The sequence below is a fragment of the Lissotriton vulgaris genome, chromosome 12 (assembly GCF_964263255.1).
Source record: "Lissotriton vulgaris chromosome 12, aLisVul1.2, whole genome shotgun sequence".
NCBI classification, from domain to species: Eukaryota; Metazoa; Chordata; class Amphibia; order Caudata; family Salamandridae; genus Lissotriton; species Lissotriton vulgaris.
In genome coordinates, this window is record NC_141700.1 from 296,913,023 (window position 1) to 297,462,137 (window position 549,115).

A 549,115-nucleotide genomic window follows, 5' to 3' on the forward strand; every position below is an offset into this window, starting at 1 on the left:
ACATTGGTTCTTGTTGCTAGACGCAGAAAAGGCATTCGATGCCGTTCATTGGCCCTTCTTGGAGGGAGTGCCGGAACAATTGGGCTTTGGACCTAAATATAGACGCAAAATTAGTATACTCTACACAGACCCTAGTGCTCGCGTGAGGGTTAACGGGACAATGTCAAGGGCCTTTCCCATCCAGCGGGGAACTCGCCAAGGGTGCCCCCTATCGCCCCTGCTCTTTGCCTTGACTATCGAGGTGATGGCCTGCGCAGTAAGACAAAACGAGAAGATCACGGTGTTCCGGATGGGACTGGCGGACGTACAGGACGAGAAACTATCGCTATACGCAGATGACGTCCTGCTATACATCACGAGTCCGAAAAGCATGGTGCCGGCGCTGTTCGACGAACTGGCAAGATATGGCGCTAGGTCAGGATACCAGATCAACTGGCATAAATCGACGCTTTATGACCCCCGAGGACGTAACGACTGGCCCCAATTGCCACAGAGGCTACAGATGACGGATTTCAGTACCTAGGGATATTTGTCACAACCGACAGCACGGTCTCGTACAACCAAAATGTTAACCGTGTTATACGCGACTTCAAACTTGATGCCAGCAGATGGAAAACGCTTCCCTTGACAATTCATGGAAGGGCAGCCATGTTTAAAATGATTTACCTCCCAAAATTCCTCTACGCCTTTCAAAATGAATATTTCCCGGTGCCACCTAAGACTTTTTGTGACGTACAGGTGGAGCTCCGGTCCTACCTATGGTTGGGAAAACACCCTAGAGTGGCTCTAACAACATTGCAGCGCCACCAATATGACGGAGGGATCTCCCTTTCAGATCTTGAAGCTTACTACTGGGCAGAGCACTTAACACCCATTAATGACTGGATACACAAAAAAGTTAAAGAGAATAGAACAGCATGGACATTTTATGCTCCAATATCTTAAAGCAGGAGTTATCCCACAAGGACTGAGAATTCGGAACATCCCTGGTCTATTTACACACATCAGGGAGTTCCTAGAGCGTTGGTCCATGATTTCGAACCGATGTTCTAGGGACTACATGATGTTGATAGTTGAAACATCAAAGGGAATGTTACAAGAGCTAGCTAAAGAAATAGCAGAACTTGAAGAAAAGATAAAACAATCTGGAATAGTAGAAGATGTAAAAAAAACATTAGAAGATATAGAAAAAGACCTAAACTCCTATGCTGATTATCTAATAAAAAGAAAAACTGACAAGTTACAAAAAGATATCAAACTTTTCAGCAAAGAACTGGTATATCCATACTTATCAGACAACTACTATACTAACAACGGTGAGGGAGCAGATAACTGGGGCTACAGACAGAACAGGTATGGGAAAAAAGCATACAATTTCTCAGAATCATCAGGCTCAGATAGTGACGGAGCCTCATATGAGGGAGGCCACCAACGAGACAGACCAAATCCAAAATATCAAGGTAGACGTCCTTTTTTAGGGCAACCCCCGCCGAGACGCACGAATTGGAGGCCACAGTACCATCAAAGGTTTCAGAATGCCCCACAACAGGAGTATCAATACCCAGTACATCAGGAGATGGGCTACGATCAATACCTAGAGACCAGGAACAACCGATACTGGAGAAATTAGAAGAGCTACCCATATTTAATTTAACCTCCCACATGCTAACAACAGATACCATCACAGTCCTGTCCAAAGGTCTCTCATTTGCTCCCCACTCCGGGTTGAACAAATTTGATCTTTTTAGAGACTTACAAACTTTTCTCAGAAAGATAAGATTGAAATTCTTTTTTCAAAATAGGGAGCACAACATAGAATCAGAAAACTTAACAGGTCTACAGCCCAAGTCAGTGTTCACTCCTACTCTAGAACAACTGCCTCCGCAAGTAGCGATCTTTGAAAAGATCATGATGGAAAAATTCACAAATATCTCCAATTATGTCCCAAAACCTAAGTTCAATCTGACAGCAAGTCAATATACAGCCATGAACGATATCAAACAGAATGATAACATCACTATAAAGGCATGTGATAAAGGAGGAGGCATTGTGGTCTACGAAACGACACAATATATAACAAAAATGGAAGAAATGTTAAGTGACCCACGCTTCTATACCCCCATAACAAAAGACCCAACTAGTCATACTGCAAATAAAATTAAAAAACTCACAACCAAAGCACTCAGAAAAGGTGAGATATGCAGTAAGGAACACGAATATCTTAATGTAGAGAACCCAAGACTAGCAAGTATTTATGGTATCCCCAAGATACATAAAGACATAAGTAATCCACCTATGAGACCAATCGTGACAACCATAGGCTCCATAACAGAACCTTTGGCGAAATACATAGACACCATACTTTGCCCACATGTAGCCAAAATCCCAGGACATGTTCAGGATACCAGGCAGATCATTAACCTTGTAGAAAACATAAAATACTGTAACACAGCACACATCTTAGTCACAATGGATATTGTAGCATTGTACAGTAACATACCCATTTTGGGAGCAATGCATGCCACACATTGGTTTATACAAAAATACGACATACACTGTCCAAGTGTATTTGTCCTAGAATGCCTAGACATAGTCCTAAATGATAATGTGTTTGAATTTAACGGCAAAATATACAAACAAAAACAAGGAGTCAGCATGGGGGCTTCTTGTGCCCCAACAATTGCCAATATCTATATGGCCTACTTTGAGTCCCAATTTGTCTTTAATGAAGTGGCACCCTTCTCTGAATCGGTGACAAATTGGGCAAGATACATAGATGACGTGTTTTTTATCTGGGTAGATAATGAAGACATGCTACAAAACTTTCTAGAATGGATAGATTCATGTGATAGCAACATCAGATTCACCCACCACATAGACAGAGAACAAGTAAACTATCTAGATGTGGTGATAAAACATCAAGAAGGGACTTTAATTGTAGATTTATTTGTTAAACCAACTGCCAAAAACACACTCCTCCATTACGACAGCTTCCATCCAACTACTCAAAAAAACAGTGTACCATTTGGAGAATTTCTCAGGTTGAGACGAAATTGTACTAACATACAAGACTATGACTCCAAGGCCGCCATAATGAAAGAAAAATTCCTGAACAGAGGATACCCCAAAAAAATTGTAAGAGACTCATTTAAACGGGCCCGTTTTTATGATAGACAAAGCTTGTTACAACCTAAAACTGACAAAAACATTCCCCAGTTGGTATTTGTCACGAAACACTCGAACATAAATGATAGAATTAGACAAACAGTAAATGCCAACTGGCACATACTAAATGTAGACGTCCCAAAACCAGAACAGTTACCCAAACCGATTTTTGCATATAAACGAAATAAGACACTAAAAGACCACATTGTAAGATCCAGAATGACTCCCAAAAGCAGTTCCAATCAAAGATCTATCACAAATATGAAACCAGTGGTAGGAAATTACAAATGTTCGAACTGCAAATCATGTGCGTCAGCAATAGAAGGTGAGAGCCTAACCTTTAACAAACATCTTATTACACCATTAGATCTAAATAATTGCAGAACCGCAAATGTGATCTATTTAATAATTTGCCCTTGCGAAAAAGGTTATGTAGGACAAACAGGCAGAAGCCTTAATGTAAGGCTGACAGAACACAGATCGGCAATAAGAACTAAAAAGTTAACAGCACCAATGGTAAGTCATTACATTGAACAGGATCATACACCAGAGAATATGACATGGTATATTCTAGAAAGAATCCATCCAAGAATAGGCTTGGAACCAGATAAAATTCGAAAAATGAGAGAAGTCTATTGGATATTTATTCTGGGCACAGCAACAGATGGTTTAAATGCAGAAATACCATGGGAACAAGCAATCATTTAATTGTCAAGGAAAGTAACAACTCCAGTTAAAAAAAACACAAAGTTAGCTTGGAATAGGAACCAGGGGAAAAGGAACAATGAAGTGAAAAATAAATGCGAAGCAGATACAATATTGTTTGTAAATAATCGTAATATTATATATAACTTCTGAATATTGCCTGCAGATGGTAGCATATCCCCAATTTCCCACACCTCGTATAAAATACATATGCACTTACCTTTTAATACCCTCGAATATGTCAAATTTAATTGACCCGGGTACGTCTCTACATTTGGCTCAAATTACCCTGTACTAGGATTATATAGCATAAGAGCACCATGGATTTCAAATGTGTCATATATACTTTATGCCTTACAAGAGAGAGCATACACCTATTCATATAACGTTCCTAATAAGCCTATATTCACTCAGCAATATGCCACTGGTTAACTCAGAGGACAACAGCCCTGTGTCATAAGCACAGCATTGACTCTACATTTTTAATACTTTAATTTTTCTTAAAGACAAACAAAAAACAAGTAGAGAACGCGGACGCTACATGCAAAACACTAGATTAAACAGATTCAAGGACAGAATAGGCACCGCTACATTAACTACAAATAAGATGTACACAAATGTAATTTTTGTAGCCCACTATGCCCCTAATCCAGAACGAATCAGGAAGAATTTAAATAATTACACCACTCCAACATGGTGGCATGATCTATAGGCAGGTTCAGGGTTAGCTACGACCCGTCTGAAATCTCGCGAGACCTCGCGATGTTTACCGCTTAGAAACAGATTTGGTGCCCAATAACAGGCTTCTCGTACAGAATAACTCGTATTATACACTGCTTGTAAACAATATCTAAAACAAGCGCATGTACACGGTCCCTTTCATTTTTGAAATCATAACTAACCTGGCAGATTTCATACAAATACACCATTTCAAGATGGCGGATTCGCTAACAAGCAGGCTCAGGGCTAACATACACCCACCCGAAATCTCGCGAGACCTCGCGAATTTCACCGCCGATGATCCAATTTGGCGCCAAATAATAGGCTCTTTAACCAGAATACCAACAAGAACACGGCAACTATCGAGCACATCAGGATGAGAAGCACGAGGGAATGCTAGAACCAACACGCTCAAGGTATGTACATAGGAATGGGGAGCTAGAATATAATTTAAAAAAAACGATAAAAACGAAGCAGTTTTTTTAGTTTAAAAATGCTAGCAACTTATGTCTTTCTATGTTGCCACTCTAGCCAGAATATTCCACAGAGGTCAAATACAAGTTCAGATCCCTAAGCCAAGGCACTACAATACAAATAGAGCAGAAGTCTGACTACTGCATCTTACAGAAGAACACCAATTATAGAATATCTGTCACACAAACTAAAGGTATGTATCAGGACCTTAATTATCTTTCTGAGTCAGTAAAATTAAATAACATAACTTATATACCTCCACCTTCATTATTGTAGTGAAAGGATAAAGCAGAGGCTATACACAAGGTGAAAAGAAGCAACAATAACAAAGAAGTATCACCATTAAGGGATTTTATGAAGAACCTTCTTGGAGCTGCAGAGCACATACAGGTAGATTTTTTACAGACCCAATTTTAGGTATATGAAAACAGGTAATAATACCAATTAAACTAATACAAGCATACATATTCCCTCTAGTATCGTCATCTTGAACCTATCCAAACCCATATAGAACGTCACGCCTCAAGCAACAGAACAAGAATATCATCCAAATATAGCCAGTGCAGCTACTAACACATTCAGGTAAAACCTCGCGCCTAATCCCTTTTTGCATCAGTATATAGGTTGTCCAGAGGGTTATTCAAAACGATACAATCATTTTGTATCCCTTACTTACAGAAAACAGACTAGGAGCAAACCATATAGGTAGCAGTCTTCATAAATCCAGTGCATATGCTATAGAGTCTGATAAACTCAGGTAAGAGACCAGATACATCCTAACCTGATCCAATACTTGTATCCCCTTTTGAATTATTTGACATAAAGCTATGAGTTAGAAGGGACGACTTATAAATGATTTGATCTACACAGTATGCCTACCCCTCTTCCATTTCACTTGTTCCTGACCCTTGTCCCCACTCAAGCAACTATTTGAAAATGAGCTACAATCTGCATGTAAATCAGAATTCCTTTTACATCTAAATGTAAAAATGTACAGAGAAACTTTAAGTACAACATGAAAAATGTATTATAACCATGTACATAGAGTTGTAAATTTTGTAAATAAATATTAAATACAGTACAGATATAAGTATACCGAACCGTGTAGAGCCAATCAATGGAAGAAGAGAGATCTAGAAAATAAATAAGATGGACACGATCCGAGTTAAAAAATAAGGAAGTAAGATGTCTAGACGTTGTAAATAATTAATCTGTTGTCATCAGAGTGCAAAACTAAAATACTGTCTTTTTACTATCATAGCAGCTATTTGATTAAGAAAAGAAATATGCAGAATTCCTGAGGAAGGCGAACGGCCGAAACGCGTTGAAAGGAATAATCTCTGCGTATTGTTGAATGTTTTTAAATCTTTTCTATTGTACAGTATTTAGAATGTATTATATGTAAAAAAATGTGTTTAAAATAACTCAAAAACATCAATATTTGTATAAATGAAAGAATAGAAAAAAGAGTCACAAAAGAAATACAAAAATCAAAAAATGAAATATGAATAAATAATCTGAACAATGAATATCTAGTAGGGTTATTGATTTCTATAACGTCTAGTTTACTCAACAAACATTAACGTTTATAACCTGACACTTTCCTTCCAAAAAAAATGGATACACGCACCCGCCACACACCCCACATATGCTCTACGAAGGTACACCATGGGTACACGTTCATGCCTCCACTACATATACAGTGGGAAGGGTCAGGCCAGATTGCTCCCAGCTACCAAAATAACGCTCAGGGCATGGAACAGAGTCTCGAATATCACGGGGTGGGCCCATAGACCTACGAGGCAGACCCTGCTATGGGAATGCTCATGGCTTAAAGAAATAGGCAAGCTGAAGGGGTTCCAGGGATGGGACGCCATCGGCGTTTCCACTCTGGGGGATGTAGCCAAAAATGGAGAATTGAAACCCTTTACCTCCCTACAGGCTGAGTTTGGACTACACCGCTCCCAGTTTTTTAAATACATACAACTGAGGCATGCATGGAGGGCAGAAGTTGCGCTACAGGAACCGCTCCCTGAATATGCCCCGCTAGAGGGCCGATTACTGCAGGAAAGGATCCCTGAAAAGGCTGTATCCCTGACATACAAGACGATCATGAATAATAAACCAGATAAGCTGGAGGATCTTCGAGCTAAGTGGGAACAAGAACTAGGGGAGAGGCAGGATGTAGACTGGGGGATGGTCCTGATGCACCCTAGGGAGGTGGCAATCAAGTCGCGCTTACGTCTGATCCAGTTCAAGGTCCTACACAGGGTATATTATGATAGAATACGGCTCCATAAAATGGGGAGAATCTCTGATCCTAGCTGCCTGCGCTGCGGACACGATAGCGGGAGTTTCCTCCACATAATATGGACCTGTCCACATATCCAGGCATATTGGGTTGCGATCACCACTGAATCGAGTGAAATTTTGGAGGTGGACATACCACTGGACCCGAAGCTCATCCTCCTGGGGATGACCAATGACGTAGACTTGGCCCGTCCGCTGCTGGAGTTCTGGACTTTCTGGTACTGTCCAGAGGTGTCAGGGACAACACCCGAAGACACCTGAGTTCTACCTGTCTCGGTGCACAAATAAACAGAAACACGGGCTTCTCGATGGTGGCATCAAAGACCAAAGGTTTATTACTGCAGGGACACAGAAGTCACAGAAACTACACACGGGCAGATTCTAGGAGCCTGTTCGATTTGTACTGAGGGGGTTGCTCCTTAAATACAGAATATTTAGCTGGGGGCAACATTCTCCACATACTAGTATGTTTCTAAACTTTCATGTCCTAAACAATAAATAGTTGGCATTACACGGGAATCGTCCACAATATCTGATGTCAAAACATTACGAATGAGAGGTTCCCACTGTTCCATCATAATCCCATGTCATCTTTACATTCAAGAGCCGGACCGCCTCATCGTAAGTTTCGTTACCTCCCCCTAATAAAGGCCCAGAAGGAAAGGAGCAGAGCCAGGTGCAGAAGATAGAAAAACAGGATAAGAGATGTTTGTGGGTCGTAAATGGGCAATGCTACCAGCTTTGGCCGCCTAATCATGATCAGGCCAACGAACACGAGAACCAGTATAGCAGGACTGGCCTCGGGCAGAGGAGGTAGCTTTTGCAGAGTCATGCGGCCACAGCGTTTCTGTCCGAAAGTACACGTGTCATTTAGCAAGGTGAATCGCCGGTTAGAGCCCACGTGTCTTTATGTGAAATGAAGTAATCAGAGGTCACTGCGTGTCCATTGACTATGTGAGGGCAAGGAAACAAGATGGATGCCATGATCTAAAATGGATGCCATCGGTGTATCAGAAATGTGATTATAACAGGAGTGCTCTTGCTCGTAGCATAGCGAAAACACCAGGATATACTATATGGATCATTTGCGGTTCATCGGTACCAAAATTATGAGTTTACGACAATGTTGAAAACACGGGTTCAAATCGTCACGGAACCTCACTGCTAATCTTCCTAGTGTTAGCTTTAGTAGTGGCCAAAAGAGACCTAGCTAGGAAATGGGGGGCACCTGACACACCCCACCTGGAGGAGTGGAGGAGGGGTCTAGACATGTACATGGTGGCTGAGAGGGTCACCTATACAGCGAGGGGATGCCCGAAGAAATTCCGCAGAGTATGGAGTAAATGGAGACACTACCATGGTTTAGACAGAGGTCTATGAGGGGATCCACAAATGTGTATATTAACTTGTTGTGGGAGGATGGGAGGGGCGGGACCGTGACAATGGGGGGGAATGCGGGCGATACTAACGTGAAAGAACATTTGAAATATGATGATGGGACATTGCAATCTGACGGACATGGAGGGGATGTGGTGTGGGGGGTGCGGGGACACTTCTTGATGGTGACATGCGTGTTATGTATTTTCTATGTAAAAAAACAATAAAATGTTTCCAAAAAAAAAAAAAGGATGCTTGCAATACAAATCCACAGAAATTCCCCTAAAAACTTCAGTTGCAATGCAGCTCTAAAAATACACTGAATGGTGTCGAGCAAAGCAGTCATAACACCCCAGAATGCACTGTTCCTGGCCTCATTAAGGTGTCCCCGTTTATGACGCAAGGTCTTGGGCATCGCGCGTAACCCTCTTGCTTGTTAAAAGGGGGCGAGGGGGCACAGCAGTACTGGGAGACGACGGAGGCCAGCTATGGGGGTTTAGTAAGATTTCATAACATCTGGCAGGCAGGAAGAGCTGAAGCAGAGTCAGTCACATGTCAGGCTCCGACTGTCATCCAACTGTCCCTACCCCAGCCCTACTTGCCTCTGGGAGCAAGCGGCCTGCCGTGAAATCTCCAGATTTCCATGCAGGCTAGTAGCACTCTGGCACCAGCGCAATCTCTGGAGAGCGTCTCTGCGAGGAGCAGGGTACCGGAGAGTGCAGCCCTCGTCCCTGAGCCAGGAGGGGAGGTTCCACTCGGATTTAGCAAGCGGAGGGTAGGGGGAGGAGAGAACTTCAAGCGCAGACATCAAAGGCTTTCTGCACATCTGATGAGCAGATCTTTCCTGGAGTTCATATTTTATACAGATGACAAAAAATGTGTATTAACTTCTGTCTCTCGGACGAAGACGGCTAAGAGGCTGTGCATGTCCGAGGGCTCTACCTCTAGAAGACTCGACTCTATGAGGAATGCACTCATAATACCGAATATGAAGAGCTTCTAAGCGCTTTGTGTATAATGAATATTCAAAAAAGAAGCTCCAAATTGGCCTCTAGGGCGTACCCCCACACAGCAATTGAGCATCATTATGACAACAGGGGAAGGTCATAGAGTGCATTCTACTCTGGGCTTCTAAGCACTCTAGAGCTACAACCAATAGGACACGGGATCATGCCCTTGAGCCACAGACCATCTATAAATGAGCTCTGTTTAATTTCACCGACATTCCCCCAGGTGGTCTGAGACGCAGATATAAAACAAACGGTTTAAGATGAAAATCCCAGTGACTTTTCCACTACAACTTCATACCATGATGTCATGCTGTAGGCGCAGTGTAAGTAACAAACTTATCTGGAAGTCTGCAGCAGATGCCCTCCATTCTAGGTAACACCGGGGAATCGGTAATGCACTACCGAATTAAGCACTTAGCTTCTAGGAGTGCAGGAGCGAGCAACTTTAAGATGGAAAGGAGGAAAGACCACTCCCTCTGAAAACCATGACGAGCTGAGCTTGCGCTCAAGTCCAACAACTCACCCTCTGCATATGTATCAACGCTGGAAATGCTCGGCGCTCTTAAATGACTCAATAACAACTTTAAATATTCGTAGATAATCTAATTGGTACGTCATCGCTGCAGATGCTGTATTCTGTGTCTGTAGTATAGCGCACGTAGTCAGTAAGCGTAGCCTCATAGCAAATGTGGGCAGTGGGTGAAATACACATACGTGCGCCTACCAATATTATGAAAACACTATGTTTATCTATCAAGGTACAGCTCACTAGGATATATTGCCATGGAGCCGGCCGGCCATACGTTTTCTCGCAGCTCCACCGCCTGGATGTTAATTTAAACAATCTGCAGGAAGTGCTTGTGGACGAGAATAAACATCTGAAGTACACATCACTTGATCACACTGCAAGGACTGGCACAACGTGTGTGTGTGCAGCAGTCTTTATGCGTCAGTTTGCTGGCACAGGAGTGCAAAAAAACCCCCCACAAAGCGTTTCCCTTGTGGGAGCGAGCGGGGGCACCCTCTGTTTGCAAGTTAATTACAAACAGATGTCACCAAAGCTCGCTCCCGCAAGGGAATCGCCAAACGTGCACCTGTTGCCTTTGAAAGCATTGCAAAGCGTGCACGTTATGAGCCGAAAAAGCGTATCCATTCCAAGAGGTCCCCTCCTAAGCAGCGCATGTGCGCTGCATAGACGAGACCTAAAAATTAAACCCATTTGAGCAACGAGAAACCCTAAGATCTTAAAACTGCTGCTACACATTAGAGATGTAAGGGCACTAACTGGAGACAGATTGTTTGTGACTACAGTTTTATTTAATGCAGTGTTATATAGCTCACTCTTTACCCAAAGGTGTCAGAGCGCTTCACAATAGAACCAAGTACGTTACATAAGGAGAATTACACACTAACAAGTAACAAATACAATCAGGCTAATTAAAAAGGTAAAGATAAAATAAGAGATGCAGGAAATAGGTTAATACAGGTATAGGAGACATATTTACAGTATTGCGTTCAAATAAATGCCAAGCAGTCTTGAGGGACATGAGAGAGAGTTGAATTAAGTCTGGAAATGTCTTATGAAGAGAAGAGATTTAAGATCTGTTTTGAAGTTCCGGATAGAGGCTGTGGTTCGGAGGGTTGGTTAAAGTGAGCTCTAGATTCTAGCCGCATTGCCTGAAAAGGATTGAGCCATACACCTTTCCCTTTTGAAAGTAGGGGGCTCAAGCATTAGTTTTTCAGCATTGTGTGATGGTCTAGAGCCACCTGATATTTTGAGTTTATTCACCAGATAGTGAGGGATGGGAGTGTGCAAGGCTTTGTGGGTGATACAGGCAGTCCTGTAAATTGACCTTGCTTCGATGGGAAGCCAGCGAAGAGTAGACAGTATTGGAGTGATATGATCATTTCTTTTGGCTCCATAAACGAAGAGTGTCGCTGAATGGAGGACAGATTTAAAGGGGAAAGGTGGTCTTTGGGGAGGCCAGCTAGGAGAGAGTTGCAGTAGTCCAATCTGGAGAGAACCAGTGATTGGACCAATGTTTTTAGGTCTTGCACAGGAAAGAAACGCCTAATTCTCTAGAGCAGGAGCAGTTGGTAACATGCATTCTTGGCGATAGTATTGTTATGGGAGTGAAGATTTAGCCTTTTGTCCAGTATGACACCTAGGGATTTAGCGCTGTCGACAATGATAGGTTTGTTGTTAAGTAAGTTCAGATTGTCCATCCAAAGTTGAAAAGGAGGTGGAGAAAGAGAGGTAGATAGAAGAAGGAACTCCGTTTTGGAAGGATTCTGAATAAGTTGATGAGTTGACATCCAATTTAGGATGGAGTTGAGAGTGCTGTTGAGGATTAAGATGTTGTGCGGCCAAGACACCTTAAGGTAGAATTGGGTGTCACCTGCATAGAGGTGATAGTGGATCCCAGTAACAGTAGCAGTTATCAGTAACAGGCTTATGCATGCCCTTGATGTGGTTGAAATTTCTTTTAATTTGTAGGGGTGCATTATAATCACACATGTAGAGCGCCCTCACATATAATCATTTGTCGTGTTAACAAAGTGTTAGAATCTTGAAATGGAATAACGCAAAATGTGATGTATTTAGCTCATTGGATAGAAAACATGAAGAGTTATTGTAGACAGTAAATGTAACTAGCAGAAAACACTAATGTGAAGAACTCATGTTGTGTAACTCAATCAATCAATCAATCAATCAGGGGAACTAAGTGCTCTACTCACCCGTGAGGGTCTCAAGGCGCTGGGGGTGGGGGAGGGGGGCTAAGCAGCTCTGTTCCGTCAAAGAGCCAGGTCTTGAGTGTTCATGGAGGGGGCGTGTCTGATGTTGATAGGGAGCTCGTTCCAGGTCTTGGTGCGATGTAGGAGAAGGCTCTTCCACCTGTTCTTGCTCTGCGGATGCATTGGGTGTCAGTGAGGGCGAGGTCGGCAGATTGTAGGTTCCTCTTGGGTAGATGGGAGGACATTCTCTCCTTGAGATATTGGGGTCCGGTATTGTGGAGGCATTTGTAGGCGTGGGTTAATATCTTGAAAGTAACTCTCTTCTCAACGGGGAGCCAGTGGAGGTTCCCCAGGTGTTGGGTGATGTGTTTGTGTCGAGGGATGCTGAGTACGAGTCTGGCTGCAGTGTTCTGTATGGCCTGGAGCTTGCATAGCAGAGACTTGTTGATCCCGGCGTAGTGGGCGTTTCCGTAGTCACGGTCTTTCTTCAAAGTCAAAAGTCAAAAGAAACTCTTTAAAAACATGAACAGGTAATGGCAAGCAAATTCAGTAGGAAGAGATTTGAATAGCGTAATTAAGTATTGAGTTAAGATGACATTGTATTTAAAATGTATAGGGTTTATAAAACATTGTTATGCCTCTACCAAAGTCTGATTTGGATAAGCAAAAAGTACGTGGAAAAGATCTTGTACTCACCGTTACACAAGTCACAAACACCTGAAGACTGTTCAAGGGACTTCCATCTAGAGGAATAAAGATTTAAAGGAAGAATTTGCAGTCGTAAAAGAATAATATAACACCTTACTCTATGTTCTAGTTGAAATTGTATATAATGCTTGAGTTATGTATACTGTAGTTTCTGCAAACTTTTAAAAGTGCTATAATTGGATATAGTGCTCCCTGTCTAGCGCAAAGCTTATTCTTTGCGTTGTGTATTTCAAAAACATCTTCAAATGGGTTGGAGACCAATCCTTCAAAAGTGCAACAGTGCATTGAGATACCTCAAGGGCTATTTTGAGATTCCTATTAAAGGTGTGCAATGCAGAGTCTTCTCCAAAAGTCTCTTATTTTAATATATGTCTTAAAGAGCTGGGAGTTGCGTGTAATAGATTGAAGGCCCACCGTTGAATATCAGAAATAGCTCGAGCGTATTAACTTGTTAAAGAGAGCTCAAGGCAAAAGGCTTCTAGGGAACTGATTTAGTGACTTTCAGCAGTTTTCAAAGATTAGTCCCTTCTTTTACTTTTATTGGTCACCAGGTTTTAATCTGTATATATTCCAAGGCACAAGGCAAAATGGGTGGAATTTTCATACTATAAACATCCAGCATAGATTAAATGTGTTTATTCCCAGTTGAGAAATAACATCTCTGTAATGTCCCAACATGGGAGACTGCCTTTTGCCTGAGATGCTGAAAATGGGAGGTATTTTTGAGGTTATATGAAAAAATTTGGCCCAAATAAACATATTCTTTTACTATCTCTTTCGGTTTACCTCCTAGGGACTAGGTGAAAGGCAGTAATTTCCCTTTCCTCTGAAAGGTAACATTTTAGTTTTGAAGGTATTAGGAACCAGAAAATTCTCTTTTGAGTATCTATTTAATTCTTCCACATTTCTTTGTAGACCAATAGGGGTACGGTCGAGTATAACAATGTCGTCCGCATACTGGGCTATGCATTTTGCTTTGTGCTATCTTAGAGGAAGAGAGTTATTAGTTTGGAAAAAGTACCCTGGGAGGTCGGTTATGTAGATGGAAAATAACAAAAGGGCTAGGAGTCACCCTTGTTGCAGACAATTCATTGTGGGGATTTGATAGTTAGGCCCCTTTCTTCACCCATTTTGACTCTACACCATGTTGCTATGTGCAAAGATATGATTGTTGTTAGGAGGTCACGGGGTATCCTTAGACTCTCTAGCTTTTTTCATTTTTTCACAGTCTTGGTTTATCTACGCTGTCAAAAGTGGTTGAAAAATCAATAAATGCACAATAGACTATTTGTGATTTTAGGGCTACGTACTTATCAAGCACAGTCTGAAGGACAGAGATATTGTCCATGACCGAATTGGGCGGAAACCGGGCTCTGTCACAGGTATCACATTGTTTGAGAATGGCCAGTCTTTTAGATGGTCCAATACAAATGCTGCAAAGATCTTACTCGTGGCATCAAGGAGAGCAATTTGTTTGCAGTTAGTTGGATTTAGTCTAGAACCTTTTTTTAGAAGGGGAGCCACTATACTCCCTTGCCAAGATTTTGGTATGTTCCCAGTGGCAGAGCAGTATTGAAAAAGAGGTGTTAAATATTTGCTCCAGTCTTCAGGATTTGATTGAAGGACTTTGACCGGATGTTGTGTGGACCCATTGCTGTAGATGATCTTGCAGGTTTTATAAAGATAGCGATCTGCCTTGTCGAAATAGCTAATGTGTTCTATTCTGGTTGGCTCTTTTGTCCTTGGTGATGACTAGGCGAGGATTGTATTTTGGTTATTGGGTTTATATAACGTTAGAATATGTTTTTCCCATTCAGGTGAAGTGACAGGCGATGCTTGGATTGACTTTCTTGTTCCCATTTGTATGGCTACTATATTCCAGAATGCCTTGCTATTTCCGCTTTTTACTGCGTTGTGGATATCGACCCAGATTTTATCATTTTGGGCTTGCTTTTCTTTTTCTTTGTTTAATATATAGAGTTTTTTCAGCTTTCTTATTTCTTTTTATCTTGTGGCACAGAAAGTTAAGAATAGTTTTATGGTCAGGTTATTTAAGTGTACTGACAAAGTGTCTGATCGCTTTCTGTTGTGGTGGGTTTTCCCTTTTATCCTTACTGATTGTATTTGCATGGAGAGTCAAGACAACCAATTGTACTATATCTTCATATCTGGTTTTGGGGTCCCCTTCCTCACTTACACGATTTGGTTGAAAAAGAAGAAATTACTATGTTCATTTTATTTATTGCTTTTGTATTCCAATAGTTACTACCTTTTTTTTTGGTTTATGTCTGCCTGTCCCTTAAAAGCGCTAAGGGACCATGAGGAGGACAGTTGCATTAAAGTTCCAATTTCCAAGGTCATGTATGCATGATGACTTTCGTGCATGTATTGGAAGTTGAATGTCCTAACTTTCATGTAAAGATCTAAGCTACAGATAAGATAGTCTAGGATAGAAGAGCTGTGGTTGCCTATTCTGGTAAATGCTGCTGGGATGTCTACTACTACTCTTCCATTGAGTATAAAGCTGTTTATTGCCACAATTTGGGCTTGAAGCAATTTCCCTCATTTATCTGCCCTTTTCTTGGTTGGAAATATGGAGATTTGAATTAGACATGCTTCCTCACGTGCTAACGTTAGTAATGCATTTCAGATATTTCTATTAAAATCCCCTGCTATATGTTTCTATCAGGGAGTTTAATGAGGGGCCAGGTGGAATGTATATATTGAAGAGTAGTAATTCTAGGGCAGACTCTGTGCTTTTGTTTCGGGACCTAATGCTGACACATTATACCTTCAACAAGGAGAGGTCTATTTTACCTGGGTCCCAGCCAAATTCTTATTTTTGCAGGATCGCTAGGCCTCCTCTTGCATGACCCCTTCTTGCAGCCTGTGCTATGTTGACGTACACAAAGTAGTCTTTTTGATCGAAAGGAACTAGAGTCCATGTTTCTTGCAGGAGCACTATGGGTAGGGAACCTTCCAGGATAAAAGATATCTTCTCTGAGGTTTTCCTGGCCGTGTTCCATGATACTATTTTAACGTTGCTGCTAAAAGGGAAGTTTTGGGTCTTTGCCCAGTTTATTGCTATTTAAGGTTCCTGCAACCCACGGCAAGTTTTTTTTTCAGGTTGTGACGTCTTTTTTTGTCTGAAAAGATCAACATTCTGCGCACTCCATCTTAAAGTGAGATCATTAGAGGGCCATCCATTATATCATTGCCTTTAGGTTGCTGATTCTGGTTATATAGGCAAGCCTCATCTCTTACTGTCCCTTTTGAGTATTTATTAAAGTCATGAGTTTCTTTGACTTCAATAATGTAAAGCAATTTTTTTGAAGAATGTCGCTTTCTTTTATTATTATGGAAGGTACTACGTTAGACCAGAACTCTACAATTGCCACAGATGATTTTCAATTTAAATTTATTTATTTATTTTGTTATGGAACTCCGACGGAGGTCCACAAAAACGCACCAACAGATTAAAAAGACAATCTTTACATATAATACAAAATTCTTCCTTTATACATCGCCGCCCCTAAGGGAAATTCTTAAATCAAGCGTACTGTATAATGTGCAAATAGTGCTATAAATACATGAAACAATCGGATATCCAACCAACAAATGTTATGACATAAAAATAAAATTACTATAAAAAATTTCCTAATAAATATAAATCAATGTTTTAAAAAATTGATGTATCTTTTGACAAACAATTTAATTCGGAGGAGACAGAACCAAAGATCGGGCCTCCTGGGCAGAGTGAATATTTCATCTGATAGAAAATGGCTTTAAGAACACACGCCTAACACTTTGCAACTTTGCGAATACAAATAAAACATGATTTAGATCCTGGATTTGTGACTGGCACATTTCGCAAATTTTCTATTCTCTTGGTATTTTATCCCAGATACCAGTGACTTCTCTTGGAGGCAGCAAAATAAGTCTCAGTAGTCTGATCGTGTAAGGGATATTCCAAGATAAATAAGGCTGTGATTTATTCCCCAAGCCACTCCTACTGACCACCTCATTGCTGGACTTGGATTGACTTAAGGCAGCATCTCTCAACAAACTGATGAAGGGTATGGACTTCTTTAAAAGCTGTTTCAGTACAGATTTAGGTATAGGAGAAGCGGGGTTCATACCAAGACCAAAAGTTTCATTTGCATATACAAAGGACCTAAAAAACGTTGATTGATCTTTTAGTGTGTCAAAAATTTCTATTCTCAGGCAGCACTAAGTTTACCCTCCTACCCCAAGAGAGGAAGTTACCCCATTGCATAGCTGCTGCCAAGGATAAAATAAAAGATGAGACTAAACCAAATTCAAGATGTAGTTCATGTGTGGCGGCCAACGATTTTAAATTGCAAATTTGACGCAGGATTCGTCCTTCCACCTTATCAAAGAAAAGCCACTAGTTCATATCCCATACCTCAGCAGCATATATTACTGAAGGAGGGATTTTAACCTTAAAAACTGATAAATCATGGCGAAAATGGCATCTCCCACAAGTTTTGTAGCATCTATTTAGTGTGCTCGCCTGGGAGACAGCCTTACTAATACAATGTTTAATGTGCTCCAAATCGTGGCCTGTTTTAGAAAAAACCTTCCCCAAATATAGGTACGAGTCAAACAATTCCAGATTTTCGGAACGAGGCATCCATTTTAGATATCTGTTTATTATTAGCCCCTTCTTGCGGAAGACTAACATCTTGCTTTTTGCAATCTTAATTTTCAAGAAATGGGCTTCTGCATCCTTACTTAGGGCATCAAGACGACGTTGCAGGCCAATGGGCCTTAGATCGAATATTGCAACATCATCTGCATATAATAGAGAGCCAACAGACATTGTACCGATTCTGCGGGGCATCGCCCCTCACAGAATTCAGGGCGCCGGAGAGATCAGCAATATACAGAGAAAATAAAAGAGGTGCTAATATGCAACCCTGCTTAAGCCCATTGTATGTTCTAATTTTACATGATATCCCCCAAGAACCTCCAATTAGAACTTGCCAGCAGTTATCTTTATGCAATTCCACAATAAGGCCCAGAAGATGATGTGGTATACCAAGGAGAAGGAGCTTTCCCCACAGCGTTTGGCGTTCCACTTTGTCAAACACAGTGGAGAAATCAATAAAAGCTAAATACACTGACATACATCATGAGAAAAGATATTTCTTCACAATAGTCTGAACGACTGCTATATTGTCCAGGGTTTCATGGTTCTTTCGAAAACCAGCTTATTCTGGTGGTAGAATATTCTGGTCATACGGTCATTGTTGTAAATTATATCATAAACTTTTTGAGAATAGTCTATCTGAGGCATCCAGCAGGGCAATCTGTCTAATGCTAGCCAGCAGAGTTTTCGGTCCCTTTTTGTACAGAGGGACTACGATACTGCACTTCCAAGAGGGGGGGATTTTATTAATAAAAAATTTAGTAGTTAAACAGTGGCTCTTAAAAATAACCCCATGCATCTGGCTCCTGTTTGATTAGTACAATCGGGATTCCATCCGGCCCTTGTGTGCCAGAGGTTCTTGCATTCTTTATATAGCTTACCACTTACTCTCCGGACGGGGGGCCAAATTCAGTAAATGCGGTAAAAGTGGATTTAACCCCATTAGTCATCACGAGAGAAACTGGGCTATTATTTTTGTATAATAGGGAGATGTAGTCCACCCAGTCCTTTTCTGGAATCGGAATGGGTAGAGCCTTCTGCCTATAGTCACAATATTCCGCGATCAGGTGCCAGTACTTCTTGAGTCCTTGGCCCTTGTGGCTTCCCTCAGCCCAATCCGCTTAGCATCAAGCTCACTTCTTTTTCCACTAAGTATACAGCGTCTTCTTACTCGCTTGAGACGGTTAATTTCCTGCTGCCGACTAGTAAGGAAATGTATATACTGTTTTCGGACGAGACGGTTAATGGCTTGATTTAAAGGTATCAAAGGGGACGTACCCTGTTTAGATAGACGAGGTCCAGAAGATATAGAACTTAAATTACATATCTTCTCCATTTGGGCCTCAAAGAAGTTTATAATATTGGCCTGAGCAAGACCCTGCTTTTCTACATAAACTTTCTTTACAATTGAGCCTACTTCATAAATGCTTTTTTACGTCCAATAGGATTGACCATTTTCTTTGTTAAAAGTAGCCGTTCCCTGACCAATATTCCCCAGATACAATATGGGTAAATCAAAATCCACAGTCATACCCACTATGCTATGGCCGCTCCATATCGACGGGAGGACAAAGAAATTATCACAAGCCCCAAACATTTGATAGGAAACAATCACATAGTCTAAGAGGCTCTGAGTGTGATGAGAGTGAAAAGTGAAATGTGCTATGTTGTCCGCGGGCACTCTCCCATTTAGAATAATAAGATCTAGACTTCTGATGCTACCAAGCAGGAGGAACCCTATTTGTCTGTTTTTATTTTATTTGGTAGTAAAATCTCGGGAATGTGCCATATTTCCTCTTTGTCAGTATTGGCATAAATCCCCGGTGCAGAGATTTTAGCAATTAGGCCCCCCACTATTGTCACTAGGGGGCATTCTTCTCTAATAACAATATCCTGAATAAAAGAAAAAAGTGCACTAAAAAAATGATAAAATGTTCCCCCAGGACGGATATACAAGTTTGCCACAAGGAAGGAGGTGAACCTGCCAGAATCTTCCAAACATGCCAGATGCACACATATACAAAGGTTCGAGGGGTGGCAGAAAAACTTTTTTTCTTTTTTTTTTTTTACCTTTATTTATGTTGCATGTAGTTACAGGTATGGGCCTACAACCATCCCGGCCGGCCGCTAAACAGAAGTAAAGCAAGCATTATGCGTGGTTAAAGCAGTGTGGCCCCCAGGGGAAAGGATAACAGTGCACAGCTTGTATTCATACACAACAGCTGAAAATCAGGATTCGAGAGGTTCATTTATCAAATAAGAAACTAAGAAGGTGTCGCACAATCGTACACAGTCCCGCAACAATGAGCAAATCAGGATATCGGCAAACAGCAATGCTACGAAGGAGTCATCGGGGGGGCAGGATACACAAAGCAGGAGAAAGGTGGGCACAGCCCCATCGGGTAACAAACCTAACCCCCGCCCCTCAATACCAAACATATCGCAAAGAGCATGCGCGACGACGACACTAAAAAGGGAAAGAAAGACTAAATGGCCATAGCAACAAAGAACAAACACCCATCCCACTACCCCCACCCTGCACACCCGCAGAAGGTCATGGCCTACCCCCCCAGCCGCGTGCCTGTCGCCCTAATGGAGACCCGAAATATAGAAAGAAAAGGAGAAAAGCAAAGAAAATAAGCGGAGGAGGGCCCTCATCGTGTCGCCCAGTCCCGCCCTTCACCCCTACACCACGGAAATCCCAGAATGGAAGCAGTACTATACTGGAGAATAACCAACCACAAGTATAAACACGATACAATATCAATTGAACATACCCACTGCACCGTCTAACAATAATAGCACCAATAGACATGACCCACATCATCCCTGACCCTGTCTAGCAGTAACACAGCCAGAAGTCCTCTCGTTGATCAATTTAGAGCACAATCCTAAAAGTCCGTACAGTACAAGTGGGTCCGGCTGGGGCGCAACCATGGAAGAGTTCGACAATCCAAGCCCATCAAAGTGTAAACAGCCAAGAACAAATGATATCAACACCGGTCCCGGAAGATTCCCAAAGCTCACAGGCGACAACGCCATCCAGGAGAGGAAAGTCACACAATCCAGCCATCGCTGCGACACGACCATTCCATTCCAAAAAGAGAAACAGCACTCCATCTCCAGCCGCCTGTCAGGCAAATGTCCCAAGGTGACATCCAAATAAGCAATCGAGTCGGCCCGCACAGGAGCACGGACCTCAGGCGGTCCCCAGTGCCTACGTGAAGCCGAAGTTTCCTCTAGTGGGTCAGCAGCAAGTCCACCGGCAGTCCCGTGGAATCGGGGCGTGGCCGCCAAGGACGGCGAAACCGCGATGGCGTCCATTCTTCCGCCCAAGTCTCGGGCATGGCAAAGCATAGTTTCGTGCAAAACAGCTAAAGCAGCTATTACATCCCGGGAAATGAACTCCTTTGTATGATGCGAGCATCTCAGCCCCTCCTGCAGATCAGCCATCCGATCTGGACTCGGGTCATAGAGAAGTGCATCCGCCGCCATCTTGATCCAGCCGGCCCCGTCCCTCTTCACCACACTCAGGGACTAGGCCTCACCACGAGGGCTCCACGGAACGCGTCTCCAGGGCAAACAAACTGTGGGCCAGGCCCCAGAAAGGAGAGCCACCAAAAGGCTAAAGTCCCGGCCGGGAGCCGCCTGCCTATATCGGGGGCAGACCTTGGTTATGCCCGGGCAACAAAATTTGGGGAGGGGGGGGGGGGGCAAGAGTCAAGCGCCCCCTCCGGTCCAATGTCTCCCCACTGCTCCTCAAGAGTCGCCAACAAGCGGACCAGGTCTTCACCGCCAGAAGCGGCCTTTCACGTCAACGGCACCCAACTCGTCGCCATCAACGGCCGTCGACGCTACAGGCGTGGCCGGAGACCCCGCCGAGTCAACTGCCCGGTCTCGTAGCTGCTTAGGCCACGGAGCAGACGGGGACGATTCAAAGGATCCGCTGCACACCGGAGCTCCGGGAACACGCGGTAGGTGTTCGTAGTTCTTCTCCTATCAAAGTATGTTCTCTCAGATCAGGATAAACGCCAGGATAGTCGTGGGGCAAAAGGGCTCACGGAGCCGAGCGACTATGCGGCCATTTCGAATGCCTGCTTGGCTCCTCCCCTCCGCAGAAAACCTTCTTGTTCCAATTAATGGAGTTTTTAAGCAAAATGGAAACCCCCCCCCACTAGCGTGTCCCCTTTCTGAATGCTTGGCAAAGCAGGAAGAAACAAAATAGCCATCACATTCAAACTCTTTGGAGGATCACGTTTCTTGTAAGCATCTGATTAAAGGGTTCTTAGTTTTAAAGGAGTTCAGTTTTGTTTCATTGGGTCCCAGGCCGGCCATATTCCAGGACAAGAGTAGCCCACCCAGGCTACCTCAACGGAGCGTTCTGTGGTACTTTCGGATGAGTGTTATTCAGAGCTCTTGCAACCCAGCTCCACTGGGCGGATTCATCTTCTATGTCCGGGTTCTGAGGGGCAACTGGCACACTGGACATAAAATGTATTGTGCGTCCCCTCCTGTCCCCAGAAACAGGACCCAATGCATCTAGCGCCACTGAATTAATAGCCCTTGGAGCTTTTAGATGATGAGTTTTAGATCCCACAGTTTGATATTCATCATGTTCTATAACAGATGTTATGTCGAGCCCTCTTTTAAAAAAATGCTCACAATTCTTCAAGACCAGATCGGCCACTATCAAGGAGCCAAAAGTGACCCTAGAATAAGGAAGAGTATATTGTACATTAATCATCACTTTTAGAATATCTTTATTTGCTCACTTTTAGAATATCTTTATTTGCTATCAGATTTAATGCCTCTAATTCTGAGAATAAGCGAAGTATGAATCCTCTGTTTACCGGAGTGGATTCATTATCAAATAGCCAGGTAAAATCAAAAATAGGAGATACGCTGGTCTGTACACTAATAGATTTATTTCGGGCGTCCTTCCAGGATATCCAAAGAGGGATCCTATTGGTGAGGCAGTTCACTTGTGTACCACCATGTGGTTGAATGTTCAAGTATGGGAAAATATTGGAAGTTGGTGCCTTAATATTTCTATTGAAAGAATATGTGGTTCCTGTGGGTGTTCTATTCAGCCTGCATAATATTTGGAAGTTGGGGCCCTCAATCTAAGTTACCATCCACCCTGGAATCCAGACCTTGGCTATAGCGAGGGAACCCCATAACCAATCTGCGTTTCCCTCCCACTTGATCAACTATCTATCTCATTAGGCAAGGGAGAATGGATTGCCTGGAGGGACTGTGACAACCTGGTTGATGGGGGTACTACTGATCCAGAGTCTCCTAATCTCCCAGCTGGTACCATGGGTTCTCTGGTGGGATCACTTGGGTTGCCATCTGCTAACGGAGACTTGGGGCATTCCTTCTCCATTTTTAAATGAGTAACTCTCTGGCTTTTCAAGATCTGGGAAAAATGCAAGTTTGACTCATTTGGTTTGGAGAATCGTCGTATTTTTTTATGTTTCTTTTTCATGTTTTCCCCCTTGTGATTTATTACTGGGCTGTCCCTCTTACCTACTTTCAGTGTTCCCTTCCCTGGCAGTATAGGGGAATGTACCTGGGTGCCTATAGGGGAGTGTACTTGAGTGGTGGGAGGGATTAGGGCCTCCCCCTCACCTCCCGCCCTACATATCTGCTTGATTTGCACGGTTTGGCACCTGGTTTTCTCGTCTTTTCCGGCCACCCCATTCTACCCTTCTTAAACAGAGGGAAGATTTTCAAGGTGGACTTCTCTAGTGGGGGGCTTATTTCTGCCTCCTCGAATAGTGTACTTAAACAGAACTCTTCCTTTTCGAGATTGCAAAAAGGAACCTTGGGGGGCGGGGGGGGGCACCACGAAATGAGGAGTTCCTGCCGGTACGGAGGAGTCTCTTGAGTCTCCAGAGTGAACGTATGGTACTGGTCTATCGTTTGGCTGCTCTCCCATCTGGGGGTGAATCATCATAGAAGTAGGTTTAGTAGTGTCAGACCTATTTACCTTTTGAACTTCAAATAGTATTACAGAAATCATTTACAGTATTTGTTCAGAGCGCAATACAGATTTCTCTAATAAAGACAATATAGAATTTAAGATTTTTTCAATGCAAACAAGATATTATGAGGGCACACCATCCCTCTCATTTCCCCATTACGGTTGGGAGCCAGGCAGAAATACTTCCTGGTCAGACTCCATAGAAGTACCAATCAAATGCTATGCACCATGCCTACATGAACACGCAGTAGATGGAACAGATCTATGGCTCCCGGGATGACTAGTGAGGTGGCTGGGCCGGGATTGATGCCGGTGAAGCCTTGAGGGCCTGGTGGTACGCGAGCCCCACACGAGGCTAAGGTTCAGGAAGAGGACCCCCCCGGTGGGGGCCAGACTTTGGGACACCCATAGTACAGTGGAAGCTGTTGATGGACAGATACTGTTTGTTGGGGCAGTGACTAAGGACTTGCGAGCCCCAGTGGATTGGGTGCACATGTGATACTAGGGCAACAACAAGAGCTGCGTGAAATCTGCCAGGAGAGACAGTGGGTTACAGATGCGCCCTGGCCTGGACCAGCACCGCCCGGACCGGACCCTCTTTCCATACCCAGACCTAGCACCATCCACCATGGGCAAGGACAGGAAACCAAGGCCGCCACAACAGGGCAAGATGGATCAATTTGCAAAAGTAATTGCTCCACCTCCTGAAGACCGCCTGACCCCTTGCTCGGATACACCCTCCCTCCAGGCAATTAATACTTCTAGGGAGGTATTGGGGTGAGAGATAGGTGCAGTGGGCGCGGAGGTGTCGCTCCTGCGACAGGGTCTGAGAAACTTGGCAGATAGAGTCACGGAGACCCGGATGGGTGAATCAAAGGACTCACTACAAGACCTGTGCAAAGGAATGATGGACCTGCAATCTTCCCACAAAGATCTCTTATGGCGGGTGGACGATGCCGAAAATAGAGCACGCAGCAATAACCTGCGTTTTTTGGGCTTCAGAGAAGGAATTGAAGGAGTGAATATGCCCGAGTTCCTTAATACATTGCTTTTACGCACCTTTCTGAAAGAGACATTTTCAACATACTTTGTCATAGAGGGGGCACATGGGGCGCTGATGGCCCGACCCCCTGCTGGGGCACAGCCATGACCAGTGATAGCACATTTTTTTTAACTTTCTAGATAGAGACATGATTTTCAGGGAAGCCAGAAAGATCGGAGAGATCCGACACGTGAACACACGCATAATGATCTTCCCAGTAGGGAGGTGCAGAAGCAGCGTCGCACATTCGACTCAGTCAAAGCCAAACTACAGGAACTTAAGATTCAATACAAGTTACTCTTTCCGGAGAAGCTAAAAGTCCTGTTCTTGGGCAAATCCCACTTCTTTCAGACACCGGAAGCGGCCTGGCACTGGCTGGAGGAACACCCTACACTCGGGCACATGGAATCGCAGAGCTAGGATGAAGGGCCCTCGGGAGGGGGAGCCAGACGATCCCCGGGCCTACAGCGATCACTCCGTCCTCAACAATCTTGCAGGGGAAGACTCTTGGAGACAACTTCGTACATGCACAAAGACACAAGTAGAACCAGACAACGCAGTGGATGCTCCTTGGACTCGCGGCTCTCAGCAGGCACACACCCCACCTTCCTGAACACCACCAACCGGACACCGAGAACGAAACTAGAGACTCTTCCTCTGGTGAGGAGGAGGCTGCGGATCCTTCCATGCACCCTTTGGCGGCTGAGATCCTTTTGATGGAACGGGACGTGGTGGAGGAGACAGCAGTGTCACAGGGAAATCCGCCAGATTCTCACTCATGAAGAGTGGTCTGCAGAGTTGGCCGTTGTCTAGACTGAAATGCTGGAGCCGACAGGCTGAGTTTTCACCCCCCACCCTCTTTCTCTCTTTATTTTTCCTTTTCCTTTCTTTGTTGTTTCTGTTGGCGCTTACAGGAACATATAGGACACCCGCAGAGCTGTATGGGACAGCCCAGGAGTGGCTGTGGACTTGGACTCATAGCGGCTTGCCTGTTTTGGCGGGAGTGTTCTTCCTGGGTTCTATCTCTGTCCCGGTTTCCTCTTCATTTATCTATTCATTTGGCAGGATTTTGGGTTTGTTGAGGGACTCTGAACTGGTGCCGTGAGTGGGGACTTGGGGGGGCGACAGAATTTCACCAACCTAGTGTTCACTCCCTGGCGACTGGCAGGGGATGCGACCTTATGAGGGGGATCAGAGTTCTAGAGTTGGGGGTTGTTATAGGTTTGTTGTGTACAGTCACATGGTTACTCGGAGACGCACGCTTACCTGCTCTTCCCACCCGGATTATATGTTGACCACCCACTACTAAGGTCCCATGACTCAAGGCACACCCACGGCTGATGGAATGGAGGCAGATAGTTGCAGGTTACTTACATGGAATGTGAATGGCCTAGGGGATAAAATCAAGAGGGGGCTGGTGTCCACATATATAAAACTGGCTCACCTGGATGTGGTCTAACTACAGGAGATCCACCAAAAGGGCACAAAGTGTGGATTCCTGGCAAGGGGAGCTTACACCGTATTGGCACATGCAGGTTTCACTGCGGGTTCCCGGGGGGTGGCAATCATACTCAGGAAATCTCCCCCTTTTAAGGTAGTTTGAACATGGGTAGACCCCCAGGGCACATACTTGAGTGACAGGGTCATGGGGTAGATGGAAAAGTACCATAGTCTCGGTTTATGCTCCTCCGAAGTTACAGGTTAGGACCCTGCGGGGGCTTACTGACATCCTGCTGGATATCCCGGACACACTCAATATACTAGGGGGTGCCTTTAACGACGTCATGTCCCTCCATATGGACCGCTCAGGGAACCGTACCGACCACCCCCGACAATGCACTTGGCGGAGGTAGTGGATATGCTGGGATTGACAGACGTATGGCTGTACCTGCACCCAAACACTCGAAGCTACTCACTCTACTCTGGCTCACACAAAACGCATTCCCGGCTAGACTATGTCTTTCTCCACCGGCGGGCACTGGGCCTATATTGGCGCCACCAAGATGTGTTGCTGTCAGTTACTTTTTACAACTTTCAACACCAGAAACATGGAGCCACGGAGTACACTGACCACTAGTGTAGAAACTCGGGCCCTTCAGAGGAAAGCCCTGTGTTAGAACTGGGATTTCTGGTTATCAGAGTATGAACCCTGTACAATAAGGAAACACCATTCTAGTCAGGGTAAGCTAGATACACACTAAAAGATAACCTGTGATCACCCTCTGGTAACTTGGCACAGAGAAGTCAGGCTTATCTAGAGGCAATGTGTAAAGCATTTGTGCAATACATACACACAGCAATATAATGAAATCATGAATACCCCACAAAAAACTCAATACAGGTTTAGAAATATAGATTATATATTTTTGAGTAAAATAAGACCAAACTGACAAAAATCCAATATGTAGAACTGGAGTTATGAATTTCTAAAGAATAAATCAACATGTAGTGCTTAGAAGCAAATGGTGCTTAGGTATTGCTTGAGGTTGCGCTGGGCCAGGATAAATCCAAAGTTCAGGCCGACCACGGTGGAGGGCATGCTGGCTACAGTACTCAAACAGGACCCTTGAAAAAGTAAGTCGTATGGAGTAAGTGTCGACGTCAAAGACTCGCTACATCTGTTCCAATCCTGCGCAGGCGATGAAGACTTAGTTTATGAACTGGATGCAGGCACTGCATCATCGTCGAGTCGCGGTGTAAGTCATCGTTGAGCCAGGCAGTCCATCGAAGTGATGTCGATCAACTCCTGTTTCAGTGTTTAAGGGCAAGTGTCTGTTCTGATCGGCACAATTCGTCACTGCATTGATGCTGATGGTTCTGTACAGCAGAAGTCACCTTTCAAGGGCCCAGGACTGGATTTGCACCACTTGGAAGGGCAAATGACAGAGTTCAGGTGCTGTTGCAGAGTGAAAGGAAGTTTTCGATGGCCCTGAGACTTCAGAAAAGGGGGCAAGCCAGCAAGCCCTTGAGTCACTCTGGGTTCAAGTGAGCTGGGTCCAGACGTTGTCCTCGGCAAGGCAGAGATCAGTAGGCAGCAGATCAAAGCAGAAAAGCAGTCTTTACTCCTGGCAGAGTTCTTTACAGGTCCAGTAGTTATCTGTCTTGGTAGGGTCAGAAGCCCAGTACTTATACCAAGTTGTGCCTTTGAAGTGGGTGGTGACTTCAAAGCAGGCCCTCAAAGTACAAAGGTCCTCCTTTGTTCTTAGTCCTGGCTCCAAACTATCATTAGTGGGTAATCAGTCCTCTGTGTGGTAAACAGGACATTGACTATTCAGGTGTTTCAACTCCCCCCTCTCTTCCTATCCAGGAAGAGCTATCGGAATACAGACAAATTCTGTCACACCCACCCATCCTGAATTTGTGGCTGTCTAGAGGGAATGCACAAAGTGTAGCTGTCACCCAACCGAGATGTGTACTAAAGACAGGCTAAGATGTGTACTAAAGACAGGCTGAGATGTGTACTAAAGACAGGCCGAGATGTGTACTAAAGACAGGCCGAGATGTGTACTAAAGACAGGCTGCCAAGGTATGCTTTCAGAATACTGGAGCAGCCCCGTGTTTGGATAAGCGGTCGATTCACTCTTACCCACCCGAAAAAAAATACACTGCAGCACTACATAAACGCGAGTGATCTCCACGCCGGCTGGCGGTAGGAGGAGCTGCCGTCCCGAGTGTGATATTTTATTAAATATCAAATACAGAATATGGTCTTAGGGGGATTCTACTATATCTTCTTTGACACATAAGCCCTAGCGCTATCTGCATTATTGATTGGTGTGGTCCTGAGGAGAATCCCAAGACTGTTGGGACTCAAAACGCGTAGACCATCGGTTTTGCCAAATTGTCTTTCTATCAATGTGTTGTGACAGTGTCACATTGAATTAATATGATGTACTGAGTTTAAATTATTGAAGTTGAATTGATTAACACTAGTTGTTCATAAGAAGAAACATTGTCTATAACTGGTTGGTTTGGCAGACCAGGTGCTCCCCATTGAGTCTATTAATTTTCCCTGTTGTGTGTGCACTTTTTGTATTGTATGAAAGAGGTATGTTGTGTAAAAGCATATGGGTTTGAGTGACTGAAATTTTGTGTGAATTGTTATGAGCCCTCTTGTCCGTAATTTATTTCCCCTTTTCTTTCTTATTGTGTAAAATGTGAAAAAAAAATTGTGAGATATAAATAAGTGCATTTTTTTTAAATAAGCAAGGTACAAATGAGCTTCTAAATGTGTATGGTTTATGCATTTAGGTTACATATTTTTGAGTGACAATCAGTACTGGCATTTTTTTCTTGTTATTTGTGTATTGGGCTCAGACTTACTGCTCAGCGCCATACCCGTTTTTGGTACTAGTACACTTTCATAGAGTGGCATTTCTAAAATAGTAATGTTAAATACAGCATTACCAGTAAAGAGGATTTATCCTTTCTATTTCAGGGATTATGCAGCTACTCCTTTTTAACCAAGAAATACAGCTTGCATTGGCAGGCATGAGACAGGCTTGAACGTCTACTTGTGTGGGTGGCATAAACAGTGCTGCAGGCCCACTATTAACATTTAGATTACAGGCCCTGGGTATATGGTATACTAGTTTACAAGTGACTTATAAGTGAACTTAACATGTCAAGTGGGTATAAACCAATGTCACCATGTTTAGGGGAGAAGTGCATGCTTTTATCTTTTATCGAATATCTTTATTCGGCAACTTGATCACCATAAAAGAATACATATAAAATACATTTCCAATACACAATAAAATATTAAAATACAGTAAAAGAATAAGGTGCAACACAATCACCAATTTGCTACTAGCAGATATGGCATCAGACCGTTGGGCCCCCCCACTGCAGTTTCAGTAAGCGGGATCGCGTCATCCATGCACTTCCCAAGAACTTTGCTACCCCACAAATCATAAAGGAAGATGATGAGTCTGTGGAGAGTACACGAAGAGCCTGTCTATGGCACCTCAACCCCAGTTCCCTGCAGACAGGTTTCAGCCAGAATTTCCGTGCCCCTTTATAAGCTGGGCAGGCAAAAAATAGATGGGCCACAGACTCTGTTGGTGCTACACAGCCAGGGCATGAACGCAGGGGGGCACCAGAGTTTGACCACCTCACCATAAAGTCATGCACCGGAAGCGTCCCATATCGCAGTTTTAGGTATAGTGCGCGATCAAAGGGTTTAGTTATCAGGTCGAGGAAGGGCTCCAATTTCCTCACACATTTAAATAACAAAAATTGGTCCGTGAGTGAGCCCCCATCCGTGGCCCTCAACACATTACTCTGAACCCAGTCCCAGTATAACTTTTTGATCACATCCTTTGGTGGCGGCGATTGTGACTCCCAAGCATCTCTTAGCCCTAACTTAAGAACCAAGTCTTTCAATTTATTCAACCATCCAATTTTTTTTCCCGTGTCCAGTAAAAGAAGATCGTCCAGCCCCTCAGCATATTTTGCAAGCTCTTCCGTTCTTCTTAAACGGGTCCAAAAGAGCAACGGGCGTAGCCTTACCAAGTCCTTAAATGCTCTTCTGCCCAGATCTAATCTCAGGGGAATTAGTGGGGTGGAAGCAGGAAGAGCCACCACCTTCCTTAGAAAATTATTTTCCGCTGTCGATAGATCTGATACATTTTCGAACCCCCAAAGTTCAGAGCCATATAATGCAGCTGGGAGAATCTGACCCTCGTATATGGCCATGGCCGGGGAGACCGGTTTACTACATGATTCACGGACTTCCCTCAGAATCACCCCCGATACTCTTTGATGACTGAGTAACATTTTGGCCAAGTGATCCTTCCAGGTCATTCGGCTGTTTATCCGGACACCAAGGTAGTCAAAAGACTCAACCAGCTCCAAAGGGACACCATTAAGCAGGAAATTATTTTTGAATCTTTTAGAGGGGGAGTGTGCCATCAATTTAGTTTTTGAGGTATTGATGGTTAAGCCTCGGGCGGTACAGAAGGAGCTAAACCGGTTCAAGAGTTTTTGTAGACCCACTGGGGATTTGGAGATTAATATGGTGTCATCGGCGAAGAGTAAAGTGGGGATTCTTTCCCCCGCCAGGGATGGGGCATCCGTCTCCTCCCCCTTCAGATGGTCCACCACTCCATTCACGAATAGGGAGAAGAGGGTCGGAGCCATAACACATCCCTGACGTACTCCTCTCCGCACAGGGATCCTCTCTGTCAATTGTCCCTGGGGTCCCCATCTAACCTTCGCGTAATTCCCCTCGTGGAGCTTTACGATAAGGTTCAGGAGACCACTTGGGAAACCCATCTCTCCTAGAATCTCCCATAATTTTGCCCGGGGGACCAGGTCAAAAGCCGTCTTGAGATCTACGAAGGCCATATATAAACTGCCTTTCTTGATGGTAACTGCCTTCCAATAGATAACAAAAAAACGAAAGACCTGGTCCATCGTGCCTACCTTTCTTCTGAACCCCGCCTGTAGGTGAGAGAGAATACTGGCCTCCTCCATCCAATCTCCTACTCTTGAGATGATGACCCTGCCGACCACTTTCTGAATTATGTCTATCAGACTAATAGGTCTGTAGTTCGCAGGGTCGTCTCTTACCCCCTTCTTGAACACGGTTACTACCTCTGCCCCTTTCCAGGAGTCTGGCACCTGGTGACCCCTGGTGATCAAATTCATTATAGTAGCGATTAATTTAGCCCAAGCCTGCGGCTCCGCTATCAACAGGTCTCCAGGAATCCCGTCCTGTCCAGCTGCTTTCTTTGGGGTTAGGTGCCTGATCGCCATCACTACTTCCATGGTCGTAAATGGAGGATCGTCCACCCCAGAGAAAACTCCATCTCTCAAACTATCTGCCCCAGGGCTAGTTGTTTCCTCATTACCTCCATAAAGGGATGAGAAATGATCAAACCATTGCTGGCTGGTTATATGTGCAGCCAATGGTTGCGATTTCCTCTGCCTAGTTCTATTGATCAGGTCCCAGAAAAGGTTCGGGTTCCTACTACTTACAGCATTGGATAAGTCCTGCCAATGCTGTTCCTCCCACTCCCGCTTGGCCAATAATAATACATTTAGGTATTCCTTCCTGGCCGCTCTAACCAGCAAAGGATCCCCAGAAATCAGGGCTTTTGTCAGATTTTTCCTTTTGCCCTTACACAGGACTGTATACCAAGGTTTATTAGAAGAGGGGGGATTGACAGTATCCCTATTGCTTTTCCCTTTCGAGATGAAAAATTTGCCAACATGATCAATTGTAGCTTTATAAGCTGAGTCAAGGGAGGGGTATGGGACCCTGCTGGTCTGATTTTCTCCCACCCAATCTTCCAGATCAGAAGACAAGCCCTCAACCAATAATTTTATCGCCCCTAAATCTTCCTCCTTGAGTTTAGCCTTATCCCATTTTAATCTACGGTTGTTATTATAGGGGATAATCTCTTTAGATGTTTTTAAGGTGACATTCATCCTCCTATCTTTAAGGGTGCCCCAATAAAACTTGCAGCACAAGGGATTGTGATCGCTATCCTGGCTTGGGAGGACTTCCATGTCAATAAGCTCTGCCCAAAAATTAATATCCATTAGGATATAGTCAATTCGGGATGGCCCAGTAAGCCTATTAAAGGTCAATGCCCCTGCCTGGTCGGATATAGTCCTGCCATTGAGGGCTCTTAACTTGTGAACCCTGGTCAATGTATTGATTTGAATAGCCCTAGCCGACCACCTCCTAATGGGGGGCAAGGATAAACTTGGGATGGACCATTTTGAATCCTCCTCTTCAATGCCCAAGGGGTCATCTCCAAGGAGGGGTTCAAACGTGCAATTAAAATCACCCCCCACAATAATTTTTGCTGTTGAAGGGCAATTAGCTAAGGCGGAGTCCAGGGCTGTTAAAGTCAGAGAGGTAGAGTCCCCAGGTGTCCCTCTAGCATAGACATTGAAAATGTCAAGCCTACTACCCTCTAACTTTCCTCTGGAGGAGAGATGGAGTATATCATTACACTCCAAATTGTGGCGTGTGACCACCCAATCCAGTTCTACTTTAATCCAGACCATGAGACCACCCGCTGGTCTACCCTTTCCCTTACTTACTGCTGACAGAAAATGGGTTGTATACCCTGATTTGTGTAATGGTGATAGGTTCCAAGTTTCCTGAAATAGGCAAACATCGAACCCCTCAATGAACGTATGCCACTCTGGAATGTCTAACTTCCTTTTTAGCCCCGCAATGTTCCAAGAAAGGAAATTTATTACCCGCCGTCCATTAGGCACTATGGTGGACCCCCCCCCATTCGCACCCTCCTTATCCACCCTGGTCTTACATCTCCCCCCCTCCTGTGCCGGGTGAATAGGTGTTACGAGGCAACCAACCATGCTAGTCATAGGCCCGTCAAAGGAAGGAACCTCTGTAATGTTATTAATACTAACAGTTTGAGCTGGAAAAGAACTACCTTCCCCTATACCTATGCTACCACATGGTCTTGTTGGGGCCCCCCCACCCAGAAGTTCACTTGCCTCCCCCCCAGGCGCTGAACTTCAATCGCAATCTTCCAGCCCAGAAAGCTGGGAAAACCGATTGTAAGTGTCCAGTGGGGTAAAAGGCCTCAAATGATTCATCCTGGTGCCATGGTTCATCGTATGTCTATAAGGGACAGTAGACCAGGCAGAGATCTGTTCAGGTACCAAGGAAAAGTGTTGCCCAAAATGGGTATAATTGTTATTGTAGGGCAAAGTAAGGGGTGGTCTATAAGAATGAGGTTTATTTGGATATCTAAATGGGGTGTCCTCTGGCCTAGGATAGAAGTATGTTAGGGCCCGAGGAATGATGCAAGTTCCCCCATTTCCTGGTGGCCAATTTAGGATATAATCAACGGCCCGAGGGTCTCTAAAATTGACCACCACTAGATCCCCCTCCATATTTTTAGTTCTACTCCCCAGCCAGTTAATCCGTCTAACATGGACTATATCTCCATCTATGTTGGGCGCTATCGGCCTATACGTCCTTAACCAATGAATAATTTTATTCTTAAGGTCAACATATCCCTCCTTCTTATTTTCTGCTAGCTGAGGGACCCCTGTTAGGACCACCACAAAGGGCACTGCTTCAGGGGGAATCTCCACTTGTGGCACCTTTTTGCGTGGTATTCCATTATTACTAGTTTCCCCTTGTACATCCTGGTTGTTGCTTGCCGGGACCTTCGGAATAGATTTATTTGAGGCGCCAACCGATTCAACTACTGGTGTCTTTACATGTTTAGGAGGCAGTGGGTTTTCGGAGGGAAGGTCAGCTCTACCCTGGGGCTGAATAGTTTGCTTGGCCGACTGAGCTGGGGCAGGTGGGTTCTTTTGGACAGAGGTAGGGGGGGGCCTTATCGGGGGTGTAGGATGCACCACCCCACTCCCCTGGGTTTTTGACAGAGTGGCCATACTAGTTATAGCTGCTTCCAATATGGTAAGTCTGATTTCCACCTTTTTGATAGACTCATTGATTGGTACAAGGAGAGATCTCAACAAAAACTCCAAGTTTCCTATCAATGTGGGGGGAGGTAAAGTATCAGCTGCTGTATCTCTAATATTACTGTCAGAAGCCACCACCTGCATGGCTACTTCAGGTAAAGTACAAATCAATGATGGTACTACTGCTGGTGTAGAATCCCGAACCTCTGCTGGGGTAATCTCAATTGAAATGGGGGTTTTTGCCCTTTTACCAAACTCAGTATGCGGGGTTTTTGCTTTACCTGGGGCCTCCCTAAGTTTTCTCCTTTTTTTACTAGGTGGTGGGCGATGAATCTGAGCCGCGGGTAGAGGCTTAAGTTTCTGTTTCCTAGGTTTAGGTGTGGCCCTAATGCGACTGGGACTAGGGGTAGGAGAAACTATTGTGATATTATCCACAGGCAGACAAGGTGTGGATACAAAATCACGGAACAATAGTGGAACGCCTTCTAGACTAGCATTGTCCTCACTCAAGTCTACTGAACCTCCTTTCCGGGTCATAACAAGCAAGGAGCTATCCGTGAAGGGTCTATGCTTCATGCTCTCAACAGAGCGACGGCGCTCTGCCCTACGCTCTGCTAGAATAGAGTCCTTTTCGCCCTCACTCTTCTTCTGAAAATAGTTCTCCAATGACCCATTGCGTAAGCTACCTTTTTTTCCAGGGGTATCCTCCTCTGTCGTCATATCCGACGAAGCAGGTCAGGGGCCACTGGGCAGCAGATGTTAGGGAGGTGGCCCAGCCCGGCCTCCTCTGGCCTACGAGGGCCTTAGAGGGCCCGCCCTTGTCCCGGGCTTCTCCCGGCGAGCTCCCGAGCAGCGGTATTCACACGTTATTTTATGGCTGTTATGGTGATGGACGGGTTGTCGGGGGCGGGGCGGGGAGGGAGAGCAGCCCAGGTGGAACGGGCGGGGTTACTGGGACTCCTGGGAAATGTAGTCCCAGCCCTCTTGCTCGCAGCCCTCAGCCCCTGTTTTACCCCAGCAGCAGCTAACAGCCCACAAAGGAGAGCGCCCCTCTGCGAAGCGGGACCCGCGCAGAGGGTTCCGCGAGGCGTTGGTGGAGATGCAAGGAGTCCACGGGCAATCCAAACAGCAAGGCAGGTTTGTCAAGGTGTCCCACGAAGTGCAGGGCAGGCCGGTATTTGATCACCCGGTCGTTGGGGGCGGGGCGGGGAGGGAGAGCAGCCCAGGTGGAACGGGCGGGGTTACTGGGACTCCTGGGAAATGTAGTCCCAACCCTCTTGCTCGCAGCCCTCAGCTCCTGTTTTACCCCAGCAGCAGCTAACAGCCCACAAAGGAGAGCGCCCCTCTGCGAAGCGGGACCCGCGCAGCAGGTTCCGCGAGGCGTTGGTGGAGATGCAAGGAGTCCACGGGCAATCCAAACAGCAAGGCAGGTTTAGCAATGGTCAGCAGTGGTAAAGTGCTCAGAGTCCTAAGGGCAACCAAAATATACAGCAAAAAGAGGAGGTAAGTAGGTAGAATGTTTGGGGGGAGAACACCCCAAGGATGACGGGTCTAAAACCCTGTCTCAAGGAATCTGTTAGTAGAGCGGGGAAGATGGGTGGGTGAGGAAGGAATCTGCGGCCAGATAGTCTTTACCAGATAAGGTGTTACCGAAGGTAAGTAACTTGCTTATCTGTAAAAGTATTCTAGCCACAGACTTCTTACCATAGAACAGATACCAAAGCAAAACCTCTGCAAAGGGGGGTCTGCGGACCAAAGTCACAGGGTGAAGTCCTGCAGGACCGAACTGGCAAAATGCCCATACCTACGGACCTTACTGTCCAGGCAGTAGTTTGGTAAACGTGTGCAAGAAAGCCCATGTTGCCACTTGGCAGATGTCAAGGACCGGAACTCTCTAACGCAGTAGTGGCAGCTTTAGCTCTGGTTTACTGAGCAGGTAAACCCTATGGGGTTTGCTTCTTAACCAATGCGTAGCAAATCTTAATGTACGAGTTACTTACCTCCAGGTAACAATGTATCTGTACGGGATGTCAGCGAGGTAAAATAAGTCCCACCCCGGCGTGCCTACGTCTGTTTTCATCAGAGAATTTTTCCGCCCCACAACGCAGAGCCAGCAGATAAACTGTGCAAGCATGGGAACAGTGTGCGAAAAAATAAAAGAAAAAGGAAAGGAATGGTGATGAAGAACACCCTAAGGAGTAGTGCCAACACAGCAGTATCCAAACGCAGGGAAGGGAGAAAGAACAGAGCACAGCCCTGAGCAGCCACCCTGCCAGTTATAAAAACAGTAGCCCCCTTAAGACAAGGAACTCATGCAAAATTTCATGACAACATGTAGCAGGACTACAACTCCAACCAAGACCCATGAAAGGAAACCAGTTCCAAGACAAACAGGGAACGACAGACCTCCAAGGCAACCCCAGCACAGAACCCCCCCTCCCCCTACCCCCACCCCCTCAAGGGAGCCAGGGCAGGGAACGGCCAAATGGCCCAAGCCCAGAGGGTAGCAGAGGAGCCAGAACCTTTAGAAACAAGAGGAAGGGAAAAGAGGGACAAAGGAAGGCCAGCCTCAATCCTGGAGCAACCAGAGCAGAGGAGACCAGAAGTACCTATAGATCCAGCCCCAACAGGGTCAAAGAAGAGGAAAGAACAAAAGGCAAGACGACGGCTTGTCGAAGAGCAAAAGAATACCTGCACTCATCAAGCCATACCCTAGGAGGTGAGAGCAGAAGGGGAAGCCAAAGGGTCCTTGCAGAACGAGGAGGAAGGGCGGGCCGTGAAGGAATCTGCGGCTAGAACCGTCTCTACCAGATACATCGTTACCGGCGGTGTGTAACTTGTACATCTGATAGCGAATACTAGTAGCAGAATCCTTAACGTAGATTAGATACCCATGCCATACCCACGGGGAAGGAGGGCCTGTGGAAGGACCCCACCAGCCTGGCCATAACAGAGAGGCCCACAGGGGACTAGTCCAATGGACAGGGCAAAGAGCCCCATCCCCCTGGCAAAGGGGGGACTCCCACAAGCAGAACACCACCAACCCCAAGAGGGATGTGGGAAGAAACAAGGATTTGAAGAAGCCCGTTCACTCAAAACAGAGGAGGCAAGGACAGGGAGGCCGAAGCACCCCACACCCCTACAAGGCAACCAAACTTCCATCTAATGCCAGGAAAAGGAAGAGGAAAAGCCAAGAGGGCCCAAGGAAACGAGGGAAAGGAAGGCTAGCCCACCATAGACGGAAGGCAACAAACCAGACAGAGGGGCGCCGGCAGTAATAAACCGCCAGAAGCAGGAAGAACAGCCCGGAGCCCAAGAAGACCGGGCAGGCGACTCCTGACGAAGGAAGAAACACAGAATCATACCAGCCTCCAGGACAGGAGCAGGAAGGCGAGGAAGTAACCGGACACACTACTATGAGGTGTCCGCGCACACGACCTAAAGAAGCGTCAGCAACATGCATAAAAGCCATGGAGAGCAGGGGGCCGTAGGCGACCAGAACTCACTATGAGAGCGCAAGCTACACAGCAGCTACCACTACCCCACATAGGGTAAGTTAAGCCTCAAGGCATGGGAACCCTCTTTGGAAGAAACTTCCGCAGCAGAGGAAAAAACGAAAGAACCACGGGGAAAAACCCCCCACGGAAGGCTTATCAAGCAGCCCAAGAGAAAAACAGAAGGCCTAATCTCAGGGCCAAGTCTGTGCAAACAACTCAAGCAATAACACACAGTCAACAAGAGGCCGTCCAGCAGCCAACAACGCCACAGTCCCAGCAAGGAGGACTCAAGTGGCCATAAAACAAACCCCACAGCAAGGGCAACCGGCCCAGAAGAAGGTCCACAACCATATCAACTCAGCAGTCACTGAGGAGGGGAAGGAGTAGAGGAGGGGAAGGAGTAGGGGAGGGGATAAGGAGGGGGAGGAGGAGGAGGACAGAGCCCAGCCAAGAACCTTTGGATGGCGGAGTCTGCCGGGGCATGGAATAATAGGATGCCATCGAATGAAAGATTAATCAGCTGCTCCCGAACATTTTCACAGAACACGCCGTCCCGAAGCCCAGCATGGCGGCAGAGGGCGACTGAGGAAGTCACGGCCTGACCCAGCACCTCCGAGATGTCTAGAGCAGAGGGGAGAATAAACGCAGCTAGCTCCCGGCCATCCAGCGCATGATGCTTCAAGTCCAACTGAACAGTCTCCTGTGAATCAGCGGATCCCAAGGATTCGCGAGTCCCACAAGCAAGAGGTGGCCCTAGCCAACACATATAAGATGTTAAGGACCCGCAGGGCAGCGCTGGTCGAGGCGAATATGTAGCGCCCTCAAGAGTCCAGCCAGGGGGCCTCTCGGGACGGTGAAGACAACAGAGGTGGCAGGGAGGGAAAAGCAGTCCTTAAAAGTGGACTGGAGGCAGAGGGGTGGAGGGAAAGACACGCCAGGTCATGTGGTGCCAGTGCAAAAGGTGTTGAGGCACCGGATCCCCTGAGGCGGGGCGTCTCCAAGCTCCCATCCGGGAAGAAAGGAGCAAACCCTCAAAGGGAAGCAATAGCTTCCTCCCACCAGAGCCCTGGTGGAGAACCTCCAAAAGATGGTCCGCCGGGAAATGAGCAACCGAGTCACTCATGCGCAGAATACCCACAGCCGTGGACACTGAGTGAGTGAAGGCCGCAACCGCCTCCATAGGGCCCCGCGGTGGAGAAAGCAGTTCCTCCGTGGGCGACGGCTGTAATCTAAGGCGGCTGTCCCGAAGCCGAGTGGGGCAGGCAAAAGCCAGACCTGGAAGTTGGAAGGAACCGAAGAGTGGGTGACCTGTTGCTCCTCCGGCGAACACCTTGGCCTCTGGAATGGCAGGGAGCTGCCCTTCGATGAGGCCAGTGAAAAGCCACCGTGCGGCGGCCTGTCTCCGGGGTGGATGACACCAGTAGGCACACAACCTCCGGAGAAGAGGGAGCGCCCGAAGACGTGACTCGGCGCATGTCTGGTGCCGTAGAGTCTGCCACCCTAGACAGGACGCCATCAGCATCTGGCACAGAAAAGGGCTCCTCCAAGTCACACCGCGCCGGGTAGCGGAGCCGTAGTGGTCAAGGGGCACTGTCGGAACGACGCAGAATCGACCTCCGACGAGGTAGCCAAGAGGGATCAGGGGAGAGACACAAAGCCCTCCTCCAGCCTCGGCCCAGAATGTACAGGAGGTGGCCCGCCGACCTATGCGGTGCCGCCTGGGCCGATTCAACCTCCGAATCGCCCTCCGACTCGGCAGACGTCTGCGCAGAGGGACGAGAGGGGCACGGAGGAGGACGAGGGGTCCCCGTCCAGCCTCGACCCAGAGAGGGACAAGGAGGGTCCATCGACCACTGTAGTGCAGCCCGGTCCAGCAGGTGCCGGCGCCGTCACGGCGTCATCTCAGCCGTGAACAAGGCCGCCGCCTGTTGCCCGACACCACAGGGACTCCGGAAGAAGTTTGCGGTGAGGCAGATGATCCGTGGTCTGGAGGAGGGATCCCCGAAGCACCACATCCCCACCAGCACCACATCCTCCAAGCCTGGAGCTGAGCCAGTCGGCGCCAGGGCCACCGCGGAGGGCCCCGTGCAATGCAAGGGATCAGCTGATGCCCCAGGAGGAGGAGACGCCAGCGAGGCCGGCAAAGCCGCCGCATATGTCTCCATCTGGACTCCCGACGCACTTTCACCGGGAAACGGTGGATAGGAGGTCGACACGCAGGGCTGCATCACCCACGGAGAGCCCATGCCCCCAGCAGGCCGAACACCAGCCCCCGGGGACAAGCTGCGACACTTACCCACCGGGGAGCGACGTTCTCGCGACATCGGAGAGGGATGAGGACGCTGATGACACCAGCTTCTGAAACAGTCTGCTGACCGAGGGGATGAAGCCGACCTTGAAAGACACGCAGAGAGCAGTTTAATCCGGCGTTCCCGCCTGACTTCGGCTTCAGCTGTTGGCACGCCTCACAATCAGTGGTGCTGTGATCTTCCCCTAAACACCACATGCAAATGAGGTGAGGGCTCGTCGCCGACATAAGACACCCACACGACGTGCAAGTGTTGAAGCCCGAAGGCATTCGCACACTGTTCCACCAAAATATATCACAATGAGGAAAGAAAAAAAGCGGGCCTAAACAGGCCAGAACAGAGACCAGATCCGCTTTGCACTCTAAAAAGGAAAAAACTGACGTAGACGCGTCAGGGTGGGACTTATATGACCTCGGTGACGTCACGTACGCAAACGACGCTTGGGTGGACTCGCGTGATGCCGTCCCCCCCGGCGCGCAGGGATGCTGTGGCAAAGTTTTCCGGATCCAGTCTCACACCTGGGGATAATTCTACGTTAAGGAATCTGCAGCTAGTAGTCTCTATCAGATACAGCGCACAATCAATCAGGAGTTGGTTCGCACCTGCATGGCCCATTCCTTCTTTGCTCCGAAGAACGAGTTACTTACCTTCGGTAACGATGTGTCTGGTAGGCACAAAGTCTAGCTGCAGATTCCTTAACTTAGAATATCCCCAGGCATCAAACTGGATCCGGAAAACGTTTTGCAGCAGCACCTCTGCGTGCCGGGGAATGGTGCTGTATTGCTCCTTCCTGATATCGTCCACGTTCGCGATGTCAGCGAAACCATATAAGTCACTCCCGGAGCGCTGACATCAGTTTTCTTCAGAGGAACTTTTCCACATAACGCAAAGCCACCAACAAAAACTGTGGAAGTATGGGAACAGTGTGCAAGAAAAAGAAAAAAGAAATCGAATGGTGAGAAACATCACTGTTAGACCTGGTACCATTGGCGTGAGTCTCCCTTCCATTTTTTTTCTGTTGCCTTATGTGTTTTTCTGGTAATAGATGCTTTGGGCACTGTGCCACTGTTGTCCAGTGCCACAATGCAAGTGCTCCCTACTGTAAATTGATGTATTGATTAGTGGTTCCCTGATTGGATGTTTGGTTTTCTGTCAGACCCTAGTACAGTGCACCGAGTGTGCCCAGGGCGTGTAAAGCCAAATGCTGCTAGTGGGCTTGCAGCACTGGTTGTGCCACCCACAGAAGCGGCCTTGTAAAACGGGTCTAAGGTCTGGCACGGTCATGCTGACTGGGCAAGTGCACCCACTTGCCAGTCCCTAAACCTTCGATTTTCTTCATATTAGTCACCCCTATGGTAGGCCCAAGGGCAGGGTGCATTGTAAGTATAAGGTAGGACAAGCCCTGATGTGTGTGGCATGTGCTAATAGTGAATTACAACCATTTTCGTTTTTCACTATTGCAAGGCTACCTGTTCTCGATAGACTAGAATTGGCTGCTGGATTGTTACATGTTTATAATTCTAGCAGACTCATAGAACATGGTAGAAATTCGAGTTTAGTATGCCTGGACTCAGAATAATAAAATACATCTTTTAGTGAAGTTTATTTTAATATTCGGTTTGTAAATACCACTTTTAGAAAGTAGGTATTTGCTTGCCTAGCCATTTGAGCCTGCCTCTGCGAGGTTGTGTATTCCTTGTCTGGGTTTGTGTGAGACAGGACTGGGGAATTCCAGGAGACAGGCTGCGGCTGCCTGGTGGTAAATAGGGAGATCTGCATCTAGATAGGAGGGAGGAATTGCACCTGGGACCTGAATAGGGATGGGCCTTCCCTCTACAATGCTGGCTCCACCCCCGTGGTGTGTCTGATGTCTCTGCCCTGCACACTGAAAGAAGAGAAGGAAGACTGTCAACAAAGTGCTCCTGGACTGTACTTGCCTTCCACAATGCTGGCTCCACCTCCTGTGGGGCGTCTGATGTGCCTGCCCTGTGCTGTGAAAAGGAAAAAGAGAAGTCTGGTAAACAGAGCGCTTCAGAACTGGCGTGAACTGGGCACAGGCCCCTCTCCCCTCAGAGAACATTATTTTGGGGTATAAGTATTGGGACCCAGATGCCATGAAATTAGATCACTCCTGCACTTACAAGACAAAACCTCTGCTGAGGAGAAGAAACCTGAAGAAACTGAGGAGAGACTATTCCCAAGCTGAAGTGCTGCTTGGGGGGTATTGGCCTGCAGTGGTTGCCTGACTGCCAAAGAGAGGAGAAATAACTTTGTGGACTTTTCTTTCAACTTGTGCAAAGATCTCCAATGGCTTGGAAGAGAGCTTGCCCCCTGACCGAAGTCCCAGGACCAGTAGACTTCACCAGCCTTTGTGAATTGCTGCCGGAAACAAGTGGCTACAGAGGCAGGGAGCTGTGACCGACTCACGACTGGCAAGGTGTCCTGCGCTCACCGACTCTGTCCTGGCGCCGTCACCGAGCAGTAGCCTGCACCGCAACTGGAAGGACACCGCGACGTTCAACGCCTCGCTACACCGAATCGAACTGGTTTGACCGACGCGGTCACTGCTGCTGACTTCAAGTCCTGTGACCGCACCGGAGTTGGGCACCCCCTCGCATGCTTTGCGACGCACCGCCCGACTCGCACCGCTGTCTGGACTGATCGACGCCAGCTCCCGAACTCCAGCTCGTTTGCTGCACCGCAAGCTGCAAGCACCGCATCGAAGCACCGTCTCGCCCATTAACGCAAGCCTTAGATCCACCGACTGTCAACGGGCTGCTGCCTGCACCGCATCGAGGGACAACGCGACCTGCAACGCTTCCTTTCTGCACAGCTACGATCACCGGAACCGGCTCGCACATCCGTGCCGGCCGCCCCAAGGAAAAGGTACTGTGTTTGAATCTGTCGACATTTGAGTGGGCCCGGACCGCTAGATTTATTAGACTCTGTGTTCTTTCAGCACGCTGTAGCCGGACAAGGCTACTGACTCGCCCAGAACTTTGATTTACACCTTTTTAACCAGAACTCTTGAAATTTATTAGTACTATGGATTCTTTTTGTCGTTTATTGGTCTTGTGATAACTCTATATAAAGTATACTTATTTTTTATATAAAACCTTGTGTGGTGTTCATTTTGTAGTGTTGTCACTGGGTTCCTGTATGTGGTCACAAATGCTTAATTTTCAACGCCTCTGAAATAAGCCTTGACTGCTCGCGCCACACCGCCTAGAGGGTGAGCAGGGGTTATTTTAAGAGGGTAATTCCCTTGCCCTGACTAGAGGAGAGGGTCCTGTTTGGCACAAGTACCTACCTGCGCCAACCAGAGACCCCCAATTCTAACAATCACGATAAAGGACAGTGCCAGGCACTGTATACTGAAAATCAGTGAAGGGAAAGAGCACAGCACCTCTTTGAGAAACAACCCTGCAAAAGCGAAAGCTAAACCCTCCCCGGAGGCAGAAGAAGATGTGAAATAACATCATAGCAGACGACAGAAAGCATGCAACCACAATATAAAACTGTGAAGGGCAACAGGTCCGGAACACATGAGTAAGGACAATCCACCACAAGTCGGCACCACCAAGGGACGTCGTATCCCCTGTAAGAGACCTATAGCCTGAGGCTTAGCCAAATAGACCTCAAACGAATGGACTGCAGGTGAGGTAAGAGACCCCAAGGCAATTGAGACAGCGGGAGGGAGGAACAACGAGTAGACCCCACACTGGACGACCCCGGGCGTAGGGAAGTAAAAGGACACATGAGCAAACCGCCCATTAACGAGAATGGCTAGAGTATCACCAGGTAGGCAACCAGCAAAAGGAGCTCGCACCAGGAACAGACCGGGGTGAAGACCACGGACAGCGCAGCAAGGAACCTTGCATGCGTGACCCGCTGTGGGAATAGCACAGAGCAGATATATATTAATAAAGGTACACATCGAAAAAGGGTGTGTTGGCTAAAACAAGACAAGGGTACGCCATGAGTCCCACAGTCATGTTGATGCAGAGTTGGACAGAACAATGTCCAGATCCGTAAGCGACATCAGCCACTCGTCAGGGAGGTGCCATGGTCCCCCGCGAGTCAGATGAGGAGATGGAGCAGGACACGAAAGTGGAAACAGTCAGGACTAATGTAATGGTCTAGAGATGTACAGACAAGACCACCCAAGACACCGAGTATCCTGAAGAGAACACTGCCACTGAGAGTGTTACAGCAGGTTCCCTAAGTAGAAGCGTGGAAAACACCTGAGCGGAAAGCAGCTGGGAAATAGGAAAAATCCTGCTTGGGAAGTACTCCGAAAATGAGGGCACAAGGCAGTGTACAGCGTAGACGTACGTGGCGAAGACGCCACCGCCTACAGACAAGTCCAGACAGACACACCCCATAGCCCACTAAAGTACCCCAAACCACCCGCAGTCAAACTCCTCACCTCTCCCTGCTTCCGTCTGTTCATTCCACAGCTAGACCACGGATATGCCTTAACCACACACATGCATGGTTAAGGCATATGCGTGGAAAAAGCAAGCGTGGGAGGGCTTGCCGAGTGGGAACACTCGTGGTTTAGACCGCAGTGTTCTGACTGTTACCCCAGGTGTGCGGTTAAGGTAGAACAACAAAGCTTTTTGGTTCAGGCGGGGAAGTGTCTCCTCTTCCATGGAGGTTGAGTGTAGAAAGAAGGTAGAGAGATGCTTTGGCCTACTTGAAAAGGAGTGACCACTTTCGAATGAAAGGAAGCCCTCCTATGAAGCACCAGTTTGTCTGGGTAGGAGTTCAGGTAGGAGGCTTGGATGACGATGCCTGAAGCTCACTGACCCTGGTGAGGAAGTTGATGCTCCCTCAGGGTGTGCTGCTGCTTGTGGAGTGCTGGGACTTGCTATCTAAGTAATGGGTTACACACGGATTCGACCACAGTTTGAAGTCAGCCTGCAAATGCTCTTGTTGTGACCAGTGGATTTTATGCTATGTCATTGGCACCCATGAGGGCGGGTACTTTCTCATCTGCCTCTCCAGAAATGGGTTGTGTATTTTCATGTGGATAAACTGTCCAGTTTAGAAGCAAATTCTGATTTTTTAGCATTGTATACAAGCCATCATTTCAAAACTGGAAAGCAGGAGACAGAAACATTTGGGAGAATGTATTCTATTCATTGACATATATTGCAGCAGAGGTAAATCCAGGCGGGCGACATGTGCCCCATGTATTGAATGGACCTGCTCTCTCGGCAACTCCGCCGTTGTGCCGCTGACCCCGCCTCACCACGGCTCATTGGTTCGAGTCCCCTCACAGGTTTGAGTCTACCTCTGCGATTGTGCCTGTTCTGTTCTCTTGTCTGTCTTTTTGGTATTTCTACATAATTTTTACCTGTTGTATTCATTCTGTGCCTGCTTCTTCCTATTGTTGTGTCCTCCGTGCCGGCTCGCCGTCCTTTCGAGCTAATGCTGTCCCGCGGTGCACCACAGGCAAGCCTGTATGCAGCCAGGGACCTTGGATCTCCAACCTCCCACCGCTACGGCTCACCTGCCCTCCTCGCACTCAACCCCGGAAGAAACAACGGCCAACTATCCACGCTGAACACCACCCATGGCCAGTTCGCCTGCCGCCACTCTGCTGAACTTTCACCACTCTCCGCAACGCCACACCGGACGTCAACACCACTGTAACCCTGAAGTGCATCCTCCTCAACCTGCACAGACATGTTGTAGAGATCTGTGACCTCTTTGACACTCTCTCGCCAGACGTCGCATTCTTCACAGAAACCTGGACCACCTACACACCCAGACGTTGCCACTGCCACTCCCAACGGATACTTGATCCAGAGGAAGGACCACCCCAACCGCACAGGAGGACTTGCCATTGCGCACAAGAGCTCCCTCCGACTCATGACCTCCCGCTCAGTAGCCGTCCACCACCAAACGCCTCCATTTCCAGATCAGCCACAGAACGACCCCAAGAGGCTACTTTCCCTACAGACCCCAGGGACCTCGAACAGGGTTTGCGGCGACCATCGCCAACTTCATTGCGCCCCACGTCATCGCCTCCATGGACTACATACTCATCGGAGACCTCAACTTCCACCTCGACAACCTCAGCGACCCCAACTCTGCAACCCTCCTGGACAACCTGGCCAATCTTGGACTGAAACAACTCGTCACCACCTCCACCCACAAGGCAGAACACACCTTCAACCCCATCTTTGCAGGAGGTAATAACATCCACTTCAGCCACACCATGCAACCCATCTGGATGGACCATCACTGCATACACCTCAGAGTCAACTAACCCACAGCGTCCACACCTGCACCCCGCCCTCCACGAAGAAACTGGAGCAAAATCACAGAAGACCAACTCAATTCCACCCTCAAGCACAATGCCCCGTCACCTCGACCGACGCCAACCTCGCAGCCAAAGAACTCCACAAACTGATCTCCAATTGTGCAGATGAGCTCGCACCCCTACGTAACCCCGACAGACAGCGCCCCAGGAAGGCCACCTGGTTCACTGCCGACCTCCAAGAATCCAGACGCATCTGCAGACGTCTCGATAAGAACTGGAGAAACAGCAAATCTTCAAAAGACAGCACCACCTACAAGAACGCCATGACAGAACACCACCAGCGCATCAGATCCACTAAAACAGAGGTCTTCAAACTTTTGGATGCTGAGACCCCCCAGTCAAAATTTGTAGGTGTAAGATTCTAAACCTATAGTCAGAGCTACTGGAATTGTGAGGCAGGTGAGGACCAAATAATGCGGCAGGCTCAACTAAATTGTATGAAAAGAAAATATAAATAATGCTATCTGATGCTGCATATTTTGGGATAGTATTGCTTCATTATTTTGAAATTGTTTACACACAGTAACACTGAGAAAATATTTCACCTCAACAGTACCAGTTTATAACGAAAATGCAGCAATAAACAACAAAAAGATGTCTAGTCAACCTTTTTGAAGGGCCTTCCAGTCGGCAGGAATACACGTTGCCACATTAAAAGCTCACCTGGCCCTGGCTGGAAGCAGCAGGGGTCCCCCAAAAAACCTGGTGATCTTATGCAGAGTTAAGCAGTTTACCCACGCCTCTCCTCTCACCCCCTTCCTTCCATTCCTCTCTCCTCTTCCAAGCCTAGATCCCTCTCACTTTGCAAGCCTTTTTCTTTCACCCCTTTTTACAACTTCTGAACTCTCCCTTTTTCAACCTCTCACTTCACCTTTTGCCATTCTGTCTTTTCACTGCCCATATCTCTTGCATTTATCTCATGGCCTCTCTGGACAAGTCACCTCTCTCGCCCCTCAACACTTCTCATTCACCTCAAGTCTCTCCCTTAAAATGTTTGCCTATTTGTACCTCTCCAGTCCCCCATTCACCTTTCAGATCTCCCCTTTGTTCTACAACTTCTTGAACCAGCGTCCCCCTCCCCTCTTACCTCACTCCCTCTCTTTCCCTATTGCTACTGTCCCTCACGCACGTCGCATCAAATTCTCCTTTTACGTCAGATCATCTCTCAGCTATCTTCTCTCAGTTTAATAGTATCCCCCTCCTCTGTGCCCTCACCTCACCTCTTGCTCACTCACTTCTTCTCTTGCGTTTCTGCACTTCCTTCAGCGCTACACATTTCTCCTAATCCATGACCTCTTAAATCGAATTCTCTGGCTCCCTTGCTGTTCTCTCTTATGCCATCTACTTTCACCCTCTCATCTCTCCTCACCTCCTGTGCCAATCTGCTTATTGTTCCCTAATTCAGGAAGGAATGAATAGTCACCCTCACTGTTTTGGTGCAGGCCGCACAGTTATGAAACCTGCACCCTCCTTTGCTTCGCTCCACCAAGAGTCTATTATCCTTTAGAAACCTATAAAAACCTGGCTCTACGCCCAGTAGGTTACCCCATTTGGCTGGTTCTCCTTCCCCTGCTGTGTATTTCTCATTAGCAATTTCATGCAACAGATGGATGGTTAATAGCCCAGGACACCTTTTTTGTAACAGTAGCGCACTACTAATGGAAATATTATTAATAGGCAGAAGTGTGACCAGGAATGTGTGACCCCCTTTCTATTAATTCACACCCCCTCTGGGGGTCGGGCCCCACAGTTTGAAGACCCCTGCTTTAGAAGGATGTGAATGTTTGCCCATTAGCACTGGGATGCTAACATCTGTTATGTTTTTTTAAACTTTATATCACGCCCGAATCACCCCAAAGGGGTATCTCGGAGCTGCAGGTAAACACCAGCAGCAGGACCAAAGGGTAAATTTAGAATAAGTAAGTATTTACTAATTTTGTGAATTTGGCGTAGTCTTTGCAGGTGCGAATATAGAAGGGCAAATGGTTCCAATAGGTAGGGGCCACATAATAAAAGCGCTTGAAATGCAATCCCCGCCCTTTCTCTTTCACTGAATAACCTTTCACTGTCGCCAACAAAAAAAGGGAGAAAATCACAAACTGAAACGTATTTATTTTACTTTTTACATAGTTGCCAAGAGACCCGTTAGAAATGTGACATATTATCAACTGGTGACTCTTCAGGCAACAGCATGTTGCATTCTGGGACTCGTCATTTTTTGACACTGTAAGCAAGAGTTTAACATCCCAACATGCAAAGTATTACTGGCTAAAAAGTTATGATTGACTTAAAGAATAACACATGACTAATGGACATAATATGAATAGGCAAAAGTGTGACCAGGAATGTGCGACCCCCTTTCTATCACTTCATGACCACCCTGGGGGTCGGGTTCCACAGTTTGAAGACCCCTGCACTAAAAGGACCTTCATCCAGAACAAGATTCTCGTCAACTCCAGTAACGCCAAGGAACTCTTCAGCACCAAAATGAAATTAAATGAAATAACAGCATTTGTAAAGCGCACAGCTACCTCTGGAGAGGTGTCCCGGCGCTGGGGGCCCTCTGGAAGTTTAATCGAGCTATTGCCTAGAGTCACATGGAGCTGGGCTAACCTGCCGCCAGCAATCAAACCATGAACCCCGTGGTACAGAGTCAGGCACCCTGGCCGCTGTGCCTCACCTCTTCCACCATCAAGGAATCCACCAAACCCGCCAGCGAAACCACAGACATCACGCCCTTCCCGGACCTCTGCAACAAGCTCAGCTCCTATTTCCATCTGAAAATCAAGGGCCTATACGACAAATTCAACAACCAGACGCCTGACTCGGAAACCACTCCCTCCTCCAGCAACGCCAGCCAGCTCACCATCTCCTCCTGAACCCCAGCCAACAGGGAAGACACTGCATTGACCATGAAAGGCATCCACTCAGGAACCCCCACGGAACCCTGCACCCGCACATCTTTCAAAGAGCCACCGCCCTCGCTCCGGAACTACAACACACCATCAATGTCTCCTTCAAAACTGTCATATTTCCAGACAACTGGAAACGTGCAGAAGTCCGACTCTACCCTACTCAAGAAGCCTTCAGCAGATCCAATGGACCTCAAGAACTACCAACCCATCTCCCTCTTCCCTTCGTGGAAAAATTCACAGGTAAGATTGGCAACATCCAACTGACCAAATTCAATGATGACAATTCCATCCTCGACCCCTCCCAATCCGGATTAAGGAGCAACCACAGCAATGACACTGCTCTACTCGCCGCCACAGACGACATCCGCCACCTCCTCGACAAAGAACACACCACAGCCCTGATCCTAATTAATCACCTAGCAGCCTTCGGCACTGTCTCCCACCATACCCTCACCACTAGACTCCCCGAGGCTGGCATACAGGGAACCTACCTCGACTGGCTTCACTTCATCCTCGCCGCAGAACCCAAATAATCAGACTTCCACCCTTCCTCTCCGAACCCACGGAAATCAACTGCGGAGTACTCCCAATGATTGTCACTCAGCCCCACGCTCTTCAACATCCATATGGCCCCATTCTACACCAGCGTCAGACAGCACGTACTCAGCATAGTATCCTACGCCGACACCCAGCTTATCCTCTACCTCACCAAGGACCCTATCACCACCAGACTCAACTTCCAGGAAGGATTGAAGGAAGTCGCATCCTGGATGAGCAGCAGCTGTCTGATGCTCAACTCAGTAACAAAAAAGGCTCCTGTGGACACTTAATGAAGTAATCTCAATGTATATGGGCACAATGGCAATATATTGGGTTACAGTGATATTACCATAACCCAATATATTGCCATTGTGCCAATATACATCGAGATTACTTCATTAAGTGCCCACAGGAGCCTTTGTTTTTTGTTAATAAATGTATTACCTTGGTTCCGTGTGAGTAGGGTTTCCTTGTTCCTGTCCTACTGATGCTCAATTCAGAGCAGAAGGTCCTTGTCCTCAGACCCCCCGCATGGGACAACACCTAGTGTCCCACTGCCCTCGGCAGTCCCCCACCTCAACGGACCACGCCCAAACCTCTGTATGATACTAGACTCCTCCCTCTCCATGACCAGACAGGTCAACGCAGTCACCTCCACCTGCTTCAACATCCTCCGAAAGACCTTTAAATGGATCCCTCCCGTATCAAGAAAGACAATCAACTGCACACTCATAACCAGCAGACTGGACTACGGAAACACCCTCTACGTCAGATTCAACAAGCCTCTGCTCCATGAAAACTCCAGTACAGTACACCGCAGCCAGACTCGTCCTTAGCATCCCTCGACACAAACACATCACCCAGCACCTGCGTAACCTCCACTGGCTTCCCGACGAGAAGAGTAACTTTCAAGATACTCACCCACGCCTACAAATGCCTCCACAACACCGGACCCCAATACCTCAACAGAATCTCCTTCCAAGTACCGTAGAGAAACCTCTGATCCGCTGACCTCGCCAAACCCCAGTGCATCTGCAGAGCCAGAACAGGTGGACGAACCTTCTCCTCATCGTGGCCAAGACCTGGAACGAGCTGCTGATCAACATCAGAAGCACCCTCACTCTGCACATCTTCAGGAAGACCCTCAAGACCTAGCTCTTTGACTGACTGGAGATGCTCCCCCTCCCCAGCACACGGAGACCCTCACAGGTGAGCTTAAAACCTCCCCGATTGATTGACCCTCCAGGAATGTTCTAGCCACGAGGAAGGCCGTCTTGATGGTAAGGAGCCTGAGAGGACAGTTGCGCAAGAGCTTAAACGGAGTGCACATCAGGACCAGGTTAAGGTCCCACCGAGGCATAACAAAGGGAGAAGGAGGAAACATATGTTGCAAGCCTTTCAAAAACACATGTACAGTAGAGGATTAAAAAAGGGAAGGTTTGTCAGGCATCCCAAGAAATGCAGATATTGCAGAAAAAGACTTAACAGTGCCTAGAACATAGCCCTGCAGGGGAAGCGAAAGAATAAACAGAAGCACCTGAAATAGGGGAGCAGAAAGAAGATCAACTTGTTTCTTTGCACACCATGTCACTAATTTGCCCCAGAGGCAGGTGTACACAGGGTTGGTGGAGGGATGTCTGGCTGTCAAAATAACATTCCAGACTTTGGGCGGAAGGTCAAAAGCGGTCAACTGCTTCTGCTCAATCTCCATGCAAAAAGGTGAAGCGTTGACAGGTTCAGGTGGAGAACGCTCCCCTGCTGCTGCGACAGAAGATCCTCCAGAAGGGGAAGCCTGGTTGAAGGATTGGTGGCCATGCTCATTAGTTCAGGATACCAGACTCTGTGCCCAGTTGGGAGCCACAAGAATGACTTGGGTTCGATCATTCCTTATTTTCTTGAGAACTCTGGGCAGGAGTGGTAGGACGAAAGACGTACAAGAGGCCTCAGTTCCACCCGAGACTAAAAGTCTCCAAACGAGAGTCGCCTTGGAAACCACCGCGTGCAGAACTTCTGACATTGTGCGTTCTCGTCAGTGGTGAACCGATCTATCCAAGGCTCTTCCCACTGCTGCTAGAGACCTTGTACCACATCCGGAAGGAAATGCCATTCGTAATCCCTGAGGCATCTTCGGCTGAGATTGTCCGCTCTGATGTTCAAAGAACGTGCCAGATGTTTAACCACCAGAGAAATGTCCAGATATTCCAGCCAGCCTTGTCTAGAGACGCAGGGTATAAAAGCTTTCAATGCCAAACAGATTGCTCGAAGCTCCAATGGGTTGATATGGGGTATGGATTTCACTGGAGACTAGAGTCCTCTGATCTACAGCTCTCCCAGATGCCGCCCTATCACAGAAGTGACTCATCTGTCAGTACTGTGGGATCTGGTTGGGTGATGGGAGAGGGGTCTGCCGCCGAACCAACCATGATTCTTTAACCAACACTGCAGGTCTTTCGCAGTTCCCTCCAAGATCAGGACCATGTCAGAGAGATTTCCCTGATGCAGCACTCACTGGACCTTTAGGCACCACTGCAGAGTCCACATATGCCAACAGACATGGGTTACCAGTAGGATGAAGAGGCCAAGCAACCTCAGTGTCAGTCTCCCGAAATCCAGGATAGAGGCAGAAACATAAGTATCATAACCTGAACATCCTGGACTTGCCATTCTAGTAGTCCATATGTAGGCAAAAAGTGTGCGGGGGAATCTGCACAAAGGCCTGTTTTCTTCTACAGAATAAGGGCAAGGACCTCAGCCGCCCTCTGCATCATGATGGGAAAGGATGTGCCTTCCTCTGTAGCCACATAAGAGAAAAAGCATGCCAGCATCTGCAGAAGTGTCCAGGCCACTTGATTCACCCAGATCCTCACACCAGTCCACATTGCCTTCATCATAAGTTGGGCATTCCCTCAGGGGCCAGCGAACCCTCCGTTTCCTCTCAGAGTCCAAACCCACAGGAATAGGGTTCCGGCCTGGGCAGCATGGCACCAGTCTGCGCTGGAGCTGGCTTTGGATGACACCCCTCTGGCTCTGTGTCGGAGTTGGAGATGAGGTTGAGTCTGGCGGGGGTCCCAGGAGCATCAGCCTTGGGACCGGTGCCGGGAGAACGTACAAGCTGCACCAGCTCCAATTCATCTGTGGATCCTCAGGGCTCAGCTCGCACAGAGGCTATCTGTGTCAATCCAGTAGGGCCCCCTCCTGAACACGCAGGGCCCGAGGAAGCGGCAGCGGGAACGGGCCACCCAAATAGGAGGAGCATTCGATCATAAAACTCTTGTGGAGGGGGCGGGGGGGGGGGGGGGGGGGGGGGGGGAGTTCGGCACTGTGGTTCTTGGAAACATGGGGAAGTGCGGAGTTGGCCTAGGTGCTGGCTCAACTGTGGAGCCAGGCTTTGAATGCTGGCTCAACTGCGAGCCAGGCTTTGAGTGGCAGCACTGCCTGGTCTCAGCAGCCAACGTACAAGGCGATGCCAAAGACCACTTTGAGTTCTTGCTCTCCTTTTTGTGGGACTTACCCAAATGGCTCGACTACCTCTGGCTCCGCAACCGTTCCCTTCCTCTCGACCCGGACTTCGAAAGTCGAGCCACCAGGAGCTTGAGGGATCGCTCCCTCAAAAACTTCAGGTGCATGGCACAGCAGTCGTAACCTGCCTTCAGGTCATGGTCCAGCTTGAGACACCACTGGCAAACAAGGTGTGGGACCTTTATCTGTCGATGACCGGTGCCGTAAGGATGGAAACCGGCCTCCTTCGGAAGACATCCCGAGACACCAGGAGGTAAGACCTCAAAAGACTGAAAAAAATGACTAAGGGGGAGCACTTTGTGGAACTGCGCTGAAAGAAAAGACCAGATGCCAGCGTGTCTGGCTGTCAAAATAACATTCCAGACTTTGGGCGGAAGGTCAAAAGCGGTCAACTGCTTCTGCTCAATCTCCATGCAAAAAGGTGAAGCGTTGACAGGTTCAGGTGGAGAACGCTCCCCTGCTGCTGCGACAGAAGATCCTCCAGAAGGGGAAGCCTGGTTGAAGGATTGGTGGCCATGCTCATTAGTTCAGGATACCAGACTCTGTGCCCAGTTGGGAGCCACAAGAATGACTTGGGTTCGATCATTCCTTATTTTCTTGAGAACTCTGGGCAGGAGTGGTAGGACGAAAGACGTACAAGAGGCCTCAGTTCCACCCGAGACTAAAAGTCTCCAAACGAGAGTCGCCTTGGAAACCACCGCGTGCAGAACTTCTGACATTGTGCGTTCTCGTCAGTGGTGAACCGATCTATCCAAGGCTCTTCCCACTGCTGCTAGAGACCTTGTACCACATCCGGAAGGAAATGCCATTCGTAATCCCTGAGGCATCTTCGGCTGAGATTGTCCGCTCTGATGTTCAAAGAACGTGCCAGATGTTTAACCACCAGAGAAATGTCCAGATATTCCAGCCAGCCTTGTCTAGAGACGCAGGGTATAAAAGCTTTCAATGCCAAACAGATTGCTCGAAGCTCCAATGGGTTGATATGGGGTATGGATTTTACTGGAGACTAGAGTCCTCTGATCTACAGCTCTCCCAGATGCCGCCCTATCACAGAAGTGACTCATCTGTCAGTACTGTGGGATCTGGTTGGGTGATGGGAGAGGGGTCTGCCGCCGAACCAACCATGATTCTTTAACCAACACTGCAGGTCTTTCGCAGTTCCCTCCAAGATCAGGACCATGTCAGAGAGATTTCCCTGATGCAGCACTCACTGGACCTTTAGGCACCACTGCAGAGTCCACATATGCCAACAGACATGGGTTACCAGTAGGATGAAGAGGCCAAGCAACCTCAGTGTCAGTCTCCCGAAATCCAGGATAGAGGCAGAAACATAAGTATCATAACCTGAACATCCTGGACTTGCCATTCTAGTAGTCCATATGTAGGCAAAAAGTGTGCGGGGGAATCTGCACAAAGGCCTGTTTTCTTCTACAGAATAAGGGCAAGGACCTCAGCCGCCCTCTGCATCATGATGGGAAAGGATGTGCCTTCCTCTGTAGCCACATAAGAGAAAAAGCATGCCAGCATCTGCAGAAGTGTCCAGGCCACTTGATTCACCCAGATCCTCACACCAGTCCACATTGCCTTCATCATAAGTTGGGCATTCCCTCAGGGGCCAGCGAACCCTCCGTTTCCTCTCAGAGTCCAAACCCACAGGAATAGGGTTCCGGCCTGGGCAGCATGGCACCAGTCTGCGCTGGAGCTGGCTTTGGATGACACCCCTCTGGCTCTGTGTCGGAGTTGGAGATGAGGTTGAGTCTGGCGGGGGTCCCAGGAGCATCAGCCTTGGGACCGGTGCCGGGAGAACGTACAAGCTGCACCAGCTCCAATTCATCTGTGGATCCTCAGGGCTCAGCTCGCACAGAGGCTATCTGTGTCAATCCAGTAGGGCCCCCTCCTGAACACGCAGGGCCCGAGGAAGCGGCAGCGGGAACGGGCCACCCAAATAGGAGGAGCATTCGATCATAAAACTCTTGTGGGGGGGGGGGGGGGGGGAGTTCGGCACTGTGGTTCTTGGAAACATGGGGAAGTGCGGAGTTGGCCTAGGTGCTGGCTCAACTGTGGAGCCAGGCTTTGAATGCTGGCTCAACTGCGAGCCAGGCTTTGAGTGGCAGCACTGCCTGGTCTCAGCAGCCAACGTACAAGGCGATGCCAAAGACCACTTTGAGTTCTTGCTCTCCTTTTTGTGGGACTTACCCAAATGGCTCGACTACCTCTGGCTCCGCAACCGTTCCCTTCCTCTCGACCCGGACTTCGAAAGTCGAGCCACCAGGAGCTTGAGGGATCGCTCCCTCAAAAACTTCAGGTGCATGGCACAGCAGTCGTAACCTGCCTTCAGGTCATGGTCCAGCTTGAGACACCACTGGTAAACAAGGTGTGGGACCTTTATCTGTCGATGACCGGTGCCGTAAGGATGGAAACCGGCCTCCTTCGGAAGACATCCCGAGACACCAGGAGGTAAGACCTCAAAAGACTGAAAAAAATGACTAAGGGGGAGCACTTTGTGGAACTGCGCTGAAAGAAAAGACCAGATGCCAGCGTGTCTGGCTGTCAAAATAACATTCCAGACTTTGGGCGGAAGGTCAAAAGCGGTCAACTGCTTCTGCTCAATCTCCATGCAAAAAGGTGAAGCGTTGACAGGTTCAGGTGGAGAACGCTCCCCTGCTGCTGCGACAGAAGATCCTCCAGAAGGGGAAGCCTGGTTGAAGGATTGGTGGCCATGCTCATTAGTTCAGGATACCAGACTCTGTGCCCAGTTGGGAGCCACAAGAATGACTTGGGTTCGATCATTCCTTATTTTCTTGAGAACTCTGGGCAGGAGTGGTAGGACGAAAGACGTACAAGAGGCCTCAGTTCCACCCGAGACTAAAAGTCTCCAAACGAGAGTCGCCTTGGAAACCACCGCGTGCAGAACTTCTGACATTGTGCGTTCTCGTCAGTGGTGAACCGATCTATCCAAGGCTCTTCCCACTGCTGCTAGAGACCTTGTACCACATCCGGAAGGAAATGCCATTCGTAATCCCTGAGGCATCTTCGGCTGAGATTGTCCGCTCTGATGTTCTAAGAACGTGCCAGATGTTTAACCACCAGAGAAATGTCCAGATATTCCAGCCAGCCTTGTCTAGAGACGCAGGGTATAAAAGCTTTCAATGCCAAACAGATTGCTCGAAGCTCCAATGGGTTGATATGGGGTATGGATTTCACTGGAGACTAGAGTCCTCTGATCTACAGCTCTCCCAGATGCCGCCCTATCACAGAAGTGACTCATCTGTCAGTACTGTGGGATCTGGTTGGGTGATGGGAGAGGGGTCTGCCGCCGAACCAACCATGATTCTTTAACCAACACTGCAGGTCTTTCGCAGTTCCCTCCAAGATCAGGACCATGTCAGAGAGATTTCCCTGATGCAGCACTCACTGGACCTTTAGGCACCACTGCAGAGTCCACATATGCCAACAGACATGGGTTACCAGTAGGATGAAGAGGCCAAGCAACCTCAGTGTCAGTCTCCCGAAATCCAGGATAGAGGCAGAAACATAAGTATCATAACCTGAACATCCTGGACTTGCCATTCTAGTAGTCCATATGTAGGCAAAAAGTGTGCGGGGGAATCTGCACAAAGGCCTGTTTTCTTCTACAGAATAAGGGCAAGGACCTCAGCCGCCCTCTGCATCATGATGGGAAAGGATGTGCCTTCCTCTGTAGCCACATAAGAGAAAAAGCATGCCAGCATCTGCAGAAGTGTCCAGGCCACTTGATTCACCCAGATCCTCACACCAGTCCACATTGCCTTCATCATAAGTTGGGCATTCCCTCAGGGGCCAGCGAACCCTCCGTTTCCTCTCAGAGTCCAAACCCACAGGAATAGGGTTCCGGCCTGGGCAGCATGGCACCAGTCTGCGCTGGAGCTGGCTTTGGATGACACCCCTCTGGCTCTGTGTCGGAGTTGGAGATGAGGTTGAGTCTGGCGGGGGTCCCAGGAGCATCAGCCTTGGGACCGGTGCCGGGAGAACGTACAAGCTGCACCAGCTCCAATTCATCTGTGGATCCTCAGGGCTCAGCTCGCACAGAGGCTATCTGTGTCAATCCAGTAGGGCCCCCTCCTGAACACGCAGGGCCCGAGGAAGCGGCAGCGGGAACGGGCCACCCAAATAGGAGGAGCATTCGATCATAAAACTCTTGTGGAGGGGGCGGGGGGGGGGGGGGGGGGGGGGGGGGGGAGTTCGGCACTGTGGTTCTTGGAAACATGGGGAAGTGCGGAGTTGGCCTAGGTGCTGGCTCAACTGTGGAGCCAGGCTTTGAATGCTGGCTCAACTGCGAGCCAGGCTTTGAGTGGCAGCACTGCCTGGTCTCAGCAGCCAACGTACAAGGCGATGCCAAAGACCACTTTGAGTTCTTGCTCTCCTTTTTGTGGGACTTACCCAAATGGCTCGACTACCTCTGGCTCCGCAACCGTTCCCTTCCTCTCGACCCGGACTTCGAAAGTCGAGCCACCAGGAGCTTGAGGGATCGCTCCCTCAAAAACTTCAGGTGCATGGCACAGCAGTCGTAACCTGCCTTCAGGTCATGGTCCAGCTTGAGACACCACTGGCAAACAAGGTGTGGGACCTTTATCTGTCGATGACCGGTGCCGTAAGGATGGAAACCGGCCTCCTTCGGAAGACATCCCGAGACACCAGGAGGTAAGACCTCAAAAGACTGAAAAAAATGACTAAGGGGGAGCACTTTGTGGAACTGCGCTGAAAGAAAAGACCAGATGCCAGCGTGACTGGGTGGCACCTTTATAGGTACCTTTATAAGTAGCATAAATGTCAATTTAAGCACACATGACGCCAACGATGCCACACAGAGCCGAACTACGCCACCTTTCGGCACGCAGGTGTACTACTCACAAAAAAATTCCAGATCCAGTCTGATGACGGGATAATTATAATGTAAGGAATCTGTGGCTAGAAGTTTCTATTGCATATGTCTGATCACAAGTATGCCTGTTTTGGGCCACACCAGAGCTGAATATTTCATCAATGTTGAAATAAACAAGCTCCTTGTTAATTTTCCCCAGGCGGGATATCCACGCTAGAATGATAAAGAGCTGTTTGATACTACTTTGTAAGTAACTGACTGGTAATACCTATAAATATTATGGTATATTCACCTTCTTGTTATAGATACAGAAGATTATCTCAGACATCTGACCTGTAGAAATCGAGCATAAATCACTAGACTGGCAAAAGCAAATATGCAAATGTGTATCTAAGAGTGTACATCTTTGAAGAATTGGCCACAGAATAAGCTCAGAGCAACCCCAGGCACACAAGTAGCAGCATCCCCCCAGTGTTTAGAGGCCGGCTGGCCCAAAACAAAAACGACAGGTTGGGCCAGGGAGCTAATCAAAAGCTCATCGAATAAGCATCAGGCCATTCAATAATGTTCAGAGCTGGCGAGGCCAAGCCAGGCAGTGCACAAAGGACAATCACATGTCCAACCTTCAAACCCCTGAACAAATGGGAAGAGGGAGAAAAAGGCCACACAATCCGAGCAGACAGAAATTGGGGGCAAGATGCATTTTGCCGCCAAGCATGGATCACAGTGGAAAAACATGGCCAGCCGCCACCCTAGAAAGAGAAAGTGGGGGTACTCACCTGCCGTCACCCCAGCCATTGAGTGCAATCTTAATCCCAATGCCAAAAACACAAGAAAGAGCACATATCTCACAAGCCTCAAGCCAAACGCAGTACAGGATGAAGCCCACTGCTATTTCGCACTATAGGATTTTAGGAGCGGGCAGGATAACAGTCCAATTGTTCTTTGAGGAGACCCGGTACCACACACACAGAAAGTACAACCTAGCTCCAATTTCAGCATGGAACAAACAGGGGTACCAACTCACCTTGAAGAAGGCGAATTTATACATGACTATCTAAAGAAGTCCATAATGCTGGCAAAAGGAGCGAGCTCAGTACCACCACTGATCACACAAGGAAGGGCCGCACCTAGCGCCTTCCCCTAATGAAGGGCAAATCACATCCATGACCAAAAGGAAGGAAAGCAGCCACAATCCCTACATGAATCCAGGTAATGACATGCCTGAGACTCAAACCAGCATGACAGCTTGAAATAAGCCTAGCAGCGAGGAAAGGGTGTACACAAGGGAGTTCACATGGTCAGCAGAACCCAGGCCACAATCCTAGCAGTGCCCACGGAAGCCAGCAAAACAAAAACACAGTACCATACAGAAACAAGAAGTATAAGGATGAATGTCTCCTATAGGACACAAAGAAGGGATGAGCATTCTCGGAAGGGGTGATCATTTACTGCAACATACAAGAGGCTTAGACTTTTTCTTTTAAATGGGCAGACAGCTGCCTACCTCCAAGATGTAGATTCACCTCATGATGCAAGGACTGGGGTGAGGAAGTCACAAGGATTGGAAGACAACCATGATGCAGGAGGGAAAACATTCAGACAGTTGGAAGGCAAGGCTCTATCATTTTACATATACCTTCACCCAATACAAATACTCGAAGCATACTACGAGTGGCCAGAAATTAACAGTTGGAGACAGTTGCAAGGTCTCTTGTGTACACCTCATTTCAAATGGTTGGGAAGAACCTACATTACTAGGAAGTTGTATTTTGAGCATGTCCTAATGACCCTATTTTTAGCCATATCCGATTTAAAGAATTTGGAAACAGCCTGTGTGTTAACAAGGAGCTGACATGCATGTGCCTGCTTTACATATACCAGACCATTTGGAACTCACTTTATTGTAAAATCATGGTTTACAAATTAGCATTATTTAACTTGCAATTCTCAATGTAACCAGCCTTAACACAAGGCAATAAATAAAATATTTAACTAAAAACTGTTTTATGTTGTAAGGGAGTATGATTATCTGACGTTAGAAAAAACTAAAAGGATTGAAGGTTTATCTACTTTGGTTATAGCACATACAATTTGAAGAGTATTACTCAATTCTTGAGCAAGAAAGCTATTTAGCAGGGCACCTTCTCAACTGAACAGGTAAAGGATTGTTATGTATATGCACATAATGAATCTGCTGGAGTACAAATCTTTAATCTTGACAAGAAATACAACAATTTCACCAACTAATAGTAGTGTGTAATGAAAATCGATTACTCTCTGAACTGTACTAAATCTGGTATACAGCAAAAGAGCACAGTCCCAAGGAAAATGACTTATAAAATTATGAGGCTGATATACTGTTTATCATGAACGTTTATTAAAAATCTGTTAGGATCACCATCTGTGAATAGATGATGCACTTTCATCTTTAGCTAGATAAATGGGAATGTTCATATTGGTAGAGGAGGGACTTTTACAGTTCTTTTCAGCGCTTACAAACGTGCACAGCCACTGATGTACCTTTTACCGGAGATGTGCGTGTGACAACCTGAACATCTACCTAATGTTGTCCAATGAACTTGGGTTTGCCATTCATACTCACAAGTTTTAAGTAAACTATTGTATTATTCAACACTTGCAGATCATTGGATGACAGTGCTGTTTCAGATGTGTATTAAAACTCGAAGACTTCTCTGCCCTTATGTAAGGAATTGGAACCTCTCACTTTAGTAACTAATTCTTGCCTGTAGCTAACCCAGATTATCAGATGTATTGTGGATTACTTTGCAGTGGTAATTTTATTAACATGCATTGGCTTCATGTATGACAACATGTACCCTACCTTTGCGTCACCTATCACTAATATGTGCTTCCTTATGTCTTTGGCTATACATTCCGTACCTCTAGAACCTGCAGAAGTGCAGTCAGTTCTTCGCAAAGCCCTTCAGTATATTCTTCGCGTTCCAGTTCCTTTAAACATCAGTCCATATGCTTTATCCTTCCATCTGCAGCATGCAATTCCTGCCATCACTTTTCTCATTTCTGTGTTTCAAAATGCCTTACAGCACTTCAAGTCTCTTCACCTCCAAAGGAACTCAATCCTCATGCCATTCTTTCTAGTGGCTATTTTTTGACCCTCTGCACCTTTTCTTTTTTATGGTGTTTTCTAATCCACAGTAACCTAAACAAACAATTCCCTAACCTGGAAAGAAAACAGTTTGCCACCGCTCCACACCTGCAAGGTTTGCCCTCCAAACCCACGATTATCTTGTGCCTAATCATCTTGAATATGCAATGCAATTATAATTTCTTCCATTATTTAATATTCAAATCAACCGTTCAACTAATCAAAATAAGTCTCTAACTTCACAGCATCCTTAATTTTTTTCTCATTTACTATTGCCTCAGTCAGTCAGACTAACCATACACCAAGCTATAACGATTCTCATCACTGTTGTTTTAAGAATTCAGGCAACGAGTCCTTTTTCCGAACATTTCTAACCGCTCTCAACACAGATTTCCAATCATTAACTAATCAAAACCCCTTCTTATGCAATGTGAACCTACCGTTGCATTTTGACAACTTTTTTTGTCCCGCCCAAATTCCAGTGAAAAATTCCGTAACTGCAAATTGTGTAGTTTCAGCCCTTTATAAGAGTGACTCCCATTCAGTCGATTTCTTGGTTAAGCCTGCTATCCGTTCACTGATATATGAGCACTTGAAACAACGAAGGGCTATTCCAGCTCTTGTCCAAATAAATCATTTATTTTTGATTGATAACTGTACTTCAAAGACGGAAAATCAAAAAGGGCTAAACCCTATTTATTGCCTAGCTTGATCATGTCCTGAAACTCCATAAAAATATAAAAACAGAAGAAACAAAGGAAACACAGAACAACGTTGCATTTAAAAAAGCAATACACATATAGCTTTTATTTCTCTGGTGCAAAAACGGAGCGTAGCATGTAGGATAAGAAGCAGCTGTGAAGCGATCACACTCAATGTCTGTTTAACCACCAGTGTTGGTTTATAATTTTAGCTGTACAAAGTCCTCAGTCGAAAATGACCATAAAACGTCAAGAGCCAGGTATTGCCATGGAAGGTGCAATTCTTTTTTCTCCAATTTTAAAATGGTTTCTGGCTTTGCTGGGTATGCAAGTTAATAACTGTGAAAGCGGGGCTTCTGCAATACCTAGACAGGGTGACAAAAACACAGTTGATTTCAAATATAATATTCCACAACAAGTGAACGTTAGTAGACAAGTTCGAATCGCAAGCAGCAAAAAAATAGACTTTCAAATTAACACAAGCAAAAGTAGATGTGCTTTTGAGATGGAAAAAAAGCACAACCAAAAGGTGGTAGACCATTTCTTACATACTACTATACAAACAAAAAGTGTTGAGGTACAGGCTACACCGTCCCATAGCATATATCTACAGACACTGGAATAATTAGATTTCTAATCTAATTGAAATAGTTTTACTAATATAGAAAAAAAGCATCATACAATGCATCGGAATCATAAATAATATTTCAGATGAACCGTACTTGATGCATTCACTTCTTGTCGGCAAAATTGGAGTACAATATTCCATTATAAAATGCTTTGTTGTTGAGATCAAATACTGGTGCAAACAGTTGTTTCAGCCAACATGCTTCACAACATCTTTCTCAAGGCTAAATAAACTTCTCAATACTTAATCCATACCACATACATTATTTTAAAGTCAACTGACATTAATTATTTACTGTATAAGGTTAATAAAAACCATTACAATTACATCAAACTATCACTTTAAAACCAGGTAAAAATTAAAACATTCGTAGATCAGTTAATTCAGTCTTTGACCATAAAGGGCAGCATAAAAACTATTTTTAACAAGCATTTGCAATGCAATAGGTCTCGCATTAGGAAAGTTTGAGCTATCGGTATTGTAAATGACAAATTTTTTATTTATGCGTTTGGTTTGATAATAGCTAAATGAATAGCTTTGTCATTTACAATGCTAATAGTTGTAGAGGGGAGAGTGGTGAGAGGGGGAAGTGTGGTGAGAGTAGTGAGAGGGGAGAGTGGAGAGAGTGGTGAGAGGGGAGAGTCGAGAGAGTGGTGAGAGGGGAGAGTCGAGAGAGTGGGGAGAGAGGAGAGAGAGGAGAGGGGAAGAAGAGAGTGGTGAGAGGTGAGAGGGGAGAGAGTGGTGTGAGAGGGGAGAGAGTGGTGTGAGAGGGGAGAGAGTGGTGTGAGAGGGGAGAGTGGTGTGAGAGGGGAGAGAGTGGTGTGAGAGGGGAGAGAGTGGTGTGAGAGGGGAGAGAGTGGTGTGAGAGGGGAGAGAGTGGTGTGAGAGGGGAGAGAGAGGTGTGAGAGGGGAGAGAGTGGTGTGAGAGGGGAGAGAGGTGTGAGAGGGGAGAGAGAGGTGTGAGAGGGGAGAGAGAGGTGTGAGAGGGGAGAGAGAGGTGTGAGAGGGGAGAGAGAGGTGTGAGGGGAGAGAGAGGTGTGAGGGGAGAGAGAGGTGTGAGCGGGGAGAGAGGTGTGAGGTGTGAGCGGGGAGAGAGGTGTGAGGTGAGAGGGGAGAGAGAGGTGTGAGAGGGGAGAGAGAGGTGTGAGGGGAGAGAGAGGTGTGAGGGGAGAGAGAGGTGTGACAGGGGAGAGAGGTGTGACAGGGGAGAGAGGTGTGAGAGGGGAGAGAGAGGTGTGAGAGGGGAGAGAGAGGTGTGAGAGGGGAGAGAGAGGTGTGAGAGGGGAGAGAGAGGTGTGAGAGGGGAGAGAGTGGTGTGAGAGGGGAGAGAGTGGTGTGAGAGGGGAGAGAGTGGTGTGAGGGGAGAGAGTGGTGTGAGAGGGGAGAGTGGTGTGAGAGGGGAGAGAGTGGTGTGAGAGGGGAGAGAGTGGTGTGAGAGGGGAGAGAGTGGGTGAGAGGGGAGAGAGTGGGTGAGAGGGGAGAGAGTGAGGGGAGAGAGTGGTGTGAGAGGGGAGAGAGTGGTGTGAGAGGGGAGAGAGAGGTGTGAGAGGGGAGAGAGAGGTGTGAGAGGGGAGAGAGGTGTGAGAGGGGAGAGAGGTGTGAGAGGGGGGAGAGAGTGGTGTGAGAGGGGGGAGAGAGTGGTGTGAGAGGGGGGAGAGAGTGGTGTGAGAGGGGAGAGAGTGGTGTGAGAGGGGAGAGAGTGGTGTGAGAGGGGAGAGAGTGGTGTGAGAGGGGAGAGAGTGGTGTGAGAGGGGAGAGAGTGGTGTGAGAGGGGAGAGAGTGGTGTGAGAGGGGAGAGAGTGAGGGGAGAGAGTGGTGTGAGAGGGGAGAGAGTGGTGTGAGAGGGGGAGAGAGTGGTGTGAGAGGGGGGAGAGAGTGGTGTGAGAGGGGAGAGAGAGTGGTGTGAGAGGGGAGAGAGTGGTGTGAGAGGGGAGAGAGTGGTGTGAGAGGGGAGAGAGTGGTGTGAGAGGGGAGAGAGTGGTGTGAGAGGGGAGAGAGTGGTGTGAGAGGGGAGAGAGTGGTGTGAGAGGGGAGAGAGAGGTGTGAGAGGGGAGAGAGGTGTGAGAGGGGAGAGAGAGGTGTGAGAGGGGAGAGAGGTGTGAGAGGGGAGAGAGGTGTGAGAGGGGAGAGAGAGGTGTGAGAGGGGAGAGAGAGGTGTGAGAGGGGAGAGAGAGGTGTGAGAGGGGAGAGAGGTGTGAGAGGGGAGAGAGGTGTGAGAGGGGAGAGAGGTGTGAGAGGGGAGAGAGGTGTGAGAGGGGAGAGAGGTGTGAGAGGGGAGAGTGGTGTGAGAGGGGAGAGTGGTGTGAGAGGGGAGAGTGGTGTGAGAGGGGAGAGTGGTGTGAGAGGGGAGAGTGGTGTGAGAGGGGAGAGTGGTGTGAGAGGGGAGAGTGGTGTGAGAGGGGAGAGTGGTGTGAGGGGAGAGTGGTGTGAGAGGGGAGAGTGGTGTGAGAGGGGAGAGTGGTGTGAGAGGGGGGAGAGTGGTGTGAGAGGGGAGAGAGTGGTGTGAGAGGGGAGAGAGTGGTGGGAGAGAGTGGTGTGAGAGGGGAGAGAGTGGTGTGAGAGGGGAGAGAGTGGTGTGAGAGGGGAGAGAGTGGTGTGAGAGGGGAGAGAGTGGTGTGAGAGGGGAGAGAGTGGTGTGAGAGGGGAGAGAGTGGTGTGTGAGGGGAGAGAGTGGCGTGAGAGGGGAGAGAGTGGTGTGAGAGGGGAGAGAGTGGTGTGAGAGGGGAGAGAGTGGTGTGAGGGGAGAGAGTGGTGTGAGAGGGGAGAGAGTGGTGTGAGAGGGGAGAGAGTGGTGTGAGAGGGGAGAGAGTGGTGTGAGAGGGGAGAGAGTGGTGTGAGAGGGGAGAGAGTGGTGTGAGAGGAGAGAGAGTGATGTGAGAGGGGAGAGTGGTGTGAGAGGGGAGAGTGGTGTGAGAGGGGAGAGTGGTGTGAGAGGGGCGCCGTCTCCTGAGCCCGCTCTTTAATCCGTGGCCTTAGTGGCTCAGTAAAGTGCCTCGAGGCCACAACGGGGTCATTCCAAGTGTTTACTCAAAGAACACGTTTTTAAAGTGCTTGGGTTTGTGTAGCTCAACTGTTAATCGTGACTGGAGGCGAGGAAGTGTGTACCCCGAGGCCAGCAACATTCTTAAAAGGCCTGGTTTTGTGAACAGTGGAATGTGCGGCCTAGTGAGACACATGAAATGCAGACCCCGGGCCCTCGAGAGACACACGTGAAATGCGGAGCCTTGGGACCTCGAGAGAGACACGTGGTAAGCGCAGCTTCGGAGTCTCCTCTGCCATCACAAGGCTGCGCTCATCTCAGCTCAAGGGGTTTAGTGCCTGCTGCTGAGGTCTGTTTCCTGCCTGTTGAATGCTATGTCCGCTCAGACTTTCATCATTCTGCGGTCGATAACATGCGCGCTGCTGGGGTCTGTCTCTTTGCTGATGAAGGTCATGCCTGCTAAGCCTTTCATCATTCTGCGGTCGATAAGATGCGCGCTGTTGGGGTCGGTGACGGTAGCTTGTGGCACGCACACACTGTAACTAATGACATAGGCGGCCCGTACTGCCCCTGAGCACAGCTGGCACAACGGGTCCCGTGCTTGCTGAAGGCGTGCACTCAAGTGTTTTGCTTTTGGAGTTTTGGTATTTTTGACACAACCAATGGATGTTTATTTATTGGCTTCTCTGTGGCGCTGCTGCCTCCCTGTGCCAAAAGAGCCCACGTCAGACAAGATGAAAGGCGTGCCACGGGTAGCGCCTCAGGTGTCTGGAGAGGGGAGGCGCCCTCGCAGAGGTTCCAAAGTATTCACACTGTTCCCCTACAGTGCCCCACCCCGCCAAATTGCCCTCCCGGTGCCAAAAGCCTGAGCAGAGAGCCCACGTCAGACAAGATGAAAGGCGTGCCACGGGTAGCGCCTCGGGTGTCTGGAGGGGGGAGTCGCCCTCGCGAGGTTCCAAGGTATTAACACTGCCCCCCCCCCCCCCCACACACTGCCCCCCTCCCTGCTGGGGGAGGGGGGCGCCTCTGCCAGGTGGTCTTGCACGTGGTACCTGGACACCCCCACCCCCTGCCCAGATAATCCCCACTCAGCCCCACCGGGGGCTCACGGTGCCGTCTGCTGGGTGGGGGAGGGGGCAGGAAGGGGGGAGCAGGGGTGTCAGTAACCCAGCAATGAACGCCTCCTCTGAACCGAGGATGGGGTGTTTGAGGAAGGCAGGAGGGCTATTAAAAGGCCTTTATGGGCTGTTAATGTCTGGGCGGGCAGGATACAGCTGAGCACACCTTTTATCCAATCCCAACCCCCCAGCCACTCTGAAATGTGCCGAGCAGCGCAGCACGTGCAACACTGCAGAGTCCTGATGGCAGCCGGACAAGTGGACAAGAGCTGCGAGGTGCTGTGCCACAAAGGAGAGTACTGCGAGGCGCTGTGCCGAGGAGGGCTGCGAGGCGCTGTGCCGAGCGAGGAGGGCTGCGAGGCGCTGTGCCGAAGAGAGGAAGGCTGCGAGGTGCAGTGCCAGTGCCGAGATGGTGGACTGAGGACACACAGAGCCCCCTCTGTCCTTGTCATACTTCCTGCATCCGGGTTAGAAAAATCATTACAGCCAAATCGGCTTAAACAACTACAAAAGGGGGAGGGTAGAGGGGAGCAAAATTCCATCACACATAGTGAGTCCCTCATATTTAAAGACATTCAATCAAGGGGAATTTGAGTTAACCGTAGCGCCATGGACATGTTGACAAGTAAATCGGCGAACCACACACTAGGGGAAATCTCGCCTTCGCCAATTGTAAAGCAATACACTATATCGGCCGTTGTGACAATGGTCTAAGTCCGTTTCATTCTTACACAGTTATGAGGCATAACCTGAAGCAATAATCCCTTTTAGGCCACATCATCACACAATTAGCAGGCATAACCTCAAATTAATAGTTAGCCTTGTCAAATCCAGGCAATAATACACCATGGCTTGTAGCGGTAATTATCGCATTTGCCTCGTAACTTTAAGTGGTAAACCAAGCAATCTCGAATTCAGCCAAATATAGCATACCGTGCAAATTCGTTATCCTCTGTTCACTGTCCCGAAAAGGATTCTGAATTCATGGTCAACCCACCGCAATCTTTAAACTAGAGGAAATCGATGGTTATGGGCCACTTTGGGTGGGAGGAGGTGGCAGGCTGTTTGACGCGGACATGAAAGGCCGTCCGGCGAGGGCTTCTGGAAGCAGCGAGAGGCGACGAAAGCGACAACAGTTTTCACACACTGAGCAGAAGCATGACCGCACTCCCAGAAATCTGCTTTCTTATTGAAACGTCATTACATCACTCAGTGCTTTTTAAAGGTGAATACACTTTAAAAAAAGCATTGGCATAGCCAATAGGTCTCGCCTTTGGGACCTTATAAGTGTTTAGTTAGCCAGCACAATATCCTTGGTGCAACAACATGGCTAAACTGTTGCATGGCTAAACACTTATAAGATCCCAAAGGCAAGATCTATTGGCTATGCCAATGCTTGTTAGGTCGAGCCTGCTGCTCTAGAAAATGACCTCTTGGAATCACTCAAGTCTTTTTACCAAACTCGTGCGTCTGGCTTTTTATTTCCCACACCTTGTATTGGCCATTGCGTGTAATTAAAGCACGCAATTGGCCAAAGGCGGGTACTTGTCCTGCCTTTTGTCTAAATGTTGACTCCCATGGCGTATCGGTCTCGGAAGCAAGCCGAGGTGCACAGGCTGGCAGATGCATTCCTCCCTCATCATGGATAATTAAACACAGCGGTGTGCTTTAACTTTAGCGGCTGCACTTGTTTTAATTTCTCCTTGCCCACCTCAAAGAAAACGAAACCTCAGTTGGTATGCAGGAGTTACTTGTTTATTTATACCAGCAAAATAAACATTTGTCGCAGCAAAAGGACTAAATGAAAGGCGCCACTTTCACACCATGCGTACAGAATCCACCTCAAGTCTTTGTTTTCTTTCGTTTCGAAAATAAAGCACGTACTACAGGAAATACGGCGAGATCTTCTGGTAAAAGAGTGGCAGAATTACCAGCGATGAGAGAATGGACTCGGAAATGCATGTTTATGGCAAGGGGTTTTCGCTTGAGCTTGTCTGTTAATTAGTGCCACATGGTGTTTGGAGTACGAGCCCTGGGAAGCGTTTCCCGCAAGACAGTCATCGTGAAACAAGTGCTGAGATTAGAGCAGATGAAAAGCGGACAAAACGTAGACTGAAGGCTATTCTAAAAGTGAGCAGAGACCGGGTAAGGGTGAGAGAGAATGGCTGCTAGAAATGGATTAATGCCCACATTTGAGTACAATCATCAAAACGATTAAGCTAGGCCAATTCTATAAGAAGCTCCAGTGGTATACAACTTATTTACTCCAAAATAAAGTCTTGTGCAAATCTCAAGACTACAATATTGTTCAGTCAGGTAGGCCTACCTCAGCACAGGCTGCCCTCTTTTCAAATAGTATACTGTGGACATTAATATTAATCAGATTCACATTTGCTATGCTTAAAAAGTACACAGGATTTTCAGCATAATATTGTTAAATGCTCAGTTCACCTGTGTCATGTTCTGAAAGTTACTCAAACAAGTGGTAAGCTCATAATAGTAGCCAAACAGTCACAATGACACAGGGGATAGTTAGCGCATTGTGAGCACTTGTGTAACAAGTTGTGAATGAAAGAAGGGACAGAGAGGAGGAAAGGTGGGAGGGAACACGGCCTGGGGGAAGCTGGCTGGGGAGGGGGAGGAGAAATCCAAGTAAGGCTGTGTGCGGGGAGAGAGAGGGGAGGTGCTGGAGCTGGGGAACAGATGGCCGTGAAAGTTTATGGCCCAAAAGCGCGTGCCTGTGGCCACGTGAACTCGAAGAAAACCGCACCAAAAAACCCTTGGTTTGACGAGTATTTTGAGCACTTGAATTCTCTCCATTTTCCATTCCTTCGGAATGGAAAAGGCGAGACCTAAAAACCACACAAAACAGCAATGTGCCTACGCATTTGAAAAGGGGATAACAAGCATTTACAATGCAATGGTCTCGGCATTGTTAAAGTTAGAGCCATTGGCATTGCTCATGACATTATTTTTATTTATGTTTTTGTTTTGAAAACATAAATAAATGACATTGTCATTTACAATGCCAATAGCTTATTCGCTCGCAAATGCGAGACCTATTGCATTTGCACCCACAGAGCCACCCACACAAAGCCACCCACACACACACACACATACAGAGCCGCCCACACAGTCATTCACATAGAGCCACACACACACTCACAGACAGACAGAGCCACCCACACACTCAGAGTCAGACAGACAGAGCCACCCACGCACACACAGACAGACAGACAGAGCCACCCACCCACACACAGACAGAGCCACCCACGCGCACACAGACAGACAGAGCCACCCACGGGCACAGACAGACAGAGCCACCCACGCGCACACAGACAGACAGAGACACCCATGCGCACACAGACAGCCACGCGCACCCTATTTGCTTTTCACTGGACTATCTATTGTGGTTATATATTGATAAATGTAAAGAGATCGCCTTAGGCAGAGAGCCAACAGGTAGCTTTGTATAGACAGCATTGCACAGACAGTCCTTCAAGCTGCCTCACGCCATCAGCCCTAGTGACATTTGTGTGCAATTTTGGCCATATGCACCAATGCTCGTGCAGCTCTAAGCCCTCTCTGCTATCCTTGCACACTTGTGGCAATAAAGACAACATTGCACTGTGCCAGTCAAGCAGACGACCAGCACCCGTTAATACCAGCCATGGCCCCTTTGCAATGCCGGCAGGTACAGAGCCTTCCAGTCACGCATAATACCAGCCATGAAAAGTGGACTGTGACAACGCCCTTGGCACTATACCAACTGTATTGCTCTCTATTCCTGCGCTTCCCATTAGGCCTTTAGGCAGCCTCATTCATGCCTGTTAGCCTAACGCATTTCCAGTTCTGTGTTGTCTGTTCACTGTAAACCATGGCCGTGACAGTTTTGAAAGCCTGCCTGCCCTGCAGACTTTATGAAAGCCCTGCACCTTGGGCATGTAAATGACTACGTAAACAAACTGTGTGATGAGTTTTGAATCAGGAAGAAATAACTTGCAAAGGGCACAAATTCGGCTTCCACTTTGCACAATGTAGGCTGTTGGACAACATGAACAAATATACATAAATCTAAACGATCGGTTAAAAGTATGAAGAATATCAGGTATGGCCAAAAAGATACATAAAATATATTTAAATCGAATGTTAAACTCGAGCGTGAAATCCCCAGAGGCTACACTATGTACTGTCAAAGGGGAATTTTTATAAAACAAGAAATCAACACAAATTAGAATAACGTGACATTTTATAATGGTAATCGGTGACAATAAAGAATAACCAATACGGCCAAAAATGTATATGAGAATATAAATGGAAGGTTCTACTCGAGCACAAAGTCCCCAAGAAATTACATAAAATAGATGAATATGATCTGAACGCTTAGACGCAGAATCTACACCATGCCCAAGCAGTATCAAGACACAAGAACAAATAGAATCTTGGTCCCGATCTTAGTACCGGTATAAACTGCAATAGCAGACCCTGAAAAAACAATGCCAGACCCCAATGAGAACCCCGTAGGGAGGCTGGAAGTCAACCTACATGACACGAAAATAAACGTGGAGCAGTCCATGCTGTTTCTTACCTCAATACTCGGCGGCGACTCCCAGCATAATAACGAGAAGAAGGCGATTGTAGAGTCCCGTAGTCGCCCATTATTTAAAGCCGGAAATTTCCCGCGAGATAGACGTACTAAATGGAAACTTCATGAACCGGGGACGTATTCCAATTGCACCGAAAGAAACCAAGTAATAGAACCAGGGCGGGCTCCGTCGGGGAAACGGGCAGCATTGCGGGCATCGGCGGCCACAGCTGGGGGGGGAGGCTTTCCTTTTCCTGGCGTCGGGTCTGCAGTCGGCAGTCTCGCTTCCTCCCGAAACTACTCCCGGCTCCGGGAAGTGCAGTTTCGGGGCGCACTGAGCGGTGGAGAGGCACCCCAGGCGCTACAGCAAGCACACCCCGCCGGCTCGCACTGTATACTCGTAGAGGATCAGCGCCCTGGTGCCACCAGTTCAGCGCCTGCCACTCATAGCCACCCCCAGTGCTGACAGACCCCACTCTGCCCCGGATCTCACCAACTTTCAAAGAGGATAGGGATTTCATACCTCGCTCAGGCGGCGAGGAGGAAGGGAGTCCTGCAGCTCATCTTCGGGGAAGAAAAAAAATGGCGGCCACAAACTTTTGAAATTTTTCGGAATTGGGGGCGTGGTTTTGATGTTCTGAGTGACGGACAACGTCACTGTCTAAAGAACATCAAAAATCACGCCCCCAAATCCGAAAAGGACGGGGCTACATCGGAGTGACTGATCTCTCCTCCAATGGCTGGCCTCCGTTTAGGAAGCCAGCCAATGAAGGAGAGATAGGGCAGGGAGGCGGGACCTTCTGCGCTACTGAAAGTCATTAAATCTACAGCCTAAGACTGCGCAAGCGCAGCCTTTTAGGCCTCCGACCTAAAAATGGTCTGGATTGAATCTAAAAATATGCTGCCTCACCCACGCATTATTTCTGTGCCATAATGAGTGAGGACATAAGTTTGGCCTCGATTGTCTAGAGTATGTGAGTCCGTGTTTGACCTCTCGGACTGGATTCCAATCATTGGAATGCAGTTAAACAATGAAATTGATTTTTGTTTAACTGTTTGCAAACGCCGGGCATACTGAAGTCTGCGATCAAAGAAGACTCCCAAGTAGGTATTTGTCTTGGTTATCCCTATTTTCATCAAGAGACCCCAACAGCAACTTGACTAAACTGGACTCATAATCGTTTTGTTCTGGACTGGATTAATTATCAAATTGAGACTGGTAAACTCGAGGCTCTCCTACTCCTTCATTATCTTGGTGAGGTGTATTTAACTTTGCTGTGACTTCAACAATTTGAGTCTATTTAAACATTGTTTGGGGATGAACTGCCTCGATGTACTGTTTCATACAATTGTCCTAATGGGTGTGAGAACTGTCTCAACTTAAATCGCATTTCATTTATGTGTTAAGCACCCTTTCATTCACAAAGAAGTTACCTGATTGGTCAAACGAGGAACAATTTAATTAATTGAAGTATTTGGTTTCAAATGTAAACATTCAACTGCCTTACTACTTCTTCGTGACTGCCTCGCTCTTTGGTTGCGTGTCTTGATTTTCCTCGTAAAAGGCTACGTAACTTTCATTGTCTTCTGAGATTCTTTTCACCGGTACGTCCTTGAAGTCCACCGTAAGTACTTGGGTCACGTGCCACGTCACTGCGTTGGCTACGCAGCTGTCGGCCATTTTGGATCAGGAAACGCACACTGAGTAATTCCATTTCGCTGATGTGCTCAGCTTAACTGAAGGCGCAGAGCTCTCATTGATCTTGATGCGCACTGGCGGATCGTTTTCGCTGATGCGCTCAGCCGGTCTATTTAAAAGCGCATACCTGAATCTTCTCCACTGCAATTGTGCACAGCTTGAGACCTGCTTTCACACGCTGATGCACACAGCTTGAGGCATCTTGTAACACATACTTGAATCTTCTCCACTGCAATTGTGCACAGCTTGAGACCTGCTTTCACACGCTGATGCACATAGCTTGAGGCATGTGGTAACGCGCTGGCGCAATCACTCGTCTTTGAAGTGTGAGTACACTCATTGAGGCTTGTCAATGTGCACACCTTGAAGCCTTGTTTCAAACGCTGATGCACTCAGCTTAAGAAATTTTATAACACGCTGATGTGCACATCTTTAATTAAATACAAAACGCCTAAAAGTGGTGAATAACATCTTTAATTAAATCTAAAACGATCTATTTGTGGTGAATATATGAATGTGCATAAGACTTTGTGACTATTTATTATGCATATCCTAATACAAACAGCTTGAGTCATGTTATAATGTGTTTGAGCGCACAGCTGGACCAATTTGGACCAATTTGCTTCTTATATTGCATATTACTATAAGTTATTGTTAAATTGTGTTAAAGTTAAGTTAAATTGTTAACCTAGTGTTAAATATGCAAAACGTTCCAGCTCCTTCCTTCCTTTCTTTCTTCCCCTGGTGATCCCATTCTTCCTTGGATTAAATGGAAGAAGGTGTTTACCCACTACGCCAGGGTGTGTGGCACGTCTCTTAGTGCAGAGAGGAAGAACTCCTTACCAATGCACTGTTTGGGATCTGAAGGCCAGAAAATGTTTGAACATCTTCCTGACCTTTCAGTTACTGATTCTGCTGGTTTAAATGAATTTGATATAGGTATAAAAAAAATTAGATTTACACTTTTTGCCTAAAATTAGTACTGTCCTTGAAAGATTTTATTTTGGAAGAAGAATGCAAAGGGAGGATGAGTCGGTGGAACAATATGTCACTGTTTTACGTAAACTGGCAGCAACCTGTAACTTTGCTGCCTCTTTGGAAGAAAGACTTCGTGACCAATTCATGTTGGGTTGTACAATAGATAAAGCTCGTGACAGCCTTTGGCAAAAAGACAACCCTTCTCTACACGAAGTTATTACTATTGCAAAAACACATGAACATTCCAAAGCCTGCATTGACACCATACGCAGTAATGACTCTACTAAAAAGAAAGATGACACTAGCGTTCTTGTGATAGAAAAAGAAAAGTCTTCTAAATCCAATATATTCTCCAGATCAGACTCTAAACCTGGGTCTTCAGAGTCTAAGCCTGGTTTCTCAAAACCTTTCTTGGGTGTTTCAGATGTGGCAATCCTGGGCATTTGGCCAACTCAAAAAAATGTCCTGCTCTGAAATCCACTTGCACTGTGTGTGGCAGAAAGGGTCACTTCACTAAATGTTGCAAATCAGGAAAGAGTCTAAAGAAAGTAAGAGAAATAGATCTTTATGAAAGTGATTCTGATTCGGTTGCATATAACATCTGTCAAGTGAAATCTGCTGATAGTGATGGTCCCTTTGAAACTGTCCTGGTAAATGATGCCCCAGTCAAAATGTTGTTTGATTCTGGGGCCAGAGTAACTCTAATCCCTAAGTCATTCTTCGATCAGAATCTAAAAGGCAAAGTGAAACTGAGTAAACTCGATATTAAACCAAGAGGGTATAGTGGAGAAATCATTGATCTGGTGGGTGGATTTGTAGGCACTATTGACTTCAAGGGTAGAGTCATACCTGGTAAAGTGTACGTGTCAACAAAGGGGGATTCACTCAATTCAATTCAATTCAAAAAGCTTTTATTCGATTTGTACATACAAATCATACAAGCAAACGATACATAGATAAAATGTTTAAAATCACCATATGAACACTTATAAGAAAAGATGGTAAGACGATGTGCAAAAGGCTGGAGTGCAACAATTAATAAGTAATCTTGCCATTTTGAGTCAACGTACTATTATAAAATGCAAGACATTCATAAATGAACAGACAGGAGATCGGTAGGGATTACTCGATAGGCCTTTCCTGGCAGCTGTACATCAAAATTTTTAAATAATCATAAAATACTGTGGACATCAACAAATAAGAATAATACCTTAATTACAGAAATTGGTATAAAACTTGAAGGCGTATATATACAGACAGGAATGTAAACAGTAATAGCAGCATAATACAATTCCTGGCAGCTGTATAACATAGGTACAGACAGGTAAGTATAAAAATATATTATAGTGCAATACTTTTCCTGGCAGCTGTACACTTCAGAATAAAAGTAGCCAGAAAAAAGCAGATCTCCTCGTTCTCTAATGAGGATAAAAGTATCAGTGCTGTTTCTGTAGTACGGATATTATATTTAATAAAAATTGGCTTAAGGTATTTTAACCTGAGAAAATGAAAAAATTTACAGAAAAGTAAAAAGTGGCAACTACTCTGCCGAGAAATACTGTCACACGGACAGGGTATATCTGAACTGGTTCTTGTGTTTGGAAATGCAACCAGATGGTGAACAATACCCAATCTGACACGTGTTAAAACATACTGATGAGAGGGACGGGTCACATACACAAGATAGGATTGGAACCCCGAAGTTAAATTTAAATCTTTATAAAATTTCACGGTAATAAGATTGCCAGAAATTTTATCTCGCTCTGCCTTTCGGAAGTTTAGAAACGTTGTCTTAATTTCTTTTTTTGAGATAGAAACAACCTCTTCAGGCTCACGGAACACATCAATATTAAAAAGAAGGAGATACCAACGGTGGATGTATCTCAACCACTGTATGCGTGAAGAGTGGTCCAAGCCTATACAATCAAGAATAATATCCTGAGTAAATCGAGTCTCTGGCTTAGCCCAAATAGAACGCCACAATAAAAGTGGCCGGACTGCTGCTAAGTCAGAAATGAACTCGATCCCGACTTCTTCATGGATCAGCTGAATGGAGGCAGAAGGGGGAACACATAACAACCTCCTTAAAAACTTATTTTCCTCCTTCTGCAGGGATATACCCTCACTATGGCCCCATACACCTGCCCCATACAGTGCAGAGGAGACACAACAAACATTGTATATGTTCATCATGTCTAAAATGCTTCGTGAGCCAAGTTTAGAGGCAAAACGAAAAATACTGCTAGTAGACCGCAGCATTTTTAGTCTGATAGAATCAAATTCCGAGGTCCAAGACCCGCTATTGTTGTATGTAATTCCTAGATAACAAAAGGACTTGACAGGAGTCAACTTTTCCTTATCCAGGAAAAAGGTATGCTTTACCTGCTTAGCTGCCCGACCGCATGACATAACATACGTCTTGGTTTTGTTCACGCGGAGCCGCCTAACTTGAATAAACTGCATAAAATTATCGATTAGACGCTGAAGGCCCATCTGTGTTCGGCATAAAAGAACAGCGTCGTCCGCGTAAAGTAACAGCGGAACAGGTTTACCACCAATCAGGGGGGCATCTGCTGGGATGTCAACCAAGGAACGGTCAACGTCATTGATAAAGAGGGATAAAGAGGGAAAATAAAAGCGGGGCCAAAACACATCCCTGGCGTATGCCCCGAGACACTTTGAAAAACGGGGTACATTCGCCAAGGGTGCCATAGCGGACCTTACAGGAGAGTTTTTCGTAAAGTCTAGCTAAAAAATGAACTATTTCCCTCGGGGGGCCCTGCATCAAGCAAAACCTCCCAAAGAATGGTGTGGTTAACCAAATCAAAAGCGCTGCTCAAATCAGCAAAACATAAAAAGAGGTTGCCATTTTTAGCCACAGTATATTTATTAATTAAAAGGTCCAAATTTACACATTGGTCCAATGTGCCCAGGCCTTTCCGAAAGCCATATTGGACTCTAGTTAAGATGTTAAAATCAGTTGCCCAGTCTTCCAGCCTCTTGAGCAAAATCCTACTCATCACCTTTACAGAGGCGTCCAATAATGAAATTGGACGGTAGTTAGAGGCCTCTGATTTATCACCTTTCTTATGTAGAGGAATAATGACCGATTGACCCCAAGTAGACGGGAAATTAGTTTCTGCCGCGCAATTAAATATCCTCGCCAGGATGGGAGCCCATAGAGCTGGTTCATCTTTGTATAAATCCAGCGGGACCCCATCGGGGCCAGGGGCCTTACCTCCTTTGCTTAAAGAAATTGCTTCATGGCTTTCTTCTACTGTTATTCCCAACGGGAGGGGTAGCCATGGGGTAGACTCAGGTGACAGTGACTCAGGAGATAACCCTTCTGGATTGAAAATTTTGGAAAAATGACTGACCCAGTCGCTACATGCCACATAAGATGTTAATTCTGGAACATCTTCTTTATTGAGAAACGGGCTGTTAATTGTTTCCCAATACAGTTTGCAGTTTTTGGTCTCGGCTGCTTCCTTCAACTTATCCCACACCTCAATCTGTAATACCCTTTTCCTAGTATTAATTGCTATTTTATATCTAGCCCTAAAATATTGTATATCCGTCTTATCGCGTGGTTTGGTGCCTAAAGCATTCTTTAAATCACGGAGGGCGACTATACAGGTCTTATCGAACCACCCCTGCTTCGGACCACTATTGGATAACGGGGCCTTAGTAAAAATACCATCAATAATACTGTTCATGGAGACAAAGTGAGCTAATAGGCAGCCTGAGTCACAGTCATCATCCAAACAGAAACTAATTTGGTTCTTACAGCTAGTAAGAACCTCCTTCTGCTTAACCTTAGAATTTAATCCAGTCCATTTAATCCTTAGACCCTTCTAATAGGTACTAAGTCAGTTGAACATTTTCCGCCTGAAGCTGTCGAGGTACCATGCCCCAGGAGGGTAACACGAAGGCTGTTATGGTCGCTGAGACTTTCTTCATTTACATACAGATCAGTAAAGTCTCCACTACTAGACAACAGAATATGATCTATAAATGATCCTGCATCTCTGCCTGTAAATGTAGGGCATATTATTGCCTGGTTGTTTATGTTACAGTTTAACAGGGTCATGTCTAGTGTGACTAGCATATTGTTTAATGTGGAACCATAACTGCAATGTTGGAAGTGAGGAGAATCCTCCCTCACACCCAAACCCCCCCAATGGCTACTCATTGCTGCACCAAAGCCGCAGATGTTCCCGTTAGACAAATGGCTGGGCTGCAGGTTAAAATCCCCTGCCCAGACAACCTCGGCCTTTCTTTTCGAAATACCAAGGGCCTTGGCAATTTCCCTTTCTAGAGGCAGTAGAATATCCCCTCTGGTAGCATCAAAGATATTGTTGTAGAAATTTACTACAACTAAATCAATATTCTTCCTGCACTCCACCCTTATAACTTGGCTATGGGTCCCAACTGTCGTGCTGTATTTGACCATACAATCACACAGCTTGGTAGATAAAAGCAACAAAAGGCCCCCCTTAGCCCTACCCGAGCTAGATTTGGTGGCTCTAAGACAGTAAGATGCGTACCCTTCGATGTTAATGGGGTCCAGACACCAAGTTTCCTGCAACAAAATTAGGTCCAATCCCTCCCCCAAAAAACTGGTCCAGAAGGGTGTACCTAGTTTGCTGGCAAGGCCAGCAATGTTCCAGGAAACAAGAGAGAGTCCTGCTGGTTTACCAGAATCGCCAACTACAGACGACTCTGGCTGAATTGCTCGTAATAGAGTAGGACCATCTTCCCGAGAGATGATATCTGGGCTTAATCTGGGGGTAACAGTAGCTGTACATGCATCAAGGCTATCCCTAATTTCTATACGCGGGAGGGGTATTAGCGATGACACCATTGGGGGTTCGGGAAGTGCGGCTAAAGGTGTAACTGGAGAAGCACTCGCCATATCTAAATAGGACGTAGAGATGTTTAAATCCAAAGCTTCAGTAGAGCTGAGTCAATCTACCTCGTCCAACACAGCATATCTGTTAGGATGGGCAAGTTGTGAGTACAAGGGATCTTGGGAAGGGGGCAAGTCCTGCCATGTTTGTTGCCACTGGGGTTTAACTGGTTGTAGTGGCTGAAAGGGTTGCTGCCACTGATGGGCAGGCTGAAATAGGGGTGGTGGAAAATGGGGAGGATGTTGCCATTGAGGATTAGCATGGTGCAGGGGAAAAGATGGAGCATGTAATGGCTGCTGCTGAAAATTAACATAATGTGGAAAAAAAGAAGAAGGGTGTAGTGGTTGCTGCCAGGGTTTAGTAGCATGTTGCGGGGGATACACAGATCCTCTATTACTTTGGAAAGTGGCACAAGGAGGGTTTGGTCTTGAAGGCATCGGTAAAAAATAAGACAAAGGGAGTGGGTTAATTTGAGTCGCAGGACCACTGTTGGGTGCATTACATATATAACTAGCTGCCCCTATATCCCTAAAATTAACTGTAATTACATCCCCTACTATTGTTTTCTTGCTTCTGCCCACCCAGTCCCCTCTACGCACAGTAAGAATTTCACCGTTCATATTGTTAGGTAGAGGTTTATGTAAGTGGAGCCATTGAGCACATTTATTTCTTAGCTCAACGAAAGTTTCTTTTACTCCCTCCTTCAACGGGGGGACTTCTGTCAACACAACCACAAAAGGGGAAACCTCTGGTGGTAGATTAATTGACCTAAAACGTGCCTGCTTTGGCTTAGGACCTTCAGGTTTGTTCGTAGGAAGAGGTACTAAAGGGGTATTAGATTTCCCTACAACATCTTTTACTTGAGTAGTGGTGGTATTATTACCAACAACAGAGTGTTGGTGAGTCAAAATAGGACCCACCACCTTCGGAGTGGGTATAGTTGTGGATTGAACAGAATTATTCCCTGTTTGCGACAGATGAGATATAACTGGGTTCCCGGGGGCTACGGTTACTTGAACGTTGTTTAATACATCTTTAGGGGGCTGGATACATGATGAACATTTAGGGGCTGCTTCTGTAATCCCTTGTGGCTGATCAGGCCCTTGCCCATTCGTTTTGTGTGGCCATTTCGAATGTATTAAAGACGTAAGCCTGTCCAGTTTGGAGATTAAAGGCTTGATTTGTGCTGCTATTGTGGCCTCAAGGTCCAGTTTTAAATCTGTTACCATGTTTTGCACCCAGCAAGGAATACCTGATGTCATTTGTGGAGTAGGGGAAATCAGATTATGATTCCTAACTGTTACTTTTACTTTATTTTTACTCTTAGATATAACCTTTGGGAGATTGGTAACCCTTCCCCAAGAAACTATAGGTACAGGAGCTGTTTCCACATCATTAAACCCGCTCAGACTCGGCACCGCTTTGCCAGGTGACTGACAGGCTTCTAGATCTGGTGTAACCTCCAGATCAACAAAAGACGGGTCTGAGTCTGATGGGGCAACCGATAAATCAACAGTATTTGGTACAGTCGGAGCACTATTAGTGGGCATGGTTAGGGGTAGGGAACAATTATTCGAGGACTGCAAAGCGGGTGATTTAGCATTTGCAAGAGAACCCAAGGATGAGCGCTTAGCATTTGCAAGATCCATGGAGACTCTTTTTTCCAGTAAAACAATGCTTTGGTCAATAGTCTCATTTACACTGGAAATAAAAAGATCTATAGGTCCTGTCACCTGTGCTACCACCGTAGCTTTTTTTCGCACAACTTCTGGTTCTATTGCGCATGGCCGACATCTGTGACACAGGGTCAATAGAGAATGGTGTAATAGCTGGAGGGCGGCCGCTGATGTTGTTATACGAAAATACAGGACACAGTTCCGCCTACCTTAGACGTTAAATGATGATTAAGGGCGAAAAGGCAGGGGTTCAAGGCCAGGGCCGTCCTCAGCCGTCCTTGAACGGCCTTAAACGGCCCGCTCTTTGCCCGGTCTTCGCCCCGGTCTTAGCCCCGTGCGCGTCCCGCGTGCGCGTTGCTACCACAGATTAAATAAGAGGTCAGGTGGAGGGGCGGGAAGAGGACCAGCTGCGGCCGATCAGCGCCGCGCTGCACGCTGGTCCTCGCAGTCCCGCCTCAGCCTTGTGATGCAGTCGCTTGCTCCACGAGGTCGCGTTGGTGCTCCAATGCACTCAGGGGGGTCCAGGAACAGAAGTTTTGGCAAAACCCTTAGCCTGCGAGCGGCACCCGCGGAGCGGGGGCCGCGAGGCGTAGGCTCAGCAAGCAGGAAGGTAAGAGGGAGAACAAAGCGGCACTCACTGCAGGTGAGCTCAGTGAGGATTCCAATGCTGCACACACACCGTGATGACTATATTGGTGGGGGGGTGGGAAGAGGACCAGCTGCGGCCGATCAGCGCCACGCTGCACGCTGGTCCTCGCAGTCCCGCCTCAGCCTTGTGATGCAGTCGCTTGCTCCACGAGGTCGCGTTGGTGCTCCAATGCACTCAGGGGGGTCCAGGAACAGAAGTTTTGGCAAAACCCTTAGCCTGCGAGCGGCACCCGCGGAGCGGGGGCCGCGAGGCGTAGGCTCAGCAAGCAGGAAGGTAAGAGGGAGAACAAAGCGGCACTCACTGCAGGTGAGCTCAGTGAGGATTCCAATGCTGCACACACACCGTGATGACTATATTGGTGGGGGGGCGGGAAGAGGACCAGCTGCGGCCGATCAGCGCCGCGCTGCACGCTGGTCCTCGCAGTCCCGCCTCAGCCTTGTGATGCAGTCGCTTGCTCCACGAGGTCGCGTTGGTGCTCCAATGCACTCAGGGGGGTCCAGGAACAGAAGTTTTGGCAAAACCCTTAGCCTGCGAGCGGCACCCGCGGAGCGGGGGCCGCGAGGCGTAGGCTCAGCAAGCAGGAAGGTAAGAGGGAGAACAAAGCGGCACTCACTGCAGGTGAGCTCAGTGAGGATTCACTCATTAGTTGGTTTCATCAAAGAGATTTGCATATAATCTTGGATCCCAACAAAATTCCCTCTGTCTGCTTAAAAGAATTACCTGCTGTAAGTCAAGTGGGGATGTCGCTTACTCATGGGTAAGGGAGTTTCCTGAAGTGTTTGATTCCAAGTTTGGTTGTCTTAAAAAATATTTCCATCACATTAAGTTGAAGAAGGATGCGATTCCTAAAGTAGCGAAAGTTCGCAATGTGCCTCTTCAGGCAAAGGAGAGTATGAAGGTCGAACTTGACAAATTGATCGCTAATGGAGTCATACAAGAGGTAGAAGCTACGGAATGGCTTTCTCCCATTGTTATGGCTCGTAAGGCCAATGGAGAGGCCACACTTTGTGTGGATTTAAGGGAGCTGAATAAGGCGGTTGTCGTTGATCACTATCATCTCCCAAACATTAGTGAGTTGATGTGTTCTTTAGATGGTGCTAAACACTTTTCGTCGCTCGATTTTACTTCGGCCTACCATCAGGTTAGATTACATCCATTATCTCAGGATCTCACTGCATTCATAACGCCGTTTGGCAAATTCAAGTTCGTGAGGATGCCCTTTGGCCTCATCTCCGCAGCCTCTGTTTTTCAGAGGGTGATGGAACATATTTTAAAAGGCATAGATGGTGTGAGAAGTTGGCCTGATATATGATGTCTCCAATTCTGGGGGCACCTTGTATCAGTCCAAACAATCCCTTATGGTGATGGTGGTAAGTCAACCTTATAGACAAGCTATTCTAAGGGTAGCATGGACTAAGCAGCCTTAAAGGCTTAGCTCAAGAGGTCGTGTTAAGCGAGCTGTTTTACCAATCACAATCCTGTAATATCAAATGAAAGGACACCACACAAGTTATATATTATAAAAATATATGTATTTATTAATAGAATACTCCTCTGTACTCTTTATGAGTGCAGAGGCACAAGCGTTTAAACAAAAGCACAGATAAACATATAAAAGTTGCACAATTATGGATGAGGCCCAGGGGCCACGCAAACCATATATTAAGAAAGTGGTATAAGAGATACCAATCGAACAGTGGTTAGGCCTAGGGCCTAGGGAATCACTGGGACCAGTCAGGACTAGCAATGCTGAAGTCGGGAAAAGCCCGCGGGATTCGGGTGCAGCGCTTAAAGCACACGCATGCACCAATGCAATGTCAATGGTGCGTAAAAGTTATAAAGTTACTGTTAAAGGAGACTTCCGCTTAACCTACAGGGATGAAACTTTAGACACATACACTAGAGGTGTGTACCAGTGTAGGAACACCGGCGTTGCTGAGTTACCTCACCCACAGGAAGCGGGTGCACTGGTGCGAAGTAGTGTTGGGTTTCGTCACGCAGGTTGATGGTGCTTGGAGCTGAAGATGCTGCAGGCGTCAAGAAGAGAAGTGTCCGGTGTGATCCAAGGGTGGATCGAAGATATAGATCAGAAAGCAGAGGGGACAGAGTCTGGGTCACTCAGCAGTGACCAGGGTGGAACCAGGAAGGAACCAGGCAATGTCCGGCGCAATCAGGTCGATGTCGAGAAGCTTCTCTCTGCTGCCACGTGGACTCTGGGGCACCGAGGATGTCCATGAGGGGATCACGAGCTGTCCCACGGAGGCTCTCGACGTCGGCGGTGCCGGCTTCCGGATTGGAGCAAACAACCCTTGGCAAGCGCAACCCACGCATGATTCGAAGATGGCTTAACACTCGGACCAGGAGGGTCAGAGCGGGTGCTCCTTTTCAGGGGAGCGAGGGCAAGTCTGGAGCAACCAGACTCATGAGTTAGATTTCAAAGTTCGTCGGCACAGGGGCCACAAGCCAACGGGCAAGTGACCGGGCCAACGCGTTGAGCCAAAAGATGCAGAAGGGCCCCACGCAGCACTCGGTGCGTGTAGAGGGGTGAGCTTTGGTGCAAGAGAGGCTCAGGGCTGGGGCTTCTCAAACCCCAATGCACAGCTTCGAGAGTCACTCGTGGGCTGCACGGTCAGCGTCTCGTGGTCTTTCCAAGATGGAGGGCCCCACGCTTCCGGACGCCTCCACGGGTCTCAGCTCTGCAGGGACTGTGGATCGGGCTGTTAGAAGGCAGGCACGCTTGGTCTTGTCGAACTCTGTCGCTCGAGTTCCAGCAGGAACTGCAACAAAGCAAACGTTGAGGTGCTGGATGGTGCCTGTTTGCACAGGGTGGTCACTCCTTGACCACAAAGGAGATTCTTCAGTCTTCTACGTCGAGTAGGATGTCGAAGGGTCCAGAGTTTCGTTTCCTAAGTTTCAGTCAGGATAATCTGAGTGCTTTGGCACTGCTCCCATTTTTATACCAATCTAGGGGGCTGGATTACCTGCTAGGTCCCTCCTATGGGTGGGACCCAGGAAGGGGGTGGTTACACCCCTTTCCCTTTGTCCAGGGTCGCGCTGGGACTGGGGCTGGTGAGCCCCAGAACCGGTTTGACCGGATTATGCAAGGGGAAGCCTTGTGCGCCCCAGGCACTGTCTGATTTCATTCAGCCCTCCCTGCCCCAATACACTATCTTCTGTCTGGGGTGGTGTAGCACCTCCCCGCGACAGGAAACCCTTTGTCCAGGCCTCCTCTGCCAAGTTTCGGTCAGCAGCAGGAGGTCAGACTTGTGTCGGTGGCAGCAGCATCCATTTTGTGATGCTGAGGCTCTGGTTAGGATTAACCGCGTTTCAGTAAAGTAACATGTCTTCTCCCTCTAGAAGGGTGGAATGCTATCCCCGTCGACAGGACTGTCGAGGGGATAGTATTCCAAATCGTGTGACACCTTACACGGCATGTTTTGATAAAGCCAAACCAAAGCTAGCACATGGATTATAATGCACTTAAGAGTATATGGTATGGAATTATCCCGGAACAGTTTAGGGAGTTGTTCCAGACAGCTGCAGACAGGCTCAGCTCATGCTCGAGCACCATCTCACGTTAAACCACGCACTCTGCCTCCAGGATTGATAAGGCCTGCCATAGGGGTGACTTATAGGTTTATATGTGTCCAGATGTAGGTTTAGATATAGGTATACTATATCTAAGCAAGAGGTGATTACACCAACTTGCCCCAGCTGAGTTATCAGCCAGTTGTGTCAATTTAAGAACCAGCCAGGGGTGGCAAAAGCTATGCTGCAGCCCCTGGTAGGCCTTGGATGCACCTATGCCCATGGCACCTATGGTACACTGTATAGGGGCTGACAAGGTGTCCAGTACCAATTGGGTTATGTACCTATAGTACATGTCTGTGAATTTAGAGAGAGAACAGCAGGCTGCGGGTCTGATTAGCAGGCCCACAGCCACATTAAGTCGAAAACCAGTGAAGCAAAAAGCAAAAATGGGGGTGACCATAGGATAGCAGACCCTACTCTCCTACAGATGGGGTATGCGTTTATCAGGATGACGTTCTGGTTGTTGGCACGAATTTGGGTGAACATGATGGTAGATTGAGGTCTGTATTGAAAGGGTTGTGTGATGCAGGCCTGACTTTAAGAGCTGATAAGTGTCGTTTCAACATTGCACAAATAGAGTACCTGGGTCATCTAGTCTCTTCTAAGGGGATTGAGCCAAAACCAGCCTTAGTCAACACTATTTCAAATTTGAGGTCTCCCCAAGATAAAGATGAACTGGTTAAGTTTTTGGGGATGGTAGAGTTTTATCATAAATACATTCCTAACCTTGCTAGTGTTACAGAACACTTAAGGTGTCTATTAAAAAAGGGTTGTGAGTTCATCTGGAGTGAGGTGTGCGAAAAGGAGTTTCAATACAAGAAGGTTCAATTGAAAAAAGCTCCTGTTTTAGGGAGCTTTGACCCCAAGAAACATTCTTTTGAGAGGACTGACGCAAGCTCAAAGGGCATAGGAGCTGTCTTAATGCAGAAAGGCAAAGCAGAGGATAAGACAATATTATTTCTGTCTAGACCATTGAGAGAGGCTGAATTTAATTATTCAGTTATAGAGAGGGAGGCTCTCGCTATTTATTGGGCTATACGAAAACTTCGCAAGTTTCTATGGGGGGGGGGGGGTCCCTTTTCGGTTTTGACGGATCATAAACCTTTGGAGGTTTTATCAAAAAAGGGCATTGATTTGGTCTCTCATCGCATAAGAAAGTGGGTTGTGGCTCTGCAGGAGTTTGAGGTGAATTATCTTCCTGGAGTGAGCCACAAATTAGCAGATTGTTTGTCCAGGTTGGGAGATACAAATGATGATGTGGTAACCTCTGTTGACGCTGAAGGTGATTGGTTAGCAGGGGAAGAGCTCTGTGAAGAGGTTAATGTCTGTGTCATCAGTGAAGGCATAATCTCTGAAAAGGTTTGGAAGGACTCTCTTTCAAAAGATAAAGTGTTACAGGAGGTAATTTCTTTGGTTTGCGGAGGGTGGTGCGACAGGAAGGACTGTAGTGATGTTGTTAGAGGATTTTGGCAAGTCAAGGATGAGTTGTCGGTCGTAGATGGAATGCTTTTAAGAGGTAGCACATTGGTCCCACCTCAGGATCTAAGGGATCCTTTGCTAGAACGCACACACTTGAGTCACATGGGCATAGTGAAAACAAAAGAGAGGATTAGAGAGTCATATTGGTGGGCCGGTGTGGATTCACATGTTGAGAGAGTGGTTAGAGATTGTCCCGAGTGTTCTAGCAGTGATAAGATATTAAAGTGCAGGACGCAGCCTATGGTCAAAAGAGAGCCTTCCGCTGGTCCCTGGAGTTATATTTCTATCGATATTTTAGGTCCTGTGAGGAGGAACTCTTCTGATAGGTATGTGATTGTGTGTATGGACATGTTTTCACGTTGGCCGGAAATCAAATTTATGAACTCCATAGAAACTAAAGTTGTTATTAATTTTTTGGATGAGTTATTTGAAAGGGAAGGCTTTCCATCTTCTTTATTGTCAGATAATGGCGTTCAATTTACTTCGAAAGCTTTTGAGAATTTTCTGTCCTTGAGAGGGGTAAGGCATAAGAAAGCGGCTCTCTATCACCCTGACTGCAATGGACTTGTGGAAAGGTTTGTTATGGTATTAAAAGAGTGTTTACAGTTGGCCTCTGCTTCGGGTAAAAACTGGGAACTAGCAAGGAGAAAGAAAGTAAGAAAGTATAGATTCACTCCACACTCCTCCACAGGGGTCTCGCCTTTCAGACTTTTTAGGGACAGAATGCCTAATGTTGAAGTGTATCCTTCTTGGGTCTTGACAAAAAGAATGTTGGTGGATCAAAATATTGATAAGATTGAGAGATGGAAGGAAAAACAGTCAAAGGTGGTGAATAAGCGCAAAGAGTGGTTTGAAAATCGTAAGGCAACAAAGAGAACATTAGTTTCTGTGGGAGATTGGGTCAAAATCAGGTCTCCCCGCTTTGACTCTGGTGTTTCCAAATTTAGTAAACCTTTCAAAGTCATAAAGATTTTTAAGAATGCTATCAAGAAAAATGATCATAGAGTTTGGAACTTGAATAGGGTGTCCAAATGTCTTTCGCAAGAGGTACCGTGCTCTGTATCTCCTCAATCTTCGACTTAGTCTTCCCATACTTTGGGGTTATCATGGTGTGGAAGACCCAAAAGAATGGTTAGACGTCCTTCCAAACTAAATGATTTTGTTTGAAGGAGTCTTACTTTTATCATTTCGGTTTGTTCATTGTTTTATTTAGTGTCGCTATTTTATTGCCGTCTTATTGCAGTATTATTAGGGGGAAGGTAATAAAGTGTCTTAAGTATACTGTAGTTTGTATTAAGGTACTGTTGCCCGTTAACTCTGCATGGAATCTGGAACATTGGCTACACTGTACTGTGCTCTGCTGAGTTTCAGATGACAGTTGCCAGGTCTGTGCTTTGGATGGGGTCTCTGTTACTAGAAACCTAATAAAGTGGATTCTACAACGTTTCAAGTTTCCTGAGAGTATTTGATGTGGATCTTACATCTTGCTAAGTAGGACTAAACATCCTCATATTGAAGGCTGGGTAGAGGTGACAATGCTAGCTGGGGAGCATCAGAAGTTAGTTCATTCAAATTGGCATTGAAATTTGCTGTGGTGCGAGAAAGCAACCTTGTTTGAGAGCATCACGTGTGACGATCCTTTTTATATTTGTTGGCCCAACTCCTAGCTATATTCTCACCCAGGTGTGTGATAAGAACTAGATGGCACAGAGTACTGTTGTGGGTATTCCTCACAGGCTTGAATTTGTCAACGAAGCCTTCTGTGAGACCTTATCAAATGCAGATTTTAGGCCCACAAAACAGGCCTTGATTGAAAACGTATTTTGGATCAAGGCTTCGATGACTACTACAAGAGCCATTAGGTTTGATGTAGTACCAGTACCTTTTTTGAAAACCAGTTTGGTGGTCTCAAAGAACTTGCAGAAACCCAATCCTCTAGGTCCTTCAGTTAAGAATGTAGAGATAAAAATGTGCCCTTTACAACATTTAGGACAATTAGCCTATAATTAGTCAGCTCGCCCCCTTTCCAAGTTTTGTAAAAAGGTGGAAGTATGGTACCTCATGGGACAGAAGTATTCTCCCTATTGCACAAGTTATTACTTGTGTACGATATATCTGTAAGAGACATTAGTTAGTGATAGATTCCTTACCTTAGAATATCCCCAGGCGTAAGACTGGATCCAGAAAGTTTTTCGTCAGCAATCAGTCAGGAGTTTATTAATCAATCAGGAGTTTGTTAAAGCGCGACTACTCACCCGTAAGGGTTCTTAAGGCGCTAGGGGTGGGGGGAGTTGGGGGGGGGGGGTGGATGGTGGTTCCATTCCATCAGGGAGGGGGTCTGTCGAAGAGCCAGGTTTTGAGGTTTCTTGCGAAGATGGGGAGCGATGTCTGTCCGAGGTGGAGCGGAAGGGCGTTCCATGCTCTGGCCGCGAGGAAGGAGAAGGAGCGGCCTCCCGATCTGGTCTTTCTGGTGCGGGGGACCACGGCGTAGGAAAGCTGGGCTGATCGTAGGGTCCTTTGGGGTGCGTGGAATTTGAGTCGGCTGTTCAGGTATGCTGGTCCGGTGCCGTGGAGGGCCTGGTGTGCGTGGGTGAGCATCTTAAAGGTGATTCTCGCCTTGACGGGGAGCCAGTGGAGTGTGCGCAGGTGCTGGGAGATGTGGCAGTGTTTTGGCAGGTTGAGGACCAGTCTTGCGGCGGCGTTCTGGATGTTCTGTAGCTTGCGGATGAGGTTTTTGTTTATTCCGGCATAGAGTGCGTTGCCGTAGTCGAGTCTGCTGGTGACCAGGGCGTGAGTGACTGTCTTTCGGTGTTCGAGGGGGATTCATTTGAAGGTCTTACGAAGGAGGCGGAGGGTGTGGAAGCAGGAAGATGAGACAGAGTTGATCTGGCGGTCCATTTTGAGCTCGGAGTCCAGGATGATTCCCAGGTTGCGTGCGTGGTCTGTGGGGGTTGGTGGGTTTCCGAGGGCGGTGGGCCACCAGGTGTCGCTCCAGGCGTCGGGGTTTGGGCCCATGATGAGTACTTCTGTTTTGTTGGTGTTTAGTTGTAGGCAGCTGTTTTTCATCCATTTGGCGACGGCTTCCATGCCTTCTCAAAAGTTGCGTCTGGCGGTGTTGGGCTCGTTGGATAGGGAGAGGATGAGCTGGGTGTCGTCTGCATATGACACGATGTTGAGTCCGTAGGTTCTGACGATGGGGGCAAGTGGAGCCATGTAGACGTTGAAGAGCGTCGGGCTGAGGGAGGAGCCCTGGGGGACTCCGCAGGTGGTAGGTGTGGGGTCCGAGAGGAAAGGGGGGAGTCTGACCCGCTGCGTCCTGCCGGAGAGGAAGGAGCAGATCCAGTCGAGGGCCTTGTCCTGGATTCCTGCATCGCAGAGTCTGCGTATTAGGGTGCGGTGGGAGACTGTGTTGAACGCCGCTGATAGGTCGAGGAGGATGAGGGCTACTGTTTCTCCTTTGTCCAGTAAGGTGCGGATGTCGTCTGTTGCGGCGAAGAGGGCGGTTTCCGTACTGTGGTTTTTTCTGAAGCCGGATTGGGAGGAGTTGAGGATGTTGTGTTCTTCAATGAATGTGGCGAGTTGGCTGTTGATGGCTTTCTCGATGACTTTCGCTGGGAACGGGAGCAGGGCGATGTGTCTGTAGTTTTTGAGGTCGGTGGGGTCCGCTGAGGGTTTCTTTAGGAGGGGGGTTGACCTCGGCGTGTTTCCAGACGTCGGGGAACAAGGCGGTCGCCAGGGAGCGGTTGATGGTTTGGCGGAGAATGGGTGCGATGGTGTTGGCGGCTCTGTTGAAGATGTGGTGGGGGCAGGGGTCCGTGGGGGCCCCTGAGTGGATTGACTTTATTGTCTTCAGTGTGTCTTCGGTGGTGAGGGCTGTCCAGTCATCAATCGCTGGTTTCCGGGTGTCGGGGGTGGTTGGTGAGGGTTCAGTGCGTTGGTTGCCTTCGTCGAAGTTGTCGTAGATGCTCTTGATTTTGTGGTGGAAAAAGATGCTGAGTTTGTAGCAGAGGTCTTGTGAGGGAGGGATGTCGGTAGACTCGCTGGTGGGTTGGGCGAACTCCTTGAGGATGCTGGAGAGTTCCTTGCTGTTGTGTGCATGGGTGGAGATTCTGTCTTCAATCGCTTTTTTCCTCGTTTCTCTGATGAGTTGATGGTGGGCGTTGGTGGCGGCTCTGAAGTTGTTGTGGGCTTCTGTGGATTTGGTGTTTCTCCAGGCCTTTTCGAGGAGGCGGCATGTGCGCCTGGACTCTCGAAGTTCGGTGGTAAACCATCTGGCTTTCTTGGCACGGGTATTGGTGTTTTTCTTGAGGGGGGCTATGGTGTTGGTGCTGTCCGAGATCCATCTATGCAGGGTTCGGGCTGCGGTGTTGGGGTCGTCGTTTTCCGTGATTGTTGGGGTGGAGTTGTTGAGTGTGGAGGTGAGCTGGCCATCTGTGATTTTGGTCCAGTTTCTTTGTGGAAGCAGGTGCTGGTGTCTGTGGATGGTGGATGTTCTGAAGGTGAAGTGGACGCAACGATGGTCGGTCCATGGGAGTTCGGTGGTGTGGCTGAAGGTGAAGGAGTTTCCTGTAGTGAAGAGGGGGTCGAGGGTGTGTCCTGCTGAGTGCGTGGGCTCGGTCACGATCTGTCGGAGTCCATGTTGTGGAGGTTGTCCAGGATGCATGTGGTGTTGGGGTCCAGTTGATTGTCGAGGTGGAAGTTGAGGTCTCACAGCAGGGTGTAGTTGGTGGATGCGATGGCCTGCGGGGAGATAATGTCTGTGATTGAGTTGGCGAAGGGTCCGCGGGGTCCAGGGGTTCGGTAGATGAGGGTTCCTCACGGGGGGCAGCAGCGGCGGGGAAAAGTAAAGGGAGGAAAGAAGGGATAAAGAAAAAAGGGAAAATAAGCAGAAATAAGGCACAAAAGAGCAGAGATGCAGAAAAGAGCAGAAAGGTGAAAGATAGAAAGGGTAGAAAAACGAGTGAAAACGAGTGAAGGAGCAGAGGGAGAGAAAGGGAAAATGGGCAGAAATAAGGCACAAAAGAGCAGAGGTGCAGAAAGGTGAAAGATAGAAAGGGGAAAAAACGGGGGAAAACGAGTGAAGGAGCAGAGGGAGAGAAAGGGAAAATGGGCAGAAATAAGGCGCAGAGGTGCAGAAAGGTTAAAGATAGAAAGGGGAGAAAAACGAGTGAAGGAGCAGAAAGAAAGGAAACAGAGGTCCACTGGACCACCAGGGATGAGGCGCAGGGAAACCTGCGGGTGGAGGAGGGCCTCGATCACCAACACTAAAGAGTGCAGGGGAAGGGGCCCCTCACTTAATGGTGGAGCTGCGAGGGTGGGAGAGCAATTTCACTGACAATGAGTCAGTGGTCTTGCTCAGCAGTACCCCAGCAGTACCCCTGCGCGTCGCAAGGTGGTGTTGTGCAGCTCCGCGTCTGACGCGGGCGTCGTAGGCGACCAAATAACGTCACAGAGACTACGTAGGCGCCACCCATGCACGCTGATGTCAGTTCTGTACACAACTTTCCGTGCCAGGAAGGCAGATCCATGCAAGAAACTGACCACTGGTACCATGAAACTAGGGCCCTGAAAGGGATGACCTCAACCCTAGAAATCAGTTTGCAGAATGGGGAAGATGGGTCGGGCGGTAAGGAATCTTTCACTAACTAATTTCCCTTACAGATATATTGATACACAAGTAGTAACTTGTGCATCTGAAAGAGACACATTAGTGATAGATTCCTTACCTTAGAATAGATACCCCAGCAATACCAGCCCCGGTGGTGGGTCTGCGAACAAGTTTAACTCAGAAAGTCACGGAGAACAGAACAACCAAAGAAGCAGTCTCTCCGGACTTGACTGTCAAGGCAGAAGTGCTTGGTAAACGTGTGCAGTGAGGCCCACGTAGCTGCCTGCCAAATGTCCTGCAAGGGAACGCCGCGTCCCAAGGAAGTAGTGGCTGCCGTCTCCCTGGTAGAATGGGCACGCAGCTTCACAGGAGGCTCCTTCTTAGCCAATGAGAAACATGCTTTAATGCACAGAACGACCCACCGAGAGATGGTCCGTTTGTGCACGGCCCGACCTTTTTTGGCGCCCACGTAGCCAACAAAGAGGTGGTCATCCACCCGGAACTGTTGTGTGCGCTTCAGATAGAACGAGAGCGCACGTTTTGGGTCCAGACGGCAAAGCCTTTCTTCCTCTTTTGAAGGATGCGGAGGCGAAAAGAAGGTGGGTAAAGTGATGGTCTGCCCGATGTGGAAGGGCGTGACAACCTTTGGCAAGAAAGAAGGATGGGTCCTTAAAACCACCTTTTCCGGATGAAAGGAAAGGAGGTTTAGACGAAAGAGCCTGGAGCTTACTCACTCTTCTGGCACAGGTGATAGCTACCAGGAAAGCAGTGTTAAGAGTGAGAAGACGTAATGGACAGTTATGAAGGGGCTCAAAGGGAGTGCACATCAGATATGTCAGGACCTAAAAAGAGAATGCTGATCAGGAAGCCTTAGCAAGGCGGAGATAGCCGAAAGATAACCTTTGATGGTGCCCAGAGCAGAGCCCTGCTGGGCCAAAGATAGAAGGAACTCATAAAGAGGGGAACAAAGGGGATCCACAGCCTTTGCTGTGCACCATGCCACAAACTTGTTCCACGTGCAGGCGTATACCGTCATAGTGGAGGGACGCCTGGCTGCCAGAATGACATCACAGACTTCGGGAGGAAGGGCGAATGCTGTCAACTGTCGCTGCTCAATCTCCACACTTGGAGGTGGAGGCTGGACAGGTTCGGGTGGAGGACCGTCCTCTGCTGCTGCGACAGATCCTCCCAAAGAGGCAGTCGGATCGGGGGATCGATCGCCATGCTGAGTAGCTTGGGATACCAGTATCTTCGTGCCCAATCCGGAGCCACAAGGATGACATGGGCCCGGTCGTGCCAAATCTTTTTCAGCACTCTGGACAGAAGTGCTATAGGCGGAAAGGCATACAACAGACCACAGCTGCACTCGCGACGCAAAAGCGTCGCAGAGCGAGTGCCGCCTTGGAAATTACAACGCGCAGAACTGATGACATTGCGCCTTCTCTTCGGTGGAGAATACATCTAATCAAGGCTCTCCCCACTGCTGAAAGAGACCTTGCGCCACATCAGAGTTCAGACGCCATTCGTGACCCACCAAGCACCGGGGGCTGAGTTTGTCCGCCCTGGCGTTCAGGGAACCTGCCAAGTGTTGAACCACCAAGGTAATGCATTGATGTGCCAGCCATGTCCAGAGGAGCAGAGCCTCCTGACATAGGGTCCACGACACCACCCCACCCTGTTTGTTGCAATACCACATGGCAGTGGTGTTGCCCGTGAACACCTGCACTACACTTCCCCTGACAGAGAAAAGGAATGCCTTCATTGCCAGACAGATAGCCTGAAGCTCCAAAAGGTTGATATCGACCCAGGACACCGCCGGAGATGGGAGGTCTCTGATCTCCGCCTCTCCCAAGTGGCAGCCCCATCCCAAGAGGGACGCATCAGTCACCAATGTGTGTCCGGTTGGGGAAGGGCGAGGGATCTGCCATTGACCCAATCGCAATTCGCGAGCCACCACTGCAATTGTCGTGCAGTGCCCTCAGAGATCTGGACATGATCGGACAGGTTGTCCTGATGCTGTGCCCACTGGAACTCCACGTCCCACTGCAGAGCCCGCATATGCCATCTGGCATGTTGCAACAGCAGGATGCAGGAGGCCATCAGGCCCAGGAGCTGGAGTGTCATCCTGACTGAACCCCGGGATAGAGGCCAAAAGATCAGAATCATAGCCTGAATATCCTGGACTCGCTGCTCGGGAGGATAAACCCGAAACCGTGTCGAATCCAGAACTGCTCTGATGAAGGGGAGCTTCTGAGAGAGACTCAGGTGCGACTTCGGTACGCAGATGGAGAACCCCGGTAAATGCATGAGGTCAGCCGTAGTCTGAAGGTGGGGGGCGACTGCCTGGGGCGAGCCTGCCTTCAACAACCAGCCGTTGAGGTAAGGGGAAGACTGACACCCCTAACCTGCGCAGACGAGCTGCAACCACCGCCATCACTTTCATGAACACATGTGGGGTGCTTGTAAAGCCGAAGGGGAGTACAGCAAACTGAAAATGCTCCTGGCCTACCGTGAACCGCAGGTAGCGCCGGATGGGCCGGCAATGTGAAAATATGCGTGCGGAGTCAGATGATTTGTTAAAAAGGCAGGGTCACCTTGTGCCGATGATGCCTGGCCACATTTTTATCCACAGAAACCCCTGTGGCTGGTCTAGACCAGGTGCCCATCAAAACATCCATCAAGGCCTCATTGAACGGCAGAGGTTCCATAGAACTTGCCGCCAGCTGAAGCACTTCAGTAACTAGGTTTGTCTTAAGAGTGACAGTAGGCAGATCAAGGTCAAGGGCCTCAGCTGCTCTATCTTCTTCTGCTAGCACTAGTATCACAGCGCGGGGACACGCCGTCTGGCGTCACCATGCGCTCTACAAATCCCCCTATTATTATTGGAGCAGCACAGTATAAGTGGCGCCTTCCTCCATGACCGCGGAAGGAGACAGAAAGCCAGGCTCAGAGAAGAGGTCAGGGCCACCTGCATCCTCCGATTTCTCCGCCCACTCCTGTACTGACTCACATTGCCGTGCAAGAGGGTCCTCAGGGCCCGAGGCACAGGCTGCTGCGGTGGGGGAGTAACAGGGGAATACAAATGGTCCAACGGCGCTGATTCGACTCCATGTCCCAATTAGGGTCCCAAGCCGGAGCAAAATTGTCCGGAAACCCGGGCAATGGTGGAAGTGGGACGAAGGGGCCCCAATGCGGCGCCGGGGACGCCAGGGCTGAAGAAGCCAGCGGAGGACCTTGCCGCGCCAGGGCAGGAACCGCTGGCAGAGGACCTTGCGGCAGCGGGGCCTGAGCAGCAGGTGGCAAGCAAGGGCCCCAACTGGACCCGAGGCCCGAAGGCTCGCCGGCGGGAGCTCTAGGCCTGAAAAGGCGGTCCATGGCGGCAAGAAATTCTTGCACCTGGGCCAGAGTCACCGACGGACCCAGATAAGGTGGGTAGGTAGCGGTGCTCCCAGGCTCCAAAGGAGCCGTGGGGGAAGAACCCCTGGCCCCCTCGTCCGCACCCGGAGACTGACAGGGGGACGTTGGAGAGCGTAAACGCTTTTTTGACTTTTTCTTGTGACATCTCTTACCTGATTCAGAGAGTGAAGACTTCGACCCCGAGGACCTATGATGATGGCCCCGTGGGCGGTCCCTCGAGCGACCCCTGGACCTCGAACCGCGCAAAGATGACTGCCGGGCCTGCAGCTTTTGGGACCGTTCCCGCAAAGCCTTCGGAGCTATGGCCAGACAGTCGGAACATGATCGGGAGTCATGGTCTCGCTCCAGACAGTAGAGACAAACGCCGTGGAGGTCGGCCACCGACATCGAACGGCGACAGGCCCAGCAGGATTTAAACCCAGGCATCCCCACGCAGCACCAGGAGTCAAGACAAAAAAGAAGTAGAGACAAAAGTCTCTAAAAAGTAAGTCAAAGTGACTAGGGTACGTGCTCTAACCGGATCTGCGCCTGCTGGCGCGGAAAAAGAAAGAACTGACGTCAGCACGCATGGGTGGTGCTTAAGTAGTGTCCGTGACGTCATCTTGGCGCTTAAGATGCCAGCGACGGACGGGGAGCCGCACGACACCACCTACCGACGCGCAGGGGTACTGCTGACGAAAAACTTTGCGAATCCAGTGTGACGCCTGGGGATATTCTAAGGTAAGGATTCTATCACTAACATGTCTCTTTCAGATTAAGGTCCCACTGTTGCATAAGAAAAAGAGAAAGGGGAAATTAGGGAGTTAACCCCTTCAAAAACCTCTGCACCAGAGGGGACTTAAAACGTGAAGGCTGATCGGGCAGCCAAAGAAAAGCTGAAAGCCGAAAAGGTAGCCCTTCAGGGTGCCAGAACAGAGCCCTGCTGGGCCAAGGAAAGGATAAACAAGAGAATATCTGCCAGAGAAACAGATAAGGGGTCAACATACCATTCTGTAAAATATTTTTAAAATGTGCTCCATCGGCAAGAGTATACAGATTTTGTGGAGGGATGACAGGCTGCCAGAATAGCGACCCTCCACTGCTGCAGCGACAGAAGATCCATCCCGAAGGGGCAGCCTGAACGGAGGATCGATGCTCCTATTCAGAAGCTCGGGATACCAAAAACTCCGTACCCAATCCCGAGCCACAAGAATAACTTGTACCCGGTTGCTCCTGATCTTCTAGAGCACTCTGGGCCTGAGCTCCACTCATGACGAAAAGCGTCGTCGAGCGAGAGCCGCCTTGGAAACTCCAATGCACAAAACTGCTGACATTGCAAGTTCTCTTCAGAGGCAAACCAATCTCACCAAGGCTCTCCTCACTGCTGAAAGTGACCTTGTACCACCTCCGGATGGAGACGCCACTCGTGATCCACAAGGCACCTTCGGCTGAGTTAGTCTGGTCTGGCGTTCAGAGAACTGGTCAGATGCTGAACCACCAGAGAAATGGATTGTTGTTCCAGCAAAGTCCAGGGGTGAAGGGCCTCTTGACAGTTCATGACTCCACTCCGCCCGGTTTGTTGTAGTACCACTTGGCAGTAGTGTTATCTTTGAGCACCTGAACTAGCCTTTCTTTGATGGATGGTAAAAAAGCGTTCAGTGTCAATTGGATTGCACAAAGCTGCAATAGGATGATATGGAGCTTGGCTTCCGCCGGAGACCAGAGTCCTCTCCACCTCCTCTAAATGGAAGCCCCATCCCAGAAGAGACGCATCCATCACTACTGTGAGAGCTGGGTGGGGAAGGGACAGGGGGCTGCGTCTAACCCAATCCCGATTTGTCAGGCACCACCGCAGGTCTTTCGCAGTGCGCTCTGATATCTGAACCAGGTCGGTGAGATTTCCTCGATGCTGTGCCCATTGGAACTTCAGGTCCCACTGCAGAGCCTGCATGAGCAACCGTGCGTGATCCACCAGCACAATGTAGGAGTCTATGAGGCCCAACAGCCTCAGTTATTCTCACCGAAATCCAGGATAGATGCTGAAACATCGGTATCATAGTCTGAATATCCTGGACTCGTTCGTGAGTATAGGCCCAAAACGGCACCGTGTCCAAAACAGCTCCAATGAAAAGTAGCGTATGAGAGGAAGGCGGTGTGACTTTGGCACGCAGATAGTGAACCCTAGTAAATGCAGGAGGTTCGCCATAGTCTGGAGGTGGGAGACTCCTGCTTGGGATGAGCCCTCCTTTAACAACCAGTTTGGGAGACGGGGGAAGACTGGAACCCCTGACAACCGCCATCACCTTCGTGAACATCCAAGGGGCACTGGTGAGGCCGAAGGGGAGCACAGCAAATTGAAAGGGTTCTCCTGGCCCACCGTAAACTGCAGGGCGCGACAATAGGCAGGCGGAACCGGGATATGAAAATAGGCATACTGCACATCCAGAGCTAACATCTAGTCTCCCGGGTTTAGGGCAGACAGGACCTGAGCTAGGGTGAGCATCTTGAACTTCTCCTTTTTGAGGAAGCAGTTGAGGGCTTTGAGGTAGAGGACAGGATGAAGGCCTCCGTCCTTCTTTGGGACCAGAAAATAGCAGGAACCTCTCTATATCTCCCTTGGCCAAGAGAGTCTTGACTTCCTCACAGAGTAAGGCAAGGGAATCCTCCGTCAGCCGATTGTGCACCGGAGGCATGAATGGAGGGGTAGTCTAGAAAGGGAGGGAGTAGCCCCTTCCGACTATTTCCAACACCCACCTGTCCGAGGTGATGTTTTGCAAGTTGTGGAGATGTATTTATTTATTTAAAGAGTTTTATATAGCGCTGGCTAGACCCGGAGGTATCAGAGCGCTTTATATGAGAATCAACAATGCAATATAAAAAATTTCCACAATTACACAATAAATCCCAAAAAATAGGCAATACAATTAGGAGAGGAGAGAAGGGAGAAAAAAGAAGTGGTGGGGGCAGGGGAGGGGAGAAAGGGAGGAAAAGGGAAGAGACAATACAGAGAGACGTATAGAAGTCTTGTCTAAAGACTGACTGGGTAGGTGAAGACCAAGGAGGGAATCCACGGCCCATCTGACCTATAGCTAATCCAGGTAGCTCCATCGGGCATCAGACAAAAAAGTTCAGTCTCAGTACATTGAGAGAGGGGAGAAGGAGAGACATAAATAGAGGGAGAATGCGGGAGGAGACAACAGGAGGGACGAAAGGAAGTGAAACAATGTGGTTTAACAGTATAACATAAAAAGATCAACAATTACACAATACATCAAACAATCAGCAATACAGTAGGAGAGGAGAGAGAAAAGCAGTGGGGGGCAGGTGAGGTGAGAACGTGAGGGTAAGGGAAGAGACAACCGTAGAGACGAGAGGAAGTCTGTCTAAAGACAGACTGGGTAGGTGACGACCAGGGAGGGAATCCACGGTCCATCTCCCCTATAGCTAAACCAGGTAGCTCCATCGGGCATCAGACAAAGAAGTTCGGTCGCAGTTGTCTGGGGAAGAGGTTCGCAGAAAAACAGGATGGGAGGGATTGGACTAGGAGGGTTTTGCAGTGGAGGGGATAGTTACTTGGGTTTGAGGTGAACTGTGTCAGCGTACACAGCCCTGCATAGGTTGCAGCACTTGCCGGCCCTCTGGCCGGAATAGAGCTGGCGTGGTTGGTAGCTACTTCCGTAGCCATGAAAGGAACAAAATGCAGATACAGGCCGGGATGTGGCGGTGAGGCCAAAGGACTTGGCCGTAGCTTGAGACTCTTTGAAACACTCAAAGAGGTGGAAGCCATCAAAGGGCATGTCCATTCGAGTAGCTTGGACATCCCCTGAAAAAACAGATGTCCTCAACCTGGCGTGGCAACAAACGTCCACAGTTGTGGAAATCGCTCTGCCCAGTATGTCTGTTGTGTCCAAGACACATCAGATGGCAAACTTTGCTGCACCTCTCCTGTCTGAAATGGCCTGAGAGAGAAATATCTGTTCCTCCTCAGACTCTGGGCAGCACCTGCTCAACTGTGCCCTATATCAAATGGGAAGAACGGCCCAAAAGGCCTGCAGTGTTCACAAACCACCGTGCTAGACTGGTGGAAGAGAACATTTTCTTCCCAAAGCTTCCCAGTCTCTTGGATTCCCTATTTGGGGGTGCGGGAGGGAATGCACCATGGGAAGTGGAAGCCTGTACCATCAAGTTTGGTGGGGTGGGCAGTGAGCAAAGCTGGGTCGCCTGGTGCAGGACGAAGACAGCGGGCAATCGTTCTATTCACAGGAGCCAAGTTGCCCAGAAGAACTTCCTTCAAGGCCTTATTGAAAGGTAGCAAGGGTTCAGAGCAGGAGACACCAGCATGCAGGACCTCTGTCAAGACGTTAGTCTTGACTGCTACCGTAGGGAGCTGCAGGTCCAGGACCTCCGCAGCCCTACGCACCACCATAGTGAATGATGCGCCCTCCTCCGTAGCCAGGTTTTGGGAGGCGCCGCTGGTGGGAACAGCGACTCAGAGGTCCTTAGCTGCGGACGCGGAGCAGGGGAAGGTTGCTGTGGAGGTGCGACAGGAGCCGATCCTGGGACAGGTCTCATAGGAGGCTGTGGCCTGAGCCAAAGACGCAGAACTCACGGGAACTCCATCATCCGAGCCTGCAGGGCCCGAATGTTCTCTAGCAGGGTCATGGGGCCCATGGCATCATAGAACTTCTTCAGTTGGGCACGGGTAGCTCCCAGCCCTGGAAAGGGAAGGAAAATAGGGAGCCGAAGTTCCTCTGTCTCGTCACGCGATAGACATGGCCAAGATGAAGCACGCTTCAACTTTTTGCGACGCCTCTTTCTTACCTAATGACTTGGAAGAAGAGGACTTAGATTCTCCAGAGCAGTGCTCGGACCTTTCTCTCAACTGAGATCGAATGGGCGACCTTAGAGGCACCAGACCGCGATTCGCTTTAGGGAGCCTCTCCCTCAAAGCGTTCAGCACCATGGCCCAGCAATTGGAGCACAACTTCGTATCATGGTCGCACAAGGTAACTTCGGCTGAACTTGCCTGTCCTGGCGTTCAGAGAACCGGCCAAGTTTTGAATCACCAGGGAAATGCCGGGATGTTCCAACCAAGTTCAGAGCCTCTTGACAAAGGGTCCAATACCCCACTCCGCCATGTTTGTTGCAGTACCACATGGCTGTAGTGTTGTCCATGAACACCTGTATTAACCTCCCCTTTAATGATGGCAAAAGGACTTTCAGTGCCAGCCAGATCGCCCGAAACTCAAGGAGATTGATATGGAGGTCAGCTTCCGCCGGAGACCAGACTCCTCTGATCTCCACGGCCCCCAGATGGCCACCCCATCCCAGAAGGGACGTATCAGTCACTATTGTAAGATCTGGGTGGGAAAAGGAGGGGTCTTCCCATGAACCAATTGCTGTCTCTTAGCCACCATTGAAGGTCTTTTGCAGTGTCATCTGAAATCTAATGCTGTCCCCATTGGAATTTTAGGTCCCACTGCATAGCCCGCATGGGCCACCGTGCATGGATCACCAGCAGGATGCAGAAGGCCATGAGGCCCAACAGCCTCAGTCATTCTCACCGATACAGGCAGAAACATCGGTATCATAGCCTGAATATATTGGACTCACCGTTCGGGAGGATAGCCCCAAAACTGCACCGTGTCCAAAACCGCACCAATGAAAAGGAGCGTCTGAGAAGGAGTCAGGTGTGACTTCGGCACGTCGAAAGTGAACCTCAGTGAATATAGGAGGTTCGCCGTAGCCTGGAGGTGGTAGACAACTGCTTGGGACGGGCCCGTCTTCAACAACCAGTCAAAGAGATGAGGGAAGACTGGAAGGAGTAGTTTGTTACCTGTAACTCCAGTTCTGTAGTAGGGGTATCTCTGTTACAGTCATAATGTGTGACTAGTCCTGCCCATGTGCGTGGACCCCGGAGCAATCAAAATAGTCTCTTAAGTTGTCCTCTTCTGCAGTCCTGCATAGACATTTAAGAGAAAATCAAAGACAAATAATGCAGCCTGACATTAACAAGGCTACATTGGCCAGCACTACATCCTGAAGTAAAAAAGGATAGCCAAATAATATAGAAATGTACACATTTTACATAGTTTCACACATAGAGAAACTCCTTCACAAATATCCTTTGTCATGATAGAGCGGAATGGTTGAACAGACAAGCCCCATAGGCTGCCATTATGTGTCTGGAAAAGGGATACCGTGCCTTTAAGGAACCCTCCAGAGACCCTCGGTATCCCATGATGCACAGCTAAAGGCAAGTTACTTTCAGTTCGTTTTGAAGGTGTATAAAGCCAGGCCTGTAGCATCCAGGAAAACACTTTTATCCACCGGGGAGGACGGTGGGTCGCTTATGACTATATCGGCGATACCCCTACTACAGAACTGGAGTTACAGGTAAGAAACTACTCCTTCTGTAGTAGGGGATCTCTGTGTATAGTCATAATCTGTGAATAGAATGGCAAGCCCATCCCAAACAAACCAAACCCAGCGGTGGAAGACACCTAAAAAATCTTTACTGAGCAAATAAATTTCTCAGCGAAGCCTGCCCAACTTGCGCATCTGTCCTGGCATCAGAGTCCAGGCAGTAATGCTTAGCAAAGGTATGGACAGACTTCCAAGTAGCAGCCCGCCAGATGTCTGCAATGGGAACGTTATGCAGCAAAGCCGCTGTAGCCAAGTCGAATGAGCCTTAGGCTTACCCCCTAGAATCTTGTTAGCTTTCTAGTAACACTGTTGTATACAGGACACAATCCATCTAGATATGGACTGTTTGGAGGTGGCAAGACCAGTCCTGACTGATCTGTAAATAACAAACAGCTGATCTGACCTATGAATGTCTTTGGTCTTATCTAAGTAGAATTTCAACACCCGTCTCACATCAAGTGAATGAAGGGACCTCTCCGCTGGAGAGGAAGGATGTTGAAAAAAGTTGGTAAAGTGATCCTCTGATTGACATGGAAATCAGATATCACTTTAGGTAGAAATTTCGGGTGAGCCCTCATGACAACCTTGGATGCATGAAATACAGTATAAGGCTCTTGACAACACAGAGCCTGAATCTCACTCACCCTGCGAGCCGATGTTATAGCTACAAGGAACGCTGCCTTCCAGGATAAATGCTGTAGAGAAGCCTTATGAATAGGCTCAAAAGGCTCCTTCATCAATCTAGACAACACCACATTCAGCTCCCACGGAGGCGAAGGACGCCCTATGGGAGGAAATACCTTCTTCAAACCTTCCAGAAAATCTTTGATGACAGGGATTTGGAAAAAGGAAGTTTGTGAAGGGCATTTCCTATACGCAGTTAAGGCTGCGAGCTGAACCTTAATAGAATGAAAATTAAGGGCAGACTGAGCCAAATGCAGCAAGTATGGAAGGATGACATCTTCCTTGCAGGTTGTAGGATCAGCATTCTTGGAAGTGCACCAAATGCAGAATCTCTTCCAGTTGTAGGCGTAGGAAGTCCTTGCAGACGGTCTCTTTGCCTCTTTGAGTATCTCCATGCGGTTGTCAGGCAGGTTTAAATGTCCATACTGCACTAGCTCAGGAGCCATGGTGGCCAACTCAACGACAAGAGGTTGGGGAGCACCATCTGCCCTCCAAACTTCGCGAGAAGGTCCGGCCGACATGGAAGCCAAAGATGGGGCTGAGAGACCAGTGTAGAAGGTCTGTGAACCACCACTGCCGAGGCCACTCTGGAGCAATGAGGATTATCCGGCCCCTGGATTGGGACAGCTTGATCAGCACTGCTGGTATCAGGGGAATGGGCGGAAAAGCGTACAGAAAGCTGTTCGACCAGCTGATCCACAGTGCATTCCCCAGAGTCCCTGGATGGTAAAACCTGGAGGCGAAGCCTCTGCATTTGCTGTTGACGGCAGTGGCGAACAGATCTATTTCTGGAGTGCCCCATCTTGCGCAGATGTTTAACACCTCGTTGTTTAAGACCCACTCGTGATTTTCCTGAACGAGCCTGTTGAGTGCATCTGCCTGAGCATTCTGCACACCTGGTAGATGGGTAGCCGTTTGTCAGTCCCCTGGCCAAGAGCCAGAGCCAGATCGCTTGCGCTTCCTGAGACAGTGTGCGCGATCTAGAGCACCCCCTGCTTGTTGAGGTAATACATTGTTGTTGTGTTGTCCGTCTGTACGAGCAGTGAGCTGGTCCGGAAGGACGGATGAAAGGCTTTCAGCGCCAGATGAACAGGTCTGAGTTCCAGAAAATTGATGTGATACGTGGTTGCCATCTGAGACCACGCGCCTTGGATCTGAAGGTGATCCGAATGCGCTCTCCAGCCCTGGAGAGAGGCATCTGTCACAATGGTCTGTGTAGGAATGTCCTTGTGGAACGGAACTCCCTTGAGGAGATTCCCTGCTGAACACCACCACTTCAAGGACTATTGAGCGCGTTGAGACAGTCTGATTCTGTCCTCCCAGCTCCCTCGTTTCTGGTCCCATTGATCCTCCAAACATTCCTGCAGCGGCCTCATGTGGAGGCATGCATGTCGGGTGAGAAAGATGCAAGAAGCCATCGACCCCAGGAGAGGACACCGTCCTCACTGTCGTTGGTGGAACGGACATGAGAGTCTGAGCCTTCCGAAGGACACAGGCTTGCCTTGAGAGTATCGATGGAGGCTCCCAAGTACTGCAGACACTGAACAGGAGTCTGGACAGACTTGGACATGTTGATGTGCAGACCCAGTTGGTTCAACAGTACAGCCGTCCTGTTGAAATTTATTTGCGCTTCCTGGAAGGTGGATGCTTTGATCAACCAGTCGTCCAGGTACGGGTAAACAAACACCTTGTTTTTCCTCAGGTGCGCTGCAACCACTGCCATGCACTTTGAAACGAAAAAATCCTGGGCGCAGACTTCAGACCAAACAGAAGTACCGTGTACTGATAGTGGTTGGTGCCGACTATGAAGCGCAGGAACTTCCGATGCTTTTGTGCAATGGGAACGTGGAAGTACGCGTCCTGCAGATCTATGACGCAAAGCCAGTCTCCTCGATGCAGCGGAGGATAAATCTGGTGCAAGGACAGCATGCAAAATTTTTCCCTGCGAATCCATTTGTTTGCTTGTCGCAAATCCAGAATGGGCCTGAACTTGTTTTTGTCCTTTTTGCGCACAAGAAAGAACCTTGAGTATAGACCCTTTCCACTTTGAGATGGAGAGACAGCTTCTATCACCCTTTTTATTAACAGGGTACCGGCCTCCGCTTGGAGTTCATGCATCAGGTACAGCCTTGAGTGTCTCAACTTCCACCTTCATGTGAGCCATTTCCTCCTCCGCATGGGCACCGAAGAGCGTCCGAGTCTGTATTTATTCTGAAGTCGTGATGGCGCTGACTTCGCAGAAGCAGGCGTCAAGAAAAGTTCCATAGCCGGTTCCTCCAAAGCAGGTACTAGAGGAAGTAGGGGACGTGAGTTTCTTCCGTTGCAGTGTCTCGAAGATTACAGAAGTGGAAGGGGTAGGTGCAGCCAGCGCAATCCCCAGTTCAGCTGCTCCCCTCAGTAATACATCGTGAAAGGTGACAATGTCATCAACTGGAGATACCCTTGTAGGAGGCGAGTCTGACAAGGTCGGCGAATAACTAGAGAAATTTGTGTCCCTAGTGTATCTTGAGCGTGATCTCTCATGGTGGTGACGATGTCAAGACCTGGTGGAAGACCTGTGCCGGCTAGGAGAGCGATGTTGCGTTCTGCAACGAGATCTCGGCCGTCTGGGCACAAGCAGAATCACCGGTATTGGTGGCTAAGGTGGTCTGGGCGGAGGAGTCGTCTTCTGAGGCCGTGGAGGTGACAGATGAGTGACCACAGGCTGGTCCATCCATGGAGACCTAGTTGGTGAAGGTCCTGGAGTATTTCGAGTCCGGTGAACGAATCACTCTTCTCCTCTTACGGGCAGGCCTCGAAGATGGCGCCCTGGAGGCCATATCCCCTGATGGAGACCGCCTGCGCCGTTCCGACCTAGAGCTGTCAGATGTAGAAATGCTGACCACCGAGCGTGACCTGCTCATGGAAGGAGACTGTCTCCTATACGTAGAGTTCCTCCTCGACGTCAATCTTTGTTTCGTCAATTTTCTCCTTGACGCCGACTTCCTGCGCAACGTCGACATTCCTCTCGACGTCGAGGATCTCCTTCTCGACACCGACCTGCGCGTTGACGGTGAATGGCGTTGTCGCCTCGACGGCAAGCGCCAATGCCATCGGGACTCAGATCGACAACCATGATGTGTCTACTTCGTCTGCGAAGTCTTTGACCTCGTCCAAGGTCGTGACCTCCTTCCCCATGTCACCGAGCGTCAACGTCGTTTAGACCCAGAGCCCTGGGTTAACGGGGAGCATATTGTTGTCATACCTTTCGACGACGTAGCCATAGACGACGACCGGGACTGATGTCCTTTCTGGGCCGCCTTGTGATTGGGGAGCCCCCCAGAGGCAGAATCACGGGAAGTGGAAGCAGATAGATTCCCTCCATGCCACGAGGTCCCACCTGCATCCTGATGTCTTTTCTGCTCCAGGCCTTGAAGACTAATCTTCTCCCTGTCACGCAGGGTCCTCCTGGAGAATGACTTGCAGGTGACACAGGAGTCAGAAACATGAGTAGATGGAAGACAGAATATGCATACTCTGTGGGAGTCTGACTTTGTCTTCTTCCTGCCACACTCAGGACACTTGTCAAATAAAGCTGGCATTTTGACAAGAAAAAGGTGGCTTAGCTGCTCAAAAAAAGGGTAAACGTTGTTTACAACACGGTGTTTACACCGCACAACCTTTACCACGCTGCCATTACAACGCAAGTCGTTACTACGACTTGCGCTGGATGGCGCTGTTGGTTAAGGAATATTGTAATTTTATATTCCAACACCTTCCCTACTGTTACGTGGACTGGTGTTGGAATATAAAATTATAATATTCCTCAATCCGCGCCCTCCAACGCAAGTCATTGTAACGACTTGCGTTGTAAAATCCACTATGTAAAGTACTGCGATCAAAATGATCGCGTTGTACTGACATACATCCAAAAAAGACATCAAATGGAAGAGAAAGGCCCCAGATGACGAGTGAAACACTAACATTTTTCAAAAAGCTCCAAAAATTGAAGTTATACCAATAAAGGTAGAGCTCAATGCTCCAGGTCCTTGCTAGTAGGAGACGGAAAAAAGAACTGAAAGTAACTTGTCTTTGGCTGTGCATCATGGGATACCGAGGGTCTCTGGAGGGTTCCTTAAAGGCACGGTATCTCTTTTCCAGACACATATTGGCAGCCTATGGGGCTTGTCTGTCCAACCCTTCCTCTCTATCATGACAAAGGATTTTTGTGAAGGGGAGTTTCTCTATGTGTGAAACTCTGTAAAATGTGTAAATTTCTATATTAGTTGGCTATCCTTTTTTACTTCAGGATGAAGTGCTGGCCAATATAGCCTTGTTAATGTCAGGCTGCATTATTTGTCTTTGATTTTCTCTTAAGTTTCTATGCAGGACTGCAGAAGAGGACAACTTAAGAGACTATTTGGATTGCTCCGGGGTCCACGCACATGGGCGGGACTATTCACAGATTATGACTAAATACAGAGATCCCCTACTACAGATCCCCTGATCTCTGCAGATGGGCTGCGACCACTGCCATCACCTTTGTGAACACCCAAGGGACACTCGTGATGAAAAGGGGATCACCGCAAATTGAATGTGATCGTTACCCACCGTGAACCGCAGGAAGAGACGATGGGCAGGCAGGACGGGGATATGAAAGTAGGCATCCTGCAAGTCCAGCGCTACCATCCAGTCTTCTGGGTCCAAGGCAGACAGGACCTGAGCAGGAGTGAGCATCTTGAATTTCTCCTTTTGAGGAGCTAATTGAGGGCTCTGAGGTCTACAATAGGGCGACAAACTCCATCCTCCTCAGGGACCAGAAAGTAGCGGGAATAGCAACCACTGCCTGCTTTGGGCCCGCGAAACCTCTATAGGCGATCCTCCGTCAGCCGATCGTACACTGGAAGAATGGATGGAGCGGGTGACTATTTGCAACACTCACCTGTCCGATGTAATGTTTTGCAAGCGGTGGAGATGATGGCATATGATAGCGCCGAGAATGATCCTGGGGGACCAGACTAAGGCGGTTTTGTGAAGGTGGAGGAGATGGTGGTTTTGTGGAGGTGGAGGAGATGGTGGTTTTGTGGAGGTGGAGGAGATGGTGGCTTGGCTCTACTTCTGCTTTCCTGACCAACGAGGCCGGGATGAACCGCTTCCACGGCCCCTGCAGAGGTTGCTTAACTTGATGGCCCTCTGGCCAGGGTCGGGTTAGCGCGGCTGATAGGCTCTTCCATAGCAACGAAAGGAGCAAAAATTGGCTGAAGCCCTGGGGGCGGTAGAGAGACCCAAAGACTTGGCCATGGGCCACGAGTTTTTATAGTGCTAAAGGGCAGCATCAGCCTGGACTCCAAGGAGACGGGAGCCACCAAAGGGCATGTCTATTAGGTTGGCCTGAAAATCCTGGAAAAAAACGGATATTCTCAGGCAGGCGTGACGACGCACCACCACCATCGTGTAAATTGCTCTAGCTAGCGAGTCAGTCGTGTCAAAGCCACATCTGATTGTGAACTTTGCTGCCAGTCTGATATAGCCTTGGAGAACAGAGCCCCTTCCCCCTCCAAGACTTTGGGCAGCACCTGTGCCACCGTATCCCATATGGAATGGCAGTATCTGCCCAAGAAGCATGCAGCGTGACTGCAATGCTTGTCTGATGGAAGAAAACATTTTCTTCCCGAAATTTCCCAGCCCCTTGGATTCCCTGTGTGGGGGTGAAGAAGGGAATGTGCCATGAGACATGGAAGCATGGACCACCAAGCTTTGGGGGGGGGGGGGGGGGGGGGGGTGAAGTGGGTGGTGAGGAAAGTTGAGTCACCTGGTGCGGGGCGATAGCAGGCTATCTTCCTATTCACAGGAGCCCCTGTGCTAGGTTTGGAGCATGTCCCCAGAAGGACCTGTCAAGGCCTCATTGAAGGGCAGTAGGTGTTCCGAACTTGAGACCCCAGACTGCAGGACCTCTGTCAAGACTTTTGTCTTGACTGCCACTGTAGGAAGCTGCAGGTCAAGAGCCTCCGCAGCCCTAAGCACCACCTTGGCAAAAGATGCTCCCTCCTCCATAGCCAGGGTAGAAGGGGAAAGCATGCCGGTGTCTGGGGAGGTGTCCAGACCACTGGCATCAACCAACTCCTCATACAAGTCCAGATCTTGTTGCAGGATTTCTAAGGGGTCCTGCTCTCCCTCCCAATCCTCATCCTCCATTCCAAACCCTTCTGAATAGGGCAGAAAAAACCGCATGGAGCCGTACAGCTTAGTCGGCGCAGGAGGACACCCAACTAAAGCCTTGTCATTGGGAATGACAATAGGGGAGGAGCCAGCGACGCAGAGGACCTTGGCGTCGGGTAAGGTCGCTGAGGGGGCATGAATGCCATCGGCCACCTGCGAACGGGTCCACTTGGAGGCCCTGGCCAGAGCCGCCGGCATGGAACCCACGGGCCCCTCCGTCTTCTGAGCATGCGGTGTCCGGAGGCGTGCTGGCAGGGCCAGGCCGTCCTAATATGGCACACACAGCATTATAAAATTGTTTTGGTTGGGCAGGGTTTGCTCCCGGCCCCGAGAAGGGGGGAAATGTGGAGCCGACCCAGGCATGCGCTCTCCGAAGCGGGGCCTCGATCGCAGAGGTTCCTCCGCCATGCAGTGAGAAAGGCGGGGTGAAGTTGAAGCATGCGTCTACTTCTTGTGCTTTTTGTGGTGCATCTTACCTGACTTGGATGACGAGGATTTCGATTCAGCGGAGCGGTGCTCAGACCTTCCTCTCGACGAGATCTGGCACGAGACAGACGAGGCGACCTCCGCGGCGCAGGACATTGGCCGCAAGAAGCTTTAGGGACCGCTCCCTCAAAGCTTTCGGCGCCATGGCCGGCAGTCGGAGCATGACGTGAAGTTGTGGTCGCGCTTCAGGCACCAAAGACAAACCAAATGGGGGTCCGTGAGCGACATGGTGCGGTGACAGGCGCAGCACGGCTTGAACCCTGAAGTCGTCTTACTTGACAGGACACCTACACATCAACCAAGTCCACAAAAAGTCAAACAAATATTGCCAAAAAATGACAGGGGGTAGCTCTCTTCAACGGATCAGCGCTGATGGTGCGGGAAGAAAAGAACGGACGTCAGCACACCGGAGAGGGAGTTATATTGACGACGCAGACTACATCCAGCAGAGTCGACTGATGTCACCTACTGGGGCGTAGGGGTACTGCTGTGAAATATCTTCGGGATCCAGCCTGATGCCTGGAAATTCAAAGGTAAGGAATCTGCGGCTAGATGTCTCTATCAGATTGATTAAAGAAAAAACGTTCCTGCCCATTGCATCAATCTTTTTTTTTTTAGCTTACTCTGTGGTTTACAGGAAGGAAAATTATTATGATTGACATCTGAAATGGAGGCTTGAATTACAAGGCTGTTAAGAGCAAGATGATGAATTATGAACGGTGGGGCTCTTGGCATTGGTTTATGGTGCCTAGCAATAAGGCAATTTACAGCTGAAAATTGATTTTGGTCAAGCTCCAATGACTGGGTTGTCTAAAGTCTCCTTAGATGGAAACACAAGCTCTGCAGGAGAAGGACCTGGTTGCTGTCAGACCAGCCTTAGTTTTCACAGAGGGAAATGGCAGCTTCAACACATCAGTTGCCCTTTAGACCACCACAGCAAATAATGATCTTTCCACCGTCCCAGGTCCCAAAGGCGAATCTAGAGAAAGTCCCTAAGCCACTAACATTTAGTAAGTCATTGTCTAAACAAGCATAACTAAAGTGGGGAGAGCAAGTTGTCAATCATCACTTCCTCAGCACCATGTTCGACAGGTTTAAAGTCCATCACATCATCAGAGTTTGGTCCGAAAATAGCCTCCATCTTTTGGACGTTGTACTGCCAATGACAGATGTACTGGAGGGGAGCTACCCCTAGCTGAATATGGATAAGAATCTGGGGCCAGAGTTGAAAACAGATTTGGAACTGTTACCGCTGGAGACTTAGCTGGTGCCAATAGATAAGAAGACAGTGCAGTCTGTAGCAGAAAAGTAGAGGCACAGCCTGGCTCCAGAGTGCGCATTCTCTGTGAATGGTCTGATGGGGCCAGGGAGGCCCCACTGGCGAAATTGCGACACCAGAGGGAGATAGAATGATTTTGAAAATCTATACAGAGCTTCCTGGAAGATTGCAGCTTGCTGCAATGTTAATGGTGGCTCAGGGAGGTCTGAGTACATTGGATTCAGGTTCAGACATTGGGTCAGAAGCTTGAGACTGAGAAAGGGTTCCCGGAATAAAAACTTTGTGACCTCTCCTTAGAACGGAAGTGAAGCTACATGGATGGGCCATTCTCTTCCGATGTTTCTTCTTGGACCGGTCTCTCAACTTTGTCTTTCAACTCACCTGACAAATGCAACCTAGGTCAGGGCAGGCACCATGATCTGGATTAGGACTGACATGCTTCTTGTGATCAGCAACAGAGCTTGACTTCCTGATCTTATCGATTAGGGGTGCATCATGGAGCATTTGTCACAGGACAGTAGTACATCTTGGGGCAGAGGCACCACAGGCAGTTGTTGTGGGGGGGGGGGGGGGGGGGGGGTTGGGGAGAGAAGAGGGGGGTCTGTAACCAACGTTTGTTCAAGGCATTTACAACACTATCTGAATCAAGTCGTCAGAGAGTGGGGGAAGGAGAGGGTGGGGGGAAATCGCCACCCCACACTGTCAAAACATTTGGTGACGCAAGGCTTCATGCTGTGTAGCATGGCTAAATAGGAAAAAACTATGCCTATTATGCAGCCGGATGTGTCATTTTGTAGGCGAATACACCAAGCACATGCCCCCCCCCTTTTTTGCTGATCCCAGTTGGGTCGGCAAATAAAAAAATCAGCGCGAAAGCGTTTTTTGACGCGTGGATGGGGAGAGCAATACAGAGGGCGCAGGTGAGATTCAGCAACACATAGGGCGCAGTTGAGGTTCAGCAACACAGAAGGCAGGGGTAGAGGGCAGCAAAGCAAGGGGTGGAGCAGCAGAGAATGGGAGGAGAACGAAAGCAATAAGGAGATTGGGAGGAGAAGCACTGGGTGACAGAGCAAAAACGTGGGTGGTGCAGAAGCATATGGGTGAGAAAGCAACAGGGGCACAATAGCAAACACAAGGAGGGTGGTGGGGAGAAAGACAGGTGACAGAGAGATACATGGTGTGCAGGGATGGGGAAGTCCACGAGAAACCTGGAAAACATATGCAATAAACCAAGTAGTGCTTCCTTGAAAAGCAAGCAAAAAAGCCAGCTAATTAACAGAGTGAGGTAAACACAAGATCGACAAGCTGGGATAAAAAATAAGCAGCAGACAAACCAGAGCCAGGAAAACCAACCAACAGCAAGCAATGGGTGGGCGCCAAGCTCCTGTATGCTCTTGGTAAACCACATTATGTCTTTCACAACCAGAGAGCGGTGCAGTCTGTTAGGCTTGACTTAAAAACTTTGTGAATGGCGCAGGTACTCACCAGACGGAGCCAATAATTTTAAAGACTCAAGAAGATGTGGACTGGAAAACTTGACAACACAACGAAAAGGATCTTCTTTATGAGATAAAGTGTCATTGTCACTTGGGTCTCTGAACATTGTTTCAAGCTGATAAGAAAATAAAATAATTACTTGGATTTATTAACACGGTACAGTGTTACATTAATAGTTATAAATAGTACATTTTAATCAAATCGCAAATACCGAAGAAAGTAGCATTATAAAATTATAAACTGAGATACAGAATGAAGCTACACAAATGTAGGCAAATGAAGGATAAACTGCAATAAACCGATGAAACTATAAGTCATACTTAGTAACTTCTTTGTAGAACTGGTATAGGTGGCATTAGTTGTCTGGTGAGATTCAAACCATCTGTAGGACCCCAAACCGGATATGGTTATTGGCAAAGAAAAACCAGGATTCAGCACTTTTCTTAAAAATAAAAACAATTTTTACAAAATGCCTGCAAAAATGTCATAAAAAATTTGTCTGATCGACCTTTTAGTAGCTCTGTGTTGCTGGTGAGCCAATAAAAGGAAGGGAAGCAACAGCCAAAAGGCAGCAAAGGAGTTAAGTAGCACTGGTGCTGCCTGTTTGTCAACACCGTACAAATACACAGGGCCCTCCTCCTACGCATGTAGGCTACGCACAGCTCTCTGCTTACCCCTTTATCCACATGCCACCTCGCTCCCCAAAAACTTCTCGTGTGAACATCACCCCACTGCAGCCCCTTGACTCCTCCACATCCCCACCTTCTTTGGTGCCTTCCCTCTTCCCTTCGACTCCTCTGATTCTCTCCCCTCCCCCACCTGAGTTACCTGTGCCCCTGAACCTGCATTCATCCCCTGCTGCCCTTTGCACCTTTGGTAACACTCTGTCTGGTTGATATTCTATCTAACCAAGATTCCTCGCCCAAGACTATTTCCCAGTCGCCAGACTGGAGTCTGAGAATTTTGCAGCAGTGCTCCCACACACTGCTAGCTGGCACAGTGCAGCCCCACATAGGTTAAATATCCCCACTGGGAGGTTAGTTTCTTCCATTTTCTCTTTTCTGTGTCCACAGATGTGGCACATAAAAAAGTGTTGGAAATAGTGTGCCAAGTACCAACATGAGATCTTTTAGATGCTAAAAAGAGTCCACTCTAAAGAGGTGGGAGGTCAGTAAGGAAGCTGAATAAGACACAATATCCATCAGAAAGAGTTACCGAAGATAAGTAAAGTGTTCTTCTGAAGGATGCTCAAACTGCAGATTTGTCCCCTTAAAATAGAAACTAAAGTTCCCAAGGTGGTGTGGAGTAGAATCAGAACAAAAAGGTTAGCATGCAAAGTGTCCTTCCTGCCAGACCTGGCTATCAAGGCATTGTGCTTTGTAAGTGTAAGCAGATACCTTCGTTGCAGTCTGAAAATGTCAAGGATGGGCACTATGTGTGCCAACGAAGTAGTAGTGGTGGTGGTCTTAGCCTTGGTGAATGGGGTCCCAAAACTTTTGGCGGCAGCTTCTTGGCCAGTGATCAGCACATCTTAATGCAGAGGACCATCCACTGCAATGTCATCTTGTGCATGACCATTGCAAAAACAACAGTTGATGGACAGAATGCAGAACAATGTCATACATTCACCCCAGTACAGAGATCTGGGCCTAAATCGATCGTTTTTTTGCTCACCATGCCATTCCAGTTTTAACCCAGCCATATGCAAAGCAGACTTGACCCTGTGCCTCATGGGAACAGTCCAGCCCGAACTGCCAAGCCAGGTCCTCTCTGGACTGGAAACAAGCATCCTAGGACCGGTTTCGGGGTTTTACCCCTCTTCAGCCAGGATAGCTTGATTCCAGTGGCATGGAAAGCACAGGACTCACGTCTGAGCATACCCGTCCCAATCGGGTATGCTTTTTCGCTCTGGAGAACTGAACAAGAGGTTGATAGTTTACCCGATGATCCTTGGTATGATCTATGAAAATGGAGCCTCTTCTCTTTCGATTGGCGTGTGGGTGCAGGGAACGCTGGCAGTGATGGATTGCCTCACAACTTGTGGGAAAAGGGTTCCCGAGTCCTATGCACCAATTGGCTTAGGAAAAAGTGGCACAGGGCAGTTGGGGGCTTGGAAGGGGTACACTTGAGGAATGTCAAGACCAAGTTAAGGACCCACTGAGGTATTGCAAAAAGCTCAGGAGAGCACGTGTTCCTAACCTTTACTGATCCTCATAACATGTGAGCTGAATAAGGATGGTTGGTCTGGCAAAGAAAGAGGCGGAAAGTGCTGACAAATAATCTTTAACATTGCACACTGCAAATACCTGCTGCCTGGCAACAAAAACAAATGGATTGCTGGCAAGTCATCAGTAACCCAGGCAACACACCAGTTTACAAATATGTCCAAGTTCCCAACATAATTACATTTCATATACTGCCCTCTGGTGGCTACGATGACATCCACTGCTAAATGCGCTCAATTGCCACCGCTTAATTTCAACCATTGAGGTGTACATTGAGTAAATCCAGGGTGAGGACCCTGCCCATATTGCCGAGACAGGTAGCCACATCATAGGACAGATGCTCTCGCTCAAGAGTTTCGGGTACCACTCACACGGCCTAATTAGAGGAACTGGGATGACATGGGCCTGGTCGTTCTTGTTCTTCGGAACTCTGGGCAGCTAATGAGCACACGCCTGCGGAAACTCAGCCGTACAGGACTGTTGACACACAATCTCAAAGGGGATGCAGACACCACTCGTTATCTGCCAAACTACGCATGCTCAGCATTGAAGGACCTAGCAAGGTGATTAGAGACCAGAAAGATGCTCTGATACTCCTACCACCTCAAGAGATGCAAAGTGTAAGCATAAGACAGAGGACCCCAATCTACCCTGCTTGCTGCAGTACCACCTGGTGGTGGTGTCTGTAAGAACCTGCACCTTCCCTTGATGGATGGCAGTAAGGGCTTCAGGGTGGGTAAATGGCCCACAACTCCAGCCAAATAATATGGAGCCAGCACTCAACTGAAGACCAGAGCTCTCTGATCTACAACTGCCTCAAGTGATCCCCCAACCCAGCTGCGATGTGTCCGTCACCACCACTAAAAAGCCTCAAGGCCACCCATGCCTGGATACCAAGAATGAGCAAGAAACACTGGGATCCTAGTAGCCCAAATGTCCTCGACTCGTTGCTGCTGAGAAAAATCCATGAACTCAACCATGTCTAAGATTGCTGCAATGAATGGAAGCCTCTGTGAGGGAATTGGGAGGAACTTCTGCTGGTTTATGGTGAAACCCCAACAATGTCTAAAGATATGCCGTTGTCTGGAGGATGTCCCCAACAGACACTGGTGAGCTCAAGAGGGACTCCTGACCTCTGAGACAGGGCAATGACACCGCCAACAGTTTTGTGAATATCTGAAGGGCGCTGGTCAGGCCGAATGGGGAGCACAGAAAACTCCAAATGCTCCTGGATCACCTTGAACCATAAAAAAATACCTTTGGAACTGTAGGACTGGAATATGAAAATATGTGCCCTGCAAGAACAAAGACATCATCTGTTGGACGTAATGGATTGACAGCCTGGAAGGAAGTACTCTATCTCGCCTCCCACTGTGTATGCATTTACCACCAAGGACAAACTAAAGCAGATTGGTGGCTGTTATAACAGGGGGAGAGTAGTTCTAGGACTAATGTCCCTTGCTGGCCTGCACCCTGCTTACCTGTTCCACGCCTCCGAAAGGACTGTGTTACATCCCCGGTTGAGAAGGCTTTTTCTGCCCATAAAGTAGTCTCCAGAAGCAGGCCACACATTTCTTGAACTAGTGGGAAATTATTTGATGGGGTCAACAACTCCCAGTAAGGCACTACAGCTCTGCTGTCTTTAAAGTGTTCCAAAGTGGAGTCCACCTTCTCACCATAGAGGCGAGACCCATTCAAGAGCGTATCCACTAGTGACGCCTGCATATTGACAGAGCAAACAGTGAATCTCTTCCAAGCGCGACATGCTTGGATGAGACCTACTCATCCAAATGGATGAGGATAGTCAATTTCCTCTGACCAAGGAACCTCACAGCCACATGAGCAGATACGATGGTGAAGCATTCCACCTTGGAAGGTGAGGGCTCAATGTTCCAAAAAGGAACGTTCCAGCTAGCATGATGACAGGGTACTTGCCCAACTAGAGCAATTGCTGGAAATACCTTCAATTATTTTCCCTTTTCTCTACCCTCCTGCCCTCCCTAGAAGGGTCATGGATGCATGTAGCCATATCAAAAAGTTTTGTCAAGTATGCAGAATTGATGTCAAACAGGGTTCCTTTGTTTTCAGATATCTTATTGTTCCCTCTCCAAAGTGCTTTCACAGGATCAAACCCAGTTTCGTCTAGTTTCATATCAAACAGTGTCATGTAAACTGCAATTCAGCAACAGTATCTTTTCTAGTACCAGTGTTGTGCTTGTTAGATGCTTTTCCTATATGGTTGACAATATTACATGTGTCACAGGCCTTTCTGCATATTAACATATGCGCTTCTTTATGCACTGAATGGATACAAGTGTGTGGGTTTAAGATCAGGCAGTAATTAATAGGAGCTTCTTTTATGCCAACAGAAATTGCATGTGCTAAACGGTCACTTATTTTTACCGTTTGCCTTGTAAAAGTCAGAGAATAACTTTTCCATTCTCTACAGAATCTCACAATATCTACAACTCTGCTCGCAGGAGAACCTTAGACAAGTTCTGTGCTAGTAGAATTAAAAAAGATACAACACAATAGCTTCCATGTGCTTCGCAATAAACCAGCAAGAGCGCGCCTATCAGTGTAACAAACGTGGTCCAGAGTGTTTAAGGGTACCCCTATTCTGCCAAAGAATGATTCAGAGATTTAAACTGTGAAGGATATAAAGTTCTATTTAGAAAAAGCAATTTTTTAAAAGCCAGTTTGTGTGTTGCAGTGATCAAGCCGGGTGTTGCAGTCTATCAAGCCGGATGTTGCAGTGATCTAGCCGGGTGTTGCAGGCAACGACTATAAAAGTGCAGCAGATGATGAAGCGCCTCCATTACGTCCAGGGAGATAGATTTGACCTGTGGAGTCTACAACACCCTGTGGAGTCTACAACACCCTGTGGAGTCTACAACACCCTGTGAAGCATAAGTGACTTTTACGTTCTGGTCCTGCAGCAGCAGAGCTTGGCAACGCAGACACAGATTAAAAAACAGGTGCCAGTGACATCCCACTTACCAGACAGTGGACAAGATTCTGGGACGCTGTCAGATCCCATCCCAGGAACAGGAAGTAATGGTATGATAATAATACTAAACAACCACTAATATTGTAAATGCAATAAAAGTGCATAGTTTGGCAAGAAAAACTTGGAAGATCCTTGGGTAGCTTAAACATAAAAAAGGCCCATTGAGCAATGGCTGATGGAAAGTGAAAGAAGGGGGTCTGGACCAACAAAGTTCTTCTCTCCGTCCGCCCTCAATAAGGTATGTTGTAAAGAAGCATTTTAAATCTGGGGCAGGAAGCCCTTATACAAAAGAATGCAAATGCTACTTACCAGTATGCATCTGTTCTTGGCATGTAGGGCTGCTGACATTCATATCTGTGCATAGATCGCCACCTAGTGTTGGGTCCGGATGATTGCACATTGTTGTCCTGGAAGAGTCTTCGAAGTATCACGAGATAGGTGGCTCCTCCCCTGGACTACAGTGCGCATGGGCATCGCCTCCATCCCCAGATTGTTTTTAGCCATTGGCAGAGATGGAGTGAAGAATGTGAGTGATGACCATGCTATGAGCATATGTATGTATATGATAAAATTCTGCAGCTGCTACAGGCGCCGGGGAGGAGGGTGGGCGATATGAATGTCAGCAGCCCTACATGCCAAGAACAGATGCATACTGGTAAGTAGCATTTGCAGTTCGAGGCATGTGGGCTGCTGAATTCATATCTGTGCATAGAATACATAGCAGTCCCTCCATTAACGGCGGCCGCCCGTGCCAGCTGCAGCAGTCTGAAAAAGCGTTTTTAGAACAGCCTGACCAACAGATGCCTGCTGTTTGGAATGTACGTCTACACAGTAGTGTTTAGTGAAAGTATGTGTGGTAGACCATGTGGCTGCTCTACAGATGTCTTCTAAGGGAATGTTACCTAGGAAAGCCATAGAGGCCCCCAACTTCCTGGTGGAGTGGGCCCTCGGTGGGATAGTGAGAGTGCGTTTAGCTTTAGCGTAACAGATCTGGATGCACTTTACTATCCACCTAGCAATCCCCGCTTTGGAGATTGCGTTTCCCTTGTGGTGAGTAGCAAAAGCAACAAAAAGTTGTTTGGTTTTGCGGAAATCTTTTGTCCTGTCTACATAATACATCAAGGCCCTCTTAACATCAAGGGTGTGGAGCATGCGCTCCGCCAGCGTCTCTGGGTTTTGGAAAAACACTGGCAATTCGATCGTCTGGTTAATGTGGAATTGTGATACCACCTTGGGCAGGAATTTAGGGTTAGTGCGGAGCACCACCCTGTTAGCATGTACCTGGAAGAAAGGTTCCTGGATGGTGAGCGCCTGCAGCTCGCTAACCCTCCTTAGCGATGTAATCGCTACTAAGAACGCAACCTTCCAAGTCAGAAACTGAAGCTCACAAGAGTGCAGTGGCTCAAAGGGAGGACCCATCAGCCTTGTAAGAACCACATTGAGGTTCCATTCTGGAGCTGGTGGGGTCCTTGGTGGAATGACCCTTTTGAGTCCTTCCAGAAAGGCCTTGATAGCAGGGACCTTAAAGAGTGACAGGTGCTGCCTATTCTGGAGGTATGCTGCCATAGCAGACAGGTGAATACGGATGGAAGAGTACGCTAAATTGCATTGATACAGGTGGAAAAGGTAACAGATGATATTCTGAATGGAAGCATCTAGCGGGTCGATATTGTGGTTAGCACAGTAGATGACAAACCTCTTCCATTTAGCCGCATAACAAGCTCTAGTAGTGGGCTTTCTAGCCTCCCGAATGATGTCCATACAATCGGGGGGAAGATTGAGGTAGCCAAACTCTAGGACTTCAGGAGCCAGATCGCCAGGTTGAGCTGTTGCGGATCTGGGTGCTGAATGTCGCCCTGGCTCTGCGTCAGAAGGCTGGGAGTGAGATGAAGCCTCTGATGCGGTACCACGGAGAGTTCCAGAAACGTGGTGTACCATGGTTGGCGAGCCCACGTTGGAGCAACCAGGATGAGCGTCATCGAGTGCTGCCTGAGCTTGCGTGCCACCAGCGGTATCAGAGGTGCTGGGGGAAAAGCGTACGCAAATCTGCCTGACCAGTTCATCCACATCGCATTGCCCTGTGATTGCGGGTGTGGGAACCTGGCGGCGAAGTTTCGGCATTTTGCGTTCTCCTTTGTGGCAAATAGGTCTAACTCTGGATGACCCCACTTTTGGAAGTACGGTTGGAGTACTGATGGATGTATCTCCCACTCGTGCATCTGATGGCTGTGCCTGCTGAGCAGATCCGCCATTTGATTGTCCTTGCCCGGGAGATGCTCTGCCATGAGGAAGATGTTCCTCTGAATGGCCCACTTCCACATGCTCTGAGCCAGATGAGACAGCTGTGGAGAGTGTGTGCCTCCCTGCTTCTGGATGTAGTACATGGCCGTCATGTTGTCCGTCCGGATCAACACGACCTTGTTGCACAGATGTACTTTGAACGCCTTTAAGGCCATGAAGATTGCCATCAGTTCCAACACATTGATGTGCATCTTCCTTTGCTGTAGTGTCCATAGTCCCTGCACCGTGTAGTGGAGTACATGCGCTCCCCAACCCTGGAGAGAAGCGTCCGTTGTCAGGACAATCTGTGGGACAGGCTCTTGGAATGGTCGGCCTTTGCAAAGGTTTTGTGGATTCCACCAATGCAGAGAGTTGTATGCCCGACCGCTCACCAACACTAGGTCTGTCAGTTGCCCATGAGCCTGAGTCCACTGACGTGCTAGGCACTCCTGAAGCGGACGCATGTGTAGTCTCGCGTGCGGGACAATGGAGATGCAGGAGGCCATCATGCCTATCAACTGCATGAACACCTTCGCTGGAAGCGAGTGCTGGGGTCTGAATCGTTGGATCAGCGCCTGGATACTGGCGATTCTCACTGAATTTGGCTGCGCAGTGGCTGCCAGAGTGTTGATTGTCGCGCCCAGATACTGTCGCACGTGGGCGGGCTGGAGATGGGACTTGGGGTAGTTCAGAGAGAAACCCAGATCGTGCAGGAGATGAATGGTGCGTGACACATGGTCCACGCACTGTCGTTCCGTCCTTGCCTGAATGAGCCAGTCGTCCAGATAAGGAAAGACGTGGACGTGCTGGCGACGGAGATGCGCCGCCACAGTCGCTAGGCACTTCGTGAATACCCTTGGTGCCGTGGTGACCCCGAACGGCAGGACCTTGAACTGGTAATGCTGGTCTAAGATCGTGAATCTGAGATACTTTCTGTGGGAAGGATGCAGGGGGATATGAAAATAGGCATCTTTCAGATCCAGCGTAGCCAGAAATTCCCCTTGCTGAAGCAGGGGAAGCACTTGTTGCAACGTGAGCATATGGAAGTGCTCCGAGAGTATGTACCAGTTCAGGGGCCTGAGGTCCAGGATGGGCCTGAGGGATCCGTCCTTCTTGGGAATCAGGAAATACAGGGAGTAAACCCCTGTTCCCCGCTCTTGCAAAGGAACGAGCTCTATTGCCCCTTTTTGCAGCATGACTAGAACTTCCTGCTGCAACAAGGTCAAATGCTCGCCTGACATAGGACGGCTTCTTGGGGGTATGTCCGGCGGAATGGAAGTAAGCTCTAGACAGTACCCGTACTGGATAAGGGACCTCACCCACCTGTCCGTGGTGATGTTCTTCCACGCCGGCAGGAACTGCTGGAGTCTCCCCCCAACCGGTGTTGTATGGTCGGGGGCAGTGACAGAACGTCACTGCTTGTTGGTGGTGGTGGACCTGGAGCTATTGTTTCCACGTCCCCTGCCCTTGACATTATTGCCTCTGTAACCACCTCTACCCTTGTTGTTGTACGTGGTCTGGGTGTTACTTTTGTAATACTGCGAGGATTGGGATGCCTGCCCCCTTGTGGTGCCTCTGGAGTTTGAGCGGCGAAAGGAACCACTCCGAAACTGCTGACTTTGTAAAGCCCCCATTGATTTGGCAGTTTCCGTATCTTTTTTCATTTTTTCCAGGGTGGCATCCACCTCAGGTCCAAACAGGTGGTCAGGATTCACTGTTTGATTCAATATTGTAGTTTGGATGTCGGGTTTGAACCCTGAAATCCGAAGCCAGGCATGGCGTCTAAGCAACACACTGGTGTTGATAGCCCTGGAGGCTGTTTCTGCCACGTCTAATGCACATTTGATGGATGCATTTGTAATGAGTTTGCCTTCCTGGATCAGCATCTCCCCTGCCTCCTTGTATTGGTCAGGTAAGTGTTGCAGTATGGCCTCTAAGGTGTCATAATGGGCCCTATCATAACGTGCAAGCAGGGCTTGGGTGTTAGAAATTCTCCAGATATTAGCTGCCTGTGCAGCAATCCGTTTGCCTGATGCCTCGAAGACCTTGGACTCTTTGTCTGGGGGAGGAGCGTCACCAGTAGTCTGAGAGTTCGCCCTCTTCCGAGCGTTGGAAACAACCAAGGAGTCTAATGGCAAGTGTCCCTTAATATAGGTAGGATCCGTCGGCGCCGCCTTATATTTCCTGTCGATTCGAGGGTTGACCACACGCGCCCGTGTGGGCTCCCTGAAGACCTCCGTTGCATGTTTAAGCACACCTTTGAGCATCGGCAGCGTTTTGACTGTCTTCTCAGCCACAGAGAAGGTGTCGAATAAGAAGTCCACATCCACGGGGTCCGAGTGCAGCTCGACGTCGTGGTTCGCCGCAGCTCGCTCGATCAGAGCATTAAAGGCCGCCGAGTCCTCCGTCGGGGACGTCTTGGCCGCAAAGAGTTGCGTATCCTGACCCGATTGCGGGTCCTCCGTGTCGCCTCCGGCGGACCAAGGGGCACGCTCCTCCTCCGGATCCGAGTACGCCGGATAGGTGTACTCGGCATCGTCTTCGTCCACATCGGCTGCGGGGGAATGCGTTGGCGAGAGTCCCAGGGCCTGAGGGGACACAGGTTCCACCAAAGTCGAAGAGTCCCTTTTGTTTTTGAGAGGGATCCTGAAATGCTCCAACGCCGGCTCCGTCGTGATCTTCCTCTTGAGGAGAGACAGTTTTCCGGTGTTGGCGTCGATGATTACCTCACGACGTTCTTCCTCAGCAAGCGGCTGGAGCCGAAGCTTCGACGCCACCAAGGTAGCTTTCAGGCGTCAATACCTCCTTCGAGTGTCCGCCCTGTGTCGACGCGAAGGCCTTCGGCGCCGTCTTGGGTGGTAGGGTGAAACGAATAGGCGTTTGCCCCTTCGCAGGCTTAGGTGGGAGCTTAGGCGCCACAGCGTCCTGAGCGGGAACCACACTGTCCTTTCGGATCCGCTGCAGGGATTCCGTTAACTTCATCGTCAAGGCCGGTGAGGGCTTGACCGGTCCGACCGACCCTCCGTCGTCGAGAGCCTGATCGCCGGCAGCCACCTTCTTCGGAGCCGACGCCCCATGGCCATGAGCGTCGTCGCCCTGCCGCTTCCTCGGAGCCTTTTTCGGGTCCGCGACCCCTTTCGATGCCGACGCAGACGCGTCGGACGATTTCGCCTTCGGCACCGACCCCGAGGGCTTCGGGTCGGCCATTTTGGCGTGGCTCTTAGAGTCGGCCATTTTGACTTTCTTGGAAGTTGACGCCTCCAGAACTTTCTTGACCATCTCAACTTTCGCTTTCGGTTTCGCATCCGAGGGTGCGGGACCAGTTGGCTTCACTTTCGTTTTCTTCGAAGTAAGCGATGGTTCACAAATGTCCGTGACCGGGCCCAAAGGCGGGGACGTAGGACTCATAGTTAGATCTTGGGTAAGGCCCGAAGGCGATCCCTCGACCTGGACCGTATGAAGGGGACTAACCCCTGAGTCTGTTTGGGGATGCTCCTCCTCCGAGCTATCTCCCATCGTGGTAAAAGTCTGATCGTCGTCCCCTACCTCGTCGGTGACTTCGGCAAAGTTCTCCTCACCCGCGTCATAGGTCTCCCCTTCGGATGCGGGATTAGAGTCCGAACCTTGCTCGTCGCCTTCGTCCTCGACAGATTCTTGAAAAATGTCATCTGGTGGGGGCGCCGCAGCTGATAACTTAGCCTGGAGCCTATGGGCTCGACGAATCTTTAAAGTCTTCTTGCTCCGGAACTTCGAGCACGCCATGCAGGCGTCTTCGCGGTGATCCGGTGACAAGCAGGTATTGCACACCGGGTGCACATCGAGGTGTGAGTATTTAGAGTTACACACCGGGCACTTCTTGAACGGAGTCCGCTCCATAGCAAGAGTGTAGTGTAGGCCCGTCCGCGCCGAAAGCACGTGGAAGGGCAGCAAGAGATTGGGGCTGAGAGTCAGAAAGAAACCCGAACGCAACTATACCGACGCCCAGCCTAAAGACCTTTTGGTCTCGAGTAGAAGTTGAACAACTATCGGTTCCGACAGAGGGAACCGAAACACATCCGAACCCAATGGCGGAAAAAAACAATCTGGGGATGGAGGCGATGCCCATGCGCACTGTAGTCCAGGGGAGGAGCCACCTATCTCGTGATACTTCGAAGACTCTTCCAGGACAACAATGTGCAATCATCCGGACCCAACACTAGGTGGCGATCTATGCACAGATATGAATTCAGCAGCCCACATGCCTCGAACTAGGAGAATACTGAAGAAAGTAATGCGTGACATGATCAAACGGGCTGAGATTGTTGATCAGTCCAGAAATAAATTTGATATCTCTTAGTTACTGGTTTCACCTTCAAATGTATTTTTGAAAACAGGGAATCCAATAAGAACTGTTTTTGAATAGAGATTTTTTTTTTTAAATGACAGATATGACAAGCCAAGCAATGAAATATAGTATATTTAAACAAACTGAACCAGAATCAAAAATTCTCCTTGCATTGCTGAAACCTCTACATCAACAATGTTTGGCATACTATCACTAATGTAGACTGTTTGTCTTCAAGGTCTCCAGCACATGGTCTTCCTCTTGAAGTGCAGCGTCTGAAGTACGAGTTACTTACCTTCGGTAACAATGTATCTGGTAGAGACGTTGTCCAGCCGCAAATTCCTTAACTTAGAATATCCCCAGGCTTCAGATTGGAACCGGAAAATCTTTTGCAGCAGCACCTCTGCGTGCCGGGGTAATTTTTATGCGGTTGTGGTTCGGTGCCATTCTGGCATTTTTGGGATGTCTTGCATCCTAATATCTCTGCTCATCCGAGCTGCTCGGGGTGCTGTCTGGCTGTTCCGCCACCGCTTACTCATTGTCCGTCACCAGGTTACCGGCTTAGATGATTGACACTTTCTGTTGTCCTGTTGCAAACCCAGCTCCCTCCTGGGGTATGGCTGTGGTATCTATTCTAAGTTAAGGAATCTGCAGCTAGATGTCTATCAGATGTACGAGTTACTTACCTTCGGTAACGATGTATCTGGTAGAGACGCTGTCTAGCCGCAGATTCCTTAACGCCCACCCAGCCTCCCCGTTCTGCAAGGACATTGCTAAGTGGTGTTCTCCACTGGCCTCTTTTAGGTGCCATTGCTTTTCTGTTAGGGGAGATCACATTGTTGCGTCCCTTTCTGAATCTCATGTACAGCTAATTCCCTCTAGGGACTTCTTCATGTACATGTAATATGGTGCCTTCTTGGTTCACCTTCGCTAGGAGACTCTTTTTCCTCTTCTATTGCCTTCACCTCCTTCCGCCTTCTCTGTTGACTCAAGGTCCTGGGTTCCTTTAAGTCGTCCTCTTTGGGGATCGGTTGTGATCTGTTTCACACCTCCATTACTGAAGGGAGAAGTGCCAGTCTTTCCAGCCTTTATGCAGTACACTGTTCTTTCTGTGTTCTACTCTTGCCGGACGGCACAGTTCTGAATAATAATCACAGTCTATTTCTGTCTGTTGAGATATTCTCCCCTGTTTCACTTTGGGAGGGGTCTTAGCTTTACTTGCAGGGCTCTTTCTCACGGCTTTCATTTCTATGAAGACTGTCTACTTCTGGCTTCTATAATGGTGTATTGCACCATTCTCTTTCTTTATTCACTGATTTTTCATCCATTGCACACTATTCTCATACTTTCGCAGTTTTGGTTGGTGGCTCCACGTTGTGTAGTGGAAAAGCTTCTCCGAAGAAACCTGCGCGCCAGGAGGGACTTATATGACCTGGCTGACGTTACGTATGTGGACGACGTCAGGGCAGGGTCGTGTGGCACTGCCCCCCAGCGCGCAGAGGTGCTGCTGCAAAAATATCCGGATCCAGTCTGACGCCTGGGGATATTCTAAGTTAAGGAATCTGCGGCTAGATGTCTCTATCAGATACAGAGAACATCAAAGAAGGGCTAGGAGGGACCACCAGAAGGCAGAATCCTGCTAAGAAGTTGTAAGCAGGTACTGAGTAAAAAGAAGGGCATTTTGGGCAGTTTGGTAGCGTTCCGCGAAGCCAAGAATATCTACAAACCGCATCCATCCTACGGCAACAATTGTGTAGTGTACCTGAACATTGTTTTTAAGCCTAATTATTTATGACAGACATCACAATTCTTAAGAGAAGCCAAACTTCCCATCACAAAAACTTTTGGAAAAACTCTTTTCTACCTCTTAGGTCCCAGTGTTTAAGCTGCAATGTGGATCTAGAACATCTCCTTTTAATATCCACTGACCTTTTTTACAACACCCTCAATGTAGGAAACAGACCCTTTAAAGTAGCCTAAACCCATGCACTCAGATGTTAATGATCACATTGACGTCCACACCATGCCAACAAAAACCTTGATTACTAGATTGCAAAGATCTCAAAAGGACTTACAGTGCAGGAATAAAATGCCCTGCAGTGAAGGAACTGCTTCATACCCGGAAAATAAAAAAAACGATATCCAATCTAAAACATCAAAATGATTAGTTTCTTACCTGTCGGTGTCGTTTTGCAGCTTGAAGACTTTCTAGATTCACTATGCTGTGCATTATTCCGCGGGTGTAGTGGTTGGGTCCGGAATCGTAGTGTTTTTTCTCTTTTTTGTAGCCCAGGTGGGCGCGACGTCCCACCATTTGGTGCCCTCCCGTGACGTTGGCGTGCTTCCTCCGGAAGCTCCCACCTTTGGGCGCCATCTTCGGATTCTTTTTTCTTGTTTTTGTGCCATCTTTGTTTATCCTTTTCCATTCTTCTAAAGTCCTTTTTCATTTTAAGGAAATATAATTTTTTTTCTTGTTATTCTTTTTCTTCCTCCTATCTCTTTCTTTCGGAGGTGGGTGGGTTCGCTAGTGAATCCAGAAAGTCTTTAAGCTGCAAAACTACACCGACGGGTAAGAAAATAAACGTTTTGCAGTGTGAATCTTTCTGGATTCACTATGCTGTGCATAGACTTTGTAGCAGTTTGTTAAGTTTGTGGCGGCTAGGTGGAAGATGAGCGTTGGTTGCTGAATATATGTTGAAGCACTTTTTGTCCTTCTTTTGCTTCCTTGGTTATCTGTATATCCACTCAGTAGTGCTTAGTGAACGTGTGCACTGAAGCCCATGTTGCCGCCATGCAAATGTCTTGGATGGGTGTGTTAGCCAGGAAGGCTATTGTTGCTCCTTTTTTCCTGGTAGAGTGGGCTTGTGCCCCTTCTAGTAGTTCTTGGCCTGCCTGCTTCTGGCAGATCTGGATAGTCTGTGCGATCCATCGTGCAATGGTGCCTTTTTTGTTGCTGGTCTTCCCAGGAAATTGCTTGCGAAAGACATAAAGAACTGTTTTGTTTTCCTGTGATCTTTAGTTCTTTCAATGTAATGCATTACTGCCCTTCTAGCGTCTAGAGTGTGCAGTGCTCTCTCGGCGCTTGTGGATGGTTTCTGGATGAAACTTGGTATCTGTATTGTTTGGTTAATGTGGAACCTTGACACCACCTTTGGCAAAAAGTGTGGGTCTGTTTTTATTACCACCCTGTCATTGTGAATTTGAATGTATGGTTCTTGTAGTGTTAGCGCTTGCAGCTCGCTTACCCTGCGTAGCAAGATGATTGCTACCAAAAAGGCTGGCTTTATTGTGAGCATCTGTAGTGAGGCCTTTTGGATGGGTTCAAAAGGTGCCTTCATAGGTTCTATTAGGACTATATTAAGGTTCCATACCAGCGGTGGCATCTTTTTTGGGGGCGATTCTCTTCGCCCCTTCCAGGAATTTGTGTACCACATGGGATGTAAACAAGCTTTTCCTAGTCTCCCCTCTTGTGTAGGCTACTATTGCTACTAGGTGTACTCTTAGCAAGGTACAGCTTATGTTTGTTTTAGCAAGTATGTTAAATATTTTAGCACTAGATTCATTGGTGATTTTCTTGTGGAGCTTTTCCCTGATGCACCATTGTGTGAACCGTTTCCATTTTGCTACATAGCACTTCCGTGTGGTAGGCCTCCATGCCTCCCGCAGCACCCGCAGTGTGCTCTCTGGGAGTTTTACGTGTGCAAACTCTACGTCTTCAGGAGCCAGGCTGCTAGGCAGAGGCTCTCTGGTTCTGGGTGAAGCACCTCCCCGTTTTGCATGGAGAGCAAGTCTCTTCTTTTTGCAAAGTTGTGTGGTGGACCCTGTGTGATCTCCACTATTTGCGAGAACCAGGACTGTCTGGCCCACTGTGGTGCCACCAGTATCAATGTCATGTTGCTGGTTCTGCATTTGCTGAGCACTCTGTATCAGTGGTATCGGGGGGAAAGCGTAGGCAAATGTCTTCGACCTGTTTATCTATAGGGCATTTCCCTGGGATAGCTCCCCTGGCTGTCTGGATGCGAAGTATTGGCATTTTGCATTCTGGTGTGTTGCAAACCGGTCTATTCTTGGGGTCCCCCACTTCTTGAATAGTTTTTGTGTTTCCTGTGTATTGAGCTCCCACTCGTGGGATGTCGATGTCTGTTTGCTGAGCCTGTGTGCCTCCACGTTGTCCTTTCCTGGTAGGCATATTGCCAGGAGGTCTATTTGTAATGGGATGGCCCAATTCCATATTTCCTGCGCTAAGTTGGATAGCGCTACTGGTTGTGTTCCTCCCTATTTGTTCATGTAGAACATGGTTGTGGTGTTGTCGGTTTGTATCAACACTCTCTGCCTGTACAGTTGTTTCTGGAAGGCTTTTAGGGCAAGGAACACAGTCTTCAGTTCCAGGTAGTTGATGTGTCTGATGGCATCTGTTGGTGTCCACAGACCCCTCACCTTGAGCTGGTTCATGTGCGCTCCCCATCCCATCTGGGATGCGTTTGTGGTAAGGGTCACTGTTGGAGTTAGTGGTGTAAGTAGCTTCCTCCTTATGTTCTCTCTGTTCCACCACGCTATCTTCTCTTGCATTGTGTGCGTTACAACCACTAGATCTTCCAAAATCCCTGTTGCTTTTGACCATTGTTGTTGGAGCCATTCCTGGAATGGTCTCATGTGGAGTCGTATATCAGGGACTAGGTGTATGCAGGACGCCATCATCCCCTTGAGCTTGCTCGCTGTCCTCACTATCAGAGCTTGCCCCTTCCAGTATTGATGTGTCTCCTTCAGCAGGGCAAGTTTTCTTTTCTCGCTGGGGAACACCCTGCTCTGGATGGTGTTTGTTTGTGCGCCCAGGAAGATTGTCACCTGTTCAGGTTCCAATGAGGATTTCCCCCAGTGTATTGAAAATCCCAGTTCTGTCAGCGTCTGTGTGACCCGCTGTGCATGCAGTTGGCATTGTTTGTAGGAACTTGCCTTTATCAACAGGTCGTTGAGGTAGGGGTATACATGAATTCCCTCCCTCAATATTTGCGCCGCTACAGCTGTGCGGCATTTTGTGAAGACCCTTGGTGCAAATTTTAGTCCTAAGGCCAGGGCTGTGAACTGTTAGTGCGCTTTGTTGATGGCAAATATCAGTAGATGTTTGTGTTGTCTGTTCATGGGAATGTGTAGGTAGGCGTCCTTGAGGTCTATGGTGGACATAAAATCCCACTCCCTTATTTGAGGAATAACCTGTAGGGACGTCATTTTGAATTTTTGAGTCCTGATGTATTGGTTTAGGAACCGTAGGTTCAGGATGGGTCTTAACGTTTCGTCCGCCTTTGGAACGAGGAAGTAGTTTGAGTACACTCCCTTGTTTCTTTCTTTGAACGGCACTGTTTCTATAGCCTCTTGTGGAGGAGTTCTTGTGCTTCCTGCAGGAGGAGCACAAGTTCTTTTGCAGAGTGTGTCTTCTTGTTTGGCCTCCTGTTTGGTGGCTTCCTTTCTAGTATCCGAACTGTATCATGTTCAGTATCCATTTGTCTGTTATTTTCTTCCACTCCTGGAAGTAGTATTTTAGTCTGCCTCCTACCGGTGCTACATGTTCGCTCATTTCTCTTTTGTGCGTGTGCAATTGCTTTTTGAGCCTTTTGTTGTGCCGCCCCCATAGAGGTGTTGTGTGGGTGGGCACGTATGGTGCAGCGGAGTCACTTTGAGGTGGGTTGCTGGCCCCCTCATCTTGTCTGTCCCCGTCCATTTGATCGCCCACGAAAAGACTGGCCCCTAGGTTGGTACTGCTAGGTTTGCTGTTGCTGACCTTGCTGCACTTGGTTGTTGCCCTGGTAGGTTTGCTGGAAGGTCTGGTGGGACGTTCCCGGGTGGTTTCCTCCTCTGGCATTTGGTCTTCTTGAGTCGGTGCCCCTTCTCATGCCCCTGAATTGCAGCGCTCCCATGGACCTCGCAGTTTCATTCTCCTTTTTGAGCTGTGTCAGTTTCTCATCAACTGGTGTTCCGAACAGTGTTTCCCCATTGAAGGGTGTGTTTAGAATATCATTCTGGACCTCCGGCTTGAAACCTGAAATCCTAAGCCAGGCATGCCTCCTCTGTTATTCCAATCCACATCCAGGGTTGATTTCAAGCAGGAGCTTGCCATGTTCTTGCTTTCCTCCACCAGGTGTATTGCTCTTGGCTGGTATTGTTCTGGAAGGGGTTTGAGCAGCTGACCGACCTACTCCCAATGTTGGTACGTATGTCTTTTTAGTAGGGCATTGGAGTTTGCAATGCGCCAGTGAATAGTTGCATTCCTCTCTATTTTCCTTCCTGTGAGGTCTATCTCTTACTCTCATTGTCTGGAGGTGGCCCTGAGTTTGTGGGAATGTTGGCCCTCTTTCTGGCTGTTGCTGTAATAATTGAGTCAGCTGTACGGATCCCTGGATATATGCTGGGTCCTTAGAGGAATGTTTACATTTTTTCTTTGTTCTAGGGGTGAAAGACCTGCAGGTTGATGGCTCCTTGAAGGCTTCCCTGCCCTGGTCCAGGACACTTGGAAGTATGGGCAGGAATTGGCTCCTAGTTTGAGTGGGGAGCAAGGTCTCTAAGAGGAAGCAAGCTTTCTGTTTCTCTTCCTCTAATTTCACCCCATATGTTGCTGCAGCAATCTTTATGACCCTGTTATAGATGCCAATGTAGTCTGGTGGCAAAGGCCTTGAGGGATATGTTTCTACGGCCTCTTCCGGGCTTTCTGCGTCAAGGTACTGCCAATCCAGGTCCTGCACCACCGAGTATGCCGACCCCAAATTCGTTTGTTGGTCTTCCTCGCCTTCTCATTCGTAGTGATATAGGCCCTCAACGTCCTGCCGATCTGCAGGCTCCAGAGTTTTCTGCGGCGTCAAACTCGTCTTTGACTTCTACTTCGACAACCGTCGGGGGCTTCGAAGGGATGGTGTATCTGCTCATCCGTTCGACGAAATCCTTCTTTCTCTGGAGGATACTGTCCATTTCGGCCTCAGCCTTCTCTTTTTCCTCTCCATTTCGGCAGATTGTTCAGCGTCGAGTGTTTCGGCGATTCTCTTCGTTGTTGTCGTCAAAGTCGCCTTCAGCGTCGAGCGTGCCTTTTCGGGGGCGTGCTTTGACGAACTAGGTTTGTCTTGGGTTTTGCCGGTTGGGGGTCCTTATCTAAGTACGCTGGGCTGTTTGTCCTTGGACGCAGCTGTTGCTGTCGATTGCTTCGGCTCCAGTGCTCCTTTCGAGGACTTTGACTCTGATTTTCGAGAGTCTGTTGGGGTTTTAGGGGTCGACGTCTCTCACCTCCTTTGTTGACTTCATATCGGTCTCTACGACTGTGTAGTCCTTTGGTCCCTCGGCGATGTGGTCCTCTTCTCCACTGGAGAGGCCCAAGTCCTGGAGAGACAGAGGTTGTCCTTGGCCCTGCATGGTGTAGTTCGCTCTCCGCTGTCTTTCCCTTACTCTGAGGGTCTTCGGGGTGAATGCCGAGCAGGCTGTGCAATCCTTGCTTTCGTAGTCGATAGGCAGGCAGAGGTTGCAAACCGGGTGCTGGTCCTTCTGCGCGTACTTGTGGTGGCAATTACGGCAACATTTGAAAGGTGTTTTGTCCATTCCTGCGCTCAGGGGGCCCCCTGTATGCGCATTCTTCGTTGGACGTCGAAGTTTCTGATCTTCCTCTCCTCCTTCGTCGTCCCGACTCTGCATTCTTGATTTCGAGATGTACCCTCCAACTTTTCGGTGGTTTTCTGCTTGGCGGAAAAAAGAATCTGAAGATGGCACCCAAAGGTGGGAGCTTCGGGAGGAAGTACGCCAACGTCACGGGAGGACACTAAATGGTGGGACGTCGACGGCCACCTGGGCTACAAAAACAAAAGAGAGCGAATAAATACTACGATCCCAGACCCAACCACTAGACCGCGGAATAATGCACAGAATATTGAATCCAGAAAGATTCACGCTGCAAAACTGTGAAGTAACACTTCTTCTAAAAAAAAAAAAACTAAAAAAAAACCGCTAACGAAAACATAACATTGAAACAAAGTACAATAGTGTTTTATTTCTCTTTTACAAACATGGTAACCGAGGTGACAGATTGTCCAATCAAGTCTCGACAAAGGTATCAAGAGCTGAAAAGTTTGATTTGATAATGCCAAGCTTCTACATAATGCTAACAAAAAAACTACAGTGTTCCAAATAAAACTCACCATAGACAGAACAAGGTATAATTTTCAATTCGGAATCAATTTATGGTAGAAAAGATTCCAACTTGATCAGGCCTTTTACAAGAAATAGAAAAAGGTATGGATCACAATGAGAACTACAACAAACACCAAAAGTCATATTACAAGAACGTGGAAGGCGATAGATAAAACATTGTCGTCTTAACCTGTATTAACGGCAATGAGCTGAAATTAAGAATAACTTGGAAGAAAATTGCTGATTCCTTAATTCGATATTCAGTGATAACAGAACAAATGACTGCCCTGAAAGACATGGATAAAATATAAATCTATTGAAGGAATCTATCTTTCCCTAAAATCAATCAAGCAAAGGACCAACTGTGACAGTTGGACTCCTTTAAGCAAAAATTACAGACATCACCAAGAACAGAACTTATTAATCCAATAAAAGTACAACCTTTAAAAATAGCAGCGCAAATACTTCCATCTTAAATAAATTATACAAATAAAGGCACTAGAAAACCAACAACTGAGAACAAGGAGGAAAAACAAGAATTAAAACAAATTCCCAAATCAATTGGCAAGACCTTTAGCACCTCTAAATCTCTAGTAAATGGTACCCCTGGTACCCAAGGCATGGGCACAAAAAAGGATCTCTAAGGGCTGCATCATGTCTTGTTCCACCCTAAGGGACCCACTGTAGGACGCTGGCTCTGTATATACTATGCCAAAGAGTGAGGTATAGTGTGCACAGAGTCCAGTGGAACCCCAAAGGTAGGCAGAGGTAAAATTAGATAGAACCGTACTCTCTATTTGTTGTAGTGTGGTCGAGCAGTAAGGCAGTATCAGAGGTCAGTGTTAAGCATTTGTTGTACACACTCAGTCAGCAAATGAATTCACACACTCAAAGAATGAACTTCAGACCAATTGTTTTTTGAATAAAAATATACTTTTAGTTATCATATGTCTAGAACCAAGCAATCATGGCACAGGTAAGCAATACATAATTTACAGTAGTAAATGCTGATTGTAAAACAGTTCAATTGCCATTGCAAATCTACTATGGTTTGACTTACAGTATTGTTTCAGAGAAATGCAATCCCTTGTAAATACAGTACATAGACTTGAATGGGATTTTCAGTAAAATAGCAGATAAGTTATTTTTGGATTACTTTTCTTACTCAGTGCTGTATGCCTGGATGTAGCACTGGGACATTTCCTGTAAACAGGTGAGTAAAAGCATTTTTGTTCAATCTAACAATTTTAAAGAATTTCTTTAGGTTTCAAAACTCCACACTTGGCAACTTTTTCAGGAAAAAGTGTCTATGTTATCCTATGAAGGAAAATATGGTTATCGGTTTTTAGGTAAGTATTCAGTTGAGGTTCTGGGGGTAGACTCAGGGGTTCCCCCAGGGTCAGTGATACACTCTTGTTACACCCTCAGCGGCACTAGGGCGGCCAAGTGCAGAGTGTTGAGGCCCAATGCTATCCAATGGAGGAAGGAGGCCTCCGATTGGTGGCTGCTGGCAAGCAGGCCACTGGGTTGTGGGAGCAAAGCTCCTGGACTTTATCTCATGGCAAATTGGGAAACAAATTAGCACCAAGTGGCACTAGGATGGCCGGTTGCAGGGTGCTGTTTCGATGTTGGATGCCCTGTTTCCAATGGAGAACCTCCGGTTTGCAAAGGCACTGCAGGCAGGGAGACGAAGGAGTTTTGGGTGCGACCACCACTTTGAGAGGAAATTTGGAAAGTTGGGGGTTGGTTAGGCACCGTTGGTTAAGGCACACAAGGCTGAGCGGCGTTTGGTGCAGGGGTGCCTTTTGGGGTTGGATCTTCTTACCAGCTCTTGGTCGAGGTTAGGAGGGGCCTTCTGGATTTAGACTGCAGGCGTCTAATGGAGGCTTGAGGCAGGTCAGGGGTCGCAAGTGAAGGCAGGCAGGTCCTTCAGGGTATTTGAGGTTACTGGCTGCAGGACATACTAGAATTTCGCAGGAGCAGGTTAGAGGGGGAGACAGGCTGGTGGGGCTGGGGACAAGTCAGTGGGCGTCTTCCTCTTGTCTGCTGCTGCAAGGCTGTTTGTTCCTTTTTTCTTCTTGTTTCTTGTCTGGATCTCAGGAAGCAAGGTTCAGGGGTGTCCCTAAATACTAGATTATGGGGCGTAACTGGTAGATAAAAGGCAGGGACCAATGGGGACCTTCCCTGGGGTGGGTACAAACCCTATTATGCCACCCTCCAGTGGGATGAGGGCATGTGCCTGTCCCTGGTTGGCTGAGTCAACATCTTCAAGATGGCGTGGACTGAGAGTTGTGCTTCACCTCACCTCCCCCACCTGAGGGGTGGAGTTGGCAGAGGTGGGCAGACCTCTCTTTCTCACTTGTTTATCCTGCTCATGGAGAGAAGCGAAGCGTGTTAATCTTTAATACGCTGTATAACACGGGTGTGAAACGCTCGCGCATCACCACGTATTGAAATGAATACTGACAAACTTTAAAAGTCCCAAAAAGTGCCCTGACGAAGAGCACCGTTAGAGGCGGCAGACCCGTGAGCAGAGGACGGCCCGGGACCAGGGTTCGATTCCCGGCGCGGCAGGTTTCTGGACCAGGGTCAGCAGACTCGATAATTCTCTCGCCTCGGTGCCCACTCTGATCAGCGATCACACTCGGCAACTCTGGGCATTAGCTTGCCTCATCTTCACTAACGGCCCCACCAGACCGCCGGGGATGCCTGGTCTCACCCTGGAGATACCCATTAAGGGACCATCTCTCAGGGAAGCCAGGAAGGGTTTCGCAGCGGTCGAAGCGCCTTGGGACCCTACGGGTAAGTAGTGCGCTATATAAATGCCAATACATACATACATACATACATACATACATGTATTGGGCAGAATAAAAGAATTGTATGTATAAAAGCTGAAGGAAATAATTCATGAACAAATTGAAAGAAAAAAGAAATTAAGAAGAATAAAAACATTTGAAACTTTCAAGATTTGAAATTTATTGAATTTAACTATTTGAATGAGACTTTGAGACGCTCCCTCCATCAGGGGACAGTGCACATTATCTATTAATTCATCTTTATACTCAGGAGGATTCACCAAATCAGCACCTATGAACATATCAAAACTCTGGTTTACTTAAATACCAGATAAGATACTTCAGGAGAGCGCTGGTTCATTTTCCATTTGGAAGTAATCTAAGAAGGGACTTAGCCACTGTAGGGGTCTGGAGCTCCTGCACCTGCGCCCTCACCACTGGTATAGTGCACCCAGCTAGAGGGGTGACGGATCTATGCCAGTGCAGTGGTTTGTGGGCATGGCACGCAGGGATGTGTGCCATGTCGACTCTTCACTTTGTTCTGCACCAAGACATGCAGCCTGCAAAAGCAGTGTTTGTGTGTCAGGGTACCAGACCTCTAAAGGTGGCACACTAAGTGCTGCAGCCCTTAAAGGCCTTCTCTGGTCACAGTGCCCTGGGTACCTGTGGTACCATTTACCAGGGGCTGACCTGTGGTCAGATATGCCAATTGGGTTTAGTCTTCAATGCAGTTTTAGGGAAGGAACATAGGCCCTGGGAACCCTATTAGCAGAAACCCAGGGCACACTCAAAGAACATCAGCAATTCAGCAAAAAGTGGGGGCATACCATGCAAGAAAGAGGGCACTTTCTCACAAATAGTGGAACATAATAGAGTCTATGCAATTTTAAATAATCTTTGAGTGTACCAATTCAGGGGTTCAACTTGGGGTTCTGCTAGATCATCTGCAGTTCTACCGCAGATGTGGCCAGTAGTATCACAAACTCAATACTACAATCTGAACTGTTGCTATGTAGCAGCACAAAGACATTTCTATAGAGCTACACTGCTCTAAAATAGTCAGCAGTAAGGTGTACCTTGTACTGGGCAAATTCAAGTTTTGGCTGAGGCCCTTCACCAAATACTTCTTTTGTCCAATTTTGTATCCTTTCCTTCTCATTCTTGTTCTCATACGTTACTCTTGGGTCCACTGAAAAAAGAGAATACATTCAGTAATTACCATTTAACAACAAAGGGTTTCACTTACTGCATGCACATTTTATTTGTTGGAACTTCCAAACAGGAGAGAAAATGTACAATTTGGAAATAATCAAGAGGCTGAACAGTATGAGTAATGCAAATTAACAATGAGAAAAATGTTAACAATCAAATGAAAACAACATGTAAAACACCAGTTGTAAAACTAATGATGAAGAGCTTTTCTTTAAAACTTTGTCCATGAATAGGAGCTTTGTAGCTTACAATAGTCACATCCACTACCACTGATCAGTATGTGACTGAAATATATTTACTCTTAAAACCCACTTTTTAAACTTATACTAACAGCAGCTACAGAATAACAGCTAGACAGAATTGTGATTTGGAAATTTTGCAAACTTCAAAATATCTGCATTCAAAATAACTTTCATGTGTATACATTACTGGGATGGTAACATGGAACACTGTATTTCAGGAAGAACTATAAATGCACTATCAGAACTTTCTGCCTCACACCTCTTCATCATGCTGCAAAGCTTTCAAATGGCCTATTTCAAGATGACCTATTGCCTAACAGATATAATGCGAATATAATGGTGCCCCATTCTTACATGAGACTACCACCTTTCTGCCCAGTTTGTTTTTCTTCAATACTATTTCTGCATTGCTGTCCAGTAAATCTTATTGTTCATATATGGTTGGTACTGAGACCGTTTGCTAACTTGCAAACCCTAAAAATTATTTGCCAGAAGAGCGGGCAGGCTCACAAAGAAAGCTGATTTTGCATTTTAAATTATTCAGTTGAGAAAGAAAAAGAAAAACTTCTGGAGAGAAAAGCTCTACCGGTAATTATTCACATCATGGTTGTGTCTAGGGCTAGAACACTTCCCCCGGTGGGACAACAATAAATACTTTTGCTACTCATTTCTACAACAACTTTCCTTACTTAAATTGTGTTCTCCTTTAATGTTTCGAAATCACTAGAAAGAAATCAATTTAACACCATAAACAGTAAATCTTTGACTTTCTTTCTAACACAGTTATTGCAGCCTGCTAACATACACATCTGTATTTAGAATGTCTATGTTGAACTGTAATACATCATCTGTTATAATTACAGGCCTACTTATAAACTTTGACCCAACATTTTGCATGAGCAACATTCCATATCAGGAGTTAATAACTATACCTTAAACCCAAACATACAGCTGGCATCAACATACTAAAAACGCAAAGGGATTAACATTTCTCCCAATAGTTGTTATGTAACCCTACGACAATGTCTATCCTGTCTTAAACCCCTATAAGGTGCTTAGCCTTTCTTACAAATCTGCACTCGGGTCTCCTGGCAACAAACAAGGTATACTGTCTGCTGCCCATTATCACTGGCTGTGCCACATGACTCAGCTCCCCCTTTTTTGAGTACCTTTTTTTGATGCAACAATGTTAAATACCTTAAAGTCACTAATATGGAACTATAATATATTTCATTCAAACCTTTTGGATCAGCTAATTGTAAATATTACATCCACTATGTCTTTTCTTTGCAAAACTTTCTTTATGATATGAGCAACCCTTGTGTTTTTCTGAAAAACACATTTTGAATTTTAATTGTGATATATAAACTTTAATTTGAACAAAGCCACTTGAAACACTGGATTACAAATTATTATTCAGTTATCCAAATTAAGTTCTGTTACTAATATTTACTACATGGGATCTTAAGGGTTTTTCATACATTGGGCATTACTTGTTGCTGCTGTTTGAAAGGTATTTCTTTCCATTATTAGGTGCTGTACAGTGTACCTTTAATGATATTTTTTGTAATAATTGCACTCTACGCAAGCCTAAATTGCAGTCACTTTAATAACTAGTTGTTGGATGTTTACCGTTGATATATTCATCTTTCCCAATATTTGTTTCAGACTCCATGTTTTAGTTAATATGCGCTACCAGTGCTGCAGGATAATTTTAAGTATCCTATTGCATGCTCGTGAATAAAGGACATTATTTTTGTCCTGGCTGCTAAAGGTTCACTTCATTTCAGTAGCAAAGCTTCATTTTACTGATTGCTTATGAAAAAAAACTAAAGGTTAAAACTTGATATGTATAGGGAAAATATGTTTTTCCAACTAGAACCAAGTTTAAACAGAAACTTGAATATTTTGAAAGTTATATTAATAGCTCACACAATTTTTTCGCCACTTTCCGAATATTATAGGTAGAGGACCTAGCTACACACACTTTTCAGCTCACTAACCAAACACTAACTTAATTTCAATGTTTTTTTAATAAATAAATAAAAAAAGTGTTTCAAATCGTAGAGTGCAGTTCCGCAAGTGGAGAGTTATGTGACGAGTCATACAGTGGAGGAGAGTTTTATAAAGTCTAATGTCATAGACCAGAGTATTGTTGATTGGAATAGAGTATAGTGTAGTTAAGTATTGTACAATGTTGTAAAGAGTTATATAGTGTAGTGACATGGTGTCTCATATAATGGAGTCAAGTATCGTAGAATGGAGCAACGAGTTGTACAGTGGAATGGCACGCCAAAAAATAGAGTAGGGTGTCGTAGACTGTGAGAGAGGAGTGGAGGGGAGTAGAGTGAACTAATGTCATAGGTTAGAGTATCGTCGAGTGGAGTCTCTTAGAGTACAGTGGAGGGGAGTGTTGTGGAAGGGAGTGTTGTGTCATATAGTGGAGTGGTATATTGTACAGAGAAGTTGAGAGGTGTGTCACAGAGTGTCACACTGCAGTACAGTGGTGCAGAGTGAATAGGAATTAAGTCTTACAGTATTGGAAGGTGACAGTTGCGGCATACAGTCTAGCTGATGTTTGTGGAGTGGTGTACAGTACAGTGTTGTAGAGTGCGGTACAGTGGATTGGTACACAGTATTCTAGAGTACGATAGCATTGAGAGGCACAGAGATAAGTGGGATGCAGAGGAGTAGTGAAATACAGTGGAGTACTATGTCAAAGTAGAGTGGCGTTAAGTGGGGCGCAGTGGCATACAAAGAGTTGTGTACAGTGTTCCATAGTGGACTGGAGTAGAGTGGAGTAGTGTGTTGTACAGTGACACAGTATAGTACAGTATTGTGCAGTGGAGGGAAGGGGTAAACACACGAGTAAAGTGATGGAGAGTGGTATACAGTGTAATAAAGTCTTATGAAATTGCATAGAGTACAGTAGTGTGTGAAACAGTGGAGCTGCGTACAATGGATTGCCGAATAATAATAGTAGTGAGGTAAAGTCTCGTACAGTGGCGTACAGTTGAGCGGTTTAACGTAGAGTGGAGTAAAAGTACAAGAAAGTATTGGTGTGTAGTAGAGGCACGTGGAGTGGAGTGTACTGGTGTACCGTAGGTAATAAACAGTTATAAATTGGAGTGGGGTCTTGTACTAGAGTGGAGTGCCATATAGAAAAGTGTATAGAGTTGGACAGTGGAGTGTATGGGGGACAGAGTAGAGTGGAATGGCGTAGAGTGCCATGAAGTGTGGTAGACATAGAGTAGAAGTATATATAGTGGAGGAGTGGGTCATACAATGGAGCGGTGTAAAGTGGAGTGGTGTACACTGTATTGGCGAACACTGTAGTGGCGTAGCGTGGATTACCGTAAAGTAGAGTATCATACAGTGGAACACCGTATGGTGAAGTGTAGAGGAGCAGAGTGGCATGGTGTAAAGTGGAGTAGGGTACAATGGCATACACTAAAGAGGCGTAGAGTCAAGGAAACTTATAAATTGGAGTGGCGCATCATACAGTAGAGTGGAGTGCTGGGTCGCACAATACTGGAAAATGTCAGTGTTGTACAATAGAGTGCACAGGCATAGAGTCAAGTGCAATTTCAGACGGTGGAGAGTACAGGGATAAAGTAGAGGGGGATAGAGTAGAGTTTTATAGAGGGACGTTATATAGAGTGGAGGAGAGTACACTGGAGTAGAGTGGAGGAGAATAGAGTGGAGAAGCGTACAGTGGAATGGAATAAAGTGGAATAGCTTGGAGTGGAGAAGCATAGACTGGATTGGCATACAGTGTAATTGCTTATAGTGTAGTAGCGGTCCTTTCAGTGGTATAGACTGGAGTGGCATACACTAGGATGTGGTGGAGTGTAATAGTACAATGGAATAGCGTAGAATGGAGTGGGGAAGAGTGGAATGGCGTGGAGTGGCACAGAGTGGAGTGGCACAAAGTGGAACAGCATTTCCTGCATACCCGTATACCGGAGTGGCATACAGTGGAGGTGTGTACAATGAAGAAGCGTGGAGTGGAGTTGTATACAGTGTAATAGCGTGGAGTGGAGTTGTGTACAGTGGAATGGTGAATAATGGAGTGGCATACATACATACATTGGAGTGGGGTCCAATTGAATAGCGTAGAATGAAATGCAGTGGCGTGTAGATTATGGTGTGCAAAGTAATGCAAAACAGCCAGCTGCGCTGCCTTGCACATCTCCAGAATTAAAAATCAATGAAGGGTCACGCCTTGCCTTCCTTTGTTAATCTGATTTAAGTATTGCATTGCCCATGCAACACCATAAGTGATGCAGAGATACCGCAATCCAATAATACAGCTAGGCCTTAGTAAAGTTTTGGGCCATGGAATAGCATGATAACTTTGCAGTATACAGTGGTACATGGCTACTTCTTTTAATGTCGTTTCTAGTAGATGGTCCAACTGCAGACTTCTCAATGACCTCCCACCTCCCCTTCTGGGGAATGATCCCCTATCTATATCAGCCCCAAACTAGAGATCTGCACACTGGTACCTCTTTTTGTAGGTGTGTGTCACAGAGGGTACAAAGTCAATAAAGAAGACGCTATCATGAAGAGGTGGGACATACATGCGTTTCTGTTTGGCACTACGCCACCTAACGGCACATGGAAGCAATATTGTTTAAAGCTTCCTGATCCAGTCTGGCGCCTGGGGATATTCTAAAGGTGAGGACAATGCGAAGACATAGTATCCACCAGAGAGAGCATTACCAAAGGTAAGCAACTTGTTTGTATTGCTAATGTTTGTTTGCTGATCGTGAACCTCAGAAAGAGTCTGTCTCAGGGAGATTGGGATGTCAAATAAACATCAAGTAAGTCTATAGTGCACATTTAGCCTCCTTTGTGTATGCAAGAAAAGATGTGGTTACGCCAGTGGTTCCCAAACTGTGCGGCGTGGCTCCCTGGGGAGCTGTCAAACCTAGCCAGGGGAGTCGCACACCAAGCACTTTAATGCATTTAATGTAGACAGGTCTTTTGGCATAAGTGAAACTAATTAAACTTAAACACATGTTGTCGATGGTTTATAAGTGACACATCTAAAGCTGTAAACATAGTGCTTAATTGATGGCATGTCGAGGGAGATGACATCCATATTTCACTGGATCCCCAAGTTCCAACAGTCCCTAAGTAAGCGGAAGATGCCGGATTAATTTTGCCGGAGGCTTCTTTTTTGCCAAGGTTGCAAGGAATACCAGATCTTAATGTAAAGGACGAACGATCGAGAGATGGCCCATTTTTGCACGGCCCGAACTTTCTTGGTGCCTACATAGCCAACTAAGAGTTGATCATCGACAATGAATGATTTTGTGCGACCCAGATAAAATAACACACGTTTTTGATCCAGATGGTGGATCTTTCCTCCTCCTTGGAAGGATTCGGGGGTGGGAAGAAGGTGGGCAAAGTGATGGTCTGTCCTATATGGAAAGAGGTAACTACTTTGGGTAGAAAAAAAGGCCTAGTTTGAAGGACAGGGTTGTCCGGATCGACGGAAAGGAGGTTTAAAAGAGAGCAGAAGTTCACTCGCCCCGAGAGCAGAGGTGATGGCAACCAGAGAAGCAGTTTTTAAAATCAAGAGTCTGAGAGGACAACTATATAGTGGCTCGAAAGGGGCGTACATAAGTTAAGTTAAGACATGATTCAAGTCCCACTGGGGCATTACGAAAGAAATAGGAGGAAAAAGGTGAGTAATGCCCTTAAGAAACCTATTTACAATAGGGGACTTGAAAAGAGAAGGCTGTTGTGCTGGGTTTGGCGTGAACTGCTGAAACGGGCGGGTTTGAAAATATTATATGCGCTGTCAATGCTGTTGGCAGACAACCCTATGCTAGCGTGTATGGAGAAAGGAGTTGACAAGAAGCTAACTGCTGCATTGAAGCTTAATACATTTGCAGACCTATACCCGGAGCGAACGTTCAGGCCTCCCCCTGTAGACACTTGAGGATACTGAGGTGCCATTCGCAGCATGGTTTTTATGTCACCAGATACGCACGGCGTGCCGTGCGCTACATGCAGAATTTCCTGAGGCGCCACCGAATACGATACCCCTTGAGAATGTACTTAAAACAAAATCAGCCAAAAAGCTAATTATGAGACTGTATTCTAGTATGCAGACCTCTTACCCAGTGACGAAACCGAGATCCATGTAACTGTGAATGGTGAACTACACCCACAGCTGTCTGAGGAACAATGGGAGTACTGCTGCGGCCAATTGACCGAGCTGTCCCCCAACTACCGTTTGCGTTTGATCCACTTCAAGTTCTTGCATAGATATTACTGTACGCCAATCAGCCTCCACCGCATGCGTTTGCGGGAGGATGACAAGTACTGGCGTTGAGGGCAGGATGGAGCTACCTTCCTGCATGTGGCGTGGGATTGCCCGCGGTTACAGGTTTTCTGGAGTAAGATCTTCACTGAGGTGAACAAGATAGTTGGTAGGAACGACCCACCGACCCCGCTGTTGGGGCTGTTTGGATACGTGCGCGATACTGTGCCTCAGAGGAGGAAATTGCATGCCCTTCTGTTGTTGTATGCTAGGAGGCAGGTAGCTGTGCGCTGGTGCAGGAGCCGCACACCGACTTTTAAGGCTTGGTTGGTAGATGTAACGTATGGCCACACCCAGTTGAAGCTCTTCTGGGAGCAAATGCCCTCTGCACCACGCCCGAAGGATATATGGGAACCCTTCGCAGAATGGTCACGGGAAGTGGATGACCAGGTAGTGCGGGCTGCGGGGGATGTGGGTAGCTAGATGGCCCTGGGATGATGCTCCTTCTATCCCTGGGAGAGGCCGTTCGGATGTACGTGGTAGACCGGAAATACAGGTTCCTCATTTTGCACTATTGTGGAACCAGGTGAATAATATACTGCTATGCATTATATAGTGGAGGGAGATGATTGAAATATGCATACCTCTGGCGATGTGTAATGTGATGATGCCTGACGTATAATATTGTTATGTTAACGGTACTCTGTTCCTGACTGTGAACTGTATTACACTGTAAAATGCTATGCTACTTTTTGTGACTAATGTCATGTATTTGAAATGACTGACTATGTGTTGGCACTATGTGCCCCGGAGTTGTTTTATGTTTGAAAAGCAATAAATACAATTTTTAGAAAAGAAAAGAGAAGGCTGATCAGGAAGGCGAAGAAAGGCGAAATATAGCCTTTAGGGGTGCCCAGAGCTTAGCACTTTTGGGCCAAAGAAAGTATGAAGAAGTATGAAGAGGAAAACCTCAGAAAGAGGGGCAGAAAGGGGATCCACAGCATTTGCTGTGCACCATGCCACAAATGTGTTCCATCTACAGGTGTATACTGTTTTTGTAAAGGGATGCCTGGCTGCCAAGATGACATTACAGACTTCTGGAGGGAGGTCGAAAGCTGGCAACCGTCATCGCTCAATCTCCACGCAAGGAGGTGGAGGTTGGACAGGTTCGGGTGGAGGACCGTCCCCTGCTGCTGCAACAGAAGATCCAACCGAAGAGGTAGTCTGATCAGAGGATCGATGGCCATGTTCAAGAGCTTGGGATACCAGATTCTTCATGCCCAGTCCGGAGCAACAAGAATGAGTTGGGCCCAGTTGCGCTCCATCTTCTTCAGCACTCTAGGTAGAAGTGGTATAGGCGGAAAGGCGTATGGAAGACCTAAATTCCACTTGCGATGAAAAATATCACCGAGCGAGTGCCGCCTTAAAAATTCCAACGCACGGATCTGCTGACATTGCGCATTCTCTGCGGTGGCCAACCGATCTAACCAAGGCTCTCCTCACTGCTGAAAAAGAGCTTGCACCACCTCAGAGTGAAGACACCATTTGTGATCCATCATGCACTGGCGGCTGAGTTTGTCTGCACTGGCGTTCAGGGAATCTGCCAGGTGTTGAACAACCAGGGACATGCCCTGATGTGCCAGCAACATCATAAGGCCAAGAGCCTCTTGACATAGGGTTCACAACCCCACCTAGTTTGTTGCAGTACCACATAGCGGTGTTGTTGTCCGTGAACACCTACGCTTCTCTTCCTCTTATAGAAGGAAGGAATGCTTTCACAGCAAGATGAATCGCCCGGAGCTCCAAAAGGTTGATGTGGACCCAGGACTCCGCCGGAGACCAGAGGCCTCTGATCTCCGCCTCTGTCACCACTGTGAACTCTGGTTGGGGAAGGGAGAAGGATCTGCCGTTGACCCAAGCCTGGTCCGTTAGCCAACACTGCATTTGGTGCGCAGTGCCCACCGAGATATGGACGCAATTGTAAAGATTCCCTGATGCTGCGCCCACTAGAACTTCAGGTTCCACTGCATAGCCCGCATATGCCACCTGGTATGATCCACCAGCTGGATGCAGGAGGCCATGAGGCACAGCAGCCACAGGGTCACTCACCGAAATCAGGGGTAGAGGCTGAAACATCGGTATCATAGCCCGAATATCCTGGACTGACTGCTCGGGAGGATAGGCTTGAAACTGCGCTGTGTTTAGAACTGCTCCGATGAAAACGAGCTTCTGGGAGGGAATCCAGTGAGACTTCAACACGTTGACTGTGAACCCCAGCGAATGCAGGAGGTCCGCCGTAGTCTGGAGGTGGGAGACGAATGCCTGGGGCAAGCTCGCCTTCAACAGCCAGTCGTCGAGATAAGGGATGACTGGAACCCCTGATCTATGCAGATAAGCTGTGATTACCGCCATCACTTTTGTGAACACCCGTGGGGCGCTGGTAAGGACAAACTGAAGCACAGTAAACTGAAAATGCTCGTGATCTACTGTGAACTGCAGGTAGCGCTGGTGGGAAGGCAAGATGGGATGTGAAAATAAGTGTTCTTCAAGTCCAATGCTACCATCCAGTCTCGAAGGCAGACAGGACCTGAGCCAATGTCAACATTTTGAACTTCTCCTTCTGGAGGAAGCGGCTGAGGTTCTTGAGATCCGAGATAGGATGCAGGCCATTGTCCTTCTTGGGTACCAAGAAGTAGTGGGAATAACAAACACAACCTACTTCTGTCACAGGGACTCGCTTGATAGCTCCCTTGGCCAAGAGAGCCGTAACTTCTTGACGGAGAAGGACCAAGTGATCCTCCGACATGCAATGGAGTGTTGGTGGCATGGAGGGTGGGGTAGTCTCGAAGGGGAGGGAGTAGCCCCTTCGGACTATCTGCCAAACCCATCTGTCCGATGTGATATTGTGCCAGTGGGGGAGGTGATGGCAGATCCTGCCGCCCACTGGCAAGGTGGCCCTAAAAATGTTTGGATGCAGTTGCAGGGGGGTTGGGCATTGGTGGACTGACCCGCCCTCTGGCACCCAGACCCACGACGCTGGGTCCCACGTCCCCAGCTGTGCAGAGGCTGGGTGGCTTATGCGGCCCTGTGGCTCTGGTGGGAACGTGGTGGGGGCACCCCTTCCGTGGCCACACAAGGGGCGAAATGCAGACTGCAAGAGCGAGAAGTTGCTGCAGGGTCCAAGGACCTGGCCGTAAGCTCTAAAGTCGTGAAGCGCTTAAGCGTGTTGCCCACCTTGTCACCAAACAGGCGACTGCCATCAAAGGGAATGTCCAAAACAGTAGATTGGACATCCTCAGAGAAGCCAGAGGTTCTCATCCAGGTGTAGCGTCTCAGGGCTCATCCCATCCAACCCATACTGGATGGTGAACTTTGCTGCGCCTCGACCTTCCGCAACAGCGCAGGCAAGCACGGCCTGGGCCTCCTCTGGGCACTGTGATAGCACTTGCGCAACTGTGTCCCACACCAAATGTGTGTAACGGCTCAAGAGACATGCAGTGCTCACTGAAAGTAGTCCTAAGCTTGCGGAAGAAGACATCTTCTTCCCAAGATGGCCCAGCTTCTTGGATTCCCCATCCAATCTTGAGGAGCTGTAGGGAAAGCGCTTCCTTTCAAGGATGATGTTTGGACCACCAAGCTCTCAGCGGTAGGGTGTTGGGAGAGGAAAAGTGGGTTGCCCGGGGCCTGACGGTGAGTCGGGCAATCTTCCTATCCACAGGAGCCTCTGTGCTGGGCTTGGACCAGGAGGCCAGAAGGAAGTCATTGAGGGCCTCTTTGAAAGGGAGCAAGGGCTCCAAAGAGGCTGCCGCTGGCTGAAGCACTACAGTCAAGAGGCTAGTCCTGACTGCCACCATAGGAAGCTCAAGGCCCAAGGCCTAAGCCACCCTACGCAACAAGACAGCGTAGGAGGCTCCCTCCTCCTTAGCCACGGTAGGGGGAGAAAGCATACCAAGGTCTGCGGAGATATCCAGACCAGTGGCATCACCCAACTCCTCTCTCCAGTCAGGCTCTTCAAGCTGGTCTGCCAGAGGGTCAACAGATGCTTCCCAGTCCTCCTCACCCTCCTCTGGCTGCCATTCAGGGTGATGGGGAACACCAGGAAAGAACAGCGGTACAAACGTACCCTCTGGCGCCAGTAAAGGAGTCAGTAGATGCCGGTCCGGCTCCGTGTCCAAGTCGAGAGGGAGACTGGGGTCGACGCTGGTCGGGGGCGTAGCCAGCAGCAGAAGCGTTGTCAGAGGAATTGGCTCAGAGGAAGGTCCTGTGAGTTTGACTGGCGCCTATCCGGATCCAGGCTTGAATCCTAGGGGGCCCTGCTGCGCTGAGGCCTGAGCCGTTGGAATCGAAGGTTTAGAGCCCTCAGCAGAGTCCGCGGGTCCCGAAGGCACGCCGGCAGAGTTGGGCTGCCCAAAGTTGGAGTGGAGGGCTTCGTAAAATACACGAAGCTGGGCTTGGGACGCTCCAACCCCCGGAAAGGGAGGAAAGCGCGGAGCAGTCCCAGCAGACTCCGAGTGGCGGAGCTGGAGAACGACGACCCTTCGTGTTCCACGTCACATCGGCCGACAGACGCGGAGAAGGCAGTAAGCGACAATGCTTCTTCGCCTTCTTCTTGTGCTTCAACTTACCTTAAGACAAAGACTTCGATGACGAATGGTGGTGGTGGTGGCTCTGCAACTGGTCCTGCAACATTCCCTTCGACCAGGACCTCAGATGGCACAGAGCCGACTTTCGGGCCTCCAAAAGCTTTTGGGAATGCTCCTGCAAAGACTTCGGGTTAAGGGCCCGACAGTCGGAGCACAACTTCGGGCCGTGGATCGGTCGGTGACGGACATCACCTTGTGAGAAGAGTCACAAGGCTTGAAACCGGGTCGACGACTTGACATCCCTCGTGCACTGGGTCGTAAGACTTCAAAAAAGATGTTGACAAAAAGTCAAAAAAGTTTAGTCAAAAATGACTAAGGCTACCGCTCTCTCCGGATCTGCACTGGCTGGCATGGAAAAATAAACAACTGACGTCAGTGCACAGGGGCGGCGTCTAAGTAAATATCGCATCATCATCCCGGGGATCACGATGTGGACGACGAAAACAGAGTTGACTGACGCCACCTACCGAGAGAAAATTCTCTGTATCCAGTATGGCGCATGGGGGTAATTCTCAGGTAAGGAATGTAGAACTAAAAGCCTCTTTCAGATAGGAGCACTTCCTATGTACACCAATTCCCGATTTGAATTATTTTTCGGAAAGAAATAAAGAATAGGTTACTTACCTTTGGTAACACCTTCTCTAGTCACAGATTCCTTACATTAGAATTATCCCCATGTGCCAGACTGGATCCTGAAATGATTCTACAGCAGTACCTCTGCACGTCAGTACAGGGTGTCAAGTGACTTTGTAACGACATCGTGCACCAGATGGGACATCAAAAGAGTCCATATAATTTGAATTTTTAGTTATTTATAGAGTGCATGTTCACTGAGCAGTTTCTTGGTGCTATAGGATTTCAGAACTGAGGAAGACATCAGGGGCTATGGGCTGAAAGCTTGCTGGAATAGAAAGGTCTTTAGAGCCTTGCGAAACTCCAAGTAGGAGGGGGAGGATCTGAGAGGGAAGGGAGTTCCAAAAGGTAGGTGCGAGTACTGAAAATTTCTGACCACCGGATCGTTTTTTCTTGAACCGGGGAATGACTAACAAGGACTTGGCCAGGGAACGTAGGTCTCTAGCAGGGCAGTAGTTGATGATGGCGGAATTGATGAACGCAGGGGCAGTGCCTGCCTGGGCTTGAAAAGTAAGGCAGCCAAGTTTGAAAAGGGCTCTTTGTTTGATTGGTAGCCAATGAAGGGTAATGAGGAGGGGGGAGGAGTGATGGTATTTCGGAAGGACATACACCAGGCGAGCTGCCTGGTTCTGCACCGTCTGAAGGCGTTAAAGTGCATAGACGGGGGCACCATTGTAAATGATGTTCCCGTAGTCGATCTTGGATAAGACCATGACCATCACAATCAGTTAAGTGCTGAGGGAGAGAAAAACCGGGATACTTTCCTGATGATACGTAAGGTGAAAAAACAGGAGGAAACAACAGAGCTAATGTGGGTGTGAAGTGTCAGGTGGTGATTGAGCATGATTCCAAGGGTCTTAACAGAGTGGGAAGGAGTGGGAGGGGGATCAAAGGAAGAGGGCCAGAAAGAAGGTGACCAGGGATTGCCGCCGCCTCCAGTCAGAATCAGCTCCGTTTTATCCGGGTTGAGTTTGAGATGGTTTGCATTCATCCAAGCCTGGATAAACAGCAGGACAGACTGGAAGCGGGAGGCTCCTAGTGAGGGGTCGGAAAAATTAAAAATGAGTTGGAGGTCATCAGCATAATTGTAAACTGTGACCTCCATTTGTTGATGTGCAAAAATAAGAGGAAAAATATAAAGGTTAAATAAAAGTGGGGAGAGAGAAGAGCCCTGGGGAACTCCGCATTTCACACTGCTGGGTGGGGCCGAGAATTCGGCAAGATGGACCGCCTGCGTGCGCCCCTCCAGGAAGGATCCAATCCAGGTAAGAGCCTGGTCCCCTATGCCCGCCGCCCTGACACAGGACAGGAGAATGGAATGGTCTACTGTGTCGAAGGCGGCGGACAGATCGAGGAGGACCAGGGCCTGGGGGATGTTGGTGTCGAGTCCCTCCCTGAGATGGTCCATGACTGAGATGACCACCTTCTCAGTGGAATGTCGGGCGGAAGCCCGCCTGGCAGGGTGCGAGATAGTTGCTGCTCTCTATAAAGGAGCTGAGTACCTGGGTGACGTGGGACTCTGCTACTTTTCCCAGATAAGGGAGGAGGGAAATGGGGCGGTAGTTAGAGAGAGAAGGGTCGGCTCCTGATTTTTTTAATATGGGGAGAATTGTAGCAGTCTTGAAGGGGGCTGGAACAATGCCAGAGGTAAAACAGTTGTTCAAGAGGGCAATGGCAGGGGAGGGGCACGCAGAGAAGAGCTGACAAAGGATGCTTGCTGGGCCGAGATCGGCTGGAGAGCCCGACTTAACACGCCTAAGCAGCAAGAGCATGGATTCTCTCGTGAGTGGGGGATAGTGGTAAGGGACCGATTATTATCGGGAGGTTGAGGGGGAGAGAAAGTGAGGGGGGGAGGGGGAATATTGGCTTTGATGAGGGCAATCTTATCAATGAAGAACTCGTTGAGCGAGTCACAAAGCCTGAGAGGGGGGAATCTTGGGTGAGGTTCTGTCAGAGGATGCCAGTTCGTGGACGGTGGAAAAAATCTCACGAGATTGACATTCGGCCGCTAAGATACGCCCCGAAAAGTACTCGGTCTTGGCTGTTAGAATGGCGGCTTTATATTCTTTGAGCACAGTGGTGAAGTGTTGTCTGTGGACGGGGCAATATGCTCTTCTCCAAGCTCGTTCGGCCTGCCTTAGCTCCAGTTTTTTAGCTTTGAGAGTGGCGCTAAACCATTTGTTGGCATTATGGGTGCGATTGATGGTGGTACGCTTCAGGGGGGCCACCGGATCGCATGTATTAGTAAGCCACTGATTTAGTATGGCGGCCTGGGAGCAAGGTTCCGAGCCCAAAAGGTCTGGGCAGGTGGCAACTAGCGAGTTGCAGAGAGAAGGAATGTCGACTTTATGCCAGCTCCTAGCCCAGGTGTTTTTGGGAAGAGGGGGGGATATTGTATGGCTCAGGTCCAAGGAAAAGGCAAGCAAGGAATGATCCGACCAGGGACAGGGCGAGATGGTAGGAATGGACATTGGGATGTTAAGTGTCCAGATCTGATCTAGGGTATGGCCCCGGATGTGGGTGGGGCCTTGGACGTGTTGATTAAAATTAAGACCTCGCCCAAGGCTTAGGCAACGTCGATGACCGGTGCAGAAGACATGAGCCGCATCTTTGGAATCAGGGTGCGCGCCCTGTAGGAAAGTGGGTTTCTGTTGCAGTAACCCCCCCACTTTTTGCCAGACTACTGATGCACTTTCAAGACCAAGTACCGGGCACACAAATAGGTATACAGTTAGTATGTTTGTAGTGTTCAATTAATACAGAAATAAAAACACTACTTGTGGACGTGCAAAATATTAGTATTATGTGCACAACATCGATCAGCTCTTAGTGAAAAAATAATACGATGGTATTGGCAATCAATTAATCTCATTAGGGCTTCCATCAATAATTGGGTGTCATGTTATGTCACCCTACTGGTTTTTACTGTAAAAATGTAGGACACACTTTTGAGAATCTTGACCATAGATGTGATTATTCATTTTGTATTGTTCCCATCCCTGAAGAGTCCCAGGCTACTACCTGTTGACGAAACATGTGTTGGCTGGCGTTTTGCCTTGACGAACTCTAAAACGTGCATAAACATCGATCAATACATGAAACTACCGGTGTTGATCTCTTTTGATTTCTGTATGTGCCCGGTACTTGGTCTTGAATTTGTTTGTGTGGGTCTCTGCCCGCACTGTATACAGGGGTTACAGGTATTCTCCTGACCTGGTTGCACTGTGAAACTTTTTGTTCCTTTATTTACTCATTGTACCACAACGCTACCCTGCTCGAGCGCCACTTTCCTGCTTTTTCCAAAACCAATCACAGAAAGCATACTGAGGCACTTTCACTTTGTTACCTGGGTCCCTGCCAATCCGGTCCCCAGGTCCTGTGTTCTTTCCCCAAAACTAACCCAATTGGCATCGCTGGCTACAGGTCAGCACTGGTAATTGGTACCACAGGTACCCAGGGCACTGTGACCAGGGAAGTCCTCTAAGGGCTGCAGCACTTATTGTGCCACCCTTAGAGGCCCTGTATATATATATATATATATATATATATATATATATATATATATATATATATATATATATATATATATATATATATATATATATATATATATATATATATATCTATCTATATATATATATATATATATCTTCTTTACACGAATCACCTCAGTAAGAAATGATAGCCCGGACACCTCTTCTGTGCAATAAATGATAGATTTAATGGCAATAACAACGCGTTTCGGCGATTAAGCCTTGATCACGCTTACAATCTCGCCAACAAACATCAGTTTTAAATCTCCAAACAAGTGCAAACAACATAGAAAAGAGACTGTTTTGCAGGTATACACAACTTGATGGTAACTGTGTTGGCCATCTTGGTATGTCAAACGTTTAAGTAATAACACTATGACAGATCCAGATGCAATTGTGAGGAACAAAGTAAATTAAATGTTCAAGGTGCACCCAACATTTTTGAGTACAAAGTACTCACGACCTCATGCCCAAGTGGGCGATGCCAAATTATAATCATGTTGGTATATAAACATAACGCCCCAGTGGGCTTTTTCTGAGCATTTGTCCATCGCCCTAATGTCCATTCCAAGACAATCAAGTGCCAACAGAAGTCCTGGCCCCAGTGGGCTTTAGTGGAGGGTGCTATGTTCCTTTCAACGGGAAAGTTCCTTCACACAAGGCCTACTCTGCAAAACATGTTCTAACAGTCTGAAAGAAAAAAGGTTAAAATTACTGAAAGACAGTGCTGACCAGCTAAAATGCCACTTCTATATCTTACTGTAAATGTATTGCAAGTTCTTCATTGACATTAAGGCCACCAGGTACAGTAATTTCGAAAACAATAATGTAAGTAGATTCGAGTTTCCTCAGGGAGAGTTCTCGGTTCCCCCCTCTCATACCAAGATCGACCTTGTCTATCACTACCATCCGGAGCTTGGTTTCATCACTAAAGTGGTGTGTCTGAAAGTGACGGGCAACAGGGTAGGTTTTGGTTTTATTCCTGATGGCTCGTAAATGTTCCAACACTCTTTTTGTAGCTGTGTGTTTACTGCTACCAACATACCACTTGTTACATGGACACATTAGAATGTACGCAGTAAGTGGTATCACAAGAAAGGAACCACCAGTTTCTCACAGTTCACACTTCCCCTGCATGCTTTGCACTTTCTACAGCACTTGTATCCGGTTCTGGTAGTGATATTTCTGGTGAGTGTGACATGATTATGGCCGAGTTCATCTTTAAGGGATCTACTTTTCCTGAATGTGATTTGGGGATTACTAGCCAAATCAGATTTGAGGTGTTCATCATTCAATAAGACATGCCAATGCTTATTGAATATGTTACGTATCTCATTGGCTTGTCCACTGTGGTGATGAACCTCACATTCTTGCTATCCTCTGGTTCTTTCGAGGAGTAAAGTAGATCATTCCTAGCAATTTTATCAGCTCTTTCACAGGCAGATTGAATGGTTTTGCTGTTATAACCACGTTCACTGAATCTGTCACACATCACTTGCTTCTCAATTTCGAATGATTCTGTGGTACTACAATTCCTCTTGGCCCTCAGCAATTACCCATAGGGGATACTTTGTATCAGGTTACGGGGATGTGAGCTATCTGCCCTCAGAATGCTGTTGCCTGCCGTTTTTTTTGCGATGTAGGGTAGTTTCGATGTTGGGACCATTGATGTTTACAGAGATATCAAGAAAGTCAATAGTCTTCCTGCTGTAGTTGGCAGTAAAGACTAGATTGAGATCATTCTGATTGAGTTTCTTGACAAAGTTAGTGGCAGTCTGCTCTGAACCATTCCAAATAATAAAAATGTCAATGTAACGCAGCCACAGGGCAACCTGGGTGTTGAATTCTACCAAGCGTCCGGCTACCTGCTCCTCCCACCAGCCCATAAAGATGTTAGCGTAGCTGGGGGCAAAGCAGGTACCCATCGCGGTGCCCTGTGACTGTCTGTAAATGTCCCCATCAAAAACAAAAAAATTATTGTTCAGGCAAAATTCGATCATTCCAACAATCATGTTTGACTGCTCGACCACTGAGATAGAACGGGTCTTGAAGAAATGTTTAATGGCATTCAACCCCAATTGGTGCTTGATGCTGGTGTACAAGCTACCAACATCCAAGGTGATAAGCATGTAATTATCTTCCCAGGGTATACCATTAATGATCGTCAGAAAGTGGGTACTGTCCCTAAGGTACGATGGTAAGGCCAGGACATAGGGTCTCAGGAAGTAATCAATAAACCTTGATGTATTTTCTAGCAGAGATCCAATAGAGGACACAATAGGTCTTCCTGGGGGATCTACATTGTCCTTGTGGAGTTTGGGCAATAAATACAAGACAGGGATCCTAGGATGTGGGCAATAAAGAAAATAGAACTCTTCCCATTCCAATAGACCCTTTTCTCTCCACTCCACTAGCATCTCCCTGTACTTTACATTCGAACTCAGTACATCATTCATATTGGACTTCGAATAACAAGATATGTCCTGCAATTGTCGTATACCCTCTGCTAGATACTTCCCCTTGTCTAGTACCACCACATTGCCACCCTTGTCAGATTGGCGAATGACAATAGTGTCATCCGCCTTCAGGTTGTCAATTGCTTGAATTTGTGTTTGAGACAGGTTCCTACGGTAAGTAGGGGTTTTCTTAGGTCTAAGTTTTTTCAAGTCTGTTAAAACACCTTTTTCAAACATTTCAATGGCTTCACATTGTACATTTGGTAGAAATGTAGACTTTGGTTTGAAGTCACTTCCTGGGTTAGAGTCAGTATTAATCCCCCATTCATCCCAATTTGGGGTTTCTTCAACACATTGTGTATTACTGAGTAACAGATTGCCCATCATTATATCTTCAATATTCAAATTACTCACAGTATCGTGTGCTCTGTTCGTCTTGTCTCTTCCAGGTTTGGTGTTAAACCACTTCTTAAGTTTCAATTTCCTTGAAAAAGGAACAAATCAATCCTGGTCCGGGCAAAATTCATGTTAGTAGTGGGGCAAAAGGAAAGGCCCAGAGAGAGTACCTCCTGCTCATCCCTGGACAGAGGCCGTTGAGAGAGGTTAATCACAGTCATGGTGTTTTTTGTAATTTGCTGCCCCGTGTTTCCACTCCCATGGGGGCGCTCTCTGCGTTTTTTCCGCCTTGCTTTGGCTTTGCGGTTCCTCTCGTTTTTCCTTTGTATCCTCTGCCTTTGCCCCTGTGGGCGGCCTGTTCGTGGCCTTCTGTCCTTGTCTGATTGATTGCCTGGAATTGTAACAAAAAATTCTTCTGGGTTCTTTGAAGCTCCGGTGTTAGCTCTTGATTGAGAGCTGATAGAGAGGCATCAGAAAGATTATCATCCGATATATCGCTTTCACTAATTGATACCACAGGTATCACTGGTTGTTTAGTTTGAGCCCCACCTTTACTCTTATCAAAAAGGTGATCGTATTTCTTGTGGAATGTGAGGGTACGGCCCGCCTGATAATCCTTAAAGTCTCTTAGGAATTTTCTTTGTTTCTTGGCCGTTATCTCATTTTCCAATTTTTCCAGTTTGATAGTCAGATTTTTCATAAACTCTTCCAGTGCTTCTTTGGTTACCAAAGCACCTAGTTCTTCTGTAATTTTATCAATTTCCGCCAAGATTTTGGCTCTGTCTTTTATGGCGTACTTGATAAGAATTCTCATCATGGTTAATGAGCATGAAGCAGAGTTATCTGACCATTCTTCTAACATATCGATATCTGGGTCCTCATAAGTGGGGATTGTGAATATCCTTAATCCGCGAGGGACTCTCTTCACATCCACATAGCGCTGTAAACTTTCCGCCTCCCACCATTTATTAAGCTCCTTTTTGTATAATTTCTCCAAAGTATTGAACAGAGTCTGTGATTTGATTTCCTCCATGATACTTGCTGGATTATCAGTCAACGCATTATCAGCAGCGTTGTGTGCAAAAAATAGCTTGTCAGCAGTCTGCTTCCTGCGAGACTCGAGAGCATTTGCCAGCATGGTGTTGTCTTTTGGAAGGTTTCCAAATTGCACAGAAGCGCCGGTAAGCGAACACGCCCGTTCGCAGTAGAAACCGGCTCCCTGCCGTGCTCTGTCTTTCTGAAGCTCTTTCGGTTTTGCCGAGGGATGCGTGCCCGCAAAGCTGGACGCCGAACGCGAGGCACGCGCACACGGGTTTGTTGACACAGCGGCAGCTACACGCTCACCTCAAAGACGGGCAGAGTTCAGCACAGGGCGTTTGTAATACGCCCCCGGTGAGTTCGAATTCCGAATCAGGCACCGCATTCAGCGGTGAAAAGTGCGGCAATGCACTTTGAACGACAAGCGTTCTCCGAATCTTCACCAAGTCAGAGCAGGGGTCAGCGCTTCCACATAAACAGATCCTTTCCACGAGTGCTGGTAGTGGAGAAGCACTGTCAGCGGGCGGTCCGAGCTGGGCACCAGCGGTCCCGATAAATTCTTTACACGAATCACCTCAGTAAGAAATGATAGCCCGGACACCTCTTCTGTGCAATAAATGATAGATTTAATGGCAATAACAACGCGTTTCGGCGATTAAGCCTTGATCACGCTTACAATCTCGCCAACAAACATCAGTTTTAAATCTCCAAACAAGTGCAAAAAACATAGAAAAGAGACTGTTTTGCAGGTATACACAACTTGATGGTAACTGTGTCGGCCATCTTGGTATGTCAAACGTTTAAGTAATAACACTATGACAGATCCAGATGCAATTGTGAGGAACAAAGTAAATTAAATGTTCAAGGTGCACCCAACATTTTTGAGTACAAAGTACTCACGACCTCAGGTCCTGTGTTCTTTCCCCAAAACTAACCCAATTGGCATCGCTGGCTACAGGTCAGCACTGGTAATTGGTACCACAGGTACCCAGGGCACTGTGACCAGGGAAGTCCTCTAAGGGCTGCAGCACTTATTGTGCCACCCTTAGAGGCCCTGTACATATATATATATATATATATATATATATATATATATATATATATATATATATATATATATATATATATATATATACACACAGCTTTTACAGGCTGCGTGTTTTGGTGCAGAACAAAGTGAAGAGTCGACATGGCACACATCCCTGTGTGCCATGCCTACAACCCACTGCCCTGGCATAGATCAGTCACCCCTCTAGCTGGGTGCCCTATGCCAGTGGTGAGTGTACAGGTGCATGAGCCCTATACCCCTACAGTGTCCAAGTCAATTCTTAGACATTGTAAGTGCAGTGCTGCCATTAAGAGTATATAGTGCTGGGAGCTTGTCATTGCGAACTCCACAGCACCATAATAGCTACACTGAAAACTGGGAAGTTTGGCATCAAACTTCTCAGCACATTAAACCCACACTGATGCCAGTGTGAGATTTAATGAAAAATGCACACCGAGGACATCTTAGAGATGCCCCCGAAAAACGACCAGTCTCTGGTGGGTTTCCTGACTAGAACACACCAGCTTGCCACCACGAGACAGGTTTCTGGACTCCTAGGGTGGGAGCCTTTGCTCCTTGAGCCCAAAAACAAAGCATTTCCTGTGTGGAGGCGTTCACACCTCCTCCAGGCAAGGAGAGCCATCCGTGGCAGGGGAGCTTAAAAGGCCTGGCAGCCTTTGTAATGCAACCCCGAGCCTCTCCTGCTAACAGGAGCAGGCCCCCTTCCTTTTCCAGCCAGTCCTTTTCGGCGGGAAGACAGGTGGGAAAAACTAGCCAGCCCAGAAGGTGTGTCCACCTCTGCCAACTCCACCTCTCAGGTGGGAGAGGCGAGGTGGAGCCCCCTCTTCAGTGCCCGCCATCTTGCGGATGGCAGACACTCCCCAATCAGGATTAGGGATTGTGCTCACTCCCCTACGTGGGGTGAGCAGACCAAGGGTGTAGTCACCCTAAGGTCAGTAGCTCATTGGCTACTGGCGCAGAGACCCCTAAAACGCCCCTAAATACAGTATTTAGGGGGCAGCCTTGAACCAAGAAAGCAGATTCCCGCAACCCAAGAACAATAAGCATTGGCATAGCCAATAGGTCTTGCCTTTGGGACCTTATAAGTATTTAGTTATGCAGCACAATATCCTTACTGCAACAACATTAACTGTTGCGTGGCTAAACACTTATAAGGTCCCAAAGCCGAGACCTGTTGACTATGCCAATGCTGGTTATATCACTAACCTACTTTGAGGTGGGAAAAACTTCAGGAGTCTTCCCCCTACAGAAGGGTCTGAAATTATTTTGCGTGTGAGCTGAAGCAGTGTCTCTGAAGTGCATGTGTGACAGGTGACAGCTCTATCACCCTCATCAAGTCCTGATGGCCCCATCCTGCCAACACTCAGACCCTCTATTGTGTGGCTGTATGGGAGGAATACACAAAGGCCAACTGCCAACTACACCTAGTCATGAGACCCAGGACCAGGCTGCAGGCCCCAAATGGCTGGAGCAAGAAAATGTGGCTCTACCATTTAGGAGGACTTAAATTACAACTCCTCGGGCACCAAACATGACATTCCTACCTGCTCCCAACCAAAAGTTATCACGTATTAAATGAAATATGGTAACCCAGCGGATAACACTGGGAGAGGTAGACCTTGCAATAGTGAAAAACATATTTGAGAGTTTTTCACTACCAGGACATGTGAAACTTAAATGTACATGCCCTTGTTTTTAAATACACTGCACCCTACACTATGGGCTGTTTAGATATTACATTAGGGGTGACTTGTATGGATTAAAAAGGAAAGTTTAAGCCTGCCAAAGTATTTATTGTATAATTTAGTTTGCCATGCCGGGGTGCCTGTAGTACCACTTTACTAGGGACCAATAAGTACATTAAAATGTGCCAGCTGGGTTTAATTCAATTTGATCATATATAGAGGAGTGACCGCAGGCCCTTTAGCAATGGTTAGCAGTGGTAGTATATCACAGTCTCTTAAAAGCCAACATAAACAGGTTCATAACACAGAAGGGGTGTAGATAAAAAGTTAGGAGTCACTTTAGAGAGAGGACCAGGTCTAACAATGGTATCAAGTTTCCTTTTGTTCTTTTGGAGGTAAACAGCTATATTTTATTTTCTCTGCCTTTTGTCGTATTGGGATGAGGTGAATTCATGGTTAGTATCTCACAAGGAATGTTAGCTGCACGTGGAGTTCAAAGGAAGCCTTTTCAGAATTTTAAAACCTTTTTCAAAACTCCAACTTTCACTGATGACAAAATCACTTGGTTTCACCCTGGACACCATCCTCCCACTCAAGGAACACATTTCTTAAAAACAAAGATCGCCCGGTGCAAGCTCTTTCTTCTGAAGAAAGTCAAACCATTCCTTCCAGAAAGCAACATCAGAACTGCTGTTCAAGCCCCCATACTACCTCATCGGATGGTGGTAACGCCTTACTCTATGGCCTTTCAGACCCCACACTAACCCCCTCACGGAAATCCTATGTGCTGCAGCACATCTCATCTAGGGCCTGAAGAAACAAGATTAAATCCCCCCCAGCCTGATGGAAATCCATTGGCTCCTCTTGACATCCTGCACCATCTTAAATACCAGCGCCATCACTTACAAAGCTTGCGCGACCGGCACACCCGCTTATATTGCAGACAAGCTTATCATCTGTGGTGGATCTCAGCCATCTGCAGCCAGGACACCATCACATTACAGACTATTAAGTGTAAAAAAGAAAAAAACACAAGACAGCAAGCCTTTTTCCATATATGCACCCAGGATCTGCAACAACATCTCTGTATCTATCAGGATTGGCCGAAGGGTGCTGCAATTTAGGAAAGAGTTTAAGACTCACCTATTTAAAGAACATAACATCACAATGCATTTCCAGTGTTTGCCCTAATTGTTGGTTGCCTTTGGGGTGGGGGTGGATGCAGTCACGAAGGGGAGTGAGGGATGTACATTACAGAGGCAAGCTACATATGCCCTCAATATTCATTTAACAGACCAGTTTTTTTTTAAATACATTGGCTACAATGAAATAGGTTTTGCAGGAAATTTTCAATGAGAACTAGGGATTTTTTCAAAATTCCGTAGTCACCCTTTCACTTGGCTGTTTGTGCGGGTCCATGTCAAAACAAACAATGGCAAAGCCAATAGGCCTGGGCTCCTTTGATGTAAAGTTTGAATAATGGATGAATGCAGATTAGTGGAACCACTGAATGCTCATTGTTGAAAATGGTGAGCAACACAGAAACAGAACTGCAAAAACTCTATTAGTTATAAATAGCAGTATGAGATGGAGGGTGGATTGGGGAAAGTGAAAGATGATTAAGAGTCTCAGGGTGCTGAAATATGTAGGCAAAATATATTGACTGAATAGTGGGATCAGATAAAACTAGTTCTGAAAGTGTTCAACTTGTGGTTAGTGAAAGAGTTGAGTTCAGAGTTCATTGCATCATGGTGAAGCAATGGCCTGTGATATCTGCAGAACCTAGCGCCCCTAGTGCACCAAACGGAACACACATCCAGCAACAGAATACCTGATTACCATACAAGCATTCAATAGCATAAAGCATCGAAACGAGGCACCAGGAGTCTTAAGGCTACACTCTGGGTGGGATTGATTGAGGAAGATTGGACTGGGTCACTGTCTTCCATAAGAAAATACTGGTCACTCTGTCTCACAAAAGGCAAATACTGACATAGTTACTGTGATCCGAATTGACTGAGAGTTGAACCCACAGAACGAAAATCAACGAGTGATAAGTACAGTTTAGTGCTAATCAATTCTGTGAAAAAAGTGCGAACTTTGATTTGTCCTTTTTATAAAGCCTACCATGCACCTAAACGAATACGGAATGAATAGCAGTTCTTAATATGAAGTCAAAGGTTTAAATGCATAAACTATCTGTTTGCTATATTACTGACCAGCAAGATCCAAGTCCACCGTGAAAAGAGCGAGAATGGAAATGAAAACAGCGTATTCTTTTGCTTATTAAAATTATAAAGTTAGGCGGCATATCCCCATGAATCATATGCTTTTTGTCCCGCCTAGAGAAAGACTTTAACAAACAAAAGGAACTCCTTAAATTAGTCACAATCTTTATGGGGCCGGGCCGTTGGTTAACCAATGTCGCTCCAATATGGATCATTCCATTGCATAAACTAAATAGTTTGATATCCAGAAGTGGGAAAGTTTGGAGAGACTGCACTTTAAACATGGCTCCTGCTCAGCAAGCCTTCCGGTCTGCACCCTCTGCCAGGTTCCAAGGAAGGCCCTATGTCTTGAACAATCGCTGATGGCTTTAAGGCAAAAGATGAAGACTCGGTGCCTGATATCGCCCTCATATTTTAATGTGAAAATCCAAGGATGTTTGTTGTAATAAAACACATAGGATAGAATCAAACAGAACACAGACTACAATAACATGCAATTTAATGAATTATGTATTCATTAAATGAATAATTGTATTGAATATATCAACAATGCAGATATATATATTACCAACTACCGATTTTTTGCTGATTGGCTTTGGAATCTATGCTCGAATAAATATAAAAGAAGGAACAAATACTACTAATTTCCCCTAAACTACCTACTTTTTTCAGGCGTTCCCAAGTGTGTTTCCTCTTGTAGAAATTTTGTAAAATTATCTTGCTATTTTTGGAAAGTTAGAAAGGAGTAGTTTCTGTCCTGTAACTCCAGTTCTGTAGTAGGGGTATCTCTGTTATAGTCATAATCTAGTGAATAGTCCCGCCCATGTGCGTGGACCCCGGCAATCAAAAATAATCTCTTAAGTTGTCAAAATAATGCAGAATTGCAAAGACACTTAAGAGAGAATTTAAAGACAAATAATGCAGCCTATATCCACAGGCTACACTGTCCAGTACTTCAACTAGAAATTCCACCAAAAAAACACCACACATAATACAGCCTGCCCAGTTTCTACCATAGAGAAACTTGCCTCCCCCAGTAAAAGACTCTGGAATGATAGAGAGGAAGGTAGGGACAGACAAGCCCCATAGGCTGCCATTATGTGGCTTAAATAGGATACTGTGCCTTTAAGAGAACTTTCCAGCACTTCTCCCAGTATCCCAGAATGCATAGCAGGTCCCTTCTACTTTCAGTTCTTTTTGAAGGCGAAGCACGCCAGACCTGTCGCATTCCTTACATGATGAAATATCTCCATCGGGGAGGAGGGCGGGCGCTTATGACTATAACAGAGATACCCCTACTACAGAACTGGAGTTACAGGACAGAAACTACTCCTTCTGTAGTAGGGGATCTCTGTGTATAGTCATAATCTAGTGAATAGAATGGCAAGCCCATCCCCACACCAAAGCGGCGGTGGAGAATAAACATATAACGCCACTACTGTGCGAACAAATTCCGCAGCGAAGCCTGCCCAACCTGAGCGTCTGCCCTGGCGTCAGTGTCCAGGCAGTAATGCTTAGCAAAGGTATGAACCGACTTCCAAGTGGCTGCCTTGCAGATTTCAGCAATCGGCACGTTACGGAGCAGAGCCGTCGTGGCAGCTTTTCCCCTGGTGGAATGAGCCTTAGGCTTACCTCCTAAGGTCTTATTAGCCTTTTGGTAACATAATTGTATGCAGGACACAATCCACCTAGAGATGGACTGCTTAGAGGTCACAAGGCCCGTCCTGACCGATCCCTAATTGATGAACAACTGGTCAGACCTACGAATATCTTTGGTTTTATCCAGATAAAATTTCAACACCCTCCTAACATCCAGGGAATGGAGAGACCTCTCCGCTGGGGATGAAGGGTTCTGGAAAAACGTAGGCAAAGTTATGGTCTGGTTGACATGAAAATCAGAAATAACCTTGGGAAGAAATTTAGGGTGAGTACGCATAACAACCGTAGCAGCATGAAATACAGTATAAGGTTCAGTACAACACAACACCTGAATTTCACTCACCCTGCGGGCTGATGTAATGGCCATGAGGAACGCCTTCCAGGACAGGTGCTGCAACGAAGCCTTATGAATAGGTTCAAAGGGCTCCTTCATCAACCTGGACAGCACCACATTCAGCTCCCATGAAGGCGAAGGAAGCCTGACAGGAGGGAACACTTTCTTCAAACCTTCCAGAAAATCTTTGATCACAGGAATCTGGAAAAAGGAAGTCTGGGAAGGGCACTTCCTGTAGGCAGTCAATGCAGCGAGATGAACCTTAATGGAATGAACATTAAGTCCAGACTGCGCCAAATGCAGAAGGTAAGGAAGGATGACATCTTCCTTGCACGTCGTCGGGTTATAGTTCTTGGACGCACACCAGATACAAAACCTCTTCCACTTGTAAGCATAAGATGTCCGAGTGGAAGGACGCTTAGACTCCTTCAGTATGTCCATGCAATCCGCAAGCAGATTAAGATGGCCATATTGCACTATCTCAGGAGCCATGCCGCCAAACTCAAAGACGAGAGGTTGGGGTGCAACATCTGCCCCCCGAACTTCGTGAGAAGGTCCGGCCTGCACGGCAGCCGAATGTGAGGAAGGAGAGACCGGCGAAGCAGGTCCGTGAACCACCACTGTCTGGGCCACTCCGGGGCAATGAGTATCATCCGAGCCCTGGACCGGGCCAGCTTGATGAGCACCGCCGGAATCAGGGGAATGGGAGGAAAGGCGTACAGAAAGCTGTTCGTCCAGTCGATCCATAACGCATTCTCCAGCGTCCCCTGCTGGTAGTACCTGGAGGCGAAGTCTCTGCACTTGCTGTTTTCGGCGGTGGCGAACAAATCTACGTCTGGAGTTCCCCACCTTGCGAAGACTTCTCCTAGTACTTCGTCGTTTATGACCCATTCGTGGTTTTCCTGAACCAGTCTGCTCAGTACGTCTGCCTGAACATTCTGCACACCTGGTAGATGGGTACCCGTTATCGTCAGTCCTCTGGCTAGGAGTCAGTGCCAGATCGCCTGCGCCTCCTGTGACAGAGTGCGTGATCTCGAGCCCCCCTGCTTGTTGAGGTAATACATCGTGGTGGTATTGTCCGTCTGTACAAGAAGAGAGTTGGTCTGGAAGGACGGAAGAAAGGCCTTCAGTGCCAAGTGAACAGCTCTGAGTTCCAGGAAATTGATGTGATACGTGGCCTCCATCGGCGACCACGTTCCTTGAATCTGTAGAGTCCCGGAATGTGCTCCCCATCCCAGGAGAGAAGCATCTGTCACGACAGTCTGCGTGGGAATGTCCTTGTGAAAGGGAACCCCTCTGAGGAGATTCTCCGCCGAACACCACCACTTCAGAGACTGAAGAGCATGCAGCGACAGTCGAATCTTGTCGTCCCAAAGTCCTTTCCTCTGATCCCACTGGTCCTCCAAGCACTCCTGCAGCGGTCTCATGTGCAGCCGTGCGTGTGGCGTCAGGAAGATACAAGAGGCCATCGATCCCAGTAGAGAAGACACCGTCCTCACTGTTGTAGATGGAGTTGTCATAAGAGCCTGAGCCTTCCGAAGGAGAGATAATCGTCGCTCTTTCGAAGGAGACACGCTTGCTGACAGCGTATTGATGGAGGCTCCCAAGTACTGTATGCATTGGACCGGAGTCGGGACAGACTTGGCCATGTTGATGTGCAGCCCCAGCTTGTTCAAGAGAACGCACGTCTTCTGGAAGTGTGCTCGCGCTTCCGAGAAGGAGGATGCCTTGATCAATCAATCGTCCAGGTACGGGTAGACGAACACCTTGTTCTTCCTCAGGTGTGCTGCTACCACCGCCATGCACTTCGAGAATGTTCTCGGCGCAGACTTCAGTGCGAATGGGAGTACTGTGTATTGATAGTGATTGGTGCTGACTTGGAACCGCAGGAACTTCCTGTGTTTGTGTGCAATGGGCACATGGAAGTAAGCATCCTGTAGGTCTATAGCACATAGCCAGTCTCCCTGTTGCAACTGAGGATAAATCTGATGCAACAACAGCATGCAAAACTTTTCCCTGCGAATCCATTTATTTGCCTGCCGCAAGTCCAGAATGGGCCTGAACTCGTTCTTGTCCTTCTTGCGAACCAGAAAGAACCGGGAGTACAGACCTCTTCCTCTCTGAGACAGAGGTACGTCTTCTATCGCCCTTTTCCTCAACAGGATATCCACTTCCGCCTGAAGCTCGCGCAGCTGAAACTGCGAGCTGACCGGTGGAATTGCTGGAGGAGGGCTGGTGAACCGAAGACTGTATCCATTGCAAACAATATTCAGCACCCACTTGTCCTGAGTAATTTTTCTCCACTCTGCCAGAAAAAATTGAATGCTTCCCCCTACCGGAGTGGGTAACAGATTCGGGGGAAGTAGGTTCCTAGGGCCTAGACCCAGCCTGGCCCTTGGGCGCCGGAGCGGACTGCTGGCCTCCTCTGCCCTTCTGGCGCTTCTGGAACGGCTTACGGAACTGTTGTTGATGTTGCGATTGTCCCGAAGCCTGGCCTCGTCCTTGCCCACCAAACCGCCGTTGGAAAGGGCGATACGTCTTCTTGGTCTCTTTAGGCTTCTCCAGGCCCACAGCCGTGAGCGTCTCGGCCTCCGCCTTCATGCAGGCCATCTCATTGTCCGCATGCTTCCCGAAGAGGGTCTCGCCGGAGAATGGTAGGTTGGCCACCCTCTGCTGTGCGTCCGGTTTCAGGGACGTAAGCCGGAGCCATGCGTGGCGTCGTTGGTTGACTCCATGGCAAAACCCGTGAGCAGCCAACAGGGAAGAGTCCGCTGCAGCGCTGATAATCTGGTTCGCCACCAGCATCCCTTCATTCAGCACTTCCAGGAAGTCCTCACGCTTCTCCTGAGGTAAGTGCTCTGCAAAGCGCTCGAGGGAGTCCCAGAGGGCGTGGTCGTACCGGCCCAACAGCGCCGTGGCACTCGCAGCTTTCATGGAGGTAGCGGAAGTTCCACAGACTTTCCTCCCCGCCAAATCCATCCACCTGGACTCCTTATCCGGGGGAACCGTGGATGACGGGGTGGTGGCATGTTGCTTGCGGGCCGCCGTCACAATTACAGAGTCAGGAGGGGTTCCGTTCTCAGAAAGGCCGGATCCGAATCGGGAGCCCGGTACTTTTTCAGCAACCTCGATGGAGCCGCCTTCGTCACCGCAGGGGTGAGAAAAAGGGCCATAGCCGGTTCCTCCAGGCCCGGCACCAGAGGCAGGAGAGGACGAGACAGGTGTTTTTGATGCAATGTCTCAAAAATGACTGAAGTTTTCGGAGTAGGCACCGTCAGGGATATGCCCAACTTCGCAGAGCCCCGTAAAAGGACGACATGGAACGCCACCAGGTCATCAATCGGGGACACCCTCGTGTCCGGTGACCCCGACAAGGTAGGAGAATAGTCCCTGGTCCCAGAGGACCTCGTGTGTGAGCGAGATTCACGCCTCCTATGGCGGCGTCTCGACCTCGTGGACGATCTGCGTCGCGATCTCTCCCTTCTCCCAAAGCGAGAGCGAGACCTGCCAGCCCGTGGCCGCTCCACCGGTTTCCGTGGCGGGGTCTTCCTTGGCTCCTCACGGGGTTTCGGTTTTGGGGTCCCCTTAGGAGGTACAGGCAAAGACGGCAGCTAAGTGGACCTCGGCGGAGGAACCTTCGGCTGCGGGGCGGGCCCATGCGGAGGGACAGGAGGTGGTGGTGGGTCGCCTGAAGGAAGTGGAGGTTTGGGTGGAGGATCCTCTTTAGGAACAGGAGGAGGAGTCGGAGTCCGAGGCCGAGATGGCGTGTACACCTCTGAGTACACCGAGCCCGGTGACCCCTTAGGCGAAGGGGGCGGAGATCCAGCCCCTTCAGCAGGTGATCACTTCCTCTTGCGTCCTCCACTAGAAGCAGCGTGACTTCTGGGACTAGAATCCCTCTTGCGCCGTTTTGGAGAGGCTGAATGACTCCCAGACGCTGACCGCTTTCTGCTCGACGCAGAGCGTCGCTTTTCTGGCGTCGAACGACGCTTCCGTGACTCCGGCGTCGAACACTGCCTCCGCGACGTCGACCCTCTCTTTCTCGACGTCGAACGCCGACCCCGCGACGTCGACCTTTTCCTCCGCGACGTTGAGCGTTCCGTCTTCGACGACGAGCGACGCCGTCTCCTTCTTGAGGCTCTCGACGTCGAGGAGCCCCTCGACGTCGACCGGTGCCTCGACGGCGATCGACGGTGTCGCCTCGACGGCGAGCGTCGATGCTTGTCACTTCGCCTTCGGCGTCGATAGGAAGACCTTGACTAAGACGATGACGTCGACGGTGGCTTCGACTGCGACTTCTCCATGATCTTCGACGTCGAGCCGTCACGCCGTCTCGACCCGGAGCCCCGGGGAGAAGGGGAGCACACCGCCGTCATCCCTCTCGTCGTCGTCGATGATGCAATCGACGTCGACGGAGACCGGGACCGTTTGCTGGACTTCCTGCCCCTGGGGAGCCCGGCAGAGGGAATCTTCCCAGCCTGCCCAGACCCACCTGCAGCCTGCAGACGCCTCTCCTCAAGGCCAGAAAGCCTGATCTTCATCCTGTCCCTCAGAGTCCGAGCAGTAAACTGCTGGCAGATGACACAGTCCTCAGGGACATGATCCTCAGGGAGGCAGACGATGCAGACATCATGGGGATCACTCTTGGCCTTCTTCCTCCCACATGCTGGGCACTTATCAAAAAGGCCAGGCATTTTAGAGCCCTAAAACGCCTGAAACAGCACACAAAAGAGAAAGAGAACACCAAGAAAGAAAACTGAAACACTTTAAGAACACAAAAGTGCCAAAAAATCCAATAAACCCTTGAAACAAGGGAGAGCTCAATGCCAGGGTCCTGTAAGCAGGAGCCGGAAAAAAGAACTGAAAGTAGAAGGGACCTGCTATGCATTCTAGGATACTGGGAGAAGTTCTGGAAAGTTCTCTTACAGGCACAGTATCCTATTTAAGCCACATAATGGCAACCTATGGGGCTTGTCTGTCCCTACCTTCCTCTCTATCCTTCCAGAGTCTTTTACTGGGGGAGGCAAGTTTCTCTATGGTAGAAACTGGGCAGGCTGTATTATGTGTGGTGTTTTTTTGGTGGAATTTCTAGTTGAAGTACTGGACAGTGTAGCCTGTGGATATAGACTGCATTATTTGTCTTTAAATTCTCTCTTAAGTGTCTTTGCAGTTTCTGCATTATTTTGACAACTTAAGAGATTATTTTTGATTGCCGGGGTCCACGCACATGGGCGGGACTATTCACTACATTATGACTATACACAGAGATCCCCTACTACAGAATTGTTATTTTTCGAACAATATAGTCATAAGGGCGAAAATAATTATTTCACGCAAAAATAAGATAAACATATTTCTCCATTGCACTAGAATCGTACAGTTTGGCTTTATAAACGCCTCTTGTGGCATTCATATGCTAGTACCTAATGGATGTAATAAGGGCCGTAATGGGATAAGTGGAATTGCTGGCTTTGCGATTGGTTGAGCGGCCAGCATCATGCCACAGGAATGAAGTGTATTTTCTACAAGATATCAATCCTGCAGCATACAATACTTTCATTTGCGCATCATTAGTAAGACAACTCGTGTTCACAATACTCATTGCATGGCCAAGGTTCAGCGGCTCTTTTATCGCTTTTGCATATTTCATTGCGACAAAATGTTGTGTGAGATAAGTGGCGGCTGAATTGAAATCCAAACACTGCCTGTGAAAATAAGCGAGAGGAGCAGGATGTATCGGAGGTTGTTACTCGAGACATCTCTGTTCAGAAATTAAATGCAGGCACTGAACAACAGACAGCATTTTACAAAAGCCAACCAATAACATAATAAAGATGACTTTTTCCATCAATTCATCCCTCCATGAACATGGAAAACAAAAGGCTCATTTCGTGGCAGCTTTGACTAAACCTGGCTTTGACTGAACCTTAGCTTTCTGTGACTTGTACCTGTACTTTTAATAAGTGGTGGGTTTAAAGTCTCAGTGCGCCAGTGCTGTTGGCCAACTCTGGACTTCCAGACGCTGTTGAACAAGACGTCTTTAAGCAGCTGCGCTCGGTGATTGTTTGTGAGTTGTGCCCGTAAGTTTAATGTATTTGCTGTGTGTAAGGGTGTTAGTATGAACCAGTTTTATTTAAAAAAAGATACCAATCTCAAACATACTCCTGCCCTTGCAGGCAGATCACTTAAATAGATTAGATATATATCACGAAAGGCATTGTTTGTCTTCCACGAAGGCTCCCAATCTTTTGTCTTTGTATTCTTGTATTTGTAGTCCGGTCAGGGGCATAGCCCGGGGGTGTTTGGGGTGTGCTATTGAGTTGGGTATCGATGATCATCGGTTACCTGTCAACAGAACCAAGAGACACCTCGGCGGTTCTGGCACCTTCTACAAATACGCTGTTAGCATGCACCGATTGGTGAAGCAAGGTCAGAGTTTAAAAACAAAATTGTGCCGTCACGGAAAGTTAGCATAAGTTTTCAAACCTGAAGAAATGTGTTCGAATTTTTCTAAATTAAATACGACCCTAACGTTAAAGCTCTGTAATTCTTTAAGCATGTTTACACTAGAGTTAGAGTTCTAACAATGGTGACTGTCATCCTGTGAGGGCGGGTGACAAAACCTATGTAATAGCATGAGTTTGGAGTCTGATTGGTGTAAGTCACCTGACTGTCTAGAGCAAGTCGCTTTTTTAACAAGCAGTAGGGGCTGGGACAGAGTTAGTCACTGGTGTGTTTGCAGATAGAACAAGGAGGCAAAAATTAAACCAGGGGTGCGCGCGCACCACTCGCGAAGCCGGCAAAAGTGAAAGCAGGGGTGTGCGTGCACCACTCCCGACGACGGCAAAAGTGTAAAAATAAAAAAAGCAAGACGGCAAATGTGAAAGCAGGGGTGCACGTGCACCAGCTTGCTATTAGGCGCACAAGCTTGCTATTAGGCGCACAAGCTCGCGCGACGTGCACAGCAAGCCAGATGCCAGCTTTGCACGTCACGTGCGCGATAGTAAGCTGGTCGCCAGGAAAGCAGCACTTTCCCAAGCAGCCTACTAAATGTCTCGGCCAGGCCAGCGCATGCGCTGGATCAGGCCGAGACCTAAAAAGGGCGAAAGAAGACGCCCAGCAGAGAGCAACTGACTTGGGCCTAGCCCTACCGGCCCGCTGCAGTTTCCGGAGATCCTGTGCTAAATATCGTCTTGTCCTGCAGCCAGCGACCTCCAGAACCACTGGGAGGACTGACTGCCTTCAACAAAGACCGGATCTCCTGTGAACAGCAGCCCTTTTCAAAATAAACTCCAAAAACAGACTCCGAGCCTGCTGAGGACAAAGAAACCAGACGCCTGGAGCTACCACTGCACCCGTCGCCCACTGGCCAAGTTCGAGTGGCTCACCGGTCCCAGCAAGGCACCCCCTGCGCTCCAGAGTCCGAGTCCACCGTGGGTTGACCCTTCCAGGACTCCCCGACGTCGCCTAGGACTCTGCACGAAGACCTCAACCGCAAGTGGCCCGGTAAGGTGAAATCCGACCTCAAGACATCCCTGCATCTAACTACCCTGCGCCCTGGAGAAAAGAACCAGAGGTGGACGTATGCCCCCGAGCCCTCCAACTTACCTGCTCAGCTGTTGGTTCCTCCCAGAAGTCTTTCTGCACCGAGTCTGCAGCGAAAAACGAAAATCCCCATTGAAAACAGGGTACCCGACGCCAAAACAGCATTCTGCACCCGTCCGCCCTAGCGCCGCTGAAGTTGCACCTTTTGTGCTGGCTTGTTTCCCCATTAAGTTAAATGGTCTAAAGTCCCGGAGCTCTGCTCCCACAGCCAACTGGCCTGCTCGTCAGCAGCCACCAACTGGAGGCCCATTACCCCCCACTGGATAACATTGGGCCTTGCCACTCTGCAACCGGCCGCCCTAGTGCCGCTGAGGATGTAACAAGAGTGCATCACTGACCCTGGGGGACACCGGAGTCTACCCCCCGGGACCTCAACTCCCACTACCAAATACTTACCTCAAAACTGATAACACTATTTACCTCCATAGGATAAGATTGACTGTTTTTCAGTGAAAAGTTTAAGTGTGTGAGCTTGCCTTTACCAGCCAGTCTTCGAGATACGGGTATACGTGTATTACCTGTCTCCTCAAGTGTGCCGCCACTGCTGCCAGGCATTTTGTGAACAGCCTTGGTGCTGATTTCAGACCGAAGGCTAGCACTGTGAACTGGTAGTGTATATTCCTGACCACAAACCTTAGTGTTTGTGTTTTCTGTTCAATGGAATGTGCAGGTATGCGTCCTTTAGATCTATTGTTATTGTTGTCATGTAATCCCATAGTTGTATCTGGGGAATTACTTCCTGTAGAGATGTCATTTTGAATTTTAGCGTTCTTATGTACTTGTTTAGGTACCTTAAGTCCAGGATAGGAAGTAATGTCTCGTCCACCTTTGGTAATAGAAAGTAAGTGGAGTAAACCCCCTTCCCTCTCTGATGTGCTGGTACCTTTTCTATGGCTTGTTTGTCTAGAGGTTCATTTGTTTCCTTTAACAAATATGATAGTTGTCTTCTTGAGTGAATCTTTTTGTTTGGCTTTCTGTGTGGAGGTTGTCCTCTTAGTTCTATGCAATAGCCATGCATTATGATGTTTAGTATTCACTTGTCTGTGGTCATCTCACTCCACTCCTGGAGGAAGTCTTTTATCCTGCTTCCTACTGGTGTTGCATGCAGGAGGGCCTGACAGTTTTTTGGTTGTTTTGTTATATGACACATCCCAGCTGATGTTGTCTGGGTGTGCGTTGAAGTTTTTTTTTAAATCATTTGAAGGCGGGCTGTTGGCCTCCTTTAGGTGTGCCACCTCGCCCTCTAGTGGGCCCACGAAAGAACTGGCAACTAGGTTGGTATTGCCATGTCGGCTGTTGCTGTCCCTGCTGTTGACCCTGGTTTCCCCTTTGGAATCCTTGGTTGAAGGATTGGTGAGATGTGGCGGGTTGGTTGTTACCCCTGCCTGCTGGTCTTCTTTGAGGTACTCCCCTTCTCATTCCCCTGAATTGCAGGGCTCCCCATTGACCTTGCAGTCTCATTTTCCTTTTTCAGTTGATTCAATTTTTCGTTGACTGTGCTACCAAACAGTTGTTCACCATTAAAGGGTGTGCGGAGGATGTTATTTTGGACTTCAACCTTGAAACCAGATATACAGAGCCAAGCATGTCTTCTCTCCATCACCCCTATCATCATTTGTCTACTTGATGTTTCTGCTGAGTCTAGAGCCGATTGCAAACATGTATTGGCCATGTTTTTCCCCTCCTCTACCAGGCAGCTGGCCCTCTTCTGGTATTGGTCTGGTAGGTGCTTGAGAAGTTCTCCAACCTCCTCCCAGTGTTGGTATCCGTGCCTATTGATGAAGGCATTGGAGTTTGCTATACGCCACTGTATTGCCGCACTCCTTTCCATCTTTCTCCCTGTGAGGTCTATCCTCTTGCTTTCCTTGTCAGGCGGGGGTCCTGTATTTGTGGGGATGTTGGCTCCCTTTCTGGCTGTGGCTGCTATGATGGAGTCAGGTGGTACTGACCCCCTGATGTACACGGGGTCCTGTGAGGAGTGTTTGTATTTCTTTTCACACCTCGGGTGACAGATCTGCATATAGCTGGTTCTTTGAACACCTCCCTTCCTCGGACCAGCACACTAGGAAGCATTGGCAAGAATTGGCTCCTTGTTTGTGTTGGCAAAAGTGTTTCCATCAGGAAACATGCCTGAGGCTTTTCCTCCTCCAGCTTCACCTTGTATGTCTCTGCCTCCTTCTTTATGACTTGGTTGCACATTCCAATGTCGTCTGGCGGCGAAGGCCTCAAAGGGTAGGACTCTACACCCTCCCCCGGCGATTCGGCGTCGAGGTCCTGCCACGGAAGATCTTGAGACTCCAAAATTGTCGAGGCCTGGTACGTTTCTTCTTCCTCGCTGTAATAATGCAGGTCTTCTTCTACCTGCTCTTCTGCGGGTTCTGGAGTGTTTGGCGGCTGGAGTTCTTCAGTGTTACCCTCGGCTTCGACCTAGAGCATGGGTTTCTATGGAATCATGTACCGGCCCATTTTGTCATCAAACTCCTTGTTTCTCTGGAAAATATTTGCCATTTTGGCCTCGAGCCTTCTTTTCCTGTCCATCTCGGACGCTTGTTCGGCGTCGAGATTCTCCGGCCTTCTTTTCGCGATGGTCTACGTTGTCGCAGGCTTGGACGATGGGCCCTGTTTTTGGGCCTCTTGCTTTGACGTTGAGTGTTCCTTTTCTGGAACCGCTTTCAATGGCCTCCCCTTTTCCAGGCTTTTCACCGGCTGGGAGTCCTTAGCCAAGGATTCGCTGGGCTGTTTATCTCTGGGTGCGGCTGCTAGCGTCAAGGACTTCGACGGCAGTGCCCCTTTTTGGGAGGATTTGGACTCACTCCCTCGAGTGTCTGTCGAGGTTCTAGGGGTGGACGCCGCTCTTACCTCCTTCCTCTGTTCAACCTTGACGTCAGTCGAGTCTTCTGCGCCTTCGGAGAGGTTGTCCTCTTCATCACAGGAGAGGCCCAAGACTTGGAGCGATGGAGGTGCTCCATGGCCCTGCATGATGTGCTTCGCCATCAGCTGCCTCTCTCTCACCTTAAGTGTCGTAGGCGTGAAAACCGCGCAGGCATTGCAGTCCTCGCTTCAGTGGTCAAGCGGAAGGCAGAGGTTGCAGACTGGATGCTGGTCCTTCTGCGCATACTTGTGTCTGCAGTTCACGCAGAATTTGAACAGTGTCTTGTCCATCACGGTGCTCAGGGGGCCCCCTGTGCACGCATCGTCCGTGGAACGTCGAAGGATTGGTTCTTTCCCTTCTTCGTCGGCCCTGTTAGTTGACTGGTGTTCTGGTCACTGCAAGTCGATTTTCTGGTGTAATTTCGTTGATTTTCTGGTGATTCTGTCTCCAAAGTTCTGGAGCTCCTTCGTTGACAATCCAGACCAAACGGTGGAAAAAAGAATCTGAAGATGGTGACCACAGGAGGGAGCTTCCGCAGGAAGCTCACAAACGTCACAGAGGTCACCAAATGGAGGTAAGTTGTCGCCCACCCTATCTGGGTCAGAAAAAAAATTTAATAAATAAAAAGGGAAAATACGATAATTCCGGACCCAACCACGAGATGGCAGAATAATGCACAGCATAGTTAATCCAGAAAGACTCACGCTGCAAAACTAAATGGAATATTTTATATATGTAGCTCTCAATGTGTGTTCCTGAATCCCGAAAAAGCGGGACAAGTATTCTAATGTTTATGAACCATTAAAAATAGAAAGTTGCATGCTACAAGAGTAATGAGACATCTGTAAAACAGAACGATGTGTCGGTGTGGCAATTATATTTCCATAGAAACTTTGAAAGAATGCCGAAGTAGTGCTCAGAGCTGGGATATTAGCTATGGCCTGATGCAGAATACCAACCCATCCATTAACAGCGGTTATGCTTGATAAGCAGTTAATTCTCACAGAAGTGAAACAGAATTGCCTTTACTGTAACCTAAAACATTTTTTGCAGGTTGCACAGAAACAGCTGAAGAACAACTTACATCTTCTGATGCAGACCATACAAACTCACCTGGTTCTGGAGCAGCTTTTGTTTCCTTGAAAGGTTTTGAGGAGTGGGTCTGAAAGGACTGAAGAAGAAAAATGCATGTCATTGCTTGGTTGTAAAACTAGTTCTCTAAGCATGGGCATCTTTTTTTGAATGATTAAACATTAAAATATCTTATCTGTGAGCAGAATGATATCACTCGTTTAATTGGTCACATTCAAAAAACATACCTAGCGTGCCCAAAAAGTTTACAAAAATGCAGCTACTTTGAGTTCAAACTCAAAATTTTACAACACATTTGCCTAAAAGACTGTCTTTCAATTTTGTGGAGTGTTCAAAACTAATCAGGAAGGTCTGTATACAATTATCACTGCGTACGCAACATTCTGATATGGCAACTCTAAGGATTCCAGAAGCTCGACAGTTCCAGGACACACTGCACTCCACTCCAAAAGGAGTCCTTTCTGAAGGGACAGTCAGAGTAGTTATTCAAGATCAGGCTATACCCCTGATCTTGCAGGGTGGAGGATGATGAGATTCACGATAGAGAAGAACACATTTACTTGCTTTTGGTAATGCTAATTTGGATGGATATGACCGCTCCCCCTTTATATGAACTTTATCCCTGGTGCAATACTGGATCTAAAATTCCATCAGCAATCGCTTGTCTTCGTAACCAGTTTGCACTGTTTGACACAGAGCAAGTGTTGCAGGATTCTTGAAGCAGAGACGTAACTATTAACCTCTTCGCTGCGGATGACGAGCTCAGCTATTCATCAGCCACGGTGGTCATGTGCGGATGACTAGCTGAGCTCGTCATGTAACGCGGCTTTTTCAAATTTACCGCATACAGCGGGAAAAGCCGCCGCAGCGATGCGGTTAATACTGCAGCAGGTGCAATGGCACAGAGACCCAGAGGCCCGAGTAGCCCACTGAGCTCTGATCGTTTCAGTATCCTACAGTGGAGGGGCCCATTTTCCCGACTTGCCCCTGGCACCCTTGCTAATCCACCATGTCCAGGGTTTATTTAAAGGGTCAGAAGAACTGCTATATAAGCTGTGTCGGTTTTCACCCAGGGAGACCAGGAATGCAAAGGCCAATGCCACATTAAACAGAACACAACACAATTTCCAACTTCAAGAAGAGAGATGGTAAGGTGATCAGAAATCTGCGTCACTTTATCAGAAAAAAATTATAAAGGTAACTAACTAGGTCTTCTAGTGGGATTTGCTTTTGCAAATTGTTTGTATGAAACACTCTTGAAGCACTTCCGAGACTGAGAAGGAATGAGAACTGTCTTGCAGCCTAGACCGGAAATCTATCAACTACTCTCAAACGGAGATTGTGGTTAGTCCTTGCGAAGGAATGCACTGCATACCGAGCAGCTGCCTGAAAAACAAATTAAACTGGGAGAACCTCTAAGAAGGGCAGAGGTAGCTAGAACAGCTCTTACAATATGGGTTTGGAAAACATCAAGGAAATATTTACCAGACTAAATGAAGAAATGCACAAAATTAATTTAGAAAACAGAGGCGTGCTTGAAAGAAAGGAATGAGTCATCATTCACTTGGAATCTGGCACACCTATAGGTGCATATCCCTCAGAGACCCATGTCAATTAAGCCTCTCCATGTCGTTAAGATTAAGATGTGGGAAGGACAGCAAGTGGTATAAGAAGGAACAAATGGAATTCTAGGAAAACTTTAGGGAACAAGAGCGGGCTTAACCTCCAGAATCACATTCTCCTTAAAAAAACAAAGATTTGCAATGCAATAGGTCTCACAATTGCGAGATTTTTATTGTAGAGCACAGTGTCCCTGAAGCGGGCGCCATGCTCAGCATTCAAGTTTAACATTGAAAATGCAGTTGGTCTCGCATTTGTTGGAGTTAGAGCTATTGGCATTGTAAACAGCAATGCCGTTTAACTATGTGTTATGGAATGTATTTATGTGGTGTGTAGCTGAATTGTGTGTGTTGGAAAGGAATAGTTAGTGGTGTAATTGTAGATGCATGGAATTGTGTGGTGTGGATTAGATTTGGGTAGTGGAATTATGTGGCATGGACTGCCATGCAATTATAGGAATAGTAAATATTTGTACTGGAATTATGTGGAGTGGAATTTTGTGTTATGGAGTGCAATTATATGGAATGCTATTTTGTGTTGTGGATTGGTATGTAGTGGAGTTTAATTACATTGGGTGCTGTTGCATTGGTTGTGGTATGATGTGGAATTGTGTGGTGTGGATTAGTTGTATGTGTAATTGTGTTGAGTTGTGTTATGCGGTTTGGTGTCGAATTATGTGTTGTGGATTGCAAATGTGTAAAGTTGAATTGTGTGGTGTGGAACTGTGTGGATAGGTTTAGCTGTGTGGTGGCAAAAAAGAAGAAATAGGTAGGAGCTAAGCTTCAAATCTGTGTGTTTGGGTGTATAAAAAAAGATTTAGAGCTATTGGGGTTGTATATGTATTTTTCCTATATGTTATGGATTGGAGTGTATGTATGTGGTGTGTAGTGGAAATGTTTGGGTTGTATTGGAATTGTTAGTGGTGGCATTGTGTGGCATAGAGTAGTGGGATTATGTGGCATGGTGTGCAGTTGTATTATGTGGATAGTAAGTACTTGTTTTGAGTATTGGAATTATGTGAAGTGGGAGTGAGTGTAATGAAGTGTAATTATGATGAATGGTAATTTGTTTTGTGACAGGTTATGTAGTGGAGTTTAATTATGTGGTGTGCTGTTGAATTTTATGGTATGATGTTGAATTGTGGATTGTAAATTGGCTATATGTGGTGTGTAGTGGAATTGTGTTGTGGGGTAGAATAATGTTTTTTTTGTTGTAATTTGTGGTGTGGAATGGATTTGTGTTGTGTTGAATAGTGTGGCATAGAATGAAATTATGTTGAGTGGAATTATGTACATGGTGTGTAGTGTTTTCATGTGGATTGTTATGTGGTATAGAGTGTATTTATGTGGGGTGTATTTATGTGGTATTGAGCAGTGTGTAATTAGGTGGAGCTGAATTATGTGGTGTTGAGAGGTATGTGGATTGTAAAAATGTGGTGTGGTTGTATGGATTGGCGCTGTATTGAGTGATTGCGTGTGTAGCATGCAGTTGGTTGGAGTGGTGTTGCATAAAGGAGTGGGGTTGCATGGAGTGGTTCTGTGTGGAGTGGCTTTACATGAAGTGGCACTGTGTCGGTGGCGCTGCAATGATTGACGCTGCATGGAGATGGTGTGGTGCAGAGTGGAGTGCAGTTGAGTAGAGTGGGGCAGCATTGCGTAGAGTGAAGTCAGTTGCGCGGAGTGGCGTTATCTGTCTAGGACTTAAGCAATCATATGATAAACCCTTGTCAAAGAGTGCAAGCAAAACACCTGAAACAAAAAAGGGAATAATAGGTAACAAAGTGAAAACGGAAAGTGGCTTAACCGGGTCAGGAGTAGGACATAAGAGCCTGCAGCTCAGCTGTCATCCAGACATTAGAAGCATCGTCGGCAGCCATTGACTGACTGGAGCAAACACTGACTGGTTAGGGGGAATTGGCTTAACCGGTGGGGCATCATAGGACGCTGATGGTGGCTAAATGGAGGACAGAGGTGCACTTCCCCACCCAGAGGCATGAACAGGCACAATTTTGGTAGAATCTGGCTCTCTCCTCCAGCTGCAGATCCCCCACACCACTGCACCCCTCACTAGATTCTGAAGAGGAAAACCAGGGAGGGTCTGTGGCACAAATCGTGCGACAATCTGGCCCCAATGGCAAAATGGAATCTAGGGAAGGGGAGCACAGTAGGGAGTAGGACGGACCCGAACCACGAGAGGGCTTGGGATGAGGTGGAACTAAAGAAAGACCAGGTACAAACCTCAATGCGATGGGCAGGGCCTTGTCTGGCTTGCAGGAACACCCCAAATACTGCAGTGGTGACCTTATGGGAGCCCCCGGTTAGCACAGAGGCATGCTCCCTTGCTAGAGGAATAGATCAAGAAAAAGTGAACAGTGGAAAATTTGGGCAGATCCCTTGGCCTGAAGAGAGCAAGAACCTTAGTGGGTGGCTGTCTCTGGTGCGGTCAAGTGGGCAGAGGGAAGATTAAAAGACTGGTCGTAGTGTAATCTTAAAGCAGAAGCCGGAAAGCCATGGGGAGCCCAAAGCTAAGATAAATACAGCTGCGTAAAGGGATGCAGATAAGATTGAGGCAGCACTTCAGACCCTACACAACCGCAGCAAAGGAACTAGGGACACTTCCTAGACGTGGACACCAGGAATGTCTATTACAAGTATGTAGGAAGCAGGCTCTATATATACACTATACCAAAATAAGGTATAGTGTACACAGTCCAGTGGAACCCCAAAGGTAGGCAAAAGTAAAAGTACATAGCACCTCACTATTTGTGGTAGTGTGGGCGAGCAATAAGGCTTTATCAAAGGGTAGTGTTAAGCATTTGTTTTACACTCTCAATCAGCAAATGATGTCACACACTCAAAGACTGAACTCAGACCAATTTTGTTTGTATAAAAATATTGATTTCTTTTATTTGTAGAACCAAGCCAAGTCTGGCACATGTAAGTGAAAAATGCTTCGCAAAATATTATGCAGTGTTTACAAGTGAACGCAAGTTCAAATGCAGTTGTTTGAAACACAGGTAAGTTTAGGTATTAAAATTACTGTACAGATTACTTTTTAAGTTACTTTGGCTACTTAGTGTGATATGCCTAGATATCACATTGGGACATTCCTTAGAGAAAAGGTAAGTAAAATCTGTTTTGCAAAATTTTATTTTTTCAAGTTTCAATACAAATAAACAACACACAGAGAAAAACAGTCAATTGACTTCTATGGAGAGAAATTAAATTATCAGTCACAAATTAAGTACTCTGTCTTCGGGGTTGAGTTTCTGGGGTTAGAACAAGGGTACCCCCAGGGTAGAGGATGAACTCAAAACACCCTCAGCAGCACTAGGGCGGCCGAGTGCAGAGTGCTGAGGCCCAATGTTACCGGTGGTGGCCTCCAGTTGGTGGCTGCTTTACATCAATCTAAGTGTGTTTCCTTTTTCCCCTTTCATGTACTAAAGCTTAAGACAAAGTAAAAAAAATTATTTAACTCCCGACAGAACAAACTTAACCTCAGATTTCAGATACCCAGGTTCTGAGGGTCACTGGGTAACCCCATTATACTTAATGGGAACTGGGTTTGGGGAGCAAAGCTCCTGGTGTTAGGCTCAGTGCAAAGTGGGATCTGAGTTAGCACCCAAAGTACACCTGCAACGGCGCAGGGGCGGCTGGGTGTAGGGTGCTATTTTGGTGCCGGGTGCCTTGTTGATTTTAATGGGGATTCTCTGGTTTTCAAAAAAGACCGCAGACTCGGACGAAGATCTTCTGGAGGTGACCACCAGTTGGAGAGGTAAGTTGTGATGCCTGGGGACGCTGGGACATAGTCCGTTGGGCCACCCAAGGCCGTGGGGCTTCCAGTGCAGGAGTGTCTTAAAGCAGGGTGTTTCTCTTACCAGCTCTAGAGAAGGTCACGGGTATCCTCGAGAAAGAGGCTGCAGGCTTTGCTGGGGGATTCAAGGCAGGTCAGGGATCACCGGATCTCTGGTCAGGATCGCCGGGGAGACTTCCTTGTGGTGTTGGGCCACTCTAACTCAGGCCGTGGGCAACGGTGCGTGAGTGGTGCAGACTCTCTGATTTGACTGGAGCCAGAGTCTGTGGGTGAAAAAATCCTTTGTTCACAGGAGAGACAGTCTTCTCTTTGGAAGGCAGGGCAGGTCCTCGGGGCTCTTGAGATTGCTGGCTGCAGAACACACTGGAGTTTGAGGTGGTGGCAGGCCGTTAGGGCTGGGGTGAAGTCAGTGGGCGTCCTCTTTTTAGCGTCATCACTGCTGTTCGGTCCTTCTTTTCTTCTAGGTAGTTTCTTTTCTGAGGAGGCTAGATTAGGGGGTGCCTCTAAATACTAGATTTAGAGGCGTTACCGGTAAGTAAAGGTTTGGACCAATGGATCCCTTCCTTGGGGTAGATACTCCCCCTATAATGCCACCTTCCAGTGGGAGGGGGCATTTGCCTCCCTCTGGTTGGCTGGGTACCCCATCTCCAAGATGGCGGGGACTGAGAGTTGTGCTTCACCTTGCCTCCCGCACCAGAGGGGTGGGGTTGGCAAAGGTGGGCCCACCTCCCTTGGTTTTCCCACCAAAGTGGGGGTCAGAACCAGTGGGGACAAGTTTCTGGAAGCAGCAAAAGTCCTGGGGAAGCTCACAATGGCAGTAAGGCTTTGAAGCCTCCCCTTCGTGGACCCTGCCAATCCTGGGGGAGGAGGCTTGGCACTTCGCCCCAGGATGTGCATGGTTTCCAGGGGTCCAGAAACATGTCTGGTGGTGGCAGCTGGTGAGCCTGCACGAAAGTGTTCGGTCATTTTTCAGGGGGCATCTCTAAGATGCCCTCTATGTGCATTTTTCATTTAATCCCACACTGGCACTGTGGAGTTCATAATGACTAACTCCCAGCACCATATACTCTTAATGGCATTACTGCACTTACAATGTCTAAGAATTGGCTTCGACACTGTAGTGGTACAGGGCTCATGCACCTGTACCTTCACCGGTGGTATAGTGTACCCAGCTAGAGGGGTGGCTGATCTATGCCAGGGCAGTGGGTTGTAGGCATGGCACACAGGGATGTATCCCATGTCGACTCTTCACTTTGTTCTGCACCAAAACAAGCAGCCTGCAAAGGCAGTGTGTGTGTGTAAAGGTACAAAGCCTCAAATAGTGGCACAATAAGTGCTGCAGCCCTTAAAGGCCTTCTCTGTTCACAGTGCCTTGGTGACCTGTGGTACCATTTACCAGGGGTTGGCCTGTGGCCTGAGAGTGCCAATTGGGTGTGTTTTAATGCAGTATTAGGGAAGCAACATAGGCTCTGATAACCTGTCTGGCAGGAGCCCAGTACATCAGCAGTTCAGCAAAACGTAGGGGCAACCATGCAAACAGAGGGCACTTTCTTACAAAGTGCACCAAGAAAGGCTGAAGCTAGGACGAGGGAGACACACCAAGTGGAGAGCTAGGTTGTAATTAGAATTCACACTGGAAAAAAAAATACAATAGCACATGCCAAGGACATATTAGAAAAGACAGTGCAGAACCCCCTCAGAGAAAAACATCAAAAATCAGGGGCCCATCACTGAGTGGTGCCTACAAAGCCCTTTAATTCTATATCGTAAGCTAACAGGGGTGTTGAAGACAGAGAGGTTTGGTGCGAGGCTGCAGCCATGGTAGTTGCCAGGCACAGATATATCCCAGAGGTGGTAAATGTTTAGTATGAGGAGGGGTACAGAGCTGGTTAGGCCACATATGAACCCCTGAGAGCTTTCCACTTAAACCACGCCTGGGTCTCACTGGCCTTCTGGAATGCTCAGGCCATCGAAACACAAGAATATAGGCAATGCCAGATAGAATAAATGGGTGTGGTTTATTAAGAGCTAGAGAGTAATGTCTGGCTAATAAGGATACCTGGAGATGCAGTATTGAGAGGGGTGCAGTGGGGATTTACCTCAGACCAGTGTCTTATCTGCAGAACTGACCAAAATCAATATAAGAAAAAATACCTACATGAGACATGGCTGGAAGAATAGACAGGAAAGAAAGTCAAAGAACTGTGGGCCAAGCTGGGATTCAGCTGAAACGCAGCCTCCCTTTCCCCAGACAAAGATCCCAACTCATCACAACATAGACCTCGCGTTACCCCTGGGGGGAGGGGGATCACTTTCATTGTTGGTAAATGGGAGAACATAGGATGCTAGCAAACCTTTTCCATGAGGATAAGACAAAACTCTTTCTTACAATGCAAAAACAATGACTGATTCCAAAAATATCTGACAGGTACTGATAATGCCAGCTCAGACACTGAGCCTTAGATCCATGTAAACAAAAGTAGCCACAAGGAAACCAACCCATTTTAAAAAGAGGATTCAGTCCTTGCTGTTTCTAGATGTGTCCAACATACTTAAAGCATCGGAAGCAAGTGGTCATGCCAAGCGGTCCTACCATCTTAGGTGGGGTTGGGGATTCAAAGGGACATTTGCAGAGGAAGCACATGCTTTGCTTTAGTCCAACATCCCCATGTAGTGCAGGAATATTCCACTTAGTGAACAGGCTTTCAATATTATGTGCCAAAGTTAAACAACATTATGCTTACATTGCACCTTTCTGACTGTGTTAGAAGTGTACTGGTGACGCAGACAAGATGGAGGAAACTTCCTTAATGTTGATGGTCTTGCCCTACCATTTGGATATTTTATAAGGATGTCCTTAGATGCATCAGGAGAACATTGATATTTTACATTCCTACAGAGCCAGCAATAACCATGATGGGCTTGTGTTCTGACATTCGCTCTTATATATGCTGGAAGCAGTTTAGAGCTCTATTGCCCTGTGGCACAATAGACTCTGGCGGTAAGTACTATTATTAGAACAGATAATGTGCAATATAACACAAACAGAACATAAACTTACCATGAGGTGGAGCCCATTAAAACAATATTGCATCAGAATAAAACAGCCATGCCGCTACTCTGCTCTTACTTCAGTGAGGGAAGAACAATATGTCCCTGCTCTTTTACAGAGTACACATTTTAAAATATGCAAGAGCAATTAATACCATATCACTGTTTTTCCATGTGTATGCTCTTCATGCTACACTGAACTTGGGCCTGTTTTTCTCTTTTGATAAGGAGGGAAGACCCGCTGGTATTTTAACATACTTATGGCTTGTAAGACAACATGGGAAAACTTAATAAATCTGCAACGGATTTTAAGGCTGCTGCACCTCTTACTCCACTGCTCCATATTTTATTCGATATTTACTCGATATTTACAACACATTTTTATTTTGACAATGAATAAAAGTGGTATATTCAATCAAGTGTTTCTCAAAGGATCATTTTCAATAACAATCATTGCATACAAAAAAAACTTGTCTGGTACATGTACATTTTATTAAGGATTTTTTTTAATAAAATTAAAATTTATTAAACCGTTTTCCATACTACAGCACATAAGCAGAAATATTCTACTCTGCCTGAATATTAAAGAGCTGTTAAGGAAGATACTGTTTTTAGTCTACGGCAAACAACTTAATAAAAATAAAAAATTCGATTGTTTCAACACTAGCTCAAGGACCATAATGCACACTTTAAAAACGTACTGGTAATACTAGTACAATGCCAATCCTGGTCACGTAGCCTGCATTGTAAAGATGCAGGGGACTGTTCAGGGTTGTGGAACTAACCTCTGAAATAAGTACTTCAATTCCATGAACTATAAAAGCATAACTATCAGCCTCAAACACGGTTTAAAGTAGTGCAAGAGCAGACTATAAATATATTTTAAAGAAAAAGGAGTCAGACAGACGCATCAATGGTGGTTTAAAACATTACATGCTGCTTAGGATCACTTTACCAGTGTTTTGATTCAGCAGGATTATATCATCCTGCTATGCCTGTGTAATTGGAGGGGACAATGTTTTTTTTTAAATACAGAGGTTAATAAGGAGCTAAAGCCACATTGGCAGAGAACAGTGAAATCTACTTATGTACAGATTAAGTCTGGGCACCGTGGACAGAATACATCGTTTACTGGGGGATGTACATCGATGATGTCATTTGCTTATGGTCAGGACCAGTGGAGCGCCTGGAAGAATACTTTGCCTATCTCAATGACAATATGTTTAATATCAGGTTCACTATGCCTTATAACAAACAATGTATTAACTTCTTAGACATTACATTCTACATCGAACAGGGTACCATTCACAGTAAACTCTATTGTAAGGAGACGTCCTGCAACTCGGTGCTTCATGCATCCAGTGCACACGCGAGTTCGGTTATAAAGAATATACCCTTTGGAGAACTAACTCACATTAGGAGGAATTGTAGTGAGGGAGCGAACTTCCAGGTAAATGTTGCTGAAAGTAAGCAGAGGTTCCTTAAACGTGGGTACGACAGGAAGAACTTGGAAAAAGCTGAAGCTAGGATATATAATGTTGACAGGGATGCTATCCTATTAGATAAGTGTACCACAAGACAACAGGGTAACAACAAAAAAACTAAGGCCAGATTTGTGACAATACACTATGCATAGTGACAAGATCTTCAATGTATTTCGCAAAAATTGGCACTTACTCACAGAAATCCCAGGTTTGAGAGAGAATGTGGATAGTAGGCCCTCCATTACATATAGGAGGGGTGTGACCCTGCGAAACCACTTACGTCCCAGTTATGTAACTACTCCTTCCAACAGGGGGACTTGGATGCCACCGTTACCCAAAGGATTTTTTTACTTGCGGGACTTGTAATGTTTGTACCATGGGAAAAAATAAAATCAGAACTTTGTGTAAAAGGACGGTTGCTTTGTGTCCGTATGTATGATCCATTATTTTGAGAATAAGTACATTTCTGTGAAAAGGATAAGGGAGTGTCCCGGAGGTGACGCCTCTAACTCAGGCCATATGAGAATTTGGTTGGTAAATAAGAGATTGACAACAATACTTATGTATACTGTTTATAAACTTAGGACTTTCTATTTAATGTATATCATTCCAGTGGTGATATGTCTAACCTATATCTTGTTGAGAATCCGTTCGACTAATAAGAGATTAACAATAAGACTTATTAATACTGCACTTGTAGGACTGCTTAATCCAAAGTCTAGTATTGGACCCACAGGCAGGATAGGGGTCATTTTGATTATGATTTTTTCTGTTCGGCACAGTGTCTTGCCCTGCACATATATGCCCACTCTGGAATTGCCAACACCTGCAGGGGATCATATGACGGAGCCTTGTGTTAATATGACATTAGCGACTACCTCATTTAATCTACAGGTTTTCACATCATGGATATACATATGCCTCTGGCCCCACAAGTGTGTTTAACTTTTTAAATGCAGACATATATTTTTCATGTTCTTGTCCATTTAGGATGTTTAAGGCACTCTATATGGTTTTCCATCTTACATATGTATAGGCTTTTGACTCACTGAGGTGAATAACATGATATATATATATATATAGTTTAAGGCACTCTATATGGTTTTCCATCTTACATATGTATAGGCTTTTGACTCAATGAGTTGAATAACATATATATATATATATATATATATATATATATATATATATATATATATATCCTTTTTGGAATCTTTTGGAAGTTGCAATATGGGCTCGTTATGGGTTCAGGAACTATTTGTGACGAAGGAGGAGAAGTGCTAGTTAGCTTTTACATCCATGTGCTGCTTAATATACATTTTGACATGGTTTAAATTGTGGACATCGAAAATATTATTTTAGATGTTACACATTGATATCAGAATAATTATATGGCTTATGATTATGTATATAGACTATATTGTCTACAAACTGGTCATATCGTTCCTTACTGTTTTGGAATTAATTGCATCAGTGTAGGTTTTTTCGACACAATACTTGCAGTTAATCATGGTTTAATTGCATATTTAAAGATGGCGCTTAAAGTAGCGCCTTTGTCTCTTTCTTCGATACGAACTGGCTTTGGTGCCTGTCTGCAGCACAGTGAAGTCATCCACACGCGTCTTAGTGTGGACCTGAGTGCTTTAAAAACTGCCGGGAAGCCTGATAGTGTATCCATGGATTGTGACATTTTTTGGACCTCAATGCCGTGACTCTACGCGTAATGAGGGTAAGTGGAACGACCGGACGCTGTGAGGAGGGGGAACTTGTCATAAGAGTTATCTCCTTGTTAAGTTTACTAGTACACATAATTTTAGCCCCATTTGAACTACTAAGGCGGTTATGTTAATATACAGCCACATTCAAACATGGGTTACGAGTTAGTTGGAGTTTGTGGTTTTTTAACAACATTTTTATTCCGTCGGGCATTATGGAATTGTATATAGTTGGGCGGTGTCAATAAAGCACTGGCCTGGGGGGCTTGTACCTGTGCCAGCAGTGTTCTATGGCTTCTCGTAACACCGCCTTTGTAAGCCACCTACTATCAATATCTGATTATATATTCAGATATGGGAGTACTACTATGGTACAACATCCTTTTACGCACAGCGCGCTCTTTTGCACCACTTGCCGGATATGGACATGTCATTATAGTCTGTTAGTATACGTGCAGCGAGTTCTTTTTTATTACCTGCCTAGAATCCCCTGGGTGGGCAGTCCCAATATGTTCTCTCTTAGGTGTATAACTAAAAGCTTTTTGAAGGGGCTTATTAGGCTCTTACTACTAATTCTATAGATTTGACACGCCATTGGATTATTTTCCCTATAGATTCTGTGTCTTTGAGATGTATCATGATCTCCCGTGAATATTAGCCTAAGGACCCACATTACAGACCTTTGTGTAAGTATGTGTTTTTTTTTATGACTATTGAAACACCGTGTTATGTGAGACTCTTTGCTAACAACTTCCTGCTTTTTATTGTCAACTGTGGTATAGTTTCTATCAAAAGGGAACTCTGTTGCCTGGATGTTTTAGTCTCCCTTTTTCAAATTAACTAGTAAATGTGCCACTTTCTTGTCTTCCATATCAACAACCCATAGTTGGCTGTACATATTCTTCTTTGTGGTGTATATTTAGGGTAATTAGATTATGTATATTTGATTTTTAGAAGGTGTACACTTCTGCAGCTCCACCTACTCCTTTTGTTGTATATTTCTCTATCTCGCCGTAATTGACTTCAAGCCCCGGGTTGGAGCTGTGCTACATACTGTGGGACCGCCAAATTCTAGGTATTGTTTGTTTACATATTCTCTTATGGACATAGGATTGATTGATATATAGGGATTCATTTGTTTCTTTGGACTTAGAATCCGCACACTCATTGCTTATATATTTATTGTACTCTTTACATTTGTTCTTTTTGTATTGATTTTATGGACACAGTTCTTTCTCTACAAATATTTCCGTGGACTTGTTGCTTTCCGACGTTACAATGGTGTGACACAGGAAGTAGTATTAAGAGTTGGAGAATTCAGCTCGTACAAGATATACCTTTCTTGACCAACTACGCCTGTTACAGTTCCGATAAGGGTGAGGATATGGGCACTTTTCAATATGTTATTCATTTTTTTTTTTTGTTGACAAATGTCATCAAAGAGGAGCATCAAGTAGGGTACCAATTTGTCTTGAAAAGCCTTATAGAAGGCCAATGTAAGGCCATCCGACCCCGGGGCGCTGCCTGACCTCATCCCCTCCAGGGCCTCCGTAATCTCCTCTTTCTGGAATGGCGCCATCAGGAATTCTCGTTGCCAATCAGCTAAAAAGGGCATCTGGATGTAACTCAGATAGTCATCTATCTCCTCCTCCAGGTGGCCTGATTTCGAAGTATACAGTGCGGTATAATAAGCGTGGAATTCCGCCAGTACATCCTGTTCCCCGGCCACCACCTCACCACTAGCTGTCAACAATTCCTCAACCACCAGGGGCGGTCTGCTATTTCGCATCAGTTTAGCCAGCAGGGAGCCAGGGCGGTCTCGTTCCCCATACGTGCGTGCTGTGGCGTACTTTCCCATATGTTGTATCTCCCTATCCGCCTCGTCATGAAACTCCGATAGCAGGGACTTAAGTCTCTCGGTTATGTGCGCATCTCCCACACCCCCCGCTTGGCGCTCCAGTTCAGACAGTTGAGACTCCAGATATTTCAAACGCTGCCTGATAGCCTTAAGCACCCCTGAGTGCTTGGCCATCGTCATCCCGCGTATATACACTTTGAAAGCATCCCAGAGCACCTGGACACTATCCACAGACCCCACATTAGTCGAAAAATAAGTGTCAATATCCTCAGCTAGTTCCCCTCTGAAGGCCTCATCTAGCAGTGAATACGGGGGGAACCTCCATGTGAACGGGGGTATCCTTCTAGCCGGGGCCTCTAATAGCAAAAGCAGCGGTGAGTGGTCAGATAACGTACGAGGCAATACTGCACACCCTCTTACTGAATTAAGGAGGGAGTGGGAGACAAACCAGTAATCAATCCTCGTGTGTACATTATGATAGGCTGAGTAATGAGTGAAACCACCCTTCCCCGGATGGCTATGACGCCACACACATCCAGCAGATCAAGTTTCACCAGCTCCGCCTGCATAAGCAACGCCGAGGCCGCCGGGGGCCTGGGAGCACCAGCAGATATATCCAGCTCCGGGTTCAACACGAAATTGAAATCTCCCCCCCATAGCAACCTGGAACCTTCATACTGTCTACAGAGGTCCGCCAATGAGGTGTAAAAGGCGGGAGTGTCGTAATTGGGGCCATACACATTCACAACCAACAAGTCGTGGCCTTTCCCCACACAGCGAGTAATAGCATACCGACCCTCCGGGTCCACAACAACCTTCTGCAACGTCAATTGAGATTTGGGATTGGCCCACGTAAGCACACCCCTCGCATGTGTAGTGAAACCTGCAGCAACACAAGCACTCCCCAGACCCCTGGTCAGCAACATAGGACTAGACAGAGGCAGGTGGGTTTCTTGGAGCAGGGCAAGATCAACCTGGTGCCGTTGCAAATAAGCTAGTACCTTCCTGAGTTTGCGGAAATCATTCAGCCCCCTCACATTCCAAGATAGTAGTCTAAGAGAGTTGGGGCCGCTCTCCGGCCCTAGAGTCTCAGCATCCACCATTGCAGCACAGGGAACAAATCAGCGTCGCACAGGTGGCACAGTGAACACAATCCGGTAGTAGGCCACTCTAAACCCTTCCCCCAACAAACCCCAAAAAACAAATGGAACATGATCAACAAAAGAAGATTAGAGCAAACACCCACCCACCCACAGCCGACCAACCCCAACCCGGTCAGACAGAGCCCACCACCCCCCACCATCTCCCTACCCCAAGAAAAAACACTACAGACCCAAGGGGCCCTCAGGGGAGCCAGCAGAAGGCCGAAAGCGCAGGGGCAGAGGTTCCCAGCTAGACAACAGTACAATTGGGTCAAGGACCTCAAACCTCAGTGGCTCCAACACCCTGCCCCCCAGTACTATTCAGCACCCTCACCAGCTCAGGATACACACCGTCAAAGAACTAGTCTCCCGAACGCGGGAGAGCCCTCCCCCAAGCTACCAGCAAAGAGTAAGACGTGCAGCCGCCGGAGCAGTCCACCAGTATCATGATCGTACCACATAGTTTCGATTAATTAGATGTGCAGCACCTGCAGCAGAGTCAATCACACAGAAGGGCCTAGTCGACCCAGCGAAGCGTCTACTTATTCGGTTACCCTTGGCCGTCCATAGTAGCCGCCTCATCCGAGTCCTCACGTTGGCTCCTCGGGCTGTTGCGTTGTTCCTTGGCCCACTCCTTCAGAGATTTTTTCAAGTCCGCAGGGTCAGTGAAAAAGTGTGAGTGTCCCTGCTTGTTGATTCGGAGTCTTGCAGGGTACAACATGGCGTAGTCCAGCCCCAGATCTCTCATCTGTTTCTTATACGGGGCGAAGCGCTTCCTCTCTTCCTGCACTCTCGCCGTGAAGTCCGGATATAGGGAGATGTTCATGCCCTCAAATTGCAAGTTTCCTTTCTCCCTCGCCAGCCGGAGCGCCAGATCTCTGTCCCTATAGTTCAAAAGCTTTGCAATAATCGGCCGCGGCGGTAGTCCTGGTTGCGGTTTCGGCCCCAGAGTGCGGTGAGCCCTCTCGACAATAAACATAGGGGAGAAGCTCTCCTCCCCCAACAGTGTCTGGAGCAGCTTCTCCACAAATAACTCCATTTTACCAGTGTTGGTAGATTCCGCCACTCCGGTGATGCGGACGTTGGAGCGCCGTGAGCGTGCCTCCAAGTCCTCCGTCTTGTCTTGAATGACTTGGAAGAGGCGTCCGAACTGCTTACGGTCTTTATCCCATTCCGTTTGGGCTTCCTCCGCTTCCGTTAGCCGCCGTTGTGCCATATCCAGCCGTTCAGCATGCTTATCCACCCTCTCCGACATGCGGTCCATCCTAAATGACAGCGCGTCGATTTTAGTGCCAATTGCTGCCATGCTGTCCTGTAGGCCTTTTTCCATGGTGCCCAGCATTTCACGGATGTCTGCACACAATGTGCTGTCTGATGCCGAAGGCCGCGGCAAGGCATCCGGGGCAGGCCCTTCGGCACCTTTCGCTTTCCGCTGATCAAACGACAGTTTGGGTTGGTTCTTGTCGCCTTTCCTCATAGCGTTCCTGGTTGTCATTCAGCAAGGCGCTCAACTGCCAGTGATCTATCGCCAGCGAGCGTTGGTGGGGTAGAGAGGAGAAACTGGGGGAGCAAGCACCGTAGGACAAGATGTTGCGCAGCAAGAAATGCGTCCAAGATGGCGGCTAGTCGCCCCGCAGTACGAGTAGGCCCAAAAGCCAGGCAGGGACACCACCAAGCACTCCTACAGATCCGGAGCACACCAACGTCGAGCAGTTGGGCCACCACACTCCAAAACACTTCCAATTTCGCAGCTCCACAGCGATCCCAGAGACATGGAAGGTTCGGGCAACGGCCGATGGCACCCTCCCCAGGGAGGTGGCGGTCCGCCCGTGGTTCCTTCAACGTTCAATGGTACCTCAATGCGCCAGCACTTCTGTACCCATCGGGTGAACAAACGAGGGCCAGGCCACCACGGCTGCGCTCGGGAGCACGGCGTAATATCGCGTAGCAGGGCCAGCTGTGTAGTCGCAGAAGAGGCAGATCGGCACCACTCTAGTGTCGCGGGCCGCACGCAGCGTGACGCAGCACGGGCGGCTTCCCAGGATAGACCGTGGACTGCGGCCTGGTCCGCCACTTCGCCCTCCTCCAGACTGCAAAGCGACACCACACCGGATTTCGACCGGGGAAAAGCCCTCCACCAAGTTGAGGTGGAGACAGAGAGTCCTCCACAAATTTCAGAGCCAGCCAGACGCCGAAAGGATAGTTTTGTCGAATGTTAAAGGGGCTCAGGCGAGGAGCTCAGCGCTCACACGTCTTTCATGGACGCCGGCAAGCTCCGCCCCCCTTCAATATGTTATTCATGACTCTAATCTCGCTGTGTTCATAGAAGATAAATTTGATTTGAATATAGTGGATAGAGCGGCACATACTATGTGTGTTTCCCTCAATCCAGACATATAGCAGTTCAGACTATGGGCAATATTGTTTGTAAACTTGGACTGATATGTTGTCTTTTACATATCTTTTTGTTTAATTTACCGCAGATAGATCGTGGTATTTGTGATTGGAAAAATACGAAACAATAGGATTGGGACTACCACGTCCAAGGCCAGTATTCTGGGCCCACCTTACGAGTTTACACACACACTTTTCGGTGAGAGTGATATTTTATTATTTTTTCTCTCTTGCTCTACGTTTGAAGAGTCCTGTTTATTTCCCCCAGGGCTTTTTGGACATTTGCCCTTTGTATATGTTTCTTTTGCTTTTTTCCCTTCCAGTGATCAGTTTAAATGTGGCGTTCTAGATCATGAGACGCTGAGAGTTAATTATCATATTATACAGGTTTAACCATATATTGAGTGGGGGGTTCTATTATTTGGTTAACCCCTGTCTCTTTTACTATATAGGGATGTCTTTATGATTTTAGGCTTGATTCAAATATGTCATGTATTAGTGCCATGTTTGTTCTGTGTTAATAGGATTAATTATGTCTAGGTGTATTTTTACATGTATTTTTATATATGTTTTTTCTTTTTGTTCTTGTCCTATGTAAATGTAAAATATAGATATGTATATATATGTAGTTATTTATGTATTGTCTTGTGTTGCAGCCCTGAGGAAGTTCCTTTTTCAGGAACGAAACGCATTGGCAGGTATTTTTATGAAGAAAAATAAAGAACTTTTAGAAACGAAGAAACCAGTTTGTGACTTCATCTCTGGTGCTGCCTCTACTCTTGCATTGAATTTTGTTTCTGGATTTCCAGTCGGCCAGAGGTGCAGCAGGTCCTGCGGTTGGCTGGCATAGGACTTTACTTTTTGAAAATTTCTTTTTTATTGTTGCATCATGCGGATCATCAGTAAAAGCATTACGTCATCACGGGGGAGCGTCAACATTCCGCACCCCCCGGTTATGCACAACTTTTTGAACACATCCATACATGGCAGTTATCATGACATAATCAATTTGTGTTTTGTCTTTTCACCCCGAACCCCCCCCCCCAACCTCCATGTAAACACCCCCGGGCAACAGAGACCTCTATTTGAGGCCCCCCTTCCCGCCCTCTGCCCCCCCCCCCCCCAAGCAGCTCGTCCCCTTTACCTCCACTCTACCACCAAATCCCTGTGCCCTCCTCACTCCTCAAGGCATGTGTCGTGAACATACGTCGTCTCATCACCCCAGTCCTTCCAGGTTCAACAGGTTCAGACCAGTCACACATGAGACCACCCCAGTGGTCAATTTCGCCCCCCGCATTCCCCCCCCCTACTCGAGTCCGTGATAGTGCCGCCACTTGGCCCAGATTTTGCGGAATTTTCTCGGGCATCCCCTCGCTTTATACGTAACCCTTTCAGCCGCCATGTACATGTCTAGGCCTCGCCTCCAGTCATCCAGATTGGGCCTTCCTGGCGCCCCCCACATTCTCGCTATATCTCTTTTGGCTACTACCAACGCCAGCAACAAAAAGATGAGTGAGTGCCGCGTGACATCCACCTCAGTTGACATGCCCAGGAGTGCCAGCCTGGGGTCCCTGGGAATGTCCACCTCCAACACCGCCGACAGTTCAGTGAAGACCTCATTCCAATATTCCTGGACCACGGAACAACCCCAAATAATGTGGAAAAAATCACCCAGTGGATGTTGGCATCTTAGGCAGGAGGCATTAGTAGCCCTCCCCATCCGGAAGAGTCTTGTCCTGTCAAAGTAGGCCCGGTGTAGAACCTTGAACTGGATGAGGCGAAGCCTCGACTTTATGGCCACTTCTCGAGGGTGCATGAGGATGAGTTCCCAATCCAGGTTTTCTAGTGTGCCTACATCACCCTCCCATCTCTCCCTCAGGGCCTGTAGGTCTCCCAACATATTGTTTGTCAGTGTTTTATATGTCATGGACACCGCCCCCCTGTGTATCTGTTCCTGGAGCAGGCGTCCCTCGAGTGGCGCATATTGGGGAATGTCAGTAAGGGAGATGTTTTGTGCCCCCCACGCATGCCGTAATTGCAAGTATCTGAAGTATTGGGTGTTATGAAGGCCAAAATCCTGCTGTAGCGCCTGAAAGGTCTTTAGCTCCCCCCTCGCTATGACATCCCCGATCGTAGAGATGCCAATGTCATCCCACTTTTTAAATCCCCTTAGTTTGTGCAGCTCGGCCAGCCAGCTACACGACCACAGGGGGGTTTGACGGGTGGGTCTTTCCTGCCATCCCATTTTTACCGTGGCTCTACACCATGCTGTCAGGGTAATTCTAGTCGCCGGGAGAAGCTTACGTCCTCCCTTCCCTCCGTAGAGGAAGTGGAGCACCGTCTTAGCGCCCCATTTGGATTTTTCCAGTGCATAAGTTGGGTGATCTGCAGGGGCATGTATCCACTCATTAATGGGGGCCAGGTGTTCAGCCCAGTAGTATGCCTCCAAGTTAGGTAGCGAGATTCCCCCGCTGTACTGGTGGCGCTGCAGGGTCGTGAGTGCCACTCGGGGTTGTTTCCCCAGCCACAAGAAGGAGCGGAGGTCAGCGTGGATTTTCGGTATAGTTGGAGTTGGCAGAGGGTAATATTCGTTTTGGAGGGCATATAAAAACTTCGGCAAGAGGATCATTTTATACAGGGCGGCCCTGCCCAGGATGGTGAGTGGAAGCTGTCTCCACCTATCCATCTCCGTCTTCGCTGCCACCAGAACCCTGTCTATGTTATCTGTATATGATCGACGTGCATCTCGGGTGATAAAGACCCCCAGATACCGGAAGCCTTCCGTGGTGTGTAGGAGGTGTTCGGGCAGGCACTCCCCCCTAGGGGGTCATACATGACCGATTTGTGCCAATTAATGGTATGTCCCGCCACTGCCCCGAAGTCCCCCAACTCCTTAAATAGCGCTGGGATAGTCCTAGCCGGGTCCGTGATATACAACAGGACGTCGTCAGCGTAAAGGGAGATCTTCTCCAGTTCCGCGGCCGACTCCCCCCAGTGAAACCCCACCACATCCCGGTTATGCCGAATGCGGATCGCCAGGATCTCAATCGTGAGAGTGAAAAGGAGTGGGGAGAGCGGGCACCCCTGCCGTGTCCCCCGCTCTATCGCAAACTCCCTGGAGAGCCTTCCATTGACCCGCACCTTCGCCCTGGGGTTCGAATATAGCAGCTTCACCCAGCCTAAAAACTTGGGCCCTATCCCAAAACGTTCAAGGGTGCCCATCAGGAAGGGCCAATGCACCGCGTCGAACGCTTTCTCTGCGTCCAAGGAGAGGAACCAGTGGGGTTCATCCCTGTCACAAACTTCCTGGAGCCAATTGTGAGTACGCCGTAGGTTGAGTTTGGTGGCCCTGTCCGGGAGAAACCCAGATTGGTCTGGGTGCACTAGATCTGTAATGACCTGTCGCAAGCGTCGTGCCAAAATGGTGGCCAACAATTTGGTCTCGATATTAAGGAGAGAGATCGGACGATAGGAGGAGCACTCCTCCCTGGGTTTATCCTCCTTGTAAATCGGGACTATGGTGGCTAGGGTCAAATCTGGCGGGAGACGCCCGGCGTCAAACGCCTCGACAAACAATCCCTTCAGGTGGCGGGAGAGGAGGTCCCCCGTCCGTTTGAAAAACTCCGCCGGGAAACCGTTTGGGCCCGGCGCCTTCCCGGGCTTCAATAGCGCTAACGCCGCCGTGATTTCGTCGAGGGATAGGTCGGCTTCCAGAGCCTCGCTATCCTCGGGGGTCAACTGTGGGACCTCCATATCACCCAGGAACGCCTGCACTACCTCCGCGTCCCCGAGGTCTCTAGCCCTATAAAAGTCTTCGAAGTAGGCCGCAAAGGCCTCCGCTATGGAGTCATCCGTGGACGCCCGCGCACCCCCGGGGAGCTCGATCCCGTCCACCCACCTGGCCGCTCTCTCCCGCCTACTCAGCCAGGCCATAAGTTTCCCTGATTTGTCGCCCACATCGTAGAGACGGTGGAGGATGGCCAGTGCCTGCGTGCGTGCCTCATTCGTGGTCAATTCCTTTTAAAGTTTTTGAGCATCTAGCAGTTTCCTAAGGTCTACCTCCCTCTTTGACCTGTGGTAATCGGCCTCCAGAGTCAGTATGGTCGCCTCTTCAGTTGCTATAGCCTCATTACGTTTCCTCCTAGCCTCACCCACCCTGGATTGGAATCGATCCCTCAGGACTGTTTTCATGGCCTCCCACAGTGTAACCCTAGACTGTACCGAGCCCTCATTCTCTGCCACAAACACTCGAATATCTGCCCTGATACCACCCAGAATCTCAGGAGTCTGTATGTCCCATGCCGACATATGCCAGTGAGGCCGTCCTCTCCCCCCACCTCGTCCTATGTGTGCGAACAGTGGGGAGTGATCTGATATGCCCCTCGCCCTATACTCGGCCTGGTCCTCCAATGATAGTTCCTGCCTCGAGGTGAAGATATAATCCAATCTTGAAAAGACTTTATGGGCCCCGGAGAAAAAAGAATATTCGGCCTGCGCGGGGTGGAGCCACCTCCAGACATCAGTGAGGCCGAGTGTGTTCATCTGGCGAGCAAGCGCCGTGTCTGCTGTTACTGTGTGGGAGTTGCTAGACCTATCTCGTGCCGTACACATCACATCATTGAAGTCCCCCCCTATGATTTGCACCGTGTCAGCCGTGTCCAGTAGTATGTTGGTGACCTCCTGCATTGTGCGTGCCTTGAAGCTTGGGTGGGGCATAAACCGATAGCAGCGTATACCCGCGTCTCCTCCAGGTCCCCTGCACCCCTGCAAATGTTCCCTGTGGATCTAACCATGTGCGCGTTACAGTGAAAGGGGTCGTTTTTCTAATGAGTATGGCCGTGCCCCGTGAGTCCATGGTGTACCCCGCATGTGCTAGAACTACGTATTGGCCTCGTGCCAGGAAAGCGCATCTGTTCCCTCTCAAATGTGTTTCCTGAAGGAAGATAACGTCTGGGGCTGCGCGTTTAATGTAGGCCGTGACCAGGCCCCTCTTAATTTTGGAGCCCAGGCCGTTCACGTTCCACGTGAGCGCCTTCACCCCTGGGCCGTCTCGGTCGGTTCAATTAGTGTACCTGCCATTGTGTTGCTCGGTGATCATCCAAGGCCGGGCCCCGGGGCCCGGATGGTAGTAAGTGTGGCCCTCCCCGACTCCGCTGCTTGGTGTCGTGCTGCCCCCCCCCCCCCCCTTCAACAAACCAACACCCCAACACGAGGTAATAACAGTTCCAACAAACCCCCCCCACCCCCACCCCACCTCCCTCCCCTTCCAGCTGCGCCCCAACATGGGGCCATACTATCAATGGGAGCAGGTCAGTCGCCCTCCCGCACATCCCTCCCCAACTCAAACAACAGTCAGAGCGAACTCTGAGGAAGAAAGAGTAAAGTACTTGAGGGGTTTCGTGCCAACTTGCGTGCTCCTAATGCGCCGAGTTGCCATCTCCATCGAGTCTCACATTAGCAATGTTCATGAGTGGGAGTCCTGTGTGTCCGTTGACGGGCCTTGCCCCGACAGATCCAGTTCCATGTGTCGGATCTCCTTGACCAGCGGATGTAAAGATTCTTGCAAAAGTTCCGGGTCCTCAGCTCCGGACGAAGGGCCCTCCGAATCCTCCATGTCGTCCCCTTCCGATCTAGCTCCCCTCCGGGGTGCGCTAGCTCTCGCACCTGTCGTCGGGTCGGGGGACTCCGACCCGCCAGTCCCCCTGTTCTCCGCTCCCCTGGTTCTATACGGAGTCGCCGCGGTCTTGTTTTGGGTCCTCCGGGAGCGTAGTCTCTGGGGCCTGGGCAGTTCCCACCGTGGCTTGTTGCGGGCGGTTTTGTCCATTGCCTCTCGGCTGGCCACATCCCTACTGTTCAGGATGGGGCGCTCCTCCAGCCACTGCCATGCTTCCTCCGGATGAGTGAAAAAGAGCGCCTTGTCCTTGTAAATCACTTTCAGCTTGGCGGGGAACAGAAGCATGTATCTAATTTGGAGGGATCTCAACTTTGCCTTGACCGAGTCGTATGAGCGGCGTTGCTTCGATACCTCCTGGCTATAGTCAGGGAAGATCATGATCGTAGCATTCTCCAGGCGGATCTCCCCCAGAACTCTGGCTTCTCGCAGGATCAGGTCTCTGTCTGCAAAGTTCAAAAAACGGGCGATGACTGGCCGGGGTCGGGCCCCCTCCGGAGGTTTAGCCAAGAGCGCCCTGTGCGCCCGTTCGATAATGAAGCAGGGAGAAAATGGCGCCGTCGGGAAGGTGGTCTTGAGCCAGTTCATCAGGAAGGCCGCCATGTCTTTGCCCTCGATTCCTTCTCTGAACCCCACAAAACGGAGGTTGTTGCGCCTGGACCTGTTTTCCGCATCGTCCACCTTCCATTGAAGGTTACGGTGGGAAGCCTGGAGTTCCGCCACGTCTCTCCGGAGTGCGGTGATCGCCTCGCCATCCTCCTTCAGCCTTTCCTCCGCAGTCGTCACCCTTTCAGATAGGTTTCGGAAGTCCTGGCGGAGCAGAGTCACCTCCGTACCAACCTCGCCGATCTTTGTTTCCAGCGCCGAACGCGACGCTTGTATGTCCGTCCTGGACGCCTGGATGGCCTCCAGCAGTACAGTCATGTCGGGGCGGGAGCCCGGTGGTTCGGCCATTGCCCTCGGGGCTGCAAAGTTGTCCATGGGCCCCTGTTTCAGCGCCCTGGAGGCCATTTCCTTCTTCCCCATGGTCCCCACGCGGACAGGGAAGGGGGGGGGGGGGGGGGGGGGGGGAGCAGCGGGACCCGATCCGTGTGTCCCGAGGGGGGCAGGCGGGGAGCAGACGTTGGGTGGCTCGCCCCGCTCCCAGCCTTCTCCGTCCGTGAGTGCTTCGCACCGGTTGATGTAGATCGGGGAGGTGCTCCGGCCGGGGTGGTCTGGACGTGTCCGGATGTCGTGCAGCTCCCTCGACGTGTCTCTCCTGTCCGACCCCTAGCTCTCCACTGTGTCCCGGCGGGGCGGGATCCGGCCGCAGCACTCACCGCCCGCCGCCATCTTGGCCCCAACGGCTCTCCCGGCCAAATGTCCAACGCGGGCCCGGAATGTCTCCCCGGCTCAGCGTCCCAGGTGCGGATCAGTCAGAGGGTGGTACTGCACGGTCTATCTCCCGGTCTGGCAGCCGCTCGTCGAGCGGTGAGTCCGCGATCTCGCCGTCCTCCGCACCTCGCCGCCGCCATCATGGGTACCCGCTCCGCGGCGTAGCCTCTCCGCACTCAAAAATCCGAGAAAGCCCACACAACCACCCGGATCACTAGCACACTGTGAAACGGAGAGGTTTTTTTGCAGGGTGGTGTGGTTTTCAGGCTCGATGGCAAGGATTAAAGTCGGATTTTGGGGCAACTCGGCCGGAGCTCCGGCGAGGCACGTCTAGTCAGCCATGCCGTTGGCCACGCCCCCGGCATAGGACTTTACTTGATAAGGGACTTTGTGATTGATGTGCTCAGCGTAGAGTCAGATGCAGGTTCATTTTGTTGGACAATTGGAAGACTCATTTATGCATACAGTGGTCTTTGAGATGTTCCCTGCCGCCCAGTCCCCCCGATGTTTCCATCATAAACTTTAGCATTTGCTAGACAGCAGCAGACTCGTCATCTGACTGATAACCAATTAATCATGTCCTTGACACTCAAAACCATTTAACAGACAATTTCTATGGAGCACAAATAAATTATGCCAAAAAGAATTATTGTAATAACAATGTAGGAATGTCGTAATCCATTCAGGAATGTTTCTAAAAGGCAAGAAGGGGGAAACTGAATTTGGGTGTTACAGAATAGCATTGCTGCAAGGCTATCTCCAATAATATTTTACTATTAAATAACCCCCCCCCCCCTGAGAAGATGTATATTTTGTCATCTACTGAACAGCTGAAAAACTATTCTGGAATAGAAAAAAACAGAAACTTATCTTAAAGTACCAGTTGGATGATGTTGCCTCTGTGAAATGGCTTATAAAGTATCACATATGTCAACTCTTTAATGGTAAAAACCACACATTTATGCAAGGAAAGAGGCGACAAAGCCAAATGTGTATTTTAGGGGCTATGCCCCCTAAATAGTTTGCCTTGGTGTCTCACCTGATGGTATCGTTTAAAGACAATCTGTTTAAGGGAATCCAAACAACGACTGCTGAGTTCCATCTCTTGGATCTGGCTGTATTTTGTAGCAATCACCAAAGCCTTGTAAACAAAAGTAAAAAGTAAGTTGCTTGTAGTCCTAACTCTCAATTATGATCATCTTAATTTAAGTCAAACACAGAGACGGAATAATCCCACCCACTTTGATTGGATCCGGTTGCCTTTTTACAAGCTATTATCTCTTTGGCAAATATAATGGTATATTGAAAACCAGCAGTGGCAATCGCAAAAAGTCTGGGTTTGAAAGTGCATGCTCAATCGTTGATAGCATGTCATCATACATGCAAGGCACACTCTCTCGCTCATCATTGTCTCTAACCATCGACATAACCACAATAAAACAGACACAAACAAAAAATGTAAGATACATTAAAAGACTAAGAAAAGAAAAAAAATATGCAGCTTAAAAATGGTAAGCATTTGCTTAAAAGAACAAAATTAAACTCGCATCCGGCTGACATGTTGAGAACCAACATGTTGGCCATTTTGATAATCAAATTTTATTGAAATGTTTGGTACAAGAAATTTCATTGGTAACAAGTCACACATCATAGTTAAAAACCCCCTTCCCTCCCCGATGACAACACAATTCATAGTAGTCTTTTTTGACTAAGGAAATAGTCCCCTCACATCACACCGACATATCGGGCAAGGGCCCATCAGGATGGAAGCAGGCCAAACCATTTGCCCCACACTTTGTTGTTGAACATCTCTGGACATCCCCGGGCCTCAAAGAGGGATTCCTCCTGCACCCCACACCAGTCCACACCTCTCCTTCACTTCTGCAGTACTGGCGCCTCAGCTTGGGACCATCTAGCCGCTATATCTCGCTTCGCCACTGCCAACGCTGTTCCCAGAAAGCACTTGTCAGCCCGGGAGCCATCCAGGCCGTCGAACACTCCCAGTAGTAAGTGTCTCGGATCATGGGGAACAAGCTCACGTTCTGGCAATGGGACAGGGACAAAAACCAGGTAAGTATTGCGTCCAGTTCCCTGAACCAGCTGCTCGAGAGGTGGACCGAGGTGTTCTGGAAAATGTAGAGAAAGCGGGCGAGGATCATCATTTTAAAAAGGGCACTCCTGCCCAGCGGGTTAAGGGGAAGGGACTGCCAGTTCCTAAGATCGGTTTTCATCCGGGAGACCAGGGGGGCAACATTGAGGGCCCATTCCAGCTCCGGCAGGAGGGACACCCACACTCCCAGGTACTTGAATGATTGCCTTCGGAGGGGGATCACCGCCTGCCAGTCGAAGCATGCTCGGGTGGGGTGAAGAGGAACTAAGGTAGACTTCGTCGGGTTGAGACGAAGACCCGAGACCTGTTCAAAGTCTGACAAGGGTGCCCCTCCGGATTGGGAATGGCTCAAAAATCGCACCGTTGACGAGTACACGGGCTCCAGGGCTGTTATAAAGAGTCTTGACCAGGCGGCAGAAGGGAGGGACGAAACCCATTCGTTCCAGAACATCCCTTAAATACCCCCAGTCCACTGTGTTAAAGGCCTTTTCAAAGTCAACGAGAAGCGCCAGGTACGGGGACAACCGGTCTTGGTGGGCCAACGTCAGGTGGAGGCGACGGATGCAATGGCGGGTGCCCCTGGCCGGCACGAAGCCGCATTGGTCAGGGTGGACCAGGTCTTGTAGGAGGGGCCAGAGTCGCTGGGCTATTGCAGTAGCGAAGATTTTAATTTCGGTGTTTAGCAGCGAAATAGGGCGGTAATCAGAGCAGTTTAGGGAAGGCGTTTGTGTCTTCGGGATGACCACAATGGTCGCCACGTCAGACTCAGATGGGAAGGACCCGCCTTCAACCACCTGGCGGAAAAGCGCCATCAAGTGGGGGACCAGGTCATCACGGAACACAGAGTAGTACTCCTGGGGTAATCCATTGGGTCCGGGCGTTTTGCCGGAGTGCAGCAGAGTGATAGCCCCATGAATTTCTTCTGGGGTGAGAGGGCCGTCTAAGGTGTGTGTCGTTTCTCGGGGGAGACTGGGAAGGCAAGTTCCAGATCCCTCCAACAATTCAGTGAGGGAGGCTCTGGGGGGGGGACGTGCCGCATAATACTGAGCAAAGGTTTACACAATAGCCCGCGATGTCACCTGGTGAGTCCCACTGACCGTTCGGATCTCTGGAATGATGCCATGGTCTCAAGGGTAGGATATGAGGTTGTGGAGCAATTTGCCATTCTTGTCCACCAGCCGTAAATACGGGGCACGGAGGAACGCCATAACATTTTGGCCGACTTCAGGGAGAGCCGCCGAATCTCATCGCAGACAAGCACCAGCTTCCTAGAGGATTCAGCGTTATCATTGGCCAGTTGAGCCTGTTCCAGACGAACCGCTCGGGATTCCAGCTGCATCAGTTGGGTAACTTGCGCCGCGCGTTTGGCGTGCACTAACCCCATTGGCCACCCCCGAACCACCGCCTTGCCCGCTTCCCAGAGCGTTCCCTGCGAAGGGACCGATCCAGTGTTAGCGGAGAAGTAATGGCGGAGCACCTGGTCAAGGGCCTCCACCAAATCTGAGTCTTGCAAAAACCATGTGTTTACTCGCCAGGTTGTCTTAGGGCCTGCGGAGGAAGATCCGATGTGGAGGGAAATGGGGGAGTGGTCGGAGATTCCACTGGGGAAGGTCTCTACCCCCGACACCAGCTGGCAATCCAAGGCAGGCATCAGAATTAGGTCTATGCAGGAATGGGTATGGTGGGCGGCTGACATGTGTGTTTATATTGTGCCTTTCGGGGATTCCACACTATCCACACATCGCAAAAACCCATTGCTGAGGCCCAGCCTACGAGGCTCTTCGCGGAGGTCAACCGATGTGCCGTAGGCGAGCCAGTCACGTCCCTAGAGGGTTGTAGGACTGCATTAAAGTCCCCCCCGACGACAGTAAGGCCTTGGGGTAGAGAGGAGACCACCTACGTGAGGCACCGAAGGGTGGATGACAAGAGCGCCGGGGGGACATAGGTGCAAAGGAGGTTCACGGGGCTAATGAATCTTCAAAATGAGAGCAGGGCGTCCCCACGAGAAGACAGTCTAGGACTGTGTATCACACCTAGTTCCTGGAATCTAGGGTGAGTGTTCCATTTATCAAGACGCAACTTTATAAAGCATGCCAATAATCTGGCGGGAAAGGTAAAGTTACAGTGATTCGTGCTTAATTACTATCCGTGTATGATCAAAAAGAGCAATGTATATTTACTTTTCTAGTTACTAGTATCCCTAAAGATGCCGACTGTTATTGAAAGGGGACTGTTGTCTCACCATATAATCAACATTAGAAATGACAGTTTTCTAGTAATACCCACAATGAACAAAAGGCCTAGTTTTCAAAGAACATGTACATAAGTCAATGTCTTCAATAAATGTTAAAAAAAAAGGAAAAGTTTACCACACCATGAGTTACTCTGTTACACATTTATTATACATACAAATTTAAAATTCCATCATTACAAAGTATACAATTAATCAAGAAAACAATGTTAATACATTTGCATAAAAAACAATTAAAAACAAAGAATCACAGGTCGACGCGGCGTTTCGGTTTCTTGTATTTCTACCTTCTTCAGGACAGATTCTACATGAATTTAAAAAGAAATTTAAAAAAAACAGAGTTACTCTACGTTGCATTGGTGCAGACCATTATGTGTACATAGTTATGAGTAATCATGAACTAATTAACTGAAACTTCATTTTTAGGCATCTCTAGTCCAAACAGACCTTATTCCATCCCCCAGACTTTTCTATTCCATATTGCTGGTGGTGTTTACACACAGTTAGGTTTGAAAACCTCATGCTTGTTATTCTAAAAAACATTAGTTTAAGAACACATATCGACCATGTCTTTACTATTCATACACTTCGTACAAAACTAGTGGTGTTTACCTCTCCCATGGACTTTATAGTCCAATGCTTATGAAGCCCACAAGGAGCAACCCTATCAATACAATCTAAATAATTGTATATCTATTGCATACCTTAAAACAAGTGGAGTAAATTTCCCCACCAGACAGTACTTTCTGTTCAAAACCTTGTTGCCGTCTGATTTTTTGGATTGACAAAAACCTATAACTAAACAATTAAAATACTTCCCAGGGTCATTGAAGAAACCCATAAAGGAGAATACGGTGGCTCCTCCTGGTAGTCGAAGACCAAGCGTGCAAAGTGTTAATATAAGGTACATAATAAAATTCATACACTATACCTGGAGGTATGAATTTACCACAAACCTCTCGTTTATTCTATAAGAATGTCCATTGCGACATATAGATATAAATCATTAATGTGCTACCGTTACATTGAATTTATTCTATCCAGAGGTAATACTATACCTGGAGGTATGAATTTACCACAAACCTCTCGTTTATTCTATAAGAATGTCCATTGCGACATATAGATATACATCTTTAATATACAAAATCATTAATGTGCTACCCTTACATTGAATTTATTTTATCCAGAGGTAATACACCGAACAAAAACCGAAAATAAGCCCAGAAATCAGACGGCAACAAGGTTTTGAACAGAAAGTACTGTCTGGTGGGGAAATTTACTCCACTTGTTTTAAGGTATGCAATAGATATACAATTATTTAGATTGTATTGATAGGGTTGCTCCTTGTGGGCTTCATAAGCATTGGACTATAAAGTCCATGGGAGAGGTAAACACCACTAGTTTTGTACGAAGTGTATGAATAGTAAAGACATGGTCGATATGTGTTCTTAAACTAATGTTTTTTAGAATAACAAGCATGAGGTTTTCAAACCTAACTGTGTGTAAACACCACCAGCAATATGGAATAGAAAAGTCTGGGGGATGGAATAAGGTCTGTTTGGACTAGAGATGCCTAAAAATGAAGTTTCAGTTAATTAGTTCATGATTACTCATAACTATGTACACATAATGGTCTGCACCAATGCAACGTAGAGTAACTCTGTTTTTTTAAAATTTCTTTTTAAATTCATGTAGAATCTGTCCTGAAGAAGGTAGAAATACAAGAAACCGAAACGCCGCGTCGACCTGTGATTCTTTGTTTTTAACTGTTTTTTATGCAAATGTATTAACATTGTTTTCTTGATTAATTGTATACTTTGTAATGATGGAATTTTAAATTTGTATGTATAATAAATGTGTAACAGAGTAACTCATGGTGTGGTAAACTTTTCCTTTTTTTAACATTTATTGAAGACATTGACTTATGTACATGTTCTTTGAAAACTAGGCCTTTTGTTCATTGTGGGTATTACTAGAAAACTGTCATTTCTAATGTTGATTATATGGTGAGACAACAGTCCCCTTTCAATAACAGTCGGCATCTTTAGGGATACTAGTAACTAGAACAGTAAATATACATTGCTCTTTTTGATCATACACGGATAGTAATTAAGCACGAATCACTGTAACTTTACCTTTCCCGCCAGATTATTGGCATGCTTTATAAAGTTGCGTCTTGATAAATGGAACACTCACCCTAGATTCCAGGAACTAGGTGTGATACACAGTCCTAGACTGTCTTCTCGTGGGGACGCCCTGCTCTCATTTTGAAGATTCATTATCCCCCCAGTCCCCTATTAGTCTGTGTGGGGTCCTCCTTTTCTTTTTAAGGTTCACGGGGCTACCCTCAACCATCCCCGACACGGCCACAAATGTCCCCTGTGTGTCAGCAGCGACGTAGACTACGGTAAAGGGGAGCCCCCGTCTCAGAAGGATGGCCACCCCCCGGGAACCTCAAGCAAAGCCGGAGTGCCAGACCCGGTAAAACCCGTAGCAGGCCAGGAAGTGGCACTGGGAACCCAGGAGATGTGTTTCCTGGAGAAGCAGGGCATCGTGCATGCGTCGGCGGGCCGCTCGGAGCACTGCAGTACGTTTAATGCGGTCCAGGAGGCCATTCACATTCCAGGAAAGGATGTGGAGGGGCTTGTTATTAGTGTGGGTCATGTGTGAAGGTGAGGACTTGCATGAAGCAAGTGGGCAAGAAGGACCCCTTACAGTCAGGGGGAAGACTGCAGCCGGGTCCGGGGCACCAGGGCATAATTGATGGAGACAGGGGTGTGCGTGACAGCTGAAGAAGATAGCAGGACATGTGACTACCAATGGTAACAGAACACGGCGGCCCGTAGGCGGCCAAAACCAACAAACTCCCAGGAGACAACAGTCTCTCCCCCTTCCTTCTCCCCCCCAATCTCCCCACCCTATACTTCAGAACGGGAAGCATCTGTCGCCCGAACAAGTCACTAACACCTCACAGGGAGGCAAACAGTTAAACTAAAACGGTTAGCAACCACAAGAGTGGTATATGGCTGAGTCGGACCCCCTCCATGTGTTCGGATGAAATATTAACAGCAAGTTACATGAAAAGGAGAAGAAATGTGCATCTGTGGGCTAAAGTGTTCGAACTCAGGATTACATTAATGTGAATACCCCAACAGACCAGACTGGCGAGCTGGTTCATAAAGACAAAGGCATGCTCGTTGATGAGGAGCCCCCGGTTGGAGCCCCAGGCGCAGGTGGCAGCATCACTCATGACTCGGTGTCTACATCAGAGCTGCGGATCATAGGGCTCCCGGACAAGTCGGAGTCCGACCTGGCCCGTCTGAGTTCCACTGGGCCCGGGGACGTTGCCCAGGTTGATCAAGGAGGAGGCCGAAGGCGGAGGAGCAGGGCCACGCTCCTGGGTCTCGGCCGAAGATTGTTGGGTGCGTGCCTCTGGTGACTGGGAGCCACCACCCCGGCGACCGACCCTCCTCCGGGATCCGATCCGACGCTGCCTGGGTTTTGGCGCAGTCTGGATCGCTTGCACCGGGGCTCTCTGGAAAGGAGAAAAAGGGGCCGCTCCTCCGTGAGCCAGGTCCATGCGGCTTGGGGAGAATCAAAGAAGAAGGTCTTGTTCTGAAAGATCACTTTAAGCCGGGCCAGGGAGAGTAGCCCGTAGCGAGGGCCCAGCGCCCTCAGTGTTTGCTTAACTTCGTCGTATGAGCGGCGCTGTGACAACCTCCCTAGAGTAGTCCGGGAACACCATGATCCTGGATTCTTGGTGATGTAGCGGCCCCAGCTCTCTGGCTGCCCCTAGGATGGCGTCCCTATCGCGGAAGTTTACAACACGGAGGATGATGGGACGAGCAGGGGCGCCAGGTGTCTGGGCAAGGGAGCGATGAGCTCACTCCACCGCAAACCAGGGGGAGAGTTTCTTCTCCTTTGGCATCCAGGAGCGGATCCAGGTCTCCATAAAGGCGGCGGTGATGTCCTTCTCCACCCCTTCCGGGAAGCCCAGGTTGTTTTCAGCATCCTCGGCCCGGTGGTGGAGCTCCGAGGTCTGCGACTGGAGACGGGCCATTTGAGACTTGAGGATAATGACGTCATCTTCCACTGTGGAGATACAGGACTCAGCCTCGGTGATACGTTCTGTGGCCTTGCGAAGGTCCTGGCGGTTGAGGGCCACATCAATCCGCACATCCCCGATTTTACTTTCAACTGACGCTTGAGATGTGTTGATCGCTTGAAGCATGGCCGAGAGGTCCCCTCCGACTGAGCCCGGGCCGGACGCCACCCCGCCACAGGGTCCCCAATCCGATTTCGCAACCTGCTCCATCGTTGTTTGGGTTGTGGGGCCAGAGGCTGGGGGGGGCGCGTAGTTTGCCCATAGTTGTATACAGTCAACCAGCACGAGCGAGGGGGGATGGGGTGGAGTTCCCAGCAGAGCCCTAGCCACCCGATATGATGGCCGATCCGTCCCCCAACATCCAGTCCGTCTATAACAAAGTCCTCCTGGTGGGCGCTCGGGTGGGGGGGGCACCTCTCAATGCGTTGGTCGGTCCGCCCAGGGCCAGAGTACAACCCAATACCCCACACCAGGTATGATGGCGCCCCCCAGACAGGAAGGTCACTGGGTCCGACCACCCCCAGGCTCAGCGGTGGGTACAGGGCACGTTGCACCTCTCCACGGGCACACTGCTCTGGGCAAACCAGAACCCCGACGGCCCTCCCCGGGGAGCTCACCTATGCCTCAGTTCCACGTGCCCGGTCCAGATATCAAGATTCAGGCGCTCTCCGCCGCCACCCACGGCCTCCAGGTGATGCTCAGTTCTCTACAGGGGAGGGGCACCTGGGGCACATTCCATCCACGTCAGGGCTGGGGGATCGGAGAGCCCGCCGCGCGGGGGTTACAGAAGCAGAATCAGCGTGGGGGCCCAGGCTCCGGGGCAGATCTTGCGGGCTCAGACTCACAACCCCCCCCCACGGGCACCCCCCGTTATTGCGGCAACTCCAGCCAGTTCGGTGAGGCTGACCTGTAGCCGGCAAATTCCACCACCTCACAAAGTCTCTGGAGAACCAGCGCCACCGTCCCCAGGCCCTCTGCCCCACACAGGCGGGGGGGGGGGGGGAGGGGGAGAGGGGGCCGATGGTACCTCCGCTCATAGGGATAAGGAGCCACAGGCCTCCCAATGGGCCATAGTCCTCCACAGGGGTCTCAGGGTTCAGGCGGATGGTGGCAGGGCCAGCGGGCCGAAGGGAGCGCCTCATCCCCCAGGAGCTCCTCACCGCAGCGGCGTCCCTCACTCAGGCTCGTAGTTCCACCTCCCCTGCAGCACACGCAGTCCCCTCATTTCCTTGCCGGGCCAGCCGACACCGCCCCATCGCAGCAGACTCAATCAGCCACTTTAGGGTGGGCCCAGGCCCGGCGGACCCTCGTGTGCAGCCCGTGGCCTCGAGGAGTGCAGGTGACGTCCCTCCACACCGGCCCTCAGCTCTCTCGGCCAGTGCAAGGCTCCGTGGCAGCCAACGGCCGCTGTGCCCCAATCCCAGCCACCGGCAGGTGGGAGGGGGGGGGGGGGGGGGGGTTGGGGGTTGGGTGGGTGTCGGGTCAGGACCACAGGGAAATAAGCACCCGGGCTCCGGCCCGCGCTACCTGGGGGCTGCCATTTTGTTGAAGTCAGGCCTCTGGCAGGAATGTGCAGAACTGGGGGAAGGAAGCTCTGGAGCGGCCCCAAACGGACATCGGGGGATAGCGGACCGCACCAGGAGCCGAACTCGGCAGGTAGCTGGTAGAAAGACAGGCTGTTAGTGGTGGATGGCGGGCGGATGACAGAGGGGGTCCAGGAGCACTCTCCGAGTGCGACCGCCATCTTGACGCGCAGGCCACGCCCCCCCATGTTGACCATTTTGAATGGTAAAACTAAGGACAATACTATTCCATCGTTGTCGCCTGGTTGAAATACAGTGACTGTGTGGGATGCGCAGCAAAGCAGATTAAATGAGCGCAAGGCAAGCAGCCTGTTAGCATTGTCTGGGGAGCTGTTGTATGCTCTAAAGATAAAAATAAATTACAAAGTGACAGGAAATCAAAGGGGACATGTAAAGGAGACATTGGAGAAAATGAACGACTGCCCACCACCCCTGGGACTGAAATGCACTCAATTTCCAAACAGATCTGCACATGTGATCAAACACATGCCTTCCCTATGGCAACAGATTAAAGGCTGAAGTTGGTTGACTTATTGCAGCGGGATATATACGATTTCATGGATTTAAATATTGCTTAAGGGACCAAAGCCAGAAGAGGCATTAACACTGTGCAATAACAACACATGCTTAAATGACCTAGGGCTTCAACATTTACTTTTCATAATAAATTAGACCTACTGTCTTAGCCAGAATTTAAAATAATAAATAGATCAGATGTTTGGCATCTGAAATAACTTTTTCCAGTGAGCCAATCAGGTCTACAGCTTTTATAACTGGCTTGTTACTATAACCAACTCAGACATACTGTATTGAGCACAAGCTTGCCCACAAAGCAACCACCTGGTAAGCCATTTTAAAATTGGAGTTTTGAAAACAATATAACATCCATTCTAATAGGTCTTAATAAGAGTTATCATAACGCAGCACAAACACCAAAGCCCTTTCCTATTATGGTAACCTTGAATTCCATTTAACAGAACACCTGCCTAAGAGTTCAGTAGAGGGTAATAACAATCCACGTATAAGTCAGTCTTTTGATGCTTTCATGGTTTTTAAATTAACAGAATAAAGTATTTTTGACTGACTGACTGAAGTCTGTCTTTTATTTTAATCTTTATTGTTGCTTAACATTAAGACATACAAACAATATATATCTAGTCTGGTATACGCAATCTAAGGGGCGACAATACAGCCTTTATCACATATTGTAAAAAGAGTAACAACCAACAGCTACCTATCTACCATCATCATTTTGTCTTTATTTCGGCAAATCGCCATAAAAGCACAAAAGTCATACTGCACCAATACAATAAAAAACATTAAAAATCTCAATAAATAATTAAGAAACCCAAAGAGGGCGACGAAGTAGCGGAATATGGGAAATAACCTTCCATAGTAAGAAAAAAAAAAGCGTCAAATAGATAAAATACATACATATTGACAACAGTCCAAATACATACTAAACACAGCACACAGTTCTTAAAACACAGCCCATTTGCATACACACATGAAGTGTGCCAGTCCTCTGGGCCAAATCTAATGATAGGAGAGAAGCCCATTTCTGTCTATGTCTCCACATGTACAATAAGACCCGGGAGACAGCAAATACAATGTGCTGGGCTGTATTAGATTTAAGTATTCTTAATACAGTTCTATAGTCCCTGACACCCGAATTGCGACACAGCAGCACAAGTCATACTCTCCTGTAATCGTGGTACTCCATGCAAAAGAGCAAAATGTGATCTATGGATTCCTTTGTCTCTGGGCAAAAGGGCATCTCATCTCCGATTCAGAAAGGGAACGCTGCCATCTCACGGTAAACGACTGAAGTGGCAGCAACCCTATTCGGAACTTAATATACAGTGTTCTAGCGTCAGGCGGCTCAATTGCATCAATGTACACTTCCGAAGAGTGGGCATCCTTGAACTCCAAAAAAGAAGAGGTCAAGAAGCCCAGCCTGCCGAGCCTTCCGGGCACAATCACAGATTCTCACACCCTATCTCACTCAGCCAGCGTTTGATAAACCCCAACCAATGGATCCTGGCGGTCCCAGAAGGTTTTAAGATTTCTTCTAAACGTCTCTGATAAGACACTAGTTCTGAGGAGGACCAAATCCCCCTCCGGTACATCAGAGGTCTTAGCCTTTTTCTGTGGTTGAGAGATCAAATGCCAAGGTCAAATCAAAGGGGGACAAGTGTGCTACTAACTGGAAGGTTGCTGAGTAGTCATAAAAGTTCTCCACCATATAATGACCTTCCTCCCCCAGTGCTTGTAGATTTGCAGGGCAGAGGTTAACATATGAAAACTAGAGCCCTACACAACCCTCAAGATACCTCCTGTATAGTGCTCCAATCTAAGTTTGCACTTCTGGATCGGAGTAGACCAGCCAAAATTTAGGGTGTACCCCAAATATTCAAAAGTGCAGACTCTCTCCAATGGGACACCATTAAAAACTGGGTGCGGCCGAGTAGTTTGGAAGGGATTTAAGGTCATAGGTTTTATTAAGGTTGATCAATAGCACACTCTGCCTGCAGGAGATACCAAACGGACTGAGCAGATTTTGGATTCTCATGGGGGACTTCAATATAACCAAGGTGCTGACTACGAAGAGGAGTGCAGGGACCTTCCTTCTAGTCAGACTCTGGACATTGTGCTTACATTGCTCCAGATGGGCAACCAAATCATTAATGAATAACAAAAGCATGGTTGGGGCTAATGCTCACCCTTGTCTAACACCCAGACACTCTGGAATGGGGTCTGTCATCCCACCCGGAGGAGTCACACCTAACCTGGACATAATTACTCATGTGAAGCCAACCAATGACATTAACTAAGTATTTAGGAACACCCCTGTTGGTCAGAACTTCCCACAGGCCTGCTTAAGGACAAGATCAAATGCAATCGAAGGTATGCAATCGAAGGTCGACAAAAATTATGTATAGTCGGTCACAACTCAAAGTGACATATTTCCAATGTACGAATCCCAATTGGAGGACTTGGTTGATGGTGCTAATCCTTGCCCTGAACCCAGTTTGAAGAGGAGTAAGTACGCCTGCGTCCTCCATCCAAGCTTTTAGTCGAGCCAGTACAATTTGACTGAATAGCTTCTGAGAGTTGTCAGTGAGGCTTATGGACCTATAGTTCGATGGATGGAACCTTAAGCACTTTTTATAGATTGGAATAATATCAGCCCTGCCCATGCCTGTGTCATGCATATCCCATCCATTATGGTATTGAAAAAGAAAGATAAAGCAGAGGCCCAAGATTTCCTCCTCAGCTTTATATGGATCCCCTGTACCTTGTCCAGCCCAGGCGCTATCCCTGGTATATTCCAATCTAACTCCTTAATAACTTCACTCGCGATGACAGGACAAGTAGCACAATCAGCCAGACTAGATGGAACCACCCTGATCAGGACACTGGATGGACAACCTGCCTCTCCCAATACTAAAAGATCATACATACCACCTTCACAGCCGGACATGGCTGTGCCCAACGGCGTACCTCTAGTCTAGGCCCGCTACAGACTCATTCAGCCCAGGATCACTCAAATATAGACCTGAGAAATGGTCAACTTAGGCAGAAGCCATTATATCACAAGACAATGGGGCAGTAGTTTCTAGACCTTATTAGACAGAAGGAGTGATCTTTCCCTTTTACTGCGAGCAGTAGTGCCCCCCATTTGGCCATTTCATGCTCTAATTTAGCCTGGTCTAATGTGGCATTTCGAAAGCCCTGGCTTCCTGAATTTAGTCTCTAATCCCGCCTTTACTGGCAGCCTTCAGGGAGTTCCTAAGTAACCTACAAGCCTGGGTGTACCAATGGGCCGTATGGCCTTCATTAGAGAGGGACCGTGCGTCCACTTAAAATGGTCACTTAAGGAGCAAAAGGATTATGTTACTTACCCAGTAAGCATCTGTTCTTGGAATGTAGGGCTGTATATTCACATGCTTTGCATATTCCTGCCATCTAGTGTTGGGTCCGGATGTATGCAAGTTGCTTTTAACCAAAAAGGTATTCTAAGTCACGAGGTAAGGTGACTCCTCTTTTCGGTGATAGTGCGCATGGGCATCAACTTCATTGTTAGAGATTGTTTTGCTCGTAAGAGGGCGAGAATGGAGTAAGTGAGTGTAGTACAGAGATGTCCATACGTATGTTAGGTAGTTAATGAAAACTGAAACAACTACAGGTGCCAAGGGAGCTGGGCGGGCACATGTGAATCTACAGCTATACATGCAAAGAAAAGATGCTTAATGGATAAGTAACATAATCCATTCGAGGCATGTGTTCTGTAGGTACACATGCTTTGCATAGACTATATAGCAGTATTCTCCCAAAGGGGTGGCTAACCAGTAGATGTTGCAGTTGTTTGAAAGAAGTGTCATGGCACTGCTTGCGCTACAATGGCTTGTTGGTGGGCTAACACATCCACACAATAGTGTTTGGTAAATGTCTGTGGTGTGGACCATGTGGCTGCCTTACAGATGTCAGCTATAGGAATGTTTCCTAAAAAGGCCCCATATTTGAGAGAACAGTGCCTTTAGGATGCATAAAGTTCTTTTAGCCTTAACATAAAGTTCTTTTAGCCTTAGCATAGCAAGTCTGAATGCATTTAATAATCTATCTCGAAATGCCAGATTTAGAGATAGGATTGCCTTTGTGAGGGGGCGCAAATGCAACACAGTTGTTTTGTCTTACGAAATTCTTTTGTCCTTTCAATATAGTACAATATCGCTCTTCTGAAATCAGGTGTGTGAAGAGCTCTTTCTGGACAGAATCAGGTTGAGGGAAGAACACGAGTAACTCAAATGATTGGTTAAGATGAAAAGAAGAAACTACTTTAGGGAGGAATTTTGGATTAGTGCGAAGAACAACTCTCTCTTTATGAAGTTGAAAGTGTTCTTCTAAGGTTAATAATGCCTGTAGCTCACACCAACTTTCCCTAATGAACTGATAGCAATGAGGAAGGCAACCTTCCATGAAAGGAAATGTAAAGGACAATTGTGTAATGGTTCAAAATGTGGACCCATCAGTCTTGTAAGCATAATGTTGAGATTCCAAAACAGGTGCTGGGGGTTCTCCTGGTGGCATTCTTTTAAAGCCCTCTATAAAGGCTTTAATTACAGGAACTTTGAACAGAGATAAATGCTGTCTCTTTTGTAAATATGCGGCTACTGCTGCAAGGTGCAATCTAAGGGATGTTTAGGCTAGACCAGCTTGCTTTAGATGGAAAAGAGAACATATAATGGTTTGTACAGAAGCATCTAGAGTATTAATTTAGTTGTTACAATAGACAACAAATCTTTTCCATTTAGCTGCATAACAAGCTCTGGTAGTAGGTTTTCTTGCTTCTTTAAGAATAGTCATTCAATCTGGTGGCATATTTAAGTATCCAAACTCTGACTTCAGGAGCCAAATCGCTAAGTTGAGCTCCTTTGGGGTTGGGTGCCCGATTTCTCCATGGTTCTGAATTAGAAGGCTGGAATGGAGATGTGGCTTTTGATGGAACCACTGATTGCTCCAAGAGTGTGGTGAACCACGGTTGACGAGCCCATGTGGGAGCAACTAATATTAGAATGAGGGTGTTTGCCTAAGCTTCCAAACCAGAAAGAGCAGTGGGAGAGGCAGACCAACTCATCCATAGAGCATTGCCTTTGGATAGAGGGTGTGGGAACCTGGAGGCGAAGCTTGGGCATTATGTGATGTCTACTGTGGCAAACAGACCTATTTGTGGTAATTCATTTTTTCTGAAGTATGGAAGGCGAACTTGGGGATGAAGTTCCCACTCTTGTATTTGTTGTCTCCTTCTGCTGAGTAGGTCGGCAATTTGATTGTTCACTCCTGGGAGATGGTCTGTGAGAAGATTAATTTTGTAATGGATTGCCCAACACCAAATAGTCTGAGAGAGGCGTGACAGTTGTAGTGTGTGTGCTCCCCTGTTTTTAGTACATAGTACATAGCGGTCATGTTGTCTGTGTGAACTAAGACAACCTTGCCTGTGAGGGGAGGCTAGAAATCCTGCTAAAAGTTCTAGGTAGTTGATGTAAAGACACTTGCGTTTGTTGTCCCCAAGTCCCTGAATTGTGTAGTTGTGGAGATTGGCACCCCTACCTGTGAGAGCTGCATCTGCAGATTGCACGATCTGTGGAACAGGGTCTATGAAGTGCCGCCCTTTTGATAAATGTGGTGTGTTACACCATTGCAGAGAGCGTGGGTGTAGCTGTCTACCAACACTAAATCTGTTAATTGACCCAGTGACTGATTCGACTGGCATGCTAAGCATGTAGTCTTGCAGGAGGCACTATTGCAATGCATGATGGCATCATTCATAGCAGTTGTATGAACGTTCTGGCTGGTAGGTATTGGTTAGCCTGAAACTGTAATATCAGACTTTGAATATTTTGAATTCTGGCTGCATTGGGAGAGGCTAGATCAGTAAGAGTGTTGAGAGTTGCTCCTAGACAGGACTGTATTTGTAAAGGTTGAAGATCAGACTTTTGTGTATTGACCGTAACACCCAACTGGTGAAGTAGGTCTAACGTAATCAGAGTGTGTTGCAAACACTTCTTGTGTGTGCTGGCTTTAAGAAGCCAATCGTCTAGATAGGTAATGTAAATGTAAATTGATATTTGTATAGCGCACTACTCACCCGCAAGGGTCTCAAGGCGCTTGTACGAATACCGCTGTGGAACCCATCCTGGCTTTCCCTGTGAGGCGGCCACTCCTGGGTACCCCCAAGGTGGAGGCCAGGCATCCTTAGCGTTGTGGGGGCCGTTGTGGAGATTAAGCAAGCTATTGCCCAGAGTTGCAGAGTGGGACTCCATGATTGGAATAGGCACCGAGGCGAGAATTATCAGTTCCGTGGAATTTTGAGCCCAAGACCCGCCGAGGCGGGGAATTGAACCCTGGTCCCGGGCTAAACTTCTGCATCACGGTCTGCCGCTCTAACCATTGAGCCACACTTCTCCATAGGGGAAGACTTGAATCGGTTGCCTTCTGAGACGACCATAACTGCACTAGAACTTTGTTTAAGGTCAATGTATATATAGCATATATGTGGATGAGCAGTCTATATAGTAAGCTTTTTATTAAGTTGTTGAGTTGGGCAAGAGCCGTAACCCACAAGATACTTATATCATAAATAAAGGTTTTTACCAGAAACATGATACAAGATTATTAGTCCATGCACAAGGAAAACCCCACTGAACACATTTTTTTATTATTAACACTTGTTTTGCCGAGTCATTTGATCTTGCAGTCTGAGACAATCAGTAGGTCTGTTATGGTAAAAATAGCAATAAAAAATGTGAATTTGTTTGGTATACCTGCTCCAAATAACGTATTAGGCCATTTACATTCTCTCATTGGTATCTACCTGCAATCTCATCCAGAAGCCAACTGGCCAACAGATGCCACAGACATAACCTGTAAGTGGCCCGTGGTAGTCTTCCGATCTCCTACATAAATCCACCAACAAACTGCTTTAGAACGAGAGCCAATGCGGCGGTGAGGTATTTGGCACATTATACACCAAAGAGCTAAAAAATAAAATGTGTCTTATTTTGATGTACTGTTTTCAAAAACACTTTAGTATTTGGGTGGGACAGGTGGAAACAGTGGAGAGGAGGCCGTATTGGTATAATATTGGGGTGTCTTTATTCCACAAAGAAAAATGACTTCAGTCACACAAGTAAGAATTCCATCACTCTGGTCTTCTTCTACATGTTCCTACACTCTTGAGGGGGTACCGGAGGCTTGAGGGAGCAGAACAACAGAGAATAAGAACACAAGTATGAGGGTAACCTCACGGTGGTTTGGCGCAATAAAGTCCACCACACCCTGGTGGAAAAGTATGTGAAGAGATATATATATATATATATATATATATATATATATATATATATATATATATATATATTCAAACACTTGTTTGGCGTTTGCTCCAGCCTCCTTCAGCAGCGGGCTTCCCGGCGGGATCGCCACCTCCCAAACATCCACACACTCCTGGTAGTTAAAGCTCATAAATCAGCAACACACCAGAGCCGAGGCCCAAATGTTCGTTCAAAGTGCTATATATTTATTGGCACCCGGACAAACCCTACGCGTTTCGAAGCTTGCGCCTCTTGCTCACGGGTACATTGTATTAGTGGCCATTCTTTTTTTAAAGTGAAACAGACATGATTATTTTTGTGCACGTGATCAAAGAACATGGAAGAGTTACTTTGTTGCATTCAAGGTCTTCCGTGTAACATAAGAAGGTTGCTATGACAATACACACATTTCAGCATTGGAACATCAAGTGAAATTGGGTCCGCTTCCACAATTAGTAATTAAACAATCGTTGCAGAGCATGACATTACATAAACAAAACCTGCATTTTATAGCCATTTAAACGCCCTCCTTTAAAGAAATGTTTCGCCAATGAAAGGGTGATAGCAGGGTTCATGAGTTCATGAATAAAGTTTCGCAGGGTTGTACCTGGGCTGGTGGGAGGAGCAAGTGGTGAACAACATCTCTCACTTCACTGACTACGTAGTTCTCTGGGTACGCTATATCGATGATATTTTCTGTGTGTGGAGTGGGACTTTGAATCAAGCAAATGATTTTGAGATCATCCTTAATGACAACTCATTGAATTTACAATTTACCAGCCACATGAGTACCAAACAATTGGAATTTCTGGATGTGAGTCTAGAAATTATCAATGGGACATTAACTAGTTCTCTTTTCCGAAAACCCACTGCAGGGAACAGTTTGCTCCATGCTAAAAGTTGCCACCCTCCAAACTTAATACGGAGCATCCCATTGGGAGAACTAATCAGGGCCAAACGCAATTGCAGTGCCAATGAGAGCTTTGAGGCAGAAAAAATTGCCATGTGTCAGAGGTTCAGGGAAAGGGGGTACAGCAGCAAAGTGATTAAACAGGCTATAGCCAAGGTTGAAACAATGCAAAGAACTGATTTGTTAGTACCCAAGACACGTGAAGAATCTGAACAGATCGGGTTTATCACCAATTTTGATAGCCAAACTTGGCAATTGAGAAAAAGTCTAGACAAACACTGGAGTATCCTCAAACTTGATCAGGATCTCAGTGAAGTTCTTAGTGAGAATCCTTCACTTACCTTTAGAAAAGCTAAATCGTTAAAGGACTCTCTCAGTAAGGCCACATTACAAGAGCCTACCAAATCCTCCCAAGTTGTTGGATTTTTTCCCTGTACCAAGTGCAAAGCATGTAAAAACAGCCACAAATGCAAAAGTCTCAAGATCTGCAGTAAACAGGCAGAACACAAAATCACCAAAATGCTAGGCTGCAACACTGAATATGCAGTGTATGCCCTCAAATGCCCATGTGAAAAGTTCTACATTGGGATGACGACTAAAAAAGCGAAACTGCGGGCACTCTAACATCTGCGGGCCATCAAAAATGCAAATCCACAATATCCTGTGGCTAGGCATTTTGCAGTTGAGCATCAACAAAACCCCAATCTTGTGAAATTCTATGTCATTGATTGTGTGACTAGAAATGAAAGGGGTGGTAACAGATTATTAGAGCTGCGCAAACTGGAATCCAAATACATCATCCGGTACAATACCATACAGCCCTTTGGTCATAATATGGGAGAAGAATTATCAGTGCACTTACAATCATAATAGATATATTCTGTCTGCTTTCCTATAAATTCCATTCTGTTTGTTTTTAATATGTATATTTGTTGACGTGACATAATGGTTAGATAAAGTAAATCTCCGATTCATTGTTCTTTGAATTTGAATTTTTAGGTATGCTGAATATACACACGACAATTGGAACAAGTTTGCCCACTGGGGCTAGATACCTACAAGCATGAATTGTGGACTGTAATTCCTCTATATAACGAACAGGATTATGATTATTTTGCCCACTAGGGCGAGACATCTTTATTCATGAACTCATGAACCCTGCTATCACCCTTTCATTGGCGAAACATTTCTTTAAAGGAGGGCGTTTAAATGGCTATAAAATGCAGGTTTTGTTTATGTAATGTCATGCTCTGCAACGATTGTTTAATTACTAATTGTGGAAGCGGACCCAATTTCACTTGATGTTCCAATGCTGAAATGTGTGTATTGTCATAGCAACCTTCTTATGTTACACGGAAGACCTTGAATGCAACAAAGTAACTCTTCCATGTTCTTTGATCACATGCACGAAAATAATCATGTCTGTTTCACTTTAAAAAAAGAATGGCCACTAATACAATGTACCCGTGAGCAAGAGGCGCAAGCTTCGGAACGCGTAGGGTTTGTCCGTGTGCCAATAAATATATAGCACTTTGAACGAACATTTGGGCCCCGGCTCTGGTGTGTTGCTGATTTATGAGCTTTAACTACCAGGAGTGTGTGGAGATTATATATATATATCCGCTCCCAGGTTCTAAATTCGATAAAGAACCACTCGGACACCTCGAGTGCTTTAGCTATGATTTATTTAGCAAACGGGAACAACGACGCGTTTCGGGAATGAACCCTTGATTATATATATATATATATATATATATATATATATATATTTCCCAATTTCAGCTTTCGTCGTTAGGACTTGACTAATAAAAGAGGGAGTGGTGGAATAAAACTTTGGTTCACTTTCTCTATAAACAAAAAAAAAAAGAGGAATCCCAAACTGGGAGGCGGTGAGCAAGAGAGAAAGTAGGACGCTCATACAAATTAGTGGAAAACAAATAGTTTACCTGTCGGTGTAGTTTTGCAGCTTGAAGAATTTTCTGGTTTCACATGCTGTGCATCATTCCGCTATCTAGTGGTTGGGTCTGGAATTATAGTATATCTTTCCTTTTATTATTTTTTGTCGTTAGTGGGCATCGACATACCACCATTTGGTGTTTTTCTGTAACACCAACCCACCTTTAGACGCCATCTTCGGATTCTTTTTTTTTTTTTCTTTCCTCCTATTGTCATTTTCCTTGGCGGAGGAGGGTGGGTTTGCTAGTGAATCTAGAAAATTCTTCAAGCTGCAAAACTACACCTACAGGTAAGAAACTATTAGTTTTGCTGTGTGAATCTTTTCTGGATTCACATGCTGTGCATAGACTTTGTAGCGGTTTGCTAGTCTTGTGGTGGCTGGGTGGAAGATTTGGTTTGTGGATAGATGTTGTAAGACATTTTGTCCTACTTGTGCTTCTTTGTTCATTTGAATGTCCACACAGTAGTGCTTTGTGAATGTGTGCACTGAAGACCATGTTGCAGCCAAGCAGATGTCTTGAATTAGAGTATTAGCTATAAATGCAATAGTTGCTCCTTTCTTTCTTGTTAAATGTCCCTGCGGGGCACCTTGTAAGGTTTGTCCTGCTTGCCTGTGGCATAATTGAATGGCTTGCGCTATCCATCTTGCAATAGTGTTTTGGTTACTGGTCTTCCCATGAAAACTGTTTGCAAAGGGTACAAATACATTTTGTTTTCTTGTATTTCTTAGTTCTTTCAATAAAGTACATAAGCGCTCTTCTTGCGTCAAGTATGTACAAAGTTTTTTCCGCTTCGGATTTTGAAAGAAACTGTAGTTAGTGCCTGTATTCCGCCAACTCTACGTAGGTATGTTATTGCCACTAAGAAGACAATTTTTGGAGGTGCAATTCTTTTGCCCCTTCTAGGAAACTTTTGACTATATGTGAAGTGAAGAAACTTTTCCCGGTTTCGCCACCTGTATACGCTACAATTGCTGCCTCAAATGTACTTTTAGTGATGTAGAGCACAATTTACTTTGTAGAAAATGTGTCAAGTACTTTAGCACAGTTATTTCTTTTGTAACCTTCTTTGAAAGACGTGTATATATTTTCCCTATAGCAGTATAACATTTTATGTTGTTGGTTTCCTAACTTCTCGTAGAACAGCCATTGTGCTTTCTGGTGGTTTGAGATGTGCGAATTCTAAGTCCTCAGGAGCCATGCCGCTAAGCCTAAGCTCTCTGGTTCTGGGTAAAGTACTTTCCTGTTTTGCAGTGTTAGCAAATCCTTCTTATTTGGAAGTTTGTGCATTGTTCCTTGAGACTTCTCCATTATTTCTGAGAACAAAGTTTGCCTAGTCCACTATGGTATGATGAGAATCATTGTCACTTTGCTGATCACCTTGTTTAGTAACTGTTTTGGGGGAAAAGCATAAGGAAATATCCCTGACAAGTCTATCCATTGCGCATTCCCTAAGGACTGTCTTCAAGGTTCCCTGGATGCAAAGTTTTGGTATTTTGCATTGTGGGGTGTTGCAAATAGGTCCATTTGTGGTATCTCCCACTTCCTGAGAATCTTTAGCAGTTCTGTCTGATTTAGTTCCCACCCGTGGGATGACGTTTGTCTACTCTGTCAGTCTGCTTCTATATTATCTTTTCCTGGTAGTTGTGTTGATATTAGGTCTATCCTCATTGGGATTGTCCATCTTCAAATCTCTTGAGCTAGCATTGAGTGTTACAGAGTCCCTCCTTGTTTGTTTATGTAAAACACTGTAGTTGTGTTGTATGTTTGCATCAACACCCTTTTCCCGTATAGCTCTTTCTGAAAGGCTTTTAAGGCCAAGAATACTGTTTTTAGCTCCAAAACATTGATGTGCTTCACTGCATCCTGCTGTGTCCACAATCCCCTCACTTTGCGGTTGTTTATGTGGGCTCCCCATCCTATTAGGGACACATCTGTTTTTATGGTCACTGTTGGAGTTGGCGGTGTAAAAAGTCTCCCCTGTGCTACGTTTGTTTAGTTCCACCATGCCATCTCCTGATGAACTGTCTGTGTTACAACCACTAGATCCTCCCAACTCCAGTTGACTGTGACTATAGCGTCTGGAGCCATTCCTGAAATGATCTCATGTGCAGACGAAGCTTGGGATTTAAATGAATGCATGAGGCCATCATTCTTAGTAATTTACCCACTGTCCTCACTGTCAGAAGATGCCCCTTCTGGTATAGATGAGTCTCCTTCAATAAGGCTGATCTCTTTTTCTCCCTTGGGAATGCTCTCCATAACACTGTATTTATCTTGCGCGTAACAACACCGTTATGAATTCTGGGGATGATTTCTCCCAATGTTTGGAGAACCCCAGTTGAACTAGTGTCTCTATCACCTGTTGTATATGCTGTTTGCATAGACAAAGAGTTTGCTCTTACTAACCAGTCTTCCAAGTAGAGGTAAACATGAATCCCCTTCCTTCTGAGATGTGCTGCTACTGCTGCTAGGCACTTTGTAAACACTCTAGGCCAGGGGTCTTCAAACTGTGGGGCGCGACCCCCAGGGGGGCCGTGGAGTGGTGTGAAGAGGGTCGCGCATTCACAGTCACACGTCTGCCCTGGCCTCCAGGGCTTCAGCCCCCTCTTCCCCCTTCCTTTGTCTCATCCCGGGCTGCTGCAGTGAAACTCGAGCTGCTGGGGGCTTGGATGGGCAGGCACGCCTGAGTTTTTCACAGGTCTTTAAAGACCATTAGCATATTTGCATGCCTTTTGTAAACTGGTTTCAGAGGCTTTATGTTTTTTGTGGTTCCAGTACCCCCTGGGCCCCCACCTGCCTATTCCTTACATTTGTATTTTTACATTTCTTGCTGTAGTGTGAGAATGCATTTAATGAAAAGGAATATAAAGTTGGGTTGCCAAAAGAAAAATGCCTGCTCTTGACACTAAAGAGAGTTATAAATAAAACAGCATGTATTAATGAGTTATGTGACTTTTCTGTCCTTGTTCTCTTTAATTTTCAGTCATGGATCATTGAGGCAGCCCTAGAACACAATTAAAAGTGACACAATTAAAAGTGCTTTCTATTTATATTTGCTGTTCTAAGTATTCACAGATAAGTGATAAAAATACAGCTTTTGGTGGCTGCTTATTTCTGGGCCATCAAAATAATGAGCTGGTAACCCTAATCATAAGACTGGAAGTTTGTTGCAGGATCAGCACATTATTTATTTCCTCCACCCTCAATCTCTAATGCCATTATAGCAATAGTTTAACTTATATCTGAAACCCTACACTTCAAGTTTCTGGGAATGCACCCTGCTTTCAGACAACTCACTTCTCATTCTCGCCTTCACTTTCCTGCTCACCCTGCACTCGCAGCGTTAACCCTGCACTCGCAGCGTTCACCCTGCACTCGCAGCGTTCACCCTGCACTCGCACCGTTCACCCTGCACTCGCACCATTCACCCTGCACTCGCACCATTCACCCTGCACTCGCACCATTCACCCTGCACTCGCACCATTCACCCTGCACTCGCACCATTCACCCTGCACTCGCACCATTCACCCTGCACTCGCACCATTCACCCTGCACTCGCACCATTCACCCTGCACTCGCACCATTCACAGCGATCGCCATGCACTCACAGCGATCGCCATGCACTCACAGCGATCGCCATGCACTCACAGCGATCGCCATGCACTCACAGCGATCGCCATGCACTCACAGCGATCGCCATGCACTCACAGCGATCGCCATGCACTCACAGCGATCGCCATGCACTCACAGCGATCGCCATGCACTCACAGCGATCGCCATGCACTCACACCGATCACAATGCACTCACACCGATCACCATGCACTCACACCGATCACCATGCGCTCACACCGATCACCATGCGCTCACACCGATCACCATGCGCTCACACCGATCACCATGCGCTCACACCGATCACCATGCGCTCACACCGATCACCATGCGCTCACACCGATCACCATGCGCTCACACCGATCACCATGCACTCACACTATTCACCCGCTCACCGTGCACTCACACTGATCACCGTGCACTCACACTGATCACCGTGCACTCACACTGATCACCGTGCACTCACACTGATCACCGTGCACTCCCACTGATCACCGTGCACTCACACTGATCACCGTGCACTCACACTGATCACCGTGCACTCACACTGATCACCGTGCACTCACACTGATCACCGTGCGCTCACACTGATCACCGTGCGCTCACACCAATAACCGTGCACTCACACCAATAACCATGCACTCACACCAATAACCATGCACTCACACCAATAACCATGCACTCACACCAATAACCATGCACTCACACCAATAACCATGCACTCACACCAATAACCATGCACTCACACCAATCACCCGCTCACTCTGCACTCACAGTGATCAGAATGCACTCGCACTGATCACAATGCACTCACATTTACCCGCTCACCCTGCACTCACAGTTCTAATGTGGCAGCGCGTATTACTGCGGAGTGGGAGGCCCTTCACAAAGGTTGACTAGACATCTTTCTGATGTTAATTGCTGTATTTTGGTTATAAACTGGCACTGATTGGGTGAAATCTTCCCTCAGTGTTACTGTGTTTAAAACATTTCAAAATAATAAAGCAATGCTATCCCAAAATACGCATCACAGAACATTATTTAAATTTTCTACTCACACAATTTAGTCAAGCCTGTCGCATAATTTGGTACTCGCCTGCCTCATAATTCTAGTAGTCCTGCCTAGAGGTTTAGAAATTTTTGTCAGGAGGGGGCCCTTACGCCTGAAAATGTTGACAGGGGGGTCTCGGGCATCCAAAAGTTTGAAGACCTCTGCTCTAGGTGCAGATTTTAGACCGAAAGCCAGTACTTTGAATTTGTAGTGTATTTTGTTCACCGCAAATCTCAACAGCCTCTTGTGTCTTTTTTTCATATGGATGTGTAAGTATGCACCCTTCAAGTCTATTGTGACCATGTAATCTCCTTCTTGCAATTGAGGTAGCACCTCTTGCAGTGTAGTCATTTTGAATCTTTGTGTTTTTATAAATTTGTTAGAAACCTTTGATCTAATATTGGCCGTAAAGTTCTGTCTACTTTTGGAAATAGGATGTATGTTGAATATACTGTGTTGTTCTTTTCTTTGTGTGGTATGTGCTCTATTGCATGTTTCCCCTGAAGTTCCTGCACCTCTTTGACTAAGTGAGATAATTCTGCTTTTGAATGCATCTCTTGCTTTGGTCTTCTGTTTGCAGGTTGTTTCCTTAGCTCTATGCAGTAGCCGCACTGTATCATGTTTAAGATCCATATGGCTGTGGTTATTTCCTTCCAATTTTACAGGAAAGACTTTAGTCTGCCTCCCAATGAAGTGGTATGTTGGAAGAACTGTAAACTGACAGGTGTTTGTTTTTGTATATGTTGTTTTTCTGTGTGTACCCTCACTGCTGTTCTTCGTGAGTGTACCTTTTTTGAGTGCAGTCACTTAGTAGAGGTTTGTTGTCCATCTCTTTGTGGCTGTTCTCTGCCACTGGGACACCCTCGATAGGATTGCCTTCCTTGTTGGTATTGCCAGCTCTGCTACTGTCCCTGCTGCTGAACCTGGCTTGCCCTGTGGTAACTTTATTGTGAGGTAGCAGGTTGGTATGTGCCTCTCCCTGCTGGTCTACTTGATGGTGTGCCTCTAAGCATGCCTCTGAATTGTAGAGCGCCCATGGATCTTGCTGTCCTTTTTTAATTGATTGAGTTTTTCTTCAACCACACTTCCAAACAGTTGTTCCCCATTGAATGTTGAGTTAATGATGTTACTTTGCACTTCTGGCTTGAAGCCTGATATTCTCAGCCATGCATGCCTCTGTCTGTGATACCAATCATCATTTGTCTGCATCTAGGGCTGATTTGAAATATGTATTCGCAATGTTTTTACCCTCTTCTAGCAAGTGGCTAGCTCTTATTTGGAATTGTTCAGGTAGATTCTTTAACAATTCTCCTACCTCCTCTCAATGTTAATAAGCATGTCTGTTTAGCAATGCATTGGAATTAGCTATGCACCATTGATTTGCTCCACTTTTTTTTTTACCTTCCTCCCTACAAGGCCAATTCTATTACAGGACCGGAGGCTTCGTATTATGCTTCTCTTTCATTTTAATGCCACACACAGCAGCCAATGAAATCTTTGTGTATATATAAACAAAACTACATTTCCCATGATGCAAACACCACATCACTTCCTGCAATAGCCCATAAGAGCCAGGTGATACCGGATATCGTCCTCTTTCTTTGCTGCTCACGCAGCCAGTTAAGTGTCTTTTACTTGCCTTGATATTTGTGCTTGATTGCATTGTAATACTAATGTTTATGTTAATGCGCCGCTTTAGCGCTTGCTAATACGCGTGTTCGCGTTGTGTTGGTTATGCTGTTGCCTTGTTTGCATTGGGTCTTGTCGCCGCACTTCCCCGCTGCCTTCGGGGGTGCGCGTGAACTCCGGTTGTCTTTACAGAGATAGTGGCGCACGCGCGAGCGTTCATCGCTACCTGAGAGGTGCGCGCTGACTCCCGAATGCCGGTAATACATGCCGGTCTACCTGCGAAGCGGGTATTTACATTGTAATGTGTACGCTAGTTGAAATAAGTACTCACCGGCACCGCCCCGCCTCCGGCAGGCTTGTTGCATTGATATTAAGTGTGGAGGCCTCCCTAATCGGCCGAGAGGGCTGGGGCTGCTAGTTTCACTTTCCCTTCTCCAAGTTGGACGTGCGTAGCCCAATTGGGCTGGTTTTTGGTAGGATTGTGCTACGCACGTCCCTACTGCCCGTTTTAGATCGTTTTAGGTCGTTTTTCCCCCATTCCAGCTAGGATAGTTGTAGAGCAGGACTACTACACCTCTCTGGCTGAAATAACTTTCAGGGCCTGGAGGGAGCACTCCTCCTGTGTACTTTTTGACTGCTTTTGCCCCATCTACGCCCTAAGGGCTGCAAGAACTCTTCTACAGCACTGCTAAGAAGCTAGGTACCCATGATTAGACTGTGCTGTGGGTTGGCTCCCCCATTACTCCTCTCCAAATACTTTTGCTAACTTCATGAACAGGTCCATTTATACATTTGGCATCAGTATGGAGGATTGGGTTACTTATGAGGAGGAGGAGGATTCTGTATATCAGGAAGAAGTGCCTGGTGCTTCCATTGAGGATAATATTGTTGAGGCCCTGGACGCCTCTGTTTAGGATTCAGTCAACAAGGCCCAGGAGAAGACAGTTTCAGGAACTGTACAACTAGCGCTGGCAACTGCGTTAAAACCTATCACTAAGCAATTGGAAAGGTTTGCCAAGCGCCATGGTCTTTCTAAGCCTGCAGCCCCTGGTAGGGACGAGGCTCCCTCTTCTGATTCCCAACCTCAGGCTTGGCCTCATTCCTATTCCTTGTCCTCACTGCCTGCTCATGAACCCCAGAGGTCCAAGGACACGGATACTGACACCGATACGGACACTACGTCCACTGACACCCCTGATAACTCTCCCCCGAGAAAGAAGACTAAGAAATCCAAGAATGTGGAGTCTGCTGCTCCTGTGTCCACTCCCTTTACCTTCAACCCGGCTGACATTGTGCATCCGAGGTCGTCCGATTGGCTCCCAGCGCCTGAGGTTGCCGCCTATCAACATCACAACCTCCGTAAAAGTTTCGACAAGGAGATGAGAAATAGGCTTCGGTCTGAGTCCCCTAGACCGGACATCTCCGATAAGGTTGCAGAAACTCCTGATGTAGAATCTAGTATGCTGACCTTCCTGAAAAAGTTTGCGAAAGATCCGAAAAAGGGCATTGACCGTGCTTTAAGGGGGTGTCAGGATAAACTCCTCGACGTTGTGGGACCCCTAGCAAAGATCTTAGAGATGGCCATGGAGGCGCAGGAGACTGGTGCCGCAATGGATCGGCATGTTCTGGCAGGTTGGACCCAGAGGGCGATATGCCTCTTGGGCAATGCTAATTGTGCAATTTCCACGGAGCGACGCAAGTCTCTTCTTATGAGGATGAACTCCAACCTCACTGAGTTAGCTGCGGCTGAGCCTGGTCCACTAGCGGACGGCAACCTGATTGGTGAGCGTTTTGTGAAGGACGTAGCCAAGTATGTGGGTACCTTCACAACCCTCGATAAAGCCTAGTCAGTAATAAAGAGTTTTTCAAGCGGGTGTTTTTAACAGGGCCGGACGAGGCAGGGGACGCTTGTTTGGCCGCCAGCCATTCCAAGGCCCCCAGAGAGGTGATTTTGGCAGAGGCAGAGGTGATTGGGATTCCGCCCGAGGGGGAACGTTTTATCCGACCAGGCAGCGTTTCAACAAACAACGCTTCAACAGAGGAAACTACCGTGGTGGTTTCCAAGCAGCAGAATCTTCAGGTGAGCGCTCCGGATACTTTCCCTCTTCCTCTGAGCCGGTCGTATTCAGCACTTCTTTCGCAATTGGGCTCAATTGTCTCAGGACGCTTGGGTATTAGAAACGGTTCAGGGTTTTTCATCTCAATTTCTTTCATTCAGATTCCCCATCAGAATCGTCCACCCAGACAGCTGTCTTTTTCCCGAATAGAATGCGATTTTATAGATTCAGAAATCAGAGAATTGCTGCAGAAACATGCGACATCACGCTACGACGAGGGTCTTCACGGTTTCTGCAGCAATATTTTTCTGGTTCAGAAGAAAGGCGGTGGTTACAGGTTGGTACTCAATTTGAAGGATTTCAATCACTATATTGTTTACAAGCATTTCAAGATGGAGGGAATGCAGCTCTTAACAGATCTTCTAAAACAAGGAGACTGGATGGTCCGTTTGGATTTGAAGGACGCCTACCTATCTGTTCCGATCTTTCCTCCTCATCCAAGGTTTCTGCAATCCGTGGGGAGACCGGTGGTACGAATATTTGGTCCTTCCTTTCGGTCTTTCTTCAGCTCCATGGTGTTTCACCAAGGTGTTGAAACCAGTGATGGCCTATCTCTGGGAGCAGGGGATACGCATGATTGTGTATCTAGACGATCTCCTCATAATGGCACAAATGCCAGAAATGGCACAAACGCCAGAAATGGCGGCACAGCATCTGCGCACGACCTCGAGTTCGTGATCAACTAAGTCAAATCCGTTTTATGCCCGGTACAAAAGGCTGTTTGTCATCAACTCCCAGTCGGCTCAGTTGAGTCTCCCCAGTTCCAAACTACGCAACGTGCAGAAAGAGCTTTGCTCTCTGTTGTCCAAACAGGTAGTCTCGTTGGGAACGATAGCCAGGATAGTGGGTCTCCTTGCGTCGTCTATTCAGGCAATTTTCCCGGGACCCCTCCATTATCGAGCTCTTCAGAGGTTGAAGATTCAACATCTGCAGGAGGGACTTTCATACATGGATCTGGTTCCTCAGTTTTCGGAGTTTCGTCAGGAGCTTCAATGGTGGCTCAGCCACGTAGATGTGCTGAACGGTCGGGCCATTTTCGTCTCCAATCCGGAAGTAGTCAGAGTCCGACGCCAGCCGTTGGGGCTGGGGAGCACATTGGGGAAATATCTATACAGGAGGACGATGGTCTCTTCAGGAGCTAGAGCTACATATCAATTGTCTAGAGCTGCTGATGGACAACATTTCGGCAGTAGCTACATAAACAAACTGGGAGGTACAAGATCCTCCATGTTAGTAGAGATAGCGAACGATTTCTGGCACTATTGCCTAAGTCACCAGATATCTGTCGTAGCCGAATATATTCCGGGTCAGTCGAACGTGGTGGTAGACTGGCATTCACGCCATCTCCGAGACTACAGCGATTGGCAACTCCAACCACAGGTGGTTCAGTGGTTACAGGCGATCTAGGGTCCTTGTCAGATCGACCTCTATGCGTCCAGACTGAATCAGCAGATGTCTCAGTTATTCAGCTGGAGACCAGATTTGCTAGCCTTGGCGGCGAATGCTTTCACTCAGAACTGGGCTCAGTCTCTGAATTATGCCTTTCCCCCTTCATATTGATTCCACAGGTGTATGCGCAGATATTGCGCCAGGGGGCGGAGGTGATTCTAGTGACCCCCTTATGGAAGTCGCAACTTTGGTTTCCGAGCCTTCTGGAGGGGAGTTGCGACTTCCCCAGGAAGAATCAAGAGTCCCAGACGATGCTCAAGGGCCCTCATGGAGAGACGCACCCACTAGTAATGATGTGGCGTCTGTCACTGATGGCCTGGAGACTCTCCGGCAACGTTGGCAAATGCCAGGATTTTCGGAGCAGGCTTCCGCCTTTATCAATCAAGCCTGGGATCCTTCCACCAGGAAGAGATATTTCTCAGCTTGGAAATGCTGGGTGCATGGAACAGAACGTGGATCCCGTGGGGGCGAGATTACCCTGCGTTGTAAACTTCCTTTCCCTTTAGCTTACCAGTCGGTTAATAATTTTCACTCCGCAATTTCGGCGGGTCACTCTCAAATTGAAGGAAAACCTGTGGGTATGCCTCCGCTTGTTTGTAAACTTCTGAAGGGTATTAGGGTAGCGAATCCACCTAAACCAAAATATACCACTTTATGGGACGTCTCTCGTGTTCTTTCCCTGTTTAATCTTTGGCCCCCAAATGATCCTTTAACAAGGAAGCAACTCTCAGCCAAATTGGCAATGTTGTTATGTCTTGAGTCATGTAGGCGGTCTCCGGATGTCAAGGCCTTGGACATTACAGGTGGAGTATTTACTCCGGAAGGGCTTTCCGTTAATATTACTGCCAGGACTAAAACAATGTCCAGAAGTATTGACTATCATGCGTTTCCCAACAATGTTAAACTTTGTGTAGTGCAATGCCTCAAGTCTTTTGAGGAATGTACAAGGTCTTTACGGCCTACAGGTGTTACGCAATTATTGATTGCTTTACAGAAACCATTCAAACCTGTCACAGCTGCTACTATAGCCAGATGGTTAAAATATGTGATGCAGGAAGCAGGTATTGATACTCCGGTATTTGGGGCACATTCTGTACGAGGTGCCATGGCCTCTAAGAGTTTCATGTTAGGATCTACTGTTCAGGACATTATGCATTCAGCTGATTGGCCCTCAGAATCTACGTTAAAGCAGTTTTATTGCAAATCGGAGGGTGATATTTCCTCTGTGGTGTTTATAGAGCGTTAAACTAGCATAATACGAAGCCTCCGGTCCTGTAATAGAATAAAAGATTAGCTAGCTTTCGCGCCAAGAATTTTCAATTCTATTAAGGACACGGAGGCGAGGATTATACCACCCGGTTTATTACATGTATTGTAATATTGCCCACCCATGTTTATAGTCTTTTGCAGATGTTACGGGCATTTTTTTTTCTCATTCTTCCAAGTTCTGAGAAGAAGATGGACTGAGTAAGTTTCCAGTTAAAGGAATTCTTTCCAGTTGGTTGTTCTTCCACGTTGGAGGATGTTTATGTTGGACTTCAGTTATTTATGGACTTATGTTCAAAGCTAAGAAAGAGGACGATATCCGGTATCACCTGGCTCTTATGGGCTATTGCAGGAAGTGATGTGGTGTTTGCATCATGGGAAATGCAGTTTTGTTTATATATACACAAAGATTTATTTGGCTTCTGTGTGTGGCATTAAAATGAAAGAGAAGCATAATCCTTGCCTCCGTGTCCTTAATGGAATTGAAAATTCTTGGCGCGAAAGCTAGTTAATTTTTTATTCTCCTGTTTTCTTTGTCTGGATATGGTCCCACTATTGTTGGTAGTGGTCCCACCATTGTTGGTACACTTGCTCTTTTCCTTGCTGTGTAAGTAATAGACTCAGCTGGTACAGACCCTCAGATGTATATAGGATCCTTAGAGGAGTGATTATATTTCTTTTCTGCTCTTGGTGTGATAGCCTTGCATGTTGCGGGCTCCTTGAATGCCTCTTTCAGCTGGTCCAGTACACTTGGCATCATTGGAAGGAATTGACTTCTTGATTGTCTAGGCACCAAAGTCTCTAATAAAAAAACATGATTGCGCTTTTTCTTCCTCCAGCTGAGCTCCATAAGTTTCTGCTGCTTTTTTAATCATCTGGTTATACATGCCAATATCATCTGGAGGTGATGGCCTCGAAGGATGTGTTTCCACAGCCTCCTCAGGTGATTCAGCATCAAGATCTTGCCATTGGAGGTCTTCATTATCCGAGATCGCTGATTCGGCATATGTTTGTTCGTCATCTTCGACGTCTTCTCTGAAGAAGAGTGATTCTTTCTCTTCTTATTCAATCGGCCATTGTGTGGTAGTAGTTCCTAGACGACTTTTTGGCCTTCAGTAGTACTTGTTTTCGGCGGTATCTTGAAATGTTTCAAGTTTTTGTCGAAGTCTTTTTACATTGTAAAATATTAGCCATTTTGGCTACGAGCCCCATCTTTTCTTCCCCATCTCGGCAGAGTGTGTTTCGGCATCGAGACTTTTGGCTTTTCCAGCTAGTCGACGCCGATCCGGTCGTCAACGCTTGCCTGGACCTCTCTCTTTTCGACGCGGAGGCGTCCTTTTCCAGACTTTGTCTTTTCAAGGGTCTTTGCAGTTACGGAGTCCTTATCCAAGGATCCTATGGTGTGTTTTTGCTTGGATGCAGCTGTGGTCACCGAGTGCTTCGACGCCAAGGCTCCCTTTGGAAGTCTAGATCTGATTTTCTAGACGCTTCTAGTTTTTTCGAGGTTGACGACTCTTACCTGTCCTCATCGCACTCATGGTCCAGGTCTCGCAGCGATGGTGGTGGTCCTTGGCCTTGCATGTTGCAGTTGGCTCGTCACTGCCTTTCTCTCACCCTCAATGTCTTCGGGGTGAAGAGGAAGCACACGTTACAGTCCTCGCTTTGATGATCCAGTGGTAGGCTAAAGTTGAAGCCTGGATGCGGATCCTTCGGAGCGTACTTGTGGAGACAGTTCTTGCAAAACTTGAACATTGTCTTGCCCATTACCGCGCATAGGGAGCCCCCTGCATGCGGATGCTCTGATCATTGAAGATTTGGTTTTTCGCCGATCTCCGGTAGTTTTGGATTCAAACTTGAAAGTCGAAACGTTCTACCAACGGCGGAAAAAAAGAATCTGAATATGGTGACCAAAGGTGGGAGCTTCTGGAGGAAGCCCATCGACGTCATAGAAGTACACCAAATGGTGGTATGTCAACGCCCACCAATAAAAAAAAAAATTAAAACAAGCATTGACATAGCCAATAGGTCTCGCCTTTGGGACATTGTGCTTAGCCTCAATTTTTGGCTATGTTGTAGAGCATTGTGGCTGCTAAGCATTATGTTGAAAAGTTATAATAAAAAGTGTTTAGCATTTTTGTGACCTTTATACAAGCGAAGATGATAATATATATAGTTGAAAAATGTTTATAAAAAAGGTCTTAGTTTTTGTAGTTGTATGTGGCGTGTAATAATGTGGCACTCAGTAGTATTATTTCGAGTGTATGTTGCATTGAGTGCAGTATAATTACGTAGCATATTAAATGGCCCGAGTGGTATTGTGTATGTTGCATTTGCATCTAGTGTAATTATGTGGCGTGTAATTATGTGGCACTGAGTGTCATTAGTTGGAGTGTATGTTGCATTGAGTGTAGTGTATTGTATATAATTATGTGGCACAGAGTGGTATTTTGTGGAGTGTATGTTGTATTTAGTGTTTTATTATGTGGTGTGTAATTATGTGGCACTGAGTGGTATTTGGAGTGTATGTTGCATTGAGTGCAGTGTAATTATGTATATAGAAAAAACAATGTCACAACAGGTAACAATCAAAAGGCAGTTTAGGTATGTATGCACAGAGCATTACATTGGAAGGAGACAAGGAGGCTCGAGTTGTTAGTGCATGGTTTGTAATTCACCAGTTTGTTGAAATATTTACACATGGAAATACAGTTAAAGGCAGCACTGTACAAGAAAATTCATGTGACAACCCAAGGACACTTGGTGACAAGGTGATATATACAAGTGAAGGGTGACGACGCAAGTGATAAGGTGAACAGCGTGAACGGCGCAAGGTGACAAAATTATATACAAAGGTGGCTCAATAATCAGAAGGTTTTTTGTCAGTTATAACACATTCAATCACAGTTATGAGCTAAACGCTGAAGTGCGCCAAACAGTTGCGCAGTGGTGTCGACAGCGTTTCAATCCCCAATGGTTTGGGATCTTCTTCAGGACCGGGTTGTCGAGTTGGTATGGTGCTGAGGAAACTTGAGGGGGTGGACGCTGGTACAGTTGGCCCCAAGAGCGTCAAGGCGCGATATATTAACGGGTATATTGAAATTTTGTTAAAGGCACGGATATCAGTCAGTTTGATCCCGTCTCAGGGTCGGTATATCTGTGCTGATGGATAAATGGCGTCTTACTTAGTGTGGACGTCCCAGCAGCGTCTGTATTAATCTGAGCTGCTGCGAGGAACTGAATCTCCCGAAGTTGTATCAATCTGCGGCGAGGTAGACTGTGTAATTATGTAGCATTTAATTATGTGGCAGTGTGTGGTTTTATGTTGTGCATTGGTGTTGCTTTGAGTAGTGTGTAAGTATGTGGCGTGTAATTATATAGCACTTCGTGGTATTATGTGGTTTGTATTTATGTTGCATTGAGTAGAGTGTAAATATGTGGTGTGTAATTACGTGGCACTGAGTGGTATTATATGGAGTGTATTTATGTGGTATTGAGTAGAGTAATTATGTGGCTTCTAATTATGCTGTATTTAGTGGTATGTGGTATAGATTTATGTTGTGTTGAGTGTAATTATGTGGCGTGTAACTATGTCACACTGAGTGGTATTTTGTGGAGTGCATTTATGTTGCATTGACTAAAGTGTAATTATGTGCCGTTTATTTATGTGGCATAGTGTTATGTGGAGTGTTTTTATGTTGCCTTTATCCCCTTCCGTGCGGCGCACATTCAGCGGACGTCGCGTGCACTACCTCAGTAGTGCTGCGCACGTCCGCGGGACGTTCCGGACCAGCGTGGAACGTTCGGCGCAGCGGAGGGCTTAATATAGTGTAATTATGTGATATGTAATTATGTGGTAGTGAGTGGTATGTGTAGTGTATTTATGTTGCATTGAGTATAGTGTAAATATATGGTGTGTAAATATGTGGCACTGAGCGGTATTATGTGGAGTGTATTTATGTTGCATTGAGTAGGGGGTAATTATGTGGTGTGTAAATATGTGGTACTGAGTGAGTCTCCAGATATGCATACATCCTTTTTAGGTCTCGCGCCTAGCGTTGCAATGTGCAGCACTGTCGCGCAGCGCGAGACCTTATATAGGCGGTTTGAAAGCTGACCACACGTTTGTGCGTGTGGTTTTGCTTTCGCCGGCAGCCATTGGGTTTCGCGTGTTTTAAAAAAAAAAGGCATGCAATTGGGCAAAGGCGGGCGCATGTCCCACCTTTGCTCCGCCCATTCCCGTCCATGTCTAGAACGCGCAGCAGCGCGCGTTCGCCTCGCTGCGCGGTTCCCTCGCCCCCGCTCCTCTGTGGTGCAGGCGCACCACTGGTTGCCTTTCACTTTCGCGCCCCATGCATGTTTTTTAAAAACATCCAGTGCTTTATGACGAACGCAAGGGTGAGTGGGCACGCACCCACACGCTTGGCATTGTATCGTGTAAAGGCCCCTCTGACATTTCCTCCAAGAAGACCTTTCCGTGGTTACATCTGTCTGTAGACAGCCCGTGAAGTCATTCCGATTACTCCCCCCCTCGATCCATTCCTAGTGCATTTCAGAAAACTAACATTGCATGCAATATTCCTCTAAACGGCTTCCTTCTTGTCTTGCACTTTCAGTCAGTCCTTCAAAGGCTCATTCTCCTGTCTGTCTTTTCTCCATGTTAGGTAATGCTGCGGCAGGAGAGGGGTTGAAAAAAAGGCCGTCCCTTCCACGGCGTGAACTCGCCATCAAACGGCAAACACAGTTTTGACAAGTTACGTGAAGTGGAACATTTTAGCCCATAGTAGCAGTAAAAAAACAGATGCGAGGAAAGGTATGTGTGACAGAAGACATGCAGAAATGAGGGTCTCTATTTAATCACGCATCTCCGCTGACAAACATGTGGCAGTAATGGATGCAGACTTTTGAGAAGCAGGCAGGCCTGTGGCACCTTGGGATGGCTGCTCATGGTCATCAGCGCTGTTTGTGTGGAAAAATTGACCTGCTCCACATGTTTATTGAGGAGACCGCAGCATCACTGACAGTCACTCGTTTCAAAGTTAACAGGCTGAGTCTACTTACCGAATATGCTACTTACCAGTATGCATCTGTTCTTGGCATGTAGGGCTGCTGACATTCATATCTGTGCATAGATCGCCGCCTAGTGTTGGGTCCGGATGATCGCACATTGTTGTCCTGGAAGAGTCTTCGAAGTATCACGAGATAGGTGGCTCCTCCCCTGGACTACAGTGCGCATGGGCATCGACTCCATCCTCAGATTGTTTTTAGCCATTGTGGCCAAGATGGAGTGAAACTAAGTGAATGATGACCATGCTAGAAGTATATGTGAATTCTGCAGCTGCTACAGGCGCCGGGGAGGAGGGCGGGCGATATGAATGTCAGCAGCCCTACATGCCAAGAACAGATGCATACTGGTAAGTAGCATATTCGGTTAGAGGCATGTGGGCTGCTGAATTCATATCTGTGCATAGAATACATAGCAGTCCCTCCATTAACGGCGGCCGCCCGTGCCAGCTGCAGCCGTTTGTTTTTAGAACAGCCTGCCCTACAGCTGCCTGCTGTTTGGAGTGCACATCAACACAATAGTGCTTTGTAAATGTATGTGTGGTAGACCATGTGGCTGCTCTACATATGTCTTCCAAAGGAATATTTCCAAGGAAAGCCATGGAGGCCCCCAACTTTCTGGTGGAGTGGGCCCTTGGTGGAATGGTGAGAGTACGCTTGGCTTTCAGATAGCAAACCTGAATACATTTAACGATCCACCTAGCTATACTAGCTTTGGAAATGGGGTTACCTTTGTGTTGTGGCGCAAAGGCAACAAAGAGTTTTGCCAAAATCCTTGGTCCTATCAATGTAATACATCAGGGTCCTCTTGACGTCAAGGGTGTGGAGCATTCTCTCCGCCAATGACTCAGGATTTTTGAAGAAAACAGGCAATTCAATAGTTTGGTTGATATGGAATTGAGACACTACCTTAGGAAGGAATTTAGGGTTAGTGCGAAGCACCACCCTGTTAGAATGAATTTGAATAAATGGCTCTTGGATAGTTAGTGCTTGGAGCTCACTAACTCGTTGCAGCGATGTAATCGCTATAAGGAAAGCCACTTTCCATTTCAAGAATTGAATCTCGCAGGAATGCAGTGGTTCAAAAGGAGGACCCATCAGCCGGGTGAGGACCACATTGAGGTTCCACTCCGGAGCTGGTGGAGTCCGCGGAGGAATGACTCGTTTGAGTCCTTCTAGAAAGGCTTTAATGGCAGGCACCCTGAAAAGTTAGAGGTGCTGCCTGTTCTGGAGATAAGCAGCCATTGCGGATAGATGTATGCGAATGGAAGCATAGGCCAGATTACATTTGTACAGATGGAAAAGATAACAAATGATGTTCTGAATAGATGGATCTAGCGGGTTAATGTTGTGGTCTGCACAATAAATGACAAACCGCTTCCACTTTGCCGCATAGCATGCTCTTGTGGTGGGCTTCCTTGCCTCCCGGATGATGTCCATACAGTCAGGAGGCAAGTTTAGGTAGCCAAACTCTAAGACCTCAGGAGCCAGATCGCCAGGTTGATCTGTGGATGACCCCACCTTTGGAAGTACGGTTGGAGTACTGATGGATGTATCTCCCACTCGTGCATTTGGTGGCTGTACCCGCTGAGCAGGTCCGCCATCTGATTGTCCTTGCCCGGGAGGTGTTCCGCCATGAGGAAGATGTTCCTCTGAATGGCCCACTTCCACATGCTCGGAGCCAGATGAGACAGCTGTGGAAGGTGTGTTCCTCCCTGCTTCTGAATGTAGTACATGGCCGTCATGTTGTCCGTGCGGATCAAAACGACCTTGTTGCACAGATGTACTTTGAAGGCTTTTAGTGCCATGAAGATTGCCATCAGTCTCAGAACATTGATGTGCATCTTCCTTTGCTGTGGTGTCCATAGTCCCTGCACAGTGTAATGGAGTACATGAGCTCCCCATCCCTGGAGAGAAGCGTCCGTCGTCAGCATGATCAGTGCCACAGGCTCTTGGAACGGTCGTCCCTTGCAAAGGTTTCGTGGATTCCACCAATGCAGAGAGTTGTATGCCCGACCGCTCACCAACACTAGATCTTTCAACTGCCCGTGAGCCTGAGTCCACTGACGTGCTAAGCACTCCTGAAGCGGACGCATATGTAGTCTCGCGTGCGGGACTATGGAGATGCAGGAGGCCATCATGCCTATCAACTGCATGAACACTCGCGCTGGAAGCGAGTGCTGGGGTTTGAATCGTATCAGCGATTGAATGTTGCTGACCCTCACTGAATTTGGCTGTGCTGTGGCTGCCAGAGTGTTTATTGTCGCACCCAGATACTGCCGTATGTGGGCGGGCTGGAGGTGGGACTTTGGGTAATTCAGTGAGAATCCCAGATCGTGAAGGAGGTGAATGGTGTGGGACACGTGAGCGGCACACTGCTGGGCCGACTTCGCTTGGATGAGCCAGTCGTCCAGATAAGGGTAGGCGTGAATGTTTTGTCTCCTTAGGTGCGCCGCCACTGTCGCCAGGCACTTCGTAAACACCCTGGGTGCCGTGGTGACTCCGAAAGGCACAACCTTGAACTGGTAGTGCTGGTTTTGGATGGTGAACCGGAGGTATTTTTTGTGTGACGGGTGCAGCGGAATGTGAAAATACGCATCCTTTAGGTCTAAAGTTGCGAGAAAATCCCCCTGACTGAGCAACGGGAGCACCTGCTGCAGGGTCAGCATATGGAAGTGCTCCGATAGGATGTACTGGTTGAGGGGTCTGAGGTCCAGTATGGGTCTGAGGGACCCGTCCTTTTTTGGTATCAAGAAGTACAGGGAGTAAACTCCTGTGCCTCTTTCCTGCACAGGCACGAGCTCTATTGCCCCTTTTTGCAGCATGACGAGGACCTCCTGCTGCAATAAGTGCAAATGCTCATCGGACATAGGACAGTGTCTTGGGGTATGTTGGGTGGAGTGGATGTTAACTCCAGACAATAACCGTACTGTACAAGTTGTCTGACCCAACTGTCTGTGGTGATGGTTCTACAGACCGGCAGGAACTGCTGAAGTCTCCCCCCGACCGGTGTTGTGTGGTTGGGGGGCAGAGACAAGGCGTCACTGTTTGCTGGTGGCAGAGGATCTGGAGTTGTTTTTCCACGACCCCTGCCCTTGGCGCTGTTTCCACAATATCCACCTCGACTTTTGTTGGTGTATGTGGACTGTGTGTTGCCTTTGTAGTACTGCGGTGTTTGGGAGAGCTGGCCTCTGGAAACGCCTCTAGTGCTTGAGCGACGAAAAGACCCACCCCTGAACTGCTGGGACTGTAAGGCACCCATGGACTTAGCAGTTTCCGTGTCCTTCTTAATCTTTTCTAAGGTGGTGTCAACCTCTGGGCCAAACAGGTGATCTGGATTTACTGTTTGATTAAGGATGGTGGTCTGTATCTCCGGCTTAAATCCGGAGATTCTCAGCCAGGCATGTCGTCTCAGCATAACACTAGTGTTGACCGCTCTGGCTGCGGTGTCAGCCGCGTCCAGTGCACACTTAATCGAAGCATTAGAGATCAGCTTCCCCTCCTGAATAAGCATCTCAGCTGCCTCCTTGTACTCATCAGGCAGGTGGTCTCCAGTGTGTCATAGTGTGCCCTGTCATACCTCGCTGTGTATGTGCTGCCACCCTTTTCCCTGATGCCTCAAAGACCTTAGATTCCTTGTCTGGGGGAGGAGCATCACCCGTTGTCTGAGAATTAGCCCTCTTCCGGGCATTCGAGACGACAAGAGAGTTCAGAGGCAACTGTCCTTTAATATAGGTAGGATCCGTAGGCGCTGGCTTATACTTTTTCTCAATCCTAGGGTTTATCACCCTTGCTCTGGTAGGCTCTTTAAAGATCTCTCCAGCATGTTTTAAGACACCTTTTAACATAGGTAGAGTTTTGACAGTCCTTTCGGAGACTGAAAGGTATCAAAAAGGAAATCGACGTCAATAGGGTCAGCATGGAGCTGGACGTTGTGTTTTTTAGCCGCCCGTTCAATGAGGGCATTGAATGCTGCAGAGTCCTCTGTAAGAGACGTCTTCACAGAATAGAGTGGAGTGTCTTGTCCAGAATGAGGGTCACCTGGGTCAGAACCAGCAGCCCAGGGTTCATTGGTATCATCAGGGTCTGTATAGACAGGATAGCTGTACTCATCTTCATCATCGCCCTCCCCAGCGTCCACATCAGAGTAAGTGGGCGAGACATCTCGAGTCTGTGGAGAAATTGGTTCCACCAGGACAGGGGTGGAAGTAGAGTCCTTTCTCTTTAGGGGAATCTTGTAGGACTCCATTGGTTGTTCCGGGGCAATTTTCCGCTTGTGGAGGGAAAGTCCGCCCGTTTCGGCATCAATAAAATGTTCATGCTGTTGTTCGTCCACCGAAGATTGTTGATGCTTCAGGGTGGACACCCCCGTCGACTATTTCGGCACCGAGGACACCTTCTCGGGGACGCTGGCAACCGCTTTAAGGGCGAAAGCCTTCAGCGGCAATGTAAAGTGAATGGGCGTTGACGCTTTGTGAGGTTTCTCGACTGGCTTCGGAGGTGGAGGATCTGTTGGTCCGACCGTCGAAGCCTTCTCCCTGATGCGCTGTAGGGAGTCCGTCACCTTCTTGGTGAATGTGGCGGACGGGTGCGCCGAGTCTACGGGATCCTTTGAGGCCCCACTAGTAGTGGACTCTCGGGGTGCGCCGCTCTTGGCCTTGTCCTGTTGACGCGGAGTCTCGAGAACTTTTGGGTCGCCGAGTCCTTTCTTCGGGTCACCGAGTCCTTTTTGTTGGTGTCGACCGCCTTCGGCGCCGACTTAATCGGCTCGACCACCTTGACTTTAGTCTTCGGCGCGGCAGACTTCGTCTCGACGCCCTTGACTTGAGCCTTCGGCTTGACAACACCCTTTTGCTTCTTTGGCGCCGAGGGCTCCAAAGCCTTGGATCCGACCAAAGTGATGCGCACTTTCGGTTTCGAGGCGGGCACCTGCGCTGTATCTTGTGTCGAGACCGTAGGTTTCGCTTTCGATTTACCAGGGTGCGCTCAATAGCAGTGTCCGTGGCCGAGCCCGAAGGCGGGCCGTAGAACCCATCGTAAGATCTTGGGTAAGGCCTAGTGGCGATCCCTCGACCTGAGCCTTATGAATCGGTACGATCCCAGTGTCCGAGCGAGGTCGCTCTTCGTCCGAGCTATCCTCCATGGCCCCAAAGGCCCCGTCGTCGTCCCCTACCTCGTCGACGACTTCTTCAGCTTCGAACATTTCTGCGTCCGCATCGTAGTCGTAGTCGACGTTGGATTCGACTGGTTGTCACCGATGTCCCTGGTAACTTCCTCCTCGACATCCCCGGCATCGAAAATGTCTGCAGGCGCCGGTGCAGTGAGCTGGGCCTCCTGGCGCGCAGCGCGTCGATGCTTAAGCGTCTTCTTGGACCTGAAGCGGGAACAAGCCATGCAACTGGCTTCATCGTGGTCCGGCGACAGACACTTATTGCACACCGGGTGGACGTCGATGTGGGGATACTTTGAGTTGCAGACGGGACATCTTTTGAACGGACTTCGGTCCATGATGAACAGTCAATAGGGTCTGAGGCGTCGACTGGGCCCTCCGCGTCGAAAGCACGCGGGTGACTGAATCCGGCTCCGAACCGAGCTGGAAGAGTTAGGCACCGAACGCAAGACAATACCGACGTGTACTAAAGACCTTTTGGTCTTAAGAAAAGTTTTACTATTGATTCCGACTAGAGGGAACCAATATACATCCGAACCCAATGGCGGAAACAAACAATCTGAGGATGGAGTCGATGCCCATGCGCACTGTAGTCCAGGGGAGGAGCCACCTATCTCGTGATACTTCGAAGACTCTTCCAGGACAACAATGTGCAATCATCCGGACCAAACACTAGGCGGCGATCTATGCACAGATATGAATTCAGCAGCCCACATGCCTCGAACACGCTAACATGTTCCCACTGTTAGTGGGGAGCTGAATTACTGTTCGTTTTGTCGTGGTTTTTTTAAAGCTGTGAATGTAAAGAAAACTGCATGAATTGATTTAAATTCTCAGTGAACATAAGTTAAACTGAAGTGAACACAGCACCAATGAGTGATTTGTGAAAGGAGTAATTTGTGAAAGGATGTTCTATTTATGTGGAAGGTATTTTCCTAAACGTTAAGATTTTAGAGATTTTCAATTAACACGGTCTACAAGAGAGTGGGAATAAAATACTATCTATAGACTTCCACAGAAGAAGGTTGGGCATTTACAGAGGGAGTTCATAAAGTAAACAGTGCAAAGTTTGTTAGGGTCCCTCGCCCCCGCTCCTCTGTGGTGCGCGTGCACCACTGGTTTCTTTTGAAAGATCTAGGTGAGGGTTGCTATATATTTTTTTATGACCGCGAAATCTGAAATGAGTGTGTTGCTATATAATTTGTGTAAGAGTCTTGTTAAAGTAAAAAACATCTGGGCATAGAATAAAGTTCAACAAAATTACAGACAAGTACCTCAAAAAATGTAAATACAGTAAGATTATGGTAACGTCCTGAACTTACAACCTCTGGAACCTTTAAGCTTTGACCAGCTTTGCTACCATACACCATTGTATGCTAAATAGCCTAACCTCAAACACTGCTGAATATTAATGTCCGGTTTAAATGGTAACTGAAATGAAAGCTCTTGACTTTGGGACCACAGGCTGCTGTCTTGAACGAGCTCTGACACTGCCACCTGTCAGACTTAGTGCTGTACACATATTTCGGGAAGTGAGATTAATGTATGCGTCACATGTGACTCCGAAATTCCACCTAGGCCTGCATGTGACAGCGAGTTCCACCTACCATCACTTTTGGGCTCAGAACCCTTGGGCTGCGGCTCGGCCTGTCCGGTTCACCTTCACGGAACCCTCGCAAGACAAGAGGGTAGGAAACAAAAGTTCCTCTTAGGGTGCGCGCAAGCCATATCCCCTGCCTGGACTGGGCAACCAAAAAGCAGGCGTGGCCCTGACTCGTCCCAGCCCTCAGCACCGCCTGACAAAAAATTTAAATACGGTAAGATTACGGTAACGTCCTGGAGTCACAACCTCGGGAATCTTTAATCTTGTTTTATCAGGAGACAGTCGGGACTGGTTATGCCACTAATATTATTTAGGCTAACAAAGGGGAATAGAAACCAGGACACCGTCAATATCCAGTGATGAAGTACTGGAGACCGGGGCTCTGAGTTATACCTGTGGACCGAGCAGGGACCTTGGCACTGGTTGTATGTAGAGGCGGAAGTCACTGGTGCAGCTCTTATGTGCCACCGAATCCTGATTTCGACATTTCTATTAGACCAGTTTTTTTTTTTTTTTGCAGTTCTGGAGTCCAGAGATATGAGGTCCCTAAGCTATTCTACACAACGGTTTTGCTGTTTCCTCCCTGTAGGGTGTTGAGCTCTGCAAGAAATGTCAAGGCTGATTATTAGGGGCTGGTGACTATAGTGTGTGGTTTACAGGCCTTTGTCCTGCACACTTCAATACTAATAAGGGCCTACTTTCTCTAACTGGCATACCCAGTCCAGATGGATGAAAGTGGGACCCCTTGCTTGACCCAGAGAGTGCATTTTATGTGGACAGCATGGCTGGGTACATGAGAGGATGGGGTATCCCTGTTTGTGGGAGGTGGGTGCACAACAAGCATTTGCAATGCAATATGTCTCGCATTTGTGAGAGTTTAAGCTATTTGCATTGTAAATAACAATGCTTTTTATTTAGGTTTTAAAAATAAAATCAACAAGTAAATAAAAGGCACTCATTTACAATGCCAATAGCTCTAACTCTAGTAAATGCGAGACCTATTGCATTGAAAATGCTTGTTAAAGTTTGACTTGGCTGAAATGACTGGCTAGGATGCTCTGTGTTGTTTTAGGAATGCATGGTTTGTATATTGTGCGTTACTTTTTTTGTTTTTTGGAATGTAGCAATAAGCCCGCTGAAGGGGTGACGCTGGTCTGCTTTCTGTTAACACATCTATGTGCATATTGAAAGACAGCTGTTTAAATTAACCCCCTGCATGGGCCTACATTACGCGCCTGGTTTTGAGGGTGAAAAGAAGTGGTTGAGTACAATATGAAGGGAAATAAAGTTTCCTGCACAGCAGTCACAACAACTTTTTAATATGAGTGTGTGGTAGTGCCCGAGGACGAGAAAGGGCCTGGCTGAGAGGAAAGAGGAACTAAGGGAGTTTTATGGCATGGAATTGTGGCGGATACCGGGTTAAATTAAGAGCACTGGCAAACTGAGTAAAAATAAGGCCAGTAGTAGAGGATATGGTGTGTAGGAAGTGGGTGTATAAGAACTAACAGACAGCAAGCCTGCGCTGCGGCCTGAAAGAAAGGACAGGATGACAAAATATTTGTTTAGTAGGTATGTTAGTATATAAGGCACAGAGGCAGCGCAGCGCCATAGTATAAATGTGCCAAGATAGGCCCACATTTGTTTAATGTTAACATCCTTACATGGAAATTCAACTCTCTCCGTATTAAAATGTGAAGCTGGTGCTTATGTAAAGCGCTCGAATACCTGATATCTTCAGGTCTCGTTCACGCTACATAAAACTCTAAAGAAATTAATCAAATTAAAAAAAATGCCTTTTTTAAGACAATACCAGAAGCTGAGATTATAACAATAATGAGATGCACTTAATAATCACTCCAGTCATTTCTAAGCACAGTAAATAATAAGGTGTTACTATTGCCAATTAATTGGCTCATTTGCCAGCTTGTTTCATGAACAGAACAGCGTCTTAAGCTGTCAGGAGCAAAGCTGATTGATGTCTTGGGTTCATGTGTGGTTGACACGAGCAACGTGTGTGTGTGGAGGGTGGTAGTGGCGGGTCAGCTATGTGCCTGTCAGACCCCAAGGGGTGGCTCAATCATCGCTTCTCGAGCGCCGCTCGGATTTCTTCCACAGGGCACAGAAGCCTAGCTCGTTTACTGGGTCACCGCCATTTTAAGCTCTCTGGGAGGAAACATATGCGTCACTGCCCCTTCCTCCAGGTCTCTCCTGCGCCTCCTTCCTACCATCCTGCTGCATTAAACATACAAAAGATGACGCCACTCAAACAGTTGCAAAAGCGAACGAGGCAGAAAGAAACAGCAAGAATCCTGGCTTTTTGTGTTCTTATGAACAAAGCGGAAGTGGGGAGAAGGGCCGCATCATTCATCCATCCAGGTCTTCTTTTTTTTGCTCACTAAGCTGGATTGCCATTTGGGGCTAGATGTAGGTGACACAATACCGGTCGGTAACAGTGAAATTCGTTAAATTTCACCGTTACCGACCGGTATTTAGGTATTTGAGATGTAGGGAGGATTCAGTATTAACCCCTTCGCTGCGGAAGCTATTCCGCCGCAGCGCTAAGGGGGTGGGGCGGCCGCGCGGCGGTTCCGTGCTTGTGACGGAACCGCTCCGTCACGGCTCGCGGGTGAGCTGTGCTTGTGACGGAACGGTTCCATCACAAACCCGCCCGCCCATTAAATAGTCAGCGCAGGCGCGGAATTTGTGCCACGCAGTCGCGGCGAGCGGGCCGTGACGGAACTGTTCCGTCACAAGCCCAGCTCACCCGAGGCTTGTGACTGAACGGTTCCGTCACAAGCATGCAAGGGGTTAAGGAATCGGTAAATACCAATTCCTTAATACCGATTCCTTATGGCCTTGCATTTAAGGAATAGGTAATACTGATTCCTTAAATGCAATGTAGGTGGCACTTAAAACAGTACACATCCGCCTTCAGGAATCGCTATTTACCACCAACTCCAAGTTGGTGGTAAATAGCGATTTCCTTTCAAAAAGCACTTTTTTGCTTTTTGAAGTGTGCCATGTGGCACACATCCGTGCCCTTTCGGCATGCATATGTGTCACATGTGCACATTTCAGGGGTGCAACAGGGTGTCCTTTGGACACCCTGGCACTCTTGAAATACCTCCCTGTATTACCGATTCGGTAATACCGAATCGGTAATACAGAAGGTCTTCATGTGAGGAGGAACTCACCGAGGTATCTCCCTGGGCAGATCATTCACGTTGTCCACCAAAGGATCGGGTATGACTGGCCGACATCAGGAGTCCCGATCTCAGTTCTGAAACTCCATGCCGTCTTTCCGTGTCCCTGCAGAGAGTCGGCAGTCAAGACCCGGAAGGGGTTAGACATAACACAGGAAGTGCACGCAATGAGCCAATGAAAAGCGGAGGTCGTGAGGAAGAAAGCGGGCCGGACTGGAGAGTGGAATCGAAGGAGAGGACGCCAGAGGAAGAGACGGAGAACACTCAGCGGGATCAGACCAGCGTGACAGAGCTCCAGAAAGAGGACGGCGCCGAAGAGGAATCGGACGAACCATGGTGTGAGGACTGGTGGAGTCCCCCGTGGATGCTGGAGAGCGGCCGTGACTCTGTCGAGTTACGGCAGGGCCGGTGAGTGGGGTGTTACAAGGGACGGAGGGCGGAACACGGGGAGGTGGTGGATACGGGGAGGTGGTAGGAACTAGAGGATACAGAAAGCATGCTTTATAGTTGTTGACCGCAGTTATCCTGACATATCGTTCTTGGCCATAGCATTGTGACGTACCTGCTTGTAACACCTGCCCTCATTTAACGATTCTTGTGTCATAAGACCCTTGCCTGGGATAAGGTTTCTGGTTGGTTTAAATACTCGATTACGCATCCAAATAGGGTGTGATGATCAATGCTCTTGTGTTTTGTCCCTGCACAGTCTATACCACCATACGTTCCTTGGTAGATTTACTGGACCCATACATTCTAAAATCCCCTTTATTTTGCTAAATCACTGGACCCAAGAACAACCCAGAAACGAACACTGTTTAGTGTGGTGACGGTTTAAACCTTTGAAGGCTCGTAGGATTAGTGTTCTGACGGCCCCTTTCTTTTTACCTCTTTTATGAGCTTCCGGGGAAATCCTGTGGACTCCGATGAAGAGGAGCTTGGAACGACAGCCTTAACAGCCCTCCTACAAGAAGAAGAAAAGCCGGAAGAAACCTATAGTGATTCACAAACCTTTGTTCCCCAACCAATTATTAATAAACAACCTATTCGCACTTATCTTCAGCCTCCACACCTGTTTATCCGACCTGCGCTCCCACACTTCACATTCATTCCTATGGGCTTCCAAGCCCATAGGAATGAATGGGTAGGTATTCGTTATTATCGAATCTCAATTACTGATTCAGTAATAACGAATATTAAGAATTCAGTATTTTGTACCAACTTCTTAACAACATCTGAAATACCAATTCCTAAATACCAAATCGGTAAAATTCGGTATTTAGGAATCGGTATTTCCCAGTTACCTACATCTAGCCCTTGGTAAGCATTGATGTGAACAAGAAGCATTTAAACCCTGGCAACCCGTATGCCAGCTCCCAAGGTTGTTTGTGTGTTGCTGCAGCGTAAGGCAGGGTGAGAGGGCCCCACTCAGAATGCGCCGAGGGGCCCCTGACACTGCAGTAACTCTCCTGTATTCACAGGTTTCGGGATAAATGGAGCCACCTGCAATGCGGGGACTGCAGGGGTCGGCGTTACGGCCCGTCCATTTTCTGTACTTAAAGCGTCTGCCTGTGCCTTGATCCCGGTATAAAATAAAAGGCCCAGATTAAGGTCGCCAAGTGTACACGGGGGCTTACGAAATTATGAAAATAAGACTGGGAGAAAAAATAAGAGCATGTTTTTTTGATGTTTGACCCAAGTTTTTCTCTATTTTTAGTTCCGGAAATGACTCGATAGTGGCTGTTGGTACTGTAAAAATAATCTAGATTATGTGAGTAAACAAAACCTTTTGCTTTTACTAGTGGCGTAGCAAGGGTGTTATTGGTCGTAACGCAAGCAAGGTGAATGGGCCTGACCCAAAGTAGTCGGCTAGTAACTGACAGACATATTTGGAGTACGGAAGGACTCTCATAACCCTGGGCCCTGGTGCCACTGCACCTGCTGAACGCACCATCGATAGCTGTGCCCGTTGCTGTTCCAGAGATGATCTAAGTTCAGGGAGATGTGATTAACATGAATATGGGTAGTAGGGTGTAAGAGGACCCAAACCTTTAACGTCCCTATCAGCATAAGACTTTGCCAGCATATCAGAATGCCACGGGTTAATAAAAGCATGGGCCTCTGATACAGAGGAAGCCTCAGCTCCACCCCAATCAACCTCAGCTCCACCCCATTTTAAAGGGTTTTGGGTGGCATAATTATGAGTAGTTATCCGGTGGGTCCTGGAAAATCTCGGGGATCGACGATGACTGCACCATTTAATCCTTGATACATGGGCTGGAAGAGTGCACGCTGGATGGTCCGTTGGTCCTTATCTGGTAATGAGACAAGAAGAGGGGAAGGGTGGGCTGAACACATCAAAGGCCACAGACATCTACTGCCTATGGCCGCAACTCTTCAGAGTTTTGGCAGCTCCTGGGCACTCCCTGGGGATCACCACTCCTCGCTCCACATGTCTGGAGGTCCCTTGGTGTTGGCTGCACGCTCTGGGGGCAGGTTCTTATTTCCAGTGTTTTTCGCGGACCATCACTCTTCGCTCCCCATTTTCTGGAGTTTTCTCTATTTCGGCAGCACTCTCTGAGGGGCAGGTCCTTCTGGTCGGCGTCTCCCACGTTGGTGTCTTCCGCGTTGCACACCCGTCTCTCTCCTCCTCTCGTTTTCTCCACCTCCTACTGTTGCTGATTGGGCCACCTGCTGCACACCCCCCATAACCTGATTGGCCCATCCGTCCTTCCTGTGTAAAGGAATAGTAGTCCCGTCTCACTTTTTGAGTTGTTCTCTAGCCTCGGATGTCGTCATTCAAAGAGCCAGAGCTGGTATGTTATAGAAAGCTTGTATCGCGCACTAATACTCTAGAGTGTCCTGGAACGGAAGTGAACTGGGGCGAAGCAGATGGACACCAATTAAGGGAGCTGACTGAAAAGGTGTGTCTTTAAGCATTTTTTAAAAAGTTGAAAATCTTGAGTAAGCTGAAGATCCACAGAAAGCGAATTCCAAGCCACTGCTGTTGTAACAGAAAGAGACTGGCCTCCCAAGCGAGCTCTGCGGAAACGTGGCATTACCATCCGGCGTAAAGAGGCAGACCGCAGAGATCGATTGGGAACATACAGGGCGAAGCGCCTCCTGAGGTACACAGGACCAAAACCATGAAGGCCCTGTGCGCGAGGGTGAGAGCTTTGAATTGTACTCGTTGGGCCACAGGTAGGCAGGGCAAATCCCGCAGATGCTGTCGGACACTAGATCTCCTAGAGATGTTAACAAGCATTTGCAATGCAACGGTCTCGCATTTGTGAGAGTTAGAGCTATTGGCCTTGTAAATGACAATGTCTTTTAGCTATATGCTTTTGTTTGGAGTGGATGAATCCATGTGGTGTGAATGGGAATTATGTGGGTTGAATTGGTATGGTTAGTTGTGGAATTGTGTGGTGTGGAGTGGATTTGTGTAGTGGAATTCAGTGGCATAGTGTGCAGTGGGATTGTGTGGATATTACTTATGTGGTATTGAGCATACTGGAATTATATGGAATGGGATTGTGAGTCATGAAGTGTAATTATGTGTAATGGTATTTTGTGTTGTGGTGTGGTATGTCGTGGAGTTTAATTTTGTGGCATAGTCTGGAGTATCTATGTGGATTGCTGCTATGTGACAGTGGTATGTGGGTTGTATTTATGTGGTATTGAGTAGAGTGTAATTATGTGCAGTTGAATGATGTTGCGTGTAGTGGTATGATGCTGTGTTATGTATTTCATGCTATAACCTCACTTTAGGTTAGGTGATGTCGCACTATGTTATTGAAGCCACCCTGTGATATATTATTACCTGGTCACAGTCTCTAAGTTGAGGCCACAGCGGGAATGAACACCTGGGAACAAAACACTGGCAGCTCTGCAGATTAATGCGCTTTTCATGTAACCTACCATTGAGCTTGTCAACGCTGTACACATAACTCTGCTACATAGAGACACAAACCAGAGCAGAGAAAACGTACCTCTTGCGCCTAATAAATACACTCTACCCCTACTTCGGTCTTCGAAGAGTACCATTTAAACGTAAAGTGCTTGTGTAACAAGGGGGACCTGGTTGTGGAAGAAAGGGGGGGACCACGCCACTGAATCACGTAAAAACTCCTTCTTACCCTCTTCTCTCACTCAGGATGAGTGGACTGACCCAGCCCAAACGCTCTTTTCCGAGGATACTGATAAAGACCACGGTTTCTTTAACTGGGGAGAACTGTCTACAAGCCCCACCCTATCCGATGACGTCGAAGCAGCCGGGTCCTCAAATCCAGGAAGTGAGCAGAGTACGGGGTGTGAGTCCACCGGAGGAGACGGAGGTGCGGAGGAATCAGGAAGGAGGCGAGCTGTTCCAGGAGAAGACGGAGAGAGGTCGGAGGACGCGACGAAGCCAGGAGGCCACCGTTTCCTCGCATCGCCCAGCCACGCTTAGGGAGGAAGAGCGTGGCTTACCCAAGTACGGTATCAGCCCGCGCTGCTGGAGAGGGGACATACCGCGGGATACCCACGACACCGTGCAGTGTTCATTTTAGCGCCGACTGGCGCCGGTGGGCGCTATTCCCTGCTGCCAGCGGGTATCATCCTCACCGCCAGCCTCCCAGGGTGAAGCTTCCGAACCTGTGGGTAGCAGATCTCAGCCAGTGCATGAACCCACTGCGCTGTAGTATAAATAAATAATAAATAAAGTATGCCCAACCAATGGGGTTCACCCTTATCCTGCCACCCGGATGTTTAAGAAGCGGTGGGTGTATGATGATGTGTGTTTGCACGTATTTCCAAATCGGACAGTCCCTCTCCGGTGCATGCCATATAAATCGAAATTACATGATAGAGACACAACTTTACCTACCCTAGAAGAGACAGTTGTAAGTTTACTCTGGAGCCGTCAGCTGCACAGAGCACCCCCACCCTGCCCTCTGGTTGCTCCTGGACGGGGCACGCAGGGCTTTATTCTGTACCTGGCCTACATCGATTTGTGCAGGATTGGGGTTAATTAAGCGGCTTCGCAAACCACAATGCAGAGTTGGAGTTCTGCGCCCGTCTCTCATTCAATCAGATTGAGCGATCCCCGCATCTCTCCAGCTTGCAAGGTTAAAGGCTCCTTCTGTAGCCGGTGGAGTCAAAGGCTCTGGTATCAGCGTCTAGAAAATGTAATCTTGGGGCAGATCTGGTCTGCAGGGGATTGCGTTGGTTAACTAACATCTTTTGTTGCAGCGCTTTGAAGTCGTAAGTGTGGTTTGCAGTGCTAAAAACGAATTCTTTCTCTCTCTCACACACACATGCACACAGACGCAAGTACACCCACACTGCAAGTACAAATTCTTTAGAGGTGTGCAAGCACTATTCTCATGTCAATGTTTCAGATTGTCTTTTAATGACCGAATACAAAAATCGTGTGAAAGTAGTGAGAATATAAATCGCTTTCAATACATATATTTCAATAAGTTTTCAAAGAAACATGACATGTAGAAATGTGGACAATGTATGGGAAGGTTTATTTAAGTCAGAATCTTTTATCGCCGATGGAAGGTAAAGGATACAGTTCTCCAGCCGGCCCCTGGCTGTGCGGTTTCCTTCTGGAGGCCCAGACAGTCTGACGGAGCGGTGTTGTTTTAAAAATGTCAGTGCATGTAGCAGCCAGGTTTCCTGCAAACTGCTGGAATCGCTCAAGGAAATACAGATAGCGGCAGCTCGGGAGGCAGGGGACCGTGAGAAAGAGAGACGTTGAACATGGCTCTCCAGAGTGAGCAGGAGGGGGCGCTAGCGAACTCACTTCGAATGTCGCAGATAGGGCTGGGGATTGGGGGAAAGCGGTGGCTTGGGGAGAGGAATTGTGATCATTACAAAGGGCAGCAGTTTAAAAAACAGATACCAGCATCGCCTCCATCCATTCAGACAGCACTGAAAGTGATTGCGAGCGATCGCTATTGTAAAAAAAAAATGACGGAAGAGACGCGGGAGGGCAGGAGCGAGATGCCGTGAGCAGCGGGGCTGCCCTGCTGCTGCGGTTGTCCTCGTGGTAGGCGCCCACGTGGGACGTGCTCGTGGTGCCTTGGTGGGGCTAGCTGGGCTTGCTCGTGTGCTTCCCAGAGAGACAGGAGATTGGGAACGCGCGCGGCCGGCTCCGATCGCTTTCCTGAGCGTGTGCGTGACAGTCTCCTGGGAAGCAGACCCGGCAACTATAGTATCGCGCCTGCGCGATGGCATATGGCTTCGCCATATGCATCGCAGGCGCGAGACCTAAAAAGGAGTCTAGCAACGGTATTCTGTATGGACTGCAGTTTTTTCAGCAAATACCCGGGAATGCCAATGAACAGAGCATTGGCATAATCAAGACATGAGAGAATCAGAGCACGGGCTACCGTCTCTTTGGCCACTCTAGGGAGCAGAGGAAAAACGTAAGTGCTTTGAGGGTCCCAAAGCAGACACCAGTCAGTTTTTTAACATGGTCAGCGAACCGAAGATACTCACTAAACCATACCTGTAAGTTCTTTGCCGGGGCTCCCATAGAGTTAGGGCACGGGAAGTCAGGGGGCCACAAAGATTGTCTTAAGGTCAGAGGAAACTGGCCGTATAAGAGAACCGCCAATTTGTCCACATTGCACTTCAGAGAGGCATGGGCAAGCCAGCGAAATACGGACGCTAGGCATGTCTGGGCGATGTTGGTGTCCAGATCCAAGCCCCTCCAGGTGAACAACAACTGAGTGTTGCCCGCATAAGCTATAATTTTTGCCCCAAGCTCCTCTGCCAGATAAATCTAAGGGGTCAAATAAACATTGAAAAGCAGAGGGCTCAGAGTAGAACCCTGGGGCACCCCCGTAGCGAGTTTCCTGACAGAGGAAAGACAGGGAGCCATGCAGACCTGCTGCGTGCGAGCATCCCAAAAAAATTTAATCCACTCCCAAGCCAGGCCAGTAATGCCAATGGAGGAGAGCAGGGCAAGAAGCATCTGGTGAGGCACCGTATCGAAGGTGGCAGAGAGGTCGAGTAAAATCAGGGCCGCCCTGCCTCCCTCGTCCAGGCACTCCCTGATCACCTCCGACATCTCCACCGAAGCAGTCTCCGTGCTGTAGGCAGTTCTAAACCCGGACTGGGCTGGATGCAAAGCTCCAGAGGATTCGACAAAAGTCTCAAGCTGCCGAAAAACAACCTTCTCACAGACTTTGGCTAAGGCAGGTAGGAGAGAGATGGGCCGATAATTAGCTGGCACCAAAGGGTCTAGCGAAGGTTTCTTGAGCAGGGGTAACAGTTTGGCCTGTTTCCATCTCACAAGAACCGTGGTGGTCTGAAAGAAAAGATTGACAATCGCCATTACTTCGGGACAAACCTCCTCAGCCACCCCAGCAAGTACACGAGCCGGACATGGATCAGTGGGTGAGCCAGACTTCAGAGATCTAAGAATGGCCAAAATGTCGGACCCGGCGAGAATGAAGTGAACCGAGGGATAGAAGCACTAGGTATAGGGGGAGACACCACCGAGGGGGAATCCAATACCCTGCAATGAGAACCCACACTATCCTGAATCCCTGATATCTTGTCGACAAAAAAGGTGGACAACTCCTCACACCATTGTTGGGAGACCAGGAGAGTCTTTTGCTTCGCACTCGGTGATAAAAAGCTCCTGACGATGGCAAAGATCTCCTGGCTGTTATTGCAAGCCATCGCAATCCTCCCCGCAAAGTAGTCACTTTTGGATTTCCTAATGGTCATATAATACTCCCTCTGAGCAATTCGAAGGGTTGCTTTGGCGGAAGAGCAATACTTCTGGCACCAACAGCGCTCCAGCTTTTTGCACCGCAATTTCAGTTCATTAAGAGCATTAGAAAACCAAGGTTGTGAAGGAGGAGAGCGCGGTTTGCTACAACAAACTGGTTTGGTGCAGACTGTAACGACTGATCCAACGATCAAAACTATTGATCGCCCCTTTGAGATCAGAGGCAGGGACTGGACGTAGCTGATGTAAAGCTTCCGACAAAGCAGGAAGATTAATCTTCCCAGGGAGCAGGGCGGAGACTAGATATGACTTTGAGAGGACCTACCCAAGGCCCAGGAAAACCTGATCAAATAGTGGTGAGTCCAAGTAACTGGTTCTGGATCTCCTACAATCATGGCAAAATTAGTGCACACTAAGTCAATCAGATGGCCACCAGAATGTGATAGTGCTTTGACCCATTGAGTCAGCTGGGCAAATTTGAGAGAATCTAAAAGAGCCCTCGAATCATGTGCATCTGGGGCGTCTAAATGGATGTTGAAATCCCCCAAAAGTAAAAACTTATTATAGCGAAGGGAGTGCGGGACGATGATGTCATCAAGCGCTTTCAAAAAGGCTCCCCGGGAACCGGGCGGCCGATAAACCAAGGTTCCACCCTTCCTCTGAATACATAAACCTCGACATCAGCAGTAATGGCAAACCAGTCTGCTCGTTACACATCATCTATCACCCACCTGGTGACAACCTCCTCTTCACAGACCTACTCATAGACCTGATCACAACTCACACTGGCCGACAAAACACTCAAATCTTCCTGAGGGACTTCAACCTTCACTGAAATGACCCCCACGACTCAGTGGTCACCAGTCTTAAGAACTTCCTGAACGCCGTAGACCTCAACCAAATTTGCAACAGCCCTTCACACAATAAAGGTGCTACTCTGGACTTAGTAATTTCTAAGAGCGAGTCCACTCACTTGGAGTCTATCCTCCCCTGTGACTGGTCAGACCATAACATCATCACCTTCTTCATCAATGAAACAGTTAAACTTAACGTGGCCCAACCTACAAAGCCTAAAGTATGGAAACGAGACTGGAAAAAACTCAACCCAAACACATTACCTACTTCAAGCCAGAACCTACTTCTACCCCCCACTGGGTCCTCCAATGTACATGACCTCACCAATCGCTACCTCCACCCTATGTCCTCGATTATCAACGAATTTGCTCCTCTGCAACTAAAAAGGGTTGCCACTAAAGTCTCTAAACCCTGGTTCAATGATCTTCTTAACGAGGACAGACGCTCTCTTAGAACTGCTGAACACAACTGGAGATCGGTACTATCCGCCAAGCTCCTAATGAAAGAGTAATTCCTACTATCGAAAGGTCAAGCGGACCAAAGCAGTCTTCTTCAGCCAACAACTCGACCAGGCAAGAAAACGTCCCCAAAAACTTTGAATTAATTAAAACTCAATCCAAGGACCCAACTAAACGCCCACAAGATCTAACTCAACCTCAACCCACATGTGAAGACTTTTCTAAGCACTTTAATACTAAGACTGAAAACATCAAGAAAGATCTCATCAATGATCTAAACGCGCAGGCCTGCCTGCTCGCTAAAACTTCTCCACCCACTATCTCAACACAACAAACCCCGTCTAAATTTGCCCTAAAAAATGACACAATATGGTCATATTTTTACACCTATTCTGAAGATGCCATTGGCAAATTTCGCAATGTCCTGAAGCTTTCCAATCACCTCAGTGACCCTCTTCCCCCGAACGCGGTTATAGATCTTACCCCTTTGCTACTACCTCTCTGGACCAAAATCATAAACAGTTTTTTTCTACAAGGTTGCATTCCTGACACCCAAAAGGTGGGACAGGTTTCTTCCATCCTTAAGAAACCCAATGCTGGCCCCACGGACCTAAACAACTATTGCCTTATCTCCAATATTCCCACCCTGGCCAAACGTCTGGAAAAATTTGTTTACCATCAACTGACAAATCATATTGATCACTTCAACCTTCTCAACAATCATCAATCGGGCTTCCGGGCAAACCACAGCAAAGAATCGGCCATGATACACATCATTAATGATGCCCTCCAAATACTGGATCAAAATGAAGTGTGCCTTCTGATCCTACTGGACCTCTCCTCGGCGTTCGACACGGTCAAACACGAGAACTGGATTGATCTGCTGAAGCACAGAATGGGTCTATCAGGATCAGCGCTCAACTGGATTTCCTCCTTTCTGCAAAACCGGACTCAAAAATTCAAAGTCAACTACACCTTGTCCAAATCTGTCTCCGTTACACTAGGAGTCCCACAAGGTTCCTCGCTATCCCCTACACTCTTCAACCTATTCATGGAACCACTCATTGATCTGCTACAAGCGTCCAACGTGCAATTTCACATGTACGCTGATGACACCCAACTGTACCTCAAGATCAACTCCCTTGACAACATTAATCTGCTTAACACCACTCTTAAGTCCACCCAATCATGGCTGGCAGAAAATCACCTCAAATTGAATGCTTTGAAAACTGAATTACTCCTAATTGCCCCACCCGCCAAAGTCCCGAAAATGCACAATTGGATCAAACACCTTATAGCACTCAACGTTCAGCCAACCATTGTGGATTCAGCGAAATCATTGGGTATAATTCTGGACTGCAATCTCAATATGCAGAAACACATTAATACCGCAACAAAGGGAGCACACTTTCAGATTAATACACTAAGTAAGTTGAAACCGTTTCTACCTCCCAATGAGTTCAAGATGGCGGTTCAAGCCCTAGTTTTACCGCGGCTGGACTATGGAAGTGTCTCTCTATGCGGTCTCCCCAAAGCCACTACAGCTCCCCTAAGAGCCGCCACCAACTCAGCTGCAAGACTCATCACTGGCTTGAAAATAAGGTCCCACATCTCCCCTGACCTAAAATCTCTAAACTGGCTGCCTTTTGAAGCCAGAATTCACCTGAAAATAGCCTGCATGACTCACAAGGCCCTACATCACCGAGCTCACAGCTATCTCACACAAAAACCCACAATATCCCGGGGGAACAGATCCACGAGAAGTGCGGAAAAACCTCCTTTTGAAGCCACAAGAATTTTTTTTTTTTTTTTTTACAAACGATCCTTCTCAGGAATGGCACCCAGGATATGGAATGCCCTTCCACCGGAAACAAGACTGAACCCCTCCACTTCATCCTTTAAGTTGGAAGTAAAAGGAATCCTTATGGCAAAATTCACCTAAACACAACCCCAGGCTCTCGCGACATTGCTTCGTCAGCCCGCCTTTGCTGTGCACCTTACCGCTTTACTGTTTGTTTACTCATTATTATTCTTTGATTCACTAGGTCGCTCCTGTTCTGCGTCATGTTGTTCTACTTTTGTCTTCATGAATAATGCTGTGCTCTATGATATGTTATTGTATGATATAACCAAACTCATTTACTGTAAAGCGCTCTGATACCCGCAAGGGTTTTGTCCGGGCTCTATAAAACGTTCAAATAAATAAATAAAGTAAAGTCCAGAGCTACCCAATCGCCTGGGACTTCACTGGAAAAGGAACACGAGTCCCTTAACACCACTGCTATTCCCCCTCCTCTCCCGGTTCTACGGTCGCCACGGGAAATTTTATAGCCCCTGGGAATGGCTAGCTCCACTACCGGGGCACAGGACTCACCAAGCCAAGTCTCCGTAATAAAGAGAATATCTAATTTGGCATCCAACAAAAGCTCATAAATGTCAAAAGCATGTTTGGTCATAGAGCGCGCATTGTACCCTGGACGCACTAGGGACTACGATAGGAGGGTTTATCAAGCTGGTGCGGAAACAGAATTTACAAAGAGGACATGATCTAGAAAGGCAATGGAGGACAGCCCACTGCTCACCTCCACCACAACTGGAGCCTTTGAACTAAAACAGTTCCTCGCAGGTGTAAGACCGCCTGCTACTAACGGAACCGGGCGCAGTAGCAGTGGCTGGCGCTGGTCGCATCTGGGGCGCGGACAGGCTTGCCTTTGGCGCGCGTCCGTGCAGGCACGAGAAATTTGTAGACAAACCCCTCCCCGAGCTAGACCGCTCCCTACAGTCCCACCGGGATCCGGGACTCGCTCCAAGATGGAGCCCTGCCCTCCACTCAAGCTGCACAGAAAGCCGTGGTGGATCGGGGCAGGGGAAACCACCTCTAACACAGGAAGGTAAGAATGCAACTAATGAGGCTTTTATTAAAAAAAAAAACAGGCAATAGTGTGAAGTGCCTAAGAAAATATTAAAAACGAGTAATGAGCGAAAATTCATCAGTGCAGTAGAAGAATGGTAGGCACTCTTTCAAGGTCCAGGAGGCCCACCTCTGGAATTTCCTCCCGATCTCTATCAGAGGACTCCAGAATCATATGATCTTTCGTAAGGCTTTAAAGACCTGGCTCTTCCCGGCGTAACTGGTCTGGGTTGGTTGGAGCAGTCCTTTGCACCTGTCCTTTGGGAAGCGCTGGGGCAGCTATGTGCTGTAGCACAAGTTACTTACCTTCGGTAACGATATATCCGTTATAAAGGAATATGCTACTTACCAGTATGCATCTGTTCTTGGCAGATCGCCGCCTAGTGTTGGGTCCGGATGATTGCACCTTGTTGTCCTGGTAGTGTCTTTGAAGTATCACGAGATAGGTGGCTCCTCCCCTGGACTACAGTGCGCATGGGCATCCTCTCCATCCTCAGATTGTTTTTTGCCATTGTGGCAGAGATGGAGTCCAATACAATACAATGTGACCATGCTTACAAATAATTCTGACTACTACAGCTGTGACAGGCACCGGATGGGCGGGCGATATGGAGGATGGGCGGGCGATCTGAATGTTAGCGGCCCTACATGCCAAGAACAGATGCATACTGGTAAGTAGCATATTCTGTTCGAGGCATGTGGGTTGATAAATTCATATCTTGTGCATAGAATAAATAGCAGTTTCTCCCTTAGCGGTGGTTGCCCGAGCCAGCTGCAGCAGCCTGAAAAAGGGACTTAAGAACAGCCTGTCCAACAGCAGCTTGCTGCTTGGAATGTACATCAACACAGTAGTGTTTGTATGTATGCTATTCCATGTGGCTGCTCTACATATGTCCTCTAATGGAATGTTACCCAGGAAAGCCATGGATGCCCCTAGCTTGCGTGTGGAATGCGCTCTTGGGGGGGACTGTTAGTGTGCGTTTAGCCTTCTGATAACAAATCTGAATACACTTAACAAGCCATCTGGCTATACCTGATTTGGCAAGGGGTTTGCCCTTGTGCTGTGGTGAAAAAGCGACAAAGTTGTTTAGTCTTCCTGAAATCCCTCGTCCTGTCTATATAGTACAGGAGAGCTCGTTTGACGTCTAATGTGTGCAGTGATCTTTCTGCTACTGAGTCTGGATTAGGGAAGAAAGCCGGCAGTTCAATAGTTTGATTAATGTGGAACTGAGAAACTACCTTGGGCATGAATTTAGGGTTAGTGCGTAGCACCACCCTATTTGCGTGAACCTGTATAAAAGGTTCTTGAATGGTTAGGGCTTGCAGCTCGCTAACCTGTCTCAGCGATGTGATCGCTACCAGGAAAGCAACCTTCCAAGTTAAGAACTGTATCTCACAAGAGTGGAGAGGTTCAAAAGGAGGTCCCATCAGTCTGGTCAAAACTATATTAAGATTCCAGACCGGTGAAGGTGGTCTTCTGGGTGGAATGACTCGTTGAGACCCTCCATAAAAGCCTTTATGGCTGGCACTCAAAACAGTGAAAGGTGTTGCCTGTTCTGTAAGTAAGCCGCTATTGCTGCCAAATGAATACGTATAGAACTGCATGCCAGATTGCATCTGTATAAATGTAACAGGTAGCAAATAATGTTCTGTGTTGATGCATCCAGCGGGTTTATGTCGTGGTTGGAACAGTAAATGACAAAACGTTTCCATTTGGCAGCATAGCAGGCCCTAGTGGTAGGCTGTCTTGCCTCCTTGATGATGTCCATACAATCAGGAGGCAGATTCAGATACCCAAATTCTATGACTTCAGGAGCCATATCGCAAGGTTCAAGTGTTGCGGAACAGGGTGCTGAACTTCGCCATGGCTCTGAGTGAGAAGACTGGGTGTAAGACGCAGTCTTTGATGAGGCACCACGGAAAGTTCTAGGAACGTGGTGTACCATGCTTGCCTCGCCCACGTTGGAGCAACCAGGATGAGAGTCATCGAGTGCTGTCCGAGTTTCCGTGCCACCAGAGGTATGAGCGGGGCTGGCGGAAAAGCGTACGCAAATCTGCCTGACCAGTTCATCCATATCGCATTGCCCTGAGACTGCGGGTGTGGGAACCTGGCGGTGAAGTTTGGGCATTTTGCGTTCTCGCTTGTGGCGAACAGGTCAATGTCTGGATGCCCCCACTGCTGGAAGTACGGTTGCAGCACCGAGGAATGAATCTCCCACTCGTGCACCTGATGGCTGTGTCTGCTGAGCAGATCCGCCATCTGGTTGTCCTGGCCCGGGAGGTGCTCCGCCATGAGGAAAATGTTCCTCTGAATGGCCCACTTCCACATGCTATGAGCCAAGTGTGACAACTGTGGAGAGTGAGTACCTCCCTGCTTCTGAATGTAATACATAGCCGTCATGTTGTCCGTCCGGATCAACACGACCTTGCCGCACAGATGTATCTTGAAAGCCTTCAGTGCCATGAAGATTGCCATCAATTCCAGCAGATTGATGTGCATCTTCTTCTGTTGATCCGACCATAGTCCCTGCACTGTATAATGAAGGAGATGCGCCCCCCACCCCAGGAGGGATGCGTCCGTCGTGAGCACTACTTGTGGTACAGGCTCTTGGAACGGTCGTCCCTTGCAAAGGTTGCGTGGATTCCACCAATGCAGAGAGTTGCACGCACGACCGGTCACCAACACTAGGTCCTTCAATTGTCCTTGAGCCTGATTCCACTGTCGAGCTAGACACTCTTGGAGCGGACGCATGTGCAGTCTCGCGTGCAGGACTATGAAGATGCAGGATGCCATCATACCCATCAACTGCAGAAACACTTGCGCCTGTAGTGAGTGTTGTGGCCTGAATTTGCGAATCAGTAGTTGCATGCTGTTGATTCGTACTGAGTTTGGCTGGGCTGTAGCCGTCATAGTGTCAAACGTCGCTCCCAAGTATTTCTGTACTTGAGCGGGTTGAAGATGAGACTTGGGATAGTTCAAAGAAAATCCCAAACTGTGCAGAAGATTAATTGTGCAGGACACGTGGCTGGCGCACTGCTGCGACGACTCCGCTTGCACAAGCCAGTCGTCCAGGTAAGGGTAGACATGAATGTGTTGTCTCCGAAGGTGTGCCGCCACTGTCGCCAAGCACTTGGTGAACACTCTGGGAGCAGTGGTCACTCCAAATGGTAGCCACTTGAACTGGTAATGCTTGTTTTGTATAGTGAACCTGAGGTATTTCCTCTGCGCCTGATGTATGGATATATGGAAATATGCATCCTTCAGATCCAGAGTTGCCAGGAAATCCCCCGGACTGAGCAATGGCAGGACCTGCTGCAGAGTCAGCATGTGGAAATGTTCTGAAAGGATGTACTGGTTCAAGGGTCTCAGATCCAGAATGGGTCTGAGAGACCCGTCCTCCTTTGGGACTAAGAAATAGAGAGAGTACACCCCTGTTCCGTGCTCCTCTAGAGGCACCAGTTCTATGGCCCCTTTTTGCAGCATGCTGGCCTCGTCCTGCTGTAATAAGGTTAAGTGCTCTGCGGACATAGGATGGTGTCTTGGTGGTATGTCGGGTGGAGTGGATGTCAGTTCTAAACAATACCCGTACTGGATAAGTTGCTTCACCCACCTGTCTGTGGTAATGCCTTCCCAGACTGGCAGGAACTTCTGGAGTCGTCCCCCGACCGGTGTTATATGGTCTGGGGGCAGGGACAAGACGTCACTGTTTGGTATTTGCTGAGGACCTGGTGTTATTATTTCCGCGTCCTTTGCCTTTGGTGCGGTTACCACGGTATCTACCTTTATTTGTCTTGTTAAAGGTGGTCTGTGCACCACCTTTACTGTATTGTGTCTGCTGAGATGTTTGCGCCCTTGACGGCCCTCTACTACCTGAGCGACAAAAAGAACCCCCTCTGAACGGTTGAGACTGCAAGGCCCCCATAGACTTAGCTGTCTCTGTGTCCTTCTTGATCTTTTCAAGAATCGTGTCAACGTCGGGCCCAAACAAGAAATCTGGGTTTACGGGGTGATTGAGCAAACTCGTTTGTATTTCTGGCTTAAACCCTGAAATTCGCAACCATGCCTGCATCCGTAGCATCACACTAGTGTTAATGGCCCTGGCTGCAGTGTCTGCTGAATCTAGGGCACACTTGATAGAAGCGTTTGATATCCGTTTCCCTTCCTGAATCAACATTTCCGTCCCCTCTCTATAAGCATCAAGCAAGTGTTGCAATAATTGCTCTAGGGTATCACAGTGAGCCCTATCGTATCTAGCCAGTAAAGCTTGTGTATTGGCTATTCTCCAAATATTAGCTGCCTGCGCAGCAACCCGCTTCCCAGAGGCTTCTAACACTTTAGATTCTTTGTCTGGGGGAGGAGCATCACCACTTGTTTGCGAGTTCGCCCTCTTCCGGGCATTGGAGACCACCAAAGAGTCCAATGGCAATTGACCCCTTATATACGTAGGGTCCACAGGTGCAGGCCTGTATTTCTTTTCAATATGTGGGTTCACCACCCTTGCTCTGGTTGTGTCCTTGAAAATGTCATTGGCGTGCTTAAGGACACCCTTCAGCATCAGCAGAGTCTTAACTGACCTGTCCGACATAGAGAAGGTATCAAACAGAAAGTCCTCCTCCACTGGGTCTGCATGCATGACCACATCATGGTTCAACGCCGCCCTTTCAATTAGAGCGTTGAACGCCGCAGTATCCTCTGCGGGGGCTGTCTTTACTTGGTGAGACTGGGTGCCCGCCGTGCCTTGATCGTCGGGCACATCCTGCAAGTCATCCTGATTAGACTCATCAGGATAGTTGAATTGCTGGTCATTCTGGTCATTCCCCCCCCCCACCATCCTCAGTGCGTGTGGGGGAATGAGTAAATGTTTGTCTATAAGGCCTTACGGACTAGAAAAGGACCGGCGAGGAAGCAGAGTCTCTTTTCCTTTTGAGCGGAATTTGATAGGATTCCATTGGCTTCTCCGGCAAGATCTTCCGTTTGAAGAGGGTGAGTCTTCCGGTTGCAGAGTCAATGTACAACTTCTTTGAGCTTTCAGAAGAAGGTGGAGTGGAGCCGACGCCTTCAGGGGTGGTGGTCGTTCCTTTAAGCTTTGACATCATTTTGCCAGGGTCGGTGCCCCGGCTTAGAAGTTTTAGGTCTTGCAGTCGGAGGCAGTCCAAAAACTATAGGTGGGGGCCCCGATGGCTGTTTGACTTTTTTCACGGCCATCGCCAACTTCGAGCCAGGTGTTGCGCCGGGATCCCCAAAATGGCCGCGGCTTGATGCGGCACGTTCCAACGCGGCCATTTTGTGCTGGTCTTCGAGAACCTTCACCAGCATCAACTTGTATGCATTCGGACTGAGGGGCGGCTGCGACTCAAGTCAGTCTTCAGTGTCCACGCCCCCGAGGGCAGACTTAGATGACGTTGCACTGTCTCTTCGGGCCTTTGGCACCTTCTTGGATGTACCGATCTTCGGGTTGGCACCCTTCTGCAACCCCGAAGGGGCAATGACACTCTGAGCCTTCATGGGATCCGATGGAACGAGGCTTCGCAAAACGAATACTGGTTTGGCCAGTTTCAGTTTAGATTTGTCTTTAGTCAGTTTCGTTTTCGTTTTCGAAGGCGTACCCACTGAAGGCTCTGAATTATTCTTAGGTTGCGGGGCTGTAGAATGAGTAGAAAGATCTTGGCTAAGGCCTTCCGGCGATTCTTCGACCTAAGCCGCTGACAAGACAGTGTCACTTTCGACCCCCGAATGTTTAGGCGGGTCTTGATTATCGCCGGAGCGGCCCTCCGCGGCTCCAATAGCCATACCGTCGTGTCTTACCTCGACGGCTTTATCGTCTTCGATGTGTTTATCTTCTACCTCTTCTCCCTAGTAAGAATCTTGACAGGAGACCGGGTCGGAGAAGTGCTCCGGTTCTTCCTCTTGGACCCCCTTGTCGTCCCCAGCCTCGAATTTATCCCCCACATCCGACGCTCTCCGCGCCGGTAGTCTCGCCTCACGTCGAAGAGCGAGCGCCTCTTCCGACCTGAATTTCGAACAGGCCAAGCAACTCTCCTCGTCGTGGTCTGGAGACAGACATCTGTTGCACACAGGGTGCACGTCTGAGAGAGGGTACTTCGCGTTACAGACTGGGCAACGTTTAAACAGGGCCTGGAATTCCATCTATGTCAATCTCCGTTCGGGCTTAAAAAGCTGAGAGCACACGTGCTCAAGTATCCGGGAACCGGATACGGAACTCAGAACCGAACGAAGTACAAAACCGACGCTTAAAGAGGCCTTTTGGCCTGAAGAAAACAAGTTTTTCCTATAGGTTCCGAACAAGAGTCACCAAACACATCCGAACCCAATGGCGGAAAAAAACAGTCTGAGGATGGAGAGGATGTCTGCACTGCACTGCACTGCACTGTAGTCCAGGGGAGGATCCACCTATCTCGTGATACTTCAAAGACTCTTCCAGGACAACAAGGTGCAATCATCCGGACCCAACACTAGGCTATGCCCTATGTACAAGATTTGAATTTAGCGGCCCACATGCCTCGAACCTGTAGTTCGTGCTAGATTCCTTACCGTAGAATATCCCCAGGCGTCATACTGGATCTGGAAAGTTTTGTGTAGCAGTACCCCTCCGCGTCAGTCGTCGGCATCGGGATGACGGAGTACTTAGACGCCGCCCTCGCGCGCTGACGTCAGTTCTAATACACAGCTTTTCCGAGCCAGAAAAAGCAGAACCATGATAAAAACTGACACTGGTGCCATGAATCTAGGGCCCTCAAAGGGAGGAACCGTAACCCTAGATATCGGTTCGCAGAACGGGGAGTATGGGTGGGGCGGAAAGGAATCCAACACTAAATACGGTTTCTTACAGATATATCGTTACCGAAGGTAAGTAACTTGTGTATCTGAAAGAAACAGGTTAGTGTTAGATTCCTTACCTTAGAATAGATACCCCAGCAATACAACCATGGTGGTGGGTCTGCGAACCAATGATCACACCAGAAAGTCCTGGAGAACAGAACGGCCGAAAAAGCCATCTCTCCAGACTTGGCTGTCAAGGCAGTAGTGTCTAGCGAACGTGTGCAGCGAGGCCCACGTAGCTGCCTGACAGATGTCCTGCAAGGGGACTCCCCGACCCAGGGCAGTAGTAGCTGCCGTGACCCGAGTGGAATGGGCCCTCAACCCAACAGGAGGCTCCTTCTTAGCCAAAGAGTAGCATACCTTGATGCACAACACAACCCACCGAGAAATGGTCCGTTTGTGCACCGCCCGTCCCTTCTTAACACCCGCGTAACCAACAAAGAGCTGGTCGTCCACCCGGAACTGGCGTGTGCGGTCCAGATAGAATGAGAGCGCACGTTTTGGGTCCAGACGGTGGAGCCTCTCTTCCTCTTTCGAGGGATGAGGAGGCGGAAAAAAGGTGGGAGAGGTGATGGACTGCCCGATGTGAAAGGCTGTGACTACCTTGGGCAGGAAAGAGGGACGCGTTCTCAAGACAACTTTGTCCAGATGGACAGAAAGCAAAGGAGGTTTGGAAGAAAGAGCCTGGAGCTCACTCAGTCTCCTGGCAGAGGTGATGGCAACCAGGAAGGCAGTTTTAAGAGTGAGAAGACGAAGAGGGCAATTGTAAAGTGGCTCGAAAGGAGCGCACATCAAATAAGTAAGAACAAGGTTCAAGTCCCACTGAGGCATCACAAAAGGAAAAGGAGGAAACATGTGAGTGATGCCCTTCAAGAATCTATTTACAACAGGGGACTTGAAAAGAGAAGGCTGATCAGGTAGCCTTAAAAAGGCTGAAATGGCAGAGGAAGCCCTTGATAGTGCCCAGAGCAGAGCCCTGCTGGGCAAGAGAAAGAAGAAAGAGGAGAACTTCTGAAAGGGGGGCAAAAAGGGGACCCACAGACTTTGAGGTGCACCATGCCACAAATTTGTTCAACTTGCAGGTGTATACCGATTTTGTGGAGGGACGCCTGGCTGCCAGAATCACATCATAGACCTCAGGAGGCAAGTCAAATGGCCTCAACTGTCGCCGCTCAATTTCCACGCATGGAGGTGGAGGCTGGACAGGTCCGGGTGGAGGACCGTCCCCTACTGCTGCGACAGAAGGTCCTCCTGAAGAGGCAGACTAATCGGGGGATCGACTGACATACTGAGTTGCTCGGGATACCAGTATCTTCGTGCCCAGTCCGGAGCCACAAGGATGACTTAGGCCCGGTCACGTCTGATCTTCAGCATTCTGGGCAGAAGTGGTATAGGCAGAAAGGCATACAATAGACTGCAGCTCCACACGCGCCGAAAAGCGTCTCTGAGCGAGTGCCGCCTTGGAAACTCCAACGCCCAGAACTGATGACATTGTGCATTCTGTTCGGTGGCGAATAGATCTAACCAAGGCTCTCCCCATCGCTAAAAGAGACCAGACGCCATTCGTGATCCATCATGCACCAGCGGCTGAGTTCGTCCGCCCTGGCGTTCAGGGAACCTGCCAGGTGTTGAACCCCCAGGGTGACGCCCTGGTGTTCCAGCCATTGCCAGAGTCTGGAGGTGGCAAACGACTGTCTGGGACGAGCCCGCCTTCAACAGCCAGTCGTCGAGGTAGGGGAAGACTGACACCCCTAATCTGTGCAGATGGCCTGCGACCACCGCCATCACTTTCGTGAACACCCGAGGGGGGCTGGTAAGGCCGAAGGGGAGCAGGGTAAACTGAAAGTGCTTGCGGCCTACCGTGAACCGCAGGTAACGCCGGTGGGCCAGCAGGACGGCGATGTGAAAATATGCGTCCTGTAAGTCCAACGCTACCATCTAGTCTTCTGGTTCTAGGGCAGCTAAGACCTGAGCCAAAATCAGCATCTTGAACTTCTCCTTCTGGAGGAAGCCATTGACGTTCCGCAGGTCCAAGATAGGGCGTAGGCCCCCTTTGCCCTTCTTGGGAACCAGAAAGCAGTGGAAGTAACAACCACACCCTACTTCTGGCCCAGGAATGAGCTCGATGGCCCCCCTGGCCAAGAGGGGCATAACTTCCTCTTGCAGAAGTTGCAAGTGATCCCCCGACACGCGGTGGTACTGCGGTGGCATGGCTGGAGGGGTCGCCCCAAGGGCAGGGAGTAGCCCCTTCAGATGATTTGCAGCACCCAACTGTCCGATGTGGAGGAGGTGATGGCGAACCCTGCCCCCCACTGGCGTTGAATGGGCCTGAAAGCTCAGACTAGGAAGGCTTTGAGGCGGTTGCTATGGGGGTGGATGTGGACTGGCCGCGCCGCAGTCCCCTGGCTGCCGCGCTGGTTGTTAGTCTGCGGTCCGTGGCTGGCAGGACGTGAGGGGGCACCCCTTCCTTGGCCACGAAAGGAGCAAAAGGCAGAAGTCGGCTGGCGCTGGCCAGATGGGCCCAAGGACTTATCCATAGCCCTGGAGTCCTTGAAACGCTCAAGCGCACTTGTCTGCCTTGTCGCCAAAGAGGCAAAGGCCATCAAACAGCATGTCCATGAGGGAATTCTGGACACCAGACGAAAAGTTGGCAGCCCACAGCCAGGCGTGGAGGCAAACCGACACCGTCGTGGAAATCGCCCTGCCCAGCGAATCCATGGTATTCAGCCCACATTGGATAGAATACCGTGCTGCATCCCGCCCCTTCCGCAAGTGCTTGAGCGAGTTTGACCCGGCCCTCCTCCGGGCAAGCTGGAAGCACATCAGCGACCGTGTCCCACAGAGAGTGGGTATAACGGCCTAAAAGGCAAGCGGTGTTGACTGATCCAACCCCAAACTAAGTGAGGATAACAGCTTCTTACCGAACTGCTCATACCTTTTGGATTCCCGATCAGGTGGTGCAGTCGTGAATGCGGTCTGGGAGTTAGAGGCCTGGATAACCAGGCTCTTGGGGGTGGGGTCGGTGGACAGGAAGCTAGGGTCGCCCAGGGCCGGGCGGTGGTGCCTGGCCACATTCCGATCTACAGGGGGACCTGTAGCGGGCCTGGACCAAGTGCCCAACAGAACGTCAGTAGGGGCCTCATTAAACGGCAGTAGAGGCTCCGAAGAGTTTGCCTGCAGTTTGTGGACCTCTGTGAGTAGGTTAGTCCTCACGGCCGCGACGGGGAGCTCAAGACCGAAGGCCTTGGCTGCCCTAGTCAGCACAACGCTGTAAGCAGCCCCATCCTCCGTAGCCACGGTAGGAGGGGAGACAAAGCCAGTGTCTGGCGAAGGGTCCAAACCACTGGCCTCCCCTAGATCCACTGCCCAGTCCTGTTACGACTGGCACTCTCGTGCCAGAGGGTCCTCAGACCCCTCCCAATCCCCCTTGCCTCCCATCTCCTGATAGTCAGGTTCAAAGGATGGGGCCGGTTCATAGAAGAATTGCTATTCTCTCGGCGTCGAATGCAGCAGACGCCGGATCGAGGGAGGGACCGGGGTCAACGTCATCCGGAAGCAGCGTCAGGAGCGACACCGGCGGAGGGGTCGTAAGGTCGACCAGCAGCGACCTGGATCCGGTGGAGCCTTGCGGCTTCGGGACCGGAGTCGTCAACGGGGCCGAAGCACCCGATGGCGCCGGGGCCGAAGCACCCGATGGCACCGGGGCCTAAGCACCTGACCCGCTTGGGCTCCCAGTCAGGGCCGAAGGCGCCACAACGGGACCCGACGGAGGAGAGAGCGACCTCATGGCCATGAGGAAGGCATCGATCTCCTCCGGCGTCGCGTTCAGCCCAGGGACAGGCGGGTATGGAGCTGGCAGAAGCTGGGGGTTTGGTGTGGGAGTTTGGGCCACCTCTTTAAACAGGAATAAATAATGTGTTGCTGCAAATCTCATTCTGTGCCCATTTCTATGCAGTGTACATACATTAGGCCATCTCACCAGCCTTTAAAAACGTTTCTTGCTCAAAGTGCTTGATTGGACAAGATTGTTGCAGCACTTCATATTACCAAAATGAACCGCATGAGGACATTTGTATCCACCTTGTACCCTACAAACCTCCTTCGATAACCTTGGATGTTCACTTGATATCACTCCAAGATACATTTAGCCCTACTGCACATTAAATTAAAAATAACAATAAAAGTTTTAAAAAAAATGGAAATATACCTGACAAAGATATACTCTGCAACTGCTTCGAAGACCGGTGATAAACACGTAGGGAGTCTGCGAGTGGTAGACAACAAAGGTAGGGATGTACTGATTGGGTCTCTTGGAGTGTGTACCCCATGCAATTCGAATCCATTGTGCATTGTCAAACTCCTTAAAATGGACAGTTACCTAAATAAAAAGAATCCATTTGTTAAACAAGTAAAGTCCTGTTATATGTTACCAGAAGAAATGCTGCTTTAGGGGCAGTGGTATACACACTAATATTTCCTAGAAAATGTTATAATTTGTGTAAAGGACGATGCTCTGGACAGAAGGAGAATTTGCTCTATACATTCAATCTAAATGTATACACAATCAAAATATTGCATTCCTTTGAAATCAAGAAAAACTGGAATGCCATACATTTAGTTTGGTGGTTTCAGATTCAGTTTCGACTCACAATATTAATTCCATTTATTTTGCTCACAATTTTGTTATCTTCGTGTAGGTCTTTCGAAAATTTGACAATGCAATGCAGTACAGCCTCTCTCACCATTAAAGTAACACCCCTGTACAGCTTGTCAACAAATTCTCGGCAATTTTTAAAGCTGGAAAGACCAGCCACAAAGTTTTTTGTACTAACCACACAGCAAAGAAAATTGGCCTCAACATCACTGAATTACAGTAATAAAGTCACTGACATTAGAGCACAGTGAGTAGTTCTTCACCAAGTGTTGCTAGTTATTTTTTTTTCCAGACCAACCAGCAAGGTGCTATTGAATGTATTCCTTCATCTCATTTCAAAGCAACCCTCCAGTCTGACACAACCCCCTTTTTCCTATCATCCAACCAAGATCCTCCTCTGCCTCCGACATATGCTGCTCCGCTTTGTAACCCACTAAGCACACATTTCTGCTGCCAACATAACTCATCCTTTTCCTGCCACTCAAACACATTTTGCACAGTAGATCCAACAACTCTAAATACCCATTCAAAACGCTAAAATAGATTGCAAATCGCCGCCCATCTATTACCCTTTCTGAGCTTACATTAAAATATCAGACTTCTCTCTCTTTTTTTACTGAGTTTTATATAGCGTGAACTTGACCCGAATTGAGTATCAGAGCGCCTTAGATAGCACCAGTTGCATTACATGAGCACATATTTGTTTTTTTGTTTTTTTTTTTAGTCACGGAGAGATGAAGTGATTTGCCCAGAATCTCCGTACTGTTGAAAGAGACCTTGCACCACCTCAGAGTGAAGTCGTCATTCGAGATCCACCATGCACCGGAGTTCGTCCGCCCTGGCGTTCAGAGAACCTGCCAGGTTTTGAACCACTAGGGATATGCCCTGATGTTCCAGCTAATGTCCAGAGGCAGAGGGCCTCTCAACATAGTGGCCACAAGCCCATCCCACCCTGTTTGTTGCAGTACCACATGGCAATAGTGTTGTCCGTATTACTCTTCCCCAGACAGAGGGAAGGAATGCCTTCTGTGCAAGACTAATCGCCTGGAGCTCCTGAAGGTTGATGTGGAGCCCGGACTCTGCCGGAGACCAGAGGCCTCTGATACCCGCCCCACCCCAGAAGGGATGTGTTAGTCATCACGGTGTGGTCTGGTTGAGGAAGGGAGAGGGATCTGCCATCAACCCAATCCTGGTTCATGAGCCGCCACTGCAGTTGGCGTGCGATGCCCTCCAAAATCTGGACGCAATCGGTCATATTCCCCTGATGCTGCGCCCACTAGAAATTCAGGTCCCACTGCAGAGCCCGCATATGCCATCTGGCATGATTAACCAGCAGGAAGCTATGAGGCTTAGCAACCTCAGGGTCATTCTGACCGAAAACCGGGATAGAGGCTGAAAGATCGAAATCGTAGCTCGAATATCCCGGACTAACTGTTCGGGAGGATAGACCCGAAACCATGTCGTGTCCAGAACTGCTCTGATGGAGAGGAGCTTCTGAGAGGGAATCAGATGTGACTTCGGCACAATGATGGAGAACCCCAGCGAATGCAGGAGGTCGGCCATAGTCTGGAGGTGGGAGACGACGGCCTCGGGTAAGCCCGCCTGCAGACAGTCGTCAAGATAGGGAAAGAATGAAACCTCTGATCTGCGCAGATGAGCTGCGACCACTGCCTTCACTTTTGTGAACACCCGAGGGGCGCACGGTGAACTGAAAATGCTTGTGGCCTACTGTGAACCGTAGGTAACGCCGGTGGGACGGCAGGACGGGGAAGTGAAAATAAACGTCCTGCAAGTCCAACGATACCATCCAGTCTTCCGGGTCGAGGGCAGACAAGACCTGAGCAAGCGTCAACATCTTGAACTTCTCCTTCCTGAGGAAGCGATTGACATCCCTGAGATCCAAGACAGGATGCATGCCCTTGTCCTTCTTGGGGACAAGAAAGTAGTGGGAGTAACAACCACAACCTACTTCTGGGACAGGAACGCGCTCAATGGCTCCCTTGGCCAAAAGAGCTGTAACCTCCTGCTGGAGAAGGGCCAGATTATCCTCAGACATACAGTGGTATCTTGGTGGCATGGCTGGAAGGGTAGTCTTGAAGGGGAGGGAGTAGCCCGTTCGGACTATTTGCAAAATCTACCTGTCCGACGTGATGGTGCGTCAGTGGGGGAGGTGATGGCGAATCCTGCCACCCACTGGCGTTTGATGGGCCTGAAAGATCGGGCTAGGAAGATTTGCAGGCTGCTGCAGGGGGGGTTGGTGGACTGGCCCCCGGAACCACGACAGTTGTTCCCACAACCCACAGCCGCGGAAATGTTGGGTAACTTGTTGCGGCCTGTGGCTCTGGGCGTGCCATAGGAGGTGACCCCTTCCGTAGCCACGAAAGGGGCGAAAAGCAGACTGTGCAGGGCGAGAGGAGAGGCCCAAGGACTGAGCAGTAGCCCGCGAGTCCTTGAAAAGCTCTAGAGCGTGATCTGCTTTGTCGAAAAAGGCAACAGACATCAAAGGCCACGTCCATCAAGGCGTTCTGGACATCCCCTGAAAAACCAGTCGATCTCATCCAGGCATAGCGACAAAGCGCTACAGATGTTGAAATGGTCCTGCCCAGAGAGTCGGCTGTGTCCAGCCCACAACATATCGCAAACTTCGCTGCATTCCTCACAGCGGCAACAGCCTGGGAGGGCACTGCCCGGGCCTCCTCCGGACACCGAGGCAGCACCTGCGCCACCGTATTCCACACCGAGTGGGAATAACGGCCCAAGAGACATGCTGTGTTTACGGACCGCAGTCCTAAGTTGGCGGAAGAGATGGTCCAGCTTCTTGGATTCAGTTTTCGGTGGAGCAGTAGGGAAGTCGCTTTTGGAAGTGGAGGTGTGGACCACCAAGCTCTACGGGGTGGGGTGTGGGGAAAGGAAAGTGGGGTCGCCCAGAGCCAGGCGGTGGCGGCGGGCAATCATCCTGTCCACGGGAGCCCCTGTGTTGGGCCTTGGCAACGTGCCCAAAAGGATGTCAGTGAAGGCCTCATTAAACGGTATGAAGGGCTGCGAAGAGCTCGCAGCCGGTTGAAGCACCTCTGTCAGGAGGTTAGTCCTGATCGCCACCGTAGGAAGCTTGAGGTTGAGAGCTTCGGCTGCCCTATGCAACACCACTGCATACAATGCTTCCACCTCCGTAGCCACGGTAGGAGGAGACAACATGCCACGGTCAGGTGAGGTGTCCAAACCACTGGCAACCCCAGGTTTCTCTCTCCAGTCCTGTTCACAGCCCTGGTCAGCTAGAGGGTCACCTGACCCCCTCTCAGTCCTCCTCCTCAGCATCTGGGTGCCATTCTGGTTTAAAAAGGGGCCCAAGGAGTGAACAGGAGCATGAAAACCCCTCTCTGCGCCGGACCTGGCATCAGACGATGTCGGTCCGGCTCTGGGTCCACATCGGGATGGAGTCCGGTTTCGACGCAGGACGCTGGGGGGGTAGTGGTTCCAGAGGAAGCTGCGCTGGTAGAGGCGTAATCAGGTCAATCAGCAATGATCCGGATCCATGCCTGGATCCAAGGGGAGGCCTGCGACGCCAGGGCCGCCGGCAGAGAAGACCCCTTAACAGAGTCAGAGGGGCACGAAGGCGTGCCAACAGGTTTGGGCTGCCCAAAGATGGTGTGCATTGCCTCGTAGAACATACAAAGCTGGGCGTTAGTCGCTCAGGGTCCCGGAAAGGGAGGGAAACAAGGAGTCGACTCTTTGTGCTCCGTGCGCGGAGCCACAGGAGGGGCACCGCCCACGCTCCTCGTCAAGTCGGCCGGCCGACCGACGAGACGTTAAAAAGCGACAATGCTCTATAGACTTCTTATGCTCCGACTTACCCGCTCGAGTGTGAAGACTTCAAACCCGAATGATGGTGGCTCCGCCACCGGTCTCTCGACATCACTCACAACCGGAACCTCAAAAGGCATGGAGCAGTCTGCCGGAGCTCAAGCAGCTTTCGGGACTACTCCTGCAAAGCCTTCGGCACCATCAACCGGCAGTCGGAGCACGACTTGGAGTCATGGTCGCGCTCCAGGCAAAAAAGACACACGTGGTGCGGATCAGTCACTGACATCAACCGATGACAGGTACTCCATGGCTTGAAGCCCTTGTGCACCACAGGAGTTGAACACTCAAAAAAGAAGTCGAGAAAAAGTCAGTCAAAAAGTGTCTGGAGGGGGGCGTGGCTTGCAGCCCGCAAGATGGCTGCTTACTAGAGAAGCTCCGAGGGTAGTGTAGATCTCCACACCTATCCGGACACTAATCCGTCACATTTCCGAGCCTGAAGGACCTGCACGGACGGCCAGGACCGGGCGACGACCTCAGACACCGCTCGGGTAAAAAATTTGATGCCTGGTGGGTGCGCTACGCGAGGACGTCCTACTGCGGCCTACCACTGAGCCGAGACCAGGGCCTCAATTAGAAGGGCCTCCCAGTGTGGGAAGCGATAGCGGCCGCCTGACCCCTGCGGCAACAATAGGAGTGTGGTCTGTCCGGCCGGCGCGGGAACAGAGACACCGCACGGACCCCCTGGAGAGCACCTTTGCGACAGACTTGGCACACATCCTGAATCCTGGCCAGAGGGCGAGCTGGAAGCGAGATGAGGCCTGTAACCGGAAACACAGCCAGGGCCTAAAGTAGATAGAGGGCCCAGGACCACCTAAAACACCCCGCGCGCGGATATTGCTACGAGAGGCCCTGAGACGCCACAACGCGTGGACATACAAAATTAACGTAGAATTTCTACGGAGCAAGCGCAGGCCAGATCCTCGAGGGGACCCTTCTCCGATCTACCCCTCCTGAAGCCACCTTATCGAGAGGGCCGCCCGGGACATTATCGGGCCCGGGGGAAATACCTCGAAGACTCCTGCGGGGGCACCATGGGGGGGCAGCAGGACTTGGAAGAATGGGAGGGTCTATACCTCCCTCCCTTGGACTTCTCACCCCCCACACGCAAGTACAATGACTCTGGGAGGGACAAAGCATTCTGCTGAGTTGGGGTGGCGGGCAGTTTTGAGTTTGTCAAGCAGGGAGGCAGGGTGGGTGGGCGGGCTACGGGGAAGGGAAGTTCAGATTCAGTTTATTATTGTTCTAGTTTGTTACGGCACACATGACAGGGCACACCATCTGTTGACTAACTAATCCCCAGAGGTCACAATTGGGAAATTGACCATACTCACCAACCACCACCTATGTGGCGACACGCTCCACATACACAGCTGACCTAGCACAGGGCACGACCCCAGAAGCACAAGTGGCCCCCCTCACGTTGTTAACCTGGAATGTCCACGGGCTAGGGGACAAAATTAAGAGGGGGTTAGTGTTACAGGCCCTGAAGCGCCAGGCCCGACACTGGCTCTACTGCAAGAAACTCACCACACAGGCACGGCATGTAAAGCACTTGATAGGTAGGGATACAAGATGGCAATACACTCCGACTTCTCCTCGGGCTCCAGGGGTACGTACGGGTATCTTGGTTCGGAAAAACTCTTCCTTTATAGTGCTTCAGACCAAGAGAGAGGACCAAGGTAGATTTGCCGCACTACAGGGATAGTGAGAGGGCAGACTGATCAATGTAGTATCAGTGTATGTCCCACCGGCGCTCCATGCGGTGGCTCTCCCGGCACTTAGTGAGTTCTTACTTGCCCTACCGGAGGGAGAGCTAGTTATCGGTGGAGACTTTAACGCCACAATGGATGCTGACTTAGATAGATACCCGAATAGGACACCGTCGACTGGGGTCTCGCGCCTCAATAGCTATGCGGGGGCGTTGGGACTTAGCGACATTTGGAGACACACCCATCGCACAACGCGCCAATACACATTCCACTCAAACCCACATAACAGTCTATCAAGGATAGACTACTTTCTGATGGTGGAATCCAATTTACACAATGTTAAAGACATTATGATTAAGCCCAGAGGCATATCGGACCACTCGCCGGTGGTAATGACTATTTCCTATAACCATGAAACGTAGCGCAGACTTTACCCCATCTACCCAGGGTACATACACATCCCCAAAATTCTGGGGCAGCTCCGGACGGACACTAAACATTACTTTGCCGAAAATGCGGGATCTGTCGATTCCCCTTCGGTGGTATGGGAAGCATACAAGACAGTCATTAGGGGGCAAGCAATGGCGATCATTACGGGATATAGACAAGACAAACAAGCAGAGTTAAGGGAACTGGAACTGGAATTATATAAAGTTGAGGCGGATCACGCGAAAGACCCCACACCTTAGAATACGCACACTCTACATCTTAAGCAACATAAACTATAGGGAATACTTGAGAGAGGCAACGGTGTCTGCCCACACAGCGACCAAACACTGAATATATGATGTAGGGGACAAGGTCAAGGACAAGGTCGGGAAGCTCCTGGCATGGCTAGATAGGCGAGAGAGAGGCAGTAGAGGCATACTACAAATACAGACGGAGGAGGGGCGATTAACGACAGACCCTAGGGAGTTAGTAAATTAGTTAGCCAAATACTTCCGGGGGTGTATACGTCCTCCTCGGAGGCAGAGGCGACAGCATTTCGAACCAGTATGGAAATGCTCAAATTATCCCAAGATGCTACGCTGGAACTAGAGGCTAATCCCACAGAAGATGAGATACAGGTAGCAATCGGCTCACTGCAGTCGGGAAAAGCACTGGGTCCTAATGGGATTCCCATAGAATTGTACAAACAGCTAGCACAAACTATCAGCCCGCATCTGCTTAAAATGTACACCGAGAGTCTGGAAAAGGGCGAACTCCCACTTGATCAACGCATCACCACGATAGTAGCTATCCCTAAACCGGGAAAACCTCCGTCCGACCGTACCTCCTATCGCCCAATTTCACTCCTAAATGCAGAGGCTAAAATTCTGGCCAAACTGTTGGCAAATAGACTCATGGCTCATCTCCCACACTTAATCCACCCAGATCAGTCCGGCTTCATGCCCAATTGAAACACCGCGCTTAACCTTAGGCGCCTTCATGGAGTATTGGCTAAAGCTGAACTGGGGTGGCGGAGTGAAATAAAGAAGGGTGATGGAATAAACCCAGATCAGTTGACTGGGGGTGAGTGTTTGGATTGTTAACGCTCCGTCCATCACCACCTTTGGTTTTTCTTTGTTCGCCCTAAGTTGGCAGGGTATGCTCAGACGTGAGTCCCTTGCTCACTTTGCCACTGGAGTCAAGCACGCCCGGCTGAAGACGGCTGTAATGCCAGAAACCGGTCCTGGGAAGCTTGATTCCGGTCCAGGGAAGACATGGCTTGGCAGTTCGAGCTGGAATGTTCCCATGAGGCACAGGGTCAGACTGATTTGCATATGGCCATGTCTGAACTGGGGTGGCGGAGTGAGCTAAAGAACGGTGATGGATTAAACCCAGATCAGTTGACTGGGGGTGCGTGTTTGTATTGTCAACGCTCCGTCCATCACCACCTTTGGTTTTTCTGTATTGGCTAAAGCACCATCACTATCAGACTCAGGGTTCCTCGTGTCACTGGATGCAAGGATGGCGTTTGATATGGTGGAGTGGAACTACCTTTTCGCGGTCCTCGCACACCTGGGGGCTTGGCCCTAGGTTCTGCTCATGGATCCGCCTTCTATACACAAAACCAATGGCATGCGTAACAGCTAACGGGCACATATCAGGGGCCGTGCCGTTGACGAGGGGAATGCATCAGGGCTGCCCCTTGGCACCGCTCCTTTTTGCATTAGCACTAGAGCCCCTAGCGATCTGGATCAGAGGTATGGCGTTGCTGAGGGGCATACACTGGGAGGAGGGCTGGGAGGACCGCCTCTCTCTATAGTCAGATGATGCCCTGGTGTATCTTACCGACACCGAGAACTCCCTTTCAGTACTGCTAGAGGCATGTGATGGATTTGGGAAGATATCTGGATACCACATTAATTGGTCGAAGTCTATCTTATACGCCCTAAAGGGCCCCGCTCCAAGACTCCCGGATAGCTGCCCCTTGCTGGTCACACATGACTCATTTAAATATTTAGGCATACATGTGACGGCAGATGCAGCTGACTTCTTCGCCAAAAACGTAGGGCCCCCACTGGAACGGCTGAAGCGAGATGTGAAGCACTGGGAAACCCTTCCCCTGACACTGTTAGGAAAGGCAGCATTGTTCAAAATGATGGCACTGCCTCGATTTTTATACGTCCTTGAAAACACACCATATCCAATAGCACCAGCATATTTTAAACAAATAGCAGCACAGGAGTCCGCACTACTAAGGGGCAACAGACCAGCGAGAATTGCGCAAGCAAAGTTGCACCGGGGCTGGTACGATGGGGGAATAGCACTCCCTAACATCCAAATGTACTACTGGGCAGCACACCTCAAAATAAATCAATGGATACATGCATCACAAGCAGACCCAGCTTTTAGGGCAGACAGGGCCCAATTAGGCACAGGAAATATGCTTGCTATATTATATAACAAAGGGCAGGTCGCAACCCTACTAGGCCCCACAAAACACACGGCAACGCTTTGGCACACAGCACAGACTCAGATGGGGTGAAGGGGACGATTACAAAACTGACACCTCTTTGGGACACTAAAAGGCTGGGTCAATTGAGGAAAAAGCAAAGGATTTGACCAGTGGGACGATATTGGAATCTCAACAGTAGGAGAAGTTTGGGACAAGGGGAGTGTGCTACCATTTGATCAACTCCGGCAGCAATATGATCTAGGCCTGACGGAAATTTTCCGTTATGCTCAAATACGCCACGCGTTAATGGCGGTGCTGCCACCAGACACTGAGGTCCCTGAGCCGTCCCCTTTAGAAGATAGCTTACTTACGGACCACATGCCCAGGAAAGCCACATCTCTAACGTATCGTAAAATAATCAATAACCTACCAGATCCCATGACCCAGTTAAAACGGAGATGGGTTGACAATGTGGGCGACATGGATGAAACTGAATGGCAGGAGGCCCTTGCATCCCCTAGAGAGGTGGGAATACCAGCCAGGCTTCGCTTGGTACAGCTAAAGATCCTACACCGTACATACCACACTAGGGCAACGCTACACAAAATGGGGAGAGCACAACACCCGTTTTGCCTCAGAGGGTGCGGGGAAGAGGGATCCTTTTTCCACACGCTATGGGACTGCCCATTGATAGCAGAATACTGGCGAACAGTTCTACGAACGATATCGCAAGCAATGGCAGTATCCCTTTTGCCGGAGCCGCGCAAATGCCTTTTAAACGTGTGGGAACCAAATGACATAACACGCCATGGGAAGGTGCGGGTCACACTGGGACTCATGATAGCTAAACTAAATATAGCACAGAAATGGGGAGCGAGGGAGGTGCCTTTGCTGGGGTCCTGGTGCAAAGATATGGACTTAAATATGCAAGCAGAAAGAACGGTGTACATAACCCGAAAGTGCCCACAGAAATGGACTAAAATATGGGCTTCGTGGAATACATACCGGGTGATATATGTGATCCGATACCGGACTCTAATGGAGGCAGTTCTGACTAGGACTCTGGGGAAGAATAGAGTGACAGTCGTACACGATTGGCCCGAGGTCAGGAGTGCTGTTTTCCAATTGTATGGGGAGATGGACTCTGATAAATGTGTTGAGTTTCATAACCTAATTGTGCATTATAAATGTAAACAACCTGTGATCAATGCCGATGAGTTGTATGTTAACAATAAAAACGATTAAAAAAAAATAAGTGTCTGGAGGTACCTCTCTTCCCGGATCTGTGCTACCTGCAGCGGAAAAAGAAAACGGATGTCAGCGAGGGCGGCGCGATGTCATCCCGGTGAACACGGACGCAGAGCTGACCGATGCCACCTTCCGACGCGCCGAGGTACTGCTAACTCTTGATCCAGTCGGGCGCCTGGGGGTAATTCGAAGGGAAGTAATCTAAAACTAACGTGTTTCTTGCGGATTCATAGGATAACACAATGGTGTTACAACCCTTGCACAATTTACGTGTCATCATTAGGAACAGGAGCGCTGACTGAGCAAACAAAGGAGCCAGTCACTGCATATTTAGAAAAAAACTATATTTACATGCGTAAATTTAGGAAAGGTCAAAGCAAACAACTGGAAAGTAAATTCAATACATGATTTCAAGAGTGTACAATATGAATCGCTCATGCCTAATAACCACATGACCACCTGGTATCTTTTTATGAAATACCTGCACCCATTTCTGAAAAATTCTGTGTCCATTTTGGATAGAGGTGGGATTTCTGCACTTTCATTCTCTATTTTAATCTGGAAGCTACTGTTTGATACTGGCAGCGACTAAATGCACAAGTTACTACTTGTGTAATGATATATCTGTAAGAGACATTAGTTAGTGATAGATTCCTTACCTTCGAATATCCCCAGGCGTCAGACTGGATCCGGAAAGTTTTGCTTAGCAGTACCCCTGCGCATCAGTAGGTGGCATCCTGCGGCTCCGCGTCCATCCCTGGCATCGTATGTGCCAAGATAACCTCACTGAGACTACTTAGGCGTCACCCATGCGCGCTGGCGTCAGTTCTGTACACGACTTTCCCCACCAGGAAAGCAGAGCAATGCAAGATACTGACCCTTGGTGCGTTGAAACTAGGGCCCTGAAAGGGATGACCTTAACCCTAGTAACCTGTTTGCAGAACGGTGAGGACGGGAGGGGCGGTAAGGAATCCATCACTAACTAATGTCTCTTACAGATATATTGTTACACAAGTAGTAACTTGTGCATCTGAAAGAGACACGTTATTGATAGATTCCTTACCCTAGAATAGATACTCCAGCGATACCAACCCCGGTGGTGGGTCTGCGGACAGCATTGCACCAGAAAGTCACAGAGAACAGAACGGCTAAAGAAGCAGACTCTCTGGACTGGACTGTCAAGGCAATAATGCTTGGTAAACGTGTGCAGCGAGACCCACGTAGCTGCCCGACAAATGCCCTGCAAGGGAATGCCGCGTCCCAAGGCAGTAGTAGCTACTGTCGCCCTGGTAAGATGTTCGCACGCAGTCCCACAGGAGGCTCCTTCTTAACCAACGAATAACATGCTTTGATGCACAGAACGACCCACCGAGAGATGGTCCGTTTGTGCGCGGCTCAACCTTTTTTGGCGCCCACGTAGTTAACAAAGAGCTGGTAATCCACCCGGAACTGCTACATGCGCTTCAGTTAGAACGAGAGCGCACATTTTGGGTCCAGACGGTGAAGCCTCTCTTCCCCCTTTAAAGGAGGGGGAGAAAGGGGATCCACAGCCTTCGCTGTGCACCATGCCACAAAGTTGTTCCTAATATATGCCGATATTCCTCAATCAAAAATCCTGCATACCATCACTCCGCATTTTTTACAACGCAGGACAATTACTCCGCAAAGCCATCATTCCTCAAACTTTTACCCCGCATATGACTTTATCACGCATGCCATTACAACGCAAATGCATGTGTGGTAAAGTCATATACATTGTAAAAGTATTTTACAAAAAAAACATGTGTGTGCGCATATATACATATATATATTTTTATTTAAATAAACAATTTTTTCTTTAAAATTGCACATATATATATATATATATATATATATATATATATATATATATATATATATATATATTTTTTACATTTTTTTTAATTACCCTTTACACCCTAAAAACTAATCCTACCCTGGTCCCTTTAAAAAAACCCTACACCCCATAATCATAACTCACCCGTACTCCTTAAAATACCCCAGCACCCTTAAACACTAACCCATCCTGACCCTAAAAATACACCCTGCACCCCAAAAACCAAACCTAGCCCTGAACCCTAAAAATACCCCTGTACCCCAAAACCTATCCCTGAACCCTAAAATACCCCTGTACCCCAAAACCCAAACCTAGCCCTGAACCCTAAAAATACCCCTGTATCCCAAAACCCAAACCTATTGCTTAACCCTAAAAATACCCCAGTACCCCAAAACAAATACCTCAGTACCCCAAAACATATACCTCAGAACCCCAAAGCATATACCCCTATACCCATACTTACCTTATCCTAACATATAAAAATAAAACATGCTTTTACCATTCATGGATTTACAACGAATTTCGTTGTATATGTATGCGTGGTAAAAGCATATAAAATGTAATGCTGTGCGTTATAATGGCATTGCAGAGTCATGGTAGATTCGTAATAAAAGTATGCGGAGTGATGGTATGCGGGAAGAAAGATTCAAGATAATGGGTGTTTACCAGTTGTTCCACCTGCAGGCGTATACCATTTTAGTGAAGGGATGCCTGGCTGCCAGAATTACATCACATACTTCGGGGGGGGGGGGGGGGGGGGGGGGGAGATCGAAAGCTGTCAACTGTCGCCGCTCAATCTCCACGCATGAGGTGGAGGCTGGACAGGTTCGGGTGGAGGACCGTCCCCTGCTTCTGCAACAAAAGATCCTTCCGAAGAGGATAGTCGGATCGGGGGATCGATCGCCATGCTGAGTAGCTCGGGATACCAGTATCTTCGTGCCCAATCCAGAGCCACAAGGATGACTTGGGCCCGGTTGCGCCAAATCTTCTTCAGCACTCTAGGCAGAAGTGGTATAGGCGGAAAGGTGTTCAACAGACCGCAACTCCACTTGTGACAAAAAGTGTCGCTGAGCGAGCGCCGCCATGGAAATCCAACATGCAGAACTGATGACATTGTGCGTTCTCTTCAGTGGCAAATAGATCTTACCAAGGCTCTCCCCACTGCAGAAAGAGACCTTGCGCCACGTCCGAGTTCAGACGCCATTCGTAATCCATCATGCACCGACGGCTGAGTTCGTCCGCCCTGGTGTTCAGAGAACCTGCCAGGTGTTGAACCACCAAGGTAATGCCTTGATGTTCCAGCCATGTCCAGAGGCGCAGAGCCTCATGACATAGGGTCCACAAGCCCACCCCACCCTGTTTGTTGTAATACCACATGGAGGTGGTGTTGTCCGTGAACACCTGCACTACACTTCCCCGGACAGAGGGAAGGAATGCCTTCAGTGCAAGTCGGATCGCCCAAAGCTCCAAAAGGTTGATATGGAGTAGGGACTCTGCCGGAGACCAGAGGCCTCTGATCTCCACCTCTCCCAAGTGACCGCCCCATCCCAGGAGGGACGCATCAGTCACCACTGTGTGCTCTGGTTGGGGAAGGGAGAGGGATCTGCCATTGACCCAATCGCGATTCGTGAGCCACCACTGCAATTGTCGTGCAGTGCCCTCCGAGATCTGGACATGATTGGAAAGGTTGCCCTGATGCTGTGCCCACTGGAACTTCAGTTCCCACTGCAGAGCCCGCATGTGCCATCTGGCCTATTGCACTAGCAGAATGCTGCAGGAGGTCATCAGGCCAAGGAGCTGGAGGGTCATCCTGACTGAAACCCGGGATAGAGGCCGAAAGATCGGAATCATAGCCTGAATATCCCGGACTCGCTGCTAAGGGAGGATAAACCCGAAACTGCATTGAATCCAGAACCGCTCAGATGAAGGGGAGCTTCTGAGAGGGACTCCGGTGCGACTTCGGCACCTTGATGGAGAACCCCAGCAAATGCAGGAGGTCGGCCGTAGTCTGGAAGTGGGAGATGACAGCCTGGGGCGAGCACGCCTTCAACAACCAGTCGTCGAGGTAGGGGGAAGACTGACACCCCTGACCTGGGCAAGTGAGCTGTGACCACCGCCATCACTTTTGTGGACACCCGACGGGCGCTGGTAAGGCCAAAGTGGAGCACGGCAAACTGAAAATGCTCCTGGCCTACCGTGAACCACAGGTAACACAGATGGGCCGGCAGGACCGGGATGAGAAAATATGCGTCCTGCAAGTCCAACGCTACCATCCAGTCTCCAGGGTCGAGGGCAGTCAAGACCCGAGCCAAAGTCAACATCTTGAACTTCTCCTTCCGGAGGAAGCGATTGACGTTCCTGGGGTCGAAGATGGGGCGCAAACCCCCCTTGTCCAGCTTGGGGACCAGAAAGTAGTGGGAATAAAAACCACAACATACTTCTGGCCCGGGAACGCGCTCTATGCCCCCTTGGCCAAGTGGGCCATAACTTCCTGTTGGAGAAGCGCAAAGTGATCCCCCAACATGCGGTTGAACTGAGGTGGCATGGCTGGGGGGGGTAGACTCGAAGGGGAGGGAGTAACCGCTCCAGAGGAGCTGAAGCACCCACCTGTCGGAAGTGACAGAACACCAATAGGGAAGCGAAGACTAATCCTGTCACCCACTGCGTGGGGTGCGCCCGAAGCTCAGACTAGGAAGGCTTTGAGGTGGATGTTGTGGGGGTGGACTGGCCCTCACGCGGCCCCCGGAGCCGCCACGGCGTCCTCCACGGCCACACGGAGTCTGCGCAGGCTTGTGACTGAACGAACGGGCAGGAGGGCCCCTTCCCTGGCCATGAAAGGAATGAAAAGTAGACGTGGCCGGGCAAGGACTTGGCAGTAGCCCGAGAGTCTTTAAAACGCTCCTGCGCACGGTCGGCCTTATCACCAAACAGGCGAGTGCCATCGAAGGGCATGTCAATGAGCGAGCTCTGGACATCCAGGGAGTACCCGGTAGACCTCAATCAGGCCTGGCGACAAAGTGCCACAGTCCTGGAAGTTGCCCTACCGAGAGAGTCCGCAGTATCTAATCCACAACGAATGGCGAATTTAGCTGCATCCTTACCCTCGGCCACAGCCTGGGACAGCACAGCCTGGACCTCTTCCGAGCACTGTGGCAACACCTCAGCAATTGTGTTCCACACCACGTGGGTTCAGCGGCCTAATAGAAATGCGGTGTTCACCGAATGCAGCCCCAGGCTGGATGACAAGAAAAACCGCTTGCCGAACTTCTCCAGCTTCTTAGAGTCCTTATCCGGCCGAGTCGCGGGGAAGGCACTCTGGGATGTCAAAGCTTGAATGACCAGACTCTCAAGTGTAGGATGAGTGGTCAGAAAGGCAGGATCACCCGGCGCCGGGCAATGACGCCTGGCGACGTTCTTATCCACAAGCGCCACCGTGGCAGGCCGCGACCAAGTGCCCAACAAGACATCAGTAACGGCGTCATTGAACGGTAGCTGCAGCTACAATGAAGTGGACGCCGACTGGAGCACTTGAGTGAGAAGATTAGTTTTCAGGGCCACCGTAGGGAGATCACGGTTAAGGACCTCAGCTGCCCGACGGAGCACCACAGTATACAAGGCACCTTCCTCCATAGTGGACGGGGGGAGAGGCAACCCCGGGTCAGAGGAGACATCGAGGCCGCCGGCCTCCTCCAAGTCGTCCACCCAATCCTGCTCGGTGTCGCACTGACGAACAAGAGGGTCCTCGGACCCCTCTCAGTCATCCTTAGCCTCCACCGTGTGCGGGGCAGACCGCAGCGGCGAGGCAGGGGCCAGGGAGGAACACACGGCGTCGGAAACGGCATCGGGAACGGCGCCGGCCGGGGACGAACAAGCGCCATGTCCCAATTCGGATCCCAGGCGGGGACAAAACCGTCCGGGAACTGGGGCTGAGGTGGAACCAACGGCATCCACTGCAGCCCCACTTGGGGAGCAGAGGGCGGAGCTGGGGCTGGAGTAAGCAGCCTAGGACCTTTTGGCACCGGAGCCGACGGCACAGGAACCTGCGGCACCGGGGCCGTCGAGGGTCCAGCAGGGTCCTGACACGGGACCGCAGGGTCCAAAAGGCGCACCTGCGGGAGACAGAGGCCTAAACAGGCGGTCCATGGCAGCAAGAAACTCTTGCACCTGTGTGGGAGTCGACGACGGACCTGGGTAAGGAGAGTAGGCCGTGGGACTCCCAGGCTCTGAAGGAGCCACGGGGCGGAACCCCGGTCTCCCTCGTCCCCATCCGAGGACCGACGGGTTGACGTCTGAGAGCGGCAACGCTTCTTCGACTTCTTTTTGTGTCGTCTCTTACCCGAATCCAAGAGTGAAGACTTGGAGCCCGAGGAGCGGTGATGGTGGCCCTGCGAACGTTTACAAGAACCGCCCCTGGACCGCGAGCGGCGCTGGGACAAGTGCCGAACTTCAAGCAACTTCCGGCGCCGCTCCCTCAAGGCCTTCGGGGCCATGGCCCGACAGTCCAGACAGGACCGGGAGTCGTGGCCGCGCTCCAGGCAGTAGAGACAAATGTCGTGGGGGTGCGCCACCGACACATTGCGACGGCAGGCCCCACAGGACTTAAAACCAGGCATCCCGCCGCACCAGAGAGGACTAACAAGAGACATAAGTCCCAAAAACAGTCAAAAAGGGACTAGAGTACGTGCTCTAACCGGATCTAAGCTTACTGGCGCAGAAAAAGAAAGAACTGCTGTCAGAGCGCATGGGTGGCGCCTAAGTAGTCTCCGTGACGGCAACTCAGCGCATACGACGCCAGAGACAGACGTGGAGCCGCATGACGCCACCCGCTAACACGCAGGGGTACTGCTAGCGAAACTTTCCGGATCGAGTCTGACACCTGGGGATATTCTAAGGTAAGGAATCTATTCTAAGGTAAGGAATCGATCACTAAAGTGTCTCTTTCAGATTGATGTGTTTCATACTAAATGTGAAAAGGAGTGATTCTCTGACAATACAGAATTGTATCTGTATCTATCTTTATAAATCTACAAATTAATCTGATGGAACAAAAATGCCTGAATTAGGCTCTTCCACAATTTACTCTTATAATGTAGGAATACATGTCAGCTTCAGTAAACATTTGACTAAACAGAGTTGTCTTAACTTCTAGGGTACTACAAGCTTCATTACAATGAAGCCTCATACCTGCAGCACCCTACCAATCTACCCAAAAATGTAAGTAAAAGAAACCTAGAGAACAACTATTTTTCTGTCTGATCTAATCTGTCAAAGCAGACTCAGAATATTATTTAACAGCCACCCTTCGCACAGGCACTTCCTTCACAGAAACCACTGACACAATGGATACTCTTCGAAACTGCTTGCCTTTGATGAACTTCGAGAAAGCAGGAACTAACTTCTTCTAGATTATCTACCATTACTCGGACAAAAAAAAGCTACCAAAACTTTCAAACACATACTTCAAGAATTTCCTGCAACTGTTATACAAGTGTGGATCCTTCAACCCTGATCTTATTTTCTTCTCTAACACCTCCTTTCAGTGGTCTAAGAACTTCAAATACCTTCTTGGCATAGATCAAACTACCAAAAACCCTTATGGCCAAACAGTGAAAATGTCCCCTCCACTGTACAAATAGAAATGTTTCCTCCACTGTGTAAACAAGCTATTATGATCCAAGCTTCTGATAATCTATAGTTTCCTCCTACACTCCAGACTCCCTATCACACAAAACATATTCCACAAAATAAGCATATATGAGTTATAGAGTACAACCAATTACATGTCTTTTTTTTTTAACTTACTAGCCAGTATGGTTTTATTAGACCACAAAAAATCTGATACAATACAGGTAAAAAATTAGTCAAAAACAAATGTCAACGACGATTGAAGTATAAGTTACTTACCTTCGGTAACGGTGTATCTGGTAGAGACTATTCTAGCCGCAGATTCCCTAACATAAAATTATCCCCAGGCGTGAGAGTGGATCCGGAAATTTTAGCCACAGCATCTCTGCACGCCGGGGGGGCGCTACCACGTGCCTTCGCCTGATGTCGTCCGCGGGCATGACATCAGCGAGGTCACATAAGCCCCACCCTGGCACACTGACGTCCGTTTTCTTGTGAGAACTTTTCTGCGCCACAACTCAGAGCCATCCCCAACAAAACTGTGAGAGCCTGGGAACAGTGTGCGAAAAAACTGTGGAAACAGAAAAGAGAGGAAACGAAAGGTGAGGAACAGCACCAGCCGGAAAGCGCCAAGCACTAGGGTACTGAAAGCCACAGCAGGGAAAGAGCAGAGCAGCACCCTGAGAAGCAACCTTTCAGCTAAGGAGACATCCACCCTTGAGGCAGAAAACATGAGTAAAAAAGGCATAGCAGGCAGGCAATAGAAAGATTGCAATCACAATCCACAACAATGAAGGGCAACACGTCCAAAACAGATGAGTAACGGCAAATTACCACACAACATCACCATTAAGGAGGGCCACATACCCAGGAAGGAGCCAAAGGCTGAGATAGCCGAAAAACCCCAACTCAGAGGACCCCAGAGGAGTCAGATACCCCAAGCAATGGAAGGGAAGAAAAAGAAGAAGATCTGGAAAAAAATAGGTGCAGGGAAGCAGAAGCACACATGAACCAGCTATCCATGTTATCCAATGGGTTGGTGGCTGCTCACGAGCAGGCCACAGGGTTGTGGGAGCATAGCTCCTGGTGTTCGTCTCAGGGCAATGGGGGATCCGAGTTAGCACCGAAAGTACACCTGTAGCGGCTGCTGGGTGCAGGGTGCTGTTTTGGCATTGGGTGCCCTATTTTTAATGGGGATTCGCTGGTTGCCACAAAGACTGCAGGTTTGGGGACGAAGATATTCTGTAGGTGACCAATGGTTGCAGAGGTAAGTTGGGATGCCTGGGGATGCTGGGGCACAGCCGGTTGGGCCAGGTAAGGTAGTGGGATGTCGGGTGTAGGGGTGTCTTTAGGCTTCAGGTTTTTCTCACCAGCTCTGGTTGGGGTCAGGGGGATCCACCAGAAAGAGGCTGCAGGCTTCGCTTGGAGATTCGAGGCCAGTCAGAGATCACCACATCTCAGGATCGCGGGAAGACCTCCTTGTGGTGCAGGGCCACTCAAACTCCGGCGTAGGCGTCGGGTGGAGACTCTGGCTTTTGGCTGTGGCCAGAGTCTGTGGGTGAGGAAATCCGGTGCTCACCGGAAACAAAGTCTTGGATTTGGAAGGCAGGACAGGTCCTTCAGGTTCGCGAGGCTGTTGGCTGAAGGACACACCTGGATTTTACTGGAGCAAGGTCAAGGTAGGGACAGGCCAGTAGGGCTGGGGCCACGTCAGTGGGTGTCGTCCTCTTCTTAGTTTCAGCATGGCTTCTTCTGTCCTTTTCTTCTTGGTCGGTTCTTGTCTGCAGAGGTAAGGTTCAGGGGTGCCCCCAAATACTAGACTTAGGGTTGTTACATTTAAGTAAAGGTTGGGATCAATGGCTCCCTTCCTTGGGGTGGGTACACCCTTGATTATGCATCCTCCAGTGGGAGGGGGGCATATGCCTCTCTCTGGTTGGCTGGGTCCCCACATCTGCAAGATGGCGGGGGCTGAGAGTTGTGTTTCACCTCGCCACCACCACCAGAGGGGTGGGGTTGGAATAGGTGGGCACAATTATCTTCCTCACTTGGTTTTCCCACCCAAAGTGGGGGTCTGAACCGGTGGGAGCCAGTTCTTGGAAGCAACAAAGGGCTGTTGTAGCTCACAAAGGCGGCAAGTCTTTGAAGCTTCCCCTTCGTGGACCTTGCCCATCCTGGGGGAGGAGGCTTGCACCTCGTCCCAGGATGTGCATTGTTTCAGACCACCGAGAGCAGCAGGCTCTCGACCAAGGGGTCCAGAAACATGCCTTAAAAGTACCATGCAAATCTTTGAATGATATACACTGGCTAGGGACTGGAAATTTAATAAGAGCGCAACACGTAATGTTCACAAGGCCAACTATGTGAGGGTTATTCTGTGGAATGGCACGTGTGGGCCTCCAACATGTTGTATCTACATTAGAAAGAGGTCCCCTTTCTAGCCGGGTCCCTAAAATGTTGTATGCTTCTAGATCTGGGACGGAGTCACACGGGCAACTCCAGTTGGAATGCAGATTTTGTTTTTTTATCAAATCACATCATGGATTGGCAGCATCTAGAGGCAAGTTTCATGTAAAGGCAAAAACATCCAGAAACAAGCAAACTATTTAATGCACAGTAATTACAGTTGGAACAAATCAACAGTTATTGTGCCACCTGGGATTCAAACATTGTATCTTGCTATAACACACAAACTGGATTTACCAATTGAGATGGAGAATGTAATTCTTCTTACATTTGCAACAGACTTCAAATTTTTTTTAAATTGACGTTTAAAGTCAGCCATGTCAAAGAATTCAGTCTCCTCATCTAAAGTACAAAAAAAAAGAAAATCAAAAAAGAAGACTCAAACAAATTACATACACATTACACTACATAGCCAGAGATATGACAAAGCTCTGCTCTCTCAGTGATTATATAACTAGTCCCCTCCAACATTTATACTAATTCAACTATAAACTTTCAGCTACGGTATTATCATTCTAGAAGACAAAGTGAACAAATAAAATTGACCACACCAATGTGCGCTTATGGGAGGATCATCTCTATAAAAAAGGCATTCCAAGAAACAAGTCACTTACCTTTCATAACGCTCTTTCTGGTGGATACTACTATGTAACTGCAGATGGTTCATCTCAGAATATTCCCCAGGTAGAAGAATGGATCTGGAGAGGTTTTTCATATCAATGCTCTTGATTACTGCTAGTTGGCTCCCACCAGCCTTGAAGTGATGGACCGGAGCAACAAAAGCACTGCCTTCATTTCCACATTCACACCCTCAGACTTCGAGGATGAACAACTGCTGGATAAAGGGTGCTTATTATTACTGTGGGGCCTTTTCACATTAAAAGGAGCGCACTCCGTGGAACAGAGAGGAGCAAGGATGGTGAGGAATCTACAGCTAGAGTATCCACCTGAAAGAGTTACCAAGGTGAGTTTGGTGTTCTCTAACTGCAGATTACTCACCTTAGAACAAATACCAAAGCAGAACCTCCCCAAAGAGGAGGGTATGTGTACTGGAATCAGATCAGGTGGTCTTGTAAAACCGAGCTGGACCTGGCTATCAAGGCAGTAGTGCTTTGTGAACATATGCATCGATTTCCAAGTCGCTCATCAACTAAGCCTGATTTTATTTGCTGAAAGGAAGCATTGGCTACAGCTTAAGGTGAAACAAGGATTTAAATAGACAGCCATGGTTTTTGGATGGCCTATAATTTGATGTACTAATTTTGGGTGGTCGCTCGTATTTACATTCCGGTCAACTTCTCCGCAAATTTTGGGGGATTGTGTGGATTTGTTAGTCAAGCTAGGTAACTTGTTCTTAATGGTGCATTTTTCCCTCAATCTGATAGAGAGATGTTAAATGGTTGAACCAGGATTATGGGCTTACATTCAACTCTAAATTTGGTTGGGCCCTTGCAGCCCCATCTTACGATCTCCCAGAATTTCATGACATTTTTAAGAGTTCTTGCATCATGTAAAGCTTGCCAGGGTGTGAGTATGTTTTTTCTTTTTGTATTTTATCAGATACTGCATTCTGTATTGCTTTTTTAATGTTGTGAAAATACGGTTTGCTGCTATTAGACAGTCATCGACTATTCCAAGGCTGATTACAGCAGCCTTTTTAACTTTAAGCATTCCACATCATATCAATCAAGGCAGAATGTAGAAAAATTTCAGGGGATGACATGGGCTTTGATTTTTCTAACTGGAGCAGTCTGTTGCTGTAGCTCTTCAAATTCTTGCAATTGTAACTCCTACCATTTCCAAATCTATATTTATGACCAGAGCCAGCAGTGTCACCCTTTTAGTGTTGAAAGTCTTTTTTGGTGTCATATCATTGATGCCATCAATGTTCTTCTGGATTTTGTTTCAAGGCAACATTTATATGGATACTAGATCCAAGAGTTAAGGATCATGATCGCTTTCAAATCTTTGTTGCACTTTCATACCAACAAGGTGCCATGCTTCGATGTTGATTGCCATATAAACAATGACAATTTGCAATGTCCAGATCTAAATGTGAATTTGGGGATATTGTCTGGAGTTCGGCCATTCAAAGGACGTGTGCCTCCCTCAAGAAGCATTTCAAAGATACATTCACCTTTCCTTGCAGTGCTCTCTCAAAAGTGAAGAAATGTTCCATACGCGGTCTTCATTCTTTGAGGCATCAAGCACTTAGGGGTGCATTTTGGAATTTAAATCAACAAATACAAATAATGTTTATTTTTAACCGTACAATACTCTTTATGTATACTTTTTAATGGCAGCTTCATTGGCTCTGCCAACCTTTTTGTAAGGAGCTGTTCTTTGAATAGCAGTACATCAGGTTTAACCTGGGCCCCCTCGCCTATAAACATTCAATGTCTTATGTGGCCACACCATATTTCTTGGCTCAACGTTTTTTATGTCCTAACTGGTTTTGGTATGAATCACTTCAGCATTAACAATACATGAGGTTCTAACCCAAATGTTCAAACCTCCTATGGGTCTGCCTTATTTTGTTTATTAGCAGGTGAAGTTCAAGTTACTTACCTTCGATAACAATGTACCTGGTAGAGACGATTCTAGCCGCAGATTCCTTAACGTAGAATTATCCCAGGCTTGAGACTGGACCCGGAAAACCTTTCTGCCACACCATCGCTGCGCGCTGGGGAGTGGGCACCACGTGACTCCGCCCTGACATAGTCTGCATTTGTGACATCAGCGAGGATACAAAAGTCCCAACCCCAGCACGCCTACGTCAGTTTTCTTCGGAGAACTTTTCCGTGCCACAACGCTGAGCCATCACAAACAAAACTGTGAGAATACTGAAACAGTGTGTGAAAAGTACGAGTTACTTACCTTCGGTAAAGATGTATCTGGTAGAGACGATTCTAGCCACAGATTCCTTAACGTAAAATTATCCCCAGGCGTGAAACTGAATCCGGAAAATATTCTGCCACAGCATCCCTGCGAGACGGGGGCGGCACCACGTGACTCCGCTCTGACGTTGTCCGCGTTCGTGGCGTCAGCGAGGATACATAAGTCCCACACCGGCGCGCCTACCTCAGTTTTCGTCTGAGAACTTTTCCGCGCCACAACGCAGAGCCATCACAAACAAAACTGTGAGAATACAGTGTGCGAAAACCCCGCTGTACAGAAGGGAAAGAAATGAAAGGCGAGGAACAGTACCATCCTGAATAGTGCCAGGCACAAAGGCACCAAGTCTACAACCAACATAACAGCCTCCCTGGAGGCAGAAAGTATGGGAAAAAGGGCACAGCAGACGAAGATGTCTGCCACCACCACCCGGAGCCAAGAAGGGGTCCAAGGCTAGAATGGAAGAGCAATGACAAGTCATCTCCCAACACCACCAGCAAGGGGGATCCCCTAAAAAGAACCAAGGATCGAGACCCATCCAGGGGACCTCAACCCAGAGGACTGTAAGCGTCAGAAGTGCAAGCAACACAAGGAAGCAGGGTACAAACAAACCGTCCATTAGAGACCAAATGCATGGTCACTGAAGCACCCAGGCATTCATCACCCAATCACCAAAAAGAAGAAATGGAGCAACAACAATGGCAACAACAACAACAACCAGGCGAGCGTCCTCCTAGGGAGGGAGTAAGAAAAAGGCACTCGCAGAGGAACGTTGTCCTGAAGCAGGCGAGTGTAGAAGACTAAGAAGGGTCCTCGCAGAAACAGGGAGGAAGGGCGGGTCGTGAAGGAATCTGCGGCTAGAATAGTCTCTACCAGATACATCTTTACCAAAGGTAAGTAACTTGTACATCTGATAGAGAATACTAGCCGCAGAGTCCTTAACTTAGAATAAATACCCTAGCTAAACTCCAAGGGGAGGATGGTCTGCGAGACGTCCTCTCCATCTCAGACAAGTACAAGACCCCCAGCAGGGGACCAGTCACGGGGACAGGGCAATATAGCCCCGTCCACCGCAACAGGGGATGAGTCACAGGCCCTAGGCTGAAGAGAACCTCAGCATCATGGAGTAACACCTGCCCCACAGGGGACGTATTAGAACGACAAAAGAGGGCAACCCAGCCTTCACCAACAGGAGAAGCAAGGGTAAAACAGAGGATGCCAAAGCACCTCAAGCCCAGTCAACGTACCAGGGACCTGCACCGGAAGCCCCATGGTCCGACAACGCAGAGGAAGAAGAGCCACCTACAGACTCCAAGGAGTAGAGGCAGAAGCACGGCAAAGCCCTCCACCGGGAACATACCCAGTGACGACAGAACAGAAGAGCAGGCGGGGGCAGCCAGCCGCTGACAACGCTACGAAACCAAACGCTCGGACCATGTCGGGCTCGGAACAAGGGCAAGGTCAGTAAACCGCCCCGAACGACCCCGCGCCGAGGACAGAGGGGACTCGGGAAAGCACCCCAGGTCCCTGCCTCCACTCGTGACTCCACCGGAGCTGGGGAGGAAGACTCCTGGTGCCGAAACGGCACAGGTTCGGCCTCTGGTGAGGCAGCTGCCTGCTCAGAAGACCGAGTCGGACTTGGGGAAAGCCCGGAGTCACAGCGGTCTCCTGTGACGCCACAGGGAGCCCCACGTAGGCGCGTCGGGGTGGGACTTATGTATCCTCGCTGACATCACGAACGCGGACGGCGTCAGGGTGGAATCACGTGGTGTCGCCCTCCCGGCCCGCAGGGATGCTGGGACCAAAAGGTTTTCCAGGCCCAGTCTCACGCCTGGGGATAATTCTACATTAAGGAATCTGCGGCTAGTAGTGTCTATCAGATTGATAAGTTACATATTCATGAAAATCAAGGATTTCTACAGCCCACGGTTCGTGCAAACAGGAAATGTCCTGTTTTTATAAAAGTCAACCAATTCTTGTCGCCCATTTCTGACTTTAGACCTATGTTCCAAGCTCGGGATTTTCGTGTAAGGCTTTTATGATGCTTCGATCTACTTGTCATGGACTTACTTTGTGTTGTAAGATAGATTCTCCATTGTGAAGGTGCGGTCGTAGTTGTAGATCACCGATCAATGGACAACAGAAATTTTTGTTCTCTATTACACCATACTGAAGTGGAGTGGCTTATTTGGTTTGTATGACTCATTTGGTTTAAATTGGTTTTATAGTTTTCTCGATTTTAAACGATTTTGTGGTTTTTGCCCTTGGTACAAGATGGTCACTTTATTAACTCAATAGATATTGTTTCCCCACTTTTGATTTTCAGCTGGGGTGTGTGGATCAACCTGTACCCAGTCTATGTGGGAATGAAGAGTGCATGCTGTACTACACAACAGTGCTGGATTTTGATTTGCAAAAGAAACAGTTTGATCACATTTTATTACTTAATTGCTTTGTAGCCTTTCCTGATTCTTGAGACTTTGGCGCGTCAAAGGATTGTGTAGTATATCGAGGTATCTTTGTTGTAATTGAAGGCAGAGAAAGAAGTTTTCATCTTTTGAAAGCACCTTGAGACCCTCACAGGTGAGTAGTAGCACTTAAACACGTGATTGATCAAATGATTGATCTTTTTGCGACATCAACTTTCAATTTATTTCTATAAACTTTTAAATTCAACTTTTTCCGTTTCCTTTGTATCTTTTTCGAAGAAGTTGATGCTATCTTAATATTAGATGAGTGAGGGTTTCCTAGTTCTTTAATTGACGCTCCCTTTGTGACCCAATGGTTTAACTGCGCCCAAGCCTAATGAATGGGCGATACTGCCTTTAAGACTGTTGTTGAACATACAGATGCTGATTTTTGGCCAGTAGATGGATTGGTTGATAAATGTTGCCTGCAGTCTTCTATAATGTCATTTATTACCATCAATACTTCAGTAATTTTGATTTTGTTGTACTCCTTGATTGGAATTTGTAATTAGATTTTCCTTTTCAGCTAGCTCAACTGCAGCTATACCGCGATAGATGGTCACTATGGAAGTGCTTGGTAAATTCTAGTTGAGCATCACGTTTTGAGGACTGTTATACTCACATCTGCAATTATGTCCAGAGTTTTAACCATGACCTTCATTTACTTTTAATGTCCTACTTTTAAATACTGAAAAGTACACTGTTAACTCAATAACACTGTGCCCAGCTAGCACTCCTTGCAGAATGTGTTCATTCCAAGTAATCTGCATTCATGGTCTTCTACATGAAACATAAATAAAAAAAATAGACCTTTGTTCTTCAATAAATGTTTTTCACATTTATGTTGATTTTATCATGCAACAGTCGCCAAACAGCTTTATCTGACAACCTATACAGCTTCTATAAACAATTGCGTTACATGGAATTCACCCACAGTTTCAAGACATTTTGATACGTTTCCACCCTCTATCTTTCATCCACACCACTTCGAGTCACCAGATATTTACTTTGCTGGTTTATGGAAGGACAAACAGTCTTGATGCATATTCCATAATTTTTTTCCAACTACAGATTGAACTCACTTCCCCTGATGAAGGGCTCAGTCCCGAAATGCATAGGGATGGGATACACAATGTATAATACAATCAACAGAAACTCCTGAGGCGGAAGCTGGGAGCTGTTGTACTTTTAAATATGTATTGTCTTTACCGATCGCACTTCTCTTAATTTGCCACAGAGACTTTTACCGCACTCACCCTCTACCATTCAGCCGATTTAGGCGCTGAGTGCCGCACGACCTCGGAGGCAGCCAGGGGAAACGAGCGGCCATCTTAGGAGGCACGTAGGGTGACGGGCTAGTCTTTTTTCACGCTCAGCAGACCCATAAAGGAAGGTGGGAACGCGCAGGCGCCAGACTTAGAAACTCCTGAGGCGGAAGCCGGGAGCTGTTGTACTTTTATATTTGTATTGTCTTTACAGATCGCACTTCTCTTTTAATTTGCCACGCAAACTTTTACCCCACTCACTCTCTACCACTCAGCCGATTTAAGTGCGGAATGCCGCAGGACCTTGGAGGCAGCCGGGAGAAACACACGGCTATCTTAGGAAGCACGTAGGGTGGCGGGATAGTCTTTTTTCGCGATCAGCCGACTCAAAGGAAGGTGGAAATGCTTGCGCGCAGCAGGCGGCGCCCCAAAGGCAAGCCTGTCTGCGCCCGTCCGAGCCCAGAGGCCACGGACCCTGCTCAAAACCAGGTAGAACCCACCTATCCTACGTATATATCCTACTCTGCTGACACATAGTACAATATCAAGGCCTGTGAACAAGCCAAATGACGTTCAGACTTATGTTGCCCAAAGAAGTTCCCCAGCACTCTGGAAGGCCCGGTAGCCTGCAGACACTTTTCCAAGCGATCCGTCTGTATCTAATCCGCTGTCATCTAGGCTTCTGACAGATCACTTAACAGAGGGCCCATACAGCATCCTATGCAATGCACGTTCCTTAGCTAAACACCCTTTCGAAATATGGGACCTGATTACCCCCCACTCCCCTGAAATTTGCTTCCTCACGAAAACTTGGCTGAATCCCTTCGAATCATCCCATCATTAATCTAGCCATCCCAGAGAACTACAAATTCCTTCACCTGGATTGGGTGGGTAAAGCAGGAGGCGGAATAGCCTTCGCCTTCAAGAACCATCTCAGGGTAACTTGGCTATCCACCCTAATAAATGAGAGTTTAAAAATAGGAATCTTTAAGGTCACCTCATCACCGACGGAAAGCTGGAATGGAGCCCTAGTATATCGGCCCCCCGGCCCTAGAACCGATTTCACGGATAAACTCATAGACTATAAAGCCATACACGCCCTCGCATCAAATAATTTCCTGATGCTGGGAGACTTTAATTTTCATGGTGAAACACACACAACCCATGAGGTAAACAAACATATTACTGGCTTAGAGAATCTTGGTCTAACCCAAAGAGTTAAAGGCCCAAAACATTGGGCTGGCCATACATTGGATCAAATTTTTTCCAACGATGACAATTTAACCTGCGACACTCCTCTGCCCCTCACCTGGACGGACCACTCTATGATAAAGTTCTCTATTCCAAATCCTCGCCTAAAAATCTTGCCTCAGACTGTAAGTATAAAACATTTGGCCCATAGACCATGGCGCAACCTCTCCTTAAAGGTCTTCGACGAGGTGTTCCACATGGAACAACAAATGAATGAATTAGAAGTATCTAAAATGTTCATTTCCTTTAACAAGTCGTTTGTGCAAGCCTTAGACTTGGTAATCCCATTAAAAAATAACCCTGGCCTAATTCCAAGGTGGACATTTGCACCCTGGTACACTGCAGAGCTAAGGCAGGAAAAATATTCCTGTAAGCAACTAGAGGGACGCTGGCGAGTGAGTAAGAACCCCCAGAATCGACAAGTGTATAAACAAGCCTATCCAGCTACCATCAGAACCTAAAGTCAGCTAGACGTACATACATTTTGAACCAAATTGAGCTCTCTAGCAATTCCTCCGAAGCTCTCTTTGACATAGTTAGAGACTTTGTATCGCCACAAGTTTGTAAACAAACTCCTTTGGAAACCCAAGAACTCTGCAATTCCCTAGCAGCCTTTTTTCAGGAAAAAATTGTCAACATCTTCTCTAACTTCCCATCCTCTTCCACGTTAAATCAGAGACCTCTGGTCTACCCTGATGGACCCAGAAAAATGGTAGATTACTCCCTTGACTGCTTTATACCTGCTCACTGGAAGAGGTAACCAAAGCACTGTACTCGGCTAAATCCGGCTCATCCATAGATCTTTGCCCTCCCAAAATCATGGCCCTTCTGACTTCCAGCTGTGCCCCAGCCATCCAATTTTTTTTAATCAATCTACACAATCTGGAACCATACCCACAACCTGGAAGGAAGCATTTGTACGCCCCATACTGAAAGAACCCTCAGCAAACCCCCCGGATCTTGGCAACTACCGTCCAATTTCCCTGCTCCCCATTACTGGCCAAAATGTTAGAAAGTATTATTAACAGGAAACTGAGCAGTTATCTTGAAACCAACTTAATCCTGGACCCCTCACAATCGGGCTTTCGCCTGGGTTTCAGTACGAAGACTGCATATTAACCCTGACGGACTCTTAGGATGACAATAGATGCAGGTGGATCAGCAATACTGATCCTTCTCGACCTCTCCGCGGCCTTTGATACCATCTCCCACACAAGGCTCACGGAGAGGCTAACCTCCTGTGGCATTCAGGAAGTAGCCATAAAATGGCTTCAGAACTTTCTGGTCGACAGAACCCAAATAGTCATCTTGGGCCCATTTCAATCAGATAAAATGCCGTTGGACAAGGGTGTACCTCAGGGCTCCTGTCTAAGCCCTACCCTTTTTAACATTTATATGGCCCTTTTGGCAAAAGCAGTAGAAGACCTGTGTTTTGAAACCATTTCCTACGCTGACGATACCCAGCTGTTCACCTTTGGTCCCAATCCAGAAACCGACAAATCTCGTTTCTCCTAGGGTATATTGGCAATTTCCAATTGGATGACTGACAACTGTCTACAGTTGAACCCCGGAAAAATTGAATCATGCTACTGGGAAATGCCTCGACGATCTGGTCCAACGACTGGTGGTCCTCACAGTTGGGCATCGCCCCTGTGCCCAAGCAGAGTGTAAAAAATCTTGGAGTAAAACTGGACCGATCGTTAACAATGAAGGATCACATAGCAGCCACAATGAGTTACTGCTATTACAGCTTACGATTACTTCGTAAAATCCTCCCTTATATGCCCACTGCTCACCGCAGAACGCTGGTCCAAGCAATGGTGCTCAGCCGCTTGGACTACAGAAACGCCCTGCTGGCAGAAGAGGGTGTGATCTTTCTAAATAAATTACAGGTCATTCAAAATACTGCAGCCAGAATGATCCTAAACATGCAAGCAGGCCCCCTCTCCGAACCTCTGCTAAAACAACTGCATTGGCTGCCGGTAAAAAAAAGATCCTTCTTTAAAATCTGCTGCCTTTCATATAATGCTTTAAATGGCAGTGGTCCTCATTATCTACAAAAGAAAGTGAAAAAACACATTCCAGGCCGTAATCTGAGATCTGGTTCCCAAAAATTGTTACAGATCCCTCGCATCCGTTTGAACCGCATTGGAGGCAGAGCCTTTTCCTATGTAGCTCCCAAGTACCGGAACAGCTTGCCTAAGGCCCTGCGGGATACTCACATATGTAATTTTTAGGAAACATCTAAAGGCTTTCTTGTATTAGACTACGACAGCTCAGGCCCCCGCTATCTGTGATGTTCCTCTAGGCAGCGCCGAGATGCCCCAGGGTGATTCGCGTTCTATAAAAGAGCAACTAACATAACATACATGTGAAAAACGATTATTGAAGAACAGAAATATAATATGCTCTAATGCGGAAATTGTGATGTAACAATGATGACAACGCATTAAAAGACAAATAATTGGTTGAAGAAAGCAAACACAAAGGTCCATTGTTTTTATTTATTTTTCATGAAGAAGACAATGAATGCAGATTACTTGGAATGAACACGTTCTGCAAGGAGTGCTAGCTGGGCACAGTGTTATCGAGTTAACAGTGTACTTTTCAGGATTTGATTATTGAACTCCTTGTGATTAGAAGGAGCTACCCACCAGCACCCAAAAAATCCAAGAAATAGATCAATTGGTTTATAGGGAAAAACCTCGAAGAACAATCAGTGTTCCACACACCATCACACATATCTACTTTTAAATACCACACACCCTTCCACAAGGGAAATAAAGCCTATTAAGGGTGACTTCTAAATATTTAAAAGGAAAGCTTAAGGCATATCCAAACGGGTCTTTTTGACAAATAGAATTTGAAGTTCAAGCATGCAGTCATGTTTACATTGTCACTGTAGATCAAAGGATGCTGCAGTCCACTTGTGACAATTAATTTAAAGACCCTGGGTGCACCTTTGTAGTATATTCTAGGGATTTATAGGTAAGTCAAAGATGCCAATGAGGTATATACTTATTTCATCATGATAAAATGAGGAGCATAAGACCTTCCTTTACCACTAGGGAACTACCTCAAGGCATGTGGGCACATTTCTGGGGGTGGGGGGAGGGCGGGGGGATCTTCGGATCCAATCTGATGCCTGGGGAATATTCTAAGATGAGGAATCTGTGGTTGAAAGTATCAATCAGAATATGGCAATTATGAGCCTTGGAGAAAGGGAAAAAAGTCAACATCCCTGGTGAAAACACAGAGGGAAAATAACCAATATCAAATAGTCATCATTAAATACAAGCATTGGCAAAATGAATTGGTCTTGCTTTGCTAATGTTCCAAAATAACCGCTGTTGGCTTCGTCAATTGCTGAATGTCTTAAAAGCGGTCAACATTGCCAAAGACAATAGATTTAGCCAGCTTGAAGCGGGAAAATTATGGTGGGTGATGGAGAATATTGGACAAGAGGCAAAGGAAAGTGCTATAGGACAAAACATCTGGATCTTGCCAAATTTGCCATCCAGCACATGCTGCAGTGGGAAGAGTGCTGGGAGGGAGGGTGGAGATGTGAGTCGGGGAGCTTCCAAACAGTGGGACAACACCCAGACCAACTCCAAGCCCACAATCTGGTGCCTGGAATACCGCTAATGATTACTGTGAGCGAGGGTGTAAAAAGAAAGATGAAGTGAAGTAGGTTCAGGGATCGAGGGCAAAAAAAAGCACTAATGCACAAGTTACTTACCTTCGGCAACAATATATCTGTAAGAAACAGTATTTAGTATTAGATTCCTTACCTTAGAATATCCCCAGGCGTCAGACTGAATCCGGAAAATTTTGCCTCGCAGTACCCCTGTGCGTCGGTAGGCGCAGTCTGCGGCTCCGCGTCCTTCGTCAGCGTCGTGATGACATCGGAGTACTTGGACGCCGGCCTCGCGTGCGGACGTCAGTTCTTATACACAGCTTTTCCGCGCCAGAAAACGCAGAGCCATGATAAAAACCAACACTGGTGCCATAAAACTAGGGCCCTGAATGGGGATGACCTTAACCCTAGATATCGGTTCGCAGAACGGGGAGGATGGGTGGGGCGGTAAGGAATCTAATACCAACTACTGTTTCTTACAGATATATTGTTACCGAAGGTAAATAACTTGTGCATCTGAAAGAAACAGGTTAGAATTAGATTCCTTACCGTAGAATAGATACCCCAGCAATACCAACTCCGGTGGTGGGTCTGCGAACCAATGATGACACCAGAAAGTCCTGGAGAACGGAACAGCCGAAAAAGCCTTTTCTCCGGACTTGGCTGTCCAGGCAGTAGTGTCTTGCGAACGCGTGCAGCGAGGTCCACATAGCTGCCTGACAGATGTCCTGCAAGGGGACTCCACGACCCAGGGCAGTGGTAGCCGCTGTGGCCCGAGTAGAATGTGCCCTCAGCCCAACAGGAGGCTCCTTCCTCGCCAAAGAGTAGCAAATCTTAATGCACAAGACGACCCATCGAGAGATGGTTCGTTTGTGCACCGGCCGACCCTTCTTAGCGTCCATGTAACCAACAAAGAGTTGGTCATCCATTCGGATAGAATGAGAGCGCACGTTTTGGGTCCAGACGGTGGAGCCTCTCTTCCTCTTTGGAGGGATGTGGAGACGGAAAGAAGGTGGGCAAGGTGATGGACTGCCCGATGTGGAAGGCTGTGACTACCTTGGGCAGGATGAGGGTCGTGTCGGCAACACAACTTTGTCCGGATAGACAAAGGAAAGGAGGTCTAGAAGAAAGGGCCTGGAGCTCACTCACTCTCCTGGCAGAGGTGATGGCAACCAGGAATGCAGTCTTAAGGGTAAGAAGACGAACAGGACATTTATGAAGTGGCTCGAAGGGAGCGCACATCAGATAAGTCAGAACAAGGTTCAAGTCCCACTGAGGCATCACGAAAGGAACAGGAGGGAACATGAGTGATGCCCTTCAAGAACCTATTTACAACTGGGGACTTGAACAAAGAGGGCTGATCAGGTAGCCTTAAGAAGCTGAAATGGCAGAGAGGTAGCCCTTGATAGTGCCCAGAGCAGAGCCCTGCTGGGCAAGAGAAAGAAAAAAGAGGAGAACCTCAGAAAGAGGGGCAGAGAGTGGATCCACAGCCGGTGCTGTGCACCATGCCACAAATGTTTCACCTGCAGGCCTAAACCGATTTTGTGGAGGGACGCCTGTCTGCCAGAATAACATCACAGACTTCACTGTCGCCGCTCAATCTCCACACATGGAGGTGGAGGCTGGACAGGTTCGGGTGGAGGACCGTCCCCTGCTGCTGCGACAGAAGGTCCTCCTGAAGAGGCAGACGAATCGGGGGATCGAAGGACATGCTGAGTAGCCCGGGATACCAGTATCTGCGTGCCCAGTCCGGAGCCACAAGGATGACTTGGGCCCGGTCGCGCCTGATCTTCTTCAGCACTCTGAGCAGAAGTGGTATAGGCGGAAAGGTGTACAACAGACTGCAACTCCACTCGCGATGAAAAGCGTAGCCGAGCGAGTGCCGCCTTAGAAATTCTAGCGCGCAGAACTGATGACATTGAGAGTTCTCTTCTGTGGCAAATAGATCTAACCAAGGCTCTCCCCACTGCTGAAAGAGACCATGCGCCACGTCAGAGTTCAGACGCCATTCATGATCCATCATGCACCGACGGCTGAGTTCGTCCGCCCTGGCGTTCAGGGAACCTGCCAGGTGTCACGCCCTGATGTTCCAGCCACTGCCAGAGGCGCAGAGCCTCCAGGCATAGGATCCACGACCCCACCCCGCCCTGTTTGTTGGAGTACCACATGGCGGTGGTGTTGTCCGTGAACACCTGCACTACACTCCCCCAGACAGAGGGGAGGAATGCCTTCAGTGCAAGCCGGATCACCTGCAGCTCCAGAAGGTGGATATGGAGCTGGGACTCCGCCGGAGACCAGAGTCCTCTTATCTCCGCCTCTCCCATGTGCCCTCCGAGATCAAGACGTGGTCGACAAGTTGCCCTGATGCTGGGCCCACTGAAACTTCAGGTCCCACTGCAGAGCCCGCATCTGCCACCGGGCGTGATGCACCAGAAGGATGCAGGAGGCCATCAGCCCCAGAAGTCGCAGCGTCAACCTGACCGAAACTCGGGATAACAGCTGAAAGATCGGAATCAGAGCCTGAATATCCCAAACCCGCTGTTCGGGAGGATAAACCCAAAACTGCGCAGAGTCTAGAACCACTCCAATGAAGAGGAGCTTCTGGGAGGGATACAGGTGCGACTTCGGCACATTGATGGAGAAATCCCTAACCTGCGCAGATGAGCTGCGACCACCGCCATCACTTTCGTGAACACCCATGGGGCGCTGGTTAGGCCGAAGGGGAGCACGGTAAACTGAAAGTGCTCGTGGCCTACCGTGAACCGCAGGTAACGCCGGTTGGCCGGCAGGACGGGGATGTGGAAATACGTGCCCTGCAAGTCCAACGCTACCATCCAGTCTCCGGAGTCCAGGGCAGCCAAGACCTGAGCCAGAGCCAGCATCTTCAACTTCTCCTTCCGGAGGAAGCCGTTGACGTTCCTTAGGTCCAAGATAGGTAGTCCCATGTTGCCCTTCTTGGGTACCAGAAAGTAGTGGGAATAGCAACCACACCTTACTTCTGGCCCAGGAACGCACCCGATGGCCCCCTTGGCCAAGAGGGCCGACACTTCCTCTTGCAGAAGTTGCAAGTGATCTCCCGACACGCGGTGGTACTGAGGTGGCATGGCTGGAGGGGTCGCCTCGGAGGGGAGGGAGTAGCCCCTTCGGATGATTTGCAGCACACACCTGTCCGAAGTGATGGTACGCCAGTGAAGGAGGTGATGGCGATCTCTGCCCCCCACCGGCGTTAAATGGGCCTGAAAAGCTCGGACTAGGAGGGCTTTGAGGTGAATGATGCGGGAGTAGATGTGGACTGGCCGCGTCGTTGTCCCCTGGCACCGCCACGGCGGTTACCACGCCCACCGCTGCGCTGGATGTTGGACTGCGGCCCGTGGCTGGTAGGACGTGAAGGGTGGCCCCTTTCTTGGCCACGAAAGGAGCGAAAAGCAGACTGCTGCTGACACTGTCCCGAGAGGTCCAAGGACTTGGCCGTAGCCCTTGAGTCCTTGAAACGTTCAAGCGCATGATCTGCTTTACCACCAAAGAGGTGGCTGCCATCAAAAGGCATGTCCATGAGGGTGTTCTGGACATCGGCCGAGAAGTTGGCGGACCTCAGCCAGGCGTGGCAGCGAACCGCCACTGTCACCGTCATTGACATCGCCCTGCCCAGCGAGTCCGTGGTATCCAGTCCACACCGTATAGAGTACCGAGCTGCGTCTAGTCTCTTCACGAGGGCTTGAGCGAGTTTTCCCCGGGCCCCCTCGGAAACACTCTGGCCGCAACCGTATCCCACAGAGAGTGGGTATAACGGCCCAAGAGGCAAGCGGTATTGACTGACCGCAGTCTGCAGCTAAGTGACAAGAACAGCTTCTTACCAAACTGTTCATACCTCTTGGATTCCCAATCAGGGGGAGCAGTCGGGAATGCGAATTGGGAAGTAGAGGCCTGGATAACCAGACTCTCTGGGTAGGGTGGGTGGACAGGAAGCTAGAGTCGCCCGGAGCTGGGCGGAAGCGCCGTTCCCATCTACAGGGGGGCCTGTAGCGGGCCTGAACCAGGTGCCTAACAGGACGTCCATGAGAACCTCATTAAACGGCAGTAAAGGCTCCGGAGCGCCAGTCTGCGGTTTAAGGACCTCAGTGAGGATGTTAGACCTCACAGTAGCGACTGGGAGCGTAAGGGCCAAGGCCTTGGCTGCCGGCGTCAGCACCACACCATAAACAGCCCCCTCCTCCGTAGCCACGGTAGGAGGGGAGACAAAGCTAGTGTCAGGGGAGGTATCAAGACCACTGGCCTCCCCTAACTCCTCTGTCCAGTCCTGGAAGGACAGACACTCACGTGTCAGAGGGTCTTCAGACCCCTCCCAATCCTTTTCGTCCTCTATCTCCTGAAATTCAGGGTCAAAGGTTGGAGCCATCAAGGTTCTTCTGGATTTTGTTTCAAGGCAACATTTATATGGATACTAGATCCAAGAGTTAAGGATCATGATCGCTTTCAAATCTTTGTTGCACTTTCATACCAACAAGGTGCCATGCTTCGATGTTGATTGCCATATAAACAATGACAATTTGCAATGTCCAGATCTAAATGTGAATTTGGGGATATTGTCTGGAGTTCGGCCATTCAAAGGACGTGTGCCTCCCTCAAGAAGCATTTCAAAGATACATTCACCTTTCCTTGCAGTGCTCTCTCAAAAGTGAAGAAATGTTCCATTCGCGGTCTTCATTCTTTGAGGCATCAAGCATTTAGGGGTGCATTTTGGAATTTAAATCACCAAATACAAATAATGGTTATTTTTAACCGTACAATACTCTTTATGTATACTTTTTAATGGCAGCTTCATTGGCTCTGCCAACCTTTTTGTAAGGAGCTGTTCTTTGAATAGCAGTACACCAGGTTTAACCTGGGCCCCCTCGCCTATAAACATTCAATGTCTTATGTGGCCACACCATATTTCTTGGCTCAACGTTTTTTATGTCCTAACTGGTTTTGGTATGAATCACTTCAGCATTAACAATACATGAGGTTCTAACCCAAATGTTCAAACCTCCTATGGGTCTGCCTTATTTTGTTTATTAGCAGGTGAAGTACAAGTTACTTACCTTCGATAACAATGTACCTGGTAGAGACGATTCTAGCCGCAGATTCCTTAACGTAGAATTATCCCAGGCTTGAGACTGGACCCGGAAAACCATTCTGCCACACCATCGCTGCGCGCTGGGGAGTGGGCACCACGTGACTCCGCCCTGACATAGTCTGCATTCGTGACATCAGCGAGGATACAAAAGTCCCAACCCCAGCACGCCTACGTCAGTTTTCTTCGGAGAACTTTTCCGCGCCACAACGCGGAGCCATCACAAACAAAACTGTGAGAATACTGAAACAGTGTGTGAAAAGTACGAGTTACTTACCTTCGGTAAAGATGTATCTGGTAGAGACGATTCTAGCCACAGATTCCTTAACGTAAAATTATCCCCAGGCGTGAAACTGAATCCGGAAAATATTCTGCCACAGCATCCCTGCGAGACGGGGGCGGCACCACGTGACTCCGCTCTGACGTTGTCCGCGTTCGTGGCGTCAGCGAGGATACATAAGTCCCACACCGGCGCGCCTATCTCAGTTTTCGTCTGAGAACTTTTCCGCGCCACAACGCAGAGCCATCACAAACAAAACTGTGAGAATACAGTGTGCGAAAACCCCGCTGTACAGAAGGGAAAGAAATGAAAGGCGAGGAACAGTACCATCCTGAATAGTGCCAGGCACAAAGGCACCAAGTCTACAACCAACATAACAGCCTCCCTGGAGGCAGAAAGTATGGGAAAAAGGGCACAGCAGACGAAGATGTCTGCCACCACCACCCGGAGCCAAGAAGGGGTCCAAGGCTAGAATGGAAGAGCAATGACAAGTCATCTCCCAACACCACCAGCAAGGGGGATCCCCTAAAAAGAACCAAGGGTCGAGACCCATCCAGGGGACCTCAACCCAGAGGACTGTAAGCGGCAGAAGTGCAAGCAACACAAGGAAGCAGGGTACAAACAAACCGTCTCATTAGCATGAGATAGAATGCCTACAAAGGAAACTGGTGTGGGCCGGTCGTCCCGGGATTGCCTTGGCCAAGCTTACACTGCCATGGTACGATGGCGGAATTGCGCTACCAGATATCCGACGGTATTACTGGGCCTCCCAACTGAGCCCAGGTAACCATGCGATGTACGGTCCGGCTGCTAACCCGGGCCTTTGCGATGGATAAATGGTTGCTTCCGGGCGGCGATTATAATAGGGCACTTAATTCGAAACGGTAGGACGTGGAATTAACCGGGCCTACTAAGGTCGCGGTTCGGGTCTGGTACAATGCTACCACTGCCACGGGTTGGTCGGATACCCTTACTCGGGCAACTCCACTCTATGCTTCCGAGAGGTTGGGTAATCTATGGACGACTAAGGCGTTCAACAAATGGGACCTTATCGGAATCAGTGCGGTGGGTGACCTTTTGCGGAAGGACAAGATTAAATCCTTTGAGGAGTTGCAACTAGAATTTAAGCTCGGCCCTCGCGAATACTTTCGATACCTGCAAGTTCGACACGCCCTTTCCTCTGTTATGGTGCCTGGGACGCCCGATCCAGACTCCTCGCCCCTGGAGGACAGAGTACTTGATGGGCACGTCCCAGACAGTACGATTTCACTTGTTGGACAGGCCACGTGAAGGGCTTGCTCCCTCCCCGCATGACAGGGCCCGAGCCCGGCCCTCCAGGTGTTACCAACAGCAGCCACCCGCTCCCCGTCTCATACGGGACTCCTGCCCCCGGACATCTCTGCATCATGGGGCCGAATCACTACCGGCCCCCTCGCCCGGCCTGGCCGCCATCTTGGACACTGCACCACGAGGCCGCGTGGCCTCAGATCGACCCTAACCCTGGGCCTGGCCAGGCCCCGACATCCCGGCACCACCATCCACCCAGGAGGTGAACGGACCACTTGGCAGGTCAATGGGAGAAAGAAGTGTCGATGGCTCTCCCCCGCCAGGTGCCGATCGCCCCCAGCTCCCCTAGGTGCTGGCTCCACCCCCCTGCTGGGTGTCTGGACTCCCTCATCCTGGACCTCCCGACCTCCAAGTGCGAGGGTCCGGACATCAAAGGGCGCCAGGCCTATAACTAGGGCAGCTCCAGAGCAGGAAGGCAGTTGTATCCTGGAGTCGAGAGACGCAGTGAAGAACTCATCCTTGACGGACTACTGGCGCTGCCGTAGCCCTGCCTTGCGAACTATTGCCTTGCCTGCTGGCGCTGCCGCAACCTTCTGAAGCCTTCATCCTCGTCGGGACCTGCTGGCGTGGCCGCGGACAGTTTGTAACTACCACCTTCACCGGGACCTGCTGGCTCCGCCGCGGACCGTCGCTATCATCGATCATCTCGGGACCTGCTGGCTCCGCCGCGGCCCGATCGTCCAGAACGCCGAGCTCGAGGATTGTGAGCTATCCATCTTATCATCGCACCTACCAGATTGGTAACAAGACTGTCCCGCTACCCCTTTCCCTAACCAAGAGACTAGAATCGAGGGGACCCCAGAGTCCAGACCTCCTTGTACCATTCCACCGTACTTAAAGATTGCTTATAAAGAACGTTGAATCTTATCTTTGTGTGGTGTACATCTTTGGGGGGGAAGTTACTCGTCTGTACGATCGCTGGAGACGGCTCTCCACGGAGACCTCTCCCCTTGTCCTCGGCCGACCCTCCCGGTCCGTCTAACATCACTCATATATAAAAAAATTGATAAACCACCGAGCGGACCTTCTTTTACAGCTTCGCATGTCTTGGACCGGCGATGGACTGGAGCTTGACGATGAGGACTGGCAGGCGGCGATATCCTCTCCAAAGGAGATGGCGATCTCGGCTCGTCGGAGATTGGTGCAACTAAAAATCTTACACCGAGTATACATGACGGGTCCTCGATTGTTGCGGATGGGGTTTGCTTCGGATGCTTTTTGTAAACGTGGCTGCGGTATGGTGGGTACATTCCTTCATATTATGTGGGAATGTCCTGCGGTAGCATCCTTCTGGACTCGTGTGCATGGTGTCATGTCTGAGGTAACTAGTGTCTCGCTTCTGCCTGAGGCACGGAGATGTCTGTTAAATGCATGGGAGCCCAACAACTGTAATGTGGCCCAAACGCGGTGGGCCACCTTGGGTAACATGATTGCTAAGCGTGACATTGCGCAATTGTGGGGGTCGGCGAAGCCACCGAGTCGGTCGACCTGGTCCAGGAACATGGATTGGTGCATGTTCCATGAAAAAACAGTATACATTGCCAGGGGCAGACCCAAGAAGTGGGGAAAGATATGGAGTCAGTGGAATCAATACCGTGGTGAGATTTGTACCCCTCCTTTTGAGTCTCCACCGGAGCTGTTACAGTCCCCTTAGCATGACGTTCCCTCTTGTCCAGAATTTGTTTATGTACTGTTGCCTACTACTTGTTCCCTCTTTCTTCCCCTCCTGGACATTCTTTTTGTTGATTATGTATAATTGCAGATACGGTACCCCTCTCCAGAAGGATTCACCAAGGTCGTTCCTTTTTTTGTTTAGCCCTTGCAGCAGTTTTCTTATGTTTGTTGGTTGGGGGGTTGTTTTTAAAAATGATAAAATCAAAACCTTAGTTCTCCTGTACACTTACGTATGGCTTGGCATGATTTGTTAATCGCCGCCGGGCCCTAGGGTTGTCGGCTGAAGGGCTGTGTACTTTTTCATCCTGCTTTGATTTGGAATCGTTGCCAGCCGACTCGAAGTGGCTGTATGATTGCTATTGTATTTTCATGTCTTTTTCAATAAAGGTTAAAAAAAAAAAATGTTAAAGTCTTGAGACTCAGTATTACAATACAGAAGATCGAGATACAGTCGGGTCTGCTAAAGGCCAAGTTATTAGATTATGCTGAAGAGGCGAGCGCAAGGTGAAATTCCTGGGTAAATATGCGGATGCCAGGAGATTTGGTGAAAGGGAGAGACCGGGTCACGCGTTGGCGAATAGGATTAGGCCACCCAGATCCATGACATACATTCATGAGGCCAAAGGGAAATATTGAATGCCTTCTCAGGTTTCTATTCCCACCTATACATGGCCACCCAGGGGAACTGCCCGGAGGGAATGGAGTCATTTATGGACTCGATTGGGCTAGTCTGGTTTAACAACAATCAGAGAGTACATGGATCTCCCGATAACCATTGACGATGTCGCTCAAGACATCAAAAGTCTACCCCTTGATAAAGCCCCTGGCCCAGACGCTTTACTACTGCCTTCTAAAAGGCATATGTGGAGGAACTGGCACCCAGGCTTCCGGCGGTTTATGAAGCGGCATTAGAGGAGGGGAAACTGCCTGCAACTATGAGAGAAGGCATGATTATCACATTGTTAAAGCCCGGTAAGCCAGCAGAAGTGATGGACTCCTACAGACCCCTCTTGTTGATAAATGTTGATGTTAAAATTCTGGCCAAATTAATAGCCAACAGGGTGCAGCCCATGTTACCCCTGATAGCGCTCCTTGATCAATCGGGGCTTATCCCGGGTCGATCGACATCACACAATCTACGCACAATATTATCCACCTTATACTATTTACACCCAAACGTACACGCCACGAAAGCCTTTGACACCCTTGAGTGGCCGTATTTGTTTGCCATATTGGCTCGAATGGGCTTTAGTCCGCTCCTTATCTGCAGGATTTGTCTGTTGTATACCGCTCCCAGTGCCCGGATAAGGTTAACCGGCTGATCTCAGAACCGTTTCCTATTTTGCGCAGTATAAGACAGGGATGCCCCCTCTCCCCGCTGCTCTTTGCGATTGCAATGGAGCCTTTAGCAGCTCGAATTCGACAACACCACACAGCACGAGGTATAGCATTCAGTTCCAGGAGCCTTTTGATCTCACTATATGCAGGCGGTGTGACCCTTTAACTCATTAACCCAGAAGAAAACCTAGACCCAGTATTACGTGAATTTATCCGATTTGGGAATCTAGCCGGTTTTTCCATTAATTGGTCAAAATCGGTTGTTTTTCCTCTGACAGACAAAACCCTGCAGGTCTCTTGTGAATATCCCCTGAAATGGGAGGCAGAGGAGGTTAAATATTTAGGCATATGGATAAGAAGGGACCTTCAAGAAATTTGGAACTTGAACTACGGGAGGGCCATAATGTGGCTGGAAGAGAAGATCAAGTTGTGGACATGGTTGCCCCTGTCACTTACTGGGAGGATTGCTCTGGCTAAAACGGTTATATTGCCCAAATTCTTGAATTTATTTGCCAACATCCCGATCCTACTCACATCGCACTTTTTTGCCACTTTAAAATCACAGCTCGTCACACTGGCATGGGCGGGCAGACAAGCAAGGGCCACTTGGGACATACTGACGTTACCTCTGAAACAGGGTGGGCTGGGCGCCCCAGACATGCACCTTTATGCGCTATGAACCCAAGCACAATTTTTACATTTCCGGGTTCACCCAACCCCATTCCAGCCCCACGTAGCGGTCGAACAAGATGCTGTTGCGCCAGTCCCACTGAAGGTGGCCATCTGCGTGAAAGCATGCTGCCCTAGGGTGGATGTAGACTCTGCTGAGACACTGCATTGGGCATGGGTGGAGTTGCGCAAAAGGGCGAGAGTTCTGCTGTAGTATGCCCCTTCGTTATCACTTGGTGCAAAACCCACTACTACCATGGATTGAGGGAGGAATTGGTAAACCCCTGGAGCAGAAGTTGCACCTTCATATATTTGCTGACCTGTTTCCTGACAACAAATTCATGCACCCCCGGTGGCTGATGAGGGACAGGCTGCGCCCTTCTCGGAGCGGTTTTTATATCACAGACTGAGGACGGCTTGCCGCGCGCTAAGCAGAGATTTCCCGTCAGCACCCCCGACTTTCCCCACGCTAGAAAATCTGGTGGGCTCCCCATCCCCCAGGAGGTTGGTAACTAGATTGTATAGGCAAATGCAAAACACGGCGCCAGTGGTCCAGCCTAAATCCCTACAACATTGGAATGACGACTTTCCTACTCCGCTAACTGAAGAACAATGGGACTTTTGCTGTGGGCAACTCACGGAACTCTATCCTAACTATAGATTACGTTTAATACACTTTAAGTATTTACACAGATTCTATAGGACACCGATTAGTCTCCACAGGATGAGACTCAGGGAGGGGGAAAGATGCTGGAGATGCGGATACTCCTCTGCATCTTTCATACACATAGCATGGTCCTGCCCTGTGCTCTAGGACTATTGGTCTGCGATCTTTACCTCGGTGAATCAGATTGTAGGGCGGTTGGACATCCCATCCCCTGAACTAAGTATATTGGGTTATGTCAAGGATACTCCACCCAAATCCAGGAAACTACATGCATTACTATTCCTCTTCGCTAAAAGACAGGTGGCAATGCACTGGGGCAGACGAAAAGCACCATCAGTAAAGGGCTGGCTTGCAGATGTCACTTATGGCCACACACAGTTAGAAACATTTTGGGAACTCATGCCAACAACTTCCAGACCTCGCGATATTTGGGAACCATTCATGCACTGGGTAAGGAGGCAACAGGATGAAGATGGGGCAGACAACGTGGCCAAAGTGTGAATGCTGGAATTGTGGGAATAGGTATATGATAACTGGGACTGTCGTAATAGGCTGCTACTACTGTAACCATGTTGGAAAACTGAGGAACGGGGGTGGAAACATTCAGAGCTACATGTCGTTGCAGACACCCCTCAGTGGTAGTTGGGTTACCGAAATTGTGTATAATTATACTGCTATGGTGAGCCCCTCGAACCCGAAAGACTGATTAAATGTGTGTACCTTTACTGTTGAGATGACATGACCGCATATAAAATACGTGTATTATCATATGGCACATGCTTGCACCAGGCCTCGTTATAGATGTGAAAACTAACTGGCTTGTGATGTTGTTAATATGTTTTGTATTTGGTTCAAAATGCCAATAAACAGAATTAAAAAAAAAGGAAGATCTTATATCTGGGAGAAAGTATTCTACAAAAGAGGCAACTAAAGTTATGTTCAGCAAGAAAGAGATAGTCAGAAGAGAAGAGTGCGACTCAAATTCTGGCTGAATGGCGTATCAGAAGCAGCAAAATAAACCCAAAATAGGCATGACCCCTAGCCAAAATTCACCATCAACCCCACCAGAAGCCTTCTATTTTGTGCTGCCCTAAAGGCCCACAAAATCCAAGAACAGCAGTAGAGCTGTTTCTGATCTCAAGGAAATATGCAGCTGAAACAAGAAAATTGTGAGATTCATTGAAACACAAACCAACAAGTAGGACTCCTCTCACTCATACCCTTGCCCTGTAAGTCTGCTTATGGAATAGTCAAATCTTAAACAATTTAATGACAAAACACCTGACAACTGGCTGCTATAAATTGGTCAGATCATGATGAATTTATCAGCAGGCTAACCCCCAGTTAAAGTGCGACATCCCTCCAGAGGAGTCTCCATACTTCTACACAAATTGTTGGAACTGGAAGCAAAAGTCCAAGAAGGGGGACTGTTGCATACATCTTCCTGCAGGCAACGACTAAAAACGAAAATCAGGGTAGGAAACCTGCTCCTTTGATAATTAGAAGCATTTACATAAATCAGCCTAAGAAAAAGTCAACCATAAGGTAAATCTGAAATATAATCAAAACCCTACAGCAAAAACAAGCTGCAGATACATGTTTCTTTTGTGACCTGCAGATCCTCCCACATGGCAACAAATAGAGTCCGCCAGGCAGATGATAGAAAGATAAACTTGACACTACCCTTAATTCACTAGGTCTTAGAATTATCAATGGAAGGTGCACTTCGGATCAGCCTTCATCTTGTATATACATAATTTTATATTTGGGTATTCATACAAAACTTCCCTCAGATAAGCAATTTTTAAGTCCAGCACAGCCTGACTAGTGACCACGCTAGGGCTAGGTTGCACGCTCTCTAGGGAAACCACCAGGCGCCCACAAATTCAAGCTTTAGGCAATGAAGTGGGAACCTGTGGGATGTGAAGAGTAAAATGGTCAACAACACTGTTGGACGGAAAAAAGGAGGAAAAAGGAGGCACTGAGAATTTCTAACAAAAGGAGCAAGGGAGCAGCCGCCCCTACCCCAGGACTGAGACGAGTTCTTGGAGAATCTCCTTAACCTATTCCCTAAGAAGGAGATTGCTTCAGGAAAGATACAAACAAGCAGTTGCTCCCTGGAAATGAGGGACCTTAAACGTAAAGTAAACAAGCTACTAAGAGCAGCACATAAGAATAGAAGTAACTTAGCTGGAATCAATAACATTCACAGCACAAGAAAGGCCTAGAGTCAAAAGCATGGGAAGGTGCTAGGCAAGAGGAAGAAGCATTATGGACGACCAACATGAATACGCAAAAATGTGCCAAAATAACCTAAAGGTTTACCTCTCAGTTTCCGTCCGCAAGAGGACAGAATATATTTTGAACCTCTACTGAAGAAGGACCTAGTACAGCTCATCTATAAAAAGAATAACTGGAACCCTTGCACAAAAAATAGAGCAATGTAAGGAAACAGTGGCTGAAAAAGAAAAGATCACACAAATATTGGCTTCATTTCGATCAGCAGGAGCCACAGGACCAAATGGTCTACCAACAAAAATAATTAAAGCAGCGCCAGCAGAATGGGCCACTCGGCTAAGTCCCTTTTTCACAAATTGCAATGCAACAAACTAAGTGTCAGACTGAGCCTCCTTGGTCGCATTTGTAGGGAGGACTTGACATATTCAGGATTTAAAAGGACCCACAATAACTTAGGAATCATAGTTTTTGCGACTGGGTTATTTACCAAAAAGAGGCACTTGCAAGTGGATAGATGTCACCAAACTAGGTATCTTCCTAGGTCACAAACCAATTTTACAAAACACAATACATGGCATCCTGATGTGAAGTCAATTGCATTCTGCAGTTAAGTATCTGCCTTGTTATATATCAACAGATGCTTGACTTCAACAAACATGGATTGATAGTCGTAGAAAAAAACAAAAAGGGGAATGCAAGCTTTTCAAAGTAAAGCTGGCGAGAGAACCTGTGCACTGTATGCATGGTCTGAAGTCAAGTCTTTAAACAGCACACCCAAAAAAGGGAGGTATTTTTTAATTCAATCAGAGTGGAAAATGTACTGTGATTCATCCAACCAAGAAGGTATGACATCAAAAACTGACTCAACGGCCAAAAGAGATTCAGTAAAATGTCCACAATATGTCCAGCAGGAGTGAAAACAATAAAAGACCTGCATAGGCATGAGAAAGGGACACAGTCCATGTGAGTAGAAGACACTTAATGGAGTTAAAATTACAAACCATTTCTGAATAACCTTTTCCTTTCATGCCTGTGGTATAAGCAATCACAGAAAGTTAGGAACAACAGTGGGCTAGAGCATTAAAGTACATCAAATTATCTTTGCATAATTCATGAACCACATTCAAGTCCTGGCACACCAATGCACACTGATGAAAACAATGTATTTAAAAACAATGAACAAACATGCTCTCATTTCATGTTTAATTTACTTTGTCAACAGTTACGAATAGAGTTGAAACGTTTAATAACCAATACACTTGAAAAATACCATCCATTTAAATCGGCTTGTAGCAACCTACCTGGAGCTTTGGACAGCTGATAAACATTCCAATGTTTACTGTTACACCTGAGGTGATTAACTGTGGAATAAAAACAATGGAATGCAAAAGATGGGTATCAATAAATTTTTACTTGAAATACTAATGTTGCAACAGTTTACTGCAATTACTTTTAATAGTAAGCAACCTCCTTGGTCTTCATGGACCTATTCCACTTGAGGTTGAACAGGGCAAAACATACATTCCTAAGATGGGAAATAGAAAGATGAAATCTATTAAGAGTAATGCATCATATATGATCTAAGGACATGAAAGATGCCACTCCTGCCCAGATCTGTACATGTTTAGATGAGGGCCTAACCTACATACAAACAAGTCTTTGTAAATTTGGATCCTCCTAGTGAAAGCATTCCTAGGCAAATATAAGTTGGGTTGACGTATGGTGCCTCCATCTAGTTCTCTGCTCAGGTCCAGTCCCAGTCTCTTTTGTGACCTATTGTCTTATCTAGTACATTTGGCAATACCATAAAACATAAGTAAAAACCATTTTTTGCTGATGTACAGCATGACCAAAATAAATAGAAATGAAACAAGCATTGAAAATGCAATAGGTCTTGCCTTTGATTAAGTTAAAGCCATTTGCTTTGCTAATGGTATTGTATAGCAAAGCAAATGGCTTTAACTTAATGAAAGGCGAGACCTATTGCATTTTTAATACTTGTTCTAATGAGATACTGAGCAGGATGAAGGAAATAAAAAAAATGTTGTGGAATTTCACAAAATCATATGAACATTTGATTAAATTTAATGTTGTGCTTTTGAAGGAAAATCTTGTTTGCTGGTATCTCGTGTGACTTTTTGTATTGAAGGTAAGGTGTCCACTTGCTTAAAAACACGTTGTGCCACATAGCATAATGGTAAAATTTGAGAAGTTTCAAGAATTTTGCAGGACATAAAATCTGGACATTACAATTTAACCACCCAGGTTTTATCCGAATCACACTTGCTGTCAACTGAAGCCACCATGCAGCAAGAGTTTTGATGAAGTACAGGCAGACAATCTGCGCAGAATGCCCACCTCCCAACATCTTTACCTTTTTCCAGCTATTATCAGGGCCATCTGTGGATGGTTCTGAAGGCCTTTTGTGTACCTCTTGGTTTTACCGGGCAATGCTCAGTTCCCAAGGTTTTGTTCTGACCTCCCAGTTCAGTTTCAAGGGTTTTGGTGGATGCAATGACTTCCATGGCCATATTATTATCTGTGATTTCCGAAGTGCTGCTGCAGATTCAAGGCGATTCAGTTGGCATGTTTCTTGTGTATTAGCCCTCAAAGCTCTAGGTGTGCTCATCTTTGGTCCATGGCTGCGTGCCCAGTTTGAAACCTGCATCTGATTCCCTCTCCATTATTTCAGGTGTCTTTCGGTTTGGAGATTTGATAGGGTCAGGCTCCAGAATATGGGTCTTCTTAGACACCTTTCCGAAGCTATTCAAAAATCTCAACGTATCTCCACTCTGAAGATTTTTTTTCCCCCTTCACTGGGGGACTTTAAAAAGAATTGCTTAATTTACATTCTTTATCTTGTGTGGAATGTGATTTCTCTCTGTTTTGCAATTCCAGTGGGAAGTGTTTGAGTTAAAAGCTTCTACTCCGTGCCCATTGGGCATTAAGGCTTGCCTGCTCACCACCTTCAGGGTTTTGCTCATTCTAGTCCAGTAATGTGTCCTCATGCTCCTCCCAACAATTTACCTTTAGTCTTGAAGGATCTGCAGTCTTCTGCCTTTGAGTAAGTACCTTGACTGCGTAGACCTCAAATGTCTGACCTTTAAAGTTTCTTTCTTGGTTACTATAATATCAGCCCTTAGGATAAGCCAGTTGGGGGCTATTTTACAGACTTCTTCCCCTTTTCTAAGGCGCCTTGAGTAAATATTTGTCTTGAGCCTGAGTTTCTGCCAGAGCTAACCACGATGGCTCATAGGACAAAATTAATTACTTACCCGTCTTTTTTTCCTTCACCTTTCTCCCTGGAGAAATTTTCTAGATTTGTTTGCTACCTTTGGGATTAACTGGGCTGGCGCACAAGGCTTCTTCTAAATAAGGCACTGGATTTCGGTTCACCGTTGCTCTTGCTTATTTGCTGGCAGGGGCTATCCATAGTATTCAAGACAGAGCCACTAGGGTCTAGACGCTTCATGGGCTGAGGTACTGGGTGTTCATCTGATGGAAATGTGTAGGGTAGCTAATTAGGACTCACTTCAAAACTTTGTGCATCGAGACTCTTACTATTGCTACTAACTCCTGTCACAGTGATTATATAAATGCCCACCCTCCCTGAAGATCAGAGTTCTTGTGCCATTCAGTGCTGGTCACCAATGCTCGGAACGTCCCACTGCAGGCAGGAAAGCTTTGAAAAGAGTGGCTTCTCCTTGCTGGAGAGCAGCTTGAGTGAGAAATTTGGAAATTCGTTTTAGGACGTATTAAGTTTTTGTGAAAATTAAATGGATTGTGCAAAATATACTTGTCCGGTATCTTCAAAGAAAATTTCACACGAGGACATACTATCATTAAAAGTGTCATGTGAGAAGCCCGCAGGAGACTGGTTAATCTTCTGCCAGATCTTGTGTTCTGTGAGCGAAAATTATGCAAAATTTCATTAGAGCAAAATTGAAAAATGTTTAATTGCATTCACGTAATGCGAAAGTCCCACAATTTCCCAATGTCACCTGCATAATAAACCCTTTAACTGGGACCATTAGGCGCTGTCCACCTATGGCGCATTTAGATTAGGTCACATGAACGCTGCTCAGCAGCTGCATTGCACATGCTAGTGAAAAGCACTTTTCTTCAAACATTCTAGAACCTTCCCAAGAGAACACTTAACGCTAAATTCCACAGGTTTGGGTATCCCATAGTTTATTCGTTTATCAGCCACCATTTGTTTGATAGGATCAATCAGTGGTTTGAAGTATTTCTCGTGATCATAAATGAAAAGGAACGCGCGCCAAAAAAACACAACAAAAAATGAAATGCAATAGGGACATTGTAAGGCCTTCCTAGCTGCTTCCACCAGCTCGCCTCAGTCTCGGTTGCCTGCCCCGGCTCCTCTCCTTGCCACTCACTCAGTACAGGGAATGAACAAGACGTGCGCGTGACGAAAACTGCGGTGGGGCGGGACTTCCGTTTCCTGCTGGAAGCTCGCGCCCACGGAGTGGCTGGTCAGGAGAGGAGCAGTGGTGACGCGGGGCTCCCATGCCCGAGGGAGAGCCCCGCGTCCGGAGTTGCGCCGATGCGGTAAGTGGGGCTTAGTTGTAGTGGGGGTGGCGGCAGGGGAGGGGGGGGGGGAGTGGGAGGTTTGTGCGCGTGTAGCTGTGTGTGTGTGTGTGCAGCTGTGTGTGTGTGTGCGCGTGTGTAGCTGTGCGTGTGTATGTATATGTGTGACTGTGTGTCTGTTAGCTGTGCGTGTGTATATGTGTGTCTGTGTAAGTGCGTCCTGATGCATTGTGCCTGCGTGGGTGTATGTGTGTGTGTGTGTGTGTGTGTGTGTGTGTGTGTGTGCGCGCGCATGCGTGAGTGTGGCTGTGTCTGCGCGCGAATGTGGGACAGGAGATGTGCACCGGGCTGGGCGTGCGCGCCCACAAGGTCAAATCGCCAAGGAAAAGCGCGTGCACATCCCCTGTCCTCATTCTTGGCAAACCCACAACAATAGGTCTTTTGCTGGAGCAGCGCTATGCGCTACTAACACCAGCGAGATCTAAACAGGTTGAGGATGACGCATGCAAGTGGGTAAACCACGCATGAGCGTGCCTATAAAATGCTGTGAGTGCCATTTTCCTCAATCGATCGATCAGACATGAATCAGTAAAGAAAAAAGGATAAGTTTAAAATGGGAAGCAAAAAAAGCATGTTTTTAAAGTGGAGGGGCTGGTAGCAATTTGCTGCTAGTGTTCCAAAAGATAAAAGCTAGAATAAAATAATAAAAGAGTGAGAAGGAGCAATAGAGCAGCCAGTCAGAGGAGCGGATTGGAAAAGTGAGGAGGAGAAAAGCAAAACACTAGTAAGGGAATAACAAAGAAGGTGGGGGAGGAACTAAACTAGGGGCAAAAAAATCTGTATGGGGAGATTGAAGCACATGAGAGAGAGGGAGCGAGAGAGCTGGAAAAAACACACGCACTCTTGTGTTGCTTAACCAAAAGAAAAACCAAAATTTCCATAAAGCGAACAATGGAAATATAGAAGCCAGCCACTTGGAGATTGTAGGAGGGGCTATGCTCCAGGGGAGGGACAAACAGAAGATGGACAAGCTGCGACAAAGAAAGCCACTGAATAACAAGCAAATAAGAGTGGCAATAAAGCAAACCGATGGTGGGCAACGGACATCTGTAAGCCCCTGTAAGTTCTTGGTAAGGTCACAATGGGTCTTATGCAACCAGATTGCATGAACAGTCAAGCAGTCTCGACCTAAAAACCAGAAGCCCCACTGTGATGGAAAATCTTAGACTTTCATAATTCCTGAACAAAGCTCATCAAGTTGAAGTTAGGCCTAAAATCTAACTTGACAGCACCATAGATGTAAACAGTATTGTGGATGTTTGTACCATCTAGGACCAAACAGTATGCACCATTTGAGATTATTTGGGAAGACCTGCAAGTGAGGGATAACCACAATGGAATCATTGAATTTAGAATGCTACTAGTGAGGCCTTGAGACAAAACATATTTTAGGCATGGCATTAGTGTACCTAAAATTTAAATGTCAAGCATCATGTGCAAGCGCATGAAGAAGTGAAGAGGTGTTTTCACTCCGTTGACTTTTTTTTCCTAATGTTTTTGGGAGAAGTTAGGCATTATAATATTGTATGCTCACAAAATCAAATTGAAGAGTTGTGCCATTCCGGTTGTTTCAGAGGCGAGAAGATTTCCTACTGGGAGTGCAAGCTAAAGTGAAAGACGAGCTAGAGAGCCTACTTAGCCAGGCAGTCATTACACCATTAGAGGGGACCTAGTGGTTGGCATCCATAGTTGTAGCCAAGTAAAGCAAGTGGCGAGTTCCACTTATGTATCAACTTAAGGGCTCTAAATAGTGAACTGCTAGTAATATTTATGAAATATTTTATTCACAATGAGGGGCACTAAAGTTATTATGATGCTCTGCCTAGTGTCCACCTATCACCAGGTGCACGTGCATAAGGAATCCCAAACTCACCTCATTCATACCCCTCTGGCTGCTTTTAAGTTTTTATGCAAGTGATTTAGGCTGGTGTATGCTTCCTGCGAGTTCCATAGAGTTAAGGAGTCTCTGCTCGAGGGCCCTGATCGTGTGAAATGCTAGCAAGATGATGCGCTTGAGCTTGGGTATTCTTGTAGTGCCAACAATGAGAGGTTGAGGTTTAAGAAATGGGTCTTGCAAGGAGGGCTGATAAGCACAGGTTTGGTCAAAGGAAGATATGCAGATTGGGTCATCAGCTGCCAGCTTATGATGTTCGGTCAAAGACAACAATAACTGGCAGATGCAAGCAGCATGTTTTCCTCCCTAACCAACAAAGAGGCTCTCTTTCCTTAGTATGTTGAATTAGACGGCTGATGGGTGCAAGGACTAACTGAGAAAGACTACTCAAATGAGATGCTTGCTGAAGTAGCGCAAGGTTTACAGTTGGATGGATGAGTGTGAATGGAGTATAACAAGGTGAAAGGAAGATTTACAGAAAGCACCCAATTTCCAGGTGTTTCTCCCTGCTAAAGGCACCATAACCATCACCAATGCTAGTGCCAAAATCATTGGGCAGGAGTGCAGAAGGTAGAGGTTTGTGAAAATACAAATGCCATTGCATCGGCGTGGTTCAGCAACAAGGAGATCAATCAGCCAGTTATTAAGAAGGAGGCCCTTGTGATGCCCTGCCTTTGAAGAGGTTCAGACATTTCTTGAAGATAGAGTCTGTTTATGGTTAGAACTGATCACAAGCCATTGCAAGAGATCTCTATGTCAAAGGGTCAGGAGTTTAACTTTACGGTGGAGTAGATTTCTGCTGTTCGGATTATGGCAATTGATTGCCTATCAAGACTTATACAGCTTGGCAGGGAAGAAAATGGAGTCTGATGTGGATGAATGGGTCACCACGAGTATGTGTATTGTTAAGGAGGAGTTATCATGGAAGAGGAGTGGAGTTGGAATTGGAGATGGGTGTCTATCTGAAGGAAGTCCTCCACAAATTGAGAGAGGTTTGGAGTGTTAGGAAGGACAGGTGCGGCCTGAAACAATTTTGCAGTGTAAGGAAGGGCCTCAGTGTATGGAAAATGCTACTTACCCACTAAGCATCTGTCTTGGCATGTAGAGCTGTAGATTCACATACTTTGCATACTCATGCCGTCTAGTAGTGGGTTCGGATGTATGAAAGTAGCATTTCTTAGAAGAAGTCTTTCCAATCACGAGGTAGGTGACTCCTTGTTTCGGTGATAGTGCGCATGGGCATAGACTCCATTGTTAGATTGTTTTCCAGCAGAGGGTGTAAATGGAGTTAGTAAGAGTAGAATAGAGATGACCATCCGTTTGTATGTAAGTAAGAGAATACTACAACAGGTACAGGAACCAAGGGAGGTCGGTGGGCGCATGTGAAGCTACAGCTCTACATGCCAAGAACAGATGCTTACTGGGTAAGTAGCATTTTCCATTCGAGGCATCTGAGCTGTTGATCACATGCTTTGCATAGACTATACAGCAGTAATCTCCCAAAGCTGTGGCTAACCTGTAGCTGGTGCAGTCATTTGAAAAAGTGTACAAAGAACTGCCTGGCGTACATTAGCTTGTTGTCCGGCTAACACATCTACACAGTAGCGTTTTGTAAATATGTGTGGTGTAGACCATGTTGCAGCTTTACAGAGTCAGCTATAGTATGTTCCTAAAAAATCCACAGAAGCCCCTACTTTGCGGGTGGAATGCTCTCTAGGGGGAATTGGTAAAGTTCTTTTTGCTTTTGCACAGCATGTCTGAATCCATTTAACTATCCAATGCAACAAAGAGTGGATTAGAGTTACGAAAAGGTTTGGTCCTTTCTATGTCATAACAGTGCTCGTTTTACGTCTAAAGTTTGTACAGCTTGTTCTGCCACTGAATCTGGTTGAGGGAGTAACACAGGTAACTCAACAGATTAGTTTGTGAAAGGGAGATATCACTCTGGGTAAGAATTTGGGGTTGGTGCGAAGAACCACTTTGTTGTGGTGGACTTGGAAAAATGGATCTTCTATGGTTAATGCCTGAAGCTCACCCACTCTCCTGAGTGAATTAATAGCAATGAGGAAAGAATCTTTCCAACTGAGAAATTGCAGCTCGCCTTTGTGTAGTGGCTCAAAGGGTGGACCCATTAGTCCGGTAAGGACAATGTTAAGATTCCACATTGGAGCAGTGGGAAGTCTTGGTGGAATAACTCTTTTGAGTCCCTCCATAAAAACCTTGATAAAAAGGGACAGATGCAGTTTATTATATAAGGTATGCAGCCATTGCACCAAGATGTAAGCGTATGAATGTATACTTTAGACCGGTTTGCTGTAAATGAAGCAAATAAATAATGTTCTGAAAGGAAGCATCTTAAGGGTTGATATGGTTGTTGTTACAATACATAATAAACCAATTCCATTTTGCTGCATAGCAAGCTCTTGTAGTAATCCTTCTGGCTTCTTAAATGATATTCATACAATCTGGTGCAAGATTGAGATAACCAAACTATGATTTCAGGTGCCAGATCGCAAGGTTGAGATGTTCGGGATCTGGATGTCTTATCTCTCCATGGCTCTGCGTAAGGAGACTGGATGTGAAATGTAGTTTTTGACGAGGAACTAGTGAGTTCAAACAGGGTAGTGAACCAGGGTTGACGCGCCCATGTAGGAGCTACCAGGATTAGTCTGAGCGATGATTGTATGAGCTTCCGAACCACTCGTGGAATGAGTGGGAGAAGCAGAAAAGATTAGGCAAATATTCCTGACTAGTTCATCTTTGCAGCCATTATCTTAAAAAGCACTAATAAGTCTCGCGACATCTTTAACATAGTAAGAGAAATGTCCCACCCGAATTGCGCCAGCAGCAACATCAAACCTTCCCAGGAGCTATGCAATGGTCTGGCCACCTTCTTCCGGGATAAAAATCATAAAAATAGTAGAGAGTATGGAGGACGCTTCCACATCCATAGCACAGCACCAGAGCAGCGGGGACAGCGGGAAGAAGAGAGAAGGAATGGATGGACACCTACTGCCGAGGGCCATCCTGGACAAATTCGAAATTCCCCCAGAAAAAGAGTTTGCCCAAATTGCTCTCAGCATTTCCTCTGGATCCCCACTGGATCCTCTACCCCACAAGAGTTGTAAAGAAACTCAGGACTGAATTCCTCCCCCTACTCCGTCAGCTATGCGGTCAATCCCTCTGCACAGGCATTGTACCAATGGAATGAAAGCAGGCGGTTATTACACCCCTGTTAAAGAAGCCAAATTTTGACCCCAGGTGCCACAAGAATTACAGACCCATCTCGCTCCTGCCGTATCCTATTAAGATCACGGAACGGCTGGTCAGTAGGTCTCTGTCCCTCTTCTTGGAGACAAATAACATCCTAGAAGAGGAGCAATTTGGGTTTAGACCAGCCCATGGGACCGAGTCAGCACTGCTGATGGTCCTGGACAACCTGCGAATGAGGGCGGACAGGGGTGAATCAGCGATTCTAATACTGCTAGACCTGTCCGCCGCGTTCGACACGGTGAGCCATGACATCCTACTGACAAGGTTGGAAACCTTTGGAGTAGAAGGAACGGCGCTCAATTGGCTGCGCTCGTACCTGACAGATAGATGGCAGGCAGTGGCACTCACTCCATACCAGTCTGAATTTGCTAAAGTCCCACATGGGGTCCCACAGGGGTCTGCCATCAGTCCAATCCTTTTTAACGCCTACATGCAACCCCTGATAGGCATCATCAAGGCCTATGATATTCGCGTGATCAACTACGCGGATGACACGCAGCTGATGATCTCCCTTGATGGTGCCCATGCACAATCACTTGAGACCTTCCACACCTGCATGCAGGAAATGGCAACTCGGCTAAAAAGAAACTCGCTACAAGTTAATAGCGGAAAAACAGATATTATGTAATGTAAAGTGGGGAGAATTGCCAGAAGCCTCCCTGCTGACTTCTGGCCCTTAGTCTCAGCTGGACCACTAACACCAGTTAAAACGTTGCGGAACTTGGGGGTCAGCTTCAATGAAAACTTAAACCTGGAGACCAACGTCAACAAACAGGTGAGCACCTGCTTCACCCTAATGAGGGGCCTCCGGAAGCTGCTGCCTCTCCTTCCAGCACAGACTAGAGCAACTGTAGTCAGGAGCACCATCCTCAGCCGCCTGGATTACTGCAACGCTCTGCTACTGGAATCCCCTGCATATCTGATTTCCAGACTCCAGAGTATCCAGGCGGCAGCAGCTAAAATGGCACTCTCTGGATGCGAAGCTTGGGCATTTTGTGTTTAGGTGAGTGGCAAACATATCTTATGTCTGGAGGGTGAAGTTCCTGTTGTGTTTGCTGCTGAGCAGAACTGCGACCCGATTGTTTACCCCTGAGAGGTGTTCCACCAGGAGATAAATCTTGTGATGCATGGCCCATTTCCAAATGGCTTGTGCAAGGTGTGCCAGTTGGAGTGTGTTCCCCAGTTTCTGTATGTAATTCATGGCTTTCACGCTGTCGTGCGTATAAGGACAGCTTTGCCTACAAGTAGAGTTTGGAAGGCTCTCAGCTCTAGAAATACTGCTAGCAGCTCTACATGATTTATGTGAAGTTGTTTTTGCTTCGGACTCCACAGGCCATGAATTGTGGGAGTTTAGCTATGAGCTTCCCAACTAGTGAGCGATGCATTTGCTGTTTGTACTGCCTGTGGAACACGGTCGAAGAAGGTCCGCCCTTTGGATAGGTTTTGTGGATTCCACCATTGCAGAGAGCGAAGAGTGCGTCCACCAACACTAGATCTGACCCAGAGATCGATTCCACTGACGTGCTAAACATTCCTGAAGTGGACACATTTGAAGTCTTGCATAGGGAACTATCATGATGCAAGACACCATCATTCCTAGTAGATGCATAAATACTAGAGCTGGTAAAGAGGGGTTTGGCTGAAACTGTGAAATGAGAGCCTGAATACTGTGGATCCTGACAGGATTGGGAGAGTCTAGAGCTTTCTGTATATCTCCCAAGTAAGTTTGTGTGTTGGAGGATTGGAGATCAGATTTACTGTGAACCCCAGATCGAGCAGTAATTGTACTGTGCTCTGAGTGTGTTGTAAAACCTTTGTGAGGGAGCTGGCTTTGATGAGCCATTTGTCCAAGTATGGGAAGACATGAATATGTTGTCTTTGCAGGTGAGCAGCGACTACTATTAGGCATTTGGTGAATACGCTGGGAGCTGTGGTGACTCCGAATGGGAGCACTTTGAACTGGTAATGTTGTCCCGCTACCACAAACCAGAGATACTAGCGCTGAGCGGGGTGTATTGGAATATGGAAGTATGTGTCCTTTAAGTCTGAAGTAGAAAGAAAGTTGCCTCATTGCAGGAGCGTGAGCACATTGTTGTACTGTCCCCATGTGAAAATAATCTGATTGAATATAGAAATGTAGGTCTCTGAGGTCTAGTATAGGCCTGAGAGAGCCGTCCTTTTTTGGTTATGAGAAAGTATAGGGAGTATATTCCGGAACCTCGGTATTGTAATGGTACGGGCTCTATAGCTCCGTTTTGCACTAGCGAGTGAACCTCTTGTTTGAGAAGGTGCAGATGCTCTGGAGAAATTTTGTGTGATCGTGGAGGAATGTTTGGGGGATTGTCGGTAAGCTCCAGGCAGTAAGCAGATTGGATAATTTCTAGGACCCATCTGTCTTAAGTTATTGTATTCCAGACTGGAAGAAATTGAGAGAGACGCCCCCCGAATGGTGTGGAATGATTGAAGAACGGGGAGGCAAGGCACTGTTTGTTTGCTGCAGGGGAGGCAAGGCACGGTTTGTTTGCTGCAGGGGAAGTACAGGTTGTGTTACCTTTACCTCTTCCCTTGCTATTATTGCCTCGAAATCCTCCTGTAAAGTAACCTCTTGAAGAGGGTGATTGATTGTTGCCTCTATATGAAGTAGAGGTGTTGTCTGTGGAGATATTTTTTGAGCCCCCTATAGAAGGAGCGGTGAAAGGAACCCCAATGGGATGGGGTCGCCAAACCTCCCATGGATTTTGCAACCTTTGTGTCCTCTTTAATTTTTTCCAGAGAAGTGTCTACCACAAGACCAAATAGGTGTTCTTTATCAAAGGGTAGGTTCAAAATAGAGGCCTGGACTTCGGGTTTGACCCTGAAATTCTGAGCCAGGCATGCCTTCTTAACAGAACACTGGTGTTAACAGCACGAGCAGCAGTATCAGCGGTGTCTAAAGCACACCTAACGGAAGTGTTCAAAATTAGTTTTCCTACCTGAGTTAAGTCATGCGCCTTATATTTGTGTTCATCTGGCAAGAACTGGAGCAGTTGTTCCAATTAGTCGTAGTGAGCCCGGTCATATCTTGCTAAAAGTGCCTTAGTGTTGGCAATACGCCAATGATTGGCTGCCTGCGCAGCTACTCTTTTGCCTGAGGCATCTATGAGTTTGCATTCTTTATCAGGAGGAGGGGCATCTCTTGTTTGTGAGTTTGCCCTTTTGTGAGCATTAGATACCACTAGGGAGTCTAAGGGAAGTTGACCCTTGATGTAGACTGGGTCTGCAGGTACAGGTTAATATTTATCTACCCTTGGTATTAAAATTCTTGCACGTACCGGTTCTTTAAAAATATTGTCTGCATGTTTAAGCATACCCTTAAGCAAGGGCAGTGTAGGAGTTGCTCTTTGAGAAGAACTTAAGTCTCAAAGAGAAAATCCTCTTCAAGAGCCTCTTAGTGAAACTGAACTCTGTGATATTGAGCAGCCCCGTTTATCAACTCTATGTACCCTACATGGTCATCAGGCGGAGAGGGTTTTGAAGGGTATAGATCTGGGTCATTATCAGTGTTAGGATCTGCATTGTAATTAGGGCTCCAGTTTTTATGGCATTTATTTTTGAGCCATTTCCATCTGTATTTATCCATATTTATTTGTGGGCTATTTTATCTGTATTTATCCATATATATTTTGTCTTTACATATAAATGAAGTTGTAAAACTGTACATTTCTGTATCTATTCAGCTGTCAAATATTACATAACAATATATACACTGTTAAATATAGCATTATACCATAAATTTACATTGACATATGCTGTTATTTAAAGGAATTTCATCCGGTTTTTAAAATTTCACATACAACTTAATATGTAAAAACATTGCTCAAAATGAAAGGTGTCATAGATGAGGCGTTCAATTAGCTGGGATAAATTACAGTCTAAGGCAGAATTATATTATGCTCTGAGCGTGCTTGAAGTCAAGAATTAGGTTAGGTCTGTTATGAAACTGGTACCTCTTTTTAGGGCCTGAAGGAGAGTAGACAACATTTCTTTGGTTAACAGATTGTATGGACTTCAAAGACTGAAAAGCTTGCAAAAACTAAAGGCACTCATAAGTTCTGCAGTTGGCACTGAAAGCTCTAGTTCGGCACAGTTGGGAGACATTATGACTCGAGTCTGAAGAGAAAAACAGTTTTCTGTAGCTAATATTCTCAAGCTTGGTGTGTTTCACAAACTTGCATATTTTGGAAGAAGTCTACTTTATCGGATTAGAAATCCTCTGTGCATTAATTCAATAGCAGCAAAATTACATAGACTTTGACATCTAAAACCTTTTTTGAGCACGGATACCATATACTATATCAAACAGCCTCATTAAGAATGGGGGAGTGTTTGTAACAGGTAAGAAACACTTTCTTCGTGGGTGTTAGAACTTCCAAAGATTCACATACTTTTGAATAGAATAACAAGCAGTGTGACTTATATTTGTACAGTGAGGTGCCACTTTAAATGGAGCAAATTTCTTACAAATGTCTTTACTGCTAGTTTTGTGCTCCTGTTTCTGCACAGTAATGTTTTAGGCAGTGGCTGGTGTCCTTCTGTGCAACGGTGGCCCAAGTGAGAGCGTGGTACGCACTATGGTATTTCTTGGGGGACTTTCTTAAGTTTAATTCGAAGGTCTTGGTGTGGACAAAACTTACTACTTTCACTCATCCCATTCCCAGAAACAAATACCGCACTAAAAATATAACTAGGGATGCTTAGTGCACATCCTGACAAATGGAAATGCCAAGAACTACAAATTATAAAAAGTAAGGCAGCAAAAATAACGTTTACACATGAGGAAAGGTGCTACTTACAAACCAGATCAAGAGCTGCAGCATGGTCCCCAGATGCTGGAACTTCCTAAAAGAGCAAAGTGCAAAGGAGACCTTACCAAAACCAAACCTGTCATTTGTAATTAAGTACTGCGCTGAACACAATGAAGGTCAGCACAACACAGTTTATTAGAATATTCATTTGTGACAGTTTAAAAAAAATTGAGATATTACAGTAGAGGCTGACAGAGGAAAATGTTATCTGGGTTGAATAAGGAAACAGCCTTTTGATTCAAGTCAGAAAAAAATTTCTGTTAATTACAAGACCTAACTTGCCGGTTTAACCAGTTTGACTCTTATTCACTATAGCAGTGAGGTTATGGGACTATTATCAAGAATTTTCCATACCATGAGCCGCCCAAACTAATCTTTTCTAAATCTACTGAAATACATGAAAGAATGCACCTAAACCATCCACTGCCCTTAAACCACCCATTGCCATAAAATAAACACACCATTACCTATAGATACCTCATCTCAGCAAAACTGCCATAGGAGCAGGTTGCTCCAATCATATTTATTATAATACTGGAATTACAATACTGTTCCCATAAGTATATGTATGTATCCACCGGTTGAACTGATGAATGGAAGTATCATTAAAGAAAAGAAAGATCAACCGTATTGAGACAGGTCCAATTTTACAACAGAGTAGCTGGCATAGCAGGAACTGCAATGGATTCCAATACACTAGTGGTGTCTTACTAACTACTAACGCCCTCGGGTCTCAACACAGCTGCCCAGAGAAATTACACCTAAGAACTTAAGACCTGGTATACTGTTAAAACTAAATTACTGCCAGTTTTCTGCTCTTCAAGCCCTTGTTCTCTCTCACCATCCAGGACTACAGATGAAAAAAAGGCCCACTCTTTTGTCTCTTTTCCACCCCCCATCAAAGACCAATGCTTGTTTTCTCTTTTGAGCTCACCTTTTAGTTTTAAATCTTGTTTTCTGGCCTGCTAACATAAAAATTACAAACCTCAAGAACACTGCTCAGATACGCATATACCCACTTTTAAAGGAGTTGGCAACAAGAATGCCTTCTTGAAAAAAGTAAAGTCATTTGAGGTTCTAAACCAGCTCCTACGAAAACTGAAATCTCAAGTAGGAAAGCCATTTGGAGAGAAAGGAAAACAAGCCCAAATATGCAGAGAAACAACTGAGAATTTCTGCAAGTGAGACAGGATATCTCAGTTAATCACCCACCTCACACCCTATTTAGATAAGCTGTTTTTTTATTTAATCAGAATTTTCGTTTTTTAAAGTCATGTTTTCAATCTGAATATACTTTAATACCTCACAAAACTGAAGAATCTGCTGGATAAGCCGCTCCTTTCCACGCATCGTCAATGTTTCCAGCTGTCTGTCAGTTAGAAACCCCCATGCTTTCAGCAGGGGCATCATCTGGACAAGAGAGCACTTGAGCAAAGTCCTTCTTATGAATTCCGCAATCACTTCATCCATCCTGAAAGCAGAAAGATGCAGAAAACACCCAATGAGGCAGCATTTATTCTCTAAATGACATCACTGAGCAATAGTGTCCCACATTTTCTTTATCAGCATCACATTAATAATCTCATGCCTAAATATATTTAAATCAGGAAATGCCACCTCCAGTCAATAACCAAAATTAAATACACAATATACACGTTCACTCAATTGAAACATTCTCAGATGTTTTTTGCATTCAGTTAAGGTTTCTGTAAAATTTCACCTCTCTTGTCACACAATAACCGGCAGTCTCCTAGAACGGCCATAACATTTACCATATCAACGTATGCTTCTCATAGCCTGTGTTGCTCACTGGAGAGCACAACACCTGCTAACCAGTCATATTAATATTTTGTGTGCAGTAATTTATTTATTTATTTATTGACATTTGTAGAGCGCGGCGAATACCCGTGGGCGTCTCGGCGCTAGTTAAGGGATGGATCAGCAACTGGGGTAAAGAAGATATACAAGGCTATTGGTCAAATAACCACGTCTTTAGCTGTTTGCGGAATGTGAACAGGGAGGGACTTGCTCGGATATGTGCAGGAAGGGTGTTCCAGAGTCTAGGGGCGGCAACCAGGAAACGCATGTCGCCCCAGGTGACTGTTCTAGTGCGAGGCACAGCCAAGAAGTTCTGAATAGAGGAACGAAGAGATCGGGTTGGGACATGATGGAGAAGATTCTGTTTGAGAAAGTGGGGACCTTGATTATTGAGTGACTTGTAAACAATACACAGCGATTTGAATTTGATACGGCTGCGTATCGGGGGCCAATGGAGATCCCTAATGATGTTTGTAACTGGTGCGAACTTGGGGATCCCAGCCAGCAATCGTGCGGCTGCATTTTGGATTGACTGCATCTTATTTGTCACTCGGACTTGGGCATTTAAGAATAAAGCGTTACAATAGTCCAAGGAGGACAGGACTAGTGAGCTGACCAGTGTTTTCCCAGCCGTGTTCGGTAGGAAAGGTAGTATTTTCCTAATCATTCTCAATTTCATATGAGCTGAAGCCGCAGTTTTATTCGCATGTGCCATAAAATTGAGGCCAGCATCGAAGATGACGCCTAGATTTCTCACTTTGCTAGCTGGACTCGGCGGGGGACCGAAAGATGGTGGCCACCAGACAGGTGACCAGCCCGGGGAGAGGTGACCGAAGATGACCACTTCAGTTTTTTCTGAATTGAGTTTCAGACAATTCGTGGCCATCCAGTCACCTATTGCCGTCATTCCTCTCGTGAATCGATTGGCCACTTCCTCCCCGTCCCCTTTGATAGCCAGTACCAATTGGGTGTCATCGGCGTAGGAGGTCAGGCTCATCCCAAATGCTTGTAAGATAAAATGTAATAAAATGTAAGAAAATCAAACTTTGTTGTGGAGCTTGTGATCCAGGGAAATACGTTAACGAGATTGTATTTTAATGTGTTTTGTGTTGTTTACTAATTAATGATATTGAATTGCGACCAGCAGGGATAAAGTAGACCAATTTGTCTGCTGATAAATTATACTGGATATGGGGCGACAAAACCGTATGCATCTTTGTAAAATATTTTGTGCTCGGATATTTATGCTAAAGACACTGCAGCTTGTTTTATTCTGCTGGCTTGTTCAGTTGTTCATGTCTCAGCTTTGATTGGCTGTTGGGTACTCTGTCCATTATGAGGCTTTGATACAGTGCTATGTTGGTGTGGTACATTTAGGGTAACTTTTCCAGATGGCTGATACGCGGATTGGTACGTTATTATAGAGGTCTCGCTGAAATGGCAAATGCCTTGCTTACTAGATCACTTAGAGCCACATGGAGTGAATGATGGAGTCAGTGGTTGCATTGAATGTCTACTTTTGGTGTAGAGAAAGACAAGCATGTCTCTTAATATAGATGTGCTGTTGTGTCTGCAAATGCTTAGTCAACTGCCTGACCTGGACCACTGCTTGATGGTAACAAGGGTTGCATCTAAAGGGGACAGAAAATCTACACTTTTTAGTACCTATAGTTATTTTTATCCGTGTACATTAGGCCCATGTCCAGTACAATGCCACTTTAACATTCAGCATTTGCCACAATCCAAATCCTCAGTTTTTCACATCCCTCAAAAGCTCTTGCGAATATCCTTTTTGTTTTCATCACTGTGCCACAAATGTATGCCTTTCAAAGTTGCTTCAAAATAGCTTTCTGAAGATGTCATTCCGGTATCCCTCAAACTATACTACATCTCGCCACACACATTTCATTCTGCTTCATTACATTCAAATTAACTGAACTATCAAATGGACAGATTCCGACTAGATGGACTCTTCCCAGACCTAGTAACTTCTCTTCTCACTACCTTATAGTTTATAATTATTTCTACCAACATAACTGTTGAGGACATGGGAAAAAATGTATTAGAACTGTTCTGCAAAGTATTTTCCATACAACAATGCTCCAACCCAATCCGACCCTTTCACGAGGCCAGAATGAATGCTAAAACAGTGACTGCATGTATTTAACTGCAACAAAATAGTGTGCGGGTGGGGGGGTAATATGAATTCTCTCACTGGCACAAACAAATGATAAATGATGTATGTGGAGCAGCTGAATAGACAGTCACTTAATTATTGCGAGTCACAGCCCAAACCATATTTTGCTCATTGTTCCACAGCATTCAAAATTCTTTTTCTGTGGTGTGGGAGAAAAAACTTGTACACCAGAGCAGTTTTGCAAGAGAAAACAAGCATTTGCGATGTGATAGGTCTCACAATTACGAGATTTTGAGCTATTGGCATTGTAAATGACAATGCCTTTTATCAAGTGTTTAAAAACCTGCAATAATAAAAGACATTGCCATTTACAATACCAGTAGGTCATAGTTTCTTAAATGTGAGACCTATTGCATTGCAAATGCTTGTTGTTTATGGGCGCCCCATGCTGTTCTTTTAGGTTAATAGAGGCTACGCCCCTTTCGCGGGGTATGTATCGAGTTGACAAACAATGCAAATGCTACTTACCAGTATGCATCTGTTCTTGGCATGTAGGGCTGCTGACATTCATATCTGTGCATAGATCGCCACCTAGTGTTGGGTCCGGATGATTGCACATTGTTGTCCTGGAAGAGTCTTCGAAGTATCACGAGATAGGTGGCTCCTCCCCTGGACTACAGTGCGCATGGGCATCGCCTCCATCCCCAGATTGTTTTTAGCCATTGGCAGAGATGGAGTGAAGAATGTGAGTGATGACCATGCTATGAGCATATGTATGTATATGATAAAAATCTGCAGCTGCTACAGGCGCCGGGGAGGAGGGTGGGCGATATGAATGTCAGCAGCCCTACATGCCAAGAACAGATGCATACTGGTAAGTAGCATTTGCAGTTCGAGGCATGTGGGCTGCTGAATTCATATCTGTGCATAGAATACATAGCAGTCCCTCTATTAACGGCGGCCGCCCGTGCCAGCTGCAGCAGTCTGAAAAAGCGTTTTTAGAACAGCCTGACCAACAGCTGCCTGCTGTTTGGAATGTACGTCTACACAGTAGTGTTTAGTGAAAGTATATGTGGTAGACCATGTGGCTGCTCTACAGATATCTTCTAAGGGAATGTTACCTAGGAAAGCCATTGAGGCCCCCAACTTCCTGGTGGAGTGGGCCCTTGGTGGGATAGTGAGAGTGCGTTTAGCTTTAGCGTAACAGATCTGGATGCACTTGACTATCCACCTAGCAATCCCCGCTTTGGAGATTGCGTTTCCCTTGTGGTGAGTGGCAAAAGCAACAAAAAGTTGTTTGGTTTTGCGGAAATCTTTTGTCCTGTCTACGTAATACATCAAGGCCCTCTTAACATCAAGGGTGTGGAGCATGCGCTCCGCCAGCGTCTCTGGGTTTTGGAAAAACACTGGCAATTCGATCGTCTGGTTAATGTGGAATTGTGATACCACCTTGGGCAGGAATTTAGGGTTAGTGCGGAGCACCACCCTGTTAGCATGTACCTGGAAGAAAGGTTCTTGGATGGTGAGCGCCTGCAGCTCGCTAACCCTCCTAAGCGATGTAATCGCTACTAAGAACGCAACCTTCCAAGTCAGAAACTGAAGCTCGCAAGAGTGCAGTGGCTCAAAGGGAGGACCCATCAGCCTTGTAAGAACCACATTGAGGTTCCATTCTGGAGCTGGTGGGGTCCTTGGTGGAATGACCCTTTTGAGTCCTTCCAGAAAGGCCTTGATAGCAGGGACCTTAAAGAGTGACAGGTGCTGCCTATTCTGGAGGTATGCTGCCATAGCAGACAGGTGAATACGGATGGAAGAGTACGCTAGATTGCATTGATACAGGTGGAAAAGGTAACAGATGATATTCTGAATGGAAGCATCTAGCGGGTCAATACTGTGGTTAGCACAGTAGATGACAAACCTCTTCCATTTAGCCGCATAACAAGCTCTAGTAGTGGGCTTCCTTGCCTCCCGAATGATGTCCATACAATCGGGGGGAAGATTGAGGTAGCCAAACTCTAGGACTTCAGGAGCCAGATCGCCAGGTTGAGCTGTTGCGGATCTGGGTGCTGAATGTCGCCATGGCTCTGCGTCAGAAGGCTGGGAGTGAGATGAAGCCTCTGATGCGGTACCACGGAGAGTTCCAGAAACGTGGTGTACCATGGTTGGCGAGCCCACGTCGGAGCAACCAGGATGAGCGTCATCGAGTGCTGCCGGAGCTTGCGTGCCACCAGCGGTATCAGAGGTGCTGGGGGAAAAGCGTACGCAAATCTGCCTGACCAGTTCATCCACATCGCATTGCCCTGTGATTGCGGGTGTGGGAACCTGGCGGCGAAGTTTCGGCATTTTGCGTTCTCCTTTGTGGCAAATAGGTCTATCTCTGGATGACCCCACCTTTGGAAGTACGGTTGGAGTACTGATGGATGTATCTCCCACTCGTGCATCTGATGGCTGTGCCTGCTGAGCAGATCCGCCATTTGATTGTCCTTGCCCGGGAGATGCTCTGCCATGAGGAAGATGTTCCTCTGAATGGCCCACTTCCACATGCTCTGAGCCAGATGAGACAGCTGTGGAGAGTGTGTGCCTCCCTGCTTCTGGATGTAGTACATGGCCGTCATGTTGTCCGTCCGGATCAACACGACCTTGTTGCACAGATGTACTTTGAACGCCTTTAAGGCCATGAAGATTGCCTTTAAGGCCATGAAGATTGCCATCAGTTCCAACACATTGATGTGCATCTTCCGTTGCTGCAGTGTCCATAGTCCCTGCACCGTGTAGTGGAGTACATGCGCTCCCCAACCCTGGAGAGAAGCGTCCGTTGTCAGGACAATCTGTGGGACAGGCTCTTGGAATGGTCGGCCTTTGCAAAGGTTTTGTGGATTCCACCAATGCAGAGAGTTGTATGCCCGACTGCTCACCAACACTAGGTCTGTCAGTTGCCCACGAGCCTGAGTCCACTGACGTGCTAGGCACTCCTGAAGCGGACGCATGTGTAGTCTCGCGTGCGGGACAATGGAGATGCAGGAGGCCATCATGCCTATCAACTGCATGAACACCTTCGCTGGAAGCGAGTGCTGGGGTCTGAATCGTTGAATCAGCGCCTGGATACTGGCGATTCTCACTGAATTTGGCTGCGCAGTGGCTGCCAGAGTGTTGATTGTCGCGCCCAGATACTGTCGCACGTGGGCGGGCTGGAGATGGGACTTGGGGTAGTTCAGAGAGAAACCCAGATCGTGCAGGAGATGAATGGTGCGTGACACATGGTCTACGCACTGTCGTTCCGTCCTTGCCTGAATGAGCCAGTCGTCCAGGTAAGGAAAGACGTGGACGTGCTGGCGACGGAGATGCGCCGCCACAGTCGCTAGGCACTTCGTGAATACCCTTGGTGCCGTGGTGACCCCGAACGGCAGGACCTTGAACTGGTAATGCTGGTCTAAGATCGTGAATCTGAGATACTTTTTGTGGGAAGGATGCAGGGGGATATGAAAATAGGCATCTTTCAGATCCAGCGTAGCCAGAAAATCCCCTTGCTGAAGCAGGGGAAGCACTTGCTGCAACGTGAGCATATGGAAGTGCTCCGAGAGTATGTACCAGTTTAGGGGCCTGAGGTCCAGGATGGGCCTGAGGGATCCGTCCTTCTTGGGAATCAGGAAATACAGGGAGTAAACCCCTGTTCCCCGCTCTTGCGAAGGAACGAGCTCTATTGCCCCTTTTTGCAGCATGACTAGAACTTCCTGCTGCAACAAGGTCAAATGCTCGCCTGACATAGGACGGCTTCTTGGGGGTATGTCCGGCGGAATGGAAGTAAGCTCTAGACAGTACCCGTACTGGATAAGGGACCTCACCCACCTGTCCGTGGTGATGTTCTTCCACGCCGGCAGGAACTGCTGGAGTCTCCCCCCAACCGGTGTTGTATGGTCGGGGGGCAGTGACAAGACGTCACTGCTTGTTGGTGGTGGTGGACCTGGAGCTATTGTTTCCACGTCCTCTGCCCTTGACATTATTGCCTCTGTAACCACCTCTACCCTTGTTGTTGTACGGGGTCTGGGTGTTACTTTTGTAATACTGCGTGGATTGGGATGCCTGCCCCCTTGTGGTGCCTCTGGAGTTTGAGCGGCGAAAGGAACCACTCCGAAACTGCTGACTTTGTAAAGCCCCCATTGATTTGGCAGTTTCCGTATCTTTTTTCATTTTTTCCAGGGTGGCATCCACCTCAGGTCCAAACAGGTGGTCAGGATTCACTGTTTGATTCAGTATCGTAGTTTGGATGTCGGGTTTGAACCCTGAAATTCGAAGCCAGGCATGGCGTCTAAGCAACACACTGGTGTTGATAGCCCTGGAGGCTGTTTCTGCCACGTCTAATGCACATTTGATGGATGCATTTGTAATGAGTTTGCCTTCCTGAATCAGCATCTCCCCTGCCTCCTTGTATTGGTCAGGTAAGTGTTGCAGTATGGCCTCTAAGGTGTCATAATGGGCCCTATCATAACGTGCAAGCAGGGCTTGGGTGTTAGAAATTCTCCAGATGTTAGCTGCCTGTGCAGCAATCCATTTGCCTGAGGCCTCGAAGATCTTGGACTCTTTGTCTGGGGGAGGAGCGTCACCAGTAGTCTGAGAGTTCGCCCTCTTCCGAGCGTTGGAAACAACCAAGGAGTCCAATGGCAAGTGTCCCTTGATATAGGTAGGATCCGTCGGCGCCGCCTTATATTTCCTGACGATTCGAGGGTTGACCACACGCGCCCGTGTGGGCTCCCTGAAGACTTCCGTTGCATGTTTAAGCACACCTTTGAGCATCGGCAGCGTTTTGACTGTCTTCTCAGCCACAGAGAAGGTGTCGAATAAGAAGTCCACATCCACGGGGTCCGAGTGCAGCTCGACGTCGTGGTTAGCCGCAGCTCGCTCGATCAGAGCATTAAAGGCCGCCGAGTCCTCCGTCGGGGACGTCTTGGCCGCAAAGAGTTGCGTGTCCTGACCCGATTGCGGGTCCTCCGTGTCGCCTCCGGCGGACCAAGGGGCACGCTCCTCCTCCGGATCCGAGTACGCCGGATAGGTGTACTCGGCATCGTCTTCGTCCACATCACCTGCGGGGGAATGCGTTGGCGAGAGTCCCAGGGCCTGTGGGGACACAGGTTCCACCAGAGTCGAAGAGTCCCTTTTGTTTTTGAGAGGGATCTTGAAATGCTCCAACGCCGGCTCCGTCGTGATCTTCCTCTTGAGGAGAGACAGTTTTCCGGTGTTGGCGTCGATGATTACCTCACGACGTTCTTCCTCAGCAAGCGGCTGGAGCCGAAGCTTCGACGCCACCAAGGTAGCTTTCGGCGTCAATACCTCCTTCGAGTGTCCGCCCTGTGTCGACGCGAAGGCCTTCGGCGCCGTCTTGGGTGGTAGGGTGAAACGAATAGGCGTTTGCCCCTTCGCAGGCTTAGGTGGGAGCTTAGGCGCCACAGCGTCCTGAGCGGGAACACTGTCCTTTCGGATCCGCTGCAGGGATTCCGCTACCTTCACCGTCAAGGCCGGAGAGGGCTTGACCGGTCTGACCGACCCCCCGTCGTCGAGAGCCTGATCGCCGGCAGCCACCTTCTTCGGAGCCGACGCCCCATGGCCATGAGCGTCGTCGCCCTGCCGCTTCCTCGGAGCCTTTTTCGGGTCCGCGACCCCTTTCGAAGTCGACGCAGACGCGTCGGACGATTTCGCCTTCGGCACCGACCCCGAGGGCTTTGGGTCGGCCATTTTGGCGTTCTTGGAAGTTGACGCCTCCAGAACCTTCTTGACCATCTCAACTTTCGCTTTCGGTTTCGCATCCGAGGGTGCGGGACCAGTCGGCTTCACTTTCGTTTTCTTCGAAGTAAGCGATGGTTCACAAATGTCCGTGACCGGGCCCAAAGGCGGGGACGTAGGACATATAGTTAGATCTTGGGTAAGGCCCGAAGGCGATCCCTCGACCTGGGCCGTATGAAGGGGACTAACCCCTGAGTCTGTTTGGGGATGCTCCTCCTCCGAGCTATCTCCCATCGTGGTAAAAGTCTGATCGTCGTCCCCTACCTCGTCGGTGACTTCGGCAAAGTTCTCCTCACCCGCGTCGTAGGTCTCCCCTTCGGATGCGGGATTAGAGTCCGAACCTTGCACGTCGTCTTCGTCCTCGACAGATTCTTGAAAAATGTCATCTGGTGGGGGCGCCGCAGCTGATAACTTAGCCTGGAGCCTATGGGCTCGACGAATCTTTAAAGTCTTCTTGCTCCGGAACTTCGAGCACGCCATGCAGGCGTCTTCGCGGTGATCCGGTGACAAGCAGGTATTGCACACCGGGTGCACATCGAGGTGTGAGTATTTAGAGTTACACACCGGGCACTTCTTAAACGGAGTCCGCTCCATAGCAAGAGTGTAGTGTAGGCCCGTCCGCGCCGAAAGCACGTGGAAGGGCAGCAAGAGATCGGGGCTGAGAGTCAGAAAGAAACCCGAACGCAACTATACCGACGCCCAGCCTAAAGACCTTTTGGTCTCGAGTAGAAGTTGAACAACTATCGGTTCCGACAGAGGGAACCGATACACATCCAAACCCAATGGCGGAAAAAAACAATCTGGGGATGGAGGCGATGCCCATGCGCACTGTAGTCCAGGGGAGGAGCCACCTATCTCGTGATACTTCGAAGACTCTTCCAGGACAACAATGTGCAATCATCCGGACCCAACACTAGGTGGCGATCTATGCACAGATATGAATTCAGCAGCCCACATGCCTCGAACATGCATTTTTGGTGATGGCTAGCTGAATGTTGCAGGAAAGCATGTAGGGCCTGCAGTGGGAAAAACTCAATAAAGAAAGTAGTGCTTACAGATTAAAATAAGACTTACCGTGTAACAACCGAAGTAAAAGAGAACGTCCTCATGGGAGGTTACAAATGAAGACAAGGTGGGACTAACAAGCCTATTAACGAATCAGAAACCAGTATTTACAAAGGACAATGACACAAGCCAATGATAAATGTGGGTGGAGAGAGGGAGAGGCTTCAAATACATACTCCAATACAGCATGCCTCGCAGAGCAGCACAGGCGCTGCCCAGGCTCGACCTAAAGAACTACAATGTGCAGTTAAGACCTCTTGCTTAACCTCCCATGATACAGGATGACATTTTAGCAGTTATCAGTAAACATTTCTCATCTCCCGTACCTGTGAAAAGAAGATGGAGCAATTGTGAAGCTTTAGAGTCATGGTCCCTTGGTAACCCGTAGCACTTGCATTGGTGATGATTGGGCCACACACCCCTGTTATTATATAGCAAATTATTTATATACCATTCATCTTCTTTGTGCCATTGGTGGGCTTTACCGGTTTGTCTGTCCAATAAACACGCTTTTCACTGACTGAATAAAGAATGCATATTTGTAAAATTATTTATGAAAGCACAAGGCGCTTACAGTTAAAGTATGCCTGTGAAAACATTCACGAATACTGAGGCCATCTCTCATGTCTACCTGATAATTTGAACATAACCATTTGCAAAAGAAATACGTCAAATAGATGTAAAAACTGAAAATTGTGTTTTGGATATTCAAAATTCAATACCCATCAATCTTATCTCCCAGCTGATTTTAAGCAAGGCGGAGTTATTTCTGAAGTTTACAAACTCGTTATATGAAAAAAGATGCCTGTGATAAAATAAATTACTTCCAAATGTCCTTTTCACATTCGAAGACGTGATCATAATTACTTAACAAGCATTTACAATGCAATGGTCTTGGCAATATTATAGGTAGAGCTATTGGCATTGCTTATTTTTTTATTTGTATTTTTTATCCCTAAGTAAATGTTATTGTAATTTCTATTGTCAATAGCTTAAGTGTTTGCATATGTGTGATATATTGCATTAGACATATTGCATTAGCAGAAAGAGAGTGAGGTAGCGAGATAGAGAGGTATTGAAATAGAGTGAGTGATGTAGTAAGAGAGTGAGGTAGATAGAGAGTGAGGTAGTGATGGAGAGTAATGTTGTGAGGTAGTGAGATAGAGAAAGATTGATGTATTGAAAGAGAGAGTGAAGTAGTGAGTGCTAGTGATGTGAGGTATTAAGATAGAAACAGAGTGATGTAGTGAGATAGTGAGGTAGTGAAAGAGAGAGTGTAAGTGACTTAGTGTATTTGAGAGTGAGGTAGTGATTTAGAAAGAGAGACTGAAGTTGTGAGGTAGTGAGAGAGTGATGTAGTTATTTTTTGAGAGTGTGTGGTGATATAGTGAGGTAGTGAGAGTGAGATCGAAATAGATAGAGTGATGTAGTGATAGAGAGGTAGTGAGATAGGGAGAGAGTGAATTTTGAGTAGTGTGTTAGAGTGAGAGATAGCTACTGTTGTAGTGATATTGTGTTGCTGTGAGAAAGAGAGAGTTGAGTAGTGAGTTAGAGTTAGTGAGAGAGTGTAGTATAGTGAGAGATAGTGAGGTAGTGAGAGATAGAGAGGTAGTGAGAGATAGAGAGGTAGTGAGAGTGTTAGTGAGAGAGTTAGGGAGAGAGAGTGATGTAGTAGGAGGTGTGGGGGAAGAGAGTGGTGTGGGGGAAGAGAGTGGTGTGGGGGAAGAGAGTGGTGTGGGGGAAGAGAGTGGTGTGGGGGAAAGAGAAGGTGTGGCATGAAGGCAAGGAAAGGTATGTTGGCTCTGGGGTTGAGTGCAGCAGGGTCGAATTTGCAAGCCTAGGTGAGTCGGTCTGGCCCAGGTGGTGGCTGCACGTCAAATGGGTCCAGAGTGGTGGGCAGGCACTTGGTAAGGAACCTAACGTGAGTGTCTCCAGTGGTCCCTTACGAAAGGTGAAGGAGGTGCAGACGAGCGTGGGCAATTTCCCGTGGATTTGGGGGCGTGTGGGGGTCCCCTATCTCATCTGGAAGGAGGAGGGAGAGTAAGGGTGGCGGAACTACACGTCCCAAAATGCACCGCACTGCTTGCTAAAAAAGCTAGCATAGAGTAACGGTTCATAGACGGAAAGGATATTTTAAAATCTCTATGCAGTTTTAACATGAGGGCTCATGTTGTACGCAGAGTTGGCAAGTCGCCAAAGGAGGGCTGTCACGGGGAGCATGACTGTCATGGGTAAAGAGAGAGTGGGGCAAACGACTCCTTATTCCTCCTCGTAAGAAAGCGGGATGCGCAAAGGCAACGCAAGAGCGGGGAAAGACCCCTGCAGGACACAGAGGGTAAGACAGGCAGCGGCTGCGCTGAAGGATATCAGAGACACAGGGAGGGAGGGCAGCAGCCATTGCAGAAGCAAAAGAAAAGCAGTTCAGGCAGACCAGAGACCATTGCTTAATTTGTAAAATATGAAGTGCAGGTGCTCAATATTTTTAGGAGGCCACACCAACTTCTCTCAGCTCCACCCACTTCCACCAGTGGCTACACCCAATTATTCTAGTTGCTCCACCCCAGTGCTTAATTTGTAAATAAAAAGCCTGGGCCATTGGCAGCGACGAACGCAGTTTCTTCTCCGGCAGTGCTGGTAACGTGCTCCACTCAATTTGGTATCTGTGACTAATGCTTATTTAGTCAATTTCACACAGACGTCTTGCTACGCCTGCTCAGAATTATGTCTCTGCTCACTTTATGTGCTCCGGATATTACCGAGACCTAACAAAAAGGGGATGGTGAGGTTGAAATAAGCAATAAATGGCGAAATAGTCATAGTGCACACTGATAATAAAAAAAAAACATTCCAGTACTACAGGCTTCTTTGTGAGGCCGAATAGGTCCCAAAAAAAAAGCAAGTATTAGAATGCCTCTGAACAAGAAAAACCTTTTTCCGAGGCGTGGCTGTCATGCGAACATTCACCTATTTACCAGGCAGTGTCAATGAAAACAAGCTGCCGGATGAGTGACTCCAAAGGTGAGCTCCCTCCATGAGTTTTGACACGTGCATACTTCTCTGCTTTAAGCCAGTCAGAGCTCCAGCGCCCACAGCTGAAGACGCATCCCCAGATGAATTTGGCACATGAATGAGTCAAGTCATTCTAAAGCCCAACCCCCAGCGCGCCTAGAGCACGCCACATGTCACAGTAGTAAATGCTCCAAATACCATATTCGGAAAGCCAGTAGCGGAAGACCACTGCTGTGATTTATAACACACTTGCATTACTCTCGTTATTCCAAGCCTCATGATTAACTTGTCCATTTTCGAAAAGAAACGCAAGACCATTTTTTTTTAACAGAAGCCACTATTTTAACGAAAGCATCAAAGGAACAAAACAATGGCGGCCTCGACTTGGTTTGATGTGTTGCAATCACGAGCCACTTGTACAGCCATGGAAGTCAAGCCGGCCGCCTTCAGGTAATGGGATGTTGGGTTTCTGTGTGACGTCATACCATGAAGTCCATGCCTAGACTCGGCACTCGAGGTGTCATCACTCGCCTGTCACCTTCCTTTGCATATTCGATTCAGGAGTCGCTGAATCTGAACTGCCTGACGCAGTCAATTTCGCCCATTGATTCCGGCAATCCTGGCCGACCCCGTCAATACTGTCTGTATATGAAGAACGCCCCCCAGGTTGGGGACTTTGTCTCGGGTGGGGACGTGGGGACCTTGCGTGTGATGGTGAGCGTGAGTGGGGGGTTGAGGATGCCTGCTGATCCGCAGGATCAATGAAGACACTGTCATCTATTGATGCCTGGATGCTCGGGAAGCGGAAGTGCCCTTCACTACTGTGTGAATAACTCCCCCCGGGTGAGTGCGAGTGCCGGCGTGGGCAAGTGCATACCGGCGGAGACTCGAAGCCACTATCGTGCACCGATTCCGACCCTTCACTACCGTATGAATAACTCTCCCCTCGTGAGTGTGAATAACCCCCCTCCCCCGGTGAGTGTGAATAACTCCCCCCGTGTGAGTGCCGGTGTGGGCAAGTGCATACCACGGGGGACACGACGCCACTATTGTTCACTGACTGTTCTTGAATCGAGAAGTTTGGGGGTAGTTTATCCCGGGGCCATAGTCAGTACTGGGGGGCATATACCAATCCATAAGGAAGCCACTTAGTGGGGTTGGTGGTGGTGGGGTGTGAGGTGATTGTGGCTGGCAGATTGGTAAGCGTGAGTCGTGGTATGAGGAATCGAATGCCTGCGGCCCGTAAGAGTAACAAAGCCATCTTCGTTCATTAGTAATTGATCGTTGTCCCAGTTGAAGGTCGGGTTGGGGATCCAGTCAGCGTCGCAATAAAGCGGGTTAGGTCGGTGACATATGGGACGTGGGGACCTTGAGTGTGATGGTGAGCGTGCGCACGTGCTCTGAGGTGCATGTGACTGGCGGGTTAGTGAGCACGGGCTCTGAGGTGCATGCGACTGGCGAGTTAGTGAGCACGGGCTCGGAGGTGCATGTGACTGGCGGGTTAGTGAGCACGGGCTCAGAGGTGCATGTGGCGTGTTAGTGAGCACGGGCTCGGAGGTGCATGTGACTGGCGGGTTAGTGAGCACGGGCTCTGAGGTGAATGTGACTGGCGGGTTAGTGAGCACGGGCTCTGAGGTGAATGTGACTGGCGGGTTAGTGAGCACGGGCTCTGAGGTGCATGCGACTGGCGAGTTAGTGAGCACGGGCTCTGAGGTGCATGTGACTGGCGGGTTAGTGAGCACGGGCTCGGAGGTGCATGTGACTGGCGGGTTAGTGAGCACGGGCTCGGAGGTGCATGTGGCGTGTTAGTGAGCACGGGCTCGGAGGTGCATGTGACTGGCGGGTTAGTGAGCACGGGCTCTGAGGTGAATGTGACTGGCGGGTTAGTGAGCACGGGCTCTGAGGTGAATGTGACTGGCGGGTTAGTGAGCACGGGCTCTGAGGTGCATGTGGCGTGTTAGTGAACATGGGCTCCGAAGTGCATGTGACTGGCGGGTTCGTGAGCACGGGCTCTGAGGTGAATGTGACTGGCGGGTTAGTGAGCACGGGCTCTGAGGTGCATGTGACTGGCGGGTTAGTGAGCGTGAGTGGTGGGTTAGTGCAGGGGGGCCGCCGCACAGGGGGATGCCGAGTGATGCGATGAGAGTTGAGAATGGTGCGATCCTGAGCGTGGTGTAGAACATCTTTGGGACTGGCGGCAAGGTCCCTCGGAGTGTCTGCGAGTAGGGCCAGTGTGATACCCCCTTTCCGTAAAATGCATTGGTGACATGTTGGTGCAGGCAGTCGGGCATGGAGCTGGACTGCGTCTGTTAGAGGGCATCATGGTGGCGCACATCGGATCCGGGGGTGAAGCGTGACTCCTAGGGCTGGAGCACACAGGCGAGCCTGGGGATGGAGTGTGACTCCTAGGGCTGGAGCACGGCCGACAGGGAGCCACGAACAGCGGGAGGGGGGACAGCGGGAGAGGTTTCGTGTCGCAAGAACAGCGAGAGGGGGGACAGGGGGAGCCACAACAGGGAGGGGGCGGGAGGGGGGACAGCGGGAGAGGTTTCGTATCGCAAGAACAGCGAGAGGGGGGACAGCGGGAGCCACAACAGCGGGAGGGGGCGGGAGCTACAAACAGCGGGAGCAGGCGACCTACCACAGCGGGAGCCACGAACAGCGGGAGGGGGCGGGAGCTACGAACAGCGGGAGGGGGCGGGAGCTACGAACAGCGGGAGCAGGCGACCTACCTCATCTTACTGTGCAGAAAAATGGCGCCCATAAGCTTCCGATATTTTTCGGATTTGGGGGCGTGGTTTTGCTGTCCTGAGTGACGGGCTACGTCACGAGCTAAAGAACAGCAAAAATGACGCCCCCAAATCCGAAAAAGACAGAGCCTATTCGGAGAGACGGCTCTCTCCTCCAATGACTGGCCTCCGTTTAGGAAGCCAGCCAATGGAGGGAGAGCCAAAAAGAGGGAGGGATAAAGCATCCCTCTTACTGACATTAATTCTCGGACATCCGGTCTGCCTTCGGCAGACCGGATATTACCGAGACCTAAAAATTATGACAATTCTCCAAGATCTTTGCATTAATAGCTACACAGAGCACTCTCTTCAATGTACTGCATAAAAAACATTGTCAGAGATAGAGATTTCATTAGAGTATGTAGCCTCTCAAAGTAGTCCCCCATCCTTAATTTGGGTTTTGCTGCATTGCGGGTATGACCAATGTATTCACTATTTACAATAAGTAAGTGATTAAATGTTTAAAAATTGATAAGTTACTTTTTATTGTGTGTTTGAGAAAGCTGAAAAATTAAACGAAAATTTCCCCACACAATATAGAAATTCACTAAATATTAACATAAAAAATGCATAGGTTAAACATTAGAAAATGTGACTTTATTGAACGTGCAAACATTTTGTTTACACTCTGCAGAAAGCTTTCATTTCTATCGTTCTCCACTTAATAGGCTGGATTATTCATTTATTTTACTCTACCCATTAAAGAAAATAAATGCTTTTTACTAAAATAGTGACTTATTGTAATAATCGAACTCTAGGGCTAGACTTTTTGTGAAATGGGCCGTTTCCTGAAAAAATGTATTCTTTCTTTACTCACACCATAACTGTACTGTTTTTAGATCCTTTTCTTTGCCACATAATGAACAAGTGTATTAATGAAAAGAACTTGCACGCTGCAGCTTACTTTTTGTGATCTAACCAGGACATACCACAATTTAAATGTTTCATTTCATAGTGTAGCTTATTATTATACAATAGGAGACCAGACAGTTATAAAGAAAAGGCTTGCAGAAGGTTCTCATGAAAACCTTCATAGATGCTTCTTTTTGTAATACGTTGTAGCCATCTCGGAGTTCATGCTGACATGAACGTTTACAGTGCCAATCGAGGATGAAGGCGATGGACCATCAGAAGACCTCTCACAATTGAACACTGAAACGTTCTTCTGTTTTTGCAACATGTTTAGCTGTTTTCTATATGGTATGCATTCCTAGCTAGAGAGACTATCTCGAGGCATTCAATTAATCCCTACCCTGCCACGCCCCCTAGCACTTTGCTGTGCTAGATTGATTCGCCATAGGCTAATGCTTACGGTTATTTTTTCGTTTTCATTATGCTTTGTGAAGAAACTGTTTCATACAGATCATAGCTACAGCTGTGATTTTCTCCTTCTCATCAGCAAAGATTGTTGCTACATCAATTTTCTGGAGAACTCAGAGTCTCCAGAATTACCAGTTATGGGAGTTCGATCTTTCCTTTAGTTATCAGACTTTGCTCCAAAATCCACTTGCTATTTTCAAGAAGGCACTCTGAGTTTTTGATAGGATAGGTCCTTTAGTTTAGAATAGGGACCAGATCCTAAATGGAACAAGCTGTATTTATTTCTCTATGCTTGTTCTAACCAATTTTATTTCTTATTATTTCTGTAATCAATTTGCCACCAATGTAAATAAAAAGAGCAAAAACACAGACTAATCTACTAAAAAAAGAAATTAAACTTTACCAAACCTCTCGATTGACTGAACGTTAAATACAATTTTAATGTCATTGTTTGGTAAAGCTCTATTCTAAAATGGTGGCAAAGATTCACTGACCTAGAAAAGCGAAGAACTTGAAATTATCTAAGTAAGTTTTAAGGTGACTGTGAGAAAGTGCCTTATTTGCCAGTGTTAGGCCTCACTTTTTGCCTGGTATTTGATGTGATTGAGACCGTGGTGCACATGGTCCCTGCCACACTGCAACTGGGATTTGGGCCACCCGGGGTCTTCATAAAACAAGCATTTGCAATGCAATAGGTCTCACATTACTAATAGTTTGATGTATTGGCGTTGCAAATAATAATACAACGCCAATAGCCCATACTTTCAGTAATGTAAGACCTACTGCATTGCAAATGCTTGCGTAGTGAGCAAGGAACCAGCATTGCATGTCTGAGTGCAGTTCTGTAAGCTGCTCCTAGAGGTCCCTAGTAAGCAAGGCACCAGCACTGCATGTCTAGGTGCAGTACAGGAAGCTGCTCCTTGAGGTCCCTAGTGAGCAAGGCACCAGACCAGCCCTGCTCGTCTAGGTTTCATACTGCAAGTTGCTCCTAGAGGTCCCTAGTGAGCACCTTAAACTTTTGGTCATATATGGTATGGCACCCTGCAGAAGATATGGTAAATCGACCCTACCCATAATGCATTGTATACAAGAAGGTACCACGAGGACATTCAAATAGCTATGTTCATATATACAATTAGCAGCTTTGAAATGTGAAAAAAGAATTATTATATTAATTCCAGATTAGGTTGTACTCTATGAGGAGCTGATGAAGGGAAATTTAAATGCAGCAACGCAAGCTGCTCCTAGAGGTCCCTAGTGAGCAAAGCACCAGCACTGCTCGTCTAGTTGCAGTACCGCAAGCTGCTCCTTGCCAAATGAGCAAGGTGCCAGCACTCCTTGTCTATGTGCAGTATCGCAAGCTGCTCCTAGAGGTCTCTAGTGAGCATCATAAACTTTTGGTCACATACGGAACTGCATCCTGACGAAGAAATGGTAAATCCACCATACCCATAATGCATTCCATCTAATACAGTATCTCAAGTACATTCAAATAGCTTTCTCCATATATACAACTAGTAGCTTTGAAATGTGACAAAATATTTATTATATTAATTCCAGATTAGGTTGTATTCTATGTGGAGCTGATGAAAGGAAATGTACAAGTCTAATATAAATGTGAGATGTGCTAGCGAGTAAAGTAGCCACTGCTAACCTATTTTAGGACTGAGTGAGTGTCCTGTCTGAAGGTCGTTATGAAAATAGTGCCTTGAGGCCGTTATTAAAACCTACGGCATACCAACACATTTAACAGGGGGTGTCCTCATGGGAGGTTACAAGAAGATTGAAGGCGGTACTAAGGTGGTACTACTAAGTCTAATGACCAATGAAAAGCCACCATTTACAAAGGACAGGGACTGGAGCCAATGAAAAAGATGGGCGGAAAGTAGGCGGCGCTTTATGCCCACATCCTGAATACTGCAAAAACAACAGTTGATGGACAGAATGCAGAACAATGTCATACATGCACATATCCTGAATACAGCATGTTGCAAAGAGACAGCGGAAACGCTTCCTAGGCGAGACCGAAAAAACAAATACGTTTAAACTGATGTGTGGGGAAAGTAGGGGGTGGGGCGGGGGCTGGGGGGGGCTTGTTCAGGGTATTCCTACCTTGCCCCCTTTTCTTTATTTTTTTTGTTGGACTCTGCTCTAATCCATTTCCAAAGATGGCAGCCAACACTTCCTGGTTGAGGTGTTGGCAGCCAGTCAAATGTAAGTAGGATCTGCAAGTCCACAGCTCTCGTCCCCAGATATCAACATTTTTTAAACCTGTATATCTCAAAAACTACTAAACGGATTTACACTAAATCACAAAAAGCACGCTTTTTGGACCAACATCTACCTTTCTGCCAAATTTGGTGTACTTCCATTCAGTGGTTCGGCTGTAGTTGTGTTAAAAAATCCTCAGACATAACACGGGAAAAATGCGTTTTGGGTCCCCACTTTTTCTCGGCCCCCCCGCTTGACAGATCACCCCGAAACTTTCAACACAGCAGCTGAACCAAAAATGGGACGCTTTTGAACATTTCTTGAAGATTCGTCAAGCAGCGCCAAAGTTATTGGCAAAACAAAAAACACTTTTCCTAAGGAAACTTTGGTTCCAACTATAAATACTTACTGGCGACCGCCAGTAGTTAATTATTAAATACATGATATATATGCTATATATAGGTACACACACACACGACAGCCAAGTTCAAGTTCAGTACGGAAAAAATGAAGACTATTTGCATATAGATATGTGCAGCACCTTTAATATGTTTTGTGGCACAATTGTTAAGCTTAACGTGCATCTTGTTAGTCAGTAACTTCACTACACTTACCAGAGGTGAGCCGGAGTGCTATAATCAGTTTCAGTAACAGGAATAGTTATGAAACTACAGCCAAGCCCAGACCGTCTTACTGAGTGCTCTCATCAGCATAGTTTGACACATGATTCCGTCTTGTGCAGTTTATTTTGTGCCATGCATCAGGACCGCACTACTAGCAGGGGTCTTACAAACCTAGGCCAACTAAATGCACAAAGGCGCATCAAGCTCAGTTTGGAAGAATATGGAGAGAGCAAAGGTGACGAATGAGTGGTGATTCAACAGGAGGGAAGGGTCTTGCTACGGACGAGGTGCGGCACTATGGAATCACAAACATTAGGTTATCGAAAAATGTGGTGCTGCATGATGAGGCAATGGCAGGTACTTGGGGCTTCAGTGATCACTGATGAAAGGAGCTTCAAAAAATGTGTTAAGAAGCATATGGCCCTCAAATAGACATGGATCGCAGAAGGATTTTTGACCATGATGAGGCAGCAGACACAGTAGCCTCACGTGGAAACGAGTCACTGCAGAAACATGTGAAACGATAATGCAGCAATTAGCACCAGGACCTCAGTAATTGCATCCAAATCTTGAGCTCCCTCCTTGGACATCAATTACAGGCACTAGTGTATTCCACGTTCTACATGGTTGAATAATTAGGACTGAGAAATGATGAAGACGAAACATTGGAACAACTTACACGAAATGTTTATAGCGTGAATTTTGATGCCTGCAAATAGAACTTCAACCCCAATGAAGACTAACATGTTTCTTAATCTAAAATGTTACTGGATAAACGGGAAAGTTTCGGATGTAGGCTTACATTACAGGAACACACTTTAAATGTTATTCTTGGGAGCAAATCCTTTCTCCAGCATGTGGATTCACTTCAAAGGCCAAAGAAGTGAGATTGGGTACGTGGCTTCCAGGAAGTCTACCAAGCTGCTTTGTCACTCGAGGTTTCCATCAGCAAGAGTCAGAATACCAAACAGCAATGTACATTAAAGGGGACTTCCAAACATAGGAGGCAAGAAGCCACAGCAAGACTTACATTGGGGTGAAGGTCGGATTTCTTGCTGCGTTGTGTGCGTCAGGAAGGCTTCATTCAATATGACTTCCTCTGTTGCACCCTAGGTAACAAAAAATATTTTTGTTGATAAACATACATTTAAACGGTTAATATATTTGCCTTCTGCTGTTCACAAGGAATGTAATATTTTGCATCTGGAAAGTGGGACAGGCAAATGTAGAATAGGATTACACAGGACACACTTTTTAACCTACTGTGCAAGGCTAACACTGTCCCTTCACAACCTTCCTGACATTGAACGTAATACACAACACCCGATTTTCCCTTCTTTCGAATCATTCCCAGCAGATACAAACAGATCAATTACTAAAAGATTGAAACAGAGACACTGTTGCTTAAACCCCAATAGCAGCAAGTAAAAAGAAAATAAACCAAGCATGGAATCGATCTGACCGTGTGCACACACAGCATGGAACTAACGGATATCCTCCTGCGGATTTAAATTGAAGACAGAAAAACCATCACTAATGTCAGTCATTTTAGCACCCTGAAGGGTTATCACTTGAAATGTCTATACAAAGATATGAACTTGAGAAATTACACTAGTCCCTGCTAATCATGCCAACCCGAATAGGCTACTTTTGCTGAAAGAAAGCAGGCGTTTTTTCACGAAATTCTTCCTAAACATTAACTGGAGAACTAAAAGAAGTTAACCACTCATGCGGACAGATTCATTGCAAACCTCCAATCTTAGTTCTGTGACTCTCCAAACATCAGAAGCTTCCCTTTATTCAATAATAACTATGATAGGAACTGTACTGAGGGGCCATGGCAGCCAGGAGATGAGACCACACATGCTACTCCTCCAATGGCAGAAAAGATCAATGTAGCACTGAACCTGTAGAAAGCAGCAAGGCACACACACATTGCATTTCTGAGCCTGCTTTTGAACAAAGGTGAAAATCTCCACTAGGTGCCAAATAGCCCAAAGTCCTGTGTGAAACAATCCACCAGTCATAGCTTCTATAACAGTAACTTGCATTGTGGGTCTTTGTGCAGGTTTTTAAACACCGAAAGTATGGGTTTTAAATCCCGGCATGCAATAGGTAATAGGCGACAAGGCCGGTAATAAGCAAAGGGATCCCTGTTTTAATCCAAGGGAGGTGACCTTTTTGAATAAAGATGCACGTCCCCCACCTTGATCTTTAACCAGGTTTTTGTATAGAACATCTGAATCGCCCCAGGAATGCAGCATTGGAGGGGTTGCAGCAGTCCTGAAAATGAACCATTTTTATGCACAAGCTCTTTAGCAGCTCCTTACAAGCCATGTCTTTTGCGTGGATCTGTGTGCAGTTGAGCGGGACCAAATGTAGGTACTGATATTTGCCTTCAGAGTGGTGTAGTGATTGCATGTTCCTTTAAATGGAATTCTCTCTATGTATTGTAGAATGTTTTCTTACAAATGAATGTTCTAATGTATGTACTGAATCTGGAGTTGGGATTCATTCTTTGGATGAACCCTCCTTCCAGCTGCATCTATTCTTCTTTGCTTAGGAATAAATCCTATACAATTCATTTCTTGGATTCCTCTTTATTTCCAATACTTTGTTACTACAATTTTGGCGACATGGATGGTTTTTAAAGAAAAAGAAGAACCCAAATACAAACGATAAAAGTGACTGCCTTTTGTTAAATCTCGACTACTTATCGCGTTTCCACCTGGAAATGTCTTCTCTGCCTGTAAGTACTCTAAAAGGATTTTATTCCGTTTGTACGTTTTCCTTATTTCGTGTGTTCCCGCTTTTCTCCCACTCGAGGAGTATCATTGCACTAAATTTAGCGCGATTCGTACTGAGCACTTTCCCCGCAAAAGGCATGAGAAAGAAGATTATCCGGTGTGTATTCCGATTTTCGTACCTTTGTTTTAACTCGAAAGAGTGAAGTACAGTGAAGTTTCTACATACTGTATATTTTTTAAATCCTCTGCGTAACAGATCTTTGGCAACAGCGTCCTGTATTGGAACGTGGTCTCGAGGGGACTTCGCACCGAACGTCTTCCTTCTTGGAATCATTTGACCACACCACGTCATCTCTACTGTAGCACGCACGCCAGCATCATCACGCATCACGTCACCCAGCGCGATAGCATCATCACGCATCAGCCTATGTGTGACGGCCATTTTGGAAATATTGTTTCGGGTTTCCTTGGCAACCACTCGCGTTGCAGAAATCTCGGAACAAGCAGTTTTCAGAGAGGAATTTAGCGGTACTTGCAGAAATCTCGGAACAAGAGGTTTTCGAAGAGGAATTTAGCGGTACCTTCTAATTCTACTATTCTTCGATATCAGTGCAGCTGGAAGTCTAAAACATTTTTGAAGGACATCTTTCATGAAGCGGTTATTTCATGATTTGGAGGTTACATTCTTTCATAATTCACTAACCCAGAGTTTAATGCAGCTGGAAGTCTAGAACATTACTGGAGGACATCTTTTCACAAAGTGGATATTTCACGATTTGCAGTTTCTATATCTTCATATAGGATTTCTTTTTACTAACCCAATTTATTTTACAGGCTTTACTTAAAAGACTGCCATTATTCATGATGTGGTTGTAATATAATTCACGATGTGGTAGCATTCAATATTCTACAGGTACAATATTTTACATGTTGTAAGACATCATTCACGAAGTGTTGTTTTTGATAATTCGACAAGTACATTGTTGTCTTTTGTATTCCTTTACTTGAAGACATCATTCACGAAGTGGTTGCATTCAATTTTCAACGAGTACAATAACCAACAAGCTGTTGTTTTTGGTATTTTTGTACTTGAAGTCATTTACAGAGTGATTCATTCAATATTCAGCTGTTGGTTCACGAAGACATTGTTCATGAAGTGGTTGTTTATAATAACTCACTAGTTATTGTGTTAGGTATTTCTTTTTCACCAACACATCATTCACAAGGGGGTCATTACCAATAACTAACCAATTTTGTTTCAGGTGTTGTTCTCTTTAATGCATTCAATTATGCCACTGGCAGCGAGCGGATCAAGAACACTTGCAACCAGATACAAAAATCCATTGATTCGAGAAGTTGTGAGTGTGATCTCCACATAAGATTAGTTTGGTTTGTCAGGATTAATATCCGTTTCTTTCAGTTCGTAATATGAGGGACAGAGACAATCCTTCCGGAAGGACCTGACGCAGGGATCGCCATGCCGGGAAGATCTTAGGAACGGAGGCATTAGCCTGACAAGAAATGTTTTTATTGAAGAACTATATTTTTATATGGACAATGTACAAATCATGATACAGGAACCTTGGATTTGACTTAACCCATTTAGCCTTGAGAAAGCCCCGGCGCAAATCGCCAAGAGGGGGCGAAACACGTGTCGGCTGTCCTTGTCGTTTGAATAAAAATAAAGAAACCTTGCTGCAAACAGAATTGTCTCTGTCCCTCATATTACGAACTGAAAGAAACGGATATTAATCCTGACAAACCAAACTAATCTTATGTGGAGATCACACTCACAACTTCTCGAATCTGTTTCCCCAAAACTGAAGCCCAAGAGGTCCAGAGCTTCGAGTGTGTCTCCATCCACCAACTAACCACACTTATCTAAGTGTTGTCTAAAGCCTTGAAATCCTTGGGCCTTTGCTACCTTATCTACAAAAATCCATTGAATTTACAAATCAATTCACCTAGAGAATTTTTGTCAGTTTTTGGACAACCTGTTATTTCCTGGGTGGATTGGAATGCATGTTTCTTAAGTTACATTGCAAACTTAGAGGATGTCAATGGTACATTCTCTACTGAAAAGAAGAAACGAATGCTGTTATATTCACTTGGTCTAGAGGGTTTGCGCATTCTTGAAAAAATGCATATACATGAAAGAACACTAGGAGATTTGAATGTTTTTGAAAATGCATTTTTAGATTTGCATGATTTTTTTTCTTCATCAGTAGGTATTGCTGAATTAGTGGAGGAATTTATTTCAGTTTTGAAAAGGTTAGCGAGGAAATGTGAATTTGCTCAATTACACAATGATCTAATCCTTGACCTAATAGTAAAGTATACCAAAAATAAATCCTTGCAGGACAAATTATGGCTTGAGGGTAAAAAATGTCTTAAAGATATAATTGCCTTAGTTAGTAAGACAGAAATGTCTGATCGTTGTGCTAAAACTACGTCATCACAAGGTAACAGCATGCCAAAAGAAACTCCGGAGAAGGTGGTAGAAGAGGTAACAGGGTATAGAAATTGTGAAACCAAAAAGTTTGAGAAAGTGAAAACTGATTTCCATGTTACAAGGAAATTTGAGGGTTTTGAGAAAAAGGAGTGTAGCAACTTAATTTGTTTTGGATGTGGTAGTTATTCACATGCTGTTTTCTTTGGAAAATTCCCTGCTAGATCTGCCAAGTGCTGGGAGTGCGGATTGGTGGGACACTTTTCGCGAATGTGCAACAGGAAGAACAAGAAAGTGTTAAAAAAAAAAGCGATGTATGTCCAACACGTGGGTGATTTTTCTTCATCAAATTTGGACAATAATGTTGTTCAGGGAAACTTAGTACAGAAGAAAATAGTTGTTTTAAATACCTCTAGTGACTCATCATTTAATCCTTTTTGTGATATTTCTTTGGGTGGAATTACAGTACATTTGGCAGCAGATTCGGGCTCACCGTTCACTGTAGTGCCACAAGAGATGTGGAAAAGTCATTTTGTGGACAAAATTGGAGGGTGGTTACAATCCAATGATGTTATTGCCGAAAGTTTTACAGGCGGAAAAATTGATATGCTAGGGTTTAGAACTCTCGGGTTTCGTTTTAAAGGAAAGCATGCCATGGGTAAATTATATGTTGCAAATAATAGTCCACCGGTATTAGGGTGGAAAGACCAAAAGTCACTGGACATCAGCCACTCCAGTGTTTCAAAGGTTGATATCGAACTCTATTGAGGTTGTTGTTTTCCAAAGCTATATTTTGATTATGGGCAAATAAGATTCAGCAGAATACCGCTTTAAGGGAAGTTTTGTCCATTCTCAGAATCAAACTTCTCGCCTCTGCCCTGAGTGGTTCGCTCCCTTGTCTCTCTGACGAGACACGGTATTGTAGAAGCTGCGGTCATTTGCATTGAACTGTGCCATTGTTTTTTAGCCGATATTTCATTTGAATTTGCCTCGCTTGCCTGTAGCATTCCTGCACTGTAGTTTGCTTTCTGCGCGTTAGCCCCCGGCGCCCTGACCTGCTCCCCCCTCCATTTTGTCCCTGTTGTTGGTGTTGTGCTTCCCGAGCCCGCCCCGCCTCCCAGCTGAGACGCCCTCCCACTAGCTATTTACGGCGCCCTCAGACCTCATAGCGCTGTGACCCCTCTTCGCCTCTGCCCTGAGTGGTTCGCTCCCTTGTCTCTCTGACGAGACACGGTATTGTAGAAGCTGCGAACATTTGCATTGAACTGTGCCATTGTTTTTTAGCCGATATTTCATTTGAATTTGCCTCGCTTGCCTGTAGCATTCCTGCACTGTAGTTTGCTTTCTGCGCGTTAGCCCCCGGCGCCCTGACCTGCTCCCCCCTCCATTTTGTCCCTGTTGTTGGTGTTGTTGTGCTTCCCGAGCCCGCCCCGCCTCCCAGCTGAGACGCCCTCGCCCCTCCCCCCCCCACCATCCATATATGACAGTTCTTCCCGCGCGCAGCGACCGCGCCCAACCCGCGCCGAAGGTGCGCCAAAGGTAAGCCCGTCTACGCCCGTCCGCGCCCAGCGCCACACCCCCTGCCCCTCGCGCTGCGCTGCCCTCCCGCATCACCTACGATGCCGCCACCCTCCTAGCCCTTAACCCCGGTCGCGCCCCCAACTGCGTCCAAGCCGCTCCTGGACACACTCATGGACCTTTCTCCTGCTACTCCTGCAAATTCAACGGCACCAACTGCATCTCCGCTACGACCACACCACAGATTCCCGACCCCAACCACCTACAATGCATCCTTCTCAACACCCGCTCGGTCCACAGACACGCCATTGACCTATGGAACCTACTAGACACCATCTCTCCAGACGTCGCCTTCCTAACTGAAACATGGATGAACGCTTCCTCCGCCCCAGACATCACCATTGCCATCCCTGAAGACTATAAGATAACACGCAAGGACCGTACCGGCCACACAGGAGGAGGAATCGCTATCGTCCATAAGAAATCAATCCGCATCTCAACCAGCTCTGACGCCAACCTCGCCAACTCGGAACACCTTCACTTCCAGATCCACATCGACCCCAAGACCACACTCAGAGGCACCCTCCTCTACAGACCACCAGGACCCCGCGCTAAATTCAGTGAAGACATCACGGACTTCATCACTCCACACGCGCTCCCCTCCAAAGACTACATCCTTCTGGGAGACCTCAACTTTCACCTTGAAAAGATCAACGACCGCAACACCACCACCCTCTTGGACAACCTCGCCAACCTCGGACTTAAACAACTAGTCACTTCACCCACCCACATCGCAGGTCACACACTCGACCCCATCTTCACCTCCAGCAATCATGACTCCTTCAGCCACACTACGGATCTCCTCTGGACTGACCACAGCTGCATTCACTTCACCTACAACAAGCCAAAACCCACCAACCACCCCCAACCAACTCTGCAAAGAAACTGGAACAAAATCACCACCGACCAGATCTCCGCATCGCTCCTTCTAAACACCCCAGCCCACTCCTCTAACCCAAACCAAGCCGCCGCCAACCTCACCCTATGGTTATCCAACACCGCCGACACCTTAGCACCACTGAAAAAACGTCAAAGCAAACCTGGCAGCAAGAAGGCCTCATGGTTCAACGATGATCTTAAGAAGTCCAAGAAACTCTGCCGCGCCCTTGAAAAGGCCTGGAAAAAAGACCCAACCACTAGCACCAAGGACGCCTTCAAAAACGCCTCCCGCACTCACCACCAACTAATCCGAAAGGCCAAGAAAACAGCATTCAAAGATCGACTTGACAACAACGCCCACAACAGCAAGGAACTTTTCAACATCGTCAAGGAATTTTCCAACCCCTCGGCCAACTCCAACGACATCACCCCCTCTCAAGCCCTCTGCGACTCCCTAGCCTCATTCTTCCACAACAAGATTGCAGACATCCACAACAGCTTCGACAACCAACCCGGAGACCAACCCTCCCAACCCCCTTCAGGACCCCCACCCCCCCTGAACATCCTCAACGACTGGAAGCCTATCTCCACTGAGGACACCATCCGTCTGATGAACTCTATCCACTCAGGATCCCCCACAGACCCATGTCCTCACCACATCTTCAACAAAGCAGACTCCATCATAGCACCGCACCTCCGAGACGTCATCAACTGCTCCTTCAACCCTGCCAGCTTCCCGGAAAGCTGGAAACACGCTGAACTCACCGCCCTTCTGAAAAAACCCACAGCGGACCCCACCGAACTCAAAAATTACCGCCCCATTTCGCTCCTTCCATTCCCGGCCAAAGTCATCGAGAAAGCTGTCAACAACCAGCTCGCCGCTTTCCTCGAAGCCAACAAATCCCTCGACTCCTCACAATCTGGCTTCCGAGCAAAACACAGCACTGAGACCGCCCTCATCGCAGCAACAGACGACATTCGAACTCTACTGGACAATGGAGACACAGTCGCCCTCATCCTCCTCGACCTCTCTGCAGCCTTCGACACGGTCTGCCACAGCACCCTCTTACAACGCCTCAGAAACATCGGAATACAAGGAAAAGCACTTGAATGGATCACCTCGTTCCTCACCGGAAGAACCCAGAGAGTCCGCCTCCCACCATTCAAGTCCGAGGCCACTGAAGTCACCTGTGGCGTACCACAAGGATCTTCACTCAGCCCCACCCTTTTCAACGTATACATGAGCCCCCTCGCGGCCATCGCCCGTCAACACAACCTCAACATCATCTCTTACGCGGATGACACTCAACTAATCCTTTCTCTCACCAATGACCCCAGCACCGCCAAAACTAACCTACACGAAGGAATGAAAGAAGTTGCCGAATGGATGAAACAAAGCCGTCTGAAACTGAACTCAGACAAAACAGAAGTCCTCATCTTAGGTACATCCCCCTCTGCATGGGACGACTCTTGGTGGCCGGAAGCCCTTGGAAAAGCACCCATCCCGACAGACCACGCACGGAACCTAGGCGTCATCCTGGATTCTTCACTCTCAATGAACAGACAAGTCAGCGCCGTATCCTCATCCTGCTTCAACATTCTTCGCATGCTCAGAAAAACATTTCGCTGGATCCCCACCGAAACAAGGAAAACAGTCACCCATGCTCTAGTCACGAGCCGACTGGACTACGGAAACACCCTCTACGCAGGTACTACCGCTAAACTCCAGAAGAAACTCCAACGAATCCAAAACGCCTCAGCCAGGATCATATTAGACATCCCGCGCAACGAACACATCTCTGGTCACCTGAAAGACCTCCACTGGCTACCCGTCAATAAGAGAATCACTTTCCGACTGCTAACCCACGCACACAAATCACTCTACGACATCGGACCAGAATGCCTCAACTCACGACTGACCTTCTACACCCCCTCCCGCCAACTACGTTCTTCCAGCCAAGCCCTCGCCACTGTACCTCGCATCAACAAGACCACCATGGGAGGCAGATCCTTCTCATACCTGGCTGCTAAAACATGGAACTCACTCCCCGCTCACCTTCGCCTCACCCAGAACCACCTAGCATTCAGAAAGCAACTTAAAACGTGGATATTTGACAAGTAATCCTCCTCTCCTTTCTAAGCGCCTTGAGACCCTCTGGGTAGGTAGTGCGCTATATAAATTCTCTGACTTGACTTGACTTGTTTGTTCCAAGCAACGATTGTCAGCTTTCAGGAAAGACTGTAACTTTCTTAAGACGAACGACATGTGCACTCATTCCGCAGGAAATTCCTTTACTTAAAATACTAACTATGGAAGATTTATCCAGAGCATCAGTTAGAATAACCAGGATGTCTATAAGTTCGTTTATAATTTACAGTTTGTTCCAGGCATCAGTAGGCATCCCTCACTGCTTAATAGAAACGATCCTCTGTCTGTCAAAGCTTATGTGGGAAGAGGAGTATAAAGAGGGTAATATGTTGCGTGCAGTTTTTTTTTGTAGATTTATTAAGATAGGGTTATTCAGGGAAATTTAAGGTCATCCAGGGATCTCTTGGACCAAAAGACGTATTAAAATTGTTTGCGCATAGACAGACATGTTCATAATTGTTTAGTGTGAAACTTCGGACAAAGCACAGAAAATGCTTGATTCACTGTCATCCTCGTTAATTTGTACTAGTTTGCCGTAGCAAAGTTTTGCAATGGATATTATGGTACTCATTATATGGACATATGAACTGGACGGTGTGTTTAGGTACATTGTTATTTTCAGAATGGCTTGAAGTGAAGGTTGTGATTAAGTTGGATACGTAGTGTGTGATTAGTTCTTAGAGAAGTTTTTTTTTTTTTAAAGAGGCTTTTAGTTTAACGAACAATGGTGTCGATTTTAGTTCAGATTTGATGGAGAGTTTCGTAAATAGTACAGGTATTGAACAAGAATTTACTGTTTTGCACTGCCCCAGGGGAAATTCTATTTTGTAATGAGTGTATAGAATAGAGTTGCTCTAGCAGGGAACTTCTTTTGTAAGAGTAAGATTCTGCTAATGTAAAAAGAGTATGTGTGGTTAGAAGTTTTGTCTCATTTCAAAAAGGGGGATGTTCAGGATACAAACACGGTTTCTGATAGTTCTACACAAAATCCTATTTCTTTGGGGTTACACTGTGTACAGATTTGTGAAGTTTTAGACTCCTTTTTCAGTGAAGTTAGTCCTGACGTTTTTGGACACCAAAACGTACAACATCTTGAATTTTGTAGCCAATGAATTGGAATGCTGACAAGTTCAGCAGTTTTTTTTGAAGTCACAAGATAGAAATTAAAATGCTTTTGATAGGAAACATGGCAGTGTTGGACATAGGGTACGTGTTAACTCTGCAAGGAAAGTTTGGAAGTTATACTCAAAGTTTTCTGAACCCAAAACTGTTGTAAGGGTTATGAATGAAGAGTACGGTCCAATTGGACGATGGCACAATTCATTATATGAGTCGGTTTGCGTTTGCAGGCAAGACTGGTTTAGAAGGGAATCTCTGTAGTGACTTGGAAAGGGTTTATTTGTGGTTGGATGGTTTTTTTTTCAGTTTGAAAAGGGAAATGGTGTTGTGGGTGAAGATCCTGTCTGAAACTCAGGATGGTTCACAGGTTCCTGTTTCTTTAGAGTCTCCAGGTGGTGTGTTTACTGAAGGTTCGATCACAGGTTCCTGTTTCTTTAGAGTCTCCAAGTGGTGTGTTTACTGAAGGTTCGATGTTTAACCCCTTAAGTGCTGCTGACGGCCAATGGTCGTCAGCAGCGCTACCTCCCCAGTGCTGCGCACGACCATTGAACGTCCATTCAGCACTAGTTCTAATGGACAGAGCAGCACTGGGGAGAAATGTTTACACGCAGTTAAGGTGTTAACATTTCTTGTATTTATTGTTTTTTTTTATTATTTGTTTTTTTTTATTGAAGAAGGGGGATGTGTAGTGATTGCATGTTCCTTTAAATGGAATTCTCTCTATGTATTGTAGAATGTTTTCTTACAAATGAATGTTCTAATGTATGTACTGAATCTGGAGTTGGGATTCATTCTTTGGATGAACCCTCCTTCCAGCTGCATCTATTCTTCTTTGCTTAGGAATAAATCCTATACAATTCATTTCTTGGATTCCTCTTTATTTCCAATACTTTGTTACTACAAGTGGCATCAGGTATTTGATGAAAAGGAGGTATTGAGATACAACTTCTGCCACGCCCTTGATTAGTTTAGTCGGAATGCTGGGAGTGTGTTGGTAGTCTGTGATGTCGCATGCACCATAACCTTCTGTGACACGCGTGCGCAGTGTTCCGGTTGTTGGTGGCTGTCTCTTGCTCTGCTCCACCATGGGAACTGCTTAGATTGATGTTGTACAGTGCTTTGCTCCTTCCTTGGGCTAGCACTCTAGATCTCTCCTTGTGTTCTGGGTTCTGGAGCTCTCCTTCGCCTTGTTGGCAGTTGGAGCTCTGGTTGGACGGGGAGCTGACCTACTAATCTGTGCTGCAATAAAGCTTATACAAAGCTTACCTGTTCCTGTGGTCTGCAAGTCATTTACATCATTTGGCGACTTGAGCTGGCGAGATGTCCGACCACTGTTTCCTGGGATTGCTGCAGCCTGAAGTGGTTTTCCAGAGAAGTAGCGTATCAACTCCCTCAAGAATCCACGTGCGATATACAGCGTGAATGCGGAGTATTGCCTCCGTCCTCTCAGTGACAGCGACATCGAGGTGAATAATTTGTGGACTTTCATGCCGATTTCCTGTTCGTGGCGCAGTGGTGACGTCATCTCTACCAACGTCTGGAGCAACGCGTCTCCTAGCAACTGACCACTGGCAGCTACATCACCAGCCTACGTACGTCCTCGATCATCGCAATCAGCAACGTCACCGGAGCCAACTTTCTTTGTCCGGTGAGTCGCTTGGCAACGCTACGTCACTGAGCGCGTCTTCCTATGCGCGCAGATTCATGTTGTGATTGACGCGGAACGTCTGACGTGTGACGTACACGCACGACGTTGTCGGCCATTTTGGCGGCATTGTTGTTACCCTGGTTACACGCCGGGGAACATAAGAGTTTCGCGCACACGTTTGGAAGCGCGAAATCGTCGCTCCAGTGAAAGTGTCACCGGAGTGCATACAGCGTTTGCGTAGTAACGCACACAACGCTCTTGAAACTTACTTTGGTGCAGATTCTCGCTTTGGGCATTGTTAGAAACGCTTGTGATGAAGCAGTAAGCATCAGCCATTCATCACAGTTCTTCACCTGCAATAACAGTAAGCGTTTATCATCAACTCTTTTTACTCTACTGTTTGGTGTACTTATTTCTTATTATCTGTTGACAACCATTAAAGGACATGGCTCACTCGATCAATGTTGCTCTTCCCCCTCAATTTTTGTCAGAGCCAGGCAATCCCCCTATAGCATGGGAGGACTGGATAGTTATGTTCCATAACTATATTGAAGCTCTGGATGGAGAAGACTATTCACCTAAACGCAAAAAAGCACTGTTAATGACCACGTTAGGTAAAGAGGGGCAGCGCTTGTTCAGATACTTACCACAAGTACTACCTGCAGGATCACAAGCTGATTTTGACGAGTTTAAAGAGGCCGTAACAAGATTAGAAACTCGCTTTGGTAAAGAAGAGAATCTCATCCTTCAGAGATATAAATTTTACAAAAACAAACAATTGGCTGAAGAGAGTATTGATGAGTTTGTAGCAAGACTACGCGAGTTATCTATTAAATGTAACTTTGGCCAGATGGCAGACGAATTAATTAGAGACCAATTAGTTGTTCAAGCCAACAATAGAAAAGTGCAAGAACGTTTGTGGGCGGCTAAGAACCCAACATTGAAGGACGCCATAGAGCTGGCCAAAGTCGTAGAAGAAAGCGAAAAATGTATGAGAGAACTGCAAAAAAGTGGCTTAGAAACCAAAGTGGCTGAAATCTCTCATAAGAGTACCTTTAGTGAAAATAGTGACGACGAATCTGCCGCCATTGCAATTGTCAGGAAGAAAGGCTACATTCTTCAGAAAAAGAATGTACAACAGACATCTCTTAGCAAGAATAATCAAAAAATGTGTTCGAGATGTGGTAGCTTTACTCATCCTTCGGATGGGAAATTTTGTTTCGCAAACAACAAAGAGTGTCTACGGTGTGGTAAAACGGGACACTTTGCTAAAATGTGTAGGAATAAGAATAACTCAAAAGTTACAGTTGTTGATGAATGTGATGTTTTGAGACGTGATGTTAACAAAATCTTAGTCTTGACTGACACTGTGTGCGCGTGTGATAACCAGAGGGGTAATCCTTTTAAAGATGATTTTGTTATTGATGGGAAAACTGTTACACTCATGGTTGATACCGGTTCAAAGTGGACCATAATTCCCACTTCCTTGATGGAAAATGTATGGGGAGAAAGAGCTTTGAAGACGTGCGACATTTTCCCGTCTGGTTACCAGGGTGAGAGAATTAACATGCTGGGTTTCTTTGAAGCGGAAATTGCTTTCAAGGGCAGATCAGCCTATGGGAAAATATACATATCAGCAGATGGACCAGCAATCCTAGGCCGTCATCACCAATACGACCTGCACATTGTAGTTGATCCCAGGTCTGATAACCCTGTTTCCATAGTTGAGACCTCGTCTGTGGAGGATATTTTGGCCAGATTTAAAAATGTGTTTAGGGACCAGTTGGGTGAACTTATCGGATACTCTCATCGCATAATTCTTAAAGAAGGCAGTTCGCCTGTACAACACAAAGTAAGAAGAGTGCCCTTTGCTTTACGAGATGAAGTTAAGGCTACTCTTGAGGAAATGCTCCAAGGAGGTATCATTGAACCCATCGAGGCATCTCCTTGGATTTCGCCTGTCGTGATCTCGCAGAAACCGGACAACAAGATCAGGTTCTGTGTGGATCTTCGTTCTCTTAATAAGTGTGTTGTAGCCGATGTGTTTCCCCTCCCAAACATTGGCGAATTGGTGTCAACCCTTAGAGGAGCACGGTTCTTTAGTAAGTTGGACCTTAAACACGCCTACCACCAAATTTGTCTTGATGATAACTCAAAGAACTTAACTGCATTTATCACCAGTGAAGGCACATTCCAATTCACTAGACTACCTTTTGGGCTAGTCTCAGCTGCTAGCGTATTCCAGAGACTTGTCTCTGAAGTTTTTAAGGGTCTTGATAAGGTGCTATTTTTTCAAGACGATATCTTGATTTATGGTAGTTCACTACAGGAACACAACAAAATCTTACACGATGTGTTACTTAGAGTAGATGAAGCTGGGTTAACCTTAAGAAAAGAGAAGTGTGCCTTCCTATTGAAAGAGATAGAATATTTAGGTTTTTGTTTGTCAGAAGATGGCATTAAACCCAAAAAGAATTTAATTGAAGCTATTGAGCTAGCACCCTCCCCAGTCGACAAGGATCAACTTCGGTCCTTTATGGGCTTGATCGAGTTCTACTCGAAATTTGTAAGGGATTTTTCTTCCAAGACGGCTTCTCTTAGATCCTTACTTAAAAAAGGTGTCAAGTTTAGTTGGACCACTGAACATGAATCCTGTTTTAAATTGATCAAAAGGGAGCTCAAATCTGCAAATGTCCTCACCCCTTTTGACACTACTCGGTCCTCCATCTTGATGGTGGACGCAAGTGCCATTGGTCTGGGCGCTGTTCTCTTACAGAGACATGGTGGCGTTGAAAAGACAATTGCATTCGCATCTAGACCTTTGTCCACTTCTGAGTCAAACTACTCGGTAATAGAGCGTGAAGCTCTTGCCGGGGTCTGGGGTACGAGTTACTTTCGAACCTACTTGTGGGGTTACAAGTTTGTTTTACGTACCGACCACAAACCCCTTGTTAACGTTCTAGCTCCTGGTGGTGCTGGTAAGGGTTCTCCGAGGTTGGCGAGACTGGCTTCTCGTTTGCAAGACTTTCAGTGCGAGATTGAATTTATTCATGGGTGGAAAAACATCCAAGCTGATTGTCTGTCTAGGCTCCCTATGCCTTCCACTGAATGTAGTTCTGAAGTCAAGTCCGATGACCTTGCAGTTGCTGTTATGGAAGATGTCTTGTCGGTAGGTGGTGGTACATTTTCCCGTGATGAATGGTCCAAGGGCATGGAGGAGGATCTGACCTTGAAGGCCGTTATCAGTCTCATTTCTAATGGTGCTAGGAGAGAAAGCACTGTTAGTCCTTCCGTCAGACCCTTCCTGAAAATTCTGGATGAACTTTCTTTAGAGGGAAAGGATGTTCTAATGCGAGGTGATCGCTTTGTTCCCCCTGATCTATTAAGAAAGAGAATTCTGGACTTGGCCCATGAGGGACACTTGGGTCAAAGCCTCACGCAACGCCGTGTCAAACAGAACTTTTGGTGGCCCTCTATTGATAATGACGCAGTAGATTGCGTGTTGAAGTGTAGTTTCTGTAGGGAGGGTGAGAAGCGCCTCAAAATTTTAGGCTCTCAGTCCACTCACAAGATTGTCTTTGAGAATACTCCCTGGCATAGTGTCTGCATAGACTTCATAGGCCCCATGAGTGAGCTTCCTACTGATCACCGTTTTGCAATCGTTCTTATCGACTGTTTTTCAAAGTGGCTGTGTGTACAGTTTGTAAAGGAGATCACTACAGATGCTACCATTAAGTTTTTGAAGGGCATTTTTAACAACGAAGGGTACCCTTCTGTTCTCATTTCAGACAATGGGACTCAACTCACGTCCTCAAAAATGACTTCTTTTGTTAATGGTTGTGGTATCAGGCATCAGAAGACGAGTCTCTACAACCCACAGGGCAATGGCCTTTGTGAAAGGGTGAATCGCCTCATTAAGGGTGTGATTCAGATGTTCGTGGAGTCTGGCTGTTTCTCTGATGAGCGTGTCCAAGAACTGGTCTGGGCTTATCGCTCCACACCCCATAGGACTGGTGAAAAGTCTCCTTTTGAACTAATGCGGAGATATGTTGTACAGTGCTTTGCTCCTTCCTTGGGCTAGCACTCTAGATCTCTCCTTGTGTTCTGGGTTCTGGAGCTCTCCTTCGCCTTGTTGGCAGTTGGAGCTCTGGTTGGACGGGGAGCTGACCTACTAATCTCTGTGCTGCAATAAAGCTTATACAAAGCTTACCTGTTCCTGTGGTCTGCAAGTCATTTACATCAATTGACTGCCACCATCTTCAGAGAGGATTGCAGGGGCCGCAGGCAGATCTGGCTTGACAGCACTTCTTTTAGCTGACTTTATGTGATCAACAAAAAAGAGCTTTCAGAGTAATACCGAAAGGAACTTAGGATCCACCCACATGTTGGTTTTCCTGAGTACAGCCATTTGATTGGATCGAAGGGTTGTAACCCAGCCCGTGATATGGAGGGCAGTTGGTCAAGACCTGGAGGTGTTAATGGATTGACAATGAAGTTGCAGGTCCAAGTCAGAGGTCTATAACATAGAAGCAAAGCTGAATGCAAATTCCGGAACTTGTGACTCCAAGGACATCACCGGCCCATTTACTTACTGGTTTCTGGAGGCCCAGGAACCACAAGTCCAAGGCAGAAAACCAGCTCCACGCTACCACCGTCAGCACCGCCATTTCATGCCAGGAGGCGCTTAAAACCTGCAGAGGGCTCCTGCGGGATGCACGTGGGCGTGCCCGGACCCGTCTGCACCCGTAAGAGGTCGGGCCGAGCCCAGTCTCTTGGTTTTTATTTACACTGATTGCAGTGGACTAACATTGACGGCAAAGAATGTCGATCGTGTAACTTCGAGAATTGGAGAGGAGTAAGTCTGTTTCCCCCCTTATTTTTGTCCCTTTATTTTCCAAAATATAACTGGCAGCACGGGCAAACGTAAGGTGGGAGGAACAAAGCCATCAACTGTGCAATCGAACACCCCTAAGTGAACCATCATAGTCACTCTTCTGGCTCGTGCTGTTGGAGCTCTAGCTAAGGAATATATATAGCGGAGCGACGCATGTCCCTTACCGCGACTGTCCAAATTCGGGGTAACCAATGTGTAAAACCTATTAAATGGAAGCCTGGTCTAGGCACTGAAAAAGATGAGCAGAGTGTGGGAGGCACAAGTGAAACTATTTGTCAAACACCAATTGTACTAGAACAGGCACTAACTTCCACTCCCATCCCCGGGCCCGGCAATTCCACAGACAGCTAATGTTTCTAAGGTAGTACGTCAACCAGCAGCCAAAGGGAAAAGAAAAAAGAAACACAACTTGAAATCCCTGTTGACTTAAGATCCCTGGATGATCAAATTTCTTGGGGGGACGGGGGGACATGGAATTACCTCTATGGACAAACAATATGAGCACCATTTATGGAAAAAAACTAACATTGGTCATGAGTAGCCTATTAAGCCCCTTCAAAGACTGGGTAGGGTGGAGGAGGAATTCACAAAAAGTTACCAGTGCGAGCAAAATGCTATCGGACAAGAGGCCCCCATTAAAAGACACTTGTTTGAATAGTGCTATAGGCGGCGTGCCCCCTCATTCGGAGGCTTTGACTCATTCAAGGCATGAGGTGATGTTGGGCGAAAATGCACAAGAACTTATTAGTAAATCTACCAGGACACACAATATGGCACAAGACACATAATTGATGGACGGAATGCAGAACAAATCAACATTCACCCCCAGTCAAGAGATCTTGGTTAAATCCATCATTCACACGATATGGCACAACACCTAAGTGGGTCAAACACACGCACCCCCAAATACCAATTGTGATAGTAGAATAGATAGTTTCTGGAATAGAAGGTCTTCTTAGAATGTTTACTCATGTGTTCTCTCACCACGGAGGTTTTCGCTGCATGCATCCATGCGGCCCTTTTGTATACCTTTGAATACCCGTGTTTGTTCCACATTCCGAAGAGCACTACTCCTTCAGTTACACTGCTGCACTTCAGAAGGTGGATGCCCCAATAAACTACTCCTTATATTTACAAAGAGTCTTTCTGGAATTATTGGATATTACAACACTAATGTGCCCGTACAAGAGCTAGTTACCATTAATGTACCACCCGCTAGCTGTCCATATGTTGCAGTATTAGTTAATGTTCCCCCACTAACGCCAGGGGTAAGGGTAACTACGGAATGCCTAACGAACAAGGTGGTTGACTGCCTTAGCTCTAGACACTCATCCTCCCCTAGTAGAGCACACAAAATCCTGTTTACAAGGAGAGTGGTGTGGATTGGGCCATTGGAAAAGAAATCTTGGTGGTGATTGTGCTGTAATTAAATTTAAAAGCCCGAGATTTGCCAGTTGTATCCATAAAATGATAGGGGAATTATCTATGGAGACAGAAGACGGGTATACTTGCACTGTTTTTTTTTATTGTCACTTAAAGGGCACAGATCAACGCTCTAGTGGTATAATGAACTCCCAAAGACAGAGGACTACTCGGAGTACGTACTCGTTAAATGGTCTGGAATTTGCAATGCCTAATAGATACAAGGAGTTGAGTACGGTGGACGCCAACAAAAGACTTAGACCTGTTCAAAGTGATGCTGGGGACCCTGGGAATTATCAGAGAAGGGACTTATAGTCAATCAAATAAGCCAGCTATCTCTGAGAGATCGTACATATATTACGCAGGCACCTGCTATTTGTGGGATGGTTGTAGCTAAGGCCGGCAAGTCAAATGGTTAAGATAATTGTAGAACTGCTAACATACCTTATAAGTGTACCTAACACTTCCCCTGTAGGACTGGTCCCAATGGAAGGGTTTGAGTTCGCAACCTGGAACGTGAATGAGTTATTGAATATCGAGTGGGTTAGTACCATACCTAGCTATGACATTATTGTCTGGGTTCAGCCTGGTTTGCCTGCCTGACTGCTGGAGAAAACTACAATTCCCATGAGCCTTCGCGATGTCACTAGGATATAGTGAGGGCAGGGCAAGAGACCGTTGTACTTGACTTTGGATTGATTCCGGCGAGAGCGGCTGGCGCTCGAGTTGGTGAATGCTTCCCTCTGTTTCCTTTGTCAGGCCGCATAGAAGTGGCGACCTGTTACGGTAAAAGGTACCGTGTGCGTTCGTGCTTCGTTCAGCGATACGATTTCCTGAGCGGTAGCTGAATTCTGGAACTGGGTTGTGGTTCAGAGAAGCCCGCGGTCGGTGCCTGGTGCTGCTCTGTGTTTGGTGCGTGGTCGAAATCTGGATATTAGTGAGCGGAATGCAGGTGGGGCTCCTCCGCATTACCGTCACGAAGAGGTGACTTTTTTCGCTGATTTACACTTGGATTACAAGTGCCAAAGCGGAAGGCGGTAGTGACTGAACTACGCCTTACCGTGTTTGGAGGTTACAAAGTAGACTTATTGAAGTCTGTTTTTATGCGGTGGATAGTGGTAACTGATTCTACATCTTATCATATTATTGGGCATTACAAGGAGAGACCATGACTTGTTCTATAATGGATGACGGAATCCATGCATGACTTAATACTATATCTAAATAGAAGAAGGGATTTTCTGATAGGCGTTTGCTCTCTGGGAGTGTTACTTGGAAAGCAGTATTATGTCAAGAATCAATTGACATCCATGACGTATTGTGTTTTCAGTTACAACATACTTTTATGTTTAGAGGGTGCGTAGTGTAAACAAATAACATACACTCACATGTAGGCACATCTTGTTTACCAATACTAAAGTGATTCTTGTGTTGTTTAGAAAGGAAGGCATATTGAGGAGTACACGCTTTGCTGCTGCAGGGGACATAGAAGCAGTCCAGGTGATTTACTATCCATTAGCTAGAATGAAATGAGAGTAGGAAATATATTGTATGTATTCTAAGCTGAGGCGTGGTTTCTTTTACAGCTTCCCTTCCCAGCTGTTTCCGCTGTCCCCTTCCCTTCCTTCCCTCGCCCGAACACTTGAACACCCTGTGTATCATACATATCAGTGTGTTTGGGAGGTCCGGAGGTGGAACATACTTACTACAATCGGATCCTGCGGAGTGCCACCTGACAATTATATGCCTCCAAGAAACCTGGTGTATAAGCCCTGTACATGTAGAAGGATATTCCTCATCTTGTCTACCAGCCATAGGGCCACAAGCTGGGCGAGCAAAAGGGGGACTACAGATACCTATTTCTAATAAAATCTCTACTAATGTTAAAAAGGTTACATCAGTAGGCCCCCATGCACAAATATTGTGGCTAGGTAAAAAAAAGGAGAGAAAGATTTGTTAGTTGTAAACTTTTATAACAACATTTTTGATTCTACACGTAGTAATGTTGCAACAGCTCTTGACCATGGCATTGAAATATTTTTGGTTCCAATAAACACTGACTATGTATTATTGTGGGGGAGATTTTAATATTTAGTCATGCGGAGCATCCAATAACCAAGCATTTTTGCCACAAAGTCTGGGGAAGCTCTAAATTGGATGATCCCTAAGTATGATCTGCAACGACGGGTGGGGGGGTGGGGGGGGGGGGGGGGGGGTGAGGGGGAATTGTGTTACTAATGGGGACTCAGGCCTAACCTTTATGTGTCGCAACCTTAGCGTCGCTCTCTTCATATTTAGTGATCCTAACATGCTTACACTATCGTTTTTCTTCTGGGGCCAAAGCAGTGATGTATTTGATTTAGTAAATTATATTGACCCCTTTACGATAAACCGTGTCAGAATCAAGTGGACGGTGTTGATTTACGCTTGACCATGTAGAAAATAGTGTCCAACCACAGGGAAATAACCCATATTCTCCAGGATGTAATCGGGACAAATATAGTGATAGAAAATGTCACTGTATCACAACCTCCAATGAATCACTTTCAACAAGGTACCCAGGAATATCAGGTAATAACAAAAAGGGGTGGCTTGATGGCACTTGCACTAAAGCACTACAGGTATTAAAGTATCCCCGGTCTAAAATGCTGAGAGATTTACAAACTATTAAATCCCCAAGGAGCGAGTATAAACTAGCTATAGCTGCCTGGAATAAAAGACTTCAGGCTGAAGCATGGGACAAATTGGCCTTCTCCGCTAAAACTAGGAATAACAAACTTTTCTGGGATACAGTAAATGCTCCTTTCTTGAAGTATGAAGATATCCCAGAGTTCTATTCTTTTGTTCCCTCAGATACATGGGTGACACATTTTTCTAGAGTTTTTAGTAATAATGGGGAGATGATGGGAGGGTCAGATTGGGAGTTGCGCGAGGGGAGGCCTCTCCCTCTGAATATCACCAATGAAGAAGTACTTCAGGCTATTCAGGAGAGTGCTGAGGGAAAAGCCCCAGGCCCGGATGGTGTCCCAGCTGATGTCTTTAAATGTGCCCTTGAATTATGGGTACCTATCTTAAATAGAGTGTTTAATCCAGAGGTAACTGCTATAATCCCACAGACAACGGGAAAATCTATTATTGTACCCATATTTAAACCAGCACTTGCAATGCAATAGGTCTTGCATTTACGAGAGTTTGAGCTATTGGCATTGTAAATGACAATGCCTTTTATGTATGTGTTGTTTGTAAAACAGATGATACATAAAAAGCATTGTCATTTACAATGCCAATAGCTTAAACTCATGTGAGATCTATTGCATTGCAAATGCGTTCGTGCTATAAAAAAAATTAATAAATGCGTTAGAGAGTGGGTCAAACTCTGGAATTCAATGCCTTTTAACCTTTGGACCATCTTAAATGTAGCAATCTTTAAAAAAAAAAAAATTCTAGATTTTTTTATAGTGATCTGTGAGCCTTTCATTTTGATTCTTTTACTTTCAGTTCTAGGCACTGGATGTCCTCTGTGGTGGCATAGAAGTAGACCTCAACCGCCAAGATGTAATCTCACTAATATCAAAAGATGAAACTCATAACATACTGTTGACCTTCTCCCTTTGCACACTCACCCATCTACAGTACATCAATGAAGATATATATTTTTCTACATTCCCGCCCTGACTTTCCGGCACACCATGTGGTGGTTGGCTGCGAACTCAGGCACAATTACTGTTACCTGCACAAAGCAACTTCTAGAGTTAAAAATCATATGTGATTTCCTGAATGACAGTGCCTTTGTCACAGAGCCACTATGTTATAATGCTATCTTGCATCTAATTTTCAAGAACACAAAGACACTTCCACAGCCACCTTATGGCTGCACAATCCTGGCGCGGTCCAGATCCCCATTTCCTTGTTCAGAAATGTGGAACCAAGTGCCCTGGAGATCTGCAATCTACCTTTACTGATCCCTATCAAACGCTATCTGGCTTTTCTCTAAATTTCTGTCATCGGTACCTAGGGGGATTTAGTTCACAATGTATTCACTATAAATCCTTAGAAAAGTAATGGCAATATAGTAGTGCTTTTTCCATAACACCTTATTGTTGTTCGGTAATTATAAATCGTAACAGCAGCAGTACTCGTTTGTTGTGAAGGTATAGGATTCCTGGAGCGTTTTGAGCTCCATGTTTTTCAAAATCTTTGATTTTCACTTTTTTCAAATTGTTTATTTATTTGATTTTCATTTTTTTAATTTACAATGCAGTGGTATACATGCATGAATGGGGTTATAAACTGTTCACAGTCCCCCCGCAGTTTGAGACTGAGCCTTCTTGTGATGATGAGTTGTGTTTGCTTATTAGGCTTATCCCGCTTTTACTCCTCGTAGACTTGTCCATCCAGCCTTTCAGCAGGATCAACTGATCACATGCCCCATACAACTAAATACAGCTGAGAGCAAGAGAAAAACAAGTTTATCCTATTGGCATTGTAAATGACGCCTTTTATTTAGGTTTTAAAAACTAAATTAAAAATAAAAGGCATTGTCATTTACAATGTCAATAGCTCAAACTTGCGTAAAAGCGAGACCGTATTGTATAGTACCACTGTGGCTGGGGTTGGCTTCACTAATAAAAATGCATATCTGCCCAAACGATCTCTTTTTTAGCGACATTAGTAAAATGAAAGAATGGGGCAAAAACATTATATCCTAACCTACACCATGCAGTTTGCATGCAGCTCTTTGATTCTATTGCCGACGATCTTAGTGGGTTGGTTTCTTAGTAGGTTTTGGCAGACAGGTGGTACATCTTTGTGAAGTGGGGCAGGGACTTCTATCCAAGTTTCAGTGATGACGAAAAGGTCCAGGGTTTTGTTTTAGATCAGACTGTGGGAGTTCAGCTGGTTTTGAGTAGATGGTGCATGAAGAATGTGGTTTAGTAAAGGAGGGTGAGTGATTAGCTGGACAGTGAGATGGAGATGTAGAAGAGTAGACCGCGATTATAAAAGTCATCAGGCTCCTAGTAGTGAAATAGTGATCTACCATAGTTAGAAAGAGTGAACGACAGAGGTGGAAGGCAGCTAGTAGGTAGGGTGAGGCAGAGGGGGATGGATGATGGTGGTGGAAACTAGGAGTCAAATGGAACAAGCATTTTCATAGCCAATAGGTCTCACCGTTGGGACCTTATAAGTGTTTAGCCATGCAACAGTTGATGTTGTTGCACCAAGGATATTGTGCTGGATTACTAAACACTTATAAGGTCCCAAAGGCAAGACCTATTGGCTATGCCAATGCTTGTTTTTTTAAAGTCCTTGGTGGTATAGGTTGTATATTGCCCAGGGGGGATGAAAGGGTAATTCCCATCCTATTGCCTCTTAGAAGATGAATGGAGGAGGGGCTTAGCTGGGGTCAGAAAGGGCTCCGCCAGCCCTACATCCCTGGTGACATGGTAGAGGGGCACATGCATGGAGCCAGTGGCCCAAATTAATTCCATTGCAGAAGATCCCCATGGGAGGGTTTCAGAGAGAAAAGGAGAGGGTCTACCCTTTCCCGTGGTGTCTTTCCATTCCCCCTAGCCCCCCCCCCCGACCCCCAGGAGAAGCGCAGCCATCATAAAGACAACTACTCACCTCGTGCTTGTGAGATAGAAATGTTCCAGAAGAATCTAATGAGCCATTGCTATTGTGATCTGTGCTCACCCTCCCACCTTGCCAATCAGTTTTGGCCCGGAGTGACAGAGGCTCGCTCTCTCAGGGGGATGAAAGTGAAATGAAAAGTGCTCAGGGGGTGAAAGTAAAATGGAATCTTAGAATCTGCGCCCCAGAAATTCTTGCAAAACTGTGGCGACTCGAGCCATACAAAGACAGCTTGTCATCTTTGGCAGTATTAAAATTTGTTCTGTAACATTTCAAAAGTATATTCCTGCAACTGTTCCCCGTTTGCACTTTTCTATCTTTTTCTGTACTTGAAAATTTACATTTCAGAACCCTTTATTAAAAAGTATCAGTGGGTAAAACTTCTTAAAGTGTTTGCCTGGAGGAAAATTATTGGAACACTGCAGCTGTGATTTCACATTTTTCTAGAGAATTCTCCCTTCAAATAGAAATAGTTTTTCTCCTAAGAGGCCAAGACAGCCGGTCTGATAAATCTCATTTAGGGTTGTTTAAAACTCCGTTGTAAAGCGGCCAGTAAAGAACCGAAGCAAATCATATTTTAGATGTGCTGACGTCACACGCACACGCTATATGCCATGTTTACCAAAGAATTGCCCATTAGTGTACAGCAGCATGAATGTGTATGCTTCCTGAAAGTGAAAGGGCTGTGAGCATTCTTCCTTAAAAATCTGTGCACTTGAGAGGCTAATATTTCAGAGGAGTGTTCTTTGAGAGGCTAATGTTGAACATCTGGAGCTCGGCTCTCCTGCTAGCTTTAACAAGGAATGCGCTTGAGAGAGAGATGAGCAGGAGGTAAGCTCGGGAGTGGTGCGCGGGAAGTCTGCTCATTTTTAAGCACTGCACTTGTGCTTGTGGCACGCCCCTGCCCGCTCCAGCAAGGGGGATGCCGCCACAAGCACGAGTGTGTGCTTGAAAATGAGCAGAGCGCGCTGCGTAGGCGAGACCTAAAAAGGTAGGTGTGTCTCGCCTTCAATGGTGGGATGAGGCTTGGATAATGAAGATGTAAGTGGCAGGCTGGATTGGCCTTTGTGGTTTTAATGGCAGAGATAGAGTAAATGTGGTAAGGGTGTGGCAGCGTAAAAAGAGTATGAATGAGGTGAGCCAGGGAAGCAGGGGTAAGGTGGGGAAGCTAGAACAGGCAGGGATGAATCAAGAAATGGATAGATTCTTCGGGGGCGTGACAAAGGTAGGGAGGATGACAGTTACGTTAAAGGTTTCTTGATACAACAAGGCCTGTTTCGAAGCACTATAACGCGCAAATGTACTGCAGTGGTAAATCTATGCACCACAGCATGGGAAGGAGTGTGGGAGGCAAACCCTGTGCACAACAAGACCTCTGTAAAAATGACCTGTGTGCAGTTTGCTGGATTTGATAAATGCCCGTTCATTAGCCGCCCCAAAACAAACAAGCGTCCGGTTCAGTTGTGCACTTGAATTAGTCAGCACGAGTCGTGCATAATCGAACGGCATACAGCTCGCTTTCCTGGCATCCGCTTCCAGGAGAAAGTACGCAGGCCCCTGAAAGCCCTGTCCGTAAAAGGTCAAGCAGTTAACAAGGCATGGGGTCGGAAGGTCATCTGTGCTGCTCCCCTGCAGCAGGCAAGACGTAGAGCATCAAAAACGCGTTCATCTCGTGGTTCATTAGTCCCGATGACACACATCCCTCGAGACTGAATGTCTTCCATTAGAAACCCCCGAGCACAACACTGAAACAAACTAGGAGGACGGGGGAGGGAGGGAAAGTGAAAGCGTGCCATGCACGCGCTGTGTTTAAACGTCAGGCCTAAGTGGGGACAGGTGATGTGCACGTGTACGGAGTGCACATCTCCTGTCCGTACGCGTGCACATCTCCTGTCCCCCCTTCGGCAGAGAAACCGAAGACAAAAGTTCTCGGCTAGGCGAGACCTAAAACAAGCATTTACAATGCAATGGTTTTGCCTTTGTTAAAGTTAGAGCTATTGGCATTGCTCTTGACATTTTTTTTAATTTATGTTTTTTTTTAACATAAATAAATGTCATTGTCATTTACAATAGCAGGGCAGGGCACGGGGAAAGGGGGCGAGGAGAGACAAAGGAGAGCTGCGGGCTCAGGGAAGGGGGGGCGAGGAGAGACGAAGGAGAGCTGCGGGCTCTTGTTGTAATGCTTGCATGGATGAGTTGGTGCATGCATGGGTGCATGCATGGATGGGTGTATGGAAGGGTGTATGGATAGATGCATGGATGGATGGGTGGATGGATAGATGCATATATATAGCCAATCCCTCAACAATTTATGCAATCCACCAACCCATCCAACCAACAACCCATCCATGCATCCACCCATACATCATGCATACATCCATCCATCATGAATCCATCCACCCACAGTGTCCCACTCCGACCCCTCTAAATATAACAAATGTTTTCTGTATATAGAGATGACTGTATTCACTAGTATATGCAGTAGACCTTTCTACTCTAACATTCCTATGTGACTCTTGCAGTACATCTATTCATATCCCTTCCATATGTATATAGAAATAGAACGAGAATCAACAGTCTCTTCTTTGTGTGACTACATCTAGTACATTTCAATTGTTTTCCTGTTTGTATCTTTTACTTAACGCATGTAAATCAAAGTCCTTAGGTTTGGCAACTGGTTCTTATGTAAAGCGCTCTGACACCTTCGGGTAAAGTTCGTGCTACATAAAATCACATTAACTAAAACTTTACCCCACAAATCCAACCATCCATTTGTGCCTAGGCTTACATTTTACGGCCTCGAAGCACACAGAGAAGGGACAGTTTACTAAGTTGAGGCGTTGTAGGGTGCATGGCAGGGGACAGTTTTAGGCGCCAAGGGAGGGTAGGGAGCAGAGTCGGAGTACTTCACGGAGGTAGGGGGCAGTTTTTTATGGTTCAGGGCAGGGGGCTGCGGTACTTTTTGGAGCATGGCCTTATTTTAAAAGGCTCAGTTCAGGTGGAGGAACAGCGCAAAACACCAGGCAGACAGAGGGCAGAAGGATACAAAAACGAGGGGAAACAATTCACAGCATCACTCAGCGCCACCACAGCATGACTCAGGGGCACCACAACCTCACTATGCGTTACCACAGCATCACTCAGCGCCACCACAGCATCAATCTGTGCAACCATTCAACAACTGGTTCAAATATGTTCTCTAAATGTTTCAAGCTTTATTACAAATGTCACAAAAATATGTTAATATTTCACTTCTGTTCTTGGATTTTCGTCACAATAAAATACATTGAACATCTTTCTGAAGGCCCTAACGGATTATATTGTGTGGCGGGTTGGCAAGCCCAGCCCTGCGCCGTGTCACCTTTGTCATCATGACCGTGAGACTATGGCAAACAGAAGAGGAGTTCTGTCACCGCATCCAAGATGAAACAAAGCAAACCTCAACTCCAAAACAATGTCTCCCTCCCTCCCCCCCTCTGGGACCCGAAACGCATCTGAACCACTGCATCCCACGGGCGGCGGCCAATCAAGGGCAATGTCCACTCTCGAGCGCCATAACCGGGGCTAAAATGCAGCGCTGAATGAGCGACCGATTGAGCTATCAAACCACATAGATTACAATACATACGGTGTATGTATACACACACAAACACACACTTAAGAGACATAAGTAACGCAATAATACCGCAATACAAGACACCAACAGTGAGTGAACGTTGAGTTTTTTTAATGACATTATCAAACAAAGGTTACCATCTGGGCACCACGACCAATCCCTGAACATATGATAATGTAACACTAGCAACAGACAGAGCTGCTGTCGATCTGACGGGCACACATCCCAGATTCAGCGTGCACGAAGCAGTCACAATATTTTTAGTCTAGACGTCTTACACAATTGGCACCCTGAGCAGCATTTCCTTTTGATGCCCTGCCACAATCAATTTTAAATTTGTGCCCCCCTCACTCAGGTGTACAACCACTAATGCTAAACACTAACCAATGAAATAACGTGGCAAAAGCAGCAGCCTAGCCAGTGTCATGGACACCAGGGCAAGTAAGCAAATGCAAACCCTCAATATGGCTACAGATATATTAAATACACAAATTATCAGTTTAGCATGGGCCTTGGTGCCATTGCACCTGCTGCACCAATGGAAGAAATTCCCCTGGGCAAAAGAACACAAATAAGTTATCAATGATTAAAGACTTAGCGGAACCACTGCTACAAATAAAATACTTTCCACAGAACATTTACTATGAATGCATAGAAGCGCTGCCATTATAGCATTATTAATAGAACATCCTTGCTACACATTTGTTTTTGAAGTGCCAACCAGATGGGAGGAGGCATCGCCATCATCCACAGGAAAGCCATCCGTATCACGACCAGCACCGACAACACCCTGACCACCGCCGAACACCTGCACTTCCAGATCCACACCGACCCGAAGACCACCCTCAGAGGCACCCTGATCTACGGACCTCCGGGACCACACACCCAATTCAGCGAGGACATCGCCGACTTCGTCAGCCCGCATGCCCTCCCCTCCGCTGACTACATCCTCCTGGGGGACCTCAACTTCCACCTGGAGAACAACAACGACCGCAACACCAGCACCCTGCTCGACAACCTCGCCAACCTTGGACTCAAGCAACTGGTGTCCACCCCCACCCACCTCGCCGGACACACACTCGACGCAGTCTTCTCATCCAGCACAGACATCGCCTTCAGCCACGCCACAGAGCTTCAATGGACGGACCACAGCTGCGTCCACTTCACCTTCAAAAGAACGACGACCCACCACCACCAACAGGCTGCCCGCAGAAGCTGGAACAAGATCACAACCGACCAGCTCGCCACCTCCCTGAGCCAGCACCCTCCTGCCAGCTCAGCGAACCCCAGCCAGGCCGCCGACAACCTCACGAAGTGGATCAGCAACTGCGCAGACGAGCTCGCCCCGCTGAGGACCCCGCCAAGCAGACCCGGCAGCAAGAAAGCCCCATGGTTCACCGACGAACTCAAGAGCTCCAAGAAGAACTGCCGAGCCCTCGAGAAAATCTGGAGAAGGGAACCAACACCGGACAACATGACCACCTTCAAGCTTGTCACCCGGAAGCACCACCAGCTGATCCGCGCCGCCAAGAAAACTGCATTCAAGGACCGGCTGGACAACAACGCACACAACTGCAAGGAACTCTTCAACATCGTGAAAGAGCTTTCCAACCCCAGCGCAGGAAACAACAACATCACCCCATCGCAAGACCTCTGCAACTCTCTCGCCTCATACTTCCACAACAAGATCGCGGACATTCACAACAGCTTCAACAACCAACCAACGCACACCACGACCGGACCACCACCCCCCACCACCACCCTCCGAGCCTGGACTACGATCAGCACCGAAGACACCGTCCGCACGATGAACTCCATCCACTCCGGATCTCCGACCGACCCCTGCCCTCACCACGTCTTCAACAAGGCCGACGATGTCATCGCACCCCACCTGCGAGACATCATCAACACATCCTTCGACACCGCCACCTTCCCTGAGAGCTGGAAGCACGCCGAACTCAGCGCTCTACTCAAGAAACCCACAGCGGACCCCACCGAACTCAAGAATTACCGCCCCATCTCGCTCCTCCCGTTTCCAGCCAAAGTCATCGAGAAGACCGTCAACAAAGAGCTGGCCGCCTTCCTTGAGACGAATGGATCCCTGGACCCCTCACAGTCTGGCTTCCGAGCCAACCACAGCACCGAGACCGCCCTCATCGCCGCCACCGATGACATCCGAGCCCTGATGGACAACGGAGAAACAGCGGCCCTCATCCTCCTAGACCTCTCCGCGGCATTCAACACTGTCTGCCACCGCACCCTAGTACAACGCCTCAGCAACGTCGGAATCCAGGAGAAGGCTCTGGAATGGATCGTCTCCTTCCTCGACGGAAGAACACAGAGAGTCCGCCTACCACCGTACAAGTCAGAGGCCACCGAAGTCATCTGCGGCGTCCCTCAAGGATCCTCACTGAGCCCCACCCTCTTCAACGTCTACATGAGCCCCCTCGCGGCCATCGCACGCCAACACAACCTCAGCATAATCTCCTACGCCGACGACACCCAGCTGATCCTCTCCCTGACCAACAACCCCGCCGCCGCCAGAGCCAACCTGCACGAAGGGATGAAAGAGGTAGCCGAGTGGATGACGACCAGCCGCCTGAAACTGAACTCAGACAAGACTGAGGTCCTCATCCTGGGCTCTTCACCCTCCGCCTGGGACGACTCCTGGTGGCCTCCCGCCCTGGGCACCGCACCCAAACCGACAGACCACGCACGCAACCTGGGCTTCATCCTGGACTCCTCCCTCTCCATGACCAGGCAAGTCAACCACATCTCCTCGGCATGCTTCAACATCCTACGTATGCTACGAAAGATCTTCTGGTGGATCCCCACCGAGACCAGGAAGACCGTCACCCAGGCCCTTGTCACCAGTCGACTGGACTACGGCAACGCCCTCTACGCCGGCACCACCGCCAAGCTCCAGAAGAGACTCCAGCGGATCCAGAACGCCTCAGCCAGACTCATCCTCGACATCCCACGAACCAGCCACATCTCCGGACATCTGAGAGACCTGCATTGGCTCCCCGTCAACAAAAGAATCACCTTCCGCCTCCTCACCCACGCACACAAAGCCCTACACGACCAAGGCCCGAGCTACCTCAACAACCGAATCAACTTCTACGCTCCCCAACGCCACCTCCGATCAGCCAACCACGCCCTCGCCGCCGTCCCCCGCATCCGAAGAGCGACTACAGGAGGAAGGTCCTTCTCCTACCTGGCCGCCAAGACCTGGAACTCCCTCCCGACCGACCTGCGCCTGACCCAAGACCACCTCTCCTTCAGGAAGAAGCTGAAGACCTGGCTGTTCGAGCAGTAGCGGCACCCCCCTCCCCACAGCGCCTTGAGACCCTACGGGTAAGTAGTGCGCTCTATAAATGCCTTTGATTGATTGAAGTGTCGAATTCTAACCTGGAGAACGAGGATAGTATATTTTAGGAGGGCAGAAGAGGCGCATGGCGTGGGATCGCGCTAGCATGTACAGCCCAAAACACCTCGGACACATTGGGGGCAGCAGAATGTACAACATGCAGAAAGTATGTGCATCACCACCACGTCATTACAGAAATGCAGAAACCCGATGATTTGATTAAAACATGGCCACAATGTTATTAAATACTGCAGAAAAAAAGGAGGACCGCAAGGGCAACGTGTGCAAGGAGAGCTGTTTTCTTGTTTGAGAAGAAGGCTGTAAGTCAATTGCTTCACTTAACGTGGGAGTTTGTTATTAAAGCAAATTAAAGTGAGTAGACAAAAATAACCGGTTCCTAGTCGTGAAAGCTGGGACTAATGAAGCAAAGGTGACCCAACATGGACATGCCAAGCGATTTAAGGACAGTGGCACGCAGGGCCTTCTGCGACAGAAAATGAACGAATAGGCCCAGAGAAGCAAAGGAGTTGGGCCCGGCCCCCTCTATAGATAAAATAAGCGAGCTGAATCAGTTTCGAGCTTGGCCCGGGCACATGGTCTGTCTCTGGGGGCCAACTCAAAGACAAGTCAGGGTAGTGGCCCCTCGGTCACTGTATTATGCATCCTGTAAATGAAACTATGACATGCGGCCAAGGTCCTCCAGCACAGTGGGGGAGAGCTGCTGAAACAGTAGGAGCACAAAAAAAACCGAAATGGGAGCATAACTCCTTCCACTAATCATTTCAGCACTCATAAAATGCAGAACAAGAAAGTGAAAAAACATTTAGCAGATGCCAGCCTGTAACCTAACAGCACATTGTGTGACCTTAGACGGCTTTATTAATTTAGGTCAATGACTTTCGAAAGAAAACTGTGAACAACGTGTTAACCTTTCCTGTACAACTAAGGACAGGAGCAATTAACCCATTACAAACTGGGTATCAACAAATCGGAAATGATCTCAAGGCTTCTACAGTAGGGCATACTGTGTGATCCTGGGCAAACGACTTAATTCCTCTGTCCTTCAATGTTCTTCACTGAAAAATGTGCAAGCGACGAATAGAAGATCTGCTCATTAGGAGCTGATTAACTGAAATTAAACAGCTTCGAAAATTGAAAGTTTTGTTTTGAAAATGGTAAGCAGTTATTTTTAAGTGTTAACAGCTATGCGATTTACATAATAGGTATTTTGATTTGATCTCTTTATGGACCAAGTCAGGGCCCAGGCTCGGATCCACGCTCCCTACGAAAGAGTGTGCACAAGGCATCATGCATTAATATAAGTGGATATTACCTGGGCACTGGCCTTTCTGAAGGCCCTAACGGATTATATTGTGTGGCGGGTTGGCAAGCCCAGCCCTGCGCCGTGTCACCTTTGTCATCATGACCGTGAGACTATGGCAAACAGAAGAGGAGTTCTGTCACCGCATCCGAGAAAAAACAAAGCAAACCTCAACTCCAAAACAAGGTCTCCCCCCCTCTGGGGCTAGTCTTGACAGTAACGGGTGTTAGATTATTCTGTCACCCGGGCAGGCATGCTTATCAGCTGGAGGTGTGGACTGATACGAAGGAGCCAGCAGAAAGAAATCAGAAGCGCAACTCACCAACAAGCTGCGCGATTAAATCCTACAGAAAACTAGGATAGAGTGTGAGATAGTGACGCTAGGGGAGGGGCAGAGAAAAGGCTTCACGTCTGTCAATGCCGGACCAGATTCGGGGGCGTTCCCGAGAATTGGCTTTCGGCTGACGTAGCGTGACGTAGCCAAAAAATCTCGGGAACACCCCCGAATCTGGTCCGGCATTGACGGACAGATGTGTCTTCCAATGGCTAGCCTCCATTTATGGAGCTAGCCAATGGAAGACAGGGGCGGATTCCCAGGCCCATACTATACTCAGTAGGTTTTCGCCTAGCGAAACGATGCTTTCGCATCGTTTTTGCCAGGCAAAACCTAAAAAGGACAAAACAGACCCAAAAAACTATCATCCTATTTCACTTAGATATCGCCATGAAAGTGATGAGTAGGGTCCGTTATTAAGATTGTAGGAATGAGCGCTGGAGCATGGGAACCTAACCCCGATACAGTTTGGGTTTAGGAACCGACTTGGGACCATTGAGCAATGCATTAACTTAGAGTTACTTATCAGCAAGTATACTAGGGACCCCTTACTTATGCTTTGCTGATCGAAGTAGTGCATTTGATCCGGTCGACCATAATTTACTCTGAGCACCTAGGGCGATTATTGGGATTCTCTCCAGTCTGTATGAGAACCTAACCAGCCAAGTCCGCTTTGGCCCCCGGTGGAAATGCTCACCTTAATTTAAGGTAGGACGTGGTATAGGTCTAGGGTGTGTGTTGGCGCCAATTTTATTTTCCTTTTCCATTAATGGGAAAGGCAACCATTTACAAACGATACAGACTGATGCCCCCGGGCTGCTGGCCATCCGATGCCTGTAATATATGTGGACGAGGCAGTATTATTAGCACGGACCCCAGTAGAGCTCCAGAGACTGATGGACGCTTGTTTAGATTTTATGACACATAGGAATATGGTAATCAATAAATCAAACACATACACCATTGCCTGTGGGCTTAAGCCAAAATCTGGCGAAATGTTCTTTATTGATAGCACCCCAATTCATACAGTGAACTCCTTTTGTTATCTTGGTATTTTATTTTCGGGAAATGGCTCATGGTCCCAACATATGTTAAATACCTCAAAATTAGGGAATCGACCAATTAATGAGATGGAAGCTATTTATGTAGCAGAAGGAGTAAGTCCAGCCCTTTATGGGACAGGTCTTTGGGTTATGCAAATAGCACTGCCCTGCAAACAGAGAAAATTGCTTCCTAAACATGAATTATACGTAATGCCCTCTGCATCAAATACTATTGTACACCCTGAGGTGGGGCTTCGGTTTTTAGACGACCTTTTATTGGTTAGTCCATTGTTATTGTGGGCCTCACTTTGGAAGAGGGAAGTAACGGTTTTTACAAGAGCGATCATTTTATATTGCTTAAATTTGAATGATGCGTTACGAATTCCATGGTTATTATATATCAATTTGTACTATTTCACCTTCTTGCTTTTCGCCGGTAAGCACAGCAGTTAGTTGGACTCTCTTTTATATTGTCTGCTTCCCACAGAATAACTGGCAAGCGCGTCATGCAAATCTGTCTGCTCTTACTTCGCTGGCAGGCACAGCTATTTATTTATTGTTGTCCTCCGCCGGCTTCGCTGACAGGGAGAGCTCACTTTTAACAAATAGGTTTACTAGCGCCTGTCATTTCCAAAAACTTCTATACCTTTGTTCACCACAGTGATAGGCACACCCATTTCACTTGTGTCTTTACTTCTTCACTACAGTGATAAGCATACTTATCTTTTCTTTGAAGCGCTTTCACTGTTTTCTTCTGTGACAAGCACACCTTTTGAAAATGCAGAAAGTCACCACACCACCTTTCTTCTTATCAAATCCTGGCAAGCCCTCTGTGCGCTGGTCAACATGGAAGGTTTTCCTCAATTACGCTAGGGTGTGCGCAGTGTCACCGAGTGCCGAGAGGAAGTCAGCCTTACTCCTACACTGTCTTGGCTAGAAAGGGCAAGAAGTTTTATGCTTAAAGAAACTTGACAAACCCAACCTTCCCAAAGCAAGCACTATTTTAGAACGTTACCACTTTGAGAAGCGCGTACAACAACCTAAAGAGTCGGTTGAGATGTATGTTACCCACTTGCGCAAGCTGGCCTCCACTTGCAAACTTGAAAGCGCACTTGAGGAATGTATACTCGACCAATTTATGCTAGGTTGCACCATACAAACGGTCAAGGATGAACTATGGTAAAAAGATGACCTCAAGCTCGATTAAGTCATTTTGATTGCCAAACGTATAGAACACTACCTCGCTTGTGTTGAAGTGATTAAAAAAGATAACAATATTCCTTATAGAAATAATGTCATGGTTCATGTTGTATCTAAGACTAAAACATTTAAACAACTTGAACCTCTGCTTACAAACTCACAGAAATCTTTCCCCAGGAAGATGTTACAGCTGTGACATGGTTGGTCACCTGGTCAATGGCAAGTTGTGTCATGCTCTAAATGCAAAATGTCTCAATTGTGGGAAAATAGGCCATGTAACTAAGGCTTGCAGAGTATCGAGAGTATCAACATTTAAAAAAAATAAGCGAGTAAAGGAAGTTTGGGTTCAAAATGAGTCCGACTGATACTGACGAGGTACATAGTGGTGAAATCTTGACTCAGGTCGGCCAGATCATGTGCAAAAACCCCATTGACAGTGTCAGAATAAATAGTCATTCAGTCAATGTGCTTTTTGACTCTGGGACAAAAATCACTTTGGTTCCAAAGAATTTTCATGACACATTCTTGTTGAGTAAAGTGAAGGTGTTCAAGCCCGATATCAGACCTCTTGCTTAAGGTGGAAAACATATCAAGTTGTTCGTTTACTTTGAGGGTAACCAAGTTAAAGAATAAAATAACCGCTGGGAAGATCAACATCTCGTTGGAGAGTGACAGTATAATAAACTGGATTCACCAGGCTGATCTTGGCGTTATGCTAAATTCCTGGTGGAGATCCATGTATAGTCTTAAAGGAAGACTTACCTCCATCACCTCCTGATCTTGCTTGTACACCTGAGCCTGCCAAAGTTGTTCAAATAGATGATCTACGCACCGAATCTGAGCAAGTCTTCACTGAGAAATTGGATTGTCTTTCGGAATATATTTTATATATAAGAATATCCTGAAACCGGATGCTACCCCAGTCATGTGCAAGGTGCGTAGCGTACCTTTTGCCATGAGGGACTCATGCAAAAAGAACTACAGATGTTGCTAAATGAAGGAATTATTGTTGAAACTGAGGTGAGTGATTGGCTAGCTCTTGCTGTGATTGCCCGCAAGGCCTCTGGCGAGGTGAGGCTATGTGTGGACTTACGCGTGCTGAAACGCGATGTGATAGCCTACAAGTATTGTCATCCAAATATTGCAGAGATACTCACACAAGTAGGTGGGGTTGAGGTCTTCTCCACATTAGACCTCAGGGCTGCATACCACCAGATTAAGATTGACCCTGACTATGAACCTCACTGCGTTTGTTACACCCTTTGGCACATACAAATTTACGAGACTTCCTTTTGGTTTGAATTCTGCAGCCTCTGTCTCCCAGAGAGCTATGGAAGACGTTCTGAATGGGCTACCAGGTGTCACGATTTACCAAAATGACTTGCTGGTACATGGGTCTTAGCAGAAGTTACATGAGGAGAGACTCAAGGCAGTTCTGAAATGCTTGAAGTCACGTGGTTTGACTGTACGTGAGAACAAGTGTTAATTTCATCTCACTGAAATGGACTATTTGGGGCATAAATTGTCTAAGGAGGGTGTCAAACCTAAATATCATTTGGTAAAGACCATAGAAAATCTTACAATAACGCAATCTAGAGAGGAGGTGGTCACCTTTCTCTGTGTGGCCAAATATTATAATAAGTTTGTTCCACAGTTTGCTTCTCGTACTTTCTCCCTTAGGGGTCTTCTCAAGAAGGGTGTGAGATGTGAATGGTCACCGCTGCGTCAAGCAGAATCCGATGACATAAAAGCAGCTTTGAGTGGTACACCCTCTCTCCAGAGTTTTGACACTTCTGAACATTTTATACTTATCACTAATGCCAGCTCCAAAGGTCTTGGTGCTGTTCTCAAACAGGTGAAGAATGGACATGAGATAACGAGCATGTTCTTGTCACATGCACTGATGGGGTCCGGGGTGCAATACTCTGTCATAGAAAAAGAAACTTTTTGCATCTTTCGGGCCATTAAGACATTTTTAAAAATTCTCTGGAGAAGGTCTTTCAGAGTACAGTCTGATCACAAACATTTGAAAGACCTATTCACAAATAAGAGCCTTGGTGCGGTTTCCTCAAGGATCGCCAGGTGAACTGTTGCACTCGAGGACTATGATTTTATTGTACACCACATACCTGGGGTTCAGAACAAGGTTTCGGAGTGTCTCTCCCGCCTTGTGCTGAACAACCCCGATTACACTTTTAAAGCCTCAGGAAATTCATGGGAGGATGATAATTAGAAGGTGTGCAAGGTCATGACTGGTGTCTTGAGTGAGAGAGAGTGAAAGTCTTCCATGGAAAGTGACCCTACGATTATCGAAGTCTGTAAGTTAGTGACTGAAGATTGGGGGGGATAAGAACTCTTAATGAAGACAGATGAAAGTTTTGGAACGTGCGTCATGAGCTTTCTGTCTCCCCCGGTTTGCTTTGGAGGGGTACCAAGCTCCTTCCATCCCACCCTGTCAAGTAAAAGATTGTTCAACAAGCCCACCAGGGGCACCAGGGCATCTCAAAAACCATAGAAAGAATCCATTTTCACTAATGGTGGCCCGGAATTGATCTCATGGTAGAGCGCATGGTGAGAGATTGTTCTGAATGTAATGTCTCTGACAAAGTCTATAATACTAGAGTCCAACCTATGGTTGTAAGCGAGACGCCGGTACATTGTTGGCAATAAGTGGCATTGGATCTTCTGGGTCCTATTACTAGAAGTTCCGGTCAGCCCTATGTCCTAGTTTTAATAGACATGTTCTTCAGGTGGCCGGTGATTAAAATTACTCCTAGCATGGAGACTAAAGATGTCGCCGAGTTCTTATATGAAATATTCTCCCGAGAGGGGATCCCAGATTGCTTACTTACTGACAACAGGGTTCAACTAGTCTCGAGGGAAATGGAGGACTATTTGGCTGAAAGGGGAATCAGACACAAGCGGTACGCCCTCTATCACCCCGAAACCAGCGGGATGGTGGAAAGGTTCAACTGTGTTTTTAAAAAATCTATTCAACTGGCTAAAGCCCAAAACTAAGACTGGAAGTCAGATTGTGGAGCGAGTGATCATTTACCATCTCACACCTCCCTCAACCACAAGTAAAATTCCCTTTGAGCTTTTTCGCTAACGGATTCTCAATAACCAGATTTTTCAAGCGTGGGTGAGGGTCAAAAAATGTGAGTGTGGGTTTGGATGCTGGTTCTGGTGTGTTAACTACTACCCCTAGCAGAGATCCTAGTGCTGTGTTCTGGCAAATAGGTCAGGTCTTAAAGATTGTCAAAAGAAAAGGAGTACTTGGATGCTAGACATGCTGCCTCTCACACTAGTGTGCGTGTGGGAGACAGAGTGCGTGTACGTCTTCCCCAGAGGTCTGTTGGAGTCTCAAAATTCTCCTCAACCTATGTGGTAAAGAAACTCTTTCAGAATGCGGTAAAGTTGAATGATGGACGCATTTGGAACCTGAACAGGATTGCTCCAATGCGCAATAAAATGCACTCAGGGATAGTTGTTCCTAATATTCCTCCCAAAGATTTATCAACATTGCGAAGGAGTTCTCGCACTGGAAGAATTTCGGCAAAATCGAGTGATTTTGTTCTCAGTTGATACATTTTTGGTTCTTTGTTGTTTCCCCTTTTTCTTTCCTCCTTGTCTCTCTTCTTTTCCTTCCAATCTCGCTTCAATCTCTCTTTGGGTAAAGGGGAAAGGTGTGTAATGACCTGCGTGTCATTGTATTCTATGCTTCACTCTAGAGTATTGACCTGCGTGTCATCATGTTCCATTCTAGAGTCTTGGTGGTGTTTGAGCATTATTAGAACTTCCACTGAGCAGTTCCTGCTAGCGATTTGTGGATAGGACGTTACATCTGTAGATTCCTGTTTCCATGTAATAAATCATCTCCTGTTCAACATATCCAGTGTACCAGCTTTATTACACAACTCCTTTCTAGAAAATCTGCTCATGATATCAATATGGTCGAATACCTGAAAATTACTGTCTCACACATAGAAAGATTAAAGTTTTCTTTTTGCAGCATAGGCGGGATCTTAGATCAAAGGCGGAGCAGAATAAACCGATGGTCGCCTTGTACAAACCTTTTAACTTAGAGGAGGGAGTTAATAGTTACCTGTCCTATGTACAGCATCGTTTTTGTGCTATTGAGACTGAGATTCTGCATTGTTCATCACCTTGTCACATTCCCAAAGATGATGTCCTGCCCACCTGATATGGTGCTGTATCCCAGTGATAAAAGTAAAAAAAATAAAAATAAAAAAATAAAAGAGCAGCACTTTTTTGTTTGTTTGTAACTTTTACCACAATTTTATATATCTATCTATATTTATATATCTAGGAGCACCTGAGTCCACCATGGCCAAACTCCAGCGCACGCAGAACGCAGCCGCCCGGCTGCTCATGAACCTCCCCTCCAGAGTTTCAGCTAAACCAGCAATCAAAGCCCTACACTGGCTCCCTATTCGCCAAAGGGTCGAATTCAAGGCCATGTGCACTGCACACAAACTTCTCAACGGCGCCGGACCTGCCATTCTGAGAGACCTGGTCACTCCATACAAAGCCCACAGGTCCCTCCGTTCGGACAACGAGCATCTGGCCAACGTCCCTAGATTCAAGAGGACACGGACCGGTGGCCGACGCTTCTCGGTTAAAGCATCCTCTGGGTGGAACTCACTTCCCCGCACCCTCAGGATGGAACCCAGCCTGCCGATCTTCAGGAAAAAACTGAAAACGCTGCTATTCCCAAAATAAAATCCCCCTCCCATCCTTTTTTCTCCTCTGGACTCTACAAATGTCATAGCGCGGGGATGCCTACGGGTCACCAGGCGCTCTACAAATCGCTAAATAAATAAATAAATTAGGTGTTGTCACCGTAAACCATTGTTTGCTGCTCATAACATTAGGTCGCACAAAGTAGGAATGACATTTTTGGTGACACTAGATGATCCTTTAATATGTTATAATGTTGCCCTGTTTATTCTGAAATCTATTAAAGCAAAGAAATGTATTCTGTTATAGTGTAACAAATGAATCGATTTTAATAATTATCATTGTAATTGTATGTTTTAATTCTTTTTTAGAAGTTGTATTATTGTTTTATGGCTATTTCTTTTCGATAGTCAAATTAAGATTTGAAACGAATCAGTTTTACTACATTTGAGCGATTTAAATAATACTGGGGTGTTCCCGATCTGTATTTGGGGATCCACAATAGGCTTTCCTTTGGTATTGTGTGAGCAGGAGCTTTAGCATTCTCTCAGTATTTTGAGGGGGCATGTTCTATTCTTGGGCATCAACACCTCTGGCATATGAGGTCATCGCACGATGCACCAGCCTCTCCTCCTCCTGACTCCTGCAGTCAGTAAAGATCAGCCTAGAATCATGACTAGGATCGGTATTCTCCTTCATTTGTGGCTGGCACAGTCATCCCCTTGGGCACAGTCTAGTAATATATGGTGGGCTGACTTCTTCACCAGGTTCAGGGGAACAACCCTACTGGCATAAGGCATCCCTGGTGCTCAAATCTGGTGTACCGCTTCTATTTTTTTAACCTCCTTGACCTACTGGGGGTACTGCTACGCTAAATAGGTTTCCTGTTTGCGGATATCATCTCTGCCTCTTGCTCCTTTGTTGCAGCTTCTTCTTTGAGGTTACCATTGGGCTCATTTACAGTCTCTTGCAGGCCCTCTTCATCCATAACTGGACGAATGAGCAGTAGGGGCCGTGAAGGCAACTCCCTTTCCTGTTTTACTCCGGGCTCTTGGCACCTAGCTTCTTGACCTCCATCGAGGTAGAATCTGAAACCATATTGCCATTTTCGTCTGGGGCATGCTTGCCCCATACAGGCTCTCGCCTGGTAAGCTCAATATCTGCCTTTCCTTGTGCGTTTTCATTTCCGCTTTGTCATGCGTGTGTGAGTTGGATTGCTGGAATCTCAGTGGCAACTGACCCCTGCTTCTGGACTCTAATGTCTTTAGGGAGCTTCCAGTCCCTTTGTGTGTTTTTACCTGTTTGGGGATTCCTTTAATTTTTTTCATGATTGGGTGGGGTTACTAGCGTCACTGTCTGCACCGCTTCGGGTGCACATCCCGCCTGAGCACTGGTGACTTTCCTCATATCACCTAGTTGCGCCATTGTCGTATAATTGTACTTGATACATTCCTTATTTCCCCAAGCATTTCCTCCAAGAGAACTGGTAATTGTACACATTTATCAATTACTTCCTTACATGAGCAAATTGTAAATTCATCATCTCTCCTTGATTTTAATTTTTGAAGCAGGCCCTTTAGATTCTCAAGCTTTCCGTCTATGCATGACACGAAAACAGCAAGCGTTTTGAACAGGTCCACTTGTATGTCCATTCTGTTAGCATAATCATGTGTTTAGCACGGTCTCCCAGAAACTCTTGATATCAATTGTGACGTTTACGGTGTTCTTTATACTCTGTTCTCTATACCTAATATATTCTGTGAATTCAGCGCATGGGGTGGGCGGGGGTGGGTATACTTCCTTCATTTGAGCTTAACACTGTCTCGCTTACGCAGTACAGCTCCGACTGGCTCACCACTACCCCCTCACTAGATCATTCAGTTGAGGTCCTCCACAGTCTACTTTACCTTTGGCATCTGAGAGGGCATCATTTGAAGTAATAACCTCAGTCTAAATGTGTTGAGACCCCAGAGATCCGTATGATGATCTGGTCCCCACTTAGGTTTCTGCTGCAGCGGAATCCATCCTTTTAAGGCTGATCATATCTGGAGATAAAGATGGGGTGGTGGGGATGACAACTGCCCTGGACCATATCTGTTAAATTGCCCTCTAGTGGTTCCGTTCCCTGGGCTGAGTAGCAGGGCTTGCTTGCCCTTCCTCTTCTTTCAAGGGCGAAAAGTAGTCGGAGATCAGGTCTTTTAACTGACAGGTTTCATTGGCTCTGGCCATCTTATTTCTAAAACCCTCTGGAACCACACTTTTCCCATTCTTCAACAAAAACCCATTGTTCACTTCTAAGTTATCATAAACATTTCAAAAAGACAAGGATTCCGACTCAAAATATTTCCTACTCAGTCGACCTTTTTACCACACAATTACGCACCTTGCCAATCAAAATGTCAGAATTCACACTCTTTCCATTCTTCTTTTGACAACTTCTTAACAATGATATCAAGTAATCAGATTATATGGATACAAACTCAAATTCTTTATCATTAGACTCTTCCCTTTTTATAGGCAATCTAGATAGACATTATGTGGTCATATTGACCTTACCGGGTACATATTTTACCTCAAAGTTGTACTCGTGCATTATAGATAACAATCTTGCAATATGGGCTGTGGCACTCCATCCTTCGCCCTGGAGTAAGTAAGTTTACTAAAGGCTTACGATTAGTTCTCAATACAAATCTGGTACCCAGATGTAATTACGGTAGTGTTCTACTGCCCATACATACACAAGCAACTTATGGTCGATAACATACTACTTTCCAACACATTAAGTGTACGAGATGCAAAAGCAACATTCCACTCCCTCCACCCTTGTTTCTGAAACAACACTAGACCCACACCATACAAACTGGCATCAGTAGTGATAGTGCATGTCTTTCCAACACACAAATGTTTCATTGAGGGAGCATTCACTATATCAGTTTTAAATAATTCAACTGCCCTTTTTACTCAGCTAACCATTCAAAGTAATCATCTTTCCTCACCATCTTTCTCAAAGGTTTTATTTTCTGAGCAAAATTTTGAATTTGCTTTAATATTCACAACTCCTAGCAAATGAAAGTAGTTTTTCCTATGTATCTGGTGCAGGGGCATTCATAATAGCTTCAACTCAAGAAGCTTTAGGTACCACCCCTTGACCTGCAATAGTAGGAACCAGATACTTAGCCTGATCTTGAAACAATGTGCGCCTGTCTTCTCGACAGTTAGCCCCTCTTCTTGCAACCTTAACCTCTTCCCTGCTCTGCACATTCCCCTGCTGTGCTGGGGGGACGCGTGCAGCGCTTCCATGCTCATGACGAGCTCAGCTCGTCATGAGCTACAGTGCTCCTGTGCTCATGACAAGCTGAGCTTGTCACGGCCGCTCCCGTTTCTTTAGAACGCTCAGCACAGCAGGAGAATTAGCCCAGCGTGCGAGCGTTCTAAAGGCCATGGCGAGCTCAGCTCGTCATGAGCACCGTAGCTCATGGCGAGCTCAGCTCGTCATGAGCATGCAAGGGGTTAAACAGAGTTCCTTAAAATGTTCATCTTCTGTTTTGGAGAAGACTAATATATCCTCCTGAAAACATCTGACAAATGTTTCCGCTCCCTTAAATATGTGAAACATAGTCGTCGGGAAAACAAAAACAGCTGACCGTAGTCCAAATTACAATATGTTGAACTGGAACAAACCCATAGGTGTCACAAATACAGTATATTATTTTGCATCAGATGTCAGCATAACTTGATGGTAGGCATATACAATCCAAAAGTGAGAAAAGTCTTGCCCCTTCCAACATAAACACCAGCTCATTAATGTTAGGCAGAGGATGAGAATCAACCATGAGATTAGTATTCAATGCATGTAAATCAACACAGACAGAATGTACCATTCCATTAATGTGTCGGTACAGTAGGAAGAAATACACTCACATGACAATTTCTTGGATAACTCACCCTTCCATCATACTCTCCAATAAATTTTCACATTTCTCCCTCACACTTAACAGAACATTTCTCAATGTATGTTTGACAGCAACAGAATTATTCCTTAACTGAATTTTATGAAGAACCTCTTCAGTAATCCCAATATAATAGAAAAACTTGCCAGGACATCGTAATATTGTGATGTACTAAGATGTTTTTGTAAAGAAAAAATAGCGGTATACATTATCCACAGGATTCACACTTAGTTTTGTTTTTGTAACGAGGAAGACACCTAGTATAGATGCTTTCGGTTATCGTTTTTTTCTATTTAGATTTAATTTCAGACTGTGTCTGTCTTGTTTGCCATGCCTGTATTTCTCTGGGGTGCAGTTCTAGTGCATGTGCTGGTTTGTAAGATTGTGGAATCTCAACGGATCCTTTGCCAATGGGTTCACAGGCTTCTACAGCACCATGTGTCTGTAAAACTCCGTCATCATTCCAATACAATGTACATTTATTACGATATATGCTTCCAGTTGACCTGTCAAAACGTGAAAATGCTTAACTACAAATTAATTGAGAAATAAAAATCTACATCCGATCTATTTTGACAAGCTAGAATACTGCAGTAGCAGGAACACCCGTATTTTTTAAGCATGTTAAAACAAAAACGAGGACGAATCTGTCAAAAGGAATTGGAGCTGAAAAAGGACGACTATTATAATATTCAGGACCTGTTCAATAAAATGTCCTACGTGTTACTAGAAAGTTGATCGTATTCGGTCAATCATTTGACACTGACTGTTTCGCAGTCCACGTGATTCCGTCAGACGTTTCAGAATGACTAGTTTGAGCAGCCCAGGATAGATTGTCATTTTATCATCTTCCCTTACTGACAATCTATCCACTATTTGAACCATGAAAGCCAGTGCTGCCAGTATACAATTGCGGTACAAAAGGGGGTGGTGATGGACGGAGCATCTGAACCAATCAAACACTCACACCCAGTCAACAGATCTGGGTTTAATCCATCACCGTTCTTTAGCCTACTCTGCCACCCCAGTTCAGACATGGCCATATGCAAATCAGACTGACCATGTGCCTCATGGGAACAGTCCAGCCCGAATTGCCAAGCCATGCCTTCCCTGGACCGAATCCAAGCTTCCTAGGACCGGTTTCTGGCATTACAGCCAGTTGCTTGAATCCAGTGGCAAAGTGAGCAAGGGACTCGCGTCTGAGCATACCCTGCCAACTTATGGCGAACAAATCGGTACAAAAGGGGTGGTGATGGACGGAGCATCTGAACCAATCAAACACTCACACCCAGTCCACAGATCTTGGTTTAATCCATCACCGTTCTTTATCCTACTCTGCCACCCTAGTTCAGACATGGCCATATGCAAATCAGTTGGACCCTGTGCCTCATGGGAACAGTCCAGCCCGAACTGCCAAGCCATGCCTTCCCTGGCACAATTGTGAGCAAGGAATGAGATTTTTAAACGGGGCCAGTAACAATGGTGCCTCCAGTAATGCATTATTTCTAGGAGGCCCACCAATGTGCCATTTGGAATCCGGGCAATTTATGCCACCATGAACTTAGCAGTACGTCCAGTTTTGTAAAGTCGGGGCGGGGGGGCAGAGGTACCAAGGACCTCGCATTAACAACCATTTAAACACAGACATAATGCAAGGCACGTGGGATTTCTATTGAGTGTATTGCAACCTGTCTACCTACTAGTCGAGCCCAGGCGGATTGGTCAGCTAGTTTATCATTACCAGTGAGAGAAGCAGAGCAAAATGGCTATATTCACTTTGAGTGATTGACATATAGGCTGGATATCACTGACATTTAGTCTGTGAATTCACCACTGCAGGTAGGGACGGTTGTCAGCAAGGTGCAAGTCTGTCCAGGAATAAGATGCATAAACATTAGTTCATCTTATCGACACTTCACGGCACAGTTGTACTTTTGGTGGACAGTAATAACTTTTAACAGGACTCTCATACTAAATAGTAACAATACGAGCGCGTATGCACAAGTTCGGGAGCTTTTTACTGGGCCAGTATTCTTTTTCCAAAACAACAACCCCAACATAACAAACTTGGAACACTTCTTTGCAGGGCTTGCACACTCTAAATATGACGGTAATAACAGTTTCATGCAAAGAGGGGGGTGGGGGTAGGTTTGTGCATACGTCTCCCGCTTATCAAGCATACACTACTGCAACTACAATTCAAAAGATAACGGATGCATGTGATGTAGATGGACCGTCCCCACTTCAAAATCAAATCGCACGTACTCAATATAATTTACATATCGAACAAAACCAATGCCAGGTTTCAACAACCTAGAAAAAGCTTAATTTCTCTAATGGATTTCACAATAGCACCGGAGTGTCCATGCATGCAAATACCCCAGCTGGCTATGAGCCATTCGTTTCCCGCCTTTCAGCTCCACGAGTCGGTGCTTACTTCCGAGTGCATATGCAGGCACGAAGACACCATGGGCCTGCCATAAGAGACCCCCGGCCACAAAAGAGGAGGACGAGCTGAGCTGGTGAGGACGGCTTGGGCACAGACTGGCAGTCACATTGCCTTGGCTTCTGGGGAAGGCGTAGCACTGCAACCTGCAGGAGCGAACCTAGGACCGGGCGGAAGCGGTAACAGCTGGGGAAGCGAACAGGAAATGACGCCTGGTGAAGAGGTACGGTCCGGGTGGCTTTCGATCCGTCGCTCGTACCTCTGAAGCTGCTAGTTTGTCCGAGACTGTTGAACTGACCCTTCTAACAAGGTAACTGACTTTGTTGCTTACCGCCGCTGCTGCCATTTGACAGATAGACGCTTGTCAGGGTCTTGCTCGCTCTGAAGGACACGCTGCCTCGGCCAGGATCGCCGAAGAACTCAAACTCACAGACACTGTACACTAAATAACTTCTTTAAATGGAATGCCTGTAGATCGCCGACCTGCTGATGGTGGGCAATGCAACTAAAACAAGCATTTGCAATGCAATGGGTCGAGCATTTGTGAGAGTTAGAGCTATTGGTGATGTAAATGAGAATGTTTTTTTTTTTTACTCTCAGGTGTGTCAACAATTTTTTTAAGGGGCAGCCTTGATGAAGCATGAGGAAGCAATGAACAGCAACCTAAAATGGGTGTTGAGGTGAATGTACACGGGGCAGCACCACAGAAAGGTTGTATAAGGGGGCAAGGCAGCAACTCTGAAACTTGGGTACCGTGAAAGTACGAGCATATTAAATACTCATCCAAGAAGGAAAACGCACTTATTAAGTCTAAAACAAAACACTGGGACACAACAGCAATACAGGATTCCGAATACGTTAAAAGTAGTAACAAAATGTTTAAATTAGATAGAAATATACTTACAGTAGAGGGGGTGGGTGTTAGATGTCCCAGTAATAAGAGGTAGTGCTGGATTCATGTTGCAGAAGAAAAGCAAGATGTGCGTGGTATTATTAAAGTGAAAGCAAATCATGGCGCGCTGGTAAAAAATTACCAAAATATTCTTGAAGAAGTTGATTTTGGCGAGCTGCGTAAAAGAAAACAAAAGCATGACCACCATTTTAAGTTTCAAGCGTGGTGTAGTGGACTGATTGAGCTGGGCTGCTTGCTATTACTGTCATTATCCAAGACACAGACAGAAGAGCAACCTTTTTATTTAAAAGTATATCCTGTACTGCTATTTCTTTTCTCAAGTGACGATCAGGACCCGCTGCTGCACAGGTGTTCTCCGGGACCTTGTCCTCACAAACAAAACAAAGTGGGCTGCTGAAGGTATGGTGTAGCATTCTAGTTGTTTAGCCGCATCACGGCTAGAGGATGCCGGGATAGGTGCCGCTAGATTAGCGCTGCAGTGTAAGTGGTGTATTTCCCGGCGCTCTCCCGAAGAAAGCCTTAATAAAGGTGCTGCATAATGTACCCCTGGCCCTCCGTGTCTTTATTGGGGCGAGACAGGGCCGTTTCTAGGTGTTGTGCCGCCCTAGGCGAGAATTGAAAAATGCCGCCCCCTCCCTTTTTCTTCCATCACTCTCTCACCATTGCCTATGTAAAGTTTGGTCTTTGAGTGTCCTTCATATATTGCAGTATTATACCTCTATGTTTACTGTGTACGCTTTTGTAACCTGCACACATGTCACTTTTTCCTCCTGTAATGCACCGTTTGCTACCTATTGTATTTTGTTGGCTCACGATTGTCACTATGCGGCCTCATTTAATGTAACGTTTGCTTTTGTAATTTGTTCACTTGTAATGTTCTCATGTATCAGTTCTGTTCCTATTGTGAAGCGCTCTGACACCTCGCCCAGAACAGCCCAGACCCCAACTGAAACAGACAACATCACCTGTAGCATAAAAGGCCACTTTATTCATAAGATCAGGCAATTTTCTAATATCAACTTATTAACTCTATATTTTATATATATAATATCGAAACCATACAATTTTGCACTTTAAGCCAAAACCATACATTTCTTTTAATCTTTATTCCTTGTAACTGTTATTTTCCAAAACCAAAACATAAGCGTCATTTTCTGAATTCACCCCATATTTGAACATATTTCCATTTCCTTGTTTTTCCTTCCTTTTTCCCCCATCCTGATCCTCCCCCCACCCTCTCTCATGAAGGACGGTCAAGTCCGCTCTAGACATTGACCCCCCCTATTCCGCCTATGAACTATAACAGAGTAAATTGCCTGTCCTATTAGTGGCAGATAGACTTTTATAGACTCCTGGTCTGTTTATTGTTTTTTAAAAGGGGTTGGGTGGGTGGGCCTCGCAAAAGACCCTCTCTGACTCCCGTCAAACTGCGCAACAATGCGCTCGCGCCTTCTCAATTATCGCCCTGCCTGTCTCGCGCTCTGCTCCTTGCCCTTGACCAATCACGTTGATTGGTCTGGACCATCCGGGCGAAAATCCCCGGGGGGGGAAACACTTCGCGTTCGCCCCCCGAGGATCCCATCGCCCAGAACAGCCCAGACCCCAACTGAAACAGACAACATCACCTGTAGCATAAAAGGCCACTTTATTCATAAGATCAGGCAATTTTCTAATATCAACTTATTAACTCTATATTTTATATATATAATATCGAAACCATACAATTTTGCACTTTAAGCCAAAACCATACATTTCTTTTAATCTTTATTCCTTGTAACTGTTATTTTCCAAAACCAAAACATAAGCGTCATTTTCTGAATTCACCCCATATTTGAACATATTTCCATTTCCTTGTTTTTCCTTCCTTTTTCCCCCATCCTGATCCTCCCCCCACCCTCTCTCATGAAGGACGGTCAAGTCCGCTCTAGACATTGACCCCCCCTATTCCGCCACTCAGGAAAAACCAAGGATTTTTCCTGACCCCACCCCAACTTGCACTTATCCTGGTTTTTTTTGTTGTTGTTGTTTTTTTTTTTTTTTGTTTTTTTTTAATTTTTTGTTTTATTCTACCCACCCCTCTCGCAGAGACCCATAAATCCACCTTCAACTCCTTAGATAACATGTCTCATATTTCAAGAATATAATAAGCCATTCCCAATTGAGTCAGATGCACGCCATCATCCCTAAGTAAATGGCCTTCGCTACCCGCGATGTTGTCATGCAAAATGGTCTGAATACCCATAGCCACCCAAAAATATTTCATGTCCCTATTCAGTGTTTTCCTGGCTTTCTCCATTGCCGCTTGGTTTCTCACATTCCTACAGTGTTTTCTGAACGCAAATTCAGACTATACAATTCTAGTACCCCGGCCAGTTGTTGTTTAGCACCGCTAGATCCAGCTGCATCTTCTTTATTAATGCTAAACCAGACAATGCTATTAAGTCATTTTCTCCCAAATGTAGGAGCAAACAGATGTAGGTCGCCTCCGTCATATCTGATTTTTTCCAAGCAAAGGGAATAAATGTTCCAACCTCATTCCAACTTTACCGCACCAGTAAAGTTCGTGCCCAGATTTCGCTCGCAAATCTGGTGTGCAGCAAAAATCGCGGCCTACTTGATAAATGAAAGGCCTATAATCCATATTCTTTGTTTACTCGTACTCAAGCCCCTTACGTCACCTAAATGAAAGAAAATGAGTGTTAACACATGAACCTTTAATTAAACCACGTTTTTTTTTTTTAAATTTCCGGACATATCTCGTACAGCACGCTGAACGCCATCTGCCTATCTTTTTAAATGCTCCCCAACCCAAAATCAATCTCGCCGCTTTCGAAGCTGCACAAATCCTGAATGAGTGAGTAGCAAATTCGGATGGGTCCCTACCTAGGAGTAACAGAGCTCTTCGTAGTACTTACAGCAGCTGATGGCTAGAAATCTTGTCCCTTGACTTGTGCACAAAAATCAGTCCATCCACAAAAAACTTGTGCAGGCTTAAAAACCCTCCACTCACCCACATGACAGCACCCTTCTGTGTGGCTAGTATGCAAATGTATCCGCGTAACCCGCCCTAGCTAATCTGTTTTTCACTTCTTCAACCAGATTTTAAAAACCTGCCCTTCCCAGAAAAACGTCAGAGCTCTCTAAAACAGGCCACCCCCCCCTTAAACCTAACAATTCAGAAACCCGGAATGCTCCAAAAATTAACCATATCCTGCATAATCTGAACAATCTGACTACGTGGGAGTCATAACAAGAGCCCGGTAATTGAAACAGCACGTGCTGCAACAACTCAGACGATATGGGAGCTCTTACATTAATCTGTTTGGAACCTCCTCTCTGCAAACCTTTAAGCATATATATATATATATATGTATATATATATATATATTTTTTTTATTTATTTATTTATTTTTTATTTTTTTATGACACTGTTGACTGGGTCAAAACCCCAAAAAGTTGCCCATAAAAGGGGACCCCGCTAAGTTCCCTGCTATCGACGTATGTAAAAACCCTTTATTAACTAACTCCAATATGAAGCCTAAAAGAAAAGGGGGTAAACATCGGATCATTGTGCATGTGCTGTATTCTTCCCCACACCCCAAGCCCCCCACCACTGCAGCTTACCTTTTGTAATTGCTCTGCTCTCCTCCGGAGATCCGCTTGAGATATCCGCTCGTGATTCTCTTGCTGATCCGGGGGTGCCGCTTCATGCAGATCGACCTGAAAATATTTAGCAGATTTCGTTGACCCACTCCCCCACCCCCTTCCCGCTTCCTTACGTGTGACCACCTCCCCAGATCCCCAAGCACCTTCCGCACTTTCCCCTTCCCCACATTCACTTCAACTTCATTGTCTCTGTTCCACGCACTCTGAGGGTAAATAACTTGTTGGCTTCCTCCTATACACTCGCCATCCCCCCCATCATATGCTCTCCAAATTTAAAAACAGGCCTTCGCTCTAAAAACCTGTCCGCCTGAGAGGAATCCGCTGAAAATTCCACATTTTAGCCACTGTGCGCAGCAGCCGCCCTGTTATTGTCCGCTGCTCCGCTATCTGCTCCTGCAATACCAACCTTCTTCTTCTTCTTCTTCTTCCTGGGATCAGTAAGCCTGTGCAGGGCACTCCCTTCCCAACTCCCCACTACCCCCTCTCTGCTATCCATGCCCCCCTTGTTGCTGTTGCCACGATGTTTGTCCTGCACCCGGGCGTGCTCAATCCATTTGTCCACTCTCATTGGAATAATCCACTAATGGTAACGCCTGCGGCACCTCTGTGCCAGCCTCCATTCTAACCTCCACCTGCTTAACAGCCTCCGGAGGGTGCACCGTGCTCGTAAACTGGGGAAGACTGAAAAATGCCACTGGCCTGGGCCATCAGTCATATCCCTTCCCTATGTATATAGAGATAACTCTAATCACTAGTATATGCAGTAGACTGTTGTGCTCTCTACCATTCCTATGTGACTCTTAGAGTATATCCATTTGTATCCCTCCCCTATGTATATGGAGAAGGCTCTAGTCACTAGTATATGCAGTGGACCTTTGTACTGTCTGCCATTCCTGTGTGGCTCTTGGAGTATATCCATTTGTATCTCCTTGTGTGACTTTACATCTTGTACATTTGCAATGTTTTTCTGTTTGTATCCATTATGTAACGCATGTAATCCTAAATCCTTATGTTTTTCAACTGGTCCCTATGTAAAGCGCTCTGACACCTTCGGTAAAGTTCGGGACACATAAAATCGCATAAATAAAATAAATAATAAATACCCGCCTATCTGTGCCTGCAAAACAGTTTGGCTGTACTCCTGTACAGGCCACTGTCGCAGGAACCCGCCCCTCCCAGAGACAGCCCTGAAACTCACCCGGCAGCCTCGTGGACCAGCCAGGCCCCCTCAGATAACCTGAGGAAAGCGAAACGCGCACTCCGGCTCCCCAACGCAGTCAGCTGGTTGCCTCTCACCGTCGGCGCCTTACTTCCTCTCGCTGCACGCGCCCTCAGAGGCCCTCTGCTCTCCGCCGGCGGCACCCTGCATGCGACCACTGCTCGCAGTACTCCTTTCGCCCCATTCCTTCTCGGCGGCCTGGTTGGGGGGGGGCGCGACTGCATCCACAGTTCCTGCCACCAAGAGGTCATTTCTGCCAGTGTCCGCATTCACTTGAAGCGCCTCTCTAAGCCCCTCGTGCGTCATCCTTTTCCCTGCTCCTCGGGAAAAGCTTCGGGCATCCCTCCTCGCAAAAGACCCTCTCTGACTCCCGTCAAACTGCGCAACAATGCGCTCGCGCCTTCTCAATTATCGCCCTGCCTGTCTCGCGCTCTGCTCCTTGCCCTTGACCAATCACGTTGATTGGTCTGGACCATCCGGGCGAAAATCCCCGGGGGGGGGAAACACTTCGCGTTCGCCACCCGAGGATCCCATTCGGGTAAAGTCTGCCCTATATAAAAACGCATAAATAAGGTAAGGGGTCCTCTGCTCTTCAGTTCTGCACTGTGCACACTCTCTTCGTGCTTCCTTGACCCCCTCTTCCGTGTCCTACTACTTCCCCCAGGCTCCTCCAGGCTCCAGCCTCACTCATATGCAGGGACTCGGGGATCATAGACTCATTCCATCATCACCTCACGTCCTCAGGACATGGGGCCGCCACCAACGTCATCTTATCTACTCTCAGATCTTTTTTGCCTGCCTGGCATGCTGCAGCAAACAGACCCGCCCCGCCCGCGCCACCACCATCCAAACCGTCCTCACTCAGACACAGGGCGTCACCTCATCACCCCTCACAGTGCTGCCTGCTACCCAGCTCCTGCTCACTCAGTGACAGTGTTTTGCGCCACTCTCCAGCTGACCGTGAGTACGGGCTCGGTCCGAAACCGGAGTGGAGATAACAGATAATGATTCACCCGCCCGCCTCCGCCTCCGCCTCATTTACAACAAATTTAGGCCTGAGTGATGAACGTTTTACAATCCTTTGTCATCAACACTAATGTTGATGCCAATTTATGGAAAGTTACCAGAGAATCAGTAACAGTTCTCCAGCGCTCCGTGCAACGTACACAATTCAAGAAAAGCTGCAGCTGCTAAAAGTGAAAATTACATTATTTTACACATTATTCTGTTGGGAAGTCGTAAAATGGAAGCTGCTCCTCGTTTCCGCATTCATTAAATGTATCCGTCTGTAATGCAAATGGTGCTCATGTAAAGCACTCTGATACCTTCGGATCAAGTTTGCTCTATATAAAACTGTGGGATATATATTTTTTTATCTATAATGTGCATACGAAGAGTAAGGTGCAACAGCCACTTTCTCGTACTTGCCAAAGGCATCTAAAAGATCAGAATTCAAAAGGATTCCCTCCCTCCAGGTAATATCGACTTGTAATTTCGCTAGTGCTTTGTGCACCATATGTGCAGTTTCTATGCTTTGTAAATAGCATGCGTTACCGGTATGACACACCAACATCAGAAGAATGGTGCACTATGTTACTTTTGTCGGGATACACATTTGTGGGATGCAGTTCACAGCCGATAATAGCAGGGAGCGTTTAACTCACTGAGCCCACTTGGCTCATCTCAACACCGATGTTTACTGGCAGGCAGGCTGGAGCAGCCGGGTCAGTAACGGTTTTCTAGTCCTGATGATCTGGGTGGGCAGCAACATCACCTCCACCAAAACCTTGGCTCGATGGCCACACAGGCTTCTACAAGAGATTTAGACGAGGCCTGAAATCGGATCAAGGAGCGGAAGCCTTTGCTCACTTTAGTGCAGTGGCCTGCTAGAATCCGACAAAGGACAAACCGATGCAGAAAATGACATTACACAAGGACACAGTAATTTAGTTTTGCAGGCGGGGGAGAGATTAAATGTATAACTTAGTTAAGAAATGGCTAAAAATGACGACATTTTTAAACAATGGTGTGGATCGGGATAATTATAGTTTAAACAAGTTTTAGCAAATAAAATGTGCTGTGTGTATTTGTATCTAAGAAAGTTAACCACTTGGGGTTTGTTTGTGACATTAGCACCACTATAAGCCAGGGTGAGAAGGGTTAATGAGTGCCGTTAAGAGAGCCAAAGACTAATTCCTTCCTGCTGGGGTGTTCCCACTGATCAAGAAGAAGCGACAGAAAGTTAGCCGACAGTGGAGAGGAAGACAACACCCGGAGGAGGTCAGCTGAGAACACGAGTGTAGTTGATGCCTATTACACATAATTAACACATGATGATTAATTTACAAATAAATAATTGAATTTGCAGCATGCAATTCCGATCCGAAATATATATCTTTATCTTTATTTTCGCAGCCAGCGGCCTTCTGCCTGACTCACCGGCGGTGCGTGCACTGACTGCTCAAGTCACGACCTGCTGCTGTGTAAGTACGTCCCCACACGACACGACCACCACGGCCAGGCCTGACCACGGCTATGCTGTTTTGCAGGCTCGTGGTGCTGGGGAGGGGGCCTGCGGGAGACGGAATCGGGACCGGACAAGACTCTGTGTGGCACTGGCTGTGGCAGGTGGCAGCTGCAGACCAGTATACTAAATTATGGGCAAAGGGGGAGCAGCGCGCCAGCCGACACACACAGTCCGGCTGTTCCCCGTGCACGCCGAGAGAGATGGTGGCAGTGGTGCGCTGTGCGCGTCACCGTCACTGACCTGCCCTCCCTGGCTGAAGAACTGCTCGTGGATTGGCCAAGAATGTTCCCCAGGGCCGTCATTGGTAGCGCTATCCCAGCGCTACAAGATTGACGGCCCTGGGGACCCACACTTACACTAGTGTGTCCCGCACCCCGCTCTATACACACGCCATTAATCTAGGGTGTGCTGCGGCGCGCGGCAGCCTTGGCTAAACGCGCAACAAGCAATTGCAAACAGACAGTCAGCAGGTGCACTTCACTTGCACAGTGCACTCCAGACTCCACTGCATGATTACAACAAAATGCCGCCCTCATCATTTTGCCGCCCTAGGCGACCGCCTAGTCCTGCCTAATGGCAGAAACGGCCCTGGGGCGAGACCTACACTCCACAAATTGTCGACGAGGTCGGCAGAAGCACCGAACCCGCCGTTCAGGTCCGGCGCGATGTCCAAGACATCGGTCTATTGCGCTCCCAGCGCGTCTGTGCAGGCCAAGCACACAATTCTCTAGGAGCTGCCCACGTGGAGGAGGGCCTACCAGTCCTCTGGGGAGGCCAGTACAAGTGCAAAGACTTACCTCCTGTGCCTGAGGATCAAAGGGAGCAGCCCCATAAGGGGGGAGCCTTTCAGTGCCCAGGGGTGAGCAGAACATTCACTAGAAGCCCCCTCCTGCACACCAAGAATCAGGAGGCTGCCCAACTGAGGAAGAGCTTTACAGTCCCCAGGAGGGACGCATGCAGGATGCCAGAGACCCACTCACCAGCCCTCACAACCTCGACGGCCAGCACCCCACAGTAAGTGCATGCAGCGCTTGCACACCTGCTGTAGCAGGATCTTTTTTAAAGTAAATCGGCCAACGCTGCCACTCCATGCACTAGCCTCCAGCTGTACTTGCAGCCCAGTCCTGAGTGCCAAACCGCCCGAGCCGCCACAGGGATCACCCAGTAGTGCACTCCATCAGGGCTTCACGTCAGGTTCATCACAGGCCCCAAAGACGTCGCTGCGCACTCACCACACCACCTCTGTCATGTGCCTAGGGTCCAGACAGACTCAGACCGCTACTGCGAGCACCGCTCTACTGCAGCTCATCCATCCAGCTCAACATGGCTCCAGCATTACTTGGTCTACACCGGTCGGTCCCCGGTCCTCTAACCAGCCAATATATGCGCACAAACCTTTTCCCTCACTAACCCGGTTCCCTTCCTGCCGAAACCAGGGGAACTAGCCATGAAGTGGGAGGACTGGAAAGGGTATTTCCTGAATTACTTATCTGCCCTAGAGGATGAAGGGGAGGATGAATTTTTGAGCAAGCGGAGGAAGAAAATCCTTTTGCACAACTTGGGTCCAGAGGGTTTACAAGTCTATGAACATATGGTAAAAAAGACTAGGCTCCCCACCGCCGTCTTTCAACATGCGCTGGAAGACTTAGATAATCACTACCAACCAGTGGTCTGCACGGCTGTTGACCACTTTAACTTCTTTCAAAGTAAACAGAAAGCCACAGAGTCAGTTGAGGACTATGTAGCGGCGCTGAAACGGTTGGCAGTCACCTGCAAGTTTGGACACTTCCATGACGAGCTCGTACGCAACCAGATAATCATGCACACCGTCAATACCAACATCCAAGAAAAGTTGTGGGTCAGTGGGGACGCACCGCTCAATGAGATCATTGCTATGGTTAAGAAGGCAGAATTGTCCAAAAGGTGCGTGGTTGCGGCGAAAAAAGACAGCGACAATAAGACCACAGTGTGCAAAGTGACAGAAGCCAAATCGCAAGAAAGGAAACACCCGCCCTATGCAGTAGCTAAGTACGGTAGTAAGCCTGCACCCAAGACGAGACCCCAGACAGCCTCCTGCGACAACAAGAACAGTTGCTACAGGTGCGGCAGCCTTACACATGTAGCTAATGACAAACGCTGTCCTGCATTCTGAGTCAAGTGCACCTTTTGTGGGGTTGTGGGGCATTTTGCTAAAGTGTGTCGGCGCAAGCCCGCCATGCTGCTGTAAAATGTGTCTTACAGGAATCCGACATGGACTGGGGTGAGGGGGAGAACGAGGATGATTGCGTATTATGTATTGATGATCAAATTCTAGGTATTGACTGCAACAGCAACTACAAGTTTCCATGGTGGCTGACTACGGATCACCGTACACCATCATCCAGCGCCAAATATGGGACAGGGTGCTTCGCACGCATCTTGGGCACTCGCCTCCATCTCAAGGACGTCCATCCGGTCACCTTCACCGGGGAAAAAATCCCCATGGCGGGCTTTCGCCCCCTACAGTTTGAGTTTAGGGGAAGAACTCCAGAGTGCAAATTGTATGTGGCCGAAACAGGTCCCTCAGTGTTAGAGTGGGCTGACCAAGGGGCCTGGGGATTCAACTGAACCCAGGTGGTACCACATAAGTACTAATGACTGACGACATGCGCACCAGAGACAGCACAACGTGGGAGGAAGAGTTTCCCGCCGTTTTCGGCAGCTCCATAGGCCGACTCACGAAATTCACACACAAGATCTGTCTCAAAGATGGAGCTGTTCCGGTAAGCCACAAAGTAAGGAACATTCCCTTCAACTGCAGGGAGGCAGTACAAGCTGAACTACAACACTTGGAAGATAACGGGGTGATTGAGCCGATTGAGAGCGCAGAATGGTTGGCGCCTTTAGTCGTCGCGCACAAACCCAATGGTAAGGTGCACCTGTGTATCGACCTTAGAGAACTCAACAAGAACATCATAGTGGACACATTCCCCTTGCCCAAGATTAATGAGATGTTAGCCCAAACCAAAGGGATCAAATGGTTCTCGACAATCAATTTCACAGCGGCGTACCATCAAATCGCGCTACACCCCTCAAGCATAAAAAAACACAACGTTCATTACGCCATTCAGATGCTACCAGATCCGACGCATGCCCTTCGACCTAGCATCCGCTGCAGCCGTCTTTCAGAAACTGATGCATAGACTGTTTAATGACATTAAAGGCGTGCAATACTTCGAGGGCGACATCCTCATAATGGGGAAATCTCAAAACGACCACGATAAGAAACTCTCAACGGTGTTGCGTATCCTGTCACACAATGGCCTCACAGCAGAGTGGGAAAAGTGCAGATTCGGCCTAAATACCGGCACCTACTTGGGACACGAAATCAGCGACCAAGGCATCTCACCCAAGCGAGCTAATGTACAGGCCATTATGTCGGCACCCACACCCCAGAACAAAGAAGAAGTTTGTTCCTTCCTTGGCCTAGCTGAGTTCTATAGCAAATTCGTACAAAACTTTGCCACCAAGACACACCATCTGCGCCAGATACTGAAGGAAAAAAATGCATTCTAGTGGATGGACGATGCCAACGAGGAGTTTCGCCAAATCAAAACAGACATTTGCCACGCCGTGCCCCTACAAGGATTTGACCATAATGCCCTCTCCATCCTCACCACAGACGCGAGCGACAAGGGTTTAGGAGTCGTCTTATCACAGAAATCTGAAGACGGCGCTGTCACCACCATTAGCTTCGCGTCCTGCTCCCTCGCTCCCAATGAGGAAGAGTTCAGTGTTATTGAAAAGGAGAAGCTGGGGGCCGTCTGGGCGATAGATAAGTTCTGTAAATTCCTCTGGGGGTCCAAGTTCTTGCTCCGGACAGATCACAAGCCTCTGGTCAAAGTGCTTACCTCAAGCGGACATGCCAACGCCACTCTCCGCATTGCAAAAATGACTCTCAAGCTACTGGAATTTGTCTATGAAGAGGAATATATCCCGGGTAACAAGAACAGAGTAGAGGAGTGCCTTAGCAGAGCAGCAGCAATGGAAGGAGCCCCGAAAAAAACTGAATGGGATGAAAACACGATTGCCTTCACTCATGACCAGGAGGAAGTAATTAGTGCGCAAGAATGGAAGCCAGCATATGAAGCTGATTCCCACATCGGAATTGTAAAAAAGTATGTCTTACAAGGATGGCCGGAGAAGAAACATTTGGACGCAGACCTCTGGAAATTCTGGGAAGTGAGAGAAGAACTCTCCATTGGTGAAAATGCAATATTCCTCTTACGGGAGACAAAGTGATTCCACCGCACCAGCTAGTAGACCGCCGCCTCACGATAATTCATGAAGGCCATATAGGCATCGTGAAAACCAAAAGCTGTGTCAAAAACTTGTATTGGTGGCCCGCGGTGGACAGCCAGATGGAGAAGCATGTGAGAACATGTACACAGTGCAGCAACGCAGACAAGACACTAACCCTACTACGACCACCCTCGGGGAAGTTCACCAACCCCACCAACCCATGGGAGGAACTGGCAGTTAACATTTTGGGACCCATTCTGGACTTGCAGGGCGTACACAAGTATGCCATAGTGCTGATGGACCGGTACTCCAAATGGCCAGAAGTCGAACTCTGTGAATCGGCTGACGTGGAGAAAACGGTATTGTTCCTCTCTGCTACATTCTTGAAGGAAGGCATTCCAAAGGTCATGACGTGTGACAATGGCCCCCAATTCACGTCAGAGAAGTGGACTGCATTCACGAACCAGAACGACATCACGACCAAACATACGCCCGTATACCATCCAGCTGGCACCAGCCTTGTGGAACGGTTCAACAATGTCCTTATGGGTTCTGTACAAGCGGCAATCGGCACAGGAAAAAATTGCAAGTTGGAGATCAAACACACAGTATGTTCTCATCGCATTACGCCCACGTCAACAGGATACAGTCCATTGAAGCTCCTGAGAGGCCTCGACCCGTTTACTCGAGACAATACTGTATGGTTGAACCTTACTCTCCAAAGCAAATGGTCCGCAGCAGTACTTCGCAGTAACTTAGCCCAGAAAATCTACACCGAATGCTACAATAAGAAACATGGCGTACGTAATGTTGCCTTGGAAAGAGGGGAATGGGTCTGAGTAAAGCTGGCACAGTTGTGACGAAAAGGAGACAGCAAGTTCAGTCAACCACAAGTCAGAGAAACCTATGCCCGCTCTGCCTTACTAAGCGATAGAAAGGTATGGTCCCACGACAGAATGGCCAAGTGCAACAAAGTAATAGGATGGGACAAACCAGAGAGGGAATCGAGCACCAGTAACACCGCATGGGAATTGGACAATGATGAGCAAGAACAAGAGACAAACACACACAGACACAGAGCCACAGGAGACAACAGCGATGGAAGCGAAGACGCACAGGAACTGAGGAGTAAGGAAGATACACGGCCACTCAGACCACAAGAAGATCCTAATAGACAAGAAAGGGGGACCAAACCCAAAACCTCCACAGCTCCCGACACGGATCAGCAGGGGAACATAAGAGAAGCCAGAGCAAGCACGAGAGGGACACATACCATACAAATGCCCACTACACGCTCCCGCACTAGTAGAGCAGTAGTGTTACCCAAAAGATACAGATATGTAGCTTGAAGTACAGTTACCTTCTTTCCCTTTGTTCCTCCCCTGTTGTTAGTTGTAGGCTGGCTGCACCCTTATGCCTAGACTTCTGCGGGCACCCTTGGGGAACTAAGTGTTATTGTTATTGTGTTGTAAAAGGGGGAGATATGTGGTGTAGCATTCTAGTTGTTTAGCTGCATCACGGCTAGAGGATGCCGGGATAAGTCCCACGAAATTAGCGCTGCAGTGTAAGCGGTGTAGTCCCCGGCGCTCTCCTGAAGTAAGCCTTAATAAAGGTGCTGCATAAAGTACCCCCGCCCGTGTCTTTATTGGGGCGAGATCTACACTCCATAGAAGCTTCAACAAGAGGACATGCCATTCCTTTAATGAGAACGAAAGTAGCAATGCAGTGCCCTGGGTGTTGGCGGTACACAAATGGAACGGAGCCCGCGCTTCACCGTGAACTACTCCTTTATAGTAAGGGCTGGGTTGAGCATGTGTACATGGTACAATATTGTATGACACATGCTCCCCTTGACCCTGTTGTACTGTGCACTGCTGGCCGCCATTGTTGGAGACTAGGAGTGGCGCGCTGGGCAGCTTAAAACATTAAAACAGGGTCAGTCCGTATAGGGGGTTACAAAATTTGAAAAGAAGGAACGTGTAAGCTATTTCACCAATGAAAAGCCCAAGGACACTAAGAGGAGCCAATACAAAAGATGGGAGGGGCTTAGAAAAGATGGGAAGGGATTAAACTCAATATCCTGGGCACAGGATAACTCGAAGAGACAGTGCAAGCGCTGCCTAGGCAAGACCTAACAACCATTTGCAATATAATTGGTCTTGCATTTGTGAAAGTTAGAGCTATTGGCATTGTGAATCATAATGTTTTTTGTTTTTTTTGTTGTTTGGAGTGGATTTATGTTTGTAGTGGAATATGGTTTCATTTGGAATTGTTAGTTGTGCAATTGTGTGGTGTTTAGTGCATTTGTGTAGTGGAATTATGTAGCATGGTGAATAGATGGGGTGGGAGCTGTATATAATAGATTGAATTGAAGATTGAGATAGATAGTTTGTGCATCGCCCACTAACCTCATTCACAGGTCAAATGTGTACACAAATGTCGAGCTTGCTTTTATACAACTTTCATTTATTTTACAAATTAAATTACATTTAACTAGGGCTCCCGGTTTTATGGTATTTATTTTTTTGCCATTTCCGCCTGTATTTATCCATATTTATTTTTTGGGCATTTTATCTGTATTTATCCACATTTATTTTTGCCGCAATCAAAAGGCAGCGCTGCAGCTAGTATTTTTCCACATTTAAATAGACCATGTACACCGTGTCACTTTCATTTCTGTTTAATATGGGTGATGTGTGAGAAGCTACAGACATTTCTTTTATATCAAAACAGACCTCACCTATGAAAGATGGGCAGGTGTCACAGTGATTATTTGCAGTAAAATAAATAAGCTGCTGCTTTTGTGCACTCAGGTGAGCACTGCCGCTGCTTCCTTTGAAGCCTGTTTCTGCTTGAGCCTTAGGCTTGGTTCATGTAATCAGAAAGCTGACTTCCGGGCTCAAGGCTTCCACTGGGGTGCCCTTGAAACTAGGGTGCAGCGAAGAGACCCCTGTACAGGGTGGCCCCGGCCTGCACGAGTAATAGCGACCCAACAAGCAAAATAAAAAGGAGTCAGAGACTAAATACATTCAATTTCTTTGAGCAGCAGCCGAAAATGGTACATTTGAGGCACCTCGCCCCCCTGGGCCAACTACTGCCCAAGTTAATGTATCACAAAAGTAGGGGATCCGCCTAACTCCAGGGCTTTAAGTGAGCTGGGTCCTGCCGGTGCTCAGCATCAGCAGTTCAAAAAAACAGGTGCTGAGACGGGTCCCTATCGGGCTCTCCATTTTTGCTCTCACCCTAGGGGTGGGGTAAAAATCTGTATCGCCCTTTGCTGCTTTGATGTAACTTAAAAGAGAATAGTTATAGTTCTTTCACAGTCTCACTATGTCAGAATTTAAGCATTTTTATTATTATATAGAATAAAGCCATAGTTGTTGCTTGTTTATCGTACGCAATAAATTCAGGCTAACTCTGTGAAATGTGCCGATGTAGATTTCTTTTTAATACTTTAGAATTTTTCACAAAATATTTAAAAAGGGCATGAGTGAAAGGAGGCTCAGCCCTTCAAGCCGTCATTCCCTATCCTCATGACAAAGTTTCTCAGCTCTCTCATCAATCTTCTTAACTACACAAGTAAATAAACAAGCATGTGCATTATTTACGTAACAGGACATATTCATTTTAGATTGTTACAGGGAGATTAAATGACAGTATACAGTGTACTGCACTGCAAGAACTACTCTGCAACAAACTCGGCAAACGCTCCAGCCCCTGTGAGTGGACTGTGAAGCTGCAATCAAGCTTTGCTTGGCTTTGAAGTTGCAGTTGCTGGAGTGCTTCCCGAGTTTGTGGCCGGATTATTCTCGCAGCCACATGTTGTTGCAGATTTATATAGCGCAAACTTGGCACGAGGTATTTGAGCGCTTTACCTTTCTGCATACATTTCATAGTACAAGGACACATTCATTATTGGCAGTCATGGGGAGATTACGTGACAGTACAAGAGCAACCCGGCCATAAACACTTAAACATTCCAGCCCCAACCTTGATTGGCTCAGGGGCACGGTAGCAGGTCAAAAAATACCCTAATTAGAAGGAATCTTCAGCAACTAGAGACTCATTTCTGGGGAGCTGAGAGAACATTTCAGGGGTGGTGGGGGAAAGGCTGACTCTCCAAGCAATAGCTAGATTGGAGATACAGGGGCTCTGCAAGGGGTGACAAAACAACAAAGCCTCGTTACCAAGTTAAAGATCTTTTAAAGAGCTGTGAAGTACTCGGGAGCGGCTGTGTGTGCGCCCGGGAAGCCCAGGCTGCCACACACGGGGGGAGGGGACAGGGGCCTGCCTGCCTGCCTGCCTGCCTGCCTGCCTGCAGCTGAGGGACGTGGCAAATCACCTTGGCTGGAGCATGGCAGCACGTAACATTTACTAGTATTTAACCGCATCTACATATAAATACAGATAAAGGAAAAATAGTTTTCCGTCTGTATTTATATGTAAATATCTGTTTAAACGGAAAACCGGGAGCCCTACATTTAACATATGTAAATAGAGGACAAAAAACGATATTGTAAAAAAGCATTTGCTCAGATTAAGTTTAGCGCAAGGCTTGGCTGCAAATAATAAGAATGAGGCAATAATGCAATTAAAATGATTAATTATATATTCATACACATCTGACATTGTGGAAGAAGAGTACGGTAATGCAGAGATGAACTATACTTTATACCTTCTGCATGTTAAAAATATATTTAATTTATATGATAATATTTGCAAAACAGTTTCTGCAGCTCTGTTAGTAATCATAGCGACCCATGTACATGGGGAAAGAAACAGCGGCTCGTTTACAAATCACTTTTTTGCCTGAGATGGCGGGCAACATGATTGAAAAGCAACATGTCGAGGCTTTCATAGCCATTTGGGAATTTGTGGAAGAAGACAAGCAGAGATGTAGTTGATTAAGGCTGTGTGTGCAACCTATCTACTCAAAATGCGTGTAAGAGGCGGGGCGTCAATCAGTCAAATACGCTCACTGATGTGAGAAGTAAAGAAGGCCGGCGCTATGTGGCTAACGCACCTCTCCCCTTGGATATGTAGGCACACGCTGGGATGGTGTCTGGGTAGCATTTTGGTCTCTTTGCCCAATATAAGCCTGCAGTGTAACTTTGCCCCCGCCCTTTGTGTGCCAGTGGGCACACGTGTGCCATACGCTTCATCCCTTGAATTAGGGCACAAGTCTGGGGTACAAACAGGTACATAGTGTTTACCCACTCTTTTCACAGGGTGGATGCCGTCTCCCCTGCCAAGAAGGTGGGCCCCACAGAAATATCCTTAACTTCCTGTGTAATTTTCAGACACTGGGATACGTTCAGCAGCACCTGTTCGTTGTATGCTTTCGATTCCCAGCAGCAACGTGCAGGCAGCGACGGAGTTTTTTCCACCTCCAGCTGGGCCGAAGTTAAGGGGCCATCAGGCCTCCTTTTGTTTGAATATCCTGATTGGAGGCGGCCTGGAACCTAACACTTAAGTGTTAATGCCACGGAGGGGAAACAAAGGCACACAGCTTGTTATCTCTTCACAGGTACTTAAAAGAGGCAGCTTTTAACTTTGTTCAGTCCTTGTATATTATAGATGCATTCATAGTAAGAATGTCAGATGTGTTGGTCTGGGCCAGTATTTACACAAATACCAATTTCAATAGCACCAATTTATTTATTTTATAGTGCTATGCAACCCAGTGAAGTACGTTAGAGCTCTTTTTATAACACACACATTATAGATTTACAATAAATCATGTACATTTGTAAATCAATGTACAAGATGAGTTACATGAGTCAGTGAGGGTTACAAGGTGTAGGAGGCACATGTCCTTCATACCTCACTGTGGTCTTTTATAAGGATCACAATTTATGAACTGAGGGTAACAAAAGGATCTCTGTGTTAAAAGCAGTAACCCAGTTTACTATCTACATAAAATACAATTCTATCATCTGCGTGTTAGAGGATGTGTTTTGCAGGAGACACATTTACCTTCTCTACTACTTTGATTCAAATATGGGACTTTACTAAACACAGATCTGTTCAGCAAGTGCTTTAACCACCAGAGTTATCTCACCATTATTACTATTCCCTGAGATTTACTGGTCACCTTCACAGCAGATGCCTTAACCCAATCAAATATTTAAAAATGTAGATGTTAGACCTGTCTGCTTCTGGGAAGACTCTAACCATCATGATTTATTTTTGTCCCCCTTAGCCTCCCAGAGTTTCTATTTTTTATTTTTTCATGTGTCCATCAGGAGTTTTTAATGCTGTCAGGGGGGCTAGGTGTTCCTTGGCGATGACGCCATTTTTCCCTCATCACTTGTGAGGCCTAGTCACCCCCTTGAAACCTTAGGGATCTCCAGAGACCTAAAATGGTGTCCACCAACTGCCATAACGGACACTGCTGGAGGACAGGTCCATAGGATAACATTAGGGAACTTTCTGGAATTAACTAGAGACTTCTGCAGGTCTCAGGCCACCCTATATAAGGCCAGTGACCAGCAGCCATTTTGTGCTGACCCCAGAGTAGAGGAGTGAGGCAGTGGTGAGAGGAGGTGGACACACTGAGAGCAGCTAGTTTGTCACTGAGGCTGACAGTTACTTCAGAGGATTGTTCCCCCTTCAGCCTTTGACCGATCCCTCTCTCAAGACAACAACTATTGATAACGAAATCGAGCTACGTGAGAAGGAAGACCCTTCTTAATCAGCATTCCCGTAAAAACTGACAGGACCTTCCTTCTGAAACTTATTCCCATATCCCCTGCCCAGCGCTGCACCTACCAGGGTGTCGAATCAGTTGTGGACCCCTTGAAGCGCCTTGGTGTGGTTGGGGAACTGTGGAGCCTGTAGCATCCAGAGGAGCGAGTGCCCGATCAGGAGGATACCTTCCCTGGAGCCAAGTGAGGGAAGTGACAGCGTGTGAGGAGCGGCGCTGTGTGAACTGTCTGCGGGACCCCGGGGGCACCGGACGCGTCGGTGGAAGCCAGGAAACGCTTCCGCGCAAGGCAGTAGCGCGACCGCTACTTAAAGCAGGAGGGGCCTAGGGTCGAGCAGGCCCAGGGGTGCAGCGTTCCCTGTGAGGCGAGGTCCGGCGAGGAACACGCAGGCGCCACCGAGCAGCGCGTCTCGAGAGGCGGAGCCGTCGAGGAGTGACGCGCATGCTCCAGAGATCAGCGCGTCCATCGGGTTGCCTGAGGTGGCGCCGGAAGATTCCCCTGAGCGCCGCGTCAGCGGCGGTAACCCCCCCACTCAAGAGCGCTAACGAGAGGAACTAGCGCTTGAGCAGAAGACCGCCCAGCCAACCCCTAGCGACACACAGAAGCAGGAAATCACCGCGCTGAGCCTAAAACGAGGCCCCCTAGCCCAGCGCTGACAGGTGGAAGCGCGCTTGGGCTGAGGAAGTCGGCAAGGTTTTCCCCACGCCAGCACAGTAAAGCAGCTGGTCGGGGAAGCCCAAGAGGCAGGTGTCATCTGAAGGCCTGTGGACTGTGGCATATCTGCCACCAAGACAGTAAGGAGAGAGGGGGTGTGAAAAGGGAAGTGCTGGGCACTAAGGGGTAAAAGTTAACAGGTACCTTAACAGGTCTATAAACAAATAAGGTGCCTTGACCATTCTAATTCCCTTGGAATTCATTCTGTGCCATAGAAGATAAGGGGTTAGAGAGCATAACCCTGAATGTGATAGCATAACCAGTGAATTGGCAGGTTTTATTATTGAAGTATTGGTGTCATTGTGCATTAATGTAAAGTAACCCTGCATAGTGTGAAACTTAGGAGATTCACTTAATTATCCAAAGAGTTATCTTTATGTATTACTGAATCCTTGACAATAGTATCTGATTTACTGCCCTTTTTCCACAGCTGGAAGAGGGAAAAGTAATTTCCCTAGTGAAAGTGTAATGTTTACTCCTAAAAGAAATTGATGTTGTAACCTGTATGATTTAAAATCCAAAGAGCCATATTATTTTTATAAAAGGTAACGGTATTTTTTCAAACAGAGGTGTTGTGTCTTTATTTTAGTGGTTCATCACTGTGTTATTGTGGGTGAGACTTGTAAGTACTTAGCCAACGCCTTGAGTTAGCTGTAGACCACTACTGTGCCAAGCTACCATATGTAGGCTTGGGTAATCTAGGTCCAACATAATTGGTGTTTCAGCGGTGGGATAGCGGATTTGTACTTACACTCACTTATTAGTAACGCAGTGCCAACCACGAGACCCCACCTGGAGTTTTCTCCCTGCGGCCCTCCTAATTTACATTTTTGGTTTTTCTAAATTGACTTCTGGCGGTGGGTGGAGGTTGACCTTAGGTCCTTCTGTGGATTTCTCCTGTGTAGCATTTTATACTTCAAATAAGAATGGAGGTAAATGTGGAAGAGCTAGACAATTATACTGTGACCCAATTGAAGGAATGGTGTCAGCAGCAGGGGGTGTTTTTCAAGAAAGGCGCCAGAAAAGTTGAGCTGCTGACCAGTATTCGGGCATGGGTAGAGGCTCATTCCGGGGAGGAGGTAGATCCTGAGGAGAGTGACAAGGACACTGTCCTGGAGACCGCAACACTGTACCAGGCGGGAGGGGAGAACCTTGTAACAGGTCCTAGAACACCTTCTAGAGTGGGCAGTAGTGTGTCAGAGAGGGGCCTGACCGACGCCGAGTTAGAAGACAGGAGGGAGGAGAGGAGGATGAGAATAGAACTAGCCAGGATGGACATGGTGAGGGAGGAAAAGAGGTTGGAGCATGAGCGGACCATCAAGGAGATGGATTTGCAAGCCCTAAACTTACGTACCCCCAAACCAGAGAATGGTGGCAGCGATATCCAGACCAACACCAGGGAACCTAGACCGTACCTACCAAAAGATATTATGGCTTGTTATGTACCCAGTGACGACATTGCTAAATGGCTAGCCGCCTACGAGGTCTCGCTGAGGGCCCATGGGATTCTGGAAGTCCACTGGGGAGGTGGGTTATACAAATACATGCCCCCCACTGGCAGGGATACTTTGTTGGCCCTTGACCAGAGTGAACAGACCTACTATCCGGCTATGAAATCAGCGCTGCTCAAGAAGTTTGGGTTGACCCCTGAGAAATATAGGCAAAAGTTCCGGGGCAGCTACAAGCTGGGCACACAAAACTGGGTAGATTTCTTGGACTACTCCAGGAAGGCCCTGGAGGGTTGGGTAAGAGGCAGCGAAGTAGGAGACTATGAGGGACTATATGATCTCATACTCAAGGAACACCTACTCGAGAAGTGTCTTCCCGAACTCAGACAGCATCTGGTGGACAGCAAGCTGACCAGCCCCAGGAAGCTTGCTGAGGAGGCGGACATCTGGGTTAGTACCCGGGTGTCGACTAAGGGGACTGGAGGGAATTCCCAGAAGCAAGGACAGGGCGCCCCCCAGAAGAAAGAGGGAGGGGAAACTAAGAGGGAGTTCTCAAAAGGGCCACAAAATACTTCGCAAGGAAGGGGCAGAGGATTCATCCCCAAGAGTAACCCCCCTCGCAACCCTACCCCTGGCCAGAGCCAGCAGCCAAGGGTTGTTCATTGTTTTGAGTGTGGTGGTGTGGGACACTATAAAGGAGATGTGAGATGCCCAAAAAGACCACCCCCTCCCACTGGAGGAAAAGCCCCGGGAATCACTAGTGTAGTGCTCGGGGAGGAGATGCCTTTGGGTAATGGAGGGGAGCGGGCGGGTGTCACCTTAGTGTCCCTGGGAGATAAGGAGATGGTTCCCAAGACCCAGCTGCCCTCCAATACTATTAAGTATGAGCAGTGGGTCACCATCAATGGCCGTAGAGGGGAGGCTCTGAGAGACACAGGAGCCAGCATGACTATGGTAAGGAGTCAGCTGGTGTCTCCAGAGCAGGTCATCCCAGATGTACTCCATCCCGCCGTAATGGCTGACGGCAGACTGGGCCACTACCCTGTGGCTGAGGTTCCCTTTGAGTGGGGAGGGGTTGCAGGTCCACTTCGAGTTGGCTTAAGCCCTGCCGTGCCTGTTGACTGCCTGTTAGGGAATGATATGGAGCACAATGCTTGGAGGAGGGTGGAGTACCAGACTTACTCTGCGATGCTGGGACCCCCTGACTGGACTTGTGTCAGCACAAGGTCAGCGACTGCCCGAAGGGGAAGTTTGCTTACGCTGGAGCCTGGAACAATGGCCCAGCCGGCTGCCAGAGAGGAGAAGGACAAGAGGCCGGAGGACCCTGCCTCAACATCTCCACCTCGTGAGACAGCTGGACCACCTGCGGAGGTGGATCTGGAGTCCACAGGGGAGAGTGTTGCTTCCCTGGAGAACCTACCCATCCCTACTGAATGGCATGTGGAGGGAGGTCCTTCCCGGGAAGAGTTCTGCAAAGCTCAGAAAGAGTGTCCTACTCTCGAGGGGCTGCGGCAACAGGCCAACGCCCAGGCAGCGGGAAACATTGAAGGGAGCTACCGGATTTACTGGGAGGATGGACTCCTCTACAGTGAGCCCAAGGCACCTGGCCATGGTTCAGCCAGAGCCTTGGTGGTCCCTCAATGCTTTAGAGCCTTTCTACTGGAACTGGCTCATGAGATACCATTGGCAGGACATCTAGGACAGGACAAGACCTTTGCCCGGCTTGTCCCCCACTTCTACTGGCCTCGAATGAAAGTGGCGTCTGATACATATTGTCGGACGTGTGTGTCCTGCCAAGCTAGTGGGAAAACAGGAGTGAAGCTTAAAGCTCCCCTGGAACCTGTCGTTAGCACCCCCTTTGAGAGGGTGGGCATCGACATTGTGGGGCCATTGGATCCACCAACTTCAGCTGGTCACCGGTTCATACTGGTTTTGGTGGATCATGCCACACGGTACCCAGAGGCAATACCTCTGAGGACCATTACTGCACCTGTGGTGGCAAGGGCCCTGATGGGGATCTTTACCCGAGTGGGTTTCCCCAAGGAGGTTGTGTCCGACAGGGGGACTAACTTTCTTTCAGCATACATGCGGGCTATGTGGAAGGAGTGCGGAGTTACCTATCGGTTTACCACTCCTTATCACCCACAAACCAATGGTCTTGTGGAAAGGTTTAACAAAACCTTGAAAGGTATGATACGGAGTCTACCTTAGAGCCTGTGGAGGAAATGGGACATCCTCCTACCCTGTCTCTTGTTTTCTTACAGGGAAGTGCCACAAAAGGGAGTGGGCTTCAGCCCCTTTGAACTTTTGTACGGGCACCCTGTACGGGGACCTCTCAGCCTGGTGAAAGACGGATGGGAACGGACTCCCAGAAAGCTTCCCCGGGACGTGGTGAGCTACATGCTGGCCTTCCGGAGCCAAATGGCTAAGTTGTGGAAGCAAGCTTCAGACAACTTGGAGGCCAGCCAAGCAGTGATGAAAGAGTGGTATGACCACAACGCTCACCCAGTGGAACTGGAGCCTGGACAGAAGGTGTGGGTGATGGAACCTGGAGAGCTAAATGCCCTACAGGACCGTTGGACAGGCCCCTTTGAGGTGTTGGAGAAGAAGGGGAAGTCCACCTACTTGGTGGATCTTAAGGCCCCGAGGCAGCCCCACAGGGTGCTGCATGCCAATCGCCTCAAGCCACATCATGAGAGGCCCGCGGTTGTCTTGCTGATGGTAACCGATGGAGCAGAGGAAGAAGAAAGCGAACCTCTCCCTGATCTTCTCTCGTCCCAAGACAAGGATGGGTCGGTGGAGGGAGTAGTTCTCTCGCCATCCCTAACTCCTGAACAGCAGAGTGATTGCCGCCAGATCCTGGAGCAATTTTCTTCTCTGTTCTCCCTTGTCCCGGGTAGGACCCACCTGTGTACCCATGACGTGGACACAGGAGACAGCCCACCTGTGAAGTCTAAAATCTACCGGCTGTCGGACAAGGTGAAGGCCAGCATCAAGGGTGAAGTCGCCAAGATGCTGGAACTGGGAGTAATTGAACCTTCTGGAAGCCCTTGGTCTAGCCCGGTGGTTTTGGTACCAAAAGCTGCCCCACCAGGCACCACACCTGAATTGAGATTCTGTGTGGACTACCGAGGCTTGAACTCAGTGACCAAAACTGATGCCCATCCTATCCCACGGGCGGATGAGCTGATTGACCGGCTGGGAGCTGCTCAATACTTAAGTACCTTTTACCTAACTTCAGGGTACTGGCAGATTTCCCTTACCGAGGAGGCGAAGGAAAGGTCAGCCTTCTCTACACCTGAGGGACACTACCAATTTCGTGTGATGCCCTTTGGGCTCAAGAATGCCCCTGCCACTTTTCAGCGGCTGGTGAACAGGGTCCTTTCTGGAATGGAAGCTTTTTCTGCTGCATACCTGGACGACATTGCTGTCTTCAGTAGCAGCTGGGAGGACCATTTGCAGCACTTGCAAGCTGTTCTTCATGCCCTGCAACAGGCTGGATTGACAATCAAGGCCAGCAAGTGTCAGATCGGACAGGGGTCGGTGGTGTACCTAGGTCACTTGGTGGGCAGAGGGACGGTGCAGCCCCTCCAGGCAAAGATTGAGGCTATCATCGCCTGGGAGCCCCCCAAGACTCAAACAGAGGTCCGAGCCTTCCTGGGCCTCACTGGATACTACCGTCGCTTCGTGAAGGGGTATGGCACTATCGTGGCCCCCCTCACTGAGCTTACTTCCAAGAAGCAACCCCGACGGGTAGTCTGGACGGAGGCTTGCCAGCGAGCCTTCATGACCTTGAAACAAGCATTGTGTTCCGCTCCCATTCTCAAGGCCGCTGATTTTGCTAGAGAATTCATTGTCCAAACAGATGCGTCAGAACATGGCATTGGGGCAGTGTTATCGCAGCTAAATGATGAGGGCTTGGATCAACCCGTGGTCTTCCTGTCCAGGAGACTACTCCCCAGGGAAAGGAGGTGGAGTACAATTGAGAGAGAAGCCTTTGCGGTGGTCTGGGCTCTGAAGAAGCTGCGACCATACCTGTTTGGTTCGCACTTCCTAGTTCAGACTGACCATCGCCCCCTTCGTTGGCTGATGCAAATGAAGGGGGAGAATCCCAAGTTGCTAAGGTGGTCCATCTCCCTACAGGGAATGGACTTTAGGGTGGAACACCGACCTGGGGCAGACCATGCCAACGCAGACGGTCTATCCAGGTATTTCCGCCTTAGTGATGAGGACTCCCAAGGGGTTGGGTAGTTCTTCCCACTTTCAGCTGGGGGGGACGCGTGTTAGACCTGTCTGCTTCTGGGAAGACTCTAACCATCATGATTTATTTTTGTCCCCCTTAGCCTCCCAGAGTTTCTATTTTTTATTTTTTCATGTGTCCATCAGGAGTTTTTAATGCTGTCAGGGGGGCTAGGTGTTCCTTGGCGATGACGCCATTTTTCCCTCATCACTTGTGAGGCCTAGTCACCCCCTTGAAACCTTAGGGATCTCCAGAGACCTAAAATGGTGTCCACCAACTGCCATAACGGACACTGCTGGAGGACAGGTCCATAGGATAACATTAGGGAACTTTCTGGAATTAACTAGAGACTTCTGCAGGTCTCAGGCCACCCTATATAAGGCCAGTGACCAGCAGCCATTTTGTGCTGACCCCAGAGTAGAGGAGTGAGGCAGTGGTGAGAGGAGGTGGACACACTGAGAGCAGCTAGTTTGTCACTGAGGCTGACAGTTACTTCAGAGGATTGTTCCCCCTTCAGCCTTTGACCGATCCCTCTCTCAAGACAACAACTATTGATAACGAAATCGAGCTACGTGAGAAGGAAGACCCTTCTTAATCAGCATTCCCGTAAAAACTGACAGGACCTTCCTTCTGAAACTTATTCCCATATCCCCTGCCCAGCGCTGCACCTACCAGGGTGTCGAATCAGTTGTGGACCCCTTGAAGCGCCTTGGTGTGGTTGGGGAACTGTGGAGCCTGTAGCATCCAGAGGAGCGAGTGCCCGATCAGGAGGATACCTTCCCTGGAGCCAAGTGAGGGAAGTGACAGCGTGTGAGGAGCGGCGCTGTGTGAACTGTCTGCGGGACCCCGGGGGCACCGGACGCGTCGGTGGAAGCCAGGAAACGCTTCCGCGCAAGGCAGTAGCGCGACCGCTACTTAAAGCAGGAGGGTCCTAGGGTCGAGCAGGCCCAGGGGTGCAGCGTTCCCTGTGAGGCGAGGTCCGGCGAGGAACACGCAGGCGCCGAGGAGCAGCGCGTCTCGAGAGGCGGAGCCGTCGAGGAGTGACGCGCATGCTCCAGAGATCAGCGCGTCCATCGGGTTGCCTGAGGTGGCGCCGGAAGATTCCCCTGAGCGCCGCGTCAGCGGCGGTAACCCCCCCACTCAAGAGCGCTAACGAGAGGAACTAGCGCTTGAGCAGAAGACCGCCCAGCCAACCCCTAGCGACACACAGAAGCAGGAAATCACCGCGCTGAGCCTAAAACGAGGCCCCCTAGCCCAGCGCTGACAGGTGGAAGCGCGCTTGGGCTGAGGAAGTCGGCAAGGTTTTCCCCACGCCAGCACAGTAAAGCAGCTGGTCGGGGAAGCCCAAGAGGCAGGTGTCATCTGAAGGCCTGTGGACTGTGGCATATCTGCCACCAAGACAGTAAGGAGAGAGGGGGTGTGAAAAGGGAAGTGCTGGGCACTAAGGGGTAAAAGTTAACAGGTACCTTAACAGGTCTATAAACAAATAAGGTGCCTTGACCATTCTAATTCCCTTGGAATTCATTCTGTGCCATAGAAGATAAGGGGTTAGAGAGCATAACCCTGAATGTGATAGCATAACCAGTGAATTGGCAGGTTTTATTATTGAAGTATTGGTGTCATTGTGCATTAATGTAAAGTAACCCTACATAGTGTGAAACTTAGGAGATTCACTTAATTATCCAAAGAGTTATCTTTATGTATTACTGAATCCTTGACAATAGTATCTGATTTACTGCCCTTTTTCCACAGCTGGAAGAGGGAAAAGTAATTTCCCTAGTGAAAGTGTAATGTTTACTCCTAAAAGAAATTGATGTTGTAACCTGTATGATTTAAAATCCAAAGAGCCATATTATTTTTATAAAAGGTAACGGTATTTTTTCAAACAGAGGTGTTGTGTCTTTATTTTAGTGGTTCATCACTGTGTTATTGTGGGTGAGACTTGTAAGTACTTAGCCAACGCCTTGAGTTAGCTGTAGACCACTACTGTGCCAAGCTACCATATGTAGGCTTGGGTAATCTAGGTCCAACAGTAGACTTTGCAACCAATTCAGCGTAACAAATCTACTACCACGCTTCTCCTTGTTGCCTATGTCTACAAATGCACCCACAGAATATCTGCTCTCCTCGTAGTTCTAGATGCCTATTCAGTTTCATCTGCAACTAATCTGGTGCAAAAGGGGAGAGTATACTGATGCTGTGAGATGGTACAGAAAGTGAATTTGGGCTCAGGCGGTAGGGGCTGGTATGGGAGGCGAGATCAGCCTCAGATTGTGGGGATGAGCTTGGTAGAAGTGGGTATGTGGTAAAGGAGGGGAACACAGGTAAAAGCTGCAGGGCAGGGAACAAGTATAACAGGCTTAGTGTGAAACTCTGCATCTCCGGTTGTGGGCTGATGTGAGAAATGAGTTGGTGCTGCAGCCTATGGGTGCGGTGGGCCAAGGCAATAGATGTACCTATCGGCACAGCACCTTATCCCTGTTGGCCTTCATAACAGCTGCTGTGAAGGATTGGTGTGTGGGGGGGTCACCTCTGACCAGACCTGCTTTTGCTGCTCCTGAAGCCATAATGCCGTCCAGAATCTGCCCCATTGTACTGTGTAATGGTAGTGCCCTGCAGGGGCCGCTACTGGAGGGAAGAGCGAGCGGAGTCTCTTGGGTTTGGGGCAGGAGATGGGAGCTGGTTGTGTAGGAGCTGGTGCAGTTGGGGAGAGTGAATTGGAACTGTGGGTTGGTGCGGAAGGAGAGATTCGCAGGAGGCTTTTGGGACATGACCACAGGCTATGACTGCAGCAACCAGTACATCTGTTGGAGGGCAAGAACGGGTGGAAGTGTTTTCTGCACACCACAAAAGAAAGTGGGGGAGAAAAACATTAGCAGGCTCGGACACCACTGTGTCATCACACTGGACGCAGCAGCCATTTTTAATGAGAGAAAAGCCTTTATTGGCAAGCGCTATTCATCAAGTCTTCTACCAGTCATACTACTGACAGTTAATGGAGCAATACTCTTTGCCAATACAATAACATCCTGATTGAGGCATCTTCCTCTTGCACATTGCTAGGTCATTACATTTTATTAGGGAAGCCATATTAGGTAAGGAAACTCCCCTCAGAGGCCAACAGTAGTGAAACAAGTAGTCTTTTTTGGCAGTAGCACACACCTTCTACCCAATCAAGTGCTATATTCTAGGTAAAAAACACAGGCAGAACCAACACACTGTCAATTGTGCCCTTAAAACCTTTTTTTTTTGTTGCTCGCACAATCGCTGGCGATGGCTGTGCTGTCAAGCCTGACCTAAAAAGTAAGTCTCAGACTTACTGAAACATGTCCAAGAAGGTGCTCAAAAACGTTTTGAAGCACTATACATTAACTCTTCATGAATAGCGGATGGATTTATGCCCTGTGTTCTGGTGTAATTGTGACTATCCAGAATCAGTGAAGTGGCTTTTAGAACACTATTAACTCAAAATCACCTTGTAATGAAAAAAAGCCCAACAGCAATAGGGCAGTTATAGCTAAATTCCATCGAATTGGGAAGCAATTCCTTATAATTCTCAATCTGGGTGCTTTCACCCAGAGGATTCACCACCCAAGAAACTCCACAAGGAGTAAATCATATACAGCAAATTGGGGAGCCATTTATTAATACATCGACTTCAGGGCACTGTGTAGAAACTTGGTCTACAGTCGCCTGTAGTCTGCAAGAGGTGGGCTTTCCCTCTGCATGAAAGGTGAAGATCTGGCCTTGTGAGGTTCCACCTATTAATCAGTGTTAAACTGTATCATTTTTATTATGCTTTTGCATGTCTATAGTAATATTTTTCTCATCTCACTTTATAGATGTTGACATCTGATGAGTTCTTTCATTTACGGGTTGGCATAGTATTATTCTTTTTTTTTTGTTAGATAAGCATTTATTTTGAAACTCCGTTTAGGTTTCACCTACAAACAGCTTTAGTGCTGTGTTGTTGGACAATTTGTTGTGTACAACCAGTATTTAAAAGGGGCTTTGGGCAGTCTATTACTCATTATTAGTTGGCTTGCGTGCCAGTTTCATTTGCTTGCTTCTTATGCCTCCTCTTGTTTTTTCCTCTCCTATAGCATAGCTTCTTCCCTGTCCTTTGGTTTGAATGACTTGTAGTCTTCCATGGTTTACATTCAAGGTATTACTTTTTTGTTTTGCTCTCAGCACTCTATGGGAGTACTTGCGTTATATGTTTGCTCCCTTCTTCACTTCCCCGTCCCACGCTCTTGAAATCATTGCTCGCCTGTTTCTCTGATCAAAGTGCGACGCCCTGATCTTTATATGCAACCTCCTTTTCAACAGTAGCACTCAGCTGCCGCTTACTCACTCAGCACTAACATTAAAAAGATGTTCTATAAACAGGCAAACATTTATTTAAAGGTTAATTGAAGCTATAGAAGGGAAGTAACTAGTGTGTCCTACACTGCTTAACTTTAGCAGCACTTTCATTTTTAACCCCTTCTATGCTGGTGACGGAACCACTCCGTCACCAGCCACGGGTGGGCTGTGCTAATGAAGGAGTGGTTCCGATGCGCCTGCGCTGCGTTGATTTCCCGCCTGCGCGGTACGTTCTATTCGGCGGGCGGGGCCGTGACGGAACCACTCCGCCATTAGCACAGCCCACCCGTGGCTGGTGACGGAGTGGTTCCGTCACCAGCATGTCAGCGCCGCATGGCCCCCCTCCATCCCAGCGCCTCTGCGGAATTACCACCGCGGCCAAGGGGTTAAAGACCTCTTGCAGCAAAAGTGCATTGAAATGTATTAAGTGATAGCTTTTAAACATGAATTTAGAAACATTTATCCCCCCCCCCCCCCCCCCCCCCAGCATTGACAACCATGCCAAGAGTGAACGAAGAGGCAAATCAATGGTTATGTGCACTTTTTGAGTGGCCTGGGTTCCTATTATACATGGACAACATTATAGTTTATTAAATCAAACACTGGTGAAAGTTTTGTACAGCGCACATGTTGGATTCCTAAAATTCGAGTACTCTTATGTGATAATGAAGAAATAGGAGGGAAGTGAAATAAAACAATTGCCTAGGATCACGCAATTTGGTGAAGTGGGGAAGCCGGGATTAATCGTAGGTTTTCTAATTTCGCATTCACAGCCACTAGAAATATATGCTGTGCTTCCACTACAGCCACCTTACCGCCAACCCTCCACCCAAACTCCTGACCCTCCTGCCATCAATTCAGAAAAAGGGGGTGGTGATGGACAGAGTATCTGAATTAAGCAGAATACTCGTACCCAGTCAACAGATCAGGGCTTGATCCATCACCGTTTTTTAGCTCACTGCACCATCCCAGCTCAGAACCTGGCTACATGCAAATTAGTCTGTCCCTGGCCCAGTGCATCATGGGAACAGGGCAGACCAAACTACCAAGCCAATTCTTTTACAAGAAAGGCAACAAGCTTCCGGGGACCGGTTTCTGGCATTACAGCCGTCTTTGGCCCGGTTTGCTTGAATCCTGATGGTGCAGTGAGCAAGGGACTCATGTCTGAGCATACCCTACCACGCTTGTGGTGGACAAAACGATTCAGAAAAAGGGGGTGGTGATGGACAGAGCATCTGAATTAAGCAGAATACCCATACCCAGTCAACAGATCAGGGCTTGATCCATCACCGTTTTTTAGCTCACTGCATCATCCCAGCTCAGAACCTGGCTACATGCAAATTAGTCTGTCCCTGGCCCAGTGCATCATGAGAACAGGGCTGACCAAACTACCAAGCCAATTCTTTTACTGGAAAGGAAACAAGCTTCCGGGGGAAAACAGTGATGGATCAAGCCCTGATCTTTGGACTGGGTAGGAGTGGTCTGCTTAATTCAGATACTCTGTCCATCACCACCCCCTTTTCTGAATCGTTTTGTCCACCATAAGCGTGGAAGGGTATGCTCAGATGTGAGTCCCTTGCTCACTGCACCATCAGGATTCAAGCAAGCCGGGCCGAAGACGGCTGTAATGCCAGAAACCGGTCCCCGGAAGCTTGTTTCCTTTCCAGTAAAAGAATTGGCTTGGTAGTTTGGTCTGCCCTGTTCCCATGATGCACTGGGCCAGGGACAGACTAATTTGCATGTAGCCAGGTTCTGAGCTGGGGTGGTGCAGTGAGCTAAAAAACGGTGATGGATCAAGCCCTGATCTTTGGACTGGGTAGGAGTGGTCTGCTTAATTCAGATACTCTGTCCATCACCACCCCCTTTTCTGAATCCTCCTGCCATCAAGGCGGCCTTTGATCACATCACACTTTTTGGCCCCTGCAAAACTGTTTGTGAGTACTTATGCTCTGATCCCTCCACATCATGTTCACCTTTTTTATTTTTATTTTAAAAAAAGATCCCTCAATGTATCCCTAAACAGGATTGGTCCACACCCCTATATTCAGAAGAGTGGGACTCTGCACTGGGGAGTGACAATTATGGAATTAAAAATATTTTCAAGACTAGACAGTTAATTTCTGAAAGTCTTCCTATTTCTGCCCCATAAAGTCAACTACTAATGCACTGTGTATTATCAACCGTAAGAGCTGCTGTCACACTTAGGGTTAAGTGATTGCAAGCCGTCCACAGCTGAACTCTAAGTGTTCCTAATCTTTTCTGCCTGTTATTTTCACTTGCCAAAGACGACAAACCTGAGTATTCCGGTCACATTAAGTGTCTTTGATCAAAGCAGTTCTATTACGAAGATTCACTGTTTTCAACTTTTGCTTGGAACCCACTGCTAGTATTTGGATTTCTGCACTTTAATTATCAGCTTAACTTGAGTATGGAACTTTTCAAGTTTTGCCAAGAGCAGCTCAAACCAATTTTCAGTACTAAGGCACAGAATAGCGTCCTTGACATAAGTGGGAATAGGGCTGGTAGCTGCCATTTGCTACTAGGCCACCCCTTTCCCTAAATATGCTTGTGCACACTTAAAAAATATATAAATAAGTTTACCACTACAAGGTGGGCCTGTAACTAAAAAAAATGGCCGCTGTATTATGCTTAAGCACACAAATGCATCATCATGCTGAGCCAAAACGCTGCTACCGCCATCACCAGCATTTTAATGTTCCGGTCCGGAGAAATAATAAAAAAAATCGTTTAGAGCCGGTATTATTTCCACTTCTGAGTACATACTTTAAACAGTAAATGTAATAAGAAAACAGTTTAAATTGTGTTCTACAGCTGCCGTAACGGCCTGTGACTGATCATTAAAGAAAACAACAACAGAAATGTTATGTTAAAAATAAATACGTAAAGTTCTACTAGAGAATCATTTCCAAGTCTTTGCAGAATGTTAAAAACGTTAACAGATGGCCGGCATTTTTCTCCAGGAAAGGTGGCAACCCTATGTGATGCACGTGCGCACACACATCATCTACCTGGGGGCTTTCGTTTGCTGTTCAACATCAGCAATAACCATTTATGTGTTTATTATTATTTTCATACGTAATAGCATTGGCAAAGGGCACTTGTAAAGCAATAAGGCGCGAGTTATTGGTTTTGCCAACGTTTGTTTCCATTCCTTTCCAATAAACGGTGTCATTGTGACAATTAGCAAAACCTCTCATTCACATTTCCGATCCTATTGCACCATCTTGTGGTGTTAGTACTAACTTGCAGTTTGTTTAATTTGGCCACGCATGCTTTGTCGCCTGTAGCCTTCATTGTTAAAAGGAAGTGTACAATGCAAAATTTCCTAGCTAACGTAACGGAAAGTTTCAATTCTATTAAGGACAAGGCTGATTATAATAAAGAGAAGAAAGGACTGCATAATCCTCGCCTCCGTCCTGACATAGAATTACATTTTGAACGTATTTATTTCTTGTTAACACTTTCACTGCCATTACTGCATACTTGTTTTCCTCTCGGTTGAAAAGCATGTGAATAACATTGCTTTTATAACTCCCAAAGCAGAGCGAACAGCGTCTGTGAATGTTGAACTTTTTTTTAAGCTGTGTCCGCCTTTGCCTTGCTACCAGTGTTGCCAGATTTTTAGACCCGGCCCACGCCCAAAGCCGCTCAAATATAAGCCCAAAATAAGCCCAATCAGACCAGTTCCAGCCCAAAAAGCAGCCCAAATGAGCAAATCTGAAATTATGCACAAATTAACAACAGAAACAATTTCAAGGACAAATATACATTGTATTCAATATACAGATGGTGGGAGGGCGTTAACTGGGCACCTGCCTTAATGCTACTCAATTTTAAGACCAGTCCTTACTGTGACTTTGTCATGTGAAACAGGCACCGCTCAGAATACAATAGTAGAAAACAAAGAATAAGCAAGGCAAAAATAGTGATCTGTGCAATTTACTGCTCCCTCTAAATTGTATTTTAATAAAGTCTGTAAAACTTAGTGTCTTCATTGTTCATTATATTACAGATTAAAAATCTACATTGAAAAATGGTCACTCACTTCTCTTGATGAGCAGCAATTCTGTAAATCTTGCAGACGCTCGTTTCAAGGGGTGGCTGAGGCTGGGGCGAGGCTGGGTGTGGTGTGGCTGGTGCTGAGGCTGGGTGCTGGGCCTGCCTGAGGCTGGGGGCTGGGCCTGGGCCTGGGCCTGGGCTCAGGGTTGAGGGTGGGTGCTGCGCCTGCCTGGGGCTGGGCCTGGTGTGGCTGGTCCTGGGCTGAGGCTGGTGCAAGGCCTGCCCGAGGCTGGGGGCTGGGCCTGGCGTGGCTGGTGCTGAGGCTGGGTGCTGGGCCTGCCTGAGGCTGGGGGCTGGGCCTGGCGTGGCTGGTGCTGAGGCTGGGTGCTGGGCCTGGGCTCAGGGCTCGGCTGGGTGCTGGGCCTTCCTGGGGCTGGGGGCTGGGCTGGGCCTGGCGTGGCTGGTCCTGGGCTGAGGCTGGTGCTGGGCCTGCCTGAGGCTGGGGGCTGGGCCTGGCGTGGCTGGTGCTGAGTCTGGGTGCAGGGCCTGGGCTCAGGGCTGAGGCTGGGTGCTGGGCCTGGGCTCAGGGCTGAGGCTGGGTGCTGGGCCTGCCTGGGGCAAGGGGCTGGGCTGGGCCTGGCATGGCTGGGCCTGAGCTGAGGCTGGGTGCTGGGCCTGCCTGAGACTGTGCCTGGGGTTGCTGGGCCTGGGCCTGGCATGGCGAGGCTGTTGGGACTAGATTGAGGCTCACACACCATCACACCAATGTTATCCACCCTCCACTGGCTTCCCATCGAGGCTAGAGCTATCTACAAGACTGCCTGTATCACCCACAAAGCCTTGCACTCCTCCTCTCCTCGCTACATGGCAAATAAACTGAAACTCTCTGGAGGCACTAGACCATCCCGTAATGTGGAAAATCTACTGCTTGAACCTCCCACTTTAAAGAAGGAAAGATCGATGGCCTAATCCTTTTCAGGCTATGCGGTGAGAATCTGGAACTCCCGTCCGCCTCCGCTCCGGACCACCACCTCCTCCTAGGCCTTCAAAACGGACCTCAAAGTTCTCCTCCTCCAATGACACCTCCAAAAGTAATTCATGCCCTCTCTATTATCTGAAAGAAGACCTCCCATTACTGAAAATTCTATTCTCCATTACTATGGAAGTGCCTTCCCATTGTGTTCTTGTGGTTGGAGTGTTTGCCATTTATTGCAGTATTAATCTTGTACCTGTGTTTGGTACTCTTTTGTAACATGCACACACCACTTTCCTCTTGTAACACACTCTTTGCTAACTCTCACATTTTGTTTGCTTTTGATACTTGCACAAGTGCCATTATTGCCTACGTAACGTTTGTTCTTGTGCCCGAGTGTCTAGCATATATTGGAGAATTATACCTCTAATTGTACTTTGTTTTCTCTTGTAACCTGCACACTTGTCACTTTTTCCTCCTGTAATGCACTGTTTGCTACCTCATGTATTTTGTTTGCTCACAATTGTCACTTTTACCTCATGTAACTTAACGTCTGCTTTTGTAATTTGTTCACCTGTAATGTTCTCCTCATGTATCATTACTGTTCCTGTTGTGAAGCGCTCTGACGCCTTCGGGTAAAGTCTGCGCTATATAAAAACGCATAAATAAAATACAATAACATAAATAAGTATGGGCCTGCTGGGGGCTGGGCCGCTGAGCCTGGCGTGGCCTGGGGCCGAGGCTGGTGTCGGCTTCAGTTCGCCTACCTTTGCTGAGTCAGTGCATCACTGTGTCTTCAGTCTTGTGCTCTTCAACGGCTGGGCGCTGGGCCTGGGCCTGGGCCTGGGCGCTGCCGCAAGTTGACTGTGGTGTGTGGCCTGGGTGGGCGGCAGCGGCTGGCAGCATCAGCGTGACACACGACGAGTGTCACGACTCACAAGTCCTCTCCTCCTCCCGACCTCCGCTCCGCTCCTCTCCAGCAAGCAGCCCGGGCCATCACGTCAGTCACACAGTCCGCCGCGCCGAAAGAGAGCGTGCTCACGCAGCCCCCCGCATATATGGGAAGCGCGCAGGGGCTGACCAACAGCTGCTGCCCAGTGCCGTCATTAGTAACGTTTTCGCGCGCTGCACGAATGACGGCCCTGGGGGACCTCCACTTTGGCAGGCCACAATCACTGATGGTTGCCAGACCTGTATGGCTGCCCAGTACCTTCTGTGCTAGGGGTGGGCAGGGCCATCATGTGCCTGCGCAGAGGCAGGCCCATCAATCATTGGACCTCCAGCCCCCAGGCTCCAATCAGACAGTGTAGTGAGTTAGTGACTGTGTTCGAACTCGAAGCGCTCAGATTTGCGAGGTGTGATTGTGGGCACCCGCCCAAGCCAGTTTTTTGCACACAGGGAGGCAAATGTAGCCTAAAAACTACCCCCCCCCCCGCCAGGCATGGGTTTTTCCCGCACAACTGGGAAAAAAGTCACCCAATTGTGAGGGAAATAACCCAATCTGGCAACCTTGCTTGCTACATGTATCGCATTTAAAGTGATCCTCAGTGGTCGAAGTGTGGAAAAAAACCGAGGGGAACTGTGGGTGGAAAATCAGGGGGTGGGAATAACCAAAGATTGGATCAGTGGGTGGAGTCAGGGGTGTGGCTAGAAATAGCAAAACATACCATTTTTAGTACGTTTAGCATTTCACTGACCAGTTACAACTTATTCAAACAATGGATAAACATGTTTATTTGAGGTTTAATTCAGGAAAAAGCAAACATTCATAGGGGATACAGATTTATGTAAAGCGTGTGAAATATAAGCCGGAACAACATGTTACCTTAATGCTTTTACTCTCATTGTTCAGAAATCCATGAGTATTTTTTGTCTCAAACATTGAGGACATGAATACAGGGCTCCTCCTGTACACATGTGTTAAGCAAGACTCAGAAGAGAAAGGGACTCCTCAGAAGAATCTAGACTCACGGAAACCCACAAAGGCTCCTTCATATTCATGTCAGCCATCTAGCTGCTCAATCGTAATATAGCAAAAAGAACAACTGGCGGACAGAATGCAGAACAATATCATACATTCACCCCAGTACAGAAATCTGGGCCTAAACCCATTGTTTTTTTGCTCACCATTCCATCCCAGTTTAGACCCAGCCATATGCAAATCAGTCTTGATCCTGAGCCCAACGGGAACAGTCCAGCCCGAACTGCCAGGCCATATATATTCAAGTGTCCTTTCATTCGGGAAGTGAACACAAAGCAGTACCCACTGAACTATGCACATGAAATATTGCTCTTTGATATGCATGGTACACATTCTTTCCAGCAGGCATATTACCCCTCTGCGCTACCTTAGATGAGTAAAATAGCCACTTGACAAACCATGCTTCCATCTCTCTGCAGTAGGTACATTGATCAGCAAAGTTATCTTTGCACTTGTATTGTTGAATATACAAAGAACTTTTCAGTGTTTTTAAAACTCTTGCACTTGTACAAAACCGACCCCCAAACTAAACTGGCCCCCTACCCTTCCAGTTGCCCTGGGAGACTCCTGATGCCTGGAACGGCCAGTCCGGCATAGTTACCTTTTTCAATGCAAGACTGCAGATATGTATGCTTATTAGATATAAACGTCATGGATCACTGTGTTTCCAGTTTAGGGTGCACAGGTACCCCGTTCAGTGTAGTCTGTTTGCTAAAATAAACTAGTTTGTGTGCCTCCCTGCACCACAGCATCCTCTACACAGAGGATTTTACACTCCTTGTTCTGGAATCCACTGCTAATCAAGGGCCGATATTGCATTGTCAACAATCTGCTCTGCTCTGTTGTGTCACCAGTTAATTTACAGTTGTCTGATGGCCCTTTCAGTGTTGCTTTGCAGGCCCCTAGATAGAAGGGAAGGGGTGGGAGGTTGTGGGCACTGCAGAGTAGGATGGCCAACTGTCATGGGTGCAAATTCAGGATGGTAAGTGTAAAAGTTCAGGACAAGGGGTCAAAATTCACAACAAAAATTCAGGACAGGAGGTCAAAATTCAGGACAAAAATTCAGGGCAACAGGTATGCTTTGCAGACACATCAGTGGATGTCATGCAATAGTATATAACTAAATAGGCAGGGAACATAAGTACAAGTCAATTCTCCTGCCCTCTCACTTTCTCCTGCCCGGTCACTTCTCCTACCTCATCACCGCTCCTGCCCGGTCATTTTCGCTGCCCTGTCACTGCTTTTTCCAGTTCACTGCCCCGTCACTGCTCCGGCCCCGTCACTGCTCCTGCCCCGTCATTGCTCCTGCCGCGTCACTGCTCCTGCCCGCTATCTTCTCCTACCCATTATCTGCTCCTATCCATTCACCGCTTCTGCCTAATCACTTCTGCCCCGTCACTTCTCCTGCCCCGTCACTTCTCATGACCCGTCACTTCTCCTGACCCGTCACTTCTCCTGGCCCTTCCCTGCTCCTGCCCCGTCACTGCTCCTGCCCCGTCACTGCTCCTGCCCTGTCACTGCCCTGGCCCCGTCACTGCTCCGGCCCCATCACTGCTCCGGCCCCGTCACTGCTCCCCGTCACTGCTCCGTCCCTTTCACTGGTATTGCCCTTTTACTGCTCCTGTCCAGTCAGTACTCCTTCTCATGCACGACCAACGCTCCTGCCTGGTCAATTCCCCTCCCCCCTCCTTTCTACTGGCCCGTCACTTTGCCTGTCCCCATTCACTTCGCCTGGTCCGTTCACTTCACTTTGCCTGGCCCCATTCACTTCACTTCGCCTGGCCCCGTTCACCTCGCCTGGCCCCGTTCACCTCGCCTGGCCCCATTCACCTTGCCTGGCCCCGTTCCCCTTGCCTGGCCCCGTTCCCCTTGCCTGGCCCTGTTCACCTCGCCTGGCCCCGTTCACCTCTCCTGTCCCGTTCACCTCTCCTGTCCCGTTCACCACTCCTGCCCCGTTCACTACTCCTGCCTCGTGCACTGCTCATGCCCCGTTCACTGCTCCTGCCCCGTTCACTGCTCCTGCCCCGTTCACTGCTCCTGCCCCGTTCACTGCTCCTGCCCCGTTCACTGCTCCTGCCTCGTTCACTGCTCCTGCCCCGTTCACTGCACCTGCCCCGTTCACTGCTCCTGCCCCGTTCACTGCTCCTGCTTGGTTACCGCTCCTGCTCATGCCTAATCACCACTCCTGCCCCATCCCTTCTCTTGCTTCGTCACTACTCCCGCCCCGTTCACTGCTCCCGCCCCATTCACTGCTCCTGCCCGGTTCACTGCTCCTGCCCCGTTCACTGCTCCTGCCCCGTTCACTGCTCCTGCCCCGTTCACCTCTCCTGCCCCGTCACCTCTCCTGCCCCGTCACCTCTCCTACGCTGTCACTTCTCATGCCCGTTACTTCTCCTGCCCGGTCACCTCTCCTGCCCCATTACCTCTCCTTTCCGGTCGCTTCTTCTGTCCCTTTACTGCTCCTGCCCTGTTCACTCTGTCTACAACATTGGCAAATTACACAAGGGGGCAAGTTCCCCACAGTTCTCTGTTTGGGAAAAGCTGCTCTGTAATCACTAACTCTGATCTCACTGGCACATGACATGCTAAAGGCAGAGGGCGGTCGCATTGTCATTCGGAAGGGGATAATCGGCCTCAATCGGAATGACAATGGGCCAGCCCACAGCCTGTGCGAGCTCAGGGAGGGGCTACTGCAGCCTCTGGAGTTCAAGAGAAGTGCGAGCAGCCCCTGGAAGCTGAATGAAAAAGTCATAATTTTTAAGTACGACTATTCTTGCCGTCCCGTGACGATTTTTTTAAAGAAAGGAGTAGGGGAACAAACTGAAATAATTTTTAAAAGTAGGGGCACGCCGTGCCCTTCCGATCCCACATACTTCTACCACTGGTGATCCTAGATTATGCCGTTATTCTACACTTTTACTTGAAATATGTGAAACTAGTAAAAAGGGCGAATCATTTTGAAAATGCGGTCGCCCATAGCTTCGACTGGGCGATGCATCTTGTGCGAGGTCCATATAAAAGGCTGCTAGTGCGGGTTTATGGGGTTCAGGTTTTTCTGGGGGCGCGCGTTAGAGAATCCACCACCATTATAAATGCTTTCTGCTGATGGTAACTTGAAACAAAGCATCCCAAATACATCACAACACTGCGCTCATCGAAAAACACGATTGAGTTACAGTGATTTGATATGTTATATGTAGTTGTACATTGTCACATGTGCTTCTTTTCAATTCACCTCACGCTGCTCGCCACGTTCTTCCGAAAACTTCAGCAAAATGGCAGCCATGCAGGGCGTGCACAAGTTCTGCTGATAGATGGTCCGTGACTAGGAACGTGCACTCTCAATGGGACACGCACTTAGTATGTGTTACATAGTTTAGCTGTGTGTTACTGGAAAACATTACGTTAGTCATATTGATGTTTCATCAATGTACCTTTTTATTGTTTCCCTTTTCCAACCGAATTCCGCTTTACTCGTATTTCAAAGTACTTTTTTCTTTGAAGTGTCGAAACTATTGTGTGTAATTCCTGAAGAGACAATGGCAGACTTCTTATCGCCTATTTCTAAGCCCTTTGCTGACTTGGTGAAATTCTTACCTCACAGAAGAATGCACAGGAAAACACAAGGTTGCTCTTGTTGCCACTTTATGGTGTCCATTGAAGACATCTGTCTCCAAATTGTAAGTAACACCTTGTTTCAGCAACCTTGTTATACAGGCTGCTCTCTATACTCTGGTCTGCCACAATGTCACTTTTCTTACAAATGTCATCCAACCTACCAATTTTGGGGTCCGTTACATCATAGTAATATGATGTACGTGATATACTCTATAACAACCTTCAAAACTCATTTCAATTAACCCAGGTGAAACTACTATTTACTCATCGATAGGGCCTATAACATCGCAAGTCACACACACACACATACACATTACACCTGAATCAGTGACAAAAAGGTAGAGCAACTGGTTAGTGGGATACCTAGGATTTATACTCTATACATTATATACATTGACTTTATTTTTTATATATATGCTAACATGTTACCTGGAAAACCCTACAACAAGGCACTCCACTATTTGGTCAATAGATCATCAAGTAGAAGTTAGTTAATGGAGATTAAGACCAGTTTAATCATAGTAATCTACATAATATTAACAATTTATTCTGTCATGATATTTTAATTGAATAAAACCACAACTCAAGTTTAAATTTAAATTTAGTTTTATCTATTCTTTTCGGAAACAGAATTTTAGTTTATTCAGACAAAAAAAGAATTTAGCCATTTATTTAGTACATATTAAAAGAAAAATGAAAATAAGAAATCACATTACCTAGCTCTGTTACAGAGAAATAGCAGAGTTGCACGAGTCTCAATCTGCCTCTCTATTATCCTCAACGCCTCAAAACAAAATCTTTTCATTCGGTCATCTTCATTGCTCCAAAAGTTAAAGTCCAAAAATATTTTAAAGTCTCTAGCACCATAAAATAGTTCAAACTGACAGCATGTCGTGGTGCAAAATAAATCCAAGGAGCAAGCTTTTTTACCTTTTTCGAACACTATCTTTTATACCCTATTTCACTAACTAACTAAAATTGAAACTTTTAGGGTCCACAGTTCATTCTGATTGGTCCATTAGTGGGGCAACTATGATCACCTCATCTCATCCTTGACAGAACCGTTTTTCCAAAATGCGCAGTCATTCTCACCCGTTCCCATGAATGTCATCTCCGTTTATACTTTGTCATTCATAACTCATTCATATTTTCAGATGCAAAACAACTCTTGGCATCCTCTTGCACTTTTAGGTCAGGCTGACCTTAACATCATTTGCTCGGTGAACCAGGCTCTCTGGTGATTTAGCCATTGTCTTTCTGGCGCATGCGTAGAGGCTCACTCTTTCAATCCAACGCGAACACTGCAGTCAGCAGCCATTTACAGCACCCAGGCCACATAGGCCTCAATGAGAACTAGTGCGAAAACAATAGTGTTTGTACGTTAGAGGTTATTAGAGTTGGAAACGAATCAAGGTTAGTCATGTGTTTTAAAATTGTTCTATTGGTGGGGAAGGTAAGGTCCACACTGTGGAGTCTCTAACCGGATTCAGGCCTTTTGTGCAACCTTTTGAACACTCTAGCATTTGCCCTTATTAACAGTTACAGCTAAAGCCATATCCTCCTCTGAATTCGGCTCACACTCCTTCATAGGTCTGTGCAGTCCACATGTCTTCCTAGCTCTTTCCTGTAGTCCACCAAGTGAACTAAAGTTAGCACATATATCTCCCACGTTTAGAGGTGAGGTTGATTTATGTCTCATGCATATTCTCACATCTGACTGAGAACTATAACCAGACCTAAAGACGTGATTTTGCTGAAACTTCTAATGTGTGCCGATTAGCCCTTGAGACCCAAGTAGCAACAGGAAGTCTATCCACCACGAGGTGCACTTCTAAAATCGCCGTTGGCTGAGTGAGAATGGTTATTTCCTTCATTGTTTCTTTCTCTGATTACCTTTGCATCTGGATGCAACCCCACAACGACCGGTTTTCATCTGATTGGTACCCCTGGATTGCTTACATTGTGTCTGGGTGCTGCTGCGAATTGTTTTGTCATGCATCTGGTTATTGTTTCTGATAGGTTATTCTTCATTCAGGTGCTGCTTGATAAAAGTTTTGTACTGCCAGTGGGTACTGTTGCTTGTTAATTTTAAATCCACATCAGGGTACAGCTTCTTAACTGAATGATTCTGAATCTGGGCACTCTCTGTGAACTACTAGAATTCTAATCCTAGTGCTCTCTTTTTTTGTTTTGTTTGTTTTTCAAAACCTTGATGGAAATTGATCTGTGCATACAGGAATATGCACCATAGCAGTATTGGAGACAGGAAAAAGTACAATGTCAGCACATTTTTACAAATAACAATCCCCTGCATGACATGAGTTACCAGCACAGGCGTGCCACATACATAGCAGACATCATAACCAAGTCATGCTGTCTCCAGGTATAAAGAAATAATGAAAAGGAGCATATCATCAAATGTAGTACATTTATAGATTATAAACAATATCAAACTCATGTGATTTGAAACAAAATTAAAGTGTGGGGAGCCTTGAAATTTATTTTCTTCATATAATCTTTATTTTCATTTCCAATCAGAAGCATAAAGCCCAGCCAACGCGTTACATCCAAAAGATGGACTTCATCAGGGCTGTAAAACAGTTAGAAAAAACATTGTAGAAATTATCCAAAAATTATATATATATATATATATATATATATATATATACATATATATATATATATCTATTTACACTAGGTATTTCGAAAAAAAAGACCTATATTATACAATAAAGAAGGCCAGATAGACATAAACATGATAAAAATGACATGAGGCAATTCTACCTCTAATGATGACAATTTCTCTTAATACTGTATTTTTTTATCCTGTAGTAAGATGCTCCCTGCCTATATCCATTTGTTTCCAATTATGTTTTTTATATGGAAAAGCAGCCTGCATATAATCCAAAAAATCCTCGGAAAAGTTTCACAACATATAATCCTCATTGTTATCACAAATGCTCTCAGTTTAGACATGATCTGTATATCGGAGTATCAAAGAAGAAAAAAGTAGGCATCCAGATGAAAAAAAAAGATTTATAATCCACAAATATATAAGGTATTCTATGTCCCATTTATAATACCTGAAAAAGTAGTCAATGAGGTACTTCCTATGATTTGAAGTACAGCAGTACTAAAGGTGATTATGACGGTTGGAAACAATAGCTCATCAACCCACTAAGGGTCTATTAAAAAAATATTCATGTAAGTAGCACTCACTTGTGAATCAGTTCACAAAGATCAGCAAAGCAATCTAAAAATGTGAAATCTTGAAAGCCAAGATTCTTGTGACTTCTTGTTAATAATATATATCCAAGCTAAAAAAGAGAGCAAAATCTATCATGGCTATAATCAATACATCCATCCATTAATCTATGAGAGAGCAGCGAGTCAATTATTTTTCAGTTTTTCAAAACCTTTTTTTAAATTGATCCGTGCATACAGGAATATGCATCATAGAATTAGTACAGACAGAAAAAAATTACAATGTCAGCACATTTTTACAAATAACAAGCCCCAGCATGGCGTGAGTTACCAGCACAGCCGTGCCTCTGCACATACATAGCAGACATCATAACCAAGTCATGCTGTCTCCTGGTATCCCCATGATGTCTTGTATGTGTTATGCCAGGAGCCTAATTTACCTGTCTTCTACTAATGCCGTGTGGCGTCTGGGACAGGCGCAGAGTCAAGCTGAGCAGTCGCAAGTGGGGACGTCATGGGGGCATTATTCTGTCTCAGGTATGTCACCAAGGGTTCCCATATGTTTACCGGGCGACATCTAGGGGGCGTGAGATCCCAAAAAGCAGACAGTTGTGTTTGACACTGCCCTGCATCCCTTAGCCACACCCATGTCATGAGCGCTTGCTTTTGACCACAATGTATCGCCACTCTGCACTTAGCCAGCACCAGCAGCAACACAGTTAGTCCACGGTGCGTGTCCGAGGTGTCTTTGATGTAGCCTACAAAGCACCGCTAGTATCCTCACCACATACCCAACCTTCCCTTCCCTTCCTCTTATACACAATGTCTAGCCTTAGTGTTCCTCCTACAACTTGCAAGACCATGCCCACCATACCCCCTATTCTGGCCATTCCTATGTCTGTAACTCCTCCTTTTCTCCCACCTTTCCAAGTCCCATCATACCTTACTTTGCCTCCTACTCTGCCAGCTGCTTCTCAATGGCTACTACTGCTCGTCCATTGGTAGGCCACAAAGGCATTGGTAAATTGAAGCTAAGGGAAGAAGAGAGGGGACAGCAACTAAACATTTCCAGCATGTACAGGAAAGGAGTCTTATTTTGGCAGCTATGCTGTGGTACAAGTTCACTGTGTCAAGGCAGCAAGGGCTGAAAAAATTCCACCTTCAGGGTTTTTGTTTAAGTTTACAAAGTATGTTAAACGGAAAACACTTGTGCTCTATTTTTCCTGGATCACTTTTAAATGATTATTACTAACATACATGTCGAGGCACTTCAATGCTCCCAAATACCTGAGCAGGGAAATCTACAAACAGCATCCTACACACTAGCTTTGCTCATCGAAGATGTAGAGCCCTCTGTACCCAAAATCTAAAAATCTACACTGAATACAAAATATTTATTCCTTTGGCCCAGAAGATTGCCTAACTTCCCCCTATCCTTCATAGAGAAAAGTACTTGTCCTTGTTTAATGTACCCATTATAAATTGATGTGTCTCCCATCCTTCTTGTACTTTCTGGCTTAGTTCCAACTCACTCTTATATAACTCCTCAATACCTACAAAGACTTTACATTCCGCAAAATACATAATCATAATTACAGAATACCTGGTTATCGTTAATTAACAAACTATTTTGACTCGCCCTCCAGGAATCTGGAGGGATATGAAAAGCATGCATGGCCTGATATGTTGTGACTACGAATTTCAACTTTGTCTAACTAATTGGAGCCAATTGTTTTGTTAACAGTATCTGCAGGTTGCCATGCATCCAGACCTGTCTCCGCATCTGCATACCGAAGAGTGCAACATACTCATCAGCCAACTGAAGCAGTGCCACAAAGAGGTAGGTGTGAAGGCAGAAACCTTATAGTACATATCACGAGAAAGAAATGGCTGACATGAAAGTATATATATTATGGCACAATTCTGCTAGAATGGGCACACAGTTACTCTTGAAAGAACACGGGATGCTTCGTATTTTGCATGATATTTTATATTATTTTTACAGAATCTTTGTGGAACATTATGTATTTAATTTCTATGCTAATTATTGGATCTAGTAATGGATTCCCTTTTCAGGTCCTGAGGATATGGATTCTGCTTTATTCTATTTATTTACAGAGCTCCTTGTGAATCGTCACTTATCTTCAAGGAAGATTGAAAAGCTCCCCGGCAGCAACTGCCGCAATCACTGGTGCCACGCAGGGAGCACACAGAAGAGAATGCCCGAGATCAACAACAGCACGAGATCCCAACAGCACGAGATCCCTACAAAGATCCTCTGTGAAAATGCGTTTCTAGCCAAAAGTGTTGATGTTACGCTTTCCATCAACATTGAGGAACTGCTCAAATGAATATCGGGAACAACCATTCATTCATGTTCATTTTTAGAGGTTTCCTAATGGTGCCACACAGTTGTGCTTTTTAAGAGAGGTTTTTCATGGACCAACTCCTGGGAAGCCAAACAGCTGATCCTGAAAATCAAATACTGAAAATCAAATACAATGATTAGAGCGGCAGACCCTGATGCAGAGGTCTAGCCCGGGACCCGGGTTCAATTCCCCGCCTCAAGCGGGTCTTGGGCTCAAAATTTCACGGACCTGATCATTCTCGCCTCGGTGCCTATTCCAATCATGGAGTCCCACTCTGCAACTCTGGGCAATAGCTTGCTTAATCTCCACAACGGCCCCCACAACGCTAAGGATGCCTGGCCTCCACCTTGGGGTGCCCAGGAGTGGACGCCTCACAGGGAAAGCCAGGATGGGTTCCACAGCGGTATTCGTACAAGCGCCTTGAGACCCTTGCGGGTGAGTAGTGCGCTATACAAGTATCAATTTACATTTTACATTTTTTACAGTGAAGGGGAAAACCCTTCAACATTGTTGTTGCATTGCAAAAAAAAACCTTTGCCGGTACTGAAGCATGTGGAAAAAAAATGAACAAAGAATTCCTTCATCAGGAGAGAGGCGGGCACTTTGGCTCTGGGCGAGGATTATTTTGTAAAATAAGCTGTCTGCTCTGCTCTGTCTCTGCAGTGGCTTGTATCTCGCCCATAGCCGGGCACTTTTGGAGAGAGAAGTGTCTCACCATCTCACCTCTCTCACCTTGCTCTGCCAGATACACAGCAAGCAGGCGGATACAGGACTGTAGCCAGCATTGCTGCACTCCTATGGAAGTGAGATATTGTAATTGTGAGGAGATGCAAGGGAGAGAAGCATTGGCAAACCCAGTCAGTCTTGCTTTGTCAGTGTTGAGCAGGTGACATGATTGGCTTTGCACATTCTCGGCTGGCAAGGTTGCTTTCAAGATGGCCACCATAGTTTGTGATGCAATGTATATGGCGTTGTTACATTTGATGCTGCGATGAGACATTGAATCAAGCAACGTGACACTCAGCTTGAAAGCGCTGAAAATATTGTTTTCATTGTTCTCTGTATTTTCTAGTTTAAAGAAAATGTATTGACATTATGTTAGAAGACAATCAATATTAAGAACAATAACGCACATTATAAATGTTGTTATGAATACAGTTATTATTATAGTGAATATGGAAAATATAGATATAATGCATAGCATTGGGAAGTGAGGGAAGGGAACTGGAAGACATTTAAAACCAAATCCAAAATTCGAACTGTCATTTCAGAGAATCTATAATATATAGACAAATATACAACTTGAAACTGTAAATAAGCAATTATAAGTAAATATGAAAGGCAATAACATTTCCTATAAAATATTTAAAGTAGAACAGATCAAGATGGCTTGATACTTCCCCAATACATAGAGAATACAAATTGAGTTCAGCTGAAACCTTGGTTTAAAAAGTAGTGATTGGAGAACAAAGTAATTCTCATTTAGATAACAAAGTCATCAGTCTGACAAATGCTCTATCTAATCTTTGGTTAAAACAAACACCATACCACCATGCTTGAAAAAAACGTTAGAAATATATTTCTAGTGTTTTGTAGCCTGTTGAAAAGCTACAGCTATAAGAAGATCAAGAATCTGTACATTAAACATACAACAATTCTATTTGTCTGATAAACTTCCGAGAACCGGAGAAATGATATTCAATGGTATATTAGTTCAAAAGATATAGTTAATCTGCCACCAAACTTTATACCAAAATTCTGAAATATTCTTGCAATTTAAAAGCATATGTTTTAAGTCGCCTTGAGGTGCATTACAAGACCAACAATTGGTAAGCAAATTAGAATTCTGTTTATGTAATCCATAATGTGTCAACAATGATCAATCATATATACAAAAAAATAGGGTTTGTGTAGCATTAGTAGTACGAGATGATTTATGTAGTTTCCTACAGATTTTATTCCACAACAGGATAGGTCAAGAGATATTTAAGTATTTTTCCCATAGGAGCTGTGTATTAGATTTAGGTCTTTCCACAAGTCCCTTTGGGGACCATGTTACACAACAGGAGTGCGTTGATATGAAGCTAATAGAATTGTAATAGTGTAGGAAATAATCCCCATGGATTGACACCACTGATCATAAGGGGTTAGGATTTGTGATATCTCTTATCTCAGGGGTGATTGACAAATGGTTCACACGGGTATTGGAGTTAGGCAATAGAGCCTGAAGTATACATCTGCAAGAGCCTTGTATTCTGTTACAATGAGGGCATTCTGGTATTAGGTAATTGTCCCAGTGGATGACCCAGTGTTTAGCGGATGATCTTCATTGTGTTGTAAGATACGGGAAGGAGTGGTAAAACAGTATTACAGGTAAAGTAAGAAGTATGCAGTCGCATATGCCATGATGATATGGGTTCAGGGTCATGCCAGCTGAGAAGTGTGGCTCACCGGTTAGAGGCGGCAGACCCAGAAGCAGAGGTTGGCTCGGGACCAGGGTTCAATTCCCGACGCGGCAGGGTACGAAACCAATGTCAGCGGGCTCGATAAATCTCGTCTCGGTGCCTCTCTAACCATGGGTCCCACGCTGCAACTCTGGGCAATAGCTTGCTTAATCTCCACAACGGCCCCCACAACGCTAAGGATGCCTGGCTTCACCTTGGGGATGCCCAATAGGGACCATCTCACAGGGAAAGCCGGGACGGGTTCCCCCGCGGTACACAGCGCCAAGAAACCCCAGGGTGAACGTGCGCTCTACAAATTCATACTAACATAACATAACTAACAGCTGTTTACCCAGCAGGGAGGCAGGGGATTGAGGATACATTTTGTAGTTGCACTTTCAGTTTACCGTGCTCCCCTTCGGCCTTACCAGCGCCCCACGGGTGTTCACGAAGGTGATGGCGGTGGTCGCAGCTCACCTGCGCAGGTTAGGGGTTTCAGTCTTCCCCTACCTAGACGACTGGTTGTTGAAGGCGGGCTCGCCCCAGGCAGTCGTCAACCACCTCCAGACTACGGCGGATCTCCTGCACAGGCTGGGATTTTCCATCAATGTGCCGAAGTCACACCTGTGCCCCTCTCAGAAGCTCCTTTTCATCGGAGCGGTTCTCGACTCGGCGCAGTTTCGGGTTTACCTGCCCGAACAGCGAGTCCGGGATATTCAGGCCCTGATTCCGATCTTCGGGCCGTTATCCCGGGTTTCGGTCAGGCTGACGCTGCGGCTTCTGGGGCTGATGGCCTCCTGCATCCTTCTGGTGCATCACGCACGGTGGCGGATGCGGGCTCTGCAGTGGGACCTGAAGTTTCAGTGGGCCCAGCACCGGGGCAACCTTTCCGACCATGTCCTGATCTTGGAGGGCACTGCGAGACAGCTGCAGTGGTGGCTCACGGACCGCGATTGGGTCAACGGCAGATCCCTCTCCCTTCCCCAACCGGAGCACGTAGTTGTGACGGACGCGTCCCTCCAGGGCTGGGGTGGCCACTTGGGAGAGGCGGAGATCAGAGGACTCTGGTCTCCGGCGGAGTCCCGGCTCCATATCAATCTGTGGGAGCTGCGGGCGATTCGTCTGGCACTGAAAGCATTCCTCCCATCTGTCTGAGGGAGTGCAGTGCAGGTGTTCACGGACAACACCACCGCCATGTGGTACTGCAACAAACAGGGCGGTGTGGGGTCGTGAACCCTATGCCAGGAGGCTCTGCGCCTCTGGCAATGGCTGGAACATCAGGGCGTGACTCTGGTGGTTCAACGCCTGGCAGGTTCTCTGAACGCCAGGGCGGACGAACTCAGCCGTCGGTGCTCGATGGATCACGAATGGCGTCTGAACTCGGACGTGGCGCAAGGCCTCTTTCTGCGTTGGGGAGAGCCTTGGTTAGATCTATTCGCCACCGAAGAGAACGCGCAATGTCATCAGTTCTGCGCGTTGGAATTTCCAAGGCGGCACTCGCTCGGAGACGCTTTTCGTCGCGAGTGGAGCTGCAGTCTGTTGTACGCCTTTCCGCCTATACCTCTTCTGCCCAGAGTGCTGAAGAAGATCAAGCGCGACCGAGCACAAGTCATCCTTGTGGCTCCGGACTGGGCACGAAGGTACTGGTATCCCGAGCTACTCAGTATGTCAGTCGATCCCCCGGTTCGTCTGCCTCTTCAGGAGGACCTTCTGTCGCAGCAGCAGGGGCTGGTCCTCCACCCGAACCTGTCCAGTCTCCACCTCCATGCATGGAGATTGAGCGGCGACAGTTGAGGCCATTTGACTTGCCTCCTGAAGTTTGCAACATCATTCTGGCAGCCAGGCGTCCCTCCACAAAAACGGTATACGCCTGCAGGTGGAACAGATTTGTGGCATGGTGCACAGCAAAGGCTGTGGATCCTCCCAATGCCCCTCTCTCTGAGATTCTTCTCTTCCTTCTTTCTCTTGCCCAGCAGGGCTCTGCTCTGGGCACTATCAAGGGCTATCTTTCGGCTCTTTCAGCCTTTCTGAGGCTGCCTGACCAACCTTCTTTGTTCAAGTCCCCTATTGTAAACAGATTTCTGAAAGGCATCACTCATACCTTTCCTCCTGTTCCTTTCGTGATGCCTCAGTGGGACTTGAACCTGGTTCTAACATTTCTGATGTGCGCTCCCTTTGAGCCACTTCATAACTGTCCACTTCGCCTTATTTCTTTGAAAACTGCCTTCCTGGTAGCCATCACCTCTGCCAGGAGAGTGAGTGAGCTCCAGGCCCTCTCTTGTAAGCCTCCTTTCCTTTCAGTCCATCCGGACAAGGTTGTTTTGAGGACTAGGCCCTCCTTCTTGCCTAAGGTGGTCATGGCCTTCCACATGGGGCAGTCCATCACATTGCCCACCTTCTTTCCGCCTCCACACACCTCGAGAGAGGAGGAGAGGCTCCACCGTCTGGACCCAAAACGTGCGCTCTCGTTCTATCTGGATCGCACACGCCAGTTCCGGGTGGATGATCAACTCTTTGTGGGTACGCGGGCGCTAAGAAAGGGAAAGCGGTGCACAAGAGGACCATTTCTCGATGGATTATCATGTGCATCCAGGCGTGTTACTCCTTTGCTAAGAAGGAACCACCTGTTGGGCTGCGGGCTCACTCCACTCGAGCCACGGCCACTACAACTGCCTTGGGCCGAGGTGTGCCCTTGCAGGACATTTGCCAGGCTGCTACGTGGGCTTCGTTGCACACGTTTGCGAGGCACTACTGCCTGGACAGTCAAGTCCGGAGGGATGGCTACTTCGGCCGTTCCGTTCTCCAGGACTTTCTGGTGTGAATATTGGTTCGCAGACCCACCACCACGGGGATGGTATTGCTGGGGTATCTATTCTAAGGTAAGGAATCTATCACTAACGTGTCTCTTTCAGATGCACAAGTTACTACTTGTGTAACGATATATCTGTAAGAGACATTAGTTAGTGATAGATTCCTTACCGACCCACCCATCCTGCCCGTTCTGCGAACCGATATCTAGGGTTAAGGTCATCCCCTTTCAGGGCCCTAGTTTCTTGGCACCAGTGTCGGTTTTTGTCATGGCTCTGCGCTTCTGGCGCGGAAAAGCTGTGGCTAAGAACTGACGTCAGCACGCGGAGGCGGCGTCTAAGTACTCCGGCGACGTCATCACGGCGCCCACGACGCCGACGACGGACGCGGAGCCGCAGACGACGCCTACCGACGCGCAAGGGTACTGCTACGCAAAATTTTCCGGATCCAGTCTGACGCCTGGGGATATTCTACGGTAAGGAATCTATCACTAACTAATGTCTCTTACAGATATATCATTACACAAGTAGTAACTTGTGCTTCTGGGTTGTTCGGATCCCGCCAGAGGCCCAGTGGGTGCCCAAGTGGCCTTTCTGGAGGCAGATGGGCGTACATGACCTCCCTTTTATCAACGGGCAGAGGAGCCACTCCCTTTCACTCGTTGGGCCAGCCCATTAGTGTATGCATAGTGAGCGGGGGCAAGGGGCCAGAGCAGAAGTGGCCTCACTTGTTTTCAGGTGTGTTTCACCAGTGTAAACGAGTCCATGCATTTTTTTTACCACCCCTCCTTTTCTTATAAAATGTTGCCGAAGCAGTGTTTTGCGGAAAGGCATTATGCAAACGTGGGCCACTTTTTTTATTTGCGTGCCCGGGCCGATTTTGAATCCCAATCCAACTCTGCATGGTGCCCTGGGGAGTGGAGTCTGGGGAGCTGGCCTGAGGAGGTAAGGGGTACTGTGTGCCCTGTAGCAGACCCCGGCGCCACAGCATTGTACAGAAGAGCATATAGCAGGATAGTGCAGCGAGTGCTCGGGCCCGGGGTGTCATCCAGTACCGGGGCTGCTCTGCTGTCTTGTAAAACGGCGCAGAAGGGTGGACCGAGCTGGTGGAGGCCGTATAGCCGTCAGAGGCAAGAGTTGTGGCAGAGAGTGACCACTGGGAGGTGAACTGACAAAGCGGGACTGTCAGTAGGGGTGTATTCAGGGCACGAGTCGTAAAAAAAAGTGGGAGGACGCTGTCACCGAAAGTGGCGTCACAACAGGAAGTGACGTCATTAAAGGTGCCGAGCTCCTCGTCCCAGAGAGGCCAAAGAGTGAAGTCCAGCTGTTTGGCAGGGGGGATGGCGTCCCCCCGGTAAAATAAGTGGGGGGATGCCGTCCACCCACGTGGTACCCCGACTCGAGCCCTGGGTGTATTGTTGAGAGCCCAGTGTTCTTTGGACGACTTTGTGACCTGGAGGATTCCATCCTTTGATCTCCACGGGGGTAAGCGACGGTGCAACGTGAGAGCTGAGGCGAAAGGCGACCACTGCTAATGAGGATACCCATTAGCATGTATACGGAAACCAAGGTGGGAAATAGTGGAACCTCAGGAGAATCATAGCGTTTGGAATAGCACCGGAGAGATAGGAGACTCATTGTTCATATGCCATTAGGCCTTGCATAAGAGGGACCGGGCCAGTAGTACAAGCACGCAAACCAGCTACTATTTTGCTGGGAGGGCACCACCAGAAGAGTTTGGAGCACGCATCCTCTCCTTCCTACATCGACACTGAATAGTGTTTAAATCACTCTCATGGAGAAGGCAAAAGACCCTATGCCACTACTTATGCTAGATCTAGTCAAGATATTCATATACATGCCCATATAGTTGCAGAACTTAAGCCACAGGGACAAGCATTGGGGCCCCTCCCCAGCAGCATCGAAAGGGACAACAGTCTTCCCCCCTGCTATACTACTATATAGACTTTGAACACGCTGCGAACCTAGCTGGGAGGAGACTTTATTGAGTGCAAGCATTGTGGATCTTACCCCACAAACTCTGTTGCGTACAGCAGCATTCAACAGGACCTTTCCTTTTAAGACGGAGAGACTGCTTGGAAGGTTGATCTGTACTGAACTGCAGTACATTCAGATATTTTGCAGCGCCCGCACTATCCAGCTGGATAAGAGATCTGCCTGCGCTCTAAGAGACACCGCATATGGATTATTCCATGCCCTAAGGTGGGTAAAGACACCACAGCAGGCCCCACCAAGGACAACACTGTGACATCTCTGTGGTAAAAAGTTGTTCCCCCAATTCTAGCACCCATGCCGTCCTCCTCAGAAGGAGCAGCTGAGCCACTTCCACAAGCCTTCATGAACAACTTTCTGCATGAAATCAAAACAGAAATTGGCTCCCTTAAAACTGAATTCACGTCATGTCTCAAGGAACTGAGAAAAGATATAACCGATATTGGCGAGAGAGTCTATGATCTTGAAAGGACAGTATATAACTGTACTGCAGACCAAGAAATCCTTAGGCAACGACTATCCGCACTAGAAGAACAACATATTGAATCCAGATAAAGCAGGAAGATTTAGAAAATAGAAGAAAATGGAACAAACTTCGAATCAGAGGTGTACCAAAAGGGGCAGGAGGTTCAGACATCATGACATTCGTAGCGGAGCTACTCCATGACAGGGGAGATGACAACACATCTCCACATGGCACTAGACAGGGCCCATCCAGTAGCTGCAAGCCTGGGTGCCCTGAGCTGGTCCCAGATATTTTACCGAGTCCACTTTTTCACAGAAAAGAAGGCAATATTGCAGGCATCACGAAACACAGCTGATCTGTTATACAAGGGGTATACTATTAAACTCTTCCCAGATATTTCTCCAGTGTTGCTCCGAAGGCTAAGAGACTTTAAACCGATAGCAGATAAAATAAATGAATTGAACAATAAATCCTTATGGGGCCATCCCTTTGCCCTGATCTTCACCTGGGAAGGTAAACGTCTGGTGCGGCGCTCTCTTTAGGAAGCCAAGCAACTCTTACAACTCCCTATGTCACCAAGGGCAGCCAGTCCTTCCTCCTTGCCATCAGCAACCAGGGAACCTGCACGCCCTGAATGGGCTAAAATCTTCAGACCATGACGAGGGACCAAAATTAGGGAGCAATCATCCGCCCAGGCTAAGCAGGACATTATACAACATCTCCCAACCAGGGACGGTGAGAAGTCGCCCACTCCTTCCTTGCCAGCCTAAGAAGAATACTGCTTCCTCACCTGAACCAGCCCCTATGGACAAATCCTGATGCAAGTTTTCAAAGGATGCAGAGAAACGTTATGCAATGAAGATTCCCTCTTCCTGCCTGGAATAGAAAAGGCGGCGGGGCAGGCAGACTCCGACCAGAAATGTATCCTTTTCTCTAGATCCACACCCTCCAATCCTATTCTTAGGAGAGAGACATCTCTGGAATGGACTGTGCATTGTTACTGTGCCCATTCTTGGACTGGAATGGTACTTGTTAGCCCAGTTGGCCCTGTGTAATCCTTGATTTTTTTCTCCATTTTAATCTATCTCTCAGTTTAATGAAGGGTGGGCAGGGCATCACACTTTGGTTCGGCAGACTCCTAAATGGCAACTCTCAGGGCTAGGGGCTATATTGATGCCTTTCCCCCCGGGTATGGCCCGCTCCTATCGACATAAGTTTTGATGGAACCCTCGAAGGGGAAAAATATTACCTTAGGAATAATCCAACGCTGTACCACTAGCAAACACGCTATATACCAACAATTACCAATGTTCCCTATTTCAAGATTGTCTCCCTCAATGTAAAGGGCCTCAACGCCCGAATAAACGGCGTCAGATATGGCGCTAAATATTACATCACGGCCCAGATTTTATCTTCTTACAGGAAACGCATCTCCTACATATAATAGTGTGACACAGCGGTATAACACCCCCCCCCAATGGCTCCACAAAATGTTCCCCAATACATCACCCACTTGCTGGCGCTGTCATAATGTGATCAGAGATTTTCTACACATATGGTGGCACTCTCCTTCACTGACCACCTATTGGAAAGAAATCCTCAGTCACATTAAAGATGTAATTTGCTCCCCCATACCATCAACTCCCCTTGCTATGACATGCAGACTGGCATATAATATTCCATATGCTAGGAGCAGCTTAACATATAATAGCAGTATACTGGAAGAAAACAGATACGCCTCCTATAGCTTTTTGGTTTACTCGCCTCTGGCACACCATGGCGATGGAACTTCTCATGACTCGGCTAGATTACAGCACAACCAGGTTTACAAACACATGGCAACCTCTCTTAGACCATTTCTCTAAATTAGAGTACACTTGTTTTACTCCAATAAAACTTCGAGCCCTACAGCTCTTTGAAGATGCCCTCTTGCCTCAGCATACTTACATATTGCAGGAGAAATACCAGTCGACTTATACAGCGAACCCGCTATCTAGTCCCTAACTCACCCAACATAGACAGTCCCTCCCACCCTCCCTCTCCCAATCTTTTGAACCCTTTTACCCCTGTTGTTTCAATTTTTATTTTTTTGTTGTTAAGCTCAGGACCACAGCTATATGTTCCAAGCTAGGTAAAACTATGACTACTGTATACTGGATGTAAGTAATCGATATCGAACTAGGAACCAGAAATGTATTTGCTGTAAGTGATTGAAATCATTACTGTATTCAACTGAGAATTCTTTTTTGAGTATGTTTTAGTCTAACATTCTCTTTAATAAAAAGATTTGAAACAAACTTTTATTTATTTATAAACATTTAAGTATTGCCTAAAACCCCTACAATCCCCTTTTATCCTACAGCCAAATCCCTAAAAAGTACCCTGTGTGATATATATTTATATCAAACAGGGTATATATATATATATATATATATCCTATTGATGATTAGGGAAGAGTTGTTCCCTCCTCTCCACGCAATTTGCTGCCAATCTCTTGGCTCCGCCCAGGTCCCGGATAGCTGGAAGCTAGCGGTAGTTTCTCCACTGTTGAAGAAAGAATCACTGGACCCCTTATGCCCCGCTAATTACAGACCCATCTCATTGCTTCCCTTCCCGATTAAGATTCTGGAGAAACTGGTCAAGAAACACCTGTCCAGCTTTTTGGAAGTTAATGATTGTCTGGATGCGGCGCAGTTTGGGTTCAGACCAGCGCATGGAACCGAATCAGCTTTGGTGACTGTTTTGAGTGACCTTCGTTCACGTGCCGACTATGGACGAGCAGCCTTCTTAGTGCTGCTCGACATGTCGGCAGCGTTCGATACGGTCAGTCATGCCATCTTGACCAGGAGATTGGAGGAGGTTGGTGTGTTGGGCCTGGCCCGGGACTGGCTTGTCTCATACCTGGCCAATAGACATCAAGTGGTTGCCCTGCCTCCCTTTAAGTCTACCATCAAAAGGGTTGGTCGGGGAGTACCCCAGGGATCGGCCATTAGCCCCATTTTTTTTAATCTCTACCTCCGCCCCCTGGTCAAGCTAATTAAATCTTTTGGCATTTCAGTCACCAACTACGCTGATGACACCCAACTCATCTTCTCCTTCGAAGGGGAGAATGCGGTGTCACAGGAGACCTTTCACCATTGTATGGTCACCACGGCAACATGGCTGAGCAACAACTCGCTGCAATTGAACAGCTCCAAGACGGAGGTGCTGCATTGCTCAGCGGATCGTGTCTCACGACCTCTACCACAGGGCTTCTGGCCCCCCTCTTTTCAGGGCACGGCAGCAGCAGCAAACCCGGTTCGGAACCTGTGAGTGACAATGGAACCTAATCTTCAACTGGATGGTTTCATTGACAAAACAGTGTCTACCTGTATGGGATTGATGCGTACCCTACGGAAGATTCTCCCTCTGCTCCCCGCCCATGCTAGACCAGAAGTAGTTCGCAGTATCATTTTAAGCAGACTCGATTAGTGCAATGCACTGCTTCTGGGGGCAGCTGTCACTGCAATAGGCAAACTACAACGAGTACAGAATTTCACGGCCAAGTTAGCACTTTCCCGTCGACGCCTTGACTCGTCATCCGCAGCACTTAGTGACTTGCACTGGCTACCCATCCCTCAGGAGATTGAGTTTAAAGCTTTATGCTTGGTCTTCCGGGCCCTGCATGGATCGGGACCGCTGCCCCTACAGGAGATGTTCTCTTGGTACATCCCTACTAGATCTCTCCGCTCTGCTTCAGCCTATTTGGTTGTTGTTCCCAAGATTCGGAGAAAGCGAACGGGTGGCCGCTCTTTTGGCTTCACGGCATCCAAGTTGTGGAATGATCTGCCACTGTCGCTCAGATGCTTAGGAGATCTTCCTTCTTTTAAAAAAGAACTAAAAACTCACCTGTTCCCTAGGATAGCGTAGCTGCTGATATTGTATTGACTGTGTTTCAGGATCCGCTAGATCACAGCGCCAGGATGCCCGTTGGGTGACAGAAGCGCTTTACAAGTGTGTTATACATACATACATACATACATACCACTAGATAGTTAGGTCACTGTTTCATAGGAAAAGTGTCTTTGTATTGCCAATAAATTTGCCACCGTTTGAGGAAACTTTCCCAAAAGGTGCTACTTTTTTGACTGGTTTGTGCATGGGAGGTTTTGGGGTGATCTGTCAAGCGGGGCGAGAAAAAAGGGGGGTTCCAAAACTCAAAATCCCCATGCATTTCCCATAGAATTCTTTAAGATGGGCTACAGCAAAAACTGCTCAACTGAGTTACACCAAATTTAACAGGAAGCTTGACTTGTTTATTGTGATTTGGTGTAAATCTGCTCAGTAGTCTTTGAGAAATTAAGAGTAAAAAATAATTGTATATCTAGATGGTTGGGTCCGCAAGTGGCTCGATAGACTCTCACGGGAACGCCAATTTAAAAATGGAGCAATCTGATTGGCTCAGGAAGCTTTATTTTCCTTACGCTAACTGATTGGCTGCCAGCAACATGAGAAAAAAGTTGCTGGCACTTTTACAGGACTCTGGGGAATTTGTCCCATGTCCTAAACTTGTGTAAGAAAAAAACCTGTAAACATGTAGGTCGGGCCGAATTGATAAAGGGAAGGGGGCTGCGTGGCCCTCCCCGGTGAGCCTCCAGCAGCCCAGACGAGCCCACCCATGAGGCCGAAATTTGTTTATATGGAAAGGGGGACCACGCGGCCCCCCTCCAGGTGTTTCCTGAGGCTCCAGGAATCCCACCCGAGGCAGAAATTATTTTGTATGGGGAGGAGGGCTGTGCGGCCTCCCTCCCCAAGCGTCGACCGGCCCAGGGAGCCCACCCAAAGGCTGAAATTTCTTTATATGGGGAGAAGAGCCCATCCTCTTGCTGAAAGTTAACAAAAGTGGGAGGGTGACTGTGTGGTTCCCCTCCTGGAGTCTCAAAAGATCCCAGTGAGCCCACCCCTGGGGCTGAAATTTTAAAAAATTTGGAGGGGGCCATGTGGCTCCCTCCCATAGCCATTAATTTCCCCAAGGACACCATCTTACTGGTCCGGCTCACAACTATGTCCCGGAAATCCCACCCCTGGGACACAGTGGTTTCCCTGCTTGCACTACTGTGGCCAGGGAAACCTGTGTTTGCTTTTGCTCGGTAGAAGAATAAAAAAAAAAACTCCAGCCAAGCAGGATAAAATGCGAAGTCTGCCTCCAGCGGGCAGGAGCTTTGAAATTGTTCTTGCCTCTTGGGAGCCACATTAGCAGCTGCTTCCTCCAGATGGGAGCAATGCCAGTTCCCGCTCCATGCGGGGAGCCGGCTGGAGATACGGGGCCTTGGGGCTTTCCCCCACACCCCGCTCCCCACGTGGTCCCCAACCAGTATACGGTGGGTACCCTCCTTTAAAAAATGCAAACCTGGGGGATGAGGTACCCAGGGCCAATAGCAGCTCGGGTAGGGGGCTGCGCAGCCGCCCTCTCTTTAACAAAATAGAAGGCCATGGGAATAGGGCCTTTGTAAGGCTCAGGGAAGGGGGCCAGGTGGTCCCACTCCACTTAATTGAATGAAAGGGCTCTGGGAGAAGGATTCCCCAAGGCCTAACAAGGTTCGGGGAGTGAGGTTTCATGGCCCCCTCCCCTTTAATTTTAGTAATGGCCCTGGGGAATTGGGTCCCCTGGGCCCAATAAGGTTTGGGGAGGGGTGTGCACAGCTCCCTCCCCTTAAAGAACATTTTAGGGTGTTCATTTTAATTAAGCTCATTCTACATTGTACTCCTTTCCCTGTGTACTGCTGCGTTCTGTGCCGATTGAGCGGTGGGAAGTGGAGCTTCAATGCTTTCTTTATGGGCACTTCTGACTGAGTTAGCAGCCTAGTGGTTGGGGGATTGGCCATAAATTCACATGCCAGGACAGACGCGCAACAGGTGCACCAAAGGCAAGCCCGTCTGCATGCCAAAGGCAATCCCGTCCACTCCTGTGCTGTGCCGTGCGCCAGGACCCTTGGTTCTTTTACCAGGAAAAAGGCCTCCACCATAACTATTCCAGGGAGCTCCTCAAAGTGCGGAAAAAGGGTAATATTGCTGCTTGTCATTCCCCCCTTAGCTTGGTAGAGTCTTTGACTGACTATCATTTGCTGCCCTGCTTGCAACTTTCCGTTTGCCCCTTTGATACTGAGTTATATGACATCTCAGGATGCCTCTCTTCCATTTTCTTTGGCCGATAATACCTAATCTGGATTTCTCATTAATGCCAGATTGCTGAATCGAAGTAAAATTGAGATGGCTGACTTTTTTACTTTTCATAAGCATACTGGGTGTTCATCATGGAGCCCTGGGCTAAGGATTCATTCGCCCTTGACTTGGTGGATGCCATTCCTCTAGGCTACACCTTCACCTGGCTTGACAGAACTAGCAGAGATGGGGGGAGGGGCTGGCCATTATATATGAAACTCTTTATACTTGCTTCATAGAGCCTATGTCTATCCTTATGACTCCCTGTGAAGCACTATAAATATCTCTAAAAGTGTAACCAATGGAATCATTTGCTGGAATTCTTGTCTTTCGGCCTCCAGGACCTAGGCCTGCTTATACCTTGGAGTTTGCTCACCTAATAAAAAATCAAACTTCACGCTTTTGGGAGACTTTAACTTTCATCTAGACAGAGAACTTTGTAAAGTCTCACAGGTTTTCAAAGATTCCATGTTATGTTTTGGACTTGCACAATTAGTAAGGACAGCTACCCATGAAGCAGGCTATATTCTTGACAACATTTTCTCCAATGACCAACGTCTTCGTGTTGATGAACCCTTGCCCCTCATTTGGTCTGAACCCCATACTGTTACCTTTTCCCTTTCCTTTCCCTCCACACGCGAAACTGCCCTTGGGGTAGCAATAAGGCGCTCAAAAGGAATTGGAAAGGCATTAGTAGTTCATCCTTACACGGGCTCTAGAGAATCATAACGGGACAGACCATAACAACACGGATCTTGCAGTCACAGAGTTTTCTTTGTGGCTTTCAGCAGCCATTGGCTCTCTTGCTTTGCTTAAATAATACTACATATGTAGGAAGAGGCCGACCTTTTTCTGGTTCTCAGAGAAGCTGAGAATACATAGATAAGCCTATCACCACCAAGAGCTTGCATGGCGTAAATGTAATGAACCTCTTGAAAGAGCCAGCTATAAGCCCATCCTGGCAGACTATAAAGCAGCCATTAGGCTAGAGAAATTGCTTTACTGCAATAAGAAGATGACATCGGCCAACGCCTCTAGGGATCTTTTTAAATTGATTAATCTTTCATCTGCACCTACTGCTTCTCCCAATAGATGGAGTTCTCAGGCCTTCTGTATGGCAACATTCTTTCACTCCAAAATGTTTGATACCTACTCTGCCTTGGGCAGTCTTAATTCTGAACATTTCTGCTCAAGAGAATATCTATGCAGCCCCAGCCCTTTTCAGTCCAAGAGCAGGGATTCCTTCCATTTGGCGTTTTCACTTCTGACCCACAAATTGACTGAGCAGTTTCTTTGAAGTGTTAAATCAGGCTCCCTACTTGAATATTGCTCTCCTAAATTGACGCAGTTTATTTATTTATAAAGTTTTATATAGCCTGAACTTGATCCCGAAGGATATCAGGAGCAGATATAATTATTCCTCAACTCACATCAACTCTTAATAAGGTTACCTCTTCTGGATGTTATCCCCAAAGCTGGAAAACTGCAATTGTTAAGCCTCTGCTTAAAAAACCTAATTTGGACCTGTCCAATTTGAAACTATTGGCCCATTTCTTTGTTGCTGGTTCCTGCTAAGATCTTGGAAAAACATCTAAATATCCAATTGATGATTTATTTGAAAGTTCAACATCAGCTGGGTACCGCCCAGTTTGGATTTAGGAGTAACCATAGGACTGAGAATGCACTATTATCCACGGTCAATAACATGCGTTCCATGGTGGATGCTGGACAAGTTGCAGTGCTGATCCTGTGCATTCTGTATCGGCAGCCTTTGACACAATCTCTCCTACCAGCTGGTTGATCATCTGGAGGAAATTGGGATCACAGATTCAGCTCTGAACCTCCTGTCATCCTTCCTGACAGATAGATCACAGACAGTGGTGGATGACCAGTTCTACTCTACCCCCATAGCTACTCTACATGGGGTTCCGCAGGGCTCAGCCCTGAGCCCCACACTTTTTTGCCTAAATGTCTCCCCGCTGGCCAAACTGATTAGATCTTTTGGGTAACAGGCCTTATCCAACACTGATGACACACAAATAATTATGTCTATCATGAAGGACTTAGAGGCTTCAGCAACCAACTTTAAAAACTGCATGCAGGCTGTGGCCATCTGGATGGTGAAAAAACGACCTCAGACTCAATAGTAATAAACCTGAGGTTCTGATCTTTGGTTTGGTAGTCAACCATCCAGTTGGACCCATTCCTGGTGGCTAGAAATGCTGCATCAACTTCCCAACCCTGCCTGCGCCGCAAAAAATCTTGACATTCTGGTGGATAACAACTTGTTGTTTAATCTCCAAATTAACAGGATGGTATCATCCTGTTTCTGGGTGATTAAGACACCTCAATCTCTCCTCTGCATGCAAACAAGCAGCCGTGGCATTGATTATATGTAGATGGATCACTGCAACGCGCTCTACCTGGACATTAATAAGACAGCCCTAGTCAAGCTGCAGCTCATCCAGAATGTGGCGGCAAGACTGATTCTGGATCTTCCTTAATATCATTCAGTCTCTACTGCGATTCATAAATTGCATTGGCTTCCAGCCACTAAACAAATCTCCTTCAAAGCCTTATGCAATGTCCATAAGGCACTTCACAATATAGGCCTTGAGTGAATTAAGAACATGTTTCAACGATATTTAGAACATTGGAATGTTGGGAGCTCCATTGCAGACAATGGAGTGCTCCCTGCTTCTACGGGCCGGTAAAGGCCCGCAGAGCAACATTCCAATGTTCTACAAAGGCTTCTCGAAGCTTGAGGGGATTTATATCCCCTTTAGCTTCGAGAACCCTTTGTTTAATTTGTCAGAACATTCTGCCCTCTAGTGGCAGAATGTTCTAATAGCCTTATAGCCCTTCGTAGCAGGGCTATACCGGCAATTAAAGTCCCGCTGTCTCGTTAAAGTCCCTCGCCTTCGGCTCGGGCCTTTAACGATTCAGCGGGCCTTTAATAGCCGGTATAGCCCGCTACGGCGGGCTATAAGGCTATAATATATCATATATACCATTAAGACAGCTGTGTTCTGTGGCAAAAAGTCTGCTGGTTATTCTCAAGTTCCAGAGGGTAAGCTAGGAAGGGAGAGCTTTTGCTGTGGCTGCATCCAAGCTCTGGAACACTCATCCTTACTCCATCTCTTGCCTATCTTCCTTTCTGTAAGACCCTGAAGACCTGGCTCTTTTCCTTGTAATGCCCCTTTTAGTTCAGGGATTATGCACTTTTCCTTCCACAGTAGACTAACGGCATTATCCCCTTGATGCCTTCGGGCATTTGTGCTTTATAAATTAGCAAATCAAATCAAATTTTTAAAAAGATGTGTAGGATTTCTTTAGAAATTGTATGCTATTTTATATATAAAAAAGTGTTGTGTTTTTTAACTGTTCAATGTATCTGTTGAAACCAAAAAGCATTTTTAGTTTTAGATGCTTATGAAATTAGTCTGCTGTTATTTCTTGTACTTAAGGGTATTGGAACTGCTTTGTTTCATTGTATGGGCTGTAGGTCTAATAATGGCGGCTCCTCCATTAGGGGGTCGGAGTATTGCCCCACTGCTGCGAGCACAGCAAATGTGAAAATTAAAATGGTAATAAAATGAATTTATTACCATTTTAGTTTTCACTGCTTCCAGCCCGAGCTGAGTCAGAGTGAGGGTGGGGCAGGGTGGGCCATTGCTGCTGATTGGCATCAGGATAGGAGTGGTACCCTCTCTTGTTTAAAGTGCGTATGCCACTTTGATCATCTGTCTTGGGACAGCCTGCCTGACATGCGCACATTAAACCTCTCCAACCCAATCTGTGCTAGACAGCCGCGTGGAGAGCAAGCACAGGCCCCCAGTGCCAAAAGAAGCGTCTCCAACCAATCCTGGCAATTCTCTCATACTGCTTAACATTACTAACTACATGAGAGCAGCATCAGCATTGGTTAGGGGAGCTGTCTCTCGAACAGCGCGCTCTGACAGACTGGAAGGATGCTGAGGACTGGAGGAGGGGAGCCAATGGGTAAGTACGTATTTTATTTTTAAGGTAATGACCCACTGACAGACACTGTGAGAAACTTGTACTGCCTTGAGCCTCAACTCCAGAGCTCTCAGTCGTGGTCCATTATAAACACCGTTTAGAACAAGCCATGGTTGAGAGTTTTGGCATTGACCGTAAAGGCATTGCTGGTTTCTTACAGTGCCTGTCAGTGGGTCAACATAATTGATTTACTTGCCCCACCACTTGCTCATGTCACCAGCTGGCTCTGTCTAATAAGCAAACCTTTAAACTGAAAAAAACCACATTCCTCTTCATCCTCACATTGGAGATTAGATCCTTTTGCAGTTTATCAGGAACTTCATTGTCTGTATGTTCGTGGTCTTTCTTCAGGAGCGAAACTCAAACTGATGAATCCCTTCACAATGGTATTGATGGAGGTCCTTGATCGAAAGCCGGTACAGGGAACTTCTGCTGCTCGCACAATATCTGTTAACGTTCCATCGGCCTCATTGGTGTTGCAGCTTCGCCACCAAGCTTGACTTTCCATGCTTGGGCCTTCAGCTGTAGCTAATGTGCTAGTAGCACCAAGTATGGAAGCATATTGGAGACATCAACATCTGCTGCTTTCTAAGTCATCGTGGACAGGGCTAGAGTGTCCGGATCAACCCTACAGTGTCTGGTTCTGCGCCAGAAGTCTTGAAAGTAGAGCCTTTAGATCTGACTTAAGCCATCTCTTCTTCTCCTCTCCACGATTTGATTCTTTGGTTGGCTGGGTACTTTCAGGCCAATATATATTGGTCCTGTCAGCTACTAGACAGGAGACTTTGACCTGATTAGATGCTATTTGTCAATTAAACTGAAGCTCTAGGCACTCTCAGTTTTATCCTGACAGAGTGGTGGATAATGAGAGTGGGGCTAGTAGCCTTTGCCCACTAGAGCACTCTAACATTGGTCTTTGCTTCAACTTCTAAAATACAATCAGGGTAGACCCTTTCCCAAAACAGGAGCTTCCTTTCTACTGGGCTTTCCTCAGAGTCAGTCTGTATTGATTGCAGTGGCTGAAAAGTCAATGAACATCCCAGAAATGCTGTTAGGATCAGTGGAGTTCGGGTCAGGTTTATTCACCAACAGTTTGCTGAAAAATGTAAGCTATTAATCCTGGCTTGTCATTTAATAAGAGATTGATATACACAACTACAGTCATATCGGAAATTCCACAGTCAGAACCCATGACAGCTTGAGGTGTGGGCCAGTGCCAAGTATCTCTCTTTTGAACTACTGAATGCTCAAGGGCTTAATGGTCGAAGCCTTAACAATAAAATGAAAGAGCCAAATGCTTATCAGTAATATAAGGAAAAACTTGATGCCATCTGCTGCAGTGCGGTTTTTTGTCCCGGAAGTGTGGTCATTGGAGGCTGTAAATGTTTACTCTGACTGCAGGACACTCAATAGAACAAGCTCAAAGACCTTTCTTGAAAGTAGATTACGATGGAAGGTATTCCTCTCTATAAAGTGTATGTTCCAACCTGGATAGAGTTGAAACCACAGACACCACTATTAATAAAGGTGTTCTGCTGTGGAAACATCCTTTGAAGCATTCAACCAGGTTCTCTGTTGACTTCGACTTTATGCTGATAGACAGGGCTTTAAGTGGGATAAAAAAACTGGGGGTGCGGGGTTCTCTCAAGGGGGCGTGGCCAATGTAAATAAGGGCATGGCTTAAAAACATGTTAGCTAAAAATGTGTGCTTAGCATAGTGTCCCGCCCCACTGGTATTTTGCTGTTTCTGTCATTGCATCCAGATATATTGTACAACAAGTAACATCATACCTACAAGAAGTCAGGACTATTGGCTTTGTCAATGGTTGTTAGTTGCATAAGATAAATGAACCGCAACTATGACTTGTACTAATATTGATAAAGCTTCCACTTAAAGCCCTGGCAACACCACGACAATGTTGCTGCTCCTGAGTTTCAAAAAGAGAAGGGAACTCCAGAGAGAAAATGATGCTCTTTAAAGGATTTTCCTTTCCCGGTAATGCTCAAAAAAAAGGACCGCCTGTGCCAGGGCACAAAACAGAGTCCGATAGAGATCCGTTTCGAGGCCTCCTTAAAAAAACTACCCGGGGCGCAGACCCGGTGAGACCCGTCCCACTTAAAGTCCTGCTGATAGATATGCCTTTTGACGGCAAAGAACTTAGAGTTAAACATGTAGAGAGACATACAAGTGTAATACGAAAAAAACGTTGTAGAAAACATGCACGATTTGGGTTGGAGCAAGTGATGTTGGTAGGCAGAAGTTTAGAGGTGGGCTTAGGGTTGGAGTGTGATATTGTGTGAAGCTTGATGTTAGGATGATGTACTGTAAGGTGTGGAGGCTGCAGTAGGGGTAAGGGTTAGGTTAACTTTAAGGTTTGAGTACAAGTTTGCATTGTCAGGTTTAAGGTAAGGGTTATGGAAAGTTATTTATTTATTTATTTATAAAGTTGATGGTACTGGGATAACTCCTCGAAGGGAAAGAAAAATGACACAGATAGTGATATTGATTGGGCTAGGTATATATAAATTAATATATACAATGGTAAAATGTATCGTTGCTTCCTCTCTTTTTGTGTTGTGCAACGTGAACCACAACTTTTCTACCTCTACTTTTCGAAATATACCATTTTTAATTTTATTTATTTTCTCGCACAGTTGATTTTTTTTAAGATGGAGGTTCTTCAACGAAGTTTGGACAATAACACCTGTGATATGTAGTACGTGCAAAAAAACGTAATGCAAAACAAGAAAAGATATTACCAATGAAAAAATGTTTATTGATTTACTTTGCAATATATAAAAAATCCATAGAGTAACTTCTTAATGTACTTTATCATTTTCTTTCCCTTATTAGCATAACTTTTTGAAATATTTTGGCCATTGCAATGAATTTGACAGACAGATGCGACGGTGCCTAACAGATGAGGTAAGCAACCCATTTTGATATTAAGCATAACTATTTTGGAAATCCTGTGCTTTTTTCCTGATGCTATGTGATACAAGTATTACAAGTGCCTATTTTATAGAAATGCAATGTTCCTATGTGAGGCTAAAAAAGCTCAATTTAAGAAAGATCAGGGGCCAGAAGTACGACCGTTTTTTTGCAGTCACAAAGGGGCATGTTGCCCTTTTGTGACCGCAAAAACGGTAGCACAATGTACCAACCCAATTGGGGTTGTAGGGGAAGCAACTTTTCAACGTCTGATCAGATTTTGGCATGAGAAAATATAGGTGTCCGGTAATAGAACGCTTTATAAATGCTCAAAATGGATTCTCTGTCCAGGTGTTTCAGTTGCACTGATCTTCAACTCTTCAGTACTTCCACCATCATTGCCTCAGTGTCTACTAATGCACCTACCTCCTTTTCCCTTTTTTCCGTACGCTTCCTTAATTTTTATGGGGAACTAATCATATTTTTATGCCAATTGTGGGGCCATCTTGAATACTTTCCATTATCACCCTCCCTTTTAATTGAAAGCACTCGACAATAAATCATGCATTCAGATATTTACTATATGCTTGTCTCAACTGCTGGTATTTTTAGGAATCTTTTGGCTCGTCCCGTATTCCTTTATAAGCTAGGCAAAGGACTTCAGTAAATTCTGGTAAAGTTAGTCTCCTAATTCTGAAGTATTGATTGAACCCATTCAATGAGGCCATCCAATTTGGCATTTTCCTCCAGAATGCCCCTTACTTTTAGCGGGTTCTCTATCATGATCTTATACTTCACCTTATCATATTATTGCTGCTTTCCACACTTATGTGAAGGAATTAGTTGCTTCCCAAATGGGTCTTAACTTGTCCCCTATATCACCAGAACAAGCATATCCTCTTCACTGACATTTGCCTGTAGGGGTTGAGGGTTCCTTCATTGACGTACATTTGTTTACTCACCATCACTAGCTGTGATATCTAGTGGACCAGCCTAAAGGTTTATAGATAATATTTCCCTGTCATACAAATTTCTAAATATTGTTAAAAGTGATAATCTCAGTCTCTCTTCTCTCCATGACGGCACCCTCAATTCCCCATTCAGTCAGTTCAAAAATCCCCTCCAATACAAAGAGCCTTATTTGAGAGTACATATAACAGTTTCAGGTAAGTAAAAACATTTAAAATAATGTATCTCTCCCCATTAATGATGGAGATTCTCTTGCGATGTCAATGCAATTTGCTGCTTCTGGTTATCTCGGTTTACAAATATTAGACGCCCTTGGAATGCACCTTTTGGTTAAACGACTATGCTTGATCCTTGAAAACAGAACTACTTTAACAAATTCCATTTTTCTAGAAACAGGAATCATCTCTAAACTTCCTTGTCATGTCGGGAAAACTGCTCATCGTGAGCGGAGGTTTTCCCTCTTACAACAGAATGCTGTCCTTGTACAATTGTATCATTACCTCTATACTCTCTATTACACCTGACAGCCTTTGGTGTTGTCTTCCTCCAAACATTTTGCCTTCTACACTCCTGTTGCCTGGATTGCGTTTTTGTTGGCTTTTGGACTCTGCACTCTACCGCTGCTGGCCAGTGCAAATTTGCATAGTGCACTACATGTGCCCAGGGCCTGTAAATTAAAAGCTACTTTTGGGCCTACAGCAGTCATTGTGTCTTTTTTTGTTGTGCTCCCCCCCTGCCCTACCACCCACGGTACAAGGCAGCCGCCACTGCAACTATTGGATGAACACGGATTCTGAACACCTTTTGCCCCACTAACAGACACTGAGAGAAACTTGCACTGCCTTCAGCCACAACTTAATTGTGCCACTTTATGAACACTTGGTGGGAATCCATTCAAATTAAGCACTAGACAAGCTGTAATATGCTGCCTGAAAAAAGCCTTCACACAGCATCCTGAAAAAAAGGAAACATTCATAGGGAATGCAAGATTAGGTAAAGCATGTGAAATATAAGCAGGAAGAATATGGATTACCTTAACATTTTTTACACGCATTGTTCAGAAATCAATCGGTGTTTTTGCATGAAAAGTTAAGGACATGAATTCAGGACCGAAGGGAACTTTTTCATTGTCCGTTTTTAAAATATTATTGCGTCTAAGACCTGGAGGGCCCCGCCCCACTTAAAGCCTTGCTTTACACTATTGCCAAGAAAGCGTTTGATTGCTTTCTGTTATCGAAGGCTAACTGCAGATGAGTGATTCAAGACCTTACACAAGGAAATATAAGGAGACTAAAATCTGGACTATTTACGGTGCGCAGCTGACTGGGGATGCCGTAGTTATCTTCACTTAATTACATTGACCCAACAACGGCAGTGGACCCAGTACACTAAAACAACATAAAGTCCACATTTGCAGATATGGTACTATGGGGATTGCCCAATTTTAAGAAGGCCCATGGAGAATTTGTTTCCTAACAGTGAATTTGCATTGTTTACAGAGGCCAAAGACACATAAATAAGGCCCACACGATTGCTGCGGTATGGTAGGTTAGTCAACGTAGCAAGAGATTCCTGCAACTCGTTCACTGATGTGCCCCTAACCTCTGATACACTAACTGAAAACATGTAGCCTGGAACCCCTGGGTAGGAGGAATCCTGGCTGTAAAGAGCAATGTGAACGAAAGTCTCGAATACTCAGCTAAATCTGAAATCGAAATGTAAGACTGAAGGAAGGACATGTCGGAATTAGTCTAAGGGCTGGAAATATACAGAGATAACATTTAGAAAGCTCAAATTAAATTGTCCAACTTCTGTATACTACGCAAAATAGAGAAGGATAAAGTCGTTAACTGTCCTAAACGCGGGTACTCCGAAACCGTATCTAACACATGGCACAGGAATACCTCTGTATGGCTGAATTGTAGTGGTATCTCGTGGGCAGGATCGTGACTACAACTAATCTATACACAGCAGGTGCGCAACGCCCATTGGGCTCAAAGCGCCCCCCCCCTCCACCCGTCGTCTGTGCCGCTTTCTGGGCTGGCGATCGTCTTATTGCAGCCGCACCGAGTACTTCACAGGTCTTCAACAGACCATTTACTTGTTAACGAGGCTTTGTTGCGTTTTCGCCCCTTCTTAGAGCCCCTGCATCTCCACTCTGCATATTGCTGGAAGAATTTCCAAGCCCCCACCCCCTGAAATTTGTATTAGCCCCACCGAAATGTGGCTCCAGTTGCGCCTCTGATACACAGTGCGTGGTTTACAAAAAAAGATAAGTGCCCACGTCAGGAGGCCACTTCCGCTTGCACAGCCCATTGCCTCTGTTAGTACTGCCAATTACGCGTACATATCAATTACTAGCCATCGCATTACTACAAGTATGACAATTCTGACTCTTCCATTCCAACGACCTATGAGAATGGCTAATGGCCGCAGTACATTTTAAAATTATATTGCAATAATAAACAACGGTTGAGCTCGTCTATTAAAAAATAGAGAAACATCGCCATCATGTGGCAGACTGCCATAAGTGCCGGTGTCATGTTAAGCACTGATACAGAACATAAACACACATAAACCATGCCATTTGTATATATCTTTTCAGTCCTTATAAAAAATAATTTAAAACCACTCCTCATAGTCTCTTCAGATCCAAATCTAAAGTGACACAACTGGAAAAACTCTAAAATAATTTCTTTCCAAATGGGGCAGGAATGTCTCGCCTTCCTCAGAGGCGCTGACAAAATAACACAGCAACTCACACCTTGGCGCTCATCTCACAGTGCATGTGGGGTTCACTGTGTGCCTTCTTTATCTTGAAGCCTCCTTGAACCAGCCCTTCGTATACTTCCCTGGGTTGCTCAGATTATACCCACCCCAACCACAGAGCTTTATAAACCACAACATCCTTACTAGATGCCTCTAATGACTCCAATGGTTCTAACACCACCACTCTTCCTCCTTAACTTAGTGCCAACAGTCCTCTTTTTCTGTCTTTCATTTCACCTCTGTATGTTTCACATGATATGATTTGTTCTTATAAGAATATTGCCATATAATATTCTTGTACTATTTGCGTATGAATAAAGTTAATGTTACAACCGGCTTGATTGTCAGAATATACCCAACTTTTGCCCTCCGCCAACTGTATTCCCTGTATAATTATGTGATATTGCTGAATCCTTTGAATATTTTATTTCACCACTGTACTTTGTTTATTTTGCTGGAGCTTTCTGAAAACTCAATAAAAATATTTGAAATAAAAAAAAAATCCAGAACCACTTCTTAATGACAGCAGGGTTAAGACAAGTAAAACATGGATGGACTTTTCTACACAAAATGCTTGGGGAACAAAGCATTTGATTAATCCCTGGAAAGACTGGCAAAGCAGGGATACAAATGGGGGTGATTACGCTCGGTTATCAGGTCCCAAGACTTTCCATATGAAATAGACATTAAACATCTGAACAAGGCACAATTATTATTCGGACTAGCATAGAAACTTGAAAGAATTTGGTTTATAGAAAATCCTTAAGGAGGCCAGAATCACCCCACGGCCATCGGTTTTTATGCTGCTATCAAAACATTGGAGAGTATTGAGAGGAGTGGACAAATATATCAGAATAATGTGGGAACAGCGTGTCATCTGATATGTTCCCCGTAACTTGCGCATATCACCAGTACAGAGCTGTCAACTTACCCTATATCTCGTGTGACAACTTTATCCCTAGCTTTTTTTAATGGCCATCACGTTGCTGTATGAGACTTGCATTTCACATCATGCACAGTGTTTTTGGACAAAAAAAATATAAAATCAGGAATGATTAAAAGGGTCAACCTTTTCATGACGCCCATAGGCAGGGAGCAAATGACCTAAAGGTCTGTGGCGGGCCCAAAGCTTCTGAGGAAACCCCAAATATGGAAAAAAGTAGAAGCAAGGAAGGGTCCAGGAGACTGGGCAGCTAAGAATAAATGGGTACGGTCCCTTGTCCTTGGAGCTTGTGAGTTCGTAAGTTTACATGTGTCCATAAGTTCACCAAATTTGGGTAAGGCTGTCCCATAGCCAGGCAAGCCCTTCGCAAGCCTCATAGTATATCCTTTCATGAGGGTCCTCCCTACCAAGCCAGAACAGAGGACGCCCATGAATTCTGAGGGTACTTGAAACACCTTTGTGCCTCTATATATTATCTTAGTAGTTACTCTTGTTCATGATGTATATGTAGCATAGATTACAATCTAAATACACTGAAGTCATATGATGTGAGGAAAGAAGGAAAACATTTTTCAGAAATAGGGACGATAAAATGATATCACTTATCTAAAACAATCAATATTCTTGACAACGGTATTCCTGCACCAAGATATTTTTGTTATGCAATATTTTTTCCCCGATATTTATGACCTCGATATTTAGAACTCAATATTTTGTCCAAACACCTCCTGACTCATACATGCCATTCTGATTATTTCTTTTAACCCACTGTAACTTTAGAACCGTTTTTACTCTGTCCAGAAAGGCCAAAAGTAACAAAAAGAAAGCCAGCTTCCCTGAAGTCACTGGATCTGTCAAGCAAAACGGATACTGCATCCTTGCCATGCAAAAAAGCGTAGCAATTTCTCTTCCTCAGAAGAAGGAGATGGAAAAAAGTTGGAGGAATAACTTCCTGAGAGGAGTGAAATTCAAACATGCTTTAGGATGGAAAACTAACGACCGACCCAGAAACATATCCGACTGACCGATTACGATGTAAAGGAAACCGAATCCGAATCGGTTCTGACTGGCATTCGGAGACTCTGAGTTGGTCGGAGCCGGATAGTACAGGTCTATAAACCTCGTTTCCGCCCAACGTATTACGATGTCAGATTCAGATCGCCTTTCCGAATCGGTCTGTCGGACATGAAACAGGTGTCGGAAATTGACTTTGGGGGCCTGTGGCAGGCCCCCTTTCACCGGACGCCTCCGGTTGGGGCCCGTGGGATATCTATGGGACCCCTCTTTCCAACCATGCACAGTGTGGCAGGCACCATGAGGTGCCTGCGACAGGGTGCAAGGTTAGCTGCAACCACCCCTTTTTTAATGGGAGCCTCTGTTGGTTGGAATACAGGCTTCCATTGAAGTCAATTGGAGTCCGACCTAATGATGTTCAGAAACATAGTTATCGGTCGGTCTTACTCCCCGAACCCAAGTCAGTCGGAAACTATTCTGACAAGGAGTCAGTAGGAATGCTTTCTGATCGATATCGTAATGAGGCCCTATGTGTGCTTTTTCGTTCTTCATCTTTAAAAATGATCTCTACACCAGTGGAAATGGTGGAAGGCATACAGCAACTTCTAACACTAAATAATCCACTCCCGAGGTGTCCAATTATGGGAATCTGGAGCAGAACCTTGGAAGCCGGGAGTTCATTGTGGAGGCCAGCTGGTCCATGAAAGGGGTGCTAAAACATGAACATTTCCTTAGAAAGGTTGCTCTGGCCAGTGAAAGATTCTGAGAGGAAGCTAACACTTTTCTCAAATAATATGCAGCCACATTGTCTGATACATTGGTGTGCACCGCTGCAATTGAGAAATGCTCCTCTGCCCACAGACCTAGACAACATGTTACCTTGTGTAGGGATAATGAGTGAGTACTTCCCTGGTGGTTGATACAGGCAACTGACAATGAGTTGTCTGCCCACGACAGCACATTGGAGACAAGTAGATGCTTTTTGATATGGAGTAGATCTCTAAACACAGCTGATAACTCTCTCAAACTCGACATCTTGATAGACTCCATCATGTCCATTTTGTTGATATGACAGATTCTCTCGAGTTTCATCCCAACCTATGGAATTGCCATCTTTCGTTAATAAAAGTGGTGGATCTGACTGCATGTGAATCCCCTTGGAAAGATTGTCTGATACCAGTCACTACTCAAGCACCATCCAGATACACTACTCAAGCACCATCCAGATATCTAGAATTATGGGACTCGTATGATCTAGATTCCTTGATGCTGGTGGGAAATGTTTGTGAAGATGCCACAATAACGGTCTGAGAGGCAGTCTGCCCACTGCACTGTAAAAACACAAACCGCCATATGACCTTTTATTTGCCTCCATCTTGAAAGGAATTTTTCTTAGAAATGTGCTCAAATTCTTAAAGTCTATGGCCAATTAAAAACCCCGTCACGTTCAGTACCAGGAACACTATTGAATATACCCCGTTTTACTTTTCGTTCTCTGGAACTGGTACGATTGCTCCTTTAACCAGACACCGAATTCCTTCCTCCAGTGCACCTTGTTTCATCTTCATTTTGGGAAGAGAGTAGGCTTGATCCGTAAGTCCATTGGTGCAGAGGTGAAATCTGTCTGAGGTCGTTTCTTGGGAACATCCAGAAACAATTAGTCTGGAATAGATTCTTGCCAGACGTCCTGGACACGATGGATCCTTTTACCAACCTTTAACTCCAGACCATTTGCCACCAGGGACTAGGCAGAGTCAGGAATGCTAATATTTATTAGAAGGCTCTTGCTTCTGTTTCCTCTGACATGTTGAGGAATAAATCTCAGTTGATACTTTGATGAATTGTCAACATTTTGCTGCCTTCTGGATGGCTGCCTGAATAAAGATGTGTCTAAAAATGTTGATGACTATAGTTGCTGTTTTCTAATGGAGGTTTTCATTGTTTAAAACACCTCAGCAGCATATCCTCCAGTACTGCTCCAGACAACCTAGTTCCTTCAAAACGAATCTTTACAGCTGTAGATCTCTGGCGGAATCAGTACCCGAGTCCTTAACCCGTTCCGTGCTTGTGATGGAACAACTCCGTCACGAGCCACGGGCGCGCTGTGCTAGTGACGGAGTGGTTCCATCACGCCGCGGCCGCTCCGCCCAGGCTGCATCAATTCCACGCCTGCGCGTCTGAATTGATGAGTGGGCGGGGCCGTGACGGAACCACTCTGTCACTAGCACAAGCGCGCCCGTGACGGAGTGGTTCTGTCACGAGCATGGCGGCGCTGTGCGAAACTCCATCCCCCCCAGCGCTGCGGCGGAATTACCGTCGCGGTCAAAGGGTTAAGGAACAAGTTCTGTCTTGGCACCGTTGATACTCCACATGAAAGTGCTGCTGCTCTGACTGAATCAAAATCAATGTCTAAGAGGAACTCTATTTGAATATCCATAATCTACAACAAACCAGCACACATGTGCCTTCCTGAACCACCTTCAAAAGTTCCTTAAAGTCCTATAGTAGAAATTGTGATGTGTAGGCCCCATATTCGCCAGTGTGCATAGCCAAGTGTGATCCAGAGTAATCCTACCTGAAGGCAGTATCCACCTTTTTGTCTGCAGAGTCCCTGAAGGTGTTCTACTCTGCTGTTGAGTGTCTTCCCACAACACTTGCCAGGACAAAATTCACGTAAATCGTATCAGGCAGCTTTTTTCCATTGATTCAAAGGGATACAGTTTTGACATAACCATCAGGAAACAAATACGTTCTGGATCTTTCTACTGGTTCAAAATAACACCCATCGCATACTGGTGGACTGACATGCCTATTCCTTGAGATCTCCTAAACTGTCTCCTCCTCTACAGAGTAACCCATATTTTCCCTGATATGGTTCATTAAATCAGGTAAGCAGATTTACTAAAGTGAGGTGGTTATTCTGAATATATTGATTCATGCCCAGAAATGCTTTTCATGGTACTCTTTGTAAGGAGGATAAGGTTTCCTAAGTTAATTTTGCTGAGCCTATGTACATGAGGTATTGCATAAGACTACCTCTCTTACAACATAAAAGAGTGATATTACCCATTTTATTCTAGTATTGATGCAAATAGACAGCCTTAGCTGCAGGGTGGTCTGTGCTTATCAGTACATATTGATGGGTGCCCCCCTCACCCCATTAGGACCTTGTCAGCAGTCAATGCTGGCAGGTCACATTTTGTAATTGAAAAGAAATGCAATCACCTCTGAATAAGTATGTTGTGTGAGCAGCGGGGCAAGAGCTGCTTTGCACTTATTAAGGAACACTTCTAGGAAAGCAAACTTTTCCCAGCCTTCATGCTGCAAGGATCACTAAATCTGCTACTGCTAGGCAAGCTGTGGAATTATCGTGAGATGGGGATCTACACATGTGTACAGAGTAATTAATATGTAGTGACGGCCCTAATGCACATTGAGCCTTATTTAAACACTTCATTTATACATGAAAGTCTCAATGTGTAATTTTCTCATATTTAATTCAGGAGTGATTCACAGTGGCTCCCACAGGCCTGTAAACTCACTACACTAAACACATAGAATATGTGTGGATATTTAGGCATCATAGGTGCATAAGAACAGCAGAATTATACATTTACACATATATTTTGCACATATGAATAAATCACTCCACCGAAAAGACATGGGGGAGTTATGGTAAATTTGACTCCTTATTTGCCTTTAAGAACATGTATGTGCAGAAACAGGGTGGAAATAAGATTTGCAATGAACTATAATTTACTGTGAGCTCAACACAGTCCTAATGGTCATGCCTGTGCCCCTAAGTCTACACTTGCGACTGGAGAATCCATCCCATTTCAAGATTGTTCAGTCATAGAAACAAAACAAAAAACAATTTCAAATTGTAATGAAATGCCTCTTTTTGCATTCTGCCCTCAAAGTTTTGGACTGATGCTGCTGGTTTTTCGACTCCCTAGTATATGGGCCCCAGGGCATGTAAATTTGAGCGTCCACCAAGGGCTGCAGCACTTATTGTGCCACCCTGAGTGTGACAACGCACAACATGGCACCCAGCCTTCCACTGCAAACTGGAAGACCAGTTTTAAATTACTAGTTCGACTTTGCTATTTAAGCTAACGGCAAAGTCCACACTTTAAAAACATTTATAAATGTCCCCTAAGGAAAGCCGATTGAGCCTTAAGGCAGGGAGCTATATATTATTAAGGAGGACATACATTTTCTTATGACAGTAAAAACCCCAAACTGTTATTTTGTACTGGGGAAGGGCCAGTAGACCCATTGGCCAGTGCTGAGTTACAGGCTGATATCTCGGCCCTACTAACTTCTGAATGGGGCTGCTAAAATTGGGACTTCAAGGTGTCAAATTAATCTTGGCATAAACCCTACCTGATGCCGAAGTCGAATTTAATGTCACTTTTAAGGAACAACAACTTTTAGGAAGCTGCCTCCCTGTTGCTCAGTTTCTCTGGTGGCCATTCACAGCTATTGGTCACCAGGCAGCCTTCTGCCCTTGTAGGGAGTTGTGTGAATGACTCCCTGATGCAGAACAATAGAGGTCTGCCACAGAGGGAGGTGTTACCCCCCAGTTTACAGGAAAGCGCACAGAGTGTTGAACTAAAAGGCAGGTTTCGAAGGAGAGGCCACCATTAATTGGTAAATGCAACCATTTTCGAGAGAGGCTGCCCCTTTGTTCAGGTAGACAGGCTAGCGGTGGGAGCAGAGAGGGGAAACCAGTTATGAAACTGTTTTTTCCGTGAGTGTGTAGGCCACAGGTAGCCACACCTCTAAAGTGGGCTGCCAAGCTTCCCATACCGAGAGAGGGGCTCAGTCTCCCTGGGAGTGGGCAGAATAGTGCACTCTGGGATAGCTAAGATGCCACTCATAGCCGTAAATCGCCATAAAGCGGGATGGAACCTGGTAGCCTATTGGCTAGTTATCGCTTCATCCCCCCAGAATACTTTCAGGGCATAAACAGGACACCCTTGCTACCCTGAACCTTGGATCATATATGGATTGGAGAGAGGACCAAAGGAGGACTACCCTGCTGACCCCTGGATCTGGCATGAGAGGTTGCACCAACATCTGGTCTGCACTTGCTGTTCCTTGTACTAACAAAATGACAACTGTGATTGTGGTGTCTGGCTTGTGTAAAAGTCGCTTCAGAGCCACAGAGAAGGTGAAATCCATGAGTCTGCTTACTCCTTGATCCAGCACCAGGGACATAAAAGCTGAAGTAGCCGGTTCTGGCTTGTTAGTAGCCGCTTTTATCGAATCGCCACAAACGTACAGCCAAGAAGACTGCTTCTTGACACTCTTAAGTTGCAGTCTGTCGGACCTAAGAGAGTCATCAGAGTGCAGATTGGTCGCCAAAGCCAAACATGAACCCTTACCAAAGGAAACTGCAGGGTCTGCCTTGACCGGAAACCAGTAGCCCTGTCTGAACTAGACTTCTTCTGGCTCACTGCGGACTTCAATGGACATCTACTCCTGTTGCCCAGCCACCCCACCTCAATAGTGGATCAAGGAATACACCCAAGAAGGCCTCCGTCGACTGCACAGCACCCAAAGCATCTCTCAGTATCCTCAGCATCCTGTATCCTCTTCATCAGCATCAGGACCACTCCAGTGAAGTCTATGGCAGTACTAATGGAAAGTGTTGAACTGGACGCCAGACTGCCTTGGTGACCAGGTAACTGCCCAAATACTCCTCATTGGCCTCCCTGACCTTCTTCCTGTCAGAATTGGTCACCCAGTCCGTGCCAAAGTAGTCAAACACAACTCTTTAACATTTTTTTTTAACGTTTCTAAACTTATTGTCATCAATGCTTGAACTAAAAAGCTAAGATTTGAGTTTAACTTAAAAATTTGTATCTTCTGAACCCTCCAGTGAATGTTAATCATTTTGGTGTCTAAAATTCATAAAATTGTAATCCATTTGTATAACTTGGTGTCGGGTGTCTTTCATGTTCCCTATGATGAAGCATGCCACTTTGGTGGGTGAGGGAATTCGTCCCATAAAAGGAATTCTTCATACCAACTAGGTTATGCTACACCGTTCCTCATAAATCTGTTTTTCTTTGCTTAGACCCAGGTGTTCTTTTGAGTTGCATAGGGTTTCTTTCATGTGACATTACACTCTTAATTTGTTGTTTGGTGCATCTAAATGCTTTACGCTAGTTCCTTTTGTTTATGCCTTACTGCTCAAAGCCACAGCTACCCAGGGTTGAGCTAACGTTTTTGCAAACGAACCTAACTAGACCTAAGACAGTGTGAGGAGTGTATTACACGGTGAGGCCTCACAACCACACCATATAAAACACCACCATCCTCACACAAATGTAATCATTCTTTTTGCAAATCTACTAATCCCTAATGTGCATTTTATGTAGTGTGTGAAATACACACACATAGAGTTAGCAATACAGACCAGTCCAATACTGTTCTTAAGATTTCGTTCATTGATGGTTATTGAGGCTTGTAAATCTGACTTGCCTTTTTTGAACAGTCTGAAACTGGTACAGTTGTTTTGTATGTTTCACTTTGTGATTTCTTTCATTTGATAAATGTTGTATTTTAGTTGATGTACTTGTGTGTTATACGTGTAGTGTTCCTTCTCTGTCATGTGAATCCATAATTTTTTTCATAAAAGGATTTGAAAACAAAGGTAAATAAAATACCTAACATATCTAATCAAAGTTGATGTGTTGCCTATGAATAAGGGCTAACGGAACAAGTGGGGCGGCAATCTTTTGTGCAAAAACTTGGAGTATGGCAGCACAGCCGAGAGGTTCTGGTACTGTTAACGACAAATAAAGTAGCCCCTCTAAGAATGTTTGTATGGTACACCAAAGCATTGCAACCCACCTCGTGGTATTAATTGCCTGCTAGTCAACCAGCATTCCTATAAGGCTGCTGGTTTTAGCGACCTGCTGTGCTGCTGGAGCATGTGAAGAGGAGAGCAGGGTCTGTCTGGGATTTTTCAACATGAACTGAGAGAGGACTGCAATATCCAGTTGCTATCTCATTTTCAATTCAACTCAAGGAAACTTTATTCGGCTAACCCTGGCCATAAAAGAGAAGTGCCGATACAGTATAATCAAACAAATTATTTAACAGAAATTAAGAGCATGCAGGAAGATATCTCAGTTCCAAACAATAAGTATTTAATGCACTAGTACCCTCTGCTGGTCGCTCTTGTCCCTATCATTTAGAGACTGGATGGAAGAGTTGCTTGAATTTGGAATACTTAATGGCGGGTAGGACATACTCATGTCAAACTGCTTACCATGGCTATTTTGAAAACTGATACCAAAATACAGATTTATATGCTGGAAGTGGGTAGTTGAGCTTCACATACTGGGGCTAAGAAGAAATTGATGCTTTCCATGCTGGGAGACAAAGACGATTTCGGATCTAGGTCTGTCTGGAAGAAAAGAATGGACACTAGTGCTCACGGGGAAAATTCAGAATTGAAAACAGGCATGACAATGCACATTTACAGCGATATATGCTTTAAACATTGTAGGGAAATGTGAGTATTAGCATGACCATAGGTTTATTGCATACAGGTGGGGTAACATTGATGTTAGCATGCCAGGTGTTATTTTTCACTACTACAAAGCCTGAACCTGTATGACGAATAACATGAGGGTAGTACATATAGTGCAAAGCCCTAGCATACTAAATAATAACCCTAGTATCTGTGTCAAGGAGCAACTCACATATGCCCACCTCCACCACCCTAGAGTGGGCAGTCCCCTTCTACAGAAAGGCTCACATATTTGAGCATTAATCATCATCCATATGATTCCCTTTCATGTGTCCCCCAAGTGTTGTAATTGAAACGGGCAGACCTGTCAAGCAGGATTTCACACTGGGATGTCAAAAAGGATACCCAGAGCACACACCCTGCATATTCTCTGGAGTTCCCAGGAATGATCTCTGCCCATTCAGGTCAGCCTATTATTTTCTCCTCCGAGACATTTCTCAAATATTCAGACCTATTCAAGTCTAATTACTAGCTGAGGCCTGGCAAAGACTTATACTAATTAGCCTTCTGACAGGCAGTTCAGTCATTTAACGGGTACATTTCTAAAAGTTACTTTTTGCTAGTATTTATTAAAAATCCATCTTCATTGAATTGGATTTTTATTATCTATTATAAATAATTGTATAATGTTTTTTCCAGCTAGTCTCATTCTGTGAGATACAGTAATAGGGTTTTAATCTCTAGTTTGGTATTCTCACAGGAAAGCTAGGCCTGCCACAGTGAAAACTAGTTTTTGGGTGCTAGTCACTGTAAGGACATGTTAATATTAAATTTCTACATGTCCTACTTTTAAATACCATGCACCCGCCTTGTGAGCTATTAGGCCTAAATAGAAGTGTCTTATTAATTTTTAAAAGGGGAGGTCAAAAGGGTTTCTTTTGAAAGGCCGAATTGTAGTGTTCACACTCCTACAGTCCGGCTACAATGGTAGGCACACAGTTACTAATCTGTACTGTTTGAACCCTAATGCGAAGAATCAGGCATTTTTCAGTAATGTAATCACATGCCTTTTTTGCACAAGCTTTGTTCTTGCACTCCTCATTTCTGTTACAGCAGTGGAAGTCTGTCTAGATGGGGGAGATAGGAAGGATTAATGGTTACAAGTGCAAGTTACTTACCTCAGGCAATGGCTTTCTGATGGCTTCTGTGTTTCAACACATTTTATATTACACACCACACCCCTCTTATAAAGATGCATGAGTCTTTAATTCCTTTTTACATCATATTTTGCCCTTATTTCAGTTCATTTGTTTCACTTACGGTCTGTGTAGAGCAGGGAAATTAGAGGCCATGCCCACCTTCTTTATGAAGCCATGTTACTTCCGGGGTGGCTCTTCTGCAGTTCTGTGGTTCATGGCGCATCAGCACTTTCTAATGTCTGGCTTGCATTGAATGTTAATGGATTATGTATGACTCTCCAGCGGATATTTCTAAATGATGCGTCTACGGGATTATAGATTATGTCACAAAAAGCTTAATTAAAAGGTAAGTAATTTGTTATCATATTTTATATAGATCTTAATTACATAAGACTAATATGCAAACGTATTCAACAGTTAGCATGCTTTTGTTTTTAAATACAGCCACAAAAATATTTTTTGCTTTTTTTACAGTACCAGCAAAACAGAACAAAGAACCAGTTACGGGCTCAAGAGATGAAACAAAGGCTCATAAATGCTCAAAAGCAGGAGCAGAACTGAAACCATAAAAAGCAGACACAGCTTTAAACAGATGGGCACTTTGCAGATATCTAAAGAATGTATATGTTTGTTTTAGTGGAAATTAATAGTTCTTAATTAATAAAAAAAAATATTTACCATACTTTGCTAGTTAGATGTTTCATTTGTTTTGAAAAAGAAATGCACATGAAATTTTTAAAAATGATCATCCCTCTTTTCATCATTGAGTTTTAATGGTTGTTCGGTGTTGAAGAGAAAGAGTACCCTAAGTCTAACAATACATTCTACGAAGGTCAAGTAACGATGTTTTGTCTAAAAACTTTGTAATCAGAAATTGTGTTTGTCAGGTATGAAACTTCCTTATGTTAGTGTGTATGTGGTGAATACTCACCCGCCAAATAGTTACTGTTGTAGGGAGCTTCTAGTTGTCCAGTCACTTCTTAGTGCATTGCATAGATTACTAACATGACCTTCAGAAGTTTCACTTGTACGGCAACTATGAGGCCTACAATCTCCCTCTTAAGAGTAGAAATAACGCTCTAATGCTAAATGAAGGTCAAAATAGTAGCCGATACTCAACATATGACTGTTACTGAATCAACCCACTGTTACCGGTACCAGTCAGTGGCCATATACCTTATCCTAAGCACTTTTTTTGTTGTTGCAGGTGTTATAGCTCGGATTCGGCCCAAGAGTATTTTTTAAAATTATTTTTTAGGCACAAGGACATGAAGTGATTTGCCCACAATCACAGGATTTGAGCCATCATTGTGGTTGGAACCTAGTTCCCACAGTTCTAAACATCGCAGCTGTGGACACTAGGCCACATCTCGAGTAGATCTAATAAAAATCCACGTTTTAGTCCAAGGCAGCTTGCCTTTAGGTTATGTGTCCTAGAAAACAGATTGTGTGGTGCACACCTAGGGCCTAATGATGAGTTTGGTGGTCCCCCTGTCGGCCCGCCACTGCCGCACCGACAGGAGGATCACCATGAAATGGGCTGTGGATAGGCAACTCGTAATATGCTCAGTGGTGCTGCAGAGTCCCGGCCAGCATATTACTTTTCCTGACTGCTGCGCCACCACAGCAGGATCCTGGATCCCAGCGGATGCAGCTGTCCTGTAGCAGTCTGACCGCCACACTCAGAATACTGCAGGCGGGCTCACAGTGGTGATGGTGGTCAGACCGCCACTGCGAGTACGGTCCTGAAATCATCTCAAAGCCATAGAGAAAACAATGCACACTATTCAATAGTTTCAGAGAACCAATTATATATAAATATACCCCAGTCACTATAGCCGAACCCAGACTCTCCACTGAAGTAAATTAGTAAAGTAAAATCGGTTCAGCAAGGCGTTTTTATTTTGGTAAGGCTTGATCACATTTTAGTAAGTTTCTCCATCTCTCGCCTCAAGCGATTCCAACTTTCCTTTATATGATACTGTGAAAAACATTTTTGTCCCATTTTATATTACACCAATAGTTTTCTTTCGATTATTGAAATCCTGTCCTGTCTTCACACTTTTGAAGCCCCACCCAATTTCCTGAAGTGCGTAGGTAATATTGTGATAACAAACTCATTTGATCTAAGAATAGTGTAGACTGACTATTCAAATTGCAATGTTGCAGCAAGTCTAAAAAACGTAACTACTCCTAGCTGCCTGTCATCGGAATGTTGAAATAGTCATATTCGTATCACCTTGCTTTTGCCAATTATTGAATTGTACAAGGTGCAAGGGTATCCTATTACAAAGATCCACAGAGCCCTAAAAATGAACCCAAAACTTGGGCATCTAAGTACAAGATAGGAATTCCAAGAACAGATATGAAATGATGCATCCCAACATCACTGCAACATCAGCTAATCTCACACACCAAGAAAAGAATGACCTTTTAGATTGCTGGACACAAGCCTTGAGTCCCTTCATGCTGGCCCCAGAACAGGGAGGTAGGAAGGTTAGTGTAGGAAAATGTCCTTTTTGTATGGTCACCTCCACATTTTCCCCCCCAATGCTGATGGTTATGGCTGAAAGTGCACTGACGCCTGCTAATCAGGCCTCATTGCCAGTGTTCTCCCCCTAAAATATGATGCATGTGAATTGATAATTAAACCGAGCATGTTTCACCCATTTAAAAACTTTTTAATGAACTTTGGATGCTAAGCATGCTGAGATTTGTAAAATATAAACACAGGTTTGACTTTCACTTTCCACTTCTTTAGTTCCAGAGGATACTCCAGCAGTAATTGAGCTATGCTTTTGGTAGGTTCATAGCAACAGAGAAACCTTTTCCTTCAATCAGAGGATACCCATCTGCAGCATTAAATACTACAAATAATTTGTTGTTCCAGTACCAGTGATGTTTAATAGGACTCCTACTGCATTGTGGCACCAAGTTACATCCTTAAAGCACCAACAAAAGCTGTGCTGGGTCTACTTCCATAGCAGGATTTGTTACTGATTTCAACCTACCAGCATCTCATCCTAGTTATATTCAGTTGTGTGCCACCTACCCTGTGGGTTGTATGCGATTCAGGTCTGTATATATAGCTGGTAACAGCATAAAATAGACCCCTTTACTGCTACACTTGACATTGAAATCAGAATTCTAAGAACCGATAACCGAGTCGATATTGTGCACAGTAAAGTGGCAGAAAAAGATCCAAAGGTTGGAAATAACATTCTAAAGCAGAACTACCACTTCCGGAATCGCCAATGAAACAAAAACAAGATAGCCCATTCTCAATGGATATGCTCCTTAAAAAACCAGAGGAGGTTTATTGTTTAGCAAAATCAACTAAAATGAACACCGATGCAATGCAATCTGATCTCAGCACTATGAAAACTGAAGCTTGACAAATAAATAGCAAAATCATAGAAAATGAAAACAGAATTAGTAACTTAGAAGCTTGAGAAAGCTCTCACATCAAACTCACTGTCATGATGTGTACAACACTCAATCATCAAAAAGAAGTATCAGATTTGGAGCCCAAACAGATTCAGTACTTTACAGCTATTCGGGATCCCAGAAGGATTAAAAGGAAAAGATCATGGTGCCTGCATACATTTCTTGAAAACTTGGGTCCTGTAAATGACTAGAGTTCCCTTTAAACATTTTGAATTGGGAAGAGCACACAGGATTCCATCTCAACTACCAACCCAAGGGAACCCACCAAAGCTCATGATGTGTAAACCTGTCAGATATCAACATGCAGATTTAATTATCCAACATTTGAGGAAAAATAATCAAACTCTGGCTACTGTAGACCTGAAAGAGTGTTTGGGCTCTGAAACGCATACTAAGAGCCAGGCACGTATTTTCATTGCATTTCCGTCACGTTTTAGGATCTCCCTAAATGACTCTTCGTGTATCTTCCTATCCAGTATGGAGGTCATATTTTTTTCTAGGTGACTGAAATGGATACTCACTCCAAGGGGAGTCCCTCGAATAACTTAATATTTACCCAACTCTTTTGTAAGCTTACACATGCGATATGTGACCCGAATCTTTGAGTGCCTCATTAAGGGAATACAGTGTTGTTGAAAACTGTTGATAGATCAATAATTAAAGGGATCTGGATACATCAATTTCTTGATATCCAGTTTAGATGAGAATGTGCCACAAATGTTACGTAGTGCACAGTAAGCAAATGTTCCAGTGGTGTACAAGATAAATGGCATTATAACAATGCATTTGTGGTGTTTCTCTGAAAAGATATTACTTGATATAGTAATCTTCATTGATTGAATATTCCATTCAAAGACAGAGCATTTCACCTTCTCCATACATTACCAATCTTTGTGAAGGAAGTTGAGGGGTAGGGAACGAGAGTTATTATTGTTTATGTTCTTCATCATGGTTCGTGTCATAGGAAATGTTTGGGTCATTATCGTCCTACCTTCTTATCTTTCTTTATATTTTGCGATCATTCAATGTTATTTTCTTTATATCACCATACCAAGTATGAGGAAATGTAATTTCTGGTGGTTACAGTTAATCTGCAGTTTGATTACTTATACATGCATTGTAATCAAAAGTGCTAAAGGTTTGAACATCATATCGTATTCCATTTCTTATATCACTGTTATGATGTATTCTCCAGTTCAACATGTCTACATCCACCAATACCAGTAAAAAGATGTAAAAATATAGACGAAATGAATAGATGAAAAGGAGATATATTCTCTCACAATAAGGTAAAATAGGTTAAAAAAAGCTTTTTATCTACAATCTAAATGGATGGGCGACATACTCTTCAAAAACTGAGTATTAGTATTATTTTCCAAGAAAGAGAACGCCTCGTTTATTACCCATTTCACTGGTATGGGGAGATTTATAATTGCTAAATGTAGTTTTTAATTACCAAATTTTAATATTAGTTTTGACAATTACTAGCAGCATCCACCAACAATCGATTAGCATCAGCACAATTAGTACTGGATATTGTAGTAGGGTACAAATAACTAGAAATAACAACCGCATCATGCCACGAGTCCATGATATGCCTACCACCCACTCCATATCTTATTTTGCTTTTGGGTACACCTCTGTGCCTCATAGAAAAGCTTTTCCTGGTGCGCACACCAGTCCACTCCCTTACTGCAGACTGTCAGTGAAGGGGATCTGGCAGTCTCCAAGCACTGGCACTGTTCCTTTTGGCCACCAATGTGGCCACTTCAATATATGTCCTTTCCGATCTTGGTACCTCAACTTCAATCAGGGGACCCAGGAGGGCTGTTTGAGGACCCAGATCAGCAGGGTGGCCCAGTATATCCGAGATCTCTTGCCTCACCCCACTCCAAAAGTCAGACACTGCTAAATAAGACCAGACCATATAGAAGAAGTCTACAGCACGTCCCATCCGCTGCAATCGTCAGGGGGGGGGGATCAAATATGTCACATGGAGATAGTTGATTTAATCTCACACATTGGTGGCACGAGTGTAGAAAACAAATAACCGAAAAGTGTGATCAGACAAAGAAGGAGTGTACTATGCTGTTAGGATGCGAACCCTCACTCACCCGAAGGTGACATGCTTAAACACTGGGTTCCCTCCTCACACAGGGACTGCAAGGTACCTAGCATGGGCACAACTCCCCAGTAGCAAAAGGAGAGGAACAGAGGTGTTTTGATTCGAAATGAGCAATGTCCTAGAGTGTGGAGCAGAGTACAAAATAATGTGTAATGTTAATAAAATTATCTGATGGGGGGCAACACGTGTCCTTTATTCTAATGCCCCCATTGGATAGGGTTAAAAATCATGAGAGGACAGGTGGTAATAAGACTCCGCTATGTTAAATGGTCGACATGTTTCTCACATTGGTAACTCAATAAAGTTCAACGGCATTCGTCAGGACCAAAAGGTACATGTCACTCTGTTATTATGAGTAAACTGTCAAATACTGCCATACTATAGACTTGGTTTTTATTAGGCCTGGGCTGCAAATTCCGTTCCGTTTGCGGAATTTGGGTAATTTCGCGTTCCACAGAGAACGCGAAATTGCCCAAAATTCTGCGTTCTGCGACTGCAAAATTTTTTGCTTGCTCGCGTTCTCAAAAGCGTGTTCGCAAGATATTTCTCCCCAAGCTCGCAAACAGCGATTGCGAACAGTAAAAAAGCATCGCGAACAAGCAATTCCGCGTGTACGCGGAATTTCTGTGTGTTCGCCGAGATTTTATACCGTTTCGCGTAGATTTGCGTAACGAAATATCACAAATTCCGCCCACCCCTAGTTTTTATCAGGGTGGCCCCATTTAGGCAGCAGGGTCCACCTATAGTGCAGAAAATAAATGAGTAGCAGTTACTAACGTGGCAAATTTTCCCTTAAAAATGTCCTTATTAGTTTGACATAATATAAGGTATATCGGTGCCAACCGTGTCCATCACCATAATCTAACACTCCTGTAAAAGGGTAATGTGAAAGGAATAAACGTGTGTAATCTTACCCTGAGCGTGTATGTAAACTCCACTCTGTCATCGGTCCACATCATGTTGAAGAGCTAAATGTGCAGAAAAACAGAAACAGCTGTTAAAACACTCGTGTATTAAAATTGACAGCTGTTAAAACACTCATATGTATTAAAATTGATTAAACTGAAGTACGCTTGAGACACTATTAGATCTTTCTCATGGCTAAAGAGGTGAGAGAATGAACTGTAATGTGTTCTAAAGCCACCTTTTCTCTGTGCTCCATATTCTGCAGAGAGTAGTTAGGCATTGTATAAATTTGGCGCGCTGCTACCATATGACACTCTTAACAAGATAAATCTCCATACAAGACATGTGGGGTTAATGCTCCATTTAGGTCCTTTATGTGTTAATAGATAGTTGATTTTAAACCATCCAAGGGCATTAGGAAATCTCCAATTCTCTTGGGCCAAGAATGCCTTCTTTCCAGTCATCTTCATTAAACTCTCCCACTCAACACTCCAACTTATGTCTCTGGGGAGGACACGCTCAAATGCATTGATCATCAAGGAACGGTAAAGCGTGGAAATGGCTTCCTTACCCAACCTTTCCATTAGTAGCTTAGCTTCAAGAGGGTTATATTTGGGAGTCTGGGCACCTACCGAGATGTGGACAAGCAGTGCATGGCACAATTGAACACATCAAAAGAATTGTGAGTGGGCGAGGCAATACACATCCAGCGACTCTTGAAAGGACATCAGTGTCCCTCCTTGATGAACATCATCCAAATAAGTAATCCCTATTCTGTCCCACTGTGTGAACCCCTGTAGACCTGACACCTGCTGAAGCCACATAACTTGCCTCAGCGTCGTCATTCCTATAAGGCAACAATCTGAATGGATAAAGTGCAAGACCCCTCTCTATCAGAGTCATGTCACACAGGTACAGGAAGGAAGAGCATGTGGTATCAGGCTACCATAAAGCAGGCCAAGGAGAGCCTCAAGGCCTATGAGATGTACTTCAAGGCGGTAAGTTGGGTCATCCCACCCTCCAGTAAACCACTCATTAATCGGTATCAGGTGCCAGCAAGGTAACAGCCATAAAGTTCCGTCATGCCAAGACCTGCATCATATGGGGACTTTCTCGCAGAAGAGAAGGCCACTCAATGTTGCTCCTTCCCAAAAGAAGGCAGTGATTCTGGAGGGGAGTGATAGAAACCATTTCCGGGGGATCAGGTGAGGGAAGTTGTCACAACATAGAGGTAGTGAGGAAGACAAATCATTTTAAATAACGTTATGTTGCCCATCTGGTTAAGTGACAGGCAACTCCATTTCTGCAAATCCCTACTTAAGGCCAGCATTCAGGGCTATAACTTGATGGTCCATGCCAGGTCTGGGAGACTAGAGACAAATCCCAATGTATGTAAAGGAAAGACGCTATAAAGGCACTGCGGGGCACCAGGTATGACAAGCTGCATCTCCTGAAACTGGCACCAGTATAAATTTGCACATATTTACTGTAACCCGGAGGCTTCCTCATATAAGCAGAGGATTTCAAGTCATCTGGGCCCAAAGACTGTGGGATACCGAGAAAGAGCAGAACAATATGGTCCTCAATACCCCCCTCCTATTGCCATCCCTGAACATGTGCATCACAACTAATCAGGCAAGCCAGAGCTTTTATTGTGAGGACAAACAACAAGGTGGAAAGAAGGCAGCCTTGACAAGTCCCTTGCGGATTGGGAAGGGCCAGCATAGGACTCCATTCATACGAATCTGGACAGTCGAGGCAATATATAGCAAACCCACACGTCGATAGAAGTGGGATCTAAAGCCAGTCCTCTACAGCATGGCCTTCAGAAATGTCAACATAACCATATAAAAAGCCTTCTAGAAATCATTTAAGAGGAGGGACAAGGAGCCTTCCGGGTGGCTCAACCGTTAGCAGGCCAGCTGTACCCTCCGGATGCTCCTACCAGGCACGTAGCCACACTGGTCTGAATGAATTAGATGATTTAATCCCCGTCCCAATCTGATTGCGAGGCCCTTTGCAAATATCTCAATTTCAACTTTGATGAAAAACATTGGTCTGCAAAAGGAGCAGCGGTGGGTTGGTCCACCTTAGTTAGAACCACAATAGTGGAATTATCCAGGTCAGGAGAATAAGACCCATGCTCCGATGCCTCCACAGAGACAGCCAGCAGGTGGGGTATCAGATGATAGGGGATCCGTCTGGGCCGGAGTACTTGTCGTATTGGAGGTCAGAGAAAGTTTGGTCAATTTCCTCTGCTGTAAGTGGTTAATCGAGTTCCTGAGCCAAGGAACAGGGAATAGAAGGCAGAGAGATATCTCAAGTTAGCGGGGTTGCGACTTCCTGTAGAGGCGTGGGGTTTGTTGGCTATAGGTCCTGATAGTAGACCGCAAGGACCTGCGCAGCATTGCTTTGCCTCTTCCAGAGAGACCTGTCGCAACTTAGCTGGCGCTCAATATCAACTGAGTCTGATTGCATGCCCACCGCTCTAGGTCAAGAACCTGAACCTCCAATTCCATCAGCTGTGCAAGTTGGCTCACTCCCTTCTTCCACACTTACCCTTTAAGCAAACCTCTGAAGGTAAGCTTGTTCGCCACCCACAGGGTCCTAGCAGAGAACACAGAGACTCGGTTGATTTTAAAGAAGACTTGAAATTCCTCCTCCACAAAGTATGCACAGTCTTGGTCCATCAAGTGCCATGCATTAAAGCACCACAACGGACAAAGAGGGCCCGATGGGGTCTCCATTCCAGGAGGGGGGACACATGATCAGATATGCCACATGGCAGAATCCATACAGATTGCAGTGTAAGTAAATCGTATGCAGAAAAGCCATATCAAATTTATTCCGGATTCTGTTTTGTGGGCCGCAGATGTGAGGGGTTCAACATGCGCCAAGTGTGGCAGAGGCCCATGGAGTCTGCCCATGAAGCTAATTGAGCAGAGCATGTTGTTCAACCTGGCTGGGGGGCCTCGAAGGTGTCTTGGCCAGGAACAGGTACTGCATTAAAGTCCCCTCCAATCAGGTTGTTCCCCACAGGAAGAGCCACCACCAGAGACCAAAGTGCCTGCAAGGTCGAGTGTAACAGCTGGTGGGGACTTTTGGACTAGATAACATTTATAGTACTTGGCATCCAGGCAGCCCTCAGTCCCCACAAACCTCCCCTGTGTGTCAATGTTAAAAACGGACACTGCCAGAGGGAATGATTTATTCAGAAGGATTGCGACCTCTTTCGAACCCCTGAAGAAGCTGGCATGAAAAATTCCATCATACCCAAACCAGACGATGAAAGGGAACTGGGAGTCTAGGTGATATGTCTCCTGGAAAAGGAACAAATCTGGCTGATACCCTTTGACACAGAACAATACTGCTGAGCTCTTGATGAATGAATGAATGAATGAATGAAAATAAACTCATATAGCGCAACTTAGCCCATCGGGCGTCAAGGCGCCTAGAACTGATATGTTCTAGAAGATATTGCATGTTCCAGGAGACAACCCTAACCATTAGGGGGAAGGGCCAGATAATGACTGATCCTCCCTGGGTGCTTTGGACGCGTATATACGACAGTATGCAATACTATGGAACCTTGAGTGTAGGTGTGAATATCTGTGGTTGAGTGCTTTCGGTGAGTGCCGGAAAAGAAAACTTATAACAACATTACAGAACAACAGTCCCTCCTGTCAACTTCCCCCACCTCTTACTTCCAACCATGAAGCCTCTGTCGTCCAATAAGTAAACATAACTCAAATAGGCATGGGAGCATCCAATCGAGGCTCCCAGTCACCCATACGAAAGATGCTAGTGCCTGACAGCGGCAGCTAAGAAATGCCAGAAGCTACAGAGTGACACAAAGAATATCAGGGTGACATTTGTGCGATCCTCCCCCACAACCAACTGCAAACACTAAGGGATGCAGCACCTCCCATAAGAGGCTTGTCTGCTATGGATTGCAGTTCATCAAGACCAGTAAAGAGCTCACTGTACTGCCTACCAGGGCTCAAGTAAGAGAGTCAGCTGTGCCTTCCTGAGTCTGAAAGAGCTCTGATGTCAGAGAGGTACTTCTCAGGGTCCAAGGCACCCGTGGGCACTCCTCACACGAGATGGGCTCAGAGACCCCTGTCATCTACTCTGGTCCAGAAATGGGTTCTTCTCCTCCAATATGCCCAATGGAGTAAGGGGGGGGGGGTGTGGCAGGGAATGCTTCGCCGACTTGACACCGCCAGTCCCCCTAGAGCCTGTCAGCCAGACAGGGGAAGCATCCGTCACCTATTCCTAGGCTTGATCAGGAGTGTCAAAGAAGTAAGAACACAAATTGAAGATCAGCTTGAAGTGTGCTGGGAACAGAAGCATGTACTGGGTCTGAAGTGCCCAGAGTTTATGCTTAACATCTTCAAATGAGCAACATTGCTGCTCAACTGACTGAGTGTAGTCTGGGAAGATCAAGATTTTAGTGTTGAGGTAACCTAGGTCCTGTTGACTCTGGGCCTCACGAAGGATAGCATCTTGATCTTGATGGTTGATGCAAGCTATCATAGGATGGGAGGGACCCGGTGGAGGGGTCTTAGTTAAATCATGATGCTCCCTCTCCACGAAAAAGCAATGGGAGAGCTTGTTATGTTTCATATAGGTACCCCAATATAGACTCAGGTAGTCACCTAACCTTTCACATATATTTTCCCTACCCAGTCACTACATAACGGTTCTTGGGACTGACTTTTGACCTAGTTACGGTACTGCATACATGATGTGGGGTGTTCCCTGAAAACTAGCCTCATCCATTATGCAGGAGGATTCTTGGAAACTTAGCAGGACTACCATCTCCTGCATAATAACTATGTAACCTATACAAAAAGGAGTGCACAAATCATTAATTCTTCACAAGCAAGGTGCTTTGTAGTAGTCCATTCGACATTCCCATTCAAAGAAAGTCCATAGGGAGTCTTTATGTATTTCCAATTGTTTGTTTATTGTATTAATCCAATATTAACCCAATATTTCATCCAGAAAACATCACAAAAAACAATCCAGCCAACGCTTTTTGTCAATTGTGGTCATCATCAGGGCTCAATTCTTCAGGAAGATCGCATGGCTAGGCTTTGCCCATTTAAACCTGTGTTAAGGTGGGAATTATCGAATCAGCCCGAGACAGAGACTCGTTACAATGGAATGCGTAAAGCCACAGATGAGCACCTTAACAATAAATAAGGAATTGTAAATATATAAAGACTCCCGTTGGACTTTCTTTGAATGGGAATGTCGAATGAACTACTACGAAGCACCTTGCTTGTGAAGAATTAATGATTTGTGTGCTCCTTTTTGTATAGGTTGTAGCTTGACTCTAAGTGCCCCAGTGGCGGTGGGACCACATGAAGTAGAGCCTGGTTGGAGCTCAGTTATAAATATCCTGTATTACACATGAGTGCGCACATTTTCTAACCCTCACCGCAAGTGAGTTGTAGGAATAATAACTATTTACAAGGCTCATTCCTTCCGTCATCCTAAGTCCGACATGACACAGCAAGGTAGAACCCCTGAGGGTACCACTTTGGTTATATAAACACCATAACTTGCTGAGGTAGTCAGAGGAGAAAAGGCCTTCCATGCAGAGACGCTGACACATGACGCTGAGATTCCTGCACGCAGACACTCCAGCTCGCAGTGGTCAGACATCCCTTGTGACTTGTCCATCTCGAGACCAAGACGGGGTACCACTCTCTTTCACTTCAGGTAATGGGGTTGACTTCACCCTAGAGGGATTCTTGGCTTTACACTCACATACATGCTAGGTACACTTAGGTACATCTAGTTAGCGTCACATCATAGGAGTATGCATTCTACTGACATGTATTTTATATACCTACCTGTATTCATTGTTTTAGCACGATGCTAGAAATCTACCATCCTTTTACTCTGTTGGTGGTAATAATCATTTATATCTGTTACTGTCTAATGGTTGTTTCAGCACACCTATTTTACACTAGAATGATGCTGGTTCAATACATGCTTATTGAAAAATGTCTCCATCGTTTATTCTATGTATCTCTCTGAGACAAAGTGATCACGATTGACTGAGCGAAAAGTGTCACACTGTTTCCACGATACTGAGGGATCAGGGTTGTCATGTTCAATAGTTGCCTAGAACTATTCTCTCCTTGGTAAGAGGGGTTTCTAGTGGCACTGTGAGCTAGCTGGTATACAGGCTAACTTACCCGGTGGGGTAATCTGGAATCAGTCCGTACAACAATCTTGAATGCGCAGATCCTATATAGGTTTATAGGAACTACACAACCAGCTTGTCTGGCGGTACCCTGGTCCGGACCACTCCTCCAGAAAGCCAACCATCCCAGGGGCCTCCACCCCTCCAGTAATCCAATGAGGCACAGATTATTTATCCTGAACCTGTTTTCAGCATGGAAATCTGATATCAGACGGCCGCCACCTCATGTTCCACTGTTGAGACCTCAGTTTTAGCCTCCGCCGCCCTCTTCACCACCTTACATAGGTTACCTTCCACTTTAAATTCCACTGCCAACCTAGAATCTTGAATACCTTTAAGGATGCCCGATCCTTGTGTAGTGTCTAGGCATGTCTGGAGGGGTGCCCTTGCTGCCCCAGAGTATTTATTGCAGAAGTGGTGTAATGGCCTATTTCTGTCTGAGACAGTTTCGGCATGGGGGAGTTATCATGACCCATCTCTCTCCTCAAAGAAAATAACCTCTCCAGGGAGGTAGAGTCACACACCAGGCAGCCCGCTTGCCCTAGGTAAAGCAAAAGCAGCCAGCAGCGGTAGAATCAAGGTCCGCACCGGGAAGGTGTCAATAAAACACAGCAGTCTGATGAGAGATAAATGAAGGTCCAGACAGTGGTCCGCCGGGAAAAACCACACACCCGCTGGCCCAATTACTCCAGGGCTGCACAAGCAGCCAGCAATGATAATTCTGGGGGTTGCCCAAGAGACATGCCACCACAGCATAGGAGAACAACTGAGGACACATTGGAGTCCAGGCGGGGTGCGGAAAGTCCCCCACCACCCAGCCAATGACTCCATCCACACTGGAGGAGCACTGAAGGTGCCGGATATCAGTACATCAAGAGGTCACAGTGCACCTTAGGTCCGGTATTCCTGTTTGGTCCCACTGACTCTGAATCCACTGCCACCCCTGTGCAAGGGGGTCTCCTCCAATTACCTAGATATTGAGACTCCAGAATATCTTGGGTCCCCAGGACACAGCCACAGCATCACCAACTCCTCCGTGCTGGCCTGCAAAGGGCGCCTCCCAGAGTGGCAGCCCTCCATTCTGCATTCGGTCTTTGCATCAGCCCTCATATTGCAATGCAGGGGGGGGGGCACTGTTGCATTAAGCACCTCAGTGCATTCCAGGAAAGCAACCACAATGGCCCTGTAAAAGAAATGCACCAGGCACTCGCAGGCAGCCTCACCGGGGATCAGGTCTGAGGGCACAGCAGCTGTGGTGCCCAAGAGCGCTGTTTCTGAGTCCAAGCTGCTGACAGTCTCAGCGGCACAACGGGATCACGGTTGCCACCATTAACGTAGCTCTCCCCAGCCGCTGTAACCAGGTTGTGAGGCTCACGAGGACTCCTCAGCCAACACTCTAGGGACACTACAGGCCAAGCCACTGCATACCAGAATAGAGAGTTCTGCCCTGGGGGAGCACCGTAAGCTAGACAGCGATCAGGGGTGCGAGCTTGAGAAGGCCGCCATCTTGTCTCCGGCCCATCACCAGTACGATCTCCCCTACGGTTCTGTATTTTCCCAGTCACCTCCCATCGAAGCCAATTGAGTGTTCCAAAGTTTGCTCAGTGCCATAGGATTCTGGGGGGGGGGGGGGGGGGTCAAATGTTAGCATTGTCAGGGAGGATAAAGGTGGATTGAAGTCTGATGACCGAGGCCATCTTGGCCTCCGTGGCACCCCCATTGCAAAACATCTTAGGAATGATAAGGAATTTTATGTCATAAATGTATGTGCTCCAAATGCAAACTAACCCAAATTCAGGAAATGAGTTGTATTCTGTTTAACGGCAAATATTTATTGGTGGTGACTTTAATTTACCTTTGGTTCCTCCCTTTGTAAGTATAGACCCTCCAAAGCTCATTGGAAATTAATTCATTTATGCCAGGGATATAATCTCAAAGACATTTCGGGACTACAACATCCTATTGTGTTGAACTATTCTTTCTACTCTCCATCACATAATACATATTCTAGAATAGATTATCTATTGATCTCAGGGTCACACTTACAATCCATTCACAAAACCTCCATATAACCTAGATACATCTCTGAACATTCCTGCATAACATTCTCTCCCTTATGGGACGCATCACCTAGACCACAAAATTTGTGGAAACTTAATGATGAAATTCTACACAATCAAACATATTTAACGCAGATACGTTATGATATAAATAATTTCCTACAAGTAAACAAACAGAAAGATACCTCTCCCATTGCATGATGTGAAGCCCTGAAAGCGACAATTAGAGGTTCACTCATAAACATAGGTCCACATTTGAATAAGACAACAAACAAATCTCTTCTGGAAATTAAAACATTACAATATTGAAACAGACAATCCAAAGATCCTTTAAACTATGATACTAAGCTCAAGAGCAGGAATGTGGATAGATAGACAAAACAGTATTAGACAATACAAAGCTAACAAAGAAGAAAGAATGCTTGCATCATTCCTAAAGTTAAACAAACTAATAATTGTATTTCTTCATTCAAATACGAGAAAGGTAACACACATTTAAAATTCAATATAATAGTCAATACGTTTCTGGAGTTTTATAATCAATTACAGGACAACGCTAAGCGAATAGACTTTCAATAATGCTCTCAAGTTTTTGATAAACTAGTTCTCCAAACTATTTCAGACAAGGATAGATATAAACTTAACTCAGCTATAACTATTGAGGTCATAACAAAGGTTATAGGGCCAATTTTTATGAATCCCTTTGACCCAATTTGCAAGTTTTTTTCATAAATCTTTTCCAAGAATTTGCTCAGACTGGAGTAATGGAGGGAACACCTGTGCAAGCAGTTATAGCGGTATTCCTGAAGAAAGGAAAGGATCTCACAGAATCTAAGAATTACTGGCCAAACTCATTTAAAGAGGAGAAAGGTAACACACATTTAAAATTCGATAAAATAGTCAATACTTTTAAGGAGTTTTATAAGCAATTACATGACAAACCTAATCAATAATATTTTCAACAATGCTCTCAACTTTTAGATAAACTAGTTCCCAAACTATTTCAGACAAGTATAGATCTAAACGTAACACACCTATAACTATTAAGGAAATAATAAAGGTTATAGGGCCAATTTTTTAAAATCCTTTTGGCCCAATTTACAAGTTACACTCATAAATCTTTTCCAAAAACATGCTCAGACTGGAATAATGGAGGGAGCCCTTGCGGAAGGAGTTATAGTTGTATTCCCAAAGGAAAGGAAGGATTTCACAGAACCTAAGAATTGCAGGCCGATCTCACTTAGCAATATAGATCGCAAAATCTACACAAAAGTATAAGTGGCCAGATTAGAAACTTTAATACCCGATCTTATACACCCTAATTTTAGGAAAGTAGGATCTGCCTGTATGGTTACCCCCACTTTTTGCCTGGCGCTAAACTGTTACTGACTAGTCTGACTTCTAATCAGGACCCAAGTCTATCTACTTTCTCCCTTAAATTGATATGTTCAGTACTTAGATACTTTCCAGATTGGATACTGGGGTACCCTTATCAGTCCCTTGTACATGGTACCAAGGTACTCAGGGCATAGGTCCCCCATGGACTGAAGCATGCATTATGCCACCCATGGGAGACCATTCTAAATAAAACTACAGGCCAGCCATTGCAACCTGTGTAAATGGGTGCTATTGATGGAGCAAGGATTCGCACATAAAGCGACTTGCTCTTAATCAAGAACCTCGCCTAACTTGTAATCATATTAATTCAACTTGTCCGTCATTTATTTAGCATTTTCCCCAAACCGTGGGTGTCCCCAGGAGGCTTGCCTGTGTGTCTTTTCATCCTAACCATGCTTGCACTACGGAAATGGCTGCTTCGCAGAAATCCAGTCTGCGCATGCGTTGGTCATACCCATGTGATGTGACGCACTCGCATTTTGGAGGGATACTGTTGCACATGCGCATTGTTGCAAACATGGCCGCTTGCCTCTAACCATGCTCTCTGCTTGCCACCGCTGCTTCTGCCTATCTGTCTTTTTGCACTAAACCTTAATGCTATAGATATTATAAAGTAAGGGGTGCAGTGAAGCTTTTAAACGGTATACAGTGTAATCATTTTTGCGTATGATTCTAATTTGTTGTCGCTTACTTTTCATGTACCGCGTATCTATGGGCCTGGGGACGGGGAGCCGCTCCATATTGAAGCTCTTCTAAACCCTGTCACGTGACATGGGAGAAACCCCACTGCGCAGAAGCTGAAACAAGCCAGCTGGCTCCCGAAGCTCGATGCGCCTGGGAACCCACCTAGAAGATGCTGCAGTCCACCTTGACGATGAAACATTGTTTCTATATACTGTACACTCTCATTGTTTTCTATATTCCTATGCCTGGGAACGTGAACCCAAGGGGCGGGTATGAAAAAATTATATATTCATGATGGGAACACTGAAATATAGGTGGTGACAATGACAAAGTCACCTCTCCTGACCAATCATAATGTGGGAATTTTGTCACTTGCAACATTTGTGGGTGGTCTAGGGGTCCCAAAACAGTATAACTAGCTTAGTATAGCTTGGAGAAATTGTCCGACTTGTCCGAGTAGCAGACCTGTCACTGACCCTACGAACTCTATAGGTGATTGATACAGAGTGCTGCGGAGCACTCTGCCCGTATTTTCCACAAAACTAGAAGGGGTGGAAATAGTCTTAAGTGCTGGCGGAGCACTTTGCTGGGAAATTCGAAAACCCAATCGGGGTTACCGGCGGATTACTTGCAGAGAGGGGGTAACGCAGGCGTTGCATCCGAAGCTGTGGGTGTTGGTCGTACCTTGGTGAGCCCAGTCCTGATCCAAATCTGAGGGGTTTCCTGTCCTGACTGACCATGAGCTGTACCTGCTCGCTTTCTGGTATTCCAATCCTTGAGGGTCCTTGTCCCCGTCCTTCCAAACTGACCCGTGGCCAGGGTTAGTCCTCATTCTTGCTTAGGTAATTATTAACTGTGGGTGTACGTCTTTCTATCACTCTTTCTTCTCTTCTTAATAAAGCTCTCTTGCCTGTGATATTGCTCTATCACCTCTGAAAGCAATTTATATGCAATTGTTTATTAGTGATGTTCCACTTCTCTCCCTACCTATAGGATATTATTAAACTGTCATATTATTTTAGTGTGTTCCATTTTACCTCTTCCCTTTAGCATGATTGCCGTGAACTTAGTAAGAATAGCATAAGATCTAGGGATTAGGTTTAAGAATATTGGTGCACATATTAGGTCCTCCTCACGTCCCTTTTCCTTAGTTTAAATTCGTGCTGAATAGCGTGTTTTCTAAATGCTCATACCCTGTAGTGTTCCCAACTACTCTAATGGTACTTGCCCTGATCCATAGTTACATTGTAGCTTTAATATTAATAATTGATGTATTGATTTGTATTTGCCTCATTATTCTGGCATATTCATTCTGAAATTTCTTTATATAAACTTTAAAACCCATCAGGTGTCTGTGGTCATTTTACAAAGTAAATGTCATTAAAGTATTAAACGTGAAAGGTATTCTACTCTTTTAGGAATCTTGTTACCTGTCCACTGCTAGCTCCTGATCCATCAGGAGTAATGTGCCTGGGGTAAGTCAGGTACATGTATAGTAAGTGGTGTAAGTGACACCCCCCGAATTACTCATAGTAGCGTGGTAAAGGTTTCACCTGGTTCATGAAAAACTCTGTCATTACATGCACACCAGGGCCCAGTGCGTGGAAATTGGTTATCTAATGACCCGGGTGACCTACGCGCTCTATCAGTAATTTTCTGGTAGCAGTAGTATGGTTAGGACTAGTTAAGATAGGTAGACAAGATAGTTAATAAACAAACCGTGAAAATAAAATGTGCTGCTAAAAATCTTTTTATTGATTGTATTGCTTCAAATATTGCGCGAATGTTTTAAAGGGTTTTTTGATATATATATATATATATGATTTTGCATTGCTGCTATAAGTGTTACATGTTACATTAACAGAAATTGTTTGTAAGTGTTCAGTGTAGTCCGAATCCCCGGGGAGGTCTATAGCTAACGGTGAGCAGAATCCGGTTAGCTGATGAGGTCGCATGTCGTGAGTCATTAGTGCATGGTTAGGAAGGACCGGAAGCACTAATTAGGGTCTTTTATATCTGAATAAAAGATAGCCACGAGTCCTTTAGTAAAACTTTCATTGTGATATCTCCTAGCAAGGGGCACATGTGGAAGGAGTAATAGGGTCTCCGAGGCTTGACTGGTAAGCAAGGTAGTCCGCTGGTGAAAGCCTGACTTAGTATATATCCCGGAAAGAAGTGGATGAGTCAGAGGAGTAGCAGGTTCTATATTGCTCGTGTGGGAGGTTAGACAGAGAAGTCTATCCGGAGTGAATGAAAAGTAGACAGAAGAGGTTTACTTGTAGTGAGAGGAAAATTTTCTTTCTATTTAGAACACTCAGACACTGCGGCGAACGTTGCGTGTTGTTCACTAAAATTTGCACTCGCACTTTAGGAAAAATTCAAAGTTTCCGTTATCTTGTAAAGGAGGGAGTCAGTCGGAAGACTGCCCTGACGTCACTTCGTGCCGCTCTGGTATTGGTCGAGACAGCGGGCGTGTAGTGGAGCTGAAATTGTAAGGGAGGGGTGAGTGCCGGAGCGTGAGACTTCGTCTCGCGAAAGGCCGCGCACCCATTGGACAAGGACTTTTTTTTAGTCACAGCGTTGATTGGTTACAGTAAGATAGAAGTCGTGTTAGCATTGGAAGCACAAAGGTAAACAAAATTAATCAACAGGAGCTTGAGAAGAGTTTGGAAAGGTGTATGTGGTATCCTGAGTTTATACCTAATCCACAGCACTTAGGCTTCTATAAGGAACAGATTTTACGAGGTAGACCAAACAAAATGTACGGAGTTAAGAGGAAGATGTCTCTTGCTGACAAAATTAAGAATTATTTCAAGAAAGACCAGCCTATTAGAACTAGGGAGGGAGTGATCATTCCTCCACCAGATACTCCTGCCTCTTTCATGATGTTTGATAAGGGGTATCATACTTGCGTATCGTTAGAAAATTGGGTAAAGTATACTGCAGATGACGGAGTCCTAGCCTTTCCTATTAATGGTTCCTTTAATGGCAGAATCCTGTTCAACTTAAGAAACCGGATGAATGAATTGCATCCCAGACCTAGATTAACCCAGTACGAGGCACTAGAGGAATGGGAGATTGAGGCTCTGGAGAGAGACAGGCCCAGAATGGATAAGGGTTTGAGTAGATGGTATCCAAAATTGCCAAAAGAAACCAAAGAGCAGAAAATGAAACAGTGGAGGCAGAATATGATGGTTGAGGGGTTGTTTCCAATGATGGGAGTACTGGAACAAGGGAAAAGAAAATGTACTGAGAAAACCCGCCACTTAATGACCGTGGGGGACTCGGAAGATGAACACCTAGAAGATTTGTTGATGAAAACCCCCCCTCCCTATGTTGCAGAGTCAGAGCCTTTGAGTTCAACAAACCCGTTTTCTAAATATCCTAGATGTCGGAGGGATAGTGAAACAGATGGAACGGGTACAGATAGTAAAACCAGTGATGGGGATGGGTTTTGCAGACCTAGTTCTACAGTCCCGAATTACCGTCCGTTTGGAGAAGACCCACCTCGGTTGGTTACTCCAACTGCCCCAAATATTTACCCTCCCTTGGTACCCCAAGTGGTGCATGACAATTCCGCAGAAAGGGCTTTGCGTGAGCGAGAGAAGGAAGCCCTAGCCAGACAGCGAGATGATTTAATTCGGACCATAGCTCAGATACATCCCCATCCAGATTCACTGACTATCCCAGTAACTATAGGTCCAGCTATTCCTCTTTACGGGGATAGACTGGCCAGTCCACGGACTCCTGTTATAACCCCGAATATGCCAACTCCTAGTGTTTCACTCCCGAGAAAAGAGACGCTCATAGATGATGATCAAGAAAGCGAATGTGAGTCAGTGGTCTTAATGGATCTGCCCATAAGGGAATCTAGAACCAGTGTGCCAAGGGCAAGAAGTCTGAGTAGGACAAAAGAAGTAATGATTGAAAGCACCTCTGGGGTCAGGAGTGCCACAGTAGTATCTCCAGAGGAATTGGACAGATGGACCAAAGAGTTGGAAAAAGAGACCACACCCCAACCGAAACCCTTAGAAATCTATAGACTAAGGATAGAAATAGAGGAACTAGTGGCTGGTAATGTAGGATTAGACCGGTTAAACTCCTTTAGTGAAGACGAGTTACTGTTTATCAGCAAAAACCTTACCCGAAGCACTAGATTGCTACATGAGAGATTGATGGACACAGCCACTGACATGGGAATCGATATTAGTCGATCCAAAGTCCTTAAGAAACCTTACAGAGCAGATTTTTCTGACAAAGACTTAGAGAACATGAATATGGTAGGAAAACAAATCCAGATAAAAGAATTACTAAAGGTCCTCCAGAATTGGGGAAATGTAGAAAAATGGAAAACCCGATGGGCGAAAAAGAAAGAAGAGAGTAAGGCTAATCCAAAGGGCTCAGAATACTTACTGAAAGAGGTAGAGCCAGCAGAAAAATTGTGTCCCATGAGAGAGGTACCGGGGGGAAAATATGTCCATGTCCCTTGGTCCCGACAAGACATTGTGTCATTTACTAATGACTTTCCAAAATTGCGGGAAAAACCAGTCGACTGGTACCGACAGGTTGAACGCTTCATAAAGGTTCAGAAATGCCTTCTGAAAGACCTGGATGGGTTTTTCAAGATTGTGGTGCCTGTAGATTTGTGGACCGATTGCAAAATTGAAATTGATTGGCCCAATGATGAATATGCGAGAGACCCTAGAACCGGAGCTCCCTCATCTGAAGTAATGAGGAAGTATGAGCAAGTCATACAATACCTGAAGAAAAAGGTGCCCGCAAAAGAAACTGATTGGACCCGGATAGATAGAACTACCCAAGAGCGCGATGAAACTGTTCATTCCTTTTATGAAAGGTTACTGCAGGTGTTCAAAACTTACAGTGGAATTGATAATGTGGACATGAAAGACATGACCCATTTCAGTTACAGATTTGTGTTAGGATTAAGGCCTGAAATATCCCAGTGGATTCGAGATAATAAAATCAGTTGGCAAGGTAAGCCCATAGATGATGTCCTCAAGTACGCCAAGTACTGTGAGGATGAGATAGAAAATAAGAAGAAAGCCCTAAAGGAGAAAGTGATGTGGGCACAAGTAAAATTGGCTGAACAGCAAGAAAAACAGTTAAGTAAAATGAATAATGCTAATAATGCTCAAAATCTCAATGCTGGGGGAGGAGGGAAACCCCGGGTAAAAATGAGTCGGGAGGAGGCTATGAAGAAGTTCCCCTGCCACGGGTGCGGTCAGATAGGGCATTGGAGAGACGAGTGTCCACATCTGCAGGCTGGTAATGCCCCTGTAAATGGTTTAAATCCACAGGTGCAGAAAGAGGGGATACGAAAGAACCAGCAACAGGTAAAGCTACCTCCAGTGCCTCGCCCACCTAGACCGAATTATAAGAATCAGGGTCAGCAGAATGAAAGGGCCGAGATATGGGAGGGAGAGAGTGAAAGAAATGCAGCGATTCCACAGTTTTTGTTAAATTACTCCTTCCTCTGTGAAGATCAAGATTGACGGGGCCTGAGAGGGGAGGACAAGGAGTGCGTGCTTGGCGCCTCCTTACCGGTAGACCAGACTGGACCATATATTGAAGGAAAGGTTGAGGGGAAAGACGTCACCTTTCTGTTAGACACTGGTGCTACCCGTTCTACTGTGAGAACAGTGGATGTTCCTAACCTACCCCTTTCGGGAGAAGCAATCCAAGTAGTGGGTGTTTCAAATCAGATAATCAGTACTCCAGTAACTGAACCAATGGAGATTTCCATAGGGAACTTCAAGGAAATGCACAGATTCGTGGTCTGTGACTCCAGTCCCGTGAACCTGTTAGGACGAGATTTGCTGTGTAAAATGAATTGCACCATATTTTGCACACCAAGTGGCGTCGAAATTCAGACCCCTGAGGAAGATGGCCTGTACAAATTGATGTTGCTAAGGCCAGATACAGAAGTTAGACCCCTGTCCATTGAAGACCTTCCTGAAGAATTACAGTCAAAAGTGGTACCTGAAGTTTGGGATTTCACTGGAAGAGATGTCGGCTTAATGGCAAATGTAGACCCAGTTAAAATAGCAATAAAAACAAATGCTGTTTATCCAAAAACCCGGCAGTACAAGATGAGTGCAGAAGTGAAGGCTGGAGTCGCAACTGAAGTAAAACGGTTGCTCGAAGCAAACATAATACAGGAAGTAATGAGCAGTCCCTGTAATTCGCCCATAATTGGAATTAAAAAGCCTAGCGGAAAGTACCGGGTGGTGCAGGATTTGCGCAAGGTAAACCAAATTGTTGTACCTTGCTGTCCCATTGTGCCCAACCCCGCAGTGATACTGTATCAGATTCCTTGGAATGCGGAATAGTTCACTGTCATTGACCTGTGCCATGCATTCTTCTCCATCCCATTGCATCCAGAAAGCAAGTTCCTTTTTAGTTTTGAATTTGACAGCCATATCTATGTCTGGAATCGTGTCCCCCAAGGGTACACCGAAAGTCCATCGATTTTCAACCAGATACTGAAAAGATGCCTTGAATCTTTAGTACTGCTGAGGAAGTCTGTTCTGGTACAGTACATAGACGACCTTCTAGTGGCGTCTAAAAGTCAAACTGACTGTGTCACTGATACCATTGCCTTACTGAATCACCTAGGAAAGGGAGGACATAAAGTGTCACCAGACAAATTACAGTTCTGTAAGAACTCAGTGAAATATCTGGGGCACCAGATAGAGAAAGGGATCCGAAAAGTCACTACAGAGAGGATCAAGATAATTCAAACTATGGACCTGCCCAGAACCCAGAAAGAAGTGAGGATGTTCCTAGGAGTTGTAGGATACTGCAGACAATGGATTGTAGGATTCGCAGCTCTAGCCAAACCTTTGATAAAAATGACCAAGAAGGGGATGGAAGATCCAGTGAAGTGGGATGAGGAAAGCATGTCCGCTTGGGTAAAATTGCGAAATTGTCTGTGCTCAGCTCCTGCATTAGGAATGCCTGACTATTCCAAGAACTTCAAATTGTTCTGTGACACAAGAGACAATTGTGCGCTCTCAGTCCTAACCCAGGAACATGGGCTGATCAGGCGTCCCGTGGCCTATTTTTCGGCCACTTTAGATCCAGTGGCTGCTGGATTACCAGGATGTCTGAAAGCAGTAGCTGCTACTTGTGTAAGTCTAGAACAGAGTGAGAACATTGTCATGGGACATCCTGTCACTGTATATGTTCCTCATTCTGTTGTGATCTTACTGACCCGAACAAAAACCCAGTATCTCACCCCTAGTCGGCTGACTAAATATGAGAGAATCCTAGTTGGTGCCGAGAATGTAATTATTTCCCGGTGCAATGTCCTGAACCCTGCAACCCTGTTGCCTATTCCTCTGGATGTAGAAGCCGAGGATGAAATGGAACATAACTGCGTAGATTTAACAGAGTTTAGCACCAAGCCACGTCCTGATATCAGAGAAATAGCCTTACTTGATGAGGATATTTTGATGTTTGTGGATGGCTCATGTTTAAGACATGAGGATAGAGGTCTGAGAGCTGCCTATGCCGTAGTCACATTGACCACAACCCTGGAAGCATCTTACCTATGCGAAGTGAAATCTGCCCAAGTAGCAGAACTAATCGCATTGACAAGAGCTTGTAAGCGAGGGAAAAACAAAAGAGTAACTGTTTATACCGACAGCCAGTACTGTTATGGGGTTGTTCATGACTTCGGCCAACTATGGTTACAAAGAGAATTCATGACTTCCTCAGGTACCCCTATCAGAAATGGAAAGGTGGTACAGAACTTACTGGAAGCAATTCAATTGCCCAAAGAATTGGCTGTGGTCAAGTGTGCGGCTCACAGATCTGGAAATGATGATGTGACCGCCGGAAATAGATACGCTGACCAAATTGCCCAGTTTTGTGCCCGACACAAAATGTCCCTCCAAATTGGATTATGGGGTGGTGGAAGCAGCTGTCAACTGATGTTGTTTGAAAGTGTGTCTACATGGGAGGAATTGAGAAACCTACAACAAGCAACAGACAGGGAAGAAAAGGGCAGATGGAGGGCGAACGAATGCAGAATAAGGAATGATGGTGTGGTGGTGAAACCAACTGGTATGCCTGTACTGCCAGACAGCCTGGTAGACCCCATGGTCAGAATGATACATGAACCAACACATATGGGAAGAGATGCTATGTGTCGTGTGTTTGACAAGGTGTTCTATAATTCAAAATTCAGGAACCAAGCGGAAAGATTTTGCCAGAGGTGCCTAGTGTGCCAGCAATTCAACGCAGGAAAGAGGACTGTAGTAGAACAAAGTACAATTGGAAAGGCAGAAGGTCCCTTTGTCAGGATGCAGGCGGACTTTATAACATTGCCCAAGTGCAAGGGATATAGATATGTCCTGGTCATAGTTTGCCTGTTTTCCAGGTGGGTGGAGGCTTACCCAGCAAAGAAAAATGATGCCATAACCGTGACCAAGCTATTACTGAGGGAACTGATACCTAGGTATGGAATTCCAGAGACTATTGAAACAGACCAAGGTGGGCATTTCTCAAACGAAGTCCTAAAAGAACTCTGTACAGCATTTAAAATGGAGCAAAGGCTGCACTGTGCATATCATCCAGAGGCTTCTGGAATAGTTGAACAGATAAATGGTACGATCAAGTCCAGACTGGCGAAGATGTGTGATTCCACCAAAATGAACTGGATAGAAGCTTTGCCCCTAGTGCTGATGAGTTTGAGAAGCATTCCAAACCGAAAAACAGGCCTGAGCCCCCATGAAGTGCTAATGGGGAGAGTGATGCGACAGGCATGGGTACCTGGACACAAACTGCTAAGTATTTCTGATGATTTGGTACTAGAATACTGCAAGCAGCTGGGTGACCAAGTGCGTTCTATCTCTCACCAGATTGGAGAGACTGCTGACGATTGGCCCAAGACTCCAGCACATAAACTGCAACCAGGTGATTGGGTGGTGTTAAAGAAACACACCCGGAAGAGTTGCCTTGGACCAAAGTGGGGAAAGCCAAGACAAGTGATCCTTGTCACCACAACTGCTGTAAAGTGTGCTGGTGTACCGAAGTGGATCCATGCCAGCCACACGAAGCGGGTAACCGGAGAAAACGCGACTGAAGCTGAAGGTAGTCCAGCTGAGGAGACTCCCGAGGAGAGTCCGGATCTTGCTGACATCGAACTGCCGAGCACAAGTCAAAACATTGATTGGTTCCCTGCTGATGAACAGGTTCTTGATCCAATACGAACCAGAAAGTATTCCTACCTAGATAGTGAGTGGGATAGTGAGGGTGAGACAGAACTAGAGGACAAAGGTCAGGTCAACGAGACTCACATCAAACCTGATCAGGAAGTAGGCCAAGTAGGGACAGATCAAGTCATCGACACTCCTCCTGAAACTCCAGAATCTGGAAAGGGACAGATAGTGGTTAAAGTTGAAGTTCATGCGGAAGAAAATCAAGGGAACGAAGTGCATGAACAGGAGAAGATAGATATAGACGAACGTGTTCAGGAAACAGAATCCAGTTCGCCTGAAAGTAAAGAACAAATACAAAGCCAATCTGAACAAGGCCAGCTTAGAAACCAGGCAGAAGAAATAGATGAAAGACCTGGAACTAGTCAGACAGGAAGGGAAATAGACACTGCCAAACCAAAGGTGCCACGACAAAGTGAAATAAAAAGAGTGCACGAGGAAGGCCAAGTTTCCTCGACCACTGAAAGCCACCAAAGTAAGGGTGAACCCCGATACATCAAAAGACTGAGACTCCGAATAAAGACAGTTGAAGAAAAACTAAAAGACCGAAAAAGGGCTGAAAGTGAAAGGAAAGAAGCCCGAGGCAAGTCTCTCAGAAAAGGCGACAGAGTAAAGAAACAGAACAGGTTGTATCGGAGCCCTGAATGGACTTACTTGGTGTTGGAAGAAATTGACGAGCCCAACCACAGTGGCAAAAGTGACGAAGAGTCCATTGCTGATCGGAGTTCTGACGAAGACCCTCCCTGAAACACACCTAAGTGAGCCTCTGGTGTAAAGAAACAAAGAGGGGTTGAAAAGCCACCCGTAAGCTATAATGTCTGATTCAAGTGTCAATGGAAGATCCAAATTTAGGTGTTGCAAAACTTGCTGTAAAATATGCTTATGTAGTGTAGCCATGTTGATAGTGATATGGATAAGACTAACAGTCTTTATACCTTTTATGATAAGTAAAGATCCTAACTTGTCACCTACTGAACCAGAGACGCTAGACACAAACGTTGTACAGACTGAAGAAACACCACGAAGTTTAGAAAAACGTGACAATACAGTTAGTATGAGACACACATGACCTAAATTAGAAGCATCAGATGAGGGTGGACTACATTTCCACAAAATGAGAAACAGGACACATTTAAATGTTTTCGCTAACCTTTTAGTGCATTATGTAGAGGCTATGGAAATAGAAGATTGTTATGTCTGCATGAAGCTACCCACCTCTGTAGCTGAAGGTGTGACATATCACCATTTACCCCTAACCTATGGAATTTCCTGTAGTATATTAGCAAGCTTATTCTATAGAAGCACTTTACAGTGCTACTACTCAAACACTGACGTAATCTTTTCAGAACTCCCTATTCGAGGAAACCTGAACCTTGTACATATTAGAAGTGAGGTGACCCGCTACATGGGAGAATATTTCCTGACCATAGGTGAAATAGACTTAAATGAAGCAAGACAAGCTAATCTGACCTGTTCCTTACAAGAGCAGGAAAAGATGTTTATAAAAATGGCAGACAGAAGGAGAGAAAAATTTCAGAAAAAGGCAAATGACGAAAAGGATAGAATCCCTAGGTGGGCAGAACATATGGACAACACCTCACAAGGCGAAGCTACTCCTGCTTTGTTGCTGGATTTTGAACGGAAAGGGAAACTTTGTCTCCATAGAGAAAGGACAGATTATTATAACAATGTATTCATCGGTTCCAGCGAGTGTGAACATAATTATAAGGTAATTGGAGGTTGGCGTTTCAAAAATGGGTCAGAACCTGTGTTTCCCGGAATTTATTATATATGTGGGAACAAGGCTTATTTCAAATTGCCAGATCACTGGTATGGGAGCTGCTACTTTGGCATTGTTTTCCCGAAAGTATACCATGTGAATAACGCTGCTGGAAGCGATGAAGAAACTAATGGCTTAGCGCGTAGAAAAAGAGAAAGTGTAGGAGAAATTATAGGTGATATTTTTAGTGCACTGATACCTGGAATGGGGGTAGTTCTGAATACTCACAGAATCTGCAAATTGTCTACAGTAGTGGATCGGTTATCAACTTACACTGCTGCCGGATTTCTGCTGGTCAATACTGAAATGGTTACGATCAGATCAATGGTTTTACAAAATCGCCTTGCGCTTGACACCTTATTAGCAAAAGAGGGCGGAGTCTGTAGAATGCTGAAGGCGCAACATTGTTGCACCTACATACCTGACAAAAGTATCGAACTTAAGAAATATGTAAAGAACATAACTAATTTGGAAAAAGAACTCAAACCATTAGAGGTTGACAGTGCCTGGACGAGACTGACTGGAGGTCTCTCCTCTATAGGTAGTTGGTTTTCTAACTTAGGTAAAAGTCTTCTGTGGAAAATACTGATGCCAATAGCTGGAATAGGAGTGGTTGTACTGATCATCTTTATCTGTTGTAAATGTCAAAAATGCAAAAAGTACACTGTGAATAAGAGAGGAGTGAAGCGAAATATTGATGAGTTAGAATTAGAAGAATTGAGGAACCAAATCTATAAAAAGGCTAAGAATCACCACTCTCATAGAGAAGCCAAAAGAAAATTAAATAATAAGTCTGTTGAAATTGAGATGGATGAAATGGAAGGATGAAGTTGGCATCTGTTTCCTTTTTAGTGATGATAGTAAATATCATCAAAGAGGAGATTGATGGAGCAAGGATTCGCACATAAAGCGACTTGCTCTTAATCAAGAACCTCACCTAACTTGTAATCATATTAATTCAACTTGTCCGTCATTTATTTAGCATTTTCCCCAACACGCGGGTGTCCCCAGGAGGCTTGCCTGTGTGTCTTTTCATCCTAACCATGCTTGCACTACGGAAATGGCTGTTTCAAAGAAATCCGGTCTGTGCATGCGTCGGTCATACCCATGTGATGTGACGCACTCGCATTTTGGAGGGATACTGTTGCACATGCGCATTGTTGCAAACATGGCCGCTTGCCTCTAACCATGCTCTCTGCTTGCCACCGCTGCTTCTGCCTATCTGTCTTTTTGCACTAAACCTTAATGCTATAGATATTATAAAGTAAGGGGTGCAGTGAAGCTTTTAAACGGTATACAGTGTAATCATTTTTGCGTATGATTCTAATTTGTTGTTGCTTACTTTTCATGCACCGCGTATCTATGGGCCTGGGGACGGGGAGCCGCTCCATATTGAAGCTCTTCTAAACCCTGTCACGTGACATGGGAGAAACCCCACTGCGCAGAAGCTGAAACAAGCCAGCTGGCTCCCGAAGCTCGATGCGCCTGGGAACCCTCCTAGAAGATGCTGCAGTCCACCTTGACGATGAAACATTGTTTCTATATACTGTACACTCTCATTGTTTTCTATATTCCTATGCCTGGGAACGTGAACCCAAGGGGCGGGTATGAAAAAATTATATATTCATGATGGGAACACTGAATTATAGGTGGTGACAATGACAAAGTCACCTCTCCTGACCAATCATAACGTGGGAATTTTGTCACTTGCAACATTTGTGGGTGGTCTAGGGGTCCCAAAACAGTATAACTAGCTTAGTATAGCTTGGAGAAATTGTCCGACTTGTCCGAGTAGCAGACCTGTCACTGACCCTACGAACTCTATAGGTGATTGATACAGAGTGCTGCGGAGCACTCTGCCCGTATTTTCCACAAAACTAGAAGGGGTGGAAATAGTCTTAAGTGCTGGCGGAGCACTTTGCTGGGAAATTCGAAAACCCAATCGGGGTTACTGGCGGATTACTTGCAGAGAGGGGGTAACGCAGGCGTTGCATCCGAAGCTGTGGGTGTTGGTCGTACCTTGGTGAGCCCAGTCCTGATCCAAACCTGAGGGGTATCCTGTCCTGACTGACCACGAGCTGTACCTGCTCGCTTTCTGGTATTCCAATCCTTGAGGGTCCTTGTCCCCGTCCTTCCAAACTGACCCGTGGCCAGGGTTAGTCCTTATTCTTGCTTAGGTAATTATTAACTGTGGGTGTACGTCTTTCTATCACTCTTTCTTCTCTTCTTAATAAAGTTCTCTTGCCTGTGATATTGCTCTATCACCTCTGAAAGCAATTTATATGCAATTGTTTATTAGTGATGTTCCACTTCTCTCCCTACCTATAGGATATTATTAAACTGTCATATTATTTTAGTGTGTTCCATTTTACCCTTCCCTTTAGCATGATTGCCGTAAACTTAGTAAGAATAGCATAAGATCTAGGGATTAGGTTTAAGAATATTGGTGCACATATTAGGTCCTCCTCACGCCCCTTTTCCTTAGTTTAAATTCGTGCTGAATAGCGTGTTTTCTAAATGCTCATACCCTGTAGTGTTCCCAACTACTCTAATGGTACTTGCCCTGATCCATAGTTACATTGTGGCTTTAATATTAATAATTGATGTATTGATTTGTATTTGCCTCATTATTCTGGCATATTCATTCTGAAATTTCTTTATATAAACTTTAAAACCCATCAGGTGTCTGTGGTCATTTTACAAAGTAAATGTCATTAAAGTATTAAACGTGAAAGGTATTCTACTCTTTTAGGAATATTGTTACATGTCCACCGCTAGCTCCTGATCCATCAGGAGTAATGTGCCTGGGGTAAGTCAGGTACATGTATAGTAAGTGGTGTAAGTGACACCCCCCGAATTACTCATAGTAGCGTGGTAAAGGTTTCACCTGGTTCATGAAAAACTCTGTCATTACATGCACACCAGGGTCCAGCGCGTGGAAATTGGTTATCTAATGACCCGGGTGACCTACGTGCTCTATCACTAGCACCACTTACTAAAGATATAGGCTGCCTATAACTAGGGTCACTGCACTTAAAACCTATAAGTCACCCCTATAGCAGGCCTTATCAATCCTGAGGGCAGGGTGCTTGTCTAAGTGAGAGGGTGCCCCTGCATGAGCAGGACACCCTTTCAGCCTACGGAGCCCATTCTCCTGGGTTGTCAGTGAAGCAGCCATATACTATATAGAGGGGAACGCGTAATTATGCGATGGCTATTTCGACACTGGCTGCAACTAATCCTATGATGTTCGGTATCAAACATGGTGGAATCATACCACCACACCATAAACGTTGTGGCAGGTATGATTCCAAGTACTGAAAGAGCCCTCCATTAGGCTCGCAGTGTTCCCAGTGCCAACCTCCTAGACCCGGACAGCACAAAATGACTGCTGTCAATAAGAGATATATTTCTGCCCTCCTGCTGCTGAGCCAAGCTTGAGCAGGAGAAGACAGAACAATAGGCAACTTAGTATTTTGGGACTGGGTGGGTGCGCTTGCCAGTTCCACTAAGTCTGCATGAGGGGCACATTGGCACATTGGGTGTCCTTGTGTGTAGTCCAGTTCAAACCAGTCCTGGGAGCGTTGGCTCCCGCACTTGCGTGAAACTGGACAAAGGATATGGGAGTAACACCCCCCTGTCTAGACCCTGCCCTGGGAGGATGTAACTCACAGAAGAACCACTAACCTGAAATGGGAAAATCAACAGGAGCGAAGAGTAGTTCCCCACTCTCTCCGGAGTTTAGAGCTCATGCGAGTGCAATTTATTTCACTGTCACAGACGACTGTCTTCTGTGAGACAGAGAGAAGAATTCTTTGAAAGACCACACCAACCCAGAAATGTGGTAAACAGACTACCTCACAACCAGGCAGAGGAGTTTCAGAATTCTCTAACTGAAATAAATAAGTGAACAAACTATTAGTGCTGCCCAGATGCTATAATAAATTGCCCTCACCTCCCTTTATTAAGATGCCATCATATGTTGGGAAGTGAAGGGGGCGGGAGTATCACTCACCATACATTCCTCCAGCCATTTAAAGGGTAAAGGCACACGTAGGAGTTCAAGCCACTCCCACTAGGGTACATAGAGGAAGAACGAATACTTCCTCTAACCAGTGGTGTGGCTCACTGGTTAGAGGCGGCAGACCCGAGAGCAGAGGATGGGCCGGGACCAGGGTTCAATTCCCGACGCGGCAGGGTCGTGGACCAGGGTCAGCGGACTCGATAATTCTCGCCTCGGTGCCTACTCTAACCAGGGATCACACTCGGCAACTCTGGGCATTAGCTTGCCTTATCTCCACAACGGCCCCCCACATACGCCGGGGATGCCTGGTTTCACCTTGGAGATACCCAGTAGGGACCATCTCACAGGGAAAGCCAGGACGGGTTCCCCAGCGGTCTAATGCGCAGAGATACTCCTTCGGGAGTCGATTCTAACGCATTACAAACCCACAATTAATAATTAATTCATAAATCAGAACAAAGTCCTGTTCTGATAATCTGAGTGTCAATATTGAGGAAGTCTTTAAACAAACTGAGATGACAGCAAGATGCAAAAAAATGGTTCCTCAGTGCACTGACCTTTGTTGAGAACAAAACACGCTCCAGTGGTAGGAAATGTTATCTCCGTGAAGAAAACGTGATTTGAAATCCATCCATCTTTGATTTGTCATGAAAACACTCTTGCCGAGATGCCTGCGGGGGAGTTTGAAGAGAAAGGTACAGGTGGAGTGTGCAGCCATTTTCCGCTCTCCACAGGAAAACAGGTCTCCAGAGAAATAACAGCGAACTGAAAGGAAAAGCAGCTCCTAGTGGACTATATTCCTTATCCGGGAACAAGTGCTGCAGTGGAGGAAAATCCAAAAACATGAAGCCGCCAGCCAGTCAGCTAGGACGTGGTCTTGTAAAAGGTACGTTTAAGCCAAGCATTGGCTGGAGGGCACGAAGCACTTTTAAGTGCTTCATACTGGTTCTGCCCCAAACACCAATCCCTTGCAATCGGCAACAACGCTTCTCCTTCAAGGGAATGTATCCAAAGTTTAGTCCTGGGCTATAAAAAAAGGAAATGATCAGCCCAAATGCAGCAGGACCGTAACTCGATAATACCCTGTTCCAGACTATTGCCATAACGCTCGAGGCCTGACATAGGGTCCCCTGAATCGTCCCAACCCTTTCATAAGGTTACTTAAGGGCTTACCTGTAGTTGGGTCCCTAGATTTGTCATGGGACAAGATTCAGATCAGACACCACTTCTACTTCTACCATATGGGCACTCTGGACTTCGCTAGACTTCGTTTGGGCTCGACATCGTCTCCCTTCCTGTCTGCTGCATCGCCTGGGCCTGTGCACCATACAGGAACTTTTCAAGGCCTGTGGGCATCAAACACCAACATTATGGGGCTCTTGTTAGCCCCAATCCAGTAGGGACAGCCATTTTTAATTCAGCATTTGCATCTGTCACTTAATCCTTAGTTTCATTTACATCCTTTTTTAATCCATAATGCGCAATATTTCATCCTTTCACTTTCTTTTTGAGCATATCATCATGCAAGGAACTGTGAATATCCTATGCTGTGGGCATCAAAGACACCTGAAGGAATCTCACTTGGATTAAAGAAGTCACTCCCCTGCATTCGCAGGCACCGCAACTAAGTCAAATGTCTGCTATCCTGAGGTCCTCCAGACTCCGTAAGGTTCTGCAACACAGGAGGTAGTTTTCCTGAGCCCCTGAGGCCTGCCCTGCCCTCTCAGCAGGTATGAGGCCAGTATCCTTCGTGGGGGTTGCAATAACAAAACTCCTGTGCACTGTGTCAACTTGTACTTGTAAAGGCTTGTTGGCTTCATTACAAGAAGATATTCGGGCTCCAAGTAGCCCCAACATTGAGCACCTCCAGGGACCAGAATCTTCAGCCACACCACTTTGTGTGCATCGTGGCCTGCATCTTTTGTTGAGCTGCTTGAGGTCCTCTTGCGACTCCAGTGCCTCAGGCCTGTGGGTTAATTTGACACTCAGTAATAACAAACAGGTGGGTTGAGGGTCCAAGGGAATATTTTAAGACCAGAGCACCGTTATAGACCCCTAAACAGAATATGAAAACCATGAAAATAATAACTGTGGGTCTACAAAAAGTCTATGAGTGTCTTGATGGTTCTATGTGTCCCCAAAATATGTTACCAAGGCACACAACAGGATATTGCACGGTGTGAAAGAATATCCATCAGTTACTCGTCCTATACCGCCCTTCCATCATGTGGACCACTTCACAGAGTGGGGGGAGTCCATGGTGTGGCCACCTCAATAGATATAGAAATGAGATGGATAACCCTATTGATATTAGGATTCAGGGAGTTAGTGGCTGGTATGTGTTGGTAACTGTAAGCAGTGCATGAAAAAATAGTGAATGAAAAAGAAAGGTGCTCTTTAAAATTGGAGAGTGAACGCAAATAACACTTTATTCTGGAGCCGTCCACTTCCAAAGGGATAAAAACATTATGAGTGCAAATGGTCAGTAGGTTAAACAAATAGCTACTGACTAGGTGTTATGGTCGACATGTTTCTGCGGGTATTACAGCTCCATACAGGTATCTACCGCTTCATCAGGACCTACTAATTATTTGCTACTGCTTTAAACTAAATATAGTGAACACAGAAAATGATACAAATATCACCTGCTCACTCCTGGCAGTCCTACTCGGATGCGAGAGGAATGTGCTTCACCTCACCTGGCAACAGCTCAGGAAAATGGGGCACCGCTCTGTCCGTCGGTACTCCTTGCAGTCAACTGGGCTGTATGGGGAGGTCAAACCACCTGGTGTACCCATGAAGTGGACACAGGTGAGAGTCTACCTGTTAAGAATAAAATTTACAGGCAGTCTGTCCATGTCAGAAATTGCATTGGGACAGAGGTCCAAAGGATGCTAGAGTTGGGAGCTATCGAGCCCTCAGATAGCCCTATGGCTAGCCCAGTAGTCCTAGTACCCAAACCACACAGCAAGGGTGGAAAAAGGGAGATGAGGTTTTGTGTGGACTACAGGGCAGCGGACTCAATGCAGTCACTCGGACTGATGCTCACCCAAATCCTAGGGCAGATGAGCTTATTGATACTTTGACCTCAGCCAAGTTTCTAAGTGCATTTGACCTAACTGCTGGCTATTGGCAAATCTGACTAGCTGAAGATGCCAAACCAAAACTGCATTTTCAATCGTTAGTGGGCATTATCAATTTATTGTGATTCCCTTTGGTTTGAAGAATGCACCTGCCACTTTCCAAAGGTTGGTGAACAAAGCTCTCACAGGTCTGTAAGCCTATAGTGCAGCATATCTAGATGATTTAGCGGCCTTTAGCTTCACCTGGGAGGATCACCTGGTCCACCTGAAGAATGTTTTGGAGGCTCTGCAGAAAGCATGGCTCACTATCAAGGCTACCAAGGGCCAGATAGGGAAGATTAAGGTTGTATGCTTGAGCCACCTGGTAGGTGGAGGCCAGGTTCAACCACTATATAGAAAAATCCAGACCATAATGGAATGGGTTGCTCCAACTACCCAGACTCATGTCAGAGACTTTTCATGTTGGTGACACACCTTTTTGTCAATCTTATTTTAGGATTGAGGGTTGTACTGCACACTCAATTTTCTTTAACTAATCCCTGGTTTCAACAGTTTAAAAAAAAAAATCACTGTGCGTGCTAGGTTGGGAGGAGGGCGCTAACCTCCTATGCATCAAGAGTACGTTGTAGGTGATAAGTTATAACTGACCCTGCCTGCACTGCGGGTGCTAACCGTTAAAGTTGGCTACTTTTTTTGAAATTATTTCCGTGTTAATCCTTTCAAATAATGCTCCTACAAACCAATACTTTGCAACATCATGAATCTTTTCTTCATTTATTTGCCTTACTTTCGTGTCTCAACATAATCAATGTTTTCACATACAAAGACAAAGTATGTTTAACATCTCCTTTAACATTCAACATAAAAAAGTGTACATATTCACAAATCAATTTGTTTTATGCTGTCATGAATCCCAATGCATTTCGAGATCATATGATCTCTTCTTTAGGGGAACAACAGAGTAAACAATGCTGCATTTTCAACGCTAGAAGAGAGAATACTAGCCCCTTAGAGATGGTTCTCACGGAGATGTAACTGTACGCTGAATGGTATGACTGGAAGTCTGCCACATTCCGAGAAATACCTGAAATGCTGGTCGCTAGTCTCTACTGAGTGCTGTAAAGTTGGCGAGCGTGTTGAAATGAATCGCACAGGGCACAATGTTATAGTATCCGTAATTACCGCCTTAAGAGACTAGCGAACCACCTCAATTTCTTTTCCCCCCGAGAATTTTTTGAAAAGGTAGTGGGCAAAGCATTGAATGACGAGCGTCAGGCCCCTTCTGCCACGTTCTCCTATGAGCAATTCACATGCACACTGACCTTGTTCACCGTAACAGGAACACTTCACAATGTTGCTGTGAGCTCAGTGCTAACTTTCAGCTTGTGTATGATGTGCAGACTGTACCGCTTCTTTCCCAATCGTTCTCACGATATTTGTAGTGCCTACGCTTCTTGGGTGAGACTGCTTCTGGGAGATCAAAGGGTGTCCCAGTGTGGCTGGCGCTTGACGCATTGCATCACGTCTTCCTGTCTGTCTCCCAAGGGGTGTTTGGGGGGCGGCCGACCATCTGGAGGTCCCCCCTCGAGCTGTTTGGGGAGGGCAGGGGGAGGGGGCTTGTGACGACAAGAGTACATTTTGTTTTGGGCTTCTTTTAAGATAGCCCAAAAGCAGCCCAACGTTTACAAGTGTTGGGCTGCTTATCCCAGCCACCATTCTGTGAGAGTTTTTTACTCTAGCAAATATTTCGCTTTGGTTTAAGACTTTCTGTATTTGTGTGCTTTCTGTGCTATTGCGGTGTAATAATGGCGGCGGAGGTTGTCCGGGTTCCTGAGGCACTGAGGCTACTGAGTGAGGCCGGTCGCATGGATTTAGTGTTGGGGGACGTTGCCGGGCCTCCGCGCCCGGCGCGGCAGACCTCGGCGGAAGTTGCTGCGGCTGTGGCGGCTTGTACGTCGCCTAAGAAGCCCAGGATTGCGTCGGCGTTGGAACGGGGCTGCCCGTGTTGGCTGGAGGTCGGCCCCGGTGAGGCGGGCCCAGCCTGCAAGCTCGAGCGGTGTCCAGGAGGTAAGCTTTGGGGTTCAGGAAGGAGGGAGGGCTGCGGGCGGGGGAAGTGCAGCTGTTTTCTCGGCGGGGGAGTTAGCACAAGTTTTCATTGGAGAGCAGTGGGCCCTAATGCACCTGCGCGGGGAGCAAAACACGGGGGTCCGTGGCGGGAAGAGGCGCTCCGTGTCCCTTACCGCGGTTAGTAGCCCAGCTGCCTTCGTGTGGGGGGGAGCAGGGAGGGGGGAGTTTGGGCGTTACCGGCTCTCTCCTTCAGATAGATGGGAGGCAGCGGGGGGCACAGCACCAGCTGGTGCACCCACGGCCAGTTTGCAGGCAATTGTGGGGGCAAGCAGTGTGGAGGGGGGGCCCAGGGCCAGAGGCCTCCTCCTCAAGCATCAGGGGGACATGGAGATGTGGATTTGGGCAGGAGAGGGTGAGGGGAGTGGGCTACAGAGGCAAGGGTAGCATCAGGGGTGAACAGGGTGCTCGAGACAAGGGACAGTGGTGTAGGTGTGGGGCAAGGTTTACAAGTTGGGGGGGATTCATTTAGACCTCTTCTTTTTTCTCCGTCTCCGGTTAGAAGGAAGGCCTTCTCAGTTGGTGGTAGCTCACCTTGGGAGGGGGAATGGGCGCAAGTTGGGGAGTGAGGGGGTTATAGCCCTTGGGGATGGGTCAAGGTCAAGTTTCTGGAGTGGAGGAAGGTGTGGTTGGGTCATATGAGTTGTCAGATGAGGATTTGGACCCGGCGGCAGGAGCCACGCTTGGGAGGGCCTGGATATTTTTCCATCTTGGGCAGAAGGGGTGCGGGCGTGTGGAAGAAGGTGGGCACTGTGAGTCGGTTGCCTTTTCTCGGAGCCAGAGCGCAAGGAGGGGTGATGGGAAAGAAAAGGGTTTTGATGGTACTCGGTTTGAGTCTCCGGGGCCTGTTGGGGAGGTGGGTAGGGGGTTTCAAGTAGCGACAGTTTCTGCTCCATTGGCGCAGACGATGTTGGAATGGAGTGAGGGTGAGCTGGATGGGGACCCTTCCCCCGTTTGTCCACGGGTAAGTAAGGTTAGGCCGCTGGCGTTGGGTCAAGGTGGCACTGGGGCGGGAGTTGGCACTTTTTGGAGTGGGCAGGAGAGTAAGCTAGCTAGTTTGCGTCGAGGTCCCAGCATACCAGTCCAAAATGTTTCTTTACAGGACAGCAGACTCGGTAGGGCGAAGTGCGGCCCAACTACGCCGAGGAGAAGGGAGGGTGGAGCCTAACGCGGCACATTCCGTACCAGCGGGGGATCCTGGCGCGGCCAGCACACGAAGGTACAGCGCGACCTCGCTGGCCCCATCAACCAGCAGGACCCGTTGCTCTGCTGGACCACTGGATAGGAACCTTCAAGACAGTCAACTCAGGGGGGAGTATCGGCGTGTACAGTCGGCCCCCCACCTGGAGCATTTTCGGAAGCCACTAGGGCTGGTGTCAGCAATGTTGGGTCGGGTAAGGCCCGTAGTGTTGGTTTTGCGTCAGATCCTTTACAGATAGAGGAAGCAATGGTGTTAGATTATGATGACGACAGCCCTGAGGAAGGGGAGTTGGGAGACAATGAGGAGGGGGTGGTGCCTTTTCATATGTCTTCTAGTGTTTTACAGGCACTTCCGGCAGTGCAGCCCAGGAGGGCAGTTTCGGTGGGATCCAGGAGAGTGCACGTCCCCTCGGTGAGGACAGCTCGAACGGGGAACCCAGTTGAGCAGTTGGCATGGAGATCGGCGCCTGGTCGGGCAGCCTTGTTAGAGCCAGGTGAGAGTGCTGTCCCACGGGCCAAACCAAATATGGTGTCGGTGGGGACAGGGGGTGAGGCTGTATGAGAGGAGCTGGGTGGTAAGCTCCATAAGGGAAAATATGTTAAAGACCAGGGTGTGGGGACCGTTGGGAACGTGGCACCAGGCACTAAAGTGGAGAGTGGGATGAATACGGAACCAGAAGTGGCAAGTAAAGACCCTGTCCTGAGTAAAGAGTTAAAGATTAAGAAGTTGCTATATATGGGCGTGACGAAGCCCCTGGGGGCACATTTGATGCTAGCCACGAAAGAACGAATTTGGAAGGGGGAATATGTTGAAATTTTAAAGTTGTTAAACAGGGAAGGGCGATCCAAAGAAGGGTCTGAAGAAGAGGAGTATGAGCTGGCCAAGGGGCCTAAGGTGCCGTTAACGATTGAAAATTAGACGGCAGCGTTTCTAATATATGCCAGTGTATATTGCGAGAAATTTCCTGAGTGCTTTGTGGCTATATTTAAATATATGGATGTGATTCGGAAAGCACAGATTACGGGGAGTGGGTATGCTTGGGCGCAGTATAATGAGGAGTTCAGGGGCCCGGATGGCTTGGGATCCAGAGGCAAAGTGGGGAGAATTGGATTCTGATCTATGGCAGCACACAATGGGGGTGTCAGCTGGGGGTAAGACTATATTCACAGCAAGCGGTTTACCTTTAGTTTATCGGCCCTTTCAAGGGAAACCCACCAGGGGAGGGGTGGGGATTACAACGGCTACACAAGGCGGGTCAGGGGTTTGCTGGGAGTTTAATAGGGGCATGTGCACAAGGGAGTATTGCAGGTTCAAGCACGAGTGCTCTCAGTGTGGTAAGAAACACTCTCTGGTTAGATGTTGGGGAGTAAGGCCGCAAGGAAATCAGCAGTGGTAACAGACAGGCGGGAACACAGCAGGGCCCTCACAGCAGTTTCAAAGCGGTAGGGGAAGTAGGGGAACTAAGGGACCTCAGGGCGCTGGGCCCAAGGGCTCCTACGCCAGTTAGACTGGCAGCATTGAGGGCTGGTCTGCAAGAATATGAAGATTTGGAAGCCAAGCGGGTATTGTTGGAGGGTTTTGAAGAGGGGTTTCATTTGGGTTGCAAGGGTCTACGGCAGAGGGGGTGGGTAAAAAACTTGAAGTCAGCTTTTGAGCATAAGTCAGTGGTGCAGGACAAATTGGATAAGGAAGTGCGAGAAGGGAGGATGGCAGGTGCGTTTCATGACTGGCCTTTGGAAGACTTGATTGTATCCCTGATCGGGGTGGTGCCCAAAAAGGTTGGATAGTACAGACTAATACAACACTTATCGTGTCCTGAGGGGTGTTCTGTTAATGATTTTATTGACAAAGAGGCAGCCTCTGTGTCGTATCCCTCAGTTGACGTTGCTATGTCACTGGTTGTGACCGCGGGCGCAACTGCAGAGATGGGGAAATGCGAAATAAAATCTGCATTTCGTTTGCTTTCCGTACATCCGGATGATTGGAATCTTTTGGGAATCCATTTTGAAGGTCAATGGTACGTACGTGGACAAGGCTTTACCGATGGGTTGTTCGATGTCTCGTGCTTTGTTTGAGTGTTTCAGTACCTTTTTACAGTGGTATTTCACACAACACACTGGTCAGAGGCTGGTACCACACTACTTAGACGACTTCTTTTTGGTGGGTTTCCCGGGATCCGTGGAGTGCCAGGTAGCACTGGACAAGTTCCATGAGCTTATGGATGAGCTGGGTGTGCCTTTGGCACCAGGGAAAACTATGGGTCCTTGTACGACCATGCTTTTCTTGGGCATCGAATTTCATTCAGTTGCCATGCAGGTACGATTGCCAGTTGAGAAAAAAGAGAAAATGTTGGATTTGTTGGAGGTCATGCTCTCAAAACACAAAGCAACGGTGAAGGAAATACAGGACATCCTAATTTCGCCTGCTGGATAGTCAGGGAGGGAAGGACATTTTGCAGGAGACTGGGCCGTGCTTTGTCAGGACACCATTTGCCTCACCACCATGTCTGCTTGTCGGCGGGGGTGAAGGAAGATCTGCGAATGTGGGGAACATTTCTGCATTCATTTAATGGTATACCATTGGCCAGGGAAGATGATTTTCAGTGGGATGTTCAGATTTTTTCAGATGCGGCGGGCAGTGATGGTTTTGGTATATACTGGCTGGAGCTTTTCCCGGTGTTGGTGGCACTGACTTTGTGGGGCAAGGAACTGGCAAATAAGAAGGTGTTGTTCAGGATTGATAACATGGCAGTTGTTCAAATCATCAACGGACAGTCGGCAAGAGACGAGCAGATTTTGAAGTTGCTGCGGGTGTTTGTTCTTGGTTGCCTGAGACATGATATTGCATTCAGGGCTTTGCATATCCCTAGTGTGGACAATGACATTGCAGATGCTTTGTCTCATTCGCAGTGGGAGAGATTCCATAAGCTGGCCAAGGAGGCGGACAGGACACCGACACCAATGCCGGAACATCTGTGGTATGTAGGCAATGTAGGGTCGTACAGCTGGTGGTAGGTTCTTTGTTAGCTTCTACTCGTGTAGCTTATGCTTTGGCCTGGAGGGACTTCTAGGCATCAGGTGCATGTTGGAGGGAGGAAGCATAGATGCGCTCAGAGGATGTGATTCATTTTTGCTAGGTCTTATTGGAAAAGGTCTTTCTAAGGTCACGATCGCAGGAAAATTGTCAGGTTCCTTTATGGGAAAGCTTTTGTGGGGCTATTCCCCTTCTGCGGGGGAGGTGGGAAGGAGGATGTTGGAAGGTTGGGATAGGGAGCGGGGCAGTGCACATTTGGCCGAAGACCTTTATCTTGGCAGACTTTGGCGCGTTTGTTGGCAGTGTTACCTGTCGTTTGCAGGGACGGTTTTGAGGCTTGTTTGTTTTCTACTCTCATGGTATGGATGTTTTTTGGAGCCTTTAGGGTTTCTGAGTTGCTAGGTTCCAGGTTAAGAGTAGGTATCACTTGGCAAGAAGTTTTCTTTGCCGAGAAGGGTGTTCATATTTGGTTGGCCAGCGCAAAAACTGTTCAGAGAAGTTGTGGAAAAGGAGTTTGACTGGAAGCAGCTTCCCAGGTGTCGACATGTCCTTTACATTGGGCTAGGCGTTGGAAGAGGCTATCTGGTGGCGAAGAGAGTGTGAAGGTTTTTCGGCATGCTGAGGGAGGCAGGGTGCGGACTGTCAATTGCGCATGGTGCTGCGTAAAGCATTGAGACAAATAGGCCTGGATGGGGCTCAGTTTGGAACACATTCTTTTAGGATTGGGGTGGCAATAGAGGCAGGTAATCAAGGATGGTCTAGGGGGGATATTATGGGACTTGGGCGCTGATCTTCCAATTGTTTTCAAGGCTATGTGCGGTGAGAGGCAGATGAAGCGATTGCGTCAACCTCTTTTTCTTGAAGTTTATATTGTCTCTTTCTTGTTTCAGGTTCTGTATCAGGCCCCCGCTCCCCGGAGTTGATCATTTGGATAGTTGTGCACTCTTTTGCAAAATGGGCCCACGTCCAAGCTGGCAGTTGTTATTTCTGGAGAATGTTTGGTTTTAACCCCTTAAGTGCTGCTGACGGCCAACGGTCGTCAGCAGCGCTACCCCCTCAGTGCTGCGCACGACCATTGGACGTCCATTCAGCACTGGTTCCAATGGACAGCGCAGCACTGGGGAGGGATGTTTACACGCAGCTAAGGTGTTAATGAACGTTTGTTTAACATTGTTTGGAAGGGGAAGGGGGGGTGTTATGAAAGGAGTTGGCCCTGTCTTTGAATAAGTGGTTAGTCGGGGGCCAATGCCTGGATGTTTTGTTAATCCATTTGGGTGGAAATGACCTTTGTGGGGTGAAGGGCGTTGTTTTGTTGAGGGCAATTAAGCGGGATCTGGCACTTTTGAAGGAGAAGTGGTCTGGTTGCCACCTTTTGTGGACTGAGCTTGTGCAGCGCAGAATTTAGAGGGGCGCTCGGAATCCTAGGGCCATTGATAGGGCGCGTAAGAAGGTCAATCTGGAGATCTCTAGATTTTGTAGGAGCCTTGGCCTTGGCTTTGGGAGAGTGTGCCATAGAGACATCAGGTTCGAGTCTGTGGAATTTTTCAGGAGTGATGGAGTCCATTTATCCCGGATGGGTATGGACCTCTATTTGTTGGAGGTTAGGAAAGTCCTTTCTAGGTGTCTTAATGTGCAGGAGCGTTCAAGTGGGATTAATTGAGTGTTTTACATAGTCCGGAGGGAGCTGTGGTGTCAGTCAAGCGTTGTTAACGTTTTGGTAGATGGGGCAGAAAGGAGAGGTATTCTCCCCTGGCTTTCTGGGTGGCAGGGATTAGTGGAAGTTTTGCCAGGGTTGGCAGAGTTTTTGGTGTTGGCTAGTTTAAAGTTGGGTCATCGACAGGGATGGTTTGGGCAGGTTGATTGTTGGGGCACTTACAGAGGTTGGGTGATCGTTAAGTATAATAGATGTTTAGTTTTATAAGCATATGTGTTATGCATTGTTTTATGATATTGTGATTTTGTAATGTTGTAATGCTTGGGTGGGGGGGCGGGGTTTCTAAATAACTGTTAGGGGTGGTGGAGGGGAGTAGGGGTTAGGTAAGTGTTTATTTAGTGAGGTTTAGTTTTGTAAGGCATTGGCTGAGGAGTTTTTAATTGTTATGTGCACCTGTTCCAATAAAGCGGCCTTTTACACACACAGAAGTTGTTTGTGGTCTGACCCCCCACACCCCTCCTTCCCAAAGATCCCCGCTTGCGAGGCCCATGAGTTATTTTGAAACCGTGGGACACCTGGCTCCCACTCTGCTTCCCCTCCCCTGCACTCTCCACCCTCACAGTCCTTATTGACCCTCAAGTAAGCCATCATGGCCGAGAGAAAAAGGACCGAGTGGCTCAGCAGTGGCAATAGCAGCACTAGAGTAAGACCCTCGATCCTCACAAGTACAGTGCCACATACCTCGGGGGGGGGTTCTTTTTGTTGCTATTATTCTTGCTTAGTGTTAAGAACTCCATCGGGCAAGCAGGTGAAAGTGAGTTCTTTATTTTTATAGACGCGTATGCTGTCCTAGGGTGGACACAGCTGACTACACACAACACCTAGGTTCATATTTACGGAGGCCATTACGGACTGCTCTAAGTAGAAGACATGAGGGGACCTTCGTTTTTTCAGCACGTTGCTCGCATGGGAAAGTGCTGAACCAAAGTAATTTAACTAGTATGGCGCTAACCTCGAAGGTGTGGTGACTACACCTCCGAGATTGGCACCATACTAGTTAAGTTACCTAGCACCAGGGAAAGGATACAAACTACGACTCTATGATTGGAGCCATATTAATGCCATCAGCATTTTAAAATGTCCCAAAAATGTCTACATCTCACTACTTATGTACCGAGTGAGTGCCTGGGGCTCCGATGCCACTGTGTCACAAGGCCACGTGCTCAGCCTGTAGCACTCCCGGAGGGGTGTGGTGTCAATACTTCCACTGGCCTATCACTCCACTGTTGAGACTACCGCTGAGACTCAGACAAAAACCCCACTGAGTGTCGGTATAGCGGAATCGAGCTTCGGACGATGAGGCTCCGCTGCTGCTCCGCCTTCCGCCTTGCACGTCGCAATCACTGATTGAGGCTGTAGTCGCATTCCCCTAAGATCAGGCCGCAGACTTCATTGCGTCGCATCGCGCGACACACCTACGGTTGGGGTGCGACACAGTATCTTGTTGCGCCACACAGTATGGAAAGCTGTGCCCTAATGTAATGCAGTAGTACCCATCTGTGACTGAATAATTTGAATTCGTACCTGGGCATTCCTACCTAATAAGTCCTATTGCACTATAAATTACTGCTCAGAAAATACAAAACCCGTTAATGGAAAATAGCTCCAAGACAATGGCCACTTTAAACACTGTTGATCTCGCCAACTACCGACCCATCTCTCACCTAATAATCATTGGAAAGATCATTGAAAAAGCAGTCTGTGTTCAACTCCAACATCACATCAATGCTAACTATCCCCTGCACGACTACCAGTCTGGCTTCACATCATGCTACAGCACAGAGACCACTACCTTGCACATTGTAAGATCAAATGTCGCCAAACCTTTCTGTAGTAAGAGCTGCTTATGTTGAATGAAAACCTTCCTTTGCTACTAATATTAAATGTGTTGAAATAATAACCACAGCAAAAAATGTTACATTAGTGACCGACATATGCGAGATTACCATCTCAGTTCATCAAGCATAGTTGCCAGCAGCAACATAAAAAAAAGCCTTGTCAATGATTTATTTCTCAAATTTCAGCTTCAACTATATTTTGAAAATTCAACCTTAGTTATCCAAACATCAATGTCTGAGTTCTTCAAATACGCACATTTTCTTTTAATACACAATTTTAAACTTTGGTATACATGTGTTAAATCAACAAAGTAAACGCTTCTAATTTAGTATGCTGGGCTGCACCGACAGGAGAGCTACTTATACATCTACGGGTAGCTACCAGTAGCTCACAAGCTATTCGCTGGAGAAGCCTGTTGTAGATGGTGACCTTCTGACTACAGATAAAGCTGACCCATGCCTGCTGATATTGCTGGACCTCTTCTCTGCCTTCATCACAGTCTACCATCCCACCCTCATATGCACCCTTGATGGTTTCGAACCCCCACTCTCACCGAATGCCAAATCACTTGGATTCTCCCTGGATAGCAATCTCTACCTTAAGGAACACATAGCCAAAAAAACAAAGACTGCCTGGAACCAGCTCTCTCTTCTAAAGAAAGCCAAACAATTTCTACCAGAATGTAATTTCAGAACTGCTGTTCATGCCTTTGTACCTATGCATCTGGATGGTGGTAATGCCCTATTCTGTGGCCTCCCAGACTCCACACTGACACCCCTTAGAGGCATCCTACATCCAGCAGCATGTCCCATCGAGGGCCTGAAGAAATACGATTACATCACCCCTACTTTGATGGAGCTCCATTGGTTCCCTTTGCCAGACTGCACTATTGTCAAATCTAGCTGCATCATTTGTAAAGCCATCCCAACAAGCATCCCTGCTAACCTTTAAGGCAAGCTAACCAGCTCTGGTGGTTCTTAGCACAGCTGCAGCCAAGACACCTTCAAACTGCAGACTAAGAATTACTATCATCCAACCATTCCATCTGCACTCACTGGAAGTTATTTTCTAGCTTACGCAGATGATATAGCTATACTAACCTTCTTCCTTGTCACTGCTGCTCTCAAACCAATAGATACAACGTCTGCTGATTTTGGTTCAACCTCTGGTTATGAATTAAATATGGAGATTTTAACAGGTACCATACTGGATACATCTGATATTTGCTTCATCACCTACGGAACATATTTCGCTTTGAGAATTTCTGTAGATGTGGTGGAAATCATAAATCTGGATTATAAGGCCCAATATGGAAGTTCACTGAGGATCTTCAGGAAATGGGATAGGCTACATTTGGGCCTCATCGGTAGATGTAACATGATCAAAATGGTATATCTTACTGTGCTTTCTCTATCCTTTTATGACTATACCACTGATTCCGCCGAAATCATTTTTCAAAAGGGTGAAATCAGGTTGGCAGAGATTTATTTGGCAATATAAAAAAAACAAGGTGTGGGTATACCGTTCCTACAGCTTCCATGCCATCATGGCAGGATGGCGCTTTCCTATCTTATGTCATATTTCATTTCTTCATTCATTTACAGACTTTCTGTGGTTTTTATGTCTTGGTTATGGGAACTTGGTGGGTTATTTCCAGAATATCAGACTTTCCAACATTGTGCGTACCTACAAGAGGCTTGGTTAGTACAGTATATTTTAAACACATACTGTTAAGACCTTTCAGGACTACCACAAGATCTGGCAGTCTGTCCAAGTTGTCTTTGGAGTGTTCAGTTTTATTTAATAGATAGATAGACAGATATACGGTTTATTTGACAGAAATGTCATAAAATGTTTAAAATATTTTTTTTCCTTTAAAAAGAGAGTGCAAATATACAACATTTCAAATTTACGTAAGCAATTGGAGCAACAAAATGGTCAATTGAGCCCTAAATTCGATAAAGCATTATGTCATCTTCGAAATATTAAAACAACAAGGTAACATTGACAGGTGCACAATTCAATTTGTCAAATATATTTCTATAGTTAAAAAAGTATAAAAACAGTCAATTCATCATCAAAATAATGAGGAACCAGTATACTAAAAAATTGTTAAAATGTCCCTAACATAGCAGCGGAGGTTCGACAAATAAAGTGCTTGTGCAAGAGAGTGCAAATAGTTTTTACATTAAAACCTGAGTTTATGGCTATCCTAGTTTCAATTAAAATTGCACCAATCTTGCAAGGACTTTCCACCTTATAAGCAATGCTTGTCCCAAGAACTTTGCTACACAGCATGCAAAAAACGGCCAAGGATCAGACCTAAGGATGCAGTAATGCTGTGTAATGGTCCTGTGTGCCCAATTGCTGTCAAAGCGGTTCCAGCCATTTAGCCTGTGGTGTTTTATATGCCGGACAGGTAAACATTAAATGGGCAATGCTTTCTATAGGGGCCATACACCATGGACAGTTTTTTCCATTGTTAATGGCCCACTTTGCTGTCACCTCGTAAATGGCAAGAGTTCCAAACTTTCAATTTCAATTCAAAAAGCTTTTATTCGATTTGTACATACAAATCATACAAGCAAAAGATACATAGTTAAAATGTTTAAAATCACCATATGAACACTTATAAGAAAAGATGGTAAGACGATATGCAAAAGGCTGGAGTGCAACAATTAATAAATAATCTTGCCATTTTGAGTCAACGTACTATTATAAAATGCAAGACATTCATAAATGAACAGACAGGAGATCAGTAGGGATTACTCGATAGGCCTTTCCTGGCAGCTGTACATCAAAATTTTTAAATAAACATAATATACTGTGGACATCAACAAATAAGAATAATACCTTAATTACAGAAATTGGTATAAAACTTGAAGGCGTATATATACAGACAGGAATGTAAACAGTAATAGCAACATGATACAATTCCTGGCAGCTGTATAACATAGGTACAGACAGGTAAGTATAAAGTATTATAGTACAATACTTTTCCTGGCAGCTGTACACTTCAGAATAAAAGTAGCCAGAAAAAAGCAGATCTCCTCGTTCTCTAATGAGGATAAAAGTATCAGTGCTGTTTCTGTAGTACGGATATTATATTTAATAAAAATTGGCTTAAGGTATTTTAACCTGAGAAAATGGAAAAATTTACAGAAAAGTAAAAAGTGGCAACTACTCTGCCGAGAAATACTGTCACACGGACAGGGTATATCTGAACTGGTTCTTGTGTTTGGAAATGCAACCAGATGGTGAACAATACCCAATCTGACACGTGTTAAAACATACTGATGAGAGGGGCGGGTCACATACACAAGATAGGATTGGAACCCCGAAGTTAAATTTAAATCTTTATAAAATTTCACGGTAATAAGATTGCCAGAAATTTTATCTCGCTCTGCCTTTCGGAAGTTTAGAAACGTTATCTTAATTTCTTTTTTTGAGATAGAAACAACCTCTTCAGGCTCACGGAACACATCAATATTAAAAAGAAGGAGATACCAACGGTGGATGTATCTCAACCACTGTATGCGTGAAGAGTGGTCCAAGCCTATACAATCAAGAATAATATCCTGAGTAAATCGAGTCTCTGGCTTAGCCCAAATAGAACGCCACAATAAAAGTGGCCGGACTGCTGCTAAGTCAGAAATGAACTCGATCCCGACTTCTTCATGGATCAGCTGAATGGAGGCAGAAGGGGGAACACATAACAACCTCCTTAAAAACTTATTTTCCTCCTTCTGCAGGGATATACCCTCACTATGGCCCCATACACCTGCCCCATACAGTGCAGAGGAGACACAACAAACATTGTATATGTTCATCATGTCTAAAATGCTTCGTGAGCCAAGATTAGAGGCAAAACGGAAAATACTGCTAGTAGACCGTAGCATTTTTAGTTTGATAGAATCAAATTCCGAGGTCCAAGACCCGCTATTGTTGTATGTAATTCCTAGATAACAAAAGGACTTGACAGGAGTCAACTTTTCCTTATCCAGGAAAAAGGTATGCTTTACCTGCTTAGCTGCCCGACCTCATGACATAACATACGTCTTGGTTTTGTTCACGCGGAGCCGTCTAACTTGAATAAACTGCATAAAATTATCGATTAGGCGCTGAATGCCCATCTGTGTTCGGGATAAAAGAACAGCGTCGTCCGCGTAAAGTAACAGCGGAACAGGTTTACCACCAATCAGGGGGGCATCTGCTGGGATGTCAACCAAGGAACGGTCGACGTCATTGATAAAGAGGGAAAATAAAAGCGGGGCCAAAACACATCCCTGGCGTATGCCCCGAGACACTTTGAAAAACGGGGTACATTCGCCAAGGGTGCCATAGCGGACCTTACAGGAGAGTTTTTCGTAAAGTCTAGCTAAAAAATGAACTATTTCCCTCGGAGCCCCTGCATCAAGCAAAACCTCCCAAAGAATGGTGTGGTTAACCAAATCAAAAGCGCTGCTCAAATCAGCAAAACATAAAAAGAGGTTGCCTTTTTTAGCCACAGTATATTTGTTAATTAAAAGGTCCAAATTTACACATTGGTCCAATGTGCCCAGGCCTTTCCGAAAGCCATATTGGACTCTAGTTAGGATGTTAAAATCAGTTGCCCAGTCTTCCAGCCTCTTGAGCAAAATCCTACTCATCACCTTTACAGAGGCGTCCAATAATGAAATTGGACGGTAGTTAGAAGCCTCTGATTTATCACCTTTCTTATGCAGAGGAATAATGACCGATTGACCCCAAGTAGAAGGAAAATTAGTTTCTGCCGCGCAATTAAATATCCTCGCCAGGATGGGAGCCCATAAAGCTGGTTCATCTTTGTATAAATCCAGCGGGACCCCATCGGGGCCAGGGGCCTTGCCTCCTTTGCTTAAAGAAATTGCTTCATGACTTTCTTCTAATGTTATTCCCAACGGGAGAGGTAGCCATGGGGTAGACTCAGGTGACAGTGACTCAGAAGATAACCCTTCTGGATTGAAAATTTTGGAAAAATGACTGACCCAATCGCTACATGCCACATAAGATGTTAATTCTGGAACATCTTCTTTATTGAGAAACGGGCTGTTAATTGTTTCCCAATACAGTTTGCAGTTTTTGGTCTCGGCTGCTTCCTTCAACTTATCCCACGCCTCAATCTGTAATACCCTTTTCCTAGTATTAATTGCTATTTTATATCTAGCCCTAAAATATTGTATATCCATCTTAGCGCGTGGTTTGGTGCCTAAAGCATTCTTTAAATCACGGAGGGCGACTATACAGGTCTTATCGAACCACCCCTGCTTCGGACCATTTTTGGATAACGGGGCCTTAGTAAAAATACCATCGATAATACTGTTCATGGAGACAAAGTGAGCTAATAGGCAGCCTGAGTCACAGTCATCATCCAAACAGAAACTAATTTGGTTCTTACAGCTAGTAAGAACCTCCTTCTGCTTAACCTTAGAATTTAATCCAGTCCATTTAATCCTTAGGCCCTTCGGTCTAATAGGTACTAGGTCAGTTGAACATTTTCCACCTGAGACTGTCGAGGTACCATGCCCCAGAAGGGTAACACGAAGGCTGTTATGGTCACTGAGACTTTCTTCGTTTACATACAGATCAGTAAAGTCTCCACTGCTAGACAACAGAATATGATCTATAAATGATCCTGCATCTCTGCCTGTAAATGTGGGGCATATTATTGCCTGGTTGTTTATGTTGCAGTTTAACAGGGTCATGTCTAGTGTGACTAGCATATTGTTTAATATGGAACCATAACTGCAATGTTGGAAGTGAGGAGAAACCTCCCTCACACCCAAACCCCCCCAATGACTACTCATTGCGGCACCAAAGCCGCAGATGTTCCCGTTAGACAAATGGCAGGGCTGCAAGTTAAAATCCCCTGCCCAGACAACCTCGGCCTTTCTTTTCGAAATACCAAGGGCCTTGGCAATTTCCCTTTCTAGAGGCGGTAGAATATCCCCTCTGGTAGCATCAAAGATATTGTTGTAGAAATTTACTACAACTAAATCAATATTCTTCCTGCACTCCACCCTTATAACTTGGCTATGGGTCCCAACTGTCGTGCTGTATTTGACCGTGCAATCACACAGCTTGGTAGATAAAAGCAACAAAAGGCCCCCCTTAGCCCTACCCGAGCTAGATTTGGTGGCTCTAAGACAGTAGGATGCGTACCCTTCGATGTTAATGGGGTCCAGACACCAAGTTTCCTGCAACAAAATTAGGTCCAATCCCTCCCCCAAAAAACTGGTCCAGAAGGGTGTACCTAGTTTGCTGGCAAGGCCAGCAATGTTCCAGGAAACAAGAGAGAGTCCTGCTGGTTTACCAGAATCGCCAACAACAGACGACTCTGGCTGAATTGCTCGTAATAGAGTAGGACCATCTTCCCGAGAGATGATATCTGGGCTTAATCTGGGGGTAACAGTAGCTGTACATGCATCAAGGCTATCCCTATTTTCTCTACGCGGGAGGGGTATTAGCGATGACACCGTTGGGGGTTCGGGAAGTGCGGCTAAAGGTGTAACTGGAGAAGCACTCGCCATATCTAAATAGGACGTAGAGATGTTTAAATCCAAAGCTTCAGTAGAGCTGAGTCAATCTACCTCGTCCAACACAGCATATCTGTTAGGATGGGCAAATTGTGAGTACAAGGGATCTTGAGAAGGGGGCAAGTCCTGCCATGTTTGTTGCCACTGGGGTTTAACTGGTTGTAGTGGCTGAAAGGGTTGCTGCCACTGATGGGCAGGCTGAAAAAGGGGTGGTGGAAAATGGGGAGGATGTTGCCATTGAGGATTAACATGGTGCAGGGGAAAAGATGGAGCATGTAATGGCTGCTGCTGAAAATTAACATAATGTGGAAAAAAAGAAGAAGGGTGTAGTGATTGCTGCCAGGGTTTAGTAGCATGTTGCGGGGGATACACAGATCCTCTATTACTTTGGAAAGTGGAACAAGGAGGGTTTGGTCTTGAAGGCATCGGTAAAAAATAAGACAAAGGGAGTGGGTTAATTTGAGTCGCAGGACCACTGTTGGGTGCATTACATATATAACTAGCTGCCCCTATATCCCTAAAATTAACTGTAATTACATCCCCTACTATTGTTTTCTTGCTTCTGCCCACCCAGTCCCCTCTACGCACAGTAAGAATTTCACCGTTCATATTGTTAGGTAGAGGTTTATGTAAGTGGAGCCATTGAGCACATTTATTTCTTAGCTCAACGAAAGTTTCTTTTACTCCCTCCTTCAACGGGGGGACTGCTGTCAACACAACCACAAAAGGGGAAACCTCTGGTGGTAGATTAATTGACCTAAAACGTGCCTGCTTTGGCTTAGGACCTTCAGGTTTGTTCGTAGGAAGAGGTACTAAAGGGGTATTGGATTTCCCTACAACATCTTTTACTTGAATAGTGGTGGTACTATTACCAACAACAGAGTGTTGGTGAGTCAAAATAGGACCCACCACCTTTGGAGTGGGTATAGTTGTGGATTGAACAGAATTATTCCCTGTTTGCGACAGATGAGATATAACTGGGTTCCCGGGGGCTACGGTTACTTGAACGTTGTTTAATACATCTTTAGGGGGCTGGATACATGATGAACATTTAGGGGCTGCTTCTGTAATCCCTTGTGGCTGATCAGGCCCTTGCCCATTCGTTTTGTGTGGCCATTTCGAATGTATTAAAGACGTAAGCCTGTCTAGTTTAGAGATTAAAGGCTTGATTTGTGCTGCTATTGTTGTTTCAAGGTCCAGTTTTAAATCTGTTACCATGTTTTGCACCCAGCAAGGAATACCTGATGTCATTGGTGGAGTAGGGGAAATCAGATTATGATTCCTAACTGTTACTTTTACTTTGTTTTTACTCTTAGATATAGCCTTTGGGAGATTGGTAACCCTTCCCCGAGGAACTATAGGTACAAGGGCTGTTTCCACATCATTAGACCCGCTCAGACTCGGCGCCGCTTTGCCAGGTGACTGACAGGCTTCTAGATCTGGTGTAGCCTCCAGATCAACAAAAGACGGGTCTGAGTCTGATGGGGCAACCGATAAATCAACAGTATTTGGTACAGTCGGAGCACTATTAGTGGGCATGGTTAGGGGTAGGGAACAATTATTCGAAGACTGCAGAGCGGGTGATTTAGCATTTGCAAGAGAACCCAAGGATGAGCGCTTAGCATTTGCAAGATCCATGGAGACTCTTTTTTCCAGTAAAACAATGCTTTGGTCAATAGTCTCATGTACACGGGAAATAACAAGATCTATAGGTCCAGTCACCTGTGCTACCACCGTAGCTTTTTTCGCACAACTTCTGGTTCTATTGCGCATGGCCGACATCTGTAACACAGGGTCAATAGAAAATGGTGTAATAGCTGGAGGGCGGCCGCTAATGTTGTTGTACGAGAATACAGGACACAGTTCCGCCTACCTTAGACGTTAAATGATGATTAAGGGCGAAAAGGCAGGGGTTCAGGGCCAGGGCCGTCCTCAGCCGTCCTTGAACGGCCTTAAACGGCCCGCTCTTTGCCCGGTCTTCGCCCCGGTCTTAGCCCCGTGCGCGTCCCGCGTGCGCGTTGCTACCACAGATTAAATAAGAAAGTCAGGTGGAGGGGCGGGAAGAGGACCGGCTGCGGCCGATCAGCGCCGCGCTGCACGCTGGTCCTCGCAGTCCCGCCTCAGCCTTGTGATGCAGTCGCTTGCTCCACGAGGTCGCGTTGGTGCTCCAATGCACTCAGGGGGGTCCAGGAACAGAAGTTTTGGCAAAACCCTTGGCCTGCGAGCGGCCCCCGCGGAGCGGGGGCCGCGAGGCGTAGGCTCAGCAAGCAGGAAGGTACGAGGGAGGACAAAGCGGCACTCACTGCAGGTGAGCTCAGTGAGGATTCCAAAGCTGCACACACCCCGTGATGACTATATTGGCGGGGGGGCGGGAAGAGGACCAGCTGCGGCCGATCAGCGCCGCGCTGCACGCTGGTCCTCGCAGTCCCGCTTCAGCCTTGTGATGCAGTCGCTTGCTCCACGAGGTCGCGTTGGTGCTCCAATGCACTCAGGGGGGTCCAGGAACAGAAGTTTTGGCAAAACCCTTGGCCTGCGAGCGGCTCCCGCGGAGCGGGGGCCGCGAGGCGTAGGCTCAGCAAGCAGGAAGGTACGAGGGAGGACAAAGCGGCACTCACTGCAGGTGAGCTCAGTGAGGATTCCAAAGCTGCACACACCCCGTGATGACTATATTGGTGGGGGGGCGGGAAGAGGACCAGCTGCGGCCGATCAGCGCCGCGCTGCACGCTGGTCCTCGCAGTCCCGCCTCAGCCTTGTGATGCAGTCGCTTGCTCCACGAGGTCGCGTTGGTGCTCCAATGCACTCAGGGGGGTCCAGGAACAGAAGTTTTGGCAAAACCCTTGGCCTGCGAGCGGCCCCCGCGGAGCGGGGGCCGCGAGGCGTAGGCTCAGCAAGCAGGAAGGTACGAGGGAGGACAAAGCGGCACTCACTGCAGGTGAGCTCAGTGAGGATTCCAAAGCTGCACACACCCCGTGATGACTATATTGGCGGGGGGGCGGGAAGAGGACCAGGTGCGGCCGATCAGCGCCGCGCTGCACGCTGGTCCTCGCAGTCCCGCCTCAGCCTTGTGATGCAGTTGCTTGCTCCACGAGGTCGCGTTGGTGCTCCAATGCACTCAGGGGGGTCCAGGAACAGAAGTTTTGGCAAAACCCTTGGCCTGCGAGCGGCTCCCGCGGAGCGGGGGCCGCGAGGCGTAGGCTCAGCAAGCAGGAAGGTACGAGGGAGGACAAAGCGGCACTCACTGCAGGTGAGCTCAGTGAGGATTCCAAAGCTGCACACACCCCGTGATGACTATATTGGCGGGGGGGCGGGAAGAGGACCAGCTGCGGCCGATCAGCGCCGCGCTGCACGCTGGTCCTCGCAGTCCCGCCTCAGCCTTGTGATGCAGTCGCTTGCTCCACGAGGTCGCGTTGGTGCTCCAATGCACTCAGGGGGGTCCAGGAACAGAAGTTTTGGCAAAACCCTTGGCCTGCGAGCGGCTCCCGCGGAGCGGGGGCCGCGAGGCGTAGGCTCAGCAAGCAGGAAGGTACGAGGGAGGACAAAGCGGCACTCACTGCAGGTGAGCTCAGTGAGGATTCCAAAGCTGCACACACCCCGTGATGACTATATTGGCGGGGGGGCGGGAAGAGGACCAGCTGCGGCCGATCAGCGCCGCGCTGCACGCTGGTCCTCGCAGTCCCGCCTCAGCCTTGTGATGCAGTCGCTTGCTCCACGAGGTCGCGTTGGTGCTCCAATGCACTCAGGGGGGTCCAGGAACAGAAGTTTTGGCAAAACCCTTGGCCTGCGAGCGGCTCCCGCGGAGCGGGGGCCGCGAGGCGTAGGCTCAGCAAGCAGGAAGGTACGAGGGAGGACAAAGCGGCACTCACTGCAGGTGAGCTCAGTGAGAGTTCCAAACTTAAAATGCATATACAGCATTCTATTCCTTGGTACCTGAATTGTATCAAGGAAGGGCTCAAGATTTCAAGATGTCAAGATGTCTTATTTGCTTGTGGGAGAGAAATTCTGCTGTTAATTGGCCACATTAGGTTTGGAATTCTCCCGTTGGTCCACCCATTCCCAATATAGACGATCGAGTGCTTCTCTCCTTGGGGGTTCCTGGCTGTCCCAACAGGTTAGGACACCTATGGCTGTCAGGGTTTTTTTAATGCCAGCAATCCAGCCTATTTTACAGCCGGTATCTAAGCGGATGATCTCAGTAAGGGCATCGGCAAAGGAAAGAAGCTCTTGAGTCCGCCTAATGCGGGCCCAGAAAAGTACAGGGCATAGCCTAGCTACGTCAGCTATTGACCGCCTGCCCATATCCGACAATATGAGAAGAACATATCTAGGTGCCATAGCCGGGTCTCTTAGGAATTTATGTTCTGATCTACTAAGCTCTTTAAGTTTGTCAAAGCCCCAGGCCTCTGTTCCCCCAAAAGGGATGAGCTAAATGCTTTAGTGTTGTATACGTGGAGGGCGGGAGCTATAGGCCTAGAATGTGAAAGGCGGTGCTCCTTCCCTATTACTCCGGCCATGCTCTTATGTGCCATCAACATCTTTGCTAAGTGGGGTCTCCAAGACATTTTGTCAGTAAGTCTTACACCAAGGTAATCAAAGGTGTCCACCTTTTTCAAGGGGTAAGCCTCCCAGGCAAAGGGCCATTCATATATGATCTCTGGCAGTTAAAGGCCATCAATTTAGTGTTGGTGCTGTTTATTACCAATCCCGATTTTCGCAAAAGATTTGAAATCTATCACTAAGGTGTTGTATACCAACTGGGGTCTTTGATATCAAGAGGGTATTGTCTGCGAACAACAGCGTTGGTATCTTATTACCCCCCCAGGGTGGGCGAGTCTGCAGGTTCCTCTAAGAGGAAATCAAATACCCTATTCACTTAAAGGGAGAACAGAGTTGGGGCCAGGACCCAGCCCTGTCGTACTCCTCTGTTGACAGGAATGGGCTCTGTTAGTTGTCCCTGCTCCCCCCACCTAACTTGGGCAAAAGTCCCCCCGTGGAGCCGAATTAGGATTTTTAGGATGAAAGGGGGTGGATACCCATTTTGCCAAGCGTCGTCCACAGCCTATATCTGGGAACCAGGTCAAAGGCAGTCTTCAGATCGATAAAAGCGAGATAGAGAGTGCCCTTGCCCAGCACCACTACTTTCCAATAGATAAGGAGGAGTCTGAACACTTGGTCCATTGTTCCGGTCTTTGATCTAAATCTGGCCTGATACTGGGATTCAATTTCTTCTTCCTCGGTCCATGAATGTATCCTATGCAGAATCATCCGATCAAAGACCGTCTGCATAGCATCAATCAGACTAATTGGTCTGTAGTTGGAAGGATCATCTTTGTCTCCCTTCTTGTAGATAGGGTCAACTTCGGCCATCTTCCATGACGCTGGGACCGTGTTCCATTGGCTATTTCATTTGCTAGTAGTGAAATGTAGCGAGCCCAGTGGTGGGGATCAGCCAAGAAAAGGTCCCCCAGGCAAGCCATCGGGACCCCCTACTTTGGATGGGACAATTGTATTTATTGCAGCTTTTGCCTCTGGTACGGTGAAACACCCCTCTTCTCCACTGGGCCCATTTGGTAAGTCTAACTCCCCTTTTTTACTAGCCTCTGTTGTTAAATAAAGCCCTTTAAAGTGGTCATAAAAGTTCTGGCTAGTAATTTAATTTGGGGGTGGGTGTTCACCTGCCTTGCTTCCCCAAGTAACCAAATTCCAAAACAAGCTAGTGTCTTTGGAAGAGCATGCATCTTTGAGTTGTTCACAACGTAATTCATCCCATTTTATCTTTGCCTCCAGCTGAGCTGCTTTGTAGTAGTTTCTGGCCAATTTTGTGAGGGTCTGATTTTTCCCTTTGATGGCTTTGGCCAGAAGGGGAAACATCCTTAGCAATGCAACTTTCACAATGCACTACCATTACAACGAAACAATCACAACGCCGGATCCATTACAACGCATGTCATTACAATGCATGCCATTACAACGTAAGTATGGGTAAGTTTTTTATTTAATTTTAACCCCTACACCATCCAACACTTTCCCTACTGTTACGCCCCCCTGGAGTTAGAATAGTAATTTTAACCCCTACACTATCCAACACTTACACTAAAAAATACTTACCCATACTTACGTTGTAATGGCATGAGTTGTAATGGCATGCGTTGTAATGGATCCTGCGTTGCAAAACGTTTGTTGTAATGGTATGCGTTGTGAATGTATGCGTTGTAACGTCATACATCCGCCAGAAGCAGTCTTTTTTCTCTACAGTCTTTTTTATACCATGAATATGGATCCTTGGTAGTATGCCTGAGTTTTTTATTCTGATTTGGGACTTGAAAATGTGTGTTGATTTGGCTGGTGGTGTACGTGTGAGCCTTGTACACGTCCGCTGGACTTGTTGAGCTTAGAGCTGCGGCTTGCAGTTTGGCCGTACCTGTGCTTAGCGCATGTTTAATGCCTGCAATATTTGCGTCACTCAAGGATACCGTTTTCCATTTAAAAAACCTTTTACAGTAAGATGGACTGTATCCCTGGTAGCTATTGGAGGTTGGTTTTTCAACTGGACAATAAGGTGCCTCCCACAAGGGCTTCAAGGTTAAGCACAGGGGATTATGGTCGCTCTTTGTAATCAAGCCCACTGTCATATTGATCATACTCCCCCATAAATTTACGTCAAGGAGGATATAGTCAATCCGGGATGGACAGCTGGCTCTATTGTAAGTGTTAGCACCTTGCTTGTCAGATATTGACCTGCCATTAGCCCATACTCCATAGGGATGGCATTAAGTTGGAGTACCTGTAGTGTCCATCTTTTGACTAAGGGGAGGCCAAGTTGGGGGATTGCCCACCTGTTGTCTTTATCTTCTGATCCCGGTAGATCTTCTAAAACAAGGTGTTCGAAGGTACTATTAAAGTCCCCTGCGACTATCAATTCTTGCATGCCGTGAGCAGTAAGCTAGGCATTCATCTAATGCTGCCAGGGTGACTGAGGGTCTACCTCCATTTATCCCTCTTGTATAGACATAAAAGAGTTCGACTGCGGGTCTACCCCTAGATCCCCTAATTCTTGACCATGTGATGTCAGGGCATGAGCTTGATTGGGAAATGATTCGACAGTCAAGGGCGATCCTTATCCAAACAATCAGACCCCCAGATGGGCGCCCCCTTCCCATCTAAATTGCGGGTGAATGAAAACAGGTATAGCTAACTGTATGCAAAGGGACCAGACTCCATGTCTCCTGAAAAATGCATACATCGAAGCCTTCCACTAGTTGGTTCCAATGAGGCAGTGGGATTTTACTGCTTTAACCCGCCACATTCCATGACACAATCCACGATTGCTGAGGGTCCGTAGGACCGAAAGCAGTGCTTTGTGTAGGAATGTGAGTATTGGTTGGCATATAGAATATTGTTTGCATGGCTAGATGCACATGATTACTAGATGTTTGCTCTTCACCTATGGAAGTGAAAGGACTGCATGGGGATCTATCTCTAGTTGAGAATGGGAGGAGTGGAAATTGCAAGGGAGCTAGCGATATATAGCTGGTGCTGTATTCTGTGCTGGATAGATCAAGATGGTGGAGAGCCATGTCCTGTAGTCAGTCATTGGCCTCCAAGGAAGAGCTGCCTGCCAAAGATGATGGTGGCCGTGAGGTTGGGGTCCTACCTTGCTCTAATGTGGGAAGATGCCTAAATTGAATGGAAGGTATGGAATTCTAGAGCAAGGAGGTTTTCTGTCATCTCAGTTCCCCTTAGGGTGATCTTGATATTATCCAGGTAATAAGTTGGAGAGGAACACCTCTGTGCTCTAAGAATGTCGTCTCTGATCACTGATCGACAGCCCCTGACATGATGAATCCAATGGGTCACCTTGTTTATCAAGGAGTCTTCACTCTCGAAGAAGTGCTTGGTGTTAATTTTCGGGACATTAATCATGAGGATTTTTTTAGATTGCGACAAGCTAGTAATAGCTGGGGCAGCTGGTGGATATAGCTTATCTCAACTTCTGTGTATGAGGGGCTGGGCTTGCCATGGTTGTGCGACCCTGTAGTTGTTTACACAATACAATGTGGCTGCTAGCCTCTTAAGCTTGTCTTGTATGGGGATGTCAAGAAGCACTCTTTCTCCCAGCTAACGGATCTTTTGTGACTTGCTTGTGGGTGGAAATAGCAGGAATGGCCAGATGGCGTGAGATAGGGCCCTGGGAAATATGTCCTTTACTGCGAAATGCTGGTTCTTATGAAGACGGATCGTTGTGAGTAGAGTGTGGATGATGACTATATATAGGCTGTCTGCAATTCGGTCAAAACCTACCGGATGATAATCAGCTGGCCAAGGTTAAAACCGAGTGTCACTGATTTTCATAGTTGTTGCACCACTCAGGCCTAAATTGCTGTTGGTTTGTAATGCTTTGGCCACTTGATGGAGCCAAAGCATTAAAAGCCAACAGCAATTTAGGCCCGAGAAGGAATCAGATCAGAACGTGAGTCACCCCCATTAAATTAGGGGAAACTCATTGGTTGGCGAGGCCCATGCATACTTCTTCCCCATCCACATTGGCCTGCCTGGGGTGGCCTGGCGGGGAGGTGTCAGGGGAGCCGAGGTGTGAATGGCTCAAGGGTCAGACCAACACCAAGTCCCCTGCCTGGCTCACGTGAGGGGAGAGGAGCTGTTGTGGTCTGCCGTCTGTCTTACTGCGGCTGCACCTGAGTACTTCACAGGTCTTTAAAAAGATAATTTACTTAAGGAGGCATTGCTGTTCTTTCGCCCCTGCTTAGAGCCCCTGCAGCTACACCCTACCTATGTTAACTCTAGTTGCGCCTCTGGAAGCTATGTAATACTAATATGTAAACTATGTACAGTAACTTTATATTTACTCACTCATGACATGACCTTCTGTTGTACGCAGTGGCTGTAGGGGGGCTGGGATATGTTGTGTGGCTTAGAAGGAAAGAGCCCCCTCCCGTCCCGGCTCTGCCCATGACTGTGCCCTGCTCCTAGCCGCAGAGGACACCCGTCGCAGCTGGATCCAATCAACCAGCTGCTCCTCTCTGGGTACCAGTGGGGGAGAGCGCAACCCCCTTCCGCCTGTGCCAGTGGCCGAGTAAATTTTTACTGCACTGCTGCCTTTGCTCGTCTTGCATAGTGCTGAATATAGCGTGAACTTGGCCCAAAGCTGTTAGCGTATTTTTCATGAGAACCAGATTACATTACTCAAGGACAGAACTTTTTTTTATTTTTGTTTTTGGCACAGGGTGATTAAGTAATGTTGGTGTGTGGCCCATCGCTAATTGCTTGCATAGTTCTCTAAGCAACCGCCTTCACAAAGAGCATGAAACACATCTTTAATCGTTAAACCTCTGTAGGAGGCGTATTTCTTTTTTAGTTTGGCAAAGTCTTGTTGAAGTGATGCTTCCTTTGTAATATGATGTTATTTTGAGCTCATACAGAAGGGGGATGGGAGCACACTGCTTCACCTCCCAGCACAGTTCGCCCCTTTGCATCCTGGTGAATGCAGTTCAATTTACATGCTTACTTGAAGTTTTGCAGAGTGTTTCACCAACGTTGGTGCAGGTTAGTGCTGTGTTTGAAATCATTGACGTTGAAGAGTGCAGAGTTACACAAGCAAGCTTCATACATGTACCTTTCATCGAGGTACGACGGTCTGTGGGCCCTTGATAAATGGCTTTACAGGATCTATCCCTGCTCAGGAGAAATTATGAAACTGCATTCAACAGCGGATATAATTTGTTAAAAATAAAAATACACTCTGCATCGACTCTGAAATTATTTAGTGTTTGCTTTCCATAATACTCTGGTAGTGTTTTCCTAGTCGACTGTTTTGCTAACTGTTTCTTTGTTGTGTTTCCTGCTTCAGCATGTGCATAGCTGTCATTCACCTTGATGAGACGAGAATGGGAGAGCTCCACCATTGTTTGTAGAGAGGGTGGCCTGATGCTTTCCTGTAAACTACGAATGAATAACTGTGGGTCTAAGAAAAAAACATCTATGCTATCTATGTGTGTCCTGACCTGTTTCTTTTGTGCATCCTATGTGTGGACATAGTATACAACAGGATATTTCACAGTGTGAGGGGTTACCATCAGTTACACAGTCTGTGCTGCCCTTTCCATCATCTGGGCCACTTCACAGAGTGGAGAGCCCATGTTGTAACCACTTCACCAGGTTCTAGCAGTGAAATGTCAAACTCAGTGTGCATTGGGACTCAAAAGATTGTCAGCTGGCATCTTACTAGTAACTGAAAGTAGTGCATGAAAAAAGTGTGAGTGATGAGAAAAGTGCTCTATTAAAATTGAAGAGTGTACGCAAAAAAAACTTTATTTAATAGCCGTACACTTCCAATAGATAAAAACATTAAGTGCAAAAGATCAGTAGGTTTAACAAATAGCTCACTTGCCTGTCTTTGGGGTGCTGTTTGGGGGGCTTCCATGTTTTTGTGGGTGGGTTTTGGGGTCTGTGAGCACTGCTGGCACAGTCTAATGTTGATTGCATTTGTTTTTCAGAAAATCAATGGTGGAAAAGGAGAGTTAGGGCCTAGATGCACAGCGTATTTGGGCTGAATTGAAGGTAGGCCCATTTTTGCTTTTTGCCTGTTTGGGGGTGTTCTGCTTTTTTACGGGTGGCTGCAGGGGTCTGGGGGCATAGCTCGGAAGATCTAATATCGGAATCAAGTGTTTTGGACCAAATCCATGGTGAAAAGGTTTTTGAGTTTTTGCTCACTTGCCTGTCTTTGTGGTGCTGTTTGGGGGGCTTCCAGGTTTTTGTGGGTGGGTTTTGGGGTCTGGGAGCGCTGCTGGCACAGTCTAATTTTGATTGCATTTGTTTTTCAGGAAATCTATGGTGGAAAAGGGGAGTTAGGGCCTGGCTGCACAGCGTATTTGGACTTAATTGAAGGTAGGCCCATTTTTGCTTTTTGCCTGTTTAGGGGTGTTCTGCTTTTTTACGGGTGGCTGCAGGGGTCTGGGGGCATAGCTCGAAAGATCTAATATCGGAATCAAGTGTTTTGGACCAAATCCATGGTGAAAAAGTTTTTGCGTTATTGCTCACTTGCCTGTCTTTGGGGTGCTGTTTGGGGGGCTTCCAGGTTTTTGTGGGTGGGTTTTGGGGTCTGGGAGCACTGCTGGCACAGTCTAATGTTGATTGCATTTGTTTTTCAGGAAATCCATGGTGGAAAAGGGGAGTTAGGGCCTAGCTGCACAGCGTATTTGGACTGAATTGAAGGTAGGCCAATTTTTGCTTTTTGCCTGTTTGGGGGTGTTCTGCTTTTTTGCGGGTGGCTGCAGGGGTCTGGGGGCATAGCTCGAAAGATCTAATATCGGAATCAAGTGTTTTGGACCAAATCCATGGTGAAAAAGTTTTTGCGTTTTTGCTCACTTGCCTGTCTTTGGGGTGCTGTTTGGGGGGCTACCAGGTTTTTGTGGGTGGGTTTTGGGGTCTGGGAGCACTGCTGGCACAGTCTAATGTTGATTGCATTTGTTTTACAGGAAATCCATGGTGGAAAAGGGGAGCTGGGGCCTAGCTGCAGAGCGCATTTGGACTGAATTCCAGGTAGGCCCAAAGTTTTCTAAGTGTGGCTTTTCCCGGGTTTTGCCTTTTGGCTTGTTGAGGGTGTTAAACTTGTTTTCGCCCGGGTTGACAGTTCTGGGGCCATTGCTGGGAAGGTCTAATACCTGAAAGAAAGTGTTTTGTCGACAATCCCTGGGGAAAAAGTTTTTGCATTTTCTGAGATTTCGCTCACTCTACCGTTTACGGGGGGCTGTTTGTGGGGGTTTCTGGTGTTTGTGGGGGGTTTGCGAGTCTTGGAGCAATGCTGGGTACGGATACTTTTGCTTGCTTGCAAGTGGTTTGAATATAATCCATGGTGGGTAGGGGGGGATTTGGGCCTACTTTACTTTCAAAGTACGTTTTGTCAACATTTTCTACTAGGCCTCGTTTTTGGAGATCTGATTGGGGGTCTTCTACATTTTTGCGACTGTGTTTAGTAAGGGTCTGGGAGCACTGCTGGGAAGGTCTAATTTTGTTCTAAAACACAGTTTACAATACACCTAGCTTGAGGCGAAAGATCCGCTAAATTAATTCGCCCATACTTATTTATCCTTCAAAAGGAGACTCAGACAGAGTACGCACTTTCAAAAATATTGCACTGTCTATTAGGAAACTCAAAGTGGGACTTTTTGCACTACACAGCGTACATATTTGTAGTGGTGTTCTAATATCACTTCCTGTTTTTCCATCCATAATTACAGGCCGGGTTTCAGCCTGTGCAATGGGAACAAAAGGAAGAAGTCAGGCTTCACATTAGCGAGCCGCAATTCAGCATCCGCCAGGCAGGCAGTGGACAGGGTGTCTTCTGGTCACCAACATTGATGGACGGAGCGTCAGATGGAATGGAGGAGTCCCGCTAATAAGAGGAATGGTTGGATGCATGCAACTTACCAAATTCAACAGGACAACTACAACAACATACAGATACAGTATCCGTTTTTTTCTAATTATCTTTTAAGTAATGTTATTGCTGTGAACTTCTATGAGTGTCACTCCGCATTTCTTTGATTCTGCTTCTAAATTCATCCCTACAGCCATTGTATAGGTTTTACTTCTGCTATTGTTCAAATCTAATTTAATGTACGAAGTGTTTCTCTGAGTCCAGAGATAGGCAAGTGAATATGCATAATTATTACTGCAGCCCTGTACTGTCGCATTCTTTCATTCACGGTTGTCGAAAGTACTACTTACTTTTCAGTAACCAATACCATGCATGCAGTAGTGCATGCACTTCCTTTATGTCACTTAAAAGATTTATGGATAGATTTGTACCCAAAGATTTGTTTTTCTCAATTATTGTTTGTCCATGCTGTGCTTTTTTTTTCTTCTCTCAACAAAACTTTCCCAAAACCCCCCATTCCCATCCATTTTCCAAACCCTAACCCTCTTCCCCCGGGCTGTGTGGTTTTGATTGATGTGTGACTAAATGACAGCAATAATTCCACACACTTACTGGGGAGGATACGGTCATAGCAACAGGCTGGTGAAGGAATCCGAGGATATATTCTTACTCAGCTTGACACAGAGTCACTATTGGCAAATGAAAGCAGTTTTTCATGTGCGCCATCAACTTGATTGGTCATCAAGAACATCCTCCTCCTAGACGTGGCAAATTATTACGCTGCTGTGCCCTTCACCTTCAGTACTATTTCTTGTAGTAGTAGCCAATGTCAAAGAAATTCAACGGAAGTAATAGTTATACTTTCAGTACTTTACCATTTGTTAGGCTACATTGTGGCACTGTTCTAGTGTACTGTCACCTGCTATATTCTCTATCGTACCGTTCTAATGCTACCGTAAGGACAAACAAGGTTTCATTTTCTTTTTTTTCATATGCTGCAACTGCCACTGTGTAACACCACTAGTACCACCGCAATGATGACATTTCATCTGCCCAGGATTGCCAACCTTAATCGCCATTACCCGTGCAGCCAGCCCTGTGCCTAGCCCTATTTCCAAACACAAATTACAGGTAAGATAAGGGTTTGGGGGGAGGTAGTATAATGGAGTATTAGGAGAGACGAGAGACTGACGGTAGTACTAGTAAAGTCCTAGGACTATTGAATTCACTTACTCTGTGAGAGGCACTTCGTTTTGAAAACATTTGGGCAATCAGTAATTACTTACACAACTTGAATCAAGATGCCACTTATGTTTCAGGAAAACAAATTTACTGTTAAACCCCTACCCACCAGCCTCAAAAGCAGTAAAAAACACATATGCTAAGATAAAGTTTAAAGTATATTTATATCCCTAACATAAATAATCTCCCCCAAGACCCAACCCACCCACCATCCCTAACCCCAACGAATGTCCGTGAAAAGTCCAAAAAACCCAACTCCCAATTCCCACCCCCAGAAGTCTTTAAAAAAGGGGCAAGGGATAGTCTCCTCCTACTGCTGGCTGCTGTTCACTTTTCGGGCCAGGTCGGCATGCTCCTTGCGGAGGGTCTCGAGCAGGGTTTTGGTGTTTAACAGCTCCTGCTCGAGGTAGGACACCCAAGTGAAAGGTTGTGCAACCTTCTTTTGGTACTGCTGTGGGGGGCAGCTGATTTGTTTGCTGCTCGGCGGTGGCGGGTGGCTGCGGTACCCCGGCTCCGTACCGCTGGAGACCTGCTGCGCTGACTGGCTGACCCAGGGAGCGCGGAGGAGGATGCAGCTGTCCCGGTAGATGTTGTGGTAGACTGCGTGTCCCCCTCCTCCTGGGCCACCAGCCGCCGATATTCGGCGACATTTGCCTCCAGCCTCCGTTGCCGGGCCCTTTTAGCCAGCTCCTTCCGTGTTGGTTTGGAAGGAGCATCTATATGAAGAAAGAAAGACATAGTCTGTAACCAATGCTCTTTAAGATTAACACAAAATGATTCAGCAGAAAGTTGTGTCACAGTAGAACTAGCAACTTGCAAGCGCAGTACATAACTATTGTGGCCAGTATCTATCTAACCTCCCACTTCTTCATCCTTGCTCTAACATTAGTGGGAGTTTAAGGAATCAATTCTACGAGCACTATGGACTCACTCCATTAGAGTCGACTATGACAGTATACCAGTCTTATTCTTCTTCTTCTCTCTTGTTTACCAAAGTTAGTACATTAACTTCTGCAAGCCGGCATAATGCCAGCGCAGTCAACTTGCACCCGAGAAAAACAGACGCCCGCCATGATGAGTGAGACAGACTTGCGTTACTGTACCAGTCCAGTACATGCAGGTGGTGATGCTCTTACTTTTCTATTATGGGTGGCACTGAGAATATTCTGTTACAAGGGCTACTGCGTAATTAATTTAACTTTCACCCTCAGTGCCAATGAATACTAGAAAAGGAAAATGAAGAAGATAAATAATCTAATTAACTATCACTGCAGATGGTATGTATTTGCTTACGTATGGGATGACTATAGGTGCTTTGCTTTTTATTGAGTGAACAGTGATACATCCACACATGAATGACCGAGTTCTACTAAACTTATTAACAGAGGTAGTGAGTGGGCATCGTAATAGCCGGATATATGCTGTGCTTGCAATACAAACTAATGCTACTATTCATGGTAGTATTCGGACAAAATTACAACTTCTTTTCCTTGCCTTTCCTACACTGGGACGGACGTGCCGGTGCGGTGTTACATGCTCTTCAAAGTAACACTTAGTTCATCCAGTGACCGTCTACTCTCTCTAGATACACATATGCTATCTAATAGTCAAATTGTACCATGATCCAGGCATCCATCCATTCAAACTATATGTCAATCATTCTTCTTCATGTCTCTCATCTGGACAAACCTTACGTTTTCTCACAGGAAAACAACCTTTTCATTTTATTTGGGAAACTGCAAGCCAAACATCTGTGCTTGACTTGCATTTGAATTTCAACCAAAGCATATATTGCGCACACATACAGTTTCTGTTTCACCCACCCAGGCTGTTCTCCTTCCACCCATCCTTGCTTCATCCTTCACCCAGCCATGCATCATATTCCTTCCCAGCCACCTCGGGCACCAATCAAACACGTATCATTCTTCTTTGTCAGTCATCATTACTTTTAACTTGCTCGTCCTTCCACACTTACTTACACCCTTCTTTCGCTTTTCGTTCATCCCATCCATCAAGTTCATCTCAGATCTGATTTGGATTCTCGAAAAAAAATTCACCGCTGAGTTGAAGTACATTTAGAGGAGGCTACTACCTGGTTGATAAAAAGTTTGTTCTACATTTGAAAGTCTGCTTAACGGTATAGTAACTTAACTGCAGAACATATATACTACACCTGTGCAGAGAGCATACTCTGCAGTCTGCAATCTTAGTAAGTAAGGAATATAAGAGCTTACCACTGCCCGCCACTACCGTGGCAACCCACACAGCAGTTTCCTCCGGCACTTTCACCGCCTCCTCCCCAGAAGTGTCCTCCTCCACCTCAGCGCTGGGCCCAGCACCAGATGTTCCACCTACAAAGTACATTTAAGAATGTTAGATGTCATAGACATACACCACTCAGTAGTATTTTGTCTAGGAATGAAGAAATGTGAATACAGAAACCAATCTAATAATTTGTGACTGTCTACTCTAAAGTAAAAATGTCCCTTTTTCCAGGTAAGGGTGTTGTCTTGCTGCACTTTTTAGCACAACTGATGAATGCTTGCTTTTTAACACGCACAATTTTTCTCGTAACAGACAAAAGCTTATCTCTAAGAACAAATCATCATCACTAGGATGAGTGACCAATGATACAGCACCAAAAAGAAAATTAAAGTTCAAACCAGGTGAGGGCTCGGCTCGCCCACAATAAATGTGTGAAAAAAATAACTAAGCACTTTTCCATTTTTAATCAACCGTTTATGTTTTATGACAAGCTTGATTTTAATAAATGTTTTTACTTTTAATAAAGCTTTAATACTTTAAATAGACTCTGTGGTTTTTGGTCAAGAGTGAATGAGCAAAAGGTTTTGCAATTTGCAAGTATGAGTCCGTGCCTCTGACACTTTTGGACTCTGACTATGTACTCTTATCCTGCGTTGGATAATCATCATTGGGGATCAATCATCGATGAATTCGGGAGCTAAATGACTCTGCCACACTATCTAGTCAGTAAGGAGATTGGGGGATCTTCAAAGTCTGATATCACTGAGGTATGTGGAAAGTCTACCTGCGCCTTATTATAATTGATAAACAATGCACTATTTAGTGTCCATAGTTCTGTTTGTGCAGATTTGTCCCTGTAAAATTAGTAGTATGGATTGTCCTCCTATCCAAACCAAAAGGAAAGTAGTATCTTATTCTTTCTTGGTGGTCATTCACATTTTATTGTTGGTAATTGTCAAAGCATAAACATTTAGAAGACTTGAAAAGACATTATGGACTATCCCAGTGGACTGCACTCAGTGCATAGAGCTATTGCTGACTAGAATGGGAGTTTCGTTTAGCACCTTTTGCCAAATGTGCAATCTTAGTTAGCTACACAGACAGACTAATAAGAATAATCTAGTAATACCACAGGGAGTCATAGTAGAGGCAGGATAAGAATTTAGATACAGTCTACAAGAAGATCAAAGACGATTTAGAAAAGATCGAATGAGGAACGCTAGGAAAAAATGGGAACTCTATATTAAAATTAAAACTTACCGGGGCCAGCAAAGGAGCCCTCGCCTGACCGATCCTGGCCTGGTACAGCAGCAGCAGCCTCCTTCTCTGTCCTCTTGCCCCTGGGGGAGCTGATGTACAACATGAAAGAAAGAAAGACCCGAAAACATGGATGATTGTTGTCAACCAAATGAAACATTTCAAAAGAACAATAACAAAATATTTTGGTGAAATAGCAAATAGACAACTATTCCACGGAATATATTGACCTATCTCATGTGGTCTACTATGATATTAGTATTGCTTGATTTGCGGACCGTCAACTTGGAAAGTTATGTAACTCACTAAACAAACTACTAAAAAGGTTCGCCTAGGACTGGCAGGCAGCAGTCCGCAGCACGCAAAGTGACAGACAAACTCCATCATGATTGCAGATCAGTGACAACACTAAAAAGTTTCCTACTACATTAACCAGTCATTAAAATACTCAAACTATCAATCCACCACCACTATTTCTTCTTATTGCCAGGTGTACAAAGGAAGGACTGGACTTGAGTCTGTAGGGGCAGATTTACAATTTGCTCCGTTGTTGCGTGACTTTTGTGACGCAGCAGAAGAACAAAAGAGGTGCCATGGTGCGGCGTATATTAACAACGTGACGCATATGGGAGATGCATCCCGTTGTAAAGCCCTGCGCCATCAGGGGGCGTTCCGGCGCAAGGGAGGGCGTTCCTGCGCAGGAACGCATCCTAAAAGTGGCTGAGGGAAATCTCCAAGATTTCAATCACTCACTTTTAGGACAATGATGCGTCACTCAAACCCTGCGCCTGCTTGAAGCAGACGTATGGCTTGACGCAGCATTGGGGAGATAGGGCACCCCAGAGCATTGCTGGAGCTGCGCCATCGTTGCGACGCAACTCCAGCAATGCGCCGCCTTTATGGCACAGATGCGTAACGCTTCGGTGACGTTTTGGGCCCATGGTGCGCCGCATTGTAAATACGGCGCACCATGGGTGGTGGTGGCGTGGCACACAATTACTGGCGCATCCCTGCTACTTTGCACGGATGCGCCGGTAATTGCAAATCTGCCCCTTAGTGTCTAGCATTACGCAGTTCTGTAAACTACACTCATACATAATTTCTCAGGCCAATGAAATGAATACAAAATCGAAAACAAATAAGCATAGTAGCAACGCTACTGAGAAGGAGAGCAGTGCACCTGAAATGCACAGAAGATTTTGAAATATAATTTACCTACAATGTAATCGGCAGCATTATTGCTCTTGGTAAAAAACACAAATTTGCAATATAATAACACACAGAGCAGGAGAAAACAGAGTAGTGATGAAATAGCTACTACTACTCACCAAGCCCGGGGATCTCGATGCCGAGCAGGTCAAGCAAGTCGCGTTCCCGGTCCAGGAGATCCGTCCAACGGTGGGTGGCCTGGTTGTAGGTGCGCCGGACCCAAGAGTGAGAATACATGGCCCGGCACACCTTCTCCCACCGCTTCCAGTGCTCCCGGAGCCCGTAGCCGCTTGCGATCTTGCCGCCTACCATGATGGTCCTGGGGAGGCGGCACTGTACATAGAAGACTAGTGCGGCCACCTCCTCCGCGCTAAAGATCTCCCGTGGCATCACTAGCTCCCCCCTCAAACGCCCCTACGGGAGCCGGGCACGAGGTGCGGGACCCTTGCCCTTCTTGGGATGCTTCCTGGCTCCCTTTACCATGGTCTGGGCAGAAAGGAAGGTAAATAATAAATAAGAAATAGAATAGGGAAGAAGAAAACAAAAGAGTTTAAAAAAGTAGTTTAAAATTAACCAAAAGTAGCAGAAAACACAACAATTTAGAGCTAGAATAATAGAGGGATAGATAATAAGTAAAATAGATTAAAAAAAAACTTCAAACAAGCAAAGGATGGCAGAGATTGAGAGAGGATACAGAAAGCATGCCCAGAACCATAGCAATGAATGAAAAACAAGATGGCCACGCGCGTTCACGACCGCGTGGGTAAATTTGCGCGAGATTTCCCCTGCGATCACACGCAAACTTGTACTAGCGAGCCGCACACTTTGCGAGATTACACATAGCGCCCGGAAACGGAAATACGTCACGCAAACAAGATGGCCGCGCCCATGTACGTCCGCTAGGGTAACTTGGCGTCGTTGCGCTACCAGCGGCTTGCGAAAACGCAAAAAACCACGCGAACTAACACGCCGCGAAAAACAAATCGCATATTCACAAGAATTCGCGGCTTCCGAACTCGATCTCGCGCAAATTCATGCCCCGTGAATCCCGCGAAAGTGCAGAAAAACGATTTTTGCAAAACTGAAAGCACTCAGCAGGTGCAAAAGTTCAAGCTCATCATTAGTAACCATTCCCTGTAGTGCTTCCTGAGGGCCCCCTCCAGAGTTCAGTTGCCTAGTTGCAACTATTCTATGACCCTGCTCTGACCCTCACAGCAGGCTCAGAGAATAGCTACAAGTATGCCACAACGGTCCTGTTAAAAAAAATTATACTGCAACAGAAAGCAATTACACATAAGGAAGCAGGTGCCAGACTGGAAGTTCAAATTCAGTGACACATTTATCAACCCATAATTCATTCATGTCAGTTGAGGCAGGGCAGGTGTGCTAACGAATTTTGCAAAACTGAAAGCACTTAGCAGGTGCAAAAGTTCAAGCTCATCATTAATCAGGAAGCGCTTACAGCTAAGGAAGCAGGTGCCAGCTCAAATTCAGTGACACATTAATCAGCCCCAAATTAATTCATGTCAGTTGAAGCAGGGCAAGTGTGCTTTTCCCCCCATAATCTACAGTAATGAACCAGAGGGTGGCAGTGATGTACCAGAGGGTGGCATGGGTGAACCAGAGGGTGGCAGTGGTGAAACAGAGGGTGCTGTGATGAACTAGACGTAGAAACAACATAGTCGCTACCGTTGCTACCCGACAAGTAAGTTCGCATTTGCGAACTGGTACAAAACCCTCGCGATCTGGCAGAAACCCTTGCGAACACAAAAAAATGAAAAAATCCGCAAATTCCCGAAAGTTCGCGGATTTTGCGGATTGCGAATTTGCAAATACGCAAATTCACAAACTGCGAATTTGCAAAATTTGCCCATGCTTAATTGAATCCACAGGTGCAGAATGAGGTAAATCAACAGTCATCGCCACAGCAACAGGTAGTTAACCAGCAGAGTCAGGTGCCACAACCACCACTCCCACCACAGTGTAAATCTGCAGAAATACAGTGCAGAGACAGGATTCTACGGAGGAGAACAGGTAACAAGATCACCACATGTGAATGCAATCCCGCAGTATTGGTTGAGGCCGGATGGAAATGAGTCAGCTGAAAGTTGTTGACAGTGCCTATGAGAGGAAGTGGAGTGCGTGCTTGGCCCAACTCTGGAGGTAGATCAATCTGGTCCTTTTGTGAATGGAAAGGTGAATGGTGTAAATATTACTTTCCTAGTGGATACAGGTGCTACCCATTCTACCGTTAGATCAGTAGAAATTCAAAACCTTCCTCTCTCAGGTGAGTATATCCAAGTTGTGGGAGTAGCGTATTGGCAGATTAAAGCACCCCTTTCTGAACCAGTAGAAGTTGAAATTGGTAATTTTAGAGAGATACATCGATTAGTGGTCTGTGACAGTAGTCCTGTTAATTTGCTTGGGCGGGACATTCTTTGTAAGATGAACTGTGCCATTTACTGTTCACCAGATGGCTTTGAATTTCAAACTGCAGATGAAGACCGGTTGTATAAAATGACCATGTCAATGATAGATTCAGAACAAAATTAAAGATTTCCTATCTTTGACAGAGAGAAGATACCTAGTGAACTAAAAGAAACGGTCAGAGAGGAAGTATATGTAATGCGTTCTTCACAGTTCCATTACACCTTGACAGCCAACCAATATTTGCATTCCGGTTTGGAGAGCGTATTTTGGCATGGTGCCGAATTCCTCAAGGGTATACTGACAGTCCTTCTATCTTTAATCAGTTGCTAAAGAAGTCACTAAAGAGTCTAGATATGCGAGGAAAATCTGTGTTGGTTGAATACATTGATGACCTAGTGGTTGCATCAAGAACCAAAGATGCATGTGTTTCTGACACAATTGCATTGCTAAATCATTTGGCAGGAGGAGGACACAAGATGTCTCCATCAAAATTACATTTTGCCAAGAAAAATGCAGTATTTAGGTCACAAAATTGGGAAAGGAACAAGACAAGTTACCATAGAAACAATCAGAATTATTCAAGGAATTAAATCACAGAAGACACAGAAACAGGTGAGAATGTTCCTAGGAATGGCAGGATATAGTCGACAATGGATAAGTGGGTTTTTCATTGATTGCAAAGCCTATACAGAGACTGACCAGAGGATATGTGAAAGACCCCATAATGTTGAATGAGAAAGAAATGG

General features: G+C 47.0%; 2 protein-coding genes across 4 annotated transcripts; one reads left to right on the forward strand and one right to left on the reverse strand.

Annotated features, from left to right (window-relative positions):
- Positions 1-60,203: 60,203 nt before the first annotated feature.
- CENPN (centromere protein N) lies at positions 60,204-394,826 on the reverse strand. Its single transcript, XM_086945091.1, has 12 exons — positions 394,622-394,826; positions 349,164-349,242; positions 328,692-328,860; positions 327,378-327,423; positions 314,072-314,131; positions 288,197-288,270; positions 267,840-268,010; positions 198,934-199,035; positions 173,794-173,851; positions 135,875-135,987; positions 111,990-112,116; positions 60,204-62,499 (listed from the first exon to the last, which is right to left on the reverse strand). Coding segments are annotated over exons 2-12 (1,038 nt in total). The 5' UTR covers positions 349,166-349,242; positions 394,622-394,826; the 3' UTR covers positions 60,204-62,383.
- Positions 394,827-394,833: 7 nt separating this feature from the next.
- Positions 394,834-476,823, forward strand: CMC2 (C-X9-C motif containing 2). 3 transcript variants are annotated; one of them, XM_086945092.1, is made up of 4 exons: positions 394,834-394,940; positions 440,251-440,346; positions 461,681-461,752; positions 476,616-476,823. In XM_086945092.1, the coding sequence occupies exons 2-4, from the start codon at positions 440,266-440,268 to the stop codon at positions 476,700-476,702; spliced, it is 240 nt and encodes a 79-aa protein (XP_086801218.1). In that variant the 5' UTR covers positions 394,834-394,940; positions 440,251-440,265; the 3' UTR covers positions 476,703-476,823. The 3 variants fall into 3 exon arrangements, with proteins under 3 accessions (XP_086801218.1, XP_086801220.1, XP_086801219.1); XM_086945094.1 differs by lacking the exon at positions 394,834-394,940 and adding an exon at positions 395,932-395,942; XM_086945093.1 differs by lacking the exon at positions 394,834-394,940 and adding an exon at positions 396,014-396,151.
- The last annotated feature ends 72,292 nt before the right edge of the window (positions 476,824-549,115 follow it).

Excerpts from the sequence above, each read along its gene's own strand:
- CENPN (XM_086945091.1), bottom strand. Across the intron at positions 314,132-327,377 it reads TGCAGCTCTTGATCTGGTTT|TTAATCACCTCAGGTGTAAC; the intron begins GTAAGTAGCACC and ends TTTATTCCACAG. Across the intron at positions 62,500-111,989 it reads AAAATTATTGGCTCCGTCTG|GTATTGCAGAAGCCCCGCTT; the intron begins GTGAGTACCTGC and ends CACCCTGTCTAG.
- CMC2 (XM_086945092.1), top strand. The coding sequence starts at position 440,266 with ATGCATCCAGACCTGTCTCCGCATCTGCATACCGAAGAGTGCAACATA. Across the intron at positions 440,347-461,680 it reads TGAAGCAGTGCCACAAAGAG|CATAACTTTTTGAAATATTT; the intron begins GTAGGTGTGAAG and ends TTCCCTTATTAG. Across the intron at positions 461,753-476,615 it reads GACGGTGCCTAACAGATGAG|TACCAGCAAAACAGAACAAA; the intron begins GTAAGCAACCCA and ends CTTTTTTTACAG.